At 40.8% G+C, this 547709-nt stretch overlaps 28 protein-coding genes, 4 long non-coding RNA genes, 2 other non-coding genes and 1 pseudogene across 55 annotated transcripts in view; 17 read left to right on the top strand and 18 right to left on the bottom strand.

The window, feature by feature from the left end:
* Window positions 1-16898, bottom strand: part of sdk1b (sidekick cell adhesion molecule 1b) — a 285070-nt gene extending 268172 nt beyond the window's left edge. For both annotated transcript variants that reach the window (XM_088302023.1, XM_088302024.1), the window contains exon 1: window positions 15666-16898. In XM_088302023.1, coding sequence (XP_088158149.1) covers window positions 15666-15816 — 151 coding nt within the window. In that variant the 5' untranslated portion in view covers window positions 15817-16898. The remainder of the gene's footprint in view (window positions 1-15665) is intronic.
* Window positions 16899-72750: 55852 nt separating this feature from the next.
* LOC148332147 (guanine nucleotide-binding protein subunit alpha-12-like) lies at window positions 72751-96106 on the top strand. The gene is made up of 6 exons (XM_088302273.1): window positions 72751-73428; window positions 79529-79747; window positions 90531-90581; window positions 90668-90868; window positions 91811-92017; window positions 92781-96106. Exons 1-6 carry the CDS (start codon window positions 73111-73113, stop codon window positions 92940-92942), a joined length of 1158 nt encoding a protein of 385 aa, XP_088158399.1. The 5' UTR covers window positions 72751-73110; the 3' UTR covers window positions 92943-96106.
* Window positions 96107-99673: 3567 nt separating this feature from the next.
* On the bottom strand, window positions 99674-113113 carry ern2 (endoplasmic reticulum to nucleus signaling 2). 2 transcript variants are annotated; one of them, XM_088302755.1, is made up of 24 exons: window positions 112809-113113; window positions 111358-111475; window positions 111251-111284; window positions 111086-111158; window positions 110948-111020; window positions 110577-110699; window positions 110383-110484; window positions 108713-108772; window positions 108411-108636; window positions 107221-107299; window positions 106916-107066; window positions 105038-105180; window positions 104786-104965; window positions 104553-104697; window positions 104016-104120; window positions 103612-103699; window positions 103359-103548; window positions 103119-103215; window positions 102585-102784; window positions 102356-102503; window positions 101865-101992; window positions 101208-101331; window positions 100441-100508; window positions 99674-100361 (listed from the first exon to the last, which is right to left on the bottom strand). In XM_088302755.1, exons 1-24 carry the CDS (start codon window positions 112872-112874, stop codon window positions 100179-100181), a joined length of 2904 nt encoding a protein of 967 aa, XP_088158881.1. In that variant the 5' UTR covers window positions 112875-113113; the 3' UTR covers window positions 99674-100178. The 2 variants fall into 2 exon arrangements, with proteins under 2 accessions (XP_088158881.1, XP_088158882.1); XM_088302756.1 differs by lacking the exons at window positions 99674-100361; window positions 100441-100508 and having other exon boundaries at window positions 101222-101354.
* A 752-nt stretch (window positions 113114-113865) lies between these two features.
* On the bottom strand, window positions 113866-123808 carry LOC148332145 (carbohydrate sulfotransferase 12-like). Of its 2 annotated transcripts, none has more exons than XM_088302758.1 (6): window positions 123655-123808; window positions 120182-120760; window positions 119183-119325; window positions 116465-116593; window positions 116207-116399; window positions 113866-114419 (listed from the first exon to the last, which is right to left on the bottom strand). In XM_088302758.1, exons 2-6 carry the CDS (start codon window positions 120635-120637, stop codon window positions 114144-114146), a joined length of 1197 nt encoding a protein of 398 aa, XP_088158884.1. In that variant the 5' UTR covers window positions 120638-120760; window positions 123655-123808; the 3' UTR covers window positions 113866-114143. The 2 variants fall into 2 exon arrangements, with proteins under 2 accessions (XP_088158884.1, XP_088158885.1); XM_088302759.1 differs by having other exon boundaries at window positions 113866-114392.
* Window positions 123809-124846: 1038 nt separating this feature from the next.
* eif3bb (eukaryotic translation initiation factor 3, subunit Bb) lies at window positions 124847-132470 on the bottom strand. Its single transcript, XM_088303626.1, has 19 exons — window positions 132222-132470; window positions 131416-131608; window positions 131221-131340; window positions 131083-131140; window positions 130648-130776; window positions 130404-130561; window positions 130166-130297; window positions 130019-130085; window positions 129897-129943; window positions 129600-129810; window positions 129447-129519; window positions 129247-129369; window positions 129078-129156; window positions 128277-128415; window positions 128069-128194; window positions 127382-127459; window positions 127163-127271; window positions 126952-127064; window positions 124847-125298 (listed from the first exon to the last, which is right to left on the bottom strand). Exons 1-18 carry the CDS (start codon window positions 132319-132321, stop codon window positions 126964-126966), a joined length of 2043 nt encoding a protein of 680 aa, XP_088159752.1. The 5' UTR covers window positions 132322-132470; the 3' UTR covers window positions 124847-125298; window positions 126952-126963.
* brat1 (BRCA1 associated ATM activator 1) lies at window positions 132306-139850 on the top strand. 2 transcript variants are annotated; one of them, XM_088303623.1, is made up of 12 exons: window positions 132306-132670; window positions 132766-132893; window positions 133217-133365; window positions 133874-134021; window positions 135700-136081; window positions 136274-136476; window positions 136616-136722; window positions 137055-137256; window positions 137402-137475; window positions 137579-137669; window positions 137801-138063; window positions 138618-139850. In XM_088303623.1, exons 2-12 carry the CDS (start codon window positions 132767-132769, stop codon window positions 139368-139370), a joined length of 2499 nt encoding a protein of 832 aa, XP_088159749.1. In that variant the 5' UTR covers window positions 132306-132670; window position 132766; the 3' UTR covers window positions 139371-139850. The 2 variants fall into 2 exon arrangements, with proteins under 2 accessions (XP_088159749.1, XP_088159750.1); XM_088303624.1 differs by having other exon boundaries at window positions 132310-132893; window positions 137579-137663.
* On the top strand, window positions 139851-146756 carry LOC148332142 (GRB2-related adapter protein-like). Of its 4 annotated transcripts, none has more exons than XM_088303631.1 (7): window positions 139851-140993; window positions 141066-141244; window positions 141310-141407; window positions 142506-142625; window positions 144072-144381; window positions 144702-144856; window positions 145614-146756. In XM_088303631.1, exons 2-7 carry the CDS (start codon window positions 141167-141169, stop codon window positions 145639-145641), a joined length of 789 nt encoding a protein of 262 aa, XP_088159757.1. In that variant the 5' UTR covers window positions 139851-140993; window positions 141066-141166; the 3' UTR covers window positions 145642-146756. The 4 variants fall into 4 exon arrangements, with proteins under 4 accessions (XP_088159757.1, XP_088159755.1, XP_088159754.1 ...); XM_088303629.1 differs by having other exon boundaries at window positions 139851-141244; window positions 145614-145661; window positions 146413-146756; XM_088303628.1 differs by having other exon boundaries at window positions 139851-141244.
* Window positions 145922-155363, bottom strand: slc5a10 (solute carrier family 5 member 10). Its single transcript, XM_088303627.1, has 6 exons — window positions 154694-155363; window positions 154472-154622; window positions 154036-154204; window positions 149988-150203; window positions 147524-147617; window positions 145922-147179 (listed from the first exon to the last, which is right to left on the bottom strand). Exons 1-6 carry the CDS (start codon window positions 154878-154880, stop codon window positions 146992-146994), a joined length of 1005 nt encoding a protein of 334 aa, XP_088159753.1. The 5' UTR covers window positions 154881-155363; the 3' UTR covers window positions 145922-146991.
* A 1081-nt stretch (window positions 155364-156444) lies between these two features.
* Window positions 156445-167792, top strand: sack1gb (scaffolding CK1 anchoring protein Gb). The gene is made up of 6 exons (XM_088303625.1): window positions 156445-156629; window positions 157125-157730; window positions 160948-161115; window positions 162419-162543; window positions 163582-164902; window positions 166906-167792. Exons 2-6 carry the CDS (start codon window positions 157230-157232, stop codon window positions 167278-167280), a joined length of 2490 nt encoding a protein of 829 aa, XP_088159751.1. The 5' UTR covers window positions 156445-156629; window positions 157125-157229; the 3' UTR covers window positions 167281-167792.
* Window positions 167793-168193: 401 nt separating this feature from the next.
* Window positions 168194-170935, bottom strand: LOC148332139 (sodium/mannose cotransporter SLC5A10-like). The gene is made up of 6 exons (XM_088302373.1): window positions 170762-170935; window positions 170328-170432; window positions 170143-170248; window positions 168964-169044; window positions 168689-168894; window positions 168194-168217 (listed from the first exon to the last, which is right to left on the bottom strand). The coding sequence occupies exons 2-6, from the start codon at window positions 170421-170423 to the stop codon at window positions 168194-168196; spliced, it is 513 nt and encodes a 170-aa protein (XP_088158499.1). The 5' UTR covers window positions 170424-170432; window positions 170762-170935.
* Window positions 170936-171799: 864 nt separating this feature from the next.
* LOC148332138 (uncharacterized) lies at window positions 171800-173683 on the top strand. Its single transcript, XR_015844706.1, has 3 exons — window positions 171800-171900; window positions 172286-172456; window positions 173422-173683. It is a non-coding gene; the product is annotated as an uncharacterized LOC148332138 (long non-coding RNA).
* A 2938-nt stretch (window positions 173684-176621) lies between these two features.
* Window positions 176622-188498, top strand: chtf18 (CTF18, chromosome transmission fidelity factor 18 homolog (S. cerevisiae)). The gene is made up of 22 exons (XM_088303590.1): window positions 176622-176832; window positions 177373-177465; window positions 177563-177686; window positions 178394-178583; window positions 178668-178760; window positions 179314-179366; window positions 179450-179585; window positions 179682-179906; window positions 180472-180569; window positions 180657-180780; window positions 181083-181213; window positions 181316-181409; window positions 181488-181586; window positions 182284-182414; window positions 183503-183617; window positions 183692-183916; window positions 184086-184235; window positions 184313-184443; window positions 185696-185840; window positions 186013-186108; window positions 187004-187073; window positions 188002-188498. Exons 1-22 carry the CDS (start codon window positions 176745-176747, stop codon window positions 188121-188123), a joined length of 2733 nt encoding a protein of 910 aa, XP_088159716.1. The 5' UTR covers window positions 176622-176744; the 3' UTR covers window positions 188124-188498.
* Window positions 188177-191515, bottom strand: LOC148332136 (guanine nucleotide-binding protein G(I)/G(S)/G(O) subunit gamma-13-like). Its single transcript, XM_088303591.1, has 3 exons — window positions 191333-191515; window positions 189484-189598; window positions 188177-188553 (listed from the first exon to the last, which is right to left on the bottom strand). Exons 2-3 carry the CDS (start codon window positions 189579-189581, stop codon window positions 188448-188450), a joined length of 204 nt encoding a protein of 67 aa, XP_088159717.1. The 5' UTR covers window positions 189582-189598; window positions 191333-191515; the 3' UTR covers window positions 188177-188447.
* A 1094-nt stretch (window positions 191516-192609) lies between these two features.
* LOC148332133 (uncharacterized) lies at window positions 192610-194376 on the bottom strand. Its single transcript, XR_015844679.1, has 4 exons — window positions 194198-194376; window positions 193497-193541; window positions 193220-193300; window positions 192610-193020 (listed from the first exon to the last, which is right to left on the bottom strand). It is a non-coding gene; the product is annotated as an uncharacterized LOC148332133 (long non-coding RNA).
* LOC148332135 (small nucleolar RNA SNORD60) lies at window positions 193094-193183 on the bottom strand. The gene has a single exon (XR_015844956.1). It is a non-coding gene; the product is annotated as a small nucleolar RNA SNORD60 (small nucleolar RNA).
* Window positions 193376-193464, bottom strand: LOC148332134 (small nucleolar RNA SNORD60). The gene has a single exon (XR_015844957.1). It is a non-coding gene; the product is annotated as a small nucleolar RNA SNORD60 (small nucleolar RNA).
* Window positions 194377-195777: 1401 nt separating the features above from the next.
* On the bottom strand, window positions 195778-233849 carry LOC148332132 (caskin-1-like). 5 transcript variants are annotated; one of them, XM_088302507.1, is made up of 22 exons: window positions 233352-233849; window positions 225534-225585; window positions 224298-224395; window positions 219573-219718; window positions 219400-219495; window positions 218050-218171; window positions 217841-217949; window positions 216429-216537; window positions 215280-215374; window positions 214978-215092; window positions 212061-212348; window positions 209605-209703; window positions 208992-209176; window positions 208167-208248; window positions 206850-206917; window positions 203294-203401; window positions 202687-202788; window positions 202402-202540; window positions 201693-201832; window positions 199456-200068; window positions 198589-199114; window positions 195778-197712 (listed from the first exon to the last, which is right to left on the bottom strand). In XM_088302507.1, exons 1-22 carry the CDS (start codon window positions 233443-233445, stop codon window positions 197628-197630), a joined length of 3471 nt encoding a protein of 1156 aa, XP_088158633.1. In that variant the 5' UTR covers window positions 233446-233849; the 3' UTR covers window positions 195778-197627. The 5 variants fall into 5 exon arrangements, with proteins under 5 accessions (XP_088158633.1, XP_088158629.1, XP_088158630.1 ...); XM_088302503.1 differs by having other exon boundaries at window positions 201030-201832; window positions 233352-233848; XM_088302504.1 differs by having other exon boundaries at window positions 201030-201832; window positions 203294-203398; window positions 233352-233848.
* Window positions 233850-236568: 2719 nt separating this feature from the next.
* LOC148332131 (suppressor of cytokine signaling 1-like) lies at window positions 236569-242795 on the bottom strand. Its single transcript, XM_088301685.1, has 4 exons — window positions 242713-242795; window positions 239513-239925; window positions 237578-237759; window positions 236569-236999 (listed from the first exon to the last, which is right to left on the bottom strand). Exons 2-4 carry the CDS (start codon window positions 239768-239770, stop codon window positions 236675-236677), a joined length of 765 nt encoding a protein of 254 aa, XP_088157811.1. The 5' UTR covers window positions 239771-239925; window positions 242713-242795; the 3' UTR covers window positions 236569-236674.
* Window positions 242796-244253: 1458 nt separating this feature from the next.
* Window positions 244254-247583, bottom strand: LOC148332130 (ATP synthase F(0) complex subunit k, mitochondrial). The gene is made up of 3 exons (XM_088301686.1): window positions 247368-247583; window positions 245729-245821; window positions 244254-244429 (listed from the first exon to the last, which is right to left on the bottom strand). Exons 1-3 carry the CDS (start codon window positions 247434-247436, stop codon window positions 244331-244333), a joined length of 261 nt encoding a protein of 86 aa, XP_088157812.1. The 5' UTR covers window positions 247437-247583; the 3' UTR covers window positions 244254-244330.
* Window positions 247584-251697: 4114 nt separating this feature from the next.
* Window positions 251698-277948, top strand: LOC148332129 (protein kinase C beta type). Of its 4 annotated transcripts, none has more exons than XM_088301925.1 (17): window positions 251698-252238; window positions 254131-254162; window positions 264090-264172; window positions 265746-265860; window positions 267731-267859; window positions 269264-269420; window positions 269540-269674; window positions 269755-269851; window positions 270023-270166; window positions 270257-270430; window positions 270508-270599; window positions 271379-271441; window positions 271533-271671; window positions 271748-271828; window positions 271912-272019; window positions 272832-272972; window positions 277781-277948. In XM_088301925.1, the coding sequence occupies exons 1-17, from the start codon at window positions 252075-252077 to the stop codon at window positions 277931-277933; spliced, it is 2007 nt and encodes a 668-aa protein (XP_088158051.1). In that variant the 5' UTR covers window positions 251698-252074; the 3' UTR covers window positions 277934-277948. The 4 variants fall into 4 exon arrangements, with proteins under 4 accessions (XP_088158051.1, XP_088158053.1, XP_088158050.1 ...); XM_088301927.1 differs by having other exon boundaries at window positions 251699-252238; window positions 265749-265860; XM_088301924.1 differs by lacking the exon at window positions 277781-277948 and adding an exon at window positions 273946-275311 and having other exon boundaries at window positions 251701-252238.
* Window positions 277949-282024: 4076 nt separating this feature from the next.
* On the top strand, window positions 282025-286650 carry cacng3a (calcium voltage-gated channel auxiliary subunit gamma 3a). The gene is made up of 4 exons (XM_088302850.1): window positions 282025-282407; window positions 283603-283686; window positions 284460-284600; window positions 285995-286650. The coding sequence occupies exons 1-4, from the start codon at window positions 282197-282199 to the stop codon at window positions 286513-286515; spliced, it is 957 nt and encodes a 318-aa protein (XP_088158976.1). The 5' UTR covers window positions 282025-282196; the 3' UTR covers window positions 286516-286650.
* A 1031-nt stretch (window positions 286651-287681) lies between these two features.
* LOC148332127 (vascular cell adhesion protein 1-like) lies at window positions 287682-295143 on the top strand. The gene is made up of 5 exons (XM_088301631.1): window positions 287682-288047; window positions 291017-291286; window positions 293048-293374; window positions 293486-293734; window positions 294867-295143. Exons 1-5 carry the CDS (start codon window positions 287972-287974, stop codon window positions 295040-295042), a joined length of 1098 nt encoding a protein of 365 aa, XP_088157757.1. The 5' UTR covers window positions 287682-287971; the 3' UTR covers window positions 295043-295143.
* Window positions 295144-297902: 2759 nt separating this feature from the next.
* LOC148332126 (hsp90 co-chaperone Cdc37-like) lies at window positions 297903-301928 on the top strand (annotated as a pseudogene). The gene is made up of 8 exons (XR_015844588.1): window positions 297903-298023; window positions 298316-298597; window positions 298662-298761; window positions 300030-300145; window positions 300460-300582; window positions 300656-300844; window positions 301272-301343; window positions 301426-301928. The product of XR_015844588.1 is annotated as a hsp90 co-chaperone Cdc37-like (transcript).
* A 3495-nt stretch (window positions 301929-305423) lies between these two features.
* LOC148332125 (3',5'-cyclic-AMP phosphodiesterase 4C-like) lies at window positions 305424-319622 on the top strand. Its single transcript, XM_088301811.1, has 16 exons — window positions 305424-306120; window positions 308428-308565; window positions 308666-308793; window positions 308878-309060; window positions 310053-310092; window positions 310240-310310; window positions 310767-310929; window positions 312113-312206; window positions 312283-312440; window positions 313192-313290; window positions 313647-313811; window positions 313919-314018; window positions 315736-315890; window positions 315996-316118; window positions 316435-316617; window positions 318125-319622. The coding sequence occupies exons 1-16, from the start codon at window positions 306079-306081 to the stop codon at window positions 318884-318886; spliced, it is 2604 nt and encodes an 867-aa protein (XP_088157937.1). The 5' UTR covers window positions 305424-306078; the 3' UTR covers window positions 318887-319622.
* Window positions 319623-320193: 571 nt separating this feature from the next.
* LOC148332124 (ADP-ribosylation factor-binding protein GGA2-like) lies at window positions 320194-330728 on the bottom strand. 3 transcript variants are annotated; one of them, XM_088301812.1, is made up of 17 exons: window positions 330500-330728; window positions 328474-328558; window positions 327262-327364; window positions 327110-327178; window positions 326410-326508; window positions 325057-325180; window positions 324884-324984; window positions 324721-324801; window positions 324536-324667; window positions 323681-323885; window positions 323431-323610; window positions 323259-323305; window positions 323083-323186; window positions 322869-323002; window positions 322153-322322; window positions 321969-322079; window positions 320194-320769 (listed from the first exon to the last, which is right to left on the bottom strand). In XM_088301812.1, the coding sequence occupies exons 1-17, from the start codon at window positions 330540-330542 to the stop codon at window positions 320659-320661; spliced, it is 1899 nt and encodes a 632-aa protein (XP_088157938.1). In that variant the 5' UTR covers window positions 330543-330728; the 3' UTR covers window positions 320194-320658. The 3 variants fall into 3 exon arrangements, with proteins under 3 accessions (XP_088157938.1, XP_088157939.1, XP_088157940.1); XM_088301813.1 differs by lacking the exon at window positions 327262-327364 and having other exon boundaries at window positions 327110-327185; window positions 330500-330724; XM_088301814.1 differs by lacking the exon at window positions 327262-327364 and having other exon boundaries at window positions 330500-330549.
* Window positions 330729-332023: 1295 nt separating this feature from the next.
* ears2 (glutamyl-tRNA synthetase 2, mitochondrial) lies at window positions 332024-337057 on the bottom strand. Its single transcript, XM_088301815.1, has 10 exons — window positions 336651-337057; window positions 335134-335289; window positions 334880-335069; window positions 334664-334814; window positions 334146-334467; window positions 333956-334064; window positions 333318-333471; window positions 333035-333165; window positions 332833-332968; window positions 332024-332260 (listed from the first exon to the last, which is right to left on the bottom strand). Exons 1-10 carry the CDS (start codon window positions 336847-336849, stop codon window positions 332165-332167), a joined length of 1644 nt encoding a protein of 547 aa, XP_088157941.1. The 5' UTR covers window positions 336850-337057; the 3' UTR covers window positions 332024-332164.
* A 3309-nt stretch (window positions 337058-340366) lies between these two features.
* On the top strand, window positions 340367-373665 carry LOC148332122 (uncharacterized). The gene is made up of 65 exons (XM_088301856.1): window positions 340367-340465; window positions 343927-344026; window positions 344659-344677; window positions 344781-344808; window positions 344984-345106; window positions 346351-346547; window positions 346619-346722; window positions 346950-347062; window positions 347760-347993; window positions 348314-348388; window positions 348468-348703; window positions 348866-348947; window positions 349037-349180; window positions 349430-349632; window positions 349734-349843; window positions 350638-350750; window positions 350832-351008; window positions 351094-351125; window positions 351398-351495; window positions 351631-351653; window positions 351730-351751; window positions 351884-351911; window positions 351991-352069; window positions 352307-352453; window positions 352518-352729; window positions 353072-353172; window positions 354750-354868; window positions 354952-355128; window positions 355208-355248; window positions 355492-355589; window positions 355674-355696; window positions 355790-355811; window positions 355886-355913; window positions 356392-356476; window positions 356560-356694; window positions 356897-357108; window positions 357621-357724; window positions 357835-357953; window positions 358034-358189; window positions 358650-358864; window positions 358943-359028; window positions 359558-359688; window positions 359759-359884; window positions 360267-360457; window positions 360964-361052; window positions 361753-361880; window positions 361994-362121; window positions 362417-362534; window positions 363107-363325; window positions 364368-364538; window positions 365651-365800; window positions 365884-365948; window positions 366037-366166; window positions 366983-367068; window positions 367185-367314; window positions 368284-368474; window positions 368913-369003; window positions 369487-369616; window positions 369694-369884; window positions 370721-370882; window positions 370952-371088; window positions 371947-372086; window positions 372278-372372; window positions 372449-372716; window positions 373028-373665. Exons 2-65 carry the CDS (start codon window positions 343975-343977, stop codon window positions 373096-373098), a joined length of 7710 nt encoding a protein of 2569 aa, XP_088157982.1. The 5' UTR covers window positions 340367-340465; window positions 343927-343974; the 3' UTR covers window positions 373099-373665.
* Window positions 373666-373786: 121 nt separating this feature from the next.
* txndc11 (thioredoxin domain containing 11) lies at window positions 373787-384615 on the bottom strand. Its single transcript, XM_088301857.1, has 13 exons — window positions 384319-384615; window positions 382707-382803; window positions 382100-382219; window positions 381652-381749; window positions 381220-381349; window positions 381056-381149; window positions 380873-380985; window positions 379790-379993; window positions 378146-378728; window positions 377614-377801; window positions 377424-377536; window positions 376656-376736; window positions 373787-376389 (listed from the first exon to the last, which is right to left on the bottom strand). Exons 1-13 carry the CDS (start codon window positions 384441-384443, stop codon window positions 375864-375866), a joined length of 2472 nt encoding a protein of 823 aa, XP_088157983.1. The 5' UTR covers window positions 384444-384615; the 3' UTR covers window positions 373787-375863.
* On the top strand, window positions 384232-385334 carry LOC148332120 (uncharacterized). The gene is made up of 3 exons (XR_015844591.1): window positions 384232-384532; window positions 384620-384692; window positions 384835-385334. It is a non-coding gene; the product is annotated as an uncharacterized LOC148332120 (long non-coding RNA).
* Window positions 385335-385766: 432 nt separating this feature from the next.
* Window positions 385767-393462, top strand: LOC148332119 (bifunctional apoptosis regulator-like). Of its 2 annotated transcripts, none has more exons than XM_088302828.1 (9): window positions 385767-385987; window positions 388806-389038; window positions 390180-390278; window positions 390358-390451; window positions 391253-391422; window positions 391531-391672; window positions 392046-392225; window positions 392309-392505; window positions 392631-393462. In XM_088302828.1, the coding sequence occupies exons 1-9, from the start codon at window positions 385949-385951 to the stop codon at window positions 392821-392823; spliced, it is 1347 nt and encodes a 448-aa protein (XP_088158954.1). In that variant the 5' UTR covers window positions 385767-385948; the 3' UTR covers window positions 392824-393462. The 2 variants fall into 2 exon arrangements, with proteins under 2 accessions (XP_088158954.1, XP_088158953.1); XM_088302827.1 differs by having other exon boundaries at window positions 385777-385987; window positions 388806-389074.
* Window positions 393463-393951: 489 nt separating this feature from the next.
* Window positions 393952-402338, top strand: LOC148332118 (uncharacterized). 2 transcript variants are annotated; one of them, XM_088303859.1, is made up of 6 exons: window positions 393952-394084; window positions 396775-396906; window positions 398190-399127; window positions 399591-399798; window positions 399892-399975; window positions 400112-402338. In XM_088303859.1, exons 2-6 carry the CDS (start codon window positions 396777-396779, stop codon window positions 400816-400818), a joined length of 2067 nt encoding a protein of 688 aa, XP_088159985.1. In that variant the 5' UTR covers window positions 393952-394084; window positions 396775-396776; the 3' UTR covers window positions 400819-402338. The 2 variants fall into 2 exon arrangements, with proteins under 2 accessions (XP_088159985.1, XP_088159984.1); XM_088303858.1 differs by lacking the exon at window positions 393952-394084 and adding an exon at window positions 394620-394848.
* A 317-nt stretch (window positions 402339-402655) lies between these two features.
* On the top strand, window positions 402656-416826 carry gaa2 (alpha glucosidase 2). Of its 2 annotated transcripts, XM_088303522.1 has the most exons (21): window positions 402662-402926; window positions 404312-404411; window positions 405176-405721; window positions 406825-406970; window positions 407043-407208; window positions 407304-407400; window positions 409569-409688; window positions 410422-410540; window positions 410626-410757; window positions 410825-410935; window positions 411014-411127; window positions 412450-412534; window positions 412620-412737; window positions 412963-413096; window positions 413347-413498; window positions 414050-414198; window positions 414603-414744; window positions 414838-414936; window positions 415057-415221; window positions 415369-415515; window positions 416021-416826. In XM_088303522.1, the coding sequence occupies exons 2-21, from the start codon at window positions 404331-404333 to the stop codon at window positions 416081-416083; spliced, it is 2886 nt and encodes a 961-aa protein (XP_088159648.1). In that variant the 5' UTR covers window positions 402662-402926; window positions 404312-404330; the 3' UTR covers window positions 416084-416826. The 2 variants fall into 2 exon arrangements, with proteins under 2 accessions (XP_088159647.1, XP_088159648.1); XM_088303521.1 differs by having other exon boundaries at window positions 402656-402926; window positions 414603-414936.
* Window positions 416827-421506: 4680 nt separating this feature from the next.
* LOC148332116 (MICAL-like protein 2) lies at window positions 421507-435220 on the top strand. Of its 2 annotated transcripts, XM_088303798.1 has the most exons (17): window positions 421736-421825; window positions 424164-424212; window positions 424289-424352; window positions 425788-425929; window positions 426005-426192; window positions 426423-426550; window positions 427694-428872; window positions 428960-429141; window positions 429607-429664; window positions 429794-429900; window positions 429998-430053; window positions 430716-430839; window positions 431325-431427; window positions 432636-432709; window positions 432807-432921; window positions 433808-433854; window positions 434057-435220. In XM_088303798.1, exons 4-17 carry the CDS (start codon window positions 425845-425847, stop codon window positions 434131-434133), a joined length of 2523 nt encoding a protein of 840 aa, XP_088159924.1. In that variant the 5' UTR covers window positions 421736-421825; window positions 424164-424212; window positions 424289-424352; window positions 425788-425844; the 3' UTR covers window positions 434134-435220. The 2 variants fall into 2 exon arrangements, with proteins under 2 accessions (XP_088159923.1, XP_088159924.1); XM_088303797.1 differs by lacking the exon at window positions 424289-424352 and having other exon boundaries at window positions 421507-421825.
* Window positions 435221-456139: 20919 nt separating this feature from the next.
* LOC148332115 (uncharacterized) lies at window positions 456140-457863 on the bottom strand. Its single transcript, XR_015844760.1, has 3 exons — window positions 457782-457863; window positions 457523-457637; window positions 456140-456820 (listed from the first exon to the last, which is right to left on the bottom strand). It is a non-coding gene; the product is annotated as an uncharacterized LOC148332115 (long non-coding RNA).
* A 68195-nt stretch (window positions 457864-526058) lies between these two features.
* uncx4.1 (Unc4.1 homeobox (C. elegans)) lies at window positions 526059-532893 on the bottom strand. Its single transcript, XM_088302990.1, has 3 exons — window positions 532402-532893; window positions 531415-531590; window positions 526059-528467 (listed from the first exon to the last, which is right to left on the bottom strand). Exons 1-3 carry the CDS (start codon window positions 532703-532705, stop codon window positions 527454-527456), a joined length of 1494 nt encoding a protein of 497 aa, XP_088159116.1. The 5' UTR covers window positions 532706-532893; the 3' UTR covers window positions 526059-527453.
* Between the last annotated feature and the right edge of the window lie 14816 nt (window positions 532894-547709).

Raw genomic sequence — 547709 nt, 5'->3', positions numbered from 1 at the left:
GACATTTTGCTGAGTCAATACACAAGCACAATGCCAAAAGCAGCGAAAGCCAGTAGTTTATAATATAACACAAGATGACTGAGCTTATGAGATTGTGTGTCTGTGTGCAAACACTGAAGCAGGCTGCTGCATGGTGCAACAGAGAGGAGTTTGCATGAACAAGCAAATGGGATAATTAATTTCTCCTTTCTCTCCACGCCAATGCTTTCATTTGTTTGCTTTTCTCCTCCCACACAAACGGAACACAGTAAATCTGCGGAGAGAGGACACATTTACTTTACCACAAGATGGTAAAACGTGAGAAGAGTCTGCCGTTGTTGGGCTTCTCGGTTATAGAATGGAAAATGTGCAAGAGAGAGAGAAATTATGTCCAATGATTGCATAAAAGTATAGAGACGAATGGTATTGGGAGGAGATGAGCCAAGTCCATTAAGCATCAAACTACTTTTGATTTCTTTGAGGAATTTGCTTCATCTGTCAAGACTACGAATCTCAGACTGCCTCCACCACGTTCCTTCCTTTCTGTGCTGTCCTGTCGCATCTATCCGTCTTCTCCACTGACCCAAAATTCTGACACACTCTTCACTCTTTCATCCTATTTTCTTACCACACCCGTTTGATTACTTCTCTTCTTTTATGCAGATTTTCTCATCTTATCCTTCGCCATTCATTTTCACATTCTTCGGTCAACGTCCTCTAATTATCATCAAATCAACATGTCAGTCAAAACGGTCCCTTTCATTACATTGGGAATATCAGTCTGAAATGAGGCAGACATTTTGCGTAAACTGAGGTAGTCATCCTTATAAATTCTCGACACTGAAATAATAATTCCTTTCTTTGAAAGTCTTGATCCTACTGCCCGGTGCGGTTCAGTTTGGTACCAAACGCTCCTTCCTGGCGAGCCGCAACCCCTTTCACCCCATTTTTTCCTCCGTATTTAAGTCTTGCTAAGTTTTCACATGGTCTATCACAGTATTCATGACAGACAAAATTGAGATGGGAGCTCTCAGTCGCACTACAGTTTGCTCCACGGTCTACCACAGGGGTGGGCAAGTCCAGTCCTCAAGGGGCCGGTATCCTGGCTGTGTTGTATGTCCCTCTGCGTCAACAAACCTGATTCAAATGATCAGCTCATCAACAAGCTCTGCAGAAGCAGGATAATGATTTTAATCATTTGAATCTGGTGTGTTGGAGCAGGGAGACATATAAAAGATCCGGAATATCCGGCCATCAAGGACCGGCGTTGCCCACCTCTGTTTTGGCCAGGATCTCAATGTGTTCTGCCTCTGGCAAAGTCGAACGATTAATATTCTGTCAAAAAATAATGTCCACATTTTGAACCAAAACATAAAACAAGACTATAATTCATATTCACTTCTTTCCATCCATCCATCATCTGTACCGCTTCCCCTCACGAGGGGCGCGGTGTTGGAGCCTATCCCAGCTGTCTCGGGCAGTAGACGGGGGACACCCTGAACTGGTTGCCAGCCAATCGCAAGGCACACAAAGACGAACAACCATCCGCGCTCACACTCACACCTAAGGGCAATTTCGAGTGTCCAATCAACCTGCCATGCATGTTTTTGGAATGTGGGAGGAAACCAGAGTACCCGGAGAAAAACCACACTGGCACGGGGAGAACATGCAAACTCCACACAGGATGGCCGGGGCCGGAATCGAACCCACGACCGACGTTCTACGCAAATACCTCCCAACCATGCATAAAAACTCTTATATTACAGATACATTTTTAGGAAAAAATAAAAGAAGTGTAAGCGCCAGAATCTTGACTCAGCACAGAAGTGTCCATCAGCCAAGAAGCTTCGTCAAAGCGACAGAAAGGTTCAGCCTTCCAGATGAGGAATGTGCTTTTCACTTGAGCAGGTATTTCTTCCCTCTTCTCTTCTATTCATTCTTTCCATGTGCCAAAAACTTGATTGGTTTCCACCTGAGCATTCCAGTCTTGTGCGCATTGATTCTCTCAGACTGGAGGCTTGAGTCACATCTAGCATTCTGGACTCACAGGAACAGAAGCATGTCACAAAAGTGCACTCTTCCTGATATTACCTTGTCTGAGACCAGGTGGATTTGAACTTGTGGAAGATTAGAACTTTTGCCTGAAGGCATTTTGTTGGTGTGAATTTCACTGACTGAATAAATTTGAACTGTTTTCTGTTTGTAGTTTTGTATGTTCTGTTTGGTTGGGTCTGTTGACACATAAGGCAAAAAATCACGGGTTCGTTGTCTAACTGGTAGTGTCGGCAGACTGGCAGGCAATTCAGTTCAAATTTTTAAAAGTAAAAAAATAAAATAAAATAATAAATGTCTCCATTATCTTTACACACATGGACGCTGACATTTTTGCCCATTTCTCTTTGCATTTTGCACCAGTTGGAGGCGCCTGAGAGAGGACTGGCTGACTCCAAAGTAAAGTGCTTGGCATGGATTAGTGTTTCTAAGTGCTGCTGAGAAAGAAGGGGCTTTACTTTAGCCAGCTCCCTAAAATGAAAGAAACTGGATCGAACAATTTACGAAAAAAAAAAAAAAGTGAATCCAGCCCATTGAGTAGTGAACTTATTTGAAAATGTTAATGCTGTACTACATAGACTTTTGGTTGTCGTATTTGTCAGGTCCGAGCAACAAAAACTCGCTCACGTGAGATAGCAAACAGATGCCTGTGTAATATCCATACATTAATAAAATTAAGGAACGCTTTATAAATGCACAACAAACTCAGGCGCTTTTGCTTTAATTTGGCCATCTGTTGCGCATGCCAAGTCTGGAGCCACCTGCCACGGTGAAGCCCTCCTCCGTCTTGATCAAAGGAACAGGTTTAAAAAAAACTCTGGCCAGACACACACACGCACGTTTACAAAACAGCAATTTCTGCTTATTCCAAGGTGACATAAAAAAGGATCTCTTTTTTTCTCGCTTGGAGCTTACAAAAGTGATACAGACACACCCACACACACACACACACACACACGCGTTTGCGAATGAATGTGAAGCCAGCCTGCCTCTCAAACACCTGTGGCGGATCAAACGCTTCGCACTGGGAACACGCACCTGCAGAAGGGTGCAGCTTGTGTACTGAACAAGCAAATCACGGAGCTCTAATACACAAAGTACACAATCACGCAAATGTGACACTTGTTCGGTTGTCATCACAACCTCACTAATACCCAGGGACTGGCGGTTCACTACGCCAAGGCAAAATTCAAAATTCAAACATCACTGCAGCAAAAGAAGTCTTCAAAAAGAAAAGGTGTTTCGGGGAGGAACATGCAGAGGCTGAACAATGTGAATTTGCTGTGAGCAGCCAAGTGAACGATTGGGATGGAAGGGTGTACCTGTGATGTTTCCCATGTTCTCCAAATAAAAGGATTTGTCTCACAACACTTCTCATCCCTGAATTTACCATAGTCAGAATATAAATTTTGCATAATATTATCACCATATCTCCCAAATTCTAGTGCAAACCAAATTCAATTTTGAAGTTATAATACAATGCAAGTAATTCATTTGTTTGGGTCAACTAAGTTCCAACAACTACAGACGAGGGTTAGGTTTTGAGTCTGAATGCGATGACTGATTGACAAAAGGAGCTCAAAATCCGGTGGCTAAATACTGGAGATGCAGCAATGGTATATTTTCAGAATTGAGTATTCTACCGATTATCTCATCAATTAATCAAGTAATTGGATAAAAATTAATTTTGCATTATTAACATGTGCCTGTGAGGTAGAGGTATTATCTATGCCCCTCCGCGGTCACAATCTGGAAATTCTTGTCAAGGGTTTTCATGGAAAAGGATCAAAATATAGGCGGTTACCATCTACGAAGTGGACAGGTACTCGAATAATGAGTAGTGTATCTACATCACAACAAGAGAACTGAAAATTGTCAAAATGTTGCTTTGAAGCTGAGATTGTGCATAAACCTGTTTTTGCTCAAATTATTTGAGTTATTTGATGAATCATCCAGTAATTGTTTCAGGAGTCGCTTTATAATTGCCAGCCTGCGAATGGAGGATGAAAAAAATAACTGTTCATGGTTTGCGCCATGGGTACATTTCTAATTCAAATACTGATTTAAAAATTGGAGGAGAAGGTCAACTCGACATTGTGAGACTTCTAATAGCATTGCTTTTAAATGACTAGACGGAATTCAAGGCTGCCAGGATTGAAATGTTGAATGAACGTCGCTGTTTGCCATTTTATTATCTGGAGATATTTAGGATTCTGTTTTCCACCTGGTTAATAAAGATTCATTTACTTATGGTCTGCAGGCCAAACTACTGGTCAGATTATGTAACATTTTGACCATCGAGTCTGCAACCTGTTTCCAGGAGAAAAAAAATCCAACCCTTCTGTTTTTTTACTATAATAAGTATATAAAAAAGCCACAAATTATTTCTTAGTACGTCAGTTCGCACATCAGTAATAGGAGTGAAACGAGTCTTTGAGTAATTTGAGTACCACAGTGAAAAAAAAAGCTTTCAGAATTCTGTCTCGGTTACCCGTTTATTTGGTGTGCACCGTCGAGAAGCCGCAGGGAAATTTGTTTATGCTATACAGTCATCCCTTGTTTTTCGGATCAAACGAAAAGTGAAAAGTAGAGGAAGACATTTTTTAATTGGTATCATTTAATTCTTTTATTTTGTGGGGGGGGCGGGGGGGGCTTTACTATTTATCTATCATGCTGTTGTGTCCCCTGCCCCCAACATGGTTCCCAACCTTCTAAATATTCGTTACACAACAAATTTCACTTTAAAAATGCAAAATGAAAGAAATACCAAGCTGCAGGCTGTGAGAGGTTATTTACAATCCTACATTCTGTCGTAATCGTCGATGAAACATTGGCTAATAACTACGATGAAGTTTACATTTTTATCCTAAAATTGGCTTACCTTAACTAACTGGATTTTAGCCGAAGGTTCCTGTTGATGTTAGTTTGCAAAGCGAAATTTAATTGAATTCTGGCGAGAAAGTGAGTGCATTTATATGAATATTTGATCATTCGATGGAATTTTCAGTAGACTATGCGCAAACCCAACATTTTCAATAGCTGCAGTTCTATTCAGTACATCCGTTTTTTGTGCATCAACCGTTAACCATTTGGATTCCTTCAAAAGAAAGCATTTTTCTGCCGTGAATTCTAATAATTTCTTTCCAGTATTGTAGACACAGAGCAAGGTCCTTGAATCAAACCTCAACAACAACAAATGGACGAAAATTGATGGGAGCGGCAGAATGTTACTCTCTCAAGGGAAGTGAAATGAAATACACGTCTAATACTCTAAGGCCACGTCCATAACAGTATGATTTTTTTTTTTTTTCTAGAAAATGCATATTGGAGATTTATCAACATTTTTTAAAGAATTTCTTTGGCTGGCCTGCTCCCTATCCCCCCACAAATTGTGAGCAAGTTTTTCTTGGTAAGACCGTCGGTTGACAGCGTGTGCCAGTGAGCTCAAACTAGTTCGTGGTAATAGCGCCACCTGCTGCTTCAGCATGCACTTGAAACACTGCCAAGAGCCTGAAGTCTCACGAAACCTCGGTAAATCTTGCCAGTTATGCCGACGTCTGCGATGACGGTTTTGCAAAAGTCTTTCAAACATTTACGTTACAAACGTTTAAGTCAGCCATCAATGTCAGCAACATGATGTAAGACTGCACTATTGTGTGCTGCATATTAAGAAAAAAAAAAAAAAAAACACGCTTCGTTCTCGGTGTCAAAGAGTAACACTGTTGCGTGAGGATGCCAATTCAGCACACAGTAACTTCTCCAGAAGAACTTCGCCGGCTCAAAGAATTCGCCATCAATTACGAGTACGAACACAGAAGACCGGCACCCTTCTTAGTGCACCCGCCTTTTAATCCCTCATAACAGGTGTGGCCAAACTACGGCCTGGGGGCCACAGGAAGCCCGTTAAACGTTTTATTCCGGTCCGCTGAACTTGAAAAAAATTGAATGAATAAACCTTGTTAATGTTTTATTTTCTAAATACTGTGGTTTCTCAAAGACAAATGTATGGTTGTCATGCTTTTGTTTGTTCACTTTCATTTAAAATTAAAAGTATTTTTTTTTTCAGATGAGGTGAGGTTACCAAAACACTCCATCCATCTGCTCCTGGTCCGGCCCCTCTGTCAAATTTTAGAACCCATTGTGGCCCGCCAATCCAAAGGTTTGCCCACACCTGCCTTATAAACTACATTCTATTTCTAAGACTGACTGTCACACTTCTGAAACGGTCTTGTAAGCATAAATTTAACATTGCACAACTTGCATGAAGCGATACAATAGTCCACCGTTTGTGCACAGGGTGACACACACAGGCACAAAAAAAATTTACAAAATGTCACATGACTGCAGAGGCCTGGTGATTTTTCTTTTTTTGCTGCTGACAGACAAGAAATAAGGGAGACGACCAGGGACCTCACTCTCTCTTAAACCTGTTTAACCCAGACATCGATCACAGAATCATTCGCACTGCTGCCTTCTGTGTGACCCCTGAGGTCTCTGATATTCAAACTACTTGAAAGAAAGTAAAACACAGTAGGGAAAGGATTTATATACAACCTGGAAATCCTCAAGTAATTGAGAACATCGACGAGGCTGTGTGCATAGCTTTCGACGGGAATATCAGAAACAGAAGGTAGATAAAGTCCCAAAACAATTCCCAATGAACAAGTTTGTTAAAGAGGTCGAAAAGTAAAGGGGTGTGGATGATGCAAATCTATTTTGTTAAATGATGGCTCTCATTTGCCCTCTCCTCATCACAAAACGTTAAAGCACATTTTCATGTTTGGTTCAACTGTTTGATGCTGAGGAGTGAGCGGTGAAAAAGGATCAGACCTAAATATATTCGTAGACCCATTAAAAGTGAGTCAGGATGACGAAAATTTATGTTACTGGAAGTTCCAAAAACCGCCGGTTGTTTTAAACTTGGAGACAAGTGCAATTTGGGGATTTTTTTTTTTTTCATAACGTCGGCCACAATCAGCAATTGTTCCGAACACCTTTACGCCTTTAAATGTTCTTGGCCCTCAGCCATGTCTGTGATCGGTCCTCACATAATCAAACAGCAAATCTGAAGGCTGACACGGTTGACCAAATGCTTATTTATTGAGGTTAATTTTGTTTGACGTATCACAATTATGTGATGTCATATGCTCCTCAAGTCCACTCCCAATTGATTGTCAGAATAAATAAACACCGCACCTCTTATCATTTTCTTCCCTCTCGTGGAATAAAACAACAGCTGGTGCGACATAGGTGTCTATAATTACTTTTATTATGACTAATACCACCATGTGTCACGGTAGACGTCTTTACCAGAAATAGGCTGGAAAAGTGCATTAGACGACGGGTTACTTCAAGGGGAAAATGCATTGTTGGTCTTTTGAATTTGAAAAATGTCTTTTGTGACATCACTTCTGTAATTTTTCAAACAACTCATACGAGTGAATAATTCTCATTGCAGAATTTGCACACGCCGCTGTTACCTTGGCCAAGGTTAGGAATATTAACGACGACGAGCCGTGTTTTTTCATGATACTTTGTATACTTATAAACCATTATCATTATTGCAGAGTAACCAGCACAGCTGTTAGAGAACAAATGATCCGCGTCACTGTTGTTATGTTAACCTCAGCTGACTTTAGGCATCTGACTAATTTTACATGGAACTCTTTCAGGGCTCATAAAAGGATGCAGCTGAATTAAAACAAGGGTGTTGTCAATTTACAATGGGCGCCAAGACTTCACCCTTCACCGCAGCATTTTTTGGGGGGGGATTCATCCTGCTTTCGACATAGGAAATGATGAATATTGTCAATTAAACGTAGTCGACTCCCCATTTGAATGTAATGTACTGAATGAGGCTCTGTCAAGTATCCATGCCGGAAAAGTAAATCAGTCCAACAGCTGTGGGGCTGAACCCACTCAATGACACGGGGGGCAGTCGGGAAGCGGCGGGATAAGTTATGAATAAAAGGAGGGAGAGAGGAGAGGTGAACAGATGAGAGGCAGGCGGAGGAAGAGGGGGGCCCGGGGAGGAGAGACAGTAAAATGCTGCCGTCACTTAAACTCTAAAATGAAAGATCGATGAGCTTATTTAAATGTGCTCCCTGAGACGAGGGTTGGCTCGTATAAAGCCTTGCATTTATGAGGGTGTGGGCATCGATTGACTGTGGGGGGGCGCAGAGGAACGGAGAGAGAGAAATGGCGAGATCAGTAGGATCAACCTTTGTGTCAGGAGGCGCCTTGCGGCGATGAGGAGGTGGACCCAAGAAGCGAGGAAGCAGGGGTAGGTGAAGCTTTAAGGAGATTTATTGTGGAGATTGGTGGGGACGAACAACGGGGCGTGGGCAAATAAACAACACAGGCAACTGAACAAGACTAACTGGACGATGACAAGGACCAAACACGAGACGGGAACGAGCCAGGCGGACAGGGAACGAAGACAAGTGCAACAACGGGAGCAAGTCGTGAGAGTCCGAGGTGACGTGGCAACAGGAGGCAAACAGGGTAATGACCCGACACTGCGTTGTCGGTCTGGAAGGTTTAAATAGTCCGGGTACTTAGGGGAGCAGATGGGAAGCAGGTGCGTGATGATGACTAGGAACAGGTGCGTAGCTGGTGAGAAGGAAAACAATAACAAAGGCACATGGCAGGGAGGTGATGAAAACAATAACAAAAGGCACATGGCAGGAAGGAGGGAAGAAAATGACAACAAAAACACTGACGTGGCAGACACGGGTCATGACAGTACCCCCCCCTCAAGGGACGGCTTCCAGACGTCCCAAACGAAAACAGTCAAAAATGAAACCAAGTCCAAGAACGAGGGTGGGCGGAAGGGGGCCGGTAGGTGGGACCAAGGCCCGCGAACTAGGCCGGTCTGGCGGATGTCCAGGGGGCCAGACCAGCGAGCCCCGACGGGGCCATTCGGGCGGACGTCCGGGAGGCGGGACCAAGGCCCGCGAACTAGGCTGGTCTGGCGGATGTCCAGGGGGCCAGACCAGCGAGTCCCGACGGGGCCATTCGGGCGGACGTCCGGGAGGCGGGACCAAGGCCCGCGGAATAGGCCAGTCTGGCGGATGTCCAGGGGGCCAGACCAGCAAGTCCCGACGGGGCCATTCAGGCGGGCGTCCGGGAGGCCCGATCAACAAGTCCACCCGTGAACACTCAGGCGGACGTCCGGGCGCACCCGAGACCGGAACGTGGAGCGGCGGCTGGTCGTCCAGCCCCGCCGAGTCAGGAACGTGGAGCGGCGGCTGGTCGTCGAACCCCGCCGAGACAGGAACGTGGAGCGGCGGCAGGTCGTCGAGCCCCGCCGAAGCAGGAACGTGGAGCTGTGGCTGGTCGTCGAACGCCGGCGGGACGGGAACTTGGAGCGGCGGATGATCGTCGAGTGCCCGCGGGACAGGAACGTGGAGCGGCGGCTGGTCCTCGAACCCCGCCGAGACAGGAACGTGGAGCGGCGGCTGGTCCTCGAACCCCGCCGAGACAGGAACGTGGAGTGGCGGCTGGTCCTCGAACCCCGCCGAGACCGGAACGTGGCACGGCGGCTGGTCCTCGAACCCCGCTGAGACAGGAACGTGGAGCGGCGGCAGGTCATCGCACCCCGCCGGGACAGGAACGTGGAGCGGCGGCTGGTCCTCGAACCCCGCCGAGACAGGAACGTGGAGCGGCGGCTGGTCCTCGAACCCCGCCGAGACAGGAACGTGGAGTGGCGGCTGGTCCTCGAACCCCGCCGAGACCGGAACGTGGCACGGCGGCTGGTCCTCCAACCCCGCTGAGACAGGAACGTGGAGTGGCGGCGGTTCGTCGGATGCCGCCGAGGCAAGGGCGGCAGGCGGCGGCTGGTCATCGTCCACCGCTGAGGCAGGAATCTGGAGCGGTAGTGGATCGTCGGACGCCGCCGACACGGAGGCGAGAAGTGGCGGTGGTTCATCTGGCACCGCAGGGCCAGAGGCGAGAGGCGACGGCGGTTCATCGGACGCCGCCGAGAACGGGACTTGGAGCCGCGGCGGGCCGGGCGCAGCGGGGACCGGGACTGGTAGCGGACGCAGGGCGTGCTCCGCCGCGACAGGGACTTGTGACGGACGCAAGGCGTGCTCCGCCAGAACTGTGACTTGTGGCAGACGCGGGGCCTGCTCCGCCGGAACAGGGACTGGGGACGGACGCAGAACGTGCTCCGCCGGGATAGGGACTTGTGGCGGACGCATGGCGTGCTCCGCCGGAACAGGGACTTGTGGCGGACGCAGGACGTGCTCCGCCGGAACAGGGACTTGTGGCGGAGGCATGGCGTGCTCCGCCGGAACAGGGACTTGGGGCGGACGCATGGAGTGCTCCGCCGGTACAGGGACTTGGGGCGGACGCAGGACGTGTTCCGCCAGAACAGGGACTTGTGGCGGACACAGAACGTGCTCCGCCAGAACAGGGACTTGTGGCGGACACAGAACGTGCTCCGCCAGAACAGGGACTTGTGGCGGACGCATGGCGTGCTCCGCAGGAACAGGGACTTGTGGCTGACGCCGAACGTGCTCCGCCAGAACTGGGACTTGTGGCGGACGCATGGCGTGCTCCGCCGGAACAGGGACTGGTGGCGGACGCAGGGCGTGCTCCGCCGGAACAGGGACTGGTGGCGGACGCAGGGCGTGCTCCGCCGGAACAGGGACTGATGGCGGACACAGGGCGTGCTCCGCCGGGATAGGGACTTGTGGCGGACGCAGGACGTGCTCCGCCGGAACAGGGACTTGTGGCGGACGCAGGACGTGCTCCGCCGGAACAGGGACTGGTGGCGGACGCAGGGCGTGCTCCGCCGGACCAGGGACTTGTGGCGGACGCCGAACGTGCTCCGCCAGAACTGGGACTTGTGGCGGACGCATGGCGTGCTCCGCTGGAACAGGGACTGGTGGCGGACGCAGGGCGTGCTCCGCCGGAACAGGGACTGGTGGCGGACGCAGGACGTGCTCCGCCGGAACAGGAACTTGAAGCGCTGGCGAGGCGCCGGAGCGGGGGTCAGCAGCTCTCGGGAGGCCAGAACAGGCCCCAGCAGCTCGGGGGGAACCGGGACGGGGCTTATCATCTGGCGGGGAGCCGGAACGGGACTCATCTGCTGGCGGGGAGCCGGCACGGGGCGCGGCAGCTGGCGGGGAACCGGAACGGGGCTCGGCAGCTGGCGGGGAGCCGGGAAGGGGCTCGGCAGCTGGCGGGGAGCCGGGAAGGGGCTCAGCAGCTGGCGGGGAGCCGGGAAGGGGCTCAGCAGCTGACGGGGAGCCGGGAAGGGGCTCAGCAGCTGACGGGGAGCCGGGAAGGGGCTCAGCAGCTGGGGAGGAGCCGGAACGGGGCTCAGCAGCTAGCGGGGAGCTGAGACGGGGCTCAGCAGCTGGCAGAGAGCCCGGACGGGACGCTGCGGCTGGAGAGGAGCCGGGACGGGACTCAGCAGCTGGCGGGGAGCCGAAAAGGGGCTCAGCAGCTGGGGAGGAACCGGAACGGGGCTCAGCAGCTAGCGGGGAGCTGAGACGGGGCTCAGCAGCTGGCAGAGAGCCGGGATGGGACGCTGCGGCTGGAGAGGAGCCGGGACAAAGCTCATTAGCTGGCGGGGGGGCGACAGAGGGCCGGATGCAGCAGTCGGTCCGGGCACAGCCGAACCGGGGGCCCTGATCCCTATCAGCCTGCCGCCATAGGGAATCAGGGGAATGGGGAACACGCGGGACCAAGGTTACAGGGGCTGGTGAACGCGAGCTAGGGGGTGCCAGGGGAACGTGAGCAGGTGCTAAAACCGATGGTGAACGAGGGGAACGACGTGACCGTGACTTCCGAGATTTTGGACGTGAAGCGCGCGAGGTGGAGTGGGAGGTGGTCTTGAAAGACTCGAACGAAAAGGGTGTCAGGAATGGTTCGGGGGGAAGAAGGTGACTGGTACTAACTGTGTCCGGGGTGCGCTGAGCGTCTAACAAGGCGTAAATGTAGTCGGCATCGTACTCGTGATCCGAGTCGACAAAAACGTGCGGGGCGTAGTGCTCAAAAACTTCTGCTAAATCATTATCAACTAAAGCGTGAGTGGGTGAATTGGCCTGGTGATCAAAATTGTCGTCGGAATCGGAATCAATGGTACAGTGGGGAGGAAGGTTGGGAGGGAAGTCGAGGGCGTTACCGTGAAACGAAGACGAGGTACGGGGCTGGTCGGCAGGCTGGTGAGGGGCAGGCACCGGAGGCTGCACGGTCGGTGCAGCTGACGTGGGGGCTGCATGGGTTGCTGCAGCTGACGTGGAGGCGACGTGGGTTGCTGCTTCTGACGTGGAGGCGACGTGGGTTGCTGCAGCTGGCGTGGAGGCGACGTGGGTTGCTGCAGCTGGCGTGGAGGTGACGTGGGTTGCGGCAGATGACGTGGAGGCGGGACCCCTTTCAGCCAGCTGTCGGTCGGCCAGCTGGGCCAGCCTCATGCTCTCCACCATCTTGACCTCCAGCTCCGCCATCTGAGCTGTCAGCTCCATGATAGCCTCCCGGGGTGGTACCGCGGCGGCGCCCTTCTCCGCGATCGAGGCCACCTGCTCCGCTATCTGGGCCAGTCGTGCCCCCAGCTCAGCGCGGCGGGAGTCCAAAAGGTAGGTGGTCTTTTCGAACAAGTCCTCGTAATCTGGGGAAGCGGGGAGCGTGGCAGACGTGGCGCTGAGCTGATCGGCGGGTTGGTGGGGGGGGTCCGTGCGGCGGTGTCCATGACGCCGCCGCGAGCCCCTCGCTGGGTCCTTCTTTCGAGGTCGGGTCATTCTGTCAGGAGGCGCCTTGCGGCGATGAGGAGGTGGACCCAAGAAGCGAGGAAGCAGGGGTAGGTGAAGCTTTAAGGAGATTTATTGTGGAGATTGGTGGGGACGAACAACGGGGCGTGGGCAAATAAACAACACAGGCAACTGAACAAGACTAACTGGACGATGACAAGGACCAAACACGAGACGGGAACGAGCCAGGCGGACAGGGAACGAAGACAAGTGCAACAACGGGAGCAAGTCGTGAGAGTCCGAGGTGACGTGGCAACAGGAGGCAAACAGGGTAATGACCCGACACTGCGTTGTCGGTCTGGAAGGTTTAAATAGTCCGGGTACTTAGGGGAGCAGATGGGAAGCAGGTGCGTGATGATGACTAGGAACAGGTGCGTGATGATGACTAGGAACAGGTGCGTAGCTGGTGAGAAGGAAAACAATAACAAAGGCACATGGCAGGGAGGTGATGAAAACAATAACAAAAGGCACATGGCAGGAAGGAGGGAAGAAAATGACAACAAAAACACTGACGTGGCAGACACGGGTCATGACACTTTGCTCGTGAATTTCATCCATCTCCACCTAAAATAAAATGTCCTAGTAAAGGCTGGTGACGGAAGGCACAGAATATCTTAAAAAAGAAAAAAAAGCTTTGGATTGTTCCAGTCTATCAATGCAATAAGAATACGACACAAAACTGTTTTGTAATGCGTTTCTAATAAGAAAAATGTCCTTTTTTTGCTTCAGTTCAATTGACATTGTGCCGCTCCTGGTGCCAACGGGAGGCCGTATAATGGATCAAAACTCCTCAGGAGTAATCCTATATGTCATTCTTTGCCGAAGATTTGCTGTGAGCATTGTCACGTCAATTGTGGACTTATGTATCACCACTGTTTGTGTTCAAATATCCGTTGCTGAAAGACCCTATCCCACTGAGGGGTGAACATTTCCAACTGTTGGCGAAGGTAAAAAAAAACGCACATTCACGTCAAGGTCCGTCAGGGTTCGTTCACGGACGCAAATGTTCACCAAACAGTCGTCAGACATTTGGCAGACGTTCGCCTGTAATGGCGAACGTTTTGCGAACAACAGCAACATTGAACGTATTCCGACGTGAACGCAACATTCACTGCCTTCGAAAAAACTTTCAATTGTTCGCCGCTCAGTGAAATCGGAGCTTAAAGGTCATTGCTTCGCAACATTGTTATATTTTTTTGATTAAATGGTAGCAGACTTTAAAAAAATATATTTGTATGTTTAAAAAAACTAAGCGTAATGATCCTCATTTTTAGGTTGACTGCAAATTTTAGTGGAAGTGGCAAAAACAGCTTGAAGACTATTTTAAATTATATCCTGAATTGAGTTGCCTGCTGCCATAAAACCTGCATTGTTTTTTTTCAGTTATCACATTTAAAAAAATCCACTTCAGACTTGCTTCCACCACGATAACTTCGTACTGGTCCGTTCAGTCCACATTTTACTGCATTCACGCTGTAAAGGGATTTGGTTATTTAAAAATGATTCGACCATAGCCCAACTATCTTTTAGTACCCTTCTTTGGGGAGTGGGCCAATTACAGTGGCACACAGGACCTGTTGATTAGTTGACAAGATAGTCCACATTCTTCCATGCGACACTGGAATGGATAGAAAAGTAAGACTTGGAGATAAGGCGGCAAGCCATCAATTAAGGTCTGTGGGTAAACTTGGGTGCTGCTGCTGATGCTGCTGCTGAGACCGTGACATTGCATAGAGGAGGAGGGAGTAGGGAGTGGGAGCTGACTCTGCAGCCATGCCGCACGTACACCTCACACCTCCTCCCCCAACACCCAGGATGGAGGGGTGAAGATAGGCTATGTGCCGACTGAAAAAAGGAGAAAGTACACACTGAGGTGTTGTCATACCGCCGCCATCGATTAAACGGGAGGCGCGCCGCAGAGCTGTATTCCCCATTTTGCCAATAGCAGCCTTCCCCCAGCCGGTACCAGCCCCCCACCCCGTCCCTTGACTGCCTTGTGTTTTTTCTTTCACACTGACACTGACACTTTCCAATTCTACGGACGTTCACAAATAACTCAAAGCCCCACTACCACCCCACCCCGACACCTCACACACATTCCTCCAACTCCCTCCTCCTCCTCATAACCCCACGCCTCTGCCTTCGCCCACCACGCACCATCTGTGACCCAAAGAACATTTGTGTGCTGACACCGGCTTGACCTTTTTCTTCGCTTCTTTGTTTTGACCGCTCTTACCCAGTACCGTCACCCCCCTCCTTCCACCCCCCAAACACACACGTTCACCCTGATGTCCGAACGTCAAAACGCATGCATGTACCCACTGAATTGGATCATTACCTCAGCACACTTCAATGAAGAATCATTATCTTATCATGACTCTCATTTCTCTTTGTTGCGTTTAACAATTATACAGTATAGTGGTGAAATCGGTAAAGAACTTAACTGAATGAGTAAGATCCACGTTTGTATGTGTGAACTGGATGTGTTGCTTTTGTCAAATCAGGAGCCCCAGTTAAGCATGTCATTGCTTAATAGGGTGTGGGGGGGGTTTGCGTGGGGGTATTATCAATGCTTGGAAACTGCAACACTCTCCCCAAAGCAGGCGAACAATACCTTAATCCTACAGACCTCAATCTGCATCACATAATTCTCAAAAACAAGGCTTGATTTAATGTTGCAGAGTGAAGCATAGGGGGGAAATGCAAATAGCAACTGTAGCTTTATCCCTTCTTTACAACACAAGTTTACAATACCCCACTTGCAAGATGGCATGTCATGGGATCATCTCTGTTAAATGCGAAGGGCAAGCACTTTGTTTGCAGTATTTAAAAAAATTACATAGAAAAAGCTGTGTGCACCCTTCTTTTTTTTACCTTGCCCGTGCAACATGTGGCAGCTGCAGCCGAGAAGAAGCAGCAGGATCAAGACAGGCCCCCGACGGATTCTCAGCATCATCCTCACACTTCCCGGGGAGAATCCTTCCACGACCTCGGGGGAACCTTCAAACCACCAAAATCCCAACATGGGAGCCTCGGGCAACAGTGTCCACTCCCGGCAAAGTAAGTCCCAATTCCCAGATCCGTTTGTTCTGCTGCGGCTCACGGCTGGGGACTTCAGTCGACCTCGGTGTTCAAAAGTCAGCAGAGGGGGGTGAGACTTCGCGGCTAGAGCACCCGGCGATGCGGACGAGCTGTGGCGGAGTCCAAATATTCCATTTCCCGACCGGTGCACCTCGCTTCCATTGATTTGTAAGTGTGTTTACTTTTTGCTAATTCTTATGTATTGACTTCCAATCCCACTTTGTCCAAGATTTTCCAGCGGTGATTAAAAAAAGGACGCAAATTCCAGCCAAATTAAGCCTCTCTCCAGGGATCAATTCCGTAATTGATTCGATGAGCGCAAATACTCCAGGTGTTGAGATATGTAGAGCACACGCACTTAACCGGGTAGTTAGTACTCCCAACTAGTACTACACTCCTAGTTAGCGAGCAGCTCGTGGTAGCGAGACGGTTTACTCTCCCCGCAGAGGGGTCGCCTTCCTCGGTTAAGCGCAGCCGGCACCCCCGGCGGCACAACAGGTTAGAGAACAATTTAATTCAAAGTCGGTATTTTTGGACGTTTTTACGACACGAGGGAGAGTTTGTTAGAAAGCGGCAAAAAGTTGCTTTTAAAGCGGACGAAGGACCGTCTGGTATCCGTGCTCTTCAGCTGCGTCACGGGTGCCCTTTCGCCGCCGCCGCCGTCTTACCCCGGACCAGCCAGTCCTTCGCGGTAGTCCGCAGACAATCCAACAGTCGTGAAATTTCTTGCAGGGTTCCGTCAACTCTCGTCGGGGATGTGGTCGTCCAAATGTGGCCCCGCCGGCACCCTGTTGAAGCTCAGGGCGCAGACTGAGTGAAGCCAGCAGCTCCCTCGCGAGCGAACACCTGCCAAGCTCCTCGACGCACACTTGGGGGTGGAGAGAGAGAGAGGCAGTTCTTTTCGACTTTCTATCAGCATTTAATCCATGTTTAGAGAAGACCAAATGGGGAAATTGATCTCAGTCGGTGTACTTTGCTCCTACAAGTGCACGTTTCACGCTCAGTCCGTCTCACTCACTGACTGTTGTGTCTATCTTTTCACGCGATCTATTCCAAACTCCAAAACTTCCATTCATAGCATCCCTCATTGCTGATTGGTCCGAGGCGCAAACTCCGGTGTTTCTATTGGACAGGCTGAATGTGGGGGCGGAAGCAAACGAAAGAGTGAAGGGGACAAAATCTTTTTTTAGACACAATTCACAACATTAAGCAGCCTTGCGCAATCGAAAACCAAATCCTGATTCAATAGTGAGTTTTAATTAGGGTTAACGTGTCAAATTGGGCTTTTAAACTAGGATTACGATCCGAAGCGTTAAAAGATAGGGTTTGGGTATCAATGTAGTGTTTGATTCTAGTTTAGGGTTTCAAAGTAGTGTATAAAAATAGGAACAATTTTTCAAATTAGGGTTTTAATATAGCATTGGGGTTTCAAAGTTGTGTTTAGAACAAGGGTTATGGTTTCAAAGTCAGGTTTTAATTAGAGGTAGGGTTTCAAAGTTGGGTTTCAAACTAGGGATAGGGTTTGAAATCAGAGTTTCAAACTTGGGTTACGGTTTCAAATTTGGGTTCACACTAGGGTTAGGGTTTCAAAGTAGGGTTTTACATTAGAGTAAGGTTTCAAAGTAGGGTTTCAAAGCAGGGTATTAAGTTAGGGTTGAGGTTTCAAACTATAGGGTTTCAAACTAGGGTACGTGATACAAAGTAGGCACACAATTCATCAAGGTGGAGTGACACGATTACCGTCAGAATGTGTGGGACATCAACTTCCGTTGTGAGCATCGACTTGACGATGACGCTCTCGCCAAGTACACGATTTAATGTGCTCTTTTTTTGGAGTGTGTGATAATTATTTTGAGATTATGCATTATGCTCGTCGTCACAAGTGGCGCCATCTCGATGTAGAGAGGATGTTACAATGAGAAGAGCAGCCCGGTGACTGTTTCATTCTCCTCATCCTGTTTTAAAAAAATCTTCATGTAATTCACCAAAAACGGAGGCTGTGAAGCATGGCTGAAGCAGCAGCAGCACACCAAATAAGAGCCTGCAGCTATATCTTACTATTAGCGAAAAGCTACTTCCCAACACCGCAAGGGTCATTAAATAGCGCATTAATATTAAAGCTTACAACACAGTGACCTTATCTTTTATTTCCCCTATAAATCCAGATAGACTTCCCATCCCCTGATTGGCTAAACAGTCTCGCCACTTGTCGAGCTGTGCCCGACATACTCTCTATAAGCACCTTCACCTCATCTATTGCTTTTTACGTACGGACTCATTTTACAGCAGACTCTCAAAGCGATGTTTTCTGCAATAAAGTAGCGATCATGCTAGTTTGCTGATCAGCTTTTCATTCTTCGGCCTCTTAAGCATCAGCGGTTTCTTCATTATTGTTTTGAAAGAGTGCCAATAAAATAAATATAAAGGGGACATGTTTAAAATGTTGTTTTTTTTAATTGCATGTACATAAATAATCTTTTGTCTTCAGACAGTTTTGGAATTGGGTCTGTGAGCACGCCGTTCTGCAATTTGTACCACTGTTGTGTAACAGTGGCGCCAATTTACATAATAACCTTTCCTAACAAGAACAGGGGTGTCAAACTCAAATTCGTAGTTTTGGTTTCACTCGTTGGGCCGTTAGGACTAAACCAATATCATCATATCACATTATTATTATTACTTATACACAACAAACTGGTGGATAACTAGTTTTCAAAATCAGAATCCAGGAAAATGTTGTTTGTTTAACTGCCATTCAATTCATTTTAAAAGTGTGATTTGTAACAAAAAAAATACTTGCAATATTTCAACGTTTTTAAAATTGACAACAATTTGCAAATTGTGGTATTTAAGCAAGAAGCATGATTTGCCTTCGCGGGCCACATAAAATGATGTGGCGGACCGGATCAGGCCCCATAGGCCTTGAGTTTGACACCTGTGTACTAGATGGTGACACAGGAATTTCACTCCCGTCTCTCTACACACACACACAGAAAAAAATGTGTACTGTCCTATTCTGGGCCATAGTAAAAAAAATAAAAAATAAAAAAAAACCTGTCCCATCCTGGTGAGAACGACTCCCATCCCGTCCCATCCCATTTTGGAGAGCAGCCACATGGAAAAAAAAAAACAGTTTGTGGCCCCTCTTCCTCACGGACTCTTCCGAAATAAACACAATCTTATTCACTTACCACAATTATTTGTATCTCTTAAAATACTGAGACTTTTTTGGACTCACTTTGCATAAAAGGGCTACTTACTTTTAACTCCGAAATAAAAAGACAACCTTACCAGACTTCACCCAACGAATCAAAATTTGAATGTCTTTTTTACCTTGCATATTTTACTATTAATGTTGTAAAGGCAACATTTATAACGTTGTTAATAAATATAACAATCAAACTTTGGGTCCTCCTGCATTCAGACAATCTTGTGTGACTTTCTTCTCAAGCTTGAACGCACAACTGTTCTGCGATCCGTCTTTTGTTGTTGACATAGTGTTACTGAAGCTAGAGTTCACTCTGTCAACAGCGCAGTGTGCAACGAACCTTCATATTTTTGTTTTTACGTGACACAAACTCAAAAAAGGGACTTTATTTCCAGCTAGAAAACACAATTCTAAGTTGCAGATATAAATATAGAATCACCACTAGGGGGCAGAATCTCATCTCAAGATCGCCTCCGATGATCGTAAACCATTTTATACCACTTACAAAGATGCCGCCCCGAAACATACTTCCTCCACGGAAGTTTTGACGATGCAGAAATCACCAGAGCATTCACTGCATCCCTCCCTTTGATCAACTTCCATAAGCAGAATCTGTACTCATCACTAACATAACATTATAAACCCGAATGCAGTCATGGAAGGCATTCTGAGACTGGCTGCGGGCAGTCGGATCCAGATTGACCGGACAGTCCGCTGTAAGCCATATCGTCCCGGAAACCTTGACTGTATAAGAGAGCTAAAGTGCTGGCAGGGCACCGGTCTTCTCTGTACATTTAATTAATATTGATTATGTGTGGTATTGTGACCTCATGATTCTAAGCAGCCCGGGAAAAAAACACTAGTGTAAAAAAGGTGTAGTCTGTGTAAAAATGAATGCCGTTGACGAGCATACATGTCAACATGGATAGGTGTGGGAAGATCAGATGCCGCTCCATTAAGAAATGTCAAGCTTGGAACTGACTTTCCTGATGCACAACCACCAGTAGATGTCAGCGATGCACCATTTTAAAAATTAGATCAGACCAGTTTATGAGTTCACTGGCAGAAACCGATGCTTTTTGTTAAACGCAGTCATGCTGGAGTACATCTTAGCCATCTTGGGGCAGTAGGCTATTTTGCATCCTCATTCATAAGGCATCATAAATTGTTGTAAAGTTCATGAGGTGGATTATGCTCTGCAGATTTGATTTGTTTTCTGAATTCCCTTTATGAACCACAACTTTGAAAAAAAAAATATTGGCTAGAAATTAATCATTGAAAACTTTCACATTAATATTCAAATAACACTTTTGAATTAGCCCAACATATGTTTTTTGGGAAACTCAAGTAAGCGCAGGGAAAGCACACCAACTTTACACAAGAAGGCCAAAGGCAAAATTCAAACGTGGCACATTAGAAGGAGATGTCTTGACCTCCTCTTGTGCCATTCAGCAACATACATGAAAAAAAAAGTCCCTTTCCTACAAAGTCATTGTCATTTTTTAACCTTGTTTTCTATTTTTTTATATACACACACACACACACACACATAGCACACCCACGTAGCACACCGCATGCTGGCACGGTCTAATTCTGAAGCCAATTTAGCGTCCAATTACCTGTGTAGCCACTGCAATTACCGCTGCATTTTCGGCTCGCAATCTCTCAGTGGCTCACCCCAAAAAATGCACAATCTACGTGCACAATACTGTTTTTTTTTTTTGGTGATTTCACCTCCAGTGGTCTGCCGGGTAGGACAAAAACATTAACCCTAGATGGAGAAACTTGAAGATAAAAATTCTTGACATTTATGACAACAATGATAGTTAGCATAACAAAGAAAGTTATTTGCTTCAAAACAATTTGTCAAGTTGATTTTTTGGGATTTTACTTGGGATTCAATACAAGCAACAACAGGTCAGTAAACTCTTCTTTGCTGTGAAATGCAGGAAAGCAAACTTTCTCCAAAGCTAAACGCAAAACATTGAGTCCAATTGCCCCAAGTGAAAATTGAATGTCAGTTTGTTGCCTTGAAATTTCGCGTTTGCGTTTTCCCCAACGCAGGCATCACAATTGGCCTGAGCGATAGCACCAATCTGTTCTTCTCGCAGAGATAAACATCTGAAGCGTCCCTCATCTCTTTAACACGTTAGACCTGGCTAATGACTTCCATCCAAGTAATCAACACGACTTTAGGTGCACACACACGAACACGCACACACTCGGAGGCACCCCCCCCCCCCCATATACGCTCAGGCGCTGTTAATGAGTGGCTTCCTGCAGCTTGAGCTGTCATCGTGGCGGAGGGAGATAATGTCAATATTAACTGACCTGTCATAGTAGCTGGGAGGATAAACACCGCGGGGAAGTGGTTGCAGACAGAGGGATGTGCAGATTTTAATGTGTCGCGGTAGGATCTTGACCAAGGCCATCGGTTATTAATGTTGCTTCGAGAACTCTTGGACCCATCATCATAAAAAAAAATAAAAAATGAAAAAACTCTTTTGTTATAGTTGTATTCTGGTCACATCTCTCAAACAATCTTCATCATTTTAGGGATTATTCTTTAATGTCATGGATTTTGAATGATAATTATTTAAGGTCAGTGGTAATGCTAAGGATTAATGTTAATTGTCACTTGAGCTTCGATTTACATGGTGTCTCCAAAATTTGACATCGTTTAAAATATCTCATCCATGTAATGAAATGGGCTCCATGTTGAAAAAATTGATTATTTCTTTATCAAAATTCCAAATGGTTATTACTACACTATAAATTTGTCAATTTTTTGGGGACACTGTACATTTTTCAGTCATCAGCGAGATGCAAATGTAATTACTTAATCAACAATCATCGCAAAGTGCAGGAAGTATTTCATTTGCTGCAGTCATTTTTGGCTTACTTTGCGAGATGTCTTCTTGTCTGCCGTTCACGTTTCTCGAACAAAATTTCAGACATTATTGTTTGGTGTCAATACAAGTTTTGCTTGGTCAGAGGCTGGCACTGCGGAGAATATCCTTGTAGAGTATTTGTCAAGTGAAAGGTTAAAAAAATAGTCACTTAATTTTGCGTCCAAAAGTAAACTATAAACTACACTTTACTTCTTCTCTAAAATAATACCAAAATAAATACAGTATATTTAAAATAAACCAAGGAAGCGCATGCCTAAAATTTATTGACGAAAACAAAAAAAAAGTAAATTTTTGCTATAAACATAAGTGTTAATTTCATGAACATGGAATGTAAAATGCAAACGTTCAGTTATCCTTTTTGAAATCATTCATGTTTTTTTTTCTTTTTGTTAACAAAAATATTTTTCCATTTTCATTTTAATGATTTTTTTTTTAGTTTTCATTCACTATAGTTTCAGTTACAAATTGAAAATCAGAGTTTTTCTTTTTGGCCATTACTCCATTTGCATTGCATAGACAAGGAAATCACTCCAAAAATAGCTCATTCCCTTATAGTATAAAGTTTACAAGCAAAGGTTATCAATTATCCGAAAACATTAGGCTTGTGAGTCTCCTCTTACTGTACATAGGAATGCATGCAACTGTGTCGTTTATTGTTTCAATTCATTACAGCCTGGGGAGACGCTGTGCTATTACGTTTCAAGAAAGGGAACTTGATACCCCCCAAAAAATCCTGTGGCTCTACCCGATATCCAAGATGTCCCCTGAGGTGCCACGTGAGAGTGAACTGAGGATAGCAGGAAGCCTTTCATGTGGATTTGGGGGGGGAATGAAGCGGGAATCGTAAGGGGGGGTCGGGTCACACCTGTACTGGACTGAAAGAGACAGGGAGGGATGTCGGAATAAGTGGGGGCAAAGGGAGAATGGTGAACGAAAAAAAAAAGTCTCTTCTCGTGTGAAAATCACAGTTCAAGCGTGTGGCTCTTTCATATGGAAGGAGAGCAAAGAAAGCAGGAGAAAAAGTGAGCATGATGTGAAGTAGGACGACGAGGGCTGGATTGGTGGTGCCGTAAGAAAATATGACACCCAATTTCAGGGTCGTTGTGTGAACTGGGCACAGAGAAATGCAAAATAAAAGGGAAACACGGCACACGAGGAGATGACTCATTGATTGGCTGTTTGTTTTGCTTGATCTCTTAACTCTTATCCTGGGGGGGGCGGCATGCCTTTAGGAACAAAGCCGACAGCTAATCTGGGCCACCGTCTTGGCGCATGCGGGCCAGCTCCTCAGGTGTCCGCTGTGACGGGAGGGAGCCTCGCGGCTGGTGCCCGGGACCTGCAGTGTGGACGTCTGGGGTTTTTCTGAAGCTCTTCCCAGTGCACCTGTAATCACACACAATTATCCAGCACCACACTGTGGGGCAGGAGCACCCTGAGCTCAAAACACACCATACTCACATAGCAGAAAGAACTACAGTGGAAACTTTAAAGCAGCTATAAGCCTCGAATCCCAGAAACAAACTAGCAACACAAGAAGGAGGTTATTACGTTATATTATTAGTTTATTACAAGAAATTTGATTGATGAGGACGTAGAGCTGGTCAAAAATTACCACATTACGCCTTAAAACACATTGAATCGCAAAACGCTCAGATTCATACCTAGGTGCAATTTAGAGTGTCCAATCAACCTGACGTGCATGTTTTTGGAATGTGGAAGAAATGCGGAATACCCGGAGAAAACCCACGCAGGCACGGGGAGAACATACAGACTCCTCACAGGAAGGCCGGACCTCCGCGCTGTGAGGCCATCGTGCTAACCAGTCGGCCACCGTGCCGCATATTTATTTATTTTTTTTTTTTTTCACTATTACTTTTTTATTTATTTTGGGGGGGGGGGGCAGTTTTGGGCGTCCATAAGATGCAACCTGGCACCACTCCTCAGCATTTTTTTGAATTACAAAAACCTATCCAGGTCACCTCACTCCGATAGGAATGGCAAGGAAATTTCTTGGGGAAAAAAAACGAGAATCCAATTGCGTTTGGAAATGTCCTAAATAGAAGAAAGATAAGCTATGTCACACTAGAAAAATGTTTGTTACCATCTCTATTTTGTTTCTTGGTTTAAGACATTGGGCTTTTACAAAATATAAGAAAATCAATAAAGATATCATCGCTGTCAGGCTTAAACCCATCCGTCCAAATACGGTCAATTTAATATTTTTTCACAAATCGATGATATTTTTCTGCCCACATGCCAGTTATTGTTACGCATTAGTAACCAATTTGAAGTGATGAAAAGAGATTAGAAACAAATCCATTACCTCTCTACGACTTCTGAGAAGTGTTGCATCACCCTGTAAGAACCGTGCCGGATTATGTCAACTCAAGATTACACTGACGAAGGGAAGATAGTTTGTTTTGATACATTTGAGTGAGCCTGTTTTGTTAAAAAATGGAGAGTTGGAACAATTTGGTCTAAAGCAGGTGTGGGCAAACTACGGCCTGGGGGCCCAAATGGGGCCCGTTAAACGTTTTAATTCGGCCTGGAAAACTTGAAAAAAATTAAATGAATAAACCGAGTTAATGTTTTATATTCTAAATACTGCGGTTTTTCAAAGACATATATAGTGTTGGAATGCTTTTGTTCACGTTCATTTAAAATGAAATGTATTTTTTTTTCTCCGATGAGGTGAGTTTATCAAAACGCTCCATCCATCTGCTCCCGCCAATCAAAAAGTTTGCCCACCCCTGGTCTAAAGGCACTGGTAAGCCAAAAAGGTAAGATTGTGCACATACAAGAGTTTGACCAGACGACATATTGACAGTCAATTCATTTTATAATGTGATGAGGCTTGAAAAGGTCGGTGTGTGCACAACTAGTCATTTTTTTCTCCACACCAATGACAGCATCAAGTGAATTTTTAGTATATTACCTTAATGACTGACCCCCGCAAACTTCATATTTCGCATTCAATGTCAGCCAGTCACCATGAAATCAAACATTGAATTGGTTAAAGGACGTCACTTAACCTTCCATAGAACAAGAAGCTGCAAACCAAAAGAGTTGTTCATAATTCAATAAACAAGCACCCGAGGAGTATTCATGTTCTTGCAGTTATTGTTATAAGAGCATGCGGAGCGGCAAACGTTTATACAAGCGGCCGCCCACGAGGCATTCCCGACCCCTTTGGTCTACTGGGTGTGGAGGGCCTTCTCTGATCTCCCAGGAAAAATGATGGCGTACCCTGAGGGAAGCACACCATTAGCTTTCATTTTTGGCTCTTTCATCCGTCTGGCTTGATGCCCTTTATCCGCCATCCTCAAAACTCAATTCCCTATATCTGTCAAATACTGTATACATGTTCTCCTCCCGCTGGGGTTTACAAACGGACTTTTTACCCCGAACCCCCCCGACCTCCATCGCCTGAACAACAACATCCACTCTACCCCGCATATGCCGGGGCCTGACTAAATCTTTCCTTATTGTTTTTTTTTTCCCTTCAGCCATTCACTTAAATGAGCTCGCAAAAGAATTCTGTCTCGATCAACATTTTTAATTAAACTAATGCAAATCAACTAATATGCACACAAAGAAAGCAATTAAAAGCCTCACCAGAGTATTATAAGAAAACACTCTTGAAAATGAAGTATCTTGGTGGATAAACACATTGAACCATTTTTGAGTGTGTGGGGGGGGGGGACAAAAAAGCAAAAGACTAAAAAACAAGACTCTTTAAGTGAGATAGCTTGGTTTACGCAGACATTCTTCAACATGCCGTGCTACTAATCCACCGAGTGTTAATCATTGTACTTATATTGCTTCATCCACCTCTCACTAAAATCAATATGTCACCACTGAAACGTGAACCCTAAAGCGCTCCCGCATTAGGTTTTACACAATCAATATTTGGCTGCTAAGATTTGATGTCATTGGCAAGGAGGCTGCTAGAAAATGAAAGGGTATTATTATGATTATGATGATGATGGATTCAATTTTGTACCCTTTTTGTTTTGTTTTTGACATCTTTGTATGTTTGTTGGGTGGTTGGATGGACGACTGGTTAGCACGTCAGCCCCACAGTGCAGAGGCACAGGGTTCGATTCTGGCCTTCCGGTGTGGAGTTTGTATGTTCTCCCCGTGCCTGTGTGGGTTTTCTCCGGGTACTCTTGTTTCCTCTCACATTCCAAAAACATGCGTGGGAGGTAGATTGAACACTCTAAATCGTACCTAGGTATGATTGTGAGCGAGTCGAGGCCGGCAACCAGTTCAAGGTGCTCCCTCCCAACTGCCCGAAGACAGCTGGGATAGGCTTCAGCAACCCCGCGCAACCCTTGTGAGGAGCATCCGAACAGATATTGGATGGATGTTTATGTGTTTTTATGTCATGTCATCAAATTCTTTTGTTATGGTTCATCCTTAAAACGTTTGTTTTGATCTCAAAGCACTGTGTGCATGTCGTATGAAATCAAGGTTCGAATAGTTCGGGATTTTTCATTTTATTTATTTCTTTTTTTTTTTTATTTCAGTTAGTTTTGAAAGCTGTTTTTTTAAGGCTTCATTTTAGTTCCGTTTTATTAGTTTTAGTATTAATTTTAGTTTTTTGTACAGTGTGTTTTTGTCAAAATACAAGTACAAGTCACTCAGTATTTTACAATAAACTAAATTAAACTACAATTTCCAAACAACAATTTGACCAACTTGCTTGTGCACGGCCATACAATAATAAAGATGAAATTGGAGGACGTTTTTAGTTAGTAATCTTTATTCAAAAGCCCACTTGTATTTTTACTTTTTTTGTCAACACTTGCTTTTTTAATTTTTTTTTTGTTTTCAATTTTAGATTTAAATTAAATGAAAATTAATCAAATTAAATTTAGATTTCAATCGTTTTAGTAACATTGGTGCGACATAAATAAAGTCGAATTGAGCCAAGGCCACAAAAGGTAGATTTGTTAGAAAAGTTGTATGTGTGGTACTTCTTTATGTGTGACAGGGAAAGCGGGAGATAAAAAAAAATACTTAATCTAAAACTCTTTGGGGCGTGGTTGAGTTTTACACAGCTACGCACACACAAGCACTCACACATTTTAAGCGGACATGTACTCACCTGGCTGAGCTAGTAACTGGTGCATGTACATCCCTGACATGCTTTCCACATGCACATCTGTCACAGATGCATTTCAGGACACGCTGTCAACCGCCCCACATCTCCTTTTTCCTCATCTGTGAGTCAACAACACGCACACGCGCACATGCATGGATGCACACATGTACGCATTCCTTCAATAGAGATGTCACAACCAGTTAATAGTGGAGTGCACTGGTTGTCAGACATAAAACGAGGTGGACCGTTTCACTCAACAATAAGGTTTGCGTCCACCCAAAAAAATACAAATAAAAAAATACACAACAGTGTTTCTCCTTTAACACTACGTCAGCACACAACCGCTGCACAACCTTGTCTTGACTGAAAGGCCTCTTGCGTTTCAGTGCACGGGTTGTAACTTTTAAGATGTACTTGGAAGTAAGAGCCACGAGACCTTTTGAAGGCTGTAACAAAAGCAGAAAAGAGTGACACATGACTGCTTTTTCCAGGTGTACTGTGTATAAGTGTAAGAAAATGTCACCATCTCTTCATCGCTCTCTCTTTCTCTCTCCTTTTCCTTTTTTTTAACCCCCCTTTCATGGGCGCTTCGGAGCTATTGGGTCACAGAGCTACACTGCCCCCCACAGGCTGGCTGCTCCTTCAGCCATAAGAGCAGAAATAGGCAAGATTGTTGATTTGGGACACAAGATGAAAATACAATGGAACCACTTAGGCCAAAGAAAATATATGTACTCAAACTTGGATTTATTTTTGATCAATTTAAAATGACAAAAGAGGACCCGCTGATGGTCATTCACTCGTCGGATTCCTTGTGCTGGCAACGTGGGTTCAGTTCCCAACCCAGCGTGTTGTTCATGGTCGTCTACCATGTGCTCTTTGATTGATTGAGGACCAAAGTGTAAGATGCTGAGATAGGTTTAGGCTCAGCTGTGACCAGGAACAAGACAAGCACGGCAGGAAATTGATGAACGGATGGCGTACGATAGGGAAGCGATGAGGGATGATTTATGGGAATCCACTTCTTCTTTGACAATCACGCCATGTTTTTGTGGTTTACTAAAAATGATTACAGTGCACTTTATTGTAAGTGTATGTGGATCCTCTAAACTCAATATTGGGTCAAAGTTTTTTTTATTTTTTTTTTTAAGCGTCGCCTACTTCAATCTTATCACGACGGTTCACTTCAGTTATTTTTATTTATATGGCGCAGTTCACAACAGCTGGAGCAGTAACAAAGCGCTTTCCATATGCCGTCATTGAATTAGCAGGTAATTACAACACAAATTAAAACACATAAACTCATTTCAATAGATACCAGAAGAACAGCAGAACAGTCTCAAGTTGAGTTGAAAGCTAAAGAACAAAAATGGATCTTCAAACGGGTTTTAAATTTGGACAGAGAGGGGGCTTGCCTAACATTTGATGGGAGGTCGTTTGCCATGTCGCTCGTTGATTGGCAGGCCTGACAGTAATTTGAATATTTCCGCTGTAACTGGTCATCAGCCGATAGCAATGTATGTAAGCAAGGCAACTCCACACAAAAAGACCAGAGTCAAAATTGGAGCCTCCAACCTCAGACCTGAGAGGCAAATGTGCTCGGCTAAAATACCAAATTGTACGATGTCAAGAGTGTTCAACTTCGAGAGATAGAATGATAACAAAAATGTGTGTAAAGTAATGCTTAGTGTGCACGTGTGTGTGCATGCCAGGTCACCTGAACCAATCACAGCCCATGTTCAGCAGATGACCTGACCTCGAAGAGATCACCAGGCGTGGGATTGCTGATTGGCGAATGAAGTGCATTTCCCACGCAACCGACCGCTTGATGACATGCATGCAAAATTTCACGCACACGCACACACACAACCAAATCCGTAGGCAAACGCAGTGGAACACCTGCCCTCTGAGCCACGAGATGATTTGATTGTTTTTTTTACGAGCATTTACTTTTCATGTGCAGCTGTGGCGTGGCATGTGAGTACACTCATGTTGTGCGTGTGCGTTAATAGATGAGCACGAACTTGAGCGAGGGCTCAGCTGCACAGGCTGCAAATCAATTCAATAGAAAACATGTTTTCCCGACGCACACATAAATGTTCAACCTAGCCCCCTTTTGCTGTCTTCTAACAGCTCGGGCGACATTCTTCAAAACATTGCGTATTTGAATGCCATGCTGGAGCTCCCATTTGATGTAGTGCTCTCTTAAAACCTCCTGACGTTATTTACCGCTATTACAAATGCTACCCCACCACCGTTATTATATAGTTGTTGAAAAGCAATTTAGCTGCGCGCGGCCGAGCGCGGTTCACATTGGACGCGAGAACAGAAGCAGTCACGCTTCATCATGTTCAGCTGTTCAGGCACTGACTAATCACTGGGTACATGCCGGGGCTGCTGAAAAAGAGATAATGATTTTGAGAGATGTCAATCAACAAGCAGACAGAGTCAGTTTAAAGCCGAAACCTCGCAACGGCCTTGCTTCATTACTCTAATGATATAGAAATGACATTGCTTTAACTTTCGAGACCAGTGAATAGAGACTTTCAGATGGAATGCTTGCTCAGAACTCAAGCGAGGTTTTGCTGATTGCTAGCTGGAATTCGATTGGCTCCAAGACGGATCCTTATTAAGGAAGGCATTAGCGGTGACGTGACTGTTCTGCTTTCAATTTCCACCACAATATCTGGCCTACACAATGTGGTCCACGGCTATTTGTATGCTTCTCAATGTGATAGCATCAAATTAGCTCCGTTCATCAGCAGACAAACTCAACTGAGATATCGTGATCTTTTTGACGAATAATTATGATGCAAATAATGTCGAACATTGATTTAATGGACTAATTGGGGGAGGGATTTGGCGATATATTGCAGCACTTGTTTCAGTGGCCGGAAACCAAGCAATATAGTCAAAAAAATATCATTTGGGTTTTTTTTTTGTGTGTGGGCTAAAAACACATAGTCTAGTAGAAAATTATTGGAAGAAAATATAAAGAAGCTTGAAACTAAAAACTTTTGTTTCGTTCAAACACGACTCCATTGTTTGCGCCTTCAAGTGATTGACAGGTAACGACAGGTGGCGCGTGACAACCATTCTAGTTGGGGGGAGAATCTGTTTTTTTTTAAATAATTAAATTAAATAACCTACTGAAAATAAAATTAGTTTTATGACCTTTTATTTTCCTGAAATATTTAATTAATTCGATAATTATTTTGAAACAAGGTGGGGCGTGACAATTTGGGTCGAACCATTCTAGTTTGGGGGAGAATTAGTTTTTTAAATAATTAAGTTAAATAACCTACTGAAAATAAAATTTATTTTATGACCTTGTATTTTCCTGAAATATTTAATTAATTCAATAATTATTTTGAAACATTTTTTGTTTTATTTAAAATCCCGCATACCCCCTGGAGTTCCTTCAAGTCCCTCCAGGGACTACTCCACACCTCCAGGGGTACGCGTACCCCCATTTGGACCCACAGGACTTGGAGTGATCTTGCCCACGACGTCATGGATTGTTATGGCAGAATTGTTTCGGATTGTTAAGACGCAGCGGAGGTATGTGCTCTGCAAAAATCAATCTAGTGTGATTTGTTTTCAGCACAAGCAATCACTTTGTGGTCGGGAATCTTTGTCCAAATTGTACGGCTGAAGAAAAGAGGCTTCTGAGAGACAGTCAAACAGATGAATTGTTCATTACCCTTCGTTCCCCTTTCAGATGAAAACTTTGACGGGAACATTTTCCTCTATTGTACTCAAGCCGACTCATTCACTCAGGTATTTCCCGTCTGTCACAATGCATTACAAGCGTTTTGATCCTTTTCAGCCTCCTATGTCCCAATGAGACTGAACAATGCTTGTCAAAAGCATGCCGCTCACAAACAATATTCAGAAAGATTCAGTATTTTTTTTAAATTATTGCATTACTCACTGGTTTGACTTTGAAGCGTATCATTCATAAAGAACCATGCCACTTGGATGCACTTGTCTGCTTTTCATCAGCATGCGCCTTCAAATGAGCATCGAGAGGTATGGGGTAAGTTAAAAATATTGTAGCAAAGTTTATTACTTTCAAAGAGAGGAATTGTGTTTTTTGGGTTGCGACCAACAATTATTTAGATAATCTCGTAATATGCTGATTCTTTTTTCGAGTAATCAATGAATCAGATAAAAAAAAATGCAGGCCCACGAGTCGAAATGTGTCATTCTGATTAATATTGTGTTTGTGCAAAATGTGTTAAGCATCAAAATCGACCCGTTTTAGCCATCTCAGCGGGCGGCCATTTTGTCACTTCTGTTGACTGACAACGACATCACAGGTGCTCAATGCTCAGATAACGACCAATCATGGCTCAGCTTCAGAAAACAGCATGTATGCTTCCTGCTCATATCGTAGCATTATTGGTATCGGATGGGAAGTGTAAAATATTGTATCGGGACACCCCTAAGTAACTAGTAACGTAATATATTACATTTTCAAAGTAACTTGCCCAACAATTTTATTTTATTTATTTATTTTTTTGGGCATCACAACGAAACCTAAATAGTCACTTTTCGGAAAACCTCAGAAAACGGCATGGTTGTTCCACCATCAACACTGCGTCATCAGAGAGCCCAAGCCATTTTCAACATTTTAATTTGGTCAATCATTTGTGAAAATAAAATCCACATGTGTGGAGTAGGGAATTGTATAGATGTTTGAAAAAATGAGAAAGTTGCAAATTATGAGATTTTGGCCGGATGCCACTGATATGCTCTTTTTGTAGGTTATTTTTCAAAAAATTGCTTTGGACCACTTGAGCAAAAATAAGTTGGTCACAATCAAAGGAGCGCTGTAAAAATTTGGGTCCACAGTGAGAACAATTGAGAACCTTTGATTTAGCGCACTGTCATCCAAATTTAAACCCAATATAAATTCGGAATATAGAGTTTGGCACGTACAGTGTTTCAACGTCCTTCTGTCATTTCAATCCATGTGCTCCGAAACCCGTTTGACAAATGAAAGTCAACGCTAACCCAAACGTGACTAAATAATGTTGGGATTGAACATTTTATGATTATTGCAGTCGATACACAGGTTTCGACCTAACCAAACATTTGACTCAAAATATGTAAAAGCCATGAGAGTCTCCTTGAGAGCTCTTAATCTTTGGACGAAGTTTGGACTCAATGCACTATCCATGTTCATAACGCTATTCAAATTCTAATGCTATTGTGCAATTGTGTTTCATCTTTTGCCGTATTTAACCAATTGGATTATCTTCTTCTCTTGTCACTACTCGCGTATGTGTGAAATGAACTCGGCCTCTTGGGGGAAGTAGCCTGCTGACAGAGATTAGTTTACATCATCCTCTTTTCAATCTCCCCTCTGTTTCTGTACTCCGCCGCAAATATAAGCCACGAGCGCCGAGACAGATGGAATCGGATTAAGTATACGTTTTTTTTCCATTCATGGTTCGGTGTCACCTTGTGCTCTTCTTAGAGCGCCCAAGGATGAAATGTGTGCTAAGAACAAATCACAATTGGAGAAGAGGTAGGTGTGAGAGAGGCATGGTTGTCATGGATACGGAGATTAGTTTCCCGTAGCACCTGTATTGATGCTACTCTGTCTGTCTGAATATACAGTACTTGGCAGTCACTTGGTGTACATATGTTTCCACATTTACGGGCCTCGCATTTGTTGAACTAAATATATGTATACTATTCTGACATTATTTTATATAGTATGAGCATCGCAATAGTACATGAGCAGTGTCGGTTAAGTTACTTCCAAAATAGAATATATTTCATATTACTTCTTACTTGCATGTGAAAGTAATACATCTACAAAATTACTGTCTTTGTAGACTAACTAGTTATTCAAGTATAAGTTGCTATTAGGTTACACTTTTTTTTATAAAAATCGGGGATTCATTCATTGTAATTATTAATTTTGAAAAAAAATATGGAAATAACAAGTACGCCAGATTCGAATATAATGAGGCGCGTTATCGTTTGATCTTCTTTCTTCTTATTCATGAACGTGCCCAATGCAAGTAAGTACGCACCGTTGGTGTTTTAGCGATTGTGGTATTGCCCCTCCACCAACCCCCCTGAAATGGTATGCCCCAGTAGTAGTTGTGAGGCGCGTCAGAATAACGCACACAGCTTTCTCACGTCTCTTCATACACAAACAGTCGTAGTGGCGCTTTTGACGCGTCCTGAGGCAATTTGCCTATTTTGCGAGTAGGTTCAGCACACGCATGAGGGCTGATTCATGGGCCGGAATAAAATCAGCCTCCGGGCTTTGTTAATCAAATTCTTTTTTTTTTAATTTGTCAGCCCCTGCGCGGCCACAAAAATGAGCGTCCGGCCGGGCGGGAGGGCAGCGGTTTCTTTCAAATGCTTAAAATATCTGAGCATTGTCCCTCATTTTATCGGTCAGGGCGTGAGGGGGGAATTGATTAATGTAACGACGATTAATTCAACTCTTGTTAACATTTAAATTTTTAGTTGATTATATTATTTTGTTTTAGTTTGTGATATTGTTGGGTAATTTCGGGCATTTACAGTGAGAAACAAAAAACATTCAAGGGCAGAATCCAAAATGTAAACAAGACAGATTGCATAACAGCAAAGGACAAAGGAACAATCCGGAGTCCTACTTGTGTGGTTGTGGCTGGAGTTGATTGCAATTGCTCCCAGGTGTGCACTTACCTGCTCAACTCCTGCGTGCACCGCCTAGGGGAGATGAGAAGAATTACTGAACAGGGAGAACCAGCTGATTGAAGGAAAAAAATAACTCAGAGCATGGCATATGGACTGCTGTAATAATAACAACGGCCCGTGACTTTTCCTAAAATCAGTCATCAATTTGATGGCGGCATTTATTTGTCTTAAGTAGATGACACACGGGAGGTCTGTTTATAATCCATGTGCAAATGCAGACAAGGCAAACGCCATGGAGACCTCTTTGATTAGGCGCTAATGTTTTTCACCTTCTCATTCGAACGGCGCACGGAGAGAAACAGTTAGATAAGTCTGTTTTTGTCCTTCTGTCAAACGTGTTTTGCTCACAGTGACTTTCACTTTGCTAATCCATTCTTCCCGAAAAGGACATTTGTGCCATATGTAATGAAATTCTTTCCACGCGTTCCTGAGATATTGTGCACACAAGAGCGGGTCTGGACAGCAAGACAAGCTGAAAAACATAATGCCCGTGGATGGATTAGAAAACACTGAACGACATTAAAAGTCTTCTTAGAGGTTACGCGGCAGATGATTCTCCCAATTTATTCTCTGCATTCGGGTGCCCAGCAGCCCTAACCGAAACATTCTCATGCCTTTCAACTGGGAAATCAGCCTATGCAAAAATGAATAAAATTGGGAATGAACTCAGTCTTGCACAGCAGACCTGCATGACCATGTGACCAGGTTAAAGGACACAGCTTTGACAAATATTCATGCAATGATGGAAGTCTACACATTCATGTCCGTTTCCAGTTCCCTCTTCAACAAAATGTCTCGTCGTTAAAGAAGTCCTAACTTCCTCAACGAGCAGATAAAGGGTAATTACGTTGCTATAGTCTATTCAAACAGGTTTCTTTGGCTATATGAGCGCAGGGACGACTGATAAAGCTGCTAATTAAATTAAGTGCTTCTCTTCTATCACCTCTCCAACATGGACTCACTCCCATTGCCGCAAAAAAAAAGGAGAACAGGCCTGATTAGGATGATATATCAAATCAAGCATATTGTCACTTTCTGGGGAATTGAACACTTACGAATCTGAGTTCAACATTTCTAGGGAATGTAAATGAATAGTTTTCAGAAGGGTTCACTGGTGCCAACTTTTAAGCATCTGCAGCGTCCTGAATTGGTGAATTGTTTACTTCAGTGCTGAGTCCGTCCTATTTGGTCAGAATGCCCACCAGGAAACATTGGATAATTCGTTACAAGATAAGTACTTCACCGAACGCTTTCATGTGTAGTTTTAATTCCATAGAAGTGAATGAGTTATGATGGAATGTCATCATTATTGGCAACGTGTATTAAAACAAGGAATCTGGAGCAGCTCTACTATGACAGGTCACAACCAAAGACGTAAACACAGCGATGCCTTGAGATACGAGTAAACTGACTTAAGTTTTTGAGATGCGGCGTTATTTTTGCTTTGACTTGCGAGATACAAGCATCCCTGTATTGGAAGCAGTGACCCCAAGTTCTACTTTGTCGATTCAGCCTCCCTCCATCCTCCTTCGTCCTTGATCTGTTAAAGCACTTCTCTCCTTGCAAGAAATTAGATGCAATTAAGATGCTTGCTTTGGCTCTCAAATGCTTCTTCACACAGCCGCGTCTCTCTCTCTCTCTCTCTCTCTCACTCTCTCTCTCACACACACGTTAAAGTCTCAGTTGAACTCACAGTTAGATGGAACAGCATTACAAGATTTCATTCCGCTCCGAGTGCAAATATTTGAATTTTATACACACGATATTTGACCAGGTTAGGGACAATTATAGGGATGGCCGAAAACCCACTTCCGGCCTTGCTTATTCCATCCTTTTTAAAAAAACTTCTCGTCCTCTGTCCTAAAAATGGCCGTCCATCTGGGATGGACTGAAGGACCGCTCCATCTCTGGGACGAAATGCCCATCTCTGCTTTGTCCTTCCCTACTTGTTAACTGAAGCCAACAAGCTCTTATTACCCCTCTCCCATTTTCGTCCTTTTTTGCAGTTATCATGTTGCTCCTTCAACTCCCGCCCTTGGTTTTTTGTTTCACGACCCACAAACACACTTGCACACACAATGCAACCCTGTGTGCACTTCCACCTTTACAGAGTGTCCCCTCAGTTTTACACTCCCTCTCACCGTTAATCTTTTCTCAGTCTTTTCTTTGTCTATGCATCCGAGTCGTTGTCTTCCTTACAGGCATTTTTTCCTCTCATCCACCCACTCTCAGCCCTCCATTACATTAGAAGTGTGTACATGCGCGTGTGTGTGCCTGTGTGTATGTGAGGGCTTAATGTTTACTTCTGTGGATGTTAACGTGAGCCACTAATAAAGTCTGTCAACATTTCCCATCGGCAAAATGTGAGCTTGCGGGTTTCCTGGGGTTGAAAAGTTCCCTCAAAGAGACAAAAGTCACAACTTCTAATTATGTTCCCCATCAGTTGCTCAACGGAATAGTTTTCAATGATCAACTTTTTCTTGTACATGCTTTGCATGGAACTACAGTGATGTGAAAGGTTTTGCATACGCTGTGCAGTTACAAGAGAGACCTCTTCTGACACAAGGGGTAATTACAACAGGTTATGTCCGCACTAAAAGGTGGGATGACTGACATTCAGGGAAATTCAGTATTTCAAGAGGGTCACGGCCAAAGCTTTGCCACGATTGGTGGGAAAAATACTTGTAACTGAATCCCACTTTGCTTCAAATGATTTTAACTGCCTATACTATAAATTTAAACCCAGCATGTACAACCCCAAAATTTAATTTCAAACTCCACATCACTCTTAAAAACAATGCACCAGATGGCTTAATTCAGCTACAGATATGCCTTCACTAGAGGGAAGTGACAATTATGGTGAGCCGTAGTCGTTGATGCACTTTAAGCCATTTAAGTAAACATGGCAAGCAGTTAAACACGCAAATACAAATAACAGAACAAGGTCCTGACATCACTCTATAGGCCACGCTCCCTTAAAAAGCACACAATACTGTCGTTGTTGTTTTGACTTTCGGTTTGTATCAACGTAAAGTCATTAAATCTTTATTAAATACATGTGGTGGTTTTGTGAGCTGGAACTGATTAATGACATTTTACGTTAATTCAATTGATAAATACGGATTTCAGATAAGTTAAGGTCCAACTGTACTTTCGTATTTAAAGAGGGATAAAGACCCAACTGATGGTATTTAAGCAATTAAAAATTACGCTTTCCAAAATATGTCCACTGCCCGCAGCTAGTGATTCTTCAATGCATGATACCTGCATTACTATGGATCACAAGTCCATTTGACGACCCCGTGAGGCCACCTTGATCATCATGGTGACAATAACAACGAGTTACATTGTTGCGCTTTTTGATTCAGAGCTTGGTTACATACATCTTGATAAATGTATTATTATGAAAAAGCAGTTTGCTGCAAAGGCTGACAGATATTTGGAGTAAAATCCTCATTCCACGCAAGCCAGCCATCCATTCATTACTCCATTTTCTACCTCAGAATTGAGGTGGTATGGAGCCAATCCCAGCTGATGTCGACTAAAAGGCCCTCACTTTCTCACCTGCGGGGAGTAGGAACTGAAACGTGCCTGCTTGCATTGAAGTCAAATTAATTTACTTTGACACCATCGGTGTTCGACTAAAACCAGATAATTTAGATTATCATATTAAGATGGAGGGGAGTATAAAATAGTGCAAGGTTAAAAAAAAAAAAAAAAACTGTTTTATTATAGCGTTCCCACAGGAATCACGAACTTGTGCTCAAATGTAAATAACGACAACTTTTCAAAATCAAAATTAAGAGCAACTTGCAACGGTTTTGGCTTTGGGCCTTGTGTCCCAATGGGGCTGTGACTGTGCCAAATGAGTGTAATTTAATTAGCCACTGTTTTCAGAGAATGTCCCTCGCTCATGATTAAAAAGATAATTTGCATTGCACTGGAATGCAAACAGTTTATGAAATAAAAGTCTGACAGCTACTTGACAAATGTGCACTCTGTGGCAGCAGTCAGACGAAATGGCAAAGAATTAGCACGTTGAAAATCCATCCAATCGTTTTCAATAGCGCTTGTCCTCAATAAGGTTGGAGCCTATTCCAGGTGACTTTGTTCAAAAGGATGTGGGTACAAACTGGATTGGTCGCTAGCTATCCATCCATCCATCTTCATCTTCTCTGGGGCCGGTAGCTCTGACAGGGTAAGCCCAGACTTCCCTCTCTCCATCTACTTCGTCCAGCTTCTCCAGGGGATCTTGAAGCATTCTCAGGCCAACCAGAAGATAAAGTCCCTCCATTGAGTCCCTCCTCCTGTTGGGACGTGCCTAGGAAATTTCACTGTGGAGTAGGGCTGCCAATATTAGTCGACGAACGACGACGTCAAAGATCGAAATCGTCGACAATTTATTTTAATGGCTGACGTGTTATCTATTTATATATTTAATGATAGCCGTTATATTTTTCTCTCGAAAATGAAAAGAATTCTAGCTGTAAGACACAATTGCTCCTGCAATTATGGGGCGATTTACACATGATCCGATTAGTCCACTAATCGCGATTACTGTTGGTGATTAGTTGACAAGCAAAATAATTGTTTGTGGCAGCCTTACTGGGGAGGTGTCAAGATGGCTCTTCCGATGTGGAAAAGAAGTGGTACAACTCAGACCTCTTTTTGGATAACCAAGTGTCTCATCTTATCTCTCAGGGGAGCCCAGACACCCTGCGGAAGAAACTCATTTCAGGCGCTTGTTCTTTCAATCATGACCCACTGCTCAAAAATATAAGTGAGGGTCGGAACTTGGATCTACTGGTAAATTGAGAGCTTTGCCTTTTGGCTCAGTGATTTCTTTACTAAGATAGACTGATAAAAAGTCCACATCAATGCAGGCGTGGTACCAATCCGCCAGTTGATCTCTGGCATCGGTTGGCCTATTATCATCCTACTAGCTTCACCTTTGGGTGCAAACTGCTCCAATGAGAGTTCAAGTCTTGATGAAGAAAACAGAACCACTTCATCTGCAAAAATCAGAGATGTATTACTGAGGCCACCAAACTGGACACCTTCAATGCTGTGGCTGCAGGGTCCTCAAGGCTGCAGAGGAGTTCTCCCAACCAGTCCCTACATGTGGATTTTAGACTATGTGGACTTGGAAAAGGCGCTGGACCGTGACCACATAAGGATCTTATGGAGGGTGCCCTGGGAGTAGGTGTATTACTGGAGGCAGTTTGGTTCAAGTTGGCAGCAATAAGTCGGATTTGTCTCCAGAGAGGGTTGAACCTTTGGCTGCCCTTTGCCACTGAACATGTTCAAAATTCCCTTGCCACAAGAAAAGTACAGGCGAATGTATACTGACCGTCTAGCTAACATTTGCGACCTTGAACAAACCCGGACGACGTGAATTTTTGTACTTCAACAACAGTCAGAAATGTTTGCGCCTCAGTGGGATGTGAGCTTATGAAAAGTCTTCAATGAACCATGCATGTTACTGGAATACGGGAGGTAGCCCGAGTGCCCGGAGACAGCCTCACAAACATGGACGGAACATGCAATCTTCACTCAGGACGCAGCCGAGTTTCGAACATTGAACCTCAGAATCGTGAGGCACTAGGCTAGTGTTCTGCCGGGGTCTGAAAATCAACTCGCTGATAAAGTGCAGGGTTTTTCATAGCTATTTTTGGGTCTGGCCAGGTGACATGGTATGGAAAGTTTGCCATCACTCCAGGGCTTAAAAGAGCCAACGGCAATTATGGAAAATTTTCCACACAAAGTTGTGCTTTCAAACCCGCAAGAAGAAGATTGACAGCCTGTTGTGCCACATAATATAGTGACTGTTTTGACTGGCAATCATACAAATGAGGATGGCCTCCCTGCCCTGCATTCATACAGTGAGTCAGACAATCAAAACTCTGGCAATCAACAGAAAACAAGACTGAAAAACTACAAATAGTGAAATCATGTGCATGTTCTGATTACACAAGCTGCAGTGCAAAAAGCACAAAGACGTCCTAAGAGCTGCTTTCTGTTTCAGTCCTTCATCATGCTGTCAAGGATGATTGCCATTTTAGTCTCTGTGAAAGACTGATAAAGAACTCTGTAAATGCAAAAGAGTTGTATTGTGGCTGTGCCTGATCTCGATTGGGCATTGAATTGATTTTATTTTCAGCATTTCATTCCAATGTGAGGTAGATATGGTCTCCTCGATGAACATTTCATCATTGCAGCACTGTGTCTCTTTAAATCCCAGATGAAGGCCGCCTCATAGTGAGAATAGATTGAAGCTCAGGCGAAAGGCTGAGCCTGTGAGTTTGTGATAAACATATTGCTATACAGTTTTAATATCATCATTGATTTCGTCAAAGATGACGAAATAATTTGGAGACCATGAGTGAGACTGGACGAAAATGTTACTGGGTGTGTTCTGCCCTAGCCACGTCCACGCTACACCTAGGCAAACAGACAACTTGAATGACCACACCTGTAATCGTACTATTTATTCACCGCAGATGCGAGTCAGGAAGGTGTAAAACTGTAACAATAAACACCTAAAATACTTAAGTATTGCTCAATAATAAAACACAACAAATAAACGTACCACACTTTGCTGCTACATGATGAACAGTTGGCTAAGTTAGCACGTTCGCGAGCTAATGCGCTAATCGCTAGCTTAAAGGCTAATCATAAGCAAATATCTCAACATATTTCGGAATGTAAATTCACAATGACCAAACCTCACCAATTAATACTGACATATGTCGCAGAATTTTTAGGACATGTACAGACTCAGAAGACGAAGCTGCAGTTGATCTTTTATAGCGTCACTGCACGTCGCTAAACAGGAAGTGCATTACACAACAAGACGCGGCTTGCTTTTTACAATAACAAATATACCTTGACAAAATAAACAGAAAAGCAATATATGGCTCTTTAGATGCCAGAATAGGGTGTCCTGTCAGACGTTAAAAATGTCTGTCTCTCTGATAAAGTTCATAGTAACGTATAAAATTTTTCCATGGACGATCTGGTGCAAATGGGCTGCTAACTAGCTTCAGGCTGAACTGAGTTGTTGTGCTCCCGTCAATTTAGGAGCATATGTATGTTAGCCACTGCAACATTGTGAACATCCAGAGAATTTTAGCTGGTGAGTGTTTAAAACATGGATAGAACTGTAACATTTTTTATCTGGTGCTGTTCCCAAAACCAAACACAAACAAACCCAATAAGACCTGCCACATGGCGAGCCAGGTAGGCGACGTAAAGCATTTTTACAGCTGCAAAGTCAAGGTGACAGTTATTTGCGGGTGCATCGTTGGCCGCAACGACACGGCGAAGACTTGCAGACAATGAAACGATGTCCGCGGAAGAACAAAAGAAGGCATCTGACAGCTGAGTTTGAGGAGTCGCAAAGATGTTAAACGCAGCATCTGAATTTAAGTCGTAGTAAAAGTAAGTCCATTCAGAAACACTGAAATGACACTGAAATTCAACTCCACTACTTGGTCCATCCCTTTGTTTTTTTCGTTTTTGTTTTTGTTTTTGTTTTTTTGCCAAATTCCAGAGTTGGACATTCCGTCAGTACTGGTTTTGATGATGACTTATATATACACGACCCACCTGTCTCGTGTGTTTGTTCACGGGACTAAATAACAAACAGGGTTGCTTCCTTTACGATATATGAAAATGCTTTGTACTTCCTGTCCAGTAGGTGGCAGAATGCACCAAAGAGCGTTAATCCACAGATTAACCAAGAAGAAGAACAATGCGGATGGGCATTTCGTTGTTATCTTGTGAAAAACACTAATGTCCATTTTTTCCCATTTTTTTTTATCTTTACATTAATGTGGTTTCCACGTTACAGACGTCCCATTAGTGTGAAAATTTTACATAAAAATTACAGAATTGGACATATGTGTTTTTCACAGGACAGCGATAATTTATGGACAGGAGTGCAAATTACTTGGATTGGATTTATTTTTTTGGGGATTAGCCATTTTAAAATTTTAATTAAAACAGCTGCAGGCAGCCATCATACTAAATAGTTCAACAGACAAATAAGTGTATGTGAAATGTATGTGAGCATTATCTGTGTGTGAATAGCTCTTTGAGTTGGCATTGTATAATATACACTGCACCCCATTAACAATTTTATTTTAACATAACATATAATAAAAATTTTTAACAATCGGTCATTGAATTTCCACATCATGTACTAACTTGTTTCCTTATATTCTACTTTCGTGGCTATTATGTTAAGTCCCATTAGGGGTACAAGATTCAGCCACGCGCCATCGTAAAAATTATTTTCTTTTAACACATAATACTTAATCAGGAAGGGCAGTGGGCACTTCAAATCAAATCACATTTCTTTCATGGAATCCCGCAACACTACAAGACATTTCAAATGATGTTACTTGCAGGATGCCGAGCACAACTATCGCGTGCACATTAGCAGTTTGTACGACGTCAAATTTGTGTGTGTCAGAGAAATGGGTGATAGTCAGGTGCAACAGGAATGAAACTAACTGGACTATCACTGGCAATTTACAGCACCGGATGTCGTCTGATGTCTTGACCTGCCTTCAAAAAACGCCGCTTTTAAATCAATATGATAAATAACATCAGGCTTACCGCTCTATTGACGAACGGATGAATCACGTCGTCAAAGGGTTATACCCGGGTTTATGTTTCATCGGTGTGCTTGCCATTGTCTGTGGAAGCAACTGCTAAAATAGAAAATACAAGCCTGACTTGATTTACTTGGGAGCACTGCTGTAACACAGACAAGGACAAAGATTTGGCACACACAATATGAGGGTGGAGAGGTCAACTTATACTTTATATTTTCAGTTATCATGCTTGTCTCCAGGCCTTTGACAGGCCAACGTCATATTTTCCCCTTTTATTTCACATCATGTACTATTTCAACGCCAGCCAATTTGAAACACGCAGTATGGTTTCTATGTAGCACATCCACACAGATTAAGTGGACCGGGGGCTTCTGTTTGGTTTGGACACCCGAGATGCTGTTTACGGCAACAATTATTATCCACTACTTTGGAGTGATATACTGTAGCGACGAGGGGGAGGCTATAAAATCTTTAATACTGTTTCTGACCAGTGTTTCAATCACAGAGGGATCTTCGCCACGTGCACGAACTTGCGCGCACATACATATACACACACACACACACGCACGCACAAATGAACACAAGCGCGGATCCCTGCAAAGAGAAGATTACTTTTCCTCTACTGTGGAAATCAATAGGAGCGCTCCATCGCTCAATTTAATGCCCAACACCTTCTCCAACAAGCTTGTACATGCACACACACACTCACACACACACCTGCAGGTCGTGATTGTGATAAGGGAAGTTGGCTGTAAATATTCAGTCGATTTTCACTGGCCACAACAGACACCAAGAGAATGAACATGCGTTTGTCAAGAAGCGATTCCTTTCTTTGACAAAATAAAAAGCAATGACAGTGTTTTGAAGTGTCGCTTGCGACTACACACTTAACAAAGTGTCAAATCAATTCGGGAGAAAACGTATTGGAATGTAGAGAAAATCGCAACAAACTGGGACGAGGAACATGTGGACTTATGCGTATCCTACCAGATAGCTTTATTTAATTTTGTTGAATATTATGTCGGCCGCACGGTGGACGACTGGTTAGCACGTCTGCCTCAGGAGTTCAGCGGTTGTGGGTTCTATTCCAGCCGCGGCCTTGGTGAGTGGAGTTTGCAAGTGTTGTTTTTTTTTTTTTTTTTTTTTTTTTTTTTTTTTTTTTTTTTTTTTTTAGGACTCCAGCGTCAGCTGTCGGTAAATCACACCTCACAGGTGTTTCCGTGCTGCTTTGTAGATTGCGTGCGATGGGTGTGTCAGATATCTCAATGTGCGCAGATGACAAGTACGCAAGCCCAGAAGCGTGAAAAAGAATTTACACACAAACGGGAAAATATAACACCTTGTATGTGGTGTACTTGAGATGACCGACACAGCACACCACACACACACAACCATATCTCCACCGACAATCACACGTCTCCTCCAAACCAGAGACAGGATCTGTTGTAGTACCAAGACTAACCTGTGAGAGGCAGCACATCTCGTCTCCCAGGAAATAAAAAGAGGAAAAACTAGTGGTTGTGGAAGAGTTCGAAGAAACTCAGTTCATAAGGATTATAATTGTATATACTGAACAAGTTTAACATTTACGATTGTCAGGCTAATGGTTGTCCTGAAAGGAGAAGAAAAATCACTCTTAACACAAGCACAAACCACAGGACAATCGTTCAGGAAAACCCTTCAGCTATCAATGAGCCTCAACTTTGATTGCAAAAGGGAGAAAATTCTCAAATTCGACTCCATCCAAGTCAGTTGTTGTTCTTCTCGTCACGTGACCAAGCAGACAAAGCTCCGGAGTGAGTCTGATTGGTGATGTCGCAAAATACAAGTCGAAGGCCAGACGGTGTGCGAACGAGTGGAGCAGCAAAATAAGAGAGAAGTCACTGAGAACAAAGACGAGGAGGAAGAAGAGCGATGGCCCGTGATGAGATAAAGCAAGCTGTTATTGACTTTGTTGTAAAGCGCAGTATCTCCCCAATGAGGAGTGCACGAGCAACCCTCTCTTTCCATCAATAGCGCCTCTTCCGCCGCACAACAGGTGAGATGAATGATAATTGATTGGTGTTTAACCACAAATTATAGCACAATCCAGCCATGCTGGGAAAGAATCCATAATTAGTGTTCGAATGGGACGATTGCACCGTCATCGTGGGCCGCCGTTAGATAAACGACGTTGCACACAGCAAAGTGACTAATTTGACTTCTCATATGTGCTCCGTTGTTGCTATGCGAGATCATAAATAAAGTGCACGTGCATTATGTGCCTCATGCAGAGACATAGTCATGCTTTACGACCACCAGACATGTAACCATTTACAGATCAAATTGCTTTTCGATATTCCATATATTTGACTTGTGGGGTGATAGAAACTGATTAGGAAAAACACAGACCGTTTTATATCACCCCGTGACTCGATGGATAAGGCGTCTGGCTTCCGATCAAAAGACTGAAGTCTGGAGTACCTTCGTGGTCGAAGTTCTTCAATTTTGTGTTGCCCTGACCGAGCGCCAATGAACCGTACCGACCTCACACCCACGGCTGCGGGACCCGTGAGCAGGGCTCTGATAACTGAAACCTGATACACACATAGCAATTTCTAACCATTTTGAGAGACTGTATGAAAAAATTCAAAGCTTCAGCTGTCTTTTACCGAGCACTTGGCTCATACGCAGGGCTGCAGAGCCCTAGAGCAAGGCACTGAAAATTGTTTCCATGAAAACTGGTAGACGCAGCAACATGCTGGTTCAGATTATTCAGTTTAGTTTAGAAAATTCTGATCTTAAAGGGATGCTTTTATGAGAATATTGGCATTTATATCATAGGTTTGCATGTAAAAATGACATCCTTACTAAAATGCCCCCTTCCAAAAAAAGACTCGTGATCGAAGGATTTTTGTTTGTGATGCGATTTACGACAAATTGTTACGCCCCCTTTTTGAGCTCGGTTTAATATTTATTTCCGGTTTCAGCGTCTACATCACAGCATGGAGGTGAGCGAGGTAATATTATTTGCTTTGTCAGTTTTGTTGTCAAAAACAGCGACTGATCACCACCGAAATGCAAATGCACATGACTACTCTTGTCCACTTCGACCTGTGAAAGTACAAAAGTAAAAATGCGCACACGAACCCCGACTGGTTATATTTCAGACATTTAGCTACGCCGAAGTCGTGTCAACTCGAAGGAGGCAGACGACGGCTGACAGCGGCCTACAAGCGGGCATGGATCTTCTATCTGCGTGGATTTTCTCCGGGTACACCGTTTCCTCCCACATTCCATACACATGCGTTTTAGGTTGATTGAACACTCTAACTCTAAATTGTCCCTAGGTGTGATTGTGAACATGGATGGTTGTTCGTCTGTGTGTGTCCTGCGATTAGCTGGCAACCATTTCAAGCTAACGAAGTGCAAACTGCCCCATCGGTGAAGCCACGTATGTTTGACTTTTTTTTAAATGAGAATCACTTAACAGACCCTACACCACATGATAAGCACTTGGGATAATCTTTCAGACACATCTGCTAAGCGGACATTTGCTAACTTAGTGTCATGATTTGTCTTTGTGTTGATGTTTTTGACTGTTTATAGTTATAGTTATCGTGTTTATTTCTGTATTTTTTTAGGTTTTGGTTTCCATCTTTTCTCATCCATCTGCTTGTGGCAACCAATCAACAACCTCAGACACGTGTGCCTTGTCCCGGCGTTTCTTGTTGACACGTCAGTTTGTTTGTATCGACTTAACTGCTTCTTTTCTGTCATTGTCGAATGATTTCTTGTGTCGGTTGCCATGACTCCATGTTGTAGTCAGTTTTGAGGGATTGTTTGCTTGTCACTTTCGGGTTTGTTTGGTCTTTCTTTAGTTTGGTTTTGGATATTCCCAAAATGCCTTGTTTTCCTTTTGTATTCCTGAAATTAAATATTTTGTAAACACACTCCTGCTTTGCTGTCTTGCTTCCCTGCAATTGAGTCCACAATGCTGCCCACTCATAATAATTTTATCAGAAAGAAGGGAAAATGCTGAAAGCTGGCCTGTGTAAAAAAAAAAACGGTATCCTAACTTTTGTGGCAAATGGTTACCTTTTCTTTGCTTCGTTTATTCCAAAAAAAGAGCAATGTTATGAATGTTACCTCACGTGCTATGAATCTCTACCACACACACCTCCACCCACGCACGCACACACACACCTCTGCTCCTCTTCTTCCACTTTTCTGTCTTGCTCCCACAGTGTGCGTAAAAGGTCATATGGCATGTTGAAGTCACTGGTGAGTGTGTACGTGTGTGTGTCTGTATGTGTGTGTGTCAAAAGCACTGAGCCTTAGTAATGGGTTTGCCTAGCCGTCCGTTGCGGTTGTTTTAACGCTGCAAAAAATCCCGCAAAGTGGTGAGAATGACCAATTACGCTCACACATTTCCTCACACGCGCAAACACATTTAGAGTATGCACACATTGCATTCATTCAACACCAAAGTTAACCGAGTCTCTCCAGCAAAGCATCCACTCAAATAACACTGAGGATTTATACATTCCGTCCAATCCAATTGTCCAAAAGATAGAACCTGCGCGTATTCCGCAATCATTCCAAAAGTAACTACTATAGCAAACTCCCACATTGACGTGCAACTTTTCTCTTGAGTAACCGTGTCGACCTTCGGTTTGCACTGCAGCCTGCCTGAGCCAATTTGCAGTCACACTGTGGCCTCCGGGCGTTTGTGCCCCAACAGTGGATCAGTGAAGTGGAACCTGACAACGAGGTGCAAGGCCAGATAATCCATAATAACGTGTTTAGGACGGTCACACGCTGTGTAAAACGTGCTCACGCCGTTCATTAGCTCGGCCCCGCTTGTAGTCGGAAAGGCAGTCGGTGAGCGCAGTCGGGCCTCCCACGAGGCCAAATAGGCCACTTCAATTTAATCTGCAACTACAGCAACCATTAGCGCCTTTGTAAAAGTTCTTAAACAGAATTAGAAAGTCACTCGGGATAGTGCAGCGCTTCTCTAAGGTAAACCGTCTGTGACTCGCTCACAATTAGGAATGAGAATAATAACCAATAATTGTTCATTTTGTAATAGAGTGAACCCCTATTTATGTATATTAGGGGAGTGCATCTCTCTAATAAAAGACAATGCGACACATATCGAATGTGGGGTGAGATACGATTCAAGGACGGTACATTGTCATGTCAAACAATTGGATTTATATCAGTTCAAAAAGGTTCGGTTCAGTTTGAGAGGGGATGATGTAGTGGGTTTTTTGTGAATAGTAGATTGAAAATTAAAATAGGAACGGAATTAGGCTGTATTTCCTTCAAAGAGATTTATCAGCAATGAGAGAAGTTTGTTTGCAGCTTGTGACACATTCATTAACAGGTAACAACATGTAAAAGCGCTCTCAAGAAAAAATTATTCAAGATAAACCAACAAGAAATCATCAGCCACAAAAAAAAACAATTCATACTGACTCATAATGATCGTTTTTTTTTTTAAGAGTGCGATTTGTTAGTTAAATGAAAACTGATTTTACAATTCCAATCGGTATTCAGTACGCCCCGAATGTACGTCTATATGTAATATACTGTTTTATTTTTTTATCAACATATACAGTTTGATTTTTTTGTTTTCAATTTAAATAATTTGTTGGGGTGGAGTTGTATGTCCGCTTTTACTCTGAGTTGAATGTTTATCAGTGTTTTGGGGAGAATTTTTGGGTTGGAGCATTATTTTCGCCAATACATTTAAATGGTCATTTAAAGATACTTTTGAGTCTTTTATGAACTCGCTATTCTGTGATTGGCTTCAAAATCCTGATTGTGTAAAGCCGAATAAAAATGAATTGTACTGTATATGTATGCGCATTAATTCAGTTGGGGGCGGCCCAATGAAGGAGTGGTTAGCACACCTGCCTCATATTTGATCATTTCTGGATTTAAATCTGGACTGAGGCTCTCTATGATGTGGTGCTTGTTTCGCAGGTTAGGATTCTAAATTCTCAATTGAGCGTGATTGGTTGTTTGTCTATTTGTGCCCTTTGAACGATTGGTGACCATTTTAGGGTGTTGGGGATAGTCTCTAACTCTCACTTGTGACCCTCATGAGGACACAGCCTATCAAAAATGGATTCATAATTCCGATTGAATGTATCCTATTGTTTTATATTTTGGAAATCCACAAGCTAAATTGATTTCCATACATTTTTTTGCAACCATGTCCATATTTTCTATGGATAGGAAGTATCTGCACCTTTATCCTGAGCGCAACCAAAATGTAATGACTTCATACTTGGTCCCCCGAGTCAAAAAGTTTGGTGGTAATTGGTTTTGTAGTTTTTCTGTGAAGTAATGACCTAATTAAGAATGTCGAAAATTGTCAATAACAACAATACTGCCTGCCTTGCATGGCTGAGGTAAAAACTGTCCTTAATTAAATTAAATGGGAAAATCGATCCACTTGTCGCTTCATTAGGGCCACAAGTGAAATGAAACGCAGCCCATCGGATTTGGGGCAAGAGGCGGAATTGTTTGCCAACCAATCGCAGGGCACATAAAGAATTTTTCATATTTACACCTATGGACAAGTTCGTCTTCAATTAGGAAAACTGCCTGAACTCTGAGCTCTCCCACTGGGCTGTCACACTCTGAATTAATAAAGAGAGTAACAAGCATGCTTTTAGACTGTCTCAAGGAAGAAAATAAATAAATACCCAAGCTAGGAAAACATTAACAAACTCCTCATAACAAGGAAGGCAGGAACTGACATTTGAATCTAAATCATGAAAACATCCATCATTTTCTCTTGCACTGAATCTGCTGCCGAACTGCTGATTTACGAACAAAAATGAATTGAAGTCCTAACGTTGAGAATCCGCTGCTGACGCTTCTTATGTCAACGTAATTCCCATTCAGGAAAGCGCTCATTACATTTCATTCAAGCTGATTAAGCATGATAATCGCCTCCATGTCTTATGGTGATAAATATTTGTTAGCGGCATATGAGCGTGAGTGTGTGTGTTTGTGTGTTATGTCGTTGCCTTTGACGTGTGTCTGATATAGATGAGTAGGTGTTACATTAAAGACGTTCCCCTCTTCACTCACACCGTCACAGGGCTCTGATCCAACGCGTCACTCCGTATTACATCGGTGTGTGTGTGCGTGTGTGTGTGTGTGTGTGTTCAACAACATCCAAATGGCTGCCAAGCTGTTTTTCAACACACACACATAAACAGGAAGCGACAGACAAGTTTCTGTCTGATCGTGTTCGCATTAATCCGACCAAAAGGAAAAAAAATTGTTCAAGATGTTCTCTCAGTTTGACATGGGTGCCGCAAAGCAGCGTCAACAGTGAAACTTTTTGTATTTTTAGCGCCTTCATGAATAAACACGAGCGCCTTCGTCTCTGTCTAATGCTTTTTTTTTCTCTCTCTCAGGCATATGATGTGAAACTAAAAAGAGATGCGGTTGATTAATTAATTAGTCCAACACCAACAAAAAAACGCTTTGGATAATAACAACTTTTTCATCTCACTGGATATTTTTCCGTTTCTCGTTTCTAAAAGTCTGCAGTTTGCTTCAATTTCCGGCACACTGGATCCTCTAAAATGGAACACTTTTTAAAGTTACACGAATTAGTATTCTCCCAAAATTTCAAATATACGATGAATATTTAAAGTTCGGCACTAGCAAATATACATATTGGTCAAAATGTTTCCATTATTTGCTGAAAGATTCAACAATTCACAGTTTTGTGCTTGTGCCAAAACAATGAAAAAAAAATGAGTCTGCCACATTTACCTTCAAAAAATAATAAAATAAAATAGATTGAATGAATGAATGAATGAATGAATGAATGAGGTATGGCCCCGCTGCACTAAAATCACGTTTTGCCAACATGAATCTAATTAAAAATATTTTTATCCATGTTTGTGAAACATAAATTTCATACTTGCAACTAATGTCCAGACATTTTGGGTCTTACTTTGCAACAAAGAATGCAAAATAGTAATTCCTTTCACTTTCACACCAGTCCGCTTCCTTGACATCGCAAATTAAACGAAATCCTCAACATACATGCACTGCGATTTGAATCGAAACGCATCCCACTCTGTTCCAGGTGGATGCCGCACAAACTTCCTCACGACAAGCAAGCAGAAAATCGCGTGACGCCCTCTCCGACTTCAAAGGGAAAAACGTGACAGTGATTTGCGTGAACTAAACTCAGAGTGACACGTCTTACTTTTTCTGGCGGAACTTGCAGGGAAGCGATACTGTAGGTCGCACTGATGGATAAACACGGACATTTAGTTGAAGTATACACAAAGAAGTACAAGTGTACTTTGCAAGAAAAGAAAGGTCTCTATATATATATACATATATATATATATATATATATATATATATGTATAAGTTTTAGTATTAGTGTTAGTTTTTTTATATGGACCATTTGTCAAGTGTAATGTAAAAAAAAAAGGTCACAAAGTATTGTGCAAAGTTACGGTAAAGTGTCAAGTAAATGAAGTAACTCTAACAGTCAACTGTTTGATCATGATTTCTGCTTGGACAAAAAAGCAATTCAGAAATCAATACTTTTTTTTATTATAGTAGGTTTTATCCATCCATCCATCCATCTTCTGTACCGCTTCTCCTCACTGGGGTCGCGGGGGGCGCTGGAGCCTATCCCAGCTATCTTCGGGCAGTAGGCAGGGGACACCCTGAACTGGTTGCCAGCCAATTGCAGGGCACACAGAGACGAACAACCATCCGCGCTCACACTCATACCTAGGGGCAATTTAGAGTGTTCAATCAACCTGCCATGCATGTTTTTGGAATGTGGGAGGAAACCGGAGTACCCGGAGGAAACCCACGCAAGCACGGGGAGAACATGCAAACTCCACACAGGATGGCCGGAGCCGGGATCGAACCCACGCCCGATGCTGTCTCTCACTGTGAGGCCATCGTGCTCACCAGTCGGCCACCATGCCGCCCATAGTAGGTTTTAGTTAGTTATATAAACAAACGAAAGAGTTTCAAGTAGTTTTTGTAATAAGCATTGATTTATTCTCTTAATTTTCGTTAACTGCAATTATCCTCCAAAGTACATATAAATATTTTTATATATATATATTTTTTTGCTTTGGCCTTTTAAATTCTGAATGTCGCCCTTCTGTGATAATGTGGTAATGCCTACATTACCACACCATCACTGTGTTTTCTTACCTTGGACTAGACTGCTGGACTATATTTTTTTCAATCACAAACATTTTGCAGGAAGACATTTCCATTCATTCCAATGGGGAAGATAATTTGAAATAAAAAATGTTTTGAGTATCTGAAGGCATCACTTTACGTCCTTGGTATGTTCCTGTTTCAAAAAAGCTTCAGCGGAATGCTGTGGAATTTTAGTTACGTTGGAAAAGCGCACGACCCCAAACTGCAGACCTCCCTATCACAGATCCGCCACTCCGCAAAATTGCAACACTGGCTCCAACCCATCCTAGTGATGCAGACGTTGTCAGACAGCGTGACTTTAGTGTGGAAACTCCTTTTATAGCGTTGATGGCGCGAGGCAACATTTCCATCCAAACAACGTCCGTCTGCTGGCTACTCACTCATGAGACACTCCTTTTCCAGCATATGGCAACAACACAACACCAGTGTGCGACTTGGTGTGTGTGTGTGTGTGTGTGTGTGTGTGCACGCAGTAGGCGTAATGAGACGGAGTATCAGAGCTCTTCAGCCGCCACACTCCAGCGGACGCCATCTTAGGCACTTTGTTTTTTTTTCCCCGCTGTGGCATACGCGCTTTTGATGAAGTGTCAGACGAGGGATCCAAGATGACGTGCTGGCAGCAAGGAAGAATCACTGTAAGACTTGGAATCTAAGACAATGACTCTAAGTAACTTTCCCCTGAGGCCAAATCCAAATTTGGATGTGAAAGCTTTTACATGATCTTTTCTCTAAATATTCTGGCTTTTTTCTGTATTTGGTGATTTTAAAAGTTAGATTTTTCTAGATTCTTGGAATATATTCACTTTAATTTTGCATTTAAGATTATATTCTTTTAGTATGACCCCCACCCTTCCTAAAATGTAGGCTTTGGGTATTGGGGTGGTAAATAATAGTAAATTAGGACAAGCTTCTGAAGTCATACTCTTAATATTTATACGACTTTTTGGGGCAGTAATTCACCTTTATTGTCAGAATATTCTTAAAGGGTACAAATAAAATTTCAACTTTATTTTCCCAATATTTTGCCTTTACTTTGACTATTCTCTTGCTATTATAATCTTGTCATTGTACTAGTATTTTGTCATTCAAAATGTTAGTCCTTTTTTTTCCCTAGTACAATTGTGAATCTTTTCTTGTAATTATCTGAATTTTATTTTGTTCATAGAACATTGCAAAGTTGTTTCTTGGTAAACTATGATGAATTTGTGGAAATGAGTTGCAGAACTTACCTACTTAAAAATTTAAACAATATCAGGGAATACTTGAGAACTAATTAAATTGAAATGAAGTCTTCTTTTATTATATTAATATATTTTACCGTCATTCTCACAAAATCTGAATGTATACTTTAAAAATTCAGACTTTTCATACCTTAACTTTTGAAATGTGTCTTATTTCTCACATTTTTGTTTTCATTTTCTTACTTTTCATAGTACAAATACAACTTTTTATACACCTGTTTTTCCATCTAATCAGTTTTTTCTTTTTAATTCATAAAACTCCATATTTGTTTTGTTTTTGTTTTTTTTTTTCGAAATATTGATTTGATTTTGTCATCATCCTGTTTCCTATAAAATAGATGGATGGATGGGTGGTATGATGGGATGTTCTTAAATAATGCAACCTATTTTGTTGAAACTTTATTCTTGTTAAATTACTATTTCATACTGTTAATTTTCATATGTATTATGCTATTTGTATTTATTTGGTTTATTTTGGTATTCACATTTGTTTCTATTAAAATGATGTCATTTTGGAGATTTTATTTAATAAAGTAAATAATAACTTCATGACTGTCCCCCATATCATATTGACTTCAGAGTTTTTCCTTGTACAGAGTTCATCTTGTAAAATAATCATCGCTCCAAGACCTTTTCATTTTCACTTCTCCCCTGTTTATCCTGCGCACGTTTAGACTTAACTCTCTTGATGTATATATTTTTTTTAATTGAGTAAAATTTAACTTTTTCAGCCCTCATAACGACAAATTATGGGTTTATATTAAAATGTGATCTGCGGATGTGCAGCGGTCGTTATTTGCAACAAGGCAATCTCTGGCGCAGTCACAATGTGCGAGCTTCTGTCCAATTAGATCTCCTCCCGTCTCGCTGTGTGTCATTCCGATGAATGTTTTCCTCATCTGTCTGCTTTGCATATAAATTGCTAAACGCACGTTTGTAACGGCTGTCAGACAGCACTATTCCGACGTTAGCAGCAGACGCCCATGATGCAAAAAACATATTTTACGCGGCTACAAAATAAACGACAGGGGATATACTAAATACTGCGATGAAATTAATACAAAATATCTCAAATATGGGGGTGGCAGGTTTTAATATAAGGTTAGAAGTATTTATGTGAAAGACGGTATTTCTTCTTTGCAAATATCACAATCAACTTGTAGCTGTTCTTTTTTTAGATTAAAAGAGGTAAGAATATGTCACCACACTCCCACCAATTGTTCTTATCAATTTTGGCACAAATCCTATTTAAACATGTGGCCAAAAATAAGAAAAAAAATGGACATTCTTAATAGAAAATTAATGGATGCAAATTGTTTCTATGTGGAACACCTCTGAAATCAAATTATTTTCAATTTGGATCAATGGTCTTGGTGTAAAATTGTGCACATGACAAGTAGGCTACAGAATATATGGACAAAGGTTTTGGGACACCTTCCTTCTACATCCTTACTAGAAAATCAATGGACCTAAAATGTTGCCCCGAAAAAATGTGTCAATTTGAATGAATGGTCTTGGCGCAAAATTATGTTTATGATAAGTATGCGATACAATATGTGGAAAAAAGCTTTGGGATGCCTTCCTTCTACATCATTGAGTAGACCAAAAATGGTTTCTCTGTGAAAAATCATATTCATAGTAATTATGTTACAATGTATGGACAAAAGTATTGGGGAACGTTGATCTTGCTGTTCTGCTTTTCTTCTGGTATCTATTGGATATGTTTATGTGTATTAATTTGTGCTCTAATTTCACGCTAATTTATATTACACCATAGTGGAAGCACTTTGTTACAGCTCCAGCTGTTGTGAAATGCTCTCAATAAAAAAAAGTTGTTTTGTATTACATCTTTATTAGAAAATGAATGGACCTAAAATGTTTCCCTGTGGAATACCACTGAAAAAAATAAAAAGCATGGAAATTTAGATTGGTGCAAATTAATGCTTTTCATAAATGTGCTTTACAGGTTCTGGGTAAAGGTTTTCAGATAACTTACTTCGACTTCAAGGGTAGATAACTCCAGTCCTCGAGGTCCACTATCCTGCATGTTTTACATGTTTCCCTTCTCCAACATCATTTTAATCAGGTCTGGTGGAGGAGGAAAACATAAAAACATGCCGGGGTTGCCCACCCTTGTTCTATGTCATGTCATTATCCACACCGCTTATCCTGTACAGGGTCGCGGGAGGGTGCTGGAGCCTATCCCAGCTGACTACGGGGCGAAAGGCGCACTACACCCTGAACTGGTCGCCAGCCAGTCACAGGGCAGACATAGACACCGTCACTGAGTGGGAACTGAACCCACGTTGCCTGCACACAACTCAGGCGAGTGTACCACTACACCATCAGTGGTCCTTGTTCTATGTCCTTAGTAGAAAATGAACAGACCCAAATCGTTTCCCTGTGGAACTCCACTGTGAACAAATTGTATCACTTTGGATTGATGGCCTTTTTGAAAAATCATGCTATACACTTCATGGACAGAAATTATGTGATACTGTCCATCCATATCATTAGTAGAAAATGAATTTACCGAAGGAAAGCTGATTTCGGAAATAACATTCTGTATATTTCTGATAGTACTCAAATGAATAGGCACATTTTGAGATTTAAGGATGGCACAGGACCAACTGCTACTTTAGTCACAAATACTCGATGAACTCATCATCCTGTGAGCTGAGTTGTGTTTTCTCACAGCAAAGTTATTCCGTGTGTTTATCCGAGCAAGGCACAACTCCACTGCAGATATCAAAGTTCTATGAATAAAATTCAGACAATCCATAACCAGCTCATTGCTAGAAGGTTTTCATGCACCTTTCTTAGTTTGAATTTTGCAAACTATGTCAAGCTTGCATGAGGTGGAAAATTGGATGCATAATAGAAAGAGGCGACAGTAAATCATCAAACATATATGCAGAAGAGAAACCTCCGCTGAAGCCACTGACACTCTTCTTTGTTCTTGTTTATTTTTTAATAAAAAAATATATAAAAAAATAAGGTTGAAATTTAGCATAGGCCAACCATAATTGACTTCACAGTGCCCTCAGGTTCGCTCTGCCAACATCGCAGCTCACCTGTTTTCTAGGTTTAGTCATGTGACGTTTGCAATGCGAGCCCGAGGGCAGTTTGAGTTGAAGCACGTGCCGAACAGAAACAAAATATTTTAATAAACATATTGCTCTGTCTTGTGATGGAATCGGTGATTGCTTTGTTTAAACTCCCTGATCGGTCACAAAAATCCTGATCATGTGTCAAACTCTGGTCGTCGAGGGTTATGTTTTAGATGATTCCCTCCTCCAACACACCTGATTCAAATAAACAGATCATCAGAAAGTTCTGCTGCAGACTGATAACGATCCTGATCCTGTTGTATTACATTTTTTTTCTTGTAAAAATGTTTTTTGTTTCCCCCCATAAAATGACTTTATTCTCCTAATGTGTAAGATTACACATGTACAGTTGTGTTTTCTCACCGGAAAGTTATTCAAAGTGTTTATCCGAGCAGTGCACAACTCCACTGCAGATATCAAAGTTCTTTGATTAAAATTCCTACAATCCATAACGAGCTCATTTCGTGAAGGTTTTCTTCCACCTTTTTTAGTTTGAATTTTGCAAACTATGTCAAGCTTGCATGAGGTGGAAAATTGGACGCATAATCCACTTTCCTAAGTAATACTTTCCTAATATTTGAATTTTTGTCTTGTCTGGTTGTTTTTTACGTGGAAGGTGTCAGCCACAGGGCATGTTGTGAATCAAATTTCAATCAAGTTTGAGGCGCTGACATCAGAACCTCATTTGCAAATTGCAGTATTTGCGCAATGATTTTGGCGCGCTAACACAAAGTCGCGTCGGAACCGAGAGCGAAAATGTTTTTCCAATGTTGCCTTTTGGAAAATGACACAACAGCGAGGGGCGAAAGCAATCACATGGAAGCTTTAATTAAGTGCATGAGTGGAGTTGTTCGCCCCACGAAAACAAAAAATCTAAAGTGCTTCTTCATCTTGGAGAGCTCACACAGCTTTAATAATGAATTGGCTGATCACACAACACTGAAATGAGCTTGCTTGCTATTTCATGCTGATGTCGTGGCTGCTACCGAAGGCAGGTACACTCACACACAAACACACAAAAAATCACATTCTCACATGCACACGCTCTCACACATTCTCAAGTGAAAACGCTCTCTCATGAACACTCACTCACACATGAGAACTTGCTCGAATATTTACTCGGTGCTCACATTCGCACACTACCTCACACACGCTCCCTTTCTCACTCACACACTAAATTTCACACATGCTCTCATGCACAGGTTATCGCACACACACTCTCTCACACTCACCCAAAAACCTTCACATGCTCTCTCACTCACATGCACTCACTCAAACATTCACACAGAACAAACTTTCACGCACGCTCACATGCACACGCTATCTCACACATTCTCTCTCTTTTACACACTAGTCACATTTTAACTTTCACGTAAACTCTCAGGCCATAAGTTTTCTCACACACTCTCTATCCATTTCACCCAAAGACTCACGCGAACATTCACACGAACACATGCAAACATGTGTGGTCTCACATGCATTCACAGGACTTTAACACACTCTCACTTAAATGCGTTATCTCACACATGCTCTCTCTGTCTTCTCTCAGTCACACATAAGCATGTACTCACACACAAACACTAATAAACACACACTAGCTCACACACGAACTCGCTCCCTCTATCTTTCTCTCACACACATGCCGATATGCTCACACGAACTTTCACACACACGCACACACACTTACGAGTGTCAAATGAATATCTGCAGGAGAAATATGAACAAAAGCAGTACAAGAGCAGAGCGACAGCACTGCAATGTCTTCAAAGACGACTTCTAAGAGAATTGAGAATGAGACAGAATAAAATGCAATGAGATGAGCTGGTGAAAGCTGAAAAACAAAAAAAGCATCGCGTGTATGAGCGAGAGAGTGCTTGTGAATGTGTTAGAGTGTATGATCAAGTATGTGTGTGTGTGTGTTTATGAAAGGATGCGTGCGTGTGCGTGTATGTGTTTGTGGTCCTCTGGGTGGTGGCTTCGTGCTCAAGGCAGAAGCTGCCTGACAACTGAATTCAGGATGCCGCCTTGCTAATTACTGAAAGCATTAACAGACGAATGAACTTCATACGGACACAGTGACACACACACACACATGCGCACATCCACACAGGAACGTGAACTAATTTTTGCGCACTTTGCTTTGAATATTCTGTCAAAAGTTTGAGCAATTAATCAAATTAAGCATTCCAATTGAAAATCCAGATACAAAGGCTGATCAATAGAAACTCACCGAGCACTAGATTCATTCATTCCAACTGAAAATCAAAGTGGGGAAAATGCACTTCCTCCAGTGTGTGGGCATGTTTTCTTGATGCATTATATTCTTCATCATGAGTTGCGCTGGTGCTATTAAGCCAATGAAGGAATGCATTAATCCATTCATCAATTTTCTACAGCACTCATGAGGACTGTGGGGTTTGTCCTCTTGCCACGCTTTTAGATGTGCCTGTTCATGTGCCTAGATTATCCTCAAATAATGATTTATTTTTTAGTTTAAAATTTTCCGCTTGTTTTCCTTTCCAAGGAAATGTTTTGGATTGGTATACTGATTTTCTATTAAGGATATAAGAGAAAGGTATCCGAACACATTTGTTCATACATTATATAGCGTATTTACTGTATATAATTAACAGAATATCGCCATCCTGACCATCCATCCATTTTTTTTTTCCCTGTGGAGTTCCTCAGGGAAACATTTTGAGTCCATCATCTTTCTTTTGACACTAAGGAACTTTTCAACTTTCTTGATATTCTGTTCAGATGGAACTGACTTACTCGTTGAAATTGTATCTCTGTCATTGCTCGAGGGGGTCCGTATCACTTTTCCTGGCACTAAGCAACTTTAAGGAGGAATATGATTTGAATCAGATATGCCTGCAGTCTTAACGTAGCCTTTGAGGAGGGTGGCAGTCATGCTGCCACACAAAAAGCTACTCATGTGCTGACTGCTTTACGGCACATGTCTTTCACCCTTTCCCCAATCGGTACAAAGACTGAAGAATAGACTCAAACATCTATTTTACTGCTGTAATGGCAGAAGTGGCAAAACAACTGAAGTCACGAAAAGTTTTGTCTGACGGAACAAAAAAAAAAGAAAAGAATAGGGATGCTAATCTGATAAAAGGAAAGTCAAGGATCAACATTGGATGGGCTCAACCATAGTGTTGTGCTCACCTTTAACGGGTGTGGCCTGACGAATGACATAATTAGTCTGCATATGAGCGATTGGCAGTGAGTTTTGGCTCAGTGTACTTCCTCATGAGTGTTCTCATACACACGCACACACACCCCCACCCACACACACACACCTATGAGTGTTCTCATACACATACATGTACTACAAATATTTAACAACTATTCGCTTTATTTTGCTCGAGTCACAGGTCCATGAAAGAATGTGAACTTAATTATGTCTAATATGTATACAGCTGGGATAGGCTCCAGCGCGCACGTGACCCTCGTGAGGATAAACGTATCACAGAATGGGTGGATAGAGATGACATTGCTTATGCATTAACGTAGGGTTGATGTATAGAATTTTTGTCAAAGGAAACAATCGCGACTGATCTATATGCAGCACCACCTACTGGTACGTGTACAAATGAACACTCTCCCCAATTATGATTTTCACTACCATAGAAACCATGTAATCACTTGCCAGTTATAAAGTGTGTGATCCGAGACAGCCGAGGTTGTGCAAGTGTGTGACAAGTAGTGATACGTTTTTCAGAACAAATTATTATTAACAGCATGGAAGCAAAGAAGTAAAAATAACCACGGCAAGGGTTGAATCATATTTTTCTTGTCTTCTTTCTCAGCTTCAAACTAGCAGCAGGGGTGCTTGTCTTTATAATTTTTAATATCACACACGCCTTTCAATTATTGGACTCCACTAGAAAACACAGACTCCAACTACGGAACTTTATTTCTTCACTCTTCCAAAAATTGCACACAGGACAGCACTTACACTGTGTGTGGTGCATTTCTAATAAAGTCACTCCAATTAATTTGAGAGAATTAAATATCCAGTGGTGTCTCGAGATAGGTTCAAGTGACCCAACTTACAAGCAGTGGCGGCTCGTCAATAGAGGACGCACTAGAGTAATCCCTCGGCGTTTTTTGATTTTTCTAAAATATTCATGTCATGTCATGTCATTATCCACACCGCTTATCCTGTACAGGGTCGCGGGAGGGTGCTGAAGCCTATCCCAGCTTACTATGAGCGAAAGGCGCACCACAACCTGAACTGGTTGCCAGCCAGTCACAGGGTAGACATAGACACCGTCACTGAGTGAGAACTGAACCCACGCTGCCCACACACAACTCAGGGGAGTGTACCACTACACCATCAGTGACCTAAAACATTCATGTCATGTCATCATCCACACCGCTTATCCTGTACAGGGTCACTGGAGGGTGGTGGAGCCTACCCCAGCTGACTGCGGGCGAAAGCCGGACCACACCCTGAACTGGTCGCCAGCCAGTCACAAGGCAGACATAGACACCGTCACCGAGTGGGTACCGAACCCACGTTTCCTGCACACAAATCAGACGGATGTAACACTACACCATCAGCGACTCTTCAAACACACTCATCAAAAAAAAAAGAGCGGAAGGAAAAAAAAGCCATATTATGGAAAGATAAGTTGCTTAAAGGAGATTAATTTGTACATACTCACCAGCACTCATAAAAGCCGCATGATTAGTTCCCATCGTAGACATCGACCAATGACAGCACGAATGCATTTATCACGATTTATCCACGTGTGCCCTCCGACTGACAAGCAAGCTAAACATTGAAAGAGTTCCAAGAAAGGGACACGTATTGGCTGTTGCTTTCGTCTTATCTTATTTGTGAAACTGTAACATACAAAGAAAATTGAACACATAAGTGCTTTTACACACGCAAATAACATTACAATATCACTAACATAACTTCGCGCCTGCTAGCACCTAACAAACATTGACTTCTATCTGAGTTAGCAGCGAACGGCTAACAGCATCGGCCCACTTCGAGAGCTATTGTTTCTCAAAATTGAAAATGAACACAATTGAGAAAAGCATAATTAACCTTAAACACAATATATCGTTGCATCATGACTAGCATGACTTACAGATTATGCTCCACCAAGGCTCCGATGAGAAAACGGTTGTTAAAGAGGAAAATCAATGTTTTTTCAATCTCTCGTGCTGGCTTAATGAGTTTCCAACACTTACAGAGCTCAGCCGCTAGGTGGTATCTTGAGAAACAATCATACATGAACAGGTATAAAAATGACAAGAGGGACATCTGCTGGCAAAATAAAGACATTACTACTCTTGTTGAGAATGTGAAAGTGCAACCTTCTTGACTAATAAATAAAGGGCATAACACATACACATACTGTCACAAACGCACACACACGTGTATATATATATATATATATATATCTATGTGGATATATATATATATATATATATATGTATGTATATATACACATACATATATATATATATATGTATATATATATATATATATGTATGTGTATATATATATATAGATATAGATATATATATATATATATATATATATATATATATATTTATATATATATATATATATATATATATATAGATATATATAGATATATATATATATGTTACATTACAATCCACACAGGTGGTATAAAATGCTGCAGTTCTCATTTTCAAAATGTGTGCATCAATACATATATGTGATGTGTAGCCCTCTGCAGGCATGTGGGTCACAAAGGGTGTGTGTTGTTCTTGCTGGTGGCCACTCAGACGTGTGCATTGTGTGTGTTCAATCATGCAGGAAAGCCTCGGCCTTAGTGTAACAGACGGGTGAAAGAGGTCGTGTGTGTGCGTGCGTGTTTGTGTCACCACTGAAACAGTTATGTTGTTATTACATGGCTGTCACTCGCAGAATTTTTGAAATAACAGAAAAAAATGTCAGACCCGCCGGAGCAGAATCCTGTGGCTGCTGAGATATCCCAGCATGCAAGCTTTCAACTTTATTGACGGAGGAAACCAACACCAGACACTATAGTGGAGCCAGGGGGGACAGCTGGTTTTAAATATGATACTGATAATTGCTCTTATCGCAAGTACACATACAGACTTTTCATTCAAATAACACGCAATTTGTGATAGGGGCCTTGTAATCCAGGATTAGTCTGATTAAGATCTCCATGCCAAGCATGTGTGTCAAACGATTAAAGGCAGACAGGGTGTTAGAAGATGAAATCAACAGCCTTGCCGTGGAGTGACAGCTTGTTGTTCAAGTGATCGAGACCAAAGTGTTCTTAGAGGTGAAATTACTGTTTGCTCCGCTCGGGGCTGAGAAAATTGGCAGAGATAGCGACTCCTGCAAATCACCTGGCCGGACGACAAACGGACTAAGCACTGACGGAAGTGGCTTTTCATCCATCAGTGTTAACGTCACTAACCGGGCCAAGTGATGGCGGACCTCTCAGTCCATCATTGACTGACAATGATAAGCCATCCCATCCCAGCCGGCTCTTCAACAGTGATCGACGCACACATGTTCACCGCTAGTTCAAAATAATGACAAAACAGAAAATGGTTTGTTGCTTTATTGTTCAGAATTTTTATTCCGCTCAAGAGATTGCGAGGAAAGAGCGCTATCAGGGCCGCAAATTATTTCTGTTTCTTGGATCTCATTTTGTTGCTTCACTTACGAAACATCACTGTCGCATCTCCCTTCACATCTTTAAGCACGTCTGAGAAGAAATCAACCAGAAGTTTCCTGACGCCGGCCCGAAGTGGTCTTAAGGCGAGTTAAACGGACACCTTCTTCCCCGGCCCGATGTCGCAGCTGAAAGACAGAAGAATCATTTTTGGGGTCGAATGAGTGATGAAGGGTAAGGAAAGTTTTCTGCGCCGCAGCTCGTCGAGTCTGTTCGTCTGTACTTACTCCATCTTGACCTCAGTGGAAGCCAATAGGCCGGCCCCCTCCACGTTGAGAGGCACCTTGAGAGGGTTGGTGAAGGAGATGGAGCATGCTGTTTGTTGTCCTCGATAGGTCTTACCGCAAACCTGCAGAGAGACAATTGAACAAAGCAATCGTAACGTTTGTAAACAATGGGCCGACTAATGCCGAGTTGAAATGAAAACGAAGAAACCTCTTTTTTTCATTGCTTCAAGAAAGGTTTTCAGAATAGATGTAAATAGTAATAATGATCCATTAGCAGGGTTAGATTAGGTTTGTATTTTTTATATCCATTTTAAAAATCCAGTTATTTTTAATTGCTTTGTTTAACTTGATTCATATTTAATTTGGGGGAAATGCTTTGTTTTTGTTTCATGAAAAGATATGTTAGCTCAATTAATTTTATAAACATAAAATGTTTCAGTTAGTTTTCCTTTTTTTTTTTACAAGCATTTTAATTTTTGTTTAGTTCATTAACAAACTTTTCTTTTTTCTAGTTTTAGCTGTATTTATTAGTAAGCCATAATAACCTTGTCCATTAAAAAACAATAAATCAGTCTACAGCCACTATGAACAGGTTCACTATCCAGCTGTTCCCTGAATGTGAATTTTTTTATAACACGATGTACTAACTCTTTTTTGTGAACACAGTATCATCAGTCTTCAATTTAACATGACTTCCATCTTTGTGCATGAGAAAAATACAGTTTGTGCATATGAAACTTCACATAAAGTATTCTGCAGTGGTTTTGTCCTATTCCTTTCTTTGTTTTCAGTTCGTAATAGACTGAAATGAAACCAATCACAAACGCTGTTTTGTTTTTTACCTTCTTTGACCCGACTTGCCTAAATCACACGCTCACACACGCACACACACGCACACACAAAACATTTATTTCAGCCACTACTGGAATGCCAAGATAAAAGAAGAGCAGGCTATCTCTGTCAGGCTTTTACACTCGCTTATAAAAAATAGATGGTATGCGTATTGCATAACACTTGTGATGGAAATGCCAATGAAAACCTCTGTTTACATACAATCCACGCTCCACACACCAGCCACATAATTAGGTACATCATCACACAATTGATTGAGATCCAAGAGCTGTATCAAAATGCTAATGCACATTTTGGACTGAAAACTTCCTATTCATTCAGCCAGGCGCCAAGATAATGTTGAAATATTTTTCTTAGTCAATGATGACATGTCCGTTCTGTTTTGTTTCATTTTCAACAGTAGGCATCCGTTTACGGTGCCATTTATCCGGTTCAAGGTCGCAGGCAGCTGAAGCCTCGTTGACTCGGAAAGGTTTTGCTTTTTAGTTTAAAATAACTTACCTCAACCTCCAGTATCTCGCACCATCCCCCGACTAACGGGAAAACTCAAAATGTTTTTTTCTCTTCGATCCCATTTTAAATCCATTTAAGTTCTTTTGTACAAGCCTAATCCCAGCTAGCACTAAGCTAGCTCGTCTCGCAGGTCTTGGCATCGAATGGGCAAACTCGCTTTTGTTTGTTGCTAGGATGGCGTGAAAGGCTAACCGTCTTTTCTGACGACAATATACATTCGGAGTCAAAATTGAAACTTCTGATTTTGGCATTCATTTTCAATGGCCAACTCACAGGTCCTTTTTTAGTCACCAGTAAAATGTTCATTATCCAACAGGAGGGAACATTCGTCAGCACCCAACTCTGATATGATGACTATAATATGTGACGCAGACAGTGAAAAAACTTTCTAGTTACATTTATTCTGAATAACTGTTTTTTTCTCTGTAACCCCATTGGTGACATTTGTTTTTTATTTTATTTTTTTGTATTCTAAATATGCATTGCTGGTACATGTATTCCATTACTCCCCAAGCCTGATTATTATAAAACACGAGCAATGCTGTGACCAAAGTTGTATGACATTGAGTCATGAGCATGGCTACCACAGTCTTGTTATTCTTTTTTTCTTTTTTTCTGATTGTTGAAATAAATATGGCCGAGTCAAAATGTACAGCCTGCATTTAAAGAGGGAGAGCAGAAAGAAGCTTGCCGAAAATAAAGAAAAAGATGGATGCCCTCTGCAACAACTGAATGAAAAAGTTGAAAATAATCAAGACTTCAACACAGAGGCTTGAATGTTGTGATGGAAGAGTGAGCGAGGAACTAATGAAGATTTGAAATGAGGAAATTGCTGGAAAAACAAGATAACCGCCCCCCCCCCCATCCTTCGCACAACTAATGCCAGCACTTTTTTATTCCCCGCCCCATCCTTCTCTCACACCGTAAATACTGCATTCTTTTAATTAGAGCCTCTACTTTCCCTTCCCCAATTCTAATTTTCTCTTGAAATTTCACTTTTCATAAATTGTAAATCTGCACTGTGGTAAGCGCAGAATCCTAATAATGTTTCTTCGAGAAGGAGTTCTGAGGGATGATTTGACAGCAGTTTTATAAGGTAATATTTCATAGACGTGAACTTTTAGCTTTTTATTAAGCATGTGGGACGGTAGACGTGCAAGTGTGTATGGTGTTGGGGGTGGAGGTCATTTTTATCCCATTGCCTTTCCTTTTGTACAAATTCATTGTTTGGCTAAATCTAGGAGCGCTGCGTTATGTTATTTACCTGGGGTAATTGGTTTTCCCCAAATGGCAGACACACACATGGACACATTGGAAGTGAGTAATGGATGGTAAAACAACAAAGATGCCATTTCGGATAGGGGCAAAAATAAACACACACACAGATAGATGCGTGAATGGAGTGACACACACCGAGTTTGTGCCAGGATATAAATCTCCGACATAACGTAACTAATCAAACACACGCGCAATTGCTGTCACACAAATCCCACAGATTTTGTCCTATAGTTGTAATCGCACTTTATTGGGAGCAGGCTATTTCCTGGAATGAGGCTTTCACAACTGAATTCTCGATGCCCCGGTGGCCATACAAGCCAATTCAGTGAATAGGAAAGAATTAACTCTCAGGGCCCTATTTTGGTAGACTGGCTGTCACGTGTGGAGCGGGATTCGGACCCAGAAGCAGACAGGAGACAAAAGTGGCGACGTAAAAGTCTTTATGTGTGAGAATCCCAAGGAAAAACAAGCATGGCTGCATTCAGAACACAAGAAAGAAGGCTGACATTCTCACAAGATACTGACGATGTGTCACTGAGTAACTCGATCTTAAATACGCTAAACATCGAACCTCTATGACATAATAAAAGAAGAGCGCATAAAAGGACCATAGCAACAGCGTAGCAACTGCTACATTAAGATATGTCACAACACTGGCGTCGGTACGATTGGCGTAAATATTCATTTTCACGTCAGCACAAATTTAGTCTAGTATCTTTCGGTATCTTTAAGTATCTTTAAGCCCATTTAGACGTTTCGGCACACGGAGTTGGCTCGTCCCCGAGTCACCCAACAATTTTGTAACAGAAAGTAGTCCGCGCCTACGGTCATTTTCGTGCCACGGCGATGGTTTTCTTCAAACTTGAATGGGTACTTTTCTACGATATTTTTTGTTAAATGTAGGATTTTTGAAGCTAGATAACACTTTGTCGACAGCACCGTGTGGGCTGTTGTTAGACACAAATTCAGTACGGTGATAATGAATCGCTGTCCTTTTTACGTCATATGGAAAGGTACTACCCTTTGAAATATTGACGTCACCATCAAGTTGAAGTAAATGTATTCAGTAAAATGATATGAAGAGTCACATTCATCTGATAATTTGACTGGGAAGAGTATTGCATCTGAATAGTCATATCCCCAACATGGAGTGAGATTTATAAAATGCTTGTCGGGAAATGACCAATGCGTTCAACTCAACACACAAAGAAAGTGAGTTTCAGGTGTAAAGTTTCAAACCCTCGATTTGTTGTTGTGGAATTATTCCCTTGCATGCAGACACTATCCCACCTCTGTTGCAGCTCAGAATTTATTCCCAAAGCCATAATCACTGGAATACTAAATCGTCCTATACTCTAAGATGCTGGTTGATGTAGAACACGGAAAAAATATGTTTTTAAAAGCAATATGGAAGGGGCTCCTGTTTTCACTTTTGGTTGCACTTTTCGATCACTTCTATATGACAGATGGCCAGAGCTTCTTTCCTGCACCCTGTTTCCAAATCTCAAGCTGCTATTACTCAAAGCAATCATGGGCCAAAAGTGAGCTCCGACACTTTGGCTGTTTTTTTTCATGAGAGTTATAGCTAGAAAACACTTTGAATCATGGCGAGGCTCTGAGGTCACGACTGCCCTTGTGGCCGCTGCGCTGCTGCCATTGATATCCCATTTTGAAACGGTCCACCTCAGCATCCACCTGAGAGTCCACAGTCTATTGTACCCTCAGGCTAAGTTATTATTGTCGCTGCCAATTTTTCACTGTTAAGCTGTGGAGTTGCTGGCAGAGAGGTCAGAGCCCCCACATCAATACTGTACATAGTCTACACATCTTATATGGCCCACTGTTGACCTCAGACACCATAAACCCAGTCCTTGGACAGTTACAATACAAATTGAGCAGAAACATTCTGAAATGGAACTTCAAAGGAACGAATGCAAACTCACTTTGCGTTACGCCTGGATTTACCCTACATGGTTCAAATGACAATATTATAATTTTTTTTTATAATCTCAAGTGACACAATTCTAATATGTCTCATGGTAGGATGACAAGAGGAAAAATGCTTGGAATTTGCATTCCCGATATCTTCACATTGAAGTCAAGCCTCTTCCGAAAGTACATACTGGCCATTTGATAATTTGAGCCTAGCAACTAAACCAACAACTAACTAGCAAATAAAACATAAACAAGGTTTATTCTTTTTTTTTTTTTTCAAGTTCGGCGGGCCGGATGAAAACGTTTAACGGGCTGCATGTGGCCCCCGGGCCGTAGTTTGCCCACGCCTGAACTAAACAGATCTGGATTGATTTCATTGCATTAAACAGAACACATTGGTGAAAAATATACTGAGAATTTGCCCAAACAACAAAAATGGACCAACACTGTCAATACAGGCTTAAAAAAAAAAATTTTAAATAAAAAAAAAAAGATTTTCTGTGCTATTCTTTTGATCAAGTCATGTTCTCTAAGTCCTGTCAAAAGAACTGCTTCCATATCATCAGTGGCGTTTGCCTTTAGCATCTTTTCCATTTACCGTCAAAGCTGTCTTTTTCGGCTCACTGCCCTGATTGTAAGGTACCAATGCAGGATGGGGGGGGTCTAATTGTCGAGTTGTTGAAAGCAATTTCCTATTATTTGAATGTGTCAAGACAAAATGGCTATGTGAACACACGCTACAGAAGTGGAAATGTCGCCCCGCCAAATGCCTTTTCTCCTCCTATGCATCAGAAGCAGAAATTTTACGTAAGGGCCTTGTGAAAGGAGCGAATGCTTACAAGCTTGAAATCGGTTCATGCTGTGATCATCTCTGAACGACGGACGCTGGTTGCCACCTCTATTGGTGCAGACAGTAATCCATTTACGCAACATACGATTGTTTGTCACTGTTTACGGCATGGTCGTATTTCGCAGGCTTGACTGTGTCTGGCTCCATTTGTTTCACTAGCTGTTAAACTCCAGTAAATTATGTACAGCAAGATCTCTTTTGTCTATGCTGAGGTCTGAAAAAAGGACAAAAGAAGTCCATCAATCACAAAGATTAACTTAAATATAGAGTATGGAAAGTAAAAGACACTGGATGACTGGGACGGAACCCCGTAACTTCTGTGTTCTTTTTGTTGAAATTCAAGAAATTAAGTGACATTCAGATTTTGATTTCCTCTAAGCAGGACAGAAGTGGTCTCTCGGAGAAAGCGTTTTTTTTTTCTCTGCAGGACATAGATCTGACTGTCATCCGCATAGCAATGGAAGGAAATTCCATGTTTTCATAAGATGAAACCTACGGGCAACAAGTATAACCAAAATAGCAAGGGCCCCAAAACGGAACCTTGTGGAACACCATACGACAAAGTGGCAGAGCGGGACTCAGAGCAACCAAGGCGAAAACAAAAGGTCCTGCCAATCAAATAGGAAAACTATAAAGTAAAACTTTTAAAAGTTAAAGGTGAGAGATTCAAATTCAGGACCTATCAACTGTGAAGCGGACATGTTAAACATGTTTCACTATTTTGGCAAATATAATGAATCAAATAATGTAAAATTGTTTTAATTCTGAAACTTACCAGACAGGGTATAATCTTTTTTTGCGTGGTGGCCACTTGTTGCTAGGCAGATTTCATAGGGCTCACTCATCACTAGCACATTGGATAATTTAATATATTATACAATATATTATTGTTTTTATTGAACTATTTAAAAATACTACGTTTTGTTTAGGTTTATATATTCAACTATATTGGGCCGCACCTTCATCTATAGCAGGGGTGGGCAAACGGCGGCCCGGGGGCCACATGCGGCCCGTTAAACGTTTTAATCCGGCCCGCCGAACTTGAAAAAAATAAAATGAATAAACCTTGTTTGTGTTTTATTTTCTAAATACTGTGGTTTTTCAAAGACATGTATGTTGTTGTAATGCTTTTGTTCACTTTCATTTCAAATTAAATGTTTGGTTTTTTTTCTCAGATGAGATGAGGTTACCAAAACACTCCATCCATCTGCTCCTGGTCCAGCTCCTCTGGTCAAATTTTATAACCCATTGTGGCACGCCAATCAAAAAGTTTGCCCACCCCTGATCTATAGGCTGGTCTAGCCTAGCCTCTTTTTGCCAATCCTTCTTGTCTAATTTTAGTTTACTGTCATAATAATTAAAAATGAGCCAATCGCTATTCTAAACTAGTCAAGGCCATCATGCAGAACACAAATAAAGGTGAGGTTAAAATGGAACATGTCTGCTGCCAGTCATCCCGCTGGTTCTGATCCGTCTCATGTCTCTCAGTGGAGGCAGCAGACAGGTCGACGAGTGGAGTGCGGGCCTGTCACTCAAGCCACTTTGGCATTTTGATCAGGTCCGGGGGTGCACGCGGATCTTTTTGGAGCCGAAATACCTCCAGTCAAGCGGCATCCACACAATAACAATATTTCATCACAATGGCAGCAAAGAAAAGGTGCAGGAGGAGGTCGAGCGAGATAAACATAGTTCAGGTGATGCTGTAAGATGTGTTGTCATGACTTTTTTTTTTTCCTGCAGGAGAGAAAGCCAATGCACGTCTTATCAACGACGTCTCTTCTTCTTCTTCTTCTACTCTGACACAAGCCCTCTCACTACTCGACATGGCCTTCCACGTTCATTAGCATATAAATGACTCATGCAAACACACGCACAGCAAGGCAACACATCCAAAGCAGTCACACAATCACCTTGCAGGAGTGAAAGTCTTATATTAGGATGTGTGTGTGTGTGTGTGTGTGAGTTGTTGCAAGCATGATGAGAATGCTTTTAGGCTAATTACTTTACAAGAAGAGGCTGCTGCTATTTGGGTGAATTTACTTTGACCTACACATGCAGATTCAACTTCAGCATCGCTGAAGAAGGAATGCTATCAACGTGTGTGTGCGTGTGCGGGGGGTGGGTGTGTGTGTGTGTGTAAAAAGAACGTGATGTTCTTTGGTTCGCCACTGGTTTTGGTTAATTAGTGAGCTGACTATGCCTTCCAAGAATTTGGGAAAAGAGGCAGAAGAGACAGCACATTCTCTTCTTTTAAACAACCTCCAGCTCTTCAAATCTTAGCCAACAGCGACCTCTGTGGCCATGCAGAGAAACTTTTTTTTTTTTTTAACAATTCATGTCGTCATAACATTTGTAACATTCTGTTGTCATATTAGCCCAAGGATCAGGAATTATTTCACACTTTAATTGCACAATTAATTTACAATTCTTTTTCAAGGTTCTCGTCGTGTATTTAATAAACAAGCAATAAATGAATCTGTACATTAAAGAATATAAAATGTAGCCTACATACATGATTTGGTCTTACAGTTTAGTTTAGGCTTACACTAATACAAAGGCAAATTAACCATGAAACAATATGAAAGATGACTTATCTACTGTACTTCACCTTCACTTTGACTTACATTTTTTAAGCACTCGCTATGACAACTTCACAAAATTGCACCAAACTTGTGTGGTAAACATAAAACCATAAATCATTAAATCAGATTACAATAATCTAAATATATGGACTTCCTTTCTCAAGCACTGAACATAGCCAGACACTATGTAAATAAATTAATAAAATATATATTTTTTTAATATCTTATAATGTGTTTCTATGTTTCTGTATTCAGATAATGGATGGATGTATAAAAATACATTTATACAAATAAAAAGGCCTCTTCTCTAATCATTGCAGTCTTAGACATGTGATTAATGTGTAAACATTAACTCTCTGATGACGTATTTGGAGCAGAGACTTTTGAGATTGACAATGAAAAAGTTTGCACACAAAACCGCTTTGGACCTTGGCTGAGGACAAACCACACATAAACAGAAGCATTTGGCCTACGCTCATAAAAACTACAGTAACCTTGTGTTTGCGAGACACTTTTACATTTAATTGGAGACTTTGTCGAGGTGCGCGTTGGGGCACAATAGTTGCAAAGGTGTCTTTTTCCATTTATTTTATTCAAATTCTCAATTTACATCAGGCCTTGACACTAAAGCGAGGTTAATTAGTTGTGTTTTTATTCAGTCTTTTTTTGGTGCTTTTGGTCACGATTACACCTTTTATAAGAGAATCTATTTTGCTTTGTCACTTGTGGAGGAAAGGCTGGTGTATAAATGACAAAAAAAAATAAAAACCATGATAGCTGAAATTAATCAAGTATCTCAAAGGTATGCCATCAGCTGAATTAATATCAAAAGACATCAATTTTATTAGCAACACCTGTGATTCCCGGAAGAGCACATAAAAAAAATTACATGTGAATGCCTTTGATACTGTGCTTTTGTCCTTGTCAAGGATTCAAGAACATCCAAGATGGTATTTCTGTACAAAAAACATTCAAGAGATCTTTGATGATCATTGAGATCTTTTCATAACTTGAAATGATTTGCATAGAGGGGGGGAAAAGCACATTTGAAATGTCATATCTATCTGTCTTTCTTTTGATCTATCTATCGCTGAGGGTCGAATTACGTCAAGGTTGACAAGTCAAGGGTCAACTTGATTGGTCAGGGAGATTTCTTTTGCATTGGCCTGGCCATTTTGACGTGCAGATGTTATTGTAGACCAGTTTGATCCAGAACAACAGCAAGTGGTGCACAAGATAAAAAAAAAAAAGTGCATACTCAAGCAAATAACACGAATGCATTTTCTGCATGAAATCTGAATATTCATGATGTTTTGCTGTTCTTGTGGTATCTAATATGTGTTTAATGTGTTTTAATTTGTGTTATAATTTCCCGCTAATTTATATTAGACAATATGGAAAGCGCTTCGTTAAAGCTCCAGCAGTTTTGAAATGGCTATATAAATAAAGTTGTATAGTATTGTATCGTATTACCAATATCAGTAACATTGATGCTGATTGTTAAGCAGTTTACCCTTTTTTTTTAAACCCCCCACAATACTTCTCAAAGTAGATAGATCCAAATATAGGTTTTCCATCGAAAACGGGTTTTGACCGCCCCCACCCTTACAAAAAAGTATGCTTTTGGTGTATAATCAGGCACGCTGATGGTTTTTGCGTCACCCCATAGTTTTGCTCCGTTTTAGGTGGGTGCTGACGCCCCCTGGTGGAGAGTACCGGTAACGCTCTTCGAGCTCTGTCTGGGCCGTCCCACCGCCGCCCGCTTCCCCTTGAGAAGTCGCACCCTCCCGGCCGCTGCCCAAGTTCAACACCGCTGGCCGGTTGCTGCGTTGGGAAACTTTGGAAGCGCACTCGCCGTATTGTTGAACGTTACGACACTCATTTGACCCGACCTGCCTTGTTATTTGACTTTGGTGGATACGGAGTGGATTTAACTCATCATTTCGTAGAAGTTCAAACTTTATCTTTTGAGTTTATATGGCGCGCTCCTATCAAGACTCGTCCGGTCTGCCGACCAAGACAACAACATTTCCAGAACGCTTTGAGTGTTGAAATTAGCCATTTTCTCCCGACAAAATTTGAAATTAAATGTAGGCCTAAGAAGTCGAAGCTCGGGGGCTTATGATGAACTTTTGTCCGCTGAGGGTCTGGTGAAGCAAACTATGTCGGGAGTGGTCCGCACCCTTAGCCGCTGTCTCCTGCCGGCTGAGGCGAGCCGGGACGCGGGCGGCAGCAAGGAGAGCAACCGCGGGAGGGACGCTGCGCAGGAGCGGGAGGCTCGGCGGAGGAGCCGCGAGATCGACGCCATGCTAGCCCGGGAGAGGAGAGCCGTGAGGCGGCTGGTGAAGATTCTGCTGCTCGGGGCCGGAGAGAGTGGGAAGTCGACTTTTCTCAAACAAATGCGCATCATTAACGGACAAGAGTTTGACAAGAAAGCACTTCTGGACTTCAGGGACACTATTTATGAAAACATACTGAAGGTAAGACAATTAATGGAATGGAGATGTAATTTGGGGGGGGGGGGGGGGGGGGGGCTTAACCACTGATGCGTTCATGTCAATATGTCACAATCACATCAACAGGTATTTTAATTTAAAAAATGCACAGATTAGAACAAAATTGACTTTAGAAAAGATTTATATAGAACTGTGTTCATTTATCTATAAAATTGTCAATAATTAGAATTTTGTTTGTCCCACTGTTGACATTATCCTCCCACTATAGAACGGTTTGTTGACACAGTGCATATTTTTATCCTGGAGTGTGTGTGTGTGTGTGTGTGTCCATGTGTGTAAATGTCCCTTTGTTTGCTGCCATAGCCAGGCCTCCTTCACTAGCTAACAATACCAGACTCTTCCTGAGGGATGAGAACATCCGCTCTGCCCACACTGGGATAGTAAGAGGCTCCAGTTCGACCAGCAAACCAGTACAATGCCCCTCCAACGTGCCATCATTCACCAGGACGACCCTCTTAAAATCACAAGGCAAATACACTTGGAGAATAACGGCAATACTGTACATCCGATTGTGAACTAGATGTGACGTACCGCCCCAGTTTCCACGAAGCAGTTTTGATAACTTCAGCACAGGGGGTCCTCGGTTTTTGACTGAGGTACATTCCTCAGTTGGGGACGTACTGAATTTGTACTCAAATTGGAATGCACTGTTGTCTATGATAAACCTGAGATAACATGGTAGCAAAGTCACAATTAATGTAAATATTTGCATAAAAACAGGCAATATATAAACAATACCAGTGGTGGGCCATGCATTTCACACATAGGCCTTTCTGTGAAGACCTACTTAGTCCGACCTGAATAAATCCCACTCATAATATCATCATTTATGACACCACGGCTGGAAAAATAATATCCAGACACACACTTATGCAGTAGCAGGTCCGTCTTGAAAATGGCCTCACAATTGTATCTGCAATGAAATCCATATTGTTTACATTTTCAAACGGTCACCAGTTACGACTTTCTGGTGTGTTGATTCCGATTAGCGCTGCCCCCTCACAAGTGAATATCCAATCAGAAGACGCGGTCATCACCTTCAACGTAAGGCCAGCGAGAAGGCCTTGCTGTCATCAACTCGTGATCTGATTGGCTATCGCAACTGTCTCTCAACTGTAAAAGCTCCCTTGAGACACAGAACAGACGCCCGTACAATTGTATCTGAAGGCCTCGGCGAATCGTGCGTGCCACTGGTATTAAGAAATCTGCCTGGCAACACAAACTAGCTGAATTCTGATTGGATAAAAACTCTAACCTAAAAATTCAAACTAGAATATCGTATGACATCAATGTGAAGAATATGATCATGATATCTTGATTATGTTAGCCCACCGCAGAAGAATACAATCATTAAAGAAAAAACACAACGTATTTTGTAACCTCAAAACACCGTATGGCGGAACCGTCATAAACCGAGGACCCTCTGTAAGCAATTTTAACCGTCAAAATGACAAACCACATGGTTGAATTTAAGATGGTTAGAAAGATTGGTCGTGTTGCCGATGGATGCAGAAACAACTACAAAACACTTATTCCACTTTACTGTACATATCTTTGCAGTTCGTCTACCGCAGCGAAAAGTGTTTGCAAATAAGCGATTTCGACTTGCTATGTAAAAGTGGGCAACATGTCCATGGGCTTAAGAAGGCCACATTTTCCACGATTCCATTAAAAGCCACATCGGGATTTAGCGTTAGAATGTGAGCTCTCCTGAACTCTACTACGCAGATGGCACATGATGGACTTTTGAATCTTTGAGGACTGGTATTACAGCAGCTAGTTTAGTTTTTCCTTGGTTCCAAAGCCCATCCAGTCATCTTCTTGCCTTGGAATCGACTCTTTCACTTTCACTTCTCTTCTTGAGGATATTGCGCTGACAATAGTTGTCGTTTCATTTCCAGCAGACATCCTTTCTATTTTTTTACACCGTTTGTCAAAGTCAAACTTTGTCAACCTGTGTCTGGACTAGTGCGACATAAGCTACTGGTAATTAGACGAGGATAACCGCCAAAGTTGTGGAAAGACTCGAGCTGGGCGATTGAGCGTGAAGAATTCTACACATTGTTTGGACTTGTTTGTCCATTGATTGATTCCGGAAGTCGTTGAGCTACATCGGTGCACCTAATTTGCCGTCTGAAGAAGACCAACATGACGTTGAGGTATAGGTATACTTTGGTACAATTTACGGTATTTTGGCAGCCTCTAGTGTAAAAAGATATGAGAGCGCAATTTAAAAATAATATGTCTTTGTATAATTGGCAAGAAGAAACCTGATGCCCATGTAGATTTTTAGAACGTTATCTGGGCCTAAAGAGAGATTATCAGCCAGCGGAATACCTCTTTGCTGTCAGAGATAGAAAACAGAGACGCATCCAAAGCAAACACAGGCCCCGTCTCGGCAAAGCAGGTAATTAAAACAAAAAAAGAGATGCAAGGGAGGGGAGAGAAAATAGCATAGTGAGGCTGACAAGCTGCTCTTCCTCTTGCCATGTAAAACATCCAATAAAATAAGCAACTTTTACACTGGCCAGGTCCATTCTGTGATTTGCGAATCCAAAAAACGGGAATCTGTTGCTTTGCATTTTCATGTTTTCACACCGGCAGCTTTCAAAACCAAAAAGCAAGTATTTTTATGTTTGGAGTCAAACAGTAAACAGACAAATCGAAAATGTTGCAAACAACACACGCCATGTGGCATATACGCAAGTTTCATTCCGTGGTGGACAAGGGATGTGACTCAAAGCTCAGTCATGGTTAATTTTTTTGTATTTCTTTTTTTTTTATGTATTTGTCAGTATTACTGCCTGCTGTGTGTCATACATCGTGTTAGACACGGCTGTCTTTGTGGTAAACACCAGTTCAGCTGCGGGGCGTCTGTGTTTGTTTAGGTTTTTGTCCGTCTTGCACACACTACTTAGTCACCGAGGTTACCGAGGGCCATCGCAGTCAGATTGCCAACACATACGCAAGAATTGCTGCAAACCACATCTCGGGAATAAATCGGAAGCTCTTTTCCAAATGAGTCTTTGTTTCTTCCCTTCCGGTCGTGTTTTAGGCTGCTGAGACGCCATGACTCATGAATCAGCAGAACAAATTGATATTAGACGATCACAGAAGTCACTTTAAAGTGGCTCGATGGTTTTATAAGTGACGAAACCTGGGCTCTATAAACTCAGGCTTTACTGTAAGTATTTCTTGAGGAAGTCAGAGTCATTTATTCTCTGATTCTCTTTACTTGAGTTAAACAGCTGGACTCCGATTGGATGCTGTCGAGCACATTTCCGCTGTGTCTGATCGTGTGAATACGCTCACAGCTTACATTAGGTCACACATTTTATATATATATTGGAAGGATTTCTTGTAGGGGCGTGACAAGAAAATGATTGTTTTCCCAGCAAGAAAACGCCAGAATCAAGAAACAAAACGGTGCTAACATTTTGTCAATATGTGAATAATTTTGGATGTCATGACTTTTTAAAGGCTTTAAAAAGCGGGTAAAAATGTTGGGTTGTTTCTTATTCAAAACAATGGAATGGCCTGTGATCACTTTTTGAGAAAAACAATGAAGCTGAGATATTGAGGCCACGCAGTTTAGACTAAATTAGTGTAAAGATGATACACCACAAGAAAGTGTCCGATTTCAAAAAGCGAGTCGTCATAATTATGATTTATGACATTAAGGAATGCGAATGGAGAGAGAACGATGTGGGTTTTTTTTTTTTTTTTTTCAAAACCAATACGAATTCTGATTGTTGGTACCATAGTCAAGGAGGCCGATAACCGATATTTGGAGCCGATATTCATTTTCAGGAAAAAGGAAAATATATATTTTTTTAAATTAACTCTTAACTTTGTTCAAACATCTGTAAGCATATCGTTGCTGTCTTGTGAAAAACACACATGTCTATTTTTTGTATGTTTTTAATTTTCATGTTAATGGGATGTCTGTAATGCAGAAACAACATTAACAAATATTTAAAAATAAGACCAAAATTGACATGTTTTTTTTCACAGAACAGCAACAATATGTTTACATTTTTCAGATTTGCAAATAGTATTATTATTATTATTATTATGTATTTTTCTTATTATTGTCAATTCAATTTTTGACAACATCCACGTTCGTTGTAAAAGTCTAACAAAGTTCATGGAGCTTCCAGGGTCACCACCAAGTCTTAAAATATAGTTTTCAACAATAAATAAAGTTCTCCGAAATTCCATAATGGCAAAAATGTTAACATTTCACGTATGCTTGTTTTGATTTAAAAAAAAAAAAAAAAAAGTGCAGAGTGTTCCCAAAGTCTGTTGAATCTCGTATGAATTTAACAGAAAATTTAAATAAATAGTTTTATATTGATTTGTTATCGGCCATCAGACTTTTTAAAAAAGTCCATCCTTAAATGATACGCAATTAAGTTGACACGCACTCCTACGTCTCCCCCAATTCAAGATTAGGCGACAGCATATCATGTACTTTGGCAACGTAAAAATTGAACATCAATTCATCTGCATGTCCCCTAAAACCCTCAACATTGGTTGGGATAGGAGCCAAATATTGAGTTATGCCGCCTTAGTTGCGCTGAAAATGAGGCAATAGATAGAGACTCCACATTGTACACTGTGCCTAGAAATAGACATGGAAAACACATTTTTAAAAAGCTAGAGTTCCTTTTCCCGAGAAGATTGCAAAACAGCCCCGTGCGACCTGATTACATGAAAATGAGCTCGCGAAAAATGTGTCGGTTGTGTCACATACCCTCTGTTCGTGCGGCTGTCTGAGTCGACTGTCATTCTGCCGATTAAATATTCTAAAGTAGCTGTCAGTGATAGAAAAATAATAAATGGCATTTCTTTTGCTCCAGTCTTCAATTTACTTGAAAGACAAACAAAAATACAAGAAAGTGGAGAGTATATATATTAAGTGAATTGACCAAAACAAGGTCAGACGCTAATTCAATGTATGTGCTAACTGCAAACAAAACTCGGCATAGCTTGAATTCAACATTGTCTTGTCATTGCACACAACTATCAAGAGTAACTTGTCTGGCTGCTCCACCAATTTTATATATAGACCAGTAAAGTATGTGATTTGATGTCGCTGTGGCAACAACAGAGACACTGTTCTGTTGATTACAAGGCAGCGTGGCATCCAAATGATGTTCATTAAAGGTTGCTTGTTAATGATAAGACAACCACACCAAGGATTTGTGTCGGTTTGTTTGATCCCAAGAGGAGATCTCCCACACGGAAAAAAAAAAAAACCCTGAAGGCAAGATAAATGCATCAGTGTTTGGGTTAGTCCTGCTTTATAAGCCAAAGGTCAATTTAGAAGTGTAAGGCCGAAGGCAACACTTGCGTAATGAAATGTAAGGAAGTAAGAAAGAACAAATACCGTGCTAATGTCCTTAAGTATTTTTTCCAAGTATTTTTTTACTTGGATATGTATTTTTAAAGACTTTTTACTTTTACTCCCGCCATACAGATATTGTGTATGCACTTTCTATTTCTTACTTTGCTAAAAAATGGTTATTTCTTTTTTTTTTTGATGAAGTGATGTGATAACAATGTAAATCTTGGGGTCGTATTAAGTGGAAAGTCAAGTCACTGGATAAAAGTCAAGCAAATAATAAAATGAGGTCGTGGGCCAGATCTGGCCCCCGGGCCTTGAGTTTGACTCCAGTGCTATTGGCCTGATTAGGGTGACAATAATTATTTTAATAGCTTATTAAAAAAAAAGGATATTATTCCAAATTGACAACATGATCTCAGTACAGTTTTGTTCTGTAACTTAAACAAAAATGGTGTAACTGTCTTATTTTGATTGCGCACAAAGATAATCATTGTACTTTTATGGAGGACTCTTTAATCAGAATATTTACTGTGAAGCGGCTAAAATTCATAAGATTTGGACAATTATTCAAATGAAACAGGGTCTCAAAGCAAAATATCTATCTCCTAAACAGGTTTGATCGAAACGAAAAGATCGGTGACTACACTGTAGAACATTTGCTAATCGATTAGTTGTCAATTAAATGATTAATCGTCACTCCTGTTGTCCCCACAGGGCACGCGCGTCCTGGTTGACGCCCGTGACAAGCTTGGCATCAGCTGGCAGAGCTGCGAGAACGAAAAGCAAGGCATGCTGGTGATGTCGTGGGAGGGACGGGCAGGCACCGTGGGCGTCGAGCCTGGCGAGTTCCAGCTGTACGTGATGGCACTGAGCGCGCTGTGGGCCGACGCCAGCATCCAGCAGGCCTACGCCAGGCGCTCCGAGTTCCAGCTGGTGAGTAGTGCAACGGTCAGCTGTCTATGTGAGCAGCGCCGCCTGTCACTACAGGGTGGCGGTGAGTTGGTTGTTTTCGAACACGGTCATTCATGCCGCAAGACAGTGAACCTGTGATATTTGCGAGGGATAAGGACCAAGCCCTGCGGCGAACTGTGGAAACCCCCACCACCCCCAAAAATGATTAAAATTACCAATAAATATACCACAAACTGTGATACCAAAACATTTTAATTTCAAACTTATTAAATTGCCACCCTTACATATACTACTAAATAGTATAATATTTACGTTTATTTATCTTAAGTGTTAAACGGGCTTTAAAAATGCAAATCCTCATATGTTTAATCAACGCTGAATTTTGCCGAGCCATAGCTCTGTGAATTTGCTTAGAAATGAAAAAACATCTGAAAGTCTACAACACAGGTGTCAAACTTAAGGGCTGGGGGTCATATCTGGTCCCTGACTTCATTTTATGCGGCCCACATTGACATATGAGATATTGACATTTATTTCTTACAAATCCTGCGCTTTTAAAATAAATTGAAAAATTAAACGCACACACACGTTTAAACACCTCCTGAAAGCTTCTGCGTCTTTTGATAGCAAACTGGTTGAGACTGAATGAACCCCCGTGGTTTTCCAGACAATTAACAATCAGCTTCACGCCGTCAATCAATCTAATCCAAGAAGGCCTTTGTAGACCTTGATTTCAGTCATGCTCGAGCAGAAAAGGGTCTTCCCCAAACCCTCCCCAAAAAGTTGGAAGAAAGAATCCGGGTCTACTTAAAAGCAAAGACTGTCTGTTTTTTCCAGTCCGATAATCATTTCTCCAAAAGTCTCCCACTCTCTTATGTCTGAGGAGAATGAAAAGAAAAGCTGCCATTTTACATTCTCGTGGAAAAAAAATGCATTGAAGAAGATCTGGGGAAGCACTTTGCTCAGCAAGCAACGTGATGTCAGCGCCAACAAATCCTCTCTGATGGAGCCGACAGATGCTTAATGGCAACCAAAAGGTTGAGTTTCACGGAAGGATCACAGACCGTATTGTTCTCTCGGCTCCACCGGCCCGCCTGTTTTAGCTGCTGCTGCACTTTTTATTTCCCGGCGAGTTGGTCTTTTTGTGACACGGAAGCAAAGCTCGACCTTCTACCTTCTTACGCATTTATCAGTGACAAAACAATCTCGAGTCAGACAGTAAGTCACTTCCGTGTCGCCCCCGCAAACTGTACGTGCGCGAGACGTCCACCAACAGCTTTATGTCACGTCGCCTCGCCTTATCTGGAGGGCCACGCTGATATCACCAGTATGCTGCAGCTTTTGTTTTTTTTTAAACCGCTAATTTAAAGTCCCTGGTAAAGTGAAACTAAAACGACTTCTCAATTTGACAGACAAGAGAATTGTGCTGTTAGCAAACCTGCCAAATTTCAATAAGGCAATTTAAGTCAATAAAACTCATTTCATTGCCAACCGTCGGCATCTGCTTTATATCCATCGATGGCAGTCTTATTAAACAGTTAACTTTCCAATAAGTGTCTCTGTTGCGCTATCACACACACAACACAAAACCGAGTCAAGCGGTGATTTATTGGACGACGCTGCCGTCAATCTGCGGCCTAGCCCTGTAGTCTCCTAGCTCATGAAAAAGAAGTTACATTTTCAGATCTTCAACCGTCTTTAAGAAGGTAAGGTCAAGTAACACTTACGAAATACCCTGTATTTTGTAACAAATCACTGAAATTAGTGTTGTTCCGATACCGATACCAGTATCGGTAACTGTACCGATACTGCAATAGGCCCAATACCGGCTATCGACATTTGTACCATGCTTCAAACGCAGCGAATGCATTTTCACATGAATATTTACACATAAATATGCTTCAAATTTCAATCAAATGTAATGACCCAGTGTACATGAAAAAGAAAAGCATAACTGATATAAAGTGATCAGAGCGTGTATGTTGTGATGGTGTTAGGTGGTCATGTTGAACATTTGACAATGAATCATTTTACGTCCACGTGAGTATGCAATTCTTTAGAATTCCAAGAAAAATTGTGCTTATTTTGATTTTTCAAAATTATCGGTACAGTATCGGTATCGTCCGATACTGCACAAACAGTTGGTGGCATCGGTATCGGGACACAAAAAGTGGTATCAGAACAACACTCACTGAAATAACTTTACAGGGGTGGAAATGCTCAATTTTGGCCTGATTTTTCATTTGTGTGTACCCGACTTTTGGTATTTAATGCACGGAAAAAAACTTTGCTTGGGCTACTGAAAAGAATATCAATATTCCAGGATCACCGTGTCATCATTCGGATATTTGATAATTGATACTTTTGCGTTTGTGTTGTATCAGAATGCCAGGAATCTGGCTCACGTCAACCAATTATTGCTAAGTGTGGTCCCTGCTTAATATTCATGCCAGGCCAATCTCATGATATCCGACACACAGACAACGTGCGGTCTAAATTTCCCATTGTCTGTGCGAGGACTCGTCATCTGATCCAAGATACGACCAGGAGACGGCTGGGGTCATGTCAGTGCATGTTTTTTTGCCTGCTTTCATCTTAAAAAAAAACACCTTCCTGACACAATGAATTCACACTGCAGTCTGCAACAGATTTCAAAAGTCATAAGTATACGCCAGGGGTAAGACTAACACCCAGCCCATCCTCTCCCCACCCTGCCTCTCTCTCTTGCTCCTCTCCCGCGGAGGCTTTTTTCGGTCAGCTTTTCCCAGGCTCGGTTGGATCCGAGCCACAGGCAGACACCGCAGAGAGGGAGGGAAGAGAGAAGGGAACTTCGGAAAGAAGGCAAGGGAGAACTAAAGGGGGGGGGGGGGGGTATGGGGAGAAAGGAGAAAAACAAACCCATGCAGGCATTTTGTTTACTTGCAGGCTTCTCACCGCACCCTGATAACACCCTGCTTGATATGGCGACCAAGCACCAACAGCGCCTTTGACTGACACAAAGTCCTGTTGGGACTCAAAATATATGATGTTGTCTTTGGCCTTGTGTAAGAGTGTTTATTCGAGAGCCTTCAACAGATGTACAAAGGCTGTGTATACACACACACACACACACACATAATGGTTTACTGCTGTGGTGTCACTGTATCCTGTCCCGGCGACATGAGGCACAGTTTAAAACAAACATGGGAAGAAAGAATCACAAGGGCTGGTGGGAAAGTGGATGACGCAAAATTCAGACTCAACTTCACAGAGTAGACGCAGTACAGTACAGGATCCGTTAGCACTGCGGATTTAAACTGTGTGGTTGTAATTTGGATCTTTTTGGGAGAGGCTTCATGGCAGCATGAAGAGGGGAGGGGAAATGCAACGGCAGACAGGAATGAGTCCTCTTCAAAATGTGGATGAAATCCGATATGATTTGGATGTCTGCCAATATGAGTTGGGCGGCAGCTTTTCAATATTTTTGAAGTATTTTCTAGGCTTACAGCAATTGCGTTGAATCATTGAGTAATGCAGGAAGAAAAAAAAAGCATTGAACAGAGTAACATGCTTCTGTGGTGCAAGTTGTGGTTTTGGCCTTTTGGGCTCCTCACATACCACTGTAGTATCTGTGACTTGAATTGCTTATTTGGTGAGGCCAGGCCGAGTGAGTGCCATGGGCGTCAGAGAATAAGAATGTTAAATTGGCTTTGTGTTAAATGGCTCACCCGTTAGCCAGTCTGCATGTTGACCAACTCGGCCACTAGAGTATGAATTTGCTTATTGCGTGTTTGTGAACTTCTTATCGTGTGTTCCGTAAATCGATTGTAATTGCAAATGCGGGGACCTTAAAATAAGTTGGAACTCGTTATGACAGCCTATATTGAATGAGCGCTGCTTTGTTTTTGCGATCATTGACGTGTTGCTGTTGTACAAATTCCACTTCATCTTCCTTGTTATGTGTGAAATGATCCCCAAATTGCTTCATTCTCTCTTTTATGGACTCTTCTCGCTCCAATTTATTTCTACAGAGTGGTGCGTGCGACTGCGGAAACATAACACGGAAAAATGATCCATGTGACACTTCAAGGCAGAGATTGTACTTCAAACTTTTTGTGTAATCACATTGTCATTGTTATTGAGTTATTGGACTAATCATTGCAGCCCGAAATACCACTGCGATGTGACCGCTCAGATTCAACGTAGTGCGTCAATGCTAGCTTCGCGTCATCAAAATACACAGATTGCGGACGAACATACGGGTGGGCGGCCAAACAACACAAAATAAAAATATTGAAAAACACCTGCTGTTAAATTAAATTTAAAGTTATACACATGTTCTAAATATGCTACTTTGGAGGTTGTGTATAATAATAATAATAATAATGCATCAGATTTTGACTGCGCAATGGTGTAAATATGAAAGAACAAAAGTGGAAGTACTGTAATTTGACAGTCATATGCTGTAATCCTGCTTTTTACACCTACATAAAGTGATGTCTGTAGAGTTTATTTTAATTTTATAATTTACATCTGCCACATGGATGGTGTGTTTTGGTAACCTCACCTCGTTGGAGAAAAAGAATACTTTTAATTTTAAATAAAAGTGAGTAAAAGCATTACAACAACATATATGTCTTTGAAAAGCCACAGTAGTTAGAAAATAAAACATTAACAAGGTTTATTCATTTTATTTTTTTCAAGTTCAGCGGGCCGGATTGAAACATTTAACGGGCCCCATGTGGCCCCCGAGCCGTAGTTTGCCCACACCTGCTGTAAACACATAAATGATTTGTAATCAGTTCACTGTTTCTCTTTCTCTCTCTCTCTCTCTTTCTCTGTGCGTCTAAATGAGTTTGCATTATTTGTCACATGCAAGTTTGTTTTCAGATGTTAATCTATTAAGTGCCATAAATGCGATAAAACATGACAAGATCGTATCGGCGTAAACACAAACACGTCCATATCAGGTATGTCTCACAAAAATAGAGCATTGAATCGGAATTTGGCACTTGGATTCCTTTCAGTCTTAAAGGGAACGTTTCCCTAGAAACGTGTGGCCAAATTCTGAATTGCACTTACTGTGGTTTGCAATTTTGGTTAGCAACCAGGCTAAGGAGACTGCGGGTCTCGCTCTCAAAGTCCTTTGAAGTTTAACTATGTTGTGTTCAAAGTTTAATTGTGTCGGAATTGAATTCAAGTAACTTTACAAAGTGGTTGAATCTTTAATTAAGATCTGTTGAATTGTAAAAGCCAAAATGACAGAGTCTGGCCTCGTTTGACTTTTTCCATTTTTATCTCCTCTCAATCTAATTTATGATTAATGCCACGAATAAAGACCAAAGCTAACCCTTAACCCGTGCATCACAGTTAAGATGCAAGACAGACCTGCTAATTGTTGTCGTTCAGGATATTTGTCTTCAATATATTTTCCATGTTTACATGAATAATATGCATTCAACGAAATTCATTGTCACGCATGGGATCACGTTAATCAACGGCATGTTCTTCTTTTGAACAAGACTGAAGCATTTGTCCCATTTTGCAAACAGTCCCCAATCCTTAATATTAATTTGATCAACTAGGCCCACGACTATGAATGATGGGGGAAAAAAAGTCTTGTTGGCCGTATTCAATTGTGACCTTTGGGGTCAAGCAGCTTGTTGGGCAAACAATAGTGGCACACCCAGTCGATCCCTCACACACACACAGTCATGTGACTTTCACAGCATAATGTGAGCATATTGAGGTTTTTGCCGCAATAAAGCCACTAATCTGTGCATACATGCCATTCCTCTCACTCTACTCACACACTCCCACAGAGCATTATATTTTCATTTCCATTTGTAACTCTGCAGCAAAAGCGATTAAAACCTTCATTCTTTACCTTATAAAATAGACTTTAAATCACATTTCACTTTTAATGTCTCCACGGCATCATTAATCAGGATGTGCAATTATTGCTGATGGAAGTCCAAGTGACTGTGTGTGTGTGTCCGTCTGTGTTTGCATATCCCTTCATCTCCGGGAATTCCCCATTCCGTCCCCCTTCCCTCGCGCCCTCCCCCTCCCGTCCTTGTCCTGCTTAGCCAATCGGAGCGTTACGGCTTTGTGTTTTCCTCTAGTGTGACATTGCAGGTCAGCAGCGGGGTCACGGGGTCCCGCCCCCCCTCGGGTTGATGCTCGACATGTGCGGGCCGCTCACACTGATTCATTTAAAACGCTACGTCGCCACTTTTAATGAATCTGTTCCTTCATCGGGACAGGAAGTGGCAAGTTTGCACGATGAAAACGAGCTGTTATGTGTGTGAGGCATCGATAGTGACTTTTTTACCTCAGTTGTCCGACTCCCCCGTGTCTCTCATCACTGTTTTCACACACGCAGCTGTTTCCTGTGGCATGTGTGTGCGTCCACGCGTGTGATGAAGAACGAGATGTTCAGTTTCAATGTTGTAGTCAAAGTACGATTATTTTCTGGTTACATACGTCATTTGTAAATCATTTTGGCATCTTGCAATGCGGACTTATGGAAAAAAAAATTTTTTGATTTTTTTTTTTCTTTTTTTTTTCTTAATCGGTTGTGTAAACGTTGTTGGATCTCGGGAGGGACTGCTCGCCCCTCAAGTGTTTAAATTAGGGGTTTGGTTTGGTTTTCATTTGCAGTTTGGACGAGGAGAGGGAAACATTTATATCTATCTACAATATTATGCGTAATTTATGGTCTCTTTGTTGTTTTAGTCATTTTAAATGAAATCACTTTTCCATATTAAATGTGTCCGAGAAAGGTCACAAAAATTGCAAAAGCCACAACACAACGGAAGTGAGCGAAACTCCCGTGGGATGGGAAAAGACACAAACCTCGAATAGTAATAAAAAATAAAGTTTTATCGCTGGCGCTTGTGTCACTTTAGCAATGTTGGAAATTATTTGTGCTATTTTTCAATTTTTTTGATTTGCGATGACGGGTTCAACTTGTACGCGAGGACGGCGGTCACTTGCCAGCCACGTATTAGATGTTTGAAAATGTTGAGTATATGTTAAGATAAAACAAGGCTAAGGCGCTAAATTGTGGTTTTGTTAACCGAGTTGAAAAAATAAGCCCAAGTAATTTATTTACATCATGCTTTTCAAGGTAAGGAAGCGTCTTCAGAAGACACGTCAGACGTTCATTTAGTTATCTCCTTTTTTCCAACTCCGAGCAACCCGTTGATCATTACGCACGGATCTTCCTCTCTCTCACTTCTCCGTCCGCTTCTTTCTTTCCCGTCCAATTCGTTAGAGTATTTTTAATATTCCGTGGATAATATCGCGTGGACGTAAGGTTTTACCATACTATTCCAGCTTTGCGTCTTTTTAAATCCTTCCTTAAATCCTGTGGGAGTTTCGCTCACTTCTGCTCTGTGTTGTGGCTTTTCCAATTGTTGTGAACTTTTTCTGATCATTTAAAAAAACCATATTATTAATAATATTCAAAAACAACCCCGTAACTCTCAGAAGAAAGCTAACAATTGCCATTCAAAAGGTGTTCATTCTATTTATCTTTGCCTCTTATTTGGTCGCAGAGTGATGTGAATGCCGACCAAGACGAGCTACCGTCTCCTTTTTGTGTCTGTACGACTGCATGATACCGGAGCAGAAGAACAAATTGAAGCATTCAATAATCATGCACAAACGTTCAATTCTTTTATGTTCTATTAAAATGTTATTACTCTCTGTCTTTCAAGAGTACAATATTATAAACTGTAATTGTCCTCATTTAAGAACCTTAAATGTGGCGAGGGGGGGGGGGGCTGCATACGTCTCCTTTAATTTACTTTTGTTCTTTTTGCAGTTTCCCAAAAAACATTTATTTCATATCTACGTGATTCACAAGGTCAATAAAGAAATCCTTTTAATTAGTCCTAGTTGTGCAGGGTATAAACATTGAATAACGGCTCGTAAAGATCATAAAATATCGTGATGTTCATCCTTTTCGTGCCGGAAGACTGATGAGTTGGCAAAAAGTGCAAGTCATTATAGGAAGGTTCAATCTACAGTCACATCACATTCGTGAGAAGTTTCGACGGACTTCGATTCAGACTTTGTGTGCGCTCGATTAATTCAACTGACACAATATAAATTGCGCTTTATACGATTAAGTTAATCCATGTTACATTTGACCAATTTGGGTTTTATCTGTGATGCGCTATAATCGACTAGCTCAATTGAAATTGTCCAAACGGGTTAGTTGCTTTGAAGCTGTTTTCAACACTTTAGATCAATGCTCCGTAACTTGGATCAATCGAACGCCGGGGGTTCGTGAGACAGTTTCAGGGGTTCAGTCGCAGTCAAGACACAAACACACTTCTTAAGATCGGGAAGCTCAACTAATCGAGTTATAATCCGCATCAGATATTTTTTTAAATAAACTGATTGTCGATGGTGTTTACATTTAACATGCGAGGACTACTTAACTAATCATGCGCCTTCTCATCTCGTGGTCAGCCAACCAGCAGGGGGCGAACACGTGCTTTAGGTCTTCAGCAAGTTGTCTAAATAACAAGCAAGCGTACCCGCCAGAGTCATGGCGAGAAGAGAAAGTATACACGTTCTCTTAAATGTACACCCCGTACATTGATTATTAGGGGGGGAAAAAGTATGACTAATCGTCTACTATGATGACTAATATTGAAAATATTTTTCAAAATTCACAAAAATATAAATGTAGTTTCTTATGATATTACAACTTCAATTTTGCAAATTTACAATTTCTTTCTTTTCAAAGCATTACTAATTCAATCTTGAAAATATCTGCCTTCTTTTCTCAAAACATACAACTGAATTCCTAGAAATCTTGCCTTTAACAAGGAAAATATCGGCGCTGTCCTGTGTCCAATTATTTTTCCCCCGTGAATGGGATGTCTGTAATGTAGAAAGCCCATTCACGTAAAAAAAAATAAATAAATAAAAAATCTGAAAAAAAATGGACAGAATTGTTTTTCTCATGACAGATATCATATACAACAAAAATGCTCCAATATATACAACTTATGTTTTATATGCTACATAACTTCAATCTTGAAAATATACAACTCTATAAACTTTTTATCTATTTTCATCCCGTGGCAGTGACAGTCCCTCATATATATACAAACTGGATATCAACATACTGTGTGTGTATAACAAACATTCGTGCAATTGAGTTTCATAATATTGATATTTCTAGCATGTCATTCCGTGAAATGTCACAGACTGTGAGGAATTAGCTTGTACTTTAAATATCAATCAATCTAGCGAACAGTATAATACGGTCAGTATACATTATCATTGATTATGCCACAAGAAGTTCCGTTTGTCCATCTGACTGGAAAGTACACAAAATGCAATTACAACCCGACATGGATGAAAGAAAGTGGGTCAGCTAGTTCTGCCTCCCATCTTATCTGCTAGTCCACTCCAGTTATCTCAGCTCACAAAGCACACCAGTGCCGACACAGGAGATGTTTTGAGGCGCGCTCCCGGTCTTGACCTTCAAGCTGCTTATTAATTGTAATGGATGCTTACATCACACGCTTCTTGTCTTTTGCTGCATCAAAGCCTCACTGCGCTTGTAGCACTGTGACAACATCAGTGGAAAAATTGGTTTTAAATAATCTGGTTACAGCAAAGCACGTGGAAAAGCTTTTATTGCCACTAAGGTTTTTTATGATTGAATTAATGTTCATTTGTATTGTATTTTGCGCATCTGCAACCAGTTCAGGGTGTACCCTGCCAGCTGCCTGAAGACGGCTGGGACGGGCTCCATGAGGAAAAGCGGATCGGATAATGATGGGATGGATATGCGCATCTGTGGTTCAAATGTGTCTTTTATACGTGCAATCACTGTGTTTGTTTCGAATATTTCGATAAAAAGACTTTCAAAGCTCTTCTTGGGCAAGGAGGTGGGTGGGTCAACCTTGTTTTCATTGTCCACTCAAACGCTAAACGCAATTGTCACCCAGCATATAGTTGTCTTTTTCTGTCTTATTTTGAACACAAGTCAAAGCAAATGTGTGGCCACGGGCCTTGAGTGTGACACCTGTGTTCTTGCACTTTTGATCAAATGAATTTGAATCAGAACCAAGAATCCCAGAGCAGTGGTTCTCAATTTTTTTACACAGCCTAAAAAAAAATACTTACTGGTCGCACTCCAGTGATCAAAACCACTGAAATACAGTCGTTTAGTCGGCCTAACCCAAAGGTTTTAGTCCTAAATGTGTTTGAATTGTAAGCTACTGCAGCATTATGCACAATTTAAACAATAAATATAGGAAATTAAGAAGTTTATTTACTGTAAATCATGATTTAGTCAAGATGAATTACACTTAAAAAAGTACACCCAAAAATATTTTGGAATGATTTTTTATGAGAATAAATGTGTGTATCGAGCTTAAACGTTAACACAACTGAACTTTACTTACTTGAGCTCAATGATTCAGAACAATATAAATTGTGATTTAATACATGATTTTTTTTTTTTCAAGGTCCTCTTTTTCAGGTATTTTTTAACACAGAAAGAGAGAGAGAGAGAGTCTGCATTATGATGTCTATTTGAATTTGACGAGTTGTTCAGACCTTGAACTTGGGCAATGATTCTTTTGTGTACCAAAAAAGGAGCCCGCTTACTTTGAGACTCACTGTACCTGTACAGATGGGTGGCACTAAATTGCCGAGCAATAGCGTCAAAGTTTAATAAGCTAAATGAGGATTTGCCAAGAAAAAGGGGGCGTGAAAAGGGGCTCATGGTCTGATGTCTAAATTCCATATTACGGCTGTAATTCATTTTTTGCCCTTCCCTTGTCTGCAGAGTGAGTCTGTGAAATACTTCCTGGATAACTTGGAGCGCATCGGTCAGCTGGTGAGTCATGTTGATGTTGAGCGGCAATTGAAAGGTCTGCTGTAAGAATAACTCGATGTAATCCCAGTTTCCTTCTTTCACCTCAGAGCTACATCCCAAGCAGGCAGGATATTCTGTTCGCCCGGAAGGCCACCAAGGGCATCGTCGAGCACGACTTTGTCATCAAGAAGATTCCCTTCAAGATGGTGGACGTGGGCGGGCAGCGGTCGCAGAGGCAGAAGTGGTTCCAGTGCTTCGACGGAATCACTTCCATCCTCTTCATGGTGTCGTCTTCAGAGTACGACCAGGTACTAGATGCTAAGATCGCGTAACCCCCTAGGAGGCAGACAGTGGCGTCTTTATCTCGCCACGTGTCCTTTCCAAAAAAAACACAAAATGGACAAGAGACATCAGAGGTTTTGAAAGCACACAACGCTCTCTTTGTGGTGGCCTCGAACAAACGCGACTGTTGCCTCAGCACTGGCTCCTTTTCCAATAAGAAGTCATATGATGAAGACTGATGCCTTGATTGCTGTGCAGTCGAACCCACTAGAATATTATTTGCAGTCGGCCCACAAAAAGGGAAAATATCTGTATAGTTGGGGACTATTGAAATGCATTGTGTTTTTATTTTAATTAGTTTTTTTAATTTAAACCCCCCAAAATCTTCCCAAAAAAACAAAACACTGTTAAACATTTATCATACATTATGAAGGGAATTGAGGAAAAATATTTAGAAATATTTTTAAATTAATTGGGACAAAAAACTAAAAATATCTGTGTCGTTGGGGACTGTTGAAATGCATTGTGGGGAATTTGTACTTAGTTTCTCATTTGAATTTAAACCCCCTAAAATCTTCCAAAAAACCCCACTGATAAACATTTAACATACAATATTTTGAAATATTTTTAAATTAATTGGGACAAAAAAAGAATCCGCAAATATGTGAATCTGTGGGCGCTTACCCACGAGTTTGTGGGGGTGGACTGTAAAGACAATGATTGGGTAATGTGGCATGAAAGATCCAAATTTTCTTCATTCTGTTCGCAAATTATCTATTCAAAAAAAAAAAAGCAGATTCCCCTATTTGGCTGAATAATATTCCAATCGCCGATTAATCGTCCAATTAATTGTAACAGTGTTTGAATGTTGTAAGATTCTAGAAGAAGAAAAACCTTTTGCCACCCGCGGGGCTTTTGACGTCATGGTGAATTATTCTGTCAATTAAATAGGGTGGCTTTGATTCCAGGTCTTGATGGAGGACCGCCGCACCAACCGGCTGGTGGAGAGCATGAACATCTTTGAGACCATCGTCAACAACAAGCTCTTCCTCAACGTCTCCATCATCCTCTTCCTCAACAAGACCGACTTGCTGGTGGACAAGATCCGGACCGCCGACATCCGCAAGAACTTCCCCGAGTTCAGGGGAGACCCGCGCAGGCTAGAGGACGTGCAGGTACCGACACTCCACCAAGTGTTGAGTTGTCCGCATCACATTTTGGGAAATCAGGGCTGATCGCGTTTTTCAACTGATTAATATCGGAAAACTGTTGAAAACTTTCAATTAGATTTAATTATGCTATTGTTCCATAGAGCATCAGGTGTTTTGCATTTTTGGATTATAAATCAGATTTTTGTTCGTAGTTTGGCTGGTCATAAGACTTATACTCAGGTTGACTTTGAGAGTTCTTCTACTTCTTCTACTTTCTTTGGTGGTTTTCAAATATTTTTGGGGCTTCCGAAATGCGACAAAGTTCAATGATTTATTATGATTCCAATCCAGAAATTGTGATCCGGCGTTCATTTTTTTGCAGCCAATTCGTACCTTAATTCCAGTCTCCACTGATCCATTTTAAACTTAAAATAACAACTTCCATAGTTTGAATCGGAAGTTTCAAATCCACCCTGAACTCGTTTGCTGCTGTCAACTCAATTAGGAATCAGGGATTTGGGATCGGATGCGATTCCGAACTGGGACTTTATGGAAGCTTGACTATGAGCTTATTTTTTATTTTATTTTTTATGTAGGTAGCTCTTGGGCATAAGTCGCACCAGTCAAAAAATGCATCATGAAAATAAATTCCACACTGGTCTATAAATTGCATTTTTGGACAAATGTATTTGACAAAAACCAAGCACCTTTAAATCACGTCCTATAACAACACAATCTCGTGGAAACACACACACACGCTCACTGTTAGCACGTCTTGTTCCCACAGGCGTTTCTGGTGCAGTCGTTCAGCCGTAAAAGGCGAAACCGAGGCAAGCCGCTGTTCCACCACTTCACCACGGCGGTGGACACCGAAAACATCCGCTTTGTCTTCCACGCTGTCAAGGACACCATCCTGCAGGAGAACCTCAAGGACATCATGCTGCAGTAACGCTCAAAGCATTCTTGACTTGTGTGTGTGGGGGCGTGGAAGAGAGGGAAAAAAAAAAAAAAAACTTGTGGAAGCCTGACGGGACTGGGCTGTATTAACCTGTGGAGCAATGTAGTAGACCCGCTGAGTGGTTCTAACGCAACCTGTGGAGCCGTGACCCACCCCATCTGACACATCCCAACCCGTACAGTATCGTCAGCGTGCATTGGAGTCATTTTCTTCCCTTTCAGATGTGAAGGGGGGATTTGAAGACTTCAAGATTTTTACGGACGTCAAAAGGACTAATGACAAGACGGTCCCTAAATCAAGTCAGGAGGCAGGGCGGGAGGGATCCACATGTCCCTGGTTCCTTGTGGTCATACGCGGCGCGATGAGACGAACTTGCACAAGTGTCCTGTCGGTGAACTTGGAGCAAGAGAGGAGATGGTGATATTGATCTCATGTCAATCCGTTTGCCTTCTCGCTTGGATTTCTTCATTTGTCGAGTTATTCGTGCATACTCGTGAGGCAAACTGTTTGCTATTAGTACGACAGGTGACATCAAATTCTTCTACTTAACATCTGTAGCATCATTGGTAACACTACGACAGTTGTTGAGTGTTGCAGTTTGGCCTCACTCGTGACATGGAGTTGTCCTGCTTGTATGTAAATGTCATGAGAATGGAAAAAAAAACACCTCACTTGTGCGAGACGGCGGAACCATTTTGAAAAATTCAATTTCGACAGTTAATATGCGATTATATTTTCAAGGTCGTCTACAGAGATATTTTTTTTAATCAGACGCAATGAATAAATGAATCTTTATTCAGATTTCTAAATCCTTCTTAAAGATTAAATGCAAATATATTGAATTTAAAAGTTAAGTACAAATCAACTGTACTTTCTAGGGCTGAATGATTTAGAATAACGACGAATAAATATTACGATTTTTTTTTCACAAACACAAGCAATAACTTTATTTGTATTACAGTAAATAATAGCAGAATTATTGTACGTGAATGTTTCGTCTTATAGGTAAGGCTCGCGCTAATATGAAAGAGCCGAGAGTTTTTAACCTACTAAACATTTTGACTTTGAGTGTTTTTATCATTCAACTGCAACAAAATGACAAAATTCGCAACTGAACTTTATTTGCATAGCACTTTAAAAAAAACATAAATTGTTCAGCCCTACGAGTGAGACAGTCATTGTACAAATGCGCAGAATAGGCAGACTAGTGAGGACAAAGATTCTACCAGCACATGGATGAATGATCAAAGATATCACCTAAATGGCATCCCAAACGCTTCCACCAAGCGGTACAATTCGGTTCAGTTCGCTATGGTAACAATTACTCGTCAGAGTCATAAGCAAGGTGATGGATGTAGTAACTGTGCTAGCTAACATTATTCATATGCTAACGCAAAGCCACCATCGTAATCCAGGCCATTCAAAGCGTGCGCCTTTTCGTAATTGACGCGGCTATGTTTGCACTCAAGTTTTCTCCGTTTGGAAGACATGATAAATATCTCGTCTTACTAACGATAAACACAAGTTTGCGCAAAGCTTGCAGAAATGTACAAAAAGGCTTGGAAAAATATCCGCGGTCATCATGCCTGTGGAAGAACAACGATGCTGGTGAAAGAAAACTACTGCCCCGGTGTTTCCTTCCCCTCGAGACGTCCTATCGAAGCATAGTATGCTTGCGTGTGATTTTGCGAGAATCTTGTCGTTTGTTCGGTTAAAAGTGGGGAGGATTTAATATTTTCATCCTGAAAAGTGGTATAGCACAGAAAGGCGCGCTGATGACGATGGAACCAGTAGTGCTTGGTTAATACAATCTTCAAATGAATTCTAAGTTTTGGAAAATGTCGTTTAAACATTGCTAGTGGACAGCTGTAAAATCTAACATCTGTTCAGTGACATCGCCCTCTAGTGACGTGGCATGTAAACAACATTTTGGGAGGACCTCGTGATCGGCGATTCAGTCGTTATTAAAAACACAGCGCGCCCGATATCAAAGGGGTTTTTTTTTTAGGCTGACATTGATATTAGGCATAATAAAATTCAGATAACCGATTCATCTGATTACTCTCTAAAAGGTTATCAAAAATAATTCTCAATTCATGTGATTAATTATTTCACCTATGATACCAACCTGCGACTGCATTGGCACGTGATTGCCATGGATGTCCAATGAGATGCTTAAATTGTCAAAACATTTTCACGGCTGTCAATCACCTGTAATCTGTGCAACTTCACTAAAAAGACAGGAAGTAAAAATAATCACCTGAAATCACGTGGTTGCACAAGTGTGCACACCCTATTGTACAATGCATGTTGTATGGCCTCTGATTAAAAAAAAAAACGGATCTTCACACCACCTGCTCCAAAGTGTTTATGAGCACTTCCACATGTTGTTAATAATACCAGAGGTGAGCATTACGTCAGATTGACGGGACACAAATAATGGCGGAGGTGGATTTTCGGCAGCTGCGATAATTGTCCCTCACAGCTTCCGTCAGTGACAGACCTCTCAGTCACTGACGGACGCTCGTTTTTGCTGACATATTTTTGGGGTGAGGGTGATGGGACGGACGGAGTGGCCAACTGACACTTCCAATTCGGTTGGGCTTGAAGAAATGACGGACGGCTACCCAGGCCACCGACGGATGATGAACGACGGAGAAGCAAAATGGAGTAAAATGCTCACCTCTAATTCTAAAACCTCTCGTTCCAACTGTGCAATTTATGTTCATTTTGAACTGAACCGATGCCCTTTTGTTCCTGCTCGTATTTCCTGTATACACAAGAGTGTTCAAGTGTCTGCCACTGTGTGTGCGTGGAACAAAAATAGACCACTACATTGTAACAGCAGCACTGTAAATGTACAACTAACCCACTTAGCACACTTTTTTTTATTTTTTTAATAATGTAAATAAATGTCGTCACAGCACTGGATACATGCTGAGACAACAACAACAAGGACAAACTGTAGAGTGAAGGAAAAAGAAGAAGGATGGAAAACAGGACAGAGGACAAGATGGCGGCTCGCTTTAGTCTTGGTGCCGCTCCCTCCTTTTGACCTTCTGCTTTTCTATTTGTTTTTTCTTACTCTGTGCCTGATTGGCTCTGTGTTTTGGGGTGAAATACACTTCCGTTTGCCCAGAGGCTGTTTTACTCTTTATTTGTTTGTGTGTGTTTGTGGCTGAGCACGAGGGCGCCACCTTCAGCATTGTGCGAGCGAAGAAAGATTAGCAACGAGGGAATGACTGCTCAGTTTTGACTCAAGAAGTCCATTCCAATTTCTGCTTTCCCTGGCAGAGCAGAGACGAAGACTCTTTGTACACTCAAATCGATATTACAAGAAAAAATTAGTGAGGAAGTCATTTTTTCATTACAAAAGTATTCAGTAATTGAACTGGTCAACAGCAAATTTTCAGTTGAGATGGATTTGTTTTTTTTTCTAGCAGATCAGCTTTTTGACATATTCAAAAAAATTTTGTCTTAAATTTGACCTATAAACTTTTATTTATAGCTATGACATTTACGGGAAAAAAATCCACCAGTTTGTTGCTGAACCTAACCCATAATAACTTACTAAATGTATTGCTAGTTTACATTATAATACACTTATTATATTATTATGAAAACATGATGCGTTCGAAAAAAAAATGATTCAAACGGGAAGTGAAGAGAAAGTAATAGGACTGCAGACTGGAATCAAGTCTGCTGGAAAGAAAGCAAAACTGCAGAGAAAAAGAAGCGATGGGAGGGGTGCGAAGGGTACAAAGGACGGAAGACAAGTAAAAGTACCCGAAAGGGGAGGAGGGGGTTGCTTTTTGGGTCACGTTTCCTCTGCGGAGCCCACTTCCTGTCCTGTTGCTCAAGGAGTGTGGATCCACTTTCCTCTAGCGCAACACACACACACACACACACGCACACACATACAAAAGCAACCTCCTGCGGTGTTCTGCAAAAAGGAGGCGAGTGCAGAAATAAAGCAACGTAAACTAAAATCCCGGGTGGCTTGCGAAACATAAGGAAGGACGTTTATTGAGGCAGGACATTGTGTGCCTTGCATTTTGGCCACATTTAAAACTAACTAATACGAAATAAGCAAGTTGCACAAGTTTTTCCATGAGAAAATAAAGAACGTAGACAACGGTGTCTGTGGTGTGTTCACATTGAAAGTACAAAGTCACTTGTTAAATTGAATCAAAGAACGTTTTAAATTGTATTATAATAAAACATAAACGTAATTATATTCATTTAATTTTTAATAAGTACAGTGGTGCCTTGAGAGCGCAAACTTGAGATATGCGCATTTTAGCAATGTGAACTCAATTCAACCGACTTCACAACAAGCTGCAGTTTGTCAGCTGGTGGAAAATTAAAAAAAAAAAAAAGGTTTCACGATGTTAAACGCCATTTGCAGTTCAGGTTTACTGTCAAACTAAACATAAAACAAAGAAAATTACTCTTGCATTTAAAACAGCACAGCTTTGCTTTCGAAAAGTCCGCTTAGCTAAATGCTAACAGACAAGCTAATAATAACCTTAAATCACTACAGAATCTTTCATGGGGAAGCATTTTAGAACTGATGTCATTTTTACATCCAAACCTGATCATTTCCACAAAATCAAAAATACCAATCTCTTAAACAGGCTGAAACGGACAAGAGCAAGAATGCGCACACGAACCCCACCTGGTCATATTTCAGTCATTTAGCTACGGTCTAGGCCAAAGACGCCTCAGGAGCGTCAATGAGCTTTGCGACCGCACCAATCGTCTTGCCTTGGTGAACAGATGGACTTTGAAAACATCCAAGCACGCCCGCGCACAACCTTTGTGAGGATATGCAGTGCATAAATGGATGGATGATGGACAGACTTGGAATAAATCAGAGCACAAATGTTCATGTGAGGAGGTTGACGCCACGTCAGAGTGTGGCCTCATTGGACACGAGTGGTGTACGCGTAACCCGGAGCGGCGTTGGTGAAAAAAAGTAAGCAAAGCTAACTCTTATGGCTGAAATTGTAATATAAACGACCTGCAACCTACGACGTCATAAGAAGAATCAGAATACAAAATCGGAGAGCTGTTACGTTCCAAATTAGAACGGTGTGTTGGTCGCTGACAGTCGAAAAACTGCGGCAAATCCTCATCTGAATAAATGTGCACGTCTACTCATTCCCACTTTGTCGTTGTAAATATCCTGACTGGTGCTTTACGCCGTGCACGTCCTCACCGCGATCAGCAAAGACGCAGTTTACGCTCATGTACCTCTGCTCACTTCCACAGTTCCCCATTCTCATATTAATCAGCCATGGAGAGGTTAATCCTTTTGATATGTTTAAGTGGTCTAAAGGTAGGGATGCCAATTTATCACCGTTTTTGGACGTTATAAGCAATGAAAGTACGACGACTTCCAATGAAGAGTTTGCTTGTGATTCTAGCAGGAACATGGGGCGAGTGCAAAGGGCGTGGCCATATTCCTCATTAAAAGTAGGCGTTTTTGAAGTCATCACTTATTTCCTAATTTCTCCAAAATGAATGAATAAAAAATAAATGACTAATTTCAATTTCCTTATCAAAAAATATATTAGTTGTGCTTCCTTTAACTTAAAATATTACAATAAGCCAGTGCATTTGTTTATCATCTGCGTATGCTTAAGTGTGCACCCACCTCGCCTTCTTACTTTCGTTAAGATGATGGCTCCCCATGGAACGTTTTAACTCGAGCCACTGTTGAACTTTCTAATTAGTCCATCCACGCACTCACTCACACACAAGGGAAAGGGCAACCCACACGATTGTGGAAAAGAACATCTCAACAGTTCATTAGCTGACGATTTGGCCATGAAATGTCTCTCCTGTTTGTGTGAGACATTGCCCTCTGTTGGTCAACATGAAGTAGTGCAACATGGACCTACATGTAATGTCTTGAAAATGTTGGATCTTTTTTTAAACATTCGCCAACATTAAATTTGTCAGGACCATAAGCAATATAATGAAAGCAAAACCCACCAGGCCAAATTTTGATGCAAAATGTAAACCTAATTTCTGGCGGGCAAAATTTACGATACCAAGGGAATATACGGTGAAGTTTGCTCTAGCCTGAATTGTGCGCTTCGAACAATATTTTGTGCGAAATAACGGAAGTTGTCATTTGCAGTGGCAACGTAACACATTTGACTGTTTACAGCTCACCAAGTGACTTCATTTGTTTTTTAGGACGTCTGGAGACATTTCCATGAAGAGTTTTTCCACAAGAAAGTACTGGACTGTAGGCAAATAGTTCCTTTTAAATAATGACCCAACAAGGCTGTGCCATGTGTTGACATTCAAAAAACAACAAAAAAAACACTTCTGTTATCATAAACCAAGATTAGGGATACAAAATGGGGTAATAAACTTGAGTTAGGGTTCGTGTTTCAAGGTAGCATTTTATAGTATTGTTAGGGTTCTAAAGTAGTGTTTCAAATGAGCGTTAGAATTTCAAAGTAGGGTTTTAAACTAAGCTCAAATAAGATTAATTTAACCTCTAAAAATAATTTGCTGATTTTGATATATAAAATCTAAAAGCTAGACCATAATCTTATGAATAAGAAATATGATCAAAAAATTTCTACATTTTGTGACCTCAATGTCCCTACAAAGGGCAAATAAATATCTTTGATGGATGACAAGATATGTTGTAAAACAAATAAAAACAAGAGGACAAAAAACAGCATTTTTGGGTAGAAAGGAGAAATTTAATTTAGAAAATCAGGAAATACCTCAACAATGGTTCTACAGCAGAGCAAATCTTAAGTGCGTAGTAACAGGAACGAGAATACGACAAGTTCACACCACAACAAAGGAGTAAACAATACAATACAACTTTTTTGTAGGCTTCAGAGTAAAAACGGCAGGTGTCGTATGGAGCACAGTGGATATCAATGGAGACGTGCGTGACGTCGTGGTACCGTTTGTCAACAGTGTTGCTACCTTCAGGAGTGCACAAGCTTTTTCTTTCTCAAAAGCCGTTATCAGTGTTAATAATACCTAGTGGACTCTTTAAAACCACAAAGTAAGAGATCATTTTCATTATATTATGTAAGTCAACATATCAAGGAGATCTTGCCAACGTCCTCTCAAGTCTGTTAAAAAAATAAATACACAAACCAAGCCAAGGTAACTTAAAGGTGCATCTAAAAATCCGTGAGAGCTTTACAAAAGCAATAACGAGGAGGAGTGAGATAGGTGTGGCTGCTACTTGGCGCCGGGAGGCATGTAGTAGGGGTGAAAGAGTCTCTCGTGGGCATAGCCCTGCAACGCGTTGTGCGTGTGCATCAGTAACTTGGGGAAGCGGACAGTGAAGTAGCCCACAAAGCCGTCGGGCAGCTCGCCCAGGCTGTACTGCACATCAGGCGGCAGCTGGTGGTAGTGAGCCTTCTGTAAATCAAAACGCATGCCGTTAGGTCAAAGTGACAATTGTCAGGAGGACGTGCGGCAAACAAGCAAGCAGGCTGACCTTATTCCTCATGGCCCTCAGCAGTTCTCGCACCGAGTTGCCTTTGTAAGTCCTGAAACGTCTCAAGTCTGCACAGGGAAAGAGCGACACATGCGACGGGCAGAATAATTAAATGCTGGTCCACTTGATAGCTCTAAATTTTTCATCATCACCTTTGTAAACATGTCATCACACAAACACAAAGTGTGATTTGCACACAGCTGCCATCTAGTGGCAGATGAGAGAATGCCTACCCAAATGCAGTTCAGTCATCAACTGTTTTCTTTTACACGTTTTGCACTTACAATTTGTCTGTGTAATATATTTTATCTTTCCTGTATTTGAGCACATTGTTAATGTCGAAACAAGTTATGTTCAATACCATTTTTCTTTTCAGATTGATACCATCACAAAGTATGTACTCTGCGTACTTACAATAGAAAGTGCAGATGCCTCGAGTACTGTTGAAATATACATTTTAATTTAGCACAATGTAAAACCATTGTAAACATACATCAGATGATTCGCTTATGTGCCAAATGACCGCAGTATAGCGCCCACTACAGCTGAGGAGGACTAAATCGATGGCAGATTTATACATTTTTTTGCCACACGTATTGGTGGCTGGTATGAGCAGTCTCCACGAGTACGAAATACTTTCAAATAATGCCGGAATTGGTCCGGTGGTAATGTCACAGTGGCTTTCAATATTTTAAATGTTTTGTTTTTTTATCTTTAGATACAAATGAGTTTGTTCCGAACGAGACGCTCATGTTTTTGCATCTTACCCATCTGCAGAGATGTGGAGATGTGCAGCCTCCAGTTGGTCCGGACCACATCTCGGTGCTTGTTTTCAAGGTTCATCACAATCTCATTATCCGCTGGTTCATTCTCAATGCGGTCACTCACATCCTGTGCGAAAAAAACACACACACCTAGCAACTAAATAAAAAAAATTATGTATTGAGAAAAATGACATTTTAAAATTTGTTGCCAAAGATTAGATAAGCATATAAGTAGAGCATTTGTAATTTAGAATCACTTTTTTGATTACACTCAGGAAACTGTCCTATAGGGAGCATTTACATCGTCGGTTCTTTTTTTTTACCAGATTCATGAAAATTTGTCACTTTGAAAACTTTGTGGCAGTCATGTGACTACCTTGCTGGAGCTGACAGCATGCTCTATTGTCCCCTAAAATCGTAAACATGATCATTCAAAATAATAAAATAACCAATTCATTGTCTGAGGACGGTAAACAAAGTGACTTCACAGTGTTTCACAAAATTTGTCTGGACAGATTTCCATGAACACATTTTTATAGAAAAACAAAAGGCCGGTTGCCAGTTTCCAAATGCTGCCAGTTTTCAGACATGACTCAACGAGTCATGGCATTTTCCAAACGAGCACTCGTGACTAAAGAGTGAGTAAGTGAGGCAACTGACTTGGAAGAAGAGCAGCTGCTTTTCGGGGCTCCAGAAGAACGGATGCTTGAGCACGCGTGCTGACGAGGGACGAGACTCCGCCTCCGCGCTGATCATCTGCTTGATCAGGTCCTCAGCCACAACGTCTTCTGATGAGGCACAACAGTGCTGGAGGTGAGTCACGGGAATTGCATCACGGTCCAATACATTTGGACTGAACACAAGTTGATCATAACAGGGTAAAAAAAACTTCAAATATAGTTGTAGTCACATACTATGATAGGTTAAAAAGATTTTACCAAAACAACAAATGATCTTAAGTCTATTCACCACTGATTTTAGCACGCGGGTCAAACAAGAACCATTACACTTAAAAGCCACACAAAAATATATGCCAAATGCAAAATGTAATGAACTTTACTGTTATTTCCTGAAGATTCCTTACAAATATTTGGTTGCTCATTTTAGTTTCTCAAAAAAAGTAATAAAAGCAGCACACCATCCATCCTCACCATGTATAGTGTCCATGAATTGTGAGAGTGAATATTCTCCAGACAGGATGTTCATTTGCCGCATCAGAGTCTCGCCAAACGGGTGCTTACCCCCGCTGACCACGTAGTAGAAGACGCAGCCGGCTGAGAAGATGTCCACAGCAGCGGTCTAAAGAGAAGTGAGAGCACTGAGCCGGCCCAAGAAATGGAAACACACGGACATAATTTGGGAGAAGCGAGCGAGACTCACCGATTTGCTGCCAGGAATGTTCTCCAGCAGCTCGGGAGCGATCCAGCCTTCGGTGCCCAGAACGCCCGAGCGCAACGAGAAGCTGTTCCGACCGTCCTGGATTTTTTTGCACAGCCCAAAGTCGGAAATGAGAGCTCGGACCTTCCCCAGTGCGCAGGGAAAGGACAGCAGGATATTCCGAGGCTTCAGGTCCCGATGGACTGGATGAAGGTAGGCAGAAAAGGGAAGAGAGCATTGAGGCCATTTATTGTTTTGTTAACTTCATATTCAAAGATGACATTCTTAATGAAGGCAAGTTCAATTCAAAACTTTTTAATGACATGAAATGACATTTTCAATTATTTTAGTTTCTAATTGCGACTGCAACATGCGGCCGAAAAATTAAATTGCGAGCACATATCATGGTTTTCCTTTCTGGGGAAAAATATATATATGATATTATGTAGGACCGAATTATAGTATGTGCGCACCGGGACTTGTACAACTCAGCCAGCTTCCAATATGAGCCAAAAAGGAGCAGTGTGCGTCACAAACCTATATTGAGTGAGTGGAGATGTGAGAGGCCACACATGGTCTGCTCCAACAACATAATTGGACTCAGGTCAGGAAATTTGGATGGATCCTCCACGTACTGCAGACAAAACAATAACATCAAAGTAATACGCTTCATTTATATTACACCATTTCCTAACCACATTGTGAATTTCATTAAGAATAAAAGGGCCAGATGGTTGGGGGAAAAAATTATATAGTCATGGTAGGACAAACACTGACCTGCTGCACGGTGGCGGCACACAGCTCGATGGCGATGTACGTAAAAAGGTTGTCCCTTTCCGTGCAGAAGTACCTGATGACGTTGGGATGCATGTCGGACTGTCGCAGGAGCTGCACTTCACGCTCTGCCACCTCAAAACACTCGGGGAGGATACGCTTCACTGCGGCACGCCGTCCGTCGAAGTAGCCGCTGCGTCGCAAGGCAAGATTAATGGATCACTCAGCGGACGCACACTGCAATTTTCAAACATACCTGAAGACGAATGTTCCAGAGTTGCCGCGCCCAAGGGCCTCAGATGTGGTGAAGGATATCTTACCCAAGTGCACCTCGTCGCTGTTTTCTGTGAACAACAATAATTCAATGTAGGGCTGTGACGATAATTCGATATCGATATGTATCGCGATAGTTGGCTGATGGCTATCAATAGAAAAGCACAGGTTAAATGTTACATTTTAAAATATAAAAAATCTGAATTCAGCCCCTTTCCCTTTTTTATTTTCAATAGTAAAATAATAATAATAATAATAATAATAATAATTCGCTATCGATCGATATGACATGCATGCGTCACAATATAGTTTTCAGCCATATCGCCCAGCCCTAATTCGAAGTCATCAGTGGGATAGGAAGAAAACAACACGCAGTTGGCTTGCTACCTGTGGAGGTGTGATGGCTTGCCGTGTCGTTAACATCCACACTTGAGCCTGTACTGCTATCAAGGGAGCGAGTTAAAAGAGTGTCGGCTGGTGCATGCTGGGAGTCTGGACAGGGAAAGTAGTAAATAAGCACAAAGCAGTCTTTAGATTTTACTCACATAATGGTCAAGTTCTGTTCAGCACACCACAGTCCAGTTAAAAAAATCCCATCAGGCAAATGTTTCCATTGCAGGTTGAGTCAGAATTTCTTTTTGTGCCTGGTCCTTTGTGAGGTGTCGTGCATGCATCACAATGTGACAATGAATTTACCAGAGGGAAATTCTGGGGAAAATGTAATTCAATAGCAATCAATTATTTTATTAGCAAATTGATTTTGATTTAATTTTAAAATACTTCAAATTAAAACTGTTTATTCAAATGTGTCTAGTACCATAATGTGTAAGCCAAAAAGTGATACGTATGGATCGGTGACAAAATGAATGCATAGCAAGCTGCAATTTTATCAAGAAAACACAAGAACAATTTTCCCTTGCTTACCACTTGAGACGGTCGTGTTGGTAGAGAGTGCCGAGTCGCAAGATTCGAGGGTCGGCGTCGGCGTGTTTGTCTGTGTGCGCTGGACACAAGTTTCAAACGCCTCCTCTAGTTGCTGCTGCAGACCTTTGAGCTTCTTAGCTGCTCGCTGGTAAGAAACGGAGATGTCACGTTTGAGATGTATTTGACAACATGAATGAGGTGAGGGTGAAAACGTAAAAGTCTTATTGACTCACAGTGTATGTGAAGACAAATGCTAGCCATCCTCCCAGCAACACAGTCACAACTGCCAGAGCCAGGCAGTCCTGTGTCATGTAGACGGGACGCACAGCGACCGACTTATGGGGCTCTCCCGATCTTCCCCTGTTGCTAGTTCCTCCGTCATCTTCGCCATTGCTTCGTTCTACTGACCAGAACTGGAGGATTAAAGCGACGTGAAACCAGGGAGATGGACAGCGTTGAGAAATGAGATAAGGATCAGGACTCACGGGGTAATGGTTGTAGCCAGAGGTGCGTGAGGATGACGAGGCAGTAGACTGAGGAGGGATGACGGCTTCACCGGCACACGGCAGGCTGACCCGGGATTCCCTTAACATGGTGACGTGCGCTTCACGCGGGACCTCATGGTGGCCTGCAGCACATTTTAGGAGCGTTTAGAAGAATGCAGGCTAGGGCTACAATTAAGCCAATTCAAATCAATATCGCAATGCAGTTAAGTGCAATTTTTTTTTTATAGTGTCTAGATACGAATCATCAATGTTTAATAAAACCTAAAAACCTGAAGTGATAACGCCTATGTTTGTTAGCATTGTTGTTGTCATCTGATTTATGACAATCTTTTATGTTTATGGCTGTGGGGGACCAAAACTGCCAAAATCACAATAAACAAAAGTGAAAATAAAAACAAATCTTGTAAAAAAAAAAATAAATAAATAAATAACAAAATGAATTATTTAATTGTATTACATGTATTTATTTTTGTATTTATTTCCACATTTATTTTGCTATTTTGTTTTATTTTTTGTGTATATATTTTTACTTAGTCACTAATGGTGTAGTGGTACATTTGCCTGACTTGTGTGCGGCAGCGTGCAATCGGCTCCCACTCAGCGATGGTGTCTATGTCTGCCCTGTGACTGGCTGGTGACCAGTTCAGGGTGTAGGGCGCCTTTCGCCTGCAGTCAGCTGGGATAGGCTCCAGCACCCTCCCGTGACTCTGTACAGGAAAAGCGGTGTGGATAATGACATGACATATTTTTACTTTTATTTTGTATATATAATTTTTGCTGTTCTTATTTCCATGTATTTTCTTAAGTTACTTTTCCGATTAGATTATTTACATTATTATACACACACACATATACACAGTCAAATATTTATTTATATTTAATTGATTTTGATTTTTAAAATTGTTTTTATTATTGTCAGTTTTATTTCTTTTTTTTTTATTTTGGCAGTTATGGTCTCCATATATGGCACTCTTGTCTGGTAAATTTTGTGAAATTGTCATAGTGAAGGCTTAAAAGCCTGCAAGTCAAAGTTATTTCATGATTCATTTGACTTTATTTTACCATAAGCCTATGTACAATAATTCTCATGTTCATTGTAATACTAATACATTTATTGCTTGTGCCGGTTTACTTGAAAATCACATTTTAAATAGAAAAGCAATTAGCAATCAGAATCTAGTGCAGACACAATATGAGAAAGTGACAAATGGTCTGCTTATAGACATATTCTTATCATATGATATCTTGTTTTTCGCATCAGGTATGCTGAAAGGCAATCTGTAAATTTGAATATAGGAGAGACTATACTGTCAGTAGGAGATATGAAACTATGAAAAGGTAAAAATCAAGATTATCAGTATTGTGAAATTTTTAATAATAATGGAAAAAAAAAAGTCATCCGACACACGCAACTAAAGCATTAAGACTCGGTTGCTTTTGAATGTATACAGTGAGGACAAAAATGTACTGTATTAATACTGTAATAAAGACAAATATTTCTCACAATAAGCATTGTTTTTAATTGAAATATATTATGGTCCATGATTTGGACATACGTCAACAACACAACAATATGCAATAAGATTCAAACTTGAGGCATTTGTCATGTCATCATCCACACCGCTTATCCTGTACAGGGGTTGCGGGAGGGTGCTGGAGCCTATCCCAGCTGACTACTGGCGAAAGGCGCACTACACCCTGAACTGTTCGCCAGCCAGTCACGAGGCAGACATAGACACCATCAGCGAGCGGGAACCGAAGCTACGCTGCCCGCACACAACTCAGGTGAGTGTACCGCAACACCATCAGTGACAACTTTAGGCATTTGTTTTTTTTAAAAAAGAACTATCTGAGTACCTATTAACAACCAGTGGTTTTTGCGGCTGTTGGTGCTCCCAGGAGGATAGCGCACGTCAGTTGATGGCATGATCTCACACTCCCCTTGCTCGCTGATCGTCACACAGGCCGTCTCAGGACCTTCAATCCGGCCCAAGGTCAGACCCCGAGCCTGCCATGGAAACAAGAGCGCGTCACTGAATCAGATCGTCACAGCATGTGCACCGCATGTGTTATCATATTTCTGTTGTTGGCTGAGACTGGGAGCATCACCATCAAAACTTGGCTGGGATGATCACGGAAAATACATTTGTAACTGAACTCACCACTAAGGAGAATCCTTGGTGAACAAGGGAAGAGGAAGCATAGAGGTGCGAGTCCAGTTTTCCGACGTAGAGAGTGGGCCTTAAAGGGACAACAGAAGACACGTCCTTGTAAAAAAAAGGATTTTTATCGAGTTATTAAAAATAGTAATACTTAAAATTGCCACTTTGTTGTGAGTGCCAGAAAATGCCTCAAAGTCCACATTTCAGTTACGCGTTTTAGTTTTTTTTTTTGCAGTGTTCCACCTACTTTTCAATCCTACTTTTTTCCCGCTAAATTTTCCATGGGAATTTCTGCTTAAAGTTGACACATGGAAATTGTTGAGTCTCTGGAGTGCCTGGCCCACCAGTGTATAATTAAACAACCAAGTCAAATCTTTTCTTGTATGACTTGCTCTTGACACATGTGTGGGATCAAACAACTCTCTCAGAGAAGTCTGGAAGTGGAGGAATGAAAATCACCTGGCCTGGAGGGAACCTCCAGATGTCCCTCGCAACACCACAAAATGTTGCTTAATTTGTAGCCTTATTTTGGAAAACAGTCATTGAATGTAGCTGCAATGTTACACTAAGTTGGCAACACTGCTGTTGTCATATAGTAACAACAGACGCATTGAGACAAACAAAAAATGTCCCACATGAAAATGGAGTGATATGAACCAGAGTGAGACAAGTGAAAGTCAAAGGTGTTGTAATTCATTAATCGTGAAAGAAAACTTTGATTTAAAAACTCCTTTGCATTAGGATAGAAGAAAAGAACTGGTAATTTGTGGTATATTTTAGAAAAAAGTGAATATTATTTGGTCATTGCAAAAGAATCACAAGAAAGTGACAAAATGAAAATTTTGCCTTGCTCAGGCGCAAAATAAAAAAAAAAAACATTCAACATTTAAATGCATGACTTCAACTGAATTTGTGCTACGTGGGGCTGTTATAAAGATCGTACTGCGAGATTTTCCAGTCAAACTCGCCACGTCGCAACTGTCTTCCGGGGAATCCATGCCTATAACTTCGCAAAGTTCGCTGCAAATTCCGCTAAATTAATAGTTTTCCACCCCTTAAATTGCACTGACAGATAACATAATAAAAACATTGTCATGTGCAACAAGAACAGGACGTGTGATAACTTGTTGCTAAAAGACTTACAAGACTCTTTGTGCGTGTTATTATGTGTGTGCGTGGGCGACTCTTACACCAGTTGTGTTTGTGCACTGGCTTTCTCCTTCACAAACTGATAATTCCACTTCAGAGTAGACTGGGATTTGGTCTGCTCGTTGGCAACGGAGGAGGAGGAGAAGGTGAGGAAGCGCAATGTCTCAACAGCGAGCGACAGGTGAGGGGCGTGTCTGAGTGAGTCGCCTGAGTACAGGTAAACCCCCACCACGGGTGAGCCGTAGTCCTGACTCCATAGCACGTCGCCTGGAGGATGATAAGTTGGGATCTCACTCAGGCTGAGGAGGAAATACAGATCCATTTTCCAAATCAAAGTCTTTACCTGACTCTCTGTCAACAGTAACCACGAGGCCGTCACCACTGGACACAAGATGAGCCATATCTGGAGAGAAAACGCATACACAAATACGTACATTTATTTATTATTATCTCAAAGTGATTTTATTTTAATGCGCAAGTAGAGTTGCCCTGTGAACCATTTACGGTGCTGGCAAAAACAATACCATACAATTTATTTAAAAAAAATAAATAATAATACAGCAGCAGTCCTCTCTAAAGCGGCCCTAAATTAGACATGTGCAAGATGGAGAAATAAGGAAAAACAATATGCGACAATGTCTCTTCAGATCTTCCGCGCGCAAACAGACAGTGTAATTAACTAGCAGTTAATTACAATCCGACATTTGTATCGGATTGTGGTCTGATAACAGCTAAAAAAACATTTTCAGATTTTAGCGGCCAATATCCAAAATCTCAGGTCATAACACTCATAGACAAGCAATCCATTCCATAATCCACTCCTTGTCTTGTATCCAGCAGCGTATGGATCTGGTGATCTGGAACAAAAACTAGAGGGAAATCGCTATGTTCGTGACAGTTGCATTTAATTAATCACTTCCACCCGGCTGCCTGTCCAGATTCTCCACGCTTCAAAGCAACTGTACTTGAGGCAAACTGCAGCACAAAGTCAACTTTTCATCGCCAGCTTACGATGTCCAGTATTGCGCGGACAACAACAAACCGCAAACCTCATATGGTGTCTTTATAAAATCTTGACTTGGAAATGACCAGCATCGGTATCAGACATTACACCAGATCGCAATATTGCGATCGGATTGGAAGAGAAAAGGGTTTTATCGGGACACCCCTATTTGTTAGCGTCAAGAATTAGCGACTGAATATGATTTCAGGATGGCGTGTCGATGTTGGTGGCAACTATGTAATGTCAATTAAATCTGTGATGAGGCAAGTTATCCATTACACCACCACGCAGGCCAACTTCAAAATAAAAGTCTATGAAGGTATTGGCATCAATGACTCAATGAATGATTTCGTTAAGCTTTATTTTGCAGTTAGCCATTGTGGAGGCAGCGTGTTTGTTGAGTATGTTTGCAGCTTCCTTGACATGTCTGTCTGAATGAGTCTGGCGGCAGAAAGAAAATCCTATATCACTAGTTTGAGGACTTGTTTCACCCCAAGTAGCCAAAATGCTACCATACATGTGACTTACATGACCCATGCCGGTGTTCAACTTTCTCTGCTGCAATTATAGTGAATGCCGACTAATCATGTTGCCTCAATGTGAACGGACAGTTTCTTTTTTTTTTATTCGTCACCAATCATTCCGCAGATCGTGCCTGGCCCGAACCGGCGGTACTTGATCTGTAGAGATCACGGCTCAAAGATGATCCGTTGCACCACCACTAGTGCTAATGAGGGGGAAAAAGAAGTAGACCCAACAGACCAACCGAAATACAGACGAACCAAACCTAAACTGTCAAACCCAACGGTTTGGACGGTTTAAAAAAAATAAAGAAAAAAAATAAAAGAAAAAAAGTTTTACCCCGAAGATATAAATCATTAATTGATTTCATAAATGCAACAGATTGGTTTATTTTTAATATACATTGGAAAATAGCGACGCATGCAGTGTTATTCTCACTTCAGAGTTTTTTGTTGTTTTTTTGAAGATGACGCATGAATGACACTTACGGTAATCGAGTTTCTCATCATAAGGCAGAGCAGAGTAGTCGTTGTACGTCGCATTCCATCGCAGCTCCTGCTTCTTGGTATCGAACATGGTGACCATGTACTCTGCAGAGAGGAAACACAAACGTAGCGACCTACTACTCTCAGTGGAATGAATAGGTGGTGAAAATCTGTGCATTTCTAAGTGTGTGTTTCACCTGTGCGTCCAATGTAGAGATGGGGAGTGTTTGCAAACATGGAAACAAACGAGGATGTGGTTTGAAAGGTTTGCTTTGCTCCGGTTTCAGGATCCACTACAAACCACATATCCTGCTTTTTGCCTGCAAAAAACACATTCTTTGGGATCTCCACTCATCAGCAGCACAACTCTGACCACACAGATAGTCTGCTCTATGAATTTACCAAACACGTTTTTCAAATGCTCGTTGTACTAATGTAGATATTTTATAAGTAAATATTTTATTTCCCACAAAAAAGACGAGGATTAGCTATTTGAGGGAGAAAATCTGGACCGCGCAGCCCACAGCTGCTGCTAATAAAGGTGCAGCGCAATTTGGGTGCAAATCACCTGTATAGAGGATTCCATCAGAGCTCCTGCAAGGAGCCGACTGAACCAGCTCTGGAATGGTGAATGGAAGTTTCTGGAGAACAAATAGCCAAAACAACATTATGATTTGAACGCACAATTTTGCACTTCATTCCTCACCATCAGGCCTTCTTTGTGCTTGCCACCAAGTATGTACAAGCTTCCGTCGTTGGGGTCCGGGAGAAAACTTAGCCTGTAAAAAAAACAAAAAAAAACAAATGCATTGTGAAGTGTCTTATGTCCACAAGTGTATGATTGGGTGTTGGTATGCGTGTGATTTCTCACTCAGTTATGTTGATGGGCACTTGTATAATAGGATCTGGCAATAAAAAAAGGAACATTTATAAGAAAACTGTTGCAAATATGACATGAAAGGAGATCTCTATACAAACCTTCTCTTAGGGTCCATTTGATGTCTCCCGTCTGTTTGGAGACAGCATGCAGACTTCCGTCCAGCGTGGAGACGAACAGAAGGGATTCTGGGAGGGTGATTGCTTTGACCCCCGCCACCTGACAGCCATAGAAAAAAAAAACTGTGTGTGAGTGGGAATGGGAGTGTCATGTCCACCAGGGTTTCTACTCTATAAAAGATTGCAAGTTCCTTATTTAGCAGGATATCCTGACAAACACCGCTTCTGGAGGGTGTATTCACCCCTCCCATGTTTACGTACAACTGGGTCACGAGTGTCATCGACACAATGGAGCAGTACAGGGACCAGACCTAGCTGTGGCAGGAAAATATAACGTAGCTCAAAAATGATTAGAACTGCTTAGTAATTAATGAATAAGAAATTAATCATACAACCAGTTCTACTGCCCGAAGATAGCTTGGATGGCCCTTTGTAAGCACTGAATTTCTTTAGAATCTATATAAATGAATAAAGAGACATCTCTTGTTTCTTTTTTTCCCTTTAAATGCATAGCGTAATTGAAGGTACATTTGTTCGGACTAATTTCTTAGTGTCAACAAAAGCAGCTCATAACCGTTGCATTTCAAAGACATTTTTCATAGGTGTTCTTGATTATAGCCAAAATCCCTTTACAAGTTCTTACATAAATAGCTACGACATTGTACTGTCAAATAAAATGCTTCTGGGCATGTGTTATTTTGTGTCTGTCACTTGATACACTTTACATTAAAATGAAGAAGAAATTGAAGAAAAAATGATTGGATATTTAAAAAATGCTTTTCAAATTGCACCCTGTGCGGTCAGAAAATTGCATTCTATTACATTACGATGTCGATTTGAATTTGATTATTTATCCCTGCCACAAAGAGAGGGGCGTTTTATTCTAGCAAATAACAGAATATGGGTAAACACACACACAAATAAGTGAAGGTGCAAATAGTGAAAAGTGAGTTTTATCACTGTCTCGTGTATATACAAATAGCAACAGTTTTTTGCAATTATTAGAAATACTGTGATGAGTTACGTGGCGGCTATATAACTCTTGTGGGTCGCACCCCTGACTTTAGACGTCGGTAAAGGGTCGAATCCCGGTCATAGGGAAGAATAGCATCCAGTTGGGTCACTGGCTGTTGTTTCGAATCCACTGTTGTGGGTGCGTTGAGTCAAGAAGGACATTCGGCGTAAAAAGTATGCCAAACGTATCACGTGAGTAACTTTGGCGACTCAGACTAAAAGGGACTAAGCCGAAAGTCGAAAAAAACTAATAAATTATGTCCAATGGTAATAACCCTGTCATGACAACTTTGAAGTGTTGCTTGAAATAGCAACAGAAGCCGTGCCCCCGCCCCACACACACCTTCAACTGTTAACAGTAGCACACAAATGGCATAAGTGACAACCACATCAAAGAATGTCAAAAAAAAAAAGTTCACCTTCGATATTTTGACTTCCCACGAGAGAAGAACAAGGCACAACGGCAGGCGCCCCAAAGCCCCCATGACACCCACCTCCTCGAAGCTACGAACTGAACTCAAAACCAAAGGTCGAATTGTCCCTTAAAATCCCACTGCGGGGGTCCACACGTCCGTGTCGTTTCAAAGCATCCGCGTAACATCACAAGAGGCGGGCATGTCGCTGTTCGTAAGATACCGCTAATATTTTCAACTCATCATAACCGCAACGCAACGGTAAAAAGCACATTTCCGTGTTTGGGACGACTATATGACGTCACAGCAAAAAGTAGGCGGGAACAATTTTCGCTTTGAGTGACAGGGTGCTCACCGCCAATGGGAGAAGAGATAAGGCGTAAAAGAGGCGGGGTTTGGGGGATGCGTCTGGAACACGTGGAAAAAGACAGCACCACAGTTGATCGCTTCATTGTGCGCCGTTTTGTGCAATAGAAAGTAGTGGAGGCGCACATTCTTCACTTTGGCAACTAACATTGACAACAATTTGGCCCAATATTTGAAGGGTTAGTTCAGTTCATTTGAGACAAAAAGGCTACATTCAGGACAGATCTGTTAAAAAGGGCGAATTTTCGTTTTTGGATTTAGTACACACTATAACTTTTAAAATCCTTCTTGAGGATTTATATCTAACAAGTGAATCATCTCAACGCATTTAAATATAATTGATAAAGGTCCTCAAATAATAAAAGTGTCACTCTCCATTGCATTTTCTTTGACTGACACTGACTGCAGTGCTACTGCTGGCAAGGGCATCTGTCTCTTCCTTTTATCTTAAAGCATGTTGAATGCGGCAGTGTAAAAATGGGAAAAATGTGTATTTAAGCCCAAGAAATCAGACAAATAATTGATTTAAATCAGGGAACATTTTTCTTTTTTTTTTTTTGCTCGCCTAATTCTAAATTCGCCACTTTGTGTTACAGCAGAGATGCGGTTAAACTGGCAACGAGATACTGTTTCTTTTACAAATGATTTTGAAATGGTCAGCAAGTTCACTTTTACTCAAAGTATCCGAGAAGTCAAATAGTTGCAATCACATTTTTATTACCCTGCAAAATACGTCCTTGTCTCATATCCTTTCACCACCTATAATTTATCAAGGAACCCATCAAAGTGCTTCAATATAGGCAAATGAAGTGTTAAAAAGTAGCTTTGAAGTAACATCCATCCCCAACTGAGACAAAAATATAAAAATATGGATGGAAGACTGGCAGGCACTTGTTTCATGAGGTATTTGCTCAAACAAACAGCATTGCAGACTTGGTCTTGAAAGGCTAGTTTGGGGTGGCGGATGGGCGTGGCCTACTGGTGGAGTAGCACGCTGTCAGGTTTGGGGTAGCCAAACAGCTCAAAGTCTGGTTGGTAAAGCTTGTACAGTTCTGTCCTCATTGGAACAGGAATTTGAGCAAACCAGTCCTTTTCCCAGCTTGCCGCCGTTCGGTTTCTTGCCCCCGAGGGGAACCGCAGCAGATGATCCACTTGCAAAAGCTTCAGAAGATGCTCGGCATCCGTCTCTAGCGTTTCCAGTCGTCCGATGAAGTCATATTTCACCTGGCATGGATGGCAGAGACGGTAAACCTAAAACCCATAAATTCACATGCATTGTAAAATGGTCGCATTCATATTATCTGTACCGCTTCTCCTCACTAGGGTCGCGGGGGTGCTGGAGCCTATCCCAGCTATAATCGGGCAGTAGGCAGGGGACACCCTGAACTGGTCGCCAGCCAATTGCAGGGCACACAGAGACAAACAACCATCCGCGCTCACACTCATACCTCGGGGCAATTTAGAGTGTTCAATTGACCTGCCATGCATTTTTTGGGAATGTGGGAGGAAACCGGAGTACCTGGAGAAAACCTACGCAGGCACGGGGAGAACATGCAAACTCCACACAGGAAGGCCGGAGCCGGAATCGACCCTACGACCTCTGCACTGTGAGGCTATCGCAGCACGGACCAGTGTGATTAATTTAATTAAATAACAGAAGATGAAAATTAAGCGTATTCAGTTGGTTTATCCAACCAGAGAAATAGTGCTAGGATTTTATGAGGTGGCACTTGTCATAAAAAAAATTGAGAACACACCATACAACTACCTGGGCGGATCATGGATTGAATCCATAGCCTATAATGTTTTTTAATATCTTGTATGTCAATCAAAACTAAGCATTGTTAGCTTTGCACTTTAAACTATGTATTGCTATTAAATTTAAATCCGTATTTTCTTTGTGAGGTATTCAAAGTTGGCATTAATGTCACAAGTGTGTCATTCTTGAAGCTAAACTGCACAAAATGGTACCTTTAAGTGCTGCACCTGCCAAAATAACATTTAGATTAGTTCACTGTACACTTTATGGCAGTAATATAAAGTAGAAGAACGGAAACAAGTGCATGAGGTCACTGGTAGACTTGGTCATTTACAAATGACCATTGTGCTTATGTTTTACTATTTTTTTGACAACATTTTACTTTCACACTGGAGCCTTTATTTTATTGGCTTCAATTCCATGAACATGGTGTGCACACCTAGGCCAGCAGAGGGCAATATAATGCAGACATACATGCAAGGAAGAGTTTCACAACTGACTCAGGACGCTGCAGTAATATTTGTAATTTTGAACAAAAGATAAAGAATGTATGCCAGTGAGGAATGTTACATAGTCCACCTACGTGTGCACCGATAGTGTTCAAATATCTGTTGCTTCAATAGTCATAACTCAGTGACATGGATGCTAATAGTTAGCCTGTCTGCGAAATAAGCTATACTTTACTTAATGATGGAAAAGCTTGGGGTTTCCCAATGTAACTACATTTTTTCAGGTTTAGTTGGACTGTAAAGTTCATCTGGGAGAGGCAAACAGCTTAAACTTTTTTGTAAAATAATGTCAGCAAAGCTGAGGGTACATTCTGATAGCTTAATAGCCGAGTTGGCGTTATCTAGCGCTTGGTTTAAAAAAAAAACATGCGACATGGACTTTGTAAGTCAATAAAAGAGGGAAACTTTTGTATTTGGAGACGCTACTTTCTGAAAATAACATCACTTTTGCTCAGGGCGCAGCTAATGACCAATCATGGCTTAGCCATTCTCTGAAGTTGTGGCACGATTGGTCGTTTTGTTAGCCCTGGACAACTGTGATGTCAAATTCAAGAGACAGCAAGTGGCAAAATGGCCGCCCCGTGAGATGTAAATAAATTTTTACTCATATTGCAGATACGCAATATAAATCAGAATGCTGTGTTTTGACTAGTGGGACATATTCTTGTTGAGAACTTTTGAGTGTTGAGGACTCCTTTAAGTACAGAGTGTGCGTACTTTTGGGACTGCACACATGGCGCCGGTGGCTCCGCTCTAATGCAAGATATTACCTGGCGCCAGTGTTCGTTGAAGATGCTCTCCTTCTCTGTCTCGGCGTCCAGCAGGTACGAGACAAACTGCTGAAAGGTGGGTTTGATCCCCGCCGCAAACGCCTCAGCCGCTGTTTCAGGCACACTCCCTGATAGGTTGCCGTAGCGACGAAGGATGACCGAGCCAAACTGGCGGTAGAAGTCCTCATTGGGTCTGATGGCAAAAAGACAGGTTGAATAACTCAGTCACGCGTTCGGACATCACTCTGGTCGTCACACCTTCCAAACTTGTTCCTGAAGGCCGAGATGAGGCGGACAAAGGGGTCCCGAACAAACAGGAACTTGGTGTAGTGCTGGAGTTTGAGTGCCATCAGGTGGCGGGACAGAGAGCCATAATGGCGCCAAAACCTGGTGGACACATGTAAAAAGTTGGTTCATGTTTTTTTGTATTAGAGTGTTACCCTGCATATTCATGATTCTCGAGTCAAATTGTTTTCAACGATCCTGATCTTCATGAAAATATTCACCTATTTGCAATTTCTGTGTCCAGATCAAAGCCATTTTTAAAATAGAAATATTGCTTTGGCGCCAGGCGGATGACTGATTAGCACGTCCGCCTCACAGTTCAGAGGTGCAGGGTTCGGTTCCGGCTCTGGCCTTCCTGTGTTGAGTTTGTATGTTTTTCCACATTCCAAAAACATGCATTATACGTTGATTGGACACTCTAAATTGCACCTCGGTGTGAGTGTGAACACAGATGGTTGTTCGTCTTTGTGTGCCTTCTGATTGATCGACAAACAGTCCAGGGTGTACCCCGCATACTGGCTCCAACACGCCCGCGACCCTTGTGAGAAGCGGCTCAGATAATGGATGGATGGATGCTTTGGCGCCATCCTGTGGCTCCTGGCATCAAGGAACTTAGCTAAAATGATGGCCTCTTCTAACTGCTTTGCAACCATCTTGTGACATTTATAGGCTATTACCAATCTCTAGAGGGGGAGAGGGGTCAATTACTCACATTCATTTTCATTCTTTACAGCAAGGCTCAGTTCCTAAAACTGCACGGTGAGCCAACGATTATCACGGTGGATACTTTCCAGACCCACCCACAACTGGCAAAAATCCCTACCATACAGAGACCATTAAACATAAACTTTTTTCAAAATTGCTTTACCCATCCCACACACTCATTGACACATTTGAAGTGATTGAAGTACACATTGAAAATGAAGAAGTAGCTCTCAATTAAAAGAAAATGGCAACCATTGATCTAGAACACGGGTGTGCAAACATTTTGATTGGCGGGCCACAATGGGTTCTAAAATTTGACAGAGGGGGCGGACAAGGAGCAGATGGATGGAGAGTTTTGGTAACTTCACCTCATTGAAGAAAAAAAATACATTTAATTTTAAGTGAAAATGAACAAATGCGTAAAACAAAATATCTGTCTTTGACACACCACAGTATGGAGAAAATAAAACATTAACAAGGTTTATTCGTCTAATTTTTTTTCAAGTTCGGCGGGCCGGATTAAAACGTTTAACGGGCCGCATGTGGCCCCCAGGCCGTAGTTTGCCCACCCCTGCACTAGCCCTTTGCACAAGGTGTAATTAGTCATCAAACTTAACTTTTGGCATTCACACAGAATGATAAATATTAGGGAATACAAGCTAACGGGGAGTGTTAGCTGCTGCTTTGGAAGAGAAGCAGAAATATAGAGTAACTTTCACTTTTTGGGTGTATTTGAGGAGCATCAACAAAACTGGATTGGATGCTTCAAATCCACATTTTGCAACCAAACAAGAAGGAACAAAGCCTAAATGTGTGATGGAAGGAGTCAAAAGTGTTTCAGCTTTACAAAGGCCTGCAAGAGTTGCTGACACCAACTCGCAAAGAAAGATCAGTCTGTGTTGCCTACTCTTTACACTTTCCTCTTCCAGTTCTGTAAATAACAAATGTTTGGCTCATGGATAGTTGGCACGACATGTCGTCTAAATCTTATGGTGGAAGCTTCCCACACACACTACACAGAGGAACATTTTTGCATCACGTCATGCAGAAATGGGCAAATTAATTCACCCGTCACAGCACGGGTTAGGAGCAATGTTTTCATACAAAATGTCCAAGGGGACAAAAGTCATATTACAACGTAATAAGAGAATGCAATTTCTGCAGAAATTGTGTGTGAAGACTGTGAGGCTGAATGAAAAATTCTGGGACGATTTGGAACGATATATAATGACCTGGAATGAGTTGAACAGTATAAAGTTGGAATGAATGGCAGAACACGGTAGGGGTCGACAATTTTTATGGATAAGACCGGAGGGTCGAGGCCGGAAGGGTACCTAGATTGCAGTCAGAGGGCGGTCGACTGACCGGCAAAAAAGGGTCAAGTGCCCTGCTCAGCTTTTATCAAATTAAATTGTGAGAATTTGTGCACTATTAGAATGAAACACAGTAGAGTCTAGCAAACCCAATTTTACCCAATTACTATTAATGCATCGAAAAAAATGAAAGTTAAAATTACAATATTTGATAATTACGCTACAATGTATTTCTCTGCATGATGCATTATTTAACCACAAAAACATGCCGCGATTGTCAAGTAACAAGCAGATTTCAACAAGGATAACAAACAGACCATAATTAGGGAGATACTGAGTGTATTTTGTGCAATTATTGGTCGCCCCCCCCCATTCACTAAGTATGCCTGTGTCTCGTAGACTCTCCACGCTTCACTTTCTAGCTACAGGTATTTATGAGACGATGAATACAGTCAAAGCTGCAGTATGTAACTTCTGTCAGCCCTTCTGTTGTTACAAAATAAACTATATATAATAAAAACTATATACAATCTAATATATAATTATTTTTTGCTGCATGTGTTGCAAACATAACTTCTTTTATAGCATTCTTTTTTTCATTCCAATTCCACAGAGAAAGTGCTCTTTCGGGATTTGAACCTGGTTGGTGGTGGTAGTCAATCACGTGTCATACTTGGCAAAAGTGAGGTGAAGCGTGGAATTGTGGACGAGGTCCGGGGGAACCGACTCCGGGTCAGTGTAAGGCTTTCCTGAGACGGGCGAGACCAGAGACTGCGAAAGGACCACCATCACCCTCTTCCAATTGGTGCACGCCACCTGAACAAATGAAGGCACATCACGGTTGGTTATTATCCACGGGCCACAAGACATCTCATCATTTGGATTCTCTGCGGGCCAAAAGTCAGTACACACTTGTTTTCCTGCATAGTTGATAATCGGTCAGAATGAAATCTTGGCCCAGTCTTGTTCCCTAAATCATTTTTTTATTGTTCTTTGTTTATTTAAACCCAATATTTTTAGAGTTGCAATGATTACTGGACAACTAATGGATTATCAAATTAATCGAATATTATATGGCTACTCGATTAATCGTTCAGAGACCTTGTTTAATTCAAAATTGTCGAGATGCTCGGAATTTCTGCCTCTTAACTGCAGATATTCTCAGATACGTGAAGTCCTCCACGAAAGCGGACCAGTTATTTTTATGTTGAATCAAAATAAAACATTTGCAAAAGACTGCGACTACTTTAGAAAACATGATCAACCTTTTAGCCTTTTTTCTGACATAATACAGAACGAACCAGGAATTTAATCTTTGATTTTGTTTGTGCATTTTCGGCACTGTCTATTTGAAATAATGTCCTGTTTTTTAATTATAGGGACGGAAATTAAACTTCACTGATTAAATGAGAGAATAATTGAAAGGTGAACGGATTTTTAACATCATCATAATTGCAACGATATCAATTTTTTAATGACTTGAATGCGCTTCGAGTCAAAATACAATTAGCGATGTTTGGTGATTGTGAGACTAACTCCTGTTACTTTCAGTTCAGTTACTCAAATGAGGAGTTTCAGTTTCATAAAACAATTATAACATGTCGAGATGAAAATGGTAGAAATAGAAAATTGTTATGAGTTCTAACAGGTACCGATGGATGGTATTCTCTACCTTGGGCACGTAGCAGTAGATGATCTGATGTGTGTCATCTACTATTAGGTGGTCCAATTCCCTGTTTGGGATCTGCTCAAATGCACGGGTCCTTCCGGGGAAGTCCATCCCCGAACACACATCCGTGATCCTCCGCTTTCTCGCCATCTGCTCTCGGCTTCCGCATGAATCTCGACTCTCGTCTCCTTCCTCATCCTCTCTTCCCAGCTGTGACCGCTCTCTCCCCTCCTCACTCTTGTTCGTCCCCGCCGTGCTAGAAACTCTCGCAAATGATGCCGGGAGCGTGGGGGCCGGGAGCGAGCGGCCCGTGGTGACCTGAGGGCAATGCTCGGTTGCGCGGTCCCGCAGAGGGTAGAGGCTGAAGCCGCCGACGTCGTCCCAGTAGGTGATGATGAGAAGGATCATGAAGAGAGAGCCCAGAATGAACGCCACACGCAGGCCACGCCACGTTCCCATGGTTCAAGTGCGGAAGCTGCGGGTGGGGCCGAGATTGGTGCAGAAAAGAGGAAGAGGTTATCTGAGCTCCATGGCGCAGGACGTCTATCACGGAAGGGGAAACTTCCTGCTCAGCAACTGCAGCTGAAACAAGCAGGAAATCGAAGTGAGATTTTGGCTCCTTTACAACATAAACCGAGCCAAACTGAATGACCCCAAGTATTGAGTGAGGTCATCGCAGTCTCAGTGAAACACGTGAATAATCCTGTTTTATTGTAACAAGTAATGCGGCACTGATGTTGTTGCGGTAGTTGGGCGGAACAATAAATCAAATCCAAAGTGACATCACAACACACATAGAATGTTCTTAAACCTGCACTCCAAAATTTTGCAACCTACACACATAGTCAGTCTGCATATACCAGTGATGAGACATACACAGGAGAGTCAAAGACAATAAATTTGACTCAAGGCTGGCACTCACACATAAAGATCTGAACACATACACAATTACACACAAACAAGATTGCAGGATGCCAAGCCTTGGGATAAACCATGGAACCAGATGAGAATCAACCCTGGACTTGGACCCGTGAGATGGGAGGGACCGATTTCAACCTCTAATTAGAGAAACTTGTCAAAGTGGAACTCATAAATATGTGAGGGCGCCGTTTGAGAAAGCGTGATTTATTTGACTGCATTCACCTCCTTTCTTTATCAAGGGGCCATTCCGAGTGTGTATTTACATATTACATTTACATGCAACTACTGCTTTCGCTTTTCCGTGGGCAAAAAAAGCAGGATTAAAGTATATGAAATTCAATAAAAATTAAAAATTCCCTTTTTGTTCTTTTACTTTCAAATTTACACTATCTCAAACTAAATAAGTGTGTTGCCATCTAGTAGCCAACAGTTGTATTATAGCCAATATTCACGAAAGTTTGACCAAAAGTGAATTATTAATTGTACAAAAAAAAATATGCAAAAAAAGTAGGACCACAAACCTGCCACGTATGAGGTGGGAGCATTTACTGTAATTATGAATTTAATTGAATTAATAGTTTAGAATCCGACAGCCTTTTTCACAGTTGTAATAACGTCAAAACATCCTCATGTATACGGATCACCACACAAGGATGCTAAAGTAGGGCACCGTCTGTTCTCATGTAATCCACAAAATTCTCCCAGTGCCCTCTTCACAACCAGTTTCTAACATCTGGCACTATCATCTCCCTCTTAAAGTGAGTGATTTCATTCCAATTTTCAGTCTCAGCTCAAATTTGTGAACGCAAATGCTTGATTGTCTATTTCCACTGTACATGTGGACCTTATATCGGGCCTGACGAGTGTCCTCTGGAGAACCAAGGACAGAATTTGCTTGCCTAATCCCCCCCGTGTGCGGAGCATCGAAACAAAGCATGATTAAAACAATGCAATGACATCGTTAGATAATTGCACCACATGGAGTCTTTTTGTCTTTGCTTTTTAATAGGGAGGGTGTTGTCCCGGGGGGCTGTGGGAAGCACACTGGCCCTACTGTGGAACCTTGGCTGTCACGGAGATGTGAACAAACGGAGGCCAGGGGGTGGATCACCTTCACTGGAGTCAGTCTGGAGCTGTGTTTCTCAATCTTTAGTGAGCCAAGACACATATTTTGCATTCGAAAAAATCTCACGGGACACCATCAAACAAAGATGGAAGGGAAGTGGTCATAAAACAGATGACATCAGGTCCACGAAAATAAATACAGTGCACCTAATTCATGTTTCTGGCTAAATTTGTTCCGTAGAAAACTGCACCGAAAATGAAGTTTTTAGTCATTTTTAACATATTTTAGAAACATTCTTTCCACCAGGTCCGTTGTGACATTACTTCTGATTTTTAACTGAATTGGTTCATGTTCAGTTGTATTTAACTCTTAAGTTCAATACATTTGCATTCAGTCTTTAAGAACATTTTGTTTTTAACATTTATTTTGGTGTATTTTTTTATGAATCTATTATTGACAATAGATTCAATTGGACTCATTGTTAAGGATATTTAAAATGTTCCAAATATTTATCCAACCATCCATTATGCGATCCGCTTCTCCTCACAAGGGTCGCAGGGGTGCTGGAGCCTCTGGTAGTTGTCTTCGGGCAGTAGGCGGGGTACACACTGAACTCGTTGCCAGCCAATCACAGTCCAAATTTGTAACAATTAATTAATTACATGCACTTCTGTCGTATTTAACTTTTTAATTAAAATTAATTTGCATGTAGCTTTTTGAGTGTAAATGTTTAAACTGTGCATCGTGTCACAGTGGCTTACAAAAAAGTATTTTAATGTCGGTCAAGTTTTGTGTTGCTCTTGTTAGTTTGTTTCTAGGTTGTACTTGGTGGAAAATTTTACTGAAGCAGTTAGTGTGGAAGATTTTTTTTAATTGTATGTGCAAGCAAGAAATAACATCTGCTAGTGGAACGCCTGCTTTTGCTGGTAAAACAAGCAAAGAGGCAGAGGACCCATGCACGCAAGCCAGCTCCTGGAAAGGAGTGAAATCGTTGTTTTTGTTCCCTTTGCTTGTGGTTTCTTTCCACTTCCAAACACTCCACGTAGACTTCATGGTTCTATTTGAAGAACAGCCACTGAATGTCACATTGCACAAAAACACGCATCGTCGCGGACCACAATTTCCTGCACGCTGGGATCAATGAAGGATATCTGATTATTGTCATTTAGCCCCCAAAGGGACTGATTCCTCTCTTGTTTCGCAAGATTCTTTTGAGCCTACTAAACGTGCTACAATGTGGCCTTTCATGCGTAAAAACACTTTGGCGCTCTTCTTCCATCGCATCCAGCAGCAGCCGCCGAGGGGGAAAAAGCCCAACTCCCTCCGCGAATCCTTTCATCCAGCTCCCAGTGAGAGAAAGAAGAAAGCCCGCTTCTGTTCCCTTCACTCCCTTCACACCGGGAGCATCACGACCGATATAAAACCTCCTTTAGCTTCCTTTTCCTCAATCAATTCAATAGATGACCGTGATTGGGATTTTTGGACTCACCCGGCAGATGAGCTCCATGGTGGGTGGTCGGTCCGGTCGACTGACAGCGGTGTGTAGCCGTCCTTCAGCCGGGTGAGGAGAGCGGCCAGGCGGGCAAGCAGTTTGGGGAGGGCGGGGTGGTTGCTTGGTTGGCTGGTTCGGACTTCACACTTGAGGCAGCGTGAACGCCGTCAGAAGTGGAGCACATCTCGCGAGATTTACTCCCAACACGTATTATGAACATTGTACGAGTGTAGATAGAGCATCATTTTAAATACAAAAACTCCAATAGTTTAACTGACTAAAATAGTATATATTATCGCAGAAAAATACACAAGTCACACAACTCTGTGTATTGTGACAGCCCAGTTAAGTCAGTAAGATTTTTTTGGTTATAATGAAGTGGAGATATTTTACAAGTTCACGGGGTATAGGAAACGAACCAGCACTACAGGCGCTTCAGAACGCAGACAAAGTCTGAATATTTCTTCCCGAGAGCAATTCCCATGCTGATCTCGCACACAACTACAATTGCCTTGTAGATCTGCAACACAATGTGTCACCCAGTACACGTTTTCAACACACTTTTTTTTTTTTTTTTTTTTATCATTTTATTCTTCATATTTGCATTGGAGAAAGGAAGCGGTGCAACCTCGCTGTACACTGAGTAAAATGACAATAAAATGTGTTTAGTATATGTTGCGGTTATTAAAACTGCTGTTAATTTGTAGTCATGTATTGTGTACTTATTCAGTTGTGTTTGAAAAATATTCCTAGCAGGGTAGGGATGTGGGAATTGATTCACAAATCACTAGTTTTGTCAAATTGCCTACCTAAAACTGATAAGTGTACTTGTCTCACGGCTAAAGAGAGTGGGACAAAATTGGGCAGTAACTACATTCACATAAGTAGTGCCCCAGGGCTCACAAATACAGAGCCAGTATTCATTAAAAAAAACAAACAGCTGGGAAAGAAAATTAGTGCATCACATTTATATTTACAATATGAAGTGTTGAATAAAAGACTGAGCTCCACTTTTTGAATGCAACTACTGAAATAAATGAGCATGTTCTAATATTTAGAGCTGAACCTGTGTACCCGCCCCACCAGAACCTTTGATTTGGTCATTTTGTTTCCCCGCAAATGTCATACAAATCAAGCCAGGAAAATGAAACTTCAACTAGCAGAGACAAAAAGACACACACAAAACAAGTTCGTCCGACTGTTTATTTAAAGTTACTCCCGCTGCGCACCCCCTCCCTGTGTGAAAGGCGAGTCTGAAAGGAGGAGGATACAAGCCACTATAGCGCCACATCAGCACATTCACTAACAAAGCTATATGTTTAGCACCTCTGCACCCTGCTGCTGTGGTACTCCGCGCCGCACGGCAACAACACACCAGCATGATGACAAAGGCCAGTTCCGGAACCGCTCAATTAAACAACAGGGCGCGATTAGTATATATCAAGTTCCACAAGGGCTAGAAAACGTCGGCGGGTGAAGAGTCGCTCAATGTGCCCGCTGATCCGCCGGGCGTGCTCTGATGATGTCACTATGGAGGTGAATGTTGAGGCTCGTGATGTTGAACCCCAAAATTCACAGCGTGGTTGTCGTCCTTCTCCAGTCAATGATGCTGCTTGTCTCTTCCACACAAAAACGGATGGACTGTGACAAAGGGATGACGGAGGAAGATTATTGTGTATGCTGCCTTATTTGAATAGAAATTCTCAGTATAATTTGCATGCAAAGAACAGGAATCATTGTTAAAAAAAAACAAGATTATAAAAATATTCAAAAACAATACCAAATATTAGACACTAAATTAGAGGTGCAAGGATTAATCAACACTTGGCGAAGCCCTTGTTGAACTTAAAATAATCCAAATGCTTCAGACTCACAAATTTCAATGATATTTTTCAAGCACATCACATTTTCATAATTAATCAATAATTTTATTACGTATATAGTAATATGAAGGGGTCAGGTTCAGCAAATGCTGACATTTTCTCTGCAACGTCAAAGGGATAAATTAAAATGCGTTATACGGCAAAATCCACATTGTGCTAGCTTTTATAGGTCAAACTTCAAAATAAAAAATGAAAATCTAAAAAACCTGATCTGCAAGGAAATCAGTCAAGACATTTTTTAAAACAGCGTTCAAATTACATTTAGGCACACCAAAACCCATCTCTGAACTAAAACTAACGTTTGACCACTGTTTTATATATCGCAAAAAAATGCTTTTCCTTTGGAAAACAATAAACTAGTATTTTTGTCTATTTTCTGACATGTCGTGGTACGGATCAAATCAGTCACCAAATCATAGTAGATTGTGTCAATTGTCACTGTCAATTTGAAAAAATATCCAGATTTTTTTTTTTTTTAAATGATGTAAATTTGGGGGAAAAAAAGCATTTAATCTGAGTCATTGAAAAATTAATTGACAAATTAATGACGAAAGTAATCGTTAATTGGAGCATAAAATACAGAAATAAAAAAAATACAAGTTCCAATAAAATATTTCTGATAAATATTTAAAAAAAAATACTAAAACACAAATATTAAAATGATTTTTTTAAAAATATACTTTTAAAAATACAAAATTTTAGAATACATTTAGAAAGATTACCAAATAGAAGTAATATAAAAAATTAGCAAAAATACCAAAAAGAAAAAAAATACCAAAAAGAAAAAATGGTAAATGTTACCGCAACATTGGAAAAATTAAAAACTGGCATAGTTTTATGGTCGGTTTGCTAGATAAAAAATAAAAAAAAGAAATCAGCCTTCTTGGAGATAAGCTACTGGGCGCAGTATGAAATATATTTTTAAATATGATAATTCCAGCCCAAATTATTTGAGCAAATTTGTTTTTTAAAGCGCGTATGAAACTGGCACACTTTTGCATTAATCAGTGGCCAAAAAGCTGGATGACCCCTGCTCAAAGGAATGATTTGGCACAAGTCACAAGAAGGCATCTAACCATATCACCACTAACAAAACTCCTTTTAACTTCAGCACACACTGACAATTGATGCGGGCCTCTTCCCAAGTAGTTTATTCGCTGCACTGCACCAAGTTCGAAACATGATCTACAGATACACCCAATTCACACATACTCAGGATACATTAAATCAAACTTGATAGCTTTTATGCAGTTGCTGGCTTTACCCAAATTATCAGCACGATGGATATTTTTTTTAACTTAATATGTTTGACTTGTGCTAGCCCTTCCAATTCCATCACTTTCAACTTAATTTTGCACTTATGGTGCTCGCCCACACCACAGCAAAGTAGATCAACCCCACGGTGAGTTACCTGCGTAGGGGACTACAGATCTCCAATGGGAATGATTTCTTCGTTGATAAAAAATTCAATGGTCTCCTCCTCCCAGTCGTCCACGTTGCTGTCTGGCTCGTCAGTGTCGACACCTCGAACCGTGAGAGGACATGAGTCAGCATACCGGATCAGAATTGTACAAGACAATAATCAGGAGATGAAAAATTATTCAATAGGTTCGTAGCCACACCTCCTCTGAGCTCCATCCGTGCTTCTTTCTGCTCTTGATAGAGCTGCAGCGCCTGATCTCTGTAGCGACGGTACTCGTCCATCATGGCCCTGCGCTTGTCCACTAGTTCCTACTCACACACGCACACGAGGCACAAACTTATGTAGAACTGTCGTTGCAGTACGATTGAAAGAGTCGCAGTCGTGTGTTAAGACAAAGGGAGTGAAATCAAAATGTAACCTTGGAAGCCTTGGACTGGCTCAGACGATCCTTCTGCTCAAAGATCTTGGAGTATTTCTTCAGATCCTTCTTAATCGTCTTAAAAAAAAATAGAATACAGACCAATGGAGATCATATTATAATTATCAAATAGAGCGACAAGACATGAGTGAAGCTCAAATTGAGAGCTACAGGGCAGCTCTTGGCAGTCATTTAATATTGGTATGTTCTGTTATTTTTTAGATATTGATCAGATTATTGTATTGTTGTGTTGCATTGATGAAATATTTGGTATTTATGCCCCCCTAAAACGTGTATATTTTCCACGGCAGTGTGAGAATGTCATCACATGGCAAAAGGCATGCCAAGTTACTACTGTACTTGCTTGAGATTTATATATTTAATTAATTTCCACTATTTTTGGAATGTTTTCCCCCTCATCATTTACATTTTCTTCCAAAATAGCGAATTTTGTCTAATATGTATCATACATTTTCTTTGAATTTTGTAAATTAAAACTAAATTGTCTATCATTTGTTTTTCATCCAATATTTTTGTATTTTTATTAGTGATAAATTAAAACTTTTTGCGACTACTTTGGGTTGGGTTGTTGCCAAAGGAACGGAACTCCATCATACACGAGGACGCCCCTGTACTGTTATGCCACATGAAAATGCAGAAAAAGTACTTGGTCAATAAAAATAATACCTTGATCTGGTCGGCACTGAGCAGGCTTGGGGGTCGGGGTCTCCACAGCAGCTGGCAGAAGCGGTCCTTGTTGTTCTTCTGAAGAAGGCGACCCTGGAATGTCCATAGCCAGTAAGCGTTGTCCACCTACAAGGTGAAAAAAAAAAGAGAGCATGTGAAGATTAGGAACAAGGGACATTTCACCACGCAGCAGAAGGTGCCAAGTTACCTTGTGGCTCCACCAGGAGACTGAGGTGACCACATAGCGTCCGGTGGGGTCCCATTCCACATCGGAGGCCATGTAATGCTCTGCTATGTTCATCAATGTGCAGTCTGACGTATCCACAAAGGCGAGCGCGCCGTTCATACTACATGGGGGGGGGGGGGGGAGGATAAAGAAATCCAAACACATAGGAAGGTCATTGGTATAATAACAAGTAGACAGAATTGTAGAGGATAGACTCTCAAATTGTGGTTTGGGTAATTGTTGTAGGGGTATATAAAGAATAAATTAATTCAATGTTAAAAGTGTACATGTTACAGTGGCTTAACCTTATTTTGAATCCAGAACTGTAAATTCGTGGTGTACAATGCTATTTAACTATTGAAGGGTAAATCACGTCAAAAAAAGGTCATTTGGGCAAACCAATTTACCTTCTGTGCAATAAATTTGCAACATTAAGTACCGTATTTGTCAGCCTGCAAGCCGCTACTTTTTTCACAAATATTGAACCCTGCAGCTTTTAATGCGATGCGTTTTAATTATGGATTGCTCGTGACGAGCGTCAATAGATGTGAACCAGTCTTATCACATATGACCAATGTAAGTCTCCAACAATGGGCCGTGTGTGTTTGTGTGTGTGTGCGAGTGAGACTCAAAGGTTCGGGAAAAAAAGCGATGTGCGGCTGTGAGAAGAAGCAATTGAGAGTTGCTGTTGCGGCTTTTAATCAGATGTGTTTTAAAGTCATTTAGCTTATCAATGGCTCTTTTTTTTTTTTTAAATACAAACTAACCAACTCAACAACTGACCTCCTGAGTCCAGCCAGAACCAAGAACTGTCCCTGTGGACTCCAGAAGATGCTGTTAGCCTGCTGCTTGTCAAACATCTCTGCAGAAGCCAAAACAGTGTCACTTAGTGCCAGTGTAATGAGTGATGACATAATACAAGCACTTTCTCTGTTCTGTGCGGTCGACATACTTATGAGATCGATCTTGCCGTTGTTTTTGACATGGTAGAAGGAGGCGTTGATCCTGGGAGACTCCCCGTGCAGAACTGCAAACTTGCTGCCGTTGGGCTCCCACGCAAATGCAATGATGCTCTCTGTTAAACAAACCGAATTTATATTATTGCACCCTTTTCTTCCCTCTTGATACTTTATAGACGACGTGCACTCGAACCTTTCATCTCCACCACATCAACAGGGACTTGTTTCTCTCTCATACGGAAGATTTCAAAGTTTGTGACCACGCCCTGCATACGACAGAAAAGCATCATTAACACTCCAACATGCAAAACCTGTTTGTTTGTGCCCTTTTCATAGTGGCATATACCTGTGTCCCTTTGAGAGTCCTGTCAACTTTCACGCAGAGGTAGTCGCCATTCCTCTGCCAGTGGAGCTTGCAGTCCACCACATTGAAAAGGTTTCGCACCCGGATCTCCTGGCGGGAGGGCAGCTGCATCAGAGTCACCCTGGCCGGGATGTCCTTGTCCTCGGGCACCCAGAACGCGATGATGTTATCGCCCGGAGACCATGAGAAGTCCCTGTGCAGGCAAACGTATAACATTTGAACATTTAGGACACCTAAAGACAGCCATGAAAGCATTGAATGTGGATGAAAAACTCGTACTTGATTCCGCTGATCTTAAGACTCTTCTTGTCGAGCAGGCCCATAGACTGAAAGCAACACGAAGCGTTTTGAACATCGCTAATTTTACATGTTACATGAGTGACACGCTTCTATTGTTTTACCGGAGTCTCATAGATGCTCATTGTGTCTGGCGTCATCCTGGCAAAGAACTTTCCATCGTGGCTCCATCTGAAAACAAACAAGTCATTTAAACTCTGCATTGAAAGATTTCGAACAAGTGTATGCAAATCTAGTCGACGAGTGCTCACTTGAATATGGGCCAGTGTGCGGCGCTCTCGCAGTGGAAACCTCTCTTTTTTTGACCGGTCAGAATGTCCCAAATGATGATGGCCTGCGGGTCCTCTTTGGTGTCCATCAGCGGGCTAAAAGTCACAACGTACCTGCACGACATCACGCAACACAAAGAGTCAAAGAAAATGTTGACTATATTCTTCTGTAAATCAGTCAGTGATGGGATTGCAAAAGCTGATGAGCAGCACTATTCACCTCTCACAGGGCGAGAAGTCGATGAGGGACACACCCTGATGGATGAACCTCTGAATTTGCGTAAACTTCTCGCCACCCCACAAGGCGATGCCCCTTTGGTGGAAGGTGGCCAGGTAAGTGCCTTTGGGGGACCAGCGCACGTATGTCTCGGTCCAGCGCTGCATCCAAACACAGAAAAGCGTGAGTGATAACAGGCCTTGTTTTGTTTTTTTCCCCTACAATGTATTGATATCTAATCACATACCGCTCTCTCTTCGGAGACAACCGGATCCTTTGCGTCGTTGGCGAAAATGGCGGTCCTCTCACCAGCTTCGTAGATCACACTGTACTGGTCTCTGCAGTCAGGGTCCTCAATCCAATGCCGCATGTTACCCTGAACAGACAAAGAGTTAATAGGCAATGCGAGAAAACAGTTGCTATTCATGTTTGGTTTTTTATACACAGGTGTCTCAAGTTTGATTCCACTGCATAAACAATATACAACAGTAATCAGAGATGGGCATTTCGTCCGACTGGTAAGGCGTAAAGACGGAAGTACTTTAAAAGGATGAGGCCAGAGAGGGACGGAGAATGATTATTTCATGAAATAGGACGGAAGGATGATGTCGGAAGGGTGCCCAGGTCGCGGACAGAGGATGGAGCAGAAAAATCGGGTAAATTGATAACATTCCACACTTACAAAGTCTTTAAATGGCTGCTTCTCAGGAGTTTCCCACTCATCATTAATATTCATGTACCTTTAAAATTGGAAAAAATATTTGATTAAATTCCATTAAATACATCATATTGTCCATTTTGGCTGGACTTAGAAGCATACTTGTCAAAGTCAGTGAAGAGGTTGACCCTAAATGTATGCTGTTTGTCCAGTTTGTAGCCGTCTGCGTTCTTCACGGCCTCTAGAGCCTGGTTGGGCGAAGCATATTCCAAAAAGATGTAACTGGGAAAAAAAACGCGTCTGTTACATATCTCTTCTTTGGTCATCAAGCACTAAGAAAAAAAAGAGTCGACCTACCCTTTGGTTGTGCCTTCTGTATCAGGGTAGAACTCAGTGGTGATCTTTCCAAACTTGGAGAAGATTTTGTGGATGACATTCTTGAGCTTTTCCAAACGCTCCGGGCCAACTTGCGGGACGTTGTCCACCACCACCACCGAGTCGATGCCGTCAGCCTCCTGGGGTTTTTCTTTCAGGATGTCATCCATGAGCTCTGCGGGACAAAGAAGAGCCGAGTGGGACCAGGTCAAAACCTCATTGTGGCTTATCATGCATTAAAATCTCGAGAATCCAGATAACACTAAGAATATACATATTAACACATATTAGCCCCCGCCTATTCATGGTAATTGCCAGTAATGAATTAACCTATTTCAGACTTTCAATTTATTTTTGTGCACTTTGTGTAGCGTTTCATACAGAGAGGTCTAATATTGAGGAAAACTGGGAAGCAATTTTGTGCATTTGTAAAAGCTGATACAGCTCATACTATAATGGCACTGTGGGACAGCTGTTTCAAGAGAAGCTCAATGTCAAATATTAATTCTTTATTTCAAAGGGGAAAAACATTGCAGGCGATTTGCTGTTAATGCATCGAGACTAAGTGATAAGCAAACGTAGCATGAGACTACTTCACAACGTTGTAACTTAACACTCACTCAAAAATTTAAAACGGTTACACTTGGACTAGATTTCAGGGGACGTACTATATTTTATAACCGTAAAACGGTGGATGGTTTCATACAATATGCCGGCTACTCCGCCTTACGGTACGGCTAATGACGCTAGCAGGCCGTAAAGCCGGCGATTTTCCTGCCTGCGCTCACCCTCGTCATCGACGTCATCCTCGAAGTCCTCCGGGTCACTAAAAGAGGGCTCCTCTTCCTCGTACTCGGGGTCGTCCGCCATGTCCACCGTTTCTTGCATTTAACACACTTAGCGGGACGGGCTTTCTCGTGACTTCGAAGTGACTGGAAAGAAAGACGGGAGGTTAACGGGCTTGGACCGGCGCGCCACCATGTGCGGTCTCGGTGAAAATGGACGACGTGACGGAAATGTGGCACGGGAAGCAGTTCGCAAACCCGGAAATGTAGCGGAGACATGATAGAATTGCATAACAAGTGGATGAGTGCTTTTACAATATTAGTGTAGCTGTTTGCGCATCCATTTGTGTTTTAATTTAGTGAAATCGGTTGCAAGAACGCTCACGGGAGGAAGAATACGGAAAGACATTCACCAGTTGCGAGGAAGTGATTTCCCGCGAGATTATAGGAAAGTCAGTACGTTTCTTTTAATATGTGTGTTATGAAGCGTTGATATTGTCTTTTATGTCGTAAGTCCGCTATCTGTCGCATTACACCCTCACACAAGCATGGATAGGGAGAGTGCGTCCCTGCTTCCCGGCGTGTGCGCGGTCTTGGCGGACTCGGCCAAGCCTCTGCCAGATGACACCAGCCTGGAGAAACTACTGGACCGGCTCGCCGAACTCTCTGAAGCAGGTTGGTATTCCCTTTTGCCTCGAAACGCGACTCACATGACCGCCCACTCTTTGGCCAAGGCGTTAGGTGCACCTCTCAGAGGTTACAAATCCAGGAAACAGACATACAAATGAAAATGTCAACCACCTCCACGCATTGTGGATACTTTTTTTTTCTGATGAGGCTGCAGGTCCTCTCCCCTGGGCGCATTTGTCCAGGAATTCCTAACAGGACAAATTCTGCAAAATATTTTTCATTCGGAATTCAAACAGACAATTAAAAAGGCCCTGTTTTCTGCGCCAATTAGGAGTTTTAATACTATTCATATACGACTCTCTCTTTAGGTGTATCACTTCCGGACAGTTGCCCATGTCTTCTTGACTTCATCTCTACCATGGCCTCCAATTCCACTTCTGATCCCAGCATCCTCTCCTTTGCCCTCAAAGTCAGCGGCTTGATGGCGGCCACAGAGGACGGTTACAGAGCCTTGCAGGTAAAGAGTAAACAGAGTTCTGGTGCATGTCAATAAATGTGAATATTGTGGGGAAAAAATGTGTATTTCAGTTGTTCAACCGAAAAGGGGACACAAGGGCCGGGTGATTATGGAAAGAAATAAAAATCCCGATTATTTCGGTTGATACTGAAATCACAATGAATAAAAACGATTATTCATTGATTTCAGGATTTATTATTTATGCAACTAGATAAACTAAACTACTCAAACCTAACATCGTAGCCTCATCCCTGCACATTGAACACTTAATTTATGAACACTATACTTTTTGTTAATTACATGCCTTGTAAATGTCATGAGGAAATTCAAACCCCTGCATTTGCATTCTGCTACATCCATACCTTTGCTGCTTTGTATCTTTGCACCCATTGAAACTGTGAAAAGGCATCTTATCACTCTTATCTCTTTATTATACCCTTCCCCAGACGACACATTAGTTACGACAAATTTTTCGTTCGGTTAAATATCTGTCTGCTTTTCCAAACAGGAGCGCTCAGTTCTTGAGGCGATCTTTAGTGTTGAGCGCTGGAAAGACGCTCAACTGTGGGATGACCCCTGCATCCGAATTGGCTGGATTCACGGCTTAAAGACAATGCTCCTCCATCCAATGGCGCTCACTTTTTCCGTGCAATCAGGTCTGCCCTCACTTCTCATTCTAATGTATAGAATACATTGGTGTGTTCAGATAAGTTCAATTTGATCCTTGACCATGCTTGTGCTCAAAACACTTTGTCAAATCACTTTTATCATTGAAGTGAAATGCCATTAATCCATTGCAACATCCCCAAAAGCCCCACACCAAAAAAAAAAGTGTGTGTGCTTGTTAATAAGGAAAACAACCCCATAATTGTGTTTTTTTTTAAAATATAGACTAATTGAATGTAAATAAATAAACAGCTTGTGCATCATGATTTAATGCTGCGTTACAAGTCAATATGCTGTTCCCGTCTTGGCCACAGGGAGGCAGTACAGACCAATACAGTCACCCAGACACAAATGAAGTAGAATCTTCTATTACTTTTGCAGATGTAATGTAATAGTAATTTTTCGATATATACCCATGATTATTGTTATGTGATCTGTCTAAATATGTTACAATCCGTGCTAACCATTAGCATGTAAACAGCATTTTCCATATATGTGAACATTAAAGGGACAGTTGATAGATGTTAACATTGGCACTTATATAGCTTTGCATGTAAAAATGGCATCACTATTAAAATGCCCCCACCCCTAAAAGACTAGTAATTTAAGGGCTTTTTTTGAGATAAGAATTATAACAAATTGGCGCGCCCCCTTTTGTTGCTCAGCTTGTTATTTTTTCTGGTCCCAGCTGTCTATGTCACAGCAGGGAGGCAAGCGAGGTAATATTGCTCGAGTTGTCAGTTGTGTCGTCTGAAATGGCGACTTATCCCCATGACCACATCACTACTCCTGTCCACTTCAACCTGTGAAAGTATAAAAGTGTTCTGCCCCAAGTTTGGATTTATTGAATTATTATTCAAACGTGAGCTTATGTGATCCTCAAAATCAAAATAAAAAATACAGTGCAGATCTCTTCACGTATTCACGATGCCTACGGTCGAAGAACTCGGGCCAATCCTCATCCAAATAAATTAGCACGTCTACTCATTCCCACTTCAGTCTCTGTGAATATCTCAATTGGTGCCGCGCACGTCCTCAGCGCGATCAGCGAAGAAGCAGTGTGCTAGTGTGCACGTCCTCCCAGCCTACATATACGTAGCTCTGCGGGTGCATCTGCTCACTTCCAAATTTCCTCATTCTCATTTAAATCAGCCACGGAGAGGTTAATCCTTTTGATATGTTAAAGTGGTCATAGGTAGGGATGTCCATATGAATATTTGTCACCAATTGATCACCATTTTTGGACATCATAAGCAATGAAAGTACAATGATTTCCAATGGGGAGTTTGTAATTGTTCCCTTTCGTGACTGCGGATATGGAGAGAGCGGAGGCGTGGCCCTTTTCTTCATTTAAAATTGGGCGTGTTTCAAGTGGTCACTTATTTCCTAATTGCTCCAAAATGAATCGATAAAAAAGAAAATAACTAATTTCAGTTTCTTGATCCAAAAATATATAAACTGAGATCGTTAGTGAAAAATGGTCCATCCCGGCTGAATAATTCCTTTAAGCTTATCTACCGCCTCTGAGAAATATACACATATTGCCGTACTTTTTTTTTTTATAAGTTTGCTTGCAAGATAAAGTAAAAAAATAATCACTTGTATCACACACTTGTATTCCAATGCACCACTGTGTTTTAGTGATTAAACACTCTTAATTCTTCCTAGGATTCGTCAAGTCACTCCTGCAGCTCCAATCAGATCCAAGCATGTTTGTTGCTTCCGCCGCCAACCAGTTGCTGGCTCACATCCTCCTTGCAATTCAGCCCGAAGAAGACGAGCATGCAAGTATCGAATCCGATGCAGAACACCGCCGTGTTGTCCTGCAAATGTGTGACCACATAAAGGAGTCACTGTTAGCCAAAGAAGGCGCACTGGCAGCTGGTAAACTACAGGTCCTCAAGCTGCTGGCGTTGATCCTGGACCAGGCCCGGCGTCCTCTGCGGGACCAGCTGCTCAAGACGCTTGCTGCCTCCCTAGAGGAGCTGCTAGAAGCGGGATACAGTCAGCTCACACCAGCTCTCATGGATGTCATTATGGCGGGATACAGGTAGACTGACCGATTCATTGAATTCAAATTGATATATAACAATGTAGTAGAATGCCATATTTTTATTGCAAAGGCTACAATTTGGGAAACATGTTTCATTTCAACAACACTCTCGCCCCCCCCCTCTCTTTTTTCTCTCTCTCGTAACCATAATATACCTAATCTCTCTCAATTTGCCATGTTCATCCTCAGTCCTGACTGTGACGACATCACCAGCAGTCTTTTGTCCTCAATGTTGAACATCAACAAACCCACCGACCTCGTCCACGCCGCGGCTGCGTTTCTCCACCGAGGTCGTTCATGTGTATCAAGTAACGCGGTCACCACAAGTCAGGCAGTGCGAATCCTCCTGCTGCCGCTTCACTTTGTCACTGAGCAGCCCTTGCTAGGAACAGGTATGAATTGTACATCGAAACAAAAGGACGTATAAGATAAGATAAGATGTCCTTTATTAGTCCCACAATGGGGAAATTTGAGGTGTTACAGCAGCAAAGACACTCCCTAACACTAACCCTTGTCTGAATACATTTTCAGCCCCTGCTGTCGACAACATATCAATGGCGTCGCAGCTTAAGAATAAAAGCATGTTCATCTCCATGATTTGTGTCTGTCTGAGAAACGCCCCACATGTGGCACTCATGGTGAGACATATACCGTGATGACTTGTTCTTGTCATTGTTGTATTTACACTTTTGTATTTGAGCTCATCAAAGTTGTGGTTGTGTGCCTGATGAAGTGGATGTTGAGAATAGAAAGAGCAATCATTCAGAGCATTTGTTCTGACTTGACATGAAATTTAAAAAAAAAACCATAGATATTGTCAAAAAATAAAATAAAATAAATAAAATTCCAAATCCATGCATGTTAGGTTCATTGAGGACTGTAAATTGTTCTTATGAATGCGTTTAGAAATTGGATTAGATATATTGGATAGAATTGAACTAACGTGAACATGACTCTCTCTTTCTTTTAGCCTCCTGACCTCCTCCCATGTCCCCCGGCTGTGATTGTCCTCTCAGTTGTTACTTTGCTGAGAATGTGCAGTGGTGACACTTCCGCCTCTTCCTCGTCCTCCTTCAATGGCTGCAGGAATGAGGCTTACCGATGTATCGTCAGCAGTGGCAAAGTTCAGAAATCCGCCTTGGAGGCTTTGGCGTCACTCAGCGGCAGCACAGGTGATCCAGCCATCCAAAGAAATAGAAATCCTCCTCCTAAAGCAGCGTACCCCACTAGTGGGGGAGTGATCCTCAAATTCGGACCGATTAAGTTGGATCTCGTCAGATGTACAGAATGAAATATGTGCTGATGTTTGTGTTTCAGGGGCTGACAGCACAATGAACGAGGTCTCTGAAGTCCTGGTGCATTATATGAGTAACCCCGATTCAGACCCTACTGTAAGTATTTATATTTTATTGACAGAGATAGTCAGTTTATGAGCTAAAAGTATCCCAGAAAGTGTTCAAAAGTTTGAATTAAATTCTGTTTGTGTGTTCTTAGGTACTGCAAAAGTCATACAAGGCGTTAATACAGTGGATGAGTGTTTGGACGAACCTCTCAGCCATTCCACAGCAACTCGGCAAAGGTCGTGGTCAGCAACCATACTCAGCTGCTTGTCTTTATTTTATATATTTTATCAGTGCTTCTCAAACTTTTTACATTAAAAAAAGCTGCAAAATAGCAGACTGAATGACTTAAAAAGATTGAAAACGTTGTATTTAGATCTCCTAACGGCAGTGACGAAGCGTGCATGCGATCCGCGTTGGGAGGTGAGGGACTCCACCATCGAGTTTTTGGGCCAGCTCCACTGCGTCCCATCCCTGAAATCGACTGACACGGCTTTGCTGAGCGAGCGCTGTACAGCCCTGCTTCTCCGGGAGGCGCTGCAGGATCCCGAGAGCTATGTGAGAGCCAGCGCCATCTCAGCACTGGCGCAGGGTTTCGAGCCCAGCTGGCAGCAGGGAACTGAGTCGCCTCAGGAACAGGTTGGCAAATTTAGAGATGTCTGAACAGTTTTAGGTATTTCATGATATTTGGTTTGGGCTTTTGTATTTTGAAGTCAGTTAATTTAAATGAGATATGAAAGCATGTTTGTTAGTTTATATTAGTTTTTATTTTTTCAGTTTAGTTTTTATTAGTTTTAGTATTGTAGTTTTATTTTTTGTAATAATTGGAGTACGTGTGTAGTGCTAAAAAAAAAAATCACTTAGGATTCTGTCATAAAGTAAACTACAATTCTCAAAAGACCGTTTGACCGTAGTTCTTCTGACTTACAGCATACTAATTTAAAGTGAACCCCGAAAATTCATGTATGATTTTGATTGAAATAGATGAAAACAAAGGACATTTTTGCTCTAGTTTTATAAACACAAGCTGTAGTTTCAGTTAGTTGTTTTTCATTTATTTTTTTTTTTAAAACATTTTTGTTTTTATTTTAGCATTTTTTTCTATTTGTGTTTTAGAAAATAAATGTTTACTACTACTTGGTATGAACAATAACAAGTATTCTTGAGTAGTTTTGATCGTCTTCTATTTCCAGACTGACACAGTGAGCCGTCTATTGGACATTCTCCGTGACGACTCGGAGGGTTTTGCCAGACGGGCCGTTGTCCACTACTTCACGGCCTGGTTCTCCTCTTGCTCCTCCACTCCTTCATCGCTCCCTTCGCTTCTCTTGGAGTCGGTGCGCGTCGTCCTCTCTCGTGGCAGCTTGGATTTAGACTGGGAGGTGAAGATGAACACGTTGGAGTTGACTGAGCTTTTGCTGGACGCCGCCTTTTCGGACCACAGGAGACGCCCCGGTGCAGAGAATCACCCTTACGCAACATTTAACACATACACTAATGGACAGGCGCGGGCCGAGAATGCCGCTTTAGTTTCAACGTTGAGTTCTTTCGTGGATCAAGGCGTCTTCTCGGCGTTGCTGAGCAGCCTTGTGGACTGCGACCGACCCGTCGCGCTGAAGGCTTGTGAACTCCTCATAAGAATCAGAGAAACAATCTACCGGGCGGGTGAAATGACGACCGCCGTTTCCTGCGAACTGCCTGAATTTGGCTGGGGGATGGAGATTAGGAAAATGCTGAACAACGAAGGAGACGAGCTGCAGCGCATAAACGTATGTGAGGTGTTGTCGTCACTGGCCTTAGATGAGTGGCGGGTTCTTCTGAGCCAGAGCAGCGATCATGTTCAAAACTCCTTCCAGTCTCTGCTAAAGGACATTCTGAGCGCGGGAGTCACTCTGGAGGACGCCAGCAAGGAAGGTGGTCAAGAAGTCATTGTGGACTGTTACTGACTCACGTTTACACTGCTCGCAAAAAGTTCAAGAGAACGGGTTTTGGGGGGAAATTTCAGGATGAACCTAAAATGCTGTATAACCGAACTTTATCTGAGCTTTTGAATGCATCAATACATTACCAGTCCACTTCATTCGGCTGTTCACATTTGGACATCATAAGATAAAGACGACACCTGAAAATTGATCAGCAGTATGAGGCTTCAAACAAGATGTTCTCAGAAGGAAGTGGCTACTGAGTTTAGAGTCTCATGAGACTAGAATAGTCCGAGAAAGGCATGAAAGTGCCGCGGAAGACCTCTCGCCAATGTCTTTGTAACTGCAACATTGTAAATAGGAGCGGTGTTGATCATGATGGAAAAAATATAGTCTTCATTCTTTTTGATTGGTATTGAAATCATGATGAATAGTCACGATTATTCAATTATTTCAAAACTGAGTATTCAATTTCCAAAAATCAACTTGAAATAGAATGTAAAAAAAAAATATTAAAAATAATAACGGTAAATAAAAATAAATATCTGCTGTGCGCAGTTTGGCAGTGTAGTGCATGCATGGCAATACGCACGTTAAGATACAACCATGTTTCCAACATTTGGTACATATTGTATTTAAATATATATGTGTGATTCGTCACCCCCAAAAAAGAAGTTTGCTATTCAACTCCTTGTCAGAGAACAGCAAGTCCTCTAAAAGTAATGAAACATTGGATAACTGGAAATTCAAAAATAAATGTCAAATGAAGTCCCGGTACACCTGGAAAGGTCATTGTGCATTTTAAGTTCACCCTGAAATTTCAACGTAAATCCCATTTTGGCTTTTTAAGTGGATGAATGTCAATTTTGTACATTTTGGCTCACAGCGAGTCATAAAAAGCCAAAGCAATAAGGATTTGTTTTTTTTTTTAATATCACGTTAAATATCAAACGGGAGTCTAAAATATTTTTGGTACTGTTGAATATTCATGTTTGTTTTTGTCTTTTTTTGCCATTAATGTGCAAGCAAGTCAACCCTTTTCTGGCGTAAATAAATTCCTGACGACATCAGTGTTACATAATGTATGTATTACAAAGTAAAGTCTTTGGAATATATAATATTCGTTTAGTCAGCCTGAGTAGTCAGATGTCAACAAGCCCCATACACTACTTGTATTTCTACTATGAGGGTCCATATAAAAAAAAAAATCATGACATATGCTGCTAGTCTGCGATGATTATCATGCCAAACTGAAGTAGAGATGTGTGGCAAGTCAAGAATGCAAACTAGAAATTGGCCGCACGTTATATTACATTTGGTGGTTTACGAAGCGGCATAAAGAAAATAAACAAATAAATAATGAAAGCCAAATTTGATTGCTGTCTTTTGATCAAATGACATGAAAACGACCCTTATTCAATATGTATTTGATTTGATGTTACCTGGCTTGTATTTGACTGCATTATTACTTGTTTGTAAACTTCATTTTGATTCTGTATCTTATTTTAAGCCTCACTGCCTGCAGTGTGTGATGTATGTGGACATGAGCTCGAGCCACAGGAGGCAGTCGCTCTGTTCACGTGTTCACACACACACACACACACACACACAAAACTCAGTCACATGGAGGAACAGAGGGACACACGGGTAGAAAACCTCTCCTCATTAACTAATGAGTGGCAACACACACATACTCACTGCTTATCTTCTGCGTAGCAGAGCCCATTCCACGCGCTGGTCTCTCACTGCTGTCATCTCTCCTCATTGATGAAGTGAAGCGTGCTGCTGGTGGCTCGTCTCTCCTCTCCTGACTCCAAAGCATGGAGGCTGTGGCACTTTTCTCCTTCGTCGCATCCGAAGCAGATGAACTCAGCTTCCAGAAGGGGGACGTAGTTAAGGTACATTTTTATGCGTTCAATGTGCATGCCGTTGAGCAATAATGATGCATGTGTATTGTACATAGGTGACCGAAATGGAGGAGGATTCTTGCTGGTTCACAGCAGAGATCGAAGGCAAAAGGGGCTATGTGCCGGAGAACTACATTTCTCTTCTTCCTCATCCGTAAGAAACATTTTCAAGTCACTCTTGTGATTCCCTGGAACCACGTTTGGTACCCTAAAGTCAAAATGCCCACATGCCTTAACTGTGAGGCAGTACAACTGTAGAGTAAAGGTACAATTTCTCGAAAACAGTATATAATGTTATGCTCGACAGGTCGACGCAAACATCTGAAGTCCTCAATGTATTGTTTTTTTTAAATTATATTATTAGAATAGTATTAAGATTTTTCCCAAATCGTATGATCAATTCTTTTACTTTTTTTTTCGCTACGGAGTACTCGTAATTTCTCGTTACTTACTGAAATTTGTATTGCTACTTTTATAATCATTGTGTGGATTTGAGTATTTATCAATAGTTGAATTTAAATTGTCCACAATTTATTCGATATTTTTATTATTAGCAGCAGTATTTTGCAATTAATTATTATTATTATTATTATTATTGTTATTGGTTGTAATAGCAGTGGTAATAGTGGTGTTGTTACCGTTTCCCAATGGCTAGAGCCCAGGATGCTTTCTAATTACCCCTGAATATTATGGCCTATGAAAAAAATTCGGTACACACTGTGCACGCTTATTTACCTCTCCCCCTGGGCTGAGCCCCGGATGCCCCCTCCCCGCCTTGTTATATATTTTCCTAATTATTAGTTGCATAACGCTAATCTTAGTATTGATAATCTTTGTATTAATAGCAGTACTGTCACTCTGTTTTTATTGCTCTCAATGTTTTGTTTTTAGGAAAGAATTACTACTTTAGTTGTATTGTTGTTGTTAATACTACTGATTACATAACAATCTTTTGTCATTAGTAATAATACTCTAGTGTTTTAATTTCCCTTAGTAGTAGTAGCAGTATTCATAGTAGATACACCTGCACAAGCCAATGACATTCAATACAAAAGTGGTATCAAAAATCACGCACTGGATGATAGTAAGAAGAGTTCCAAATAATTTTGTTTCCATGATACATAAAGAGCAAAATATTAGAAGCTCTGAATATTTTGTATTCGTATCGGATATTGTGTTCCATCAAATCTGACTGGATTAGTACATGAGCGAATCATCTTTTTCTTTTCTGCCTTGGCGCTGGTATGTGCAGGTGGTTCGCGGGCCGGGTGTCAAGATTGGAGGCGGAGCGGCGTCTGCATTGGCGGGACAACGGCATGTTTGTGGTGAGGGAGAGTGAGTCAGCTCCCGGAGAGTTCTCCGTCTCCGTTAGGTGAGTGCCGTGGTACCTCAGCTGACCGTCATCTGTTATTACTGTATTATAACCAGTAGTGTGAGGGCATGGCTAGCAAGGCTGTCTGTAAAGGCATTCACAATTTTGCCGATTTGCTTTGCTGATATGTTTTATAATGTTCTCAGTTAATTGCTTGAAAAATACCTATGGCATCTGGTGACATCTAGGTGGCAAAGAAACAATTTGAAGTGAGTTGAGGATCTTATTTTAGACTAAGTTCTTTCCTATGTGGGGTGGGTGTGCCATCGATTACCCGCGGAATGCAGTGGGACTGTTTCTTTAGCCAATTAAGTTTCCAATTCGTCCTCGTATGATGCCAGCATTTTTTAGTTTCCGATTGGTTACTCAGAGCAAATTTATTACAGCTAATTTCAATGAGCATGCATTAATATTTATTTGGAATTGATGATTCTATAATTGCGACATTATAGTGGTGGTATTAAGAACTAGATAAAGTCAATTAACTCCCTATTCAAGGCCTATGTACCAAATGCCCCACTGTGTTATTACTATGTTATTACCGTATTGTTACAGCCTCTATATTTTAAATTGTAGCTATAAAGATGCAAGTGTTGCATAAACACAGAGGCACTTGTGAATGTGCTTTTTTTCTGTTTGTTTTCCATGCCACTGAGCACATTAGCAACTTGCTGCATCCACGTGTCTGTGAGCGTGCGTATGTCAGGCTCAGCGCACATCTAAATATGTTCGGCAAGAACCCATTTTGACTAAAAATATCACATCCTCATGGACAGCCAGTGCATGCGTAGTTACAATTTGGGTCACCAAAAGTGACGGCGGGGCCATTTAATCATGAAATGTGTTCAATAATCAAGGCGGTTACATAAGAGCGTTACATTAATTAAATGCAGGTATGTTATGCAATTGACACATGTGACAGAGGCGCACATGTAAAAGTACATGATGTGCACATATGGATGTTGCAAGGCATAACATCTGCCTGGCCTGTGAGAGGTCACGTGCTTTATTTATATTCGCACATTCATGCCACCACGCTGCCAGTACTGAGAATAGTCAAGAGAGGGCGATATTTCAGCACCAATGATGTTTTCTTTTTTTTTTTTTAAAATGCTGTTGAAAATTCACAATGCAATGCTTGTAGTTCATGCAGTTATATATATATATATATACATATATATATATATATATATATATATATATATATATATATATATATATATATATATATATATAGAGAGAGAGAGAGAGAGAGAGACAAAGAGAGATCGTGTTAGTAACTGTTTGAACGGTCATTCTGGGTAAAAATTGTACAGAAAAAAGATTTGTCATTGCTTACACTCCTCCCATCTGAAAAACTATAGTGTCAGTTGAAAACGTGTTTGAAGAAGACTGACTGACTTGAAGACAACATGCTTTCAGTCCTCCCACATTTTTCTCCGGCAGCTATGGCGACAGAGTCGAGCATTTCCGAGTGCTGGAGGGGGGCGGTCAGTACTGCATCTGGGACGAGTCCTTCAGCTCCCTTAATCGGCTGGTGGACTTCTACAGGACTCACAGCATTGCCGTGGAGAAGGTGGTCTGCCTCCGAGATCCCCCCTCAGACGTGTCCCCCCGTGTCTCCCATGCTGGCCGTAACCCTTACCCAAACCCGTACAAGAGCACCTCTCTGGAGTCCCTCCCTTCCGCACGCCTGCACGGCCCTCACCCACTGAGAGAGTCATCCTCTGTGCAGCTACTGGAACAGGTTTTAGGGGTACGTCTCTCTCTCTCTCTATATATATATATATATCTATCTATATATATATATCATATTTTATGTGTTTCCTTTTTATTTATTTATTTATTTTGACTTTATTTGTATTTCTTACATCTTATATATTTATTACTTAGTTTACCCGGAGCACTCAATAGTAACTTGATATGAATTCATTTCAAATTATTATTTAAATTGCAAGTGATTTTTTTTTAAATATTTTTTTGGGGGAGTTTATAACAGTAACTTTGAACATGATGGGCAAGATCAAACCTTCATGAACAGATCCATACACCACCTGTTTTTTTTTTTGTATGCAGAAACCCCGCCTGGCCCATGCCTTGTGCGACTACGCACCGCCACACTCCGCCCACCTGCACTTCCTGCGCGGTGACCTTATTGACCTGCTGGACTGCACCGGGTCGCGGTGCTGGAGTGGCCGCTGCCGCGGGCGGGTTGGGGTCTTTCCGCCGCAGTACGTCCAGCCGCTTTACCACTGACTACAACATATCATGTCAAACACTCCCCTCTGAGCTGCCTCACTGCCGCTGAATCATGGCCTGGCAAGAAGTCAAACAATACAGTAGAACCTCGAAGGTCGTACAAACCCACTGTTGTACAATTTGGAAATTCACCAAATCACAACAGCTGTGTGTACCTATTCCTTTGTTTTTTGTTTTGCAAAATTACAGGTTAGTGTTTTATAGTTTACCTATTATTTTAACACTTGCACTTCTCTGTTTTACTATGTGAAAAGATTTTGTTCAAAATTTGGAGGGTCCACTGAAAAATGGAATTTATCCGATTGAATCTTCTAATTCCCTTTCTGATTTTTATATTTGGCTTCAAGAGCCAATCAAAATTCAGCATTTGAATTTTGTACACTTGATGGAAGGAATCACACTTTTCAGAAGCTTTAATCATGTTCATGCAATTGCAGTTGTCAGGCAAAAACTCTCAATATTTGCACATGCTTTAACTTTTTAAATGGTCTATTATGATGACTAAGTCACAGAGGTATATTCTATGTTAGGAGTTTAAATAATATATATTTCGGTAACTATCCTGTACGTGGCACTCCGTGTTTTTTGTCCTGCAACCCTTTTATCAAGCTTGTACTAGAAATCTGAATAAATAATTGCATTTTACTACTGCCATTCTGAGACTTAAAATGAAGAGTTGCTACGTTTTTTTATATGTTAAAACTGAGACTGTCCCTCCTTTTTCTGTAGTGCGTGTCCTTATCAAGGTCGCAGGTGACCAATCCCAGCTGACTTTGGGTGAGAGGCAGTGCACACCCTGGACTGGTCGCCAGCCAATTGGAGGGCACACTTAGACAAACAAACTTTCACACGCATTCACAATTTTAGACTATTTTGAGTCTTCAATGAACATAACATGCATGTTTTTGGGAGGAGGCGCAAAAGCTGGAGGTCAGGAATCCAGAGAATGGAATGCTGAAGCTCACAACCGTGAGACAGTTGGATTTGTTCATCGCAAGTCCACCGTGCAGCCCAAAAAACAGACGGACCAATTCAAATTTGCACAAATTTTAATAATGTTTCTTACAATGTAAACAGAGCTAAGATGTTTTTTATAGTTACAAAAAGACAAATCAAAACACTCAGGAAGGAACACTCACAACTCATCAATCAATCATGTGACAAAAACATCCCCCAAAAAAATCTAACAAATTCAGAAAATTAAGTTTTCAAAATATTACAATTCTTTGAAGATGCTAAAATCGATCACACATTGAATGTATTTTTCAAACGTTGACACTGTCAAAGAAGGCATTTTTATAAGATTACCTTCCTATTTACTGATTAACACAAAAAAGACATGGTTTTAAAACAAACAAAAGTTACAGAAAAGAAAGGTTTGGGTTGTCAAAAAAGTACTGAAAATGCACTATAACCTTTACAGGTGAACGGAATTTAATCTTCTGTAAACTTTGGAATATTTTTGCACTTTTTCCACAACTTCAGAAGCAAGGATGTCCACTTTTTTGCCTTTTTGTGATTCTTCCAGTCCGCCAGTATTTCTGTTGCAACTTCCTGATGAAACTCCAAGCGCTGCAGCCAGTGGCCACTTCCCTTTGCGAACATCTTTGGTACTGTTGATCACTCGTTAGGTGTTGTCTTGGTTTTATGATAGCAAAATGTAAACCGCAAGTTTAATTAAAGAGGAATGTTTAGAAGTGAGCTAGAAAACGCATCCGTCCGTTGATGGAACAAACACCTGTTGTGAATTATGACATGAAGCTCCTTTTTTGAGCAAATTGAGCAAAAAGGTCTGAAACACTGAACAGTTGGACGTGCATTCAAAGATTTGGAGAAGGTCGACTCAGTTCACCAATAAAAAGGTTCTCTTAACATTTTGGGTTTATTTGCGGTATCTATCTCGGTCTGACACATTTTCTTTAGGATTTAATATTTGAAGGCACTCGAAATCCCACCCATTTCTCTCTCTTGATAAGAATTACTTGAACAAAAAAAAACCTTCCCCCTTACTGACAGGAGGAAGCAGCAGAGTTTGTGGTTCCTGTTGAAAATATTGCCTGGTCCTCAGCAAGATCGGGTGAGGCAGGATGTGCATGCGTGCTGAAGCTCAGGCAAAGTATGCATAGAGAAAAATGTTCACGCTGACCAACAGGAGGGCGTTTGCGCAGCAGAACCTCGACCAGAAGGCGCTCTCTCGGACGCTCGGAACTCTGGGAGTCTCCTGCAAGCGCCGGATCTCTGCGATGCACAATCGGAGGCCGTGACAGCAAGTCATCTGACGTGCTGACTCAGAGTCTGCACACACACGCATAAATACGCACAACAGGAAGTTGCTCAATGCACATACCTCTTGCCATTATGAGAAAAAAAACACTGCACTTCAAACATAATAATAAAACCATAAAAAATACAACCTAGCAATGTTTATTTTTCGAATGTCTTAAAATGGGCCAAATGCTACTAAAAAACTTTTTTTTTTAACTTGCATTATTGGAAAAATGCTACATTTCAAGCATTTAGCTTACAAGTACGTTCAAATGAGGTTGCCAGTGAAAAATGTTAACTCCACATTGACGGGTGCACGTTTCTGTAAAAACGCAACGAAAATATTGCACCGCACTTCAAGATTTGGTGCCCACCTTGAGAACTACGGTGACTGACAGAGGACATTTTCTGGAGAGGGATTTCTCTAGGAGACTCCTCGGTCAGAGTCCACCACGTCAGGTTCCTCAACTGCAGATCAAAGAAGGGAAATATTTAATAATACTTGTAATGTAAACACTTATTCATACTTTTGTGTGTGAAGTGGGCAACGATGCAGGAAATTGTTTCCATTGGATTTGTTCCAACGTAAACACGAACAAGCAATGTCAATAGCAAAGGAAAACATGCATACAGACAATATTTTTGTGTCCATGAATTCAAAGCACAATCAGTCAGGATTGCATTATACACAAAGACGTTATTGTTCCAAAGTTGTAAATGTGACCTACTTTTTCTAGAACCAGCATCTTCTCTATGCGTGAAAACACAATTTATTGTGACTGAGATGAAATTTCAATATTTTTAATAGAAAAACATGGCACACAAATTTTCCCCAAATATTTTTTTAAGTAAAAAAAAAAAGTTTGGGTTTAATCAAATACAAGTAATAAGGACCGTACTTATGTAATTAATGTTTTTTTTCTATATGTATTAAAAATAAAGCTGATTTCAGAAAGCTTATCCTGCATATCATCGACTTTCCATAATGGCCAGTCATTTTTTTAAATCTTTTTCAGAAAATTATAAAACTGAATCAAATCCTGATTGTACTTGTCTTTAATAATAATTGAATAGAATTGAACGATTTGTTTAACTAAGGATGTGGCCAATTTTAGCAGCATCTCATAGAATTGTTTAAGGCAAGATGTATTTATTTTTTGGGTCAAAAGGTGACATGGGCCATTATTTTAAGAGGGTGGTGATGTTTCATCATTTCATCATTATCGAGGGGCAATACTTAAAAATCTTAAGAAACCATGAAAAGATCACTGAAGTTACAATAAGGAATAATTGTTTCTTTATCCATGCCCCCCGACTACAGTTGGAACGTATGCAACAACAACAAGGAGATTCACAGTATTTCTGAAAAAAAAATAAAAAAATGCCTGCGAGGAAACTGTGTACAATAAAAATGCGAGATCGGTCCTTACATCACTCAAAAAAAAAATCGCAAGAGGGTCGGAAAAGTCACTAAATAAACTTCCTTAAATATGCTAGCTCCGTCCCTGGTCGTCATGGTAACGAAAGCCGTGCTCAGCATTAATATGACATGGAAGCGACCACCACAAAAGTGTGATGCAAACCAGAATGTAACAACTGGTTGTTAGGTGTGCTCCAGTTTCTTGTCCATTGTGCATTTTGACAGAGGAGTGTCAGACATGTTCTGTCGGCATATGAAAACTGCTTTAAATAGTCTAAATATGTATTTACAAGCCACCGTTACTATGAATGAGGATTATGTACCGTTAGCATGCCGCAAAGTAATCCTGCACACAACTCTGAATCGTATTACCACGTACACGACACAAGAGGCATCGTGGCTGTTCCACTGAAATTATACACCACTAAAAAACATTTGGGGGTCACCATGCTACCGTGTTATTTCAGGGTCCGATTTCTCCCTCTACATGTTGCTTTAGTGCACAGACTGAGAGCTAAACCGGAGATTACCAGGAGAATTGCATTCCGGCTTTCAAGCCTGGTCAACAACTTTTTGACGAGTGACTGAAAGAATGTATTTGCTGTGGCCAAGTGAGTTGGGAGCTGCTTCATGAATAAAAATGATTGTGAATACGTTCTCACTTGTTGCTCCGGCTAAGACAGTAGAAGCAAATAGAAGATACAGACTCAGGACTTTTGCTGAATCACATTAGAAATGGCAATATTGTAAAATAATTTACACCAGCGGTGGGCAAACTTTTTGATTGGCAGGCCACTGTGGGTTCTAAAATTTGACAGAGGGGCCGGACCAGGAGCAGATGGATGGAGTGTTTGGGTCAACTCACCTCATCGGAGAAAAAAAAAACATTTAATTTTAAATGAAAGTGAACAAAACAATTACAACAATATATATGTCTTTGAAAAACCACAGTATTTAGAAAATAAAACATTAACAAGGTTTATCCATTTAATTTTTTTCAAATTCGGCGGGCCGGATTAAAACGTTTAACGGGCCGTATGTGGCCCCCGGGCCGGAGTTTTCCCACACCTGAGTTACACTATTTAATTCAGTGGTTGCAGCAGTTTGGAACAGAGCTGTTTTAGAAATGTATCACATTCAAAACCTGTTAGGAGCAAGCAGCGTCAGCGTTAAGGAAGAATCATTTGGTGATTCAAGTTCACATGCTGGACAGAGTCAAGTCAGCAGATTGCAGGCATTCATGAGGTGACAAAAGATGAAGAGTTGAGTGTGTAATTGTCGGGTGTGCAGCAAATGTTCTACTGTACTGTGAGGCAGCGTGCATACATTATTGTTGATCCAACCATACGACGGAGTTGCACAGCTGGCAGTCGGTCACATCAAATGTGTCTTCACTTCTCAGTGCGTGTTGTGTGTACCTGCTCGTGGCCCGGCGGCGGTGTAAGCAGCGACACCACAATGACCACGATGGCCGTGAGCCCGCAGAGCAAGATGGCGAAGTGGAGGTAGTGGACGCGGCGCAGAATCGCTGGCGCTAAATCCACCACGCCGCACCTGGCAGGGGGGAAGGCAAACTCCAGCACCATCCTGCACACGCCCACCACCAAACCCACCATAAGGCCCCAGAATGCACCCTGACAACACAAACACAGACAGATTCAGGAGCCATTCCTTTTTTCATCTTATTATACTGTAATTGCAATACATTGGCAGCAGATTCTGACCCACATGTGCCAAAAATTGGATATGGTTAGATCAGCCAGTAGTGGCTTTGCTCAGCTGCCATCGGAGCGTACATGACCTTAATGAGGACAAGTGCTACAGAAAATGGATGCATGTCTTTAAAGCTGAAGTCAAATAAAAAATCTGTGAAATTATCCATCCATCCATTTTCTAAACCGCTTCACCTCACAAGGAGGTGCTGGAGCCTATCCCAGCTGTCATCTGTGTACATCCTGAAATGGTTGCCAGCCAAGGCACACAAAGACAAACAACCCTGCGCGCTCACAATCATACCTAGGGCCAATTTAGAGTGTTCAATCAACCTGCTATGCATGTTTTTTGGAATGTAGGAGGAAACCGGAGTACCCTGAGAAAACCCAGGCATGCACGGGGAGAACATGCAAATTTCACGCAGGAAGGCCGGGGCCGGAATCGAACCCACGAGCTCTGCACTGTGAGGCCATCGAGCTAACCAGTCGGCCCACCGTGCCGCCTCTTTGAAATTATATGCTATATATTTGATACTGGATAGGTACACGCTTAGATGAGGCTAGTCCTTTTCAATAATTTTTCACAAAAAGCCAAGTAAAAAAAATAAAGAGCTCAATAATCATTTGCTTGCTGAACTGAGGTCTGGTGAGGTACACTGATGTCTTGACGTCACGCATTGCTTGGTTCGAACTTATTTTCTGTGAATTGAGAAATGTACATGTTTTTTTTTACCAAAGAATGTCATGAAAAATTACAAATTGTTTTACTTCAAATGTCCAGTTGCAAAATTATATGCGCCGTGATGTGCAGAGCAAACAAATGCACAGTGCAAAGACATTTCAACAAATTGGGCAGTGTGCGATGAGCAGTAGTAGGTCACACGTAAAGTGTGTGGGTGTTTACACAAACAGCGATCCTACTTTGTCACCCTGCAACTCCTGTCACTGTGGTTCAACTTCTCATGGACATTTTCGCACATGCAGTGACACCAGTCACTTCACTGTCTTAAATCTGCAAGAATGCCATCGGCGTGGTTTGAATCAGTTACGCTGCCAAGAAAACAAACGTTAACAACAGCACCTGTTTGACTGAAAAAAAACATTTGCACTTTTTAAACTGAACGGGGAATGTTGTATGGTGAGGTTCAATAGTTACACGCGCACGTCAGGTGGCCACTCAGACAAAAATTCGAGTCACACCAATACAACTTTACGAGTAGGGATGAATGATTTTTCATTTTGGGACCGAAATCGCGACCTCAGATAATGCGATTCTGAGAGGGGGGGGGGCATTGAGTGGTCACCCATAGTCCCGGAAGTCATCTATTGCGCCACAGCTTGAAAGCGAAGCGCCAAGAAATCTTGCGCCGCAACAGTACGGACTTTATTTGTACTATATGCCAGTCCGTGCGCAGCAGCAAGCGAAGGAGGAGTAGCTAAGCGTGCGGATCGCTAAAGTGAAGTACAGAGTCGGGAAAGATCCAAAACAAGTGCTTAGGTGTACAATCGACTTTTGACAGACGTCTGGCTAGAACCGCGTTAGGGCGTAGAGCCAGTAATATTTTAATCAATACATATTTAGACATAAAATAAGACGACGGCGACATTAGCAATTTAGCAGACGCTCTCAGACCGGAACACGGGAAACGGATGACGTCATCATGGGAAAGAGGTTCAACGTCAAACTAAATTAAATATGTATAATCTCATTGATAATACTGAGTTTTGAGATCTACACAATAATAGGTCTCAAAATTATATATTTTAATCAATTCAGCTTTGCTAAAGGATAATGATTTTATTGACATAAAATTAGACATTTATGTACAAAGAAAATGTGCGTTAGTACAGAATGTAAAACATTTTGGGGTTTAAAAAATGCATTACACATGCACAGCAAGTAGATTTTAAAAACCTGCTGTTTCCTAACAAAACCTCTTCAGTGTGCCTGCATTATTACAGTAAAAGCTTTTCTTGTTTGTAATGGGATAATGGCAATTTCGGTCATGTTTGTAAAGGTCACTGCACTTTGTGAAGAAAATCGCAAATTAAATGAAAATCGCAATATCTGTTCTAAAAATCGCAATGCAATTTATTCCTAAACTCATTCAGCCCTAGTTACGAGGTCTGATACAAAAGCTGAAAATATTCAAATCAATGTAGTAAGGGAAACTCAGGCAAAAGGACAATATTTTATCTTAAAACAATCTCATTTTAACGTCAGAATATGAATATCCTTCCTTACACGAAGATATACATACTGTGTGTGTATCCTCTTATGCTTCAGTACAGTACTTTGTTTCAACTGAAGTTGTTTTTTGTGATTTAAGTTGAGTTGTCATTCCCATACATAAAACATTATGCAAACAATTGGCAGGTCTTGTTTGCTCTTTACCGAGTCGGCTGCACAACATCGCAGCATGTGACACTGCTTATTTGCTCGCATGTGACCTTTTGCAGCCAGTGGCTAAAGCCCCAAAAAACGTGTCTGTTTCATGTACCAGAGATATGGGCTCAGTTTGAAATTGAGCATGATATGAATGGAGCTAAATGTTGTAAATAGTTGGACGCATATAGGCATTCTGTGACTTTTTAACTTGAGGCCTGCTTTTGTGATTGAGAGGAACAGACTAACATGAGGAGTCAAGGAGAAAAAAAGGAAATCAGTCTGTCAGCAAAAAAAAAAAAAAAAAAAAAGACGACACACCCTCAAGTTACTTTAGAAAAACATCGACTGACTCTCGAGCCCAAGTTGGGGCCGGTCTTTACAAGTAGCGTGTACAGTGAACTTCTCAATGTGTACTACAGTTCTTTTATCTTTCCTGTAGCACCCGACAATCTTTTTTTTTTTTTATCTCAAAGCAATAAAATTCCTCTTGCACTCTGAATCTGTTATCAGACGTGAACACTCACTTTCATTTGTTTGCATGGGAGACTGCATTAAATTAGCCCTTGACTATTCCGACACCAGGAATGAAAACAATATGCTTGAGGTTACAGACACGCACACACAGATGATTGAGGAATGTTGGCGCTCGGCTGTATCCCATATGAGGCTAATAGAAGTACAGGAAGGGAACACTCCAGAATGCTACGCAAAGAAGTCCGGTTTAGATCGAGATTAAGTTTGCAATCAACTTTGATATGGTTACCATATAAAAGCACATTATGCAATCGTGTGTGTTCCTTGGCGCTTCACACCAGCGTCTGCTATTTGTCTTTATTTTGTGTCTTTAAAGTTCTCATTAGGTTTTAAAATTAATGGCCACATAAAATATGCACAAAAGGCGAATTTGAATCGGCACCTTCTGAATGCCCACCCCATGTGTATGCTTTACGATTCACTTTTTTGAAGGCAATTTATACAAAAATGTCGTGAAACTGTCAACATTAGCCAGATTTTTACAAAGAATTAATTGTTCCTTGCATATGTTTTGTAAAAAAAAAAGAAAATCAATGTTGAGTCAGGTTATATGTCATATTATATTATATTATATTATATTATATTATATTATATTATATTATATTATATTATATTATATTATATTATATTATATTATATTATATTATATTATATTATATTATATTATATTATATTATATTATTATCACCATCATATTGAGATCCGAGAGTCTATATTTATTGTAAATCAATAATTTTGGGAACAATTAAGTGAATTTTCCCAGAGTCCACCTAATGATATCTTGGCACATTTGTTGTGAATCACCAGGTCAGAGGCATCAGTTAGTGTCACCTGCTCGTTGGTTCGCTTCCAGAAGACAGCCAGGGTGAAGACAGCCGTGACAGGCGGTGCCAGGTAGCTGGTCACCGACTGAATGTATACATACAGCTGGCCACTGTTTGCGGACTGCAGAATGGGGATCCACACCACACTCACCACCACTAAGATCACCGTCACGATCCTGAGCCACGAGCACAGTGGAGAGATTAGGTGAGCCAATTTATCAGGGCCACCATGACTAAAAATGCTGTGTTAGTCTGATTGGATCTATAATAGGTTATCAGATTGAAAAAATAAAAATAAAAAATAAATATTTGAACAAGTCCTGGTTTTCACACCATGTGGAAGTGATGTAATAAATGCACACTTTGCTGGTGAACTATTAAAAGCACAAACATTTTTTTGCTTCCCCGATAGGGACAATTGGAGGTTCAAAATAGTTTTATACCTGCCAACCAGTAGCAACTCTCTCTCGGAGGCTCGCGGCCGGTGCTTCTTCCAGATGTCCATGGTGAATAGAGTGGAGCTGCTGTTGAAGATGGAGGTCAGTGATGACATCAGAGCGGCCATCATCACCGATATCATGAGCCCACGCAGACCTGTCCCAACAAGTGAACACGTTCAAAGAAATGTGCAGGTCTTGCTCCTCTGAAGTTGGGGATGTTCTCACCACTTGGCATGAGCTCAATGACAAGTTTGGGGAAGGCGATGTTGGAGCAGCCCACCTCGGCACCGCACACTCGCACACACTCTTCGGGGTCGACGCATCCCACCGTGTCTGAAACGCGAGATGGTCGACCATCCAGAGGTAATTTACACACGAAGAGATGCACATGGTAACCAAATATTCTTCTCATTCATAATTTATGCGCCTTTGCTCACAGTTCTTCTCTAGAGGGGGGCAGTCAAAATGTCAGTAAAGGGTATTTAAAGGCAAAACCAAGCAGCTTTGTGTAGAGAGCGCATTTCATCCAGAAGGTAACTCAATGTGCTTCACATTAATTAAAAGTACAACATTTAAAAGTATTCACAAACACAAGAGTTAAAGACATTTTGAAGCAAAGTAAAGACATAAAAGTATCTTACTAAAATTACAAACAGAGCGTACATTTTGTTTTGAAGAACATGATTTAAAAAAAAATGCTCTGAAATACATTTATCATTGGTATGAGGAAAGATCGTAGAGTTTAACTTTGATTTAAAAGCATTAAAAGTGACTCAGATAACCTGACATTGGTGTTATATTCAATCTGCTAATGTTCGGTGTATCAGCACACAAATGAGGAATACAAAGACAAATTGTGACATTTGGGAACAAGCTATTTTGATTTCCTGTTTTGATGCTTTGCGGCTTAGTCCTTTTCCGTGAAACTCTGCGGTTAGGTCGAGCATGGCTCCAAGAAGAACCAACGCAAAGACACGTACACTCAGTGACACAACATTTTCATGCATTTCCTTGAGAACATTGCATGGATCTCAATGACAAAATTGCATTTGCAGGAGGTGAGTGTTTAGTGTGGTAACCAAATTTAGGATTGTCTAGCTGCGTAACATGGCGTAGTCATGGTTAACAGGTCTGCCTCACCGTTCTGAGGTTCAGTGTGCATATAATTAAGGTAATCAATCCTCATTTTCTTGCATAGGTTTTCTTTCACATTCCTCGTTCTACTGATGACTCGAAACAATACTAAGGTTTGATTGTGAGTGTGAATTGATTTGTTTATATGTGATCTGTGATTGGCACGACCAAGGTGTATCCAATCTCTTGCCCATAATCACTTGTGAGCATGGTTATTCGAGTTGATGAAAACTAACAAAACATTTTTTTGTTGATTTAAAAAATTAAAACTAATACTAAAACTAAAAACACTGATCTAAAATGAATCATAAAAAACTGCTCTAAAACATAATAAAAATAACCTAATTTAAAAAACTAAAGTAAGAACGAAATAAAAACTAACAAGAATGAAATATCCGAAACTTTAAGAACCTGGGCTGTGACAGGCTCCAACTCACTCTAATGAGCATGGAAAACGGATGCATAGCTTATCTAGTAAAAGGCAGACATTGCAAATGAGTGAATGTTCAAAACAAGTAACCCTAAACTTGGCATTTGATCCACCTTGCAAGTATTTTATTGTGCCCGGCCAATCTATGTTCTGTTGGCTTTTCACTGATAACATACTGTGAGAATTATAGTGTGTTACATCATTCACCCAACAGTCAGATAAACTCCGCTTTACCCTAATAGGCCATTGCCTCAAAGCCACCACTTGTGGCAAATGTATTTTTCCTTAAAAACTTTTTTTATTCATTTTAATAGACTTTTTAGTTCCAAATTAGCAGCTACATAGTTTACAAGGCCCAAACTTGATGACTGGAAGCAAGCTTATCTCCCTCTTCCCAGAAAGAGGGTGGAGTTTGTGCTCCATGGACAACCGGACACTCCGCCTATCGGTCCCCCGGTATCCAAGCTTCCGTTGCCGGATTCCAAGTTCTCACGCGCCGGCACCTCCGCGTTCTCTCTCCGTGGACGTCGAATACGTTTTTGTTCGTTGGCGCAAAGTGGATTAACCTTTGGGAATTTTGTTGTCTTTGCAGATGAGGTTCGTACGTGCCACGTAGACACTCAAAATTCCTCTCCTTTTTTTCTTTTTTTTTCATGGTTCTCAACCGTTGCTGTCTTTGAGCCGTCACCCTCACCCGGGCCCCCGCAGCAAACAAAAAAAGTGTCTCGTCAGACTGAGTCACTCGATTTGTTTCAACACTTGAATGCGAAGGGGGATTAATGATTTTTTTTCTGCCTGTTCCGCTCTAACTTGATTCACGCGCTGACAACAAACACAGTCATCCGACAGACAGCTTGCTCGCCTGCTTCCCTCCCCCATGTTCACCGGTGCTGCTGGTCTCGTCTCGGCCCCCCTTCGGCAGGTGCAAGGCGTGACTGTGGGCGGGGAAAGCTTTGTTCTTACAACACCTTGTGTTTCTTTGAGAGAAAGTCGACATTCGTGTTTGTTTAGGCTCTTTTCTTGGACTTTTGATTACACTCAAATGAGAAGTTGCACTTCGGAGGAATACTGATCATGCTCATCTCTTCCCAGTGTGGTGAACGAAAGAACCGGAATGAAAGCAGGGTAGTTTGTCAAGTTTCGACGAACCGCCGAGTGGAAAGGAGTGCTTTTTAAAGACTATTTCTAAACGAGGCCATGGCGTTGTCGCAAATCCAATGTCTGGACGATCACCACGTCAACTGGCGTGTGTGTGAAAGCAAGCCAGAATTCTTCTACAGCGAGGACCAGCGGCTGGCCCTCGAGAAGCTCATCACCCAGGGCCGCGGTGCGTTCACGGACTACCTCCACGAGCACAAAGTCCGTGACTTCCTGTCCGAATCCGAGTTGGAGCGGGTCGCCCACACGGCCGAGCTTTACCGACCCGGGCACGAGCACCACCAGAAACCAGACACCCCCGGGGGGCACACGGGGAACACGACCCCGGGCTCCGGGGAAGATGGAGCTTTGGACGGCGAGGTGTCGCTCCAATACTGGCCGGACCGATCCGAGGCTTCGGTGGCGGAGCTGGACCTCGGTTGGCCTGAGGCTATATCATACCGTGGGGTGACACGCGTGACCGTGTACACGCAGCCCCCCACTGACGGCCAATCGCACATCAAGGAGGTCGTGCGCAAGAGCATCGCTTCAGCCCAAAAGGTAGACATGAATTGAGCTCACGTTTCCAGAGTTGGGAAGTGATAAGTAAATATATTTGAGTACACTTTTCAGGCATCTGTAATATAATTATTTAGTTGTCTAGAAGCATTTCACTTTTACTCCCAACTCGAGCTACACCTGACGATTATATTAATTGATTAGTCTATCAATTAATTTTTAATAAGTCGATGGATTGGCTCAAACAGTTTCACACTTTGTAAAAACACAGTGAATGATTTTAAATTGACACAAATGCACAAACATAAAATAATATTCAGTTTCTGGTTTGGTCCTTAACCGGTTAGCATATAAGCAAACTATTTTGTTTTAGTTTTCCAAAGTAAAAGCAGATGTTTGATGTCTTAATTTGATTAAACACAAAGATAATTAATTGGTCTGCTTTCAAAGCGGGCTGGAAAAAAAAGCAGAATATAGAGAGCATGAAATTTCGGGGGATCCGAACAATTCAACGATATACAACGATTACCAAAGTAGTTGTCGTTTAATTTGGTAAACGATTAGTTGCCCTTTAAAAGGAAAGCACAATAAAAATTTTTTCACAATAACATGTTCTACGTGGACCACCTTTTTTCTGGGTTTGGTCATGTGATATTTGCAAGCTGAACCGTGATTGGTCATTACCTTACCAACTAATGTTATTTTCAGTGAACTGCACGTGGCTAAATGGCCACCCCCTGAAATTGATTATAATGAGTGTATTTTGCTGTTAAATTCATATTCCCACACGCAATATTAATCGGAATGCCGTGTTTAGACTATAGTAGGACCACATAGAACATATTATTGTAAAGAATTTTGGGGGGTCGACTTCCCGTATAAATAAGGCCATGGATGGGGAATGTTTTTCCTCTCTCCTCGCTCACTTGGTTCACATATCTTCATGTCGCTGCCGTCCGTCCCGGACCTCAAGATTTCAATTGCGGTTGACCTGAACTCTATGTATTTAAATCTTTTTTGGATTGCCTCAAAAAAGTAACAGGCCTTTTTTGACAAAGTGAGAACTAGAAAGTAGACATACATTTTCAAATGAAGGAAGTAAAAATACAAAGTTGCTGGAAATGTATACTTAAGTAAAGTACAGATACCTGGAAAATCCAGTTCCATACGGTAACAACGTTTTGTTTGTTGTTCCTCCTCCCCACTACTTTACACATACACCCGTTAGTGTAAAACTGCAATGCAATATACTAAAAGGGAGTTTCTGATATTTGCCCCCTCCTGTGGTCGTTAGAAACAATGACCAAATTATTAGCCAATTTACATTTATAAAACGTAATCTTTGTAGTTTTGGTGTAGGGAGGAAGTTGCACGCCTCATCTGGCATCCACGTTTAAGCCCAGCACCAACTTGTTGTGAGACGTCACAAACGATTCCACAACTCATTTTTAATTGCTTTTCACATCCTGACTTGTATGCTTAACTTGTTTCCATCCACTTAGTGGGTTGTTAAACCCCTGATAGGACCTATTTCGGGAATTATTTATAGCTGAGGTTTGACTACTACGTCAGTAGTTTTCACCAATCTCAGTATTGAGCGTTGCGTATGTATTTTTAAAATGTGAGCAATCCCACTCACGAAGAAAAAAAAATCACCAGGTGTCTCTTACTGCTCTTATTGTGTGTGGTGTGGTGCCGCAAGACATAGAAGAAGAAATAAAAGAAAGTACGCTAACTAGGCTATCTGCTAATTGGCCAATGTCCCGTTTCTCGTCACAAATGTGACGTTTGTTCAATGTCGAGTACACTCAGATGGGTTGTTTTCCAAGATGCTCGAAAAGTAAAAAAAAAAAAAATTCTTTCGTCACACCCCCACCACGGGATTATTTTGATACATTTGAGAATCTGACCTTTGCTGAGATTGATCATAAGGGAGTTGATCATGCTCAGGTTTAAATTTGGCACCAACAGTCAGAATTTTGCCAAAGCAGTTGTACCAACATTGAATGTTTTTAATCGTTTTTCAGATCCAGACTCTTTTGTTTGACTCATGTCCATTTTCTTACTGGGTTGTCAAACATCTGATGGGAGTAGTGATGATTTACACATGAGTTTTGACATCCTCAGCAGTTTTGTACATTCTCAGTGTTGAGCGCCGCAGCTGAGTCCTGGCCTAAATAACTGGGTCATCGTGCCTTTGTCATATGCCGAGCTGTCAAGGATTGATCATTTGGAAATGTTGTCGCACACGTGTTGCTTTCGTACATGCACTCACATGCCAGAGCATTAACAAAACAAGACTGACAAGAACATGCCTGTGCTTATTAAAAATAACAACAACCCCCCCCACCCCAAAAATGACATCATTAAATCACATGATTGAGGCCTTGAAAGGAAATGCCACCTTACTAGGTCAGCCTTGGGCTCGGAATAACACACCAAGCTTATTCTTGTAATTCCGGGGAGTTTTTAACCACTGGAACGGTGACTTCCGAGCCAAAGTGCAACGTAGAAAGACAACTTCCAAAAAGCGGTGTATATTTATCCATAAATGCACTTATAACCAACTTTTTTCCTGTATATTTCATGTATTATTTTGAACCCGCTGGCAGCATATGTCAACCCTAACCTGCAATTTCTGAAATAATTTATATTACAATATATAATTGATTTGACAAATATATTTTTCTTATCGGTTAATTATTTAATTTTAAAGTACGTGTCATGCCGGAAAACCTATGAGAAGTTGGAGAATAATGAATAAAAATATTAATAAATAAAAATAAATATATTAATCACATGCCATGTCGAGACCTGAATAGGAAAACATTTATTTTGTATATTTATCCATATTTTCACTCCTTAAATTTTTTTAAAGTTGGTTGGCGCTACTTTAATTCCAAGATTTCTTTTTTGTATACGATAGTTGCCTTGACAGTTTATAATCATGGATAATTTGTTTCTTTATTCTCTACTTCTAACAAAATAGATTTTTTTTCCCTTTTAAAATTGTTTGATAACTTATTAGAGCATTTTCAAAAGAAAGAGGACTTAAAAGGAGGTCTTGCAGATTTAGAACAATAAACAAGAGATAGATTTTAAAATGTATTCAGTCAACTTCAGCAATACTTCGTGGCAAAATAGATTTTTTTTTTTGTTGTCCAAAGATGGTTGCAGACTACCCAGCATGGAGTTATTGTATCGGATAATAAACACAAATGTAATTCATGTTCCATCCAACGTGTGTGTCCGTGTGCAGGTAATAGCCGTCGTGATGGACGCCTTCACCGACGTGGACATATTTCGAGACCTGCTTGATGCCTCCTACAGACGCAAAGTTCCCGTCTACATAATCATCGACATGGCGGCAGTGCCCTCTTTTCTTTCCATGTGTGGCCGAGCTGATATGCATCGCGGTCACCTAAAGGTACGCCTGTCGACACACATTTGACCTGTTGACACGTTTAAATACACAAATGATGTTTTGATAAACTGAGATATTAGCTTCTGGAACAGATGGCTCCTCTTGATAAGTATATTTTCCGGGAGGATTGGGTGATTTATTCATAGGTTCAAGTTTACATGTTTGGACATTTTTTTCTATGTTTTATTTATCATGTACCGCTTGCGATGCTCTACTTGCACTGTCAACATGGTTTTGGACAGATTAGAGATGCAATGATATCTAAACGGTACAATACAATATTACAATATGAACCTCACAATATTGTGTGGATTTTGGCAATATAAAAAAAAAATGTGACAAGAAAATAGACTTGGCCAGTCATTTTATTGTCATGTGTTCCTATTGCCTCATCAGCACAAAGTATGATGATCTATGTAGTTCAGAGTAGTGTGTTTGGCTGAAGCTGGGTTTTTTTTGGGACAGAGATGGGTTGATTTTTATTACGTGACATGACAGTGACGATATTATAGCAATTTTAATATCGCAGTGTAACAAAAGCGCAGCCACCATTGCCAAATTAGCAACGTCATAGCTATATTTAGAAACTGTTACGGGCAAGTTAATTTCATCTAACCAAAAGGGTGTGGATTCAAATTAGGCATCAAATTTTTGCCTGAAACGTATGACATTTTGTCTGGAGGCGGTATCGCCCAACTTGTACAGTTCCATTTGAAATGTTGTAAAGCACCACACACTGTCGACCAAACCGATACATGTCTTCACTTGAAGGCCGTGGTAAGGTCGACAAGCAGCTGCTCGTCAGTCGCTATAGGCTACATTTCTTCGTGATTCATCGCCTCTCCAAGTGAAACTGGTTGGAGCAGTAACAGAAAACTCTTAAATGGATAGTTTGCAAATACTGTTTAGCAGACTGGAGACATTACCGACTAAACCCACACTGGCGACATTAATTTCTTCCTCTTTCAACTGCTCCGTCTTATCTGTTGTTATTGCTCTCACATTTATCACATTTTATGCCGTTATGCCCCCTGTGAGATTTCACCCGGAATATTTACCCATGAGGTAACGTAGCGGCTCGCACCACTCCCTTTTATCACAGTGCAGAAGACAAACACAGCAGGGTGTGTCACACATAACCTGTAGCATCTGTAAACACAACACAGGTGTCAATGGAGAGTCCGCCTAGCTTAGGCGACACATAAAAACCCCTGTTTTGTGTCTTCGGTTTTTGTTCACCCTAAAATCTTTTGTCTCCTCAGTAGGTCATTTCTCACGTGGACTATTTTTTTATGTGTGTGTTCAGAATCTTCGCGTGCGTTGCTGCGGAGGCGTGGAGTTCTTCACACGCTCTGCACAGAAAGTTCGTGGGTCCCTGAGCCAGCGGTTCCTCCTCGTAGACGGAGACAGAGCCATCTCCGGTTCATACAGGTGAGCTTGACGTTGCAGTATTTGGATGCATTCCTTTATCGATCAATCAATCTTTTGAATCTTTGCTCGTCCTTGAAAGATAATTATTCATCTTTGTATGAATCCAACAGTGGAGATACAGTTTGGGGAAAATCATTTTCTCTTCCCAAAGCACCAAGCGAGGTCCTTTAAGTCAATTTGGTGTGGCAAAAAATACGCCACAACACGCCTTTTGCATGAGTTAAAACAAACCTGAGTGCACTCCAGCACAGGGTCTTACGTTAAGTCTTTTGGATGATTTTTTTTAAATCTACAATAGCACACTAGTAGGCAACACTATTACTGTGGCAATAAACAACAATCGGTCTTCAATGTTTGTGACAATGTTTCTACAATCACAATTTCAAGGTACACTCTCATTCACTCCCATTGACGGATATAGACGTCAAAAAGTATGTTCATTCTACCAGGGATGGCAGTGAATGAGTTAATTTGTATGACGCAGGGCCTTCTTCTGCCACGTGATGACACATTCTTATGGCATAGTGCGCAATGCGTATCCTTAGTAATGTAAAAAAATTCTTATGTTGGTACAATGGTGGTCGAGTAAATTGTAGATTTATTAACAAAGTATTAAAAGTCAAAGTGATTAAAGGTATACTAGTGTTTAACAGGGTTGTAATAATTATGAATTTTTCCTTATGGTTTTCATTTAATTTTGACTTGTTTGTTTTTAGAGCGAATTGGTTAGTTTTGATTAGTTTTGTCATTAGTTTTTGTTTTTTTCTATATATTGAGTGTTGGTCAATTGCAAAAAAAAATTTTGAAAAACAGGAAAACTCAGATTCCCAAATGACTGTTCGACTTCCTTCTTCCGTACGGCTGTGCAGTTATCTAAAAAAAAATAAATAAATAAAAAAAATAATAATTTTATTCCATTAATGAAAATTTTTTTTCAACTTAAGTTTTTGTTACTTTGTTAATTGTTTACTCTAACAACAATGGCGTTTAATAATGTCTGTTTCTTTTTTTTTTTTGTCTTTTTGTCATTCCTTCCAGCTTCACGTGGTCCTCATCCCGCTTAGACCGAAACCTCATCACGGTGATCACAGGACAGGCAATGGAGACATTCGATTTCCAATTTCGGGAACTGTTCCTCTTGTCACGGAGTGTGTCCCTCAGCAAGGTTCCCATCGTCGACGAACCCGTTCCCGACCCGCTCCCCCAGGCCGCTCCTGTTGTCGTGCCAGCCAGTGTTGCTAAGAAGCTCATCAACCCCAAGTATGCACTAGTCACTGCGGGAACGCACACAAGTCCCACTTCATCAGACCAGAATTCTAGCAACAAGAACTCCCAAGTTCCTGCTGCGTTAAAAATTCGGAAGGGGCGTCTTAAGGATGTTTCCGAGGAGCCACAGCTACATCCGGCGTTGGTCAATATGGAGAAAGCCTACCTGATTCCATACCTCCCTACCTGGCCGGAACCGGACCCGCCGAGCGACGTAATAGGTTTCATCAACATCAGGGACGAGAAACGAGCCAATCAGGTTCACTTGCAGCGGTCCGAGCGCTTTGCGGTCAGTCAGGCCATTCGCTTCAGCTCGTCGCTGACGCAGCCGAGTCCTACTGAGCAGTGCGGTCAGGACGCGAAAGGTGAAGCGCAACCTGCAACTGCTAATACCTCGGCTCCTAAGAGTGCGTCCAACAAGGAGCAGCAGGAAGTCGCGACTCCAAATAAAGACAGCGCTGATGCAACAGATTCCAGAGGGCCCCCGCAGCTGCAGCTCGACGCACTTCTCACACAAGAGACACAACAAGCATGCACTCCCTCAGCAGAGCCTCAGCTGGCGGACAGCTCCGGAGAAACTCCAGAGACGCCACCAGCAGCTCTTCCTGTCCCTAAACGGCGAACGCTGCACCTGGTCATAGACCCAACCCCCTCGGACCAGCCCCTCAAAGCGCAGGTGACCCTGGTTAAAATCGACGACATTGAGAGCTCCAACAACAACAACAACGTCACCTCCAAGGAGGAGGGCGGCGACTCCGGCAGCAACGGCAACGGCAGCCAGGACAGCACCAAGGTCATGTGCGACCGAGCGGCAGCCGACCATCCGTCCAGCGCTTCCACGGCGTCCGAGGAGGAGTACTACGACTGCTCCCAGCAGCAGCAGCCCGACGACCCCTTGGCCGACAGGGTCAGCACAGGGTCCGGCCGTGGCCACCGGCTTATGGACGGCGTCAACATGATGGCCCGCATCTCTCAGAGCATGCTGGACCTGCGGGAGCCCACCAGCCAGACGGAGGACAGCGCCGACCTCATCCGCCAGTCGCAGCAGCTGCGGAGGAAGGGCCACGGCTCACCGCACAGGCGCTTCGGACAGGTGAGACAATGTCCCTTCATGAAATCTTTTTTCACAATTTGAAATAGTTTGCCATTGCATCTGTGACCCGCTTTCGTCACAAAAGTTCAAGGATCAAGAATTTGCGTCTGTCCATTTTAAGCACCCTGCTCTTGAAGTTTGCCCATTTTTAGGGTGCCGCCTCGTTTAATGCAAGTGAGCGTCTGTGCTGTGGACCCTGTCCACTAATAGTAAAAAAATAATTTTTTTTAACCCCCAACAATTACTTTATTAGTGTTACTCAAAATGTGCATTTTCCTTGGAGAACTGTAGGAAATTGGCTGTAAAAAAAAATAAAAGAAAAACCCTACAAAAAATATTTAAAAAAATTGAAAAGCATATGCAAATGTTCTGATGCCGAACCGCAAGTATGCGAGGACCCACTGTATACCCCCTCGCCCCCAAAAGCTACGTGAGCCATGTGCAGTAGATCGTGTGACATTACTGTAGGAGTAAAAAAAATGTTTGGACCAAAATGGTACTTAAGTCATTGTACTCTCATTTGTTTTTTAAGTCGTAACGTTGACTAAACAGGATGCTTTCATTCTTTGAAAGGAATGGAAAATTGTAATGAAGCAGTTGGTAAAGACCGACAACAGGGATTCACTTCAGGGTGAGCGTAAAGGGCTTCCTTTGATATGTTGCGTTCTCGTTAACAGTAACCCAATTTGTTTAATCACATGCCTACCACAGTACTTGTCTTTCTGAATGGAAGTATCTTTTGAATACCTAAAAGAGCACTTGTAAAACCCAAACACTACCTCCGGGTTTGACATATCCATCTGTGCTAACCTGGGTAGAGAGCGCGGCTGATCATGCCTGGCAGAATGATGAAGATGAAGGGCAGCATCTTGAGATAGGCAGCCAAGATGGACGCTCCCTTCACATGGCTCATGTTTTTTGCGGAGAGGGATCGTTGGACAATAACCTGCAAATTACAAGAAATATGAACATAATAAATAAACTCATTCATTTTCTATGCCCATTATTCAGTCTCAAAGCAAAATAAACTGTGCCATGTAGGAAGATATTCAAACCAACCTCCGACCTGTGAAGCAGACATTTTAACTATTCGTACAATGTCAACAAAATTAAAAAAAAAAAAAAAAAGACAATTGTGACGCTAATGGCCAAATAATTTTTTTTTAAATCAAAAACAAAACCTCCACAGGTTTCATTTATGTGTAATGCTGCTCATAACAATACCTGTAGCATTCATAATTGGTGAAAAAAAGTTTTGAGGATTGATTAGTGTGTAAAAGTGGCACTAGATTTAACCAGACCAGATATGGACCTAATGGCCTCGACATACTAACCCGACGTCGGCCGTCGTGGCCAATTGTCACGTCGCCCTAGAAGTCGGCATGTCTGACCGGAAAATGACTGAAGAGCGCACCGTAAACCCAGACGCCAACAACTCCGGACCTTATGCGCATGCATGAGCAGTAGTACCCCTCCGTGCCATCGGCGGCGATCGTCAAGGCATAGTTTTTGTCGAATAATGGCGTTCTCTTTCGTGAAGGAGAATGATTTCTTTGTCTTGGCGGTCTTTTGTCCAGCCAGCCGTTATCTCCATCGACGAGATGTGAACATGAGCATTTAGTTCTTGAGTAACGGCTTCAATTTTCTTCCGGTTCTTGTCCAGTGCACTGATTTGCTAGCTGACAGCCAATCACAGTGATCATTTGTCCCGACAGCCCAACCCGATTCTACATGTTGAATCAGACGAACACCCCCCAACAACGGCTCCGAACTGACGATATGAAACGTATATCAGACGGCTGACGTCGGATTTTTGTGTTAAGGCCTTAAGAAATAGCAAGACTTGAAAAGAACTAAAAATGAAAATATGAAGTGTGAAAATATTATGGTACCAGGTAATAGTCCAGGAGGAACTCCTGGTGAGAAATGTGCACTGTTCCTAACGCTGCCTTTTTTATTTATTTATTTATTTTTTTTTTTTTGGGGAACTCTGCATTGTGCAGTTGTTCCCATTATCAAGATCTCCCGGTCGCGATGGGAGACTCAGAGGCACAAAAGTTGTCATCGCCAAACCGGGGAGCTTCCACCGCCCTCATCGAGCCACCGCCCCCGTGATCGGAGGGCATCGCTACTGGCACGGACAAATGCTCCAGCCGGACGCCGCCCTCATGCGGGCCGAGACACGAGCCAGCCGGTCGCCACGCCGTCACAGCCCGAGCTACAGAAAGGGGGATAACACTTCGTCACCATTGCGAGCATCCGACCCTACCGGGGGAATCACACCTCTGTCCAAGCTGAACAATTTTCGACATTTCAAGGTACGAGGTGGAGCCTCGCAGAAGAAGGTGTCTCAGAACAACAACAAGGCCTCCAGGTAGAAATGATGGCCAGTTCAGGTAGAATGCTTGCTGATGTTGAGATGCTTTTAAAATGGGTGGTGCTTACTCTAACAATGGATCTTGTCACATAACGAATGTGGAATTACATATCATGGAGGAGGAATTTAATGTCACTAAATTACATTATCCTCAAGGTGGATTGTAATAGATGCGCGCATATGTTTTACTGCATTAATACTTAACAATGCATTCTTACAAATGACCTTCATTTTACTTGAGCCCCTTGACAATGACTCTTTCAGATTTTTGCACTGTAAATGTTTTACTTACAAAACTCAACGATGCGCCATTTGTGTCATGAGCCAAGTCTACCAACTGGGTGCCGAATGACCCCTGTGCTGAAATGACTGTGATTGGTCACTGACGAATGTGGGGGTCGGGGGCTTGTTGTTGACATTTTACCTTGCTGAATTGTACAGATCTGCGGGGTGTTTATTAACATGATGGGACCAAAGGTGAACGCTGCGAATAAAACATTGGATTCCGGCTGATATGTTTGACCTTTGCCCTTTAAACATGAACGAATTTCATGTTTAGCGCAAAACCTCCACCGAGGGCGAAAAAAATCTTACTTTGCTCATTTGGAAAAATGTAGGGGATGATTATTTGCAATTTTCAACACAGGCCAATCTGCTGGATCTGATGGGTCAAAGGGACAAGAACCTAACAAAATGTAATGGCTTCTAGCTTGTCCCCGTCCCTCCACAAAGTTTTCTTGAGTTTGGCAGTTTTTGCAAAAGGATATTTGATTGCCAAAGCCAAACAGACCCCAATATATCAATCTCATTTGTTGATTTGAGCGATTAAGATTGCATACCACAAAGGTTTTGCAAACGGCCAGAGACAATTTTTCACAAAAGTTCCAACTGTCGGATCTGGTGTGTCACGGCCCTCACTTGGCCCCAATGTAAGTGGGCTGGAATGTTACAAAAAGAGGCAAAATCCACATCTTAGCCATATTTGTACTTTAAAGTGCTGTTGGCCACCCAACACAAAGTTTTGTAAAGCTTTTGCGTAATCCTGCTCACCAAACAATACTTGAACCAGATTCGCGTTCATTTGTGCACAGAACTCCACTAAGGCCAAAACATCTACAAAATGTCCATCTGATTCCTGTGCTTGGGTCTATTATGCAAAGTGGTTGCCAACTGACACAAACAAGCTTTTATAAATACCGCTCCATTCGCTGGATCTGTTGGGTCTCCACTTGACCCAAATACAATCGGACGTTCCAAAGGTGAAAAAAAAAACATCCTTGAGCCTTTTATCAGAATCAAAATTTTGTATCAGTGGACCTTTATTTTTACTACAAGGCACAACAGAATGGAAGACACGCAACCTGTCCAAGAGACAGAAACCAATGAGCCCCGAATGTGTGCAGATGTACCTGATCTGTGCACCAGTACCAGGTGGCCAGGATGGTGAGTCCAAGCGTCATGCCAGGCCAGGGCAGGTCTCCAGTGACAGCGTCTCGGAACAGATGCATGGCATCCTGTCGAGGCAGGTGGCAGGTACTGTTGGGTATGATCTTGCTCGGCACCGCCATGCTGTACACTTTCTCCAGGTTACTGTAGCCGCCGATCTTGTTGAAAGCTGTGAACGACAATCACGGTTTGAGAATGCAAGTTTACGGCATTAGTGGGAGGAAGCAAATGCACATACCCGTGATGGTGAGAATGATTGCACCTACAATCATCACCAGCGTTTGTAGCGTGTCGGTGTAGATGACCGCAGCAAGGCCACCTGTGAGGAAGTCAGGTTGAGTCTACATCGCCGCCATATTGGTCAAGGCAACAAACTGAGGAGCTAGGTGTTATCTTGAATATAACCCAATGTTGGTACTTTGTGGCTCAATAGTTAGCTGATGTATTTCTTATTGCAAGGAGACGTTTCAGGTAGTCCGAGACAGTACTGCTGTCCCCTGTTTGAAATGGAATGAGATAAGCTAGCTGTTGTGGCACGTGTGCGTTAATATTAAAGCCAAGGTGCTACTGACAGCTAACTGACTGGAAGCCCATGAAAAGTGAAGATTTATATTTCATGTTTGTTACATAAATCTAGATAGTAATGCTGTCAAGTCAATTTTTAACTAATTAACCACAAAAAAAAATCACTGATTAATTGTGACATTTTTCAACTTGTATTTTTTGGTGAAGAATGTAACAGATATTTACTTGAATAATATATTGGAATTAATGCAAAATCACCAAATAAGAAGTATATTTAATTCATAGACGAATTCATGTAAAAGTTTAAAAAAAAAAAGGTTCAAAATCCACTTTTTTTTTTAAACCAACCTCGCCGTATAAGGTTAGTTTACTCTGGGGAAAAAAAATACATACTTTGATGCGTTTGTAAAGATTCTGCTGTATCATTTAATGCAAGCCTCGTTTACTGTGACTCAACATTTAAATAACCTTTATCAGATTTGATGGTTTAGGGACAAACTTTACCAAAAAGTGTTCGGTTTCCCTTTCATTAATTGTGTTAAAAAATATTTTGTTAAATATATTTTACTCTAAAAAGACTTTATCTATTGTACAATGTAAAATTAAATCTGAATTTTACGCTGAATATTTTACTCTCAAATTTTACTCAGTTTAATGGGGCCAAATAGTCTCTTTAAAGTAAAATGAACTTCACAAAATGTACTGTCACAGCACACATTCATTACGCCCCAGTATAATTTACAACCATCTGTAGAAAGCATCCATCTTTACTTTAGTGTGTTTACAAGCCAGTCTCGCCTGGAAAACTTGGCCCCAGTTAGAGCAATGACCGTCATCAGTCAATGTTGTGTCTTTGTGTATCTATGAATCGAATGTTGTCCTGTTTGCGTACCGGCGATAGTGTAGAGCGCCGTGACCACCAGCATGAGAACGGTGGACAAGTAGAGGTTCCATCCCAAACACACTTGGACAAACAGGGCTCCGGAGTAGAGGTCAGTCTGATGCAGGGAATGAGCAAGTGTCAACTTTTGTGAATTGCCAACTGGGTCATCGGGTGTCTTTTTTTGTGCGTCATACTGATATCTTGGTGAAGACCGACAGAAGAAGTGAGAGGACAGCTAGGTAAGTTCGAATCCTCTCGCCTCCAAAACGCCGGCCCAGGTACTCAGGCATTGTCACGATCTGAACAAACACATTTGTTTTTGTCAACTCTGTGTGACATGCTGATCAAGAGAAATGTGTCGTTCGCACATCCCTCTGTTCTGAAATTAATTATGACACTAGAGAGAATAACTACATATCATTTATAATGCCTGAAGACAGATGAGTTGTGTGGTGCAGTTGTGTGACACCCTGCTGGGGAATTTTCAAGGCGGAGAATTCAAGTAAGGGCAATGCCTATTTTGGCACCTCAAAATACCTGCTGAACCAGCCGTGACAAGCAATGCCTGCAGTGCAGATGTGTGTGTGTGTGTGTGTGTGTGCGTGCGTGCGTGTGCGTGCAGGCGAACCCCTGAGGAGATGTAGACAGGAACGAACACCCAGGCCAGAGCCAGCAACACATAAGTGGCCTAAAAGAAAGGGTGAAGCAGAGCAGAAAGGTTCCATCAGATGAGTGCCAACATCAAGAGGACAATCTCGAGTGGTCAAATCCAGAGGAGCAGGACGTGGATATCCCTCCCAAGATTGTGGCATGCACTCGCTCAGTGTGAATGGATCGCGCGTCAGCTCAGAAATACGACGGCGTCCCGGTTGCCAGCGTGACCATATTTGGAAATGATGATGTAGCGTTCTTCCGGGAAGTAAAAACAGATACTTTCCCCCTCGCAGGTTAGACGAGAGGTAGACCGCATCATTGTTGCAAAGCAAAGTCATGCCTTTGCTAATTTTACGAAAGAGGAGGAAACAAGCAGCAAGAAAATAGGAAATAGTGCATCCTTTACTAATAGCCTGGCGGGGACTTGAAGAGTTTCTTCTCATTTGAGCGCTACAGTTACACCTATACCACTTTGAGGTGTATTTCAAGTTAAGCAGAGAGCAGTGTCGTAAACACGTCATTGTATATCAGGGATGTTGTGCGCGTCTTGGCCTCTAGGGGGCACTGTCACAGTGCAAATCAATAGGCAAAGAACACAGTCAAGACTACAATTAATCTGCAGTAATGTGGGTTGTCACTTGTATAGCACTTTTCAACCTACGGTACAAACACATTTTCACTAGAGTAAAAACAATGCAATAAATCCATGTGAGGATTGTCTCATCAAATTTCTGTATATGTTGCTGTGCCATTTGTATTTGTATATTTGTTATTGATAGATTTACTGAATGCCACATATTATGCGACATGTTTGAATTTGAAGATGTATAATGCCAAGGGACGTGGCAAAAAATAATTTTTGATTTTTAATTATTAATTTTATTCCATGTAACATAATCTCTACTTTCTCTTGCTGTCCAGTGAAAGTATTTTTTTTGACATCTTAAAGATGAAATTAATTGGCTTGTTTAAATATTCAATGTTTATGTCAAATATTTTTTCTTCGTTTTACAGTAAACCTGGACTGAGGGCCTGAATAAACATCCGACTGATACATTGTTGAGCATGCTAAACTGAACACCACAGACTTAAGGAGGACAGACTATATGTCAGGTAGTAAAGTGGTATTGTAGGGTAGTATCGGAGCATTTTGGTACATACCTATAAAATGTATAACATCTAAAATGAAACATGTAACGTTCAGAAAATTGTAGCCTGTGTAAATATTTTTATCCAATACAGTCCGGACAGAGACAAATGACAATGACAAATAATAATAATAAAACAATAATAATAAACATAATTTATATGTAATTAAATTCATATTACTATTGAAATGTGTCTACTTGTTTGAATTAGATACGTATGACTGTAAGTAGATAATTTATCATCATCTGCATCATCTTGTTGTTTTAGAGCACAAATCATTGTTACAGTCACACAAATATGTTTTGCAGATCTGAATTTCTGGGTTGTATTTTGTGAATATCAACTGCAGGATCTCTGCTTTGCTGAATGCATGGATGAGCGTATCCACTCACATTCCATTCAAAGCCTGCGACAGCGATGCCCCCAGCAGCTCCCGTCCCAGCCAGACCAATAAAGAGACCCGAGCCCTCTGAACTGGCAAACAGGGAAGCTCCAATCTAGGAAATTCGACATTTTAACAGTAAGCAATTGTCGTTCATTACAAGACACCTTTATAAAAAAAATAATTATCATTAGATATACACTCATATAATATGTATTGGGCCACCTGTCATTCTAATGAAAAGAGACCAGGGTCTTTCCGCTTCAGTGACCATTATCGTTATATTCTTTAAAATATTAATATAGCTCTTGTGGAGTATAATTCTAAACTCAGAACATTGTCGTTTTTATAAAAAAACAAGCATAAGCATGATAATAATTATAATAATAGTTCAAATTAATGCTCTACCGGTATAATGAATCTTCAACTCGGTTACGTTTTGTTTTTTTTAATCGTTAGTATTTTTGGGGAAAATTTTAAACAAAATAAGAGAATTCAGAAAATGATCCTTTTTTTCAAGACCTTTTTGGTCATTAAAAAAGTATTGTCATTATATTGCTAAATGCTGCTCTACAAGTATAATGTTGTAAATAACCCAGAAAAGACCTGTAGTTCATGACAGAACTTATTCTTAGTAAAATAAATCAATGAAAAAATTATAATTATCATGGAGAAACGCTACAGCAATACAAAATTACAGTGACACCGTACAATATATTATATCATTACCTAAAAGATTTTTACTTCATTTAAAAAATATTTTTTGAAAAATCCCCATTTTTAAACTCCTAAAATGTATAAAGACCATATAATATAATAATTGTTACCCCGGAATATTAATTAAGTTAAATTAAATACTTTTCTTTATCCTTATCTTAGTGTAATCATTGAAATACTGTTTTAGAATTTCTTTTGCATTGTTTCTAAAACTGCTATATGTACCGTACTCTGCAACCGTACCTTTCTCTCCATTATACTTGCTCTTAACTTTTGTGATCATTACTTTTTTTACTGTGAGGACTCACATGTAACTGTCATACAGTTAGCCAAGAACCATCCATTTTGACTGAAATGACCAAATATGGTATTCTCTTCCTTTACAGTGCTACACTCGCATCACATCACACCAATACAATAACAAAAGCAAAAAAGTATGTTCACCATAATATCTTTAAAGCAGAGCGCTGAATTTAAAAACTTAACAATACAGCAACATTTGTGCACAAGATGCAATGGAGAACTCACCGGCCACCAGGCCATGTCTCGCCCTGCCAGGAAGTAACCACTCAGCGTGTTCCTGCTCACCCTGCATGATGACTGACACACACACAAGTAACAGTGAATAAAACTCAACATTCACCTAAATGCATCTCTGCGACTTACTTACCCAGATGCCTACAGCGAGGTTGAGAAGGAAGTAGGTTACTATGACGATGATGTCAGAGAAGCTGAAGGATTGAGACAGCGCGTAAAAGTTGGTGGTGGAATTGGACATCCTTACACACTTGTACAATTTCTCTTAGTGTATCTATCTCTACATGCACTTATTGAAAGGAACCTGTATCCCCGTAAAAATCTCACACCCTTTTTTTGTGAGCACCAGAAGAAGGCATCACAGCCACACACATCCACCCCACCCCTTCTTGGGTGTGTGTGTGTGTGTGTGTATATGGTGTGCATGTCGAGAGAGACGCCCCCCACGTGAAGTGATTAAAAACATCACCTTAGTGTTGCGCGCACACACACACACGCACACACACTCGCCATGCTAGGGGATAATGGAGTGTATGTGTGGGTGAGCTGTGGCGTGCACCAGATGCCCATGTGGACCGTATTCTACGCACACACACACACACACACGTACACACTAATAGTCAATCATTGGCTGTGTGACAAATGTATAATCATTAGTGTCTAAACACACAAACATGTGCTGTTAAGTGTCAAGTGGAGTCAGTCGGGGTGTGTGTGTGTGTGTGTGTGTGTGTGTGCACGTGCACTATTGGAAGTAGTGTGTGTATGAATCTTTTTTTTTTTTTCAAACCATGGACTTAAAAGTTCAATGACGTTCAGTCGAGCCTCCAAAATGGTAGACGATCAATTGTTGACTTCGAAAATGTTCTCATTTCAAAGTCATGTATTTGCCCGTGGGAAATGTGAGCCTGGATCAAACAGTTCCCATGTCTAATTGTCATGATTTAGAACTGCACCGGGAATATTTTACAGAACACTTTGACATACGGTAGTGCGAGTACCGATACCGAGTAACGTACAATGCCTTAATTCAATGTATCAAATGGTTCAATGCAGTGGTCAGTTCAGTGTGCACTTTATGAAATAATACACTTCCCCACCTTTCATCTGAGTCAAACCACGAATGCAAATCCAAAAGGTTTACAACAAGATGTGCACCATAGGGAACATTCATGCAAGAGAGTTTGACTTTGCGTCCACATCTATGCTGCCGGGTGTGAAATTAACTCAGCGTCTCACACACACAAAAACCACTGGCCGGCCTGTTTTTCCAAACCGAGGAGCAGATGGTAGTGACGGGGGCGCCCTACGCCACACACATCATCATCATTAATCTCTTTTACACACACATGTATGCACGTCTAGGCACATGTTGCACAAAGTGTAGAAAGTGATGATGGGTGATGGGTTCCTATGACGGGGAAAAGTTTCTTCTTCTCAGAAAATATTGGTACCGTATTTTCTGGACAATAAGCTGCTACGTTTTTCCTAGATTTTGAACCATGCGGCTTATACAATGGTGTGGCTTTTCTGTGGATTTTTCTTTCACCCGTACGGGCGCTCTATTGTTCAGAAAATGTGCAAAATAAATCTCGATTTCTTTTTTTCTCTTGGGTCTGTTTTAATTAGGAATGTTGCTGCCGTGTTAAAAGGCACTGTTTTAACAATCTGTTTATATACCTTTACGTACATTCACAGTACAAAATTGTTCTGTACATGCAGTAAACAACATTTTTTTTTCAACATAGAGAAATGTGGCTTATAGCCTGGTGCGGCTTTGTATGTCGTTTTTTTTAATTACTAATTAATTTAAAATTACTATTTTTTTTAAAGCAGCTTTATTGATTACCCGGCAACACATTTTTTTCAGCTTTGATTCATCAGAATATGTGTAGTTTTTACCCCTTGTTGGATGAAAATCATGACCCAACCTGTTGGGTAAAATGGGTTAATATAGGTTTGGGTAACTAGCAGTTTTAATAATGACTCTGAAAACTGCTACTAATTTTTTCTTGTCATATGAGGGGTCTTTCACATTTAAAGAATTGGTTTGAGAGTACCCCGCTTGAGGTGCCTGATCCAATTTGTGGCGGTTCATTCTGATTAAAAGGGTTTGAATAAATGTTAGAATATATAGTTTATAGTGAGCTCTCTATCAAGCTACCATCTAGTTAGCTGCTCCCAACTATTTACTTGGTTTCCATTTTGTGAAAGTTTGCTTTTTTGATTCGTTTTATTTATAAAGATCCATGCCTGCCTGCTGCTCGCAGTCAGCCGGGAGTTGACATGACTTTAACTCACCTAATGCCCGAAATATAACCAGTAGGGGTTAGTGTGCACATTTAAATTTGAATCAATTTGAGAATTTATTTTGTGGAGGTGATCACATGAGCTCACGTTTGATGTCAATAAAACCAAACTATTGTACAGAACGCTTTTATACGTTCACAAGTTGAAGTGGACAAAGGTGGTAATGTCCATATTACATTTTGGTGGCGTCGGTCGCCGTTTTAGAAAACAGAACTGACAAAGCGAGCAGTATTGTGACATAGGCTGCTGACACTGGAATAAAATAACAAGCCACGCTCCAAAAGGGGCGTGCCAATTTGTCAAATCTCATCTAAAAAAAAAGAAATCCCGAAAATCACTGCAGAGTCTGTTTTTGGGGGCATTTTAGGACTTTCGTACTTTTTACATGTAAACCTATTATATAAGTGCTCATGTTAAGATCATCCAAGTGTCCCTTTAAAAGACAATGAAGAATGAATGCAACGCTCCACAAAATTAACAAGTTCTGTGTTGAAAACAGCGCCCTCTTGTCGATCAGTAAATCTTAAATTAAAGACGCATGCAAATTGTGAGTCTTTGCATGTGTACGTCATTGAATTAGATAGGGTAGTACATGCACAAGTAAATGGGGAATTAACGAAACTTTCTTCCATTTATTGCATAAATTACTGTCTAGTATAACGTTTTTTTCCCCGCGTAAACGATAACCCGGAAAAGAAAACACGTGACAACCAATCAAAGGCCCAATAGTATCTCCTACCCGGAAATGGAGCGCAACGACTTGAAAATGCCGGGAAACTATTTTCGTCAGTGTCATTAATGTCATCAGCAACATTGTCTTGAAAAAAGAACACATATTTGTGCTCTGTGAAGTGAAGCAGCCATGGATGAATATGACGAAATGTTTGAGATTGAGGACGACTTCGAGGAGCAGTTCGCGGACGAACTGGATGCGCTGGCTCAGTTAGAAAGTGAGTACATAAACATTGCTTGTGATGGCAAGCAGTACTGTCGAATCTTTTTGAAACATAATAAAAAAACAATGTCTACAACTTTTATTGTTCCGTTTTCATGTGTCATGTTTTCAGCCTTGCTCTTTTACTTGTTCTTGCATTGCAACCGGCTTATGTAGCGTTTTAAATTTTTTTTCGACTTTATTCTTGTCCGTTTTAACATGATACAATACGCAACAGAAGTGTTCGTACATTGACAGAATATAGTGTTCATCAATTGGGAAATTTAATGGACTTCTTATTAAATGCATTGTAGAAAAAAAATACAGAAAATAATTCTTAAAGAAATGATGATGAGCTTCCAATATGCGTTTTTCACCAAACAAGGGGGTCATTATCAAGAAAATTAAATCCAGTATGATAACTTTTAGAGTGACAAAAAGAATCGTATTGGCAGCGAATGTGAAAAAGTGATATGGAGTCATCCCCAATGATTACCCAAGTGGTTTGCTTCTTATGTGGACTTTTGTTATTATAATATATTTTTTGTATTTTCAGATGAATCATCAAATCCCGCAAAGCGTCAGAGACACAGTTCAAATGATGCAGCCCCCAACATTGGTTACCACCAAGTGTCTAATCAGCAAATCAGTGAGTTTTCTTTCCACATTGACTGTTCAATATTTTGTTCTAGTTGGTACACCGACCTTCCTCCTCCATATTGCTTCTTTTTTTTTTTCCTCACAAGCTCCAACAGCCAAGCGTCACAAGCAGGAAGCAGGTGTGGTGAAGCGACTATTTAACTCTGTGCAATGTGATGACATCACACCGCCGTCCTCCCCAGAACCCTTTGAACCAACTCGCACTGTCAGGTAGGAGAATGTTTTGTAAATATAATTTAAAAAAATCATATCCATCTATCAATTTTCTACAGAAGTGCTCACCCTCATTGGGGTCACACGCAACAATCCCAGCTCAATGTGTGTGCGAGAGGCAGGTTACACCCTGAACTGGTTGCTTGCCAGTCGCAGGTCACATATAGCCAACAAACCATTCACATCATCAATTTAATTCTGCAATTAAGATGAGGATCTGATGAAGCCGCAATTTATTTAATTTAATTAGCAATTTATACATGGAAAACTATTTTATTCAAATGTAAAACAACTCCGTCCTCAGCACTCCCCGGAATTCTTTTTTCCATGGGGCAATTAAAAGCAACACATATGCTTATCATTTTATTTATTTTGACTGTCTGGCTTATGCACACAACATCATGATTATCACATTAAGAAGGCTATTTTACCACAGGCGACACGGCTCCTCTGTGCTGCGGCAGGGATTTTAAATTAAAAAAAAAATGTTTTTTTACTCTGACTACCTGTGTGTCAGCCGAGCAATTTGTCCTCAGATCTGTCAATATTTTGAAGCAGATGTAATGTCTCCTCTACTTTAGATGATTTATGTATTTTTTTTATAGTTCATGGTGATCAGTTACGTTTTTCGATGCGGACGATGGTTTCTATGGAAACCCGGCCAGTGCAACATGCGTAAGATGAACTTATTTTTTGTCTTCCAGGCCTTCCTCAGATGCTGCTCTGGATATCAGTGGATTTGAAACAATCCCAGCGTCTCCCAAGCGACCTGCGTCCGTGGGAACGCAGTCTTGTGTGCTGAGAAGACCCCCACTAGAAGGCGACTACGTCACTGTCACCGACTCTTCGGGGATTCGCGTCTACCTCTGCCAGAAGGATACTGAAGCACAGAGGGTAGACTGAAGCATTTTGACTTGATGCTGGAGTGAAACATATCAATCTTAAGCAAGTAACTCAGTTTTGTTCCTTTTGGTCTAGGTGACAGACTGCAGACTGGTACCCGACTCTCAGGGTTCTTTGGGGCTGCTCGCTGTGCCAATAGGTGTGCTGAGAGAGCAAGAGGCAGACCGAGTGAGTAGATTACCCCTGAATTTGGCAGATACCTACAGAGGTGGCAGAAGTGCACTCCCACTCAGTACTTAATTAGAAGTACAGACACTAATGTTAATAAAAAAAAAAAAAATACTTTTCACAATTGGGGTAATAATAATAATGCCTTTATTAGTCCCACAATGGGGAAATTCGAGATTCAAACCCAGGCCTCCTGGGGAGACTGGGTCCTGAACGCGGCGCCTTAGACCACTCGGCCATCCTGGCAGCCACGAGATTCGAACCCAGGCCTCCTGGGGAGACTGGGTCCGGAACGCGGCGCCTTAGACCACTCGGCCATCCTGACACTTCTTTGCGTAAGAGTTTCCCTCTTATTAATTCGTGCAGTGCTCATACTAATAAAAAAACACAAATGGCTTGACTGTATCCATAAACAATCAATAATATCAATGATATAGTATAAAATATTTTACTTTGACGAATGCACGAATCCCTGAATGACACTGAAGTATAAAACAGCTCAATATTATCAGATAAGGTCTTTACATGACTGAATTTTTCTCTTAAACTGCAGCGCCACCAACAGGTTGTCGAGGAGTCACAGCGCCTCACAGAGCAGCTGTCCAAGTATTTCATCGCCCTGCTTTCTTTTACACAAGCTTGATTCCCTGCACTTAATTTGAGTGCTGCTTTGTATTGTATTCCACCAGTGTGAATGACGTCTTGGTTGAGCCTGAAATTAGAGAGGAGGAAGAGAAAAAAGAAGACGACTCAGAGGGTCGAAGCTTTCGACTATGGGTTGATCGATATTCTCCCCGGCACTACACCGAGCTGCTCAGTGATGATGTACGACACGTCCATGTCCATGCTCTCACACCTCCGTGCTATACAGTACATCGTTGAAACCTCCGCTATCAATGACAATGTTTTTTTTTTTTTAAGTTTACCAACCGTTGTTTGCTGAAGTGGCTGAAACTGTGGGACACTGTGGTTTTCGGAAAAGAGAGGGTGTCTCGCCCGGCGCGGCCCGACAGACAAGCCCCCATGCAAACTTCCTTCAAACCCAATCAAGCCAATCAGAATCCAAATCGCTTCAAGACAAAGATGGAGATGACTGAAGAGATACTGGAGGCCGAACTGGACCAGTACAAACGGCCCAAATTTAAGGTAATCACGTAATTGAAGTAGATGATGTTGAGTTGCGACTTTAAAGGAAACGGTAAAAAAAAAAAAGTTACCAAATGTTGCGGTCAAAAAGGGAATTACAACAACCTTTATATCGACTTAATATCTCAAAAATTTCCAGTGTGTTGTAAAATATTCATCTTAAGATAAAGTGAAATAAAATATAAAGGAATAGTCATTTTAATTGATGCTCTCTCCCTGCCGTGCGCTGGTTCCTTTCTCGTGAAAGTTTTGTTCCTAAAACTTCATATTCTTAATAATGCCATCGTTCACTTTTCACTTTATTGGGAGTCATACTGATGGCGGATTCACAGCAAAGATACCTGAAATATATCATTTGCAGAGCGAACAAAGCAAGCTTCCCCTGACTTGTAACGTTAGTGTATTCCCTCAATGTCTCGTAGCATAAATCAGTGGTCTTTATTTTGTAAATAAAACACTTTGCATATGAATCGTTTAGCCCAGAACATCTTAATATCCAAATTTGTTCGCATACCTATTCTATTGAGTCATCAATTCCATTAACTTATTCTTCAACTCTGTCTAGGTGGCATTGTTGTCCGGTCCACCCGGTTTGGGCAAGACCACCTTGGCTCATGTTATTGCAAAGCATGCTGGCTACAATGTCGTGGAAATCAACGCCAGGTGCGTGACGCTAACTGTGGGTGCCAACACTTCTGTTTGGAGTCATCTTCCTGTGCTGACATTGTTGTGGCTCTTGTTGTTGTGCAGTGACGATCGCAGTGCAGAGGTGTTCCAGAAACGCATTGACACGGCTACGCAGATGAAGTCCGTTTTAGGCGCCAGCGAGAGGCCAAACTGCCTCATTATTGACGAAATTGACGGCGCCCCGGCAGTACGTCTTTGACTACTACCGTAATAGTAAACATATTGTTAAATGACTATCTCTCTGACAGTGTCAATGAAAATCGTGCATTATCGTCTTTGTAAAGGAACAATATTTGATATAGCTCTTGTATTTCATTGTGTTTTATAAGTCTTGTGCATTTCACTTTTTGCCCATTGCCTGTACAGATGTTTAACTAACTAACCAAGCAAAGACATGCTATTCTCCTCTTAAGTATTAGACAAAAAAAAAAAAACAAGTACGTCCCAAAAAATTTTCCATATTCTTAGATATTTTGTTTTTCTGCACAGGCTGCCATCAACATTTTGTTAGCAACTCTGAACAGGAGAGACGGGCACGGCGGTGAGGGTGATTCTACAAAGAAAAAAAGGAAGAAAGAGTCTGTTCTCCTGCGACCTATCATCTGCATCTGTAACGACCTGTAAAAAAAAAAAAAAAACAAAGAAAAAAACACATTCTTAAGTTTAAACCGCAGCATGAAGCAAGTAGCTTGTTTTAATATTTCATTTATATTTTTTGCCAGTTATGTTCCCGCTCTCAGACCGCTTAGGCAGCAGGCCTTCCTCCTGACGTTTCCCCAGACTCAGCCTTCTCGTCTAGCTCAGAGATTGGCAGAGGTACACGCCCCATACGCACACACCAAGCTAAACTTAAAACACTTTTGTGACCACACATTTGTGTCCTCGGTTTTGCAGATCTCGCTCCGACAGGGGTTGAAGGCAGACACGGGCACGCTGCTGTTACTATGTGAGAAAACCGACAACGACATCAGGTCTTGCATCAACACACTCCAGGTAAGAGGGCATCTAAAAGATGTGAGACATCTCATTGCTGAAGCTTGAGGGTAAATACTACAGCACATTCAGCACATTGGCATTGGTGGACAATTCTTCCCAAAAGAGGCCGTGTGCTTGCTTTAAGCTGCTTATTGCCTCTCTAAGTTCAGGTTTACTCTAAACTAAACATGAAATATATCGAATCACATGTTGTGTTTTTCATTTTTCCTTTCGAAATGTCCGCTAGATGAATGCTTACGCACTACAAAATGCCATAGACAGGCTAACAAAACTAGAATTGATGTTTTGCTATTGGAAACCCTTTAAACATTGGATATACTCACATATATTCTTCATCCTCTGTGACAAATGACTTGTATTACTGCAGCTTATAGGGTTAGACGCGACCATCTTTTTTGTGTCCCCCAGGTGGCCAAGATGCACTCCAGAATGAGCAGCACATTGAATTATCATAATACACAAATTTTAACTATTTGCAATTTATTTAAATGATGGCACTGTTTTACTCTCAAGTTTGATATTATAGAACGCTATTGTTCTTGTTAAAAGCACATTACATATATTATTGTTGGTGTTTTTTTTTTGTTGCTCGAAAGGATTGATGACGTTTGTATTTATTTCACCTGGGAAAGATTATTTGAGATGCAGGCGGAAGAAATAGTCAGGAATCAAGACACCACTGTAATCTTTGCAGTTCCTTTTCGGGCGAGGCCACAAGCAGCTTAACACCCGGATCCTCCAGTGTGTGTCTGTGGGCCAGAAAGACCAAAACAAAGGATTGTTCCATCTATGGCAGGAGATCTTCCAGTTGCCACGCACTAAACGGTACAGTAGCCCCATTTAAAGCCATGTCTGCGACAAGTATGAATTATTTTCTGGGAGAAAAGGCACTCTTTCGCCTTCCCTCTCCATGACAAATACAAAAAGTTAATCTCTGTCGAAGAAATAACAAATGCCAGTGTTTCAAATGTCTTCATTTAAGAATCAAATCCATTTGGTTGGTACACTTAGTGGCTCATTTCACCTCAAGCAGACGTAGATTATGTTTTTGTTTATAGAATAAATGCACCTTTTTTTTAAATCAAACTTTATATTTTAATCAAATATCTTCCTTCGCTTTGGGTCGCGTTAATTTAGAACATGTCTAATTTCTCCATTACAGTACTAGTAGTCTTATTCCAAGATCATAAAGTAATGATTCTGAGTATGTTGATAATAGTTTGGGATTTTTCATGATAATTTTTAGTTCATTTTGACTTGTTTGATTAGTTTTTGTTTTTTTTTGCTTCATTTTGGATTACGGGTCATTTTTATTAGTTTTTGCGTGAGTTTTATTTTTCTTTTATATATGAAGTATTTATTGTATGCAAGACAAAATAAAGTCACTATGTATTGTTCAAAAATGGTTTTGTATTGTTTAAAAAATTCCCTATTAGTAATTATGAAATTAATTGTCAGAGACAAAATGGGCATTTTTGCTATAATTACAGTTCTTTTTAACAAACGTAAAGGAGAATTTCAGTTTGTTAGCATTTTGTTAAAAGCTCTCTTGTTTTTATTTTATTTAAGTAACAAAAATGTTTTATTTAATTTTTATTTGTTTCTTTAGTTTTTATTAACTTTATTAGTATGTACAGGGTGTCGCGGATCTCTTACAAAGTCTGGAATAAGAGTTAATTCTGCTGAAAAAATTACAATCATCAAATATGCTGAAAAAAAAAAAATAATGCATCTTTGCTGTCCATCGAACCAGCTTACCACGCCAATTAAAAAAAAAAAAGAGGAAAAACCTTCAACTAACATTTAATGCAATTGAAAACTTCTTAAATGTGATCCCCTGTATGGACTTTATTGTACTTTGTACCTAGCACCCCCAAAATTGACTAAAACAAATACTGAATATATTTCTTTAGGAAACGTATTGGTGAGCGGTTTGAGGAAAACCCTGGTTCAGGAGGCAGCGGTCAGAGGTTCCAGTACATTCTTGACTTGGCTTCATCTAGTGGAGAATATGAAAAAGTTTCCCAGGTAATAAACTATAAAGCCATGTTGTGATGCATTTTACCACCAGTAGCATCCTGACACCACTCTGCTTTCCTTAGGGTTTGTACGAGAACTATCTGTCCATGAGAGTGCGAGATCCCAACCTGCAGAGTGTGTGCGACGCTCTGGACTGGATGGTCTTTTCCGACCGGCTCAACCAAGTCATCATGCACGGGCAGAGCTTTACGCTCATGAAGTACCTGCCCTTCCTGTCCGTTGCTTATCACTTTCTGTTCGCGCACCCGCACGTGCCGCGTATCAGCTACCCACACAGCCAGCAGGAGGTGAGTTTCAATTATTGGATAGATGCATACAGTTGATGACACACTGCCTACATCGATAGTTGAAACTGTAACTATACATCTTCCCCTTTAAAAAGTTTGAGAAGTTATCCGGTTGTACTTGAATGTTAATTGCCACATGGTCCGAAAATTGCTGTGCTGTCCTCTGCAGGCAACCACTCATCTCCAGAACAGCAGGAACGCTCTGTCCACCATGTTGTCTGACATTCCGGCCAGCATCAGGACCAGGATCAGCCATCTTAACCTCACCCTGGATATTCTCACGCTGCTGCTTGATATCATCTGTCCCAAGCTCCGCCCCGTTCGTATCTACCTGAAGCTCCTCAAAGTCATTCCCCGTGACAAATATAGATCAATAAAATTCTGCATGTCCTCCAGGTGAACCCACAGCTGTTCAGTCGGAGAGAAAAGGAGCAAATGTGCGAGCTGATCGACACCATGTTGGCGTACAACCTCTCGTACCGGCAGGACCGCACGCCAGAGGGGCAGTACACGTACATCTTGGAACCGTGAGTGCACACCACTTGTTTTTTATTTCATTTTCAATTTTTGTTTAGAAATACTGTTAATTGTCATACATTTTTTGAGGTTTGTTTTTGCAGTTTATATATTTTCCCAAAACGCTTCATTTGATTGTTATTAGCATGTTCAACCTTCTTTCTTCTGTAGTACCATACAGTAATATCGAAATAAATTCATTTGAAATACAACCCTTACGCTAATGTACAAACAATATTGACAAAATTGAAAATTGAGGACATTTTCGCTATAATGATAGTTTTAGTTAGATTTTTAAATGTAAAATGTAGAGTCAGTTATTGTTCTTATTTAAAGCACACTTGTTTTGTATTTTATTTTGTTAACTAAAATTGTTTTGTTTTTTTATTATTTTTAACTATAAGAACCTCACTAACTTTAATAACCTTGGTGTGTGCGTATGTACGTATGCACATAAATATGTATGTGTATATATATATATATGTAAATACATAGTGATAACAATCTATCAGTCTGTAATAGGTTACAAAGCCATTTCCGAAATTTTGAGACTGCAGCACACCATGGTCACACCAAGCTATTATCCACAATTGGAGAAAACTGGCAACAGTGATAAAGTCATGACTCAACCATAAGAAAGATGCTGGGCAAAAAATGTCATCTGTGGTGAAAATCACTTGTGACAAAAAGACTAAAGCTTACCTTAACATGCTTCAAGCGAGCCCCAAGACTAAAATTGAACTTTTTGGAATTTATACAGCTCATGTAATCTCTTGCGCTAACAGTCAAACACGGTGGTGGCAGTGTGATGATCTGGGGCTGCTTAGTGCTTTCAAAACCTGGACGATTTGCTAGGCCTAATGGAACAAAGCAAAGAAAATCCTGAACGTGAACGTCTGGCCAGTCAGTTTATACCCTCGAGCACAAGCGCTTTTGGATTATGCAGCAGGACAACAACCCATACATGTCAGCAAGTCTGACAGGTTTTGAAAATATCCAATAAATAACACGCCATTACAGAGATTGCTGTTGTGATATTTATAGGCTTTTTGCAGGCGTGCATTGAGTTCGTGCTGAGGTTGAGGGGGGCAAAATGGAAATCGGTGCTAAGAGGATTATCTTTTTATAGAACGATTAAATCTACGTTTGATTTTAGATGCACTGTACACTATAAACCATGAGAAGTTTTTTTCTCCCCTCAAGATTGTAAATTATACTTGGTGTTCCTCCATAAATGTAAGGCGTGTCCGCATGTGTCCGCAGACGTGTGGAGGAGGTGGTGAGGTTCTCAGGTCTGCCTCCACGCCGCCAGTTGACCTATCAGGCCAAACAAACCATCAGCAGGGAGATGGAACAGGAAAAGATGAGGAGGGCTGAGCAGCTGTTGTTGCAGCGGAACCCCACAGTGGTGACATTTTATTTTTTTATCATTACCGTATTTTTATTTGGGCTCAGCCGATATGGATTTTTGAATCTTGGATTTTTTATTTGAAAATCCAGACTGTTTCTGGTATTTTACAATTTCATTACAATTAATTTCTACAATTTATCTTGTGCGTGTGTGTGCGTCTGTTACGCAGAATGAGGCACAGAAAAAAAGCGCTGCTCCCAAACCAAGCAAGAACCATCATCAGAGGTTGGCGAACATTGTCAAGCAGACCACAGTGGAGCCCAGGGTGAGACACTTAATAAGAATAATGTTCATGATTATAATGCATCAGATTTATATACTTAAGACAACATTTTTGTATTTGTAGTTCTTTGATTTTATTACTTTTTATGTAATAACATATTTAATAACAGGTAGGTAATTATAATACAAAAAACTATTCCTAATAGCGAATACGATGTAAAAAAAATACCATTCTCCCAACAGTGACTGACAATGAAAATCCAGTATGGGGTTATACAGTATATGGTTGGAAAATCTTCCAGGCAACCATTATGAGTTTAATATTTTAGTTTTGTTGTTGTTGATTTTTATATCATTCATGATACACAAATAAGACAAATACAACAAATATGATTTAAAAAAAAAAAATACCCTGATAGCACTGATTAACGATAAAAAACAAAAAGTGGGATAAATATGAGTACACTATCAGTTAATTTATTTATTTTAGAATAATAATTACTGGTACAGAAATTAAATACAAATGCAATAAAAAAATAACAATAATCCAAAAACAAAATAAAAACCCAAATACTATTCTAATGGCACTGATTATGAAAAATAAAAATGTAAATTTAATTTTCTTTTTTCCATTGAAGTAGTGACGCGTTTGTCTCAGGTGCTGCTCCTGTCGGTGGTACAAGTGAGTGACATTGCTGTCATCTTAAATAGAAATGAGGACAATTTGACACAACTGGGATCATGTCCCTCATGGTGAAACTGTTCAATTAGGCTAATGAAACATCAATAATTTATTGACCTATATTTACTGTAGATCATTTTTTTACATGTGACTCCTGACTGAGTTAGCAGTTTTTAAAACTGCTGGTGAGATTTGAATGTATTTTTTTTAAATGCAAACCCTCTTTGACCTTTTCAATGCTTTTGCATCCCAACAGCAAGCGGTGGACTTTTTCGGTCGTCCTGTTGCACCCAAACAGATAACAACACCATCATCCTCAGACACAGGTACCGGAAAGATGTTTCCACTGAATGGTACTGTTTGCTTTGCAATTGTAAATATTCATCATTCTTGGGTTTTATTGTATTATATTGTGCATTTCCACTAACGGGCTGGATATGTCTGACTCTCCATCCAACAGTGAGGCATTTTATACAACAGTAATCCCCTGCCTCTTGGCACAACAGCCTAAGAGAGGTGTAAATCCAATGAAAAATTAAAAATAATAATCGTCAAAAGTCAAGTTCTACTTTTGCGTTTTTTTTTCCGCTGGGGTTTCGCTGCTTAACAGCGAAAAATTAGGAATTAAGGTATATCTCAAATAAACACAATTTCTTTCCTTCTCGGAATATAAAACGGTGGTTATAATATTACTACCATCATTCATTTGCACGCTGTTTTAATATTATTGCAATAAATTAGTATAAAAGATTATTATATTTTACAGTCTAGCTAACTCCCTTTTATGTTCTCCAAGCATTCAGTAAATGGCTAAAAAGTGACTAGTCTCCTTTACCATTTATAAAAATGAAATGATGAAAGCTCTCTTATGAATGCTTTTTAAAATAAAGCTAGCACTCTGAACTTGAATAAATAAATTGGCAATCTTTGTGATTGCTAAAAGCCAAAAATTAAATCACATAAGCAGGATAAAGAAATTGTCTGGATAGCTTAAAAATATTAAAAAGCAACTCCCACACAAATAACATTAAAGTCCACCACCGCATCTTCTGTGCTTAACTGCTCCCGATGTGTTCTACATGAATAATGGATTTTGATGTTTATTTTTTCTGGAGACCTCTTACTTACTTAGTTTGCTTACTCCCTCGTGGACTGGAGTAGTGAAGTTGCAGATGCAGAGGGACGTTGAACAAGATGTAAAAAAGAAATCCCTTCTCTCTCTCTCTGTCTTTCTTTCTCTCTCTCTCGCTGCAGGTCAAAAGTGCGCCGTGCTCGCCATGGGGAAGGCGGTGGGCAACAGCGACGTGTGGTTCCGCTTCAACGAGGGCATGTCCAACGCCGTGCGACGCAACATTTACATCCGGGAACTCCTTTAGCCTCCTCCCACCTCCCAACCACCACCACCAAAAACTCAGAAGTATGCCACTGGTTTGATTCTGTTAAATTCTAAACAGTCTTTATTTTTGATTGACAATGTCAAAAGCCAATAAAAACAAACATCTAAAAAGCTACTCGGTGCTCTGCACGCACACTCACACACAGCAGTCAAAACAAGGGCAATCAAAGAATCCGATTAAATAAATAGTCATAGCAGTAGTGTGTGCGTGTGTTTAGTGCAGCATGATTGTATGAGTGAACATTATTCATGGTGCATCCGTGCATTAACTGTGTAGAGATGTATTTTAATGCGAGTACGATCGTCAGAGGATCACACACTTCCCCTTCTCCACCCAAGGATTGGCTCTCATCAGCTCAGGGTTCAGGAAAGGGTCCTCGCACACGCAACTCTCGATCCACTTTACCAACCTGAAGAAAAACATGCACTTTATATCACAATTGATTGTGGAGAATGGGGTGGGCGACACTTGGTTAGGATGTATTATGAGCGTCCATCCATTCAAAATCTGTTCCGCTTCTATCCCAGCTATCTTTGGGAAGCTCATGCTTATGCTCATCTGTGGCCATGAAGTAAGAATAACAAGCACACATTTGTGGTCATGAATTGGGTGTAATGTGCATACAAAATATTAATTTGCGCTTTATAACATTTCCATGGGTCAGTAAAGGAGTTTCAATATGGGTGTAGTGAACCCCCATTTATCACACAATCCAACAATAGGTAAATGTAATGCAATGTAAAGAGAACTTGTGAATTAAAAAAAAAAATGTTTCACCCCTCCGACATGCTTTAAACACGATTAAACGTCATAAAACAAATATAGGCTTATAGAAACCATGAGGTAGAATAAATGTGATTTAACATTAAAGGGCTTTCTTCATATATTTGGAAAGTAACTTCTTTCATGTTCCTTATATACCTTATTTTTTTTCCAATCTGTATTTTTGGCCAATGTAACTTTAAGTATAATAGCAGTGAGACTAGAATAGCAAAATGATCGCAGCCAAGTTCAACACGCAAAACTTGGCCATAGTGGTATTGTCATGTTCTTACAGTAAATACATATTTATTATTATATACATGGCACAGTTGTATGTTGTTGGAATATTTTCATACAGTATTGGTTGATGATTTCTAGAATTGAGATGTGATCGTGATGGTATTAAGATGTGGATAAGGTCCCCATTGAAGGCCCGCTACTGTGCATGATATTTCTATTTCATAACCACAAATGATCATTTGGTGCACTCCATAAATGCATATTGTGGCCACAATTTAAAAACAATTCCCTGTGCTGTATACATGGACGTTTTAGTATGCGTGGCGTTTACACTCACTCAGTGACTGTGATGGAAGACTTCTCCCTGTTGATGGCCAGCTGATACTGAAGCGATTCCACTTCCCTCCGCATCTGGGGAACGTCTAAGTCGTCCATCGTCGATATTAGTGGCGCTACCCCAGCAACAAAATGGAAAGGGAGCATTACCGAAGCTACTCTGCTGTTTTGACATCAATAGTAGTCTTAAAATAGCTCTCGTCTCAAAATGCTACTGATGTCTCTTTGTTTGAATCAGAAAGACACAGTAGGGATCTACATGATAAATCTCGAGAGAACAATACATTTTTGTATAAAGACAATCAACTATGATGATTAGGGTTTAGCTAGTCTGGTTCGTAAAAGTTCAGGAAATAAGGAAAATGTTAATCTTTGTTTTCCAAAGTAAATGCAAATCTGTTATTTTAATCTAACACAAAAGATAATCAGTCTAGTTCTATGCGGGGCTACAGAAATCTGAGAATATTTACTCTTGAGAGGCTTAAATCACAGTGGTTGGACAATTTTAAGTGGCACAATGGCCCTAAATGATAAATTGATTATGGATGTCAACACATTTTAAGTGACAAAGTTTCAACTGATTTAGGGTATTTTGATGTCCTAAAATATGAAAATGAAAGTTTTTTTTTCCTCAAATTGGCCAGTTTTTCAATATTCCATATTCTTTTTTTTCATTAAAAATTATGGCAGAGCATATTATATGCCAATAATGTTTTAAAATCAAGTCAAAAAACACATTATCAATCATTTAATTGACAAAAATATCTTTATAAACAAAATAGAGCCATTTCAAACAAATCATTGTTGAACTTAAGTCAATACTACATGGAAACCATCAAAATATCTTGGGCATGGTACGTGTGTGTGCACGCGCGTATATCTATTTGTGTGCGTGTGTGTGGGGGGGGGTGCAGTGTTTTCAAAATGGTTGTTGATTAATCTGATTGTTAGAAAGGGAGCAAAGCAGCGCACCTAAGGCAAAGCCGAAAAGTGTTTAGGTACAGGGTGTTAATAGTGCAAGAAATGAAGTGAGTCAATTTCCAAACGACAGTTTGACCCCGTCCGTTTGTATGGTCTTATATATATATAATAATATATATATAATAACACGAAAATAAATACATTTGAAATACACGTATGAACATAATTGACATTGATGAAAACGTTTTAGCTATTATTATAGCTAGTTTTACAAGTCAGAATATCGAATCAATTGCTGCTGACCTCTTCTGGTTATGTTTATTAGTGTTTTTTTTTAAAGAACACTTTTTTGTCTTTTGTTCATTTTTGTTTCAGTTTTAGATATATCGTTAATTTTTGTGAACTACTGAAAAAAAACCTTGTTGGGGGGGGGGGTATACCCTCTGTGTCGGCCTGGTTCTGCCGCCTCTGCTAAACACCCAATATTGAATCATTGAACATTTTGAGAGAACCGAAGAATCAAAAGTTACAGCAAGGTTAAGCGCTCATTTTGCACATCACTCTTAATATGGCGAAAAGGCCCACTTCTGTTAGACTCTCTTCTTGTCTGCCCCACCCTGCCAGTTTGCGGCTTATAAAGCCGGAAGAGGCCGCCGGATACTCCTCTTAGGAACCGTAGATCACGGATACCCCCACCTCCCCCCGCCGAATCTATTTTCTGTATCCCGCGTAAGTAGGTCGACTCAAGTCCTCCATCAGCATCCGCCCCTCCGTGCTCCTGTCACGGCCAGCCCTTCCAACGTCCGCTGCCACCCCCCCCACTCATGAAATAATAATCAGCACATTGAGACGAATAATTCTCGATCGCTTCCCTTTTTAAAGAGTAGCAAGGTTTAGTAGAACACAAACATTCGAGCATCTGGGCCTACCGGAAAGTGCGCCCGGTGATCAGCTGCTGATGGCGCGCGAAGACGAAGCTGGATGGTCTGACGTCGCTCCGATAGTCTGCTCCCGGTTAGAGTGAAGAAGAGGAGGTTGATGGTGAGGAGGATGCGGCGTGTGTGTGTGTTGGGCACTCCCCTGCGTTTGCGACTGGATGCAAGAGGACTGAAGGGGCGTGGCGGCCGCCTGCTTTGACTGGCAAAGCGTGCGCGCACCTGCATGCAAACGTGAGTCGCGCGCACGCAAATGAGGACGATGAATCAGGTCATGTTGACTTGTTAATCGTTTGTTCGTTTATTTGACAGAGAAACGAAAGTCGTCCGAATCTGAGAGAAGTACTGATGCAACTCATTGAAGTAGGACAGATCTGAACTATACAATCGACCTGTCGTGGATGGGCATCCGCGAATTTGTATATTCTTTGAGGAAAATGATTGTTGACATAATCTCCACCATGAAAACAAAAGGCATGAAGGTTTCACATTACTGATTCAATTTAAAAATATGAAAAACAAACATATACTATTAAAGTGTTGTTTATTTAATAAGGCCATAATTGCAATGATTTGAATATCCGGAATATCCCTGGTAAAACTTGACACACAAAATTGTTTACTTTCATAACTTCACATACTATGCGAGTAGTGGGCGATATGGCAAAATACCATTTCATGATTTTTAATCACGATGATATTTTGTCACGATTGTTTTTTGTTTTACAGAATTTTTAAGAGATATTTGCACATTTCTGAGCATTTTCCCCGCAGAAAAACATTCAAAATATAAAAACAGACTTATTAAGCGAACGAACAGGTTTTAATTTAAATAGTGCGTTTTAAGCAAAATGTGCACTGAACGTAAACAGTAAAATATAACATTACGTACACATAAAAAAACATGGTACTTCTGAAACATAAAAACTAGACAACAAATGGAAAAACCTTATCATGAACCTCTCGCTATATTTTTTACTCCACCAGATGGTGCTCTGATTAATTTCCACTGTGTTTTTAAACAAAGAGCACCACCTAGAGGAATAAATATACATATAGTCCAAGTGGTTCATGAAGATTCATTTTCCATCACTACTATTTTATTTTAAAGGGTCAAATAAAAATGCAAACTTCAGTAACAGGTGCAACAAATTTAGAACGACCTAATTGCAATGTCTGCGACCTGAGTGAGCAATATAGCTGTTCTAGGACAATTTTTGTTGACATTCAAGCTTTTATTTTCTTCTAAAAGGAGACAATCTGACTATTAATGGATATTTTACTCACTTTAATTATAGTCCAACCAATACAAGGAAACAAATGGCATTAAAAAAAAAAAATCACTTTATTGTTCCTTCGACAATTTTTTTTTAAAACATGAGTATCCAAAATCAAGGCCCCACTATACTTGGTTCTGTTGCTCCTAGTTTAGATGTGAGGGGGATTACACTTGATTTTTTAACTGTACACGAGTCAACACATTTGTAAAAATACAAGCGCACATAAAGTGCTTTTCAGGATATTCAAAGATGCTTTACACAAAACTGGAGGAGGGAAAAAAAATAACGAGTTAAGCATCATGTGCAAGAGGCTGAAGTCCGTTGCAGACAATTCCCATGCTGGTTTTTTTTCAACATTCAGCATTGGCACGGAAACCTGAAAGCGTGCAGAGACACTTTCACCTGTGGAGGAAAAAAGAAATAAAAAATTAGCACCTTTATTTGAACTGATGTCTTTTTCTAATATGACGTTTACAAGCCTCAGTTTAAAATTTTAGAATCACAAGCTGAAGATCAGCTGTCATAGTAGGAGTCAGAAAAAGTATTTGATTCATCATCACAGGCTAATAGGAGGCCCACTGTCATTTCAATTCAGACTCACCAGCTCTCACATCCCATCAGGTGAAATGCGTCCTCAAATCAGGTCAGCCCCGCTTTATTTGGACATTTGCAGCATGTTACTCTGTGCAAGAAAATCAGAAAATAAAAAATTAATAAGTTATCTGAAAATGCATTATAATTTTTCACAATAGTCATTAAGCCTCAGAATGAAATGTAGAATCACAAGCTGAACATCAGCTGTCATAGAAGGTGTCAGAAAAGTTCATTGATTTGTCATCATCGGCTGAAAAAAACATTGACATGTATTAAAAACTCACCATGCTTTGAATCCGGCTAGTATCACGTCCTCACTCAGACCAGACCTGTTAGAAACATAAAATGCAAGGCAATGTTTTAAAACTCTACGAAGCCTCGGGTTAAACGGTAGACTCATGAGCTGTCATAGACGGTGTCAGAAATTAATTCGTCATCAATTGCTCATTTGCATACTCTAAAAAGGGGTCCTTGGTTTACCACGCTATGGTCAGTGTGAGGTTATGAATTGAGCATAGCACAAGACAGCACGCTTAGTTACTTCTGTATTTTCCGGTTTTCAATTGATTAGTTTATATCTATAGCTTTGAATTGTTTTTCCACACTTAATATACTTACTGTGCTTATAACTTTTAGTAGTGTATTGCGAATTGCGTGCAACTTGGTTTCAAACCGAGGACCATCTTTCAAAAAGTGGACTTTTACCCGTCCTTTAATCATCCTGTATTAAACTGTTTGTAGAACTGAAAAGAAAAAAAGAATTACCATTTTTTTAAGGGCCATTTGAAAAAAATTTCAGTTCAACTGAATGGAGGTTTGTTGCTTACTTAGTAAAGTTACCTAGAAAGTGAAAATGTTTCGAAAAAGCAACACATTTTAAATTTTAAAAGTTTTTAGGATTTTAATCTAACGGTGCCCCGCCTCGTGCACATGGTACGACGCCACACGGTGTCAAATTCAAAAGCGTGTTAAAACAAAATCTCACCTCTACTATGTTCAGTTGATATTCTGCAGCGGTTAAACATAGAAAAGTAATAAAAAAAGGAACTATTATGGCCTCTTGGCCAAGATTTGGTATACATTTGAAGAGCGGTACACGAGTTCACGTCGACGTGGTCCTCCATCGTTAGCAGAATAGGAAAGAGACCTGAACCGGAAAGAGAACTAAAAGGCAACGGTCCAACCGGAAGCTATAATTCCGCCCCTCCTTGCCTTCTTAAAGCAGAAAAGACAAGAGTAAAAATAATTTTCTGTTGTTTTATACGTCACTCTAAAACTAATATTTTATTTAGTATGTTTACACGTGTTTACATATTTACATTTTATAAATTATGCAGGATATCGGTTCATGACGGAATTGTGTTCCCATGGCGACGTAAATCGAATCGAACCACAAGCAGCACTGTTAATGCAACATACTTGTTAAGTCCATTGAAGACTTAAAATTTCCCTTCAACCTAAATGAGATTTTGAATTGTTTGTTTTTCTGTGCCCTGCAAATGACGGCCAACCTGCCAGTCAAGGATGAGGTCACCAGCCATGGTGAAGCTATTTCTCAGGAACAAATTAATGCGATGGGCTGCCAGTTTGATACACGCTTTTGAACTAGAATAATCCTTGAGTTATGTTATTATTCACAATAAATGATATTAATGAAGCTCAAAGTAATAATTTAATAAGGGAGTAATTAGATTGGGTTTGGATATACCTCAACACTATTTCTAGAAATCTCTCCAAGTCCTATTTTCAAATGATCATTTCTACAACTTTCCTAGGAAATCACAATATCCCATCACTGGCGAGTTATTTTTAACAGTTATGCACGGAACTCATGTGGGAATCAGGGTTGTGATTTGGTCAAGGGTGTGCGCTGCCCCATCTGACGTGACCCTGTTCCCGTGTTTAATTATTATTATTATTTTTTAAAACAAACCCAAAAAATACATTAATCTATTTTACAATAGCAGATTTATTCCACATAAATATTTTTAACTTTTAGGTTATGCTTAAATAAAGGAAAATGAATCATGACTTAATAACGAGTTTATTTATCAAGTTCACTTAGATTTAACTTACTGTTCACTTTAGTCTTTTACAACTTTACAAAACTTCACCATACAAGTATGGCGTAAAAACATAAGTCATCCAGTAGCCTATGTCAAAAATCAGATTACAACAATGATGCAAACAAATCCGTAGCTTTATCACTTTGAATTTTCCTCTTTTGCCAAACAATATGTAAACATTTTTACTGGTCTTCTCAAGCAGTAAAATTGTCTACACGTTGTATAAATTATATATCCATTGAAAATTAGCCTACCGACCAACTGAAACAAAGAAATCTTTTTTTCTTCCAAATTGCAGCATCAGTAATTGGATATTGCATACTACTACATTGCTAAAGCCGAATTTGATTCATTGTTCAGTCCTAGTGTATATATAACAAAACAGGAATTAGTCTTATCCGATGTAACTCTCACCGACGCTGTTATGTTCAATGAATGGGACGCTCATCTAAATGAATAAAAACTGCTCAAGCAAGTGAATTAGAGTCCAACAAGTGCACAAGTTTAACCCTTACATTTATTCTGTTCACATCTGTACAGGAATGCATCGTCACAGCAGAAAACAAAACCTTGAGACCCGACTGTGGCCCAACAGCCTTCACAACACATTCAACCATAAATGTACAGACCTGATCAGCCTGTCTCTGATCCATTACCAATATTGTCATTATTCACATATATCTGTCTCTCAAATATATTTTTTGATCTTTTTTCAAAGGGCATAAAAATACAAGTGGGCTCTTTATTGGGGGACTCCACCAGCAGAAATTGGGAGCTGAGGGGGGGGCAGCAGAGGTGACTTATAACAGCTTTAAAGAAAGGCTTGCAAAAATGCTTCTCAATGATCGTATACTGAACAAACCTACAAGCATCTTCTTACATGGATACACTGAGAGATTCAAGAGGGAATCATCAAACAAAAAGAGTAGGCAAAAAACAACAACAGAAAAAGTATGAAAGAACACTACCAAGGCACAGAGAGATGCAAAGTAAACAAATGATTGACACACTGGGTTGAAGGTGGGGCAGAGGCAGTATTACTAACCGACAATAGAGGGCGCTCTAACAGCTCAAACACCCAGATACTGTGTCTATCATAAACTATACCGGAGGTACCATAGAAAGCATTGAAATCGAGGATTATCTTTGAAAAAACACTTTTCACCGCAGCGGGACGACAGGGATATACCGTGTGCTTGGATGTGCTTTTGCATAATGTCTGTCTGTATTTTCAATTCCGAGCAAACAGGCTACCAAAAACAACCAGCTAGATTAAAATAGGATGTGAATGTATGTTTGTTTGTGTTTTGCAGAGGTGGACAAAGTCTTACAAGTGCAAGTCATAAGAGTCAAGTATTAACTTTTAAGTCTCAGGTTACTGTGTCAATGGAAATTCTTGTGCTAGTTTTTTTTAATGTCAATGGCAACTGTTGCTAAAAAGTGAAAATTGTCAGAAGAGCTTTGTTTTTTTTAGTTGGTATTCGAATTAAAGTTCACCTTTTTCACAACCCAGAGGTACAGGTAAATGTCTATACAATGTGACAAATTTGCGGTACACACCCCTTGATTTTGGATGATGCCATTTTTTTTTAGTGTATTTCCTCGAGAAATCACGTTAGTTTGATCTAGATCGATTCTGAGCCAAGTCAAGTCGTTAAGTTAAGACCTTCATGAGTTTTAGTCAAGCAAGTCCCAAGTCCTAAAACTGTCGACTTAAGTCTGACACGAGTCAAATAAAGTGGTGTTTTTGTGCCCTCCAGAATTCCAGGCTCAAAACATTGCGATCATTGGAGTAAGTAGAGTGTGACTTATCGGAAGAAGGACACTGACATTTCGTTATAGGACGACACACGCTCGTAACTGGACGACGACAACAGCAACAACAACAACATGAACAAAGAAACGCGTCACACACACACACACACACGTCAGGAGCTTCGATGGACCTCATCCTTCATCCACACGGAAGAAAGAGAAGCAGGAAAACTTCATCCTTGGGAGACAGGGACGCCGCACATGGTCAATTTTGCATGTTTTTGTTTTGTTTTTTAAACACACAACTGTCTGCTTCCTGTCTGTCCCGCTCTCCTCTTCATGTGCTTTTATTTTCTTCTCATTTGAAGAGATGAGAATGATTGTGCTTCTCAGTCAGCTCAGAGCATCACAGGCTGTGTGCTGTGTGTGTGTGTGTGTGTGTGTGCGTATGTGTGTGAGTGTGGTGGCCCCCAAGTGAAGGACACCTTCTTGGAGACACGGGTGCAAACGCAGACTTTAGCGGCCTCTGGAGCGTTTCTCGACATGATCCGGAGAAAGGCGGCGGACGGGCGGGAGGCATCAAAACTCGGGAGATCAGTCGAGCATGGCATCCAGTTGGTCGGCCAAGTCGTCAAACATGCTGCCAATGTCATCCAGGATGGACACGGTTGTCTTTTTGCTGGAAAGAGAGGGTAGAGAAGCGAGAATTAGTTAATAAGCAGTATGAGTGGAATGGAAACCAATTTGAATGGGAATATTGGGGTGGATTTATCAGAACCAAATCGAATGGTTCCACTTTAAAACGTACTGTCCTTTAATCATGTCACATCCCATGTATCAGGATATGTATTGAATCATCTTTTATTAGAACAATGTATATCTTGGAGGGAAATGCCGCATTTATAGCACATAAAATCATCATCATGCTCTCACAAACCGAGCTGTACCAAACTGAGTTGAATCGCAATCCCGGTCAATAGAATAAAATGGTCATCGGTTTTGATTTAACCAAACGGAATCATGGAATTGTTCATCAAATTTGCATTCATGACATTAAAGCCAAATTTAAACGATCAAACTATAGCGAACTAAAATTGCAAAAAGTGGCATCTGCTTTTGTGTTACGTAATCATTTCATGTGTCACCTGTCAACTTGAATTTGAATTCACTTCATGTAAAACACATATTTGCAAATAATACCAGAAGTTTTATTTTATATGGTTAGTGTGATTTTTGCTCAATGTTCTGTTTTCTTCAAAACGAGCACATCACAAGTACACACAGCAGAAGAACCTAAGAGCCAGATGTGGCCCTGGAGCCGCTGATTGCAGACCCCTTAATGAAGGTTTCATTTTAGGTTGTCTCAGTGATGTTTTCTCCTGAAATGAACTGCAATTCCCATCAGCCACAGTGGCCACAAATGAGCTTTAGAGGCCAGAGGCGCTAATTAAAGCTGTGCCCATTTCGGAACGTGCTGCTCTACTTGCTCAATTCACCCAACAAGTACCGAAATGAAATTCATCAAGTTTCTGCCCCCCAGATGGAAAATACGTACTCATTTTGTGCATCATCTTCTTGTATTTTGTGCTCTACAGCCTGCAAAGCTGCAGCCAAAGAGGCGTTGGTTTCCTCCAAACGATGCTGCGCCCCCTCCTCTTCCATCCCTTCCCTCGGCGATGACTTCTCCTCTTCCTCGTCTTCCTCTTTGCGTTTCTTCTGCTCTCTCTCCTTCCTCCGCTCCTCTTCCTCCTGCACTCCCACCAGGTCGATGGAGAGGCCGGCGATGGAGGAGCGTGGCGGTTTGACGGGGTGAGGAGACGGGGTGGAGGGACTCTGGGCGGGCGAGGGAGACGTAAGGGGGAGTCCCGGTGACAGGGACGGGCCGGAGGGGGCGTCGGGAGCGGGGAGGGGGGCGGCCGAGGGCGGCGGGGAGGGTTTGGGGGCCGGGGAGGGGCTGCCGGCCGCGGGGCTGGTGGCTGCGGGGCTTACGGCGGTCGTGGCTACGGCAGCTTTGCCTGGTTTGGGTGCTGTTGGAGGGCCGCGAGGTTTGGGCGACACAGGAGGGGGAACACGCTTTGTTTCTGCCGTAGAAAATAATAAAGAGGCTGTCTTACATATAAAGAATACATACAGTTGAGGTCATGATGAGAAAATGATGGCTATTATTATTTTTTAAAACTAGAGGGATTCTCATTGAACTTATTAAGACATGGTGATGACACTAAAAGCTCCCAGAACTTTGTTTGAATTTTAAAACAAAGATTGTCTGAGATCAGAATGAAAATGTGCAAATCGGCAAAGTAGTTAATTAAATATGCTTAAAAATCTTTCAATAAAGTTAAGAGATGGAGTTTGCATTTTTCTAAAGATTTTGCAATATTTTCTCTTTTAGTATATCTACATTTTCTTGCTAATGTCTTACCAGGACTCTGTGCCGCATCAGCGCTATCAGGTCCAGGTATGGGGACCCGTCGAGTCGGTGTTGGAGGGTCAGCTTGCGTCTTCCTCAGCGCCACCGAGGAAGGTTTGGGTGAGACCGGTGGCTTTAGGGACTTCCTGGCTTCCATCCACTCACAACTCTTCTCCGTCCTATCAGACGCCTCCGACACGGGCCTACGCCTCAGCACCACGCCGCCGTTCTGCTGCCGGCAACTCTCACTCGGACTTCTGGAAGAGTCTGATTGTTTATTGCTTATTTGAACGATGCCTTCTGATTGCTCTGCCACTCGCTGCCTCCTGCGTAAAGTGTCAGAACCGGTTGTCATGGTGACAACCGTGGGAGACACGGGCGTTTCGGGATCCGCCGAAGGAGGACGAGGTTTCCTCCGGAGCGTCGACGAGCCATCTTTGATCTCGACGGTGGGGGAGACGACAGTGGAGCGGGGTCGCGGTTCTGGACGTTGCTGGACCGGTTGCGGGGGGGTCTCCTCATTGGCCTCAGGTCCGCCGATGGTCCTGCGTCGATTCAGGACGTCGTCATCTTCCGATCCAAGACCGCCTGAGCCGGCCTGCCGACGGAGAGTTGGGGGGCTGACCTGGAAAGGACATGAACCTTAAGACAGTTTTATTGACCGGCGGTTCCCAACCACTGTGTCGCGGCACATAACAGACATCATCAGCTCCAGTAAATTCCATGTGATTCTTTCTTCAATTCCTATGAATATCCCAGCTACATGTTCAACTAAACAGACCCAAATTTCACAAAAAGTCAATTTGGAAGTTGAGACGAGATCAGAATTAAATACAGTACAGTACAGTGTTCCCCCTCTATATCCAAGTTAATTTGTGCCACCACTGCAAACTCTTTTGTCACAGTATACTTACTGTAATGACCTTGCATGCGAGAAAAGGCAAACCATAGTTTTTTTCTTGAACTCTGAGAGAATAGTTAAGTATACAACAAGCTCACTCATTCAGGAGTTGTTGGTGGCCACAGCTCACGCCCAAACACTCAAACGCAGACTTGTCAATGCCAAGCCCCGCCCCTTAAAGGCATATGGGCGAACGCTACACTGTACATTACTGTACTGCAATATTGTGTTTCTGTTTTACTGTTCTCCAACGGTTCCATAAAAGTCAGAAAAGTTATACATACGAGGAAACCCATAACCAAATGATTGCTTCAAATTCTAAATTAAACAAAAAAATGTGGGTGTGAACAATAACTCACAATATAGCGGGGGAACAATATTTGTCCTTTTTGAGATTTTTTTTTTCATATAAAATATGTGCCTTGGCGCAAATAAGGTTGGGAAACACTGCATTCAAAGATGTGTTGGTTAATTGTTTTTGAAGAATTTTGGTGATTGAGTAGAGGTGTGCAGTTCTTAATTCAACACGGGGAAGTGTGGAGGCAAAATGGAGTGCACGACTTGGCGGCCTCTAGATCCACTTCTAGCAAACTGTACAGCGGTGAACCGAAGCAAACTGTGGTGCTTGGTGGCAACCTGGTTAAGTACGTGACAAAGACAGTGTCCGCACTGAACACACAAACACCTGCAGGTAGTTGGTGCTGCTTCCCAGATTCCTCGGCAGGGTTTTGGCTCCGCTCACAATGGACGTCTCTAGCATGGCAGCGAGGCTGCGCACGCTCCCAGAAGCCCCCTCTGATCTCTCCAGGCCCGCAGACTCCTGAGCTCTTGACCCCAGGCTGCCGCAGTCGCTGGCTCGCCTCTCTCGAAAAGTTGGCAGGCCAAGCAGCGCCTCTCCTTGTCCTTCTCCCTCCCCGTCAGCCCCGGTGATGGAAGAGCAGGATCGCTTGGGAGGCGTCGGGGGCCGACCTTTCCGACGAGGACGGAGTGTGACCGACGACTGGCTGCGGTTAACGGTGACGTCGTTGGCGACTGCGGGGCCGCGCGAGGAGCTGCTGCGGCACACGGTGGCGTAGCGTGAGTCTGTTTCGGAGCCCATCAGACTGTGAGTTCGCCGTCGCTCCTCTTCCTCGCTTGGTAGCCGGAGCGTCGGCACGGGCGAATCCGCGGCCGTTGCCTGCTGGGTGGAAGGTCGCGGCCGAGCCCTAGGAGAGGCCTGCTGGTTTCGAACGTGCGTGGGGGTTTGTGGTGGAGTTTGCGTCGGCGTGTGTGGGGGATTCTGGGAATGAGAGACACTCGGGCGTGGTTTTGCCAACGGGCTAGGACCACCCTCCTGATGTTTCCTCGCCTCTGTGCGGGGGTCCGAGACGTTGCTGCCGCCTGGGCTTGATGGAGGCGTGGAGGGACTCTGCTGTGCCTCCGGACCGACACTTCCTCTCTGTAAATCCTTCAGTCTCTTCACTCCTAACATCAGCTTCTTCTGGTGGCCTGAGTGAAGACAAACAGAAGGAGCGCATATCAAGAAAACGGACCCATTTCCAATTCCTTCAACTGGCCCAGAGATACAGAGCTTGTAACAACAACTTGTGACCGAAGGAACCCGGGTTTGAATTCCCAAACAGACATCGTCAAGTTGACGTTTGGAAAGAAACCTATGACCAAAATACCCTATGTTCTTCATTTTAGAGTTAATAAGTGAAAAAACAAAACAGCTGATTGAAGGAGGTCTTGGTTTGAGAAAAGTCAGATTCTCCAAAACCTCCTTTGATCCAAGAACCCAAAATACCGACCAGTTGGCAATAAAACGCATCAATGACAGAAGATTTTCCAATTGAATTTCCTCATGAACTTTTGACTGAGGGAGAAAAACAGCCAATGATGAAAACCTTTTCCCCCCAAACTGGTATATAGCGAGTCCGAGGTTAAGAAAGTAGCCCATGACCAAAAGATCGAAGCGGAAAAGTGAGTGCGCAACTTTCCCTCTATGCTCACAGCTGAGGCATACTGTGCTGTCACAATATAAAAGATCTTTCCAAAATGACCCAGTGGCACCTTACCAAGTTTGGAAATACCAATCTCCTGAAGATCCTCCAGGCTGATGTCGGAGATGAAGTCGATGTTTTCATAACCGTTCTGCACCAGGACCTGGTAGTATTGACTGAGACCCAAGTGAGACAGGAAATCTGCCAAATTGGCCTACAAACACAAACACGGACCAGCCCAGTGAGATAAAAAAAAAAAAAGATGCTCATTTCAATGCTCTGAACATTGTTTCCTAACAGACTGAAAACTCCACACATCCCATTCACTTCCAAATTGTGTAGCACACGTGAGATCCTTACGGGCTTGTGGTCTGGTAGCCAGTCCGCCGAGGGCAGCTTGCTGATCTCTGACATTAACTTCTTCCGATGTCCCGGCTTCATCACCCCAATCGCCGTCATGTCCTTCGACGCAAACCAAAAAAAAAAAAGATCAGAAATTTACCGCAACCTTAACACCATTTTGGAATGCAAATCATTTTATGCATAGTTGAGATTTGCGCTTCGGTAGCGTTTAGCTAGAGGAACATTATGTCTTGATAATCTCGAGTGAGTGTCCCCTGCCCTTAAGGGATTTGCATCATACCGCAGTGTCAGCTTGAATATGCATACACAGTCGTACAGTACATAGACACACAGTGGCACACTCAAGGACAGCTACAGAACCAGCTCAGGCGGGAATACGCAGTCATGTGAGAACACAAGATATGAAAATGCAGCGGACAGACTACGAGAAGCGATCGGTCGAGGCTGAGGACTCACACCGGTGGGGAAGAAGGTGGGGAGTCAGATGACTGAGACACGAGGGTCATGATGACATCATCTGGATGTGAATTTGGAAGCCCGGCCGGGCGGAGCCTTGACAAACAAAAGGGGCGGGGCATGAGGGGGTCGGGGGTCTTGACCTTACCTCGGGGGTCATGCGGCTAACGGTGTCTAGATCATATCCCGCCGTTAGGAAGTGGGTGGTGTAGAACTGCAGCTGAAACTCACCCAGCCACGCCACTACTGCCTGCTTCTAGAACACAGAACACAACATGCTACCGCCTCCTCCGAGAGCACAAAACACTGCTGTATGAATGGAGAACCAAGAGGCCACACCCTTGCCTGTTTCCAGAACACAACTTGCTACTGCCTACCTCTAGAGCACAAAACACTGCTGTCTAGAACAGAGACAACAAGACATCACCCGGTGATTCTAGACTTAAAACCTTCTACTCCTAGCTTCTAGAACATAGCTAGTACTGAACCACATTCCACAACCAGAGGACAGAACCCTAAAATGGAAAGAACAAGTTACAACTTTCTGGTTCTACAACACAACGTACCGGTCACAAACCCCGACAGCAGGTACACTGCTATGCAGAATGTCTAAAAGAAAATAAAACACAACCCCAAAAATGAAATTACAGTCTATTTGTAGAACACAGCATTCCACTTCCGGCTTTAAGGATGCTGAACACAACATGCTACTGCCTGGAATCTTCTTTGTGTCTCTATAACAGGGTGAAAGACCGCCGCTTGATTTTAGAACACACCTTTGCATCCTTAGGTGTGAGCACAAAATACATGAGTATCATGTCACTTTCTGCCTCGGTTTTACTGAATTAAATATTCTATTACTTGCCTTCTAGGACATTTTTTTATTTCACAATTTATTCTTGCTTTTTTAAACCACAATGGCCAAAGGAGGGAAAAGTGTGGATTAATTGAAGATACACTTGCAAGGCCATTTTCAAGACGGACCACTCAAGAGAAGCTAGCTCGTCCAACACTCAGTAGTGTGTTCGTGTCTTTCTGTATATTATTTCTCCAGCTGTTGTGTCGTAAATGATGGCATTATGAGGCGGATTTATTCAAGCAGGACGAAGTAGAACTTCACTGAAGTCGTTCGTGTGAAATGCACGGCCCATCACTGCGTTTTACTACGTACTAAAGACAACCGCTGTGATATGCTGGCAACCAGTTCAGGGTGTACCTTGCCAACTGCCCGGAGTCAGCTGGGATAAGCTCCAGCATGGCCGCAACTCTCGTGAGCTGCCGCGGATCAGAAGATAGAGGACGGGTAGATAAAGACAACTGGATTCTGGAATAAGTATCCGAAATATTGTACTGCTTTGAATACAACAAACTGTCCCCACAGAGCACAAGCCAGTATTTCCTGAACTGTCATATCAATTGTCCATAATCAATGAACGACTACATACACACTAAACTCGCTGCTATTTGACATTTTCATACTGTAGGTGTGGAGACTACAACAGAGAAGATTGTTAAATACAGATCACAAGATATAAGCGACAACCCCATGAACGCGCTAATCTTCAAATCTATAGGTGCCGTTTAACAGCAGGGTGAAGGCGTACTGCCATCACACAGTGGCAAGCTGTGAAAAAAAATAAATAACTAAAAATACAAGCTATGTTTAAAGTGCTAAAACAAAAGTCTCTGAAGTGCACTAGAAAAAGACAATTCAGAAGGGGGAAAAAAAAAACATGTGCAGAACATTTGGATTTGTACAGAGAGAAAAACCTCCAAATCTTCAGCAGATCACGTTTTTGGGACAAAGAGAGTGCAATTTAAAAACCAGAATGTCCAAAGAAAAACAACTATTTAAACGTCAGCTCACCCCAAGTTAGGCTGGCTGTCACTTTGTCTGTATGAGGGCACAAAAAGCCTCAAGCTAATCCTCAGCGACTGAAGTGTGACAGAACAAAGGAAGAAACTCTCATAATTTGGGGCAGATATGTTTAGCAGAGCAAAAAAAAAAAAAGGGTCTGCATGTCTAGATTGCTCTCATTGCTTTTCGTAATTAGGGTGAACTGACCCTTTAAATAGGTTTTGGCACACGCGTTGAATGATGGCCGCGGCTGCGTCCGAGATAATTCCCTCATTTACCGCTCCCTGCTCGATTCGGGGAGTCTGATGTAAATGAACACATAGGGCGAGCTGGCTCAGCAAAGTGAAAAGAAACCACTTTTCATTTTCCTCCTGCGGTTAATTACAATCAACAAGACACTTGAATGCAATGCCTTGATCAAACGTACACCATGCATGATAAATGATGGCATGCTTGTGTTGTGCTCTGATCAGTGCAACAAATTACTCTACATATGTCTTGATTGAGTCAGACATTAAGTCTAACACAGTGAACTTCTGTGAATAGTGAAACTCTGTGAGTAAATGTTGTCCCCCCCCCTCCTTTTTAAAAAAATATCCTAAATCAAATATTATATTAAAAATATAATAAAACATAAACAACATAATGAAGAGTAATAAAACTGGTTTTATTAAATGTAATTACTATGTAATAGTGGGTTGGATGTGAGCCTTCAATGGGCATGGCCAAGCGTGTGACATAAGGAGCTAAAGTTCTGTTCGCGGGTTAGCATGTATGTGAGAGTCTGGGTGTGAGTTGTGATCTACAGCAGCTTTTTGGGCGTGTACTCGTTTTGTGGTTGACTCCATTCGCCAATCGATAAACATTTAACAAGTTTATCAACGAGTGGGTGAGTTACTGTAAAGCAGGGGTGGGCAAACGTTTTGGCGGGCCACAATGGGTTCTAAAATTTGACAGAGGAGCCGGACCAGGAGCAGATGGATGGAGTGTTTTGGTAACTTCACCACATTGGAGAAAAAAATACATTTAATTTTAAATGAAAGTGAACAAAAGCATTACAACAATAAACACGTCTTTGAAAAACCACAGTATTTAGAAAATAAAACATTAACATGGTAGATTCATTTAATTTTTTTTTCCAAGTTTGGCGGACGGATTAAAACGTTTAACGGGCCGCATGTGGCCCCTGGGCCGTAGTTTGCCCACACCTGCTGTAAAGTAATCTCCCACACGTATTTAAATATTTCATGCGCTTTGTAAAACATCGTGCGATGCCACATGATGGCGCCAAAGCTCTGCTATAAACAAATTGGAATTTTGAATTTGATCTGATACTGAAGTGTTTTTAGGTCACATTTTGTGGCATACGCATTCAAAGTTGAAACTCTTAATTTATCTTTTTTTGAGGGGTGTTCTCAATAACTCACAGTTTTTCACAATTGGCTCTCTGCTCGGTCCTGATTACAGAACTGTAATAGTGAATATGATCATTCGCAAATGTTTTTTCGTCTCGCGGAGCATGATGTCAGGGTCAGCTGAATGAGCTCCTCCAATGAGGACAATGCAGCGCAAACTGACACTTGTAGATGGCGCCGCCTGCTCGCTTTAGCTTCCCACCTCACATAGTGCAGCTGGCAAGTGAATTATGGAGCGGCATGAACTGCTGGGAGAGAAACCAGCCAAGATACCCACTGACTCCTCCGTGTGTCTGCCACTCTGCCTGTCTCCATGGCGACAGGAGGAAGCTGAGGCGTCATGAGCATCCTCAGGTAAAAGCAGTGAGACCACACCCACACACCAACCCTAACTAGCCAAACAAGTGAGAAAACAGCCCAAATAAACTCACTTTCCCATCATCCTCCTCGTTCTTGCGCTCGAACGGCCGCTGCTCATGAACAGCGGGAGTGGAAGAGCCTGGAAGTCAAGGTGAAGAAAAAACATAGAAAGGAGAAAAAATATTAAAGTCAAAGCATACAATTGGATACTAGTTGCTGTGAATCCTCAGATCACGGCACTGTACAATTGAGTAAATAAAGAAATGCATGCCAAATCTCAAACAAAAACGGCCACTTGCCTTAATGTGACTGACTTCATTCCAAAAATGAACATGCGGCAGTTTTTCAAGATTTTTTTCCGAGCCATTTGTACAGATGCACTTGATCATATTATGCTAAATGTAGCAATGTCACAATTATTCGTCAAAAACACCTGTTACCGTAATCTGTTCATTTGAAAGGGGAGTTTGCAGTTTAGAAAAAATGAAGAAATCAAGTTTTGTCGTACTGCAGCTGTTGAAACTTTCAGTCTGACCTGACAGTAGTATATGAGGAAAATAATCAGTAAAAAAAAAAAAATCAGCCTTTGAGTGATGATTTTTAAGAAACTACAGTGTCCAAAGAAAATCAAACAAAATGAGTGATGAGGTGACAATTTGAGGAGCCTCACGCTGTCTCGTTTGCTTAGCTTTACTGAAACAATGGTAGACTAGCCACCTCTGGAAAGAAAATCGCCCATCCCACTTTGGCTGAAGATTCAGAATGGACGTGGAATTAGGAATACTGCTGCTCGACAGATAAATTATAGACATGTGTAGATTGCATTCATTAACTCATTCACAATTAACCGAGTAAAAAAAAACAAAAAAGATCTTTGGCCGTCAATGGCAGGAAATGAGTTAATTACGTTTAAAAATATAGCATACATGTCCTTAAAATTTACATTTAAATTAAATTAAATTTTTTTTTTAATTAAATTTTTAAATTTACAATTTAATGGGGATAATACTAAATAAAATAGCATGTCTTTTTTTTATAACCCAGTTTCTGACTACTACCACTGACTTGTGGCAATAAAGTCTTGATTTTGGCGTAGCGCCGCACGTGTAAATCTACACTTCAACTGCTGCTCCAGCCTGATTAGAACAGACAGACGGCCTTTAGAGAGATCAAATGATGCCAAACGCGATCCACATCACTGTGTGACACTCTATTTCAGAACGTCTTGTATTTGTGTGAAATGTTTTGATCCTTCTGAATGGTTGTGTTTAATCACATCAGACGTTCGGGTTCCATTTAAGAATCACCGTTTGCCAAAGCTGACTTTGAACAATGACAACGGGAAACGCTCGAGTCGTGCTGCATTTGCGTGATGTTTTGGCTCTTACTCGTTGATTGCTCAATGGACTGCGACTGCTCCAAGAGATGCTCCTTGGCTTTTACCGACTGGGACAGGACTGTGGCCAGAAGCTAAAAGACGACAATGGACATATAAGCACTCATGCTGAATATACACACGCATAAGCACAGGTACTCAAAATAAGTGCATCAAAGCCGCAACAAGCACAACGGGTACACCAATATAAGGGACTGTCCAATTGGCAAGTGTAGTATCTGTGACTTTGACTATATGGCTTTAAAATGCAAAGCCTGGTGAGTGACGTGGGTGTCAAAGTTGGCTGACCGTTAAGTGTTGCGCATGAGTTCTCACCATTGTCAGCTCGTGTATGAGTTTGCTTAATGCAGAGTTTCTCAAATAGCGGGGCGCGTGTGAGCCAGTGCAACATGCTTTCTTTTCCGCCGTACGACAGGAAAGTGTCATTGCACATCCACTCCAGTAGTTGGCAGTGGTGCTCTTCTTGTTCTAGTGCTAACTCTACAGAGTAGGTTTGTTTGGTATTTTTTTCTTCTTGCTAGGGGGGCGTAACAGAAAATAATTGAGAAGCACTGGTTTAAAGTGTGTGTTTTTGTTGCTGTATTTTTTTAACCGTTTCTCCGATTGACTAACTAGCAATGTTAGACTGCAATTTATTAACTAACATCGATACAATAGCCGATGATAGCGATAACAGATCTATAGTTACGTTGCACAAATTGTACTTTAATTTCCATGTACTGTGTGAAATTACTTTACGTAATAATATTTGTATCACATTTCCACTGTGAATAGCAATTAAACACGCACACACATGAGTAAGAAAAGCATCTTGTACCTTGACCCCCTCAGCTTGCGCATTCAGCCCGGGAGCGTTAAGGCCGTGCGTGTTGACTCCCGGTGTCGGTGCCGGATGAGGACTGGGTGCGGGCGTGGTCAATACATGCGTGTTGCCCGAGCCTTGCAGGCTGCTCGACGACCGGGCGCTTCCGAGACTGCCCACGCTGCCGCTGCGCTCACCCCCTAGGAAGAAAATACACCTTACTTGAATGCCTTTTAGCATAGTAGTATAGTTCCATCTCAGTCACATTTGAAAGTTGGGGAAATAAAGAAATAAATTCACATTCCTTCATGTCTATTGACCTCACAATCTCAATTTTGATGATCTCTATTTGTCATTTTTTATGCCAAATCTCCATTTGCAGAGTCTGAAATAGTTACAAACCCATTTTAACAAAGCAAACCAATAGAAAGTGTAAATATCTGTTTTCAAATGTAGGGTGTGCAAGTAAAAAAAAAATAGTCAAGTGAAGTGCAGATAGTAGAAAATCTACTTAAGTGCACAAAGTATTGGTACTATAGTTATTTCCCACCACTGCAAAAGACCCAGCATGTATGAAGCCTATTCTTATTTTATTTTTTTCATCAGGCACACACAATCTCATGTTTACCTGCAAGCGGTTTTCGTAGCACCCAGATGTCCTCGCTCGTGCCGCTCTGCTGGCCCAAAGTGGGAGAACCCTGAGGACTCAACTCGGTGGTCCGACAACCTGTCACACACGCAAAAGGACACACACTTACGACCAAACACATTTCCGCTAACTCTCTTTCTGCTGTGCAAGAACAAGCATGCGCACCCTTGGGAATGGTCTGCATTTCTACCTAAATTGGACATAAAATGCCATCTGCTTTTTGCTCATAGTTTGTTTCAACTAACACCACACAAACAATTACTGTCGATGTTTTCGTGTTTTTATTGAATCATTCACAACGCAGGAAGGATAAAGGCAGATTTACCCAACAATCAACCACCAATCTCGTCACATTTATTCGACTCAAGGTTGGCCGACTGCTGACATCAATGAAGTCATTAGCTGAGGCGTTTACATTTTTTTCGCCCCCATGCACTGAAAATGTTGTAACGTATCCGGCGAACTTTGCATCGCCTTGTGTATGAATTGCTCGACTTGCCTGACCAATAAAAGCATGAAAACAAAACCAAAAAAGTTTAAGAAGACTTTGTCTATTGTGACTCAGACCACATTTGATAATCAATAATCAATACAGAAAATCAGGTAATTCCAAAGGGTTCACATAGTCGTTTCCGCAATGTATATGTTGCTGTCTAGCCAACAAATTGTACTTCCTAAATGCTGTGCGGCAGCTTGTGTTGTGCACGCACTGGCCACTTCATTAGGAACACTTGGACAGTAAAAAAAAAAAATAAATAAAATAATAATAATAATAAATAAATAAAAATACTGAAAAACTAAAAAAAAAAAAAAAAAAAACCTAAAACTAAACTAAACAAAAAGATACTGCTCATTTTTAACTGAGTGACTTTATCAATTAGATATTTATTTTAAACCGTGTCCATTATCATGATAGCTGTTCCCAATATTTTGATAACCTGTGTTGGCTTATACGGAGGGTCCAAACAGCTCCATGTGTAATGTCAACATCACATTTTCACATCTTCTTGACTTGCCACAGTTTCTACATTTGTATCGTGGATAATCAAACGAATAGACGGTGCATTGTAGATGTGTTTGTGGAATGTATGTACAGAACATCCCAATGAACTAGAATATTGTGGGGAAATTTCAATAATTGAATTAGAAGAGAGAAACACAGTACATTTTACAGATTCACTACACGGGGTGAAATATATTCATGATTTTATTTACATAATTTTGATTATTTATCTTACAGTAAGCAAAAGCTTTACCATTTCAAAAAAATTGAATATTAGAGACAATCAAAATGAATCTTAGTAAGAAATTTGGGAGCAATTGGACCTCTGAAAATGATGAATTATGAATAAAATCTAAATATTATTTGAGATGTGTATAATTTGCAGTGTCACTTTCTGACGTGAACTACTATTGTCAACGAACTTTTCCAAGATATTCTAATTTATTGAGATGCACCCGTATGTGCAGTATCGTTCATTCTGTTTTCCATTTGATTGTGCAAGTGTACCTAATGATTTGGCCCATGAGGATACGTGAAGGCAAAGCTGTTAAAGTTATCGTCATTTGATTGATTTTGAACTGTGCTTATAATTCAAATTGCAAAACAAAGCATCGTTTGCATGCCATGAAGTCATACAAACAAGTTTACGTACAGTAGGGTTAAGAAAATCTGCAGTCAGATCACGAATATAGTTTTTTTTCTTCTCTCCAAAAATTTTATTATCCTAACTGAAAACCTTTTTTTTTGACACACAAATAAACTCAACAAAAGAAACTGGTTGAGATACTTCCAGGTACTGTATGTGTTCTTGAAATTGCGCACGCTTCAATCAGTGGTATCCAAAATCTGGCTCGGGGGCCATTTGAGAACCGCCGCACGTTCCACGTTAGCTTTTGCTATTGCCGCTAGTCTTAATCAAGTCACACCAGCAGGACAGTGCGACTGTTTTTTTTTTTTTTCTTCTTTTATTTTTGCCTAGCTATGATGTCCCATCTTACAAAAGCCATTGGGACACAGAAGAGATTGACGACAGTCTTTCTACAGTGGAATTTTTCTTACCTCTGCAAGAAAAAAAACTGACTGTAATTTTGGACACATCAATTTTAGTTTTATCCACCATAAAAATATAACTCAGATTATTTTTTCAAATAGTTCCCCGGTGTAATCAGGCTGCTTTTAGGGAGGGCCACAGGAATTCGAAAGGTTTCGAAACAAGGTGTCAAAACGATAAATCGATTCTCAAAATAATTATGACTTAATCTGGTAATCTAGTTTTAAGAAAGGAACAACAAAAGCATTTAAGGTTTCCTTTTTAAAGCCTGAGAAAAGTTTGTACAACCTTGGCCTAAATATCGGACAACGACGAAGAATGCGTCTTATTGACTAAGGATCAATCTTAAAAGGTTACTATGAAGTGTACTACTGTATGTACCTGTCTGACTTTGCTGCTCCTGAGAAGTGGAGAGAGGAGGAGGAGGAGCAGACAGAGGAGGAGGCGGAGGAGGAGTGGAGAGAGAAGGCGGAGAGATGGGAAGAGGCACGTACCCGAACGAGGAGAAGCGAGGGAGGGATTGCGCGTTGGGGTGAGGGGTAGGAGGGGAGGGCAGGTGCAGGGGGAGAACCTTGGAGGGGGGGTACGAGTGGCCGTTGAGCGAGCCAACGGGACAGGGGTTGGGCCTGCGCAGTAGCAGCGTGTGGCACTGCAGGGAGGGGGACAGGCCTGGGCTCGTGCCAGGAGGATGAGAAGAAGGAGGAGGAAGGTGCAAAAAAGAGATGCAAAACAACAACAACACAACACGACAACTCATCAGTCCACTTAAAAAAAAATGAGATAACGTAAGAATTCATCAGAAGAGAGTGTGTGAGAAAAGAACATATCCATATATCCACAGGGAATATACTCATAAATGGACAAATAGAAGAATAGTAATAAATAATTGTCGCAAGAAAGGAAATATAGTGAAAAGCATGTATCTCCACATTGTGTGACTTTCTTTCTATTTATACCACCAGAACATACACTTGCTGTAGGTCCAATCAGAAACATCTCACAGGACTCGACCACACTAAAACGTGACAAAAAGTATACGGACTGAAATAATGACCAGTTTGCTTGGAAATGTTTTATATACTGCGCACTTCTGAAAGAACAAATGTGCTCAAATGATATGTTCTTTTTAATAATTAGCATCATCTATGTGAAGATTCCAATCATTTTTTTCTCAAGAATTATCAGCATGAACATTTCTTACAAAAAAAAAAAATCTGAGCTTACATTTTAAAATGATCACTTTTACAACAATCCTAGGAAATCATAGTGTCCCATTTTTATTTTTGCTATTTGAAATTGATAAAACAAGCACGTGGGCTACTCGTGCTCGTCAGAGTCTCCAAGTCTCCGTGGGCACCATGTTGGTCCGTGGCTCAGATAGCGGAACAAAGATACTGAATCTCATCATTACCATAAATTATTTATAATTCAGTGTTCCTTTGAATATTTGCGATTTGCTACTCATGGATTACATATTTGTTCATTAAAAAAACCTATTCGCTGTTTTTTGCTCAGACTTTGCTAATATAAAAGTAATGCTTTCGCGCCATCTTTTCAATGACTCGGCTTGCTATATTAAAAGGAGGGCAAGATCCCGATCCTACAGTGGACCCCAACTAGAAACAGGTCAATTACGGACTGGGCCAACTCACAAACAACAGCTGTGCTTTTTTAAAAATAATAAATAAATACATAAATAAATAATAAGGACATTTCAAAGTGACCAGCAAATTTTTGAACGGGGGGTATACATATATGGAGATAGGTGCTTTTTCTATTACAGAAGTGACGTATGAACAAGCTCCACAAGCATGCGTAACAGCGGCCTTCATCACAAAGCAGCACACAGGGATTCCTCCTCATGTGAGCACACTGGTCACATGACCCCAAGACTAAGAATAGACTCATTGGACATGCGATGAAGCCTCAGGGAACAATTGTGTCAAATCTTCACACACAAACACAATAGAAACTTGGCAAAATGTTGAGTTGGAGAAATAGGACTTTAGGACTATAACGCGTCCAACCAAACATATTTCATGTAGTGCTGTCATCACAGGCATATATTATTTATGGACAGCACAATACAACTAATATTACTGCCAAGGAGTTGTGACGGTCTTCTTTGTGTTTCACCCAGAAAGGAGCGCACACCTGAAGGAGCGACACACTGTCCATTGTGTTGAAGCATCCAAATCAGAACGCAGAAAAATTGAAAATAAAATCTAATTTTGATTTTTTTTTTTTTTTTTCAGTATTGTGACCCGGATGTGAATATTTCAATTGCTGAACTTATGTAGACAATAACTAACTAACTACATCAATAAAGCTTACCAGCTGACCGAATGAAACTTTTTTTTCCCGTTTTCCAAATTGCAGCCTTTGTGATTTTCAAATTGCATTCCACTACATTGCAACGTCGATTAGAATTTGACTAATTCAGCAGCTAAAGGTGACTGTGTATGAAAAAAAAATGTTTCAAACAAAAGAGATTAATGAGATAATTAAAGGTTGCTTTGTGATTCAGGCCACTGTGGAGTTTTCAGGTTCATTCCATAGACTGTATATTGCATCTGGACAGCATGAAGACATAAAGTCAAATTATTTCACATCTGAACCACCACCCAGTATCGTTGGGGGGGGGGGACTGGTGAGATTTGTGAGTCCTTTAACCACCAGCCAAAAGGAGATAATTGAGAGCTTCTGGCATCACTTTTGACAACACATTGTCCATTGGCAATCTACAGTCTATGGTTGTATTCATCGGGTAAGATGGAATAATCGGAGAAATATACGTGGAGAGGAGGAAGACGGGTTGAAGTGACGTTTTTAGGGGGGGGAGGGGGGAGCTGTGATTCACATGTTAAAATGGCGCTTGGAGCTGTCTACTACTAATGATCAGCTAAAGCTATGTAAAAAGGTTGCTAAGCTCGCGCACACACACAAAATGACCATCAGCCAATCAAAAGCTGTGAAATACACACAGTGTGAATTATTAAGTAGGGGTGCAATACAAGGTCCTACCTACAGGGGCGTTTTCTCACACACAATAATACACAACATTCATGTTATTATGGTTTAAAGGGACATTGGCTAAAATTTGGAATTTAAGCATTCTACACCCTTAGCAACATGATAGCATTGTCCGAATTATGAGGACATGGGCTGTGTCCTCGTAATTCAAATTGTCCTTGCGGTGTTGCGTGTTTTCAGGTCAAATGTCCCTGCAATGCATGAAAACAAACACACACACACACACACGCATACACGCACACACAGCTGTGGTGTGGGTGGTCACCTGCCCTCTTGATGACTTCCACCATGTTGGACGGGAAGTAGCCCACACGGTCATTTCCTGTGCGGTTATCGTGAATGCAACCCTTCCATCGGCCGTCCGAGTGCTGCTCTAAAACCTGTCAAAGCAAACAAAATGTATTTTAAGATCACATACGTGCATCGTAACTAAATATGAGACATTAAATGATGATTCGGCGCATTTAAACACTTTTGAGAATGCGATACTGATTTTGTGAAGGAGGGACTAGAAGGAATATACTGCAGTACACATGGTAGGGGGGGGGGTCGCTAGATGTTTTGTACCGTAATTATGTCTCCCGCTTTGATGTTGAGGCTGGTGAGGTCGTAATTGTTGCAGTAATCCTTCAGCGCTCGCACCTGCATGGCGGCTGATGCGTCTGCAATACACAAGTCGAGCCGAGCACAGTCACGCGCTGAGAGGTAAGCAGTCAGCGAGGGGGATTTGCAATCTCATATCAAAGCAAAAGCACCTTCCATCGGGAGTACTACGATTTCACTTTTTCAAATATTAAAGATTGCAAAAAACTTCACGCAGTGTAAAATAGATCCATGAATGCATTTACAAACCATCCAGGGAAATAATTTTCCAAACACACTAATGTGGGAAATGATCACATTACATTTACAGTAATTAGTAATTAGTTCAAAATATTTCTTTGTTACGCAATCGACATGTTTTCAAAAGGTCTTTAAACACACTAAGGATGAGGAAAAAGCAAAAGCAACAATAACAAAAAATATTACAGTAATAGTTTATTTATCGATCCCTCTATGCGTGTTTATTGTAAACAAATCCCGTTTTGCCCAAATAATATCCTTAAATTATCATCTCACAATATGCATTAATAATCATGCCCTACATAAATGCCACAATCTTCCTGCAGCCGTAGAAAGCACAATTGAAGGAGATTGGCTTTCAATAATATGGAGCAAAAACTAAGGAGAGTTGGACTACTGTGCTTCTTGCTTTTAATCATCTTTCGTCAAATTTACATCAAGTCAAGTTGAATAGTATGTCACCATCAAGTGGTCGAGAGAGGAATTACACCCAAAATCAAAAGCCAAAACTGAGGGCTTTTCCACCATCTTGTGATATCTACAGGCAATTAGATGTTTGCATGGGTGTCACTTAATCGTAGCTCCCTATTCCCTGCCATTAGAATTCTCATCATCACTGTAATAGTCTTCAACTGAACAGGCCCCGATTTCACAATGAGTCGATTCATTTGTGAGTTAATAAGACAAAGCACATTTTCATGACAGGATTTATAATATAATGACTTATACGAGCTGTGGTTCTACTGGAGCTGAAATAAGCCAAGGCGCTACTATACTGTATATACCTATCTCCAAGGATTATTTGGAATTTCATTTTAGTCCATTGACCCATGTTGGAACCCAATAGTGTTAAATTTGCACTCAAGAGCTCACCTCTGAGGAGTTGCTTGATCTCGCGGCTGGCTTGAGTGGTGGTGAACTGATTCACGATGTCCAGTGCAGTTTGACTCAGAGTGTTCCTCACTCCGGCACTGATCCCACTCTGAGTGAAGAAATCACAGGAAGGCTGTAATACATTTTGAGTATATTCCGTGTAGTCCGTTAGATAACCTATCCTAAGGCTCCACTATATTTATTTTATACCTCTCACAATTTGTTCCTTATATCACTTTCCTGCATCCTCAATATGCTTCAAATGTAGAACGTCTTCCAATCTCACTTCCGCTAAAGTGACTCACTGCAGCCTCGCTCTCATCCAGAAGGCTGACAACAAAAACTCTGTAATGACTTTTCCGGCTAATGTCCTCAAAATTGCATCATCTCTCAAGCGTGAAAAATATAACCCGGCCTGACGTATTCCGTCAAAAAATCTGTCAACGCTTAACTTGTTTTCTACTCAGACCATTTTGGCAAAAGAGGCAAAAAAAATAAATAAAGCCGGCGAAATTCAAGGTCACACACGCTAAAAAGGTTGACCACAGCCACGATGCTGGGGCGTTTGCTACCAATGAGCTAATAAGCTAAGGTAACATCGGCAAGGCTTCAAAACACGTTTGTAGGTCAGTGCTTCTCAAATAGTGGAGTGGCCCCCCCTTGGGGGGCAAGGTTCGATGCTGTATTCCGCCGTATGACAATAAAGTGTAATTGCACATCCACTCCAGTAGTTGGCAGTGGTGCTCTCATTGCGCTCATTGAGTATTAACGCTGCGGTGTAGGTTTGTTTGGCAACAAAAATATATTTTTTTCATAGTTGTGGCGGAGAGTGGGTGTTGGGGTGGGGGTGCAAATTTTTTTCTTCTTGCTCGGGGGGGCGTAACATAAAATACTTGAGAAGCACTTGTGTAGGTCGAAGCGACTATTGATACGACTGCAAGGAAATTCACTGGTTACAGCTCAAATAACACAACAGAGACAAAAACAAAGGGAAATATATTTATGGTTATTACAAAACCAGGGGTCTCCGAGGTTGTTCCTCAAATATGGAAAATGCAAAAAATGCAAAGACCGCTATGACAAGCTTCGACTTTATACAGCCTATCGAGCTAAATTCATTCCATTGTTCATATATTATCGTTATTTTGAAGAAAGCATCTTGTTAAAGGGGATTAAACATTTTTTTTCAGGATTTTGAGGGGACCATAAAAAGCTCTAAATATAACCAATATATTCTGAGTATTAATAGTGGTGGTAACGTAATTTTTCACGTCAACCAAGGCAAACTATAAAATATTTGTGACTTGAAAGCACATATCTTGAGTCAAAGTAAGTGCTATTGGTATTAGCGTTGAGGGAGCTTCCCCTGGAACCAAATCGTTTGACAAACCCCATCATCTTGACAGACTTACTTCAAGCAGAAGGCGCACTACTTCTGTCTTCCCACAGAGGGCAGCCTGATGCAAAGCAGTCCCAGATTCCGACTGTCGATTGATATCAATGCCGGCCTGGATCAGCAACCTGCAACATGTATTAGCCTGATTGGAATGGAGCCAGACCACACTTGATGTGTTTTTACAAAAAAAAAAAAAGTTTGACGTCATAAGTGAGGTTTCCAGACCGTATTACGTCAATGTGTCCGTTCTTAGCGGCAAGATGGAGAGGCGACACCCCGTTGGGGTCGGAGGGTTTGGGTTCCAGCATTGCCGCGCACATGTTGCTGCTGAGCAGGAGCTGCACCACCTAACACAAATATACAACAATAATAGTTTGAAAAGGTGGATGACGTTGCACATTTTGCACCGGTTCATTCAGAACAGAAAAAAAAAAAATGGACTAATGGAGTTATTGTGCCATTCACGTACCCTCTATTCAAAATGGGCTTCAACTGCACAAGAGAGTAATCACGGACACGGCACACAATTAAATTAAGCATTGTCAATTTGAATTGAATGTTTTCTAATGCTGGATGAGCTGTTTTATACAGTGCTGCTGATACAAATTCAATAAAACAGGCTGTGGTTTTGTTTCGAAAAGATCGCAGAGATAATGTCATGTATTTGTGTTAATGCTCGAGTTGCCTCACTGAGCTCCATGTAAGGTGCAAAATATTAGGAACAATGCTGATAGTTGCAAAATTGAATTATCTGAAAATGGTAAAAAGGACCACACAATTGAAGCTTTTCGCCAATTTCACTTTGTCCATCCAATAAGCATCGAAGCAGAAAAAAATAACCCAAAAAACACAGGTAGACCATTTTTGCACTTTGTTTGAAAATGATTAGGAGAAAAGTCCTTTTCTAGAAAAAAAAAAAATAGTAATGAGTGTAGTCGTGACTCTGACTACCTTTGTTGTTCAGGGAACTTTTCTAAGCTATTTTTATCTCAAGGCTTTCCTGGGGAATGAAAGGTTGATAAAAATAATAGGAAACTCTTGTTTCCTAAATGTTTGTTAATGTCAGCGGTGGGTGGCGCATTTGGTGCCGGGGCCTTCACTGGGGACTTATCCGATTTAATCCATCTCTTAATACCAAAACAACCCAAAAATACATCATACGCCCCGTAGATGCTGATTATTGAACGTAATCAAGTGTGCAGATCACGTCAGACATGTTTTGCTAATTGAACTTGCTTGTAACAAGTTTTGCTGTGACCAATCAGCGGACAGCAAAACGCTGGAAAAGAGGCGGGCCAGTTTGCTGGCCACAGCTGACCTTGTGAGAATTAATTTGAAATCTGATTGGTTAAAGACGCAGCGTAGTTTGAGTTGTCTCATCGAGGACTTGTGATTCTTTTACACATTTTTCTCAACCTTTGTACAATACAGGCATGTTAATCATAGGAAATTATGTTCATATGAGTTGAGGCTGCAATTATTTGAATTTAAGGTCAGTCCTTCGGTTTAGGCCTTGCTGACCCTGACTACTCGCCACCGGTTTACTCGTGGCGTTTATTTTGCTTTCATACTCACGGCGACACGTCCAAATTCACAGGCGAGGTCCAGCGGCGTTTTTCCGGCGGTGTCTGAGATACACGTGTTGGACTGGTGTTGCAGCAACATCTCCGACTGTAAACACACAAAGCGGTCCGATGTAAATGTCACACAAAACAGAACGCATGCACGCCGAAGAACACGAGTGTTACCCCGTCATAATGTCCATGCTGAGCAGACAGGTGGAGCGGGATCTGTCCTTCATCCGACTGTCCGTTGACGGACGAGCCTGCCTTCAGCAGCATTTTCAGCGGTTCAGTCTTGCCCTGCCAGGCGGCGTAGTGCAGAGGACGCATCCCTGCGCAAACAAAGGTGACACCCTTGAGTACGTCCATGCAGGGAAAACTTAAAAGGAGAATATAAAGTGGCAGGATTTATGGATCCAACTGAAAATGGGTTTTAATAACGGGTCATTAATATTCATTCATTTGTTTTTCTGGTGTGTTCCGAATCACATATGTGATTGATTGTAAAACTTTATAACTGAAATAAAAAGTATATTTTATTGGCTGGTGATTATTCCAGGGTGTACATATCAAGTCAGCTACAAAAGTGATGGCCGGCCAGTCAGTTGGTCATCTGTTGCAGTGCTTGTTGCAGTGAGGAGCACCAGATGATGTCTCCCTCAGGGAATTGCCATCAAATTAATCTTGCCACAATCCATGACCCTGATATCACAGTGTCAAAGCTTATGGGAGCCCCAACATAAAATGTTTGCAAACAGAGACACCTGCATGGAGAAATCATCGCCAAATTGACTCAAAAACCCGCCCCTTGAACGGTGCATCCAAACAGGGGCAAAATGTCTCCCAGTTAGCGAGTGGAAGCCACCCCAAAAAGCCCTCAGTGGTGATTCAAGTGATGAGCCACATAACTCGGCTGAGTCAAGAGGACCTCAGGTCCAGTTTGAGCGAGGCTCCACTGCATCTCCTGCAGGGGTCTGCAATCTCTTTCATTCATCTGCTGTGGCTCGCAGTGTCGGGAAAATAAATCCAAGAATAGAAAAGTTTCGGATGAAAATATAACGTTAATGCTATGTTTTACATTGAGGGATGGACAACCATCATCCCACTTCTGAGTTGGCAGCTTTTCAAAATGCTTTCTTTTTCATTTATTCATTTTGTTTACAAACCTAAACTATTGTTCCAATGATGCTGATAAACATTATAAATGTGTGGAAATGGGCCGAAATATCAAAAGCATGGGAAAAATCCAATTCTGAAAAAAAAAAAAACCAATTAATAAAATAAGTGAATATCCATCAAATTGAGTTTTAAGTTGTAATATCAAAAATCACCACTAGATGGCAGACATGTCTTAGTTCCACTTACAGTGGGTATTATCCTGCTCTTTAAATGACAATATTATTTTTGAGCGTATTGGGAATAATATGCAGGACAAACATAGTGCCTCAATAATATTAAAAATTAGTGAGTGAGAGAGTTTATTTTTGTAAATAGAAAAAAAATACAAATTGAGTTCTTGGAGAAGCGAAAGACTGTCGCCGAAACATGTCAAGTAAATGTCCAATGGTCTGTCTGAGACAAAACAACCAACGATTTCAAATATAAATAAGAGACAGAATGATCTTTATACAAACATATATGAGAAACAATCGTGGGTGAAAATGAAAGTGACATTGTCACCCGTGATGTAACGACGCTTTACGTTGAAGTTCAGGAGCAAAAATCACATTAATCAGGTCAAATAAATACTCAAAATGGCTGCTACTTTGCACATATATAGCTAATGAATGAATGAATTTGTTTTGAGTCAACATTTGGCTTATATTTGACAACTGTGTTTTGAGTGCAGCGTCTAACTCTTAAGCACATGGGACAACACGGCTCTCGCGGAGCACGAGCGGACGCCGCGCACCCCATTTAAAAACAGACCGTGTTGACACACTTCGGTCAGGGAGCGTTTTAGAACCTCCCTCGCTCAGCAAACTGCCAGCAAATTCCACGTAGACAAAGTGGGCACGACATTAGACACCATTTGTTATATTTAGAAAGATCTTGATGGCTCAGCTGATTGGCCACCTTCCAGGTTGTCTGATTTTTTTCTTCCAAGGCAGGAATCAACAGGAATGCCCAGGTCGGCCACCTTGTCCTGGCATCTTAAGCGATGTTTTAGTTGCTGGCCGCCTTAATACGGGGATGTCTAAACGTTTTCCACTGAGGGCCAAAAACTGAAAAATGGAAGGAAGAACGGGGACCAATTCAATTTGTTCAAACAATTCAGAATGCTCTAGGTTCGCTAAGTTTAGCCTGAGGCCAGCTCACAAACAGACGTGAAGGGCCAGAGTGGAAGGCGGTCTTTGCACAAAAATGGGGTCCGCCTCTGTTGCGCCGAATTTATAGGAAAAGAGTGAAGTTGCTTTCATTGGCCAGGAAGTAAGTCGGTTGTGTTCACTACCACAACGGCGCAAACGGCACTTTGTGTCTGCGCCCGTCTACGTAAATACCAACACAGTTAGACTTTACTTTGTGCTAGGGACACAAAAATAGTATATAAGAGAAAAAACACATACAACTCGCGGGCCAGAATTTGGACGGCGGACTTAATTAGCGTCAAAAAGCACAGGCTTGCTCCAAGCAGGTGAAATTGGTTCTATCGATCTATAAATACGACACGGATGAGCACAAAAGCACCAATATCACTTCAGGAGAGCAATGAACAAATAATTGATGGCTTCCTCACAGCATCCTCCGTGGTGAACTACTCCAGGAGGGCGTTGTTGTTCTGCGTCCATTTCAAGACACACTGTGTTTGACAGACTTGGGAAGAGGCAGTCCTCCTTCCCAGAGGATTTACGTCTACCATCTGCCCTGAGACTTCTGTCTTTTTCTGTTCTGCCAGACTGGGATGGATGGAGATATCAGAGGAAGGGGGTTAAAAAAAAAAAAGAAAATCTGGGCTGCTCTCCTTTCTCTTGGCGCTCGCTCTCACTTCTGTTCGCTGTTTGCTGTGCACACAAATCTGTCGTTTTGCACAAATATTATTTGTGTCCCCAGAAAGCTCACCGTTTTTATGACATAACAGGAGCTTATTTTTCGCTGCATTTATTGCCACAACTGCTTTTTACAAACAGCAGCTAGAACGTGGACCCATCGAGGTTCAGCAATCGATGAAAATGTTTCAGATCTCGTTAAATCTTATTTTGTATCGCCCACCAAAAAATGTGCGCTTTGCATTCCTTGAGTGCATTTCTGGTTGTCATTATTATTCTTGTCAACATTTTTTTTCCCGTGTAATATTGTGACATTATTGTCATGATTTTTTTTTCTGGTAAGATTTAACTCTTGTCATATTTTTTCTTCTACTATTACAAATTAATTTATTTTTCTTATTATTTTTTAAATAATTATTATTATGTAATTTTACTAGTTCAGTTCTGTTTTATTAAATCTTTTTGTCATAAACGTCAGACATTTCTTGTACCATTACATCCCTCTTGTACTTTATTCTAACAAATTTCCATTTTTTTGTTGTAATCTTACAACTTTACAATCATAACCTTCAGACTTTTTCTTGTATTACGTTTTAAAATAAAGCTCTGACTTTTCGCTTTTGAGATTACAAATGCATTCTCGTACAATTCTTGATTCATGTAATAGTACAACTTTATCATAAAATCATAACACACATTGTTTTTAAAGTATACAGCTTTATTATTTATTATTTATTTTCCTCTACTATGAAATTAAATCTTTACTTTTTTCTTTAAAAAGAATAAAAAATACGTAAACTTTTTTCCTGTGATTATTACAATTTTATTACTGAAAAAACATGCAACTGCTTTCTCGTCATCTTGCAAGTTAACTTCTTAACATTACAATTATTTTCTGTCAATATTAGTGGTTTAGTAAAATCAGTTTACCAAGTATCGTTGCTGATATTATAAAATATCGATACTCACGGAGGCTGCCGATACCAGCCACCGATACTTAATGAAGCCCTCCTTAGCAGTCGTTGGCACTATATTGCAACACATCAGCAAAGGGGCTGCCACTTGGATAGCGCTTTTCTACTTACGTCTGCTCAAAGTGCTTCACACAATTACCTCATCTACCTCGTGATGACATGCCAACAGGAGAAACTGGGAGTTCAGTATCTTGCTCACGGATACTTTGACATGGTCACAATGGTCGGGGATCGAACCCGCAATCTGTAGGTCGGGTAAGGACGACTCTACCGCTGAGCCACGCCTAATCAGAGGTCTGTGTTCGCATTGTGTTGACATTTTATCTATAAAAAATCCTTGAGATTTTGGTATCCGGAAGTATAGGTAAGTACTCAAAAAGTCAATACTTGTGCTGCTATTGGTCTGAAAAAAAAAAGAAAAAAAAAAAAAGCGGTAACAAACATCCGTAATAATATTAGAACTACAATCTTACAACATTTCAACTTTTTTTCTGCTGTTGTGTTTCGATTCATTTGGGAATTCTGACACTGATTTCTTAAAATTCCATCATCATTCTTGTAAAAATTATATTGCCACTTTTTTTTCTTCTCCGCCAAAAAATAAACAAAAAAACCCCCACAAGATTATGACTTCATTTGTGTATCTTTATAAAAATTACAACTATTTTCTCGCTATTATTCGAATAACCTGATAACATTTCTCACGTCATTTTTCAAGTACGGATAGAAAAGTCTTTATTAAATTTGATTTGGGTAAACGTATCATGCTTTTTGACCTTTCCATTGTCAATCCTCAACCCACAATGCATTGCTCGCAAGCAAGATGTCATCCCCACATACATGCATACATTTTCCAATGAGTATTTTTCCACCATTTGCACGTTGTGTTGCATCCCTTAAACAAAGTGAGCTGCGATATGCAAATGTTTTTGTCGCTGTGTTTGTTTTACCTTTATTGTCTTTAATGTCCACGGCTGCCTGAGCCTCCAGTAGCAGAGAGATCATCTCCTTATTGCCACTCAGAGCAGCGTGATGCAGAGGCGACAACCTTCACACAAGCACAGATGAGGTGAAAATGTTACACGTTAATACAAACGTATGTGTAAAATCGGAGCATAACTTGAAACCGAGTTAATATTTGGCGTAGAACAGCTCCACCCATCGGCTCAGTGTGAGAGCGATGGGGAGGTGCAAATGACCTACTTCCATTAATAAGCAATTGCTCTGCCCTAGAGCCTGGCGTACGCACACAGAGCATGGTGTGTGTGTGTGTGTGTGTGTGTGTGTAAATGCCTGAGTGTCTAATGGATCCCCCGTGAATATAAAGGCCGGGCCCTGGAGCCGAATCGACCAATCATCAGTCATTAAACATGCAGTTGGGACCAATGATGTGACTCCAATCAACGTGTTGAAAAATCTGCAGCCAAACGGAACACAATGACAATCCAAGCATGTGCGCACATAAAGATGAACCAATCACTAAAAATAGCCTAAAATCAACATTGGAGGGAACGCTGGCACACTATTCCGAAAAATGTCCCCTCACTTAGGTGCAGAGGTGGGTAGTAGTAAACAAGACTTTGTTACATTGACTTGATAAATTGTAATTGTCAAAATAGTTTTCATGTGGCATACTTGTGACTTTATCGCGAGTAATCTCATTGAGAATAAATGCTTCTTTTATTCTGTTACACTGACATATATTCCGATCTATTATTCCTTGTGCAAACTCTTTGTTTTGGTTTGCCAGAGAGACTTCTCACAAGACCAAAACGATTTGGAAGAATAATCTAATTGCGATGTTATTTTCCCTCAATATTGCGATTGTGATTTAATATGGGTTTATGTTTGAAGGTCCCTTTTCCATCATGTATTTCTGAACAAATCATCTGCATGACATTAAACAAAATCATATATATATTTTTATATATATATATATATTTATATATATATATATATATATATGTGTTTTGATCTTATAGGTTCGGCCCACTTTAAAATGAAGGCAAAAAAGATGTGAAATAATCTGAAAGTTTATCTGGTTCAATTGGCGTTGATAACTTTCCCTACGACAAACCGTCCAACTTTTAACTTCACCCTCTTCACCCTCAATGTGACAAAATAGTAGCATAGGAACCATTTTACGCAACTATTCTCTCATGATTGAAAAAGGTGTTCCTCCTTACCCATCTGCATCCTGGATGTTGACGTTCACTCGCTTGGCTGCTCCAAGGAGCTCTGAAACACAAGAAGTCTTATTATAGAAAGTGTCCGGATTGAAACATACGGAAAAAAAAAAATACACGCTACGTATGCATGTATTCTCCGCTTTACATATTCATTTATTCCCTGCAGGTTTCCGGCACGCTGCACCATTTTTCTGCCCTTAAGGTGCTGCAAAACCTAAGAGTGGTTCCTCCAGAGAGGGGGTGAGCTCAGGGCAACTGACCAATTGAATGGAAGCACAATGTCACACTGAAGCTGTGAAGGAGCCCGCAGAGTCACCACTGCTTTTGAATGACAACTAGTTGCTGTACAGAATGGGACAAACATTCAAGTGTGAGGCAGGAACGTAAGAGCAGCTATTTGGTCATGAATTATTTGCTAATGCCGCCTGTGCAGTGGTAAGGAGTGAAGTACAAATTTGATTTTTCAACTTGGTAGCTCTATCAGGGTTGGAATAGTTTCTGATTTTTGTATTTGTAGTTTTTATTTTTTCAAAAATTGTTTGTTTTTGTTTGTCTTATATTAGCATTAGTATTAGTTTTAGTTTTTTTTAAAATACTGTATATGGAGTATTTATTCGGTGCAAAATAATAAAAAAAAAACATAAAAGGGTCACTAAGTATTGAGTAATAAAAATAGGTAATCTGCAATTCTCAAACAACTGTTTGACCACGCTTCTTCATCCCGGAATTTAAATTATATTTAAATTGAACCCCATAAGCTCATGTAAGATATTAATTTTAACAAATGACATTTTGCTGCCAATATAGTTTTATAAATTTACTTTTCATTTTTTTAAAACATTATTTTGTTTCATCAACAATTTTTTTCCCAACTTTAATTGTAGTAATTTCGTTAGTTTTCATGAACTCTAATAACTTGAACTTGTCTTCATTTTGGCAATTCTTTACAGAAAGTACTTTTGCAACCTCTGACGGTGTGCATCATCCATGCCTCCGCAATATACTGCAGCTATGTCCAGATGCAGTTTGTGACCAAACATCTGGCGACCCCACGCTAGCATCATCAACATCAATGCTGGAAAACTGTCACAGGTCTTGTTGAGTTTCTCACACCTGAGTTCAACATGCAGCTGGGATATCAAGCACATATTTCGAGGGGTAAATTGTGATCCAATTTGAGATTCAAAATTTAAGAGATTAGCTTTGTTCCAGAAACACTGATCACCTATTTATGATTACAGTAGTTCGTTTAGAAACAAGTGACCTGACTCTGAGATATATTTTGCATTGACTTTGAACGCTGTATGGAGGCAGTGAACACAACTAAAAAAAAAAAAAAAGAGTCTCCAAGCTGCACTCTCAGTTGAAGTTTACTGTCAAAATAAACAAAAAATTGGAGAGTCTTACATTAACGATGACGCAATGTGAGTCGGGTGACTTTCGTATATGTGTTAAAATCATTCATTTGTGTTTTAATGTACTGCTTTCACTGTCTCTGTTATTATATTATTGCTATTTTATGTTCTACTGTACGTAAATTTCTTTGTTATAGCAATAGCTCTTGTGAAAGGCGCGATATAAATATAAATATTAGTGATTTATGTTTACGGCAGCCTTTTTTTCATAGAATATTTAAGAAGTTGATGTAATGAATGCTTAAAAGACTGCAAGTGAAAATATTTAGCAAGTTAAAAATGCATTCATTCATTCATATGAATTCATGGTTGATTTTTCTTTGATATTTAACACACAGAACTGAAAGATTTATAAATAATAAATCTGATATTGTTTATTGCACACATTTATTTATTGCTTCTGTTTGAGAAAAAAAAAAAAAACATTAGAAGAGGTCCGTGAACAATTAATTACATATTGAGGAAAAATTAATCGCCCATCATTATTATTATTATTATTATTCAAATTCCGCTTATCGTATCCTTAAGACAAACATGAAAAACAAAACAGTTTTCCAATTTGGTGGTGGTGAGCGTGGCAGATGTGGGTTTATCTTTGCAAAAAGCGCAGCGTGAGTGTGTGTGGTATTTGTGGTGTTTTATTTTTTTTTAAACGCATATATATATATTCCTAATGTTTGGGCTTGTGTGCATGAGAGCACATAGTGATGTGCGTGTGACGATAACCTTGATCTTTGAAAGCACATAAGAAGGCTGAAGACACCAAACTGCAGCAAGGAGCGCTCTCTCTCTCCCACACACACACACACACACACACAATCACACACGCAGTGCTGGTTTGCTTCCCTGCTTCTACTTTTTTTTTTTTTTTTCAAACCCCCATAATCCATGCACCAGGCCGTAATCTGAGGCTGTTCTGTAATCTGGGCAAAAGCTTTTCCCCTTCTCTCCGCAACCCTATTTGCACTTCATCCCTTCATCCTGCTCTCACACTCTAATTTGGCCTGTAATTTGCTAAAGAGTGGCATCTGATTGGTGGTTGTGCAGCTCTGTTTACACTCGGCAGCTGATAAGCATGAGTGTGTATGCTGGTGTGTGCATGTGTGTTTGCGCCCTCCCCACTGCCATCGCTCTTGGATTAAATGTAAAAAAAAAAAAAAAAAAAAAAAAGAGCCGTCCCTTCCCCCCAGTGGACTGGCAGATGAATCAATGAGTACAGCTATCTGTGTCAGCGTCAGACTGTCAGTTAGTCACATGAACCCCAGCAAGCCAGCGCCATCCACCCGGATGATCTTTTTCCCGATAGGTTGCTCTCAGGCAAAGAAGACACTACGCCACTGCCCATAACGCAAATCCATGACGATTAAGATTCTTTTTAGCTGTATAAGAAGATGGAAACATTCGGCATGCTGCCAGTGTGATGCAATGTGGTTCGGCATCACTTACATGGCCCTTGGTAGAGGAGGAAGGGGGGGGGGCAGTTCAAGGTAAGGCCAGATGTAATAAACCACGTCTGGGTTAGGTAAAGTTGAGCATTTACATCATTAAGAGTCCTGAAATGTTTGTTGCATTAAATTAGCGCCCCGACCCTCTCAAATCAGCTCACAAATATGAATTGGTTCGTCATAAAAATGGATTGTTCATATTTGATAAAAAATAAGGTCTTTTGTTCGTTGCATCAAGATATATTTTTTTCCTCAAAATGTTTTACTCCATTATATTTATTTGTATTCATTTATTTTCTAAAGACATACTTTTTACTTTTAAAAGAAATGAAAATGACAAAACGTGTTTTTTTCCGTTGAATAAGTGGCTAAATTCTATATTGCAAATTACATTAAAATATATTACTGTATATATATATATATATATATATATATATATATATATATATATATATATTAAATCATATGTATTTCTTCTGGCGTCTTTCTTACTAAAAAGAACCGTCACGCCAGGACAGTATTTCGTTGCATTTTTATTCAGACATGAACAGCCTTGTTCTAATTCACCACTGTCTCTTTTCCTCTGCGCTCTTGAAATGCGACGACCAAGCCAACGAAAAAAAAATGAACACATTTTTATGTCGCTTAATTAAAGCAGCATGAAAATAAATAAATATATACTCACAACACAATATTCCAGCGTATTAAAAATAACAATTACAAAATAATATATGTAAACCTCAAATTAACACACAAAAATTAAAATACCAACTAATCATGAGTTACGCAAGCACTTCGTAGATCTGTTTTCTCAACCGTTTTGCTGATGATGAAGGGTTGGAAAAAGGTTGCTGTGAATTCTTAAAAACGTGACGTCTTAGAATTTCAAATCATAAGTCAATCTTACCATGAACTCGCTTGGATTTTATCATTTCAAGTGAGTTTTTCAAGTTTCTGAGTTGATTTCTGACTGTCTTTACTTTACACGCGGAGCGCCACATTGTTTTTCTGGAAATAACGTCACACTTCCAGGTTTGTCGCTTGCCAGCATCTCACTTGGGAAAATAAACAATACTTGGTCATATCTATAATTTTTCTTCATGCTTTACTTGCTGTATTCTGTTGGATTACTTTACTTTGATTTTATTTGGCATTTCGTGAAATTACTAAGTCTTTAAATGGTGCGGGTGTACCTAATAAAATGGCTGCAGAGTGATACATTATTGAGCGTTTCATGTAGGTAATTACACATTTTCTTATAATCTGTGGGTCGTGCAGAGTTCAAAATGCTATGATAATTTTAGCGATGACACTGCAACCGAGACTCTGTTCCCGTGGCAACCGCTCGACGTGCCATTGCATATGCATCTTGCATCGGTAGGCCGCTTGGCTATGATACGAGAGTGTGATATTTCCCGCAACAGGCTCGTCTCACGCGACCATGTCCTAGCGTGCATTCCGTCTGAAATTATTCCGATTTAATTCGCATTCAACGCCAGTGAGCTGCTGGCGGGCAACTTTTAGGAACCAGACTCTCAAGACCTCTCCCTTGAGTTGGGAAGTGGTGAGAACTAAGGTTCTCCTGGGTTCTCATTATCAGGATTTCTCAAGTCCTTCTTCACCTCGGTCTGCAAATTTGCACACACGTGTAAAAGTGAGTTGAGGTCACATGATGCCGTTCGAGATGATTGAAAAGCAGCAAATTGTAAACAACTGATTAAAACATTCACACGTTCAGAGGCGAACGCTAAAAACTGCACGCTGAAGTGTTTAGTTGAAAAGCGTATTATCAATTTGCAATCCTAAAAACATCATTATCGAAGAAAAAGTGCTGAATGGTGCGGCGGCTGTATGCTGAGCAGTCTTGGACCGCTCCAGGAGGCCAAGGCGTGCACACCAGAATGAGCAGCACAATTGAAGGAGTTGTGCATGTTTTTAAAAAGTATACCGATGTCTAGGAACAGTCTAACGACTCGACATGGGCTGATTAACAGTTTGACGGTTTACCATCGTTTTACAATTTTAAGGTTTCAATACTTGCTAATACTAGCCGGCACCAGTAAGGGTGAAGGGACTTCTGAGCAGGGAAAATATGATTGGTTGCTTTCAGAGTTGAGTAAACGACCCACCTCTTTATTTCTATTACTAGCGAGCAAAGAGGGGAGGGGTGTGCAGTTACGCACAAAAGACGGAGATGGAGAGAGCAAGACGAGACACTGCAAACACAGATGCCTTTTTGCTATGTTGATTAATGTGGATTGTCTTAATATAAAATATGAACAAAAATGGTGCCAGTCGGTCCAAGTTAGCCCCAAGGACAACATGAGTAGTCCAAGCGTCTGTTCTAAAAATAGCCCACCAGTGATGGGACACTGTGACACACGAATAAGAATTAAAACAGAAAAACAATGTTAAGGTTTGTGAGATTGTGTAAAGTTAAACAAATAATAATGTGTGATGGACAAAGTATTGTAAAGCAGTCAAATGTTTTTCCTGTAATTAAGATATTTATTGTAGGAAGACCAAAAAAGCAGGAATTTTATTCCTAATATATATTTTTTTAATTAATCAGCCGATTAATCGGTCAATCAGATTCGGCCTCCATGCCCTAGAAATGACTTGCTCGCAAACCGAGGCTAATTTTCCTGACCGCAGAACATGAATATGTCTTGCTCCTCTCTGATGAAAGCGAAGTGTTGCAGTGATCCTCCAGCAGTGAGGCCTGTTTAATTATTCAAACATAAATCCGCTCTCCTGTCGCGCCGCACACCTTCCATCATTCACCCTTTAACCTCTTGTCGTGACTTCCTGTCTTTTTTACCTCCCTTTCTCCACACAGCTCCTCAGCTCGCTCGCCCTTCCTTTCCTCACCCTCTCTCTCCCCCCTCTCGCTCGGCGCACACAGTGGACTGAACACTCAGAGCTGATTTGTTCTGGCATTTGAGGAGAAGCGTTTTTCTTCGCCGTGGCGCTGCTGGCTGAGACGAGAGCAGAGGAGAGAGGGGAACGTGGGGCCGAACCGAAACGGGTTGCAGTTGCAGCAACGAAATGGAATGAAAAGGCCATATAGGCGATGGGGGGGGGCGACTTGAAGAGGAGGAGGAGGCGGTGAAATGGGCGAGGCGGAGTAAGGCTGCGTTGGCAAGACTGTAATTGAAATCTAATTATCACCTCCAGTCTCAGTTGACGCCCCGTCAACAACTCTCGGGCACGTGCGCGCCGGCGTTGTCACGTGCGCCCTCGTCATCATCACACTATTACCATTAACATCTGGCGTCTTTACACACCAATAATCCCCCTGTCCCGAGAGCAGTGGAGGACCTTCATGCACTTGCAACTCACGCACGCACACACACCGCATAATATTGTCTGACTCATTCACACCCACACTCACACACACACGTGCACACACCCAACTTGTCTCACTTTTACACCCACACACACAGACATTTTGTCTCATGCACACACACGCACACGCACACCCACTGACCCTGTCTCACTTTCACGCCAGGGTTCTTTCTCTCCTAGGGGCTAAAGGGGTGCTTGAAAGTCACACTTTTAAAATTGGCAATAAAATTTGCCTTTTTTTTCTTTAAAATAGTACATTTAAAACTTAAGACGTAAATAATGCCATTCACACATTCATCCCACCCAATTGTCGTGAGCATTGAGCGAAAAAAATTCATTCGTTTTTTTACTGTAATCATTCGATTAATCAGTTATTGGAATTGTCAGCCAAATATTGAAATTTGGCCCAAAGAAAATCCATGTTGGTCGGGCCATCATCAAAACACTCATCTCTCAAATAATGGTTCCCCATTGAAATGAATGAAAATGTCATTTATCCATTCTATCAGCCCAATAAGAAAAAAAAATCTGCTTTTTTTTATAGAGGGAATGCCGAATTCTATAATATTGCACTTAATAAAATCATAGAATCACAACATTTTTAAATGGAATGGATCATGATTTACTGCTACAATCCAATTCTTTGTACTGCTCCTTCTGGTGTGCCCGTCTTGGCCACCGGGAGGCAGTATAATACTATACAGTCATGAAGACACATACAAAGAAGAATAAACTTCGCCTACTGCTATAAAGACTAATTAACATGCAGAAATATTAGTCATATTTCATGTGGGACAATACATAAAGGCCTGTGAAAATTGTTCTGTGTCTACATGCGTTGCGCCACCATCAATATTTTAAAGCAACTAACAATGTTAATGTTTGCACTTTCAATGACATTTTATATTACATGTTAGCATACAGAACCCGCTGGCATCATACAGCAGCTGTATCTCAAGTTAGCAATTGCAAGGCAGAGCAAGAAATTATCAGAATGATGGCTGTGTCTTGAAAAACTTGCAGGTCAGGTCTGTATTTTACAGTACACGCACACACACGTACACACGGAGCACATTTTAGGATTATGTGGACGGGAAGAAATATCCGCACAAACACCAGGTTGGATGCCAAAGGTCAGGCCGCACATACATAGAAAGACAAGAGCACGCACACTGTCCCATCCTCCCCACCCGCTAAACACGTGCACACGCACGCGCACACACACACACTGTGTAGTTTAAACAGCAATCCCAGTAATATTCTCAAACATTTACGACGTCATCAACATGATGCTGACGTCACAACATACAAACAGACATCCTCGTGAACCCCGCACCACCCATCCCCAGCTTCCTCTCAAACAACACACACACACACACACACACACGCACCCCAGCACAGTCCGTGTATCACATACTCATGCATGCGAAAGAAATAATTGAAATGCAGTTTACGTCCAGATAAATAATCACACGTGCAACCTCACACACACGCACACAAATCACAAACATTTAGAATTCATCCGAGCTTGTACTTGCTGTGTACGTGTACGTGTGAGTGTGTATGCGTGCTCCAGTTGGACGGAGCGGTGTCGAGAATATACTCACTGGCTTTACCGGGCCGAGGTCTCTGTAGGAGGCGCTGAACTGTCAGCAAGTCCTCGGTCTTGACGGCCTGGAGCAGCTCCTGGTCCTTCCCCATGTCCTTCCCTTTCCCTCCGCGTCCCGCCGCTCTCCTCCGCCGTTAATCCGCTGCTACATCCCGCCGCCGCTCGGGGCCTCCCTCTGGAGCAGAGGCGCGCGGGGGAGCGAGGTCCAGCCCGGGGGACAGGGATACTCCAATTCGGGATTGAGCGCTCAGCACCGCCACCGGTTCCGCTTCGCGTCTGCCGTCCCTTGCTGCCTTTCGCCAATTCCACCCGCGCGTGAGTGTGTGCGTGGATTTCACCGGCTCGACACCGCGGTGGAGCTCTCGAGCGCCCTCCTCATCATCCTCAGTCACCTCTTCTTCCCAGCTCACGTGTCACGCACGCGCAGGGGCGCGCGCTCCCGCCGGCGCCAAAATGATGGACAGGCACGCGCAAGGCGTGAACTCGCACTACGCCAGTTGCTGTCATCAAATGCGTGTGCGCGAATGTGAAATTGAGATACGAGTTTTATTCGTCGTTTGAACGCGAACGTAATTCAAAACATTGATGTGGAGTAAAAAATTGACCGGAAAATACGTTCAACGTACTTGCAAATTGCACTTGTAGTCTAAATATTACAAAGTAAGCATTTTTTCAATTGATTATTTAAATGTTTTTTTGCAAATAAATAAGAAAACATTATATAGTAATAATTTTATGGTTTTATAAAGTCTGCATTGCATGAATTCCGTTTAGCATTTTGATTGTAAAATAATTTATAAATATCATTAGGAAGATCAAATAAAGTGCGTGAGGGTCTTAACTGAGGCTACACAGATTTATTCTCAAGAAATGAAAACGAGACCATAATTACAGAAGGAAAAATATATTATTGCTCCACCAATTAACATGCTCATTGTGTTCAAGGGACCTTCGTGGTTCCTCCCAACATTTTCCAGGCACCGCACACCTGCAACCAAATTGATGTTTTCCTGCCCCCTAGTGGAGAAACTTACAGCATCTATTGTTTTCCTAAGACACGTTACACGTACTAGACTTCATGATTGTTGTAGACAAATTAGTTGGGTCTTTGGCGTGCCTGCCCACCCATCGAGTGTGAATTAAACAGACACAAATCTTAGATCTGATTCCTTTTTTTTTTTTTTTTTTTAAATCTGTAAATGAGCAAGCTGTTCAGCACAACTTTTCATAATAATCGCACCCTCCAACAACTTTCTTTGCAGCAAGACTGGATGAAGCGCAATTGCCACTTTTAAGCAGAAGCCTGAAACAATATCATCAGAGACACGTTTATGCAGGAACAACATTTCAACGCGATAAGGTAAGCAGAGCTGCATTGAGTTTTATCGTATGCTCAGATTACCATTGGCTTCTGATAGGCAGCCCATAATTGACTGATAGGTGAAATTGTTGATTTGGTAGGTGAGGAGCGGCGCTTGGAGATGTACCCATGCGCCACAAACACACACACGTAGGGTATAAAGTGCTGCTTCTATAAGTAAAAATCTTTTCATTGTTTTTTTTTTGCACCTATATGGGCCTTGCTCCCACAAGTAGAAACTGAACCGGAGTATCTAATCACTCACTTGGATGAGGTCGGGTCCACCTCCTAAATCTGGATAATATCAGCGAGACAAGAGATAGGGGTGGGTAAAAATTATGCTACAATTTTTAAACAGGATTAAATTGTGAGAAATATGCTTTACTGTTAATCATTTAGTCCTTGGACAGGATAAGATGTATCGAAAATAGATAAATGACTTCAAATACTCAGAAAGTGCACATACTGTACAAGCACAAGGAACATTAGTGATTAAAAAAAAAAAAATACATTACCCGAGTTGAAAGTGGGGGGTGGGTAAGACACTCGTACATAACGTCCATGATGAGAATGAATGCAAATATCAAACAAAAAGCATCGCATTTAGCGTACTCAACCCACAGCTAAAATAATAAACACAAAGTTAAGCATACAATATTGGGCTTCTGGATGATCCTCGCAAAAGTAGCAATAAATGTACTTTTTAAAAATTATTATTATTTAGTAACTCAGAGCATACAAACACAACAAGCAGGGATAACAAACATGAAGTCAAATAAATATATTACAAAAATATATTATCACACGTGACGTCCTCAGCAGGCACGAAGGCTACCGACAGAGTCCGTACACATCGAGCAATCCGACCACATCGAGTACCGACACCGGAAGCAAAGTAGGCCGTAGACTGGTGCGACATTTGATTTGACAGAGACATGGCAGATCCCCAGAAAGAAACAAACTTCGTCACCTGGAGAACTCCTACACAACATGTTGCGTATTTGAACGGACCTGGCGAAGACATTATGGCATTTCTCAAGCTGAGTATGTGCGTGTCAATACATAGATACAAATATACATATACATATACACACACAGACATATATGTATACAGTGAACCCTCGCTACTTCGCGGTTCACCTTTCGCGGGTTCAGTGCTTCGCGGGTCTAAAAAATATTCGGGGGCATTGTAGTTTGGCCGAGCGGCGCGACGGGACGCTGGAGCGGTTAGACGGCCGGCGTGCGCCGAAGAAGAGCGTGGGCGAAGAGGAGAGTGGACGAAGAAGAGCACGTTCCCCCGGGCACGATTTGGGGCGACGTTTCGCGCGGTTCGGACCGTACCAGAGCTCCGGCCGGCGTACGTGGCAGTTAAGCCGAAGAGGAACAACTTCCGCCCGGGCATGAGCGGAGCAGCGCGAGGCTGTCAGTTATGAATGAATAAATGAATAAATAAATAAATGAAGAATGCCACCTTTCATTTCACAGGGCACACCGGATGGCGTACCTGCAGGTAAAAGTCGAAGTAATTAAATAAATACAAAAAGAAGTAATTGAATAAATACAAAAATAATGGCTGGGGAATAAAAAAATAAGTTTTAATAATAATTTTTTTTTTTGTTATAACATGAATTTCACTTTCTCTCTCTCTACCCGTATATATATATATATATATATATATATATATATATATATATATATATATATTATTATTTTTTTAAGCATTTTTGAAGGTGCGCCGCTACTTCGCGGATTTTCAGTTTTCGCGGGTGGTCTCGGTCCCCATTAACCGCGATAACCGAGGGTTCACTGTATATATATATATATATATATATATATATATATATATATATATATATATATATATATATATATATATATATATATATATATATATATATATAAACATATATTTTTTGGGGAGAGAGAGAGAGAGAGAAAATGGAAAATATGTCAAATTCCTACTAAATCGAGTAAGGATAGGCATGAACATAGTCTTTCATCTCACAACTGAGTCCTGCTAAGTTTTTCATGTTCTCTGCTCCATACGTGTGCACCAGAGCCCTCCGGCAGATCTGCTTGAGGCACTCGGGCCGTTTCTGGCGATACGGCGCGGTCAACTTGCACATCGGTCCCATGTAGTAAGCCAGCAGATCAAAGAGGGAGGCGAACGTCTTTTGGCTCCCACAGAGACCGAAGAGCAAATTTCTGAGCACCACGCGGACGCTCGTTGGCCCGTCGTCACTATGGTAGCTCAGAGTGAAGAACACGTCCGGCTGCCCGCTGTCTCTGGAAAGACAACATTCTGTTATTTGCATGTCGTTGTTGTGGCTTGTCCCATCTGGTGTTGCCACAGCAAGTTAATTGTTTAAATTGGTGAATATTACGCCTGGCGCCTTTCCTGAGGCAACCCAAAATTGAACCGTTCCCGTCTGCATGAAAATCAGCAGTGCAATCAGTCCCTTGCATGAGTAGAAAATAGAATCCACATGGGTCCACACAACAGAGAGACGGCAGCCCAAACACAAAACACACACCACTTAAGAGAAACTGCATGCTGTTGTGGTAGAAATGGGCCAAGTATTATAACTAAGTAATAACAGTACTTGCAATTGTAGTGGATAGCCACAGATGAAATGAAAATCTGCATAATTGAGAAGCTGGCGCATTATTTACAGTAAGTAATTACGGTCCTGCGTATGAGGACTCATTTTATCATCTCATGTCGCCAGAGTAGCGATGTAGTTCCTGTGAGTTTTCTTTTCTTTCTTTTTTTGTGTTTAAAAGCATTTTCATTTTTACTTTATTTTTCCCGAAAATGATTTTTTTTAGTTAACTATGATAACCAAATTCCAGACTGGAGTTACCTGATGAGGAAGGTGCCCGGTGACTCCAGCTTGAGGATTTTGTGCGCCTCCGCCATGTTCATCGTTCCCCAGTAGTAGGAGCTGTGCTGGAGCTGCTGGTGAGTGCGCTTCACCAGTTTGTACTCTTCCGGGCTGATGAACGGACGCAGGTGAGTAGGCAAGCTGGGCGCGTCGCCTCCGCTCTGCACGTACAGTGGACAAAGAACATGAGCACATATCACACAATCAAATGCCTACTTTTAAATTTTATATAAGGGGGCCTGTTCCTGCTCTCAGCAATAGTCGGGATTCATCAGTGAAACATTTGTACAACATCCAACCACCAGGGGGCAATATACTACAGTCATGCAGACACAAAGGAAAAAGAATAGTACTTTTTCTAGAACTATGACTGCAAGTGACTCAGTATGGTCCAACAGAGACGGGTAGGCATACGAGGCAATTGCCTCGGGCCCCCGAATTGGAAGCTGACATTGGTCTTTTTGCCAATGACAAAATGACAGAACTTTTCGACATGTCACCAGGGCCGGGTCTAGACAGGGGCAACAGGGGGCCTTGGCCCCCTTAAATATTAGAGAGAGTTTGCTTGCATTCAATTCTGCTGGTCATTCTAAGATTATGTATACAATACAATAATGCACCCCCCCCCCTCAAGATTTTTGGCTGCCGCCTCATACATGCCTGTCGAGACCCGGTCTTACATCTAACGTCAATACAGTGGGAAAAAATTACACAGGGCTCTGACTAGCTGTCACCGCCTCGTGTGTTAAGGTCAAGTCACAGCCAATATCGATCCATATAATTTACACATACAAGGTGCTGGGGGTTCTTTGTAGGAGTTCTTGAGGCCAAAACAACAACAACTTACGTCTATGCTCCTGCTTACTACGATGCTATAATATTGGTCATTTTTCATAGATGATAAAGAATATATGCCTGTGAATATTGTTATCTCCGCATATGTTATTGTCCACTGTATGTAATCAAACAGTCATTTCTTACAGATTTTCAAAGTATGGCCCGGGGGCTACTTGTGGCCAGCCCCACAGCCTCTGACCGGGCCTCGCTGTCACCACAAAGTCAAAGTAAATAAAACACAAAAGAAAGTATGTGGTGCCTTTATTTTGAAAGTGTACTTTTGTTTTATGTGCTCATGCTAGTTCAAGAGAGGTAGCGAGCAAAAGCGGCAACTTGTGTCTGAAGCGTTGCCAACTTAGCGGCATTTTAGCTATATTTAGCGACTTTTCCAGCCTGTCTACTTTTCCAAAAATAGAGGTTGGCAATATTGACAATAGTGGTTCTAATGTTAGCAACATTCTTATTTCCTGCACAGTTTGGAGAAAAAGGCCAAGAATATTTGGCTTGATAATTTAACGCAAATCCACATTTTCAAAAAGTACATGTATTTGGTGCATCATATGTCAACATTGTATCATTTTACATCACTGTCAGTAATATTATCCTGCCCACTTATCTATATATTTGTGAGTCCTGACTAGGACAGTTGGTAGAAAAAAAATGAACATTATAATTTTTAAAGAGTATATATGGATTTTTAATGACCACTTATAAATTTGTTTAAAATATGTATTTTGTCATTATAACTACACACTATATCTACTCACGTAGCAATTCATTTAAACAAAATGTGCCTTTCCTAAATACATTAAAAAAATAACAACAACAAAAAAAAAACGGCCAGCATTCCAGTTTCTCGTGCGCTTTTTGCAAAATTAATTGCCCACAAGCATCCACTTTTTAAGATTTTATCTCATGTTTAAAAACGCTACTTCCCACTAAGCTAAAAATAGTATCTAGAGTGGCGTTTTCGTAACAGGTACAGTGTGATATTTAAAAGCGAAACTGACATTTTTTTTAGGTCACTGCCTTGCCTTTATTCCAGTACAACAAGAGAAAATAACGAGAGCCAAGTACCTGACACCAGGTTTCAAGTTGCTCGTCTGAGAGGTGAAGATTGTTCACTTGAATCCAGTGCAACGTTTCCAGGGGCTTCTCTGCAATGTCCCGGTCCTGTTCTGCACTCTGGGCTCGTTGAGGTGTCGCAGGCTCGTCGGGAGCTTCACTCTGCTTCTTTTGTTTTGCATTCTTTTTCTTTCTTACTGTTCGGTTAGGTTTATCTCTAACCATCCTATTGAAGGGAAAACTCGGCTGGACGACCACATACTGTACCATTTCCTCCCCCGTCCGTAGCCGGCCGAACGTCGGCTCCGGGTGCCATCAGCTGCTTGGTCCACTTTGTGGTACCATGTTGCTTCTAGTCCACATTGAATGGGGAGAGATGCCTGCTTCCTGATGTGGGCTCTTGTTTGACTTGAGGTGAAAAATCGCTGAAACACATGATACAACAGTTCATTCATACATGCGGAAATTTTTACAACAGTTAAAAAAATAAAAAAACACTCACTTGCGGAGGTGGCAAAAGTACTCACATTCTGTATATTGTCGCTGTCCTGTGAAAAACATGAGTGGCCATTTTTTTTTCTTTTTTTTTAATGTTTTGCGTTAATGCGATTCCCTCATTACGGATATTGCATTAACGTGAATATTTTAAAAAATTGCTAAATTGGAGACAAGTGTTTTTTTCCTGCTGTAATGTTCTTGACAGAATTAAAAAAAATAGGAAAATGAACATAAATAGTTCAGGATGTGAATTTCTGTGATTCAGTCGTCAATATTTTTAACGTTAGCTCTGGTGCGACCAAGTAAAGAAGTTGGGCGTGCCAGTTTGCAACTAGTTCAAAAACAGTCTCAAGCCGCGCTTTGATTTATTTTTAATTTATTTTATTCAAGTGATGAACATACTCATGTTTGAGGTGGAATTCATGTAACGCAAATGTTTGGTATAAATGGGTAATTTTCTAATACCAACTGTTGCTTAATATCTGTATTTATTTTAATAGTGCAAATTGATCAAGTCTCTTCTAACAATTCGAGCAAAAAAAAAAAAAATGAAAGCATGTATCATTCCTCCTATATCGTATCGGACGATATCGGTGCGGTGTCGGACATTATACCAAGTCGCAATATCGATATCGGATCGCAAGTGGAAAGAGTTTTATCGGGACACCCATGGTGTTTTTCACAGGACAGCGATGATATACACCCTAAAAAGAAAAGACCGGGTTGTAGATTTTGAGCAGATTGATTTAATTTTACCCAAGCTTCAGTTAATTACTTTGACCAAGCAGATTGGGTAGAAGAGCTGAAGTTGGTCGTCATATTTTTGTACTGAAGTCAAAGTAAATTTAATGGGACATTCTTAGAAAATCCATCCATCCATCCATCTTCTGTACCGCTTCTCCTCACTAGGGTCGCGGGGGGTGCTGGCGCCTCACCCAGCTATCTTTGGGCAGTAGGCGGGGGACACCCTGAACTGGTCGCCAGCAAATCGTAGGGCACACAAAGACGAACAACCGTCCGTGCTCACTATCACGGCCAGGGACAATTTGGAATGTTCAATCAAACTCCCATGCATGTTTTTGGAATGTGGAAGGAAACTGGAGTACCCGGAGAAAACCCATGCAGGCACGGGTAGAACATGCAAACGAAATGTCCTGTTTTTTAAATAAAGGAAAGGAACACATTTTTAAATCAGATTACTTAATTAATTTGCAGATTATTATTATTAAAATAATTGTGGTTGGCAGCTCTAATTTAATTACTGAAAACTTGGTCCATGAAGTGTAATTACTTTAAGCACTTACCTCAATTTCTTTAATCAGTTTTCCAACTTACATACCAAAAAAACTCGACTGTGAACTCCCTCATTAATTAATGTACACGTAAAAGAATTCTGTAACTGATACACAAGCCGAAGGGTTGATTTCAGTTTCACTTTGAAAGACAAAGCGACACATTTACAAAACAGCAATCGGAAAAACGCAGTGTGGACCCCCAAAAACTCACTGTTCGGCAATACCCTCCCCTTAGCAAAACGTAGTTTATTCAAGTATACCATAAGGAAACTTTTTTTTTTTTTTTAATACTAAAACGGAGGCAGTACACTAAGCGTACATTTCGAATGCTATATCTTATAAACTAAACTTATGCTTATATAGAAGCTTAAAGTATTTCATATGTATTCCTTCTGTAAAGTATACAGAAATTGTAAAGTTATAAGCAGAGCTGGGCAGCCTGTCCTGAGGGTGGAACGGTTTGGATGAACAAAAATGTTTTTCACTATACTGGCAAGCAGTTTTCCTCAAGTTGTATATGTTGAACATCACAGTGCTGAAGTTTACAGGGTTACAATTGTTCAGTATAACTGAATTGTCTTCATTTGCATTAAAAAGAATTACAACAAGTATTGAAAACAGTTGACTCGCAGAATGGTTTGGCAGTGGTGTTTTGCACATTTGCTTCAACGAGAAAGCATGTTGTTTTCATCGATTCAGGCCAAACAGCTTTAATGATTTCCGTTTGTAATAACATCACATATGAATGTACTTTTATCATTGATCTGTGAATTTTTACACGACTATCAAGTTTACTTGTAGTACACGACCAAGTAAAACCAATAAACTAAACTGTGGACTAGACGTATACAACTGAACTAGGATGTCAGTAGTATATTGAATGAGTATACTTACAATATACTTTTAAAAAATTAATTTGTTCCAATTTAGCATGAAAAAAATAAAATAGTATACTTTCTAGCACACAAGTACATAGTTTGGAGTACACCTTATATGCTCCCACTTACGTATAAATGTATACATTATACTACATTTCGATTTTTCTTTCCTATTTTTTAACGTTATTAAAAGACGGGGAACCCCAGTTTTATAGATACCCCCCCAAGTAATTTATTATTTACGTCAATTCTTCCCGGATTTGTACGATTCGCAGTCACTATACCCCGCGAATAACGGGGTCCATTGTACATCACAAAGACGTCAACTCTTAAAATACTTTATTTATATTGGTAAACTGTCATATGCAATTCATTAAATTGTACATAAAATGTTGTTCATCCTAACATCCAACAATATGTAAACAAAAATCTTTAATTTAAAGAAACGTGCATTAAATCACATTGTGCAAATACCATCCTCTTCTAAAAAATTAATATATACCTAATTTAAATAAAAACAATATCATTAGAGCGCACTTACTAGATTTGCAGAGGACTTTTGCAGCTTGCCACTCGACCCCACTGGCATCATGTTTTACTTTCGCTTTAACTCTTGGAGAAAGAGCGCCACAGGGAGGAGGAAGAAGGGGCGTGTCTTAGATCTTGGTCTGGTTATGTTAAATCACGTGACTTGCAGGTAACGCTGGTGGGTCTACTTTCTCTTTCGTTGGGCTTTTATGGTGAAAAGCGTTTTATTTTGAAAGGCACCGGAAATGCTAGTCGGGCTCGGTAAGATTGCTGCCTTTGTTCACTGAGCTCGAGTGATGAATGCATACTTCATTTAGCCCTCTTTCGGAAATGTGATTATCACAGCAGTAATATTAACATTTAGACCAAAAACAAATAGACCATAAAAGTAAAGAGGAAAGAGCGGCGTCTGAAGGAAAACTAAAAAAAATCTAAAGACAGACGAAATGTAATCAAATTTAAGGTATTGCCTCTGGGGCTGTGATAAAAAAAGCATAAACATTGTCCAATTGCTACCACGCACCGTTGCTCAAACTATATTGAGCCATGGCATATATTTTTAGATTAGAAAAAGCGCCACATTACAGATACTTTTACCTGTGGAAAAAAAGACTCCAGTAGGAGAAATGATTCAACTCAATTAAAAATGTTATCTGACTAAAAGTCAAATCAAGTAGAAACGTACAAAAAAAAAACAACAACTCTGTAATTGTACTTTACTTTCAAAAGTCAATTTCCGCCAACGTAAAAAATAAATACTGTCAGAAGCTCCACATTTCTGCTTGTGTAACACTTTTTTTTTTAACTGACCATGAAAAATAGATACATATTCCGCCGGTCAAAAAAGTTATCTTTTCCCATATTCAAGCATAGTGTAAATGTTCAAACAATGCATGTTCCAGGGGCTTACAAAATATTGAATAAAAATATTTAGGAATCTCTGTCTCTGTCTGCATTTTAATGTTGGTCATAATGGAGGTGCGTGGAAAACGGAGGTTTAAGAACCAACTCTGCACACTTTTTTTTTCCCACATACAATTTCTTCTTTGAGTTGTCGGTAAAAACAATTACAATGCATTTAAAATGTGCTTTATGAAGTAAGTTTTTGTGATTAACGAATATGTGAGGCGTAAATCTATTTAAAGGCATTTTTATAAGATTTCTCTATACTATGGACTCTATTGCAGTATATGAATCTTTAGCTTGGTGGATGGAATAAAGACTCATCAACAGAATGTAATTATCTGCCCCTCACCCCCCCAAAAAAAAAGATAATTATGGTTGCCAAAAGACACCAGCTGTACTGCGATGACGACTTTTTTCACATGCAAAAAGATTAGAGAGAAATCGAAAGGAACAGACTACGGTTAGCCACTTTCGCTTTAGAAATACATCATCGAATGACAGCCTGTTTCCGAGTTGTTTCGCTTTGCCGGGCAGATAAACGTCAATTCACCCACGATGACTATAGCTATAAAAAATACAGTAAAAAAAAAAATTAACTAGATAAAAAGAGATGACAAATGTACAATAGACATTTATGGACAACACAGATATCATGAAACATTTATTTCTGTCATATAATGTCCTCACATCATAAATAATAGGTCACAAACTTAATGCTTTTTTTTTCAGGCACTGCAGTCCTTCACAGCTTCTTTTTTGTCCTGTCTGAGCATGAAATAGGCCGCCGCTGTTACCAGCAAGACGCCGTAAGTAGCCAAGACGCACTGCAAGAGAGCAAAGAGAGATTTTCATCACTTCTGGATGGAAGATAAGACAAGATAAGATTTTCCTCATGTAGAAAGGTGTCCGTACTTTATGGACGGTACTGACGTACGTGATGAATTAGTTTGCGCAGTGGCGTAAAAATACGCCATTGTTTTATAAACAGTGTCAAGAAATGAGTTCTATTATTTTGACCTTCCTAATGCATAACAGCAGATATCTTTATACAGTAGTGAAAAAATATGCATGCATATTAATTACATGTGTTTGATAATTTTTTTTGCTTGCAAATTGTGCACAAATACGTGTTTAAAGTGTGTGGGAAGGGGAAAAGTGACTTCATTTTTTTTTTTTAACTAACTTTCCCTAATGTGTATGTATGTATGTAGTTCTAGTTTGCAACATCTGAGCCACAGCCAGTGAGGTGTGAGGTGAGGTAATTACTAAAGCCCAACCGCTATGGATTTTTTTAAGGCCAATTTTGAAATAATAAAATTCCAATAACTGGTTAATTTAAAAAATAGATAATGCAGAGGTGCATTGATTAATCAATTAATTGACAACAATGTGATGTCCAAATTATTGCAAAATATTGTTGATAACCGATTTTGAGACATTCTTAAATTTAAAATGGTCCAAATCCTTGGAATTTCATGTTTTTAACAGTAAATGTCCTCAGATTTCTGCTCAATGATACATTTTTTTTTTTGCCAATTTCTAACATGTTACGGATCAAACCAGTGACTGAATCATAATTTGTATGTACATTTTCTGCACCATCAATTTGCAATTTGACATATGTTCTGTTTTTCAAAAAATGGGTATAAATTACAACACGTTTTTTAAAATTAGATTATTCATTTAATCGACAAAATAATCGACAAATCAATAGATTATGAAAATAATCCCTTCTTCTAGCTCTAATATAACGACTAAAAATAACACCTAATATTTTTTGGTCCTTTAATGCTTACACTAATAAAGTGAAACTGTGAATTACAGGCCGAACATTTTGCTAACATTTTACGATAGATTCCCCTTTAGTATTTGTTAACAATCATCTTTTTAAAAAAGCAGGCACATTTTTTGATTTTTTGCAGAGGAAATGTGTCGTCAAAAACAATTTAAAAAAAAAAAAAAAAAAATCTGACAATTTTTGCTATTGTCGCCCAATTAAATTGGCCAGCTAATTAATCGGTCAGCGACTAGTCATTAGACTTCAGAAAGAACAGTCAAGGTGTTGAGATATGGTGCAAATTTAAGACTATGAACACAATTCCATATGCATATGTGTTACATACATTTCGACGCCCCTGCAGCGTGTAGCTATTGAAGTACTTTCGCAAACCGGACAGCTCCACCGGTGCTGGCGCTTCGATGCCAAAGAGCTGCCTCTGAAACGCCACACAAAAATACAACAAATGCGAAATTAGCTACAAGTTTTTAATGTCAAGTCACGCAATTTGCTTTGTAGCACAATGAATGTTCGGAATGTTTCTAAGGCACTGTGTGAACCCCTTGCCCCTCTGCACTGTGTGCAGGTTCATGTACTGTATGTGCTTGAGAACATACAATGGGTAGCGTACACAGGATATCTGTCCCCTTTGCTTGCTATTTTATTTTTCTTTCCTGTAACCATCATTTCCGTTGAGACGATGACGTTATCTAACAGGCAATCAAAAAACACGCCACACGTCTTATAGTGAAAGTGAAACAACGTGGCACCTGTGCATTATTACAAGATTTACAGCAGATAAAGAAAGTGATGACCGACATGTTAAAATAACTTTTTTTTAAAATTGTAAATAAAGCAAATACAGCACGGTTAAAATAAGTCATTTCAAACCTATTTTGAAAATGTTTTACCGTTTTTAAATGAAAACTGCCCACAATGATGCAATCCGAAGGCTTTTCATTTCAGCTCTGCTCATACTGAAACATGTGAGATATTTTTAGTATGGCACTGCCTGTTTGCATTTATTTCCTACAGAAAGGCTGGCTCTTTTTATTTTCTCTCGCATTTTGCAACAACATATTCAACAACCAAGCAATGTTGTAATCTTTGCAATTTTTCCAAGCCCTCCATCAGCTACTTTTGAAATTTAAGCTTCTACACAAAATGCACTGACAAATTCATGCCAGTAGACGGCACGTCATATTGGAACAGAGCATGTGTACCATAAATATGGTTTGAAGTAGGGCTGAACATTCTCTTCCATGTACTTTCTTTTTAACAAACACAGGCAAGAAATTAATCTGTATTGCAAATGGCAATACAGATTAGATTTATTATACAGAAATGTTTTGGTCACGCATGTTAGATTACACTAAAATGAAGACAAATGTACCAAGAATAAATATGAATGACCTTTTACCTGCTTCAATGAGTTGTTAACTTATTTTTTTTGTGTACATTCTAAAGTAGTATAATGTGCAGTTTCACCTCTACCATTATATTAATGCTTATTTGCATTAGCTGCTATCCCATAGCAATATTGTAGATATACTTACATTCGCTTTCATTCAATGTTCATACAATACATGGTTAGTTAACTAAGACTCTCTTGCAGTGCAACCTTAGGACAACTTTATCTTTTTAGTGAGCTCATTATTGCCATAGTCCTTTTTGGATAGTGAGAGTATAAAATATTGGTAATTTTCCCCAAGAGCACTTATTTGCACATTATCTGTAAATAAATAAATTAATAAATAATAATCATCATCATCATCATAAACAGTTAAGAGAATTTCGCCCCCCCCCAATTAAAACAAAACCTCCCGCATTTTGAAAACAGTGCAGAAGTGCAGTGTTGAAGACATAAATCTGAATTGCAGACATTGACGTGACGACTCCAACGAGAGGGAACAAGGGCCGCATTTATCCATAAAATATATTTCATCTTTTTTTAATCATTTACTCATTGAGTAGATTCTACTCACCTTCACTTCTGTTATTAGGTGGCCGAAACTAGTGAGAGGAATGCGCGTTTTAACAGGTGACGTCGGCATGACTATTCACTCAGATACCTGTTGCGCCTTGGTTAAAAAAGCAAGACTCAAGTATAATTTGTTACATTCAAAAAATGTCTATTTATTGTCTCTAAGTGGTCAGGAGAAGTCACTTAACACAACTTGCTTCATAAGTGCAATGTGTTCCGGGTTACTGTGACGACACCAGTTTATGGCCAATCACTAGGATGCATATTAACAATTGACCAATAGACACTCGGTTTGGAGAGCGGTCTTGCCTACAGTTAGATAAACGGCAGGCATGTAATTTCTCAGATTTGCCACAGGAGGGAGACATAGTCACTGTTCATCCCCATGAGTGCAGATTTGTAGACGTCTATCTAGCTATTATCGTTCTAAAAATAATTAGATTGATTTATTTGATATTTAATAAACATGCGGCACGATGGGCGACTCGTTAGCACGTCTTGCATGGAGAAAAAACACGCAGGTACGGGAGAACATGCAAACTCCACACAGAAATGCACCCTGCATGTCTGTACTGTGACACTTCCAGGTCATTTTGAGTAAACTGACATATCCATCCAACACATGAGTTTGTTAACACCCGGTAGCACCCTTTTGTCTGCTCTCAAACACACCCACCTGTCAGAGTTTGCTCAATTGTGCACAACAAGCATGACAAATTGTCAAAGCTCTACTTTCGTGTCAAATTCTTTCTGGTTTACCTTCTCCACGCAAACCTCTGCTGAATGTGATGGAGACGATGTCATGTTAAAGTTAATGTGATTGTTCAGATGTGTGGCGGCATCTGTGTTCACACTAAGCAGAAGGAGGAAGAGGGAGGTTACCGAGAAACTGCACAGTGGCACAAAGTGGAATGAGGGAGAGACAAGAGAGCAGTGCTTTATAGCAGAGGTCCTCAATCCTGTTTCTCTTGGGCCGGTGTCCTGTTTGTTTCCATCTTTCCCTGTTGCAGCACACCGGTGCAAACATTCAGATAATTAGCAAGGTCTGTAGAAGCTTGATAATGATCCTGTACATTTGAATAAGTTGTGTTGCAGCAACAGAGATGGAAAACAGGCAGGACGCCGGCCCTCGAGGAACAGGATTGACCTTGCCATATATAGTGAGAAAAAATATACGGTACATCGGGCAGGTTTCACATGTAATTTTGATATGATGTAATACATTGGAGCGTATGCGCATGTGTGAGTCAATACCCCATGACATTATGGGAAAAAATGCCGAATGAATGCATTCCAGACCTCACAACATAACCATAAAAATATGAAAAAAGGTGTTTACTTAGCTTTTGAACATAGTGGTATAATGTGGAATAAGTGATAAAAAAAAAAGTTGTTGTTTTTTTTTTACTTGTGCATACACAAGCCCCCGTGGCATTATGAGAAAAATGCTAGATTTAACATTTAGCCTTACTTGTAACGTATTTGCAAGTACGTTCGAACGAGTTTTCCAGTCAAAAATGGTACTTTGGCAGTTAGACACTTCTGTAATTAAAAATAAGAAGCCTTGTTGTCACACTTTTTTAATAAAAAATTTTCACTCTATTGTATTATTATAAAACATACAATAATAATATAATATAATAGAATGTAAAGAATTAAAGCACTTTTGCATCATATTTTAATCGTCCCCTTACGCTGTGCGATATGTCCACTAGGGGGCAATATAATACAGACATTGGCTGCACTCGGTTTTGACGGTGCAACCTGAATAAGACCGTCTCAACTCAGGAATAATAATAGTCATTTCCCGCAGAGGCTAAAGAATATATGCCTATGAGTATCATTATTTTGTTTATCTACATGTATTGCTGCATTGTCTCACTGTAAATATTGATTGCTTATAGCGTTATTTCTGCTTATATTGGCAAACAATAACTTGATTAAAAAATGACTTGACTGGTGGAATAATGATTGTGAGCCACAAGAACCTAGCCCACTGCAACCTTTAAAACTCAATTTTTCCCTCCTTTTCAAACAATGTCATGCTTCTAGATGATCTGGTTGGTGAGGTTTTTCAACGTGTCATTAGAGAGTATGGCTGTATATGGCGGAGAGACATCAATCAACTTCAAATGAGGTATTATTTGGATTAACCACGCAGCAATCGCATAGGATATTTTATTCAATACATGAATATTAGAAAATAAATTTCAATTATCTGAGTTGTTAAAGGGCAGTTTCTTTTTTCTTATTTGTAAACATGACGACTGCTACTGTGTTTGCTTTTCTTGTTTGACCACTACATTGCGTGTGCTAATGCCTGACGACAGAGGTATTCAATTAAAAGTCACAGAGGTCCACGACTAAAATTTCTTCCAATTAAAAGGTCCGAACCAAAGTCCAACTTCCCTTAATGTCTAGCCTATGTTCACATTTTTATATAGTTTCAATATTTAGTCATTTTCAACAGAGCGCACTTAAATACTAAATATTTAGCAATGTTCCCATTAAACACCTTTGCCAGTCAAACAAATATAAGGCGTTTATTTCATATTCAAGAAAATGTGGCTACAGGAATTTAAGGGTGCCACTTCCAGAAAAAAACAGTAAAATATCTCCTGCAGAAATATATCAAGTGCATTGAGTTAACATCTTTTACCTTTTTTTTTTTAAATCAAAGAGTTATCAGCCTAAAAAAAACGGAAAGCCTAATTATCCAAGGAAAACATGTTCAGTACACAATCAATAAAAATGGCTGTCCTCATGAAAAACTATTTCAAAATGAGCTTTGACACCACTTTTTCTTTTGAATATTTTTTTAACTTCTCTTAATGAGAAAAATGAGTTTGTGACTGCCCTGCCAGTGACTTAATTCTGGGTTGGAACGGAGTCAGGGCCATTGGGATTTGGCAGATTATTTCACACATCTGGGCTTTGTGTTTTCCTTTAAATAATGTTTGTGCAACCGTATTTAAGCACTCCTTCACAACATCACTTGAACGTTTTTTTATGTTTCCCCAAATTCCATGATACTTTTACTGAATATTCGTTTGCATGCCGCTGGGATGTAAACGAAAATGTAGAAATCTGTTATACTGCACTCGAAGTTCGATGTTTTTGCGTGCGCTCACCTCAAACGTCAGCGGATAACTGTGCACAAAAGGGCGGTGCTTTGTTTCGTTGCGGCGCTTCGCAATGTTGCGACGGTTTCGGAGCATATGATGCACACTGGTTTTGAATTGGCTGCAGCCAAAAAGATTGAAACTAAATTTCTCCGTCCATTCATTTACAAGACGCACCGACCTCGCTAACTTTTTAGCAGCACTCTCTGCGCAATTGGCAGTGGATCGTAAACAAAAGATTTGATTGGCTCAAATCAGTGACGCCTTTTCCGTATTTACTAGAATTGCAGTGCCGACGTTTGCGAATGCGCCCTGAAAAAAATTCATCATAGATTGGCCATGGGTCCGGTCCGAACCATCCCAAATGTAGCACACCCACATTGTGTTTTGACTTCGAGACTGTGTAGTTGTGGGCCGCTTCTTGTAACAAACGGACTACGTCATACATGAAAGTGGAAAAACCTTCTTCCAGTTGGGCCGAGGGTACAGCCTGACGAACCGACAGACTTCTGACGGACTTAACTGGCAGACTAACTGACGATTACAATTTGGTTCACAATGAAAAATGACGAACTGACGAATGGTAGATGTTGGACCAACAAAAATTAGTAAAATGCCCACCTGTGAAAACGGATATGTATTAGTAGCATGATGTGTAAATAGTTACATTGGCAAAGCCATCCGGCACAATTCTGGCCCACTAGGGTGTCCCACAGCACTTCTCATTTTTGGCTGAGCCTTTAAATACACTAATGATGAAAAGGGATTAGAGACAACGCTATACCGGAGATTAGGGGGTGCTATAGCCAAGTCGGAAATCCATGTGGCCCCAGTTAAGCCCCAAGCATTTTTTTTTATTTTAGATTTTAAAATATATTTAAAAAATATTTTCTCAGCTCCCCAACATATCGGTCACCTCATCCCCCTCCTGAAATAGGCTATTGAAAGAAAAAACTGTTCATTTTTTGCATTATTTTTAAGTCTGTTGTTAAAAAGAAATATTTTTCTGAAATTTTACACTGCTGTAGATTAAAATACGTTTTTGCTGTATGCTTGTTAAAAATGTAAAATACTGTAGACTGCTACTTGTAAAAAAAAAAAAACGAAAAAAACAAACAAAAAAAGCGCTTTTAAGGGATTGGAACGGGTGTATGGCATTCCCTTCATTTCAATAGTGAAAGTGGATTTGAGATCCGAGTGTTTGGAGTTACGAACATGGTCAAGGTACAACATTGCGCGCCTTTCGAAAAGTCGCATGTCGGACCGTCGTAGCAAGCGAGAGAGAAGAAGAAGGAGAGAGAGAGGTAAGCAAGCAGAAACAGGGAAGCAGGCGAGTGGCACGACGGCGACGCGCCGGAAGAAGCAACAACGAGCCCAAAACACGTCGGAACCGACCCAACATCGACTGTAGGGGCGGGGAAGACGACGACAACGACGAGGGGCGGAGGAGGAGGAAGAGACACCTGCACCGTGACTCGCTCTCCCCCCGCCGCCGTCGCCGCTGCGCCTCTCTTTGGACCCCCCCTCCTCATTCCTCTCCCTCGGACCGCCGCCTCCACCACCACCTCCGCCGCTTCCTCGTTAAGATGGCTGACCCCGGCAGCGACGGAGAGGTGGCGGAGGGCGCGCGCGGCTTCGCTCGCCAGGGCGCCCTCCGCCAGAAGAACGTCCACGAGGTGAAGAACCACAAGTTCATCGCGCGCTTCTTTAAGCAGCCCACCTTCTGCAGCCACTGCACCGACTTCATCTGGTAAGCAGTGTGTGTGTGCGTGCCCGCGCGCTGCGCGAGCGTGTGTGGATGGACACAGGTGATTCACTTGATGCAGTCAGCGCCGTAGTGCTTCCCGGATCCGACAATCGCGACAGTAGAACCGGGGACGTCCTCGCTCGCCAGCCGCCGCTTGGCTGCTTTTTTTTGCCGCATCGCCACGCAGCCCCATCCGCAGGCACGCGGGGGCCTGCTGCATGCCCATGTGTCTCATTGAATGCGTCATGAGTAATCCACATTAGTTGGTGAATACTGAACGGCATTCACTCTTACGTTATGACGACCAAGATTATTTTATTCACATAATTGAGAACACTTTTTTGGGGAGTAGGGGGGGGTTCCACCTTTCTCAAACGATACAAACCATTTCAACTTCAAATTATTCACAAAATTCAGGACCCTCTGGGCGCCGATTTGTTCTCTTTATTTTTCCACTTTTTTTTCGTTATGTCATCCGTTAAATAGCAATTGACACGAGACCTATATTAATGCAGGTATTTTAAACATCTTTAAATATTTCTCAACTGTATTATACAATTCAATCAAAAACAACCCCAAAACGATAACATAACACAATCAGATGAGAGGATCACAAGATGGACCAATTCATCCAATCTATTTAAACTACTTATTTATTTAATGTACAGTCGGCCTGCACGCTTCGGGACTGGACCAGTCCACGAATAGCCAAAATTTGAGCACAAGTTATTGGCATTGAAATGCAATGGGAAAAAAACAATAACAATGAAATCCTAAAAATTCACTCATAAACATTCAATCAACAGAAAATATTGAGCGCGCATGTGACACCCCTCACCCCACAAAAAAACCCCAAAAATAAATAGAAATATTGGGTGGATTAAAAAAAACAGACTGAAGTAACCTTGAATTATCAATAATGGCAGCACAGGATTAGAGTGGATTGGGTTTGCTATAATGTCTAAATTTTGTGTATCCAATTAATAATGTCATTGATTATCAAATTATGACATAACCAATCACCATTTCTTTTACATAAAATGCACAATGGAGACATGATTGGGCTGAAAATTGGAAGTTTCATAATGGGTTTGTATGTAAAAATGATGCAAGCACTAAAATCCAGCACCCTGAAAAACTGTAGTGATTCTTTATTTTTTTGTGCAAATTTTAGCACAATTTCTAATGCCCCCAAATTGGGAGGAGCCTACTTGATTGACACGTCAGACATGCGACGTCAGTGAAGTAAGCAGGCAAGCATTGTAATATTGTTTCCTGGCATGGTTTGTGATGTTCTGTTGTCATTGAGTGTCTGAAAATGGTGACCCATCACCACCAAAATTCAAATGCGCATTCCCGTTTTTTTTCCACTTCAACCGGTAAAAATATAAAACCAATCGGCGCCGTTTTGGGGATTTTATTGGTATTAAATGTAAGTTTAAGGAAAAGGCAATATCACATCAACAAAATCAAAAAATGTGCTGCACATTCCTACTCGTTTCCACTTCAACCTGTAAAAAATATAAAAACGATCATCACAATATTTTCTGGATAAGACCTGGAACATGCATTTCATGGTCATAGGTGGAGATGTCCACATAAATTTTGGTGCAGATTTATCACCATTTTTGGAAATTACAAACGATGTATGTACAATGTTTTTGAATGGACAATTATTGTCTGGTTCCTCTCATGAGTAGTGAGGGGGGCGTGGCTATAGTGCTGACTACAAAGCTGCAATTTACTGATTTCTCCAAAAGAAATTGATCAAATTGAAAATGCAAGGTAATATCGTTTTCCTAATGGAAAAAAAGTTGGATTTCTTTTACCATTTCCCATGTACAGTAATACACGTCAATGTTCTTCGTCTTATTGATTTCATCTTGTGTTCACAGGGGCTTCGGCAAGCAAGGATTCCAGTGCCAAGGTAAGATGATGGCTCATTCACAAATGCTTGCAGATCGCTGTGGGTTCTAGTTTTGTGGTCTTAAGTGGGCTTCGGGTCTGCTTTGTGTCACACCGTGCTGGTGTCGGCAGGTGTTTACCTACAAAGATGAATGAGCAGCAGTATTACATCAAAAGAGAGACCAGGAAGTTTCCCCGCCTTCTCCTTGAGACATGGTGGGCTTTGAGTGCTGGTGGTTAGCAACGCGTGCCTGTGGGCCGGTTGTGTTGAGCTTGACGACGCCGTTCAAATCACACTGCAGTATAGTTGCCGTGCTTGCTGTATCACTTCCTCTTCTTCATGTGAACTTGCGCATGTTAACACAGCAGTTATTACTCACACTAGGCCATTCGAACCATGACAGAGTTTGGTGTGATTCCCTGCCCGTACCCCAGGAGGCCTTCTTCATTATCCTCTAGGTGTGACATCACTTCATTATATAACTCTGCATTATTGCATCTTACGTGACTTTGTTCAATGCTTTTAGTCACTTTGTTTGTTTTTATTGTGCAAGGTGGCATGGCATTACCAATGTGAGGTACATAAAAAAAAAAATAAAATAAACTGTGTGCCATCGACTTTTTGGAAGCAGTTGGTAATTTCTAGTGCCAGTACTTTTGCAAATTTCTATTGTGCAAGATGCGGGTTGTCCTTAAACATTTGTGAGAGGAGCATTTGTATTTTATTTTTAACGTGGCCAAGCAAATTGTGGACTTTTATTTTTTGATGCTGAGCATTGTTTCTAATCATTGTTCATTTTTAATCATACAATGTTGTGGTTATTGTGAATAACTTCCAAGGGGTACTATCACGTTAATTATATAACACATGTAACCTAGATTGGACGTGTCCTTGCGTGCCTCGGACTTTTTTTTTGAAGCTGTGGATTATTACTATTTGTTCTGTTCCTTTCTATTATGCATAGTGGTGGTTATCATGAATAAAAGGTGGGAGGAGTGATCACATGAATATCATGACCTATAGATACACAAGACTGGCAGCTTTCAACTTGTTTGAATCTGCTTGTTCTATTTATTCCTGTTCTCCAAGGCTGCAGTTATGTTGAATTACTGGTGAAAAGAGCGATGCATAGACAGATGTGTCCTACCCATCATACTGTGGACTTTTGCGCAAACTGGTGGTTAATATGAATATTGGGTGAGAGAAGTGAACACAATTTGCTTATTGTATGACAAGTCTATGTTGCACGCCGATCACGCTGGGCCTGGTCCATCTCTTCCACTTGAGTCAGAGGAGGGCATCAATAAGCACACAGGCTAAAAACCCAAATTTATCATGTGTTACATTAACATTGCAATATAATGTGTATAAATTATTGGAAGAGCACAGACAATAAAAATTAATGAAATAGCTTGCATCGTTTTACCCAGGAAAACCTCTGAACCATTTTGAGAAGATAAAAATTCAAGTGGCTTCAGCCAGTTTATTGCCACCCCCAGTTAAAGATTACTGTCAAATTAACAAAACAAAGAATCATATTCATTGTATATTCAAAACATTTTTCCGCCTTTAGTACGCTAGATGAATGCTAATGCTAACAAATAAAAAAAAACTCCACTGACGTGCTAATGCTAGCGCTAAAACAGAATCTATGTTGTGGTGATACAACCCTTTAAGCAACGGATATTTGAACAAAAACAATGTAACGTGGTACTGACAATATAACAGTACTCCCAGTCAGATATTTATCCTCTGCAAAGAAAAATATTACAATATAAGTGCTGTACTGAGAAGCTCAGTTTAGCTCTGTTGTGTACTCCTCCTAGGTGGCTAGTACAATTGATGGGTTGAGATTACATTTCAATTCTGACATTGATATCTGCAAAGTTAATTCCTGGTAGTCAAACATCATTGACTGGTAACATTGTTTTATCAATGTTTTTTTGTTTGAGTACCCGCTTGACTGTGGTGACAGCTATTTGTTTGCCCAAGCTTATGTTTACTTGACTCTTCATTTGGGCCACATGTAATGGGATCCAGCACAAGTTCTTTCAACAAATATTATTGTGGTTGTAAGAATACATAATATTGGTCCGTCATCTGCTTGACGGTGAAGTCATAAGTGCAGGTTTACCGAATGATATGTCACAAATGCGTAATGTTGGGTTACCTGCCCATCTGCTGATCACTAACAATTAACCCGGCAGCTCTATGAGTTGATAGTACAATAATTCGGCCTCAGTTGTGAGAGACATTTGACAGGTTAAGTGATTGTCAGGGACTTAAGGTCCAAATTGACAGAATCTTAAGGGTCATTAATTTATGTCTTGTCATTGATTATTGGCTGTTCATTCTTTAAAATACGTCATCAAAAACAGCGCTTATCCTGTCCAGCAAGGGTGTCAAACTCGTTCTGGTTTACCTCAGAGTGCCGTTATGTCTGTGAACCCATATAAATTTATGATGACCTTACGTTATCACATATGCACAACAAATTGATGGAAAGCCAGTTTTGAAGTCAGAAGCCAGTCAGTAATTGTTCAATTCATTTTAAAAGGGGAGGATTGGTAACAGATAAATGGCAATATCTCATATATCAATGTTGTTAAAAGTGACGAAAATGTGCTAGAAACAGGAAGTTGTCGCACATGATTTGCCCTTCGCAGGCCACGTAAAATGAGGTCGTGGGCCAGATCTGGCCCCCGGGCCTTGAGTTTGACACCAGTGCTGTACAGGGTTGAAAGCACTTAAACGCTCAGAAAGTTAGATAGATAGTTGCATAATAGGTGTGGCTAAATAGAGTAATCAACTATACTCCAACAACAATTATAAAGATATTGATATTGATGATGTAAAGGAATACTTCTCTGACTGTCAATTAAAAGCGACCATTGCTGCATTTGTAAAGGCTGCGTTTTTCTGACAGCTCTTGCATTGGTTTGAATTAGAACGAGCAGGTGTCTCGTGGCTTCATCGGAGCCAGCAAGGCACAGTAGCGAGGAGCTTCCAGGAGAAATGTGTGCGGTGCTATCGTGATGGGAGGAGCGCCAGCACGGGAGGAATGTCAGACATGTGGTGTGGACGTGTTTTTACCTGTGTGGAGGCTTGTGTGACAAAGGTGTCTCCTGTGCATTCTGGGTGTGTTTCTTTACCTGTTCTACAGGTAAATATACTACACTTTAGTCCATCCTTTATATGTTTAATACAAGCTTTATTTTCTAGCAGGCTCCAAAGTTCACGTAAGGGGAGGGCGGAAAAAGAGGAAGTCACATTAGCTTCATATCCTGTGGTAGTGTCTCACCATATGCCTCGTTGTGGATTTTGCACGGAATTTAGCGCTGACTTGCCACTAATGAAGCCTTTCCATGATGTATTCACAAATGGTTCAAAAGTCCATTTTTAACATATTTTTTTTTTTTTTTGCATTTAACCACCTGTGCCATTCACTTAGAACTCATAAATACAGGCCGTTTACACGGCTGTTGCGACTTCACTCGTTTAAATAATTAGATGCATGGCAAGTTAATGATCTGGGACTGTAATAATTTCAACAAAAAGAAACAGACTGTGAGTCACACAGAGAGTTTGTTAAAATTCCACTCATGGATTCAAGCAATGTTCGTACACCAAAAAAAGCCTCTCTTACCGTATTTTAATGACTGATTTTCGTTGTTTCTTTTATCCTGAGATTTATACTCAGGTGCAACTTTTACCCCCAAAATCTCCAATCCCTAAACGTGTTGACAGCAGCGAATGAGTTCCGATTGGATGCGGCATGCTAAAGAAGGTAGCGGTACAACTGCCATAAGAAAGTAGAAGAAGAAATGGAGGAAGAAGAAGATGAAGAATAAAAGTATTCATAGTTATGGCAACCAATGTGAGACGCATGTCAGTTTGATGCCACAACAAAACAAAGAGTCCGTCTCCCCAGTTAGATCATTTTACAATTTAGTGCCCCAAAAGGTGCAATCGCTGACCAGGATTCTACCTTTGGCCAAAAATGCAATGCAGGATTGTAATTAAGGTGAGCCATTTTTAATTAAAAAGAAAAATATTTCCGTAGTTAGTTTGGAATTCAAGCAGAACTCATTTGCTGCCGCCAACACAATTAGGGAACGGGGATTATGAGTGTGAGTCTGAGCCCTACTGTTCTTGGTCTTGGTTTTTAGTATTTTTTTTTTCTTCATTGTGCATTTTTTGACAGGTGTGACTGATACTCCAGTGTGAAGTAGGAAGGCACCAAAATTTGCATCCCCATTCAACTTCCAATCTGCTTTACACTAAAGACAGAGAGAAAACAAAAATGTGAGAAAAATGTCTTGGATGCCCAGTCATCATCTCGAGATGGTCTAAAAAAATATATATTATTTTGTCGTGGAAAAAGGAACATTATGCTGGGTACTGGCATACAATTTTTTTTTTAACATCGTAACAGATTTGAAATACGTGAGTCACTCAACCTATGACCGGAAAAGAAATCGGCGTGTGCGAAGCGGTTAAGACAGACTCGTCTTGTTAAGGGAGGAAAAATACTGAAATTGGGCTGGAATATCAGTCTTTGTGTAAATCTGCATTAAATGACAACTGAGACCAGTTTTAGGGGCCCCTGCTCTTTGAAAAAGAGTTTCTGATAGCTGTGGGAAGGATGACGTGTCCACAGCATACATAAAAAGTCTCACGGCGAACATCCCTGTTGACAAACGCGCAACCTTGAAGCCGAGGCTTCTTAATAGATTTGGCGATGTCCAAATGTCATCCTTGAGAAGAGTATAACTCATAAGACATATTTCTTCTTTCAAGCAGGCCAGAAATGACTTCATTGATATGTTTATCTGCCATAATTCATGTCAGCACAAGTGCATCTCCTTCATTACCTCCACCAAGGAGAAGTTTTCATAAGCGAGGAAAATTCTGTGAATCACGTGACTCTCATGCACATCCTAATTTGCCACTAATACGGATATCATTTGAAGTTCAGATCCATAATTATTCTGCTTCCATCAATAGGAAAAGTTAACTTGAGCCGACAGAAGCGCCGATTCTCACTCTCACTTCGCCACTTGGCACTCAATGGCGGCCACTCATTTGCAACAGATTTGCTTTGCTTTTTGGCAGTAATGACAAGAAGGGAGTGCAAATCTGGAGTTCTTCATTTCCAAAATGCAAGCAATCCATGAAATAAATTGTCACGATCCGAACCATAATCGTAATTGTCTGCGTTGACCTCGTCCAGTTCAGTATTCGTAAAATGGGGCCGCATACTTGCTGTCTTGGAAAACAGACTTGCTGTTCCGGTGACGCGTTGGATGGTCAGCATGCTTCCACACGTCTTTCGTTTCTACGCTGACAGTTAGATTTTGAAGAGTCAAAACCGTTCATAAGATTCCCTCGCCTGCATTCCGTCATCTTACTTCAGTGGCTCGTCATCACCGAGGTGGTAACCTCAGTTGAAATTACTGCGGCTGTACCCTTGACATTTTTACAGCTTGGTAATGACCCCGTGGCTATTCGGCCCTGGAACAGTGACAGATAGCTACTGGAAGACACACCAATAGGCACTTGAATTAGCCTTGTATTAAATGTCGATCGTATGGAAATGGAGTATTTGTAGCGGAGCTTCGACTCGCCCCCAAAATCTCCATTCGTCTTTTGCGTTGACAGTAACGAACAAGTTCTGAACCAACTGGAGTAGGTTACTCATTGTACTACTAAAATAGTGCACTTGAGGAGAGCTTTATTCATATCATACGTTGTACAAAGGCTCAGTGGTAGATTGGTCGGGTTCGATTCCCGACAATTGTGACCAGCTACGTCTCCTTGAGCAAGATACTGAACTCCCAGTTGGCATGTCTTCAGTTGGTAGATAAGGTAATAGTGTGAAGTGCTTTGAGTACCGTAGGTAGAAAAGCGCAATACAAGTGAGAAGTTAAAAAAAAAAAAAAAGTGCTTTACAAAGCTTCATACTCATGAAAACAAATCAATTGAACTGGCTGCGTCAAACTATGGAAAAGTTTTACTTTTTAGCCTAAAATAGCTTTCTTTAATGCCTTTCCATACCCTGGCCAACAATAGAACCATGGTGTTTTTTTTTTGTTTTTTTTTTGCTTTTGGGTCATACCGGCCTCATGTTAACGAGAACTAAGCTAACGTTAAGCTAGCTGCGGAGTTCGTCTCTCCGGTCTGGCTTCCAAGCTGGTTTGTTGTCGTGACGGCGTAAGAGGCCAAACGGGGAAAAAAAAAACAATAGCGGTGTTGATACACGGACTTTATTGGCTGGCTGCATACTCGCCACTCCCCACGTAAATATGTGACGTGTCTTGGGTTGCCATTTAGTCAGCGCCACAATAGCCAATGATTTGATGTGATTCGAATCCGAAAATTCTAATTTGATGTTATTTGATATGGTCAATTTGCATCTCAATTCTAGCCACTACTATAACATCATCATTTAAACACAGGTTCAACCATTCACTTTTGAACTGAGGCGGAGTTTAAGGCATCATAAATCTTGCTGTGCATGGGGATAACCAGAATCACCTTAGTGCGTCCGACCGGTTTAAATTTAAAAACAGAATAAAATATCTCAAACTCTGATGTCGCAAAAGCCATTTAAGTAGCATCAGGTCGTCCCGTTGCGGTTTATTCAGCGTGAATCTGGCTTGAGTTTGAGTGCTAAGTGTCTGGGTGGGTTGAGGACTGTGAAGTGTCAGCCCTCCAGCTTCCTCCTGGCAGATGTCTGCAGGAATGTTTTTCAAAATGCTTTGATTTGCTGTTAACGCTGCCAGTCACTCTGAAAGGGGAGGCGTTGGTAGGTTCGACTGTCAGGCTCAGCTTGGTTGCTAGGCAACAGAGCAAAGACCTCCGCGGCGGGTCACTCGGCCTGTCTTTCTGTTGCATGCCTGTGTGTGATTGTGTGTGTAACAGGGAAGATTTATGAGCAAAGAGCTGGAGTGTGACTTGAAGCTGCACTGTTTGCTGTTCTGTTTCTCCTTTTCTGACACACTGCAAACACACAAATGAATTCACCGCCCCCTCAAACTGCCTCAAAACCCAGCTGTGCTCCCATCTCTTCCTGTCCACACACATACACACATTGTCTCGCTTTAACTTCAACTCCTCCACTCATTCTCTCACCCTCCTGTCACGCTTCCCCTTTTCATTCATTCGCTGCATGTTTGCTTTGTGCAGCACTGCAGATGGACACAACTCCATCTTCGCACTGTTTAACAAACACTCGACGCGGTAGTGTCTACTGTTCGGAAGTCTGCTTTTTTTTCCTCGGAGAACGGGTGCCTGGAAAGCAAATGTGCGGTGCTTTTATAGTGACAAGGCAGTCTTGAAATAGCTCGCTTGGAAGGACAGATGCGGTCATTCATATGCGTACCATGAAATAATAATAACGGCGGTGCTCAGAGAAATGTCGTGTTTTGGTGAGAATGTCAAAAGATGAAACTCTTTGCCAGGTTGATTTGGAGAGCGACTGTTCATAACTGAGCAATAGTTCTTAAATGCAGTTAAATTTGGGGTGGGACTGATTAATCTAATCGTTATCAGGCTCGATCTCGATCTCTATCTCTCTCGCATATAGATCTTAACTATCTTATCCATCTATCCATCGTTTTAGCACAATGATAATGACATTCAATTAACTCCCCCAAAATTGTAATTTTATTTTTATAGATTTTTTTGAATGACTTTTTTTACACATTACAACACAAGACAAATTGATGTTCAATTCGCCCCCCCCACCCCAAAAAATTGATTTTTTACCAATTTTTCTGTCGATTATAAAGTTAAACAAATACTAAACGACAAAGAATTGTAAAACACTTCAAATTTCCGCCTGTCATTCACAACTTTATTATTATATATTAGCGTTGAAAGTATTTTATTCAGCATTTATACTTTCAGTAATTGGTCAATTCATCGATTATCAGAATTTTATTCTTCCAAATATTGCAATCAGTCTCGGCCTGAAAAAAAATCCATACCGGTCGGGACCGAGTTAGGTTTGATAGAAATTGTGCAATAGCATTTACATACAATATTGCCTTTACACATCACAGCAGTGGAGTTAAAAAAAAACTACCGCGATGTGATCAAAGTGCGGACGTTTAACTTTCAGTGAAGTGGTTTTACAAAAAGATGCCGTTTATTTGATAAATTACAGTACAGCTCAATTAAACAGGGTTTAAAACTATTTCAAAACTGTTATACCTTGATTCAAGCTACTTTTTTCAGAGGTGTGTGTGTCCATGGACAACATCAAAATGTGAGTTTCTGTGGTTTTTGGAGAGCTTGCAGCCTTCACATTTGGCTTCAGTAGATGAAAATCCTTCTTCATTGCATTGCGATCAGGCCACTGGCTTGACCATTGAATGACATTTTAATTTGTACAGTGCTTCCTTTTTATAGCTGCATGAATGGTTATTATGCAATTGACTTGATGACTGCATTTAATGTTCCCTGTTTATTAATCACTTGGAGTAGATTCCAAGGTAAAAAAAAAAAGAAGGGGCAGCCCTATTTAGACCTCCTTTATAAAACAAATGCAACCCCGATTTGGAGAAGTCGGTCCTGTGGCCGATGCAATTGTACAAATAAACGCAAGCACACAATAGCACGATGTTGATCATTGGTCATAAATCCCTTTGAAACTGTTGCCAGTTTCCCTCATGAAAAGGCAACGACTGCGTGAATAATTCAGATTAAACCCAAGCATAATGTCACCCTTCGTGTGACGTCTCTGTGGCGGTTGCAACATTTTTTTTTTTTTTACCGCTCATTTTGTTTTGGTCCATGTTGTTTGAAAAGTCGAGCGGACGTGAATATAAATCATCATATACATTTTATGATTGCCGACGGTAGATTATTGATTCAAATGAGAAATCGTCATAACAGCAGTGATGTTGTTAGGTTTAAATTCTGCTTTTGAAATGATCAGTATGTTACATTAAACTTTGGATTATTATTTTTTTTTTTGCTTTGCGGCACCTCACAGTTGAAAAGTGCGGATTTAGTCTTTAAAGTTGCAATAGTAAACTAATAAATCTAAAAATGTTTCTCAAAGGCCCTTTTGAAGTCTGGCTAATATATCTGTTGTATGAATTAATGATTTCAGCAACGCTTTCAAAAGTTGATGTACGAGCACAAAGGATTTAAACTGCTTACATTGAAATGCAATCATTTTAACAGATTAATTATACTCTAGATAATTGATTGCCATGAATAATATTGTAAATATCATCTTCCCTACTATGCTGTGGCAGAGCTAGAGGGGAGCGGGGTGGCAGGGGTGTTTTTTTTTTGCTTTATTAAAAAAAAAAAAAAATTTACCTCTGCCAGTGATACTACAAGGCCTCACTAATATGAATGTTAGCAATGCCAAATTCAATTCAATAAAATGATTCTTATCGTTGGGTTACCAGCAATGACCCAATGCTGGTGAGGCGCTTCCTTATACTTTGCGACATGAACACCCGCAACTTCTCCAAAACATGAAAATATTTTGCAAGCTTTTGTCCCCGTCCATCCAAATGATCAGTATGTTGAGTTTTTTGTGCTTGTGTGTGTGTGTGTGTGTGTGTGTGTGTGCGTGTGTGTTTGCTCATCTCAGAACGACCCCTGGCCCGCGACCCTCCACTCGCCCGCACTCAAATCCAATCAACAAGTGCCGGGCTTGTTTGTTGAGGGTGACGTTTCCTGTTGCAGCTTTCATGTTTGCTGACGTGATTCCGACTTGTTCCTCCGTGCTGCGATTGAATAAAAGTACAGCTAAATATAGCACTTGGCGGGAAGGCAAGCTGGAAGTGCCGAAAAACGAGCGGCCTATTGTGAAATGACTAATGGCGCATAATTGACATATTGATTCGCCCCAGTTTTTTTTTTCTCTTTTGCAATTGGTTTGCAAATAACATTTTTTTTTTTGTCATTCTCCTCTACTCGCAGTTTGCTGTTTTGTGGTCCACAAGCGCTGTCATGAATTTGTCACCTTTTCCTGCCCGGGCGCCGACAAGGGACCCGCCTCCGACGTAAGTCAATCAAATTCACACCAAAGACTGACAAAATTTTTTGATTGATTGTGGAATTTGGACATTTCGTCACTGACAAAAAAAGTTTTTGACTGGAAATAAATCTTCGATCCCCAAACAAAAATATAATTTAGAGTTTGGTGGACAAACCCTTGTTGGCAAGTCCAGCTCTGAGACAATACCTTTTGGTCGACGTATTTTACAGCAGAAAGTCTATAAATCCTTATTCATGTCTTTGCTACCATTGGAAACTCCAAATTTCAGCTTCGTCTACAGTTTTTTTTTTTTTTTTTTTTGGTTGTGGAGATTTAGTAGGCCACGCCGTAGCATTAATATGCTTCTTCCTGAGCTTACATATTTAGATGGGGATCAATAATCTCGCCCCATTGTACATCAGTCAATACGTATGTTTACCCGACCTAATAAGTTCAGCGTTACCCATTGACTTCTCTCGAAAATATATTTGTCCAAGCTACATCCACCACTGGCAACGCTAGGTAGCAATATACCCGTTTTCAGCTTGTTTAGCAGGGGACGTTTTCCTCTTGACCTATTATGTCACATCACATCAAGGTAGCTGTGCGTAGCTCGTAGCTAGCTGGTACAATGCCACGCAGTGAAATGGGTGACCACTTGCTTCTAAAAATGCCCCTTCATCAGGTTAGCATCACTTCTTTTTGTTCTTCTCTGTCTTTTAATTGTTTTCACCTCAAGAGTGAAACCTAGTCCGTCCGATTTATACATGAAAGGGAAATTACATTGCTCAACAATCTGTATGTCCATCCATCCATTATCAGAGCCGCTTCTCCTCAGTATGGTCACGGGGGATGGAAGGCGGGGGACTGACCGTCAAAAAACGGTCAAGTGCCCAGGTCTGATATTAATTAACTCGCATTAGCGCTGGATAGACCGTTATACAAAGAAAAGCGCTCAAGTTTATGCCCGACCGCAAATGCATCAGTGGGACAATTTGTTTTAGCCACATCTGGAAAATTAGAAAAGTTGAAACGGTGAAAAGATGTTACAGCTCCACAAGCAAGAACCGCACTTTTTCTTTGATGTGTGTGATTTGTTCTATTAAGCTTCTCCTAATAAGCCTTGTTGTGGCTGCGTCTTCTTTTGAAGTAGTAAAAAGCCAAAGACAAAGCCGACAACCCAACATCCCCCGCCCCCACACTCATAATTAAACATTTGATGCTTGTTGACCTGAGATTCTCAGTGGACATCACGATTCAAATTCAAATCAAGCGTTCCAGCCTCGGTTTCCATTCAAATGAAATGTTCACATTAACGTGCTGAGTGAGATCGAGTTAAAGATTATTAATGCAATTAGCCGTGTCAGCGCTGGCCCTTGGTTGACACTCACACACAAAGTCAGTGGCCATTTCCTGTCAACTTGTTGACTCCAAATCGCATTTAGACGCGCTGCGAAAAGGGAAAATGTGCTGCCTGGCTGCTTCAAGTTAATGGGCCAGTAGCTCAAGTGTGCATGAACGGAATCTTGCATTCGTCACTTTGGAACTTCATCCGGCCATGACGTTTAATTTCAAACTGCTTCTGTTATGTGTCTCAGCAGGATCCTCGTAGTAAACACAAATTTAAGGTGCACACGTACTCCAGTCCGACCTTCTGTGACCACTGTGGCTCGCTCCTCTACGGCCTGATACACCAGGGCATGAAATGTGACCGTACGTACGCCTGCACTTTTATACTATGTGTGTGTTTTTGTGTGTGTGTGTGTGTGTTTGTGCGTTTCAGTCCTTGTTCTCATGTCACACTTGTGTTGTGTGTTGTCCTAATTTTAATTAATTTACTCACACAGTTTACATAATAGGCCTTCCATTGACATAGCGTTACTATTATCAAAAAGTGCAAACACGCACAGTGCTGTGAAAAAGTATTTGCCCCCTTCCTGATTTCGATTTTTTTTTTTTTTTGCATATTCGTCGCTTACAAAGGTTTTATTTCATCGGATAAAAATGGCATAGCATCTGATAAAAAGAACATGATGCCAACAGTATAGCATGGTGGTGGCAGTGTGATGGTCTGGGGCTGCTTTGCTTCCTCAGGACCAGGACCAGTTATTGCTTCCAAAGGTAGCAGAACTCGCTATTATGTTGAGGGGGCAATTACTTTTTTCACACAGGCCAGATCGCTTTGTATTGCTTCCCCCTCCTTGTTAAATAAAATCGTCATTTAGAAACTGCCCTTTATATATACTTGGGTTGTCTCTGTGTGATATTAAAATTGCAAAAAAACACAGAAATCAGGAAGGGGGCAAAAACCTTTTCACAGCACTGTACAATCTTTGGAGTCGTTCATTTGAAGTTTTGCCTGAAAACTACCTCCGCTCCCAAACTCTTCAATTGTTACGCGAAATAATTTCTGTAAATTCAGTTTGATTTATTTGTGGAAAATGAAGAAAAATCGCTGTGTTTTTACCTAAAAACAGAACAGCATTGTGATGTGTCCTATTACTGTTTTTGTATTACACTCAGAAAAAAAATGTTCATCATTGTCCTTTCTAGGGGTGCACACTCTTGTCACGTTTGTGGCTTGAGATCGCTTTAGCCCTTTATATGTTGCATCTTAATTAGCCAAATGGGATTCTCTACATTGGTGTAGAACGTCACTTGAGGGACAAACCATCTGGGGACTTTTAAGTCAGTGTACTCTGACATCTAGTGGACACTTTGAAACATTACAGCTGGCTGGAAATGCTATGGAATTTCATTCAGTCTCAAATTTTACAACTTCACTTGTATTTACTTGCTCATATGGCTGAATTTTGTAATTATTATGTATAAAGGTGCAGCTCAATGAAGTAATATATTGTGGAAAACAATAAGAAGTAGTTCAAGTTGAATTATATTGATTTAGAATTTTACTCAAAAATCCAAAATTCATCATCTCAAGAAATTACATGATTACAAAAATAATCAAAATAATTTTAATATAAGAATTAGGAAATAATTGGCCTTAAAGTGGGGAAAACAAACAAAATAAACAAAAAAAAAACCCACAAAATGCCTTGAACAGTTGCAATTATTTACACTTCAATTTTATTTATATTACATTGTTAAATGAGTTGCTTCGACCTCTGTGCATTTTGGATTCTGTTTCACTTTTTAGGAATCTGATCTTTTTTTGTGAAAGTGGTGTCGAACATGCCTAGTTTTTCCTGAGCCTTCACTATACACTCTTAGTCAGTGATTTTTAGCGTGTGCCATGAGAAATCATCTGGTATCCCGGGAAAATTATCCAGTCAATATTTTGACAAAGAAAATATTATTTTCATATGTGCGCGTGTGTGTGTGTGTCTTTGCCAACCACATATAGTAACCGACAATTAATGCTCTTCCGCTTGATGACTGAGGCCACATAATTAACATACATATCCACTTTTTGTGAATTGTTTTGGTAAGTGGTGTGCTGTGATTTTTTTTATTTTTATTTTTATTTTTATCCCCCAATGTGAATTATGTGCCTTGGATCAATAAAGGTTCAGAAACACTGCTCAAAATGACAATACGTGTTTGTGTGTGTGCTGCCTTATAGACTGCATGATGAACATCCACAAGCGCTGTGTGGCCAACGTCCCGAGCCTGTGTGGGACGGATCACACCGAGAGGAGAGGGCGCATCCAGATCTCCGCTCGGATCGCCGAGGACACTCTGACCGTCACCAGTAAGTGCTCCCCTATGGTGGACAATAAACACTTCCAAAAAGGAGGTAGATAGACAGACGGGCAGACAGTAAGCCCCTCCCCCACTTAAAAGAGAGAGGGACTTTATCTGGCGGAGACCAAAACTGGAAAGTCCATTAGCTGATCAATAATCCAACGATTGGCCCACATGGCCCGTTGGACATTTGTCCACATGCCAGCTTTGTCTCTCGCAGACAGCTCTGTATTGATTATGGAGCCCAAGCTAAACTGTTGTTAAGTGTTGTCGAAAGCAGCCAGAAATGTTTCGGCCACACCAGAGAAGAGACGCTGCGTTTTCGAAGCGAATACCGTGGGCTATAAAATAATTTGGCTCGCGATAGTCTGACCGCATAGATTCACATGTACATTTCAAAGCATCTTTGGAGTTCATGATTCATGAAGCAGAGTCATTCTGGGGGGAAAATTTTTTTACCCCTGATCCAAATCTGTTTCTGAATTTACCAACTTCATTATAAAGATGAAACAATTAATCATTTGTCAAACTATTAAGTATTTTGACAATTAATAAATAATTTAGAGTCATTGCTTAACTTTGTCCAGATCCTCCCCAAATAAACAAAAATCATCCTAAATACCGTAGTAATTGAGGTGGAAAAATTACAGTAAAGTTGAATGACATTTTTTTTTTAACAATTATTGGATTAATTAATGAAATAATCAATAGACTCGATTTAAGCAAATATTCAATAGTGTCAGCCCAAAGCTCACATAAGACCTTGCGCTGAATCTATCTTGATGAGTTAGAACAGGTGTGTCAAACTCATTTTTGTGGACGGGCCGCATCGTAGTTGTGGTTTCCCTCCCTGTGAACCCATATAAATTGATTGGAAAGCCAGTTTTGAAATCAGAAGCTAGTAAGTAATTGTTCAACAATTTTTCAATTTATTTTAAAAGGGGAGGATTGCTAACAAATAAATGGCAATATCTCATATCTCCGTGTTGTTAAAAGTGAAGAAAATATGCTAGAAACAGGAAGTTGATGCAGATGATTTGCCCTTTGCGGGCCACATAAAATGAGGTTGCGGGCCAGATCTGGCCCCCGGGCCTTGAGTTTGACACGTGAGTTAGAATATCGTAGAAATGTTCATTTATTTCAGTAGTTTGATTCAGAAAGCGAAACTCGTATTCATGAAACATACTAGGTCAAATCCTACCTTATTTCGACGTGCTATATGCAACAAATGTCGTTTCTGGTGATGGTGAAGTTTAGTGTTGTTCATATTTAAGAAATAATCTTCAAAATGATCAAATATCTATTTCACGCAGTGTACTGAATCTGTGAGTAGACGACAATATAGCTACGCTTGGACATTTGTAGAATGTTGAGCATTTCACACATGTCTTCCTCTGCACCGTACTTCCAGTCAAAGAGGCCAAGAACTTGGTCCCAATGGATCCCAACGGCCTGTCAGACCCTTACGTGAAGCTCAAACTTATCCCTGACCCCAAGAGTGAGAGCAAGCAAAAGACCAAGACCATGAAATGCTGCCTAAACCCGACCTGGAACGAGACTTTCACTTTGTGAGACATCTTCTTCTCTTTACTGTACAACTGAAGAATCCCATTTTTATTGTTTACGCTCTTAGACCGAGTTGAAAAAGAATCACTTTTGTTCCTCACCTTCATTTTTATGCCTTCAGTAATCTGAAAGAAAGTGACAAGGATCGCCGTCTGTCTGTGGAGATCTGGGATTGGGACCTGACCAGCAGGAACGACTTCATGGGTTCTCTCTCCTTCGGGATCTCGGAGTTGCAGAAACAAGGGATAGATGGATGGTAAGATGGAAATATGTGCCAGCTTGGCAAAGTCTCTTGTTTACGGCGCGGTATTGACAAGTATCCGACCTTGGCTCAAGGTTTAAGCTTCTGTCCCAGGAGGAAGGAGAGTATTTTAATGTTCCCGTCCAGCCTGACGGTGAAGATGGCAATGAGGAGCTTCGCCAAAAGTTTGAAGTGAGTTTGTAATGTGACCTTTTGTTTTTGGGTGAACTTGCTTTTATCTGAGCGTTACGTTCGGGCAAAATCCTTCCGAGTTTCTCCGACAAACAAGCCATATAAAGCCAACGCCACGTTCCGCCTCCTGTTTCTGTCCTTGCATTCAATCTCCTCCATTTTCTTTTGCAGAGGGCAAAAGTGGGTCCGGGGAAGCCGTCAGACTCCTCTTCCTCGTCGTCCGTCAGCAAGTATGACAGCAACGGTAACCAGGACAGGATCAAGCTCTCAGACTTCAACTTCATTATGGTTCTGGGAAAGGGCAGCTTCGGCAAGGTACACTATGTACTTCCTACAAGGACAACCGGGAAGCTGAAGGAAAACTAACCTTTGAACCACGTTCTCTGATGGTCTTGCTTGCCGTAGGTGATGCTGGCCGAGAGGAAAGGTACCGACGAGTTGTACGCTGTCAAAATCCTGAAGAAAGATGTGGTGATCCAGGATGACGATGTGGAGTGCACCATGGTTGAGAAGCGGGTCCTCGCTCTTTCTGGAAAGCCACCTTTTCTCACACAACTGCATTCCTGTTTCCAGACAATGGTCGGGCATAATGTCACGAATGAAATCTCCGTCACTTTTTGATTGTGGGTTACTCTTCATCTTCTTCAAACCTCCAGGACCGACTGTATTTTGTAATGGAGTATATTAATGGAGGGGACCTAATGTACCAGATCCAACAGGTCGGGAAGTTTAAGGAGCCTCATGCAGTGTGAGTAAACCCTTGATTATTGACATTGCACATTATGGAAATAGCGCTCATCAAATCTTTAAGAATTATATTGAAATGGAACGTTTTGATATTCAACTATTTGTAAAAACTTTTTGAGTGGCCAGAAAAGCGCTATTGGTTTCTAACAAAAGTTCCCACCGAGGCTCCCTTTCGGAGTTGTGCGATATGACAATATATATCCAAGCCAAAGATGTAAAATGTTGCTTGTACGATGTAACTGTTTATATTGGAGATTTTTTTTTTTTAAGTTTATGGGCAATGTGTGCATACATTAATATCAAAAGTTAAGAGATGCTTTCGCCAGATTTTGCAGAAAAATAATTTCTGGAACTGTTCATTAATTTGCACTTTTACTGGATTAATGGAAAGCACATCTGAATATGAATTGAAACATTCTATTGTGTTTAATTTTTTGCACTTTACTGCATTCTTTGGAAAAAAATGTTTTTAACAATACATTTCTTTCCATTTGTATTTGTCTAAGATGTGTATTTAATAAATCAGCGGAAAAAACAGCCCAGAGAATTGCCATTAATTTCCCATAATTTTAAGGAAAAATATGAAATCTGAATACTTATTATTCTCAGAATATCTTTTTTGTCACCGTTTTAAGAGCTGATACTTTCACATCCGGTGGCAAGATAAACTGACCAGTATGACTTGGTGAAAGCATGAGCACATGCTCCTCATTTAACATACACACTACTGCATCGTATCAAAACCAAAGCGCTGGAAAACAAACTGTCTCCGTTTTCCAGGTTCTATGCAGCCGAAATCGCCACTGGCCTCTTCTTCCTCCACTCCAAAGGGATTGTCTATCGGTGAGTGTGTTTGTCCACTGATAACGACGCGCGTGTTCACGGTCCTCCTAGAACCGTAGTATGTACTTATCACCTGCAAGTGTGTTCGTAGGGATCTGAAGCTGGACAACGTGATGCTCGACTCCGAAGGTCACATAAAGATCGCCGACTTTGGCATGTGCAAAGAGAATATGTGTGACGGCGTTACCACCAAGACGTTTTGCGGAACACCAGACTACATTGCACCTGAGGTCGCTTTACTTTACTCATTTTATTTTTTTTCCAACCTTTTTAAATGAGACTCACCGCTTTATTTGTCTATTCCAGATCATAGCTTATCAGCCTTACGGCAAGTCTGTCGACTGGTGGGCCTTTGGCGTGCTGCTCTACGAAATGCTCGCAGGGCAGGTTGGTATTGTTTGTCGTGATTTGATTTGACAACACTCAGTGGTGTCGAGAATACTTCCGTATGTTCATGACTCGATGTCCAGCCGCCTTTTGACGGGGAGGATGAAGACGAGTTGTTCCAGTCCATCATGGAGCATCACGTCTCGTATCCGAAATCCATGTCCAAAGAAGCGGTGGCCATCTGCAAGGGGGTGAGACAGGCTTCAATATGTCGCGCTCAAAAATCACATTTAAATGCACAGAAATGCTGTTTGCTAAACGATGCATTATCGGTGAAAGAAGGGAAGTATCGGAAATCCATCCATTCACCTTCCTTTGGACACTTTTGAGTCTTCATTGAACCAGACACGTTTTTAGATTGAGAGGAAAACGGCAATATTTGAATCCCAAACCTCAGAACTGTGAGGCAGATGTGCTCGCGACTTGTGCACCGTGCTGCCAAGTTAAAAAAATAAAGGAATATTCTGGCAATCTTGTGACACTCATGAATGGGTGGATGTGGCTAAAAACACAAAAGCATTGACGTTTGATTTTTTTTTTTTTTTCACAATTGGAAACAATTTCACTCTAATAATAAAAATAAAATAATAACAAAAAATATATCTCCAGCACTTTTTAAAGTACATTAGTAAATAATGCTTGTGTAATGTGTCTCTCGATCATCTTCATCGTAGAACTATGCTTAAATACATATCGCTGGTGTTGGGCGGAATTCTTGTGCCTCCAAAGTCATCACTTTTCATGAGAACAAAACTCAATGTGCTTCTCATAATTAAAAATATGACATATAATATACAACTCATTTACTGCCATTGACGGCTAAAGACGTCAAAAATCTTTCTTTTTATTTTTTTGTTGACTTGGCTGTTAGTGAATGAGTTAAAAATATTTAGAGACAAAATAGTTAAAGACATTTAAAAGCAAAGTAAATAAATAAAAAAATAAATAGCTTACTTCAATGACTAAGATATGTACACTTTTTATGCTTCCGTGTGATGTCTAGCTGATGACCAAGCACCCGGGCAAGCGTCTGGGCTGCGGTCCCGAGGGCGAGAGAGACATCAAGGAGCACGCCTTCTTCCGCTACATCGACTGGGAAAAACTGGAGAACAAAGAGGTCCAGCCGCCTTTCAAGCCGAAATCTGTGAGTATGTCCGGCGTATAATACAAGTACACATTCCCTGGCTGTTTACTCTGGTGGGAATGATTCACACATAACACACATAAGTGGATAATAACGCCAGGTAAGTGGGCTCATTCCCTGCACCCAACCATCACCCGTAGCGACGCTCACACTTTGTCATTGTGGTGAGCAATGGCGACAACTCACCAAGATAGACCAATGGGAATCCATAGTCCATAAGCTGTGCGATTTCATTGGTTGATGCCATGTTTTTTGCGTTTTATCTTTTTTTTTGGGGGGGGGGGGGGGTCGCATCCAGGGTTATAATAGTTTGGGATTTTTTTTTTTATTTCTTTTTAATTGATTTTGACTTTGGTCTTTGAAATTCTGCTAGTTTTAATCAGTTTCTTAGTATTTTTTTTTTAAATACTTAGTTTTATTAGTTTTATGTTTTTAGTATTTAGTATTTTTAGTATATATATATATATATATATATATATATATATAGATATATATATATATATATATATATAGATATATATATGCCAATTTGTTTGGAAAATGTAATAAAGTCAACAACAATTTTCCAACAATTGTTGGAGCACCATCTGTACTGAAGTAAAGCAACACTGAAATAATTACATTGAAAATGAACTTTGAAACCTCATGGATGATATTTACTCATTTACTGCCATTGACGGCTAAAGACGTCAAAGATTCATTTTTTGTTTTTACTTGGCTAGTAGTGAATGAGTTAATTGACAGATGATTCGACTATGATTAGTTTCATTATTTTTATTAATGTCAGATGTAGTTTCAGACCTTTCGTTTTTATTTGATTTCGTTTGCAATATTTTTTTTTGTTTTCAATTTTAGTTTGAGTTATTTCGTCAGTCAACTATAATAACCTTGGTGGCATCCCTCATCACGCTCACTCCCATCCCTCCATTTTCTCTCTCTCTCTCTCTCTCTTCTCTCCCCTCTTCCACGGCAGTGCGGGCGTGACGCAGAGAACTTTGACCGCTTTTTCACACGCCACCCCCCAGAGCTGACCCCCCCAGATAAGGAGCTTATAGCCAACTTGGACCAGGAAGAATTCCACGGCTTCACATTTGTTAACCCGGAATACCCTCTCGCTACTCACTGACCGTGCTGCACTCACGCACAAACACAAACATACCAACAGTACATGCATCAGTGCAATAGTCTGACAGAAATCGCCATCAGGCTGCGTTGTGCAAGGAAGTTTGGGGGAAATGAAAGGAAGTTGACAAGCTTTCCTTTAAAAAAAAAAAAAAGTCTAACCATTCCTTTAACTAGCGGCAGTAAGACAAGTGTGGAGAAATCTCAAGTTTATACTAGCAGGTCAACTGGCTTTATTTCTATCAATGCCGATTACTCAGTGACTGCCGCCACACATTCAACTAAAATAGCTTCTCGATTGCGTATTCATGCCCTGTCAGCACTGTGCTACCGATTCTTTCTCATGTCTGTGAAATATCCCAAATGGCCCTCCTAAGATTGTTTCAATCCTGACTGGTGTCCTCCAGACCAAATAATTATATTTTCGGAATATACGCAATATTTTGCTCATCATAGTGTACAAGTCTCCATACCGGGGATGAGTTTCATCATTGCTCGTTAACAACTATGTTGAATTACGTCAGTTCTTGATTTAATCTCGTTTTAAAACAATTGAGGCGGAGTCTGTGATTTCAAGGGCATGATGCGAGCTTTGTCTGTGTTATTCTGCTCGATGCAAAACAGCACTTCTAAACATTCAGAAAGCCAAAAATCCATTCATTTTCCCTATCGTCGAGAGTTATTGATCGAACAATAATTGAACAATTTATCATCACAGTTTGCACCGCATCAGGTTGTGTTATCGTCTTAGTACAGTAAAGACCAAATATTGGTTACAAGCTCTTGTATTAAATCTGTGAGGCTGCTAAAGTGCCAACTGAAAATGTCAAGCAAATGTCTCCCCCAACTTCCTCCTACCCCCAAAAAAGACCGGTGTGTGCCAATTTAGTTCCAGTGGTCCGTTTTTTGGAATGCGCGTTAGATCAAATGACACAATAACCTCCTAAGATTCTTCGTCGTGACAAGATGTGCGTTGAACAATGTGTCAATTTCACTTGGTCATGTGACTGTTTTTTGCCGTCATGCCAATGAAGACAGCTGCGCACTTAATGCAATTACGGTGACAACTTATGGACTGCATAGGAAAAAAAAAAACTGAATGAATATATCAAATGTAATTGTTGTGGGTGAAAGAAAGAAACTTCTATGGATTGTATTATTGTTCTGTATGACTGGAAAGTAATAATATACTCACTGGTGCCTACCAGGACACTTGAGCTGCGTCTGCCTTCTTACTGCCGTCACACGCTTCCAAAAACTAGATAACGCAACAAATTCAACGAGCAAACGGTCTAGTTGCATCATTTTACAATGCATCCTGAAAGTATTCACGACGCTTCATTTTTTCCCCCACAATATGAAAAAAAAAAGTCACATTTTATTGCACATTTATTACAAGTCAAAAACTAATAAATCAAATGACCATAAATATTTAGTCTTTGCCACAAAGCTCGAAATTGAGCTCAAGTGCAGTGCAGTCTTTTAATTGAACGGTTCCGACAACTTAATTTTGAGTCCCGTACAAAACTGGATTATTTTTAGCCACGTTGGATAGAAAGTTTCTGCTGCTTGAAGTTCCAATGAGAACAACATCTGTAACTGGAGGAAAATCTGAACCACCAGGAGTCTTCCTAGAGCTGGCCAATTGTCGAAACTGAGGAATCGGTGGAGAAAGCATTAGTGAGCAAGCACCCAATGGTCACTCTGTCCGAGAGCCATCGGTCCTCGGTGGAGAAAGGAAAACCTTCCAGAAGGACAGCTATCTCTGCAGTGCTTCAGGACTCCACCAATGGGCACCTGAAGGACTCTTAGACCATGAGGAAGAAAATTCCCGGGTCTGACGAGACAAACATTGAATTCTTTGTGTTTGGATGAAACCAGGCACTGTCAAGCATGGTGATGGTTTTCAGTTGTAGGACCTGGAGACTACTCAGGATTGATGGAAACATGACTGCAGTAACGTACGGAGACATTCTGAAAGAAAATATGCCCTTGAGTTCTCAGGTGCTCAGACTGGGACCAAAATTTACCTTCCAACAGGACCGAAACCCGAAGCACATAGCCAAGACAGTGAAGGAGTCGGCTTCAGGACAATTTTGTGAATGTCCTCGAGTGACCCTGACTTCAATCCGATAAAACATCTGGAGAGATCTGAGATTGGATGTGCACTGATGGTCCCCACACAACCTGATGGAGCTTGAGACAAAGAGAAATTGCTGACACTGCCCAAAAATACGTAGGTTTGCCGAGCTCATGGCTTCACATTCAAAAAGCCATGGGTTTTTAATTACCGCCTGATAAATTTACATATTATTGAGCAAAGGCTGTGAAAACGTAGGTGCATTTGATGTCTTGGGTTTTTTTTATTTATAAATTTGCAAAAATCAAATTAGAAACAAAATTCACATTGTCATTATGGGAAAAAAAACATTTCTTTTTGGGTAAAAATACAATTTGAAACAGTGGAAAAAACACAATACTTTCTGGATGCACTGGAAACGTTGCCTATTTCCACGACATGCATGACGGAGAATCCATACACGGATAAAAAACGTTTTAGCACCCTTTTTTTTTTTTTTAATATTATGTGAGAGTAAGCTAAAAATGACTTGTGTAATGATGCCACAAGACTAAAAATAACAAATAACCACTGCCAAAAAAGTAATTCTGAGAGTAGCTGAGCTTGCCTTTCTGCCTCCTTGACCACGTTCAGACTGTATCCTCGAAACGTCAAACTCACTATTTTAGTGTAAGAACACCCAACGTCGTAAATGTTGTACGGCCAAAGTGGTGAGTATGAGAACCAGTTTTCCTTCCTCAGTTCAGCCGGCCGCCAAGCGATGAGACAAAACAGGTAGGCAAGGTCAACGTTATTCTTTCATGTGCTCCGCTCACAACTTCACCTCCTGCCCTGTTGTGGAATCTGTTTTATGGATCCTCGTCTGTAGCGGAATGTTTCTCTCTGCCGCACAGGTGTTTGTCTCGGGTCTGTATTGTTCAGTCAGCAGGTCTCTTTTTTTTTTTTTGTTTTTTTTTTTGTGTGCTTCTGTTTTTTGTCACATTGTGGCCCCAAACCTCACAACAAGTCTTAGAGTCGTCTCTAAGAAAAGCGATGCCTAAAGCAACCTCTAAAGTCACACACAATCTGTTCTGGAGGATGCTGGTTGAACAAACTTGTTTTTATTTTCCCGTAGAACATAATGGAGGTGGAATTAATCTGTTTTTCTTGGTTTTGAACATGTTCATGTACGCTCCGTTAGCAAACAATTGGTGCTCAGTGAGAAACCGTCTTGATGTCATTTTCCGTCGACAGCCAGTGGCAAAATTTCCGCGACCTGAGATGTAGAAAAATGGGTGGATTTTCCTGCTTAATTCATAATCCACAAACGCAATATTAATCAGAATACCGTGCCTAGACCGGTGAGGGTGCAGAGAACATGTTAAGAACATTTTACTTCACTTTTCCTTTACTTAGCAAAACACCACATCAGATGAATTGAATGAAACCCAATCATGAATCCAAATGTCTTTGTGCCGACAAAATGGACTTCCGTCTCTTCCCCCTCATCACTGTGCTTTAATGGAACTACTTCCTGCTTCTTGTTCTGTCTCATAACGCCCTTTTTAAATCCTGCCCGAAATCCTTATTCCTAACTTTAAAAAAAAAATCTTTCTCTGTGTGTCAGAAATCCCGCCGCGACGTGGGCAACTTCGACAAGGAGTTCACCAAGATGGCCGTGGAGCTGACGCCGACGGACAAACTCTTCATCATGAATCTGGACCAGAACGAATTTCAAGGCTTCTCCTACACCAACCCTGAGTTTGTTATACAAGTGTGATGGCGGTAGGGGCTGGTTGGGGGTTAGGGGGTTAAAAAAAAAAAAAAAACTACACCAAAACCTGAACAGACCTGCAGTGTCTTTCCATCATCTTGTCACATGCCATCATCTCGAAAATCGGAATACACACCCACGAATGCACGACATGAGGCTGCACAAGTGAGGGATGCTTACAACGGGACTAAACTTCTCTGACACGCTAATTAAAAAGAAAATTAATGAGTCACTGAATACAGCAAAGACCTCCGCCAAGGCACAACTGTTAATAAAAATGTATTAGTTGCCAGGCTACTTCCTGTTTCGGACAAAATAAAAACACAGTATTTCCACAAATAATGGCAACCCACCAAAAGTTGCATCAGTACCTTTTTGGCCCAATTTGGGTTACAGTATTTTCATCCCAAATGTTTTTAGAGCGCATCTTTCATTTGATGATGCCTCTCCGGTGATCAATGCGGTTTAGGTACGCCTGGTTTAAAAAAGAAGCGCATCATCAAAGGGCGGTTGTTTCATACAAAATAGCTTTTTTTTTTTTTTTTTAAGTTTCGGTTTGGCTCAAATGAATGACTCCCAAAACAACCCATTTTTTGTTTTTGTTTCGTTTTAGTTTTGTGAGTTCTTCATTCAGATCAACATTTTGGGTTATTCAATTAATTAACCTAAAAAGTTATATCAAATGAATAACCCATAAAACTAAGTTTTTTTTATACAAAACCTTTTTGTAGGTTTGTGCTTTCATTCATTTTACCCAACATTTTGGGCTACTCATTTAACCCAAAAAGTTAACTCACGTGAATAACCCACCAAACCCACACTTTTTGGGTTAAATGAATAACCCAATAATTGGGTTATTTTTTACTGAACAGGTGGGACTGTGTCATTCTAATTAAAAATTGGAAATTCTTGACCTCATACCATTATTCAGATTCTCACCAAAAAGTTTCACGTCCTTCTTCTGGCCACATCCACACAAGGTTTTGCGGAAATCAGTCTTGTAATTTTTGACTAATCGTAAATCAAAACAAAATCTGTCATTGTTGTGCTTGGCAGAGGTACAAAAAATAATAATAATAATAATAATAATGTGTTTCCAGGAGTTCAGTGTCAGCTTGTCAATGCGGAGGGCAGCAACGAACAATGTCGCAGCATGTCTATTGATTCGCCGGCATGTTTGTTGTTTTTCCTTCTTGCCAAAGTCGGATCATGAACATTCCATGATCAATATGTCATGTATGTTATTTGCTGTCACAAACACAAACACACATGCACCCTCATATGCAAGCATGCACGTGTCTGTGCAGGGTGTAGTAGCGGGTGGGACGTCTTGTCTTCCAAATGAGCCCTTTTTCTCTATGACATCAAGACAGCCTGCGCTCTTACTCGGAGGCACGATGAGCTTTACTTGCGTTTAAATCACTTTCGATTGGCGACACATGTCCGCATTGCCAAATGCAACAGTAACTCAAATTCTTTCATTATTCAGAGGTGACAATTAAATCATCCAAAGCAGTGGTTGTCAAACTTCTATCACAAAGTACCACCCTATGGAAAAAGTATTAAGACGTAATTTATGTGAAGGTTCCTAAAAACACGTTCAAATGTTTAAAAATGCGAATATACTGCACTTAAAAGTTAAATATAACAGAACTCGTTCTATGCTTAGACACGCTTAGAAGTCTCAAGAAAGGCAGAGGGGTCGCAATTGTACCTTACACTTTCCACTTCTCAACATTTTTTTTTCGATTAATTGATCAATCGGATTTAAATAAACATTTTTATTGCCATCCCTTTATCAAAAAAACTTGGCAGGGCATAAAATGCACAAACAAATTTAATTGTGATAGAGTTACTGAGTTAGTCTCTTACATGTCAGAAAACAAGCAAAATGTAGATAGATAATCAGTCTGATTTCTTGGACGACTACAGAAATCAGAATATTTACATTTGTGGCTGAAATTCCAAGGATTTGGACAATATTAAATTAAACAAGGTATCTAAACAGCTGATTATAAAAATAAATAAATAAATAGCGATTGATGTGATGACCGATTAGTTGTCGATTCATCGATTAGTTATGAGTTATGAGGCCAATTTTATAGCCCACCTTTAGTTGGGTCTGTGGTCAAAAGTTTTGGAACGCTTCTTCTTCTTCTCCTTCATGTGGAACAAATCTCAGTAAAATCAAACCGCCACAGATTTTGCTCAACTGAGCTGTCGTGACAGCTGCACGGACGGAAAAGTGATCTTCGGATGAGAGCGGAGGTAATGGCTGGATTTCATGTGAAAAGCGCTCGCAAATGCAAAAGCAACTCTTGCCCAAAATGATTATTGAATGAACACCATCTCTCATCTCCTCTCTGGCGCCATGTATGCGCTCACCTATAGTGCTATACTGTCTTTGTGATGCAGCTCCTCCTATGCATGCCATACTGTATATTGCTTTATTTTTTTATTTTTTTTATGATTATTTTATCTTTTTTTGTGCTTTTTGGACACAGTCGACCAGAGTCAGTGACGAGGAGCTCATGAGATTGTGTGCAATGAACATATAAAAGTAGTTGTACTTGTTATTATTCTGTATGTGTTTCAGTGTATGTGTAAATAGGAAAGGACTCCAGTTTGAGGTTGTTCTCGCAAACATCTCCTCGACCGTTTTGACTGGTCTCATAACAGCACCTAACACTACCTGCTTTTTCTTTTCTTTTTTTATTAGAGCTCCAAGTGGTGCTTTTAAATTTCGGAATGAAATTTAAACAGATTTTTTTTTTTGCTAGGGCCCGACCGATTAGGGACTATTTATTTATTTATTTATTATTAGTTAAAAATATATAATGAAATAAATGACAAACTAGTGTGTGTCTAACTTTACAACAGAGAGGAAAATTGGTAAAAATCAGCTTCTTTTTTTTTTTTTTAATATTTTTTATTATCATTTTGTGGGGAAGAGAGGAAATGTTTGAATGCCATCATCTTTATTTTATGTTGCATTGTGTTCATTTGCAAAAGAAAAGAAAATAAATTGGTTAAAATTGGCAGATTCTAAAAGAGCAAACATCAGTTGATTAAATCGGTCAAGCCCTGTTTTTTTTTTTTAACCATCCCAAAATTCTGTGTAAAGAAATTGAACATCTAAAAAAAGTCTCGGAAATTTAAATTTGACACAGATATACTTCCATATGATAGAAGTCCCCAAAATGCCCTCTTGGAATGGTGTTTATTATTTTTGAGTTACTGAATCAACTTTTTGGGGCCTAAAAATGCCTGAAAACTCACTCACTTTTGCAAATCTATCCTTTTGAAAATGGTTTTTATTTACGGGACTGGAAGTCAGACGAACTTTACCCAATTTGCCCAAATATCTGGTCAAAAGTATTGGGACGCTCCTTATAGACAGATGGGCAATGTGAATGGCTTCAAAGTTTGATGGTAATTTGGAGGTGCAAGGGCACTGCTTGCAGCTCTAATTAAGTTTTAAATTCGTTTCGGAGCTTCACGCTCCCATCAGTGACCGTTTTGAGCAGAGGAAGAAAAGTAAGAAGGGAACATTGATGACTACTATGCAAATGAAGAGGAAAATTTGGATGACTTTTATATAAATCGACCTGTGTAAGAGTTGCTACTCTCATGTTGCATGCGCCGTCATTACCTGCGCGTAAGGCATCCACATTAAAGTATGGATAGGTCTCTGCCTCTGATTCTTGTGTCTCAATCATACATCCAGCCTTTTTCTCTAGTCCTCGTCCTCATTGCCACAGAGACCAGAAGAGTGACAGAATGGTATAGAACAGGAGTGGGCCGGACCAGGAGCTGATGGATGGAGTGCTTTGGTAACGTCACCTCATCAGAGAAAAAAAGAAAAAAAACATTTAATTTTGAATGAAAGTGAGCAAAACAATTACAACAATATATATGTCTTTGAAAAACCACAGTATTTAGAAAATAAAACGTTAACAAGGCTTATGCATTTATTTATCAAATTAATTTGACGCACACGCACACACAAATGCGGCGGGGGTGTGGTCTTGCTCCAATGAGTATCAAGCAGCATCTCCATCACAGTAGACCGTGCGCACATTGTGAGCAGCTGCTGTACTTTCCGTCTCATCTGTTGTTCTCAAAGAATTCCATCGGATAAACGTCTTTGGCCCTTGGACCTCTGAAGGTTGAAATAAAAAGAAGCACAATGTTCACTTGCAAAAGATGCACAGAAAAGTCGATTGTCATTCAAGCAAGTGACTCCAAAGGCAAGAGTTTTTTGGCGGCATGAGGCTGTGCAACCGCGGCGTGATGATGCTGATGACCACGGCGGGGGCCTTCTGCGCCTTCAGTCTCATGACCATCGCCGTTGGCACCGACTACTGGCTGTACTCGCGTGGGATGTGTCGCTCCAAGAACCAGGGCGACAACGAGACGGTCCGCAAGAACGAGGAGGTGCTCACCCACTCGGGCTTGTGGAGGACCTGCTGCACTGAAGGTAAGAAAAAAACGTTTTGGTCATTAATTTTCCTTTTTCTTTCTTTTTAAGTAATATTATTATTATTAAAATTGTATTGCATTATTGTATGTTTTTTTTAATCGTTGTTACAATATTATGGTTCTTGTTCAACTTTGTGTAATATATTGTATGCATTTTTTTTTTTTTTTAATAATTTTATTTGACTTCGCATGTTATTTTCAATAAATTTTTTTTAGCTGAAAATTGAAAAAGTAACTTGGGTAGTTAACTTTACTGATTAATTGACTATAAAAGAAACTTGATTGATTTTAAATCCAAACGTATTGTTTTGTCAGTTTTTAAGATTTCAGCGAGAAATGTTAAATATCTTGTGCAATAAATAATACATTGAATAACATTACATTATACTAATTTTAATCCTCACAGGGCCTTGCCCCAATTATACATCCCCCCATTTCTTCATTTTGCAATGGCGGAGCTACAATGTGGTTCCAACAGAGTTTAATATTACATATGGAATGGAGTCCCAATTTGACATGGTCATTTTAACAACCTTATTATATATATAATATTGAGGAAAGTGTACACGGTCGTGTGTTTTTCGGCCACACTGTTGCCACACTGTTGCTTTTTCACATGACCTTTTTTTTTTCCACAAGTTGCAGCCATCCAGTGAGTTTTGTTTTTGTAACCATAGCGATGGAACCACGTCATCAATACCAGTCAATTGGCGTTGTGCATAGGGACATATTCGTCAATATATCCCCACGTGATGCATGCGTGGGGGGTCAAAGGGCATTGAGAGCAGCAAGCAAAGTTAGAATTTCCAGCGTGCGCCGAACATAACAAACAACAAGGGAGATTCCTATGCATTAAACGTGGACATTGGTTAACATTTTATACCAAACCTTCTCATCAGCTATCGTGAAAATGATCTAAAGCTTTAAAAAAAGAATAAAGGTTTCGAAGCCACCAAGTTTAGATCAGAACTGAAGCCAAAGCAGGGAAATCAATAGCAAAGCCCATCAGACGATGCACATCCCATTAAGCATTATCCAAGTGACTATTAGAGGGAGAGAGCGTCCAAAGTGGACTGGGTCAACGCAAAATAGCGGCTGTCAATCACTTGTAAAGTGTGTCATGCTTTGAAATAACGGAACGCAATACTATAAAATCATCGAAAATATTTCCATTCTCATTTGCTTCTCCGCAGGAACATTCCGAGGCGTTTGCAAGGACATCGATCACTTTGCAGAGGATGCAGACTACGAGCAGGACGCCGCAGAATATTTGCTACGTGAGTACCTACTGAGCTCCCATCGTAATATGCGGAGTATTTCAAATGTTTCTCAGAATATGATTAGAATTGAATGATGGATGGATGGATGCACATGCACAAGTACAGCGCAATGAAATTCACTTATCAGTTGCAACCTGTCAAAGAGACAAAAAAAAAAAAAAAGAAGAATTTTCTTTGGTAAAATAGAAAAACGTAAGGGCTGTCAAACTAATTTATGTCACGGGCTACATTGTATTTATACTTTCCCTCGGATGGCTGTTATGACTGTTAACTCAAATAAAATTGCGATCGCCTAATATTACCTATACACAACAAATTGATAACTATTTTTTTAAATGAGAGTCCAGATAAACTGTTCAAATATTATTACATTTGTTTTAAAAGGGGAATTGGTAAAAGTTAAATTAATTTTCAATTTTGGTATTTTAGCAAGAAACATGAAGTCGAAGCACATAATTTGCTTTTGCGGGCCACATAAAATGATGTGGCGGGCCAGATCTGGCCCCTGGGCCTTGAGTTTGACACATGTGCTCTACTTGATTTGGAATGAAACATTTGAAAATGTGCATTTGCAAGAATGCGTGTCACTTGTTTCATTTTTGAAAGAATTTTTTTCGTTGTTGTTTAATGCCCACAAACCTGGCAAGCCACCGATTTGTCGCCTCATGAAGCTCGTGTGCTTGGAGCTCTGAAGATTATTACGATTCTTAAAATTGTTTGGCTTCATCACTTAACATTCGTAATACAGTAACTATAAATCTTCCTTTCAGGGGCAGTGCGGGCATCCAGCCTCTTCCCGATCCTCAGCGTGGGATTGCTATTCCTTGGAGGTGTGTGCGTGGCGGCCAGCGAGTTCTACAAGTCACGCTACAACGTCATCCTGACGGCGGGCATTCTCTTTGTCTCTGCAGGTGTGTAAATTCAACCATCAATAATAAAAAATTATATGGCATCGGGAAATCCGATAAATAGATAAATTGTGATATCACTATTAAATAAAACTGTCACCGAGCAGGAACGGAAGCTATGATGTCTGCCTCCAAATGTGAAGTACCAACAGCGGCCTGTGAGAGGCAGCATTGTGCAACAAGGCATCTAGACGCTCTAATCAATATTGGACAGTTTTAACATTTGAACATTTACAAAGCACTCCGCGCCAAAAATGGGATCAAGTCACATGTAAGGAAGTTCCACCTCCAGTCATTTTGTCTTGGGCAAGTTGGGTCATTCGTCTTAACTGCAGTATCTGGTCTTCATATAGCAAGATGTCAGAAAATGATTGTTTGCCAATTTATCTTACCTGAATATACAAGAACTCAAAATCCTAAATAAACCTATCACATAAATTGTTCACACAATCTTTTCATGGCACAGCACTGAAGAATTACACTTTGCTACAATGTAGTCAGAGTATAGCTTATATAACGGCCGGTGTCAATTTACTGCCCCCCTCAAAATAACAACACACACATTCGTGTTAAAGCATTAGCAATAAAAGTGAGTACACCCATAAGTGAAAAAGTTCAAACTGTCCCCAAAGTGTCAATATTTTGTGTGGCCAGTCTTATTTCCACTGCCCTGCCTTGAAACCTCTTGGTCGTGGAGTGCAGCAGGGATTCAAATGTTGCTACTGGAATCCTCGTCCACTCCTTTGTGATAACCTCACGTAGCTGATGGACATTAGAGATGTATTTGTTGCACTCCAAAAACAGTCCAGTCAAAAATAACCCAACTTGGGTCGAAAAGGGACTGACACAACTATCGGGGTTATTCAGTTAAAGCCAAAAGTTGAGTAAAACCTCGCCCTGAAAAAAAAAAAAATGTTGACGCAACATACTTTTAAAAAATGTTTTGTACACTATAACCCACAAAATGAATAAATCCAAAAATTAGGTTAATGTTTTTTTTATCCAATTTGGGTTATGTTTGACCCAACAGTTTTTTTCCAATTTTTTTTTTACAAAAAGGTTTTGTACAAAATAACCCACAAGCTGAATACAAATGAAAATTGGTCAGTCCCTTTTTTGAACCAATTTTGACATCACCGTTTTTTAAAAATATTTTACAAAATCGATTGTTTTGAACAAACCAACCCACAAAACGAATAACCCAAAAAGTTGACCCCGTTTGGGTTAGTTTGTAGAGTGTCCTTTTCATTTGAGGATGCCTCACGTATGCTCGATAGGGTTTAGGTCTGCCCAGTTTAAAAAAAAAAAGACATGGATCAGCTAAGGGGTACAAGAGAAGAGAAAAGGTTCAAATTTATCCTGATTGTCGGCATCTTGTTTTGTTCTTGACTCGTTAGGTTTGAGCAACATCATCGGCATCATCGTGTACATATCGGCCAACTCCGGCGACCCCAGCCAGAGCGACAACAAGAAGAGCTACTCGTACGGCTGGTCCTTCTACTTTGGGGCGCTGTCTTTCGTCTTGGCCGAGATGGTGGGCGTGCTGGCCGTGCACGTGTTCATCGAGAAGCACCGGCAGCTCCGTACCAACGGACGGCCCTCTCTGATCAAACCGCCCATCTCGCGCGGTTTGTCCAACTACCGCAACCGCTACTATAACAACCGCCCCCGCAGGCACAGCAGCAGGAGCATCCACAGCGGCACCGCCGACTCGGCCCCCGACCCTCTGCGATCACTCTCATCAGGGTCCAAAGTGGCCGCCTTGCCGGGGTTGCCCCCTCCGGTCACCTCGGAGTTCATGCTTTACGCACTGAAGGATGCGGACCTGATGTTGGACGGTCTAACCGCCGTGCCTCAGGACGCCGATGACTTGATTCCAGGAAACTGTGCGTCCAATAGGAGAACAACCCCAGTCTGAGCAGAAACATGACAGGAGCATGTCATCTTTTTCGAGACACAAGGAAAGGGACTTAAATGCCAGAAACAACTACAGCAGTTGCTTGTAGACATTTTACACAGAGACCCACCTAAACACGTAGTTAGCTCGCCACGTACTAGCATCATGACCAACATTGCGGTAGTGCACACTCATCGTCACGAGTGGGCCAAAGGGGGCCATGTCCGCTTACAAAAATAATTTTGCCCCCCCCCAATGCAGTTCACCCTTCAGACTGGTTTCCGGTGACAGTTTGCATTAGCTAATAACCAAGGTTGCAATTTTCTATTCTTGACACTTAACCTGGTTTAATAATACAAGGTCAGGCAAAAATGACCCGACACATTTGTGGGTTAAATAAAAGGCAAATAATATATATATATATATATATATATATATATATATATATATATATATATATATAAATATTTGATTTATTATGTTTTACAAATTTAAATGAATTATTGTCCATACACTGTCAAAGGCGTTCACGAAAATCCAGGATTTCTGAAGTTGCCAACCGATAACAAGATCGTGTTTCGAGCTTGTACGTGTTCATGTCTACCAAGACTGAAGTGCAAACGGAACACTCATTGTGTGGCAGTTCCAGATTCGTTTGTTTTGATAAACGTTTCCACAATGGAAGCATGATGCTCACCAGTCCATTCATGGCGGCGACTGAAAACGAAACGAAAAACAACGGCATTAAAAAGAAACAAAGCAAAATGGCATGGTATGTACTTTTTAAAATTAAACACATTTTTGTTTCTTTACTTTATTTGACTTTATTTAACCTACAAATGTGTCAGATCATCTTTTGCCTGACCCTGTATAAATCTGATTTTTAAAAAAAAATGTGCCACATCATTTTGTCTTGAACTCCTTTCACAAATGGTCGAAATTAAACGACAAATTTCAGAGAATGTTTTTATTTCACTTCCTCTGGATAGTCACTGCTTGGGGGGAGTGTGTTGAGGCCTAAATTCCTGTAAAACGTGGGAGGGGAAGGCTTCACAGGAAAAATGTGATAAGGGATGCTGGCGCCCTGCCAGACGCTGGGAAAGCACTTAAAATTCCAAAGTAAAAATAGGATTTACACTGCATACGAGATAAGGTTTGATGCATGTGTTTGCCCAACTCTGAATGGGTGGCGGGGATTCCAATCCTTGTGAGCGATTGAGTCATGCACGGTTGAGAAAAAACAAAATTTCCCACAAAGACACACTTTTCCGGGACTACCTTTCATTTTCTCTCCTGAGTCATGACCCACTGAGGCATTCTTTAAGCCCTCCAACGCTGTTCTCCCATTCGGTCGAAGGGGCGTGGGGAACAGCACCAGGGCTCTTACTTTCACTTTTTCGGCTTGCGCTACGACAAGACACTGCTGCACTCAAGCTCTTTTTTTTTTTTAAAAACAGGCGACTGAGACCGACTAGAAATGTTTTCCCGTTCCATATTTTGGGCTCTTCTTTCGCTGTGGGGCTCTCTGGACAACGTCCACGTGTTCGGCTGTGGTAAGTTAAAATACTTAAGTCGCCCTCGATGCTAAGATGAAAACATTCTTCAATTCAACAATAGCAATGAAGTTGAATATTTCTATATGATGATTTAGTCGATAAAAAATTTCATTGAATTTTGACTCTGTTGGTCTGTTTCAGAGTCAAACTGTTAACATTCATACAACCTTTAGATTTTATTGTAGGCAAAGTTTTAAATACATTTTTGATATTCTCGACTCTTATCCGAGACTAAAAGGAAGCCAAACTCAACCTCACCATGAACCTTCACCTCGCGTGGCATATTGGGGAAGTGGGCTCAAAGATGAAACTGCATGACTGTGCATGAAACAGGTGGGAAAAGACGTTCACTGCCGCTACTATTAAACGGGAAAAATTCACCCTTCACTTTGATTTGTAATATAAACCCGAGTGCGTCACGAATCGGGAATTCAGCAGAAGGAATCTTGCCAAAAAGTTAACCACTGTCAAAGTAAAAACATTTATTGCCGTTAGCATTGGCATTAAATAATAGGTTTGCATGTAAAAATGACAGATGGTCTGGAATGCCCCCCCTCCCAAAAAAAAGACTGTAGTGATTTAAATTTTATTTATTTTTTTGTGGTGAAATTTACATAAATCGGCACGCCCCCTTTTGGAGCTTGGCTGGTTATTTTTTTTCGCAGTAGGGAGGCAAGCATTGTAATACGTATTGCTTGTTTTGTCAGTTCTGTTGTCTAAAACGGCGACCAATCGCCCCCAAAATGCAAATGCACATCACTACTCAAGTCCACTTCAACCTGTGAAAATATAAAAGCGTTGTGCGCAGTATTTTGGATTTATTCACATCAAATATGAGCTCCCCTTTTGATATGTTGACGTGGTCATAGGTAGGGATGTCCACCTGAATTTTGGTGCCAATTGATCACAGTTTTTTGATGTCATAAGCAACGAAAGAACAATGATTTCCAATGGAGAGTTTGTAATTGATCTCTTTAATAACTCCGCTTGAAACATGGAGAGAGCGAAGGGGGGCGCGGCCATATCCCTCATTAAAAGTAGGCGTTTTTCAAGTCGTTACTTATTTGCGAATTTTCGATAAAAAAGAAAACGATAACTAGTTTCCTCGTCAAAAAAAAAATGATAAACTGAGCTTGTTAGTGAAAAATGGGCCATCTTGGCTGGAGAGTTACTTAAAGTTTTTGTCATACTTAGTAGCAATTGAATGGCCACTGTACTGCTGCCCACCTTAGCCACGAAGGGGCAGTACAAGACAAACATACCTATATACTGTCATGGACATCTGTACAGTACGAGAAGACACGTCTCAGCTCTTGGCAGAGGATAACAAATACATGACTGTTCGAACTGTTACATTGAATGTCTGAATGGGTTGTTGCACCAATTATGTTCGAATATCTGCTGCTTAAATGGTATTTCCCATTATTTGTCAGAATTATCATTACAATAGCAGACTAAAGGTGACAATAAACTGTGTACTCACCAAGAACTTTGGCGATGTGACAGACACATAGTTTATGGGAAATGGGAAGAAGGAAGCTTGCCAAAAGTGAGACTGCATGTGTCACTTTTATTTTTATATTATCAACTGTCAAAAAAAGATGTTACCAATTTCATAATTAAAAGGGGGATAAACAACTACAGCCACCCTTAATTTTAATGACATTATGTAAACATGTGGTGGGGAAATAATTGCCTGCGCCTGAGAGTTGAGTCGCTTAACTGAAAGTGGTAAGTCACACAGTTCCATTTCTCTTTCAATGGTCGTCATGTTTTTCTTGCTTCCTGTTTCTCACGTCTCATCACTTGTAACCTTTTGTGGCGCCATCAGAGAGAGACTACAAAAAACAAAAGGAAGACTACACGTGTGCAATAAGATAAAATGTCTTAAATCTAGCCAGCTGAGCATTTACATGATTAAGAGTCAACGTGCAATATTTGCTGCATTTATTTTGCCTTCCCACCCATCACTACTTTGTTAAAATGTATACATTCATTCAAACATATTTACTGAAGTGATTTTTTTTGTTTTGTCTTATTTTATTGTTCATTTAAATGATTAAACAATAGCAAAATAAACAATTTTGTCTTTAAAAATATGAGACTGAGATAATTGGTTAATAATTTTAATGTAAATAATGCATAATGTATACAATAAAAAAACACATCTATTTTAAAATGAGATATAATTGGTACATTTATTTTCTTTACACAATGGGAAAAACTATCTGAAAAAGAAAACAATTTCATATGCAAATTTTCAAAATGAAATATTTAGTTGGACTTTCGCTCCTACAATGCACATTTTGTGTGCTTTGACCAACTGGTGGCAGCATAAGAGAGACATATGGTTCACTGTACTGGACACTATGCTTCTCTTTGGCTTCTCAGTACGGTAATGATATTAGTCGTTCGTTGAAGAGGATAAAGAATGTATCCCTGTCTGTCAAAATGTGGTGTTTGTGTTCAGATCTCTGTTGCTTCAAAGGTAACAAAACCGCCACATAGATGCTAATTGTTAGCCATTGTACCTTTAGAGTTTCCCATTAGCATTAAGCTAGTGAAGTCTTTGTGGTTGTTTTAAAGACAAAACGTGAAATGTATTTGTTTTGTTTAGTTTGACCGAAATCTTAAACAGCTTGAAGCATCTTTTCTTGAAGAACATTTATGAAATATATCGATCAAAACTTCTGTTGAAGTGAAGTGTGTTGAGTTACGTGCCATCATTAGCGTTTGTATCTCAAGTTTGTGATCGCAAGTCAAAGCCCAAAATTGGCTTCTCGATGGCTTTTATTGCAAGGCACCACTGTGTCTATTTCCAATGGAGTATTTTTCACATTTATAAAAAATATAAATGTTGCAGTTGACCTCAAAGCTTTCACTGAACTATTCAAATTCCAAAAGGCTTTCACAGCGCTCCCCAAGAAGGCCTGAATAATTAACTGTAAATCCTCTTTGCTTTCCAGATGACAAATGCACAGACAAGCCTGTATTCAGTCCGCCCAGAGTGACTGTGATGTTTGGCGCGTCGACATCTGCCAGCTGCCTCGTTTGCCAACAAGCTTGCCATAACAAGTTGATTGGTTTGGAAAGGTCAATTGGCAAAGAGCAACGAAACGGGACCACCATTTTGTGGACGGTGGACAAAATGGACGCGTACCCTTCGTCCGTCACGTGCTACTACAACTACGACAAGAGCTCTCACTGTTGTGGCACACTACCCATCACCGTCTACCGTAAGACTTTCCTTTCTTATCATACTATCTTTATCTTTTTTCCACAGTTTTTGGACCGAAAATAAGCTCCTGCTGGGATTGAAAAATTGTCCACGTTTTCATTCCCTCAGTCTACACGGTTTCTGCTCAAATTGTTGATTGACTGTGGGATGGTCAGCTTGACAACGATTCACGAGGGCGTGGCCATTACCCAGCGCCCATGGCTAAGAAGTATTTGGTTACTATACCACCAGCAGTCAGGGATTCATAAAATAAAATGCACACATATACCAACGTTGCCCAACACACTCCGAATACAAGCAGGAACAAATCTAAGTGATTAAAAGCAAAGTTTTGCGGAGCTGAATTAAATAGAGAATTCATTTTTCTTTGCATTTGCGTACTCCCATCATCTACCTCTATTTCATGTTTTGTATCGCAAACTGACAGGCAATCAGAGTGAGCAATTGTCTCCGATGGATGACGCCGTTTTGCATTTTGCCAATCTACGGCTCATTTAAAGCACAATGACGCAACAATCTCTTCATTCTTTACAATAATTCTCAACGCTGTATCATTTCGTATTTGATTTTTTTTTTTTTTTTACTAATGGTCTGCACCCAAAAATCACATTTATCATAATCTTCCACTAGCGGTGAGGGTGGCTGGAGAACCAGCATGTAGCCCTTGTGTTGATGCAACTGAATCTGATTGCGACACAACTGATTGGTGCATAATGCCCACAAATACCACGACAGAGGGGATCGATATTTTTAGCCTTTTCTCACACTTCTAACAAATATTTAAAAACTAGATTCCCACCTTTTTATAGAAAGACCTGAGAAGACTCTGAGACTCCATCAGAGGAGATGTTCACTCCTCAGTGTCCGAGCTGTAAAATGAAATGGATAAAAAAATGCCAGTCAGTGCTTGTAGAAAAAGGCGGTGAATCTTTGACTTCGTGACATTAACAAGCCTATAATTGCTGTCAGGTTTTAGCCCAACTTGCTTTACAACAGGATTATGAATTTGGAGGTTTTGACTCAGTTTACTTGGACTAATTAAAAAAAAAAAACTCAAACTTTTGAAATTTGCTATGAGAGACATGCCTCACAAAGTTATTTCAAAGACTAAAATTAAATTTACAATGCGTATAATATATTGAACAAACAGAGTATCAATGACAGCAAACATAATCGCAATGGTATTATACAAATTATTAGATATACATATACATACAAACGGTATATGGTAGAGAAAACATTCTGAGTTGGGCCTGCTTTGCTTCATCAGGGCCTGGACAGCTTGGAATCATTGAAATCAAAAACACCAAAGCAAGTCTTACAAAAACAAAACCTCAACCCATTCGAGAGCTTATGGATTGATTACAAGAGGGCTACATACATGACATAGCTGAAGCAGTTCTGCCTAGAAGAATGAGCTAAATTGCTGACACTCATTATAAATGCATTGAGGGAAACATTTTTTTTAAACTCACAAACATTCTAGATAAAAATAAACCTCAAACCAGAAAAAATATTATCATTTATAATCTATTATTTTCGCACTGTTAAACTCTGCAGTTCAACGCATTTCAATGGATCACTTCGAATAAATCAAATGGCTTGCGAGGAGACAGTCACAAGTTACACATGCAGCATTTTAGGAAGTACCATGCCGAACAGTGTCTTATCACCGTGCGTCATCAATAATCATTAAGGGAAGTGGCCAAAATGGGGATGTTTTTTTTGTTTATCTTAACTTCATTTTGTGTCCTCGCAGAACCGCCCAAAAAGGTCGAGTTGGGGTTTCTCGATCACGATGGGCCGCTACTGGAGGGTCAACAGTACACGCTGTACTGCCGCGTGGAGAAAGTTGCCCCCCTCAAAAACCTCGTCATGACCGTCTACCGAGGTTTAAACCAAGTGGGCCAGTACCACCTGAAGAACAACACGGAGAGGAAACCGGCTGACTACATGTTCCGTCACGTCATCAACGCCACCAAAGAGGACGATGCAGCCCAATATTCGTGTGTCGCCGAACTGGACATGAGACCTGATAGTGAGCTGTACAGTGCTCAATCTGATATCGTCACCACCACTGTTCACTGTAAGTCTGACAGCATGTGGGTCAGATATTGTCACCCTCTTAAAAAAAAAGTGCATCCCCACCGCAAAAAAATATATAATAACTTGTACTTTTGTCTCATTCGACACGCAGATAAGCCTTACTTCAATGAACCTGCTTATGGAGCAATTAGCCTCACAGTGGGAGACGCCCTGCACCTTAACTGCTCCGTCGAGGGCAACCCGAGACCCTCGGTCACGTGGATGCTCCCGTCGGCTGCCACTTTTAAAGGCGACGTCTTCTCAGTGGACTCTGTCACCACGGAGCATAAAGGACTCTACATCTGTTCTGCGAGCAACAAAATGGGAAGGACCACTGTTGAGTTCAACGTGGATGTACAAGGTGAGCTTTGGAATTTTACTTTAACGGTATTTTAATTGTTAGTGGCCAATTGACGCTACACACTCAATTATGGGTCTTATAATTAATTGACAGTTCATTTACTGAGGTGGTCATGATAACCAGCAACTTGCACAATAGAAATAAAGAGAGCACTTATTATATCCTTATTTGTGGAAGTCTTTGAGGTGTACTGCTGTAATGATGTGTTGTTGAAGTGCCATCTCCAAAAAATACTTGGCTCCATAATGACCCAGCTTAAAATGCAGTTGCATTGTAAGTAGACCCATGTTTTCACGTACAGGGTGACTTAAACTGTCCTGGATGAACTCAAAAACCTCCTAAAAGCCAGCTAAATATGAATCTACTGAAAACGCCTTTAAAGTTCAATAATCCGAAATAGCTACTGTAATACTCACCAAAAGAATGCCTAAATACTCCTAAATCGACTGAAATACTCGCATAAATTACCTCAATACTCTTAAATTTATTGAATTACTTCAATCCTCTAAAATCGACTGAAATACTTACACAAATTACCTAAATACTCTTAAATCTACTTAAGACTCTAAAAAAGTTACCTAAATACTCTTGAAGCTACTGAAATACTAGCATAAATTACCTAAATAATTTCAAATCTACATAATAGTCCCTAAAAGTTTCCTAAATAATACCGAATTTACAAATACAACATAAAAGTTACCTACTCTAGATACTCTTAAATCTACTCTAATCCTCCCTAAATATGCTTACATCCACTCAAATAGTCCACCTACTCAAAAATCTAAATACTCTTAAATCGATTGAAATATTTCCTTGACCAAAATAGTCTTAAATTGATTGCAGTGCTCCCTACAAGTTACCTAAATACTCTAAAAAATATTGTAGTACTCACTCAAAGTTACCGATGTATTCTTAAATGCACTGAAATACTTCTTAAGCTGCTGACAGTGAAATAATATTGTAACTCCTTGGCTTTTAGAAATAGCTGAGTCTCACACTTTGACTGCCCTCATGTACAGTCGCCCTCACTTGGTCGAATCGTTAATTTGATCCTTCAATGCATCTGTTTTAATATTTGACTTCACTTCTACCGATGTTCAATTTGTCACCATTTTGTTGTCTCTCTTTCCAGTCAACTACATGAATATTATTTTCGCGGTGGTAGCAGCGGTCGTCGCACTTGTGGCCCTCGTCATCATCGTGACGTGTCTCCATTACTACAGACTGAGTCGGACTGGGAAGTATAACCTGAAGGACGTGTTGCGCTTCCGTACCCCACACGTGGCCCTCCCCGCTGAGGAGTTGTAAGGGGGAGGTATGGAACCAGTTTTTGTGCAAGTCAATTACCGAAGTTAATCTAAGCCACAAAGCGACCACCTATAATATGAGGTCCACATTTGAATTGTTGTCGTTGAGCGTATCGGGTCTACATGAGTGTTAATGTTTGCTGCTGCTGGGAAAAAGTGTGGATCCGATTGCAGATATACTTGCAAAGCCATTTTGAGGATGGACCTTTCAAGAGAAGCTCTCTCGTGAGCCGAGGTGGTCCAACACTCAGTCGTGCGTGACTGTGTGCTTCTCTATATTATTTGTTCAGCCATGGTGTCATAAATGATTTTATTATGAGGGTTTTTTTTTTATTCAATTCGGACTAAGTAAGACTTCACTGAAGGCCAACGTGTGAAATGCACGACCCGCCACTGGCTTTTTTAACCCTTGTATGAACCGATATTCGAACAGTGGGGCAACACATGTAGACAGGCAATAAAACAATAACTGTCGGCATAGATTTTTTTATCCTCTGACGACTAATACTACTGCAGCATACTGAGGAGTTGTAACTCCACCCCCGTCTCATGCACAGCCATATGTCTGTATTATACACAAGTAATTCTGTACATTCAATTGAATACCATGTTCATATTATAGATATGCGTGTTACAAATATTTGTTTGGGACCATGTGGTGCTTAGCAACTGCGTTGACGTGAGGGACGACTAGTCAGGGCAAAGCCTTGTCGAATAGAAAATTAGTGCTTTGCCGCCATCTTGAGGGATATTTAGGCAATTACAACCCTTTTTGGGTGAGCCTTAGTTACTTGCGGATTTGCGCTATTATTTAAATAATAGGGGGCTTGTATTCACTGGATTTTTTTTTTAAGAAGGATAAATATTTTCACCATAATGAAGCCACTAATATCACTCAGCATGAAATTATGAAAAAAAAATGTATATAAATTGCACTTTTTTTTTCTCTTAAGCAAAAACATTTTCCTCATGTATGCACAGGGTTATAAGACCTAAATGATCATTTCAAATCAAGTTTCATCACTTTTGTCATTTTACTTGTCACATAATGTCTAACACTAATCAAAATGTCATGTTTTTAATCTGAAAGGGAAAAAAATCACACATGATGTCAAGTCAAGCTGGAAGCCATGACACAAGTTGTTTCAGGCTGGACTTAATGTGAAAAGTGCAAATGGCTCACAATTTAGCGTCGCCCGTCTGTCTCGTAGCCGTGGTTCAAATTTGGTACAAGTCGGATAAAATCTTTAGGAGTGGTTATTTAGCCAAAATAACCGCTTCAAATCAAATTGACAAACTTCCTGTTTCTTTTCGGCGTGAGTTCCGGAGACTTTTTTTGTGGGTCAACCCACAATAGACAAGAAATTCATGCGTTGTACGTATATAAGTCAGGGCTAAATCTTGTCCTTCTTCTTTAAAGAGGGAGGGACTGCCACATATGGTCAAACATTTCTTGTAAAATGACTGACCTTTCTTTGTAGTGTAACACTGACAACAAGGTGAAGCACCATGAGTCCCAAAGGTAAAAAAGTATCTGCTGGAAGTCCTTTTGCTTTCCTGCGTATCCCCACAGTAACGCCTTCCAGGAAGCTTTTTGGCACTTCACAGCACCTCATGTGCTTCTCACATATCGACAGTATTTCCATTTTTGTGTTAAGAAAGCTCACCTTCAATAATAAATGACAGATTCCAGTGATGACTATTTTTCAGCAAGGTTTGCTATATTCAATTTGCTGCTGTTTATTACTGCATGTTAACATAAACCCAACTTTTTGTTTTTTACATGACATAATTGAAGAGCCGGATATGTTCTCATTGTGAATTCAAGGCTGGAAACAACTGCACATCCTGTCCTTGGGAGTTATTGCCCTGTCAGTATATTTTTTCAAATAAATGCACATATATGTCATTTTTAAGAAGTATAATGTGATAATGGTGTCTAATGTGGACACTGTTGCGCAACATGAGTCTTATTATTTTTTTTAAATGTATGTAGATATGTATAATTTCTATAAATAAATGAAAAATATATATTGGATTGCATCAAACTCAAACTGTATTTCTGCACAGCTGAAATTAAAATAAATAAAATATTGACACAATATAATGTGTGGTGTTATGGTTGTTTAATTATTGTATATAACGATTTAAGTATTGTTGTTAGCAAATATTAATTCATGTCACCAATACGCTGGCAAGTGTTCGAGAATCTAAAATGGATAGATAATATTTGATATGCAAAGGGATAGGACTAAATAAGTATTGTTCTTCTTCCTACTGCCTTGAATATGTAAACTGAGTTGATCTACTGAAATGAAAGTTCTGCTAAAACTCTAGTGCATCGCCTTCAAAGGGAATGGAAGGCGCCAGTTAGTTTGGCCGTTGTGAAATGCGCGAAATAAATAAAGTTGTATTGTATTGTATGAATGAAGTTGGCTGTGATCATCCCCACAGCAGCGCAGCCCTCCCACTTGCATATCCGCCAGCTTGCATACACCCTGCCTCAATGTATACATACGACACGTCAGATTTACGCTTACAAAAATAGAGCCCTATGTGTTGACATAATGTTAGTGGTTTGTTAGCTAGAATGAATGAGTCGTCTTTTTAATTACACATCAAAAACCTGAAAAATGATTGGCAAGATAAAGACGTAACCCAGTCTTCCACCTAACAGGTATCAGATAACACAACGGCTGGTCTCACTACTACTACTATTTAAGCAAAAGCCAAAAATAGGATTTGTGTGAAGAGCTTGAGGCTCACTAAGAGGATCAGCGAGGCGTTTAACTTGTCTTTAGCGTAGTTTGAAGTCACCAAGTTGGTTCGAGTGTCGCCGCTGAACACATTTGGACAGCAGTATGAGCGGGACTGGGGCGGGTGTCGACTACAGCGCCCGGGGATCACATCGACGTTTCGGACGACGATGACGTCACCAATCCTTACGTCGACACGCCGAGCTTGTTTCGGATGAGACACCGGGTCAGGCCTAAGCCCATGTAATTGATGTTTTGTGTGGAATTTGTTTAGAATGAGTCAAACATCTCGGTTAGCTTCATATGTACGGTAGACACTTATATAGTTGTTGAAGTAGTAGTGGACCCCAACGCCCCAAAACAGGAACCTCTGTTTGGAATATAAACATGGTGTTATATCGCCCTCAATCATCGACATTGAGAATTGCGCGTCTCCCTCACAAGTTATATTCATCGCATGCCAAAATCAACATAATTAGTGATTTTTTGTGCCTGTGATGATTTTGTGGGGACAACAGGTGCGTTTGGAGAAGATGGCTGCGTTCCAGCAGCGGGGGGAAGACCTGGAGAGCAACTTCGCCGAATGCAGCCGAGTCCTGGAAGAGGCCCAACGACGACTCCGGACGATGGAGGAAGGGAGGACTGAGGCGGAAGAGGCCGACGTGATCGAGGTCCGGGCGGAGGTGAAAAAACTGAGCAAGGACAAAAGATTGTTGGAAAAGATGATGGAGGAACACCGGCGTGAGGAGAAAAGGCTTCCCTGGAACGTAGACACCATTTGCAAAGAGGGTTTCAGTAGGGTAAGACGACAATACTCATCCAAATACTTTAAACGGCCATCATACAAATATGGATCTCTTGTAGAGTATTGTCAACATGAAACCGAAGGAGGAGACGCAGGCGGCACAAGTGGAGAAGCACAAGACCTTTGTGGAGAAGTGCGCCAGGGAAATCAAACACTTTGGTAAAAGAAAATAGTTTGACTTTCTCAAACAAACAACGCATCATTTACTTATTCATGTCTTCATTCGACCCAAAACAAATAAAAAACTGAGATTATGAAAAGCCTCCCCAAAATCCATCCATCCATTTTCTGCAGCACTTGTCCCCATTAGAGTTGCGAGTGAGTAATTAGAGGCCAACAGAGAAAATTTCCACTCACACTGTACACGGAAAATGTCGAGCAGGGGTTACCTGGCTAGCGTCGAGTAAGTGGGCATCACATGGGTGGCTAGTCCCCAGAAGCTGTTTGAGGTTTCTTCCATAGAGGGAGTTTTCCTCTTGTCTCTCTCTTGTCGCTAAGTGCTTGCTCACGAGGTGCTCAGTTGGTTTTCTTATATGCATACATATAAGACATGTGGTTCTGGATGTGCTCAATGTGTTTAATAAATAAAATTGACTTGCCTCAAAGTGTGGCTCACAGGCTGGTTCTAAAAATAGCTCAACACTGACGGGACATTGTAATCTCTGTCCAAGTAATTCTCAGAAAATCTAAACGCTTACAGAGATTTATAGAAACGGGACCGTTAATGTTGATACGACTGTTGTTGTGCCCATTGTTGCCTTGTCCCTTTTGCCTTCACTGAACAGTGTTGCATAATTGACATTTGTTAACTGTCCTATTAAATCATTGTCTGTGAGGAATTATAAATATGATCAGTGTCTTCACAAATATGGATAGCGTTAATTATCATTCACAGAATTATTTTTTTTTTTTTATTTCAGAAGTGTGTATCAAATTGGCAACACTCCATTAACCAGAACCAACAAAGTAGCTCTCAGTTTCAAAAAGGTTGTTGACTCCTGATATGGCGCTCTATTTTCATAGCAAATCCACCACGGCGTGATCAATAAAGCTTATACTTGATGTACATATGCGGAAAACATTATTTTTGTTATTTGTGTCGCTAACAACCAGGATGCAAGGAATTTTTTTCAATGAGAATTTAGGTCAGCCAAGGTTCAAAGAGGGCAGTCTGCGCCATTGTGGGGGTGAACACAACCGACTTCATTCCAAGCCAATCATAGAAGCTGACATTGCCTTTAAATGTGCCACAATGAATGAAAATCACACATAGAAACACTGTTGTGCAGAAAAGAATGAAACAACGTGTGCATGACCAGCACGTTGTCATTGCTGGTGGCCGGTGTGGCAACAAAAGCAGTCTGAAAATGAAACACCACCTTATTTTTGTGTGCGTGTGTGCGTGTGTGTGTGTGTGTGTACACCAGGGATGATGCAGCGCTATGACGACAGCCAGAAATATCTGACGGACAATCCACATCTTGTGTGTGAGGAGACGGCCAACTGCCTTGTCGTCATCTGTATCGACTATGAGATAGATGAGGTAAGTCAATTTCTGTGTTTGATGTGTGCCTTTCAGGGGCGTGCCCTAGTGAGTGATATTAGGAGGTGGAGTCTGTTAGTTGGCACTTGAGCGTGTGGGCCCGAGCTATGGCCAACAGCAGCTCTTTGCAAGTGTTCACATTTTGTGTGTTTGACTGAGTCCAATTCAATAAGCGGCTGAAAGTGCATTGGTGACTTTGGCTCTTCATTGCACCTGCTGCCATCTAGTGGCAGAGCATTTAATTGCTCAGCCTGTCATTATAGACCAGTGATTCTGAAATTGTGGGGCCCGCCTATGTACCTTTTCCTGTTTAGAAGCACGCTTTGATGGAGCAGGTGGCCCACCAGGCCATCGTCATGCAGTCCATCTTGGATTTGGGCCGAGCGTTGAAAGTGGATGCGCGAGGCTGCTTCAGGCAGTTCTTCTCAAGTATGAAGGTCAGTAAAAGTCTGACTCGGCTTCATCTGCATTTTGGTCAATCTGGTGATGTTGCACTTGCGTGCGTCACAGAACGCAGATCAGGCAAGCCGAGATGCGTTGGATCGCGAACTGGAACTGCTGAAGGAGCCCGTGCGGAGCTGCGCACGGATTCGTATGGAGGAGGCCAGGGAGGAGCTGGAGGAGGAGGAGGAGGAGAAGCACAAAACATTGGGGCCTGGTGGTCTAGAGCCCGTCGAGGTCTATAGGTCATTGCCCAAGGTAAATGTCCTAATAAAGCACACAAATGAAGTACTCAGATGGTCGGTACGTATACACGGAGATTTTAAAATACAGCAATATTAAGGAAGAACAATTCATTAAATTCAAATTGAGTTTGCAAAAAAAAAAAAACGGCTTCGTTTTGGTTTGTCGGTAGGCTTTATTTGTTTTGTGATTTCATTAAAATTGGGCCGCGTCTGTGTGACACAATAAAAGATATTTGTGCTTCTGCAGCTAACAGTGTGTTTGTTTGCCCTTCTTGTGTGCCTCTTCTCAGAGTTTCTTGTTTCACTCTGTTTGCACACAAACATACGGCATATTGATTCTCTTGTGTGGCCCACACTACCGTAAATACACACACACGCACACACAAACACACATACAACGGCTCAAACGGGGTCCTAACCTGCCTTTGTTTCGCTGTCAGGACATGCAGAGGAGCTTCGATGAGAAGAACATTGAGATCCTGCACGAGGCCATCGGCAAACTGCACCCTGATGTGAGTGGATGGACGGTTGATGACGATGATGATGATGATGATGATGATGACGATGATGATGATGATGATGTGGTCTCCACAGGAGGGCAAGTATCACCTGGCAAGGTGCATCGACTCTGGACTGTGGATGCCTGAGTCGGGAGAGAACGAAGGCGATGGAGAGAATGAGGAAGAGGATGAATTATAATAATAATGAAAATGATAATAATAATTATTATAATAATGTATCCGATTTAGCACTTTTCTTCTCTTCTCACTCACAGACATGAAAATATGAATATATTGCTCTGTTTGAATGCATTTTGTAAAGTAGACTTATCGACCAAACCACATATAACTTAGGAATATCCACTAGCCTAATGCTAACACACAACATAAAACACCATACACGTGCTAACGAATCGATGTTGCGGGAGGTATAACTCTTTAAGCAACGCATATTTGAACACAAACTGAGAGCAACACATCCAGAAAGACATAATGGCGATACATCATTTACCCTCTTTAGTAACTTGAAACTCTTGGTGTATTTTGTATGTCTGCGTTATCCACCATATTTCCCATAACGATTATTACTGTACTTGTTTTTGTTTATAAAGGACATTACTGTCGAGTGCTATTTTCTTATTAAAGCACATATTACAAAAATGGTTATTCGTTTTTTGGGGGACTGGAACAGATTATTGGCATTTCCATTCATTTAAAAGGGAAAGATGATTTGACGTCCATGAGTTTTGAGTTTCGAGCATGGTCACGGAAAAAAATTAAACTTGCAAATCAAGGCACCGCTGCACAGCCTCGAGAAAGCGCGGGCGACACCAGTGTACATCCTGACTTTTCATCACTCATAGTCGTCATAATTAATCGGTGCGTTTCATTTATGATCCGTGCAGGATTTTGGATGAAAAGCTTTTTCTTCCCTTGTCTTCCTTTGAGTGTCTCTTTAGTTTGGGTCCACCTGTGCTTGTCATCCTGGTCCCTTGTGTCTTCCAATCAGCTGCCTCAGCCACTAGTGTCTCATCCAGGTGTTCATCATTGTCTCGTCAGTTGGTTTGTAATTAGTGCCGTGCTTTCGTTCAGGTTTTTTTTTCAGTTGACCTGCTCAGTGTTTTTATTTCCTAGTGTTTCTTTGTTACCTTTTGATTTTGAGGAAATTGTTGATTTTATTTTGGAGTTTTCTATAGTAACTCTGCTAGTGTTTTTGTTCATAAATTATTTTGTTCAGTCCCCCCCTGCACTTTTGCTTCTCTGCGTTTGATCGTCCTCCGCGACAAAACCTGGACTCGGCAGGAAGGACACTGTGACAAACTTTCTTGTTTCAAATGCTTCCTATCAAGCTTTTGGTCTGAGTGGACATCACAGATGAACATAAAGATATATACCGAAACAAATTGTGTGGATAATTTACTCAATTCAAGTGGTTCCCCAAAATAAAATAATCTGGATCCAGATACATTTTTAAGTGGCTATACAAGGATACTGATTTTTTTTTTTTTTTGTGCAACCACTCAAAATAAAGTACACTCAAATGTTATATATTTTTTTTTTGGAGTGTTGGAATTGTTCTTTGAGAGCAGGGGCCTGAAGAAGATGAAAGGTCACTGATGAATCTTGATAAAAAATAAATAAATGAAAAGAGAGAGAGAGAGAGAGAGAGCGACAGAGTATGGGGTACTGAGGTACGAGATTGTCATTGGACAGTGCATGTGGGAATAAAGAAGGGGGGTTTGGGATGCAGTGGGCTTCTCCATGTAACTGGTAGGGGGTTGACGAGATGTTGTGGGGTGGGGCTGTCTGGCTGGTTGGTTGGTTGGAAGAAGAGAAGCAAGAGGAGGAGGAGGAGGAAGAGAGGAAATCCGAGGGGTGGGAAGCTGGTATTCATGAAGACGCAGAGTGTTTGTGACACATGCACGGCTCGTCTGCAGGCAGCCAGCACGGACAGCGACCAGGCGGAGGAGGAGGTGGTGGAGGAGGAGGAGGAGGGAGAGGAGGAGGAGGAGGAGGAAGAGGAGGACCGGCCCGCCTTCATCTGGACGCCATCAAGGTGAGTGTGTTGTTGTTTTAAAAAATGCTGCAGCCTGACGTGTCATCCGTGTGTGCGTACGAGGGGCATCCCTCATGCTGCATCTTCATATCTGCCTCCTGCATGTATGTCACTGTGTCACCATCCTCCTCCTCCTCCTCCTCCTCCTCCTTCCAGTGCGTGTTTGTGCGCATGCAGACGAGTTGACCCTGCGTGTGTGCGGATATGATGCCAGGTGATCAAATATGCCGAGTGCCTCCCAACGCAAAAAAACGGAATTGGGTCATCGAGTAATTATGTAACGTGTGGGAGAGTTGGTGTTGCAGTATGCTCTCGGAATTAGCTCGCGCTCCCGCAAGGCCACCACAATGACACCGTGTTTATGTTGGAGCAGCGTCGTGTTGCTCAAAAGACAAGAAGTCCTCTTTGAATTGACGGAAGTGTGGAATGATTTCAATTCATTTGTGGTTGTGTTGATGAATCTGCAGACCCAAATGGGAAATTGACAGGCAAAATTGGTTTGTTGTGCACCGAAAGGCTTGGAAGTGTTTGAATTTCGGATGAAGTGCTTTTGAGATGCTCAGAATTTGAACGATTTCTCATAAGAATGGCTCTCTGAATGCATCATGGTGAAAATACAAGAAAATTCGTTCCAATAATCAAGTTGCGATACGTCATAATAAATAAAGTCATAATGTTAGAATTGAAGCGTTGTTGTCATAAAGTACAAAATTAAAGTTGCAATGTTCTCAGAATTATAATAATTGTATTTTAATAGAAGAAAGGCAAAATGTTGCAAGAAAAAAAATCGGAAGACATTAAGAGATTAAAGATGTCATTTTAAAGGGGAAAAAAAGTGGCAACAATAAAATAACCGATGAACGGACAACTAAACAATCGTAAAAATAATCTCGAATTAATCTTTGTAATCAATTAATCCTTTAGATTTTCTTTTATTAAATGTGTCCAATTGCATCAACAGGATTTCTGCAGTCCTCCATAAAAGCAGTCTCAATCGAAATAAAATCTATCTATTTATTTGTAAATAGAAAAACAATCATCAACATATTTGCCCATTTTCTATTGTGTTGCAGACCAAATCAGTAATGGAATCATAATTCATTTGTATTTGTACAATTTATTTATTTTTTATTTTATTTTTTACGTTTTGAGAAATTGACGTATAATGGTATGATTGTGATGTCATTAAATAATAAAAGTCACAGGTTATGAGAAAAAATGTTATGAGAATAGATTTATAACTCTATTTTAAAATGTTATTATAAAATTGCAAAATTCTGAGAATAATCTGAGACTTAAATTTCTAGATAAAAAAGAGAGCTTTATTTCAGTAATATTATATTGTCATTGTTGTGAATTAAAAAAATATAGTAATAAAATCTATAATAAAATTATTAAAACCGTACAATATTTTTCTCCATTATGTTGTAATTGTATTCTTTAAAAATGATAACTGCACTAATATTCAATTTGATAATTATTTCCCCTCGTAATATTTCAAACCTATTCTTTGAACTGAAGAAGCCTTTTAGAAGTTTAATTGCCGTCTGTCAGAAAAATATGTGCCTTTGGACCAACAAAATATATTCCATGCAATTTCTAACCTCTTTTGTTTAAGTGTGAGGGTAAGAACGTAAACGTTGTTCATCGCTCTCCTTCTCTGATCCCGTTTTCTCATTTTGCTGTTAGACAAAGCAAGCTGTTGGTTGACAAGGTGCCAGTTGCATTTGCGTATGCAATTTGACCTTGCCTAAGGACAAATAGGGACAAACTACACGTACAAGAGGCCATCCTAAATGATTTGAACCATCTCCTTGCATGCTTGCAAGTTTTTCTTAAACGGTATCTCATTATTGTCACCGTGCGCGTCCTTTTTCGAGTCTAATAAAGTGATTTTCCCTTGACACCATCTACGCTGACACGCTCCACAGATCTCTGACATTATCTGTAGTTTCGCTGGAGAGTGCTTTGAAAACTTCCCAAATTGATGTTAAAGGTGACCTTGAACGCTGTTTGCTGCTCTCTCACAGGAAGAAGTGAAGAGACACTCAAGCAATTGTTGACCTTCCGAGATGGCTTCGACGCAGTGATGCTCGACATCCTGAAAAATCACCACAGACCACAACGCTTCTGGACTTTCGTACGGCACCAGGGACTGATTTATTCGAGGTTGGAACTATGCAAAGAAGATTCCATATTGGATTAGCGGATTTGGGGATATGTTTTTTCCGAAAGTCTCCTAGCCGCGGCATCATGGATTGTAACTGGGGTGTATTGTTGCCTCGCCTGGCCCAAGCGGGACCACATGCTGGTGGATCTTCACGCCTGAAACGCTTCCTTTGCTCTAACATGGAGTGAGCTCTGTGGAGTGTGTGTCAATCTCCTCAGTAGTATTCAAGAAATCAATCCAAAAAAGCAATCCAGACCAAACAAAAACAACAGAGCCTAAGAGGGGCTACCGAGGGGTCCGGTTTGAGCTGCCTGAACCCAGAGGTGTCGGGACAGGCCCAATGGACGCAGACGGTGACCCGGTTTGACACTCAAAATCAAGCACCCCCTTAACCCCTGAGAACCTTTTACCCAGGTTTAACCTTGGACTGACCTGTTACCTCTCCGGTCCTGGCTCTCCACCTGCTCTGCTGCCTGGGTTCCGGAACGCTCCGCCCTGGGGCCCAGAACGAGCCAATCAGGATGAAGAAGAGCCGCAGCGTGCTGTCGGTTACGGGAGAAGAGGTGAGGTATAAAAACAGAGCAATGACATTAATAAAAAAGAATGTCAAACATTAAATGCTGCAACCTGTATCATTGTGCTGCTCCTTCTGGTGTGGCCACCTTGCCCAGCAGGAAGCAGTATAGTATAGTTTTTTTTTCACTCAAGTCGACGCAATAAATTTCTTATTCTACTTCTACTAAGTGTGTGCATCTCTCCAATAAATGACAGTTTGATACATATATCGATATATGAGGTATGTTACGATTCAATAACGGCACATTTCCGAGTGGAACGATTCAGTTCAGTTCGACTCAGTGGGATTCCGGTTACTGAAACTTTTGTCACGTTTATTAGTATGTTACATCTATATACTTTCAAAAGACCAGATTTCATGTTTAAAGAATTTATGCTAATTAAATTAATGACTGTCATTAATGACTGATCATAAGGCCTGTTCAACAGCAGGAGATACCAAATTATTTTGACCCTTGAGGTCACTCAAACAAGGGGATTGTTAAAGTAAGCATCTTTGGCACAAATAATGACTTGGGCATGGCCGTTGTATCGCTGTAATCTTTCACTTGCTTGGCTATTTATCTCCTGCATACATATCCAGTTGAATCCCATTAAGACCATTAGGTTGCACATTGTCACCTGAGCTAGGCAGAGCTGCCCTCTTGAGTGTGCGGCCGTAAACTTCAACTAGCAGAGTCATTAAACAGCTTGAACAGTTTTTTTCATTTATTTATTTATTTATTTATTATGAATTCTTCAATATTTGCCGAAATGTTGCATTTTCAGATCACTACCACCATATAGCACCCATATCAAAAGTTTGCATTTGCAAGTCAAAACAAAAATAAAAATAAAATAAAATCGGCCAAATGACTGCTTATATCTTGGAAGACTCGTACATCAGGTCACTTGTACTTTATGTTGATATCCATGAGACAGTAAGATGCTATACAGCAGTGATGTGTGTACTTTAGTTACTTACCAGAAGCAGAAGAGGACATAAAGCCAGCCATTAAAAACTTGTGCCAATGATGCCAATGCTTCCCTAAAACAATAAAGTATTCCAAAAGTACATTCCCAATTTGACTACTAATGGCTTTATGAATAGAGGAAATAAGGTCGAGTCAAGTGCAAAATAGAACGGAAAACTATAACCAAACTAGAATAACAATCAATCAAACCAATAGAGTGTCAATATTTGAATGTGCCGTTAAATTCAAAAAGTTAAAAACCATTGGGTTAATTGTCTGCAGTGAAAAACGCAAACACCTGGTGATTTTCACACACTTTGACCTTCCTTTGTGCGCGTTGTGAAGCTCTAAGTAAAGGAATCCACTTACTGTAGATGATGCTTGGATGATGATAGCATGCATTATTCAAACGGGCTTTTATTGATCAAACTCCGCGAGTGGCTTTTTGTGTGTGACTCTGTTTGTTTTGATGAGGGCATGCATGCGAGCATCCTTTCACGTCTGCTCTGGACGACAACATGCAGCGCAGCATGGGAGTAACACGGGACGGTTGCCTAGCAACTGGTACTGTTCCCTCCAAGTGTTTTGTTGCTACGGTGCTGCAGTGCAGATCAGCCTCCAAGAGTGTCGTCTGTAGCCGCCTTTTCTCACACACACACACTCACGCGGGTACTCACGCGCTTTTGCGTCCGTACACGTACACGCACATTAATGCACGCGCAGTTGTACAAGCGCGCGCACACCCAGACACACGTGCACACACACACGCACACGCACACACGTACAGTAAACATTTGTCACATACTGTACATGGATATCTTGTTTCTCACATCCACACACAGACACACACGTACATATTTATACATAGAGACAACCCCACACACATAGACCAACACACGGATGCATGCACACATACTTTAAACATTTGTCACACACCTATATCTTGTTTTTGTACTCACATTGACACACGCACACGTTGCACAATACATCATGTCACTCCCAAGCAAACAACACTCCTCAGGGGCGCAGAAAGAAGGGGAATAAGGAGAATGATTCTTAGGGCCCATGAGCGACTAATAAGATTATAATCCTGACAAAATAATATGGCACTCGGTGATAAATCAAATCAAAATCAATAAAATGCATAGTTTTATGAAAAACTGTACCAACATTTCCGCCGGCTGTGGGCGGGGCTATCTTTGTCGAACACGCACACGCACACGCACACACATACTCTACACAGAGTTGTACCTGGTCATTTATTGATGTACTTGACTGTCTTTGTGTAATTGTACATTGCATCCACAGAGACATGAAGTTGGTCTCCTTGTCGTCTCACAGGGTGAGGACGCTCAAATAACGGTTGGCGGAGGGGAAAAGCCCGTGTCGCCGCGCTACAGCCGATCCTACACATCCGGGGCCACACTGGGGGCGGAGCTACGCAGGGGTAGAAGCAGGAGACTCTCATCTAGTCTACAGGTAGCACCGGCACAAAACAATGGCTTGGAAGCCTCAACGGGGTTGTTTTTTTTTCAACCACAAAAATATGTTTACTGTCTTACACTCATTACTGTCACAGGTTCCCTGCTGGCTGCGCCCTCGCGACCGCACTCGCTCGCCAGAGGTCCTTGGCAACGTGTCCCGTCCCACAACGCTGCCCCTCCGTATCCCGCCCCGCATCTCCATCACGCAAGCTGACGCTGACAGGTTTCCATGTGCCGTGCCACCTCCACGTTCGGAACTACGGACAAGTCTCCAACGCATCTCCTCGATCACTTTTTTTTTTTACAGTTATGAAGGAGAAAATGGCATCTCCCCCGCTCACACACCACTGGGCTCGCAGAGTCCAGGACTCACTCTCAACACGTCCTTCCCCCAGAGCCAGAGGAGGGAGTCCTTCCTCTACCGCTCGGATTCAGACTACGACATGTCGCCCAAGACGGTCTCGCGAAACTCCTCACTGGCGAGCGAAGGGTGAGAGGACGAATGAGGTCGTACATCCTGTCATTTATACACTGCTCACAAAAAGCTTGGGATGTTCGTCTTTCGTTCCATCCCCATTAAACTAAATGCACTGCATTTAAACTGAATTTGACCACCTTTCAACTTTTAAATGCACACATGGAACGCAGTTATTGTTTCCTTGATACCCGTTTGAACTAAAGGTGCATCACGTGACTAACAGAATGCCTAAAAGCTATTTTTGCCATAAAGTCAAAGCCATTGACATAATTGTGTAGAAAACCATGAAAAATGGCTGGATTTTAGGATTTAAATTAAACTCTTTTCAGCTATTTTTGTTCTTGTAGTTATATTTGTTTTAACAAATGCACCTTTCGTTGCTACCGGGCATTTCAAATGAACAGGATACTGAAGAAACAAGTGTGGTCTGCTGTTTTCTTTTTTCAAGGCTGTACATATAATGTTCCTCAAAAATCACTGTGTGATAAATTTCATAGGAAGTATAATTAAAGTTTTCTAAATTTCCCCTGGCACAAATTGGTTGCTCGCTAGCTTTAGGCTGAAGTTAGCTTTGTTGCGGTGATTTATGATTTATGTGAGTGTTACTGAGTGTCCCCCATGTGTTCTAAATGAACCACACACTTGGTTTCGGGAAAATTATTTGTAAAAAAGTCAATACGCACCCACTTTAAACAAAACTAAAACCTTTTTGAGTGTTGACCAACTAAAACTGGACTAGGTAGGCATTTTCACTAAAACTAAAATGGCAGCCAAAAACAACACTAATGGTGACACACTAAACTCAGTGGCCATTTGGACAACTTGTAAGGTGTCTCATGATGCCAAAATGTGAACTTAAGAACAAAGAGGACAGTTTAAAAACAATTCTACTTGACCCAGGACATGTCGCTATTTGTCCATTAATGGGTCAAACAACTATTGGGAATTTTGTGAGTCATGTATGTGCAAGGTACTTAATTGTTAACATGTTTGTCCTCTTTTAGACACGCAGGGGAGGACTTCATCGTTACTCCTTTTGCTCAGGTGAGTGCCGCCTTATCGAGGACAGACCAATGGACAAGAATTTTGTGTTGTCATTCACTCAATCAAAACATAATTCCACACACAACTGTACGTAGAAATGGCTAAAATATGTCTTTAAATGGCATTTTTGTGATTATTATGTTGAAGGTTCTGGCCAGTCTGCGATCGGTCCGGAGCAATTTCACCATCCTCGCCAACGTCTCCACACCGACAGTCAAGTCAGTGTATTAATTATTGATATATAATTGCTGTATCATTTAGATCATTTAATTTTCTCATTTCATTTTAGTTTTGTTGCTTCGATAGTATTTAATTTGTTTGTCTCGCTAAGAGTTTATTTGATGCTCAGTATTTATTTATTTTTCGCACTACTATTACGACAGAGCACCTTCAACCCTATTATTTCTTCCAATCGCTTTTGAACATATGTGGCGTGCACACTGTCACTTACATGACTTGTTATGCAAATATGACAACTTATGACATTATTTATGACAATTATTTTATTTATTTCAATTTATTACACTGCAACTGGTGTTACTAGTGTATTACTGTACATTACAGGTAGTACATACAGTATAATACAACATGTTAAATAAAACATTTATGCATTGATAAGAGGAAGAAAGAAAGCAAAAAGACAATTGCTAGCTTAGCAAACGCTGTGACCTCAGGAGATCTCCGCTGGGTGGTGTATGTGTGAGTCCCAGAGCAACGCTGTCGGACCAGCAATACCAGCAGCTGGCCCTAGACACGTTAGAAGAACTAGACTGGTGTCTGGACCAGCTGGAAACCATCCAGACGCACCGCTCAGTCAGCGAGATGGCGTCCAACAAGGTAAGAGACAGAATATTTGAGCAAACTCCCAGAAAGAAAAAAAAAAAAGGAAAGGATATATAGTAATCCCCTGTATATTACTGGTTCAGTCCTGAGAAACTCAACATGTTTTCTTACTAAAATGCCCTTGGAAGGCCGTCAAAGCCCTGTCGAAATAGGAAAGTAATCGCCTAAAAAGTACTTTTAATATTATTGTATGACGGATTTAAATATAACAAATTGCGCCTAATAAATATATAACCAAAGTCATGATTGAAAAACTGTTATAAAATAGTCAACGTATTTTACTAAAAATGTAAACGTAGCTGCAATTAACAAATGTACTGCACTATATTAAAAAAAAAAAAAATAATACTTACTGTAACATTGCGAAGTTTGCATATTTAATTCAGCTATTCTTTACATACCACTAGAGGTAGCCACACTTTTGAGGATCATTCATCAACAATTTAAAAAGAATATGAAATTAGAAAGGGCGTTAGTTACTGAAGCTTTTACGCTATTTGTGGCAGTAGAGGTATTTACTGTCAAAGTTTTTGACAATTTGTCAAGATCTTCAAACGTGTTAGATCAGGGGTGGGCAAACATTTTGATTGGTGGGCCACAATGAGTTCTAAAATTTGACAGAGGGGACGAACCAGAAGCATATGGATGGAGTCTTTTGGTCACCTCACCTCATCGGAAAAAAAACAAAAACATTTAATTTTAAATGAAAGTGAACGAAAGCATTACAACAAAATATATGTCTTTGACACACCACAGTATTTAGAAAATAAAACATTAACAGGGTTTATTCTTTTTGTTTTTTTGTTTTTTCAAGTTCGGCGGTCCGAATTAAAACATTTAACGAGCCGCATGTGACCCCCGGGCCGTAGTTTGCCCACGTCTGTGCTAGACATTCAAAGTAATTGTAATTAAGTTCCAGGTGTAGGCAAGACACAAAAGCAACAAGACAGTCAACTGTAAAGTGCGCAGACACAATAGATAACCGCAAATAACAGACATCTAACTACTAAAAAAGTATAAATAACTAACATGCGCAGTCAACGTAACTTGAGGTATCGTTAGGCACAAGTGGCCGTGAGCGATGGCAAAGTCGATCCAGTCAAGATCAATATGGCAACACAGGTGTTTATAATATCCGGGACATCGTGTGACAATGTGTTACTTTGTGGTGCTACAGTTCAAGAGGATGTTGAACAGAGAGCTGTCCCACCTGTCCGAGATGAGTCGCTCCGGTAACCAGGTGTCAGAGTACATCTCCAGCACCTTCCTGGGTGAGTGAAGCCATTTTCCCATCACAGCAGAACACGAATGCAATTTAACACCGTGTGTGTGTGTGTGCATGTGTAGACAAGCAGAATGAAGTGGAGATCCCTTCGCCGACTCTGAAAGACAAGCCAATGAGTCAAATCAGCGGTGTGCGGAAACTGTCGCACAGCTCCAGCCTCTCCAGCACCTCCATGCCTCGCTTCGGGGTCAACACGGACCACGAGGACGAGCTCGCTAAGGTCTCGCTGAAATCAATTTTGTAACCGACTCGGCTGAGAGCGGGATGACTTGATGATTTCCAACCAAAGAGTCACATCAAGCAGAAGTTTGCAGTTTCGATACTGCTCGCAAGATTTGAATGTAGCCCCACGTTTGCAATCACTCCCTGCCTCACTAAACGTGCACAAGAGAGATTCTCAAACATGTCTATGATGAAAAAGCGTACTTGGGATGGATAGCCACAGAGAATGCATAACCAGCTTCAACAAAATAGCATTAGCCGTGTAGGCTGAATAAGATGACATTAGACAGGTCTGCTGCTTGCTCGCATGACTTATTGGAAATGGGGTGTTATTATATCACTAAACATGAAATTTCTTTAGAATGGTTTCTAATTACAAACGAATTACTAAAATGTTTATGAACATTTGAGTTTTCCTGATTTTTTTTTTTGGGCTTGGCTAAAACATCGCCCAGTGACACACTTGGGGCATGAGGCATATCGGCCCTCCTCAACTATACAAGACCTTCATTTCTTATCAGTGGTTATCTGGCACCATTGCGACTTACTTGGTTATTATTATTAGGTCCAAGCGTTTAGCTTGCAAGCTAGCTGGTGACTAGCGCCTCTCATTGAGGCATAGAAAAGCCGACTCAAACATATCGGGATGTGTCGGTCAGCAATGGGTAAAGATATACACATAATCTGTGGAAATGTTCTTGAATCAGGTTGTATAATTTGCATCACCGTGTGTGTATACTTTGAAGCAGGAATTGGAGGATTTGGACAAGTGGAGCTTCAACATATTCCAAGTCGCCGAATTCTCCAACAACAGACCACTCAGCTGCATCATGTATACCATTTTCCAGGTACTCTGATTTTGTTTGTGAGGGTGGTCTTTCTTTGGGGTGGGAGAGAACCATGCATGGATTTTACCATCTGTAAACTTTTGGATTTTCTTTTTAGGGCAAAACATATGTCACATTTTTAAATACAGTGTGTAATTCCCTTAGTTTTATGTTTAGTTTCAAAGTAACCCTGCATTAAAGGGTTTGAAGAGTCTTTAAAGAATTGTTTACTATTTTCCCAACTGCTTCTTGATTTTTAATAGTTGAGAAAAGTTCACTAAGCGATGGCATCTCCAATTTCCAAAGTTAAAACTAAAAATCATCTGAAAGACAGCTTGCATCTTGTGTCGAATCTTTTAAAAATGTCACCTCCTCAGGAGCGAGAGCTGCTGAAGACCTTCCGCATTCCGGCTGACACCTTCGTGACGTACGTGATGACACTGGAGGACCATTACCACGGCAACGTAGCCTACCATAACAGCCTCCACGCGGCCGATGTCACCCAGTCCACACACGTGCTCCTCTCCACTCCGGCACTTGACGTATGTTAAATTTAAAGAAAAAAGATCAAAAAGGAAAACATCGAGTCGGCACATCCAAAATGTTCGCGACATTAAGTCCATGTTCCTTACTTGTTCTTCTCCCTCAGGCTGTCTTCACTGACCTGGAGATCCTTGCTGCCCTCTTTGCCGCCGCCATCCATGACGTTGATCATCCTGGAGTTTCTAATCAGTTCCTCATCAACACCAGTGAGTCCCACATATAAGACTGTGATTAAAATAACATCACATCGAACAGTTGTAGTTCCAAAGTCACTTTCCAAATAGAGCAGGTTCAAGATCATGCTCAGAGTCGAATGCAGATAATGATAGTGGTGGCAATCGCAGTAATGGTAGTGCAGTGATATGTAAGTGAGATGCTGTTTGAACACTGCTATTAACGGGACGACTGCGCCTACTAATTAAGGTGCAAAGAAAAACGAGAACCTGTTAACTTGAAAACGAGTGAACAAATTATGTGAGTGAAAACAATAGATCTTGGAGCAGCTTATTAAATGTCTTCTTCTGTTCAACATCTAAAATGAAGTTTGGATTGTTCAAGTTAAGTAGCGTGCGGCCCCATGCCAAGGGTTGGTTTTTTAATAAATGTAATTTGTCTGGCTCAGACAAGATTGTGTAATATAGCAAGAAAATACCAAGTTGCTTGTGAGGGCTGGGGACGCTTTATTAGGACGCAAATGACAGAAAGACTGCGTAAGGTTCTAGATTTGTTAGCCCATGTTAGCAGATTATTTCTTGGTTTATGGAGAACAGTGATTCTCAAAGTGATATGAATACCACCAGTTGCATTTGACAACTTTAGTTCTCTTAAAATTATTATTAACATTTTGGAAATAAAAAACATTTTACCCTCAAAAATAAGGTAACACTTTATACTAAGTACATTAGCTCAGCATTTATAAATACTGAAGTTAACATTTATAAAGCGCATTTCTGACATGAATAATCATTTGCATATACAATACAACTTTATTTATAGTGGAAATACCTTATTATACAGTTGTTACCCATCATTATTTTGCAAGATACCATTTGATACTTTCTTTTTCTGAAATCCAACAACAGTATACAGTTTGTAGTTGCACACTGAACGATTTAGCAATTTTTAATGTGATGTGAATCTCAGCATTACCTTTTTTTTGTCTATAGCATTTCTCTCAATGACAATTGGAAACACTTTGAATTAATAAGGTATTTATTAACTATATGCAAATGATTATTCATGTCAGAAACATAATAAATCATAAATGTTGACTTCAGTATTTACAAATGCTTATTACTTTTTTCCTTAAAAAAAATAAAATAAAAATTGCCATAAAAAGAGATTGTTGCGTGAAAAATATCTGGTTGTTTTTTCCCAAAAATGTATTAAAAAACAAAACAAAAACAACAACAAAAAAAAACATGATTTCCTTTCAATACTGAACTACTACTGAAAAAAAAGATTTTCTTAAAAAGAATTTGGCGAGTAATATGGCAATTATTCTCATGAGATGAAATAGTCCTTGGAAAAATATAGGCTACGCTATTCTGACTTTTTCCCCTTGAAAAATGTCTTAACATTTTATTGGTTAAAAAACACTTATGTACAGTTTGGAAATACATTTAATGTTCTTTTCCTTTTCATATATCAAAGCACAGTGTCATCGTCCAAACTAATATACTCTTGGCTCTTAGCGACATAAAATGCACTTTTTAAGATTAAAACTGGTGAATTCTCAGCCCTGCTACGCTGCTGACTTTTAATGTTGGTCAAAATGTTGGGACTTTAAGAGCTAAGAATTTGTTCAGGTGGTATTTGATGTAAAAAATTTGACAATCTCTGCCGTAAACCATTAGTAAGAGTGCGGGACGCCACCATTTCAAATCTGGGCTATTCAAGTAATTGTGCTTGTGATGTGACCAGACTCCGAGCTGGCACTGATGTACAACGACGAGTCAGTCCTGGAGAACCACCACCTGGCTGTCGGCTTCAAACTCCTCCACCAGGACAACTGTGACATCTTCCAGAACCTCACCAAGCGGCAGCGGCAGAGCCTTCGCAAGCTCGTCATCGATATTGTTAGTGCCCCATTGTCATGACGTGATGTAATGTGCTTAAGGTTGCAAAGAGAATAAGAACTTACGTGTGGGGCTTTTTTTTTTTTTTGTGGGGGGCATTCCCAGGTTTTGGCCACAGACATGTCCAAACACATGACCCTGCTGGGAGACCTGAAGACCATGGTGGAGACAAAGAAGGTGACCAGCTCTGGCGTGCTCTTATTGGATCACTACAATGAGCGCATTCAGGTGTGTTGCCAGATTTGAACATTTTAGCAATGACATGTTGCTACCACAAGATCCAGTAGCTGGAGCGATGGAGTAACATTCAACCACAAAATGGTGTGTGATATATATATATATATATATATATATATATATATATATATAGCAGTTCGCTTTACATGAACACGGACGAGGACGAGAAGGCCTTGCGTAGATTAGCGACACAACGAGGCAGCCAAAATGCTGCCAGAATTAAGAATAAGGAATGAAGAGAAGAACTGAAACAATTTGAAGGAGCAATTGTTCGGATTTGGGTTGTAAATGTGGGTGACTGTTGCAGGTACTAAGGAACATGGTGCACTGCGCGGACCTGAGCAACCCCACCAAGACCTTACCCTTGTACCGGCAGTGGACAGAGAGGATCATGGAGGAGTTCTTTCGCCAGGGCGACAAGGAGCGGGAGCGCGGCATGGAGATCAGCGCCATGTGCGACAAACACACGGCCTCTGTGGAAAAGAGTCAGGTGAGGATTTGCTCTTTTGACACGAGGATTACTACAGGTGGATGCGTGTCACATGTAAGATCTAGAGTAGCTAGTATTGGTTCGAGTTATGATTATTTAAGATAGCTTTCATAGCTCTGCTAACTTCAAAATGAATTCACAAAAACATTAAATATGTAAAAGCTAACAAGTTACAAAAACTACTTTCCTAAGCTCGCCATTTGTGCATGCTGTCGATGGGCTTGTTGCGCGTGATTTACTAACATTGTGATGTGTATTCACTTCAATAATTTTGGGGAAGCAGCAACAGCAAAAAAAAGACTTTTCATTGAACTTGTCTTAATGTTAGCACTCATAGTATATGCACTATATGTTACACGTACAATGAGTCATAGGCAAAATGGAATGACTCATTCCTTGCGACTCATCAAGTCAGCCGTTAGATGATTGAGAGGCTGCAAAATTCCTTTGCTGAATGGACGATAAGTTGCGATAAGTCTTGTTTGTTATTTCAAATGTATTTGTTTAAATAATTGTTTGTACAATCTTGGGTGTGCCTGGTTAGTAGATCAGCTTCTAGAAGGGAAATTTGCAATCAATCAATCAATCAAACTTTATTTATAGGACGTTTTCCATTCATGACAATGTAACTCAGTCAGAGCCTTTCGTATCATCAATAAAAAACATTTTAGAGAGCACGCAAATGCACTCTTTATTAAATCCCAATTTCTCCAATTCCATAATCTAGTTGACTATAAAATTCTCCAAACTATGCACAAAGCAATAAGCAGCAGTTACTCGCTAACATCCAAGAGTTGTTCCAAGTGAGAGAAAAAATAAATAATACCAGAGGAAACCTCACATTCCATAAAAAAAAAAAATTAAAAAAAAACACCTGTCAGAACAAACACAAAACCTCTAGTGATTTTCAACTGAAGGCATAGTAAGCCCGTGGAATAATTGTAGGATGGAGATAGTCATGTAACGCCTCAACCAAACTAAAGAAAACATTCAGAAAGGCTCCACTCAAAAAATATGGCTTGATATTACAGTAACAGTAAATATGGTATTGTTTGGTTTTATTTATGCGGTACCCAAAATCAATTTTCTTGTTTCATTCACACATTGTTTATGAGTGTACCTTTGCATGTATATAGTAAGCCAATAATTTTCCGAAATTTTCACATTCTTGTTTTTCCTTTGATCTACTTTATAGGATGATTGAACTTGCACTGAAAACAGTGTTTTTTTTTTATTTTGTTTGTTTTTGAGTGAGTCAAAAGGACAGGACTTATAGCTACTGGCTTCTTCCTACCCCTTTTGAACATGAGCTAATTATTTTGGTTGACATTCGGTTGATCTGTCTGCTCATACCGCTTGCAAGTCATTTGTTTGGTTTATCCCTGTCGTTTTCAATTGTAGCATGTTCAATAAAGTACGTTTAAAAAAAAAAAAAAGTACTTCACATTCTTAGCCAGGGAACCTCAATTGCACGAACGCACGTATTCATACTCCTCTTGCTCTTCAGGTGGGGTTCATCGACTACATCGTCCACCCGCTGTGGGAGACGTGGGCTGACCTGGTGCACCCCGATGCCCAGGAGCTTCTGGACACACTGGAGGAGAACCGTGAGTGGTACCTGACCACCATGCCTCAGTCTCCGTCGCCTCCCCCGGACCGACACTTGCAGCATGACCGCTTCCAGTTTGAGATTACGCTGGAGGACCTGGAGCACAACAACCACAACCACATTCACACGAGGATCAGCGACAGCGGCGCTCAGAGAGAACCCTGCCTTCATGGCCAAGCCGAGAGTGAGACCGAGGACGAAAGGAACCACAACAGGGAGCAGAATGGCGTGAGTGATGAGGATGAGGAGGCCGGCAAGAAGGAGGAGGAAGAAAAACCTGCAGATGAACAGGTGGAAGATGAGACGTGTGACACTGAAAAGGAAGAGGAAGCAGAGGATGAGGAGACCAAAGGAGGGGAGGATGAAGATAATCTGGATGAAAATGAAGCCCCGGCGGAGGGAGAGGACACAGAGGAAATGAATGAGGACGCGGGCGTCAGCAATGTGGAGGAGGAAGATGGAGCAGAGGGAAATGTTGACGAGGAGGTGGAAGATGAAGCAGTGGGGAATGAAGAAGAGGAACAAGAGGGGGATGTTGGAGAAGAGGAGGTGGAGGAAAATGATGTGGAAGAGGAAACGGAGACAGAGGAGAATGAAAAGCAGGACGACGTTGAAGAGGACAAAGATGGGGAAGGAAACGAGGAAGAAGCGGAGAGTTAGTGGGAGCATACGAAGCAAACAAGGTCAGCGAGAAGATGCAGATGAAAACGCGCATTAGGCGAGAGCCTGCCTGTCACTCACGCGCGCCGTCCACCTGAACGTCCGAGCTGAGACGTCAGCGGCAGTGGAGTGGACTCGTGGGCGGAACCTTTGCAGGAGAAGGCGGCGGCACTGGAAGCCGATCTTACGGGCCATTGGACAAGGGGTGAGAAAATAATCCTCCATCCATGCAAATAAGTTTGTGCCTGTTCTCCCGAGATCACCGACTATACTTGCCATCGTGTTCTATGTCGTCCACAACTAAGATCCCACCACTCCCGACTTGTTGGTCCTAAATGGAAAAAAAAAAGTGCAGAAAGTGAAGTCTGTCGTCTTTGTTTTCACACGTGTAAAGTGTGGCAGTACTGTACTGTCAATAAGAAAACTCTGTCATCACGAATGATTTGCGAGCAAGTTAACGACACCCGGTAATACTCACTTAGTAACTCACCCACAACGGGTCGACAAGGTGACTCACAGGTGGAAACGAGCGGCGGCTCGGCCTTTATGAAGCAATGGATTGTGGGTCCGGGCTCAAGGGTGTGACGGTCTTCCACAAATCAACTTATTTTTTGTTTGTTTTTTTTGTAAAAAAATGTTTTTTGGCACTTTATCACCTCTGTTACATATATGTACATAACAAATATGTATTCTAATCTTCTGGTGTCATATAATAAATATGATCAATCAAGTTGAACTATTTTTAACTTTTTGCCAGTGACTTATAAAAGTAGAATTAAGAAGCAATTCCAAGTTCCAAGCAATTGTATTTTTGGGGTGTTGTTAAAGTCTGGGCTTCCCTGCTGAAGCTGCTGCCCCCGCGACCCGACCCCAGATAAGCGGCAAATAATGGATGGATGGATGGATGGATGTTAAAGTCGGAGCTATAATGCAATAAAATATAATTGTGTGGAACTGTTTTGTCATGAAAAATAAAAATATGAATATGTGCACTTAAGCAAGTCCAGATACAATATGAGGGGTGTCCGGGCTGGTCCAACAATAATGTAGCCCGCTGAAGGAGGTAACAACAGAGCCACTATACTCTCCTAAATACAGATCTATGTATAAAAAAAGAAATAAAAAAGAAAACGTCATTTTTAATTTTATTATTCTAAGGGGAAATTATTACAATTATTGTCAATAAACTAATTAGTTGATTTGCTTCATGATTGTATTTAATTTTTTTTAATCGACAAATTGCTTTCTGAGTCAGCAAGAAGATTATATCATGATTTACCATGTAAAGAGATTACAGTTTCAGACGGTTAACACTGGTCTGGTCTGGTTTTATTCACAGTTGGTTAAATGATTGTCAGATGAGGCTTCAGATGCAAAATACATAATTGGCACGATAGTCAAAATAATTTCAACTTCAGTAATGACACATTACACACATGAAACTTTTTTTTTTTTAAGAAAAAAAAAGTCAAGTCAGCACCCGCAGTGTCAAGACTAATTTCAAAGCGTACACCCTACTTATGACATGTTGGCAAATGTATTAAAAGTGTGCCTGGCTGAATTAAACATTTTGATGCATATAAAAGACTCCATTGTCATTTTCAGGCTCTAGAAGATGCCCCAACTTGCGTAACTTACTTTTTCTTTTCTGTGAAACCCGACGAAGGTCTGAGGCAAAGTATGCATGCCTGTGAGCGTGTGCTATTCAGAGTGAGAGTGACCGTGAGAGAGACAGAGTGTGAGTGAGTGTGTGTGTACACGTGTGTTTTTTTTCAGCAGCCAATCAGAGACGTCCAGTCCGGCAAGTTTTGTATCTCTCCGATCTCATTCAACTGTTGGCGTCCGTGAGTCAGAGTGAGCTTGTAGCGCAGGCGCATTTTACACTGCGGAAGCAAACATCCAGACATGAAAAGAAATGTCGAGTAAAATACTGTATTTACTCAAATATTTACGGTATAACGTCAACCTATAAAAAATCCCGTGCCTCAATTCACTACAGGGTATGTCTTCAACTTGAATAAACAAACACAGCACCTCACGTATTGTAATCTAACGATTCATACCATCACGTGTCACAAAAGAAATCTTTACCACATCACAGAGCAGACATGATATTGGTGAAGCAGAAGTTTATGATGTGCTCGAAAGATCCTTCGATTTTCTATGCTGCCCCATTAGTTTATTATTAATTACACTGTCGATAGGGTGGCCATGCGGTCAGCGAACAAAGTAAAGGAAGCAGAAAAGTTGAGTTTCAGTGATGGAAGATCAAAGGGTGGGAGGATAAAAAGCAACTCTGAGATAAGGAAGGAATGTTGTACGTAATAAAAAATTAATTTAATTTAAAAGACTTGATTTGATTTAATTGTCACACCACAATAATTGAAGGGCCATTGTGCAGCTCTTTCTGGAGTGCCTGCCTTGGCCACCTGGGGGCAGTATAATACAGAAAGATACACTATTCATTGAGACGTCTCAACGCCTCTCAGATCACCAGTAAGGCACTGATATCAGTCAAAGTCACAGGGAATAAAGAATATATGCCAACTGTTACATTGCCTTTCTAAATGAAATGTTGCACCGTTTGCGTTCAGTCAATTGGTTGAAAGGTTAACGCTCCATTACATAGATGTTATTTAGCATTAGCATTAAATTAGCTGACATAAAGTCTAAGCTATGTGGTTTGTTTTGTGTTCAGTTTCAAAGTAGTCTTTAACTGGCAATAAACATTTTGAAGCCTGATTTTTGGGGACGTGGGGAGAAATGTTCATTACTTGCCAAATCTCCAGATACCAAATTTAATTAATTATGACCAACGCTGTATACGGGGTGGGATATGTTTCAATACCTTGGGTTTGTACAAGTATATCTACGTATGATAAATAAAATACCGAGGTTGTCTGAAACATCAACAAATGTAAATAACACATTGTCCTATGTATGGAAAATTATGGTCCATCCTAAACTGAATTTGTCCAAACAAAAACCTTCCAAATTGAATGCTTCTGCTACCATGTGAGGAATAATTTGGCTGACGCAATTATCATTGTCTTTGAAAACTATACAATCAGAGCTGAATTACCTTGTGTGGATTAGCTAACAGGATGACCTGGGCAATGGCTGGCGGTGGCTGGAGGGGGTTGTATGGTGGCAGGTGTGTTGTCGTTGAAGGTTGAAGTTTCACCGACATGGTCTGCGGCACAGACAAAAAGAAAAACACTAAGTTCATCACTTGTTGGAGACTTTGCTGATTGAGGTATTTTCACCTTTGGGACAGCGGCTTGAAACATGAACTCGTTCACGTCCAGGGAGGAAGTGTTCACCGTGGAGATGACGACCACGGCGATGTCAGGATAACCGGGCGGTGAGTTCCTGGTGAAATGAAGCGAGACGTGGATGCCGCCCTGATCGTATATTGTGATGGGCTCGAGCTGACCTGCGAAAAGAAGGAAAACCTTACATCGTGTGGCGTATTCATTTGATTAGCTCAGTAAATAATTAATTTATGGTTAATACTAAAATAAAAATAGAAGTAGTAGCAAGTGTACATATATTTTTAGTATATTTTCAATTTATTAAATAATTGATTGGTTGATTTATTTGTAGCAAATTCTGAGAAAAAAACAATTAAATAAATATTTTGTGCTTATTCAAATAATTGGTTACTTTACTGACTGTAAAATTAATAAAAAAAATTATAAAAAGAGTAAACTAAATTTTACATAAAGACTTAACTAGTTTTATTTACTTAAATATTTGATTAATTTACTTAAATAACAAAATAGAACTGTAAAATAATATTATATACAAATCATTATTTGGATATTTATTACAATATAATAAACCTGAGTATTAATTAGTATTTTGGATTATCAGAAACTATAACTGTTTAGTAATGACCTTGACCCATCTGTCTGATTTAAAAATCAAATGTGACCCTTCTTCACTCAAGATTGGCACTCCCGGCCAGTTATAGACGTACTAGACTTGATGTTCTCCATGGCAACAAAGATATTTTTAAGCACATGCTGCGGACAGGCGCCGTCTTCCGAAGGTGCTGGAGGTTGAGGAGGACTTGAATAAGATCCTGAAATCGTGAACTGTTGATTCTCTGACCTGACAGGAAGCAAAAGAAAAAAGTGGCAATGGCACTCAAAATTCTATTTGTCATGAATGTTAAGTCTCGGTTTAGTCACCATATATTTATTTCATTCGGTGAAGAAGACACATTTTCTCCACATCCACGGGCTCTCAGGAAAAGGCCCCTCTCCTCATACGTTGGATTGACTGCTCCATTAAGCTGTGGGAAAATATGCTTCTTTTTTTTTTAAAATTCTCATTAAAGCTTTAAACCTCCCATTCAAAGTCTCACCTGCATCAGTTCGTCAGAATACGACTTTGGAGATAGAAGAAGTAACTCTGGAATCCAAGGGTATGACAAAGTTACACATGTATCAGTGGTGACGTATTAAAAGACGTCACTAAGAGGAAAAGGACATGAGGCAGTGATCGAAATGACTATAACATGTAAAATTCCATCGGACCTGCTTGCGGCGTGTTCTGCTGAGCCGCAGAGTTGCAGGTGCTTTCCAGAGAAGAGAAGAAGACAGGCGAGGATGAGTCCGACGACAAAGGTGAATCGACTTTCCTGTTTGTCTCAGGAGAATCGAGCGCCGAGAGGTCGATGAGGTGGTAGCTCTTGATCTCTCGGGGACTTGCGGGCGCTACAATGAGAACGCTCGGTCAGATAATCTGAAGAATAAATCATCAGATGACTCATTTGTGCGGCCTCACTCGTGTTTTTTTCCGTTACTGCCTGGTCACTTTTACTTCTTCGGTTGGACTCTCGCCTCCCAGTTCGCTCCTTGTAGGTGTTCACGGCCAGCGTGAGATCATCGTTGGCCGCCAGGATCTGCGTCAGAGCCTCGTCGTCATCCACCGTGTCACTAGCCAGACGGAAAAGGCTCGGCCTCAGGCGCTCGCACTTTTCATACAGGTCCTGAAATATATAAGGCGTCATTTCTAAATATTGAAGCAAGAGAAAAAAAGGGAGCTGATCTTTGGGATCAGAATTTTCCATTCTTCTAATGTGGACATTACAGGGTTCCTCTATGATTAGATGAATTAAATTTTAAGCTAGGTCGCAAGGTCTAATCATCTGCAGACCTTGTTGAATTTTTAATTGACCAAATCACCTGAATTTTAGCCATTTAATAGTAAATATTGGATTTATGTAATCGTACGTCAAGCAGACTTGTTATAATTGTCTTGAATAAAAATAAAACCTGTGCAGACATTTGCTTTTTAAAAATCATCCACATTTTCGCCTTTTTTATGAATAATTAGAGACCAAATCACTAACTGAACCTTAATTACAGGTCATTTGTGTGTGTGCATTTTCCGCACTATCCATGTGAAATAATGTCATTTTAAAACAGGAAAGGACATTTATGGCTTAATAAATAAATTGTTCATTCCAGTTTTTTTTTCTTTATTGATTCATTTCCAATAACATGATCGGTTAATTGTTATATTGCAAATAAAAAAAATTCTGATGCATCTCATAACTCTTCTATAGTTCACTAACGGGCCATGATGATAATCTCAAATGAATATGAAAGAAATATATCGTGAGGTTTTCTGTGTTACCTTTAATTCATCCGTGGGCTGTAAAGGGGCTTCCGTGTGCTCAGCCAACATCTCTCTGAGCTGCTTGGTGCTGCTCTCTACCGCCTTTAGCGTGGATTCACGCTTTGATGCTTTCTCCGCCTTTTCCTCCTCCTAAAAATAAATGAAATAAATGTGCTGTAGAGCATCCTTCATAGAGGCCTCACCTCTTTCATTGTGCTTTTAATGAGCCTGTTGGCAGTCTCCAAGTCTTCAGGACGTCCACTTTTTAATAATCTGGCAAGGAGCTGAAGGAAAGAAAGTAAGGAGGATGACGATTGTAGTGTTGGTGGAAACCTTCACACGCCACATTAACGTTCACGTACACACCATAGCCTTGTCGTCTTGGTCAAAAACCGAGTCTGTGGCTCTTTGAGGTGGAGGGGCCATTATGACTTTCTCTGGTAGTTCGGGATCTTTTTTTATGATCCCTAAGAAAAGCACATCGCACAAAGGATGTAAAAAGATACGTAATGGGAACATGTTAGCCAACTTGACGGTACCTTGTTTCTTGAGCATGGAGTAGGCGTCCTGAATTTTTGGTTCCTCTTTGAGCCACAGTGTCCAACCATAAAGGACCTGAGTCAGCCTATCTTTAACCGTCTGCCCAGTCCACGAACCAAAGTACTGCACACGGGAAGTTGATCATGTCAGAACGAAACTGTCAGAACCACGTTGAATGGTGATTTTGATGAGTGGGGTTTTACAGTAAATTTGAACTCGGAATTGCAAAAAAAAAAAAAAAAGCTTGAAGCAAACAGTTGGCCTTTTTTTGTGAAAAGTTATTTAATTATTTTTTTTAAAGAATTTCTTTCATGATTTTTTTTTTAGCAGACATGCTAAAATAGAGTCAAATGAAGCATGGATTAATATGAAAGACAGTTTGTCTATTTCAGTGAGTTGTTCGGTCCAACTATATGCTAACGTTCTTCTTGAATCACCCAGCAAGGATGGCCCATTTTTCAATAACGAGCTCAATTTCTGCATTCTTTTATCAGAATATTATATTCGCTTGTATTTTCTATTTATCTCTTTGTTTTGGAGAAATCAGTGAATAAATAACAATTTGAAAACCACCCCCCCCAAAAAGAAAGGGATGTGGCCACGCCCCCTCTACTCCCTGTACGTCTTGGTGGGAGTTCCGCCAGGGACGGATCTCAATTTGGAGTGAGGGTGAGGCGTTCATGCGCGCATTCTTGCTCTTGTCCGCTTCAGCTTGTGGAAGTGGAGAAGCGATTGCCACGGTTGATTTTGTGGTGGTGATCATATGAGCTCACGTTTGATGTCAATAAATCCAAAATACTGCGCACAAGGCTTTTATATTTTCACAGGTTGAAGTGGACAAGAATAGTAATGTGCATTAGCATTTTGGTGGCAATTGGTCGCCGTTGTAGACAACAGAATTGACAATCCAAGCAATATGACATCGCTTGCCCGCCTGCTGTGATTCAGAAAGCTCAGAAATAACAAGCTGAGCTCCAAAAGGGAGAATGCCAATTTGTCTTAAATCTCATCCCCAAAAAGACCTTAAATCGCCACCGAGAATTTTAGAGGGGGAATTTTAGTACTGATGTAATTTTTAAATGCATACCTAATATATAAGCGCCCAAGTGTCATTTAATGCTCGCAAATCAAAACTTTCAATAGAAAAAAAAAATCATATTAATGGATAATATCTTGAAAAACTCTTCAGTCGGGTCCACTCGTAAGTCGAGGTACCAGTGTAATTCCGTTTCCAAAACTTGCTTTTAGAAAACTGGTTTCAAAATACAAAGGAGTTCCAACCAGCGTCCTAAATCGCAGAGGTTGCGCCGTAAAGAAAAATTCCGTAATGAACACCAGCAACTGATTCTTACCTTTGGTGACAACACTTTGATGAGCTCGTTGAGGAATCGGAACTTAGCTGCTTCGCCGCGGAACCTCTTGCCGCAGTTGTTCATGCACGCCTCGAGAACCTAGGAACAAATCAGCAGCGAGAGCCGTGTCGCCGGATGTCACATGAGGGGTCAGAAGATCCGGCGAGTGACACTTCAAGTGGAACAACAACGTGGCATATGGATAGCCAACAGACATCCATCGTCTTAATAGGCCAGCGTGTGATACAAATTAGTCACACATATTTTTCTCAGGCCCCCCGCTTTGTAGAAAAAGAAGGCAACGGTTCCATGTGTCCTGACCCTCGGCTTCCTGTATATGAACAGCTCAATTTTTATCCTTTTCAGAGTCATGAAGAAACCAAAGGCTGCCCCTGTTGATGAGGGGACGCTGAATTCAAATGAACTCACAATCTGAATTTTTGGGGTCCGACAAAGAGACGATTTAGAATCTTCATTTCAAAACCTAAATGATGCATTCATTCGTTCATTTATTCAACTGCGGATGGAGCGAGGCTTTTGTTTGATAACACTGTGGAATGATCCAATGTCAGAGTCGATTGGAATGCCATTTGATAACACGCTGGGAAGTCAAATCTTTTTTTTTTTTTTTTTTTTTAAATCTAAAGAACCTGCCGAAGTACTGTACACACAGAAATACACTGAGATTTTCAATACTCACAGTCAGAGCTTGAAGAGCCTCTTTTTCTTGGGGAGACTGGATTTTATGAGCAAGAAGACTGAGAGCCACCTGTGGACTGACACAAAGAAAATAAGACGCACTGTAAAATGCAGGGCGGCACAGTGGACGACTAGTTAGCACGTCTGCCTCACAGTTCGGAGGTGCACTGTTTGATTCCGGCTCCGGCCTTCCTGTGCGGCTTTTGCGTGCTCTCCTCGTGTCTGCGTGGATTTTCTCGGGGTACTCTGGTTTCCTCTAACATTCCCAAAAACATGCATGGCAGGTTGATTGAACACTCGTAATCAGGTGTGGGCATACTACGGCCCGGGGGCCACATGCGGCCCGTGAAACGTTTTAATCCGGCCCGCCAAGCTTGGAGAAAATTAAATGAATAAACCTTGTTAATGTTTTATTTTGTAAATACTGTGGTTTTTCAAAGACATATATAATTGTTGTACTGCTTTTGTTCACTTTCATTTCAAATTAAATGTATTTTTTTTCTCCGATGAGGTGAGGTTACCAAAACACTCCATCCATCTGCTCCTGTTTTAGAAATCATTGTGGCCCGCCAATCAAAAAGTTTGCCCATCCCTGCTCTAAATTGACCCTCAGTGTGATTGTGAGTCCTACTGCCCGAAGACAGTGGGGATAGGCTCCAGGACCCCCGCAGCCCTAGTGAGGAGAAGCGGCTTAGATAATGGATGGATATAAAATGTAGTTGACATGGTTACAGTATTAAAAACTTTCCTTTCCCAAGATCAGATTAAAGTTCAATTCAAGCACTATTATGATCAGTTTTCAAATAGCTTTCTGAAATCAGAAATCAGTTTAATTCAGTTAGACATCAAAAACGCATTGCCGTTTGTGGACTGAGAAGTTCAGGCAGAGAAGGCCGGATGCCTCAATATTGGGTCATGTGTGTCATCGTCTGCTTATCCCGGACAGGGCCGCGGAGGTGCTGGAGCCTATGCCAGCTGACTACAGGCAAAAGGCGCACCACACCCTGAACTGGTCGCCAGCCAATCGCAGAGCACAGATAGACACCATCACTGAGCGGGAACCGATCTCACGCTGCCCACGCACAACTCAGGCGAGTGTACCCCGACACCATCAGTGACCGCTGCAATATTGTGGTGTCTAGAAAAACTACCCCAAACAGAAGGATAACTGAGAATCTACAAATAACATAAGAGTAAGACACTGTTTTTATGTTGCTCCTCACACTAGGATGGAATGTCGTAACAGCAACATGACAACATGCATGTGAGGCAACATCGTTGTGTTTCAAACCGCAAACCTGACTTCACTGTGTAAAAAGTTAAACATCAACAGGAGTTTAGCCCTCATTTGAACACTCTGCTCACCCATTAGTCTCCTTGTTGACCAATTGAAAGAAGGCCTGGATGCAGTCCCATCTGTCCTCCAAGTTGGTCGGGTCCGTGGCCCGGTCTGGACAATAAGAGAAAGCGCGTTAAAACATGATAGTGAGGCGATCATCGGGCAATTATAACTACCTAAAAAATACACAATTGAAAACAATTACAAATGAATGTTCTTTCATTCAATTGGGCAGTGTGTATGAACACTGTAAAATGACAATCACATCTGAAAACTGGAAACTGTTTTAAGCCAATAAAGTTTCAAAATATCACATGCATGCATACACATATGTACATGAATTTTGGTGAGACTTTTATGTTTTTTGTTTATTATGCCAATGTAATGGACCAGTTGCACATCATTGCACAGAACACAGGTTGGCTGCGTTAGAGAGTCACTATTTTCTTTTTTTTTTATTCTCGAAGGAGCAAACCTGAGAGGGTAAAGTCTACCATCTAAATTTGGCTAGTACTTGACGACGCCATACGGCATTTTTATAGCACAACAAACCGGGAAACAAGTCCAAAATGAACAGTAGCCTGCTTCAGCACGGAAGACGTCACAATAATTGTAATGAACAGATCAAAAATGTCCAAAATGTCAGCGTACAGGGTCGGGGCAGAGTGAGACTTGTGAGTGTACCAATCTAAAATAGCAAGTATACATTACATAAAATAAGATATTTTACACTTAACAAGACACATTTATCAAAACCTGCAAAGCCTACAAGATAAAGGCAGCAAACACTACACTTCCTGTTATTGCTCTTAATGTGAAACTGATCTTCCCTGCGCATGCGTGAGAATCAAGGTGGAAAAAAACGACAAAAGAACAACAAGGTTTGTATGATTTTACACAGGTGTATGCCTAATTGTATGCCATAAAGCTTGCAGGCATTGTTCAAAATGCTTTCAGACTAATGTGACAAAAATGCAGGTGCACTGAGTGCCAGGTTTAACGGCTCTAACTTAATTTTGAAGCTTAAACGTTGGTGATAAAAATTTAAAAAATAAATAAATAAAAAGTCCCCCAGCGGCAATTTGCCAGAAGATCCAGGTTACTCACTCCGGGTCAAGTATAGGGTATGACATTATTTTAATACTCAATCGTCATATTAAACTTATTTTTTTCCAGATGACCTTGATTATTTGCATTTACATTGCATTCACTGTGTAGACAGACTGCCTAATAGAATGAAAGAAAAATGAATTTGGAGTCATGTGATGCTGGGGTCTTCATCCTTTGGGCAATTTGTTTCTAGTAATAACTCACTTATTGTAGAAAATGTTTTACACTTGAACTACATTTCAACATTACGTCCTTGTCTCAAGTTAGTTCTAGGAAAATAGCTGTTACCACTTTGCCGGTGTTGATTATGCAAAACACAATTTTCCAACTTGAGAATATTTTCGTCTGACAAAAAAAAGTAAACAAATCCTTTACGCGAGTACAAACATAATTGTCCCAAATTGTTAATTAAAAAGTAAGCATTGCTCTCTAACTGTACTTTATTAGCCAAACTTATATGCCGGACCTAACGTTGGTTTAAGTGACGTCTGGTTTCACATAGTGGTGTAATATTTATGAGTATTTATTCTTTATCAAATTAATTGGGTTATTACAATTGCAAATATGACGAAATCGTTCACCCCCCCCCCAAAAAAAAAAATCACGAACGTTCGCCCGTCTTTCACGAGCACGTCGTGCACGCGCACGAGTTAAGTTAACCTACTTCCTGTTACAAGCAAGCGTCTTCAGCTCCTAACGTTTCCACGACAAAACGTCTATTGAGGAACGCGTGAAATAAATGCAATTGTTTAGGTTGTTCGGTGCAATAAAATGGTCAAATACAAATATGTTTTACAAGGATGTCACGAGTCGTGACGCGAACACAGTAGAGACTATGAGGCGATGCGTTCACGACATTGCGTCCAAACTGAAATGCTAAGCGCAAAAGTTACCAAAGTCAAACGAACTGAATCGAAACACTGCCGAGTGCTATCTACTCACTGAGCCATGAATCCAAAGTTAGATGGCTTTCGTCGTTGGCCATGGCCGCTTTTCTGCTGCTGCGCGTGCACGCCCGGGGTTGTTTTCAAGAGGTAGTTGTGACGTGTGTGAGAAGTGTCACTCGGGGGAAGCAAAGATGTCAAACTGGCTTGCCCGCGACATGTGACACTCACACCGCATTCACTCGTCACACTTTGTGTATACTCAACACGTGTACACTCGCGCTCACACGCACACGCGCGCGCGCGCACACACGCACACACACACACACGAGTTGGCTTACTTTAGCAACTCTTCGGCACGATTACCACGACTAACATGTGTAACTGTCCATTAGCGGGGTCCTCGGTTTGCGACGGAGATATGGCAGCGACGGGTGTACGCAAGTCGGAACGCGCCGTAGTCCTTGAATGACCTAATATAAGCCAGTAGTCAAGTCAAAAGTTTTCAAAAGGCACGTTCAGCGTGGGCAATAAATTGTTAGGGATAAATTAAGGATGGTCAGAAAGAAGGTAGGGAGGAGTCAACCTAAGATGAAAGGACAGAAGGAAGGATGGAAGAAGAAAGACAAACGGGGAAGGAAGAAAGGACGACTGAAGAAAGGAATTAGCACTGAATTAAGGAAATATAAAAAAAACAATGTATAAAAGGGAGGAGAGATAGTGGATAGGGGAGAAGAAACTCAAGGCAAGATAAAAGAGTGAAAGAAATGAAAGAAGAGGAAGCAAGGTGAAAAGGAGATGGCGGAAGCTAGGGAGATAGGAATTACGGTTAGATGGTATGAAAGTAAATAATGGATGAATGGGAGGAAGAATTAAGCATACAAGGGAGGGAACCAAAGATGGATAAAAAGAAGAATAGATCAGAAGGCAGAAAGCGAACGCAGGAAGAAAGAATTGATGGAAAAGGAACAAAGGGATGTATGAATTAGAGGTGTATGTATGAAATGAAGGAAGGAAAGAAGGGAGGGTGAAGGACAGAATGGAGGAAAGGTAACCAAGCATGTATGAAGGGATGATGCAAAAATAAAAAACTAAATCACTGCATATAGTCCACATCCCTACATTTTACTTCCGCTTATCAGGAGTCACGGTACAGCTCAGACTTCGCTCTCCTGAGTCACTTCGTCCAGCTTTTCCGAGGGATGCCAGGGCGTTCCAAGCCAACCGGGAGACAGTCTCCAACGTGTCAGAAGTCCCCCCCCCTCCTCCGCCCGATGGGATGATCCCGGAACACCTCACCAGAGAGGCATCCAGGAGCAATCCTGACCAGATGCCCGAGCCACCTCATCTGCCTCTACTTCCTTGCACACCAGACACAAACTTGTTTTGGTCCTTTCGTCTCTATGGGGCAAAGGCAGCGACATGCCTCGTTGTCTCTTACACCTTCTAGGATGAAGTTTTAATCACATCCACCAAGTAGTTCATCACACTTCCACTCTAATCACACTTGTCACACGATTTTGTGTATACACAAGTGGCTTACTACTGTAAATACCACAGCCCGGAGGAAATTACAAAGACAGTTGCTGCATGTATTTAATTACAACTTTGTTTCTTCAATCAGCAGTTCATTTGAAACGCTTGCGTTGTAGTAAGCGTCAGTCATAAGCTTTGAGCAAAAGTCCCGTCCAGGAAAAAGGACCGTGTGGCTGTTCTGGGAAGGCTAGCTGCTTTCATCAAGCAGAAGAAGCTTCTGGAATCGATGGATGCTCTCCGCAGGCCCCAAAGCCACCATCATTTCCGCGACGCTCGGTCCTTGCTGTAAGGCCAGGAGAAAGCCAAGGACGAATGAAACCAAACACGAGCAATTCAAAATACACTTCCTCTTTGCATTTTGTCACGCTGACAGCTGAGTCAGTGTCGGAATTCTATTATTGACATCATAAATGCGCTATTTAAAGGCGTCCTATTATGGGAACTGGATATTTTTTTTTTTTTTAGGTGCTTGTATACAAATACAGTCGTCTCTTGTTATATCGCGGCCCACTTTATACCGGTTCAGTGTGGATTTTCAGTTTTACTGTATTTTCCCCACACGCAGTGTTTACTGCAGACTCATGTAGCAATAAGTGTGAGCCTGGAAGGGCCAACATTTGTTTCCACATTCTAAAAATAATGTTAGGTTTATAGAACATTTTAAATACAATTTTCTCCACAAGGGCACTGCAATTGATTCAGAACCAGTCCAGAGTATACCCCGTCTCCTGCTTAGAGTCAGCCAGCTCGAGCTCACCCGAGACACAGAATGAGGATAAATAGGATTAAAAAGTGGTTGGAAGGATTTCTCCTTTCAAACCATGTCAGAAAAAAAACCCCGAAACGTTTATTCACCTGCAGTCCACTGAGAGTCAGCCGTAAGAGCCTCATCACATCTCTGTATTTGGTGCCTTTAGTTTGCTTGGCCAACGTCTTCAAATCTTTACTGATTTCATCCACGGCTGCACCCGCTCCTCGTTCTTCTGCTAATCTGCAAAGCGAAGGTGTTCACATCACAGTGCTAGAGTACAGTGAGCTTGCTCTTAACGCTGCATACTTAAGTGCCAGCGTGGCCACTTGCCGGGCCTCCGTGGAGAGTGCCGCCACCTGTTGACTGGAGAAGGAAGGACGCACCCACAGGTATGAGTAAGTGGGATTTAGGAGCTCCCGCAGAGAGGATATGTGACCCTGCAGGGAGGAAGAGAATGCTTTCAATATAACTGTTAAAGCAACTCTGTGGCAAAAAAAACACAAAACACATTTTATCTTATTGCAGTCAGCAGTGGTAATCGTAACTTCCTGAACAGCAATATTGCTTGGAAAAAAAACAAACAGTTTACCTTCCTTAAGTGTAGAACCCGCCTAATATAATCTTCATGCAGGACGTCTTCATCCTGGATGTCACCCGTGTACGCCTGTCGGATTTGTCCCTGCAGATCTTTAATCAGAGAATTGCACTGCCGCTCGTCTTCAATATGACGCTGCAGGTGGATTCTAGGGGGAGGGAGGAAAAAGAAATGCGAGTGACTGTTAGCAATGCTCACTCATTTTGACATCTTATTACATATTATATTTAATCATATACCACTCATGCGCATGCCCGTTGCAGACAAGGAATTGTGCGTAGGCATGAGAGAGTGGCTCAGGTTAACATGGCATTGCAAATCAATACTTTTATTTTTTACGTCGGTGCATATTTGAAGCATGTTAAATTGATATAATGATTTTAGATTCATCGTTATATACCCAACATACATATATAACAAAACAGAGTGATTCCAAGTGGATGTTGATTGTGGTATAATTCTTTATCTTTTTTAATATTTTGATGGAAGAATGTCAAGGACCTTTTCTTAAGACACCAGGGAACTGTTTTGTTTTAAATTACGGGGAAAAACAATCATAGCATGTTTACTTTGAAGGTAAATGAGGAACATAGAAAAACATTTCAATAATCAACCAAAACAGTTGAACTCACTTGTTGAACTCTGGAAGTTTTTCAAGGTCGAGCAGAGCGGAGTGTGTCGTGATCTTGGAGAGGTTAAACTCCGAGATGAGCTCGTCCAATGTTCGTCCCACTCGATTGGCTACCACGCACAATTCAAATTTGTTGTTATTACATGATACTATAAACGGGGCACAAGCACAATGAACAATTTACCACTCACTGCTGAATCCTGAGCCACAGTTGGTGGTGATGTCTAGTAGAGCCTGCGGCAGGACGCCGTCTCTCTGAAATTTTTGGATGAATATGTCCCCCTGCCTCTTGGATAGTTTGCTGCCGTCCTTGTTGGTTAGCAGGGGCAGATGTCCGAAGGCGGGGGGCTGCCATCCGAGGGCGCGGTACATGAGGAGGTGCTTGGACGTGGAGATGAGCCACTCGGAACCTCGAAGTACGTGGCTGATCCTCATGTGGTGGTCGTCCACAATGTTAGCGAGGTGGTAGGTGGGGAAACCATCTGCTTTTATAACCACGGGGTCACCCTCCACCTGTTATATAGTTTTTGTTATAGTTTTTTTTCAATTATGCTTTGAGAAAACTCATTAAAAAACTGGAGGTCAGCCAACAAGCCCATTCTGAGTTTTGTGATCAGTGTAACCTCACAGAAATTTAGGGGGACTATCCTTGAAAAAGTGACTCGTCATCAGCGAAAATCGTAGCCAAGAAATAGCACAAGTGTTCTACCTGGGCCACCTCGTGACGATTCCACCCAAAGATGAGATCCTGAAAGGACTCCACTCCCTCCTCGAGTCGGAACCTGATCGCGTGAGGCGCTCCCTGGGTGAGCTTCTCCTGGACCTGCTCGGCCCGAAGGTGTCGACACCGGTTGTCATACCTGAGGAGGGAGGAAGACAAATTTCAGTTTTCAGTTTTGTCTGAGTGGGTCGGGGACAGTATAACCTGGGCGTCTGTCCTGTTCTCAGGGCTTCTTTTTTGAGCAGCTCCAGCCTCTGGGGGCTGCAGAAACAGTGGTAAGCGTGGCCGCCATCCAACAGCTGCGACGCCGTTTGCCTGTAAAGGTCCAGTCTTTTTGACTGCAGATACGGACCCAGTAGCCCGCCTCGGCCTGGACTCTCATCGGGAGGTATACCTGGAGGACCAAATCAGCCTTGTAAGAGCTTTAATGTTTGTCTTACGCCAAAGTTTTGTCCTACCTGCCCACTCTAGCATGTCCTCTATGGCTTGAGCAGCCCCTGGAACCAGCCTGCTTTGATCCGTGTCCTCCAAGCGCAGGACAAACGAGCCTCCGTACTTCTTGGCGAATATGTAATTGTAGAGAGCCGTGCGGAGGCCGCCAAGGTGCAAGAAACCTGCAAAGAGCAAGACAATAATGTGATCATTAAAGTTATCGCAGGGAATGACTTCGCCCTGGGGAAAATAAAAAGGTTGGTTCCAATTTACATCTGCGTTATAGCACCAATTGAAATGTGCTGAGTGAACCTTGTCCCGGTCCTTTTATCTTTAATGCTCATAATACAGTATTATGCTAGCAGTGACCACGAGAAGGCTGCATATTGTCAGTTGAACTATTTAAAGGATGCCAGGATGATCAAGAACCAGCTGTGGAGCCCTTTTCTGTAAAATCTGGAAGAAGTTCTAATCTGTATAAAAATGGTTCCTAATCTTATATTGTCTTGGCCACCTCATACAAGGGAGGGACAGCTCTGCCCAGCCCATGTGACAATGTGGCAAAGACCATGGTCTTAACTTGTTCATCTAGATATGTGTGCAAGGGTGATGAGAGGAAGATACAGAGCCAGATAAAAAACAACTAAATGGCCTAGCTCAAGTCATCTTTCTACTAATGTGTCAAAGCGGCCTAAAATGGGATTAACAACTGTGCCAAACAAACCATGCAAGTGACTCACTGTGGCACACTTCATGGGACAAAGTCACAACAAGAAAATACAATTTATCAGTAAGATGTTCATAAGATCTTAAAAGGCCATTCTATCAAATCAAACAAAATGTGACTTTATACAAAAATTATAGAGTATACATCCATCTCTTTCACACTCTGTTACGCAACTACATTACAGCCAGACTTAATAAAAATTAATTAAAAAACTCAAATTGAAAAAAAAAACATTTTGCTTACAAAATAAAAGTGAGATTTCTTAATTAAAAAAGTGCTCACTAAAACGGCATTTTACGTTTTTTTTTTTTTTAAACAAACAAACTATAATTGTAATAAAATTGTCCCTCTTTTTCCTCTTTGGTAATTAATTTGGTAAATAAGCTTTTGGGGTTCATTTCGCATTTATTTTGGTATTACTGTTTGGCCATAGAGGAGAAAGAAGGTCTAACTGTTGTTTAGGAATTGTAGTTCAGTTTACAACTGATGGTGTAGTGGTACACTCACCTGACTTGTGAGCCGCAACTAAAAATAATTCTATATTTAATAAAAGCTCAACTAAAATGTAAAACTGTACATTTCTGTACTTAAACCCAGAAGTTGCACCAGCACTTCTATTATTACAGGAATATTTATAACCAAATATCTGAATGTCTACTAAATACATAATCTGAGTACTTTTGTCACTTTCGGAAATACTGCCTAGTTAAAAATAAGGCATAAATCATATTAAAAATAAAAAGTTACGACTAATCCTAATGCAGAGCACGAAGACAGTTAAGGAGTTTTTACCTCAGGATTAAAAGCGACATTTACCTGTCGGGCTTGGGGCGAACCTGACCCGTACCTCGGCTCCAGTCGTGGTGGCGCATCGTCTGCTGAAGGCGGAGTCGAGCTGGCGTTTCGTCCGTCCTGTAGTGACAGCGGCGGCGTCGGCGGTAGGGCATAGAAAACCGCCGAGACTGACTGTCCGGTGCAGGTAAAGGCGGCACGTTCTGAGCCACGACCATGACATTTTGACTTCAGTGCGTTTTGTGGGTCACTGCGGTGACTAAAGGGCCCTGTTTAGGTTGTCTAACGTGGTTACCGAAACAGCTAGAAGCTCCATTCGGTCACTGAACTCGACGTTTTCTTAAAGCGCATTAAATAAAACGTTCCAGACATGATTATTTCGACTGTTTTGATTAGACGGCGGACATACTGGTCTAACTTTGGAATGCTATTGGCTGATTTGCTTCTTCGGTAAACTTGGTTTGACTGTCTTTGTTTCATTACTGCCACGTAGCGGTGAAGTGTATCACTTCGCCCAATGGCTCTTTATTATCATCTTTATTTAACGTCTCTCGCACAATATAATAACTCATTGATCTGAAATGACGACTGCTTTGGAAAATCTACAACAACAACAAATATTTCGATTTTTACATTCTTTTATCAAGTTCTTGGCTCCAAATTATTTTTTTCATCAAAAAGTGCTTTTATTTTCTCACTGACCCTCAACATATGAGTTGCTGTATGGTAAGTATTGATTTGAAATTATTATCTAATTTATATTAAGGGTTTTGGTCATGCTTCCGGAGCTGGTTGTGTGAAGATTTTTTATATTTATCTTTAATAAAATCATGCCCCTCAATTAAACAAAACCACAATGGGTATTCCCGAATGCCAAAGGAATTTAAAATGTGCCTTTCATTGAGAAAAAAAAAGTTGTAACCTGAGGCTAACATATTGTTTTCAGGGTGTATTTTGTCCTGATAAAAAGTCATACTTGTTTGAAAATAGTATTTTCCCAAGATAAAACGTAATATTATGAGAATATAGCTAAAGTAGTATTTTTTTTTTAAATAAGTGACTTTATAAAGTACAACTTAGCAGGGTCGCGGGAGGATGCTGGATCCTATGGAGAGTATGGGCGAAAGGCGCACCACACCCTGAACTGGTCGCCAGTCACAGGGCAGACATAGACATCGTCACCGAGTGGGAACCGATGCCACGCTGCCCGCACACAAGTCAGGCGGATGTGCCACTACACCATCAGTGACCCATCTTAACCTTTATTCTGGAAGAATTTCTTAAAGGGATCATCCGGTCAGGATGGTCCATTTTTCATTAACAAGCTAAATTTTTGAGCTTGTACATTAGTATTTTTGTATTGTTTTTTCCATCACAAAAATTTGATTAGCTTGGATTATCAATTATATAAATTTGTTTTGGAGAAATCAATGAAATACTATCGAGTTTAAAAACTGCCCACTGGAAAAAATTCAATTATGTTCTGTAGAAAAAACAGCGTGAGACTTTATTCCTGTACCACTATAGAATGTCTTTCATTCCAAAAACCAGCCCATTCTTTTTTTTTTTGAATGCCAGATTTATGTGATTATAAATGACAATTTATCAGAGCCTTTGATAGGCCCAAAGCTAGGTATGGATCAGTAACTGGTTACTTATATCCCCATAAAGGTAACCACTTTTTGAACGATAAGTCATGATAATTTATTGCAAATTATTTTGCAGACCCCCAAATTTAGTGATTGTAAACTCATGTTTGAAAGCCCCAATTTACTGTAGAGTTTTGTTGGGACTAAGCAGGAGTAAAATATAATAAGTTATCTTTTTATGGAGCGAAATTAATGGTGCAACAATTATGATAATATATAAATGACAATAATTTAGATAAGAAATTAAACACAGCTGTGGCCTCCAAGTTTGAACTATTCCAATTGTTTTTCAGTTAGTTGACTTTACTCACTTTATACAATACAATCCAACTTTATTCATATAGCGCATGTCACAACAGCTGGAGCTGTAACAAAGCGCTTTCCATATGGTGTAATATGAATTAGCGGGAAATTAGAACAAAAAATAAAACATAAACAATTGATACCAGAAGCTCAGTAGAACAGCAACAGCCTCATGTTGAGTTGAAAGCTAAACAATAAAAATGTGCCTTCAAACGAGTTTTAAAAGCGGACAGAGTGGGGGCTTGCCTAACATTCAATGGAAGCTTCCCTTATTAACTTCTACTTTCTTGGACGTCCCATACAAACCAGTTTGACAAGATTTGTTGGCACATCAGAGGCAACTGTGTGTACACATTAATACAAAGTCTTTGTCCCATAGTGTAGCCGACTTCCTTCATGACCCTTATACATGATTTCCTATAGATCATTAATCCACATCATACGTAAAGCAATATTTAGTGAATAATTTGCACGTAATTAGCAGCCAGAAGTCATAAAAAAGGTAAAAAATTGCCTACTTTTACTCATCCATCTACAATTTACAATTTAACTCATTTGTTTCTGTGCTATGTGAATGAATTACTGCGTTATTCATCCTTGAATTTCCTTATCAACATGGAAAAAAAAGCAAAGTATAAGTCTGTTGCACCATATATCTGAATGAATAAAATAACTCTCTCTCTCTCTCTCTCTCTCTCTCTCTCTCTCTCTCTATATATATATATATATATATATATATATATATATATATATATATATATAATTTTAGGACTGTCAAAATTAAAGGGTTAACTCAAGATTAATTTTAAACAAACTAAGTTTTATTTGCTTCAAAAATAATTTGCATATCTTGCAAAGCCAAATCAAATACTTCACATCTTTAGCACATATGCTGCCATGGATATTACGGCCCTGGATGAGGACCCACTCCACTGAAGTCATCTTCCTGCAGCACTTCATTCAATTGACTCTTATATTATCTCATCTATTATTGCATAGCATCATTGTATGTGCCAAATGTTGCCCAGTTGGCATCCATTGCAGCCTGGTCATCCTGGAAGGGGGATTCCCCCATCTGTGGTCCCTTCTCAAGGTTTCTCACTTTTCCCCTAATGAGGTTTTGTGAGTTTTTCCTTGCCCTCCTGGGGGTTAAGATCGGGGATGTCGATTGTGGCTATGTAAAGCCCTTTGAGACTGTCTGTGATTAAGGGCTATACAAATAAAATTGACTTGACTTGACTTGACACATCTCTGAACAAAAAAACCTGTTTAAGTTACCACTGGGCCTTGCAAACCAACGCTGCTGGAGTGTAGTGATTGTAACTAATTGTACTGTGTAAGTTTTGAGAATTGTAAAAAAAAAAAATTCTGGTTAAGATGACTCCATTTAAATTGTATTCAAGGATCAAAGAAAACTATTAGAACAGTCATTGATTTAAAATACACTGCATAATTGGTGATTTTACAATAATCAGAAGCCATTATTCAAGGAAATACCAGTTAAAAGCTTCTAAAAAAAACAATAGTAGAAAACATGCAATTAATCGCAATTAATTACGGAATTGTTTGTGATTAATTAGTTTAAAAATTAAACTTTTATATATTATATATTATTTTGGGTCTTTCATTATATATATATATATATTTTTTTTTTTTGGTTTGTTTGTTTTGTTTTGTTTTTACTGCTCTTTACTGCTACTCTTTTACACCTTCACTACCCATGCTGTAATACTCTGGAACTGCAAACAATATTCAACACACCCCAGACACTCCCACTAACTCCTCCTTGCAGTGTAGAGGTGACACCTTCCGTATGATTATCCCTCAAGCTCACTGGTACAGCTCCTTCTCAGGTGTACACGCATACTGGTGGAACATCGTGATTTGGTAAGACATTCAGCTTTGCTTTAACAAGTATTGTGCCGCCAAGGCAGCCACTCCTCTGAACAATACTAGAAGCATATCTTATTACATTGAGAACTCGTTTCTGAATGGTATTTGTTAATGCTTGGCTCAGGAACAAAAGACAAAACATATAGCCAACAATATCAATAGAAAATTAATGATTTTTTGTATTCCTGGCAACTGCATACCTATTGTGGAATTCTGCATCAGGAATAACAGATTTTACCGTGTGCAAGGATTCCCCACTCGGTGATCGCTTTGGTTTTAATTAAGGGCTTGTTTTTTTTTTAATTGTATTAAACCAAAAAAATCTCAGTGATGAATTATGAAATACTAGTTTTTATTCATTACTAATTTTTTAATTCAAATATATTAAAAGACTGTATTCCATATTTTTATGTCTATTTATGTGTTAGGTGCTTTGTGTGATTTAATTTTCCTAATTTTTTTCAGTCATTAGTTAGTTTCCATTAATTACAAAATGTTTGCCTATTTGACCAGATTAGAAAATCATATTATGCCGACATTTAATATATAGTTTCTGCATGTATTAATATATGTATAAATACACATTTTTGTACATATTGTCTTAAATTGACCATTTAAAAAAAAACTAAGAACACAATCTTGGTCTGCGGTAAAGGTATTGTTTTATTTTGGCGAGAAAGTTATATTGCTTGAAAGTAAGGAACGCTTGAACAGTAGTTTGGTAAAAAGTGTTTTTGTTAGAGGGGAACAGCCTAACCTATAAGACCAAAACATTTATGTTTAATAAATGTGATATTTTTTTATTGCCACAGAGATTTATTTATTGCTTGTGTTTGTTTAAAAAATAAATGTGAACAGTATATTGAAAAAAATGATTCCAAAATAAATCGCAATTAGGTTCGTCTGCAAAAATGTTTCACCCTCGTTTTTATTTATGTTTGTGGTAGTAATCCTTAAGTACATTTAGCCTGTAACTGTTATATCTGAGTACATTATATGTAAATACATTTTGGATGACTCGATTTTAAAGGAAAAGTACAGAAAAGAAGGAAATAAATGTGTGTCAACTTCAAATGTTTTCAAAGCACTTCAGTAAAGTTTCCGCTTTTGCAAATCGCACCCAATGTTTATTTTATCCTGCTTGAATAAGCTTGAATAAACACATGGACACATAGGACTATTGACTCTCACGCGCAAAAAAACCCCCAAAAAACGTGTGGTGCACTTGTGGAATGAGTAATTAGAATTTAGTGATTTGAGAGTGATGAGGTCATTGCTAGTTAGTTATGTTCCTGTCATAAAAGAAGTCAATGAACAAGATGGCAAAACAAAGAGTTGCAATGACTGGCAAAAACGACGATTACAGGAAACCAAAAAGGGGGGGGGGGGAGCAACAAGTCTTGTTCCCATTTTGCAATTATGTTCTACCTCAAATTTTGAAACAACACTGACTGCTGATTAATTGTGACGTTCAGCTGATCAGGTCCGTGTGCGTTCACACACTTCTTCTGGTACATTCTCCTCTGAAACAGAATTGTCATGATTCTGTAATGATTATAAAAGTGAACCCTTTTCACACTGCGCTTACTCAACGTGAAAGGATTGCATGGGAGGGCGGAAAGACAACAGCGCCGTCATTCCCAGCATGCCCATATTTGGAAGTACTGGCATAGTAGCATACCAGGAAGTAACCAATGAGACTTTTACCGCTGCTTTAAATGTGAAGTAGACCGCACCTCAACAACTTGTGTGTTCCATTATTAAAAATGAACGCCCAGGCTATAATCATTGTTAAGAAGGATATGAACAGCAGAAATAAGAATGAATGGGTGCATCATCTAAAACACTGCACTGTCAAGTTAAGTCCACCAAAATAACACCAAATAACTAAAAATCACTCACCGCTGTATGCTATTGTTAGTCATTTCGCGAGCTTGTTTGTTTAATATTAGCGTAATGCGTCTGCGACAATTAGCATCTTGAAATGCTTCAACTGCAAATTTTGTTTTTCTGTTTTATTCATCTGTGCGGCGTGCCTTGGCCCGGTACCGGTCCGCCGTCCAGTGGTTGGGGACCATATTGCCACCGCTCTCGAATAGAACATGTTTTTAAGTTTGTGGCGCCTTGCCATATTGTGCTGCCCAGTAGCACTCTATTTTGTGGTCCTTGTCCATCACCACTAGACAAGGAATCGGTTTGATAACGGCATGCTGCTTCCTGCTAAGTGCAGTGTGAAAAGGGGCTTATGACATAGGGATGTGGCTTTGGCCTTATGGTGGGTCGTCGTAGTTATATCGAGCTGCATTCAGCTGTATAGGCGAAGGAGAGCTGCTGTACATTCTAGCATGATCCTATCTCTTGTTTTTTTTTTTAAAAATGGGCAAAAATATGTCACAAATCAGAAAGCTTTACCCATCATTAACTGTAAAGTATTTATCCTGATCATCTAAAAATAGCTAGATTTACAATTACATTTGATTTTTTTTTAAATTATTTTTTTTAAGTGTTACTCAACACATCCCTGCTCCCTTGAATTGGCCTATCGAGCTTTAGCATAAGTTACTCCAAGACAACCTTTTCGAAAAGATGTAAGATGTATTTAAATATTTAAATTGCAAAAATCTCTATAAAATTCATGCCCCTTGGAATTTATGCTGGAAAAAAATGACCCCAAAAATTCTTCAAAAAATGCTGATAAACAGGATTTTTTTCCCATGAAAAAAGGGTCAAAACAGGCAGGGGGAAAAAACTCAAATGTCCTTATGTCATCGATGATTATGCAATCCACAGGTGCCAAACCTCGAGAATGGTTACTTAAGTTATTTTTGTAGTCCATAAATGACATCATAAGAACATAAAACACCAACGACTCGTGACAACTGGGTGCTGTACATTTCCACATCAACATATATTTAGCCTCTTAACTCATTCAATACCATTGACGGATAAATACGTCAAAATCCATTTTTTTTACTGGGCTGGTCGTGAATGAGTTAAAGGGGAAGTATACAAAAAATGTCAAAACTATATTAGATTTTACAAATGCAAATGATCTGCCAGTCCCATGAACTCATAGCAGTTGTTTTCCCCCCTTCATCTTGTATTGTTTTCTTAAAAATAGTGCATCATGATCTCTTTGTATGTATTGTTCAGACTGCAGTTTTGAATTTCAGCATTCTTCTCACTGATGCAGACAATGTGTCAGACAATGCGACAATGAAGAAGGTCATGGGTGATTCTGAAAACTATCTGATGGCCACTCCCTGATTTGTATCAGCCGCTCACATTGCAGCATTTTGTATCGCAGAACATAATTTCATGCACCTCAGAATTTTGATGAACAATAAAAGTGTCCCGTTAACGTCCTGTAATTTCGTTGTGGCTACGCTGACCTTGTAGTTGATCAATCTTGGAGTCAAATGTGTTTCACACAATGTCTCTGCTTCCCTCCCCAGCGACTCGCGCGACAAAGCCACACTCATCCTCATGAGACTTGCGGCATCATGGGATCGAGCTACATTTTCCTGCTGCTTTACCTCTTGTGGGGTTGCTTTGGTAAGACAGGGTCAGCGTCAATGTGATTGTTTGCTATTGCTTCACTAATTCTGTCAAATTGGAGGACGGAAAGTGCCAAAATCCAAAATAGATAAAAGTGAAAATAAAAACAATAATAATTATCAAAAAAATATGTAATTAAAAAAAATACAGTAATCTCTCATATATATATATATATATATATATATATATATAATGTTTACTGGTCAAGACAAATGTGTACGGTCTAATACATTTGTGAAGCACTAAAAGTTGGTAAAAATTCAATCTTTCCAGTCTTACTGCACAGATTGTATTGTTTGAATGGGTTTAATGAGACAGGTTTGGTGAGAAGGTATCACAAAGGGAGGAGCTATGCTGAGTTGGTTCTGCTCTTTCACCTGGATTATTAGTCATAAAATAACATAATTTGTGGTGCGGCACTCATTGATTCCTTGTCACAACATCAAAAGTACAGAACAGTTCATAATACATTTTCTTATCCTTTAAGCTGTTATTTGATTTATATTGAATACTGGAAATCATGCTGATTAGTGGATTTCCAGTCGGTTGCTTTCCAAAAAGTTTGCATCCTTTCATGATTTCTATGGAAGTACAACTATTCTGACTAAATGTGGTTCTCACCCCAACAGGGTCATCGAGTCAACAAGGGTAAGCAAATTAAATGGGACCCATTCCGTTTGTTTATTTTCAACACTTTTCTAATCCATCTGTTGTTATTTTGAACGTTTGTCATTTCGCATGACCGATGCAGAGAGGAAACCTGCAATTCAACCGGCCAGGTGAGTGAAGATTGAATCGTGGAAAGGAATTATGCTTTTTGCTGTTTTTTTCCTTTCTCTCTCATTATGATTAGGATCAAAATACCACCCAAGGCTAGAAATACAAACCGGATTTATTGGACAGAATCTGAGTATTTTCTTGTTGATTCTTTTTTCTTTCTTTCTTTTTCTAAAGGAACCAGATGCAGCGTCATGTTTCCTCCATTGTGTGGGCTCGCCTGCATCTCAAACTGGAAGGGATCACATGCGGAATTTGAAAGCAATGCTGGAAGCGGCGATGGATGTTTATACCTTCATGGTAGGCCTGGCCCATGATTACGCCTGCGACGGAATCACTTGCATGTAGCTTGAGGAATGTTGTCACACAAATACCTACCTGACAAGTTGATATTAATTTATATAACTCTTAGAAACCTCTTCATCCTTTCTGGACAGAAAAATAAAGGGACCTAAGTAAAGCAAGGCATTTTTGATTTTAGTAGTTTATTCAAAATTTTGTTTTAGCCAGAAAAATCAATTTTAACGAGGACGGCAGCGCAGAAGGTAGCAATAACTGAGTAAGACCAAAACAACAAAACATTTTTCCGACTTCACGTGCAGCTTTTTCTCTAGGAGTCCTTTTAACATGTCTTACATGCTCCACATGTTCATCATAACTTTGTGAAAAGAAATTCTAAATGTTATCTGAATACATCTTGACTTATCTTTTCAACATATCTCGAGTGCTTGAAATACCGCAGGTCTGTCTGTCAAACCAAAAGGCAAAATGGGCTTCTCAAAGTGTCTCCCTTATTCTCACTTATTCTGACCAGATGTTAGATGTTTGTTAAATCCAATTTTGAGAAAATAAACGGCGTACATATTACTGTACATAATATAGAAGATTAAATGATTTGATGATCTTAACATTGGCACTTAGATAATAAATTTGCATGTAAAAATTACATCAATATATATATATATATATATATATATATACACTTTTAACTCCTGATATACAGCGGCGGGGACACTGGTTTAGTCAATTTTCTCCGATGGATCTGGTGGACGAGTTTGTTGCTCAGCTGAATGCAAACAGAGTTCATGGCAATTGTTGCCCAGCTGCGGACAGTTAGTATAGCCCTATCCATGTTATGCACTTTTAAACATGGTAACCCAAGAACAATAGGGACGAAATGCCAAAAAGCATATTTGTTGTGGTTAGCTGAGAGTGTTAGTTTTAGTTTTGTTCAAGCAACTGGACATTTATAGCCAGAATAGCTTTCAATATGGCTAGTTTGTAAGTTTAAGTCAAGTTATGATCTGTAACTGAGTCACTTGTCATATACCAGGAGAGGGAAACATGCACGCTACGACTCTCAAAAACTGGGGTTGTCCACTCCTGAATTAATAGAACTACGAGTTCAATCGTTGGATCCGGTAACAGTTCAGACTCCGCAGCTGAGCCTGGGACGTTGAGTTGGGCGATTCACTTCTGCACTTAACTGCTGCAGATGTTCCATTCCTGATTTCGATCACTTAGCAGATGAATGTTTGTGACAGAGGTCCAGCGCGAAAGGAACACACCTCAGTCTGGAGGGAGCCATCTTTTTGGACCCCGAGGCGGAGCCTCTCCACAATGAAGCCTTGGTAGAGATGTGGATGGAGGTCAAGGTGAGCCCGCTGTTGAAGTCAATCAACCGACATGTCCTGGCCTGCCTTAGCACCAAGAACTTCAGCTGCTCCACCTACCAAACAATGTACGTATATCGCCCATTACATAACCGAGAGCCATCTCGGAGTTTCTGAATGCTCTGATCTCTTCTCGCAGGGTGAAGGAGCTCAGCCGGCATTTCTCAGATATGATTCCTGCCAGACAAGAATGGATCTACTCATTCTTCATGTATCCCTTCCTGTCAAGAAATGGAGTCAATGGTAATTGTTAACCACCTCTGTGGATTTGTGATTTAAGTGTAGATTTTAAGAGGTCTCAGAAAAATATGACATTCGCCATTTAGGAATTGTGCCTTTTTTTCTAGGTCCGAAACACCACATTAACTTTGCTGTATTATGCTACTACAATGATAAGCATATTGCTAAAGGAATACTATTTTAATACGCGGTCAGATTTTTTATATACATTTTTGGTTGCCTCTGTGCAGGTTGCGTGAATCCAAATGAGAGCAGTGAAGAATGGCTGATGAAGAATTTTGGTGCCTTCAGCGTCATGGCAAGAATCTTCGACTTACCAGCACTCAACTTGGTTTTCAGTAGTGTGAGTCCCGACTCTGCCTTTCTTTTAAATGAACTTTCTGACAGTTAAGAAATATCTCAACTTTGAAAGTGGGCAAACCTTAGCGCTCAAGGGTCATGTTTGTTTTTTTAAATGGACCGATGGACCAGGTCATTCATAGAAGAGATTAATAAAAATTCTGTTGCTGGCATCATAATCCTTGTATCCTTGAGGAAAAAATGACATTCGTTTACCCATTGCAACAACAAAGAGAGCAATCTTAACACTTAAGATTGGTAAAAGAAAAATAGTAAAAACACATGTTGGGACTGACCAATAGTATCGGTTTGTGAAAATATGAAATGAATTAAATTTGGACGTAGGAGGTTTCGGCCCAACGGCAAATTGAAAATCGTCTATTCTAATAATGAAATAGAGTAATTATTTCCTTGAATGAAATAGATTGATTATTTTATCATTAGAGGATTTTTACTTTGGCATTGGGCCGAAACCTCCTATGTCCAAATTTAATTAAATTCATATTTTCACAAATCGATACTATTAGTCATTGTTGAATTGTATTTATTCTGAACAATTATAATCTGATGAATTAACTAATTGTCATTATTATTAAACTATAAATGAAATGCTCTGTAAAAGAATAGAGCAGGACATACAGTATGTTGGCCATATTTTGCGGCCCCCTCCTCTAATCTCTTCTCATCTCTTCTCAACACAGCTGGAAGTTCTACACCTGCTATCTCCGGCGCAGAAGGCCGAGCTGATATCGAGGCCCGAGGTGGCGGATTTGACCAACGACTCCCTCTCGCTGATCTTCCACAGCTTGATGACAAATGATGCACCAGCTAACACCATCAATTCTGGAGGGAACCATAACTGGACCGAGGATGGAAACCCCCAACCTACATACAGCCCGTATTTACCGCCATCCCCTCACAACACGCTCAGAGAGGTATGCTAACTTTAGTATTGCTCCATAGAACCAAACTCAAGAGTCGTACTGCTAGTTTGGTTCTCCCCTGTGGCCTGAATTGAACAAGAAAATGATGTATTGCCATAACATAATGACAATGACTGTACAATGGTCAATGGTTCTCAACTTGCTCTCAAATGTCACGTGAATCCCATGTCAAGAACTTGAGTGACTGTTTAATGCTCAATAAAATCACATTTTAGGGTTGCACAATCTGTGACTTAATAAAAAGCACAAATGAGTGCAATAATTGTTTGCACAGTTAATCTTAATACAATTCACCCCTGATCCACTTCCAGGTCATCCAAGGCATCACGATGGCTGTCAGACCCATCACGAGCTTTATTCATAACTTTGTCACCTTCACCAAACAGGTACAAACCTTCATTCCTCAGTCAGGCACATACCGACTGGAAAGGTTCATTAATCAATATTTCACGGTTCATTTCCCAGAGGGACGTGTCGGAAATAAAGACCAGCACGTTGATGCAGTTCCTGCTCAACTGGACTCTGGCGGAGATGGCGAGTCACTTCAGGCCCTATCAGGCACCTGTTGCCCTGGAGGAGCCACGATTCGACAAAATGGAGCACTGGTACCAAAATGCCATCCTGCCCATACTGAGGAGGTTTACCAACGATGAACAATCCCTAATGAGTGATCATCTTCTACTCGCCTTTCACCATGTGTTGTACGTCCTACTAATATTTAAAGTAAAAATCCTATCCTGCTTTTTTTTTGTTAGACATCTGATCCATTTATTTAAAAACTATCTATCTATCTATCTATCTATCTAGCTAGCTAGCTAGCTAGCTGTATGCGTGATGAGGTGGTGCTTTATTATGCCTTTCAGTAACTTGTATCACAATGAGGACAATGGAATGGCGAATATCCAGGATGTTTGTAGCATCACACTTGATGGCAATCCTTGCGGGGTAAAGATATAGGCTATGTATATTTTTTTTACTTATATATATCATTTCTGTTTGTCAAAAGTCTTCATGGTCATCTTCCCAACCCACAGTTGACTGATGCGGTGGAAAACGTGGCACGTATCATGCACTGCGCAGCTCGAACCAACCTGACCATGTCTGAAGGGAACGTCATGAGACTGATTTTGGAGCTGACGGAACGTCTGAACTTACTGATACAGGAGTTTGTCACAGCTGTGAGTGCAGTAGCTATTCAAATCCACATTTTGATCAAAATCCATCTTATACTGTAGATAAAGGATACACTATGCTGTAAATATATGACGGGCACACAAGAAAGAACAACACAACGAATTGGATTGCATTATTAAATAATGATGCATATACTGTTACATTCTGAGGCACCACTGTATTTTACGTTTGCATATTGTATATTTTCCTAGTGGATGCACGTTATTTCATAACCACTTCTTTTGTGTTTGCAGAACTTCACAGAAGTGGCGTCGGACTTCCGGGAGATCTTTAGCGAAGACGAATCTCACGCTTTTACTGAGGAAAACCTGCATGACCCAAAATTTGTCACCATGTGGTTCCATATCAAGCTGTCTCCTCTCCTTCCCGACATACCCATCGACTTGCTCTCCTGCCTGAGTTCCAACAACTTCTCCTGTCCTGCCTACCAAACGCTGTGAGTCTGCCTCACTCTGACATGCAGTGGCGTGTTTATATTCTAGGAGGAATCGCTGTTAAATTTTCCAGTAATAATCTTAATCATTTGTCGCTGTGCAGTGTTGCTCTCCTCAGCCAACACATGAGCTACTTTGATCACCATCCAATGCTCCACCAAAACATTTACACGCACTTCATCTACTTCTTCCTGAAGCGCCACAACATGTCTGGTGAGTGATATGGAAAATGTTGTTATGGAATTCTTTGAGTTAAAAATGGTTTTGATAGTTTTCAAAGTATAGTATAACCCGTCTTCCATCACTGTGTTATGACCCTGATTAACCCTATATTAAATGAAATCCGCAACATACGATACAGAAATACCCTATTAAAATACTCACTAGGTGTGTTATTTTTCTAGCGATAGTTCTGATTTTTTTAAAGGTCTTTAAACAGGCTTTAAAATACTAAAAACACATTTTAAGCAGAAATGGCAAGACAAGTACGATACATAGTGTGAGAGTGTTTCTTTCCTCTATGTACTGCTCACAGTAAACAAGTCCAATTTTTTCTACCAGACAAACTTAACTTATAACTAATGCCCAAAGATATACATTAGATAAAATGAAAATTACAGCCAGGTATCAAATGCCAAATGGCGGAGGATCCCGACATTCAGTAATCTCTTTTTATTCATCACAAAGAAGACTGAGTTTGAAATACTAAGGTTCCAGTTCCCTTCTTCTTTTAACATTTTTAAACTTTTAATATTGCTAAACAGTTGTGTGCTGCCTCCCACTGGTTAAAAGTGGAATTACACCCAAAAGTAATAACAATGATGAGTTGTTACTGGACAAAAGAATCTGCAAAATAGCAGGAGCCCGCAATGTAGGGGAATTTACTGTGTTCTCGTAAAAAGGTCGATTTTTCTGACATAATGTTATGAATTTGCATATTTTTTTTACCTTTACCAGGTGAGTCTGTAATGTATTGTATTTGAAAAAGTTTTGTTTGTATGTTTCAGACGTGTGTTTCTCAGCTAACAACAGTAAAGAATGGTTGTGGAAGAATTTCGGTTCCTTCTCGCAAGTCGTCAACATCACCGATTTCTATGACCTCAACCCAAATTTCTCCGGCGTGAGTCACTCGCATCAGAACTCAGTCATGCGTCGGTTCCACCGCATGTTGATAACATTTTTCTCTCCATCGCTTCCCCAGCTGGAGGTTCTGGACCAGCTGTCTCCAAGACAGACGGCGCAGCTGATGTTGCTGCCTCTTCCGACTCCACCCGAGAAGGACGTTGTCATCCGTGAGGTGTTTGAATTCCTGCTGGAGTCCCCCAGAGAGAGGAGGCTTGAAGAGGTCTTGCATGATCTGGTCCTGCTGGCTACTGAGGTAACTGCTCAGATGGTTCTGATTGTGATGACTCAGCAGTATTTTACAATCAAGAAAGGGTTCTAAAACAATTTGGATTTTGCAGGTCCAGCCTCCCTGTGCAGTTTCTAAAACTATGTGAGTATTGCATTATCGTCTCCGTTGAAACCACTTATATTTCCTTAATAATTTTAATCTTAATAATTCTTAATCATAAAAAATATTACAAAATATATATATTTATAAATATATAAATATTTACAATAATATCTAGTAATATGTTTGATAAAAAAAGATTTACTGAAATAAAAATTGTTTCAAATCATCAAATTATATATCTTTTTTAAATCTAATATTCACTGTATTTGCGGTTAAATTAACGTTTCATTATTTGTGTTACGCTGTTTCAGTCTTGAGCAGCTACAAAGAGCCATTGTATCTGTGCCTCCTGACATGGAGTTTCTCATTCGGGAGAAAGTGGACCAATTCATCCAATCCACGCCAGAAGGTAGAGAAGACTTTCTCACGGGCATATAAATTATACTGCATGAACAAATGTTTTTATTTATATTGTTGTCTAAATACTGGAGCAGTAACTTAGTTTTGAACTTGTTATTTTTATTTTCTGGTGATTCTCTCCCAGAGTGTGTGCCTGACAACATTAAGGTGAGGTTTGCTCTAACTACATTTACAATGACGCTAATCTGGTTCAGAAACTTGAACCCAATTTGTTCTTCCACAGTGCTTGACGGTCCAGATTAATGGTAAGGAGTCGTGGCAATGCTGTAAATCACACACATTGAAGTTTTTAGCCAACACATGGACAGTATACTCAGATTTTTTTGTTCAAATATGACATCCATAGTTAATGATTCCGATTCTGTGCACTTTTACAGCAACAGATGTCTGCAAGGGAATCAACAGGTATGTTGGAAGTTAAATAGCAAAAGTTGCCACACTGTGTGCCCCGTCGTCCTGATGTGCTAATGTGCTAATCATACAGCTCCGACCTTCATTTGGCCTTGAGCACAGATGCGGATGTCCCCTGCAAGTTTACCCTGGAGGAATACGCTTGTGCACAGGTGGCATTTTAGATTTTACATTGGTCTTGGTTGTTTTTTAAGTCAAGCCACCACTTTATTTTTTTCAAGTAGTTTTATCAATTAATTCCCAAAAGATATTGTGTGTATTTCTACATTCTCTCATTGACTCGGTGGTTGTTCAAAGCAGAATTATTACATACAGTATATTATATAATATCTTATATACCGTATATACTGTATTTGCGATTCGACCCATGTCCTACTTTTTATATCCAGCTGCAGAACTTCACAGCCGATCAGCTGGCGTCTCTTCTTTCGTGCACTCTCCCCGGCAACAGCAAACGGTCCATAGTGCTATGGAAGATCCTGCTCAGTAAGCTTTCCGCCATCTTGGATCCGGCATTGGACATCCTGGCCAGCATGGTTAGTGAAGGAAGTAACTCACAATCGTAAACAGTCCAAATAACTTTGTACGTTTTTTGCATAGCCCGAGAACGCAATCAGTCCATCAGCGCCTGAAATTCTGGACGTGATCGGTGAGATCCGTGTGGCGTTGCTGAGCGACGAACAGCTGAGGAACAGCAGCGTCATCCACAGGTGGTTCTCAGGGCGCCTGAAGGTCTTCCTGCCATCAGCGTCCGACAATTTCCTGCGTTGTCTGAGCTACAGGAACCTCAGCTGTCAATCATACCAGGACATGTAAGTGAAGAAACACAATGAAAAGACATTATAATGATTTAGAAATAACATATTTAGTAGTAAAAGAAATCTAATATATGAAATGAAATATAGGACTGCTAGTAATAATATTGCTCGCTACACTTAATGGCCAAAAATGCTTTGTCCATACTAAGCGGTTAAGATTTGGCGACAAGCTCCAGAATCTCCAGTTTTAGTTTGTTTTTTTAAAATGACATAATTGTCTCATTATACCAAAAAGCTTGGATTTGACTGACTTCAACTTGCTTGCATTCATAGCTAAGAATGTAAGGCGTCTCATGAAGTTAAGAAACTGCTTCCTTTTGTTCTTTTCAATGTCAGCCTGGAGATTTTCAAGCAACACTATGACATCATCACCGACACTCAGCGGATCAGGATCTTGCAGGAATTTGTCGTAAATTTCCTGTCTCGGCCATTCTCAGGTCAGCCCTCACTTATTTCAAATCTTCACAAACGTTTAATTTCAAGTTGTTAGAATTTCAGATGAAGTCCACAATTGCAGTAAAAACAAAAACTGGCAAGTTTTTAACTAACACTTTAATGCTAATAAATGACGGACAAGAATGATGAGAAATTTACTAATATGAAGTAAAACTGTCAGCACGGTGGGGGAGTGGTAAGCACATCTGAAAAGACAAAGACTGACAAAGTGTTTTATTTCCGTTTTTGTATGGATTTAACAAAGCTACAAAACCATATAATATACATACATATAAATTTATAAAATATTTATACACAGATGCCAGCTGGCTTAACTCTGCATGAGTGTGCATCATCTGATCTGCATCCATCCCCTAAACGTGAAGAGCTGAACTAGTCAGTGGATAGAGAGCTTCTGGGCTCTCTTTTCGTGGCCAGTGCAAGTCTGGTGCGAGGTGGCGTCTAAATCTGTGCAGAGGCAGGCTGAAAGTTTGGTGCTCGGTGTTTTCAGAGATGGGTATTTTTTCCCTGGGACCGAATGGTCCAGGGATGAGATGGGACAGACAAACGCCCATTTTTGGGGCGTCGGACGGAGGACAATAATTTCTTTTTAAAAAGAATGAACTAAGGAAAGCCAGAAGTGGGTTTTTTTCCGCCCCCTTAAGTACCGCGTGCATTGAATTCCAATATTTGCACTCGGAGCAGAATTAAATCTTAACCGTAATATTCTCTCTCTCTCTCTCTCTCTCTCTCTCTCTGCCTTAGTCTCTCTCCCTCGTGCATATGTTCACGCGAGAGAGCAGGAGAGAGAAGGAAACACATGGCTGTGAAGAAGTAATTGAGATCCAAAATTAATTTGCGTTTAAATTGAGCAAAGGGGTAAAGTTCATTAAATACGACCATCTCTACTGAAAGCAAGAGTCAGAGTAACTTTCCGGTCCCATTTTTTTCCCCCACCGATGACGGAGGGATAAATGCAAGGACGGAAGTGCCATAAGAGGACGAAGACTGACGGCGACATAGGGCAATTTTTTTTAGGATTAAGGGCGAAGGTTTATGGAAGGAAGAGTGCCCAGGTCGTGGACGGAGCACATGGGACGGATTGGCAAAATAAGGGAAATTGACCATCAATGGGGATTTTCTCAGACCCGCGTGGTGCTTTTAGAAACGGAATTTTGCGCTGTTGTGGGCATGAACACTGCTAGCGTGCGCATATGATATAAAATTGGCTAGCGATAGATATCATGGATATGTGAAGTGGGCACCACCTTACAACTGAATCCTTCGGGTCCTCATGTCCCCCCTCACAAAGCATACGGTGAGTTGACCTCTGCAATGATTCATAATTCTGATGCTTCAATGCACACTGATGTCATATTTATGAATGACATACGATGACATCCAATATTTGATCATATTTGCTCCCAAGTCAAAGCAAAAAAGGAGCCTGTCTTTGCTCATTAAAGGTTGGGAAAGACTATTCTATGACAACTAGTTGAAATCCAAATTTGTGGTCAGATTGTATAAAAATAAAAAAATAAAAGAATAAATAAACAGATGACTTTGTGACTATTTGCAGGCCCAGGCTGCCTAACGGGATTCAACAGCAGCGCAGAGTGGCTGATGGCGAATGTGGGTCCATTTTCCGAGTTTTTGACCCTCAAAGAGATTCTGCTGCTCAACCCGGATTTCAACCCTGTAAGATGTCACTATTCACAACAAGAAGATAAAAGTCGTCTAACCATTTTACAAATAACATTATAATCGATGCCTCTTTTTAGCTGGAGGCCCTGCATCTTCTGTCTGTCCGGCAACGACTGGACCTGCTGTTCAGTCCGCCTCCCGGTCTCTCACAGACAGACATCATCGATGCGCTCTTTGATCTCATGACCAACTCTAACGAGGAACGCCTGAAAATCCCAGAATTCCTCACGCACCTTGTTGAATACCTCCAACCGGTGAGCATCAATCATTGGAGCGTTTGTACGAGAAAGCGATTCTTGACGTTAACCGCATGCTCTTTTCTTCCCTTTTCAGCCGGTCAATGGAAATCTTTCCTGTTCCTCCTACAAAACACTGTGAGTTCACACCTGAAATGTTTTTCAAAAAGGACATATTGGGCTTTTTTCACAATGTAACAAAAAACATCTCTGAATGTCTTCAGTCAAATCACACCAAGGATAGGGAGTTACATGACACTAAATTTACTCTTGTTACACTCTGATTCAAATCAAACTGGTTTTGAAGAGGCCGAACATTATGCGCCCTTGAAAATGGAAGATTTTAAAAAAAGGAAATGTTAATGTGTTCACTGTTGCCAGTTTCACAAGACTGGACCTGGCCATGCCGAGCGTTCCTCTCCATGTGGCGTCGTCCATCTCCTCCAGCAAGCTAGAGCTGGCCGAGCTCCTTCCACCTGGTGAGACACAGCGATGGAAAATACAACTTATCTCATTCGGGTGTACTTAATGAAAATTTAATTTGCTTTTCGTTTTTCCTCCAGGTTGCATCATATACAGTGGAGAGGTGATGATTCGCAACACACTTTTTACTTTCCTGATTATCCCGTAGAACTGTATCAGTTACTATATTTTTTTTTTTTTTTTTCTCAACCATCAGTGCACTGTCACCCCAACCAACGGTAGGTCATTTTCTTACTTCATCTATAACATAATGCTTCACTGTCACTCACTTGTGTCACGTTGTTGCTCACAGCCACAGAGATATGTACGGCAGTCAACAGGTGAGTTCACTTTTGACACAGCTGCTCATTTTTGGGACGGGAAGACCCGCCCCAAAGTCAGCAATACAAATGATGATGATAATAAAAACATATAGCATTTAGGAAAGCTGTAGGAACATATGTGGGTAAAATTAGTAAATCATGATTCTATTTGTAAAACAGAATATCTACTATGGATGAATGTTCAAATCACATTTTCATGTTAAAAAATAGACCGTAAGTCACTCAGACAACCCCCCCCAAATAGAAAATAAGGTGTAAAATTCAACTAAAAAGAAAGGAGTTTGGCAATTTTACGAATGTGTGGGCGAAATCCCTCAATGTGTCAGGGTGAGATGCTTCACTGACATTTTTTCCTTTTTTTTTTACGGTTGAAGTCGGGTTTGACCGCATTGCGCATCAGTATGAATAGGACACTGATTTGCAAAAGAGTCCAAGAGAACATCCCATCATGACCTCTTTCGCTTTTTCCAAACAGCACAGCACTCCAGCTCCTCCTGGACAATGGGACGCACCAAGGACGTCTTTGTGACTTTGCCGTGGAGCAAGTTGCGTGTGCATCGGTAAACATCATACCTCTCGGTAGAATGGAGTTTTTATGTGGCCTTCGGTCGTCATTCACCCGCTCTCTTCTTTCACGGCGCAGCTGACGGCGCTAACAGCTCAGGATCTGGCCATGATCTTTACGTGCAACCACTCTGGCCAGCTTCCTGCTTGGAAGCTCCTCCTCACCAAATCTTCTCATTTGCTGAACCAGTCTCTGGACCTCCTCTCCAACATGGTAGGAAACCCTACCACAGTCCTCCAGTTCATTGATTCTCAACCATTTTGAGAAATCACCAGAAATGTTTGTCACTTTCACTTAATTGGTCCCAACATTATAATTAAACCAATTGTTTGGTGATGACATTTGCCTGTGCCTTGGTTCAATGCAGGCTGGGAAACACACGACTCAACCAGTCACAACGTGCTTTATTTTGCAGACGTATAATCCCGGGAATCCAGCAGCCTCCGTGATTTTGGATGCTATCCGAGAAGTGCAATTGGACACCTTCCCTGGAGCCTACGTCAACGATCACGACCTTATCGAGCTCTGGTTCAACCACAGGCTTCGTCCTTTTCTTCACACAGTCTCACCTGATTTCCTGTCATGTCTCACCACCAAGGATTTGAACTGCACCAGCTTCCAACACATGTGAGACGTGTTGATTAGTAGTCACATGGCTTGACTTACGAGGTTTTACGAGACAAGCCGTCGTTTGATCAATGTTTTCTTTTGACTCGTGGGCACAGAGTTGAGATATTTGTGTTTGAACTCCACTCCCCTCACTTCATAATCAGCAGGAGTTCAGCAAATAGTGATAAGTTTATCAAGAAAGAGGCCTCAAACGGTTTAATTGCCACTCACAGTGGAAGTTACTGTCAGCCAAATAAACGTCTACGGAAAGCAAATGGTTCAACAACATTCATTTATTCATTATATCATATGTAGACAGAAAATGTAATACTACTCACTATATTGTATTCGTTATCCTTTGCATAGAACAAATAATAGATTCATTTTTGTTGCTTTTCGACAAGATTGAAACAGATTTCCATTCATTTAAATGGGAAAATACGATTTAAGATATTAATATGGTCAGGGAACAAATGAAATTCTTATCACAACCCACCACTCTAATTGCATGCACATTTTCCTGACTACAGTGTGCAGGCTCTGAGTCATGTCCAGCCAAACATGAGCATCGCCGTCCAGACGTCTGTTTTAACACGCTTCATCAAGATCTTCCTGACCCGCAATGACACAGACGGTGAGCTCTGTGATTATCTCGTTTTGAACTGGAGTTGATTATTTGCGCTCCTCAAGTCTTAGTTGCTGTTCTCCCCCTTTTTTTTTTTTTTTTTTTTTTTGGTGGTCCAGATCCCGGCTGCATCATCCACAGCAGCAACAGCAGCGAATGGCTGCTGTTGAACTTGGGCGCCTTCTCTCACCTGGTGCTCTTCAGTGAGCTTCAGATGCTGCATTCCAACTTTTCAGCGGTACTTTCTTACACCTCTCCGTCCTTTATTTTTCAATTCCAAAATCCACTTTGAACCTCTGTTTGTGTGCATGCGTGCAGTTTGAGGCTTTACCGCAATTAACAGTGAGACAGCTTGCTGACCTGTCCTCCACGCCGGGTGCACTCACCAGTCCTGCCCAAGTCGCCATGGTGATGATGCATGTCACTAACCAGCATCTGCCCACCTTTTTTGACGATTTCTCCCCATCTATCAAGGTGAGTATTTAAGCGACTTAGAGCACGAGAATTTGGTTCAACAAACATTAGCATTGTAATATTCATGATAAAAGTTGCTTTTGGCAGTAAGTAAGAAGTCCATCTCAATAAAATGGTTAAAAGTACAACATCGAAGAGTGAATTGACATTTTTAATCAAATTTGTGTTCTATAGTGGTGTTAGTTTGCCCCTATCTCTCTGTAAGTAGTCAGTAACTCTCTCAACAATGTACTAAACCACATTTTATTTTTCAGGAAAAGGAACAATCAAGCTCCAGCCCATACATGTCTTGCTCCGCAATTAAAAAAAAAACACTTTCAAAAGCCCCATTTAAAATCTTTGAATCGTATGACTACTAAAAAATAATTTCTTAACATTATTTGCTGCACCATGGGAGGACTGACCGCAGTTTTTGGCTCTCTCAATGTCACTGACTGTTGTCATTTCATATGTTCTGCAGGATAAAGAAAGTTTATACCCTGCGCCAGTGAGGTCAGCCCTGTTGGATATTGTGTTTGACCGCGCAAGTCTCTCCGAACCATCCGTCAGCGACTCTGTGGTCTCCGTGTGGCTCCGGGATCGACTGCCCCCCTTGTTGTTCGAACTGTCGCCACGGCATGTTTCGCCGTTTTTCCAAATACTGTCGACAAAGAACTGTAGCGTCGAGCAGCAAGGGTACGAGGAATAAACGCGTTCATCTTAGAACAATGCATATTTCTCCTATGAATGTTTTCTTGTCGCTCCGATCCTCAGAGTTAAAGAGCTCAATCGCACCATCTCAAGTCTTAGTGAAGCTACACATGAGGAAGTACACGACCACATCATCCAGGCTCTTCAAGGTAATGACATTTGTAACATTTCAAAAGAATTGCTTAAAGCTGGAAAAATGACTTGATATGGTCATCCTAAGTTGATTCTCATCAATGATGAGCCTCCCATATTTCTCATTTTCATGCAAGTGTCAAAAATGGATGGAAATAGTTTTTCAAAATATTAGATTGTCTCACCTATTTAATAAATCAGGGGTGGGCAAACGTTTTGATTGGCGGGCAACAATGGGTTCTAAAATTTTATAGAGGGGCCGGACCAGGAGCGGATGGATGGAGTGTTTTGGCAACCTCACCTCATCGGAGAAAAAAAATACATTTAATTGTAAATGAAAGTGAACAAAAGCTTGACAACAATATATCCATACAGTATTTAGAAAATAAAACATGAACAAGATTTATTCATTTAATTTTTTTCCAAGTTCAACGGGTCGGATTAAAACGTTTAACGGGCCGCATGTGGCCCCCGGCCCATAGTTTGCCCACGCCTGGACTAAATGATATTACTTTATATATTTGATTTTCTCGTTTTCCGTTTCAGGACCAACCCCTCTGCGTTGCTATGCCGACAACCAAAGTTACTACCGCTTCCTGCAGAGCTCATTCCTCGGCTTCCAGTTTCCCAACCTGACCACCTTTCTGTCGCTCATTCCTCACGGCAAGCGGAATCAGGTGTGTGTCCACAAGTAAGAGGTACAAATCATCATGAGAATAATCGGCTTCTTGTTTGTTGTGGATTTAGTTAGTGAACTCCATAGCTCTATCGGAGCTTGGAAGCTACCTGCGCCTGCCTGACATCATTGACAATGACGCCGAACTTTGCTCCATCTTCGAGAATTACCTCGAGACGCCCTCGTTCTTGGAGAAGGTGTGTAAACATCAGTGGTGGGCCCTGCATTTGGTACCTGGGCACTCAGTGGCACTCACTTACTTTTTCTGTTTTGAGATGAGCATCAAGCTGCTTAAAAATTGTGGGTCATAGCACGCAACACTTATGATGGTAATTTTAAGCTTTCACGTTTTCACTTTTACATTGCACCTTAGGGAAATACTAAAAAATGAAGACAACAGACTTTTGGGAAAAATAAATACAATTTAATAGAACAAGTATCATAATATTTATTGGAAATGTACAGCAGTGCTTCTGATATTATTTCGATCATCAATGGAGGTCTTGCTTATCCTGACTCGTAAACATGCATCACTCCACTGAAAACAAATTCTAATGATCGGTAATCTACTCACTGCAGGAAACTCTCCCAGCCGCGGTGAGGAGGCCCACTCTCCCCTGCGTGTGGCCTTTGGCTCTCAGCACTTCCACCAGATTCGAGGTCAATGCCTGGTTCGACCGCCGTCTCGCCAACTACTTGAATTTCCTCACAAGGGATCTCATTGGAAACGTCACAACATACAACACTTCCTGCCTGGCCTTTCAGAAATTGTATGTCCTCTAATTCCGTAGCTTGTGGTTACCTCGCCCAAAGAGTTTTCAATGCACCGAGTTCACTTTTGAGCAGAGGAAGGCAAAAGCTTTGATGGGCAAAGAAGAACCCATTGCCGTGTTTCCTCAAATAACCGCCTCCATTCAATTGTCTCGATTAATTATGCTACACATATCATAAGGGCCTTTGCCGTAAGGGTAATTTTCTCCACATCATATCTCAAATATTATTATTGTCAAATAGGAACAAAAAAATCCTGAAACATATTTTTTACTCCTGATAAATGTCTGGTCCCATCAGCAGTTTAGTAAAGTAAGCCTCCAAACCTCAAGCAAGCACCTTACGTTGGATGTAATTTTTGATTCAGAATTTCTACCGTAGTAATTTCTCCTTGAATAATGTATGAATGGATTGGCTGGCAAGCAGTCTAAGATGGATCCACTCCAACGTACCTGCAACCTCAGTGAGGAGTCTTTTCATGAGATGTGTTCTGGTTTTGTTTCAGTGTATCGGTTCTTGGCGTGTTCAACTTCTCTGCTGTGAACTTTGTGAGGCGAGACGTGTTTGATACTGTGACGATTTATCTTGACACAGGTAAGAAGCAAAAATTTGGACTTATAAACTCTGTTCTTTATCATTTTCTTTATGACAACTAACTCATTTAGTCTTCATAGTTAGGCTTTTTTTGACAACACAGTGAAAGATCTGATGTATCCTCTTATTAGCCATTTTTTTTGTCATATTTCTCTATTAAAATTGATAAATATATTAAAAGTTTGGGCATTTATGTAATTTCAAAAGATATTTTACTGGACTATATTTTCTGTCAGCAGTGTGTATTTGAAGAATGACATTTAGCTTACTATGGTTTCAGACTTGCTAACTCTTTAGCATGAAACCAGCAAGATGTATTTGGAAAAATGTGTATATGGCACTTTTGCTAAAAAAATGATTTGATGTATAGGACGTCTCTAAAATCATTTATTACGTTTGAGTTGTTTTGAGCAAAGGAAACCATGAGCGAGCTAACTAGCTTGACTGAAAATATGAACTATAGAATGATAAGTTGTTCGTTTTACTTGACATATTTTTGATATTTTTACCATAAACACAAAATGTAATTCACATTTGAGCTCGAAGTAAATAACAACTGCTTTTGTTGTATTCATCTAACTCAGTGGCATTTAACGTTGAAGCAAATTTGCCAGCTTCATAATAATATCCCACATAAATATATCTCAATGGGAGCACTTGACTAATCCAGACTCAGTTTCTAATGATTTTTTTTTAACAGCATCGGTGCCCAAGTGTTACAACGCAAGCGACCCAGAGCTCAACTCGACAGCATGGTTTGCAGAATATATTGGACCGTTCATTGAATTTATCACTCTGCAAGATTTTTTAACATTCGGATCCCCAGAGGTACTTCCGAAGAATGTTTTGTTCGTCTTCTAGCTAGTCTACTTCTTCATGTATATGAGATAAGCCCTACAGACTAATTCACATTTTAAACAATTACCGCCTCTTTACTGCAGGTTCTTCAGGTGTTCACTGTGAACCACCAGAACATCGCCATCTTCAACCAAACCGTCGTACCTGTCAACGTCAGCAGCTACTACACAGAGCTGCTATACAAGCAGGACAGCAACTTTAACCCCATATTGTGAGTGCTCATTGGACATTTTGTCCCCATTCCATGAATCGCTTCTAAATTTGAAAATATGTCATGTTCACAGGCGGCAAACCATCTTACGGTTATAGCATGTCTGCCTCAGACTCTGACATCTCTCACCTCTCAACCCTAATGGGGACAAATACTGTAGAAAGTTAGTTAGTAGTTAATGTGTATGTATAATAAAGCCACCATCAGGAATTAAATAAGTAAAGTCATTAAACTGTAAATGTCAGCGTTTGTGTTTTTTCTGTGTATCCTTAATGACATTGTTTTCTCTTTGCAGCCTTCCTCTGCTGTTTCGTTGCTTTGCGCCAGGGATGGCATTCGACCAGTTATCGGCAGATGAAACCACGGTTGTTCTGCACAACCTGACCACCCTGTGCACAGACCTGGATCCTCAGGTCAGCTCCTTTGCACTGTTCTTTAACACGGTTGCCTCCTGGAAACAAGCAGCGTCTTGCCACTGTTATGACTCTGACACTATCTGAGAAGGGTGAAAATTGCTCGGTCCACTTTGACAACTCATTTCATTTCTGTGCTGTTATATGCAGAACAGCAGCGCACGCAAAAAGAGTAAAAACGATGGCTTTTAAAGGCGCTTAAGTGTAATAGAGGCGGAATGTGTCCTGTATGCGATGTCGTAACGTCAGGGGTCACCAACGTGGGTGCCCGCAGGCACCTGGAGCCCTTCAGGACCTCATCAGTTGCCAAAATTACTTAGCATTGATGGTTCATTGTGATTTCCAAGGTTTGTGGTACAAGTGATCATTTGAAAAGGTAAAGACTTGCAGAAATGATAAGAAATCGTGATTTTAACTTTATTAAATCATTGTGGAAATTGTGGATCGGTCACTTCGTATTAAAACAAAGTCAGTAAAAACAATAAATTAACAACATAAAAAAATGTAAACGCAAGGAGCTGCCAAGTCATGCAACCAATCCTTACGGATCGTTTTTAATGTTGTGCCGACAGGTTGCTGCTGCTTTGGCGGGAAACCTCGGCGACAAGATTGACTCCGCTTCCATCGCAGCCCTCGGCAACGAAAGCACCGGCATGACAGTGGGCCAGATCAAAAAGCTCGACGGCAAGGATCTATACGAGGCGCTGGGTACCCTAAGAATTGTGACGGGCTGGCGAAGAGGCCAAGCCAAGACCATTATCCTGATTATCTTGTCCTCAGGGCTCATGCAGGTATTTCAGTGGCCAGAGGTGGGCTGGGTGCTAACTAACTCTTTGTACTTACATTTATTTATTTATTCATTAACTTACATGTTGCTCTGTTTTTAACTGTGACTTAAAAAAAAAATCACATCCCAGTTTATCTTTCATAAAAAAAATCAATAAAAGTAGAAAATTCAGCCACTTTACTTCAATTAAATGAAGTGCAAATATACTTAAGTACAAAAATATAATACAATGAAACGTTATTTATATAGTGCATTTCACAACAGCGGGAGCTGTAACAAAGCACCTTACATATCGTGTAATATAGATTAGCAGTAAATTAGAACGCAAATTAAAAGAAGATACCAGATAAACAGCAGAACAGCGACATTCTCATGTTGAGTCGAAAGCCAAAGATTAAAAATGTGTCATAAAATGAGTTTTAAAAGTGGACAGAAAGTAAATATAATTATTATTAGTATTATTTTTTTTTTTTACCATCAGTTACCCATTTTGATAACAAAACTAACAGATAGAATTGATTTTAAACTGGCACAACACAAAATCCATTCTCCACAAATCTTTCTTTTCACCGACAACACCAAAGAATTCTCTTAAATAAGACCCGGAGTGGCTCATCTGGCGCACCGGGAGAATTCTTGGTGGGCCGGGTTGCTTCATGGGATGCCAGGGACCGCTATTCCCGCTCGCCGTTCTGTTCTGAAATCAGCAAATAAAGTGCTTTTGGTAGCCCGAGCTTTGTTATCGCAGGCATTTAAAATATGTTTACAATATACTGACTGCATTACCTTTGTTTCTAAGGGTCCCAACAAAGGTTGCAATAATCCAATACCAAAAGTCGCAATAATTTAATACATGACGAGAAAACGTAAGACTATTTTGACAAAGTAAGGTGTAAAAAGTACAGTTTATCTGTTTTCCGATAGAACAAGAAAAGTTAAAAAGTTAACAGAAAAGGAGATGCGCAAAAAAATGTCATTATTTATATATTGTTACTTTCCACAACTGTCAGTGCTTATGTGTGATATAATGAACGTGTCACCGCCAGATCAACAATGCGTCGTCGCTCTTGATGCTGGGTTCCCTCGTCATCGGCGTTCCTGCAAATACTTTAATGATTATTGACGGATCCCAGCTGATCACAGCATCCGAGGACCCAACAATCCTGATGCACCTCACAACCGCCCCGCCGATCATCCCGCAAGTGCTTGTGTCGCAGGTAGGACACCTTACATGTTTGTACAGCGGAAAAGCACGCTACCCTAATTGTTAGCAAGTCTGCCTCACAGTTCTGCAGTTTGAATTTCTACACAACAGAACAGTTTACCCCACCCCCAGTCAGAAATGGTCCAATCCAAATTGAAAGAAATTTAAAACACAGGACGTTCCTAGACTTTACATTTGGGATTTTGCCTGTCAGTAATGTTGACAAACAACCTGAAGTTACATTTTTGGAGTCCAGACCATCATCATACATGACTGTGTTTAATATTAGTTTTTTATTTATTTATTTATTTATATGATTTCTCGAAGTTGCTCCACCACAGCTAAAGGAGCAGGTGAGCTGTTTTCAGGCCAGGGTTAAAATTGTTTCCGATTTTTAACTATAGTTACTTTTTATTTTCTTTGTGCTTTTTTTTTTTAATGCCTTTCTTTGTTTACTTTTTATTAGTTTTAGTATACGTTTTAGTTTTTTATGGAGTGTTTGTGTATAGCAAGACAAAAAATAGTAATAAAGTAAATTGAAAATCCGTTTGATCTTTTCTTCTGTACGGTAATGGTAAAATACTCGAAATACATAAAAAAAGCTTATGAAATTAATTGACTAAGATGAAAACAAGCGATAGTTTTGTTATAATTCTAGTAAATTTTACTTATTTTTATTAACTTAAAATGTAGTTTCATTTAGTTATCATTTTTTTAAAAAGCACTCTTGTTTTTATTTAATTGCAACTCTAAAATCGTTTTCCAGTTTCAATTATTTTTAATTTAATATTTATTTTCAATTAGTTTTCATTCACTATAAAAACTTTGTTTCAGACCAGTTCTTCACGTTGCAGACTGGTACCATGTCCAGTCATTAAACTTTCTGAAAAATAATTATGAGATCAGTTCGAAGAGCAAAACTAACTTCAGTGAAGCATATGACATGTCTTTTTCATAAATACAAATTATTCTGTTTGCCAAGGGTGTTAATCTGCGATTAGAATCTTAGTTTAGTTTCTTCTGTCTGTGGCTAACATTCAAATATTAAAATGTCATTGACTGAGAATATTTTAAAGACTTTTTTAAACATGATCCATTATAAAAGGAATTCCCTTCCCCCTCTAGATCATCAACGTGAACAGCAATAGCGACGTGATCCTGGAGAACGTTCCCGACGACTTGGCGACGGAGATCCCTGGCGCTCTGCTTTTGGGTATGAGCAGTAATGAGAACATACTCACCAAGGTCAACAGAAAGAAATGGAAACGCAAGCAGGTGGGAGCTCCTGACAAAAACTTTGCAAATACCAACTTCTGTACCTGTCATATTCAGTACGATGTGTTTTATTGTTGGTGTAGGCTGAGTTGTTCTTTGAGGTTGTTGCTGTGGAATCGGCAACGACACTGCTGGGAAGTGCAGACAAGTGAGATTTAATTTCATAGAATTCAGGTTTTAAATTGCTTTTGTTTTTTTTTCTGGGGTAGATTACTGAGTGTGTAGTTTGTCTGCAGTTTATCATCATCTGTGCTGCAAGGCTTCACGTGCACTTCAGTGAGGACTTTTCAAAAGTCACAAGTCAAAAGACTGATCCGGGCGTGCCGGAGAAGTGGCAGGAACAAGGTGAAGCTCGTGGAGACTCAGGTGAGTTGTTGCATGAATCCCAGTCACAAAATTCAGCATACGCAAGCGTGCCAGTCTAATTTTTATTACACTGAAATGTCTCGTATGTTGTATGGTAATACTTTAACGTTGGTTTATAACACTGAACAATTCTCCATAAAAATTCAGAAAAATAATAGAAAGGATGATAAAGAATATGCTGAACTTTGAAGATAAGTCATTCATTCTATGTTGGCTAGATGAACTGGATTCTTGAGGATAGGAACATAATCGCTGTAAATTTGGAAATTGGAGTGCCAATAAGGAACACCGGACTTGAAATTTATCATTGGATACTTTGAAAATTCTGTGTGGTGAAATTGAGGCTGGAGAATAAAGATCTGAAACTTAAAGGCAAAGTATGTAAAAAAAATAAATAAATACCTAATAATAATAATAATAATAATAATAATAATACAATTACTGTGAAGGTCCGGAAGTTGAAACTGAATTAAAACACGAAAAGACAAAATCATGCGAAAAGGTGGACAGCAAAGGGAATCAATGAAGAGGATCTGTTTTCATTTTCTGTTGGAGCCTTTTTCATGCCAGTAATTGTTTTTGAGTCAATACATAATTTTGCTATTTCCAATGCCAAAATTGAAAGGCAAAAAGGTGACAGGAAACACGTTTACACCGATTTTGACTGTTTTGTCATATATTATTGAAAGTGAAGAAAACATTTATCTCTATTCACCTTGACTGGAAAAGATGGTTCACTGTATCAATCACAACTACCTAATTCCGGACAACCTCCCATTCAAATAAAACCTTACAATCTTGTTTTTTTTTTGACAGCTAACCTGCATGTACAACCACATAAAAGACGAGTCGGACGCCACCAGCTTTGAGCTTTACCCTCCGGATATGCTGCTGTATTACAAGTACGTGCATCATCATCATCATCATCATCATCATCATCATCAGACTGCTTTGTTTGTTTGCGGTAACAGAAATAGAAGAGCATGTTGTGGAATTTTGGTTTGGTGTCCTTCCACAGTTACTCGTTGGTGCAGCAGGCCAAATGCAGGTCTTACTTTGAACAGCTGGCAGAAGCTGACTTCTCCGTCTTCTCTTCGGTGCTCAGCAGCATACCGACTGTTCTGTTTGAGAATGCCAAAAGCTGCCTGGTGAGTTCAGGACACAAGCTGGCAACGGAACAATCCGGACAGACTGAGGATGTGTTCCTGAGTTGATCCTCTTTTTTTTGTCATCCTACAGTGTTATCATGCATAATGACCACTTTATTCTCCAAAATTCTCCAACACTTACTTGGTTGTAATAAAATTCAGACTTTTCTGTCTGGTATTTGGTTGAGGAGGAGAACCCAAATGCAGGAATCAGGCAAGGAGTGGTTTAAACAAAAACATTTGATTACCAAAAGAATAAAACAAATGGATCAGAGTGCAAAATAACATGGATAAAGTAAGCAAACTAAAAAAGTAGCAAAATAACTATGAATGAGTCTACTGAAACACGCTGCGCAACGACGGACGGACAATTGACATGAATCATTGACATGAACAAAGACCTAACAAGAAGGGAAAGCAAAAAGGGAAGTAAAAACAAACACATTAACGAGACAACGAGGAACACCTGGACACGACACAAACGGTTATAAGGAGCTGATTAGCAAACCCTCGGGAATGGGACGACAAGCACAGGTGGACGCAATAAACTTTAACAAGAGACACACCAAACACAAGGAAAAACATGAAACTAAATACTGAATCAAAAACAACAAACACACACCATGACATTTGCTCCCTCATCTTTGTTGTGATGCTACAAAAAAGTACTGTCTCATTAAAAGTTCACCTCCTGTTTTAAAAAAAAATATATATATATATATATAATTTTTGTAAGTAATTTTATTCATTGTGTATTTTTTAAATTAATCGGTTTACTGGTTATCAGAATTGAATTCTAACTAATACCAGAATCTGTATCAGCTTCAAAAAAGCCATACTAGTCTGGCCCTAGTAAAAGTTGAGCACCTATTCCACCTTTTCACTCCCGGACTAAATTTTGTGTTTGTATACTGTGCATGGAAGAATATGCACTATAAATGGATTTTTATTTTCTCTGCTCATCCCAAGGGTATCACCAACCAAAGTTTGACCAAGGACGACATATCGGTGTTAGGAAACATGTGTTGCATTCTGGACGCCGCCTATATCAGCAATTCGGACGCATCCATACTGGAGAAATTGCAGAACTGCGCAGAGCTCAGTGAGGTCCAAGTCGCTGCAGTGGAAGCTCGCCTGGAGAGCGGCAACATGAAATACGGGTACGATGGCAGGGGGGGGATGTGGAAATTTGGTTGGTTCTGAGCAAATTCACAAATAACTCTAAGATGCTACGAGATGACGCCAAAACATGATTATATGAACGCGGTGATAAATGTCATGAAAGTATGGTGAAATGACCCGGTCAAGAGCGTTGTATGTTGTCGAGAAGCCAAGTTTAGCCCGGGCTGTTAGTGGAAATTCCGGAGACCATTCACCGCGTGTGTTTTTGCTCTCCGCTATCAAATCATTTGTAAGATATTTATCTTAAAGGGTTATTTTGAAGGATACATTTGAAATGATATGACTTTGCAATCACAGTTTGTTTTACATTTGTGGTATAAATTATTAATCTAATCAATTAAAAAAAATGTCCATTTACTGTAATTTTATGGCCGCCATCTTTTTTGTCTGACGTGTACTGGTGTGTTGCTATCCAGCCCGCCATCAAATTGGACCAAAGCAACCTTGGAGGAGCTTGGAATTTTACCTCTTTTTATGACGTCGAACTTCTACAACAACTTCGACCGAGTAAGTCACACTTTTTTTTCCTCAATTGATGGATTAGTCCAGCGTTTCCTAACCTTTATTGAGCCGACCCACATCATTTCATTATTGTACAGTATTTTGTGGCACAACGCGAAACAAAAGTGTAAAAAAAAAAAAAAGGATTTGGAAATCCGGACTAGTTGAACACAAAGCTACAATTCTGATTTATGAATGACATCAGGTGTCAGACGTTCATTGTACGTTCTGCCAGCAAGTGGAAGAGCATTTAATTGTTCTTCCTGTCACTGTACATCCCTGGCATAGATGGATGAATAAAAAAAAATTACAAATTATTTGCAGTAAATATAAAAATATTTTTAGACCAATTGGGTGTGATTGGATCATTTCCAGCAGCACACCTGATGATCTCTCCTCTCAAGGCACATTGTGTCGCGGCGCACTGGTTGTGAATCACTGGGAATCATCCGTCTGTGTGACTCTTATGCTCTATTTGTTGCTTTGCAGGAAACAAAGCGGAGTTTCTTGAAGGACTTCCTGAAGGTTCTCAGGGAAAACGGCGTGGACAAGCAGAAGCGGAAGAACCTGAGGAAAGAAATCAGAAAGTCACTTCGAAATAAAGTCAAGCGATCGCTCGGTTTGTTCTTTTTTTCCTTTTTGAAAAACTCCCCCTAAGAGCGAGTTTCCCTGTTGACCCGGAATCTTTGACTGTAGAAAACGAGTGCACGGTGGGATTCATCACGCATGTGACCATCAGCGACGAGACCTTCCCCTTTGACTACTTCGACATTAATCAGTTCAACTGCTGCCTCAACGCCAGCATCGTCAGAGACAACTTGGACGGCATCACGCAGAAGGTGGACCAGGACGACTACCTCAAGATCGTTCTGGGGAAGCTCCGAGAGGTAAGGACTGCTGGAGCTTGAGCCCCGGCCAAATTAGAAATGATCAAAACTGTTATTCTCAAACTAGGGACAATCATTTGCAATATATTACGAGACATTTTCGAAAAGGGCTTACCGGTGTATATGGACCGCCTCACCAATAAAACAAATATAATGAATAATAAGCTTTCGGCCAATAATAATATAATCGTGACGCACGACATCCTTGCATTGTGCTCCATTTTTTTGCATTCTCACACTATTTCGTTCGTGGGAGCAGTGCACGTCAGCTCATGACCGATGGATCTCAAATAACAGATAGATGGATGAATTTGGGTAATTTTCTTTCTATAAAACAGGTCATGAATATTTATGTTGAAACAATAAAATAGTTCCTATGATACTTACAGGTGCACATGGGGGTGATCTCGGTTTAAAGACTTTGTAAATGAATTCAGGGATTTGCTTCCTGTATCCCACTGAGGGGTAAACGTTTGTGAGTGTTGGCAAAATTACCGAAATGCACATTGATGACGTGACCCTGGGGAGCTTGCTTTTTTTTTTTTCCGCTGTGCGACAATAAAGTGTAATTGTACATCCACTCCAGTAGTTGGCGGTGGCGCTCTCCTTGCCCATCGTGCACAGCAAATATTAATTCTACGGTGTAGGTTTGTTTTTCAACGAAAATGCTATTATTTAGAGCTGTGGAGGGGTTGGGGCCCAAATTGCTTTCTTCTTGCTAACAGAAAAAAATTGGCGAAGCCATAGCTTGATCTAACCTGTTCACTGTAATCGCCTGAGATGTCCTCCCAAAGTAAATGATGAATTGTGAACCATGCGCTCTGATTGGTTCGAAGGCATATGCAGACCACTCAGGCATTCCGGAGGATCAAGTGGAACTTTTGGGACTGGCGTCACGTCAAGCCACCAGTGATGACATCAACTTGTGGAACATCACTCTCGTGGAAACACTCTCCTCCCTCATGGATTCATCCAACGGGCCCTGGAACTCAAGCCTGGTATGTGAACACGTGTCGAGTCAACATTGGAGTAGTTCTTTTGAAGGACGTGTTTGGCCCTCCATGCAGGCGAACCAGGTTATCACCAAATATCTGAGTCACGACGGGAATACGCTCGGCAGCATGGAGCTCAATGCCATCGGAGGAGGCAACCTGTGTTCTCTCGATGCTAATGTCCTGCAAACTATTTTGGCACAAAGTCTCAGGTATTGTATGGCATGACATCGTCAAAAATGGCGCTGTTTTTGATTAACAAACCCATACTATGGTTATAATAGTTTGGAATTTTTCATTTGTTTTTATTTAGTTTTATTTTTTAGAGTTTACTGCCTTTTAAGTTTTTTTCCTGCATATTGCTTCATTTTAGTTTTGTTTTTATTAGTTTTAGTTTTTTTTTGTTTCATTTTGTTTGTAATTAACAATTCATCAAGTGCAAGTTAAAAAAAGTCACAATAAGTACTGTGTAAAAATGTAAACTACAATTCCCAAATGACTGTTGAACTTAAAAAAAAAAAGCCCGCGTATGAAACAAGACATTTTTGATATTCTTATTTTAGATGATTTTACAAAAGTAACATGTATTTTCAATTAGTTATTCGGTTTTACAAGAGTACTCTCATTTTTTGTTTTATTCCGTTAATGACAATGTTTTTTCAGTCTTAGATTGAGTTTTCATCAACTATAAAAATCTTGACCCAAAATGATTTATGCACAGAGCATCCATAAAGTATTTAAAGTGCTTTATGTTCTCCACATTTTGGTTTACCATAGCCTTAGTCCCACCAAACTCCCCTTACAATTCTGCACGTATCACCTTTCAATTTTGAGCTTCATGGCAAAATCTGTGAATGCTTTTATACTGTTCATGTGTTTTTGCAGGCTTGTTTTAATAAGCACAAATTAAACTTTTAAACGTCACCAATTAGTCCTTTTTGGGTGCTGTGGGTAGAATTTAAAGTGATTTTAGATTTTAAGTGGTTTAAAAGAGGGATATTTTAAGGCTTAAACTGAGAAGGGGGAATAATTCACATTCACTATTTGACATTCGAGTGTGTCGCCCGCAGAAACGCGAGCGTCTTGAATGTGTCCATCTGCATTCTGGCGAAAAAGCAAGTTCTTTTCGTCACTGCTTTCAAAGCTTTTGGAGGAACCACCCGCTCAACCGTCTCCACAGCGGAGTATCAACTCATGGAGCCTTATCTTGGTAGGACAACACGTGATGTTTGAGCATCAGATTCTTACACCATACCAACACTAATTTAGTGTGTTGACTAATTTTGTTCAATCATTTAAATTCAAATCTGTAGGGTGTCAAATTGAGCAGCCAATGTCTTATGTAAAAATTTTCACTCAAAATGAAGGCTACGTTTGACTCTTTTCTGCCCCAAACTGCAGGGGGCGCATCGCTGGATTACATTCAAACTCTGGTGAACGCCGGAATCAACATGAACCTGGAAACATTCATTTTGCTCGATCCAGCCGTTGTTTTGGTCAGTGTGCTCAGGCTAATCAGTTAACATTTTTTTTTTTTTAGTTGTTCACTGACTGTCTTTTCCCCTCTCCCAGAACATGAGTGTAAGCAATATTCGTGATCTTCTCGGCACCAATTTGCCCAACATAAAATTGTACGAAGATCAAGAGCTGGTCAGAGAATGGATCCAAAGCCAGAGGCAGTCTGAGCTCGACCAACTGGGAGTGGGGCTTCAAGGAGGCAGAGCTGAGCCAAGAGATACGACCACAAACGCCCCCACAGCCGACCCGACAAATACGGCCACAAACGCCCCCACAGCTGACCCGAACCAGCCATCATCGACAACCTCTCCCAGCTCCATTGGTGAGTACCGAACAAAAAAGTGGAGGGGTTGCTATGTTCTTCCATATTGAGCACATTTTACATCTTATAGATATGTGTGTACGTGTTTCATGGAAATGCTCAGTGAACTGGATTAAAGAACCGTGCAGGCTGTTTTTGTTTCACGGGTCAGAGCTGCCCCATGATATTGGCTACAAAACGATTTTGTAGCAGTGGTCCAGTTTTCAATGTCTGCACTGCAACTGTAGCCAAGAGTTGGAGCGGCTTGTCAAATTGCCCTTCTGGCAAAAAAGCCAACAATCGGCTACATCTAACATGACTTCCTGTTTCAGGTACTCGTGTGAGAGCAAAGGTCGACAAGCTCTTCCTCCTCATCCTCGGCCTCCTCTTCACATCTATGTGACTAATCGACTGAAGAATATCAAGACAAATTTCTGAGATCAACCTCGTAACCCAGTGATTCACAACCATGGATCATCAGATGTGATGTGGGATATTATCCAATTTCACTTGATTACTTCAAAAGATATTTCAATTTTTTTTTTTACTACAATGTGCCTTTGTTCATCAATCAATGCCAGTGATGTACACTGACAGGTAGAACAATTAAATACACTTGATGTCCACTTATCCTGTTCAATCTGTTGCCATTCGCAGAACATAATAGTAATAATAATCATAATAATAATAATGTTCAACTGCACGGGATTTGATTTAAAATCAAGACCATTTGTGGATAACTGAAGATTGTCAATATTTAAGAATACATGCACAACTTTTTGTTCGGTGGTGTGTGATTAGATTTTTCCAAATTAAAAAAAAATGCCTTTGCGCAACAAAAGTTGAGAACCACTGACATAACCAGATCTTGTATTTAAATGCTTTAAAATATACAATGACTTGATATTTTTATTGACGTATTTTTATGCTGCAGTGATTAAAGTGTTCAAATAAAGGTAGGATAAGTTTTGATGGTATTTATTTAATGTGTGTCTGCTCTGTACTATTTCAAATATTTGGGGCTTCAACTGCCATTAATTTTGAAAAAAGCAAAAAAAAAAGCAAAAACAAAAAAACGCACACACACGATCGCAAATGGAAAAATTATCTTTAAAAAAAAAAAAGATTCAATATGTTACACAAACTATTGCAGCATATCAATACCTGAATTGTTAAATAGAAATGACAGTTCAGCGATTCAAAGTGAAAAAATAGATCAACTGGATCACCTTTGGAACACAAAAGCAATTCAAGTGTTCAAATTTACAACTGTCACAACACTGAGCAGTCATTGGCACGGAAATCCAAAACGCAGCTCAATTCTCATGATCCACCACCAAGGAGGGCCAATTTGTCATTGTAGTTTTATTTCACTGCACCCAAAACTAAAAAAAAAAAAAAAAAAAAAAAAAAGACACAAAATGGTAAAAAGAAAAAAAAAGTAAATTAATTGGTCTATGAGATCAAATTATTCGTTAATTTTCTTAGACCTGGCTATGTACATAAAATTTGAAGCGTTAATGAAAACTCAATAGGACACCTGTGACGTAACCTCGTTCAAAACAAACGGCTCAAAATGTCGGTGCCTGCTGAACAGAAACTGCACATTAGACGTGAATTTGTCTCACCGTGATCACATCACATTAAATTCATCATGTGCTCATGATAAAAGTGCTAAGGGGCAGTGTGGTTCCATTTATGTCAAATTGAAAATACAATATAGGACACCTGTTTGACCTTAGAAATCAAATTTGTCTCTCCTGAGTGATGCAAGCTGGTCTTGTTCACAATTACTTTCTTTAAATAGGACCGTTCGCATTTGAAAGAAGGGAGGAATGTTGGCCTTGGTGGAGGTCTGCACTGAGTGTTATCCCCTCGTTAGCTTAACAGAAGCATGATTTTGAAAATGCAGCCCCGAACCCAGTTTCACTCATCAACACAAAATTTGGCATAGGCACATCCATCATGAGTAGTCCGACAAAAGAGACTCCGAAAGCCATGCCTGAAACAGACATTTAACGTTCATATTGGCTATTTCCAAGGGTCCTTCAAAAACAATCTCGTAAAAGAATTTTCGGCCAATTACAGTGGTACCTTGACATACAAGTTGAATTGGTTGAGTGACAAAGCTTGTAACTCAATTTACAATCTTACCCCAAATGCATTCCACTGAAATGCTTTTAATCTGTTGCAGATTTCTGGAGCGTAGCTATCCACTGTTATTCACTGAACCATGCCGGGGCATTTTGGTACTTTGTTCAAGCGAGTTTGAGGAGCTTTGTTTGAAAATAGTACTTTACCAAAATCGTGTGGCATCTATAGGGAATTATGAAGCTAATTGGAGGGGCGTTAATTACTCACGGATTATATTACATATTATATACATTATAATATGATATTATATGTTGGGTAGTTTTTGGATTGTTCATTATACGCAGTTTATATTTAATTTTGACTTTGGTTTTTCAAATTCAGTTAGTTTTAAATTTGTTTTCAGAGTTGGTTTGTTAGTTTTTATTTTTGTCAAATTTTTGTTTTATTTAGGTTTTATGAGTTTTATCATTAATTTTATTTTTGAATAAAGGGTATTTTATGTGTACAAGATTAAAAAGATGCACGGACAAGATTTGGAAAAATGTAGCTTCATTTAGTCATTGTTTTTTTTTTTAATAAATCCCTCTTTTTTATTTTCTAGCATTTAGGAAAATGTTAAAGTTTTTATTTGCTCTGTTTTACAATACTTTGTCCTCTAGTATTAGTTTAACTCATTTGCTGTCAGCCCAGTACATTGAAAAATCCGGTTACTTTTTTTGTCTATTTTTTTTTCTTTGGGGGGGGGGGAGTTCAATGTTAGCTTTGTCTTGTTATAATCTGTAGAAAAAGAAAACTCATTGAAATTGACGTTTTTTGCCGATTAATTGTGAGCCAAGAAACCAGTTCAAAAAAAAAAAAATCTGGCTTTTTTTGGGGAGTGCCTGCGATATTTGAATGTAATCATATTACGTTGTAATGTGTTTTTAAAAAAAAAAAAAAAAAAGGAAGAAAAATCTGCATATTTTTGCCAATTGTTCGGGCCCAACTTGAGAGTCAAGGTACCACTGTGCTATAAAGTTCACTTCACCGATTCATCCCTTCACATACCGGTGCTGCAGCCTCCCGTAGCAACTGTCAGGAGGCCAAATGATTTCCCACCTGCAGGTCCTCCGCCTGCACCTCATCCACCACTTCGGCCTCTGCGGTTTCCTTCAAGGCCTTAAGCACCATCCTGAGTAGCGCGTTTTGGTTGAGCAGATTCTCTGAGGCGTTGGCCAGCTCCCGCAGCCGCCGCAACGCCTCGGCCAGTTGTCGGCTCTTCTCCTGCCGCTGCTCCTCCAGTTCGCGTTGCTCCCGCCGCAGCTCGCTGTTCTGAGCTTCAAGACCGCGAGCGTCCAACCGCAGCTGCCGGTTGTCGCGCCAAAGTTGCGCCAGCTGCTGGGAGAGCAGCTCACGGGCGCGGTGTAGCGTCCATACCTCACGCTGGAGGGCTTCCACCTCGGCACGGAGGACGGCACCGCCGGGTCCCCAAGTGTCCGTCGCGCCGGACGACGGCGGTTCGTTCGTGTCTGGGGACGAGCCGGAATGCTTGAGGATGAAGCGGAGGAGGTTTGGAAGAGTGATGGGAAGCTCATCCGGAAATTTCACGCTGAGCTGTTTTCTTCAAACACAAACATACAATTATGAAAATGATAAAAAGGAAATTCATCTGCATCTTCCCCTGTACTGGCTTTATGTCTTTCCTCACTACATCCGTCAACCATCATTTCAAGAATGCTTAAAGACAATCATTCACACTAAACCTATTAAACGTCAGAAAATTTCCCATTTTCTCTGAGCGCAGTGACAAATATTTGCAACAACTATTTTTTTTTCCTTATTATGAATGCTGAGAGATTCACACTCATCCTAACTGATTGCTCTTACCTGTAACGTGGAAAAAAGAGAATGGAGGGAACACGATCCGCCATGAACTCCCACGGGAGGTCGTTACGTGCAACGTTCACCCTGCAGACAGCAAAAAACTCTTTTTTACCTTTACATTTTCTGAAAGGGAGACACAACTAAACCATTCTAAATAGTTTCCGTATCTGCCCCTTATTTCTCTAACATATCAGATTTTCCCAATAACAATGGACGCGTCAGTAAATTTTGCCAGTCCGTCATTCGTCCTTCGCCAGTGACCGGGCCACCCGTCCATCATCATCAGTCCGTCAATATTTCAAGCCGACCAAATTTGGCAACATTAATCACACCATCATCATTATTTTTACCGCGCTTCCTTCATTGGTCTGTTACAATTTGCCACCACTATTTTAGGACCAGATCTTCTGCTTTCTTCTTCTTCTTCAGTGGGGAGAACAGACAGAGCTCAATAAAAAGTTCAAACAAAACAAAAAAAAAAAAGACACGTGAGCGCGCACACAAACACGCGCCATGGTGAAATAAAAACGACGTGAGACAATATTTTTGCGGTCTGACAGCTCGAGAGGAATACAACACAGCCAGGTTCATTTTTTTTCTTCATCAGCAAGGAGTGAGAAAAAAAAAGGAGCAGGTTTCCCGTCATTCGTCACTGGCCACCAAAACAGGTATCCGTCAGTGTCAAAATGATGGATGTCGACCTCTGGGGATGCGCGACATTAAATTTATTTGAGTGTATTTCAAGGAACGGCTGCTACTGTATCATCATACCTGGCGACGGTGACGCTGCTGTCGCGTTGCAGCAATCGAGCCAGCTGGATGAGGACGTGGTTGTGAATGGAGCAGAAGCCGCACCACTGAGTGTAGTAGAAAAGCAGCACGTCCTGCAATAAACATCGGAGGATGCTGCTGAAACTGATCCGAGGTCAGGGAGGGTGTGACGAGAGACATGCCTGGCAACCTTTTCAACGTCCATGACGTAGGGCACGAAGGAGGACGTTGTGAGTTCGGCGATGAGCGGCTGCGGAGGCTCGGGCTGCTGCTGCAGGGATTGGTTCTGACTCGTGACTTGGCGTTCTCTCGGCTCCTCGCCCACCAAATGTCTGTGCAGGAGGCTGTAGGGGGCGCTGAAGTTCATGATGAAGGCCTCTGGAAGAAACATGAACATGATTGGCGTCGTCTCACATCATTTTAAACGGGCTGCAGCGCAACCGGCTTATGAAACCAGGCCTTGATCGAGGTGTGCTGTCAATTTTAACTCCGAGCATGAGGTAATCACGGAGTAAATGTGAATATTGTATGTAAAATATATTTTGTTCAAAGGATAGGAAATTAAAGTATGTTCATGAGGAGTGAGGCATTTTTAAAATTGTCTTTTAATAACAAAAAGAGAGAGAGAAGAAAAAAAGGACTTTGTTTGTCTATGACACATTTTGTTAGTGATCTTTAACAATAATAACCTTGACTATTATTAAAACTGGCGGTCAGCTTACCTAGAGACTCAGTGAGAGTGGCGGTGGGGCTTCGCTGTAACACATAATGCACCTCCTCCTTCAGGTTCACGATGGCCGCAAAGGAGCCGTCACCGTGCACCCCGGCCTCCCGGTGGCGCCATGAGGAGGAGTTTCCATTTCCTGGAGCCCCCAGCCTCACCGCCAGCGGCCAGTTGAGCTCCATGTCCAACACGTAGAATCGAAGCGTTTTGTTGGTCTGACAGCGGAGCCCCTTGAGGGCATCGGACGAAGACTTGAGGGTGGAAGAAGAGTTTTGCACATGGGATGCCTCTTTGGTTTTTGAGCTGTTGCTTAGCTGAGGATGGACTTTTCCACAGCAGGCACTGTGTCGGCTCAGTGGGCTGTAGTCGAGCGCAAAGCTGCGACAGTGAAGGTGAAGGCAGCAGCGCTTGTGTGTGGACAGCGGCGTGGAGCGCAACGGACAGCGCGCCGACGGCGCCGGGCACACGTCGCACCACACGATGGAGTCGGAGGAGAGCACGGAGTGGCAGCACGGCATGCTGGAGGTCAGGTGTTTGTTTTGCACGTCACAGGAGTGATAACGTAAAGCCACGTCTGCAACCTAGGACAGAAAAACAGTAAGAACTCGAGAATGCAGTTTCTCTGAAAAAAAAAATTGTGAATGCTGAAGAAGCTGATGTTGAACTCCGATGGAGTGTTATTGTGGAAATTGGCAAGCAACTGCGATAAATAGTATATGTGTTTTTTTTTTTAAATTGTGAAAAATAGCACACTATAATATTCGACTTTAGAAAAGCATAGAGTAACGACATAATTAAATAGAATTAAAGAGTTTTTGTCACACTGTCTCCTAATAAAGTTGTATTGTATTGTATTTAATGCACCTTTTGCTGGTCAATTTAGTTTATTTATTTTGGCCAGCAGGGGGCAGTATAAGACATAATATAGTTTAGAAGAACATAATACGGTATAAAATACGATACAGTTTTATTTATATTGCGCATTTTACAACAGCTGCAGCTGTACGGCAGTAAAAGTCATTTGTGAGAGACAATAAAGGATATATGTATGTGAGTTTTGTTATATCTGTTGACATGTGTTCCCATTAGTGTTCAGATATTAATTGATTAATGACTAACATCATCGTCATCATCATCAGATAGATGCTAACTGTTAGCTGAATTTGGCTAGTTTTGAAAGAATGTTCAAATTATGTTGACTTAATCTTGCATCTTGAGGTACCACTTTATTGTATTGCTTTTCCTGCGTGTGAGTGCTAAACATTTACTTCATGTAACACCATATATTCTCGTCTTCTGTTGGGCGTGGCATACCTTGACTAGGGCAAAAAAATGTGGAATTCTGGGAAAACTGGGAATTTTTGCAACAGAGAATATTAGCCGGAATGAACCAAAGTTTGGGAATATTTGGAAGCCTGTCGTGAAAATGTGAAAGTATGACAAAGTAAAATGGTGTGAAAGATGAGGGACTTTTTTTGGGATCAGGTCTCATTCAATTGAATTGTTTTTTTTTTTCTTGAGGAAGATGTGTACTGTGTGGAGAAAGGTACAACTTGAAAGTGAGCGTTTTTGGGGAAGAGCAAAGAATTTTGAGGCATAATGACATGATTATGCTCTTGAGTATATATGTCTGTGTGCTCACCTGCTGCAAGAGGCCGTCCGGCTCGGAAACTAGGGGATCGTGCGGCAGGAAAAGCAATAGTGCAGCACCTTTGGTCAGTTCCTGTTCCAGGAGGCGAGACTTGGTCCCCGGCGGCTGCAGCCATTGCAGGACGCTCTCATGGTGCTCAAACACCCAGCTACAAACAGCACGGGATGTGAAGTTCCGTTCCCATCGAGGAAAAATCTGACAAGCAAAGTCACGACGGTGTTATTTCAGGTCAAATCACTAAAGTCTTATGTTTACATCAGGTATAAAATAGGGACAGGCATTTTTTTTTTTTACCTGAAACAATTCTCTTAAATCTTAATGGATATTAAATACACATTTTCTATTAAAAAAGAACAGAGGGTAAAAGGTGAAAAAAAAAATACTAGTGGGGGAAAAAAAATACAACTCTGGGAACTCGGGTGAACTACGGTATGCTGGGGTCATATGTAGTTTTAGGTTGTAATATCACCAATCACCACTAGATGACACACATGGCCTACTTGCACTCATACTGGGTCTTATATTACCCTAAACCTCTATGCGAGATGGCCTAATACTTTTTTGCCCATTTGGAATGACATGCAAAACAAACAAAGTACCTCAATAATATTAACATTTGGAATGAGTGAATTTTTGTTGATAAAAAAAACAAACATAAAATGAGTTCCTGCACTTAATGTTGGTTTCTTGATCAGCCCTTTTGTGTCATCCTTGAATGCTAATTTTTGTGCTCGACAGCATTTTGCGCTGGGAAGAAAAATAAAATCATTATATGATTATTTTGTTGATTGCTTCAAACCTTTTGCTGTTGGGTTAGGATAGTTGATCTTATACACGATATATGCATTCAGAAATGGATCATGGAAAATTAAAACAGTATATTAAGAACACGGATGCATGGATTTTGTCCACATTTAAAGTGGCGACTTTTTTTTTGTTATACAGCTGGTATGGAAGTGCGAGGTGATATGTCAAGTGGTATCGATTAAAAACCGTGACCCCCCTTCCAACATTTAAGTTGCCCACCACTGCTCTAAGTGGTGCCAACGTTGAAGCAAGCGATTGTTTGCTTACCAAAGAAGAGTTAAATCTTCTGTGGAGGTAAACGCTTTCATCCTCTTTCAACGAGATGGCGTCTGCCACTTGACTGTTGGTGACCACCCCGAACCGGACCACGCCCCGGAAATCTGTATGTGACCCCAGGACTGAATATTCTGCAGGGAGCAACAAACCAAGCATTGAAGGTGATCTCGTTACCTCTTTTTAGGGCCTGCAGAGCAGAGGCGAGGAATGTGATGTAGCCTGGCGGCTGAGGCGAAGAGTTAAACTGGAAGAAGCCCACCACTCGCGGCTGGGAAGCAGAGAAACACACTTTATAAAAAAAAAAATATTGCACACATGTGTGAGGATGTCTTCGGTACCTCGTGACACGAGAGGAAATCCCGCAGTGCGTCTCTCGAAGGGAGGTAAGTGAGAGGCGTCATCACTCTGAGGATAAAACTTTCCACATAGGCCGCCACAAACGGACCCTTGTACTCGATAGGCCCGAACCTGATGCAGCAAGACGAGTTAGTCGGGTGTCAGACAACAACTAGGGTTATGGAAGCTAGATAACACTCTGTCAACAGCACAGACCTTAATGTTTTAGTTTTTAGCTGACATAAACTCAAAGTAGTGAAAATGTGAATCTGTCTCCTTCCTCCCTTGCTGTTTATGGTTGTGAGTCGTCAGTGCGCTGAAAACAATGCTGCCACTCTCTCAGACAGGAATGTGAATCAGCAATAGGGTAGAGAATGACACGACCATTTTGGTAATCTGACAAGAATACACTCTTAACAGGAAGAAGAACTCACCGTCGGTAAAAGAGGTGGATGATGGGATACTTGTAGAAGTGGTTGAGTCTTCTACACTTGCCTTGACTCCACCAGCAGTTTATAGCCACAAACTGCACCTGAGGGTTCGATCGCGAGCACTCGAGTTACAACAGGTGGCGCTTTGGGGCAGCTTGCCTCAACCACACAACATTTCTACCAGGTGCACTATCATCGTGGTTTGGAACTACAAATCCACATTTGATCCGGCTTTTCTAAGCCAGTCTGTGTAGGGGGAATGACGATAATGTGACATAATCGGCGCATCGCACATTGTAACCTGTTGAATTAACGTGTACTGGTAGGGCAACAGTTTGTTTCTATAACGCTCTCATCACAGGTGAGTTATTTTCAGAACAGGTCCCGTGCCACTTGGGTGCTACTTGGTGCCAATGGGTTTTGTGTTAGTACGTTCTTTGTTGCTTGGTACCTGTTTGGCAAGTTTCTTGGCCACCAGCTGGACTTCCTGTCTGGCAGCCATGGAGTGGGCGCACCACGGTGCGTAGAAAAAGACAAAAGACACCTCGGAGACACTCCTGAGACGCTCCACCTAGTGAGGGGGAACGCAAGATCATATTACATATTTCGTATTATTCGAAGCCAGTGTAAAAATTATGCATGGCTTGAACATTTAATTATGTGATTTTTTTTTTTTTTTTTTTGCATACCATTAAAAAAAATACAGCATAACATTAGGTGTGTTTAAGCAATGTTTCTAAACCTTGATTGAGCCAAAGCACACATTTCACATCGGGAAAAATTCACGACACAGCATTTTAGCAAAAAGGTTCACAAAAGTATAGATACGCACACACGAGTTAATTAAATAAATCGCAGTGATTTAGTGGAAGTGCATTTCATTGTTTTGCCTGTAACTAAATGTAGTTGGCATAGATAAATTAACAAAAAAAGTTATCAGAAAATATTTGTCTGTCCATAGAATTGACATTGTGTAATTTTCCGCAGCACACCTGTTGATCTCTCACGGCACATTGGCTGAGAATCTCGTGTTAAAGGAACAAGTAGGTAAAATTTACCTGATCAACCTGACCCAAGTAGAAGTCCACAACTGGAGATTCAGGGGAGAAGAAACGCAATGGTGGTCGAGCTGCAGCCACCACGTTCTTCGCACGACTATGGATGAAAGCACAAGTCAATTAAAAAAAAACAAATATACATATCCTCAAATAATGTCTCTGTGTAGGCTGTTTTGAGGTGGTACTTGGTGAAAAAAGGTGGAGATCCACTGCCTTAAACAACTTATATTCGACCATAAGTGGTAGCAATACAAACAGATGAAGCATACAACTAAATTAACTGGCATATATTCTTTATCTTCCGCAAGAAACAACTCGTTTGTCGCCACTAAGATGCACTGTCTTCTTCTCTGCTCCATCATTGAATGTTCACGTAGTGTCGTACAGTGGTAGTAGATGCGAGTGTCCCGAGATACGAGTGCAAAGTATTTGAAGGAATTAAACTCGTAAACCAACCCACCCCAGTATGGGCTGATATTTGTGCCACTAGAAATTGAATCTGAATATCATCGATTTGAATGTGAATTGCTTAACTTGAATATTTGAATTGAAAACTGAATATTTGAATTGAAAAATGAATTATTGAATTACATAAATTGCATAATTGATTGATTTGAATCTGAATTTTTCCAACTACTATTTATGTAATTCAATAATTCAGTTTTCAATTCAATAATTTAGTTTTCAATTCAAATATTCAAGTTAAGCAATTCACATCCAAATCGATATTCAGATTACGTTTCTAGTGGCACAAATATCAGGCCACAGGGGTGCCTCTATGATGAGCAATGGATTCCAGATACATAGATCTCCTCGTCGGCCAATCAGCCCCTTCGTTTTGAAGGTCGGAAACGATCATGAGTATTGCCAGCCGCCATTCACAACCATGTGTTACTTTGATTATGCTTTTGCAGGACCGAAAGAGACCTCTGGAGGGCGCCAAGTGTCGGACACTTGCAAGGCTGGTTGCTGATTTGTTCACTGCAAATTTCTCTGGCGTAGCTTATATTTTATATCTTATATTACATGCAATAGCGGCTGGCAATACTAATGAAAAACTTAACGGCCTTAAAAACGAAGGTGCTGTTTTATGGGCTGATATTTGCGCCAGATTGGGTGACGAGGAGATCAATGCATCTGGAATTCATTGCTCATCCTAGAGGCACCCCTGTGGCCTGATATTTGTGCCACTAGAAACTGAATCTGAATATCGATTTGAATGTGAATTGCTAAACTTGAATATTTTAATTGAAAACGGAATTATTGAATTGAAAACTGAATTATTGAATTACATAAGTAGTAGATGGAAAAATTCAGATTCAAATGAAACAATTATGCAATTTATGTAATTCAATAATTCCGTTTTAAATTCAATAATTCATTTTTCAATTCAAATATTCAGTTTTAAATTCAAATATTCAAGTTAACCAATTCACATTCAAATCGATAATATTCAGATTCAGTTTCTTGTGGCACAAATACCAGCCCATACCCCAGTAATTGGATGAGGAGAGGCTAATTCAGACAGGGAGAACTGTGTCTTATAGTACTTATTGAGTTTCCTGTGCCTCATTTCAGCCTAATAACGTAGAAGCGAGCAGTCGTCGCGTACCTGCATGTGAATTTGACAGTCAGTACGAGCAGAACTCCGAGCACGATGGCCCCGCAGAGGAGAACCGGTCTCCGGGCCATCAGACTCAGCACCTGCCGGTGACCCAGCCGCGCACGCCGCAGCATTACAGCCCGTCGGCAACTCCTCCTGGCCCCATTTTGTTATATACGTCCCGGCGGCAGCTTGGGGCATCCATTAGCCCGACGTCGGTCAGGTGAGTAGGGGGATAACTACGTTGAATTGAACATAACTGCAGACGGCAACTCAAATACGATCTGACCAACCTTTCTTCCACACGTAGACTTTTCACTTCCGCAACAATGACGTAAGGGACCATCATGGAAAAGCCAGCAAGGATTTACAACTCTCTGACGGTATCCTGAAAGTGGATTAAAACACGTGCATTACCTTTGGAAAAATATCTGAGAATGATCACGTATATACATAAATTCTAACAACTCACTCATAATATAACCTCGTAACATATGCGTGTTGTGTTTTACGTGTTCTTGACAGACGGTCCCTAATTTGTAGTGACGTCGGCGGTGTGACCCATTTGAATGCTCGATACCGCTGGAAGCTAGTTACCCTGCTGCACATCGCTGAGAGCAGTTCGAGTCGTGGCTGATTTCAAGAGGTTTCTCTTGGAAACAAATACATTTCCTGGCTTTTATTTGGAACCGCTGTGCCCCAAAGTTTTTTTTTTATTCGGATTTCAGTTCAGTGGTATTCAATGACTTTTCTGACACTCAGGAGTATCCCAGCACAAATTGTTTATATTAAGAAAAAAATAAAATAAATAGTATATTATGACACTCAAAGGATGTTCCACCAACTTTATTTACTCTGAAGCAAGTAAATCATCCAGGCAAGACAGTATAGATTCATAAGTTTTATTATTTAATTAAACTCAGAAACTAAACTCTAAAGTTTAATTAGAAAAGGAAAAATCACAATCGTTGTAATGTAATTTACAACAAAAGTGCTCTAAAACTAGCAATCAACAAACAGCACCAGACCCCCAAAAGTTAAGAAAATAAACTTCAGAAATCCCATTATTGTTATGTTACTACAGTCTTAAAGGCTTTGCACTGGCTCCCAATTAGGTGTAAAATAGATAGATCTGCTGGTCTATAACTCACTTCATGGTTTGGGTCCTGAATACATACAAAAATATGAATGAATATAAACCCAGTAGGGCTCTGAGTAAAGTACATTTTAGTAATTTTGTAAGATACTTTTGTTTTCTCTACTTTGCTTTTGAATGTCGTTAACTGTAGTGTTTGTAAATGCCTGACGATGTCTTCACTTGCCTGAAGCACATTTAGTTGCATTGTGTATGAAATGTGCTCTATAAATAAAATAGTCTTGCCTTGTCTGATGTCATTAAGTAGTCCACTGATTATTGTGGATTTTGCTGCCAACTCTGCATGGCTACCTCCACGTGGAGGTGTTTTGACCCCCTGAGGAAGAACACGATGATGAAGAGGATGATGACACGCTGGCGTCTACGTGCACTAAATTGGGAGAGCGCAGAGCGGATTCATGTCGACGTCATTGCTCTCCTTCACAGATAATTTCGTTTGGAGTTCACGAGTGCAATAGATGTAAACTGCGAGCTGAGTGGACCATGACGTCACTGGTCGGGGGCGACTGGGTCTCTATCGAGGTACGTGCTCGCTTCGTAGCGAACTTAGCCAAGTAATAAACTGCAATAATAATAATTTAAACTCGGGTATTAGCTCTCTTGACGGCCGAATAACGTACTAAAACGTTGAGCTCCTGACAACAACGCCTACGGTGTCGTTTGTGGAAGTAGCACGCAAGCTAACTAGCAAAAACTTTTAATACGTTCCAAGTTTCACCTCGTTGTTTTTGGCAATAAAACATGACAGATGTCGCAGATATGCTAACCTTTGGAGTGCGTTGTACTATTAAGTTTGAACATCGTGTTAAATGAGTGTTATACTGTAAAATTATTTACCCTGCCTTTATGCTTCATATGATATTATAGTGCGTATGTCGCTTATAAAAATTACGATTTTCAATTGTTTTAGTGTCAGCAGTAACTTTTTTGCGAATCGAAAGTGAAATTAACTTGATCACCTCATATAATTGAAAGAAATCATGATCGAGTTCACTAAAAATGTGCAAAAATATTGACGTATGTAGACGTGTAGATAACCATTGCTTTAGTGGCAATATTAGATAACTATATAGGAGCATCCAGCCAGATATTTCCTATAACAACCCTCATCCTGTTATGTAGCCTATCAGGGGATTTTGGGTGAACGTAGACTAACCTGTCTGGTTACCAGTCAGTCAGGGCACTCAATGGAGAAACACAATTGTGGCAACACGTTCACATTCACACTGTTTGAGTGGGAACTGGAGCCACACTGCCAAGCACCTAAGTCAGGCGAACTTTCACTACAGTAGGGGGGGGGCACTCCTGTCCTCGAGTGCCGCTGTGCTGCATATTTAATGTTTCTGTGCTCCAACACACCTGATTCAAATGATTAAAGGGACACTTGATAGGCGTTAATCTTAAAAATGACATCAGTTCTGAAATCGAATTTTTGTGACTGTTGCATTTTGTGAATCACTTCAACCTGGCTACCTCCTCAGATTCTCCATGCTTTAATGCAACTGTAATTGAGGCTAACCGCAACACAAAGTGAACTTTTCATCGCCAGTTTATGATGACCAGTATTGTACAGACAAAAAATGACAACTTAGTTGCATTTCACGATCTTGGTGAGGTTAAGTGCTTCAGAAAATGGATGGATGGATGAATAGCCAAGATGGTGTCGTAGCTTTCACAATAGTCTTTTAGTCACAGTCATGGCTTGATGGATGTGGAGCTATGGTGAGTGATATTTGAACTCATGTATTTCCTTGAGAATATCTTCACTTAAAAATGATCATCAGCATTCAAATACGGTCCTGCATTCAATTAAAAATGCGCATGTGGATATGTGTATGTGCATTGTTGAAAGATCAAGGTTAAGTAAATAATTCTGTAGGTAATTAATTCTTTGAAACATTAATATTAAATTTACATAAAACACTCCCATGCGCAGTCCTGCTGTAAAGTTTCTGACAGAATTTAAAAAATAGGAACATGAACATAAATCGTTCAGGATGTGAATTTCTGTTTTTGGCAGCTCTGTGAATGTGATTCAGTCATGAATCTTTCTAAAGTTAGCGCTGGTGCAACTGTAATTGTTGTAGCAATTGTAGAAAATGCAATACAATACAGTTCGTATTAAAGCCAAAATAAAATCAAAATAAATCATCTGGTTTTATAACGTGTAAACACAGTTTGTACTTTATTTATGTGTTGTATTTTTGTCCTCAAAGGGCATAGCAATACGGTCAGGGGCTTCAGTCGGGTTTGCCAATTAGTAAGGACGCGTACCTTTCATATTTTAACCAGTTCGGTTCCGTTTCTCTGTACCTGGGAAACAATATCACTATTCAATGGCAGCAATTTTTTTCTACTTTTGTTTGTGGCAATAAATGTTAATTTACTTAACAATTAAAAAAGGTTCAATGTAACAACCGATTTTCAATATAAAAATAGCAATCATCATGAATTTAAAACAAATGAGCCAAAGGATGGAATCAAAATAAAGGTATAACTGGACTGAAATGTGCAAAACGATGACAGTTGTAAGAGGACGTGAATGAGAACAAACAGATACATTTGGATCAAATTCATCATTTGAATGAACCCGACGCGGTATGTAATGCTTGCTACAGTTTGAGCACAAGCTTTAGCTAGTTCACCCGTATGAAATTGTAAATGTATTTCTAAAAGCACACTTTGTTTTAACCGCGCACCTTACAGCATGTTTGGATATGATGGTAGAAGACCGCAGCCCAGAACCGATTGCTGGCACATCGCCAGCCCCCGCTCGGGCCCAGCACCAAGAAGTCCACCGAAGATGTCCAATCAAAGCATACTAGGAAGTGCGAGACGTCACCATTGCCACAATATGTTTAAAAAATATTCCTTTGTTTGGCTTGGTGGCAGTCATGTTTTGCTCGCTGGTGTGCAAAAATCGATGACTCGTAACTTTTACGGAGTCGGGGTATCACTATACAGTAGGTTAATTTCTCTATCCCAGGGTTGGGCACACATTTTGATTGGTGGGCCACAATGGGTTCTAAAATTTGACACAGGAGCTGGACCAGGAGCGGATGGATGGAGCGTTTTGGTGACCTCACCTCATCGGAGAAGAAAAATACATTTAATTTTAAAAGCAAAACAAAAGCATTACAACAAAATATCTGTCTTTGACACACCACAGTATTTAAAAAATAAAACATTAACAAAGTGTATTGATTTAATTTTTTCCAAGTTTGACGGGCCTGATTAAAACGTTTAACGAGCCACACATGGCCCCCGGGCCGTAGTTTGGCCACACCTGCTCTAAATGGTGATGTCATTTGACATTTGCATTCTGTAATTTCTGCCTCAGATGCATGGACAGGATTCCCCACCTGGCACCTTAGAAGCATGTGAAGAAGACCCCTGCCCCACACCACATTCTAACAGCGACCGAATCGCAGAGCAAGACTTCGCCTGCCATTGCTGCTTCGATGTCCTGGTGAACCCCACCACCTTGACCTGCGGCCACAACTTTTGCCGCCACTGTCTGGCCCTGTGGTGGGAGTCCTCTCGCAAGAACGAGTGTCCAGAGTGCCGCCAGAGGTGGGAAGGCTTTCCCAAAGTCAACACACTGTTTAGGTAGGATTTTTCACAAGCAGGCGATATCGCCGAATATACGCTATCATTAACTGGAGTTGCTTTGTAAACTGGTACCAGAAAAGTAACACAATACCCGTGTGCCACTCCTAAACGTTTGTATGAAAAAATATCACACATTGTCCTAAATAATTAGTGTGTAGGCATTCATTTTATAAGTTAATTGTTTTTTATTTTATTTTTTGAGATGTAAATGATCACTACATTTTTTTGTAGTACGATCAGTGAAAACAATTTTTTAACACTCCAACGTATGTTTTACTGCCTTGATTGAATTGAAATTTGGCAGTGACTCGATTGGTCTTGCTTGATTTTTCTCCACTGTGGCTTTGAGGCTTTCTTGAGACTTGAAGGTTACAACTCGAGACTTACTTCTCCCCCTGCTGTGTACGGTTCGGCAGATAGTGACAAATTCTCTTAAGAGGTAAAACTTGCAAAATTCAAGCTATTTATTTGTCACTGCCGGGTGAGGTTTATGTAAAACTGATAGAAAACAAAGAACTAAACAACAATAATCTACTAGCAGCATAGAACGTTACTAATCAAATCAAACATGGAAATACTGCGTACAATAATATATTTAAATAATTTTTTTTAACTTTGAAATAGTGTTCAAATCAGCATAGTTTGTACATTTTGTTTTTTATTGAGACTATTAAAAATGTCCAGACAATTCAGGAAAAATGAGAAATAGGTGCTGATTTTCATGCATCATCTTTGTGACAAATCTTTCTTCTATGGATACATTTTAAATAAAATCTCAGTACTGAAGGAATAATTTAATCTTGTTTGATAGCTGAACTGCTGTATCAAAATTTTATTTAATCAAGAGGAAATGTCTTCCGTGATTCCTCTACTTTTACTTTTGTTTTAAGTCTTAAGCCGTGTTATTACCATCAACTGTTCCATCCCATTTTTCAGTTCTATGTTTATCATACTGTTTTCCTTTGCCATCTCTGGTACCTTTCCGTGGTGACGTCACAATAAAGACAACAAACCAATTCATCGTTGGAACAGTTGTTGGGAGTGTAATGCAAATGTAACTCGAGGCAAGTTTTTGATCAAAGATGCTCATTCACTCTGCCAGAGCGGCAACGGACAAGTTATTTGGCGAGGTTGTGCAACGGAGGCAAGCAGAGATCCAAGATGATACCAAAATCTGCCGAATTTTACTGGCTTTCGAGAGGTGAGAAAGTTTCCTGACGATGTCGCATTGGGAACTGCCATTGTCCACCTCACTCAAGCAATGTGTTTTTTCTGTTTAGGTATGGCGACAACCTGGGCAGGTCGAGGACCAAGCAGCACAAAGTAACGGGCGTCGTCTTCTGTGCAGTCTTTGCCGTGCTCTTTTGTGTGGCGGTATGTTAAAAGTGGATTTATTTATTTGATTTCAAATTTGATTGGTTATTAAATAGTGTGGTTCACAGTCCTGATTTATACTGGCGAGGCCACGCCACACATACTTTGAGCCATTACACTTTATGAAGCCAGTTTATTTATTAACATTCTTTTTGTTACAATTTCTTATGGTTTTGCAGGGCAGACTGCCCCTAAAATTTGCCGTTTTATTTATTTTAAAATATTTTTTGTTTTTCACAAACTCTCGTATCCATTTTTTTAATCATCTAGTGCAAATGAAAGAAAATGTGTGTATTTACTTTGCAAGTCATGTGATTTATCAGCGTTATTCAAATTTCATGCTTGGGGCCCCTAAAATTTCAGATTAGGGGCCATTGTGCTCCTAGTAAAAAAGAAACTAATTAAGTCTGGAGCGCTGTTTTTTTAAATAACAAAAATAATTGAAGTGGAACAGATTAGTGGGATTTCAATTAATTTTAATGAGGAAAATGAATTGGATCAACGAATAAATTGAGTTATGAGCCTGGTCAAGGAACAAATTAGCCTTGGGCGTCAAGGTACCACTGTATAATTAATTATGCTGCACATCAGACAACTCAATCTGTGGCAATCAGTTACCAAATTTCAAGTTTGTTTAGTCAGTTTGAGATACCAGTATGTGTGCGTGTGCATGTGTGTGTGTGGGGGTGTGTGTGGCTGCGTGTACTGCTGTAGTATGTGTAAACGGATGGCAGCATGATATTGCTTTTGTAGACACGAAAATAACTGAAGCTTGTATTGTATTATAACACATATATGCAGGTGTCATTGCTGTTGTATCGATTGAGCAGTAGCCATGAAGTGGCGCAAGAGGACCAGTTGTTCAGACAGTCTGTGTTACAATGGACGCCAGAGGAAATGATCTTCTGGCTGGAGACCTTGCGACCTGAACTGTCCAGCAAGTCGTTCCAGCCAGGGAGTCCAAATGGCAGGTACAGTGGATTTCAAAAGTCTTTGCACCTCTCTTCAATTGCAGCATAACACATGGATGCAGCAGTAGCCGCTCGTACACATTGCGTTTTAACATCACTGACTTTCAGATTAATGACGTTGCTGGAGGAGAAGAACTTGTGGAAGCCGCCTTACAATATCCAGAATCAGGCTTACCGACGCGCAATTCTGACTGAACTGCATCGACTTCGAGCCCTGGAGCTCAGACCCCAGAACTTGTGGGAGTATAAGGCAAGCACTAAAGGGACCAATGTTATTTTTCTTTGATGTTCAATCAAAAGACATATATTATTTATTTCCGGGTTGTTCTGCCTTTGCTACATATATGCAATAGACTAGAGCGGTATAACAGGCGTGCAGATGTGTCAGCCATGTTGGCTGGGGTGACAGTCCAAAAAGTAAAATTACTGCATGCACTGTAGTATTTGTTCATTTTCCATTTGTGTTTTTGATTGTGCCGTTCAATAAATGATTCTCCTTTTTTTTTTTTTTTTTGTAAATCAAAATATTGTCTTCAAAATTTTTAACTTATAACTTGTACGTCATGGCCCCACTGTATAACCAAATGATGCCTCGTAAACATGTTCCTTTCTCTTTCCATCAGGCGGCCAATTCAGGAAAGTCTCTGTTCCTGCTGTACGCTATGAAGCACTCCCCTCGCCTAACGCTCTTCTACTTGTACTTATTTGACTATTTGGAAACCTTCTTGCCCTTCCTGCACACCTGCTGTCCATCCATCATCCTCGCCAATCAACCAGTGGAGAGCCTGCCCTTCAACGCACAGGTAACACTTGCTCAAACTCGACTGAAGTTTTTTTTCTCCCCCATCCACAATGTGACAACAGCGGTGGTGTTCTCGCTCTCTAGACGGAACCCAACTGGCTACAGTGGGCTGAGTTCACGGGTAAATACTTCCTGCTCCCATACCAGCTGATAGCAGAGTTTGCCTGGGCCTGGCTGCCCGTCCACTACTGGACCTCTCTCTTGGTCATTGTCCATGCCATGCTGCTGTCGATGTTGGAATGCTGCTCACTGTGGAGAGTCTGCACCACGGCTGGAATCAGGTCTTCACCACACGACCAACTGCAAGGCTATATGATATTTGCTCACGAGCTTGAATCGCTAATTATCGTATGTCATAATTTGGGGAGAGTCAAAGTTTGATAATCATGTGTTTCCTTGTTATTAGGACACTCCCTGATATGTTGTGGAACCACGTGTGGGCCATGTTAACCCAGGGACTGGTCTTGTGCCTCATGTGGCCTCTGGTGCCACAGCTGGTCTGCAACTGCCTCTTCTACTGGGCCCTCTACATCAGTCCCCTCATGAACATAGAGCTGTTGGTACGCCAACTCAGACACCGGGGAACGGCAATGCGTTAATGCAGGTTGTGCATTGCTAAATGAACCAACGTTTGTTGGATCATCACTTTATTTTCTCACGTTAATGCACATGCAGCTGGTTTATTTGCTGCGGGAAGTTCTGCTTTATCCTGACCGTCTATTGGAGGAGTGGGACATGGAACCGTGATGGAAGAGATGCGTATTCGCAAACCATGTTGCCCACGGCAACATTTGTCTCATGCACATGCAGATGATTAAGCTTGGCTTCACTGTGTTCTGGCCTAAGTCGAGCTTGTTTAAGATGAGCTCATGTGTTTACATACGTTCTATTTTTTGTATTTTAAATGTTTTTTTGTTTTTTTTAATGACCTCTCTCCACATTCGTTGTTCCTAATTTAGCTGCATGATTGCAATGTATGTTTATTTAAACTTGTGGAGTTTATTTTAATACACCTCTTCAACAAGATAATACAATTTAAGGAAGAGCATTCCAGAATAGATTTACTTTTATTGCTAATGAATGAAGCATTGCACATCTTTTAAAAAACACAGAAGAATGCGTATACCTGCTTTCACAAAAGCCTTTATTTTCTCTTTATTTGCACTTAAATGTTCAACACTGTGATTTTTTTTAATTTACAGCATTTTTATGAAAATAAAGAAATATTTTATATGCTATATTTACTACTTCCTGGGTTAAACATAACGTTTAGTTATACCCCTAAAGTGAAATTATTAACATAAACAGAATGTGCGTGGTATAAAATGGGGAGTGATATTTACCGTATTTTTATGGCCAAAAGACGCGCCGTATCAAAGGGTGCAGTACCAGTTGAGGGTGCCATTTCTGTATTTGATACATAGATAGAACGCACCGTATCATTGGGCGCAAACAGAACCGAGCAGTGCGCTGGCTGCTCAGTCCGCCTTCACACAATAAAGGGATTTCTAATTCTAATTTCCCAAGATCGAATCAAACTCTGATTCCACGTAAGGTTTTACCTGCAGGTAAAAGTTGAATAGCTTAATGATGGTCGATAAAATATCGAACAACACGTAAAGTTTAGGTCGTTAACATAAATTCTGGCGCACGCGCGCCACAAATTGCGTGGCATCACCCTGCGCATTTTGCGTTTTTTTAGTGGCCGATTCCAACGCATTATTCGTGTGTGGTTGTGTTTTGATCTAGTGTACTTGCCGTAGTTAGCGTTCAAACATGACGGACCTTCTGCGCAAGCGCACCTCACATCGTGCAGGCGTCACACATCGACGCTGCTTTGGCTCAGTTCCTGCTGGACAAGTGAGTAGCTTTCAATGCTCAGATCAAAAAGATAATGCTAATGTTAGCTGTCGAAAAATTGCGTGGCAGCAATAAATAAACCATCAGCTTGATTGTTGACAGTTTCTCACTGACGCGACCAGCCACGCAACAAAGTCAAAAGTGCTGTATAAAGAAAAATAAACATCGCGATGACTGCAAATCCTAAATATACAGTTTGAGTAAAGCCAAAATACATCTCCTGTATCATACTGTCTTCTTGTCACTGTATTTTTTTAATTCTCTAAAGTCTTTCAGTAATCCAAAAACGAGTGGCAAACAAACCTGCATCGAGTAATTGTATTAATGGATTTTAACAAAAGTGTGATTTATATTGTTATTTCGAACCGGAAGTTCTAATCTTGTTTGCAAGAACCTGTGACCCATGTTGAACATTGCTAAATATTTATTATGTACATACAATGTCATGTTGGTTAACTTAACTATACAACTTAATCTTCAACATGTCAACATTTAGCGTAGCTTTTATTTTGCTATGAAAAAAAATGAAGCGGAAGTTCCCGCGGTGCTTCCGCTCGTGGCTAAGCGACAAGAGCAGAAAAGATCAAAACGGCAATTTTGATTAAGTTGAACCATGCCATCAATATAAGTACCCAACCGGACCCGTTACAGTTATCTCATCGAGAGAGGAAAAGATGCGAGGAAAAATTGTGTGGCACTTTTTATGAAACCTTTTTTGCGGGAGACTACTTTTTTGTAACCTGGGGGAAGACATTTACACTCAGGTTGGTGTCCGTTTCTGTTGTTAGACGAGACATATTTTGCGAATTTTTCTTTTTGTAGTTGCTAATCTTCACTACCGTCTTTTAATTATGTTGGCAACCAGGAGGGACATTCTAACGATTAGCGACCATCCTCCCAATAGCTAAACCTAACGCTAATTGCTAATTTACGGAGTGAACGCCAAGCATTGGCCAACAAGCTAGCAGCAATTAAAGTGCCATTTTATATGTTTATAATCTAGTGAGTGTGTTTTGTATAAATTGTGACTTGCTCGTGATTTAAACACGTTTGAAATCAAGGCGAATGTTGGCCAAATAAACAGTCCCATTGGGCTAATGCTGCTAGGCTAGCTAGGCAACTCTGTGGAGTGGCACTGGAAAAGCATCCATTTGGATAGAACAGAACCCGAAATAAACACACGCCACAGCTAATTAACTAGTTTATCGTGTTAATTCTAGCCCTTTAAAGTTAGATCGTCGTTTAGTTTTCTAGGCCCGGCTTGATTCGCACCCCCTTCCGAACAAAGCATCCTCCTCCCTGTTGATGTGTCCTTGAGCTTCACAATGGATGACTTCCAGCTAGGAGGCAGTGGTTGGGAATGGGCCTGCCAGGATGCATCTGTTAGGATGTACTGTACTAAAATATAAACGCAAAACTTTACTTTTTTTGCGTCCATTTGTCATGAGCTAAAATAAAATATAAGAGACTTTATCTTGAGTATTTTAGTCAACATTTATTGAGGAAAGCCCAATGCACACCTATGTAATATTCATGCTTTCTAATCACCATCTTGATATGACGCACCGATAAGTTGGAATGATTATCTCGACAAAGGAGAAGTGCCTCCTAAAACATTCAACAGCATTATTTGAGAGCAATTGGCATTTTACATACATAGTCATACAATAGTGCATACAAATAGGAAAACAACACAAAAGTGTTCTGAGAATGACATGCAAGTTGTAATAATGTGAGCTATTCAACCATTTTAAATAGCGCTTTTCCAGGGCAGCTGCAGCCTTAACCAAGCCAAGGGAATAATAGTTTTCATCAGGAGTTTTCATTGTAGTTAGCTTTTATTTCATTTGGCTTTTTTTTTTATTCACTTTAATTACTTTTTGGCACGGGTGTGTCAGAAAATGCTTCGTTTTAGTTTAGATATCAGTTTTTGTATTTGCTTTAGGCTTCTAAAAAATTATGGAGTATTAAAACGGTCAATAATTATGTAATAAATTAAAATAATAATAATAATGAAAATAATAATAAAGCCTGAAAGCCCATGCGTGAAATAAATCAAGAAAGATGAAAATGGAGGACATATGTAGTTTCAGTGATTTTTTTAAGTACAATTGTTTTTATTTTATTTCTGTAATGAAAAGGTTTTTAAAATTTTGTTTTCGTTAATTTTGGACTCAAGGTAGGTCGCCAGCCAATAACAGGGCACCTACAGAGATGTAACCATTCCCACCTATGGATCATTTCGAGTCTTCAATGAATCTTACATGTTTATTTGCTATGAGCGAGGGAGGAAGCTGGAGTGCCTCAGAAAATGCGCATTCCAACGGCTCATCTGTAGGGAATTGTGCAATGGAGATGGCGGGTGACAGTTTGAGTGAGAGGTGGTCATCTGCCCTGGACATTTTGGAGTTTCCCTTGAACAAGGCATAAACCCATCACTGTTTGCATACCTCATTCACTTTGACATCTTGACTTGGATGCATGCATTGTATGTGATCGGGTTCTCGGGTAGGCGTGCAAGACAATTTATCCAGCAGAGTGGGACTTGAATCTGTCCTTGAAGGATTACAACTACTAACTGAAGTCCCAAAAAAAAAAAGTCAAATAAGAAAACTTAAAGCATGTCAAAATTTTAAACAACTACTCGTGCATTCAGGTCATCATTTCTTTCTTTTTTTTTTGTATTATAGAGATGGGCTCCGAGAGTCCTGACCGCTTTGGACCATCCGTCACCATGATGACCGAAGAGGAGCAGCAGCAGCAGCAAGATATCGGTTGCCTGATCAACTCTGATGGTGAAGAAGTGGACTTGTCTGATCTCCGTAAGTCAAGTACACAATCAATCGTCGGATCACTTTCATAATCAGAATTCCCTTTATTGTTGTTATACTCAGTGTATGAGATTGGAGAGCTCCACTCTCCAATGCAAATATAAATAATAAAAATAAAATAATGATAAATACTGGAGTTGGCAGTTGGGTTGTGATTAAAAAAAATCAGTGATTTTACATACAATCAACAATTAAGTCATTCCTGTTCTTATTCTTGAAGTGTGGTATCGGCTCCACTAGTAGTATGCAGGCTCTTTCTAGTAGTGCGAAAATTACTGAATTAAAAATGTGCGTGCGTATGTGGGCATACAGTGGACAGCCATGGAAAAAATGATGCAACCTCCCTTGTTTCTTCAGTTTCCAATTCACTTTAAAAGGCTAGTCCCAAAAAAATGATATTTTTTGGGACAAATCTATTAATGACAGCAAAAACTGCTCATAGCCGTTGAATTGAAGCGCTAATTGAGACATTTTCCAAAGGTTTTCTTGATATTAACCAAAATCACATCATAAGTTATTTTATAAATATCTACTCTTATTTTGCACTGCCAAATCGGGTGCCTTGAGGTATTCCATGTTTACTTTTGTGTCAGTTGGTTACTCATACTTTTAGCGGCATGATTGATGGCAGCTGACACAAAAATGAACAAGAAATTGAAGAAAACATGGCAGTATTTTTTTACATAGCTGTATATGTCCACATACAGCATATGTTTACCTAGACTGTTGCGATTACTTATACATTTTGCTTATATATCCCCATATGTGGTTAGCCAGTTGATAACATGCTTGAAATGTGTCACCTGCTTCTTTATTTTCTGGAGGTTCTCAAAAATAAATCTCTCTTTTGAAAAATTCCAGTTCATGGGTTTGACGCTTGTTGAAAATAGCCTTTTGAGAAATTAATAGTGAAGTAATTTCATCCTAAAAACATCGCTGTCCCAAAAATATCTTCTTGTTTTTTAATTGAAAAAATATATATATTTTTAATTTTTATTTTGAATTGGTAATGGGAAATGAGAATCATTAGGAACCGGAGTTGTCCAAATTCAAACGATACCTAACCCTACTTGTGGTTGCAGACCACAGCATTACAGTATCTTATTGCCACTTCTTTTCCCCTCTTAACTTAAATTTTGGCTTGCAGTAGAAATAAAAAAAATGATCAAGTGATGGCTCCTATCTATAAAAATTCATAATTTGTGTGACTGGGATCTACTGACTCACTTGTGTTTTTCCCCGTAACAAGTCTTTTCTCCTTTCCTTCTAACCAGGAGAGAGTGCCAGCCCGGGTAGCGCAGCCACAGAACCGCCCTCCATAACGTTCAATCAGAGCGAGAATGAGAAGCTGACCTCGTTCCACACCTGCTCCGTGTGCGGGAAAGAGTTTCCTTACGCCTCCAAACTCCAGCGCCACCTGCGTACGCACTCTGGAGAGAGGCCTTTCCCGTGCTCCATGTGCGACAAGAGATTCCCAGAGAAAGGGTTGCTCATGATCCATGAGAGAGTCCACACGGGAGAAAAGCCCTATCCGTGCACTTTCTGTGAAAAACGGTTTGCTAGTCAGGGCGAACTGCGACTCCACCGGAGGACGCACACGGGCGAGAGGCCGTACCACTGCTCCATCTGTTTGAAAAGCTTCTCTCGCCATTGGCACCTCAAGACGCACTTGGACGCCATGCACTCGGAGGTGGTCGCCGGCTTCACCAGAAAGAAGTTCCCGTGCTCGGACTGCGACAAGAGCTGCAACTCGGCCGCCGAGCTGCGCGACCACCAGAGGACTCACACGGGCGAGCGGCCCTATCAGTGCTCTTACTGCGACAAGAGGTTCGCCTTGTCGGGCACGCTAGTGCGCCACGAGCGCCTCCACACCGGGATCACGCCCTACCACTGCTTGGACTGCGGCAAGACCTTTGCGCAACAGTGGACGCTGACAACACACATGCGCACGCACAGGGGCGAGAAGCCGTACAGCTGCACGCAGTGCGACAAGTCCTTCGTGGCGCCCGGGGAGCTCCGGAGACACACTCGGATCCACACGGGGGAGAAGCCGTACGCGTGCGGCGACTGCGGGAGACACTTCTCGTTGGCGGGGACCCTGAGGAACCACAGAAAGTCTTGCGCGCAGATTAAAAACGGAGCCCCAGACATTGAAACTGCTGGAAGAGAGTCATCTGAAAGAAACACAAAGGCCAACAACGTTAGCACCCAGGTGAGGAGCTGAAATCCTTTTTCCTCTGTTTTTTAGGCTGAGGCGCAATGATCATTTAACTACATTTTCTTGATCTTCTTTTGGAAAATTATGAACAAATACATGGGTTCCTCTGAGGTTACAAAGGACTAACAATGTACTAGTTTATTGCTCCCCGACCACCGGGCCGCGAGGCCATTTTGTACCGGGAATATCAATGTTAAATGAGAATATTTATTTATTTATTTTATTTTTTTATAGCAGAACATTTCTATGTATATCAGGGATTTACTTTGGCAACACCACTCCCCTTTTGTGTTTATTTTCCAATTTGAAAAATATACGTGAGCAACCACTCACTCGTTACAATAAATAATGCATCAATGTTTTGGTTTTATAGTTTAGGCTTACGCTAACAGTTCTTGACTGTCAGTTATTTTTTTAATGACTCATTGCAAGTGAATAACTTGAGTTTTTTTTTAAGGTGTCTGACATTCAAGCTGCTCCCAGCATTCAGGCCTCCTCCACATCTTCGCCCTCCTCTTCTTCCTCATCTTCGTACTCCTCAGAGGACGTCAACTGTGACCCAGCAGACGAAGCTGAAAATAACTCAAATGTGCTAGAGAAAGACATTTCCAGTCCGCACATGAGCGTCGTTGTGAAAGAGGAGGAAGAGGAGGAACCTTTGTGCGGTATGTGAATATGGCTCGTTACAACTCCAGATAAGTTACGGATGAGTTCAACTAACCTGGCTTGTTTTGTTACGTTTTCACTATGTCAACCAGATGAAGCATTGGCTACAGAATTCCCTGCTGAGGACAGAAATTTACCTCCTGTGAAGGAAGAAATAGAAGACGATGTCATAGAGAGTAAGTAAAGTTCTGCAACGCTTCAGTTTTCTTCTGACTACTGTATTTTCACGACTATAGGGCGCAACGTATTGAAGTCTTTGTGTTGACTGACTACAAACTGCTTGTTTCAATCCCTTCCGTGATGTTTCTGCAGCACCTGCAAGGGACGGTGATGATGCCTCAAGCGGCGACAAAATCATCTCTCCGACCTCCCCGGTGAAGGATCAGCGTAAGAACAACAAGATCACGAGCTCGTACTGCTGCGGCTTGTGCGGCCGAGATTGCCACAAGATGTCAGCGCTGCAAATCCACATGCGCATCCACTCTGGCGAGAAACCCTTCCAGTGTGCCCTGTGCGGGAAGCAGTTCACCCAGAAAGGTCAACTCAAGGGCCACCAGAAGGTCCACACGGGAGAAAAGCCCTTCGCGTGCCCCGAGTGCGGCAAGTGTTTTGCCCACTCTGGTGCCATGAACCGACACCGGCTGACGCACACGGGGGAGAAGCCCTACCACTGCTCCTTGTGCGAGCGCAGTTTCAACCAGTCGGGACGCTTGCGGGAGCACGAGAAAACCCACTTCGGGGACAAGCTGAACTGCCCCGAGTGCGACAAGACGTTCACGCGCTCCTCCAGCCTCAAGAACCACTTGAGGCTGCACACGGGCGAGAGGCCGTATAGTTGCGATGTGTGTGGCCGGGGCTTCAGCCGCTCGCAGAGCCTCAGGCTCCACAAGCGCAAGCACGAGCTGCTGCGGGTGGAGGAGGAGTCCGGTTTCAGCGTGGGGGACGAAGATTTATCGGACAATAACTCACGGATCGATATGTGTAGAACTGTCAAAAATGAAGAGGATGTATTTCTATAAACCTCACGTAGTCGTTTTCGACTGTAGAGCAGGGCTGTCAAGCTTCTTTTTTTTTTTATTGCAGGCCACATTGTGAAAGGTGAAAAATCCATAATATAGAGAAACCATGAAAGAAAGAAAAAAAAAATATATATATATTTTTTAAATTTATGCCTAGTTCAAACTCATAAAACACACTTTTGAAGTGCTTGTTTTATCACTTTGAGTGAAGTTTATTTACTTTATAGCTAAAACAAATGTGAAATAAACGTCTGTATTTTTCAACACCAAACCATAAAACTTATCTAATGAAAGTCCGCTGGCCTAATGCTAATTTAGAATCCAAATCTCTTTTGGCAGGCAAACAAAAACTAGCATCGATGTTGCCATAATTGTAAGGCATACAACTAATGCTATGTGAACACACACAACTTACCAAAGCACTTCTCATTTATTCGAACCCCGGGGCATCAATAAAACACATTAACTCAATGCGCCGCTCGCACTAGAACTGCTGTTGTCCACAGCTCACCCCCTAACACTCACGCAGACTCGCCGACATCACTTGCCTGCCAACTAGGCTCCGCCTCTTAAGGGCACATATGTGACATGCAGAATTTTCTCATGTTTTCATATCCATTTACAATGTTTAAAAGTGTGTTGTAATTGAAATGTGTTGAAAGGTAGAGGAAGGGAAAATATTTTTTTTCATATGGTGTCTCTTATTCAACTTTTTTTTATTGTCTCTCTATCGCTGATTTTCACCAATTGCAGATTGTTCTGCAACATATCCCCCGAGATAAATATGTTAGAAGTAAACATTTGCCATTTGGATCCAGAATATCTGGCAAGCTGAAAAGGACAAGATACATGAAGTAGATGTATTTGCTCTGGAGGGTCACCCAAAATGTTTTGGTGGGGCGGATGTGACCCTTTGAGTTTGCTACCTGTTTATTAGACTGTAGAGAGAGAACTTCTTAACATGGTGGTTGCAATTCTTGAAGCAAAAAATATTTAACTCGCAGCTTAACTAACACACATGCTAGAGATGCGATTTAACAAGCATCTCTTTTAATGGACACTAGTCGAGCTCCTGTATTTTGTGTGTGTGCGTGACTGATCCCCAAATCTGAACATTACATTCCCCTTTTTAGAATGCTATTGATGGTAGTATAACTCTTTTTGGGGTGCGCAATGGTCACGTACTTCCATGCAGTATTTGCTCCTTGCTTTTATCTACTTAAGTTTGAGGACAGTAGCAAGTGATACGACAGTACATAAAATGAGAGATAAAATAAGAAAAAAAAAGGCCATTGTGAAAAAGCAACATGATCATATTTATCTTGTGTATGCCAAAAACCATTTTGCCTTTGTGTACATTGTTTTTCTACTATTATAGTATTGTAATCACTCGTGGTTGAGCTGGTTTACCCTGCTTCAGAAGGCTGAATTCAAGTTTGAAATCAAATAATCATGCTCTGGAAATAGGAGAGTAAAAGGTGATATTTTGTTTTCCCTTACAAATAAAACTATGGATTCACTTTGTGGGTTTGGATTTTACCCAGCAAGAAAAAGAGGTAAACTCTTGTGTGCATTTTCCCATTGTACCAAAACATATATATGTAAAACCTCGTCTTTTTTTAGCATTCTTCACAATTATGAAAAACAATGCAGTAAATTTCCCAAATATGTGTTGCAAACAGTATAATTTCGAAAAAAGGCTTAATTCTCTTGAATCACGGCCACCGGACCTCCCTTTATTCCATACCCGTTTTACGAATTCTGTCGATGGCTCGTGAATGCAACGCTGCGCTCAAAGAAAGGCAAAGGCGAATCGAAACGTCACTGAGCGTCAATATATTCGTATAATTTCTTTGTTTCCGAAAGGTATACAAAAATATCTCGATCGTGGTTGTCAACGAACAGATGTTTTACGTTCGACCAGCGCGAATTGGTTTAAAATGGGAGGTTTCTCGAGCGGAAGTTGTCATATTTTCGACGCTTTGCAAAGCGACACGAGAATAAACAAACACACATCCAGTCTGCGGTTGCAAACACACTAGTCGTCTTTGCTAAGTGACACGTAACCTCGGTGCCATGACTTAATATCTTTGGTCATCAACATTGAGGTAAGAGCAACTTAAGTCAACATTTGTTTCATTAGTTTGCTCGCTCACTGCGCTAGCTAACGTCTCTCTTGAGTTTACGATAACTGGCTAGCGACTAGCGCTCAAGAGTCGTAATAATTATTTTATTTTTCAATTGTACGACTTCCCCCACGCGTGTCTCTTTTGGGGTAGAACTCCAAACGACTTTTTTGCTCTAAAGTAATGTTAACGTGATATTCTATGTGGAATAAGCGAAGGTAAGAGCATTGTGTTCTTTGAACTTAAAGCCATTATGTCCTACCAGCAGTTTATTTCGTAACGTTAAGTGATAGCTGCACGTTGCGATTAGTTGCACGTTGATTTGTGTTTATGTGATACAGTGCATAAATGAAAGATCAGAGCAAATCTAATTTGATGTTTTAATCAAACGTGTGATATTGAATAAGATGGATAAGTCATGGGGCAAATGCTGAAATGTTCACAGATAAACAATTCCAGTCCTTACAAACATTCCCAAAATAGAAATAACATTACCATAATAGAACATTAAGGGGCTTTCATCAAGAAGAATGGCTTGAACAATACAATGCAATTTTATTTACACTAATCCATCTTTTCCTGCTGGAAAAGGGTTGGAGAACCTGGGTTTGGTTGGGCCAAAAGAGGCCCGATTGCCAATATAACATTGATATACACAGGGCATATACAGCATACATGAACACAATTTCTTATAATACCCAAAAGATGATTCAACCCAAAGAAGCACAACACCATAACACCGTCAAGCTAGGAACTGTAAGCAATATACTGGTTTTATATTAGATAGAGATAGTGTTATAGTCGATTCTTTTACAAATGCAAGTCTTATGTTGTATTAAATAAAACGTTTTCGAGCCGAGTTAGTATGAGTGCGGGACAAGTGTTTCAAGTGGTTCTTGTGCCTTGAAATTGAAATGTGGGGAAAACTAGTGTGAAACTTTGTGTGTGTGTGGGGGGGGGGGTGCGTGCGTGCGTGTTTGTGTGTGCGCGGGTGTGTATAAGGGAATAATTATTTTGTTTAGGAGGATCCAAAAGTGTTTATAAACGGCATATTAGGTGCATTGCTATTTATGTTGGTGTCTAAAATATGTCAAAATTTATAAATTTCAGTTGACACTTTATAATCAATACTTAATCTTAGGTCGTGTTGGAGGGATTGGATTTAAGTTTTACTTCTTCCTACTGCTTACATACACATTGCTTTTGTGGAGGATATAATTGATTTTATTAATTAGTTTTTTTATTAGATTTTTGTACTGCATGTTCAAAAATGAACTTTCAATCCATTTTTTTCATCTTTTAACTACCTGCAAAAAAGAGACATGTCATTGAACATTCATTGCACTTTGTCCTGCTGGTTATCTCAGAGTCACATGCGGTGGCGTCATGGTATCGTATAAATTGCTGAACCCTGAGGATGTCCAGCTATCTGAAGTCAATCGTCTTGTCGAAGAGGAGGAGTATCGCGTGAGTTGATAAGTTATCATTAAGTGTGTTACCAATCTTGAAAAAGCGTCTTTTTATCTCCCCACTGAAGGAAAAAAATGACCTATTCCCTCAGGAAAATATCTTGCATGACACATTGGATAAGTCACACACACTGGAAGGAGCTGCAATGAATTAATCATGATGAACAAACCGCAAACAAGTGGTCTTTGCTTGAGTCATCCACTGGTTAATTCAACACTGCAGCTCTGCTTACCTTTTTGCTTTGACATATTGATCGTAGTTACGTGCAGTCAGGTGATTGACTTTGGACGTTGCCTGACAACGAGAGATCTATGAGCCCAGTTGCCCAAATGGTTGGGGAGCAAACTTTTATAATGCAGTTCAAAGCTCGAAAAAAAAAAAATCTTTGCGGAGCATTTTTATTTTTTGCAGGTTAAACCTAGGGACCTGAAGCAAGTGTATTTTATTACACAATAAAATATGACAATCTAATCAATAACAATTGTTTTTCCTTTTCTTTTTTTTTCTTTTTAAATAGAATCAACAGCTTTTATTTCTTATATTCACGTTGGGTTTAACAGAAAAAGTTTCTTGTCGAGAAGCAAAGCTAAATTATGGCCATGGCTCCTCACAGATATCCACCATAACGGAAGTTAATACTTTTCCGGTTGTATTCTTTTCTCTCTCAAGAATCCAGACACTTATTGTCATTAATTGTCCTGTTGATTTGTAGTGGTGGGTAAGTCAGTCCATCAGTGTGACTCCTTATGTTGCGTCTGAAGGCATCACATACAGAAGAAGCATCTCTACTTCCCCGTCGTGTGCCGTGCTCGGCCACCACGGGGCTGCTGGTGACCGGCTGTCTGCTGCTGCTCCTCTGCGGAGGCTGGCTGCTGGGCACCATGTTCTGGCTTCACCGCCCCTCGAGCGTGGTACCTCATAGACACCCGCCGCCAGCCAAGGCCGGTTCGCAAGCCAACGTCACCAATGCCAACTCCCGCTTCCGTGAAGCTTGCGCTCTCGTCTCGGAGGCGTGGCGGTTCGACTGTTACCCGGAGAGAGGCGTGGTGGTGACCAGAGAGATGTGTGAAGCGAGGAACTGTTGCTTCATCCCCACTGCTTCTGAAGCTCAACCTTCGGGAAGTAACGGTGTCCCTTGGTGTTTCTATTCCCCGGAGTTCCCCTCCTACTCCGTCGAGTCGATGAATGACACAGGCTTGGGGTGGAGGGCTACTCTTGTCAAAGAGGTGAAGACTTACTACCCTGCAGACATTATGACTCTGGAGTTGGATGTCCGCTACGAGACAGACACGAGGCTACGAGTCAGGGTAAGTAAATTGCTTGGGCCACGCTGTAATTTTAATGGGAATAAACACCTGCCCATTGATTGATACCTTGCAATGCCCCCTCATGCAAACTACACTTGTTTAGATTGTACATTAGTAGCAAGTCTGTCTTGGAGTTTTAAGACAGACACATGGGCCAGATTATTTGTAGATGACATAAAAAAAAAAAAAGTAAAATAAAAAAAAACAGGTAAATGTAAAATTATCTTAAACGGTAACCTTTTTATTTCAAACCAATTTGAAAAATTAACACATTTAATAATAGAAAATGTGTTAAATGTGCAATATTTTTAATACATATGCTAAGTCTTTAATGAGACATTAATTGATAAATAATTAAAAAAATGAATTTTAATCGATCCATTTCATGTGGGGCTGAGTTAATGAAAATTGGAAGCAAAAATATGTCACTCCAATATTTGTTGTAGATTTGCTTAAATCAAGTAATGACGTCTTGCTTGAAATTGAGTAGGGACTCAACTTGACTCTTGATTTCCCTCCCACAGAAATTTGGGACTGGTTTGAAAGTTGATGGTTAAGACTTAGGATTTACTTGCGACTTGCACATATATAGTATGACTTACTCCCACATCTGGGATATACTCAGGGTTCCCTCCGATCTTTAAAGTCCTAAAAGGTATTGCAACTCTCAATCTAAAAATAACGTCATTATTGTCATTAAAATTTCTTCAATTGAGCTTTTAAAAGTTTAAAGATTTTATGATTGTAAATAGTGACAAATTACAAAAGGAATTAACATTCTTAAAAAAATGAAAATTTACTCAATGACTGGTGATAAGTCTTCACACGATCATGAAAACCTAGCCAATTTAACAGTAATGTGGTTTTAATCCGGAGTCTAGTTAATAGAAGATGCACGTCATGCAACGTTGGACAACATGGGACATTGGGAAGTTGGCCTTAAATTGAATTTGAAATGGAATTAAAAAGTATTAACTCTTTAATTTTCTGAACCCTGGTTCTGTGCTTTTTTCCGAATAAAAGGGCATGCCATTGAAATCAAAGGATGTACAATATCAATAGTTGCGTTTTTGGTGGTCGTTGGTGTTTGTGCCCCCATCTAGATCACAGACCCTTCGAGTCCGCGCTACGAGGTTCCTATATCTGTTTCCACCGCCACCAAGAAGACAGAAAGTCCCGACTACAGCGTGGAGCTCTCCAAGGCGCCGTTTGGTCTTGTTGTGAGGAGGAGCTCGACAGGAGCCGTCCTGTAAGTCTCACATTTCCGCATTCTCTTCGATTAGGAGGGTTAATCATGTTTTATCCAATTCTTTCCATTCAGCCTCAACACCACCGTGGCTCCTCTCCTTTACGCCGATCAGTTCCTGCAGTTCTCTACCTCTCTGCCCACCGAATTCATCTACGGCCTGGGGGAGCACCGCTCGAGCTTCCTGCATGACGTCCAGTGGAACACACTCACCATGTGGGCCCGGGATGTGCCTCCCATGGTGATGTGACCATCTCGTTCTAAAACAGATGAGCTTCGACAAACGGTTTTGACTTAGACGACGCTTTTTACAATGTGTGTTTCTTTCCAATGTAGGTAAAAACAAACTTGTATGGAGTTCATCCCTTTTACCTTGGAATGGAGAAGGAGGCAAACGCGCATGGCTTCTTCCTTCTCAACAGCAATGCAATGGGTTAGTATGTTTCAAAACTTGCCTTTGTGGTTAGGTTGTTTGCATTAATGCAGACTGGTAAATAGAGGAACTGCATGGTGGGGAAGCCACGGAAACTTAAGAAAAAAAAAGGTTTCTCCATACAGTAGTATTGAAAGAGCTGTGTGGAGAAAATGCGTGAAGTCTCGAACAGACTGCCGCCAGTACCAAAGGGGAAAAGGGCTAAGCTACGCCCATGTTTGGACTTCCTGAAGGCAACATTCCACGTGTCGCCTACAGCGACAGCGTCAATCTATAGGAGAACAAATGAGTATGAACCCGTGGTTGCACAACTGGAAATTTACGAGAAGTGGGAATGGTGTGGTGTCCTGTTTGTAGTTTCAACTAGCGTGGAAATGAAGGGATGAGTGAAATACTGGAATCTGGTGCATGTCTGTGTCAACGAGAGTGGTGCACAATTCCACACGCTCTTTGAGGGAACATTGGACCAATGAGATGCACTTGCAATTGATTCAGAATCAGAATCAGAAATCCCTTTATTGTCATTGTACTCAAGTGTGCAACGAGATTAGAGAGCTCCCCTCTCCAGTGCAATACAACGATAATTCAGATAAATATATAAATTAGATAAATAAGAGAATAGTTAGTGCAATGGAAAATAATACTGAAAGAATATATAAAAACACATCACGTTGCTGTTCTGCAAGGTAAGGGTGGTCGTGTCTGTGTGTGAGAGTTTAGAATGGAGATGGCTCTTGGAAAGAAACTGTTTCTCAGTCTATTAGTCCTTGATTTGATGCACCTGTAGCGCCTGCCAGAGGGCATCAGGTCGAACAGGTGTGAGTTTGGGTGGGTATTGTCTTTGACGATATTGAGAGCCCTGCTGAGGCACCGGGCGGTGTAGACGTCCAACAGTGAGGGGAGAGGGCAGCCAATAATCCTTTGCGCTGTTTTGACCGTCCTCTGGAACCTCACTCTGTCCGCCTCAGTGCAGCCGCTGTACCAGGTGGAGACACAGTACGTCAGCAGGCTCTCGGTGGACGAGTGGTAGAAGGCCAGCAGCAGCTTCCTGTCCAGGTTGAATTTCCTGAGGACTCTCAGGAAGTGCAGACGCTGGTGGACCTTCTTTACCACTGCTGTGGTGTTGTGTGTCCAAGAAAGGTCATCGGAGATCTGTAATCCCTGGAACTTGAACGTGTGGACCCTCTCTACACACACGCCGTCGACGCAGAAAGGGGGCGGCACCGTCTTGTTCCTCCTGAAGTCGATGACGATCTCCTTTGTTTTTGCAGTGTTCAGTTGCAGTCTGTTGTCCTCGCACCAAGCCGTCAGTCTCTGGACCTCCTCTCTGTAGGCTGTCTCGTCACCTTCCGAGATCAGACCGACCACTGTCGTGTCGTCAGCAAACTTGACAATGGTGTTGTTGCCGTGGGCCGGGCTGCAGTTGTAGGTGTAGAGGGCGTATAGGAGGGGGCTTAGCACGCATCCTTGAGGGGAACCGGTGCTCAGCGTGTGGGTGGAGGATGTGTAGGGGCCGAGCAACACAGTCTGGGGTCTGTTGTTCAGAAAGTCCTTAATCCAGATGCGTGTGAGGGCAGGGAGGCCGAGGCGATGAGGATGTCCGGCATGATTGTGTTGAATGCCGAGCTGTAGTCCACAAAGAGCATCCTTGCATAGCTCTGCTGTCGTTCCAGGTGGCCCAGCACAAAATGCATAGCAGTGTCGATGGCGTCCTCAGTGGATCTGTTAGCCCGGTATGCAAACTGGTAGGGGTCCAGAGTGGGAGGAAGGCAGTCCCTGATGTGCTGGAGAACCAGCCTCTCGAAGCACTTCATGATGACTGGCGTGAGAGCAACAGGACGGTAGTCATTCAGGAGGACTGCGGGTGACTTTTTGGGAACAGGAATAATGGTGGAGGTTTTCAAGCAGGAGGGGATGACCGCTTGAGCCAGGGAGCGGTTGAAGACCCTGCAGAAAACATGTGACAGTTGGTGGGCACATGCTCTGAGGACCTTGCCTGGTATTCCGTCGGGTCCAGTAGCTTTCCTGGGGTTAATAGCCAGGAGCGCGCGCCTCACATTGTGTTCCTCTACGGTGAGTGGGGGGGAGGCACTGATTGAGGCACTGCATGCATTAGAGCAGAGGCCACTTTTTGCGATAACGTTTACTTGCTTATTCTATTTCTCTAGATGTTGTCCTGCAACCTGCCCCGGCCCTCACCTGGCGCACAATTGGTGGGATCCTTGACTTTTACGTCTTCCTTGGACCTGAACCTGGAGCTGTGATTGAACAATATCTGGACGTAGTAGGTAATTTTGCTCGCATAATACTCTAAAGTGAGGTACACGCATGAGCAATTTACTAAATGTGAGCGACAAAAACCTTGTGTGACATAAAATTGACCAACCGTATTTAGAGAAACAAATTTTAAGAATACTCACGTTATTTTTAATTTTTTTTAACGCAAACATCCTAAATTCATCGTTGGACCCATAGCAACAAGATACGTTTGAGATTTTGCTTCGCAAGTCAATTTCTGACTGGCTTATTACGCTTTCTATGTTAAGCTCTGCCATAGTTGTCTTGGAATGACGTCACACTGGCGGGTTTGTCGCTGGGCAGAATCTCACTTCCGGAAAACAATTATTTTGTCAAATATACCAAATGAAAAAAAAGTCATGCTTTATTAATATGTAATTACTTGCGACACAAAATTATTTAATTTGGCATTTTCTGAAATTATTTCACTCTAGGTCTTAAGTTTTTTTTTTTATTAGTTTTTTTTACCGTTTGTTATGTTTTGTTTTTAATACATTTCGATGTCTGACAAAAATGAAAAATGGCAAAATTCGCACTTGCTTAACAGTGCAGTTTCCACGTGTACCCCACTTCACACACTGACAAGTCAATATCTAATAACATGCTCAATGTCATGTCAAACTGAAGTTAGTGTCATGAGAATTGTGCTACATTCTAATCCATAAAATTAAGCTGTTGTACTGTAAACTAAATAAGCAAAATTGCGATGGTCTGCCTCCTTAGGTCGTCCAGCGATGCCCATCTACTGGGCTTTGGGTTACCACCTGTGTCGCTGGGGTTTTAACTCCAGCAACTCCACTTGGGAGGTGGTCAAGCGCATGAGGGATAATGGAATACCTCAGGTAGTGCAAAATTAGCATCCTCTATGTGGTTAAACATAAAAAAACGGAGACTTCCAAAAATATTTTACTTGTGTTTGGATTCAAGGATACCCAGTGGAATGATGTTGACTATATGGACCGAATTCTGGATTTCACTTATGACCCGACTAACTTTGCCACGCTGCCCGATATGGTGAAGGACCTGCACGCTCACAACCAACGCTACGTGTTGATCATTGTAAGCACAACAGACCTTGTGTATTCACGTTTTGTTTGTGGGAGAGTCTGATGGTCTTTCCCTGCAGGATGTTGGTATCAGCAGCGTCCAGCCTGAAGGATCTTACTGGCCTTACGACGAAGGACTCAAGAGAGGAGTTTTCATCAATGACACAGAAGGAAAAACACTCATTGGGAAGGTGAGAATGGGGGGTATCTGCGCTTGGCATACTTCTAATAGGACACAAAGGAAAGAAAAAGTCATTTTCTACTTCCAGGTGTGGCCGGGCCTGACTGCATATCCTGATTTCTCTGATAACGTCACCCGTGAATGGTGGTACGACAATCTTAAGAAGTTCCACGATCAGGTGCCATTTGATGGATTATGGATTGTAAGTGTTCTCTTCAAATTGATAAATATTTTTGTCAAAAACTAAATATCAACTTTTCCACTGGGTAGTGAGCATCAGCACTTTTCTTGTGCTGTGATCCTTTCGTTGTATTTAAATGCACAAGATCTCTTCAGATTCACCATAATGGTTATTTGACTGCGCATAAAGATTCAAAATGAGTTTTCAACAACCACATCAATCTGTGCATTCTAATAAAGGCCTTAACCCAGTGCTTCTCAGATAGTGGGTTGTGTTCCCCTTAGGGGGGGGCGCGGTGCGATGCTGAGGGGGGCGCGTGTGAATCTGGGGAACATGCTTTTTTCCCGCCGTACTACAATAAAGTGTAATTGCACATCCACTCCAGTAGTTGGCGGTGGTGGTCTCTTTGCTCATTGTGCGCAGCGAGTATTAACTCTACGGTGTAGGTTTGTCTTGCGACGAAAATGCTATTATTTAAAATTGTGGCGGAGAGTGGGTGGTGGTGGGGAGGCGAACAGAAAATAATTGAGCAGCATTGCCCTAACCAGCACTTTCTAGATAATTATATATATATATATAATAATAATAATAATTTGCCCTTTATTAGTCCCACAATGGGGAAATTCGAGATTCGAACCCAGGACTCCTGGGGAGACTGGGTCCTGAACGCGGCGCCTTAGACCACTCGGCCATCCTGGCAGCCAGATATATATATATATATATATATATATATACATTTTATTTATATATATATATATATATATATATACACATTTTATTTATATATATATATATATATATACTTTTTATTTATATATATATACATTTTATTTATATATATATACATTTTATTTATATATATATATATATATACATTTTATTTATATATATATATATATATATATATATATACACATTTTATTTATATATATATATATATATATATATATATATATATACACTTTATTTATATATATATATATATATATATATATATATATATATACTTTTTATTTATATATATATACATTTTATTTATATATATATACATTTTATTTATATATATATACATTTTATTTATATATATATACATTTTATTTATATATATATACATTTTATTTATATATATATATACATTTTATTTATATATATATATATATTTTATTTATATATATAGATTTATTTATATATAGATATTTATACATTTATATATGTATATATATATATGTATATATAGATATGTATACATTTATATATGTATATATATATATTTATTTATTTATTTATTTTTTGCACTAATGTACCTAATATTGTGTTACAAGATATGTACTTGTTTTGTTTAGGACATGAATGAACCATCAAATTTCGTAGATGGCTCCACTAACGGCTGCCCGTCAAACAATCTGGAGAATCCTCCATACACACCAGGTGGGAGCTGTGGATGTGGGAAGCATCACGCAAAAACTATTTCATAATGTCATTCTATCTCACATGACATCTGGTACACTTTAAGGCGTGCTGGGCGGTTCCCTGAGAGCCAAAACGGTCTGTGCATCAGCACAACAGAAGCAATCGATACACTACAACCTTCATAGCCTGTATGGACTCATGGAAGGGGAGGCGTCTGCAAGGTCAGAATCGTTTGAGCAAATTTGTCAAACCTGCTTTGTCTCTGTTGTAGTTTTTGATCGGTTATCTTCTCATTTTATGCCCTATTCAGTACTTCTTTATTTATCTAACTTATATATTTGTCTGTATTATTGTTGTATTGCACTGGAGAGGGGAGCCCTCTAATCTCGTTGCACACTTGAGTACAATGACAATAAAGGGATTTCTATTCTATTCTATTTCTCCAGCGCTCTGAAGAGAATCTTGGCCAAGAGACCTTTTGTGATCTCTCGCTCCACCTTCCCCAGTCAGGGCATGTACACTGGACACTGGCTGGGGGACAATCGGAGCCAGTGGCAAGACCTTTACTCTTCCATAGCAGGTCAGCAAGAAACTCATGAAACCATGCGTCCACACCTCTATTCAGATCTTTAAAAGAGACAATGCCATTTTTTTCATCATTTAAAGTGGTTTGAAAATGTCTTAAAAACAACTATGACATTAGACAAAAAAAAAAAATTGAGAATTACAGCATACTTAATAAATACCTGCCATACTCTGGTTGGAATGAGAGTGAGTGGCAGTCTTATGACCTGTCATTATAACATTCCACATCTTTTCTCCCCTTTCAGGTATCCTGACTTTTAACCTCCTGGGCATCCCGCTGGTGGGAGCTGACATCTGTGGTTTCAGTGAGCAGCCGCAGGAGGAGCTGTGTATCCGCTGGACACAGTTGGGAGCTTTCTATCCCTTTACTCGCAACCACAACGCCATTGACATGAAGGTTTGGCACCAAAAACCCAATAGAGTCCAATTACAAAAAAAAAAAACAGGCCATGCTATATCACTTGTGAAATATTTGCCAGAGAAAAATCTAATATTTGCTCTTGCAGCTGAATGAAATCTTCTAATGCTGTTGCATGTACTGGTCCTTTAACTGAGAGTTCAGCATACAATATTTGGTCGGTCAAAATGTCAAAAGTGTCTCTCTGTGTTTATAATATAGATAATACTCCATTTAATAACGTGGAGAGCCGGAGCTATTAGTCCGAAGTGGCTGATGTATGTACAAATCCGTTTTTCTGGCTTTTTTTTTTGGGGGGGGGGGTGGTATGGACTAGTGAAATGTAAGGACAGAAGCACTTTAAACAGACAGAGACAGGGGACGGTTATTTTATTAATAAGGACGGAGAGTCGATCACAGAATAGGTGCGGACGGAGGATGACGGGCAAAATAGGGTAAAGAGCCCATGTCTGGGATTTACTCCCGTTTTTGTTGGACTGAACGGAGTCATTATTTTTCCTTTAAGCTCAAATTTGTCATCGTGTTTACAGCCACAAGACCCGACGGCGTTCAGCCCTCTGGCCCAAACTGCCATGAAGGAAGCTCTGCTGCTGCGCTATACTCTCTTCCCACTCCTCTACACGCTCTTCCATCACGCACATGCACAGGGACACACTGTCGCCCGGCCGCTCATGTTTGAGTAAGTAAAACACACATATGAATGGTGTTTGCGGGGAAAACAAAGAAAGAAAATGCTAAGTCTTTTCAAAGGAATGGTATTCCACCTGTGGGAAACTAAAAGATCAAATTAAAATAGAGTTGGAACTCCTCAGAATAGGCTGAATGAGCAGAATATTTAACAAAAGTGGATGGAGTTCTGAATTTTTACGCAGTAGTCCAATAGTCGCCTATGCTAACGATGTCGCAAAGTTATAATTATAGTAAATATTTGAATAAATAACACTTCTGATTGTAAGTAAAAAATTGTAAGTCAAATGGTAACTAAACATGCCTTCTGTAATTACAGGGTACCAAAGAATAGAATGCTATTTTTGTGTGCGTGTGTTTTTTTTTTTATTCATTTTTCTACAACACTCTCAACAGATTCCCAAAGGATACAAGAACGTACAGTATTGATAAGCAGTTCCTCTGGGGAAGGAGCTTGCTGGTGACTCCAGTGTTAGATCCTGGAGTCGAATCTGTGGAGGGTTACTTCCCACAGGGTCTGTGGTATGACTACTACACGGTAAGTAAGACCCAGATCTCACCGTCTGACTGGGGAGCGGTTTGCCTACCTGCCGTGGAGTTGTTAACATCTGCTGGTATGCATTCCACCCAGGGCGACTCGATAAACAGCACGGGCGAAGACGTGCGACTCTCTGCTCCTCTCGATAAGATCAACCTGCATGTGAGGGAAGGATCTATTATCCCGACACAGGTACCGTAATCATGATGGCGTCTGCTCTAGTTGTTGTAGATGTTGTTAATATGCTTCTTTTTTTTTTTTGAAGTTTTCAAAACGTTGAGTGCTTGTGTTTTTCTGCGCTCCTATTGACAGACCCCCAACCTGACTTTGTGGGTGAGCAGTGGACAGCCTCTTCATCTGGTCACCGCGTTGTCGGAAAACGGCACCGCCTGCGGCGATTTATTCTGGGACGACGGCGAGAGCCTCGACACCTTTGAGACCAACCAGTACGCCTACATCGTCCTCAGCGTGGCTCAGGTAAACGCGCAAACCTGTTCCATTGAGGCGGCAATTTGCAAAACCAGGTCAATTGGCACAACATTCACACACTCTTGACATTAATTTGCGCATGTGGACCTAATAGAAATGGCAACTGTCGTCCTAATTTCTCCACCTTTTCTGCAGCAAACGATGAGCTCGCAGGTGCTCCGCAAACACTTGGAGGCCTCGTACATCACAGTGCAGTCGGCATCTTTCTACGGCGTGAAGCAGAAGCCGAGCAAGGTGCAAGTCAACTCCAAAGATGCCCCCTTCGCCTACCGAAGCAATCAGGTGAGGCTGAGGAATTTTTTTTCCCCTCTCTGTTGTAATGTATAACAAATATTAAAGGGCAAATTATTGTAAAACAGTCAAATGTTTTGCATTTTATTCTTAGCTTTGTTGTTGTAAGCGTTAAGCGAACATTTTTTTTTTTTATCATTATTAATTGGCTCCTAAATCTGTGATTTTTTTTTTCTTGACAAACATCAACAGAATCAACATTGCCCTTTAAAAAAAAAATAATCCCAATTGGTTTGGCCCTAAAATCTACTAGTAGTGAATTGCAAATAAGTGGTGAAATGGGAATGTTTTCATCTCGCTAAACTGTCATGTAAGTGTTAAATGACAATAACTGCTGCAGAAACGCAAAATAGAGACAACTGCAAATAGTTTTGCTGGCTGAAATAATTTTATTGGGCAGGTTGTCAGTTGAGCTTTGGTAGTGAACAGCACTTGAATAAATTGTGAGACTGGCTTGTCTTGATCTTTGCTTCACTGTCTCTTTCTATCCCCGCAGGTTTTAACGGTAGCAGATCTCGGCCTTAACCTCAACCAGAACTTCACCATCAGCTGGCTGTGAGGCCTGCGACCGCTCGCTTTCTTCTATCGTGGCTGACTGAAATAAATAGACGCTCTTAATCACGGTCATTATTTACTGGTTTGAGAATGGCTTCACCAAAGTTTGCTATATCTTCACCCAGGGAGGTTGTTTTCATGTTTCATTGCACGTCCGTGGCTCAAGTTTTATTTAGATATATATTTAAAAAGTTTTTTGTATGATGAGAAGAAAGAGTCCTTTTATTTTAGTAGGAATCCACACGTGGATGAGATTTACGTTTGCTTGAATAAAATCAGATCCATAATGCATGTTTGGGAATAATTCAATATGAAGAATATCCAAAGTGTTTGTCTTGCTAGTGAGGACAAATTGCGTACTTGTTTATGGACCTCAAGCTGAATATTGAAGCATTTGGAATAAATGTGCAAATGACTTTTCTTAGTGCTGGAATTTAAAATATTTGAAAGCGTCTGTCTGTATGCATGAGCGCACATAAACCTGTGTAAATACATTTTCATTTGGATCTAATCAATGTATTTGAGATTCTCCCCCCAGCAGCAAGACACAATGTACTATAGCCAGGAGGCAACTGCCAGTGCTGCTACTTTTGCACTAATTTATGAGATGAACACTGGTGCCTTGTTTTTTCTGTTGCATTTTGCTGTAGAGTTGCTGCTTGCTGGCGGAAAAAAATGTTATGTTGGCCAATCTTGCTTGTGTGGTGTGGTACAGCAATAATAAAGTTTGTTTTAAACTATTGTAAATGTGTTTGTGTTTTTATTACCCGCTAATTCATATCACACCATATGGAAAGCGCTTTGTTACAGCTCCATCTGTTGTGAAATGCGCTATAAAAATAAAATTGTATTGTATTTGAATGAAATTGTATTGTATTTGAATGAAAATGTTGCCATTTCACTTGCACTACCCACCCCAGCCGCTGGATGGCATTGAAACATTGAGAGCAAACATTAGCTAATTTGACGTAGCCTACGACCGCTAGTTAGAAAAAGAAAATGTAATCCTTCCACCCGTAGTCAAGGATAGACAGCCGCTGCTGAACTTTCAATGACTTATTGAACAAACTGTAAGGAAACACTTAACAAGCACATTCAAACAAAAGCTGCTGTTGGGCGAAATTTAATTTACCCAGTAACTCAACACTTGGACTAGCTAATGGTTAGCCACTTAACAGCTAGCGCTATCGTGAGCCTACTTGGCAAGCGTGTTATTTACACAGATGTCAAATTCAAGGCCTGGGGACCAGATCCGGCCCACTTGGTCACTTTAATTGGCCCGTGGAAAGCAAATCTCTTATCAACTTACTACATGATTCTTGCTATAAAAAATCTACCAAGCCCCTTTTACCATAACTTGAGCAATTGAACAGATTATTATCGTTGATGTCTGATTTCAAAATTTGTTATATATTATTTTTGTGCATAATATGCAATAAAATTAGGAGATTCAACATTTGTATGGACTCACAATTGCAATGGCCATCTGCAGGTAACCTTAACTAAAATGCAACCCATGATGAAAGTGAGTCTGACACACCTGCTTTATGACAAATAACTGTTATGATAGCAACTTGCAAAATGTATTAGTAGAAGTTGAGTTATCCTTTTACCCTGCATGTTAGTTATATAATACTGCCTCCCAGTGGCCGAGGCGGGCACACCAGGAGGAGCAGCACACTGAAGTGGTTTGCAATATTAAATCATGATGCACAAGCTGTTGAGTGCTTTAATTGTCACAAAAAAAAAGAATCCAATAATATTTTGTCAGCGTACTGGAATTGATTAATGGAATTTTCATTCAATTTACTAGGCAAACATTTCAAGTATTCAAAGAATTTAACTGTCATACCAAAACACATTTCAAAATAAAATAAAATGAAACAACAAAACAATATCAAATAAATATGCTTATTCACGCTTTAAACATATGGAAAGATGCAGTCCAGAAAGGTGTGACCATCTGTGCCAGTGTTGGTCTTCCCAAAAGCAAAAAAGCCCCTTGAATCAAAGTCAGCCTGTGGAAGATAAGCCCCCCGCACCGAAAGGTTGTAAACAGGCCAGTTCGTTCACATGCTAACTGTTTCCAGATGACGCATAAAACACTCATTCATCGGTTATAGGGGGAAGCGGGCCAGAGAGACAGCAAGAGAAAAGAGCAGCGGGGGTCGCTCTAAAAGCATTCTGCTCTTCTGACAAGGGCATTTCCTGTCTGGATTTGGGAGGATTAGCTATTTGTGTGTGGGGGGGCTTCAGTCTTCAAGCACTGTGTTTTGGTGTAGAAGAATAAAGAGTTGAAATAAATGTTGAGGGATTGATTATATTAGCATCAACAAAACAGGCCTGAGAAATTTTGGAGCGGGTGTCAAAAAAATCAGACTACAAACAGATTTCCTCTTTTCATGTCTGGGGTGGAATGCTTTTCTTTCTAAATGTGGCGCTTTGCGGTCTTGAGACTTGACACAAGCGTAACAACCACGCACGAATACCGTACTTTCTCTCTCCTTGTGTCCATAGTATGAGGAAGGCTTTTGGATTGGACATTGTTGACTCGTCCTCCCACTTCCTGCCCAAGATTATGAGAATAGAAAAGGACTATCTCAATTGTTGTAATTTCAGAACAATTTAGCCCAAAGGACAGTGGTTCTCAAACTTTTTTACATCAAGTACCAGCTCAGAAAATACACAGCACTCCCACCTTGATAGCCAATATTTCAATACAGTAGCATAGTAGGCCGAAGTGTTCATTGAAAACATGTAAGAAGTTTTATTCTTAAACAGTTCACTTAGACATTATGCAAAGTTTGAACTTAAACTCTGCACTCAAATGAAGTGGCTCTGTGACCCAGGGCCTAGCTCTAATCATTCATATACCAAGTCATAATTCCCCTTTGTAATAAATGGAGATAAATAAAAAAAAAAACAAGGAACATGAATAAAAATTAAAATTACACTCTATAATATTATACTTCATATAAACAATTAAATATTTTGTTAAAAACAAAAAAAGGAAATTTGTACATAGTTTCTTGTGACTGTGTGAGCATCTTCGCCACATGGGGGCAGTATAATCCATCCATCCATCCACAAAGTGGTGCAACTGTCCCAGCAAGTGAACAAACTAAGAAAACTATTAAAAATGTATATTATGAAGAGGATAGTCAAAATATTAGTATTATTCTATATTTGAAGTATTTTTTGGTCAACTGTTTGAAAGCGGTTACAATAACTGCAAAACTTTGAGTTGTTGATTGGATTCTACTTTAATTTGAGATCAATTGCAATAGTCAAGTGGGGCATCAAGTTAATCAGAAAGCACAACTGCAAGGAATGTCACTCTATAGTGCTTTTCAAAAGTTCTACAATTATTCTTGAAACTTCTACACGGTTTACTATTGCTGAATTAGAAAAATTACACACTTTAAAACATTTAAAATAGTTGACTAACTCAAACTGGGCAAGAGAATTCTCACCATTAACTATTACTCTTAGTTAACTGTTAGATTGTTAATAGAGTTTTACAATTTTATAACCTGACACAGAAAGGTTCATTGCCAAACAAATTACCGGTAACTAACTATGACTATAACTATACTATACAGCTATAACTATTAACTCTACTGAAAATAGAGGGCACACATATAAACTCATTAAGGTGTAGTAATATTAGTTGTTACAGAGGATAAAGAATATATGGCTGTGAGTTGTCTGATATTGTCTATATGTTGCCCCACAGTTTGCCTTCAAATACCTGTTGCTTAAAGGGTTGTAATACCACGACCGTTAGCCCATCTATGGCATTTTGCATTGCTTATTAGGCTTAAGATAAGAAGAGCATATATTGGTCATTGCAAATTTATGCTAGTAAAGCATAGCAAAAAACGCCCAAAGGCCAACTTGTATCCTGAAAGGTCACAAGTCGGGCCACTCTACATTATAAACAGAATTTTATTTTTAATTATTATTTTTTTTATATATAAATCAGCCGACTTTGGCCCTACTTGGAGAAGTCTGCCGCCCAGTTTTGACAAATATAACAAAAAGTGATTGTCAAGTTCTAAACCCCCCCTTTAAGGGGCTGAATTCCTACTATTTTTTCATGTAAAATCTGCATGACACGTCAGGTTAGTTTAGTAATAGTCACAACAATACAATGTATTTGTAGGCAATTATAATGACTATTAGCTATCTTGCCCCTCCTTGCTTTATCACAGGCCAAAAGATGACGTACATGGTATGTGTGTGCGTTTGTGTCTGTGTGTGCGTGTGTGTAAGTTTCAGGTGACTCTGACACACCCAGCAGACAGGATAGGACATGAGGATTGTGCACAAGTAACAACCACGCCTTGTTCACCAGCTCCTCAAGATCCCTGAATGAAATATTACGCAACCACTGAGCACCCAATGGATGGCGTTAGTGTACCTAATGTCAAAGTAAAATGCCACCTTTTTTAAAATGTACTTTTAAAATAATTCAGGTTTAACCTTACTTTAAACTGCTTTTAGGCCACTCAGTGCCCACGCACTACTTCGTTTGCATATGCTCAATCTGCACTTTGTGTGGCAAAATGATTGCAAATTATATTTACTTACATGAATTTTCTCACTACCTTTCTTGTTTCATGACATTTCCTCACATCAGTAATTTAAAAAGGGACATGGGATCTAAAATTGACTTTTTGTTTTTGGTATACTATCCAGCGGTAAAGCGACTTGCGAATGACCCGACTTGAGTTTTTCAAGATGCGTTGGTGGTGATATTTTATATACTGTACTTTTTATTACACTGTCACGATAAGTGTCTCAAACAATGGATGGACAGATGTACTGTTACTGTTACATTTCTCATATCATTGTGATATTTTACGTTACAGTCAACCGCTTCAGATATGCATATTCATGAATTATTTTCGAATTTCTCCCCCCAATATTTAAGAAAATATATTTAAATGTTTTTGGTTTTATTTTGTTTTGTTTGAGGGGGATTATTTCCCCCCAATTCCTCCCGGTTTCTCATGGAAAATGAATATTGAATGTTTACAATCGTTTTTGAAGAATGTTCTGGGTTTATTTATTTTACCTGACAATGCATTTTAATAGGCTCTAATTATCCGCTGATTTTCGCTTTTTGCATGTTGGCCCAGTACATAACCCCCGCAAATACCGGGGGACGACTGTACATATAAAGTGTTTTTAAGACCTCAAGGGAAATTGCAAACACCTCGGTTTCACCCAGTACGCATTGCTTTTCTGTCCAAATTATTACTTAAAAAATAATTTTACGCAATAATTCACAGTGCTTGTAAGGTCATCGATGGAAAAAAAATGCAAAAAAGAAAGGCACGTATGCGCATGCGCACGTTTAGTACCGCCTACGTGTCACGTCACAATCAACCTTCCACAGGTGTCCGGTCCACTTCAGCGCTGACCCTCGAGGGGACAACATCCTTTCAGAGTCCTCGCAAGCTCCAGCGTCTCTGTGAAAAAAAAAAAAAGTTCCACGAGTGTTTCCATTGTCGATGTAGGCAAGCCCCGCCGGGAAGTCGGGGGAGGGGAACCACCACCCAGGAGTCCGCGGCGGAGCTGCCACCGACCTCGGCGGGATGTCGGCGGTGAAGGCTCTCCAGCAGTGGTGCCGGGTCCAGTGTGACGGCTACCGGGATGTCACGGTCAGTAACATGACCACGTCGTTCCGGGACGGCCTGGCTTTCTGTGCCATCATCCACAAACACAGACCGGATCTCATGTGAGTAGGACACAAAACATGAGACGAGTTTAGTCAACTTGGTGCCACCTCACTTTGGAATCGTTTGCTCCTTAAAAATGAGGAAGGAGCTCAACTGGCTGAGCTGCCTCTAAAATATTTTTAAAATCAAACCAGAGGTGGCAAAAGCACTCTCTCTGTGTACTTAAGTAGAAGTACCGATGCTTTGTCCGGTAAAGGTAGAATTAGTGATTTAAGTCTGGTAGTTGAGAAAAGCAGACTTCAGTGAACCTAACTAAAATGAATTTTCTGTCAATACCTGTTTTGATAACGACGCAATGGATACAAAACGCACAGACAGTAATTTCCTTCTTTTCCTAACTTACATGGGGAAGACAAAAATTATGTTTTTTAAACCAATAGCTTGCTAGCTCAGGCTTGTATGCCATCAAAATCTGCTGCCATAGCGTTACTAGCAAATTAGCCAGTTATAACATGGGAGAAACAAAATGCACGACTTGTATACGTTGTTCCCCAATTAAATATTTTTATAACGTTAAGGTGGTGATTTTTAGGCTGTCACAAAACATGATACAATTCTCTTAAACTAGTCCATGGATGGGGAATATCTTACTTCTCCGAATTGGTTGCATTACTTCAATCCCAATCAGTCAATAAATCAGAATCTCAACTGAGGTAAAGTTTCACTTCTATTTTGACATTGTTTTGTTGTGTCATCCTCTGAGGTTGTAACAAGATGTAACAAGCTAATTTTGACAAAGTAAGAAGTTGGGCTAAAGTTGAATGATTTAGTCCCCCCTCTTTAATTAATTACAATTTAATATGCACATATTTTTTTCAAGGCATGCATTTTTTCAACGGGCAACCCAAGAAACCAAAAATAAAACCTACTGAACGATGCTGATATTTTTTATTTCCAAATTCCAGCCTTTGAGATTATAAAAATGCATTCTTCATTGCAATGTTGATTTGAATTTAATTTATTTTTCAGCCCCGATAAATACTCAAGTAAAATACAGATACATGGAAAATCTACTTGTGTAGACTAATGGGAATATTGGTACTTGTTACTTTTCACCACTGAGTGAGCAAAACTTGTGTTCCCCTCCATATTTGCCAGACAGTTATAACAAGAGAGCCTTGGATTTTTCACACTTACGCTATATGGATTCATTATTATTATTATTATTATTTTTTGGGGTATGATAGCATATAGTTTGGGCCCCTCTGCAAAAGCATCTACTTCTTGCATTCGTGCCAAGATAAAGCATATATGGTAAACGCTGACTGTCCACTTGCGTAAATGCACCGTTTTATGAAGTATACTACAATAACACCGACCTCGTAAAGATAACATTGCTAACTTTTAATTTACCTGCTTATGTTTCATCCCATTTCGTATTCTGAAAATTCTGTCATTTTAAGAACATATCGTCAATCCTTATTGATCAGTGTGGTGTTTGCATGTGCTTCCCATGCTTTCAAGGTTTCCTTATACATTATAAAAACATGCATTTTAGATTCTTTGAAGACTGTTTCGTTTGTTGATCGATGCCCTGGCACAAAGACTACTTTAGCAATTTCCGCAAAACAAAAAGTGAAATGAATGAACAAATTCAATGGTAAGTAAAGATAAAAATTGAGAGCGCCATGTTCACCGCTCGCCGACTTATTCTGTTGAGTTGGTAATGACCCCCAGGTTGAGCTGGAAAAACAAAGTACACACCCACATATTTATACACCTTAGTGCAACATAAGGTCTGGGATGGAACATCATCGCCTGGTGATGATGAGTCACATTTTTTTAAATTTAGCTCTTGTTTTAGATCGCTTTATAATTGTTATAATAGTGTCAATGGCTTTGGGCGAAGTACAAAACTATGGGGAATGCCACATGGGTGGAAGCCTTTGTGTTCTACAAAGGGAAACCAACTTTTTTTTGGATTGAGTGGGAAAGAAGATTAAATAATTTTAGTTTCATTTTAATCAAGTCATGTTATGTTTATTTATATTTTTAGGAGAGGTGTTTCATTTTTAATGTGTCTGTGTGTGTAGAAACCAGGAAGATGTGCATGCCGGCGTTTTGCTTTTTTTTTTTCCAGATCTCTTAAGGACTTGTCCCAACCTCTCCCCTGAATCTGTTTATGTGTAGCAAGCAAACCACAAAACATTGCTTCGGTGATCTCACTGTAAATGTTACGATAGTCTAAGACTGAGGAATTATTGAGGATCTATAAACGCTGTCATCGTCATGAGGTGCTGATTTGAACATGACTCAATAAGGCCGATTATTTCTTTAGAATTAACAGATGAGGAAGTTCACAAATGTTTCCTAATGTTTTTTTTGCTCCTCTTGCAGCGATTTTGACTCCCTAAAGAAAGAGAACATCTATGAGAACAACAACCTAGTAAGAAAGATTTTTCATGCTATAGTTTTTTTTTGCTTGTCTGGTGCCAAACATCCTCACTTCTTCACTTAAACAGCAGAGGGGGGAGAGTCAGCTCAGGTTGACTAATCCTTAAGCGACCTTTTAATATTTAGATTACGGTATGTATTATTTTTTTTGCTTTGCTGTTGTCACTGGATGGTGGTGATGGGGATGTCAAAAACCAAATCCATTATATATATTTGATTAATTGCAGAGTGCATGGACTGAGAATAAGAACCAAATAGTATTTAGTTGAGGAGATACAGCGTTAAACTGTTTTTCACCATTTGAGTTTCCTAATATTTGTATTATTTTTTTCTTTTTTCGGGGCATGGCTACACAAACTTGGGCAAACAGCATGAGTCGGCCCTCTTCCACTATACGAGATGTTGAGCGCCTTTGTTTGCAAAAGTAGTTATCCGGCGAGTCACTTTATTAATAATTACTTTGTCGATTTCTACCAAAACTGTGTGCAATTAACAATCTATGCCTAAACCCCAAACATGCACTTTTCCTGGATGTCAGAATTTACAGGACTGATTCGTGTTATTAAATTATCCATTCAATTCATGCAGATATTTATTTTCACTTTAAGGAACTTCAGTGGGACCAATGTACAAACGTGCTTCTATGAAAATAGAATTCGATTAAGTGGTAGACTGGGAATCATCTGACCGAAGAAGCAAGAATCTGACCGAGCATGCAATGCCACATTTCTCGTTGCACTTCCTAAATTAAGTTAATTCAAAACAAGAGCACTCATATTGTTTGCAAGTTTGCATTGTGACATCACTAAATAAGAGCGAGGGAAAGCACTTGAAAATTCACATCTCTTCAGTAAGGTTCAAGACATATGTCCTATCATTAAAAATCAATTGCCTGGTCCACTGGCAATAATATTGGTTCAAGAGCAGAACCTTGAGGAACTCCAACTAGTCATTTTGCATTCAACAAATTCTAAATTACTTTTAAGAGGTGCATCAACTTATTTTCTGCAGGATTTTCAAGTATTTAAACTTAACGTTTTGAGAAAAAACTGTAAATGCTTTGGCTGCACAGGTGCATTCTTGTGGTTTCTTCTTGGAGCTTGTTGGACTGTGGGATAGTAACATTTCTCTTCTGTTCATTGCATAAGTGTGGATAGTGTGCCATCCATCCAGAGCAGTCTTATCAGTTTTTACAGCATGCTCTTAATGTTCTTGATTAATGATTCATGGCAGCTGCCAATGCTTATTTTCGTATCTCTGTTTGACTCTTCCTAATTTGTAACAGTTTGTCAAAGTTATAGAGCAGCTTTTGCAAAACATTTTAAGCCATGCACCCACTTCAACTGCTTCACTTACACCCACTTATAAAAATTAAAAAAACATGATCAAAATGTGACAAAGTAAGGAATATGCAATTGCACATGCATGCAAATTAAACTGACTGTGGAAATTAAATTACCACCAGTCATTTTCAACTCTGCTTGCCTCCAATTCTTCACTCTTGTCTACCCTCTTTTGGGAAAAATATGTTAATGTATATAGTCAACACGGTCCATGATCTTTGCAGGCCTTTAGAGTTGCTGAGGAGCAGCTCGGAATTCCTGCGCTCTTGGATGCAGAAGACATGGTGGCACTCAAAGTTCCGGACCGCCTCAGTATCCTCACATACGTCTCGCAGTACTACAACTACTTCCATGGACGCTCCCCAAGTGCGTAGAATTCACTACCACCAGGTCTCTTGTTCCCATTACCTTCATTATCATGTGACATCCATGTTTTTCCAGTTGGCGGCGCCACGGCCGTAAAGCGTCCTGCTGACCCACCTGCCGACGGGCCATCCGGGAAGAAGAACGCACCGGTGGTCTCTAAGGTGTTCCTTTCATCCAAGCCTGCTAAGGAGAACAATCCTCCCACTTCAGCTTACATCACACCGCCTGTTCCCCTCCCGAGACAACCCAGTACCACTACACAGGTAAAACCAATCATGTATTGTAACAGGAAAAACAAAGAATTTCTCTTCCACTCGGTGACTTAAGGTACATAATTAACCTGTGTATTCATTTTTTGTGAATCGTTTTGCTAAGTGGTTGCTTAGAATTCTTTTCTGTTGTAACATATGGGCCTTGGCTCAATAAAGGTTGAGAAAAGCTGCTTTCGGAAATATAATTACAGATGAATACAAGCACTCTTCACATTTTTCAGGATGTTTCTGCGGAGAAATCCCGTCAGATGGGAACTCTGAGTAACAAGTGTGTGTCCTGCAACAAGCACGTTCACCTGGTGCAGCGACAACTAGTCGACGGGAAGCTCTACCACAGGAACTGTGCCAAGTAAGACTTATATATTTGGAGCCTCTGATATGACAAGATTACAGATGCAGTTCAATTCAGGCTGAAACGATTAATTGAATAATCTAATTTCACAAAAGGTCAAAACGAGATCTCAGCCTCCAAGCTTTGCAGGGATTATTTTTCCGCCCAGACTAATGTTCTTGCGAATGGAAGCACCATTATGTGTAGGTTAAATTGCCGTGATGATGGCGCACCACAGACATTTCTTTGTAAAAGATACAGCTTGTCCAAGGTTCAGTTTACATTTAAAAAGGAAGATAAAGTAAAATGTGTCTAACTGCAAAGCAGAACTGGCGCACATCACCAACCCCTGGTATGCCTATCAGCTGATTTAATTAAACTTAACATCGCTAGTTAGAATGTATTGTAATGCCCCCACAAATGGTCAATGGTTGACGCAACCGCCGGTACACTTTCAATTGCTTTATTGAAGTGAGACATTAAATAGTCAGCCGCCAACTTGAGCTAACAAAAGAGTCAACAACGCTCTCACTTGCTGGCTCCCATGTCAGTCGCCAGGACAGGCCCCACCTTTTATAAGCAGCTCACACTCAGTCACAGACGATATACGTAGTGTAAAATTTGAGGACGGCGACCCCATGTGGACAAAAAAAAACTCCGCCTTACATGCACATCTGTTATTGTACTGTGCCGGTATTGTTTGATGATAGAAGAATATAATAATAGAATACTGAACTCCTTAAAATATCTGATAGCAGAAGCCTTAGTCTCAATAATTTAGAATGTTATGGCAAGTGTATTTTATTTCATGGAAAAAAGTGAAATTCAATTAGATTCACAACACGGTATAAACAATTTGGTTTGTTGTCATTTTGATGATTAGATTTTGTGGTAGAACAGAAAATAATCTCAAGAATATAGAATATTAACGCAATCAAAATGTAATATAGAAAAGTTGGCTTTGAAATGTAGTCAATACTTGTTTGGTGCACCACCTTCACGAATTATTATATCAATGATGAGGTTTATGAAATACTGAAGGTCAGACTGATAGGTTGGTTTCTTTTCCTTCTTTTCTTTTATGTTGTCGAACATTTGCCAGTGCAGGCGTGCCTAATATTGTGTCCTGTTTGTGTGTCTTCGAAACGCCTCATCTCTTAGGTTACTGGCTCCTCCAAACACAAGTTCACTCCGAAGGGATTCTCCTTCCAGCGTCCCTCCTTCAACAAGCCTCACCCAAAGCAACACTGTGACACCCACAGCGCCACCCAGACTGGTGCCCTCAATTCCGGTCCAGAAACCAAGCCCCCTTTCAAGCATCTCCAGCAGAACTTCATCTCCGCATCGACCCGATTCAAACCTCATCACGCCTGCTACGCAGAATCAGACTGCTCCAGTTTCTAAACGACCAGTGTCTCATGACACTACCGTCACTATACCCGTCACCACGAAGCCCGTTGCTGCGCCTCGGACCTCCGCCACTGCGGCCAAGACCATCCAGTCCAAACTTAAGTTTTTTGAGGTAGAAAGCCTTGATAACAAACCTGTTGCCAAGATTGCAGATGTCGCCCCCAAAGAGTTCAAATCTGAAGATCCTGTAAAGGCAGCCCAAGGAGGTCAATCTGTGCCTAAAAAAGTTGCTAAGGTGGTTATAATTCAGTCTAAGGTTCACATTAATGAAGACAAAACAGGTGCAAAGAAACGTGATGACAGCCCAGGTAGTAAAGTCGGAAATTTAAATGTTAACGCGGGTGCAAGTCAATCAAAGACGCACATTAATGAAGACAAAACAGGTGCAAAGAAACGTGTGGACAGCCCGGGTAGTCATGTTGAAAATGGAAACGTTGCTAACGTAGGTAAAAGTCAGTCAAAGACGCACATTGACGAAGACAAAGCTGTAGCAAAGAAACGTGAAGACAATCAGGGAACAAATGTCGGAAATTTAAATGTTCACGCGGGTGCAAGTCAGTCAAAGTCGCACATTAATGAAGACAAAACAGGTGCAAAGAAACGTGTGGACAGCCCGTTTAGTAATGTTGGAAATGCAGATGTTGCTAACATGGGTAAAAGTCAGTCAAAGACGCACATTGCCGAAGACAAAACAGGTGCAAAGAAACGTGTAGACAGCCCGGTTAGTAATGTTGGAAATGCAAATGTTGCTAACATGGGTAAAAGTCAGTTGAAGGACCATCTTCATGAAAGCAAAGTAGGGATAAAAAAACTCGGAATCAGTGAGGGTGGTAAGGCGAAAGCGGCGGACACCTTCAAGAAACTCTCAAAAGAGGAAAACAACAACAGTAAGCCAACGCCAAAGGTAGATCCGCCCAAGAAAATTGATGTGTAAGGACCCAGACGAATACATGAGCATGCACATTGTTGAGTCCCACTAGAGAAGCTCTTACCACTCCTTCATCACTTCTATTTTAGCACACCTCCGGTCCAGACTGTAAAGAAGGAGATGGAGGCTGGCAGGGGCAGGGTGAGGCTCAAAGTCAACCCGTTCATCCTCTCTGACTTGCATTCGCAAAGTTCGGAAACCAGTCCCTCCAGAAGAAGAACTCCAGAAAGAGGCATTGTGGACTTGAAACCAGCGCCACCCAACACTTCAGGTGAGACTTTAACCACATTCCTTTTAACACGACTACAATTTGTCTTAAAATGTATTTGTTTAATTTCTTGTCATTTTTTAATCCACATTTTGGTCACTTTACTAATGCTGAATTTACATGTGCTCAATTCCGATTTAATACTTGTGTGAGATTTGTCTGCCTCCTCCATTCAAGTGATTCAAATCTGATGTGTGTTTATACTGATGGACGACATGAACCAACACGAATGTGCCAAAATTGCACCTAAATTACCCTACAAGTGTCAACAAAGGGCATTGACATCACAGGTAGACCATACATGACGTTGGCTGTCAATTGGGCTGATCTCTTTCTTGCCTTAACACATGTGGTTTACAGTGCCACATGTTGATTTGGCATGCACATGACAGCCTAGTGGAGTGGAGATATTAATTGAACTTGACCTCTGTTGGGTATACCTAACACTCATGTTCTTGCCGTCTACAGAGAAGGAGACACCCACTGACTGGAGGTCCATGCTCAAACCTGTCCCCAAGGAATCAAAGTAAGCCTTTTTATTTGTTTGGTAGTGACTTTGTGTTTTTTGGGCCATTTATTTTTATTTTTTTACATTTTCCACTATTTCTGTCATTGAATAATTAATAAAAAGATAATATTGTCTTTGTTGCTACAGACCTGCTGACACATCACCGTCCTCTACTAAAGTACCGACTAGCACCACCGGAGGCTCACAGTTATCAGGGGTGTCTCTAAGACCTGTGAACCCTCCTTCATCTCAAGGTCCAAATCAGCAGATATTTTTACTGATACCATACAGTAGCTTTGGGTCCTTCTGGTTATACATAATGAAGTATTCTCTCTTTGTTTGCTTTTTCAGGCATCAGAAATGGTCACCCCATAAACACGACAACATCGGGATCAAATGTCTTGAAGGTATCTTAAATGGAAAATGATTACCGTATTTTCCGGACTATAAACTGCTACTTTTTCCCTAGATTTTGAACCATATGGCTAATTCATCGCTGTGGCTTTTCTGTGGATTTTTTTTTCAGTGGTCGGTAGGGGCGCTCTATAGTTGAGAAAATACGCTAAATAATTCTCAGTTTTTTTTCTCTTGTGTCTGTTCTGTTTTAATTAGCAAAGTTGTTGCTGTGTTAAAAGGCACTGTTTTAAGAATCTATTTATGTACCTTTATGTGCATTCACAGAACAAAATTGTTCTGTACATGCAGTAAACAACAAATTTCTTTCAATATAAAAAACTGCGGCTTATAGCCCGGTTCACCTTGTGTGGCTTTTTTTCAAAGAGCGTTGTTGTGGTTTATAAGCAGGTGCGCCTTATAGTCCGGAAATATGGTGGGATGTCTCTGAATAAATGGAGTTACCTTACGCTCAACAATACGCTGCTAAATTCACTTTGTATTTCTTTATATGAAACTTTTGGAATCTGTTAAGACTGAGGGATTGATTGAAAATATAATGAGTTGCAGTTGCTCAGGAGCTGCTGATAAATATTACAAAAATGGACATAATAAGTTATTTAGGAAGTCGCTTAATATTTTTTGCTTTACATTCACCTAATGCCTCCATGTGTAGATGAAGCCAGAATTCATTCCCAAAGAGGCTATCATGAAGGAACTGAATGAGATTGACGATAATCTCAACCAGTTGGAAAAGAGAGGGGTTGAGCTGGAGGCCAAACTACGGCACAGCGAAGAAGGTTTGCATACACAATGAATGATGTACTGTATATGCAGTAGTTTCAAATGCCAAGTTTTTGTGACATAAAAGTAGACCAAGATAAATCATTTCACAACTTTTTCCACCAATAATATAACGCATCACCATTACAACGCAATTGAAAAAATAAAGTAGTGAGTTGACTGAATAGAGATGAATGAAAAAAATCAACTGAGCGATGTCTTATATCTCGAAAAACTAAGGTTACGTGTTGAGGGTGTGCGGACTTGTGCAACCAGTCTTTTTTATTCTTTAAATTTTTTTAGTTTTTAGTTATTTCACCTCTGAAAAATATTTGTATGTCAATGTTATATTAATGGTTAAAAAAGTTAAATGATTTATCTTGGTGTCACTACTTAACTTTATGGAAACCTGGTATTTGAGCAGGGGTGTGTAGACTTTTCATACTGACTATCGTTTATTCGTGCGACTGACTGAGTGGCCGCGCGGCCGTTTGTGTGTCAGAGGGCGAGGATGACTCCCTCATGGACGAGCTGATGGTGGAGTGGTTCACTTTGATCAGGAACAAGCAGGTGGCAATGCGACGGGAGTCCGAGCTCGTTTACGTGTGAGTACACAAGATGCCGTCAAGTTGAGTGATTAGTCAAACAGATTTTTGGCCAGAAGGTTCGCAGCGTCCTTCCACCGCCGTCACCCAAGATGGCACATGGAAGAGGACATGGGCACACACTTACAGTAGTCTAAACCCATGCCGTTTGTAGAGGAATTTTCTTATTGCATAAAATCAAAGGTGTGAGAGCATTACTATTTTTTTTTCTTTGTCATGAATGTTTTTGACAGGAGTAATTTTTGCTTTTGACGTATTAAATAGAAAAACGCATACAGAGTGGAATAAATAATTATTTGATCCCCTTCTGAATTTGTAGTTTTGCTCACCTATAATGAAATTAATAGTCGCCAATTGTCGTAGTTGTTTAGCTATATTTGTAATGAGCAATTATGAGTCAAAATGTATTAAAAATGCAACATAAAATTGATGGACTGAATAATAAAATTTGGGACTGTTCAATTCTATGTGAGTGAGCAAGTGTACAAATTCAGCAGGTGAATATGCAAAAACTAGAAAGAAAATGATGCCCAATGTTTTAAAGGGATGTTTTTTCTTTCTTAATTAACTTTCTGAAAAATTTGTCACACATTTGGTTCATGGAGGATGATGTGCAGATGATTCAGTGGGTGTTAGATGCATCCATTGGTGACTCAAGTTGTTCGGCAGATTTCGCAGATTGTGTATGCCTCAATCTTGGGTCATTTTAACGTGTTTAGTGTACTTTTTAACTCATATAGAAGACCCTAATTGGATTCTCGAATGTGTTATAAGAAAAAAACTGAAGAATCCAATTTGAAATACTTCATTCCTCTCCAAATGTCAAGCACTCACTGAAGTTGAAAGTCTACTTTAAATCACTGCATATTGCTGGATGGCCCCCTTCTCGTTATGACAACCAATGAACACATTATACTTTAATCCCATGGCACAATGATAAAACGCCACGAAAAAAGTATAAACACAGAAATAATTATGAAATTGTCGAAATGTACTCATACATTTACTTAGTCAGTGTCAAGTCTGTGCCTAATTGAATGCAGTTATTATTTTGTTGCATAAAAAGCAGCAGCTGGATGCATCTTAATTGTACTTTCTGCAGTCTGGTGGTAGAGCATTTAACTGTTCTGCCTGTAAATGTGAAAGGTTGGGTATCTCTGGTGTAATAAATGTGTCACAAACTATATACTGCATGTATGTATGTTTAGTGGTAAAACTCAGGACCTGGAGGAGCAGCAGCCTAGTGTTGAGCAAGAGCTGCGGAAGCTGCTGGAGAAACCAGGTTCGGATCAAACACGTGTCACTGTTACTGTTACTGTTACTGTTGTAAAACACGACAGCCCCGACTCAAGATTGAAAATGTGCCATGTGGTTCACAGAACATCTGAAAACGTTGTTTGAACGCAAGCGAGAAGAAGACCTAATGAGCAAACTGATGGAGATCATCAACGACCGCAATGCCATTGTGGAAGGTCTGGATGAAGACAGGCTCAGGTGTGTTGCAAACAAAACTACATTCACCGTATTCCACACCAAGTGGCTGACATAGCGGAAATCAAAACTTGACACACTTTTATCCTTTTTTTTCCCCCTTTAAACCTTCAGGGATTTTCTTGGACCACCTAACTAATCACTTTTTCTTTCATAGAACATATTCTCTGCTATTTGCTTTTTTTATTCATTTTTTGATTTTATATATAACACCCCAAGATGCCGGCAAAGCCCTGGCTAATAGGAGTGTAGTCAATTGGTACCAAAGGGCTATTGTAGGTTTTGGATAGTGTTTTCCATGTGTTTTTGCACTGCCGTGTGTGTCTGTTAAAAGTCTTAAAGGGGAATTAACCCCCAAAAAATTGTTTGCAATAAAATGTTCTATGCGCCTTCACTTGTCTAAACACGTCATTCTGACTAATAATGTATTTGTGGAGCTAACCACCAATCATGGCTCAGCTTCATAAAACAGCTGATCCCTGAGTAACTGTGATGTCATTTTTAGTTGACAGAAGTGACAAAATGCCCCCCCCGAGATGGCAGAATATCAATATAATAAATAAAATAAAGTAGCGTAGTAGGCACACATTTTCACAAAATACTGACCCAGAGGTTTTGTTATTAAAATGTGTCTTTGTTTTTTTTTTGGTAAATAATTCAATTGAAAAGGTATTACACATAAAAGTTAAATAAAAATTGTACCTAAATGTTCAAAACAAGCACTTCTGAATGACTGAATGCATTTTTTTTTTGTCCTTAACGATTAAGTACCGCTGAACTATAATGGATCCAGAAAAGAGCCCTCTTCATTTGGTGTCACTTATAAGACATGTCATTATTTGCTCGTTGGTTATTTAACATCTCTGTACTTCCTCTTGTGTTTTATCAGAGAAGAAGAGGAGGATCAAGAGCTGAGCAAGTTGATGGAGAATTTCAGTGAGTACCTCGTAAAACTGAAAATTACAGATTTAGATTCATAAATAATCTTTAAATCAATCTGCCTTTGGCATAAATGTTCATCTGACAAAGATCTACAACTTTTACGTATAATGGTCTTGCATTACAAATGCCACTGTATTCAATTTAAACATTGTAGCTTTTGAGTATGTTGATGAATGTATCAAATGTCCTCTCCTAGGTGTAAAAAAAGACAAATCAAAGAAAAAGTCTTCCATATCCAAACTGTTCTCCTGGGGCAACAAGAAGGAAGCTTGACACCTGGCAGGAAACTACTTTGCTGCTCTCCTCTGGTGCTTTCAGTGTCACTCCTAAGCTACCGCTGACTCAGAGGACAAGTTGGTGTGTGCGTGCGTGTATCTATGTGTACAGTATGTTGGTAAGGCATATGTCATCCCAAGCATTCCTCGAAACATTCTCACCATGAGGGGTTAAAGACATACTAGAGTTGATGGGTTCAGTGCTTCAGTTGTACATTTTAATCTGCTTCCATTTTTAAGCTACTTATTGCACACACACTAGTAATAACTCCACTGTGCCTCTTGCTGACATGCTGTTTATAAAACCAAACATTAATACAACTAATACGAACAAGGAACAACATTGTTTTTGCCGCTTCTTGCGCTTCCAACTTGACTTTCAGTCTTTCCTTGAGTAAATCATTCTGCTTTGTCAGATATAGGCTAACTGTTGTGATCCATATTGGATCTAAAACCATTTAAAATGTGTGCGCTCGATGCATTTCTTTTTTGGAAGGGTTGACCGCCTGCTAAGATACAATTAAACATGGTATTTGTTTATTTACCTGTTTAATAGTAATGGGTGTAATAATACTAAGCTGGAACGTAATAGATTTTTATCATTATATGGTGAATCTAGCTTGTATATGTACCATGCTATAATTTGTATTAAAATAATGTTGTTATGTTTGGGTTATTTTAATTTGTCCTGAGTGGTGCCTGGATGGGGTATTCATTTTTTGGGGGAAAATAACTCAATGAAGACACGCGAGAGAAAAGTAACCTTGTACATTGCCTTTTTAATTCTAACACGGGTTGCACTGGTGCATGTTGCCTCTAGAGGGCAGCATGTGCCATTTCATCCCCTGCCTGTCGGTGCTTGACACTAAGCGTTGGATCAATGAGAAGAAAGAATTAACATTTAGGGATATCCATCCATCTATCCATTATCAGATCGGCTTATTCTTAAAATTATTGCCTAATTTAAAAGCAATGGAGAGAAAATGTCCAGCTTATATGTAATCAAGTGTTTTTCAAAGATTTTTTTTAACAGTGTTTCCCAGCCTTGGAATACATTTAAAAGAATTTTACAGCACATCATTGGAAAGGAGCACTAGGGTTAAAATTTAAGAAACACAGCTGTATACGTTTTCTGAAAGGGCATTTAAAAGGCTTTCCAATGTTGTATAAGTTGTGGAAATCGGATGATTGGTGATGATATGTCAATTTTAAGTTAAGGAATAAAGTATCTGGACACTGGAGAAAATCGCAATCAAAGGTGGTGAAACGTCTGTAGCAAAATCTGTAGCAACGCGTGCGAGCACTTATCAGAAATAAAATAAATTAACACAATTTATTTACCATAATATAACCTTTATAAGCTCAAATTTTTTTTCAGATATCCCAACAGGAACTAAAAATCATTTATTCCATATGTTTCATTAAGTTTTGAAAAATGTCAATTACATTGAAAAATTATTGTAGTATTTATACAATTGCCTTTTCACCATTAGCTGGCCAATCTGTATTTGTTTCAAACCATGAAGTAGTGCTTTACGGCCTTTTGTTGATTTAAAGTTAAATTAAAATTTGGGCTGCAGAGTACCCCAAACTTTCCAGTGGTGGTTTTCATTGTTTTGCATGTGGCATCATTCGATTATTTTGGTTGGTTTCTGGACTTCTGACATTGTGATAAACCTGTCCCCTCTTAAGAGAAGCAATTTTTCATGGCATTAAGTTAATAAAATCACATCGATTCCAATTGGGAAGTGATCTTTACTCATTTTTATGCTGTTTAAATCACAACTCTGAAATCGCTCATTTTCACATCGTAGTTTTTTAGCTTGAGCTCTAACACGGCTTTGCGACTGATGATCAGTGTCATGATTTAGTAGAAAGTACAGAATTTAAACGGATTGTGGATCATGACTAATTCATTGCGATTTCTTCTGGTGTGTGTGTGTGTGTGTATGTGTGTGCCTTGTCCACCAGGCGGCAGTATAATACAACCATGCAGACAAATGGAGCCACGTTTGACTTGTTCGAGGATTTTTGCCTCAGTGCTCTGCAATAGTAGCAGTTATTTGTTGCTGACGATAAAGAATATATACTTGTGAGTATTGTTTTACTATATTGTCTGTCTGCATGTGCGCTATAACTTAGCCACATAGATGCTATATGTAAGCCTGTCAATAGCATTTGTCTATCTTTAAGTAAGCGGTGCCTCAACGTAGTTTTTTGGCTTGTTTCAAATGCGCAATTTCTAATTCTCTTTGTTTTATCTTTAGTTTGATTAAATTTTAAGTTGCTTGTTATTAAGCACCACCGTATGGAATTTATGGACCAGTTTAAGTGAAAGTGGATTATTTCTCGCAGGACGCTAATATGCTGTGCACATTAGTTGAAAATCAATTTTGAGAAAATCACAATCCTGTTTTTGAGAAAGTCTGGACTTTAGAATTCAGTTTTTCATCATATTCTCATCGTTTAAGTTTGAGTCTCAGACGCCAGCCCTGGAAAACCCATCATAGCTGAGGAAACTCCACACGGACTTGTGGATGTCGCCCGTGGCAACCCTTCGCATGTGGTCTGTACACACGAGCGCACGTTCACACACACCCACGCACGCACGCACACACACACACACACACACACACGCGGACAGGAGGAGCATCCTTTGAGGATTTCGCTTGACATCTTACTCTTTGTGTTTCTCTAAGTGTGTGTGACACAAGGCAGGCTAGTGATGATTGGTGTGTGTCAAAAAAGTGAGAGCATTGTCCACTCATGCACACACACAGTTTAAGCTTCTTAAAGAATAGATTTTTTTGTAGCTTTGTGAGTGATGTGAATGGCAGAGACGATGCACGCTCGATGAATTACCAACATCATCTATCAGGCCTCGAGCTTAATCGCAACAGTTTTAAGCTTTCCAACAGTTTCAACGATGCTTGAATACGCAATTGGTTTTAGACACAAACCGTACTTTTAGAAATGCAAGAGTGGATGCAGAGTCCCTTTATGTATTGTACATGCACTTTATGCATCAGTAAACCAAACCTTGATCTGGTTTATTTTAGAGCACAACTGAACATGATGTAATTAAAGAGGTGTGTCACAAAAATCTTCCACTTTTTTGGAAGCAAGCAAGTGATGCATATCGGCTACTGGAAAGTTTCAAAAGGCGCAGTTTCAATATGGCATTTGAAAAATATGACATTTTAGTAGGATTTCATACAAAATAGAAAATTAAGATATGAGTGACCCAACCTAAAGTTTATTTGAGATGCATGTCAATTGACAAGGACTATGAACATAAAAGGTGTGACAGGTTAAACATGCCAATAGCACTTCTCAGAGGCATATAGTCCTTATCCTCTGCGAAGAACGACGACCTACTCCTATAGTTGTTTTGATAGGATTTAATATAAAAATAATACTTATTTGATACAATTTATATAATAGAGTTTTGGTTGCATTTTATGCAAGAATAAGGCCATTTTAGTATCATTAACTTATATACTGCCATTGACGGCTAAAGATGTCAAAGCTCAGCTGGTAGTGAATGAGTTAAAAATGAATGTTATGTAGTATGTGTAAGATTTGATCCGACAATGCAAATTTGGAAGGATTTCCCACAAAATAAAATGCTGATTTAGGAGGATTTTATACAAAAATTGGCATAGAGAACAACACAGCATCATCTCGCCAACAAACAGCAATCAGTATTTATTAAGCCACACCCCTCGCTGGTGCTCCTGATCTGTCTGTGTTAATAGCGCAAATTAGCATACAAATGAGAGATTCTGTACGATAGAATCCACTCAGCTTCAATCTGTCCGCTGGGACTTGATGATTACCTCTCTTCCTGCTCTTCCTCATCTCTCACTTCTGTCTTTTTGTTCCCTTGTAGTATTGCTGTGCTTCTTCTGGACAACCACCACCACGTTTATTCTGTACTGTTTGTTTACCTGTGTATATGCTGGCTTTAAGCACGCTTAATTGCTCTTGACTAATTTGCCAATGAGTGGGGAGCAATTGGGTAAATAGCGCACACACACGCACGCACACACATATGTATTTCTAGCATCTTCCGCGTCTTCTCCTTCCCCCTTTGCCATGGTGGTCCCTGGCCGGCTGAGGCCCAGCGGAGCACAGCGGGAGGTGTTAATGATGTGGGGGCTCGGTGTTCTCTGCTGGGAGTCATGTGTTGCCTGCTCGCTGCCGTCTGTCACAGTGCAACGCTGAAAAACATCTTTATTCTCCACGTATGTGTGCGCATGTGCTTTTCCACTTTCCACCTCTTCTGCATATTCAAAAGCAATAGTCCTTAAAATCTGTCCGCTTTATTTAAGGCATCCAGGTGCGAACATTTTATTTTATTTTTTTTTAATTATTTGTATTAAATTAGTAGTTAATTGTTGTTATATGGTATCAGTTTTAAATCGTAATTTGAGTTTACGGGGAATGCTGAATCCGATCGGCAGCAGTGTATCCTTCTGCATTTTATGCTGGCTAATGCAATTGTACTGAAAGTTACCAGAGGTGTTTTTTTTTTTGCCTCTGGTTTTATCATGGCCAACTTTACCTCTTTAAGTACATCATTAATATACTGTTAGCCTGCACCAAATTGTATTTTCAGCTCAAAAAATCCTGAAATCCTGAAAAAAAGATCCAAAATGTGAAAAAATATTATGGGGGGGGGGGGGGGGGGGGAAGAAAATATCAGAAAACATGAGTGCCGAAATGCGAATATGCAGGGCTCAACTTTAATTTTAAGTTGTAATATCAACATCCAACACTAGATAGCAGACATGTCTTAGTTGCACATTTGCTGGGTGTTATACTGCTCTCTATACTACAACGTGAGTAGTTGTAATTTTTTTGTTTGCTTGAAACTTTTCTTTTCAGGGTTAGGGTAGTGGATCATTTATACATGCATTGAAAATGTGTTCTCAAAAACGAAATGCATGTAAGGCGGTTGTCGGATTTGGTGTCAACTATACAGCACTTTTTAATCGGCTTTAACGCGAGATTTAATGCAGATTTTTGTAGAATTCCATCAAGAATATTATCAAATAATTTGTTGGCTTTCATCAAAATGTAGTTTGAAATTATGATGTATAAACAATCTATTTTAGTTCAATTTCATACAAAATGTAAAGCTCATAGTAGCATTTTATTTTATGTAGCATTTCACTTGGCGTATAATCCATTCTCAATCAAATTTGTTACAAAATAAGTCGTTTTAGTAGGAATTCGTATGAAATGTATTTTTAGCAGAATTTCAGTTTTTTTTCTAAACTAAAGGAAAAAAATCTATGACTCAGCGGCATCAATAGAAATAAGAAAACATATTGACAGTATTTACATAGGCTCATAAATATTGCAATGAATGAATTCAGAGAGGGGAAAAAAACCCCCTCACTGTTCAAGTACCAACTCCTTTGGACAGAAACAACATCAGCTGGAGATAGACTTAGGCAAAGCAATTCAAGCACATTCTCGGAAACAATATTGTCTTTGTGGCAGGAGGGTTGGGGTGGGGATAAAGTGGATTGGGCGGGGGGGATGGTGGTCCACAACGACGTAACCGTGTAATTTCCTAATTCTGATCTTGCAAGACTATCCCTCCTTATCAGTGTCTGATTCCCACATTTGCAGTGAGAAAGTAGACAGAGAGGCTGGAGGCCGACACACACACACACACACACACCTCCACCCCCACCCCCACACCCCTCCACACACACGCGCACAACAGAGAGACAGGGGCGTGAAATTACATAAAGCAAAGGGATACAGATAGAAGGAGTGAGAGAACAAACAGGCCTATCAAACGACCACAGAGCCAGATAACAAGATAAGGCCTAATCAATCAATTCTCGCACACGGAGAGATATTACTAAGTGGCTCCTGAGTCGTGGCGGCAAATTAAATCTGCACACTTCTTCAAGTGAGAGTGCGGCGAGGAAGTGGGAGTGGGCTGAGCGAAGTGGCAGGGAGGGTTGGGCGGTGGATGGGGGCGCTAATAGGCGCTAATTTCATCAGCGTGGCCCGTGATGAAGCTTTTACACGCTGCTCGGAGAGGCCAAACTAAAAGGCTGCATTTCTGCTTGTGCTCAATAAAAGTGGGCTGTCATGAGTGGATTTGCAAGACGATAGCCAAGAATTTGATTACAGGACCTAGCGTGTGTACGTGTGCTAGCATGTTGTTTAGGCTAGTAGGCTAGTTAATACTACTGATGAGCCTCACATCAAGGTGATTTGCTCGTGTTGAGTAATTAAACTACTGAATACAGTCCTGGATGTAACGTGGGATCATAATTAAGTACATTCTTTTCTTCTCTGTCTGTGTTGTTACGAGTGATGCCATTACAATGACTACTGCATTTGTAGTGAGCGGCGCATTCAGACTAACTCCAAGCTGCCAATACGAGTCAGCAGCTGCGCTGTCACATGTCACCAGCAAGATCTGCGGTCAAATCAAAACAAAATAGTGCTTAAGAAATTTGAGTTGAGTTGAGTATTTACTTTCTTCTTCCACGTCAGGTCGTGACGTCACATATGTGACAATTTGACAATTCACGTACACATACCAAGCTCCCAGCGACATAAACAACCAAGGAGAGAATATAGAGCTTTGCTTATTTATTTTTTTTTTTTAGAAAACGGAACTATAGTCACTATTTTGAGCTTGTGTCAGCAAATGATGAAAATATTCAGGTTTGTTGTACAGTCTGGCGACAGTGTTATTGATCTTAAAAATCATCATGTCAAATTTGAAGAAACATTCAAAGTCGCGGCATTGCATATTCCAACTTGCAGAAAATGTCAGCTGCTGAATGTAACTCCTAAAGTAACAGGGCATCGATAAGATGACTTTGCGGTTCTTTTTGTACGAGAATTACAATTTCGATACTCACCCAGCCCTATTTCAGGCACCTTCTTCCTTCACCCCATTCACCATCACCACCACCTGCACTGCCCCTCCTCCCACCACTCGTGCCCTCTTTTTCCTCTTTTCTCCCACCTTCTGCCCCAACCTCACGCACTCATGCACACGCACACACACGCACACACAGACACACAAAGTTGGCATCAGTTTCCCTCTAATGACATCCTCTGAGTATAATTAGTCTGGCCAATTAACAGCAGTAACGATGCTTACATTCATTATGTCAAATTACACAGTGCTGACAAAGTGTCAACTCAGCTATGCTCACCTGCTGAGTGTACCCGTGTGTGTGTGCGTGTGTGCGTGCGTGTTTGCCAGTTTGATCAACCCCTATTACGTTGTGTGCTGAGAGGTGAAGAACGTCCTACGCACGTTCTCGACACATAGGCACACGCACACACATGCACATGCACCACCCCCCCCACACACACACACGCACACCCCCCCCCACACACACATATAGCATACGTGCATGCATTCAATTAGCGTGCATCCAGCAGAGATGTTTTATTTGTGGCCTCCACAAAAGCAGTCGGATGGTTTACATTTTTGCACACCTCAATCGTTCTCATGGATGATGTGCCGCACTGGTTATTATATATTGTATATTACGCCCAGTCTGATAGGGCACACCTCCATTTGCATAACAGCGATGCAGGAAAATAGAGGCGTGGCGGTGAGGATATGTCTGGATTCGTCTTAATTAGCATCTTGGCCCGCTGGAAGTAAACTGCACTGCTGGGAAAACACATACAGTTAATACAAACAACTTGTTCATATAAAATGCACATGAAAAAAGGGCTAACTGAAGGCTGCTAGTTTGATTTCTTTGACGGGCATAGGACTACATCGTCAATCGTGGAAAAGAAGATGAAGATGAAAATTTCACTAGCATTTGAGTTAAAAGTTAAACTTGAGCAGTTTGTGGACAATGACATCACCGTGATCACGGAATTTGTGATGTAGCCTTGAGATACGAGTGCCCGGACTTGTTGTTTGTTTTTTGTTTTTTTGTGGGAAACGAGCTATCGTTAGGTCGATTCTTGCTCGTATCTCAAACTTGAGGTACAAACATTGTTTGGTGGCAGTGACCTTAATTAAAGTCACTTCACAATAATCAGCAATGTGTCAAATATTGAACAATTCTTCAAAAAAGGGGCTTCGATCTTTAGTTTACTGTCAAACTCAGTGGTGGGCGGTCAAGGCCTTCTCTGCTGGCCTAACATAATCAAGAAATCATGATCATGTCATATTATATCCTCGTGTTGAATTTTTTTAGGTTAGAATTTCTATCCAATCAGAATTCAGCTAGCTCGTGTTGCCAGGCAGATTTCATAATACCAGTAGCACGCACTATCTACAATCGTGCGGGCTTCTGTTCTGTGTCGGTAGGGGCAAACCAAACATTTTAACTGCACAAACGAGCACAAAAGAAGCACAAATGAAACAAACTATTTCCCCCCATTTTACGCAAAAATGGGGGGTCAACTTCACGCAGGTCTCAAATCTGCTTTTTCTGTTGAGAGACAATTGCAAAAGCCAATGAAATCACGAGTTGATGACAGTAAAGCCTACTCGCTGGCATTACGTTGAAGGTGATGAACGCGGCTTGTGATTGGATGCTCGATCGTGAGGGGGCAGCGCTATGCGGAATTATTAAGTGTGCAAAAATCGGTTTAGCATAATACTAGAAAACAATACAAGAAACAGAACAGACATTCTAACATATCATATTACAGCATTACTGTCACTTAGTACTAGGAGTAGTTAGTGACGGGCACTCTGAAACCGAAGCTCCGGCGCACGTTTCAAACCCGAAAAAAATCAGTCAGTCTAACAGTCTAAATCAAAAGACTGTGGGAAAAATAATGAAAGGACATTCCCAACATTTCTTAGCTTGACATTGAACATAAGTCCACCTTTCGCCACCCGTTTTTATTGTTTCTTCTGAGTCACGCTAGCTCAGTGCCATCAGGTTGTATTTCCTCAATGGGAGGGAGTTTTTGACGAGTTGGACAGATAGGTCGAATATGCTCCGTTGTTTTTTTTGGATTGATAATTTATTGATACCATCATTCATCGATACTATGGAACACTGTTCTGACGTTCCGTTCAGTCTAGAGAAAAACATTACACCCGTGACGTCCGAAGCAATAACTGTTTGATTCTCGAAATGAACTCGAGTAAACCCTAAAAAGAAACAGTCTAAATCCAAAGACTGTGGAAAAAAAAAAATGAAATAACATTCCCAACATTTCTTAGCTCAACATTAAACAAGGTATGAGCCATTTGCTTGATTATTTTTTTTTATTAACTTACACAAGACACAAAAACATTTTTTAGTATATTGAAATACGAATCCAATCATTGTTTCAGTGCGTTTTACTAACATTTTACTGTCTAAAAGCATCTATAGTATTTGACTGTAGTTTTAGTCTTTTTCCAGCAGATATCATTATCACTGAAGCTTTGAAGCCTCAAACCATTTTCAATTGAGTGCTTCAAACGGTTCAATGGTTCATAAAAGCTCCATTTGCCCATCAATGGTACTAGTAGTAGAAGAAGCCTAATCTTTGTTGGTGTCTACATAACTGTGAAGTATTATACCGCCTCCCGGTGGCCAAGACGGGCTCACCAGTAGGATCTTTCTAATGAATTAGATTGCTGATGTGAGTTACAAGTATTTTAAATTACTCCCATCTCAAGACACCGCGGTATTATACTCCACAATCTCCACCTTGCTTGCAGCCCTCCGATTTCTTGTGGTCCTCAGTCCCGTTTAGGATAAACACATCAGAGAGTAAATACAGGGCACCCTCGTTCTCAATTGCTGTTGTTATCATGTATCGTTCTGGTTTTCGCAGGTTACCCGTCGTAAATGCACTTCATCACACATCAACGTGCGCTAGAGCAGTCTCGTGATTGCTCATTAGCCAGATGAGTACGCAAAGGCCTCCGACACACACACACACACGCACACCCCCACACGCACACCCCCACACACACTGACACACTTCCCCACAAATAATAGGCAGCGCTCTCTTGATAGGCAATTAACTTACTCTCGACACCTCATCAGCCAGTGAACACACTTCCCCCTACGTTCCTTGGACACACACACACACACACACACACACCACACACACACCCCTGCACACGCAAATATATACATACATACATACATGCATTTTTTGCATAAGTGGTGTTCATTGCAACATTTTATATGCAGCGTGACTGGGAGAATCTGTTCCTGTCCTCTGGCATCGCTAAATTTCATACACACATGCACGCGCACACACACACACTTACAAAAAGGACCAGAGGGCGAATGAATCATCAGGAGCCCTGCTGAGTTAAGTAATCACACTCGGGCGTTTAATTACTGACGAGAACCTGATGATTATGACGATGATGATGATGATGATGATGATGCTCTTTAATTAACAAAACACTAATCGAAGAGAGCCGACGAATCAGAGCGCTCACTTATTAATTACAAAGAAACGGGAGGTGAGGTTCACTCATTATTTTTATTATTGTCATTTCGTGTCAGAGGTGATTTTATTTGTTTGTTTGAGGCCAGCTAATTGGCTTGAAAATCATCTTTTGTATGTTTTATCGGCGATTTGGAAAAGGTTGGTTTCAAAAGCGCCCACAGAAAGTGTTTGTAAATGGACAGACGTTTTCAAAACACATTTGAATTTCAACAAACTAAGATGGGTAGTCGAAACTAAGATGGCTGAGTGACATGTTCTCTTATAACTACAGCCTGGATTGCAAATGCTAACATTTCTCACGTCTTGATATCATTTCTAAAGTGTGTGTTCCCAAATTAGATTAAGAAAAAAAACAAGACGAACTAACACCAACGAAGCTATTAAGGTCCTACTGTATTTTGAAGTGGAAAAGCACCAAACTAAAGCCGTTACTAAGACTGATTTAAACTGACTAAGACAGACTTAATTTACTTTTACTAGCTTGCCCTGGAGCAGTACAAGGGGTCCTCAGTTTACGGCAGTACTGACAAGTACATCATTTGGCTTTACTTTTATATTCACGGCATACATAAAAAAAATATTGAATGTAATTTGGACTTTACTACAGCATTAGTGGAGGCGATAGATTAATGTGGAGCATTCCTTCTTGTGCACAAATTTGGGTTATGTCGCCCCTGTCAAAACAGAACTCTGTCATAAACTGAGGAACCCCTCTATGATAATTCTTTAGCCTATTTGCTGCAGCGCTTCATTTTATTGCCGTTTTCGCTCTCCTTGCAGGTCAAATTTGTCTCCTTTTGTCAATGCGTGAATCCAGGAAACTCGCAGTCTCCTTTTTTGTTGTTCTAACTCAGGCGTGGGCAAACTACGGCCCGGGGGCCACATGCGGCCCGTTAAACCTTTCAATCCGGCCCGCCGAACTGGAAAAAAATTAAATTAATAAACCTCGTTAATGTTTTATTTTCTAAATACTGTGGGTTTTCAAAGACATTTATTTTGTTGTCATGCTTTTGTTCACTTTCATTTAGAATTAAATGTATTTTTTTTCTCCGATGAGGTAAGGTGACCAAAACACTCCATCCATCTGCTCCTGTTCCGACCCCTCTGTCAAATTTTACAACCCATTGTGGCCCGCCAATCAAAACGTTCGCCTACCCCTGTTCTAACTGATGTATTCAGTTCTGTATGTTTGTTGTGGTTTCCTGCAAAATTGATAAACCAATGCGAGTGCACCGACTGACACAATGTGACATGATAACTGCTGAAATGCAAACACACACATGCCTACGCTCATGCACTGGACCAGAACTGTGATTGGAAATTAGCTTGTAAAGCAATTTTACAATTTAATTTGAAGTTAATTTGTTATTGGAACTAGTTTTTTGGAATATCATTAAACCTGTGATTCGAGAAAGGGTTCCATTATTGGTGCACGGAAGAATCAAAATTCAGCTTTGTTTTTAGTCAAATGCATTTGAATTTAATCTTTAAGAAATACTTGTTTCGTTAACATGCTATTTTGGTTACTTTTTATTTCATCTTTATGTGCAATAGTTAAATGATATAAGTTCACTTTCATTTTCCTATATTTAGTTATACAGTGGGCACGGGCATGTCCGCGAATTGTGAAAATCTTTATATAATTGAAAGCCAGAAAAATTGGGAAAAAACAAGTACATGGGGGTCCACTGTATATTCAGTTTTTTTTATAATGTTCAATCTGTGCATAAGGTTACACTGGCTCACAATAATATTCCGTTTTTAAAAATACTTTGTGTAAAAAGTTTGAGAACCATTGTCACACAAGTTGGTCTTTTATAGCCATGCAGTTAGCCAAATTGACTGTTCCACCTGTCACTTTGTCTCCACAAATAAACATGGAAGAGGTTCGAAGCATTTCACAGCCTGGCGTCTCGAGACGGCCAGGCCTAGTCAATCCTTTTGTTCAACACGAGATTTGAATGTTTCACAAACTAGAAGCGGCGGAATGCGTGATTTACCATGAACGCACAAACACGGTCACAGCTGCTAGCATGTAATTCTGCGTGAGCCGCTTGGAAAAAGAGCAGAAACTTTGCATCTCTTGTGCAACTTTGCGCTTCTCGCGTCCGAGCCGGGCGGACGGCAGACACGGAACGGAGATTAGTGTTTCGGTATCGAAGATTACCGCGCCGACCAGCGAAATGCAGCTAAGCGGAGCATCATCAAACTGATTTGGCGCCGCGTTCCCATTTAGAAGGATTAGCAGACAATGTTATTGTAATTAGGATTGTTCCAGATGACGACGACACTGGCGTTGTTCTATGAGTGCTCCGTTTATTCTCAGCTCGCATGCGTTTACCTCAGGTAAACGGCAGTTCGCATCGAAAGCGGAAAAAAGACAAGATTAGCGGAAAACAACGCGGCCTTGTTTGAGAGGTGCCGCATGGGACAAAGATTGAAAGGGGGGGAGGATAATTAAGGAAGAGCAAGCTATTGCAGGAGGGATTGAGAGCGAAGGGGATAAAACGGTTGCAAAGCTACCTTTGTTGGATCTCAAAAACCATGAATATGTATTATAACATTTTATTCACCAAGCGCCATTGTTCCCTCTCAAATGATATCTCCGTCACATGAACACCGACGGAAGACAAAAGGATAGGAAAAACGACACAAACAACAACAAATAAGAGTGAGCCTCGCTTGTTTTGTGGCATTTCATGACTATTTCTCATTTGAGCCGTTTCATAATAGCCGCTTTTTGAGGGGAACCGTTTCTTTGAATAATCTGATTATGCTACGCGCTTGGCAATGGGAAAAAAAGAGGAATGAGTCGAAGCTAATGTGAGACGTAAATTCAAATTGTGCTTTTGACACAATAAGGATGATTTAGACTTTTACAGGGGACCTGGATAATACAGAATGTAACCAACGTCGCTGTCGGGCAGAATCCTCGCATCGCTAAAAGAAACTATTTTCAGGAATTGCTTGAATTCGCAAGCACTGTATGAATCAAGGGGTTACTATCTTACTATACTTTATGTTTCGGGATAACATCAACACCACACCCACCCCAAGTCATGTTCAATTGCTAATTTAATTTAAATCATTTATTAAAATGGTAGAATATGCCACCGTGTGCCAGCCGTCCAGAGCAAACGAACCGTTCATACTTTTAACAATAGCAAACAACTATGTTCCATCATCTTCCCAGACATTTCCCAACATCTTAGAGGCATGATGATGATCTGACTAACCTGGGTAGCATGCAGAAATAAATCTGCCCACAAAGTTGCTATCTATCTATTTTTGACAAATGTATCTATCTCACTTTATGTTACTGTTTAAAAAAACATCTAAACTTTCAGAACGAGGAAACTGAAGAAGTTTTTATGGTTTGTTTTAGTTGGCTTTAAAAATATCATTAAAGTGGAGTTGTACTCTTAAAATCGTTCTCTCACACGAGCACACATCTGCATGTCGCTCATTGTATCACCTGGAGGAAAGAAAGGAACAAGAGGCTAATTAGTGATGATGAGAAGTTCATTTAGTCAAACACCTTCGGTGATAATCTCCATCTCCTTCTTTTCTCGCTTTCTTTCCTCCCCTCAATAGTTTCTCCCGCTCGGCAATTTTCATGTTCCCGCAAGGTGTCAACTGTTTTGTTTCTTTTTTTGTGCCTACGTATGTGTTAGTGCTTGAAGTCGTTTTTCTTTCCATAGGGCATGCAAACACATCGCAAGAATCCTTCGGAGATCTGCAAGGCTGAGAAGCAGGTGACATTCAGAATTTGAGTAAGTGGGAAATTACTTTATCCTCTGCTTTGACATTGCTGAATTTTGTGTGCGCACCTGTGTGCGTGTGTGCGGGGGTGTGTGTGTACGTGCGTGCTTGGGTGTGCGAGAGAGCATGGTCTCTGCAGGAATGGAGCTTCTCACACAAACACCATCTGTCAACAGGCTCACCTGCTAGCAAACATTTAGCTCACAATACATCTCGCTCTCTCTCTCTTTCTCGCTCTCTCATTTTTTCTCTCTCTCTCTCTCTCTCTCTTTCTCGCTCTCTCATTCTTTCTCTCTGTCTCTCACAGCTAGAGCTTAGTAACACTAAGGAGTGTAAACAGCATTTAATACGCATGATTTGTGTCAATTATATTTCTTCGTTCTTTATTTTATCGTTTCATTATTTGTGAGTATGCTATTCAGTTTTCTGTCTCGTAATATTTTTAGTTTTGATGTGACAACGTCTTCCACAATAACGTGTTGGCAAATGACTTGCATCCACCTTGTGATTGTATGAATTTAAATAAATGTAAGCTTACAAATCAGTTTCTATGGTGAAATTTAGTTCTTGTGCCTTTTAATCAGGTGTTTTGTTTTTATGAAAATGATGTAACCTCTGCCGTTAGCCTCTTGACATGCTTGAACGATTCTTTTATTTTTTTGTACTGGGGGTTACATGAGGGTTAAATGCGAGGACGGAAGAGGACTGCAACGGAGGGCGGTTATTTTTCTGAATAAGGATGAAAGTTTAAGGACAGAAGTGTGTCCAGGTTGTGGATGGAGGATGCAGGACGGCCCAGCAAAATAGGGACAAGGGCCCATCTGTGGTCATTTCAATGTTTTGGACTTTTGGCCTGTTTGACTTTGGGGCCATATTTCTGGAGAAATTTTAGGTCATTTTCAAAGATTTTGGACTTTAATTAGCATTTTATTTTGGAATTACAAGCTGCTGCACTTTTGGACCATAATTCTGGGGAAATTCTAGGTCTGAATTCCCAGTTGTTCAACTTTCGGACCAATTTAGGATGAAATTCAGTGTCTGAATTCCAATTTGTTTGACTTTTGGGCCAAATTTCTGCCCAGTTTTTATGTTGTCATTCCAATTTGTCCGATTCTTGGTCAGGATTATCCATCCGTCCATTTTCTGTACCGCTTGGCTTCACTATGCAGCCTATCCCAGCTGAGTTTCGGACTCGTTGCCACCCAATCACAGTGTCAGCATTATAGTTTCCCTCAAAAATGAACTTGCTTGGTGCTCGTAGGAACGATCCAGCGGAGGGGAGGGCGAGCCAGTGAGCGCTTCTCTAATTAGTCACTTAATTACATCTGGATGCTGATTTGCTCGCGGGGATGGCTGTTGTTTGAGTGTGTGTGTGTGTGCACAGACGCACTCCAGAAAGCGTTTACTGAAATGGGTGAGCTAATTCTCGCTGTCTGAGGCCATTACGGTATTAATTTAATTTGGGTGAGCTGTCGCTAGCTCATTAACACATCTAATTAATTCATTGACATCGGAATTAAGCTGTTTCACTGAAAGTGACACCTCTCTCTCGCACACACCCTCTCTCTCTTTGAACAGGCAGTTGGCGGAGTGAGAGGGAATGTGAATTACAGTCAGGATGGAGTCAGATCTGCCGTGAAAATGGGAATACACTTGAGGGGAAGGGGGAATAGACACTCAGTAAACAATGGATTTTTTTATTTTACATGATGTGCAACATGAATAGCAGGCAGTTCTGACTCACCCTTTTGTTACTATGATGACCATGCCTTATTGAGCCCACAAATCGTGTCAAACACACTTCAAGCCTCTCCCAAAGACAGCACAGGTTTAATTTTCAGTTGTGAAGGCAGCACTTCATTACAAAGCGTCCTTATTCCACTTGCCAATTAGTTTGCGGATGTTGACATACTGGCTAGCACATTTGCATCGCAGTTCTGAGGTTCTGGGTCCCGCCTTTGTGTGTGAAGTCGGCATGTCATCCTGAGCAGGTTTGTCTTCACGATGGCCTTAATTATTCTTATCGTGGATTCACTGTGGTGCTGCTCCGTTATTGACATGATAGCATCACATGCTTGCAACGGGACATCCATCATTGTACATGTTGCTACAATCCAGTCCAGAATATTCCCAATGTGCACTCTGCATGATGTCAGCATTTTGTGCTTAACATGCGTAAATGCACTAAATAGCTGCAATGGTATTGGCTGATTTGCGCCAATTCTATCAGTTGTGTGAGTGAGTGAGCGAGCGAGCGAGCATTGGCGAAAGACTGGGTGAAAGTGTGAGAACGTGAAAGTGAGAGCGCAAGTGTGTGAGATAGTGAGTGTGTGAAAATGTGTATGTATGAATGCATGCGTCTGTATGAATGAGCAGGGGTGCACCTGTGTGTGTGCGTGTGTGTGGGGGTGAGTTTGTGAAAGTGTGTCCCCATGTTCGGGAGTGTTTGTGTATCAATGGACGTGCGTGTTTGTTTGTGTGCGTGCATATGATTCAGGGCTGTACGAAATTCCGATGGGAATTGAGAATGGCCCCTAAATTCCAATTCAAAAATAAAATTGGAGTTGAGGTGGGAAACAAGAAGCAGAAATTTAAATTGCAGGAATTTTGTTCTAGCTGCAGCTGTCGTGAAAGCGCTATATAAATAAAGATGTATTGTGTAGAATTGAAATCTGTGAAGTGATACCCGTGAAATTCAAAGAAAATTCTTGATGCAGAATTAAAGTGTATTTAACAATGACGCCTTACAGCGTACGCGTCTTTTACATGATTTTACAAATATTTTAAGGACTGCACACAATAATTAATTACAGGAAATAGTTAAGTGTATTCATTATTTGTTTTAATTTATATAAAGAGCCCTCTCAGATGAAACCGCTCATTAAATTTCTAAAAACATTCAAATTATTTCCTATGACAATAGAATAGCGCTTAATTTCCCAGAATACCTGTCTGTAATACCTCCAAAGTCTTTAAAATGGCTCAAAGTACATTTGAGGAACTGTTGACCATTTGATGAACTTTACCCTATAAAATATCTTCATAAATGGTCACTACAAAAATATTGTTTAATTTTATAACTTTGAAATAAAGAAATTGCTCCGCTTTCCGACCTTAAAGACATATATTTGATGCTGTGTGTGTTGTGTTGCTGCGTGTGTGTGTGGCGTAAGCACACTTTAGCTCCCGTTCCATACTGTGAGTGTGGCTGCAGGTGAGGATTATTTCAATGTAATACTCAGTGGGAGTCTTGTTAGAATGAGGCTTGTGGGGGAGCCGGGGGGGGGTAGGACGGCAGGCGCAGTCTGCCCCTGTGGTAAATTTGATTAGGACATGACGGTGAGAGGAGGTCCCGCCGCGAAGCAGGTGCCCCTCACAGCCGAGGCAGGTTGAGTTCTCTGCTTCCTGCTCGCCGTCCGTCCATCTGTGTCGTCCCTGTCGTGCTGCTTCATCCTTTTCCTTTTATTTGTTTGGACCTCCGCCTTTGCCAATTGGTAATGTGCGGCTTTCGCTCACCTGTTCTTGATGCTTCCTTTTTGTTTCATTGAAATACACAAGTGTTACGTAGTAGATCTAAGTGTTCAAGAAAATAATTATCTGCTAAGAAGCGACCCATTATTTATTTTATATATATATATATATATATATTTATAAAACTGCTGGCAACAAAAGTGAGTACACCCCTAAGTGAAAAAAAAATATTGTATACGACATGGATCAGGAATTTAGAACAGAACGCCAGCGGCTCCACTTTAAATTTTCTATAATATGGCCCGTTTAAAACTAAATAAAAACTGCTGGCCTCAATTTTGCAATGACAACCTTGTCTATAAGAATCCTCTTGAGTGGAAGAGCTTGTACAGTTTCTTGTATTTTCCACACGTCAGCTTGTCAATTGGACAGTGACTCCCACAGGGGGAGGAAGAGGAGGAGGAGGAGGAGAAGAAGAGGAGCGAAGGATGAGAGAAAAAGACAAGTCTCATGGCCAGCTGCAGCAATTAAGCCTGGCTTCCTCGAGGGAGCCTTTAGAAAGGAAGAGAGGCCTTTAAAATTGCATATGGCTGCAATTAGGACAGAGGAGGTGATGAAATGATTTGGCTCCCATTTTTGCTCCATGGATTTTTTTATGTTTTTTTGGTACAAAATGCAGCAAATGGACCAAACACTTTTCTACTTCACTCCTTTGACTACTTTTCTTGCTTCTTTCACCTCCTTCCGTCCTTGGCTACATCCCGTTTTTAACTCTGTTTTTTTTTTTTACCTCCATTTGTCTTTCTTGTTCACATAATCTACAGTGGTGCCTTGAGATACTTTAGTTTCATATGTTGTGTGACCATGGTAAGGCAACTTTATTTGTACTGCACATTTCATACACAAGGCAACTTAATGTGCCTCACGTGACCAAAAGCACAAAACCCAAAAGGATTTACAAACGGAACAGATCATTAGCAAAGCGAAGAGATCAAAGGTGTTTTATTAAATTAACTCTTTTTAACACCTTTAAAAACAAAAGATTTAAAGACATTTTGTAATTATCTTTCCCTAATGAAATAAATGGAAATGTCAGCCTCCCTGAAGGGAGACTTTTTTTTTTAAGGAAAAAGAATGACACTATGCATATAGTATTTTCATAAAAACATAACTAACATGGCTTGAGTGTTAATAATTTATTACAATAGCTGGAGATGCACCTAAAAGCTGAAAAACACCTCTGAATTGATTGAGTCACTTTTAGGCTCATATTTTTTTACCAATGGGTGCCGCTGTGTGTCATCTTCCTGGAACGAATCATTTTAAACGAGTCTCCACTTCTTTACTCCTTCTTTTAGTTTTCTTCACCCATTTGACTCATTTTGGCTACCCCCTCCTCACATTTGGGCTATTTTACTCTTCTCCTTTCCTCCACTTTTAATCTATTTTACTTTTTTTTTTCTCCATTTTTCTTGCATCAGTTTTTCTTTTCCTGCTTTACTCCACCTCCTTCCCGTTTTTATTTCTTGCTTAAACATGACAAAGAATTCTTTAAAATGTTTTCTGCTAAATAATTTCTTGGCCGCTTTTTTTTCATCGAAGTTCTTACTTCCTGGTCTTAACCTCGCCTCATCTCTCCTATTTACCTCTCGATCGCTTCCTCCACCTCCTCTCCCCTCCCGCAGCAGCGACAGACGGAGATGGCTTGAGCATCTGTGTCGTCAGCAGCGATGGATGTTCTAATAATATTTTCACAGATGTCATTTCAAAAGATTCTCTGTTTGTTTATTTTTGCTCTCCACCTCGTCCCAGGAGATTGATTTTTTTTTAAAAACCCTTTCTTCATTGTAAAGGCAGTAATTGAAGATTTATTACAGACCTGAAAGCAACCACTTAGTGTATGTTTACGTTAGAATTTAAACTGGACGATGAACTTTCGTAATACACATGTGTAAAAATGCCATATGCATCCCAGACCACCATTTAGGCAAAACAACCTCTGGACTCTAACTCAAAAGTGGATTTTGAATAAACTATATCAGCATTTAGCAAAGTTCCTCACATAGTTGGCTTCACTCAAATAGACAACGTTGGTTGCTGTTTCCGTGCCCAGCCCAAGTCTAGCGCAAAGCTGCACATGGTTGGAGTTTTGTCTCTTTTGGAATTTTCGTTGACGCGCAGAATAGTAGAACGTGGCCGTTGCGCCATTGTGGGAGTGAACACACATGACTTGAGTTCAGCCCAGATAAAGCATCTCCTCTCATTCCCTTTAAATTCACCGCAAGAGAGGCGCGTGGTCTACATGACGGAAGCATAACGGACTCGCTGGAGTCCATGATGGAGATTGCCGTGCACAAAGTACGTTTCGAAGCAACTGCAAGATGTCCCCTTGTGGATGATGTCAAATTGGCCACTGTAAAGTGGTCACTTGGCGAGTGCTTTCCACCCCCAATCGTGCATCTGCTTGTCACTGCGTTTAGCAAATTCAAAGGGTAGTCGTCTTTCAGTCACCAAATTGTCAAGAGCGCTGGGGGAGAGTAAAAGAAAACGCCCTTGGTCTGCCGGAAGGCCCAGCATGGCGCAGTGTGATCTGCCAAATTCCAAAACATGGTAGACAATTAAGGTACGCCGGTTCACGCCTAGAACACATGCACTTTTCTATGATAATAGAGCCGTGTCCCAATGAACAACGTCCTCACTTACTGGCCATCTGAATTATTTTTTTTTTACCAGCTTGCTGGGGGGGTTGAAATAAAACTGTGAATTTGCCCGCTTCTGACGGTATTGGACGTGTAACAGAGGAGGATTGATACTAGAATATAAGAGCCATGACCAGTGTGTGAATTATTAACACCCAAGTTTCACAGGCCATCCAACCATTATCCCCAAACTGTCGGATAATATTACCCTGAAAAATAAACGGCTCAGGGTTGATTACATTTTTTTTTTTTTTTTTAAATGCATTGAATGTAGACTAAGGCTCTCTGCCACTTCGACTTACTACCCAGGCTAAATATAACTCCTCCCTGATATGCAGACGTCTCTCAGTTGAGTTGAAAACATTAACACGCTTCCTTGACATTCATTTGTATTCCACGTTTCTATTTACATGAGGCTTGAACAGAATCTTGTGGCATCTTTGGGCATTAGGATGTGTGGCAAGGCTCAAAATAACTTTTTCTCTTTGGGGAGCAGTTTTGCAAAGAAATAAATTCATTTGAGGAACGACTTTCTAATATTGAGGAGTAAATATTTGGAGGTTGATCCAGTGACGTGAAGCAATTTTATTCAACAAAAATATGATGAATGTCGAATATAACAAATCACTTGGTTTCCTTTTTAGTACTTTCAGCATTTTTTATTTATTAAATTTACATTGTGAATAGCAGCAACCTGTATTTTCCTGTGGAGAAATTTTTTACAATGGGGCAACAACAAACAATTATAAATTTCACTTTAACCTTTATTTCTGAATCAATTGTATGGTCCTTCAGCATAGCTAAATTTATTTTAATGAAGATGAGATCTACTGGATTATAATGTTGAGGACATTTAAGGTGCATATCACTAGTCAAAATCAAAACTCAGGACCGTATTGTGAAAAGAAACAAATAATTAATAGAAATATTCAACATACGATATTAATATACTTTTAATTTTCTTGACCATTCCTCCCGACTGACTGCGACGCAACAAAACGGATGCATTTCTGGTTTTGGGTACTGTTTAGCTAAGTGTGTAACATTGTTCCTTATAATGTTTGGAATTTTCTCCCCTGACATTAAATTCAATTTTGCTGTCAAATAATTTGCTCCATTTGAACGCTTTTCCAGCCCGACTTTGAAAAGTGTACTCAATTACCTAAGCACTTGTCGGTGTTTCACAATCGCGTGGATCTTAGATTAGCTTAGCAATTAGCATGACTTCTCCGTCTTCTATTCATTACGCCTTGTCGTCCCTTTGTGAGAACGATGCTTATGTAAGAAGAGTTGCTCTTTCGCCGCCGTTGAGGCGATAATTACTGACTAAGGAGTGACTCTGCAGCGTATTTAGCCGCGTTAGTGGCCAGCTGAAGCTAGTTGCTAGTGAGCTGGTGTGAAGCACGTAAACATGCGTGGGTCCAGTGAAGATTTTTGCGACAGTCTATGTGGTTTGGTATCGGAAAAACGTATAAATCTGTGATTCTCAGTTTTGCTATTCTGTGTGTATTAATGAGAGGAAAAAATGAAAATGGGAAATTTGACTTGTAAACTGTGACGTAAAACCACTTCATTCCTGCCTTGGGTTTTATGAGTGTGTGAATTAGAGAATAGTGAACCACAAATACACAAGGCGGTCACTGTAGTGTTAAAAAGGAACACTTTATGACATTGGCTTTCCATTGTGCTGCTGCTCTCGTGTGCTTGTTTCCTCATTAAGCGTAATCCAATTAAAGCACTCGAGAGCAGCTAACTACGCAAACACCACGGAGAGGACAGGTTGCGGCGGGCCCGACGGCCTCCTCCTCTCCTCGCCGCTCCATGCGGGGCCTCCGGCTCGCCGGTGCCAGCGGCGTGCGGCGCTCAAACAACAACATGCCTCCGTAGCGGCCCGCCGGCCCGCACCCCCACGGCGCCGTCCCGTCGAGTGTTGGCCGACGCGTCCCTCAGTGCACATATGTCCACTTATACTGTGTTCTCTCTAATTAGCTGCTCTTGTCTACAGCCCCGTTTGCATGTTTTTCCTACTTCATGTCAAGAATAAAAGGAAACAAGAACCAGGCAGTGCAAGAGGGCGCTAACATCCTCGCCGGGTACACTAATAACAAAAAGGCTCTTTTCACACAAAACAAGCAATAATTATGTCGAGGGCAGCAAGTGCGGGTTACCTTGGAAACCGCAGGCTGCATGCACAGCAACTCTTTCAGTTAGTTCTCACTGAGACATTTATTTAATCTACAAGATCCCTCAGTGCCTTTAATCCAGTCACATTTGATTATTATGACGCTTTTGCCACACGCGTCCGTATCTTCTCTTTTATTTCTGCCACACAAGGTGAGAGAGAGTTTGATGGTTAATTATCAGTGGCTGCTTGATCTGTGGAGAGAAGCTGATGACAGCTAATTAAAGATGAAGTGATGTATATTCGCGCTGTCCCTCGCTGAAGGCTCCCCAACCCCACTACGCCCCCCCCATCCCCTCAACACCTCTGTCGCCTCCCACCTGCCAAATCATATGCTGCTGCTGCTGCTACGATTGGATAGTTCTTCCCCACAATGAGAGGGGACAATGGGCCCTTTGTTTACAGGATTCATTGATTTTGGCTTTGAGGAAAAAAAAAAATGTATATGCACCCAGTCGTCCATTATCTAAACGGCTTATCCTCACAACGGTTGCGGGTGTGCTGGAGCCAATCCCAGCTGTCTTCGGGTAGTAGGCAGGGTACACCCTGAACTGGTTGCCAGCCAATCGCAGGGCACACAAAGACAAACACGTGCATTCACAAAACATACCGAGGGACAATTTAGAGTTCAATTAACCTACCATGGCATATTTTTTGGAATGTGTGAGGAAACCAGAGTGCCTGGAGAAAACCCACGCACTACTCCCTGCCTAATGTAGCCAGTACATCAGCTTCTATTAATATTTGTGGCCAGTACCACCTACCTGTAATTCATGTCGTAGCGAGCACAGAAACCACCACCGGAGCTGTTGTTTGTTCAAGTTTGTCTTAAAACAGCTTACCTTAATGAGAATCCCGCGTTGAGTTTTATCCAAAGCTTCTTGTTGCTGTTAGTGTGCAAAGCGAAAGTTATGCCATGATGACTTGCGGCTACATTGTTTCTTCTCCGTGGATTGACTAGAAACAGGGAAGAGAGAAGAAGATAACAATTTAGAAGAAACAGCAGCAACTATCGGAGAAGTAATGACTGTAACTTTTGATTTGCACAACAACAACAACAACAAGGCTTTCAAAGTGCATTAATCCATGAGGATAATCCACCTTTATCATCTGTCACTAAAAGTGGTATACAGTCCAGAGGTTGGGGGGCCCAAGTCCTGTCCTCAAGAGCGACGATTCCGCCTGTTTTAGGTCTACATATGCCCGTTTCAACACACCCGATTAAAATGATCAGCTCATTAGCAAGATTAGCAAAAGCCTGATAACGATCATGATGATTTGAATCAGGTGTGTTGTAGTAGGAATGCATCTGGGCTGGATAGGGAATCTCGAAGACCGGATTTGAGCACACCTGGTCCACAGCAATCTACGAGTACTTTGTAAATGTATTTGTGTGTGTCCAAAGCTGGTGTACTCATTTTGGTCCTGAAGCCAGTCCAGTTTGGTTTCCTTCAAACTTGAACTGGGACAGTTCACGCAGACAGCTGCGGGGGTGATATTAATAGAAGCTGATGTACTGGCTACGTTAGGCAGGGAGTAGTGCATAGGTTTTAGTTCATAGCAATTCTCAAAATTATCCAGTACATTTAGTTCTGCCAAAAAGCGCCACACTCCAGCAGCGTTGGTTTGCAAGGCCCAGTGGTAACTTGAGCACAGTGTTTTGTCGTGATATGATATGCTAAAGATGTACAGTTAATATGGTACAGTATTTTAATGTGCAAATCATTTTTGAAGTAAAATAAAACAGAGTTAACTGAGTTAAAATATATAACTGCATTAAAAAAAAACTGAAAATAATCTCCTGCGTTGCACACTTTAATCTGACGCGCGTGTGCGTGTGTATATAAATTTGTGTATATATATATATATGTATATATTATACAATATATATTATACAAAATATACAATGCCAAATGATAATCATTTTGTAGAAATAAATTTATGAAAACTAATTTCCACCAGTAACAAAAACAAACAAAAAAAAACAATGTGGGAGAAAAAAACCATAACAAAAACAAAAAAATGCGAATGAATCTTCTGTTTTGACAGCTGTTCAAGTTGCTTCACCAAGGAGCTTATTCAAAACCAAAACCATCATCTTCCCTTGTGTGTTGTTGCGCTGGTTCCAAACCCCAATGACAGGCCGGTGACATCACAAAGGATATTTTATGAAGGACGGCACGAAAGGTTAATGTTCATGAGTCGCACCAGAGAATCGAGTCGTATAACTCACGTGTTTTCGGGACGAGCTGCCGTCAGATTTATTACTGGAGCTCTAGTTTGGCACGACTTCAATATGTTTGCCGTTGAAGGAGTACGAGGATTGTAAGACGAACGGAGGAGGGCAGCGAAGGGTCAAAGGTAGAAAGCATGTGATTAACATCCTGGATGACGTTATTGTTTCATACTCCTGACGCATGCATCATCACTGTTCTTCCTCCTCCGAACGCACTCAACCGTGAGGATGGCGATGTCTTTATGAGGCCTCCCATTTGGCTCGCTCTCACTCTCTGATGGTCAGACACACAAATGAAGTTTAAGAATCAACGTGCCAAGAAAAGGAGATGACATGAAGCCATTTACAGGGAAGGAGTCCAGGACGAGGCAACAAAGTCAAGGAGGCGAAGAAAAGAAAGCAATGAGTCATTGCAAGCACTGCAAGTAAAAAGCAGCGTGGATAGTAAAAGTGGCAAAAAGGAGACACGAGGAAGGAGGCAAAGCCCAGGAGAAGGGAATTAGGAATGAGAAAGAAAAGAGGAGATAGAGTCAAGCAAAAGGAGGAAATGTGGGATGAAACCGGAGTACCCGGACAAAACCCACGGCGACACGGAGAAAACATGCAAACCCTGCACCTCTGAAATGTGAAGTGGATGTGCTAACCAATCGTCCATGTGCCCCCCAGGCGACAAAAACATATCAAATGGAAATAAAAATACAGCATACTAACCAGAGATTCTGGTTTTTCAACATATTAATGTTTGCAGCTCGCTACAGATGTTTTGCTAGTTGAAATTGGTTGTCATAAGTTTTGGTCTGACCACCCAAACACAGGATGGAAAAATCCGGACATTATCTGGCCCGGTTCCATTTGTACTATAGATTAGGTTACATCAGCCAGCGTCACCAAGGTCCTGGCTGTATATGATGTTCATATGCTGAGATGCTGAGATTTGATTTAATCCTTGAGAAAAAAAAAACAAAAACGCTCTCATGGAAACAATGAGATGCATAAATTTGATTGTACAAAAAAAAAAAGAACATGACTGATTTAGGTCCACATGGCAACTGTGGGATGCAAAAATTTGATTGGACCAAAATAAATAAATAAATAAATAAATAAAAATCTAACTTCGGAATATAAGGTTCACGCGGCGATATTTAGATGCTGCAATTTGATTGGACAAAAGACACACAATGTACCAAGATAAGACAATGAATTCATAAGATTTCATGAAACAAAATTAAAATTTAGCTTGTAAATGTCCGTCAGTGCTTCCATTAGTGATTAAACCATCAGAAGGCCTTGCTGGTCCTGGCCCACCACAGCCTTTCTTGCGCTACAATTCATCCTGCCTGCATTTGCAGTTTGTATTTGCACCAGAAGGGGGCATCTCTCTCTCACACACATACACACGCACGCACTCACACACTCTATGGCCCACTGATGTCCAGCTGCTCCTGTCAACACTCTACTATAGCGTGTAATTCACCCTCACACACAACAGCAGCTGAGGCCCAACTACAGGAACCACCTTCACGAGGTGTTGGGCCCAACGAAGAGTTCCTGGCAACAACGAGATACAATTGGCCCGAATTATCTCGTTGCTCAACAACAACCACAACAGCAGCTGAGGCTAGAGCGTAACCCCGCCCACTCCACGCACACGCACGTGCACACTCGCAGAGGCAGAAAGGCAAAGCGAAGCGTCATATCGACAGACAAAGAGATGGGAATTACGGGAGGTGGGCTGGTACACTTTGTTTAAGTGGCCTAATCAAAGCGACCTCCTCGCAAAGCTGGTGTGTGTGTATGTGTGTGTTGGTGGGAGGAGCGGTATGGACAGACTAAGTCCAAGTTCCCCTGCAATTATCAACTTACCCCCTCCCAACTCCCTCACACCCCTCCCTTCCCCGCCACCCCATCCCACCTCCTCTCCTCAGAGACCCAAGCTGCTGCGCCCATCAACGACTCATTCAGGCCTTAACAAAGTGACGCCACGCCTACGCACACACTCACACACACACAGAGACGCACGGAAGGGCAGAGGTTTGATTCATGAGGCTAATTGGAAAACAATTTCGCAGGCAATTATTTAGTTTGGTGATCTTCCCTCCTTTGAAGGCTGATTTGCTCTTGTCGATGCTCTCCCAATCAACTATGAGGCGCCGTTCGGGACATAATTCAGGAATCGCTCTCACACTCACTAGTAGAATGCGCTCATACACATAGGTGAAATGTTTTCGCTCATACACACTAGTGAAATGCGCTCATACACATTACTGAAATGCGCTCATACACACTAGTGAAATACGCTCATACACATGGGTGAAAATGTTGTCGCTCATACACACTAGTGAAATGCGCTCATACACATTACTGAAATGCGCTCATACACATGGGTGAAAATGTCGCTCATACACACTCGTGAAATGCGCTCATACACACGTGTGAAATCCGCTCATACACATGTGTGAAATGCGCTCATACACATGTGTGAAATGCGCTCATATACATTACTGAAATGCGCTCATACACATGGGTGAAAATGTCGCTCATACACAATACTGAAATGCGCTCATACACACGTGTGAAATCCGCTCATACACATGTGTGAAATGCGCTCATACACATTACTGAAAAGTGCTCATACACACTAGTGAAATGCGCTCATACAAACAAACACTATGACACGCTCGCTTAACAATCCAACATTTAAAAAAAATAATAATTTATTTAACATTTAATGGATGGGCGCCACGGCGATCGAGTGGTTGGCACGTCTGCCTCGCAGTGCAGAGATCCAGGATTCCAATCGGGGATGCGGCCATCCTGTGTGGAGTTTGCATGTTCTCCCATGCCTGCATGGGTCCTCTGGTTTCCTCCTACAGTCCCAAAAAAAGTCTCCTACCACACCGTCGAGTTTCCTCAATGACCATGGTGCTTGGTTCTTTACGCTGGGAGGCTCGCCATCAATGCACAGGAATCTTCAATGAAGTTTTAATGCTTCCATAAGACATGACCTGTTTATTATAATTATTTATTTATTTATACCAAGACATTTGTTTTTCGTCTCATTTCTTTAGAAAAAGCTACATTTGTCTGCAAAAAAAAAAATCAACGTAGAACCATTTTCGATAATAATACAATATTACACAATTTTAGGTTGCAATTTCATTTAATAAAACATTGACAATTATCTTTTGAAACACCATGTATGACTCACTTTTCATTTGTTATTCAACAAGCAAAACAGTGGCGATCAAAGTCGTGCCAACTAAATGACATCTCATATGCATCTGACTGCAATAGTATCTCACATTCAAATTTACAATTACAGGTAATGGAAATGACTACTGGTGACCTCGATTCCACTGCATTTCAGTCAGAATACCTCAAACATCATAAAAATCAAAACGTTGTGTATTATTTCTCATTCTAAACATAGAAAGAAATACTGTATAATGGCCTGGCGACGTTAGCATAGTTTATAGCATATAGCATAGCTTAGCTCTTCTGCATCAAGTGAGTTACGCGCTCTTTGACGCCGATACAGATCAAAATAAGGCTGTCTCCGTCTCACGGTCACTTCTGCTCACCCCAACAGCCTTCCCCGTTGCTACCACATGGAGATTCGATGGGTTTTTTTATTCGCCTCTTCAAAATCATGTCCGATGGTCTTCTCTGGCTCCCGTTTTAGCCTGTCAATCAAATAACGATGTAGGCGGGACTTCCGGTTCAAAATCGACCTCAGAATTTTCTCTATTTTGACATGACTTTCGTTGCAATTACATACTGTCGCATGAACAATTTGCTAACTAAAGCACTAATAATAATAATAAATTAAAAAAATAATGCTGTAGTGCGTTGCAACAGCATATGACATTCGTGTCGGCAAAAGAGGAGGAACATATTACATTCGTGTCGGCAACTCAAGAGATGTTTGAAGGAGAAACGATACGAACAAACATATCAGATTCCACGGTTACCAAAGACTATTGTAGAGATCTAAAGTGAAGCTTAATTCCCCTTTCCTTCTTTGCTTTTAAAATCTGCAGCGGACAACCGCGGAATCGGCTGGTCCGGTGGTGCAAGATAAATCAGAGGATTGGCATGCTTGTGTGTGTTTTTTCAGCAAATGTACCATTATTTACCCTTTTTGATAAAATAGGTACAAAATTGCGACGGTCATAAACAATGCGCACACGTCGTTCTACTTTACGTAGAGTTCCCATTTCATTATACTAAAAACAGCACACCCGGGAATAAGGAACACGTAAGGTATTTACAAAAAGTAAAAAGTCATGGGAGTTACTGACACCTAGGGGTAGAAACAGCGCACAGCTCTGGTAGAAATCTGTCGAGTCCGCCTTCAGCCCACCCAGCAAATAATTTATTTATGTATGTATTTAAGTTTAGAGGGTAATGGCAGCGTGACGTCAATACGTCGGTAGCGCGTCCTCGCCAGTGTGACGAATAAATGTTATATTCATAAGTTTGTGGGAAGGAAGTCATGCTTTGTTTCACTTACTAACGGGTTCAAGCAATGTATTTTTTCGTCCAGACATTATTTTAAACAGAAACCAATTATTAATTATTTGATCCAAACTTTCTGTATAAAGTGTATTTTCAATATTGACTTTCATCCCCTTAGCGTTTTGTTCTTTTTATGAGAACTGTTGAATGTGATTTTATTTTGTTGTATATTACATGTTAAATACTTTTTCAGAAAGGGTGTCTAATTTATGTACAAGCTTGCTGACGAAAACAATTCAGTATTGTATATGGGCGCATTTCAGTCTTGTTTATGAGCAAACCAATTTTCAGTTGTGTGTTTTTTTTTTTTTTAATTTTCAGCGTTTCAGTATTGTAAATTAGTGCATTTCACTTGTATTTGGGAGCAAAACGAAATCAGTAGCACGTATGAGAGTGTTTCGTTGTGCGTATGAAAGCGTTTCAGTAGTGTGTATGTGACCATTTCAGTTGTGTGTATGGGAGGTTTTTTCACGTCGGTGTGTCAAAGGATTTCAGTAGATTATATGCGCACGTTTCAACGTGTTGTGTGAGTGTGTTTCACTTGAGTGTGTGCGCGTATTTCACCATAGTGTGTGAGAGGTATTTATATATGACGTCATCGGAACTCCTTTCCTTAGTCTTTCAAAGTCAAACATGTCCGCTGCCCAAAAGTCATGAAGTGGCCGAACTCAAGCAATGCCATAACTTGGTGACATACTGCATAGAATATATATTTAATATAATCCATATTTGTGTTGATTATTCTCTTAAAATAACGCTTTTGCTCATTTAGTAAACATGCATGCTTTTAATTTGGAGGTTGCATTTTTTTTAAGACGATCGGGACAGCCAATAGGAAGTCGTGTAGTCGCTGGCGTTCATGTGACGTTTGAGGATGGGCATTCTTTTTTTAATTTATTATTATTATTAGTGCTTAAGTTAGCAAATTGTTCATGCGACAGTATGTAATTGCAACGAAAGTCATGTCAAAATAGAGAAAATTCTGAGATCGATTTTGAACCGGAAGTCCCGCCTACATCGTTATTTGATTGACAGGCTAAAACGGGAGCCAGAGAAGACCATCGGACATGATTTTGAAGAGGCGAATAAAAAAACCCATCGAATCTCCATGTGGTAGCAACGGGGAAGGCTGTTGGGGTGAGCAGAAGTGACCGTGAGACGGAGACAGCCTTATTTTGATCTGTATCGGCGTCAAAGAGCGCGTAACTCACTTGATGCAGAAGAGCTAAGCTATGCTATATGCTATAAACTATGCTAACGTCGCCAGGCCATTATACAGTATTTCTTTCTATGTTTAGAATGAGAAATAATACACAACGTTTTGATTTTTATGATGTTTGAGGTATTCTGACTGAAATGCAGTGGAATCGAGGTCACCAGTAGTCATTTCCATTACCTGTAATTGTAAATTTGAATGTGAGATACTATTGCAGTCAGATGCATATGAGATGTCATTTAGTTGGCACGACTTTGATCGCCACTGTTTTGCTTGTTGAATAACAAATGAAAAGTGAGTCATACATGGTGTTTCAAAAGATAATTGTCAATGTTTTATTAAATGAAATTGCAACCTAAAATTGTGTAATATTGTATTATTATCGAAAATGGTTCTACGTTGATTTTTTTTTTTGCAGACAAATGTAGCTTTTTCTAAAGAAATGAGACGAAAAACAAATGTCTTGGTATAAATAAATAAATAATTATAATAAACAGGTCATGTCTTATGGAAGCATTAAAACTTCATTGAAGATTCCTGTGCATTGATGGCGAGCCTCCCAGCGTAAAGAACCAAGCACCATGGTCATTGAGGAAACTCGACGGTGTGGTAGGAGACTTTTTTTGGGACTGTAGGAGGAAACCAGAGGACCCATGCAGGCATGGGAGAACATGCAAACTCCACACAGGATGGCCGCATCCCCGATTGGAATCCTGGATCTCTGCACTGCGAGGCAGACGTGCCAACCACTCGATCGCCGTGGCGCCCATCCATTAAATGTTAAATAAATTATTATTTTTTTTAAATGTTGGATTGTTAAGCGAGCGTGTCATAGTGTTTGTTTGTATGAGCGCATTTCACTAGTGTGTATGAGCACTTTTCAGTAATGTGTATGAGCGCATTTCACACATGTGTATGAGCGGATTTCACACGTGTGTATGAGCGCATTTCAGTATTGTGTATGAGCGACATTTTCACCCATGTGTATGAGCGCATTTCAGTAATGTATATGAGCGCATTTCACACATGTGTATGAGCGCATTTCACACATGTGTATGAGCGGATTTCACACGTGTGTATGAGCGCATTTCAGTATTGTGTATGAGCGACATTTTCACCCATGTGTATGAGCGCATTTCAGTAATGTATATGAGCGCATTTCACACATGTGTATGAGCGCATTTCACACATGTGTATGAGCGGATTTCACACGTGTGTATGAGCGCATTTCACGAGTGTGTATGAGCGACATTTTCACCCATGTGTATGAGCGCATTTCAGTAATGTGTATGAGCGTATTTCACTAGTGTGTATGAGCGCATTTCAGTAATGTGTATGAGCGCATTTCACTAGTGTGTATGAGCGAAAACATTTCACCTATGTGTATGAGCGCATTCTACTAGTGAGTGTGAGAGCGATTCCTGAATTATGTCCCGAACGGCGCCTCATAATCAACCATCTGTTCTCACACCTCCATTATAAATTGGAGCATTTTTATTTAGGTGACAATGCTTTACGTGTAGTACATGACGCATGGAGCTACAGCTTGCGCAAATGTTTTCCTTTTATTTGAAACACGCTGGAAGAAAATAATTGGTGTTGTATTTTCAGAAAAAAAACGGACAACATTTAGAGATGCATTTGGTTGGACATTGAAGATTTTCGGGTAATTCTTTTTTTTTTTTTATCCTATATACCACATATGTGATAGAAACAGTTTGGTTGGTTGTTTTTTTTCCCAATCCACAAATGCATGATTGGACAGAGACAACATTCATCAACCAAAAATGTTTTTGAGGGAAATGTGAATAACTTATTTTTTTCATTATATCAACATTTTGAAATGATAAAATTTGGATATACATAATTTCCATTGGAAGAAATGTTTATCCAAATTCAGCATTCTTTTAATTTTGGGGGGTTTTGCATAAAAATGACAAAGTTAAGTTCACGTCACCGTAAACCATGTTAACCTACTATATATATATATATATCCAAGTTCCCCAACTTAATCCAAGTTTTACCATTATTTTCCTTTTTATTCCATACCTGAAGAAATGTATTTTGGGATGTTTTCGGATGTTACCTTTCAAAAGAAATCACAAAATCAGGTGCAACATGCTTTTTCACCGACCGCGATGATGTATCTCCAAACCTGACTTTTGGTTATGAGCAAAAAAAAAAAAAAAAAAAAAAAAGTCACAAAATGATCTTCATTGGACTGAGTCAATATTTATCAAAATGTTCCTTTTTTCTGTTTTATCCAAATTAATTTTGTTGTTGTGTTTTTTTTTATATTTATAAAACCACAAAATTTCGAGACTTGTTTTTCCATTACATATTAATTTTGAGATTTAGTTTCACCCAAAAAACAAAACTAAGAAGAAAATAGTAAAGGTTGGTGAAGTTTTGGTGTAAAAAAAAAAAAAAAAAAAAAAAAAAGCGTGTTTTACTTTCCTAATATTAGGAAAGGCAAAGCAGTTTTACCATCTTTATAAACGGTATCACATTTCATAAACAAGACAAAACAACTTGCGCTTAACACATAAGCACATTTTTTTAACCATTACACTTGGGACGGCCTTCATTTCTTTTGTCTGCTTATTCCATTAGTGTGCAGCATCACAGTCAAATTTTGCTGCACCGTGTTTGCTTGGACTCCATTAATTGATCTGTGTCAATTCGTACCTCAGTCAGCAGTTCTGCAGTGCTGTGCCTTGGGTTTCCCTTCCTATCCCTCCTCCTTATTTTTACATGCTCTGTAGAACTCATTATTTAAATCACTGGAAAAGTTGCTTTTTGGGCATGGCTTATTATTTACAGCAGTAAATGCTTTAAAAATAATTTTTGTACACCAAAAATCAGTAACAGAAATTAGGGTTGCTCGGCCTTGATCCCTGTTGAGTGCCATCTTACTTAAGAGTTGTTTTCTAATTCTATTTAGCCCATATGAAGACAATTATGCACACAGTTGCTCAGACAGATCAACAGCTGGGGAAACTTTTTTGTTTTTGCTGCCTTGGGTAAAAAGAGGTCATGACTTCCTGTGTGGGAACAAGCTGTTTTAATAGACTCTTAGCAACACTCAGACCTTCTCCCCTTCTCCCTTTATACTGACGAATATCTGTATGTGTGTGCGCAGAGTGCGCCCAACATGCCCCGAGGCCATTGTCTCACCTGCGGCACCCGACCAAATCGCGGCGGCCTGGCCGTGCATGCAGACGATAAACGTATTGGCGACGGCTGCGTGCGTGCGTGTTTGTTCTCTAAGCTCTCTGTTATAAGGCTGCCCACGGTGCATTCGCGATAAGGCATTAGGCCGTTGACCCCTGACCCCTCGCTCTGCTTATAAGGGAGGAGCACGCGCCGGCAGGCAGGCGGCGAGAGGCCGCGTTTGAGGGCTTCATGAACATAAATGCAAATGGCCATCATGCAGCGCAAATGTGTGGAGATGATTAAAGTGGTGGCCAGATGTCTCTTTATTGTGCAGCTGTACACATTTGAATCAAAGTCTGCAGCTCCGTTTACAAAGGCTTACAAACGCTTAATTGTGAGCTCATTTGAAGTCATTTTGCCTTTGAAAATTTGTGAAAACTTTACAGTCAAAAAGACACTTCTGAGGTTGTAGCCGCCATTCTTGATGTAAATATTTCGGATGATCAAGACAATTTTAATATCTCACGGACACAACCCCAGCAAATACAAAATGCAATTTCTAAATAACTTTTTGAAAAGTAAATGTCCCCTCTTGTTAAATCACGCATGATTGGTAAACTGTGATTAATTACAGTTTTTGGGAAGCTGAATACAACCAGATTTGTAGAAAAACTTAAGTAGTACCTGGCAAACAATTTAAAATTCAATATATATCAGTGGTGCACAGTCAAGGGCTTCAAGGCCTTCTCTGCTGGCCTAACATAATCAAGAAATCCTGATCCTGATCACATTTATGCAAATAACTATAGAATAGTGTATACATATATATATATATATATATATATATATATATATATATATATTATCTATCTATCTATCTATCTATCTATCTATCTCTCTCTCTCTCTCTCTCTCTCTCTCTCTCTCTCTCTCTCTCTCTCTCTATATATATATATATATATATATATATATATATATATATATACGCACACACACCTTTATGTTGTATTTTTTAGGTGAGAATTCTTATCCAATCAGAATTTAGCTAGCTTGTGTTGCCAGGCAGATTTCATAATACCAGCGGCACATTCTTTCCCTCCGAGCCTTCCGATTTTTCCCTGCGAGCGTCTGTGCTGTGTGACTGAACGGGCTCGCACAGGTGATGGATAGTTGCGATAGCCAATCAGATCACAAGTTGGTTACAGTGAGCCTTCTCGTTAGCTTTATGGCGAAGGTGCGAAGGTGTCCTGTGATTGGATAATCAGGCAAGAGAATCTTACCCAGCGACCAAAAATTGAAATATATTCTTGCTTTTTTAACCCACAATGGCCGAAGGACGGGAAAGTGTGGATTTGTTTGGAGTTATACTTGTAATGCCATTTTCAAGACGGGCCTTTCAAGAGAAGCGCTCTCGTGAGCCGAGGTGGTCCAACTTGCAATAGTGTGTAAGTCTGTATCTTTATATTATTTCTCCAGCCGTCGTGTCTTAAATGGTGGGGGAATTATTCAAGTCATACTAAGTAGGACTTCATCGAAGGCCTACGTGTGAAATGCACGGCCCACATATATACATGTAGAAGCAATTCAGTTTTATAGACAAATGCAGAAAAAAAAGTTTTAAAGTTTTAAATTTTAAGATGCCAAATGTAATTATATACTTGTATTAGTTTTGTAATTCTGAATATCTTATCAATTTCTCATCTCTGAGAAATTGACAGTCAAATTATGAATTCCTCATTCCTGTTTAAATGGTAAAATTTGAAGAGCTCGTCAAAATCTTACAAGCCCTCCATCAAGCCGGATGCTTTCTTCTCATTTTGTCAGTTTTTTATTTTTGCTTTTTTTAAATGACGGGTGGTCAAATAAATTTCTTAAGGTCTGTATATCGGGAAAAAACTGAAGATTTTCTCTGCCCTCACCACCACTCCATTAGGCTGTAAGTGGAGGCGTAAGAGTGTGAGTGTGTGTGTGTGTGTGGGTGTGGGCGTGGGGGGGTGTGTGTGGGTGTGTGTGTGTGTGTGTGAGCTGTATTGGGGTCAGGTTGGGAAATATAGAAGCTTCCAGGCACTCAGCACGTAATTGAAAATCTATATGACTCAACGTGTGGAGAGCGGACCAAAGAGTAGAGAACAAATGAAGGAGGGAAAGACAGAGGCGAAGAGGAGGATGGGGGGGATTGAGGCGGCGTTGGAGACAAACAGATAATGTTCTTGTGGAGGAGGACGACTGGACATGATGTTATTGTAGAAGTCGAAGATGAGGGAGGACAAGAGGCGTCGCCGTCGCCCTAAAAGCGAGGACGACAGCTGAGAAAGTCTTCATGTTTCTGTCCTACCATTGACCCCCCCCCCCCCCCACCTGCTTGCACCCCCCTCATACTCTCCATCACTCACGTTTGTGTCTTCTTCTATTATTGCTTCCTCTAAACTGTTGCTACTACAGTGGAACCTCCGAGAACACAATCCCTTCCGGAACGCTGGCCAACCTCTCATAGGAAATAATAGAAATAGAATCGGTTCCCGGGTCAAGCTGTTGCCATCATAAAACCCTTGACTACACTGGAAGTGTTTGAAGTAGTATTTTTTAACATTCTTAACTTTCACATAAAAGGGCCAAGAAATGAGCAACTGTGAAAATTAGCGCCGTCGGTGCATGAATCAGTGGTGACTCAAATTGAGTTGCCAATTGCCACTTTGAAAACAAAAGGTCAGAATTTTCACTCTAGGGAGCTTTAACTAATATTCACCTGGTGCTGTAAATGAAGCAAAAGAATACTGAATGCGGTCCACTAAATGTGGTCCGCATCTTCTTGAAATCAAGACTGAACTCTAGTTAATCCAAAAGCAGAGTTCACGCGCCACAATTTTCAACATCTTTACTGTGTTTTTGAATGACAATTTGATTTTCTGGCACAACAAGGATAGTCAGAGTTCACATTAAATTTGTATGACAAGTCACCACTGTACTATGCATACTTATTGTAACATTTCTATTTGCTGGTGTGCCAGAAGATTTGTCTTTTTTTTTTTACTTTAAAATATCGTTGGCTTCGAGCCAAACCCTCCTATGTCACCGTTTGGTAAATGTCACTTTTTTCCCCCACAAATGTATAGTACTGGTCAGTTTACAAGTGTGAGTGTTAATTTTACAAATTTCTGACCAATCAAAAGTGTTACGCTCTTTGGCGATTTAATGTTAATGCCGTTTTGAGGATCTGCTGAAAAGTGATGATTTTGAAGGTACGAAGATTCCCGCAGGATATCGATTCTCATCGGTTGTATGTGATTGTGATGGTTGGAGAATTGGGGTGTGTGTGTTTGCGTGGACAACAGGCGTCTTCGTCTCATCATCGTAGCTGTGTTGCGCTCACGCTCATCCAATAGGACGTAATGACAGAGCACACACTAATAATGGCTTCATCCAAATTGAACACGCTTTATCTTTAATGCAAGTCGCCACGCAATCCATTCGACATCGCTTAGCTGTGTGTGTGAGTGTTAAAGAGTCTTGGTCTTGCCTCACTAATGAATTTAAATGTGGGGCGGGCGGGGTGTTACTCACAAGGGAAGGTGAGGGGTCATGTGAGAGATGTTGTTGAAGCAGCGTTGTTTGTTTAGAGGAGCCAGAAGATGGAAAAAAACACATTGTTCACTTTCTCCCCGACCATGCAGTGGAGCTCATGAACTGTTTCAATTGTTTGTTTGTTTTTCAGCTAGACTTGAATGTTCTCCACTTGCACGAACGTGTTCAAAAAGAGTTGAGCGCTGTTTATTTAAAATACGTAATTACTTTTTTTAAAAATGCACATCCTCTGTTTATGATTGTTCCGACATTCGATATTTCGAGGTCGATGCGTATGAACTATAGTAGTTGAGTGAATTTTCAAAATGTGGTTGGGCTCCTTCTAGTGGTACATGAAAGAATCACCGCTTATGCACATTTCAGTTAATATATGGGATTTAATCTTTAAATACTGTTTCTTTTTCAACAATTTCTGATGTGCAATACATTTTATTGGACACATTGAATGAATATTTTTATTTTCTTATTTTCATGCACACTTTTATGTTCCAACTGTGCATAATGTTGCAGTACATTGGCTTAACAATATTGAAAATAATTTTTAGTAATGAAACATCCATCTTCTTTTTGATGAACATGGACTCTGCGCCACTGGATTTTTGTATTGGTCATGGTGAAACTTAGTAGAGAGCTCAGTGGTACTTTGTTTAAAAAAATGAGAAACACTGAATTACACTGTAAAAAGTGTGCATTATAAAAAAAAATGTACCTGGATCCAGATAATGTTATTTCACCACTTGACCAAGTAAAATTGTGTAAATTCAACAAACCATTTTTTGCACTGTATACAACAGCAAGATTAAAAAAAATAAATAAATTAAAAAAAAAAAAAAATATATATATATATATAAATGTATATATTTATAGTTCTGCGGGACAAGAATGCACCACAAGTTACTTTCCATTCTTATTTGATCATTTAGTGTTTCCTGGAAGTGTTTTAATACAAACATTTATCTCAGAGTTGCTTGCATTTGACTGTTAAAGCTTGTGTTAATAATCCCATAGCAGAACTGAAGTTTTCCATGATTTACTGACGTGATCCATAAAAACACACCAATGTGTGATTTTTGATGTTTTTCCCTAAAGCTTTGATCATTTTCCGATTGTACAACCTCAGAGGCGTTCAACTTGAGCGCTTGGACATTTTTAGCGGTAATAAGTTACACAGCCACCTCTTAGTTCTGAAGATGTGAATTTGAATCGAGACACAGGCCTCCCTGGCGTTTGGCTTTCATACATTTTAGATTCATTGAAGACGTTTTTGTGTCTAAATTATCCATAGGTGTGTTTGGCTGTTTGTCTTTGTTTGCCCTGCAATTGACTGGCGACCAGAGTGCACCTTGCGTCTTGCTTAAGTGAGCTGAGATGTTATTCATTTGAGGTCAATTTTCAAATTTAGGTCATATTTGTACCACAAAAAAGTTAACGTAAGGAGTACAGGTTATTGTCCGAAATGGCTGTGATTGATTATATAGACACATTGACTCTCAGTGAGCCGCCGTGTGTGTTTTACAACTAATCCATGAAGAATCCTCTTGCTCGGCTTCCTCTTCCTCCCAGGATGTCCGGGTCACATCAAAGGGGGAGCGGTGACCTTTGAACCAGCGACCCCAGTTTAGTTGCTTTTATGAGGCCGTATGGCGAGAATCCATTAGCCACAGCAACAACAAAAACACGGGGAACTCTGGACAGGTGAAGCCAAGCCATTAAGCAGAAATGATTATTGTTGCATTGGCCATAAATGACTCACCTACTGAGTCTGTCCGATTAAAAACACACCTTAAAAAACAAAACAAAACGAAAAAAAAACAGTTAAAAGGTTGTATAAACAGACCCCGAAGCTACATTTACATGACAGGAACAAAATGGCAAATACGGGCTTGGCCTATTTATTTATTTATATATTTATTTTAACAGTGCCCAATGTAGTAATATTCAAAGGTTCGAAGACAACGAGCAGTGTGAGGAACTTCTCAGTTATTACTTTGGGGTGACTAAACTTGGGACTTTATGCCTTGAGCTGAGCACTTAGTCCAGAATTTCACTTCAATTCGGCTGGTTAGGTGACTTTTGGAGCCTGTGAAACTTCCCAAGAAATTAGGATTTAATAATTGTGCCTCAATCAGCTAATTTTCTGGTCCGAACAATTTATTTGTGCAGGAAGCATGTAAATCTGTGTGTGAAATTTCAAGTCATTAATTTTTTCCCCTTTTCTTTAAATTGCCTATATTTGGGCTTTAAAGGTATACTCCGTTCTTGTAGTGTGTCAAGTCGGACCTGCCCGATAGGAATGTTTTGATATTTGGCAGAATAAAATTCAGATTAATTAAATACAATAAAATGAAATTTTGTGGGTACCTTAACCCCTGCAAAAAGCAGAACAGTCAGTTTTACAATATTTAATGGTTTAGTGTTTAACTTTTTAAAAATTGGCAAAAATTGTCTGATTTTCTGTTTACAAATTTTGTATTTTTTGGGCGTGTGGTGTTCTTTGAGTGTCATCAACTTTGTCTTATGTTGTAATGTGTGAATGTGTAAAATAAATCAACAAACTTCGGCAAAAATCTTGCCAGTTGATTAATCGATGGACTATCAGACATTTCTAGACCGGGGATTAAGGTGTGACCTCTTAAACTTTCTAAATATGGGGCTTCATTTTTAAAAATGTGAAGTCGAAAGGACTTTTTGTAGAAGCGTGTTAAGATGAACTGGTGTAAGAAATTTCAAGTCAATGAGTCTTCTGGGGTGATGGTGTGATCTCTTCAACTTCATAACAGCACCCCAATGAAGGAAAATTCTTTTGCCAAGACCTTTTTTCAAAGATGATTTATGCTGGAAAAAAATTCCACTCCAAGGTTGACTGGTGACCTGTTAATTCATTTTCTAATATGGGTGCTTAATGATAGCACCCAATAGGGTAAAATGTGGTTCAAAAGGATTTATTTTTCTTGCCGTAATATGTTATCAACATAATTATTTGGTATCTCCAAATGTGATGTGATCACATCCTTGTTTTCACAGCTAATGACAAAAAGGCATGTTCATGTGTTTTATGTGTGTGTGCGTGTGCGCCAGTGCATTTGTGCATGTAAATGGGGGGCCCCGGTTGCATTTGAAGTAGCCCCTCCAGCCCTGTGCTCTGTTTTTGTCTTTGTCCCTCATGAGTAACTTATCTAAACTGTCTCGCCGATGCGGCTTTGCGTGGAGCCTCTCGTTTAGTATTCCACCGCACACCTCCGAGAAACCATTAGCATAAAAACACACACATTCACATGCAGATGGGCGGCTCTTAGCCTCTTAGCCGCGCGGCTAATGGCACTAGCCACTTAATTAAGGTCACTTATGGATAAACTCTGTTAGCACGGGCGCTAATAAGTAGTGGCCAGACAATGGTGTGCGTGTGTGAGTGCGTTTATGTTGCAGCCTGACCTGCAGCCTCCATTAGCTGTTGGTTATTGAGTGGTTTGTTTTGCAGAGAGCCTCGTCAAGGTGGTATCATTTCGTGTGGACAACGGTGTGGGTGTGTGTGTGTGTGTGTGTGGTCTCATCAGAGATAAAGTGTCTGCGGTTGTCTGTGAAGCGACAGCCATGTGGAAAGCGAATATCCGGCACCTCCTTAATTTATAGCCCCTTGCTTTCCTCCCTGTCTCCCTCGCTCATTTGCTCCCATCCTCCCTTCCGGTGCCTCTCAGGTCGCCTCGTCTAGAAACAATTAGTTCCCCACTGCTCAAGCTCACTTTACGTCCGTGTGTGTTTGTAAGTAGCGCATGTGTTGTCCCGCAGTTGAGCGGAACATTTTCCTCAGAGCATCGCCGCACAAGACGATTCTGAAGTCCTGGTGATCTTTCACCTCCGATGGTGAGAGGAGGTTAAGCTGAAAGTTTGGGAGAAGTTTTTTTTACATGATGGGAAATTGGCAGGATATTTTACATGGGCTTTTCCTTCGTATAGTCAACATCTGAACAGTCCTTTTCTTCTTTGAAATAGCAATGACAATGGAAATGTGATGGCAACAGAATAAATTTACAATGAATAACTAGTGTAAGAAGTTTATATTTGACAAACTTTACAAATCATTCGTAATAGTAGTATTTAGTCGCGTGTGAGTGTGCATTTGTGTGTGTGTATGTGCGTACATTACGTCATCACTTCTCTTTCTAGATTGAAATAATCTCCGTCATTTTAGCTCTCTTTTGTGATGCTCGTTGTAGCAGATTTAACGTGGAAAAACACTTTGATCTATCGCAAGTTGCTTGAAATGATTTTCAGAGTTTATACAGTGAGCTCCTCCAAAATTGATCTTATGCTCATGTTGGTCATAATTATTTATTTATTTTTTTAAATTAAAAAAAATATATTTTGTAACCTTCCCATCTTAATAATTAAATCACAGTTGATAAAGGCTATTTTCTGCACATTCCCATAAACAAAACATGGTTTTGACATTGACGGTGCTGCTTGCTTTGATTCCCATTGACGGTTTAATATGACGTCAATGGCCAGAGTTAAGGATGCTAAAAATAAATAAATAAATAAAATACTGACGTTGTATAGTATGGCACCTGTTGCTAGCGTTAGTGGCTAGGGGCTAGCAGCAAGCACCTGCGCGAGTGCCCAATATAGGATGACGTACTTTTCAAAATCAGTTTAACAGGCGAAAATGTCGCTGCACATTTTTGGGGTGACAGTCCGACACAGCAGTTGCAGGTCCTACTGATGATTTTTTTTTAAACAAACTATTAAATTGCTGCAGCCCCAATGAAGTCGAACGTATACGTTGATTTCTGTGACCCTGTAAGGTACCTAAATGTCTGTAAAATGCCAATGTTTAGTATATTTTACATTTCAAGAGAGAAAACCAATTCTAGTGGCATGACAGTGAGTCATTGCCCCGCAGGTGAACACAATTGTGCGCTCAGTGGGACAGGAAGCAACAGCTGTTTCCTTCTTTTCCTACACTCACTTCAACTTTTCACACACAGACAAAGATGTCTTTCAATTTCCAGAAGACATCCATAAGAAGAAAAGACTAAAGGACTTGCAAAACATCCACTCTTTTGCTCTTTTGTGTTGGCGACAAAAAACCCCAAAACAAAATAGGTGTCAACCCTCACTGAGCTGAAGTTTATCAAATGTCTTGATGTCTTGAGTTTTCCTAGAATTTCCATTTCACCGTTCCTCGAGTATCCTAGTCCATTTCAATGATGTTCTTCCTCCTTCAGGATTTTGTGGAGATGAAACGTGTGGTCTCATCTCGCCGCAACACAGCACACTGACACAACAATGTCATCTTTCTAAAGACTCGTCGACAAAAACCTGAATATTCGAAGGGGATTGGCGAAATGGATGGATGGCAGGTCGGGGGTGTTGTTGAAGGATACCCTGAGAGGAGGATTGACAGGGAAGCAGAAGATGCTCGGAAGGATAAAAGATGGATTAAGGTTGTGCCACAGATTGGCAGGAGCGCTGCGTGTGCGACGCTTGTGTGCGCTTAATGTGCGCCGGCGGTAAGCTGGGAGATGTGCGACTTTATTTGTTGCAACAGCCTCGACGCTCATCACGTCTCACCGGGAAAAAGCCATCATCGCAAACGTATTTAGCCCGTGTGTGCGTGTGTGTGTGAATCTAAAGCCCCTTACATGTGATAATGACAGCTGTAACGTGTGCTCTAGATTCGGCTCTCATACTCCACTTGCATGTTTGTATATCTGACACACTTGAAAAGCTCGTTGTGTTAACGCGGTAACCTATCAGGGAGGGATTATCTTGTGCGTGTGTGTGTACGTGCGTGTGCGTGTGTGTGTTGTAAAGGAACAGCGTGTGTGATGAATGTTCTATGTGCTAGGGTTGAAATCTCCAATGATGGCGATTTAACTTACCTTTTTAACACCTAAACACACACACCGAAAGTATCTGTAACTTGAAGCAGTGTGTCTTCCGCTAACCTTGGGCAGTGAACCACAGGCCGCTTCCCCGGAAGACATTTTTGTAGACAGCGGCTGTTCACCGTATTCTGATTTCTGTACCGGTGTAAGGCACGAAATGCAAGTTTGCCAGTTTGGAACACCAGTCTGCACTAAGGGAAGGTGGCAGAAGTTTTTTTAGCAGGGTGGCCAGGGTAATACAACGAATCACTAGGATGGCGCATGCTCACTTGCGTGTGTGCGTGCGTGCATGCGTGTGTATACCTCACAACTTGAAAAAAAAGTCAAAGTCCTCCTTGGCTACACAAGTGCTCATGGTTGAGACGTCATCGTCAATCACTATATCCACAGTCAGGGTTTTAAGAAATAAAGTGCTCACATCTACCAAGTATGTCCAACACACTCATAATACAAGTAGGAAAAAAAAATCTAAGTTGAATCAAGGAACAAACAAAGAATGTTTTGCTGAGCGTAATTTACGTGATAATGTGACCATGTGGAAAAAGCAGTAAGGAAAAATTAATTTTCTGCGCCTCAGAATAATAATCTTGCCTGAACCTTGAAGGTGGTCAGTCGGCACAGCGAGGGTGTGTCCCTGGAGTTGCACCCAGCGGAGACGGATCACGTTTAAATTCTAGTCTCACTTGGTTTTGATGATTTTATCCAGGCATGGTCTCACTCTAAACTGCGCGGATATGCATATGGACCTCAGACGACGGCTGGTATGAGACCCTCTGAATAAATTGTATTATATTTTGGAGGCACAGCTAAGGGGTTGGGGGGCCACGGGAACGATCCTCTCCATGGCCACTTCACGGCGCAGGTCTGCTTTCGCTATGTCGAGACTTTAGTGCAGGGGTCACCAACCTTTGGGAAAGTGAGGGCTACTTTGGCACTGATTAATGAAGACATTTGCTCAAATGACCTTTAATTATGTGAAGACACTAATCACGTAAATGATTTAACAAGGTATGAAACAAATCGCTGGCATTGAGCCAAAACCTCATAAGTCACATTTTGGTGAATTTCACATTTTTTTCCAAAAGTCTATACTATTGGACAGTCCACATCTATGGTTCTTCTACACATAATTGACTAATCCAAAGTGTTGAAAATGGCTTGCAACATTTCACGATGCAGTGTTAATGGTTGAACATTCTTGGGGGTCTCCTGATAAGTGACGATTTTTTTGCCAGCGAAATAAACGTCATATTCCGCACTTTATTTTTAGAAATTTCGGCAAGTGTTTACATTTTCAAATATCATTTATACAACATTCCTAGAAAATCACAATGTCCCATCTCTGGTATGCTATTTTTAGAACAGGTCCATGGGCAACTTCCCTGGGGGCTACCTGGTACCTGCGGGCACCACATTGGTGACCCCTCCTCTGGTGTGTTACTATAGCGCGGCAAGAATTAGGACTTAAAGGAGCCACTTTGATTGGTCATTTGTGAAATTACCAGTATTGTGATAGACCATCAATCGCACTGGATTTATGCCGGTCACAAAAATAGAGCCTAAAGACTCAAATCTGATCACATGCGGGAAGGAGCGTAGCCAGGTTAGTAATGCCAATCGGATAATGCCTTACGTAATATGGAGGGTGAAAGTTGTCAAAAATTAGACACGTATTCCTCTAATAGCATTGCAATAACGAGGCCAATTACTTTATTTTTGCTGTAGAGTGAAACCATTTGCGTTAAACACCAAAAGATGTCAGAAAGCGCAAGATTTTCAACTTGCCGAATCATTCTAGACTTAAACTCAAAAGAGTTTGAGTTTTACCTGTGAATGAGGAAACTGAATGAAACAAATCCCCAAAACAAGCAAAGCATCACAAAAGAACGATGACAATTTTTGACGAGGTCAGTGCGTCGCAGGAATCAGGCTGTAGGAGGCGACATCTAAAACAGGCTGGATGAGACTCTCGAGGAATAGACTAAAGAATCTTTAAGTTGAGCCGGTGAATTAGCTAGTTGTTTAGCATGCTAACTGCAGGAGCTATCAGGACCGAAAAATCAGACACGTTCTCTTTCAACACACGCAGCATTTCTCTCGACGATACAGAATTTGGCTCTTAATTGCGGTCCGCACTTGCGCATTTATCGTGGTCTTCCTCGGGCCACCTCGCTCTCCTTCCTTTTGACGGCGCCGTATCTTCCTTCCCCATCAAGCGCACAATGACATCATTAAATGGAAACGGCGCGGGAGGTCGACGCCAACCTCTGCCTGTCCATCATCATCAACGCCCTGCAGGAAAGTCGTGTTTATCTGCAGCTGATGGACAGGTATGTGTGTACGTGTGCGTGTGTGTGTGTGTGTGTGTACTTTGCATTTCCATCCATCAAACTATTATCCGAAACGCTAGTGATAATGAAATGAACACCGGGAAGTGATAAACAAATTACCTGAAAATGCTAATGCTTTGAGTGTCTGATAAGCGAGTTGTTCGTTCAACTTATTTTTCAGTCATTAATCTTGCTAAGCTGTTTTAGCTTTAGCATGCTGGTTGTGATACTATTGTGTTTCAAAATGCACTGTTGTTTTTTTTTTTTGTATCTAGGGTAATGGTGTTGCATTCAAATGTATGGGGTTAAAGTTTTGACCCTTTTTTTGTAGGTCAGTCCCACGCATTCCGGCTGCGACCGAGGTACCGTTCCGGTCTTCTTCATAAAAATTGGCGGCCCCCAACCTCGTTCCGGCTGATCTGATTAATAGGGTGGAGAATGTAAAAGACGGATCGGAAAAGATGATGTCACATGTAAACAGGTGACCAGTGCTCTACTTTCAGAATGACAAAAAATGTAAACCTGGCTAGAACGTGTCTTCCTCCTCCTCCTCCTTCTTATTAGTCTCCATCTTCTTAGTTGTCTCCTTCTTTTTCGTCTTCTCTTCTTCTTCTTCATCTCATTCTTCTTCTTTCTTCTCTACGAAGGTGACCAAATTTTTGGCCGTGTCACTTTTGACGCGTTCTGAGCCAATTTTTGTCGTTTGCCCATTTCGCTGAGTAGGTTGAGATGAACTTTTGGCCACATCACACGCACGAGGGCCGGACAAAAATCTACCTTCGGTTTAATCTTTCATGTTTTTTTTTATGTGTATTTAATCTTTAATCTGAGATAAATAACGTAGCATTTTGTTTGTTGCTATTTTTGTCCCCATAATAAAAAATAGAAATTTAATTAATCCATTCCCTAGTCAAACTTCAGCCATCATCTTTTATGAACTGTTCGGGTAATTTTCAGCATTTCAACATTTTAACACACCGAGATGTCATTCAACAGGATCTCCATGAATCTTTAAATACCTCTGAATTTGATTTTTGTGTTTTAATTAAGGCCCCAATTAGCATTCCTTAAAATGGCAAAACACACAAACACCAATACGGAAACCTAAAATAATGCCAGTACCAAAGTCTTGAAACGTCATTCCTCTCCACAGATTCAAGTAATTTGGTGCTGCAAGCTGCAAACCAGACTGACCAACCAGACCAAATCTCTGCCATTTTTTTCTTGTAAGTCCACTATATGCTTCATTTTTGCATCCGTAAACAGGGACGTAAAGTGACTTTTTACCAAAACGCTCCAGATTCGTCTCACCTATTCATACAGACAAAGAAATGTGTGAATAAGTACGTACATCTGGCACACAACTCGCCAGATATACACAAGCAGAGGTAGACGGTCATGGTGAAACTCAGAGACGCAGCACACTTTTGGAGAGAGGAGGAAACCAGCTGCTTTATTCCTTTAGTGAGTGACATGAATATCATTTTATTTGTGGACGGTAGAAAGCAACAATGACATCTATTTGCATCCCAATGTTATCCGTGCGTCGCCGCTTAAATCTGGATATTTAAATGTGGGAGTAACTGTCTGCTCACGATGTGAACGGGCTATTCTGAATGTTTCCAAAATCGGAATTTGGACCTTAGCCCGAATACTGACTGTCTATAAACGTAGTCTTATGCATCAATTCAAAGATAGGCTCAGTTTCTACAGAACAGTAAGAGGTCAGGATGACGACCTCAAGTGGACAAAAAAAATAATACTTGCCCCTCACATGCGTATATTTTATTATTATTACATGCATGAAGCCACCAGGAACATAATGTAAACATAGCCGTAGTGTTTTCACTTGACTTCCATTTGTAAAATGAAACCATTCTACCATTGTTGCTATCCATGACGATCGACAGTGAATGTGGCTTTTGTCACCGCGAGATGGAATTCTCTGGTGCGCGTCGGTTCTCGCTCATGTGTGTGCTGTTTGTACAGTTCCTTGTGTTTTTACAGTGTGTGTGTGTTACGCTTGAGCGGCCGTCACAGGCTCATGCACTCGCTGTCATCCATGATGGTGCGTACAATATGTTTACACACGGTCCGCGAGTGTGTGTGTGCGTGCGTGCGTATACTCGTCACGAGCCTGAAGTCTGGAGCTGTGCCCCGACCCGACACTCAAGCAGTGGGGTGGCCCGGCGTCCCACGGGGCTCGTGGCTCCAAGCATGACCCGGAGAATGTTCCAGATCTCTGAAGAAGCTCCATCGGTTTGTGAGCGCACAGTATGTCTGTGTGCGGGTGCGTGTGTGTGTGTGTGCGTGTGTGTCACTGATTAGCAGACAAGAAGCTTAATGATGTTCCCAGAGCAGATCCTCAGATGAGGAAGAGGAGGAGGAAGACTCACAATGGGGTAACACTTTTAGGAATAGATCACCGTAATTTTTGGATTATAAATCGCTTCTCAGTATATAGTAAATTTCACCAGCCAAAAAAATTTTCCATGAAATATAAAAAAAAAACAAGTTGCTCCAGAGTATAAGTAGGATTTTTTTTTTCAGGGGGGGGGTGGACTTTATTTTACAGAAAGCGAGACCCAACAATAGAGTTTTGACTCACACTCAGAATCTTGGTGCCTTACTCGTCGGACCGTTTCGAAACTCACAGCGTTGTTAAAATGTACCGTTTGGTTATTCAGAGTGGCAAACAATTAGCTAGCAATATTTCAGATTTACAAACACAAAATACTTATATACTTCAATTACATATCTTTTGCTTCTTCTGAGGGGCTGCTTGGGAAAAAAAAATGACGTTTTTCTGATGGCTCAGTATCAAACCCTTCTTCGTACTTAAGCGTTACGCTACCTTTTTTGTGAACTGCACTAAACAAGAAGTTCACATTCAAAAGAAAAGCGCATAATTTAGACCGATAGTAGCTAAATTCAATGCAAATTTCAAATTATATTAAAGGTTGATGAATAAAATCACGACTGCTGTTCCAAAAATATGTTTATATTTATGAATTGGTTGCCAGGTAATTGCAGGGCGTGCTAACTGTTGTCACAATGCATGACTTCTTCTTCTTCTGTCACGATCACATGCCAAGAACTTAAAATCCCAAAGCAGAGCCAAACAAAAGTTATGAGCGAATACAATGATTTATTAAATGAAGGGAGCACGGACATGTAAGCAAGGTAAATGCAAACTACAAAACAAAGAACTACATCAGTATAAGGCTGATGTAGAAACAGGAAGCAACACAAGCTAGACGCCAGAATTCGGGACAAAATTACCAAAAGAAAACGAACGTAACCGAAGTGCAGTAAACAACGAACAAAAGAACAATCGGGAGAAAGACAGATAGGTGTTAATAAACGCGCGGCAGAACCCCCAGCGAGGCGCAACACGGTCCCAACCACGGTAAACAAGACTTACCTGACACAAATTGAAGACCGTGACTGTTTTAACGCCGAGCGCATTGGTGCCTGTCTATAAAAAATAAGGGCCCTTGGTTCGTTTCCTTTCAAATCCAATGCGGTGGCGTTTAGAGCCAAAAACTTGACAGCTGTGTCAATGTCCCGTTATTTATGACCACGACTACAGGGTTAGTGATGAATGGTCAATTAAAGTTGGGTTTTGATATCATGCTGTCGAGGGATTACATTAACTAATTAACATTAACTAATTAATCACCCCAAAAATTTCCTGGTTAGTTGCAATCAAAATTTTCCACTACTATTTTTTTTTTGGGAAGCTTTCAACAGATATTTACCTGAATAATATTTAGAATTAATGCAAAATCACCAAACATGACGTATATTTAATTCAAAGAATGTTCTAATAGCTTTCTTGGATTCATGAATACGATCTAAACGGCGACATCTTTCTCAAAATGCCCACAAGCACCAGCACGCCAGCAGTGTTGGTTTGCAAGGCCCAGTGGTAACTCAAACACAGTGTTTCGTTCTGAAATGATGTGCTAAAGATGTACAGCTAGTATGGTACAATATTGGCAAAGTATGCAAATTACTTTTGAAGTAAATCAAACTGAGGTAACTGAGTTAAAATAGTTAACTGAGTTAATTTTTTGGAGATTATCAATCTCTTGAGTTAACGCTTTAATTTTGACAGCCCCAGTTTTGAACAATGTAAAAATTTGATTGAAAAAAAAGTTTGTGTTTTTGAATAATATTTCAATCAAATACATTTTTATCAAACTTGCAAGACATCCTAGGATGACCAAATATCTGTACAGGTAGAGACACATGCCTAATATTAACCACCTGATACAAAAACAGATAATACCTTGATCAAAGTGCACAAATGTAAACATAGCGAGTTTCTTTCACTGCATGTTACCTCTTGTTGTTGAAATCCCCCTGGGCACTCTAATCCACATGCGCTCGACTTTATGTGTGCGTGTTGACATGTTTGTGCGTCTACGCGGCTTTTCTATCGCCGGCTACATGCGTGATGGCGCTTGTGTTAGTGTGCCGTTGCCTCTCACGGTCCCACGGTGGCTGTTCCCCGTGCTCCAGACGCCTGCTCGGGCGATAGCATTGTCTGCGTGTCCAAAGACCTGCCGGCTGCCCTATTCCGCCACGTCTTTATCATGCTAATACAGCCAGAGACGGAAGCAGGGAGGCGGGAGAGAGGAACGATAGCTCCGCAAATGGAGGAGAGGTAATCTTTCCCCTCCTCTCTCTCTCCTTTCGTCGGCCTTCCTTTCTTTGCCCCTCTCACCCTCCTCCTCCTCCGTTGCCTTTCTTCTCGTGCCCGCACCCTCTTCATCTGCCGCTTCCTTATCTTCCCCTCACTTCTTTGATAATCCCTCTGAACATTGTCTTCATAATTACACACAACAATGATTCCCATCCTTGCTGGAGAAATGTGCGCAGAGAATATTTCATATTTCACAGAGAGAATTAATAACTTGGGCCTCGTATGTGGTTCTAGCCCTCCACGTGTGTGTGTGTGTGTGTGTGTGTGTGTTGTTTTAACACGACTGTTACATTATGCATGCTGACAGCCTGTCCTGTTCCCTTTAAAGGCCCATCTTGTTTCCCCATTATATCTGCTTTCCCAGTTAATAGAGCTCTTTGTGTGCCACTTCCCTTCATGCAGCCGCTGCTACAACACAAAAGGTCAACGGCGCTACCACCTGACAAGCCGGCGCGGACGACACGGCCCACTTGCTCTACAAGGTGATGGCGGCCGCACGGGTGACTTGAATATTTCAGGACAAGCTTTGTTGCGGAAGCGAGATCTGTACGGTTTACCTCCCGCCAGTGATGAGAGGGAATGAATTACAAATTTGGACGACAGATTTCTCATGTAACAAGGTTTTTATAGTTAACGAAAAGTAACCAAATCATTAAAATCGAAAAAAGGATTTTTGTGAACGGAATTAAATCTAAGAAAGAAAAGCTTTTAAAACACTATCTTTATAAAACTATAATTCTTGTGAAAATGTCCATTGTTTTCGTCTTTATCAATTAATATACATAAACTCTCTGGATTCATTTTAAATGTTTTCATTTTGGTTTTGTTGTAAATTCATACCTTCAGAAGATCGGAGGTCAAACAGTTGACCTCTAAACGGTGGTCTAATTTACTACACAATACTCAGTGACCTTTTTTTTTTTTTTTCCATCTTGCACTAAAACACACTTCATATATTGAAAAAACTAAAACTTATACCAAAAATAAAACTAAAATGAAGCACAAAAAAAACTAACAAAATTGTGCTAAAAACTAATTAAAACTAACTGAAATTAAAGAAAAAAGAAGAACAATGATGAAAAATCCACATCTATTCCATATAAACCTGTTAGATGTCCATACTTAACTTGAGCATTTATTTTGTGACAAATTTTACTCTTACATTTTAACATAGCTACAGTGATGCCTTGAGATTCAATTTAGTCAATTTAGAGTCAATTCATAATCAATTTATAGTCTTTTTCTTTATAAAACAATGACACGATCCATCCGTCTTTTCATTGTGCTTTTTCAGAGCACACCAAAGATTTTTAGTACTACGTGTTTTGATTGGGGATCAAATACTTCCATAATCATTTTCATATATATTTTCCCATTGATTTTGAAATCCTTCTAATATGAAATGTCAGATGAACCTCAGGTCTTTTTTCCTCAGTGCTCTCACTGTTTTTTTTTACTTTCCTCTTAGGGATCATTTTTCGATGTCCAAGCTAGAACTTTATTGATTTTCAAGCACATGATGTTGGAGGTAATTGAAATTAATTGTCACATTATCACGCGTCTCCTGTCATACTTCTACCAGACATCATTTCGGTTGCTTTTTCACGCTTTCAGGTTTTACTCTACTTCGTCAAATCAAAAACACCTTTGGCTTTGAAGCGAGACATCTGAGGTTTCCCGGGCTGTTTGTTTTGAAATGACATGCTTCAAGCCTTCGAAGGTTGTCTTTTTTCATTTTCAAGCATTTCTGAACTAACATCAAAGATCTGATCACATTGAATTTTCGGTGCTGATATTGGAACCGGCAAATTTTAAGGATCTTTTTGGTGCTGTCACAATTTAGCCGACATTTGATGCAAAAGCAAAATTAAGGATTATTCTTCTCTGTAAAGCAAGAACACGACTGACTCTAGCGTGTCTGAGCCAAAACGTCAAACTGTTACATTTTACAAACTTTCAGGGATTCTTCTATGTCAAAGCAAGATTTAGATTGACATTTAAGGGCATTTAATCAACCTGTTTAACAAATCTAAGGCAAAACTTCTTCTTGTCAGTGCTTTTTTACAAACTGAGACTGAGGGATTATTTTCCCGAATATGGATATAATCGAGAGTTTTAGTCCCCACCGGAAGAGTATTCAGCTAACAATCTTCGTGCTTTCCATCTTACTGTACCTCTCTCTTTGAACTCTTTCAAACATCCATTTATGGTTTCATTTCAATACCATGCACAGACCGAGTAAGCCATAATTGCTTTTTAACATCGCAAATAAATCAGATCGGCTAATGTGCCGTTTTTCTGTACAGCAGCCAAATGAATAAAACATGAAATTATATTATTTGATGCCATTAATTCCTTATTAAATACAGCCATAACCACCAATGCCGACTTTAGGAGCCATAATTCCTTGGCGTTAAGGCATGCTTTGGACACTTTCCCTTCCAAATGACATACAAGCAGCGCGGGCGTGTGCATTTGAATACATTTGCATTTGATCCGTCATGCGCTTGCGTTACTTCGGAAACCTCTGTTGTCTCTTCATTATCCGTAATAGCCGCATGAAATAATATCCTGCTCTGTTGCCATCTTGTCTCCTCATTCTCGTTTCCGTTGTTTTGTTTTGTTTTTTCTTCTCCTTGTCTCCCTCCTGGTCCCTTTTTGACCTCCTCCACATCCTTCATGTGAGTGTGGTGTGGGCCTTTATCACTGATCCATGGATGCTAATGGCCCGCAGCATTGTCGCTGGAAAGCCCAGACACTGAGAGCGTGCTTGTTTAAAAACATAAAAATGAAAACTGAAAGACCAATATTTGTGTAGCATGCTCACGTGCATATGTCTTGTGTGTGTGTGTGCGTGTGTGTGTGTATTTTGTATGTTTGTGTGTGTGTGTATGTGTGTGTGTGTAGATCGTTTCACGGTAAGGATTAAAGAGGGTCAGGTATGATATCTTGTTTCCTGTGACCCGCTCATCGCATGGTTTCCCACACTCATCACTTCACTCTATCACATCCCTCTTGCTGACAGCGTTAGACGGGACCCCAAACACACACACGCACACGCACTCGCACACGCCACTGAGCCGTACCGTAAATCACATTATCTCCAGATACCTGTGTATGTGAGTCTAAATGTCCGCTTATGTGTGTGACGTTATATTCCTGTCATGGCAAACACTCCACACTGTATTTGTTTGTGTGTGTGGGTGTGTGTGTGTGTGTTTCCTGTAAGTTATTGCAGGTTATGATAACAACAGCTTCTCCTGTCAACAGCCCATAATGTCAGATTTACAGGGTTGCCCCCGGTAACCAGCGAGACTTGCCTGACTGAGTGGGTTGAGTTAGAGACAATTTATCACACACACGCACACACACACTCAATGATAAAAACAAACCAATGCCAAGTAGTTAATTATGCACTTTAAAAACAGTTGGGTCAAAAAGAACCCAATATGGGTCAAAAAGGGACAAACAACATTTCAGGTTATTTAGCACGTCCCTTTTTGACCCATATTGGGTTCTTTTTGCCTCAATTTATTGGGTTTGAATCCGGGATTCTTCCTTCCTGTGAAGATTTGGTTCTCAACATACTTCCGGGATTTTTTTTTTTCCAGGAACTCTGGTTTCCTCCCCACTTTGTCCAGTTCACGGTGTACCATCTTCTCTAGAACAGAGAGATGGCTCATCTCATTCAGAGATGAACTTTGAAAAAAGAAGTTAAAATCGGTGTGTATAATTGTTTGGTTTAATAATTAAAAAAATTCTGTATTTCAAACTGATTTGATTATTATTTAATTAATTTATTAATGTATTCATGATAATTTTTTTCTTTTTTTAAATAAAATAAATAAACAGATAGGTTTATAGGGATTTTACTATTGTTAATACTTTATATGTTATTATTTACATTAAATTGATTATTTAATTAATTAATAACTAATCAACAAAGAAATGTAATGAAACAATTTAGTCAAACTACTTACATAAAATATTTTGTTAATTTATTTTCACAATAAAATTATTCATTATATTTTTTTAATTTTACAATTTTGTCTTAATTAATTGGCCAATAGTCTTATGAATGAATTAAAAATAAAGAAGTGCAGCTAATATGTAAAAAGAAATGCACTTTTTTTTTGTTTGTTTGTTTTTTACGATGAACCGTCATTTTGCACGACTCCAAACCACGGCCACAAAAGTAAAAATGTAATTTCAAAAAAAGTAAAGTCTTCTGACGCTGTAAATCAAAACTGCTCACTATTGTCTTTGTGAACGCGCTCATTGTATATCTAATATCGTGTCCAATGCGTAAATGCATGCGTAAAAGTTGTAAAACTTTGCAGTAAGACAAAGAAAACTTCTTCCTTAATGTGATCAAAGCTGCACTCAAACACTTTTTAAACGGCCTCGCTGGCACTGATGCGAAACCTTGAGGACGTATCGGGCCGTGCGATCGTGCGTCGCGTTCACATTGCCAGTGTTTTAGTTCTTATCGCGCCTTTTCTCATTCTTGATCTCGTCTTGATAAACCTGTTTAATTCTTATCATAATAGACTATTTCATGCACCGATGCCTTTTCGCTCCCGCACGGCGGCGGCGAGGTACAATTGGTTTGTTATGCTCCTATTCTTCGTCTTGCCTCGCCGCGGAGCGCGCACAATTTTATTGCCTCCCTTTTCTTTTGTTCTTTTATCGAACACAACTGTCGGCCCACTTCTGTCTCTTTACTTGTCTCTTCAAACACTCTTACATGCCACGCTAAAAGGGAACATTAGTTCCAGCTGTGACGTTGCATGATCCACGTACTGCATCTTAAACTCGTACATAACTGCTTTGTAGTTGTGAGACCAAGTTTTTGACTTTCACTTCCGCCATTCTGCCCCTCACCGTCCTGACCTGGAAAAACAGCTAAGATAAGACCTGGCGCCACATCTGCTAACTTTAAGTCAAAATGAACGCCTCTCTAAAAGGTACTTGTCCAACACCCATGTGATTTATGCCAGCCAACCGGTGAAGGAAGTTTTCATTCGTCGAACCAATTTTGATACCGCTTAAGCCTGCAAGGGTCGTGGGGTGCTACAGCTTATTCCGGCTGACTTTGGGCAAACGGCGGACTACACTATCAACTGGTCAGCAGACAGTTACATGGAACACAGAGTTGGACAACAATTCGTGCTGTCACAGAGTGGCAATTGAACATGTGCTCTCTGCACTCAAGTCAGGCAAATGTACCAGCGCACAAACAATGACTTGTTTTAAATCCTAAAATATGATCAAATGGAGAGTGACAAGAATTACATCTGGGTTATTTTCGTTAAAGGGTGGAGTTTCCTTTTGGTCTTTGGTAGACTTTGTGCCGGTAAAAATTGGTGTAACCATTGTGGAACGTAATGTTTTCCCAGCCAATCCTCAATGAATGCACACCTAATTTGCATCGGAATCAGGGTGATACGGAGCGCACGCCCGAGTACGCTGTGCTTGCCACCTGGAAACAGAAATTACACTCGCTGGAGTTGGTGTATGACATTGGCATGATAAGTGCAATATCTCTCTTCTTGGTAATGCAGTCGGCCATGTGTGTGACATGCAATTGGAGACCGCCTTGCACCTCCCAATCATCTGTCTGGGTTATGAAGCCCCCCAGCTTTTCCTCAAAGAAATTGTGACTGGTCTGCTATTAAAACATTTTGAAGAGAATGATTATAATTAATTGATTTCTACAATGATTCGAATGGAGTGTCCCACATCAGGGTTACTATGGTTTTTACTTTTTATTTAGCTTCAGCCCGGGACTGAGCCAGCCAATATGCAATCATCAGCAGCTTGTGGATTGATGACCAAACAGTACAAAGCTGCCAGAATTCGTGTGAATTGCTCTGTACACTGACCATCATACAACGTGGTCATATGCTCCACTTGCGTGGCGATATTCTCACTCAGCAGCAGCATTTTTTCCCTCCATCGGCTATGATGGGCTTGGCGAGGTTGAAGTGCTGTCAAATGTGGCAATTGTCTGCCAACTGTTTTTTTTTTTCAAGCTGTTTGAGCAATTGTTTTGAAATATACGGAACAATACGAACATAACGGGTTAGCATATACTGTAATTGTCACCAATGATAATAATCAAGCCACAAATTTTGGGGTTGTCATAATCAACAGAAAGCTAGCCCTTCGCGGGGATAACATCATGTTTGTAATGTGCAAGAGCATTAATATGACTGCAAAGAAGCCGCGTTGGAGCTGAGACAAGGTGAACGTTGTGTGTGTTGTTTACACTCAGGGCACGGTGCTTCCCATATGGATGGCTCTTCACAATATTGCTCTCCAAAGGTGCAAAATGTGCGCTTTCAGAGTAAATTTATTATTATTATTATTATTATTATTATTATTATTATTATTATGATTATTATGATTATGATTATGATTATTATTATTATTATTATTATTATTATTATTATTATTATTATTATTATTATTATTATTATTATTATTATTATTATGACTCACAAAGTGCGATACCAACCTGTTATTTCAAGCCGTAATTGACAACAATATTTTTGACTATTTAAAAAAAAAAATTGTCAATAAAAAAATGTGTGAATGTCATATTTATTAACTGATTATGTTTTGTCACTAAGCCAAATGTCCTTAACAGTCAGTTGCATATGATTAATGGACTATGGTGTAAACTGATGTCATTTCCCCTTGTTTCCTCAAAATAATCTCAAATAGTTTAACACATTTTAATCATGTGCTACTGAAAATGAATTAATTAAGGGATTTTTTTTGTCCTTTTGTAATAATGTGGGCTGTGATACTTATTAATCTTGTACCTATGGACTATGATATATCATATTAGATCATTTGGAAAACATGTAAAGCTGTCTCAATTTCTGATTATACTATATTTATTAATAATTTCATTTCAGGGATTGAATGGAATGATTTTGAAACTAAGGATGTTACTGATTTTAGCAAGGTGGCCAGCATCCTGAGGAGAAAAAGAAAAAAAAAGGTTAAAATATGACTTGGGCCATTATTTTGTGAGTGTGACGTTATACTTCTGATTACATATTATAAAAACTGTGGAATGTGTTACAAATGCATAGGTGAATATTCTAAAATAAAATAGTAGTCAGATCTGTTCATTTTTATAATTTGCAAAAAAAAATATAAACTATAACTAATAGTGACGACAGTAAGAAATATCGTCGCTGTCCTGTGTAAAACACGTCCATTTTTTTTTTTAATTTTCACGTTAATGGGGATGTCTGTAACGCGATAACCCATTAACAAAACTTTAAAACAAATAGACAGCAACGATATACAATAGACAAAATATTAGAATATAAATAAAACTATGACACGGTTGTGGTTTGAGGCAAGCCTTCAAAAACATGCTTTTGCGTGTGATAGTTGTTATTACTCATAATGTGCTTAGTTCAACTGTAACGGGCGCATACGTGTGCAGGGGTCTGGTGGGCGTGTGCACGTCTGTGTGTGCGCGTGCATTCACAAGACGGGTACATGTCATGATGTGTCATGTTAGTCACTGCCCCTCCGACAGCTCATGTCAATAGGCTGCTGATACAGCTGTCATCATGTCGCGGTGTGAATGAGCTTGGCTCGACTGTGCACGTCTGTATGTTTGTGCTCTCTCTGTGAAGTGTGTAGTGCGTGCGTGTATTTAGTGTGTATAGTCCCAGACGGAAACCTAGAGGACAGATGGCGGGTTCAGACGCAGACTGACACAGCGTAACCAAGTGATTACACACTCAATGACTCCCCCTGAAGAGAGCGAAAGGGAGAAAAGGAGGGGGAGGGGACATGGGGTGGTGGGAGAGAAGCTGGGACTTTTTAAGGGAAAGGCACGGAGGGGCGAGAGTTTTTTAATGGATCAATTATCGGAAAGTGTGGGATATTGATGGAGAAAGTGCATGGTGTTAAGACATGGTGAAGAGATAGTGAAGTAAACATGACAAGCGTAAAGAGAGGGGAAAGGTCACTTTGGGGAACACAGGATTACATGAAAGCAATTAGGACAAAGGTATCGGGACACAAATGGAAATGGAAAAAAATTCCCCACTCTTCTGGGAAGAGTGCAGCTTTTTCTTTTTTTTTTCTTTTTAACTGGTAAATTGGAACGACGTTCCTAAAATGAATGAATTGAAACCTCCACAAAATATTCATGTTAGTTTCAGTGAAGACTCTAAATTGTCCGTAGGTGGGAATGTGAGTGTGAGGGTGAGTTCACCTCGGATTGATCGCTGGTCTATATGGCACGTATAGACAAACAACCATTCACACCTATGGACAATTTAGTCTTCAGAGAACCCAACCTCAAGGCAAGGAAGGTCAATCAGAAGAACTGACTTACATTTACAACTTACATTTGTTTAGAACAGTCTATTATACAGTACAATACAATAAAACTTTAGTTATATCATCCATTCAGTGTGTGTGTGTGTTGGCTTGTCAGATTTCAGCTTCCATGTGTTGCCATGTCAATGTAATCTGCTCAGGGCCTTCAGAATCAGGAGTTCTGACCCATGAAACATACCCACTATTAGCGATGGCATTTTTTTTCTTTTAATCAGTCAGATTTCAGATTCACAAAACATAAACTCGTCTGATTGGTTGATCAGCAGTGACATCAATTCATGTTCAAGGCGGTCATTCCAATGACAGTGGGTCAACCAACAGCCTCTCCCTCCGTGTCATGGTACTAGGACACAGAAGGGCCTGAGGCGAGATTGGAACCTGGATCCGCTTGATGGGCTGTGCCGATGCCCTGATCACTTCTCCACCTTGCTGCCCTAAAGTGCGCCACTAAAGTTGAAAGCACGCAATTTTCCAAACTGTCCACGAATCGCAGCAGTTTACTTTCATTCTCGTGTATCAGACCCGATTGATTGACGTTTTGCCCCCGACGGCGCTGTCACTGCATATCAAATGGCACGCACACCGGTTGGACTTTAGAGTCAGCGTGTGATTCATGGGTGTCGAGAACATCCCATGTGTTTGCTCATGTGTCTGCAGCCTGTTTTAATGTGTGTGAGCGAGTGCTGTCAAACCTCTGCCTGCTGTTTACGGCCTTCAGACCGAGCAAACTACTACACACTACGAGCCCAGGTCAGGTCAAGCGGGATCATGGGAAACAGTTCCTGTGGCCCTTCTCACCTTTTTCATCTCGGAGCGTCTCAAAAACATCCCAGACCTTGCGCTCGCTGCTTTTCTCTTCTTCTTTATTTTTTTTCAGTCCACACGCGGGTGTGCGCACACACTGGAAAGTCACTCATTGTCATTGTGATGTGTGAGTTATAGGAAATTCCACTTTAAGTTGATTTTTATGACTTGGGTTCGTCTCATTGACAAAAAGTGGCCGTTCAATGTTCGCATTGTCATTTTGCGCGTATTTGTCCCCGCAGCTCCTGTTAACGTGCCTTCTTACATGACATGAATGTACATTTCCGCCTCTGTTAAATTATCATTTATTCCATTCATAAGTTTACAGCTTCTTCAGGCAGTGTGTTCAATTCAAACACAGTGACGACGAGTGAAGGGTGTCGTCCGCCTTTCTGTGAGCATGAGCAGGGTAAGTGGTATAGAAAAATAGATGGTTGAATGTTTACACTTTCCTGGACTTTCCTTGCTTTTTTTTTGGTTTGTTTTTTTAATAGAACAAACAGAAGAACTGCTATAGTGAGAAATAATAATTGAAAGGGTGTGATAGTATAACAGATTTGATTTTAATAAATTGGACAATGACTGAACAATTAAAAAAATAATTCCCTTCATATTTCAAAAGTAATTATTTACAATTCTTTTGTATTTTTTGTAATATAAATGATGAAGCAATTATACATTTTTATGTTTTCACAATCATAACAACCTTCTAAGGAAACCCATAAGTAAAATGCGATCTGCATCTAAATTGAGTTTCACACACACTGCTGAGTACCTTTCCCACCGCCATGAACTGTTTTGGCAATGTGTTTCTTTATAAAGGTAACACGCTACACTTACCAGGGGCGTTAACTGATGGTGTAGTGGTACACTCGTCTGACTTGTGCGTGGGCACTGCGGGATGGGTTCCCACTCAGTGATGGTGTCTGTCTGCCCTGCGACTGGCTGGCGACCAGTTCAGGGTGTAGTGTGCCTTTCACTTTCCAGCCACCTTTTTTAAACCCTTCATAACGATATCCTTATGTCAGAGTGGGTGCCTTATTTCTCCTTTCTAGCACTACACAAACAGGTTGTTGGTGTTTAATAGATTTGGCTGCCACGCCGTTGGGGGGGGGTGAAGATGAGAGCGAGAGAGAGAGAGAGAGAGAGAGAGAGAGAGGGCGCCATCAATTTATCTGCTGCTTAACTGCTCGAGTCTCACCTCCGCAAACTCATTTTAGTATCTCCTCTCCAATCTGAAAAGCTATCATCTCTCTAATCTTGGCCTTTCATTTCGCCGGGGGCGGGAGGAGGGAGGGGGAGTTGCTGCGCTGCGCTCACATCAGCCCCCGATTTCGGAGATGATCTGTTAGCCCGGCGTAAATGTTTATAACACGAGGCCAATCTCCAGGGTTTATCCATCAATGCACATCCAGTCACACACTTCCCTTCACCCCCCCCCCCCCCCCTTTATTTTCAATGTCTTCCCCTCCCGCTCGGTCTCTCTCCAGGGCATTTACAGGGATGTGGAAGCTGTTATTGGACAGGTCAGTGGAGTGGAACTGTCAGATAATAGGCCAGTTACCGCGGCAGCACATGAATGAAGGATGGAGACGGCGGCGGCGCGAGCGCTCCACTCACTCCTTAATCAGGAGGCAAACGGGTGAAATCTGCGGAGTTTAGGCTCTCGGAGGTGGTGATCGAGCGGTGGGGCGATAACAGGATGCCAGGATGGCCGAGTGGTCTAAGGCGCCGCGTTCAAGACCCAGTCTCCCCAGGAGGCCTGGGTTCGGATCTCGAATTTCCCCATTGTGGGACTAATAAAGGGAATATTATTATTATTATTATTATTATTATTATTATTATTATTATTATTAACATGGGTGAGGGAGTGGAAGGGGGCGGGGGGGTGGGGGCGGTCAGCGGGTGAAAGGTAAGCAAACAAGACAATGTGTTGTGTGGGGGGTGGGGAAGAAATGTGAATTAATCTCGAGGAAGAGGAAGACACAGTGAGGGAGTTTATGAGTGTTCCCGTGGAGCCTAATGTTTATTTGTGAATGCCGACTTCATTACCCAGAGTGCAACAGGAGCAGACGGCGACACCAAGGTCACTCCAAGCAGATTGTGAATATAGGGAGGTTCACACTACATCTAATGTATCTTGCCTCTATGCACTGCATCCTTTCGATGTCCTGCGTACTAAATATATTATCACAGCACAGTATATGAGCGAGGACATATTTGGGATCAAAGCGAAAAATTCATCTTAAATGTTATTTGCATTCCTGAGTTAAATTGTAAAAAAAAAAAAAATAAATAAATAAAAATCAGTTTATGGTCACATCAGAAAATGTGCAAAAATGTTGATTATTGTAAAATCCAATGTTTGCAAATGTTTTTACTTTGATACAACACAAGCACAACATTTTGCTTTCCTGGAGGACTAGCAAAATCTGAGAACATTTATAAGACACCCCTCCCTCCTTAGCAGCATCTTTTTACCTCCCTCCACACTTGCATCTTTCTCTGCGCAACTCCCTTCCTCACACATCCACCCAACGCCGTTTTGGTTTACCCAGCCTCTCGCCTAAAGTTAGCTGGGATAGGCTCCAGCTCACCCGTGATCCCAAAGAGGACAACCGTTATAAAAAAAAAAAAAAAATGGATGAATGGACGTCTGGCATCAATCTTCCAATTTGTAAGAAAGACTATTTGAAGAGATGATCCAATCAAGAAGGAACTGCTTGTCCACGACTCGCCAGAATGGAGCTATGTATTCTAAATTTGAGAGCACAACATTGAGTGATGTTCTGGATAGAAACTGGCCATTGCGTGTTGGAATGCAAACACACTTCGTGGTGTCACCCTTAAAGCTGTTTGGAATTGTCGCGGGGCGGCGGGGGGAAGATGGCGGGGTATTACGATAGATATTTTCCTGGATGCACACATGACTCCGTGTGCCATTGTCGCAATCACACATTCTTTTGATGTCCGCACTTGATTGAAGCTCTCAGCAGGGGCTGTTCTTCAAACTGCTAATCTCTCAAAGGTGCTGTAGAGGGAGAAGAAAAGGAGGGAGCAGGAAAAGAGGATGAGGGGAGGAGTGAGTGAATGAGCAGAGCGAAAGAGGAGGCCACAAATTGGAAAATGAACGAGAAAGAAAAGTGATAAGAACGCCTTCTTTTGAACTTGAAGAGCTTAATTTGAAATGTCAGGGCTACTTCTCTTCCTCCTCCTCTTCTTCCTCACCTTCCTGCTCTTTTACCGCCCCCCCTTTCCCTCCTCTTTCTCTCAACAGTCCCTGCTGTACGGTCGTGAGGATTAAAATAATTAAACAGGCTATGTTTTAATTAAGACAATAAAGCCGCCAGTCTCGGGGTGAGCCCGGAGAGAGATGGCAGCGAGGCAGCAGAGGGCAGCTTGATAAAGAGCTCTAACGAGAGAGGCGGGATGATAGGTGCTGTGGAGGGACACACTTGATTGGCTTATCTGTCTGGTCTACCGCTGGACCGCGTTGCTCCTTCATGCTCCCAAATGTAAACGGAACCTCAAAGAGATTTGGGAAATGTTCTGTCATCATGCGTAAAGTCAATCAACATGGTGGACTGACGATGTCTTTCTTTCAATTTGAGGTTCGTGGTCCAAATCTTGGCTCCGGCCTTCCTGTGCGACGTTTGCATGCCCTCGCTGTGCTTGCGTGGTTTTTCTCCTGTTTCCTCCTATAGTCTCCTGTAAATTATTCGACGAGTCTAAATTGTCTTTAATGGCTTTATTTCATGCGCAGTGCAAGTCTGGCGTAAGGTGCGGTGTAAATTGTTGCCAGGCAGGCTGAACTTGGTTTTGGTCATTTTGCGGATCCATGCAAACCGGTGCAGTATGGTGGATTTTGACAAGGTCGTTCTATGCCGTTGTGGGCGTGATCACAGCCGAGCTTCCCACAAGGAGTGGTGATGGTCCTTGACATGGCAAAGAAGACACCGGTTTGTTGTGAAAAGTATGTAATGAAGAAAATAAAAACACTTTGGTCAAAAAATACCCCAATTATGGGTCAAAATCCAACCGATCCACTAGTTAGGTTAATTTGACTGACCTTCCTGTATTGTTTTGCAAAACAGCCTGATTTTTGTGGGTTGTTTTGGTCAAATTGATCCAAATAGTGGATTGGTCCATTTTTTTCCCTGTATTGGGTTAATTTTTGACGCAAGTGTTAGAAACTGTTTAAAGGCAATGACTAGTGCTGCTTCAATTGGTGACAAAGAAAGTTGGCAGTGTTGATGTAAACAATGGTGCAAAATGCCCTTCCGAAAATGAGCCACGTGGCACCAGCTTGAATGGGTCTGCCAAAATACCAAAATGTAGTCTAGCCCGCCCCGGCACTGATTTACACCCGGCTACGTGCCAGACCTAAACTGGACATTAAAATAGAGCCCCAAGACTTCAAAGGTTCTGAGTTTGGCCGTGTGAAGCATCTTCTGTTTTTCTCTGAACACGTGCATTGTCACGTGCACTTCATGCCCCCCCCACCCCGCTTTCTAATGAAATATTTATTTATTTCCCCCAAGCAAGGGCGCCGAGTGGCAAAGAAACCCAAATGAAATGTCATATCTCATTCTGTGTCCCCGCCAGGAGGGGCGTCGTTGGCACAAGACGAGGAGGAGGAGGCGGAAGGTGTACGGGTGTGTGTGTGCGTGTGTATGTGTGTTTTGGAGTTGCTACTCAATTATATCAGGCGGAGGATTCCGAGGGGAGTGATTAAGGGAGGACAAAGACAGGGGGGGGGCAGAGTTTTGGGGGTGAGAAGCAAGTTGCATCATCTGATGTGGGAACTCCGTTGTTTAACACACACACTCACACACCCACACGCCCACACACATTAATGTTTTCTCAATGTTTCATGCAGCACATGAAGACATTCTGTGGGGATGTGCCACAGTTTATCTTTTTGAGGAAGACCTGTTATCATTGCACCGCTAAAACACACACACGCACTCGTAAGCACGCACTCAACCTCACTACTGCATCTCCAACGTTGTGTGGACGATTAGAACTTCATCTTCTCCGTGCCCTACATGTGGCGCAACACACACACTGTGAAGAGGAAGAAAACAACTTGTAATGAAGTTAGGTCTGCTCTATTAGTGGCTATTTTAATTAGCAGAGCAAAGGAGCACATGATGTAATATTTATTTCTTCTACAATCCAACTGAGAGTTTTTGACCAGATATGCTCTAGTTGATTTAGTCAACCAAAAAAAAAAAAGACTTAAAAGAGGCCATAGAAACGAGGCATACTGGAGCAATCTGCTTTTGACTAATTCCCGATGAGCTGATCATCCTCCTGATCATTTGAATCAGGTGTGTTGGAGGAGGGGAAACATCTAAAACAATTTGAATTGCGGCCCTCGAGGACCAGACTTGGCCACCCCTGATCTAAAACGTGCAGGAAAGTGACGCTCAAGGACTGGAGTTTGAGACCCCTGATCTAAGTCAAGTCAAGTCATGACATGAAAATTCATGTTTTTTTCCTCGTAAATCAGGCCTTTAGTCAAGTTAATTCAGTAGCTCAGCTTAAAGTGGATGTCAATCGTACCGTTAATTGCAAACAGCCTCGGCTACTCTGCGGTCCAGGAGTTAGCGCTCCTCTGGGACTCTCCCGTTTACTAACAGGGAGCCGATCCTCTTCTGAAACCCGGGTCCTTTCTCACGACCCTGTCCGGACATGTCGCAGGTGCAAAAACAAAGCAATAAACAAACAAAGTGTGAAAACAAACGCAAGCTAATGACAGCACAGCTGCACCGCGCTCGGCAGGGTTCTCTCCATTAGGACTAAAAGACTTCTTTATGACTTTGCCTTACGGAGTTAATTCGCCACTAAGTGAGTGAAGGTGCGTCTTTAACACCTTCACACAATATGGCTGGGATCAATTCTCCATCTGCCACCGTTGCTGCTTACATGCATCAAGCTGAGAACACGTTTGAAGGTTAATATGTTTTAAAGCTCAAAGGGAACTATTTGTTCATCAATTTGAATGTTGTTAGCATAAAAGCAGAATTGCCCAAGTCCTCTCTAATTTACTGTCACAATAGCCATAAAAAATACTAACGTGCTTAGGGGGAAAAAAAGCGCTTTAGCTTTATTGTGTAGATTCTCGGTCATCTTGGAAAATTGTGGGAAAAAAAAAATGCGACGACTCGAAGCAGCTGGACAAAGGACAAAAACGTTCAAAAATTATTCTTCACTTCTGCTCTTAGGCTACCAATGTTTTTTTTTTTTTTCGTTTTTTTTTGATTACTGGCAAAATTACAAAGACAAGCACATTTATGGTGTAAATTTCGCAATCACAAGTCAAAGTGTTGCGGATATTAAATATTCTGCACTCTCTCGAAAAACGTTTGGAAATTAACATTCCAACCTTCGCGATGTTAATGTTTCATTTTGGGCGCTACAATAAAATGCCGAGGTTACATTTGGGACCGAAATGTCAGACTGAAATTAATTTTGCTGGTGAGAATATTGCCGGCCGGAGGCGAGAAATGAGACTGTGGCACGAACAATAGTCATTGATGAAATCCCATCATCCTCTTGTGTGTGCCCGCCTAAAAGTGACGCAGGGAATTGTCAGGATTTGTAAGTATTTCACTTCTCATTGTCTCAAATTGTGCGGTCTCCATTTTGTATTTTGGATTAATATCATGTAAGCCTGCTTTGCTTCCTGTCTTCTACTATTGTAAACATGTCAATTACAAGAGCAGTATAAAAAAAAAAGTGCTTTCACAAAAATAATAATGCACTCTTTTGATTTGTCACAGATGTTCATTAAAAATGTACATATTATTGTGGTTGTTGTTTGCAGCACAGTAATACTGTACACTGCATTATCCTTAGAACAAATCATAAAAAAAAAAATCAATCAGGTTGCTGAAAAATGAACTGCATGACTTAATTGGCCCAAAAAAAATATTTGCATTCATTTTAACAAGCTAAAATTTTCCTGTACCCCCAGCGCAAATGGGCTTTCATCTTACTTTTGTTGAAGTTAACTTTGTAGTGCTAACGTCAATTTATTATCTTATGTGTGGCAGCCTTATTCATAAAAATTGTCGCCCCTCCGACCCTGTTCCAACCATCGCCCGTTTCGCGAGTAGGTTCGTCCCATTCGTGGGCCGGTCTAAAATCAGCCTTTGTTAAGCACGCCCTTTTCTTACCCCCACCCTTTGCCCCAAAATGGCCGACCGTTTAACAAATGATATCATGAATATACCGGGCCAGAATCGCTTCTGACCAACCTCACCACCCAAAAAAGGCTTATTCTCGCACCCTGTAGTGCTATTTTCATCTTAGTATTTCCCAAATTGGTTCCCAAATTTGATTCCAATGTTCTTCAATTTACCATTGTTGTTATTGCGTCCGTTTTTCCACAAATGACTTTCTTTTGATTGGCTCAAATGACCTTATAGCTTAGGTGTTATCTTCCCACCTGTTGCTTTGCCATACAATTGACAGCCTGCAAATGTATTTTCCTGGATACAGAAAACACGCTAGATTTTTGTTATTGTTGGTTCCAACCGTGGTAAACTATAATCGCCTCTCTGTGCGCTGTGACATGTTTTTAAACACATGCTGCTATGTGTCTCCTTGTCTACTGAGTGAACAAAAAAAAAAATGGTGGAGGTCGGAAGAGGCAAAACAGAAGGCCGCGGCCGGGCGGCTCTGTGGAAGTGCCGCTAATGGCGGCACGCACGTGGGAGTGTTTAATGGCGAGTGGAGTCATTTGCGCTTTTTAATGATGATTAGAGGAGGAAATTGGCTCAGATTTACAGTGTCACTCTGCGTTTAGACAGAGGAGGGAGGATATAGAATAAGGCCTCTAAATTGTGTGTGCGCCTGCCCGTACGAGACCGACAGACAGACGCGGTGACCCCCCCCCCACCCCCCTCAGTCGGCCCCCCCCACCCACAGCACCCATCCACCCACACACCTCCACTCGCAGAGGAAATGTATCACTTAAAGCGACTGCAGCTCAGCTCACACAACCTAATGAATCCGCACTCAATTTTACGCCTAGCTGCCCTTCCAACTGACACACGCGTACACACGCATGCACACGCACACACTAAAATAACTTTGGCTGCTTGGTCTTTATAATGTGAATGGGAAATTGGAAAAGTTAGATTTTGGGGGCTGGTTTTCCGTCTTCGCATCAAGAGTTTAGTGTCTTAACTCACTTTTTTTAAGTGTCTCTTCAGACTCCCCCCCCCCTTCTAAAATCGTATGCATCACACATTTTTCCTTCATCATTGTGTTCTTTGCTCGTTTAAAATGACGGCTAAAATTACTAATTACTAAATTACTACTAAGATGTGCTCTCCATAATCATACCTCCAAGAAAGAACATGCCAACTTTTGTTAGAAATTAGAATTCAGAATTTGAATTTAGTTTATTTATTTCCATCCAATGTAGCTGGGTAAAAACTTTGTCCTCTGTGCTCCCAAAACTTTGTTATAAATTTTTTTTTACATTTTCTCCTCCTAAATGAGGAGTTATTTTGTACTTATACTTTTACTATTTTATACTTTTCTTTACGACTTCTCGATGAGCAGTTACGCACGGAGGAGGATGGAGGGAGCAAGATGATGCAGTTTTTGCTCCGGGCATTGTGTGTTGAATAACATTGTGCCAGCGTGTACTAGTTAGCCCCAAGGATAGCATGAGTAGCACATGGACACTGTGTCTTACTAAGAAGAATTAAAATAGACGATGAAAGTAAGCATTTATTTGAACGTAACAAGGTGCAAGTTTGTTCTGTACCAAATTCAATATTTTGTTTTAAAATAAAATAGGTTGTGTTAATCAAATGTTTTTTGGAGCTGAAATCTTTGTTACACCGCAATATTTTTGCTCATGTTTATCATACCGTCCGAAACTAATATTGGCCCCACCTGCTTCATGGCTATGCTATTTTTTTTTGCCTCTATTCTTTATCTGCCATATGCTTTCTTTAATTCAGTGATTTGTTTCTTTTTAGTACAGTTGAGGTGGCTTTATTTCTCTGGAGAACATGCTTCTTGACACACACGGCAACTAACAGAGGTGGGACGGCATTTATTGGAGCAGAGGTCGTTATTCGAGAAAATGCGGTGCTTCTGCTCATAGCACGTTGGTCTCACAGTTGAGAGGTTCTAGCTTCAATTTTTTTTTTGGTGCTCGTTTTGCATGTTCCACAGATGCTTGCGTATGTTTGCTCTAGCTAATTTCCTTCCACATTGCAAATAATAAATGAAAGTTAGGTTCAATGGAGACTCTAACTTGTGTATAGCTGTGAGCGTGAACCAGTGAGCTGACTTAGATGTTAAATGAGGACAGGTGCGATACAAAATAAAAAATAAAAAAAAAATTAAAAATTGATGACTTCCAAGTATTAAAAACGTTTTCCAAGATGCTACTTCAATTTTCAGAAAAACAAACCCTTGCAATAATTGCAATCCCCACAATGATGAACTTATGATAACACAAACAAAATCATATCGAAAAATGACCACACACACTTTGTGGCCATCAGGCATGTTCTCGTTACGCCGCAATCCAACGTTCTAGTGGCAGCTGCGACCAATGGGAACGACGCGGCGAACCAATTGACATTTTCAGCAACAATAGCGACGGATTTTTAGAGACTAGCTCTTCACTTTTGTGCCAACAAGCTTTTCAGTGAGTGAAAAGCTGCTTCAAACTGTCAAAACAAAATAAGTGTGAAATCACTCAAACACGTCTGATCGTCTCTGACAACAAAGCAGCCGCTTCGCCCTACAGGCCTTCACAAAGTAAACCCAAACACATTTTTCAATGAACTTTATATTAATGTTTTGAAGTTGATGTTATGCTGTTCGAAATACATTTTGGATATGCTCACACTCTCTTCTTTTTTGGGAATTAACTGCAAGTCAACTATGTAAATTTGTTTGCCGTGCTGTGTGTGAGCAAACGACAACAAAACTTACATCATACAGCTAATGGAGGAAAAAAAGTTATTTTTTTCTATGCACTGGCATGTGTGCAAATGTCTGTCCAAAAATAATGACACCTCAAAATTCTACTTCAAGCGACGTAGTTTCGACACCAAGGTATTTTTTTATTAAGCAAAATTGTAAATTTGTCCTGTGACACCACTTACTGCTGTTTTTCGTCTGCTTCTGTCTGACTAATTTCATTTTATTTAATTTTTTTTTTACCAGTTCCCGTCTTAAGTTTCACGTCACCTCTTGACCTCTTCACCCCCAAATCCCTGAATGTGAACGGCGTGGCGCAATTCCAACCACAGTCTTGGAAGTTGACAAAGTACGCAACTGTGTAAGTTACCACATGTTGCCATATTATTATGTTAATGCAATTACTCCCGCTGTGAAACTAACAAAGGATAATAATTGTATACTACTACATGACATAGTGAGAGTACATGCACTCAATTATTGATTGAGTAGGCGAACCTCAAAAGTGCCCCCCAGCAGCTGTTTACTTCCTCAAATGGATAGAGAGACACCTAAATCAAATAAACAACGTGTACAGACGATTTTGTCCATTGTGTAAAACACAACAAGCACACAATGATGACTGATGGCCTTTTTGCACTGCACATTAACCACACAGCTCTACAGTTCTCTTAGCAAAAATGAATCCAGGACGTGTACTATACAACAATATTTCCCGACCTTGATTGACCCAAGGCACATATTTTACATAGAGAAAAAAAAAAATCACACTCACTGCTCACCACTGAACAGAAATGTCAAGCCAACCACAGTGTTCATATTTTATATACGTTATTAAACACAGTCAGGTCTAAGTGACACCAGACTTCTAGATTCATCTATTATAGATTAGATCTGCCTGGTATTTTGAAAATTTTACACCTGGTACCACCTCATGAAATAATGAACGCACTCACCACCATAATGACCAACATTAAAATACAGTAGCATACTAGGTCCAAGTGTTCTGCGAAAATGGCGCAGAGGTTTCGTCCCTAAAAAGTATTTGTGATTTATTTTATTTTTATTTTTTTTTAAAGCAACCGCAACATTCCCACATGCACGGTTGGAACATTGACACTGCACTTAAATATAGAAAGTTCAAAAGAATGTGCTTGAATAATAATAACATTCAAACATAGAATGGAATGAATGCAAATGTACCATACTTAAAAGTGAAATACAACTGAGTTCATTCATTTAACACAGATCTGATCGACTGGATCGGATCGGCAGATATTTTGAATTTTATGCAAAATCGTTGTAATGCGGATTCATAAAATAAAAAACGGAGCAATCACTATCTCATTCACTTTCAGGCCGTTTTGTGCTGCCGTCATTTAGAATTAAAGGTTCAGCATATACACTCAGATTAAAATAAATTTTAAATTTTATTTTTGGGTTGTGGGGTGTCGGGTTAGTCCCCATCGACTCCGCCCATATATTCAATGTTTCATGGTTATTATTTTTTTCCCAATGCATTTCAGTGGACCTCAATTTTTTGGCTACCTGTGGACTGGGCTTCTCCGAAATGAATTGCGGGGGTCGACTCTACAGTAAATAAACAAGATGTTCAAATTGAGTTGATGGATTGGTCCGTCTGATCAGATCGGTTATTGTTCTTTTTGATCTAGCTGATCTGTGATCATCTCTAAAATTCTGATCATGTAAAGCTTAACGTGCTGCACTCTATAAAAAAATGTTGAAGCCGATGAATCATTATGGACCGTGTCCACATTCGATTAGCTGATTCTGTCTCGTACCACACTTTGACAATCACGCCATTTGAGAATTCATGTCAATTGTCTAATTTAGCTAACTAACAAGTGTGAGGGCACCAATGACGTTATGCCTCTTCGCATTTGCACTTAAGACCATTTTATGCGTGTTATTGAGTGATTTGCATTTCTTTCCATCACAATTTCAAGGCTTGGTTTGTTTGACAAATTTATGCCAGTTCACTCGCCAGGAAACAAATGGAGCACACTATTTCAGGAAATTTTGTTCACACATGGAAAATCTGTTTGTGAAATGCCCATGTGTGTGTGGACATTGTTGGTCCGAAAAGGCGCACGCACGCACAAACACGCAGGGAGCGTGCCAGCTGTTTGTCTATACCGTCCAGGCTGACCATGTGTTGTTGTTGCTTCCTGATGTCTCCATCAGCCTCACTTCACTGACTCATGGCACATCTTGTCTTTTGCTCACAGCCTCGTTCCCTCCTCCACTCACATCAATAGCGGCTGATATCATTTGCAAGCACACACACGCTCGCACACACACGCACACACTTCCTAGAATCAACACAATAATTGAAATATTTTCAACCTGATTAGGTCTGGCCTGCCGACTGGGTCGGTTGCTAAGGCTGTGCTCCCTGGTTGCTAGGGGGAGTAAATCAGCTGGCGTTATTTGATTTCTGGGCCAGATATGAAACCGTTACCGCGGCGATTAAATGTTTCACAGCTTAGACACCTTGAGGGGGTGAAAAAAAAAAACGGAGGAAGAGAGATATTAAGTCGAGGAGGCAGAGAGGGAGGGGACGAGTGAAGGGAGACTACAAAGAAAGGTGAGAGCTAAAATGGAAACAGGGCCTCAGCCAAGGCCATCCAAATTTGGCACCAATCTGAATTGTACACTGAACCTTCGAGTCCCATATATACATTTGTGTTATTCTCTGACAAATCAAGGTCAGTGGCAAAAACGCTCAACTTTGCAATATATTTTAAATTTCTAGTTATTAACCTCAATTGTGGAACTTGTTCCCAATCCTTCAAAATGAAATCCTGGTGGAGTTCATGCTAAAAGCTAATGTGATAGCACTGTGTGTGTGTGTGTGCGTGTGTGTGCGTGTGTGTGTCTGTTTGTTTGCTTTGCTTGTTTTCACCCTTTTAGACTGTGTTTACGTGCATGTACGTGTGCATGTGACTGTGTGTGATACAAAATACGAGGCCAAATAGGATGGAAATGTTTTCCAGCACTTCCAAGTCTCAGTTGGCTGTTCTTCATCCCAGACGTCTTGCAATCGTCTGTGTCCTTGCGTGTGTGTGCGTGCGTGCCGTGATGCTGTTTGCACCATGTTGACATAGAGACGTCTAGAGAGTCACGCCGAGGACACCGGGAGCCGCCTCCGCATGGGAGCTGTGGGCGTTGTCAAATGTTTAGAAAACACAAAGTGAACCAAGCGCTCCCACTGGAACACATTCTACGCACACACGCACACGTCCAATCAGTCAGCTGACTGCAAAGGTGAAAGGTCCCATCGTAATAGTTTACAACTTCCTTTATTCATCCAGTTATGCTTAATGGTCACACAAAATTATGTTATTCGTATTAGAACTAGAATGATGGCGTAACTCTCTGTGTGCCCACAATAATAAAGATGCTTTGCTAATATCGCTGAAGAGAGATTTAGCACAATGGATAATTATAAAACGTGACAGGAGCATAAACCTATTTAAAAGTGACCACCATTTTATGTGATTTGTGTCTGAACTAAATATTCTTCATGTCCAGACTTTATTTTGACCTACGGCAGCTCGCCTCGTCTGATAGGATTACATTAGTAAGCACTTGTGACTGAAATGGATTGATTCAGGCCCGTCGAGTTGGTCACAGAAACTGTCTGCTGTTCTCCGCGTGCATCTGTTGGCATTGCCCAGCTACTCCTGCTTCCTCCTGCTTTCCCCCAAAAATCCGGCTAGATTCATTGAAGACTCTAAATTGCCTATTGGTGTGAATATGAGTGGGAATTATCATTTGTTGACAGGTGCTCTGTGAGGAAATGATCATTTGTGATCCACAGAATTATATAATGATATTGTTGGTTTTTCATATTATTTTTGAGTAACAGTAATTTCCTTGAAAAAAAATTTTGTTCATTTAAAGTTACATGTACACATGCGTAGCAATGTATACGAAAATCTTGGGACATTATTACAATCCTGCACTCAATATTTCATTTTTTAGCTAAGCGGATCAGATAATGGATGGATGGAAGGTAATTTTGATTATTATGCTGTCAAACGAATGAAAGTGCCATTAATACGTTCCAGTTTCCCATTCCCACCCCCGATATTTGTTTCAAAACAAAAAGAATAGCAGTCGATAATATTGTACTTTGAAATATACACAATAATGGCCTAATTAAATTACAGTTTTTGTCACGTTGTTTAGGTTTGAGTTAATGGTCATCGTTCTGAACTTTCTGATGTGTATGCATTGGCCACCTGAGGGCAATACAATACATAAATAGAAACGCACGAATAAGAGTTTTACAACTGACTGCTGTCATAGTCATTTTTCTCAGATGGGAGTATTGTTGTAGTGTCTGTCTACATGTGTTGCTGCACCATTTATGTGCTGATTCAAAGGTATAAATATCGCAAAGCTGATGCTATTTATTAGCCCGTCTGTGGCGTTTTACATTGTTAGCATTAAGCTAAACAGACTTAAGGCAAAGCTATGCAGTTGTGTCAAATACCAAATGAGTCAATCTTATTGTTTGATGTTTAGTATGTCAGTAAAGCGTTAAACAGCATCAGGCCTATTTTGATGCAGAAGAAAATAATTATTCACGTGACCAAACTGCTGTTTGTTGTGACGTGAGTTAGTTCACTGCCACCATACAGCGCAAGTTGAGTCACTTGTATCTCAAGGCACCACTGAACGGTAAAAAAAATGATGTTTTAACGACATACTTCATAAATTGGGAGAAATTCTTGCTATAAAAATGGTGTTCATTTAGCAAAGTGATGTTTGTCACACATTTTAGTGGGCCGCACAAAGCATCACAGCAGGTTTGTGGGAGGAAGTACACTGCTCTAATTGCCTTAAACCAGTCAATACGCCTGCAGTGTGTGCGCGTGTGTTTGTGTGGTCAATAAAGTGTGCGTTCGAAGGCAATTGGTTGTTTTTCCTCAGCTTGACGCGTTAAATGCATCCACACCAGCACGGCTGCTGGCTAAACGCTATTGATTCCGTCCCGTTTTCAACTTCTTCTCTCATAACGACTCGTCGCTCGATCGCACTCGCCGGCTGGCGAGCTAGCGAGGAGAGCCTCTTAAATCACGGGCGTACGCAAATGTTCAAATGAGCGCAAACACGACCAAGCGTTGTCGTGAATGCCGTTTGTTGACAATTTGCGCTGATGACTTGAATGCCGTGGCTCTATTGTCTTCGCTTCCAGTCGACCGGCGTTGGGGTCAAACACGATTTGATTGCTTTCATTTGGAGCGGCTCGAATTCCTCCCACTCCAGTGATGATTGTCCAAAGTGTGGCCATTACTGAAGCAACAAAGTGCTCGATGCTGCTAATTGACATTTTGGAATATCGAGCGGCAATATTTACAACCTACTGGAATTTAGCCATCTTGTCAGAGCTCCTCATGGTTGCAATTCTCAACCGATCGTCAAGTATTCCGTGGTTATTGGTGGTTGATTTTGTATTCTAACAGACTGAAATTGGAACACTCGATTGTAAAGTAGATGTGCTGAACAATAGAAAGTAAATCTAATGTCATCTTAGTGCATTTTCCACACACTCACATTGCACTTAGGCACTTGTATTCTATGCCATCACACATTTAGATTGATCATCTATCTGGGTAAGCAGTGATTCTATTTAGCTGTACACAAAATATGAAACAAAATTTCAAAACGGTGAAATATTTGATATTTTCAGCGAGAATTAATTATTATTATTATTATTATAATATATTTTTTTTTTATTATTTCACACCACAGCACACAAGCTACTTGGCCGAGAAGTCAATGAACACCATATCATCCACTGGAAGGGTTTCCTGAAATAAAACGCACACAATATTGCAATCTTTCCCAACACACTCAAAATACAAGGAGGAAGAAATTTAAAAACATTTTTTAGAATTGTGAAGAATAAAGAGATTGCTTCTAAGATATGTTTTGCCCATATGTAAAATGGCGGCAATCATCTGTGACAATTGATCACACTGATTGACTTTTAGGAAGCAAATCAGCTCATGAGATGCATGTGCACGATGAGATAAGACAAAATTGCAAACAAACAGCAAAGAAAACGGAATTATCTAGTTCTATTAGGCTCAGCAAAGCATTCGGTTTGACTTTGATTTGTTCCCGCATGTATTACACATGTGTGCACGCATGTGTCACGTTATGGCCACCCCTTAGTGAGTCGTATCATCACCCTGGCCACCCAACTGAAAGATTTGCAGCTCTGCCCCTGAGTCCCCCCTCTTCCACTGTAGAGGAACTTGAGCGCCTTAATTCACAACAACGTTAGCCGTGTTTCCATGCAGTCATTCCAACTGAAATCATTCAGATTGAAAATATCAGGGTAACTGTTTGCATGTCATGTGATTTATTCCAATCCTGTGTTTACATGCACCACTACACTTTTTCAGAACACCCGTTTTACAGATCTATGACATGGGCAGATACAGTAGGAACACATCACCGAGACCGATGTCAGTCGTCTTTTTAGCACAGTAGTTGCGATTTTCTTTTTTTTTGTATTGTGGGTGCTCCACAAAACAAACTCTCAGAATCCGAATAATCTTGTTTGGCCAAGGATGTATGTCTCTCTCTTTCTTGCTCTTTCCTCTCTCCTTCTCTTTCTCTCTCTCTCTATTTTTCTCTCTCTCATTATCACGCTCCCTCTTTCTCTCTCTCTCTCCCTCCCACTTTGTCTCATTCTCTCTTTCTTTCTCTCTCACTGTCTCTCTCACTCGGTCTCGCTCTATATCACTCTCTCTTTGGCTCTGTCACTTTTTTCTCCTTCTCTCTCTCCTTCTCTCTCTCTCTCTCTCTCCCTCTCTCTCTCATATATATATATATATGTTATTAACGACACTCTTGTCTGTGGTGTGTCATATATTGAGGATTTATTTAATTTTGCTTTATATGGACTTTAACTTGAACGTTTTTCCACCAGTTCAAGACAAATTGCAGCTGCCAAGTAAACAAACTGCAAAAGTATAATGTAAACTTTATCTCCTGACCCTCATCGTCTTCTCTTTCAACCCCCCACAAGCCCTAGTGCCCCTCCCTCCCAATACCCCCATGCTGCCCCATCCTTTAAACGACCATCCACACGTCGGTGGACTCACATCTGGAAAGTGCATTTAGTTCTGCTTGAGTCTCAGGAAGTTTTCACACTTCATGACTCATTAACCTGCAGACCTCCCCAAGCTAGCGAGGGGGCACGGAGAGGATGGTGGAAGGTGGGCGGGGTGGGGGGATGCGGATGATGGGTTTGGGGAAAAGGAAGGCGAGATAATGGCAGAAAACGAAGGTTTGATTATTATCTTTGTCTCACTGATCGAACACCGTGCAGCTAAAATGACGGTGTGAAGATGGCCAAGAAGCGCAGACAAGGATGAGGGGTGATGAATTAAATACTGGATAGTGTGAGCGTGCGTGCGTGTGTGTGCGTGTGTCGGTGCGTGTGCTTGCGCGTGTGTGCGTGTTGTCCAAGGTGTGTGTGTGTGCCCAGCGCAGTGTGACTAAAGTGTCTGAAAGTGGAGTTTTTTTCTTAATGAAACACTTTTCCTGGAGTGATAATTATACCAGCAGAAACGCAAGGACACCTCCTGTCAACGTGTGAAATTTTGTTTACTAAAATACAAATCTCCCCCTGGTTGTATATATGTGAGTGTGGCATTAGAATCCCTACTTAATAATCAGCCCAATAAGTGAGAGCAGCTTTTCTCCCCAACGTGTTTCTGCATTTCCTGTCAGCTGACGCATCGAGTTTATTGTACATCCCGGCCGTCCGTTTCCCATCACAAATTTTATTAACTTCTTTCAGCAGATACCTTTTTTTTTTTTTGTTTTGTTTTCTTCCTCCCCCCGCTCACAGCTCCTCCGCCGATTGCAATCTTTTTTGGCAAAGGGAGGAACGACAGCCTTTCATTGCATGTCACAGTGGCTGAAAGCCCCTCGCCGAGGGGTTGGATCGAAGATAAGCCGTGACAGAGCAAAAGCTCAGATACGAAAGCAAGAAATGGAAAAAAAAAATGTCCATTGGTGATTGCACAAATACAACAAAAGATACCTGTGTCTTTAATAGAATTTGTCTGAATCCTCATGTTGTTGTTTGACACCCAAAGGCTTTTATTTAAACAAATCCGAGGAGCAGAACAATTCAATTATTCGGGGTGGCTTTAATAAAAGCTTCGCCGTGCATTACGCGCCATCTTCCCTAATTCAAATTTTACGATTTAACAGTCGGGGCCTTTCCCATTAAGTCTCGACACACAACGTTACAATTTTTGGGCAAGGTTTATTGAATAAATACCAAGAGAATTCTTGTAGGAGGAGCAGGCGCGAGTGGAGATTAGTGTGCACAAGTAAGAAAAAGTTTCTGCTGCTGGTGCCTTTATAATCAACTGTTGGCAAGCAAATTGGCATCTGGCACAGAAAGTCTTTCATTTAAGACTTTTTTGCAAATAAGGGAATTCTATTTTTCTTCAGCAATGACTTTTCCAAGTAAAGTCAAGTTTTCAGCTGTTAGGATATACTAATAGGTGTGCCTCAAAAATAATAACACTTCTGCCGCTCTGGGATTTTGGAACATTTCATTTCAATTTCATTGACAGAAATAATATATCACTACAAAAATGAAAGGATATACTTTCACCTATACTCTTCATCACTTGCAATATAACAAAAATTCAGTTTTAAATATGTGCTCTTAATACTGTTCATTTGTCATAATAATAATTTCTAGTGCATGTATAAAAATCCATTATCATAAAATAACAACAAGGGTTTAACGCAAAAAAACAAACAACCACACCAAGTTATTTTTTTTCCCAGCACAAAGGGCTGTCTTGCACGAATATCCCCATTCAAGGATGGCACAAAACAGCAAATCAACAAGAACTCATTTTGTGCATTATTTTACCCCAAAAAATAAATAAATACAAGTCGCTCAATTTAATGTTAATATTATTTAGGTACTACTTTTGTCCTGCATATTATTCCAAATTTCCAAAAACAAAATTAGGCCGACTCACATTGAGTTTCAGGGCAGCACAAGACCCAGTGTAAGTGCAACTGAGCCATGTCTGCCCTCTAGTGGTGAATGGTGATATTACAAACAAAAACTGCAGTTGGCCCCTACACACTCAGTGTTTGCATATTCTCAGATTTATTTATACATAATTTTATTGGGGTGGGGGGGGGGTTAAAATCTCCAAATAATAATTCTCCATTTTTAAAAAAAAATCTTATGTATTTTTAATTGATCAAAGTGCCACCTATGGGCGCCAGTTGCCAGTCCCTGGTGTCATGGTCCCGTCACCTGACTTCGGTGCAGGTGGCATGGTTCAGCTCCTCATTGATTGTGTGAATTTGAAAGTGAATGCTTGTCCGACTAGAAATGTGTCTTGTGACCGACAGGCCACCATTCCTGGGTGTAGTCCGGTGTTCCCGCTAAGCTGTGTGTGTGAGCAATCGAACACTGCTCTCATCGCACAGCAAATATATGCACCACCTAATTAAAAAAAAATAAAAAATCCACCCTGAGCAATATTTTCATTTTCTATTTTCATATTCACCTCATATAAAATATTGAAACGTTTTTTTGGCACGAGTAGGTGATGAAGCGGGAAGAGAAATCCGATGTAAACATTTACAAGTAAAGAAGAAATCAAACTAGGTACGTTAGTCAGTCACAGTTGTAAGGACACTGTCAATTTAACCTTTTGATGAATCTGAGCTCATAAAAATAGAAATGGATATATTCATTATAGGATCAAATTAACTTGCACTCAAGTGCTGGTCTTAAAATGTCAATGAGTATTTAATATAAATGAACAACTTACATTCTTCCTTTACTCTTTAGAATCAGAATTAGAATCAGAAATCCCTTTATTGTCATTGTACTCAAGTGTGCAACGAGATTAGAGAGCTCCCCTCTCCAGTGCAATACAACAATAATTCAGATAAATATATAAATTAGATAAATAAGAGAATAGTTAGTGCAATGGAAAATAATACTGAAAGAATATATAAAAACACATCACGTTGCTGTTCTGCAAGGTAAGGGTGGTCGTGTGTGTGTGTGAGAGTTTAGAATGGAGATGGCTCTTGGAAAGAAACTGTTTCTCAGTCTATTGGTCCTTGATTTGATGCACCTGTAGCGCCTGCCAGAGGGCATCAGGTCCAACAGGTGTGAGTTTGGGTGGGTATTGTCTTTGACGATGTTGAGAGCCCTGCTGAGGCACCGGGCGGTGTAGACGTCCAACAGTGAGGGGAGACGGCAGCCAATAATCCTTTGCGCTGTTTTGACCGTCCTCTGGAACCTCACTCTGTCCGCCTCAGTGCAGCCGCTGTACCAGGTGGAGACACAGTACGTCAGCAGGCTCTCGATGGACGAGTGGTAGAAGGCCAGCAGCAGCTTCCTGTCCAGGTTGAATTTCCTGAGGACTCTCAGGAAGTGCAGACGCTGGTGGACCTTCTTTACCACTCCTGTTGTGTTGTGTGTCCAAGAAAGTTCATCGGAGATCTGTAATCCCAGGAACTTGAACGTGTGGACCCAATCTACACACACGCCTTCGATGCAGAGGGGGGGCGGCACCGTCTTGTTCCTCCTGAAGTCGATGACGATCTCCTTTGTTTTTGCAATGTTGAGTTGCAGTCTGTTGTCCTCGCACCAAGCCGTCAGTCTCTGGACCTCCTCTCTGTAGGCTGTCTCGTCAACTTCCGAGATCAGACCGACCACTGTCGTGTCGTCAGCAAACTTGACGATGGTGTTGTTACCGTGACCCGGGCTGCAGTCGTAAGTGTAGAGGGCGTATAGGAGAGGGCTTAGCACGCATCCTTGGGGGGAACCGGTGCTCAGCGTGCGGGTGGACGACGTGTAGGGGCCGAGCAACACAGTCTGGGGTCTGTTGGTCAGAAAGTCCTTAATCCAGATGCGTGTGAGGGCAGGGAGGCCGAGAATGTCCAGTTTGGCGACGAGGATGTCCGGGATGATTGTGTTGAATGCCGAGCTGTAGTCCACAAAGAGCATCCTTGCATAGCTCTGCTGTTGTTCCAGGTGGCCCAGCACAACATGCAGAACAGTGTCGATGGCGTCCTCAGTGGATCTGTTAGCCCGGTATGCAAACTGGTAGGGGTCCAGAGTGGGAGGAAGGCAGTCCCTGATGTGCTGGAGAACCAGCCTCTCGAAGCACTTCATGATGACTGGCGTGAGAGCAACAGGACGGTAGTCATTCAGGTGGACGGCTGGTGACTTTTTGGGGACAGGAATAATGGTGGAGGTTTTCAAGCAGGAGGGGATGACTGCTTGAGCCAGGGAGCGGTTGAAGACCCTGCAGAAAACATGTGACAGTTGGTGGGCACATTCTCTGAGGACCTTGCCTGGTATGGCCGAGTGGTCTAAGGCGCCGCGTTCAGGACCCAGTCTCCCCAGGAGGCCTGGGTTCGAATCTCGAATTTCCCCATTGTGGGACTAATAAAGGGCAAATTATTATTATTATTATTATTATTATTCCGTCGGGTCCAGTTGCTTTCCTGGGGTTAATCGCCAGGAGCACGCGCCTCACATTGTGTTCCTCTACGGTGAGTGGGGGGGAGTTGAGGCATGAAGTGCGGGGGTGTGACGGTTGGGGCGAGTCAAAGCGAGCGAAGAAGCAGTTAAGCTCCTCTGCCAGCGATGCACTCGGGTCTGCAGAGGTCGTGCTGCTGCCTCGGAAGTTGGTGATGCTCCGTAGACCCTGCCACACCTCCCGTGGTCTGTTGCTGGCAAGGTGGGACTCCAGCCTCCTCTTGTAGTTTGCCTTGGCTAGCTTGATGCCTTTGCTCAGGTCAGCACGAGCCACCCTGTACTGGGCTTTGTCGCCTGACCTGAAGGCAGCGTCACGGGCCTTGAGGAGAGAGCGGACCTGGCTGGACATCCAGGGCTTCGCATTTGGGAAGGTCCATATGGTCCTGTTTAGGGACACAGTTTCCATGCAGAACTTGATGTAGTCCACTACACAATGTGTGTAGACATCAAGGTCCTGATGATCAAAGAGGCCCCAGTTTGTGTCTTGAAAGCAGTCCTGTAATTCACTCATGGCGCCGTCACGCCAGGTTTTCACAGTCTTTGTGGTGGGCCTGAATCTGCGCCTGAGAGGGGTATACGCAGGTGCGAGCTGCAAGGACAGGTGGTCTGACTGGCCGAGGGGGGCGAGTGGGAGGGCCCTGTATGCGTGCTTGATGTTCGAGTACACATGGTCGAGAGTGTTGTCTCCCCTCGTTGGGGACTTGACATGCTGGTGGAACTCTGGGAGTACAGTCTTTAAATTGGCCTTATTAAAGTCCCCTGCTACTATGTGAACGCCATCAGGGTGTGCCCGCTGATGTTTATTGATGACACACGCGAGTAGCGAGAACGCCGTGCTAGTGTTAGCGTCGGGAGGGATGTAAACAGCTGTGACGATCACTACGGTTAGCTCCCTCGGGAGAAAATAAGGCCGGCATTTAACGGACATGTACTCGATGTCGGGGGAAGAGTGCTTCTCAACAATCGTGCTATCGCCGCACCAGTTATCATGCACGTAAACACAGAGCCCCCCGCCCCTGCTCTTACCGGTGTACCTCGTCCGATCCGCGCGATGTAGCGAGCGCCCAGCCAGCTGGATGTTAGCGTCGGGGACGTTGGCGTGCAGCCAGGATTCCGTGATGACGATCACACTGCTGTCTCGCACATAGCGGTTTCCCAGGATTTGTAATCCCAGATCGTTGATTTTATGGACCACGGATCTGGCGTTGGTGAGGTAGAGACTCGGCAGTGGTCGCTTGTGGGGCTGCCGTCGCAGCCGTAGCAAGACACCGGACCTGCAGCCCCGCTTCTGCTTCCTCTCTCTGCGTCGCCGTCGCCGCCTCCCGGTCCCGATGACAAGCCACGATGAGCCGGGCGGCCTCGCCAGTTCGTCAGGAATTTTGCGATCATAGCAAAATTCCTCTGTGATGGTTATTTCGCATCGATATCCAATGACCACGATGTCCTGGCGGCTATATCGATGCTGTGCCTCAGTTGGTGCCAATAAGACCAAGCAAACACAAATAAAAAGCAATAAGGAGCACTAGGAGGGAGAGCCGTTAGCCGCTGCGTCTATGCGCGCCGCCATCTTAAATGCAACGCAAACTGTTTACCCACATAACGCAGTTAAACAGGAGATTAAACGGTCCATATTGTCCTTAATGGGGATAAAGTGTATTGACTTGGTCTATTCGAAACTAACGCTGACTGATGTTGGTGTTGGAAGGATGTACCTTTAGTTCTCCATTCAATATGGTAATGGTTTTGAGACAAAAACTGCTCCTAAATCTCGACAATGTGTATTTTGACGGAAAAAGGATACGCTCTCTCCTCCTAACCACCTTGTAACCATTGCGTTTTTGTGGTTTAGCAATATTTTTAGCATGGCCCTTGTCTCTCATGTTATAGGGAAATAGTCCTGATGGAAATGTGTTATTGTGCTCAACATCTTGGTTGGTTGCCGCGAACTGTTTAGTTTCTTTAAAAACATGAGCAAATGTGCATCAAGGCCAGTAGCGCCTTGAAATATGCATGACCCAACTTATGAGTTTTTATTTTAATACAAGACATTTCAGACAATATTTTGCTTTGAAAATTAAATTGTTATTTCACAACAAGCAGCAGATTGGCAGATGGCTAAAAAATGCTTACTGCAACTCCCTAGATGACGTTTATTGTTAAACCACACAACAAAAATGTAAAACAACTACATAGCTGTGCCTTACTAAAGTGATGTTAAGAAACAATGCACAATGCCATAGATGGGCTAACAAATAGCATCAGCGTCGCAACTTTGTAAGACATCTAGCAACGGATATTTGAACACAAAGGGTGAGGCATCACCAGCAGACAGACAATATAACTATACTCTTGGCATATTTTTTTTATCTTTTGCCTCAAAAAAAAAACCAAAGTTCTAAAATTAATGCATCTTACAGAGTAATTTGTGAAATCTTCTTTGCGTGTGTCTCTGTTTTGGGGTTATACTGTCCCCTGGTGGCAAGGGGTGCACACCAAAAAGCGCCGGAATATGTCCATTGAATTCAATGTAAAAATATGCTTAGTTCTTTGCATTCTATTTAATGATGTCATCAGTCTTGATTGTCACAGCACTGTATGTTTTTATAAAATACAATACTTTTGAGTGTTATTTGACTTATAATCACTACAAAATTTGGAAGGTTTATTTTGGAGTGACAGATGAAACTAAATAAACTCAAGCCTTAAAAAATATCCATTTAATTTACATTTTAACCACATATCATTCAATTGTAAAAATATATTCAATATTATTTCAAACATTTGTGATCACATGTTCTCTGCACGATTCGCATGATGCCGTAGCACAACATTGCTGTCCATTGCCTTCAAAACGTTTCCAGAATTATATTCATAATGACAGCTATTATGTTAACACATTTAAAAGCTCAAGCACAATACTTTTTTCATCAATAACACAATTACCCAAACTAATAATGATAATAGCCTTATACGGTCACCTATAATTTGTACACATCTTCACTATATAATTATAAAGCGGTGTTAATCATTGTATTGGTGTTCTTTTGATTCCAACCAGCAGGACTTATTAAAGGCCACTCTTGACTAATTAGCTCCATGCTGGCTTTCATGTGAAATGAGCTCAGCCATTGTTGTGGAGTGCATGTTATCCAGCAGCAGCAGTAACCACTAAAGCACAAGAGACACTTGATGTTTCCACGCCATGTCAACATTGTGTTCGTGAAGGGGCTTTTATTTATTGATGTTAGTTTGTGTCGGTGCGCAACATAAGCATGCATAACATGTTGACATTTTCCTCAGACGTAATGTCCTGAGTCATCAGTGTGTGAATGAGTCTCTTCCTTTAGTGTGAGTGATGCAGGAGAACCGCTATGTGATGGATGTCATCGTATTTCATGCACGTCAAGCTGTGCAGGCGAACTGAGCGTAGAGGTGGAGGTTTCTTTCATTTGGGATCTTGCCTGACCAGCGCGGATCGAAGAGGGAGTTTGCGCCATTGTGGGATGGAAAGCAAACGACTCTCGGCCAAAAAATCAAATCAGCTCCCCTCATTCACTGTAAAATCAGGGTGGTTGAAGTGCACACAGTGCTTGACGTTGGGGAAGCAAAGATTGACTTGGCAGGGGTCCGTGCACGTGGCGTGCAAAGTAATTTTTCTAAAAGGAAACTGCAAGATCGCCCCATGCGGATGACACAGTCGGCTTCACGTGACGTGGCCGATTGAAGAGGATTGTGGGTCCGTGTGTTAATCTTTCTATCTGCCGTGATCAAATCCATCAAAATTGTGTTACACCACCTGAACCACTACTTAGACCTGATTTTTGCAAATCAAAAATCTAGTCTCCTTTCTGTCACTAAACTGAGAGGTGCGTTGGAGATGCGGTGACTGGAACATCCATGGTTCTAAACACGCAAAAGTAGACTTCCCCCGGCATGGAAATTTAGATTTTCTTTTCATGTACCTTTCTACAATAAGTGTTTTGTAAGTTAATAACTCTGAATGACGTAAATAAATAAACTGTCTTTCATATTTACTCATGGTCCATTTGTCTTTATTTTAGCATAAGTATAACTTTTAAGACCAAAGCATTTATGCATACCAAATCTGATATTGTTTATTTTAATACAAATTGACGTATTATCCATGTTTGTTAAAATTAAACAATAATTGCATAAAAGTCGCAATCGTAATATTAAGGGGGAAAAAATCACCGTGAGATTATTTTTCAAAACAGTTCCGCCCTTCTCACCAGTGGTGGGACATTGTGATTTCCCAAGGAGCCATCATTAGAAAATGTAAAAACTTGCAGAGATGTATAGAACCAAAGTGTCGCATATTGACATTTCTGTTCCCTACCTTGTTAAATCAATGTTGATAATTGTGAGAAATTGAGCCAATTTGTTATTTCAGACGTGACCTGTGATTGGCTCGGATAGGCTGCAGCTCCCAAATGACGACCAGCCCGATAGAAAAAGGACGGATGAACATTTTGACGGGATTCTTGGCTGCTAATCAGTTGCTGATTGTCTTGTGTCACACTTTGTTTTTATTTGTCGCTTGTGCCGTGTGTTTGATTCCTTCGTGTAAGGCTTGGCGGGTGGCGTGTGTCTGACACCTCTTTGCTTCCGTTAACCTCAATCAGATGGCGCCGGACCTCAGCGGAACACCTGCTCTCACAATGTGCGCCAAAGTCTGTGATGCTGAATCGATGGGCCACCTCGGGGATGGCACGACGGGCCCGCGTCGAGGGAGGGTGGGGAAGGTGTGGAGACTGGGAGGGGGGAGGTGAGGGGGGGCTCGTCTGCCAGCCTCATTCTTCACGCTTCTTTTAAGAGAGGCGTGCGTGCGAAATAATACCTGCTCATTAGGAGCCCGCCGCCTCCTAGCTAATTCATCGTGGACTGTCACGAGCTTGTGTACGACCCCCGGGAAACACATAAATCACACGCCGAACCGAGCGGTCGAGCGGCCGGCTTCATGCCCCCAACGCCGCTGATTTATCAAGCAAATTACTGCGAGTCCTGCTCGGTCCAAACACTTTGCAGAGGAAATCACCGACTAACCCCTGAGCCAACCGATTTATTGAAAAACCGCCCCCCCCCCTACCCCTCCAACATCCCCCAGCCCACACTCACCCATCCTCCTCCTCCGCCATCTCTTCCCGTGCCACTCCACTCATCTTTCACCGACTTAATTAAAATCCATCCCGTTGGCTCGTTGGCATTTATTACAACCAGCGGGCTAATGAAACAAAGACAACGACAAACCCAAAGCTGCTTTGTGCCAGTAAACATTTTACAGCACTCCCCCTCCTCCACACACACACACACTTAAATATAGGGCCTTCCTACAGTAGTGACATTTAAACAAGGTTTAAGGTAAGGTAGGCTATGGCGATTTAGTCAATTATCTAAACACCAGAAGCAGAGAAGAAAAACAAAGAGATTTAAGGGAACCCCTTTGGGGGCCACACTCATTATATGACATTGAGTTCTCTTGGCTCAAAAGCAATCAATGATATACGTACGCATGAAGATGAGTGAATAGCATAAATGAGATCATATTTTACATCGCGTACAAACAAACGTGGTGGTAAACTGTGTTTTTCTTTCGTACTGCACTTTGTTGCCCTCATATGAAGAGAAGTGGTTCCAGAATTGGTTTTAACACTAACGCGAGAAGAATCTGGAAAATAATTGATTCGTATTGATGTTTTCTGATATACAGGGGCTCCTCGGTCTTCCACAGAGCTACGTTCCAAAGGCTCCCGCGCGACCCTTGTGGTACAGATAATGGATGCATAGTTTTTAAATCCTCACACTGTGTTATGTATAAATAAATGAGGTCCATGAACAGATTTTCGATGCAGCTCATTTAATGAGGGCGCCCACTTTAGTTGTCTGTTGCCTCACCGGAGTCTCTTTGATTGGCGGCAAATCAAGTTGAGTCTGACCACGCCCACAACGGCTCAAACAGCCTTTTTAAAAATACGCTGACATATGAGCGTCAGCGAAATTACCAACACCAGGTCTAACCTGCCTACGCAGATCTAGACAATGTGCTCTGCCGCATTTGCGCGAGTTATGAGAATAGAGCGCTTCGTTTTAAAGGAACACGCGGATGACTAAGTCATGCTTTCACAACGTACAGTGCGCTTGACGGGCATGTCAGTGAGGGGCGTGGCAATAGTCACACACTTGATGGGGGGAGGGCTACATTCAAATCTTAATAGCTTACTGACACTGCAAACTCCCCTTTTGATAATGTTGTTTTGGACAGGAGGGTTGAGGTAAAATAACATAACATTTTATTATTTAGCTTTAAGCGTTTCATTGATAAAGAAATAGAGAACAGACCATTGTGAGGCGTGTTGCCGTTGCTGTTAAACACAAGTGTAACCATGCAGGCTGGATCACTATGGGCCTTAATTGACTCTTCTACTCAGGATGGAGGGGGGTGATGAAGAGCCGCACGGCTTCTCAGATTGCCCATGATACTTAAAGTGCAAATGTGTCTGTATTGAATAAGCAAAACAACAACTCAATTATAGGTCTAACTGCCTAGACGGGAGGTCCAAATGACATTGTAGCCGTGGTTCCTGGCAGTCGCTGGACTAGCTCTCTCTCCCTCTTCCTGCTTCCTCTTGAGGTTTGGAAATGGGGGGACTGCATGGAGGAAGGCGCAAATTAGCTGGCTGATCCGCGCTCATTGCCGCATACACATCCCCCTATTACCGCCGCCTGGGTGCCGCTTAATATTCCGGGCATGGTGGTGCACGTCTAGATTGCAGATTTATCAAATGGGAAAATGAATGTATGATGATCAGTTAAATTGAAAATCAGCGCCCGGGTGACAGACCGCGCTGACACCTCGGTAATTAGAAAGAAAAATGATGGCGTCCGAATGCATAATAGAGCAAAAACAATTTACGCCATACGCACTCCCCACACCCCACACCAACCTCCTCCTTCAACACTGTAATGACGGCGTGCTCAAATTGAAAATTTCTCCCAGGTTGAAATTGAATTCATAAAAGGTGATGTATGAGGGACGCAGCAGGAGGTTTTCCAGGTCCACTTTTGGCTTGCCGTGTAACCTCCCCTGAAAACTGAACCAATTAAGTTCATGTCCAAAGTCGAAGGTTATTGCTATGTCCCTCCATTATATTGAGACAAATCAAGTACTTCAACACAATCAAATGATTCCCAATACGGGAACTTGACAGTCTGTTGTAGTATTCTTTAAGCTCGTCAACAGTCAAACTCTAGTATGTATATATTAGGGCTTCCAAAATTAAAGCTTCAACTCAAGATTCATTTGTCATTTTTTTAATGCAGTTAAATATTTTGACACAGTTTTATTTACTTAAAAAAATGTACTATATTAGCTGAGTATCTTTAGCACATCATCTCAGAACAAAGCACCCTACTCAAGTTACCCCTGGGCCTTGCAAACCAACACTGCTGGAGTGTGGTGCTTGTGGCCAGAACTAAATGTACTGGATACATTTTGACAATTGAAGAAAAATGCCTGTAAGGATAACTCTGATTAGATTTTATTCAAGGTTCAAAGAAAGCAATTAGAACTGTCTTTGAATCAAAATACACTTCATATTTGGTGATTTTAAATTAATTCCAAGATATTATTCCAGTAAATACCTGTTACAAGCTTCACAAAAAAATTAAAAATATTATATATATATATATATATATATATATATATATATATATATATATATATATATATATAATAGTATATAATATTACTCAAAAGTAATATGAGTAAAATTGTAATGGGGCATTCACTTGTATCATCAAGGCTTTAACAGCGTCTTCGCATTCACAGACTAATGACACAGCATCCAGAACAACAAGGGTCCGGTTTCTTGCTCAAGACCATTTCAACGTGGTCAAAAGGGATGAGGATCCAACCCACAAGGTTCTGATGGGCTGATGGCGTCACGCATATGCGTTTTGCCGTCAAATGCAATTGTGTATACAATGCAGTGTTTGCAAAAATTCAATAATAGTGCATTGTACAACAAGTTGTGGGGAAAATTTGGAATTATTTGAAATGCTCTCAGATGCTTTTGTACTGAGTTACTACTGCAAAAAATCATCTTTGAGTTTGGTTAATATTTTGGAACAAGCCTTTCTTACTGTTTTAAGTTATGTTAACTCATTTATTTTTATTAGGGTGTACTGTTGGGTTTTACAGTGCACTAGTAGTATAACTCATTTCATTTAGAAGTCACATTTTTTCCCTTTCAATCAGCTTAACTTCATATCATGAAAAGAAACAATTCCTGTTAACTGACAGCTTCTTTAAGAGTTGACTTTGATAGTTTGCTTCATTTAAAAGCATGTAAGATCATGTTATGTAGCTCATATATGTAATTTACTGAGCATTGATTTTTTTTTCCATATCTATTTCTTTTGTAATTTTTTTTAGGAACTACCATTGCAAAGTACTCTTTGCTATAAGGGGCAAATCAAAACCTACATTTTCTAATTAATCGTCCTCTTGAAACTAACCGATTAAAGCAAATAAAAGCGCAGATTTCACCGGAATGAACGATTTAATGTGATTGTTTCGGTCGAAGGGGACGTTTCCCGAGGCCTTATGGGAAAATAATGTCCTTATGAATTAAATAATAGGGTTATTACTTTCATTGATTTTAGCTGTCTGGGAATTTAGTGTTGAGCTCGGGTCTTAACCCATCCTCCTCCTCCATCCTCATCCTCCTCCTCTTCCTCGTGTCTAATTATTTTCCTCTAAGCCGCCCTGCTTCCTGCAGCGCAAACAGCGCACTCGCCGGGCGAAAATTATGTAAATATTATTAAAGGGACTCGGGCGCGGAAATTCATTTTTAGCTCGGGCTCCGCGGAGCAAAGCCTCCCGTCCCTCGGATACTGCGTCAATTTATTTGCAAATAAAGCAGGCGCTGTGACCGGGAGGGATCAGGGATATTTAGGCGGCCTGTCAACACGGCTGCTATGCGCGCATGCCGGCCAGAATTAATGCTTTTAATAATTGGGATTTCACTTTCCAGGGGACTGGGGTGGCGTTTATAAGAGCATAATCTGAACATGCGTTTTTTTCTTTTGCTCTCTCAGTGTTCCATCTGGTCCTGATGGGCGTTTAACCCATTTCAGCAATACCCAGGTTACGGCTGTGGCGATTTTTGGCTTGTCTCGTTAAGCAACTCTATTCTTGTTGATCTTGGGCATTCATCTGCAACATTTCCAACGTTTTGAAAACATGTGATTTTATAATAAATGATAATAAAAATTAATGAAAATGAAAGCTCATGAGGCTTCGCTTATGTTAGCTTGCTAGGTTATAGTGCTATCTAGTTAAAACATGTTTTCAAGCAATTAGCTTCTTGTTTTGGACATACATTAGATTTGTTTTTTTATAAATTAGGTAAACCATGCAGCCTAAAAGAAATGTTTTATCATGAAATCTGTATTTAGAATTTTTTTTTAAATGCTACTGTTTTTAAACGCAAAAAGGAATGTCGCATTAAAATGAAGTTGTCAAGGGGGGTTATTAATTGATTTTGTTTAAAGTTTATCCATCCATCCATCCATCAATCAAATTTCCAAGCCGCTTCTCCTCACAAGGGTGTGCTGGAGCCTATCCCAGCTGGGTCCGGCCAGTAGGCGGGGTACGCCTTGGACTGGTTGCCAACCAATCGCAGGGCACACAGAAACAAAAAAAAAAACAACAACTCATAATCCAATCACACCTAGGGACAATCTAGAGTATTCAATCAACCGACTTTGGAATGTCGGAGGAAACCGGCGAACCCGGAGAAAACCCACATTTGACTTTTTGAAATTTAAAAAAAATATCCAGTATTTAAATTTGCTTTCTTTCGAACTTTACTTTTTTTATGTCTCGTTTCAAATTTACCAATATTTGAAGTGGCTTTGTTGATTGTTTGCGGGCAAAAATTCTCAATTCTCCTTCTACATGTATACTATGTATCCAAAAATGGGCTTTTGCTTAAAATATCTGGTTCAAGCATCTTTCTTTAGTTCGAGCCCCCCCTCCCAAAAAAAAAATATTAATGTGGGCCCTCTCCCCTCCCCTGAATCTTTATCTGGCCCACTCTCGGAGGGCCCCACAATAACAACAAATGACAAGGGGCTCCGACTCCTTTTGTGAGGGAGGAGGAGTGGGGGGGGGGGACACAGGCAGCACGCCTGTCCTATTATGTGCGACACATGATCAATAGGGCGATAAGGCAGCAACATCAATATAAGCGACAGAACAATGAGGGATATCATCGAACATCTATCTTAATATAGCCGGCTACAAGGGCTGCCTGACAAGCGCGCCAGCTCATGAAAATTCCGCCCCACGAATCACACACTCCCCCCACCCTAACCTCTTCTTCATACGCTCAATAGTCTATGCACACACACGCATGCTGGCTGGCAGGCGCGTGCACGAGCGCCGTGCAGCTGGCTATTATTCCCCCATTTCAATTTGACACCCCTGCCTTTCATGCTAATTCTATTATTGTAGGAAGTTTATGTGATTCCATATCACTAGAAATCACTAATGTCTAATAACCCTTTGGGCTGAGGAGGGGGGTTAGGAGGAGGAAGGGGAGCTGCCTGGAGACCCTGCAGCAGCCAGTGGGAAAATAATTACTTTCATATCAAAACTCAGCAGGAGGCGCAGGGTCCTATTGCCGGCGGCCACTAACCTCATTCCAGGCCGGCCTTTTCAAATGAATAAATTTGTTAAAGCAATAAATACAAACAGCCAGACGGTGGTGAGAGAGGGGGATTTATCTGCTCTAACGCCCACAACGGTCCACAAGCTTCAGCCCCCTGTTCCCCGTCCCTTGCTCCATCCCTGCAAAGACACTGCTCACTTTGAAACAATAGCTTTTATTTATCAAAACGTTTACATATAAATATTGTTTTCTCCTTTTTACAATATCTGAGGATTTCGGTTGCAAGTAAGATGTGTTTTTTTTTTGTTTTGTTTTTTTTTATACAGGTTTTGGTCACCAAAAAGAGAGAGAGAAAAAACCTGCGACCTCAGCGCTCAGGACACGTGATTAAAAAATAGGTGAGGATTAAAGCCGCTTTTCCACCAAGCAGTGCAGTTCACATCTACTGTAAATGTTACCATACACATTTTTTTTCTTTTTTCCCATTGTCCAAGTTGTGCAAGAAGCCATGATGACTGATTTGGAATTTGCCTCTTTCAAATTAGTGGAGCTAGACACACCGGAGTCCATTGATTGGTCAACATACAATAGTCACTCCCATGTGACGATGGGATTGCTATGCCAAGAAGAACGAAAACATGCTTGATTTCCTCCATGTCGTGTTCGAGCACAGTCTCACTTATTGAATTCATTGACTGTTGCACCTTGTTACACAGAATGCTGTTTTATCCGCTTTTTTACAGACCCTTTGTTTGCACACATGAGACGCGCTGGCACACAAGATGGGTTGCCAGTATTTCCATTAATAGATAATATCCGATCCAGAACTAAATCCGTAAAAATAGTTTTACACTTGCTTTGGTTTTGTCTTATCTTAATGAACTACAGTAGATTTTTTTTATTATTATTGGTAACTTTACTGTCTGTTGACCTTTTCTTGAAAAAAAAATAAGACAGAAGAGAGCTGTTAAATGAACCTCAGTAGGGATCCGGAGTGATTGAGATTTTGGAGTCTTTCAAGGTGGGAAAAAAAAACAGGGACAGTAGCTACCTGGAGAAACATGAACTGGGGAGCGTCAACAATGGCAACAGATTCTGAGAAGCAAATATTCCCCATCCATGGCTTTATTTTACGTAATATCAGCTCCAACAGTAATTTATGGGAGCGTTTGGACTCAAGAACAATGTGCAAGTCTTTTTACCACCTTTTGTACCAGGTGCACACTATTGTCAATATGAGCGAGAACTATATCGAAGGCAACAGTGCCCCGATCTTCTGCCGGTGCTATGTTGTGGGTTCTTTAAGTAAGAGGCTTCATTGCACTACTCTGATGTCAACGGAAACCTGCCAAATCAGGGTTTGACATTCCAAAGCGTACCTTGAACTGAACTGAACCGCTTTGCTTGGTGAAAACGTGGCTAAAGTCTCTCGATTCCTGATATGTTTGCAAGCATCTATGCAGAGCTTTGGGAATGTTTGAACAGTCCACTCTCAGAAAAAATGTAGCATAAGGGTTCAAGGCCTTGTCACTCAAATATTTTTGTATCCATTGATGCTTTTACAGCTTGGAAATATACCCGGCAGTCCACTAATCAGGGGACGTTATTGTACCTTGATGGACCAAAATCGACTCCGACTGTAGCCCTGTTTCTGACAGCGTCCGAGCAGTAATGCTTTTTATGTGCTCCTACAACAAGGGTTAGTCCATATCCACGTCCTCGCCGTCTGTTTCGGGTGCTTCCCTACAGTCGCCGAGGCCCGGAGACGCTGGTTCCTCCTTCGCACACCGCTCGTCGGTCAGCGCCTCCTCGTGGACTTTCCCCACCTCGCCGGAATTGGCGGACTGCGAGGATGCCTGAGACTGGGCGAGCGCAGGACTCCCGCCAGCACGCTCCTCCTCCTCTTCGACTCTATTGCTAACGGAACTGTGATGGTCGTGTGTTTTATGATCCGCGCTTACAGGCTTAGCGAGAGTGCAAGAGAGGTCAGTGGGAGCGCATGACTGTTCAAGGTGGCGCCTGTTGATGGCGTCCTGACATGGTGACGCCTTCAGGGCCGTTTGGGGCACAAGAAAGCCAAGGGGTTGATGGGTAATGGGGTAAAGCAAAAAGTGGCCTTTACCCACCAGTGTCCTCTGAGTGGGTAGCGAGGGGAAGTCCAGGGGAGGCTTCCGTCGAGGCGTGGCGTCCGAGAGGAGGCTCTCCACGCTGAAAGGGTTGCGTTTCTGCAGGGCCGAAGATCTCGAGCTCGCGGGACTACCGGAGCTGTGCGTGCTGCCCGGAGAAACCTGCTCCGCTTCTCTTCTTTGGTTTTGGTGGTTGAAGTCGTGTCGGGTTTGATCACAGCTGGATTCGGTTTGGTGTCCTTGGGCACCCCTGGACGTCAGGGGCAGCTCCACATGAATATTCCCGTTGGGGCCCGAACAAGGCTGCTGCTCGCTGTCAGTGAACTGCGACACGCCGCTGTCGCTCTCGGAGCCGCCCGGCGTGTGGAAGCTGTCGCCGTGCAGAAGTTTACTCTGCGACTTGAGCAACTTCCTCTCCTGCTTGCGTTTTTTCTTTTCCGCGCGCTCGTGCTCCCGCCGCGCAATCTCCTCGGGGTCCATGGGCTCGCCACTGCACGTTGTCGGGTGGGAGTTGTGCGCAGGCCGGCCAGGCCCTTTCTTTGTGTTCTCCTTCTTCCTCCACTTAGCACGTCGGTTCTGGAACCAAACCTGTGCAAACAAACACACAAGACTAGTTTATAAGGTCATCTCCACTTAGTTCAGAACTAATGGTTTTTGTTTAGATGTCACAGGTTCAGCCATTCTGTCATCTAATACTGGCTCCCTGATCAGTTTTGGATTTAGAAGGGTGCCCAATTTTGGTCAATCCCAGAGTCGTTAGTTGTCAGACTCTTCCATACTTAGTGGATCTGGTCTCATGTTAGGTCACTGCAGTCTGCTGACTGCATTTAATTTGCTGTCTAATGGTGATGGGGTGCCTTGTCGTCTGTTGCTCCCAAATTGTGGAACACTCTTTTATTTGAGCTTGACATTTTTTTAAACGCGAAATCTGTTTGACGGGCATTCCAGTAAGACTTGATGTTTTATTTGCGTTTCATTTTTAATTGACTGACTTGTGTTTTCATTTTATTTGTTTGAAGCCCAATTTGTGAGCCCACTCTGCTAGAAGTGCTCTACAAATTTACAAACTTACTTGTCAGGAAAACAAAACACACTTTTTCCTGCAGTGGTGCTGCAAGTGACTTAATGAGCTGACTGTAAATAAATTAATTGGCAACAATAATCATCAAAGTCAATTAAAATAGATTCAAAGACAGACTGTATATGAGGGGATTTTTGCCTTCCTCACGATTTGGCATGCACTGTAGAAATGGCTTCAGCAGATGTTTATTTGATGTGAGCATATGTATGTTTTTATAGGCAAAGTGTGCTCACTGTAAATCATTGGAACAAACTAAACCAAGGAACCAAAACGCCTTATTAAAATTCTACAGCACAATGTTCATGTCTAAAAAGATAAACGTTTGCAGAAAAATAACAAAACACAAACGAGTAACTTAATATAATCGCAGCAAAATCCGAACATTATCTATTTTTTTCTACAACTAATTCTGCAATTAAAGTAAATGGCATCATTTAATTCTCCTTAAACAGCTCTCCACAATCCATACCAACTAAATTATGCCTGCCCAACAGATGGCTCGTATCGACCAGGTGAAATTATCACTCCACTCATCTTAAACATACTGTACACCATTTATGAAACATCATCACCTTTTGTTAAGTGACTCTTACTTTTGACTCATATCAGTTCCCGTGGCAGAATTTGAGCATCCATTTAGAGTATTGCAAGCTCTTGATATGCATGAACCAAATGTAGAATTGTGATGTTGCTTGTGATCTTATTATTTGCACAATGCCATCTTAAATTTGTATCCCTGTTCGTGTATACACTTTAGACGTAGCACTGTACTTTAAATCAGCTTATTATTCTTTGCTTCTATATATATGGCAGCATTATTCAAATTTTTTTTTAGATTGACAGATTTCCTCTTCTCAAGCAGCTCTTTTGCATATTTTTCAGTGAGTATTGACTTGACATTGTCTTCCATCAAATCTACACATTTTTAAGCATTGTTGGTATGAAGTTGCCTTGCAGGAGGCCACAGCACAAGCGTTTGTGTTAATCACCATTGAGTTTGTTAATGCCCAACTCTGCCAATTAAATGTAATTGCAGCCGAACTAATTGAGAGCGTTTCATTTGAAGACCAGCTCACACATGCACGACACGAACAGCAGCCCTCGGCTCCTAGCCGGGCTGGCTGCCTTCTTCTCAGCCGGCCAAGAGCGACGTCTCCCCCCCGCCTGGGAGCTCTCTGGGGCCGGCCTGGAGCTGAGCTCGCTGAGGGCCGCGTGTTGGCCGCTGATAAGGCGCGAGCGGCGTCTAATGAGAGCGAGGCGCGGACACGAAGCGAGACAATGTGGGATTGTTGATGTGGCTTCTATCGCGTGTTCGCCCCCACCAACCCTTCGCAAACCTGCGATAAAGGAGCGTTTAAGCAGCTTGAACGCTGGATAAGATGAGGTTTAGGAAAAAAAAAAAAAAAAAAACTCCCCCAAAGCTCATAAAGCATCACGCTATTGTGATGCTTCGACCATGACGTGTACTTTTTTTGTATTGAAGAAAAATTTTTTTTCATTTGTTTGTTTTTCTCACATCTTCACTCATGAAATGTTATGTAAATAATTTAGTTTTCATCGTTATTCTTGTAAGTTTAACTGGTATATTTTGTGAAATATTGGCAATTTTCGTGCAGGAAATTATAATTATACTCAATACTTTCTTTCCTGCAAACTACCAAATAGTTCAACTTAAATCTCATATAAAATTAAACTAAAGAGAGAAAAAAAAAACAACAACAAATGTGTTCACTCATGTTTTCTTTAAAATAATTATATTAATTTTTTTAATTCCGCCTGGGTGTGTAAACCTATTAGGATAACAATGAATCACTTCTAGTCATTATGTTAATTTGTTGTTATACTAAAGTACAATCATTTGTTAAATTAACATTTCTTCATTTCAGTGAGAAATGTTTTACCTAAATGCCTAATCGACTATTTTGGCATTTACTAAAAAAGTATTGTATCATAAATGCATGTGATTACAACAGTATGTGCAATAATATAATATATTTCAAGTGCATTAATTAATTTAATTATATGGATAATTAAAATGACCATAACAAATACAATATATTACAATAAATTTTCATATTAAGTATAAAAAGAATAACTTTTCAACTGCTCACATCATGCCTCCGTTGTAAACAAAATCAAATCAAAGAGCTCTAAAAAAATCTAGTTTGGGAACAGCCTCAAATATTACTTTCAGTCTCTGACAAGCCTTGATTTTTTTTAATTAACCCATAAATCAATAGGTCGTGCCCATGCATAATTCAAAGGGGGACCTTTTATTGAAGCTTTAATTGACAAATTGTTGCCCCCAGTATGGGGTGGGCCATCACGGGCCAGCTCCTGAACAAACAGCCCTCCTGACATGTTTGGTGGGTGGGGGGTTGATTATTAAAAAAAAAAAAAAAAACATTTCAAACGCAATCCAGATCAATAAATGAAAAGTAGCCCTGCAGTTACCTGAACCCTGGACTCGACCAGGTCCAGCCTGAGGGCGAGCGCCTCCCGCATGAACACATCCGGATAGTGGCTCTCGTTGAAGGCCTTCTCCAGCTCCTCCAGCTGCCAGCCGGTGAAGTTTGTCCTGGTTCTTCTGCGTTTACAACCGGGACTCTCTTTGTCTGGGTCGCCGGAATCTGTTGTTGTTATAAATAGTTATTAACTAGGCATTCATTGATTGACAGAAGAAGCATATTGTTATGTGCTGCAGAATAATTAAATCATCTTAGTTCATTTTTTTTCAAGAGAAAATCAATACTGAGGATGGAATTTAATCGTCATTGTTATAATGCACGTACATTTTATTTATACAGCGCTTCCCACGTGCAGAGAGGAATCACAGTGTTTTAGAAATATACACAGCTCTGCAAAAAATAATAGGAGAACGATGGATGCAAGATTGTACAAAATAAAAATGTTAAGATTTCAAACTCAGAAATGGATTTTGGGCCCAATGCTGCGCGCTGTTCTTGTGTCGCAATTATATTGACTTTTAAAAAATTTTACAAACACTTCGTGCAGTTACTTTGCATGCAATGAAGATTTGATGAAGATCTGATAATTTCGCACCGGCTCGTATTTTTTTCTACGACATTTAAAAATTAAAACTCAAATAAAAATAAGTAAACATAATCAAAACAGACAAGTCTTACTCGAATGCTTGCTGAAGCAAAATAGGTTTAACTGCTGTTTAAAAATATCCACTGGAGAGACCGCTTTAAAGGAAGTTAAAAAACAAACGAACAATAACATAGTTGGGCACCTCCGCAAACGCAACTGAAAATGTAGCAAACATTCAGATGTTGAAACTAAAATTGCAGATTTATTCGAGGTAAAGATATTAAGATTTTACTGCACTCAAAACCTTCATTTCACCGACCCAAACTCTTTCTAAAGAAGAATAAAAACGGAAGTTCATATTTAAATGGGACGATTGGGCGAGCTTACCGGAGAGTTTGTACTGGCCGTCGGGCGACAAGAGCGCGCTGGAGCTCACCACGGAGGCCGAGCAAGAGCCGTTTAGTAATCCGTCTATGGTGAAGGGGACGGCGGCCGCCGATTGCAGTTGGTGCGCGCTGGCGAGCTCGTAGTGGTGCTGCTGCTGATGATGATGATGTTGATGCTGCTGCTGCTGGTGATGGTGGTGGTGGTGATGATGGTGAGCACCGAGCGCATACGGGAAGCCCACCAGCCCGCCCAAGGAGCCCCCGAAGTGGGCGTGAGGGTGATGCTCGAGGACGCGACTGTCCATGCTCGCCCGGGCAGCATGCGGCGGGGCCGAAGTGAGGATGCGCGGGGGGCGGCAGTGTGTGGCTGAACATGCAGTCAGCAAAAGGATGCAAAATGTCGTTTTGAAAAGGAAGCAATAGGCTGCGTGCCGATGTGTCGTCTCCCACGGCCCACGGATGAGCGTTGTGACGAAGCCGGCAGCGACGTGTTGTGGTCCAGCCGGAGATGTCAAGCTCGCTTCCCCCTCCTGGAGCCAGCTCATTAGGAATCCCCCATCTTCTGGCGGGGCCAATCACAAGCCTTAATGGCCGTGTGACGTCACCGGGCATGGAGGAGGCTGAACATTGTTAGGGTTTTATTTTTTTAACTGCACCCCTTCACTGGGTCGATGGCTAATTACGCGCAGTTCCTTCCACTCACTCAGCATGTCCAAATGCGAAGGACACTCAATTCTATCCTTAATTTCATAACTTGAAACCCCCCCCCCCCACCCCCCACTTCAATTTAAAATGCAGCTCCTACATTGACATCGTGGAAAATTTTAACTGTGGCAATAATATAATCATTTTGACTTACAAGTTTAACTTGTTACATTACCAAGTGTGTAACTCAGTTTACTCTTATATCAAATAAATTATGCACAATACTAAACTATGGTCACTTTTTTCTCTCAAACTTGTAACTTGTCCAAAGTGCACCTTGCTGTCACAGTGGCGTGCAAAGAAGGGGGAGTGCGACGGGGCAGGACCCCCGGGGATCCACCAATTTTTTTTTTTTTTCAAAATCAGTGCCTCGAAGTGGCCACTTGGAGAAACACCCCAGCACCATCCACCCCGCCCCCTGATCATTTGTGTTCTCCCCTAATGTTCAATACGTTTAATGAAATATGTGAGAACAGCCGTCTTGCCTGCAGGTGTGTTTGACAATACGAAAATCAGGACCCTCCAGCATTTGTGCCATGGCATAGATGTCCTATCTAATAAAATAGAGCTGACAAGACCAGTAGGGGAGTTTAGCTAATTTTCATTGTGCAGTTGTAATATTACAATTTTGTTGTGTCTACAATGTACACTCACACAAACACCTGATCCCTGTTCAACGTGCGGCATCAGATCAGAAATTAGTTTTCCAATAGCATGAAATCATTCTCCTTCTTAACCACAAGCAGGATGTTCTGTCTCATTAAAGTTGAATGTTTTGATTGGTTTTCAAAATAGATATGCACTATTTTAAAATGACCTTCAATTCTCTGCATCTGCAGTAATTAAAACCTCAAGTTGAGTTCTTCATAATCAAGCGTCTTGGGTTTTACGTGGAGAATGTCAAGTCAACTCCCACTGGTCATAATATTGGATGAAAACAAAACACAAATTATGGTATGATTCAATACATGAGCTGCATTGAAAAAGATTTATAAAAAAGATACTCTTTAATATGGTTGTAGCTTGTAGTGGTGTACAAATGGATCAGGTTAAGGTGTTTTTTTTTATACTTCTATTTACACTAAGCACAGTGGAATAGTGGTTAGCACTAGTTCCAATCTTGGCTTCCAATGTTTAAAATGGTTTCTTTAGTGCAGAGGTCCCCAACCTTTTATTTGTTTTTAATTAGCATTAGCATCTCAACAATTAGCATTTTGACATGTGTCAATAGTCCGATGTAACGGAGAGCAGCCAGTCACTTTTCAAAATAAAATATTTTTTCATTCTTTAATCATAAATAAAACAGAAGTATTTTTTTATGTTCTTCTTTCTTTCATCTGCGTGGCCTGCCGTGGCTCGATCCAAAGTGGCCAACGGACCAGTACCGGGCCATGGCCCGGGGATTGGAACCACTGCTTTTTTGGGTTTTCTTCTGATACTCGGTCTTCCATACATGTTCCAAAATCATACAAGTCATGTTTAGTGAAGACGCTTAAATTGTCCATAGATGTTAATAAGAGCGGGAATTTGAATAGTTATTGAGCTTCATCCTGCTTTGCCTTCCTGTTTGGGTCTCCTACCTTTTGCCACAAACATGACCACAAAAGTGAAAATTTCACAAAGGCGAACATATTTTCACACTTTTTTTGATAGTGCAAAATGTTACTTAAAACGTTGCAACAGTTAATATCATATAAGCCTGAAACAAATTAACTTGCAAGACATCATTTGGGAATTTGGTTTCACCCTTGAAATGAGAAGAACTTCTACAGCTTGAGGTTTCACTGTGTTGTGTTTGTGTTTGCTAATGGGTGGTGTTTTTCAAGTGACAAGCATTCGGAGCGTTACGTGTCGTGCGTGCGCTTTAAATAAACTAATTATCCAGTTGAGGACTTGTCTAATGGCCCTCGAATTGAAGCGTGCGTTGGAAAAGAAGAGATGTTGAAATTTACAGTCATGAAAGAGGCCAGTCGCAACTGGCTGTGCAGGTCCACATCTTTGGGGAGCCAGTGGGGGGTGGCGGGTTGCAGTGTTTGGGCGGGAGAGGAAAAAGATTATACCTATAAATTGTAAACGGTGTCACAGGGGCCAAATCTTGCCTGAGGCGGTGACTGCTTCATTTTGTGTTAAATTTCTTGACAGAGAGACACCGGCGTGCGGGTGAATACTGAATGGTAATCAGAGCTGCTTGAATAAGTGCCCCCTCCCTCCTTCTTCCATTATACTGTGAATTAATTCGACTTTATTTATCCAATTTCTGGAGCTGACAGAATGTTAATTTGAGTTGAGATTTCTCTCTGCTGTTCCGCATGTGACCCTGCAGCCCTGGGATTGGCGTGTTGTAATAACCTGAATCTTTCACCAGAAGCTCAGATAATTGTTACCTTATTAGCATGTAAATTGTTTAATTAATATTATTATGAAGAAGCATATAATCCCCTCCGTTACTTGACCCGCGAGTCAGCCGACGAGCAGGCTCTCTGCATTTCAATGTGTGCTGCTTAAATGGCCTCTTTAATGTCGCCGTATAAAGCTTTGCCTGCAATCTTAGTGCAACTTTGAGCACTTAAGAGGCGCTTTTGATGTCACTCCATCTCTTTCTTTATTTCCCCGCTGCTCCCTCTGATGCCTATTTATTTTCCACATCAAAATCCATCGCTTTCTTGTCATTTGCTTATAAAAGCTCTTCCCTTCACAAAGGCCGGGCCCCCCTTCCTCCGCTCTGCCGGCGGCGGTGCGAGCCAAACGCATGCGGCGCCCGATGAAAAGCAGCCCTTGACATGAGGTCCCACGAGAGCGCACCATTTAAATTCGCCTTTCTTCCTTCCTCCTCCCTTTTTTTTTTCATTTGCAGGGCACGAGTGACATTGTCAGATGCTAGCTTTAATTAACTTGATAATAAGATGGGCAATACACGTACGAGGCAAGCCACCAGCCGCAAAACACTCTCTCCACTTCAACAAGCAGGCACAGAACTGCCGCCACACTCCCAAAACAAAAAAAAACAATACGTGGTCTGTACTCTGTACTGTCGCCACAATTTACGATAATGACTCCAAATATTGGTAACTATGTGGATTCGCTATTCAATTTAATCATCTAAACTTCAAGCTGTTGCAATTGAAAATGAAGAAATCAATCAGCGTCGTTTTTACGGGTGCACACATACTGAAGTCTAACAGCTTAACTGATTCGTAAAATGTGATAGACCCCACAAGACAAAATAATAAAATCCATTCTTACTGCGCTTGTAGTGTACTTCGGAACCAACAAAACACGCAACGCCGCACTCAAAACGATATCGACACAGACGATCATGAGTCTCTTACCAAAAACCAGAAGTCTGTCGTAGTTCCAAGATTGACCTGTGATGGGAAGCATGTTGCCACAGGGCCCACAAACTGATGGAAAACACAAGAAAAAAACATTTGTGGTAGAAGAAGTAACGGAAGAAGCGAGGCTGTTCAGGTCGCTTGCTAATCGGCTAGTGTTGGTTTCATGTCGCGCAAGAATTTGTGATCCAAAACTTTGAATAGGTTTATCTCAGATGGAGCCTTTTAAGTTGTTATTTACCTGCCATGTTTCGGTGGGAGTTGGTCGCGTTATTTCAGAGTGTCACGTGACGGTGTCTCGTGACTCGGTCCTCATCAGCTGATATTCAATTAAGGCGTGGCTCACCTGACAGGTGAGTCACACCCTCTGCTGTTGCTACTTTGAACTTGCACGTCGAACACAGATGCCTATGTTCCTTCCATTCATCAAACATTTCAAGACGGCGGTACGTGGTCCACATGTCCCCGTCGAACATGCTGCATGCGTGTGCATTCAAAATTGAAATGGCGAACCTGCAAAAGCAAAAAAACAAACAGCTCCGGTGTTTGTTGTAAGGTTGGATGGAAATAACGTCACATCTCACATACGGTAATCCAGAGGTCTTCAATCTGTTCTTCGAGGTCCGATGTCCTGCCTGACCTGATGCAAAGGATGAGAGTGAGGAACCGGATTGAAGACCTCAACTGTAAGCGCTCCTTGAAGTCGATGTCCATCGTTGCTGTTATTGTTCGTTGCTCTCGTGCATGCGTGCTCGGGGCACTTGGATGCATTCTGACTGCTGATAAAGCACCCGACATATCATTTATGTTCCAAACATGTTAACATAGCAGCAGTTTTCTACAAATCTTCTTCTGCGGTCATGACAAAGCCGTGACAGATGGTAAGGCAGGGGAAGGCAGCTTGATTTTGACAGCCCATTTCATACACAAGGTAACACAATGTGCTTCACATTGTTACAAAATGTTAAGACAAAATACAACAATGAAAGGCAAATTAATTTAATACATTTAAAACAACAGAAGAATTTAGATATTTAAAAGTAAAGTAGAGAAATAAAAAGTAGTTTAATAAAATAATTAAAAGAATGTACAGCGCAAGACTATGATTTTAGGAAAGAAAAAATAGAAATGCTCTGAACCACCTTCATCATAGGTATGGCGGAGTCAGGTTTTTTTTTTTTAATTGGATTTGAAAGCATTCACACTTTAGACTAACTTGAGTTACGTTGGCATCTTATGCCATTCACGTGCAGCATAAGAGCTGATGCACACCATGTTCATGTAGAACTCTGAGCTCCACTAATTGAGAAGTGTATATGTGTGATGTCTTAACATAAAATGCTATGTTGAAAGCAAGTGTTGCTAGCCAACATGTTACATACATTAACATACCATGTTAATGACTTTGTGCATTGAACTATCCAACTGTAGGATGCTGTGTTGCCATATGGAGGCGCACATTGTAGTATGATCCCGCCCTCAGGTTATGTTGGATGTCAAAGTAATGGTAGTGCACCCTTCACCTTCATTTTTGAACTGTTATTTTTATTCTCCCCTTTATGAGATGAAGCTGTTTAATTTTCTTTTTAGGAACTAGTGATATGAATTGCTATACAAATGTAAATGAAAGTCGGAAAACAGCCTCTGCCTCACGATAAAGAGCTGCCGTATATTAATCATGTCATAGTGAACCAATAATTGTTTAAAACATTGGACTCTAATTGATTGTAATTAGTCATCGTTTTGATGTTTATGTTCATGATGACAAAAAAAATTCACGTGAATGAAATTTGACAACTTTTTACATTTTACAATTGTTCTCTTTTCACTCTGGCCTAGATAAAATCTCTTTATTTCCGCATATTTGATCAACGCCTCAAATTCATTCTGAAACCTACAGACGAGGCTGATCGGCTCGGCTCAAACATCATCATCAGAAAAATATGAATAACAAGCAACTTTGAGGTAGGCTCATCTTTACACTGTCGCTTTTTAATTAATCAAATCACAGGTAGAATTGAATCAACAATTAGTGTTAATTAAAGAGCGTCATCGTCATTATCATCAGATTCTCATTAGCAATGAAACCAGCGTCAGGTCACATTGTGCATACCTTACGACAAACGCTTTGCATCAGCTGCCGTCTTTTTTTTTTTTTTTTTTAGGCAAACCCTCTTTATGTCTCACTTTCATTGAATTACATTTTATCCACGTAACATCAACTCACAAAATGCAAGCTGTTGCAGTTATCTTTATGCTTTTATGAATTAAGCAGGAAATCATACAAAATCATAAGAGCTGAGTGGCTTATATTGTCTTTAGTCTCAGTAAAGTGAAAATAAATATCTTGGGAAATTTGACACACCACAGAGAAGAGTGTTGTTTACAAGCGTGCCAAATTTGATTGATTAAAAAAATTGCCCAAAATGGATGCTACCTCGTCATTTTTCATATTCCTACATGTTTGAATCTGAAAATTCGTTTTAAGCCTCCAGTGGCTAGAACATATCGCACCAGCTCATTGCGGGACTTTTCACCAGCTAGCTTGTGAGCTAACACGTTTGGGCCTAATTATAACTAAGTAACTCGCAATTGCACCAGTTAAGTACCGATCCAAACAAAGACGCTGAAGTTATTTTGGAATAAGGGACTCATGCCTGACAACAAAATGCATCCCTGGGAGCAATTTTAGCCGTTCCCCAAAAAGTCAGGAAAATGCTATCTTTCCATATTTGAGTACTACATTGTTCTCAGTCTGTGCATATGTTCTCGTCACTGATCTTCAAACAAGTATAATGTATTGAAAAACACATCTTGGAATTCACTGTTCATCTTGAAAAGATTGATTCGAGACTTGCATTTTGATGACACGTCTTGTGCGAGTTGACGAGACGCACTGGGCCCTCACATTCATCAACAAATCCAATGAGTTAAAAAGGCGAAAAAAAAAATCACGACAGTGGTGTATTTGTGCCTGAATACACGAGAACTATAATTAACATCTTGTCCTTATGTCTTATGCTTGAATAAATTGGCAGCACACTCACAGAGTCTCATTATTAGCAGCTTTCAGCAGAGGCCTGCATGCATCAACTTAAGTAAATCAATATGGAAATAGTAAGTGCTGAGTGTATTCTACTGTCTAAGCCAATAGTCCTGCTGATACATTCTCAATGTAGGGCTCAGAGGAGACACAATTAGAGCCATCCTGTAATATCCTGTAGTTCGCCCACACGGCAAAGGGAAATTCTGATGAGCCCCAGTTACTCTGTCTAAAAAAAATAAACTCATAAAAAACAATATAGGCAATCCGTAGAAAACAAATACCTGGAAAGGTGGTACGATTGTGGCATGTCTACACTAAGGATATGATAGTTAGCAAACCTAACAAGATATCTAAAATTGAAAGCTCATTTTGAACTAAAACAAAAATGAAGTTCTTTTTAAGAAACAATAATTAACTGAAACTAAAACTATGATGTTAGCAAAAATGTCCTTGATTTTCTCTTTGTTATTTAATTTCATACATGAGCTTTCTTGGTTTATTTTAAATGCTTAACGGAACCTCAAGTTATCAACTTAATTGCTTCGGTGAGCTGTTTGTAACCTGAAACGTTCATGAATAGAGGTAATATTTCCCATTGAAATGAATGCGGAATATTGCGAATAGATGCGTCGTTTCAGAACTGAATTGACCCAGAGACTTTGTACACACCCACGGGGACTCATACAAGGCGCGTGATTGGTTCCTGGTTGCGAGATCGACCAATGAGAGCACAAATGGATTTATTCCGTGAGCCGATTGGCTGCGCATCATTATAGTCTTACCTAGCAGGCACGACTTGTCGGCACAAGGTCGAGGAAATATTGGCAAATAATATGTTCTAGTGTTTGTTAAAGCTTGTCTTAAAACAGCTTACATTAATGAGAATCCGGCGTTGCATTTTATCCAAAGCTCCTTGTTGATGTTATTATGCAAAGCAAAAGTTAAGGCATGATTACTTCTGCTACAGTCCTGCTTCTTCGTGGGTTGAAAAGAAGAGCGAAGTGAGGAGAAGAAGAAGACGACAACAAAGAAGAAACAGCGCCAACTATTGGAGAAGTCATGAAAGTAACTTTCGCTTTGCACAAAAACAAGGCATGAAAAGTGCATTAATTCACCAAGATTGAGCCTTTCGCCAAAATGCACCCCGGGATTCTAGAGGTGAGACAATTTTAGGAAAATAAGTAAAACTTCAACGTAGTTATATGCTAATGTTCCATCATAATCGTCCGCTTCTGGGTTTCACGTTCCTCTAACAGCCTGTGGCTTGGTATTCATTCTTCTTTTTGCATTTTTAAAGTTAAATTTGTTGTGTGAGAAGTTTAGAAGGTTGTAAACCATGCCATGGTTAAAAAATTTTTGAGGCAGGTTCCGGTCCCAACTGACAGCGAAAAATTAGGTATTACTCTAATAAGTAAATAGAGTTCATTTTTCTTCGACAATTGCGTACGTAAATTAATTGTTCATAAACAGTGACGTTCATAAGACGAGGTTGGTATTACTACTCAGCTGTACAGTTGAGAATTTATTACACAATACTTATTGTGTCGATTTTCTTTTCATGTGTAAGGACAATATCAATTGGTGTCAGTACTGTGCTATTAAATCGACACCACAGAAGAAGAGCCACATGGAAGAACAATACATCACTTATGTGTGTTTTGTGTTCGCATTTTCCAGGTTTGCCGGTTATGTGGCGAGCAAATGTTATTACTGTGTTTTTTTTATAAATCACAGAACTGTTGAGTGCATTTTTTAAATGAAAGAAAGAAAACACAATCACAGGGCCCCTATGGGAAAAGGTGTTCTTAGTGCCCAACAATTGGAATGGAATGTGTTGGACATTTAAGCTTCTGCTGTATCCCCAAAAAGTAATTTCCCACTGATTAGCTCCCCCACCACCCAAAAAATTGTTAAAAAAAAAACAAAACACTGATATCAGACATGTCACCCTGCAGGTTAGCAAATAATCTAACTTCAAGTCTCCACTTGCCACTTGAGAGAAGGAATCAAGTGACATTTATTTTTTAATTAGCCAAAGCAAGGTGATGAAGAGAAGCGTTAATTAGTCCATTGCTGCGTGTAAGTTAATTTTAACTATCGCTCATTATTTAGCCAATCGCTTGATAATTAAGCATCTAATCTAAATTAATTGCTGGACGTATTTTGATCGTGCACATGCGCTCAAACGATGCGAATGGTTGCAATTCCAATTAGAAGTAAAAGGATTGCAAGTATTGATCTTGTGTTTTCTGCACATAATGACCGCTTTGATCATTTGGAGAAGTAAAGAGCCCATTTGCAGCTCCTTCTGTGCGGGCAATTAGAAACGTGCCCGCTTCTAATTATGAGCCTAATTAAGCTTGTGACCGAATATGCAAATAGTACTTGTTTACTATTCCTTGAATCCACTTCCTCTTGTTTGGAGCGATTAAACGTGATGCCCTTTTCAAAATCAAAGCAAATCACAGTCAAATACAGCAGCACCATTTGTGGCTGCAGCAATCATATAAGCTCATTTAAGAATGACTTATCACCTTTCGCTCAAAAATGTGCTCAATAGGCCATGAAATTCCATGCCTGGAAGAGTCCAAAATGCCATTTTAATTGTTATCAACGATTCAGATCTACCACCCTCTCCGCTCCCATCATCTTTGAGCAACATCTTGGCACAAGGCGTACGGAAATAGTCCCAATTAACCTCTTCCTCAAAAGGGGGGAAACTATTCAAATGAACATTTTTTAATATATATTCTTTGACTTTATTAAAGGCGAAGAGCAATTTAACAAATATTATTCTTTTTAACGGTTCAAAGTGATTTAATTTTCTTTTGCTCGATTAACATTTGTTCAATAACCATAACTAGTAAATATACTCACCAACCTCACCATCACACCTGAAATGTTTATTATCATGGTTCTGTTTTACAGTGGTGTCGAACTGTGAGATGTTCCTAACAATACATTTGCACTCTTCCCACCAAAGTAGCCATTGCTTGAATTATGTCAATCATCCGTCTAAGTGTCAATCAAAATTGATTATTTTTTATCTTAGCAGAGACAGAATTTTAACGCATCTCTTGTGTTGGATCACATTGAATTGAGCAGGTGTACATGATGCTGTAGTTGGGGAGTGCATGTACTGTTTAAATTGTGTTTAGTGCATCTTAAACTTAATCCAGTGTAATCTTAAATATTGCGATGCTGTCGTAAAGATAAATCGCCAATGTTAAAATTAGGTAGGCTACATTATTTTATTTCCTCGCAAATTAATACCATTGGTCAGTCCAAACGTGCGTGTGCTATTTCCATAAATCAATGAGCAATCTAAAGAGCTGGAAAAAAATGGCTTGCTCTCTTTGGTGATGCTGTTTTGATTGATGATTAATAACTTGGGAGCAACTCCGCAACATGTTTAGGTGCTCTAGACTCCAGCCGAAGCTGTTTCTAGCTGCTTCTGCGTAAGTAGCACAGAGCTTCAGCGCTACGACATTCATCTTGTCTTCTTATTTGTCAAAATAGGCTGGAGGTTTCTTTTTTTTCAGACAATGGCCTTTTTTTAAATGAAGAGAAAATCTCTTTCCTCAATCTCCCGATTAACTGCAATGGGTGATGTTAGCCCAGTGGAGCTTTTTTGGAGCATCTTGACGGTTCTTGTTTTTATACTTTCTTTCGACGGTTGTCTTGGTGTTTGAGTTTTGGTCTTCTAAAATGATATGATGAGGCGCAAAATATACATTTTGTCCCGCAAACACTGATGTGTATTTCTTCTGTCTGTCTATCAATCTATTCAAGCTAATTTTACTTTTTTTAAACACAGCTGCATTCATAGTACCACAATAAATCAGTAACATAAAAACAGTCAAATGTCTCAAAACAAAAAAAAAATAACATACCATTCACATTGTAAAGTAAGTGTGTGGGGGGGGGGTGTGGGGGGGGGGGGGTGTGTGCGTGTGTGTGAATGTGTGTGATGGTGGAAGACACTTAAAAATGTCCTCATTGCCATTACAGCAGTTTTTTGCCACTTTTAATAATGTCTAGACTACATTTTGGATGAATTAAAAAAAAGCAATTCTTGAAAAAATGAGGGCGCTTCTAAGCAGTCCCAGACTTTTATCGGTAGTGTATATAAGATAATCATAACTAAAGAATAACCAAACATGTTCTTAGAACGCGACTGCTCACTATTCTCAATTGGCAGCACACCAATCGCAGCATGACAATAAGTCATGCTAACATACGCTTAATTGTTTACCGCAGCTTGTTTACATAAACACAAACTGATGGGGGAGTTGGCGTGGGGGTGGCAGTGCAGTTCGGTGTTGAGAGCCATGCACACTGTAAGACAGAGCAGGGGAAATTAATTGTAAAAAAATGGTGGCAGATAATTACTTATCAATTAAAGCTGTTATCCAAGCTAATTAGCCAGTGTTCATTAAATTCTGCCAATTTAAACCTTAATCAAAGCTAGCGGTGCTTGACAGCAGAGCAGGGGCCTGCGAAGGGCGCCCCCCACTGCACCATAAGAGAAGTTGTGTGCCTGTCAGTACCACCATAGCCATTGGCAGAATAACCTTAAAATAAGAATTTATTCACGTAAAATCACCTCTCATTGCTTGTTTCATTTACCCACAACAGGATGAAAGCAAAATCAATATTTTCCTGTGAAGGTAGATGTATTATGTAGCTGCAGACTATTGTGGAAATAAACAAAAATAAAAAGTGAGTGAAATACACACGTTCTCGTCGTTTTCAATATTCATGTGGTTCATGTTTTCAGGTCCTGGTTTAAATGTGTGCATAAGAACACATTTTAGATGTTGAGTAAAACGAGGTCAAGGGGTGAATCACGGGAAGCACATAATTTTAACCTTTGTGTTCATATACATCCATTAAGCCCTACTTCCTATTATTATTACTTTCACACACACACACACACACACACACAATATATATATATATATATATATATATATATATATATATATATATATATACATATAGAACATTTTTCTTTAACAAACGAGCCAATGCTTGAACTATTTTTTTGTGGTAACCCATGCAGATAAAGCAAACTACAATACAACACGTGCATATATTTATTATCCTCTGCAACAAAAAAAAACTAATATTACTGCAACTTACTTGCAACATATTTGTCAAATCTACTTACAGTATGTCTGTATTTATTATAGTGCCCCCTGCTGGTTACACAGTCTTGCAGTAAGACAAGTGGAGTACATTTTCACTAAAGTTGAAATATATTTAAATATGGGTGCTCTGCTATTGGCTGGCAACCAGTTCAGGGTGTACCCCGCCTCCTACCCGAAGATGGCTGGGATAGGCTCCAGCATGCCCGCGACCCTTGTGAGCAAAAGCAGCTCAGATAATGGATGGATGGATGATTCATCGCTCTATAAAGAGCTGTGATGCGTTTTCCGTTGGTTCCAAGAAAAAGAGGCTGCATCTTTAAATGCCTTTTTACCCAGATTTACGCAGGCCTTTGGGACGCACAGTAAAATCTGATCCTGGAATTGCGGAATATTTGTGGTTCATCTCCATTGAAAAAAACAAATGATATATTATCGCTTAAAAGTTCATAGCTGTGCCGATTATACTGGAAAGAAGTACTGAAGCTTTTCCATCTACTGTGAACCAAATCTTTTTTATGATGGTTGAAGGCTAATAGCAGTTTTTAATGTAATTGTCAGAGAGGGTCATGCGTAAGAATACATTTAGTATTGCGGTGAGTTTGCGGTGTACAACTCGACTGTAGAGAAAGGTTTGTGATATTTTGGTTACATTATTCAGCAGAAAAGAACGAACGGCTGTCAATATGATGCACAGAATTGAATCAACTACTCAGAACTAACAGTACAATTTCATCGTGATACTAAATAGATACTTATTTTAAGTATCCATTTCAGTGATACTGCACAGCTGTGAAATGTCGAATCGTCATTTGGGAATTGTAGTTTACTTTATGACACTTTTACATATCACATTGAAAAATACCAGATTTAAGCATTAACACTAAAACTAATTCTAAAACTAATGAAAAAAAATCCACAAATACAAAGTAATAAAAACTGTCACTCTAAAAATAATTAAAACTAACTGAATTTAAAAACCCTAAGTCATGAAAACGAAATAGAAACAAACACTAATTAAAAAAAACTATAACAAGCATTTTATATAACCCGGGTGGCAGGCTACTTGGTGCAAAAAGTCAAAGAACCCTGCAGGATATCAACCCAGCCATACTGTAAACTACAAGCACAATATGACACATAATGTCAAAAATGAACCCTTTTACAGAAAATGCTGGTCTTTATAAACTACCCCCCACCATAAAGCTCTTTGTGGTGTTGTGGTGTATCTAATGAAGAGAGTGAACACTTAATGTACTGTAGCGTCCTGATGTAAATAGAAAGCATGCATTGTCTTTTCAGGAAAAAAAAAGTTCCTTGAACAAAACATTTCCGTCCATTGATGATGACTGGCGTCACTATTATCAACCTAAGACCGTGGCCCCTCTGGCCTGTGCTTTGATTTAACTCCTTCTCTTCCAAGAGGCCAATTGACAACAAAAGCCCCAGCGCAGAGGAAGGACTTAATTAATATTGGCTCCTGTTTGCTTGAGTTAATGAATGAGTGAATTATGCACCTCTGGGACGACGCCCCCCTGTTCGGTTTGAATGATCCCCTGCCCCTCCTTCCATCCCAGCATTGTCCTCTAATTTCACCACTCTAAACCTGCACCGGCGGTGCCTGTGTAACCGAGCAGACCACTTTACACACACACACGCACACACACACACACATGGAGTGAGGCCTCCTCCCAATTGAGTCCATCTGTCCTGTCCATCTTAAGCCCGCTCGGGTGTGTTTTGGTTTATTGTCTCCAGCGTGTTTATTGTCTTAATGCAGAGCCGCTGTTCCAACCCGTGTCATCAGCTCAAACAACTTCCATCCCATTAACACGTAGGAGACAGGGGGTTGGGGGTGCTTGACAAACCAAAATTGGCTGCAATCTGATCCCCCTCACATGCACACACACATTTTGGTCAGATGAGGAGGTGGAGGGGAAAGAAAGAGGATCCATATTATTTGCATTAAAAGCCTTGCACCGTGAAATTCATGTATAATTACAAAAAAAGGGGTTGGTGGAGGATGGGGTGGTGTGTGTGTGTTATGCAAATGCAGGACATGTGTGGAGTCAATCACGCTCGGAATTGGTTATTTTGTGATATGCTAACACGGAATGTATGGTGACAGATTGCAATTATCCCGTTATTGTAATTGTCAAAGTCAATTCAGTACAGGCTGACTGCATCAGGCAAGCGTAGAGGGAAGCAGTTCTCATGCCGAGCCCCTTTAGACTCTCTGAAATTAGATAAATACCCCATTTCCGCAAATAGTGGCCGGGGGCATTTACTTACTTAACTGCAGATGAGGACAGACATCAATTAGAAGGCCGGCCTTTATTTGTTAAAAAAAAAAAAAAAACATTTTTGGACTACAGTAATCGCTTTCAATTGAGGGAGTAACTTGCACACACACCTGCAATAGATGAAAATCTGCCATGTGTTAACCATGCAAAAATAACAAACTTTTCGAGATTAAGCCTTGAAATTCGATCTCCTCCTCTTGCATATTGTAAAGTTGGGCTGGGTAGCGTCAAGATCGTGATTAGATTTTGATTCTTTAGGTTGAAATTAAATTCAAATTGGATTATTTCGGCTGGATACGATTCAACATTGATTTAACAAGTAGAAATACAAAAATACACACTTATCTATTATTGTGTTGGGTTATCCCAGGCGTAAAAGCAACCAAATATGAATTAAAATAATCTGACGCGAGTTAAAAAAAAAGTACCAAATTATACATATTTTTAACCCAGTAGTTTTAACTGATAACTCCAAAAAACAAAAACAGCAGTTTCAAGGGTCTCGGGTGTTATGGGTTAAAACTGCTGGGTTAAAAATAACCATAACCCATAATGTATTGCATCGTGAATAACTTATTGGGTAATTTTTAACAAAAAGTTGTTGTTTTTTCACTCAAAATGAGTGAAAAACAAAACATTGTGAGCATGTGAAAAATAACTCCATTATACATAATTTTTTTTAGCCAAACACTTTCTTTAAAACTATAGCAGTTTTAACCAGTATTGGGCTTTTTTTAACACCCTGACCCCTATTGCGTTAAAATAACCCAGTA

This window comes from Idiotropiscis lumnitzeri, chromosome 8, assembly GCF_059441095.1.
Source record: "Idiotropiscis lumnitzeri isolate Australia: NSW breed Sydney's pygmy pipehorse chromosome 8, RoL_Ilum_1.0, whole genome shotgun sequence".
Taxonomy (NCBI): Eukaryota; Metazoa; Chordata; class Actinopteri; order Syngnathiformes; family Syngnathidae; genus Idiotropiscis; species Idiotropiscis lumnitzeri.
This window is presented reverse-complemented; position numbering and strand designations above follow the sequence as displayed.

Bases quoted from the DNA above. Each gene is read 5' to 3' on its own strand.
- LOC148332147 (XM_088302273.1), top strand. From the start codon at position 73,111: ATGTCGGGAGTGGTCCGCACCCTTAGCCGCTGTCTCCTGCCGGCTGAG. The intron at 90,582-90,667 runs GTGAGTCATGTT...CTTTCACCTCAG, and splicing joins TGGAGCGCATCGGTCAGCTG to AGCTACATCCCAAGCAGGCA. The intron at 92,018-92,780 runs GTACCGACACTC...TTGTTCCCACAG, and splicing joins GCAGGCTAGAGGACGTGCAG to GCGTTTCTGGTGCAGTCGTT.
- ern2 (XM_088302755.1), bottom strand. From the start codon at position 112,874: ATGGGGGCTTTGGGGCGCCTGCCGTTGTGCCTTGTTCTTCTCTCGTGG. The intron at 108,637-108,712 runs GTAAAGACTTTG...ATCATCCTCCAG, and splicing joins TACTGTTGACAGAGAGTCAG to GCGACGTGCTATGGAGTCAG. The intron at 100,509-101,207 runs GTAAGATGCAAA...TTCCCTGTGCAG, and splicing joins CTCCACATCTCTGCAGATGG to ACTTGAGACGTTTCAGGACT.
- LOC148332145 (XM_088302758.1), bottom strand. From the start codon at position 120,637: ATGGGAACGTGGCGTGGCCTGCGTGTGGCGTTCATTCTGGGCTCTCTC. The intron at 119,326-120,181 runs GTAGAGAATACC...TCATTTGTTCAG, and splicing joins TCTACTGCTACGTGCCCAAG to GTGGCGTGCACCAATTGGAA. The intron at 114,420-116,206 runs GTAATATCTTGC...TATGGGTTTTAG, and splicing joins TCAACGAACACTGGCGCCAG to GTTTACCGTCTCTGCCATCC.
- eif3bb (XM_088303626.1), bottom strand. From the start codon at position 132,321: ATGCAAGAAACGGTGGACATGGCGGACGACCCCGAGTACGAGGAAGAG. The intron at 131,141-131,220 runs GTATGCTTCTAA...CCAATTTTAAAG, and splicing joins CTCTTCACTGACTTTGACAA to GTACATGAATATTAATGATG. The intron at 127,272-127,381 runs GTTACATTTTGA...GTGTGTGAGTAG, and splicing joins GCCAGTCCAAGGCTTCCAAG to GAACTAGTGGACAAGCGCAG.
- brat1 (XM_088303623.1), top strand. From the start codon at position 132,767: ATGGATAGGGAGAGTGCGTCCCTGCTTCCCGGCGTGTGCGCGGTCTTG. The intron at 134,022-135,699 runs GTCTGCCCTCAC...AATTCTTCCTAG, and splicing joins CACTTTTTCCGTGCAATCAG to GATTCGTCAAGTCACTCCTG. The intron at 138,064-138,617 runs GTTGGCAAATTT...TTCTATTTCCAG, and splicing joins CTGAGTCGCCTCAGGAACAG to ACTGACACAGTGAGCCGTCT.
- LOC148332142 (XM_088303631.1), top strand. From the start codon at position 141,167: ATGGAGGCTGTGGCACTTTTCTCCTTCGTCGCATCCGAAGCAGATGAA. The intron at 142,626-144,071 runs GTGAGTGCCGTG...TTTCTCCGGCAG, and splicing joins GAGTTCTCCGTCTCCGTTAG to CTATGGCGACAGAGTCGAGC. The intron at 144,382-144,701 runs GTACGTCTCTCT...TTTTGTATGCAG, and splicing joins TACTGGAACAGGTTTTAGGG to AAACCCCGCCTGGCCCATGC.
- slc5a10 (XM_088303627.1), bottom strand. From the start codon at position 154,880: ATGAGAAGAATATTTGGTTACCATGTGCATCTCTTCGTGTGTAAATTA. The intron at 154,205-154,471 runs GTATAAAACTAT...CTCGTGGCTCAG, and splicing joins GAGTTGCTACTGGTTGGCAG to GATCGTGACGGTGATCTTAG. The intron at 147,180-147,523 runs GTGGGCACCAAA...GTGTGTGTGCAG, and splicing joins CAGTCACCGTAGTTCTCAAG to ACTCTGAGTCAGCACGTCAG.
- sack1gb (XM_088303625.1), top strand. From the start codon at position 157,230: ATGGCGTTGTCGCAAATCCAATGTCTGGACGATCACCACGTCAACTGG. The intron at 157,731-160,947 runs GTAGACATGAAT...GTCCGTGTGCAG, and splicing joins GCATCGCTTCAGCCCAAAAG to GTAATAGCCGTCGTGATGGA. The intron at 161,116-162,418 runs GTACGCCTGTCG...GTGTGTGTTCAG, and splicing joins TGCATCGCGGTCACCTAAAG to AATCTTCGCGTGCGTTGCTG.
- LOC148332139 (XM_088302373.1), bottom strand. From the start codon at position 170,423: ATGCCTGAGTACCTGGGCCGGCGTTTTGGAGGCGAGAGGATTCGAACT. The intron at 169,045-170,142 runs GTACGCAAACAG...ACTTCCTCACAG, and splicing joins GGCGCTCTACACTATCGCCG to GTGGCCTTGCTGCGGTCATC. The intron at 168,895-168,963 runs GTATGTGCATTT...TGTCGTTCACAG, and splicing joins AATCATTCTCACCATCACGG to CTTTCAACAAGATCGGCGGC.
- chtf18 (XM_088303590.1), top strand. From the start codon at position 176,745: ATGGATGAATATGACGAAATGTTTGAGATTGAGGACGACTTCGAGGAG. The intron at 181,587-182,283 runs GTAAGAGGGCAT...TAATCTTTGCAG, and splicing joins CTTGCATCAACACACTCCAG to TTCCTTTTCGGGCGAGGCCA. The intron at 184,444-185,695 runs GTGAGTGCACAC...ATGTGTCCGCAG, and splicing joins TACACGTACATCTTGGAACC to ACGTGTGGAGGAGGTGGTGA.
- LOC148332136 (XM_088303591.1), bottom strand. From the start codon at position 189,581: ATGGACGACTTAGACGTTCCCCAGATGCGGAGGGAAGTGGAATCGCTT. The intron at 188,554-189,483 runs GTGAGTGTAAAC...GTTTTTCTTCAG, and splicing joins TCTTCCATCACAGTCACTGA to GTTGGTAAAGTGGATCGAGA.
- LOC148332132 (XM_088302503.1), bottom strand. From the start codon at position 233,445: ATGGGGAAGGACCAGGAGCTGCTCCAGGCCGTCAAGACCGAGGACTTG. The intron at 224,396-225,533 runs GTAAGGAGGAAC...GCTTGTGTGAAG, and splicing joins AACATCCAGGATGCAGATGG to GTTGTCGCCTCTGCATCACG. The intron at 208,249-208,991 runs GTACAAGATGCT...GTCGTCTTTTAG, and splicing joins CGCAAGCTGAGGGGGTCAAG to CTTCTGGCCACAGTCCTGTC.
- LOC148332131 (XM_088301685.1), bottom strand. From the start codon at position 239,770: ATGGTACAGTATGTGGTCGTCCAGCCGAGTTTTCCCTTCAATAGGATG. The intron at 237,760-239,512 runs GTACTTGGCTCT...CTGTACGTGCAG, and splicing joins AACTTGAAACCTGGTGTCAG to AGCGGAGGCGACGCGCCCAG. The intron at 237,000-237,577 runs GTAACTCCAGTC...TTGTCTTTCCAG, and splicing joins CCGGGCACCTTCCTCATCAG to AGACAGCGGGCAGCCGGACG.
- LOC148332130 (XM_088301686.1), bottom strand. From the start codon at position 247,436: ATGCCGACGTCACCTGTTAAAACGCGCATTCCTCTCACTAGTTTCGGC. The intron at 245,822-247,367 runs GTGAGTAGAATC...GTGGCGTTTCAG, and splicing joins ACCTAATAACAGAAGTGAAG to AGGCAGCTCTTTGGCATCGA. The intron at 244,430-245,728 runs GTATGTAACACA...GCTCTCTTGCAG, and splicing joins CGCTGCAGGGGCGTCGAAAT to TGCGTCTTGGCTACTTACGG.
- LOC148332129 (XM_088301925.1), top strand. From the start codon at position 252,075: ATGGCTGACCCCGGCAGCGACGGAGAGGTGGCGGAGGGCGCGCGCGGC. The intron at 271,442-271,532 runs GTGAGTGTGTTT...GTGTGTTCGTAG, and splicing joins TCCAAAGGGATTGTCTATCG to GGATCTGAAGCTGGACAACG. The intron at 271,672-271,747 runs GTCGCTTTACTT...TGTCTATTCCAG, and splicing joins CAGACTACATTGCACCTGAG to ATCATAGCTTATCAGCCTTA.
- cacng3a (XM_088302850.1), top strand. From the start codon at position 282,197: ATGAGGCTGTGCAACCGCGGCGTGATGATGCTGATGACCACGGCGGGG. The intron at 282,408-283,602 runs GTAAGAAAAAAA...GCTTCTCCGCAG, and splicing joins GAGGACCTGCTGCACTGAAG to GAACATTCCGAGGCGTTTGC. The intron at 284,601-285,994 runs GTGTGTAAATTC...TTGACTCGTTAG, and splicing joins CATTCTCTTTGTCTCTGCAG to GTTTGAGCAACATCATCGGC.
- LOC148332127 (XM_088301631.1), top strand. From the start codon at position 287,972: ATGTTTTCCCGTTCCATATTTTGGGCTCTTCTTTCGCTGTGGGGCTCT. The intron at 291,287-293,047 runs GTAAGACTTTCC...GTGTCCTCGCAG, and splicing joins ACTACCCATCACCGTCTACC to AACCGCCCAAAAAGGTCGAG. The intron at 293,375-293,485 runs GTAAGTCTGACA...TTCGACACGCAG, and splicing joins CGTCACCACCACTGTTCACT to ATAAGCCTTACTTCAATGAA.
- LOC148332125 (XM_088301811.1), top strand. From the start codon at position 306,079: ATGAAGAAGAGCCGCAGCGTGCTGTCGGTTACGGGAGAAGAG. The intron at 308,566-308,665 runs GTAGCACCGGCA...TTACTGTCACAG, and splicing joins GACTCTCATCTAGTCTACAG to GTTCCCTGCTGGCTGCGCCC. The intron at 310,093-310,239 runs GTGAGTGCCGCC...ATTATGTTGAAG, and splicing joins TCGTTACTCCTTTTGCTCAG to GTTCTGGCCAGTCTGCGATC.
- LOC148332124 (XM_088301812.1), bottom strand. From the start codon at position 330,542: ATGGCCAACGACGAAAGCCATCTAACTTTGGATTCATGGCTCA. The intron at 323,306-323,430 runs GTCCGATGGAAT...CTTGGATTCCAG, and splicing joins GCAGAACACGCCGCAAGCAG to AGTTACTTCTTCTATCTCCA. The intron at 322,323-322,868 runs GTACGTCTATAA...TTCTTTTCGCAG, and splicing joins CATGGAGAACATCAAGTCTA to GTCAGCTCGAGCCCATCACA.
- ears2 (XM_088301815.1), bottom strand. From the start codon at position 336,849: ATGTCATGGTCGTGGCTCAGAACGTGCCGCCTTTACCTGCACCGGACA. The intron at 334,468-334,663 runs GTAGAACACTTG...ACTATATAACAG, and splicing joins ATCGTCACGAGGTGGCCCAG to GTGGAGGGTGACCCCGTGGT. The intron at 333,472-333,955 runs GTGAGTTCAACT...CCCTCCCCCTAG, and splicing joins AAACTTCCAGAGTTCAACAA to AATCCACCTGCAGCGTCATA.
- LOC148332122 (XM_088301856.1), top strand. From the start codon at position 343,975: ATGGGATCGAGCTACATTTTCCTGCTGCTTTACCTCTTGTGGGGTTGC. The intron at 349,633-349,733 runs GTGAGTCTGCCT...GTCGCTGTGCAG, and splicing joins TGTCCTGCCTACCAAACGCT to TGTTGCTCTCCTCAGCCAAC. The intron at 362,535-363,106 runs GTCAGCTCCTTT...TTGTGCCGACAG, and splicing joins GCACAGACCTGGATCCTCAG to GTTGCTGCTGCTTTGGCGGG.
- txndc11 (XM_088301857.1), bottom strand. From the start codon at position 384,443: ATGCTGCGGCGTGCGCGGCTGGGTCACCGGCAGGTGCTGAGTCTGATG. The intron at 378,729-379,789 runs GTGAGCACACAG...TTTCTGTCCTAG, and splicing joins CGGACGGCCTCTTGCAGCAG to GTTGCAGACGTGGCTTTACG. The intron at 376,737-377,423 runs GTATGATGATAC...TGCTGTCTGCAG, and splicing joins AGCAGCGTCACCGTCGCCAG to GGTGAACGTTGCACGTAACG.
- LOC148332119 (XM_088302827.1), top strand. From the start codon at position 385,949: ATGACGTCACTGGTCGGGGGCGACTGGGTCTCTATCGAG. The intron at 389,075-390,179 runs GTAGGATTTTTC...TCACTCTGCCAG, and splicing joins AAAGTCAACACACTGTTTAG to AGCGGCAACGGACAAGTTAT. The intron at 392,226-392,308 runs GTAACACTTGCT...CTCGCTCTCTAG, and splicing joins GCCTGCCCTTCAACGCACAG to ACGGAACCCAACTGGCTACA.
- LOC148332118 (XM_088303859.1), top strand. From the start codon at position 396,777: ATGGGCTCCGAGAGTCCTGACCGCTTTGGACCATCCGTCACCATGATG. The intron at 399,128-399,590 runs GTGAGGAGCTGA...TTTTTTTTTAAG, and splicing joins CCAACAACGTTAGCACCCAG to GTGTCTGACATTCAAGCTGC. The intron at 399,799-399,891 runs GTATGTGAATAT...TATGTCAACCAG, and splicing joins AGAGGAGGAACCTTTGTGCG to ATGAAGCATTGGCTACAGAA.
- gaa2 (XM_088303521.1), top strand. From the start codon at position 404,331: ATGGTATCGTATAAATTGCTGAACCCTGAGGATGTCCAGCTATCTGAA. The intron at 411,128-412,449 runs GTAAGTGTTCTC...TGTTTTGTTTAG, and splicing joins CATTTGATGGATTATGGATT to GACATGAATGAACCATCAAA. The intron at 413,097-413,346 runs GTCAGCAAGAAA...CTCCCCTTTCAG, and splicing joins CCTTTACTCTTCCATAGCAG to GTATCCTGACTTTTAACCTC.
- LOC148332116 (XM_088303797.1), top strand. From the start codon at position 421,683: ATGTCGGCGGTGAAGGCTCTCCAGCAGTGGTGCCGGGTCCAGTGTGAC. The intron at 424,213-425,787 runs GTAAGAAAGATT...TGATCTTTGCAG, and splicing joins TCTATGAGAACAACAACCTA to GCCTTTAGAGTTGCTGAGGA. The intron at 432,710-432,806 runs GTTCGGATCAAA...TGTGGTTCACAG, and splicing joins GAAGCTGCTGGAGAAACCAG to AACATCTGAAAACGTTGTTT.
- uncx4.1 (XM_088302990.1), bottom strand. From the start codon at position 532,705: ATGGACAGTCGCGTCCTCGAGCATCACCCTCACGCCCACTTCGGGGGC. The intron at 531,591-532,401 runs GTAAGCTCGCCC...TAACAACAACAG, and splicing joins CGGCCAGTACAAACTCTCCG to ATTCCGGCGACCCAGACAAA. The intron at 528,468-531,414 runs GTAACTGCAGGG...TTGTTTGCACAG, and splicing joins TGGTCGAGTCCAGGGTTCAG to GTTTGGTTCCAGAACCGACG.